The following is a 576,716-nucleotide window of genomic DNA, read 5'->3' as shown; positions in this document are numbered from 1 at the left end:
TGAAGAAAAACGGTAGAACAACCTGAAATTTAATTTCATGTCAGCATGACACCTTCCTGCAGAACTAGCTAGTGGATATGTAGCTGACTTTTTTTAAGGGGGTGTGGGAGAGAAGGAAAACTGTCTCTCTCAGCTCCTTCTGTTGTTTATAGAAAACCCAGAGGAAAGCCTGGAATTTTTGCTGACTCCAGGTTACTTGGGACTGAATCTCAGCCCTGTCCTGCTTGGCTGCTCCAACAGCTCTTCCTTATCTGCTCCTGGTGCAGTCACAGGAGGAGCAGAACAGCTGCTCTCTGAAATTCGAGGGCTGATCTCACACTTGTGCTCAGGCTGGTGGGTTCCTTTCAATCTGCTGCTTGTGGAGGAATGCACCACTCAGATACAAGCAGGAAAGGCCAAAGCTAAGTCCTGTCTAATCTTCACTGCTATTAAAGTACATGAGGAAAAGACAGTGGCAATATTATTTCATTTCTCACACACAGTGATACTGTGCATAAAACCTGGAAAGAAAGGGTGCTACACCAGTGTTGATTCATTGTGAATAATAAAAAAATTGAGATGTTGTGTGTAACTGAGCACACAGAGTGTCTGCTCTATGGGAGACGAGAAATGAAGCATTTGTTTTGTCAGTTCCCCCGCCTGTAGGCTGCACAATTAAAAATTTGTTACTTATCAGGTTGTTGATTTAGATTCAGTATCTTCTTGGCTGTCTCAAAACACCAAAATCATTTCAAAATCCTACAAATGGACACTATTTTAGATGTCTTGATTTGCATATCTCCCAGTATGGGCTATGGAAGATTCTGGGACTCCATCTGCCTCCTGCTTACAGCAGTTTATATCCACTTTTTCGTTTCCTGCGTTTTAGGCTCTGAGTGGTAATTCCTCAGAAACAGCCCCTTTGGCCGTTGGGTCCTGGGTATTTTTGTTGTGGTGGTTTTTTAAACACCAACAAAACAGAACAGTTTGAAGACTCTCTTAGGACCCCCAAAATTCTAGAAAGCATTGAAAATGGCCTTTTGTAGTATCTTATATCCTGTTAACAGGATATGAAAAATTATCATCATTTATGTCTGGCCTGGGTTTGGACATAGATCTGTGCCAAGGACTTATATCCAGAGTTGATATCAAGAAACTGATTTCAAAATAAAACCCTGAGAGTCTTTACATGTTTGTTTCATTTCACTTGGCTATTACTGCCATCTAGTGATGCAATTTACAATAGTCAAAACTTCCCATTTAGAAATTATATTTCATCAAAAGTATTTGGAAATGTGCAAGATTTATCCCAAAAATTAATACTTCATTTACTTGCTAATGTAATGCCCCATGCTGGCATGCCATTTTATACATACTCAGTTTCGAAGGTTGGTGTATTTTCTGTCTTCCCTATAAGAATGCGCTTGAAGACCCAGATATTTGCCCAAGAAGAAAGATTTTTGGAGCCATAGGAGTTTAGAATTCATTCAACTTCTCTTCTGGCAAATTTCCCTTGAAATGGCCATATGATTTATTACTGCATTGGTTGTTAATAAATTATTCATAACTATTTATATGAATATAGGTTATAAAAGTATTTTGGGTCAAGTAAAGACAGCTAACCTCTTCCTCTTCTTAAACACCAGAAAGTGTCCCATCCTGTTTGAAAAGTAATCACATCCCGAATTACCTGCCTACCTAACTTGACTCCTTGGATTTTACCAGAGGCTGAAGAACAAATGAAAATAGGGCACAGTCTTAATCATGAAGGTCAATTGCTTGTTTTTAACTCTTATTATTTGTCTGTGATTTAAGGTCTTTAAATCAGGGTGGATCTTTCTAAAGAATTCATTGGAGCTCAAATTGGCAATGGGGTTTATGACCATCTGATTTTACTTCCTAAATAGCAAATTACCTGGTGATTTTCTGTAGCTATGTGCACTTAAATTTTTTTTTTTGTCATATTATCTCACCTACATGGTCAGACAATTAACAGTTCTTCTGAGCTTAAATCAAGTTACACATAGAACAAAAAGATACTAACAACAAAATCTGACACTTGGCATTATCACATCAACCATATTTAAATTTGGTTTTGATTGTAATTGCACTGCACGTGAAAAGTCATCCCACACGATTCTACCCTGGGGCAGCTCAGACTTTCTCCAAGCTTGTTAGAGGTCTCGTTTAGTTGTCTTTCCTTGGTATGTTCCCTAGCTTTGACAGTCTAAAGAATGTTGACCTTCTTTAAATTAAGTAATCCTGAAGTCCTTTATTCTAGCAGAAAATTGCATTAAAACCACTTTGACTACCATTATTAGAGTGAGACGATTAATATTCTCTTTTAGTATTTCCAAATACTAAATATCTTCCTGTATTTTTCAATTCTCACTGTTCAAACAAATATGTATGTTTAATTCTGATTTTAGACTTAAGTCTCTGCACAAAATAAAACCGATAATTTAGCACAAAAGTAATCCTATTGTCACATGTAGCAGCAACCTCAGTTCTAGATTACTCAATAAAATTATCTCCAAAATCCCAGAAAGCTTAATTCTTAGATTTTCAGCTTTTTGATACCTGGATAAATCTCATCGTAACAATACAAACGGGCAAATACACCTTCCATAATTAACTGTGGAAACTGGAAAAAAGAAAATGTAAGACAGTGTATTTTGTACAGTGGATTTTCATTCTTCCTAGAATCTCTTCAGCTTTAGATACTATTAATAAATATACATTCTGTTACAGTGAGATATTCAAAATACATATTTCTAACCGCTTGAGTAAATGGAAAGAAAATGCTTCTTCTGAAATCAGAGGTGTCTTAGCATTCTTAATTTAATACACAGATTTTGGTCTTTAGAAAATTTATGACTTCTTGCATTTATGGGTCATTGTTAAGTTTACTAAACTGATGGACTAACAACAATTCTAATTTACACTATTTTACAAGTCACAACAGATCTAGTGCAAATCATGACTTCAGGTGATGGAAAAGTGTGTTACAGATTAACCTTTAAAGAAGCAACCTGCCAGTGTCAGAAATGCAAGTTGAGATAGAAAGCAGAAACCCTGCTCACACATAGAATTCTGTAACTTGTCAGAGCCAGTGAAATGGATCCAACCTGTGCTTTTAAATCAGAGTGCTATCCAGAACTCGTCCAGGGAATACGGACACTCAGCATTTAACTTTGAAATGAAATAAAGATAATAAATAATTTTTTTTTCTGGAAACAACTACTGGGCTGTTGCAAAAAATAACAGCATGAGATGGTTTGACGTTAGGTCTTGAATTGAATCTACAAATTCATCATGACGAAAAGAGAGAGCTTTTCCACCTCCCTCCTCCTCTTTCAGACCATAAACACTCCTCTTTCTATAAACATTCACATTCTGACTCTCCCACACATCATGCCCTGGACTGAGTCAGTTCAAGCTGTTGAAAGAGAAGAAAATGAGCCTAACAAAGAAAGTTTGTCTGTAATTTAAATACTTGTAACAATTTATAGAGTCGAGCCTAGAGCTGGTGTGGAAGGGAAGGTGGGACCAGGCAGCTGAGCCCCTGGAGGAGTCATTGACCCGTTCTCAGAAGAACGAGCCATTACATTTCATCAGTGCAACTTTATCCTCAAACTGTGCATCCAAATCCTCCATCTCCATGTCACCTACAGTGTTGCACCCTGCTATGTTTCAGTTCTGGTGCTTGTTCAACCACAGTGCTGTCATGAATAAAAGACATTTATTTTTTCACTGTTACTGACATACTTTACTGGGTTACATTGCTTAAAAAAGAAAAAAAGTTAAATAAGCCATGCTGAACCTGACCTACTAAAGTGGCAGGGATGCTTGATCAAGGCACTTCAAGAAGCCAGGCTAGTCAATCATACTGGTTTAGTTTGCCACTAAATTGCAGTCTCCTCAGAATAAGAAAAACCTGTTCCCCTTTCAGTATTTCTCACTTTTCATTCCATTTTTTTCTTCATTTATGGACAGAATAACAGAACAGAGCAGCTGGAAGATAGAACCAGGCCATCGTTTAGTAGAAGGACAACTAGAAGGTAAGTCGAGAATATCAGCCCACCTTACTCCTAACCCTTCCTGCAACTGGGAAATTATCTGAGGCTCACAGCTTGAATTTTTCTATAGTAGATGTCAGCAGCATGTAAAATTATTTCATTCTAATGATAATTGAAGAAACCTAGCTGGAAAAGATTACCTTATTGTGATTAATTGAAAAACCGAGTTAAATGTCAAGTTTAAAATTAGTATAATCTCATTAAACTGATTCATTATTTGCTCTAATAGAGGCAAATCTATTATAACTCTTCTCCTATAAAGACAACAGGCCAGAAATTATAAAATAACAGCATATGGAATTACAAAATTCAGCAATAACATATCCATTATAATCACAGTCTTTATAATATCTCATTAAAATGAATTTTAAATGCAATAAATATTTTGCCTTATCACAGTTGGTTATGTATCTTCATATATTGAAAAAGAAGAAACACAAGGTATATGGAATTTTTTTGTTGATACAAATAAGATTTTTTAAAGCAAATATCTACATAGCAATTGCAGAAGGAAAAGAGATTAAATATTTTGAGCTTGCACCAACAGAGCTGCAGTTTGACTGTTCAGCTACAAAGCTGAGGACGTGCAGCAATTGGATACTGAACCAGGCCAAACACATCAGCTCTGCAGTGACCATCTCTGGGTCAACTCATAACTCACACTCCTCCAAACCTCTTCCAGTTCTCACTGTGCAGTTGAAAATTATTTGGCAAGCTCAGCTGGGGTCGTTGTGGTGTAGCAATCTCGAGATGGGCCCTTTTGTTCCTCCAGATGCAGCTCAGTGTTACTGCTGTACCCATGAGATGCACCAAGCCCACTCCAACAAAGATCAGCTTCCAGGTGGAACAGATGGAACCAGGTCGTTCTGCCCAAAGCAAGGTCAGCTTTGAGCTTTGAGGTCAGGTGAAATAACCTGGAGTTTTATCCCTTTAGTTGTTGAAGAACGTGGAAGGAAAGGAAGGAAAGGAAGGAAAGGAAGGAAAGGAAGGAAAGGAAGGAAAGGAAGGAAAGGAAGGAAAGGAAGGAAAGGAAGCCTGTCCAAGTTCTCTGTGCAGCCTGCTCCAATGTTAATGCAAACCTGTCCTGGAACAGGATGACTGAACTATTTCCTTTGCACAGTCAGACACTACTGGGCACCACAAACCACTAAAGGACTATGAAGAATTTTGGTGTAAAAAAAATTTTAAAGTCTGATTTCCAGCACAAGCAAAAGGGAAATAAATTAAACAGTTAATGTATGTTCAGCAGAGCAGCCTGCTTCTCTCTTACAGTGGCCATAAGGGATGCAATAAGCGAAGCACTCCCCTATAGATATTCTTTGAAATACTGATTGCTTCTCTACCTATATTCCTAAGAGCAAAATCACCCAAAAGGCAGGATTTTTTTTTCCTTGCTTACTTTTTTTTTTTTTTTCTTTTTTTTTTCTTTCTTTCTTTCTTTCTCTGATGTACTGTTTCTTTGTGGGAGGTGAAGTACTACACTGAGAAATTCTGGACAGATGCTAATTCAGCTAACATCCATAAAGGCAGTTTCAGGTTTCTCTTAAAATTCAGGTGGCTGTACATTGAAATGAAACAAGGCTGAAAACAGCAGGTGATAATTATTTCACTGAGCAAGGTCACCTGGCAAACCGCATCTGAAAAAAATGTAAAATGAACTGGCTGGACCAAAATCTTAGAGCCACTATCCACCTGAATGATAAAATCACCACCTTTGTAGTTAACTACACACAAACACTCCTTCTCAACACTGGAAACCAGGCTAAGGCCCAAACCAAAATCAAGACCAAAGCACTCAGAGAATATTCTATCTATATTTAAATAAGTTCCTATCTAAATAACTGTTTAAAAAGAGCTATACATTATCACCTTCCGTAAGTGTCCATTTTTCACTCCTTGGCAGCAGTTACAAGAAATGAATGTTCAGAATTAATACTGTAATAATTTCTGAATTCATCATTTCATTTCCATTAGAAAATATGTTACATAAGACAATGTCAGAAATAGACAATTGAACTTCTGATTATTGAAGTAGGATAAAATACTGAAACCTTTGTTTTCAACGAAAAACAGTCCACTGTGAAAAGAAAAAAAAAACTAGTTTTATACTGAAAATTTCAGAAGTAAATATTGATAGTGGTTTGCATTTCAACTTTGCAGCTGCCAGAGACCAACAGGAATTCACGTGTTTTTGCTGTAGCAGCAGCAGAGGAGTTGTTTGGGTTTGGTCTCACGGAGTGATAGAAAATATCTTTATGGAGAGAAAATACTAGATAATAGAGAATTATTTCATTGCTAAGGAATAGTCTAAGGAGAACCAACAGTGAGAAGTGGAAAAAGTAAAGCAAGGTGATTAATCATGATGGCGGAGAGAGGAGAGGGATTACCAAGAAAAATAAGGGTCCCATTTTTTGACATTTCTATCAAAAGGAGGTAATCTTTTGAAAGACAAACTACAGTAAAGCAAACTTAGTAGATCAGCAGCAGAGGTATTGAGGCAAAACATAAGAGCCTGTTAAGTGATCGCCTCCTGTTAAACCTTCTAAATCTTCTTGCCCCTGGAGTTCCATGAATTCCTTCTCATTTACAATGTTTTGCTTCAAAACAAAACCCATACTTTATAAGTTTCAGAACACTTTGTAATGTAGTCATACTAGGGGAGAGGAAACTCTATTAAGCCACATCTTAACTGAGGGAGAAGAGCAGATTAATCCCAAGGTTTTTTTTTTCCCTAAGGCTTTACATCTGCACAGAAAATTCACTGTAACAAGAAGATACAAATCTACACCCTATATTTTCTGGTATGATGAATTTTCTGGCTATAGATTTGAAAATAAAAATGTTGATAGTCCAACTTAAATGAACAATTTTTCACAATAATTCTGGTATTTTTTGTGTACTCCTGGATTTCAGCTGATATCAGAGCCTAATTTGATAAGGATTTGGCAATTGCTAGGAGGGAAGGGCATAAAATAGATAGCTTTTTATATTCTTTATGTGAATACATTCCTTGTAATAAGTCTTTCCTGAAAAAAGGTAAACTTTTCACTGCAGAGAAAAAGTCAGAGTTATCAAAGTTCTGGTTTATATACAAGCTTCAAATTCTTGTTTATATTAGTGTATCTTTTACAAGACACACACATACTAAAAAATGAATGTAATTTTCTGTGAATAAACCATTTTCAAAGTATATTTTTAAAAATTTTTTTAAAGGGAAGATATACTGAAAGGCCTTTAAACCCTGCATAGACTGAAAAAAACCTTATATTCAGGAAACTATTTTAATAATTATTGTCTTTCACTAGCCAAAACAGTGTTCAGAGGTTTTCTGACATGTTTATGACACAATTGCATCACCTGACATACTTCAGTATTTGGCATAAAGTGTTAAGATTTGAAACCACTTTTAAAGAGTGAATGCTTACTGCACAAAAGGAAAATATTTTCCTTTTGCTGTTTATCAGTCTCTCTCAAAACAAAGTTGTTGCAGATGGTACAAGGCTGCTTGGGCATAATCTCAGCTAGAGATACTGCTAGACATGGGTTACGTTTGTTCACCATCTGAAATAGTTTTCTTGTTCTCTCTCTTTGTTTTAGGAGCTCATGATTCCGCTACAAAGGCATAGAAGTCTGTTACAATTCCTCTATTGATAGAAGAACAGACCATTGTGCAATTCTGCACTGGATGAATCTTTTGGGACACAAGCCATTACCCAGTATTACTTAGAGGAGTCACTCAAAGAAAAATCAAAAATTGTCTGTGTGTATAGCTTCAGAAGTATCAGGAAAACCTTAGGTTCAGGTGCAGGAAAGACAGTAAAATCAGAACAAATCTATTTGGATGACTGTAGCAAAGTCTTGGCCTCATTAGACGGACTACAAATATATATGTTTTCATTCAAGACAGCCACACCTTTTCCTGATGTCCATCCATTTCCGAAAGTACGTAACTTTCTTTCACATACCCTGTATAAAGTGATCAAATTTACACATGTATAAAGCCAGCTTCCTGCCTTGTCAAAAGAGAAAATAGTCATATTACCCTCTCATTAAGTGAGGAAAAATTTTAAATGGGAATATAATTTTCAATTATATAATTGAAAGCCTAAATAAACTAAATTTTTGACCTCATGCCACTGCAGGGATCATGCTGATACAAAGGGACAGAATATATGTCTCAAAGTTAAAATTCTTATAAAATGACAACATAAAGTACCTTCTAGTTTATCTAATACTCCCCTGGTTAAACATAAAACCCAGACATTTTTACTTTGCTTTATGTTTCCTTTTTTTCTCTTTCTACTTGCACACTCTTTATTATGATTTTTTTCCTAGTAAAGACTATTTAAATAATAGAATCATAAAACAGTTTGAGCTGGAAAGGACCTTGCAAAGGCCATCTAGTCCACATCCCCTGCAATGAGCAGTGACATCTTCAACCTGGTCAGGTTGCTCAGAGCCCCATCCTACCCTGACTTTGAATATTACCAGGGATGGGCCATCTGCCACCTCTGAGCAACCTGGGCCACTGCCTCAACACCTTCACTGTTAAATGCTTCTGATGTCTGGTCTAAAAGTGACACCCCTTCAGTTTAAAACCACCCCCCCTTCTCCTATCACAACAGGTCCTGCTAAGATGTACTTGAAGTGACACCTACAAGAAACAAGTACTGAGAGCCTGCAAGGTTTCCTCAGAACCTTCTCTTCTCCAGGCTGAACAATTCCAACTTTCTCAGTCATTCCTCATAGAAGAGATGTTCCAGAGAGGTGTTCCTCTCATCATCTTTGTGGCCTCCTCTGGACTTCATCCAGGAGATCATGTCCTTCCTGTGCCGGGGACCCCAGAGCTGGATGCAGCACTGCAGGTGGGGTCTCAGCAGAGCAGAGGGGCAGAATCCCCTCCCTCACCCTGCTGCCACAATGCTTTGGATGCATTTGGACACATTTGTTTCTCTGTGCTGCCAGTGCTCATTGCTGGGTCATGCCCAGCCTCTCTCCAGCCAGCACCCTCAAGTCCTTCTGGGCAGGGCTGCTCTCACTCTGCTCGTCCCCAGCCTGGACTGATGCAGGGAGTTGTTCCAACACAGGTGCAGCACCTTGCAGTGGGTCCTATTAAACCCCATGAGATTCCCTGGCCCACTTCTCAAGCTTGTCCCAGTCCCTCTGAGTGTCATCCCATCCTTCAGGACTGTCAACCACACCACCCAGCTTGGTGTCTGCTGCGGATTTGGTGAGGGTGCACTCAATCCCTCCATCTACGTCGTTAATGAAGATAGCACCACTTGTCACTGGTATCCACTGGGAGGCCAAGACATTAACCACCACCCTCTGGTGCAACTGTCCAGCCAATTCCTCAGCCACCAAACAGAGCAACAATCAAATCCATCTCTCTCCAGTTTAGAGAGAAGGGTGTTGTTGGGGACGGTGTCAAAGGCTTTACAGGAGCCCAGACAAAACCCTTCCCTTGCCCACTGATGTGTGTCTCCACCATGGAAGGCCCCTGGGTTGTGCAGGCCGGACTGGCCTGGGTTGTGCGGGTGCTGGCTGTCCCAAATCTCTTCCCTCTCCTCCATGTGCCTTAGCAGAGCTTCCAGGAGGATCTGTTCCATGATCTTCCCAGGCACAGAGGGAAGGCTGACAGGGCAGTTGTTCCCAGGATCTTGCTTTCTACCCCTTTTAAAGGTGAGTACAATGTTTCCCCTTTCCCAGTCATTTGGGACTTCACTTGACTGCAAGGACCTTTCAAATATTATGGAGAAGGGATTGGCAATTACAGCAACAGATCCTCTCAGGACTTTGGGATGCATCTCATTCCTCAGGTGGTCAAGAACTTGATCCTTACTTGCAGCAGGGAACACTTTTCTGCTGCCACAGTCCCCGTCCTGCTGTCCATTCACTCTAGAGGTGTGGGAAGAGAGGTTATCACTGATGACTGAGGAAATTCTGGGATGCCATTTAGCTAGTACTTGTTAAAATTCTTTATTTTGAAAGCAGAAATGCAATGCTTCCTGGCTCGTTTTAATTTTAGTAGTAGTGTAACCATTATTCCATGATACTGCATATATAAATTATTACATAACCATATTTAAACTAAGAATTGAAAACACATAATAATGACACCAAAATTATGCCCTAGAGCACACTCTTTCTGAAAGAACAGACATTAAAAAAATGTTCTTAAAAAGCAGGCTAGAAGACTGTCCATCACAACCAAACATTAACTAAGAGTCTACAGCAAATATGTCCAAGTTAGTATTCCCTAATGACCTAAACATAATATTAACAAAATCTCATGTCCTGAAATATATATTCTAATCACCATAAACAGAATGTGTTTGATAGGTCTGCAGCAGGTTTCAGCTACAAGTAGAAAAAAGGGCCTTCAAATATATGGAACAAGTATGAATTTTATTCTTACTCCACTTAATTATTTTATTTTGCTGATTTTCCAAAACTGAGCCTGAAGCAAGAAATGCCTAAGACCAGGATGCTGTATTTTTGTCATGTTCAAATTGAATACCTGAATGGATCTTTGCTTTTAGAACAAGGGCCAACAATATAATAGTTGAACAAATCTGTCTATTAGACTGCAGAAAATATGAGTATACTGTATTTGACTCAGAAATTTTAGAACAAACAAGTCTGCAGTAACATTGCTTCAAAACCACACTAAATAAAATGTATCTGCCCACAATCAGTTAAGAACTGTTGACCTCTTCATATCTGTAACTTCAACATTGTGTCATACTGTTTTCACAAGAATGCTCTCCAAACAGTTTCAAGGTTAATTTTGCTGTTACTCCCTCTGGTAGGGGAAGCAGATAATTCTGTCTCACTAATTTCTTTCCCAGCTTCTTTGATATCAGTAACTTGTACCCATGTTAAATGAAGTTTTCGTATTTTGCCAAGGCTGCTGTTTGAATTTGTCTGTCTTTTATATTTCTGAAGGTAATATTGATGCTTCAAAGGATGTAGAAAAAACATTGTCTGCTTCTTGTTAGTGAGACTGCTGAGAATGTTGTATACCTTCAGTGACAACATTGTAGGGCAAGCTGCTGTGTTGTCTCCATTTCTGTTCCAGAGTAATTAAAAATCAAGAGAATTTGCTTGAACCTGATCAAAGTATTTCCTCCTGTGACTGTATAACAGATTGGAGGAAAATATAAATCTCTTGGTCACAATGTCAAGCATTAAGATATAAATTAACTGTATAAATGTTGAAGTTTAATTTTTCAGATCATATCCTTCAAAAAACATTCCATTCCTTGTATTACTCACATTAGTAATTCTACTGAAATAAGACTATTCTTCTAAATTGAAACCTGAAAAATTGGCTAATTTAGGGCCTGTCGAGCTTTTGGCTACAGTCAGCTTATTTGTTTACAAAATCAATAGATTCAGATTTCAACTAAAGGACCAGTTCCTAAGTACTAAAATATGAACAGCACAAAATCTTTAAGGCCTGATGCCATGAGTCAACACAATTTCACCCCACAAATCTACTCATTCACATCAGCTGGGGATCAGTCTACAGGAGATGCAGGAGACACTTTGCACTTGAGGCTAACAGATTGTTCAGAAGTGCTACTGCCATTTACTAATCAGTCAGGAAAATACTTAAAGTACTTGAAGTCTTATGACCCAATACATGCATTTACAGGTGAAAGAAATCCTCACATTTTATTAAATGTAGGTCTTTTTCCACATCTGAAATGCATTCTTTTTACAAAATATTATCAATTTTAAATTAGAGACAAAGGCTGGTGTGTGGAAATGGCACACAGCAGTAACACTGTTCTGAGACAAGGCACAGAAAAATTCCTGAAATTCTGGCTTTTTACACTTTGAAGGTGTGGTCAGACCAGCAAAATCTTGCTTTCTTGCTGTTATGAAAACAGGAAATCTAGTTCCTTTTTTTTTTTTTTTTTTTTAATTAATCCCCTACCGCAAAGTAACTAATGACTTGAACTGGCTTATGAAGAGGAGCACCAAAAGCCAGAATCAGCATAGAGTAAGCAACAGAGGCATGTGGCTGGGGCTCAGTGGAAAAGCAAAGAGGTAACAGTGCTCTATTAAGATTTTCTCTGCTGATGTCAAGAAAAAGAATATTTAGAAAGATTCAGAACTGACTCAATTAAGGATTTACCTTTTTTACCCTACTTCTATCTGTATCTTCCCCTATATTTCCATGAAGATGAACAAGAGGTTTATCTTTGAACATGTTGAGTTCCCAGTATCATACTGAATGCATTAGTACTTCAATTAGTGTGTACAAATTAAACAAAATTAATGAAGACAGCAAAGTCACCTGCAAGCACTGACAAATTGGGAAGAATTTTAGAAACTGCTCTCTACATGCTCCTTCCTAGTGAAAAACAAGGTGACAATGGTTCAAATATTTCTATCAACGCTCAATTTTAAACACAGCTTTTTTTTTTCCTTAAAGTCACTCTGTCTGCAGGGATTTAAAATGCACATTATTTTGGAGTATACTACACTGCTGAATTAATTGTAGTGATCCACTCAGGTCGTACAGGAATACACAATTCAGATATCAGAAGCCAGAAATGCAAAGCCATTTTGTGGAGCCCTTCATTATCCTCTACATATCTGGCAGGGATTAAGAGGTTTGGGGAAGTTTATCCCCCCCAGTCAGAACATTATTATAAGCTCAACAGTCCTTTCCAGGGAGCTGTGAAACAAGTTGTCTGTCCTGCTGGGGAGAGGAGGGCATTGCCAGTTCCTGGCTGTTCAGCTTGTCTCCTCACTGGCACTCTGGGGAAGGCACCTTTGTGCAAAAGCCTCTGGGCAGCCTCTATCACACACTCGAGGTGGATCATTAACAGATGCATAATGGATATCTCATTTTAGCTCAGAAACACCACTTGCAAGGGAGAGAGTGGACAGCCTCAGCACACTAGAGATGTTCAGATTTATCCACCCCTAATGGGCAAAATTGAAACCAATTATTTTTGGTAGCCCAGAGTGATCTGCAGTTTTTGACAACTCTGTACCACACAAGTGAAAAGTAAAAATGTGTGTGTTCAAGTTCTACCAGTAGCTCACCCTACAAGCACATAGCTAAACAGTACTTTGTAGGAAGAAAAAAAGGGTAAAAGTCACACTTGCAGGGAAGAAAAAATTGATCCCAAATGAAATATTGGAAAGAATAGGAGTCTTTCCTCCTTTAAAAGAACAGCAAGAGGCAATTGAAGGATAGAAAAATCTTTTTAGGGTAGTTTCAAGACATGTTTGTGTTGATTAACATATATCAAGTGGAACTTAAATATAATCAGATAAAATATCTTCATTTAGAAAACAAATAATTCTACTAGTTGTGTTGGAATTCCGGTGTATCTGTACAGTTAGGCAGGATTCAGCTTTGATATGTAAAATATTGGCACTTCATATATCACTCAGAACAAAAGGAAAAAAAAACACCCTAAAGATTTTGAGGTTCCCGTGTTTTTGCTGAGAATCTTTTGCTGACTTCAGTGGACACTGAATCAGATCTCTGATTATGAGTTTTTTCCAGTTGATTTTCATAAGTCGCTTCCTGAAGTCTGCAAAAAACAACTTTGTTCACATGACAGCCCAGAAAAACACTTTTGAAGGCCAACTACCTAATCTTGTGTTCCTTTAGCAGTTAAGATATTTGCCAGCTTCACCCTTTCAGACAAAATATGCACACTTTGTTTCCAACAGCTTTGAGCATTACCATTCCTGACAGTGGCATAGTTTTTATAATTTATGCCTCAACTATCTGCTCATATTTTATGCATCTTCAGTTTAAGGCAATTTAATTTAAAAAAATAGAAAAAATAGAAAAATGCATCTTGTTATGAAACTATATATTGGCATTTGCAAACAAGAATGTTCATTCTCTTCTGCTTATATAATGTTCTATAAATGGATTTTGTGCAAATGGGACTTTTTTTACAAAGATCACTTGCTGATGGTTTTATGCATTCACTAAATTTTCCTGAAATTAATTTGCAGTGGTCATACTTTTAAGCTAAACATTGAAGACTTTAGGCACCAAACTGTGAAGTACTTTACATCCACAACATAAACTTAACTTGGGCAGAGCATTATTATATGAAAATTCCAAAGCATTATATGTAAATATTATGTATTCAATGTCTTTGAGCAATGCTTTCCTTTATAACATTTACCACAAATGGTACAAGTAACAGTAATTTAACTATATGTTTGTCCAGGTAAGTATGTTGTATTACACAATAAATTAAAAACTTACAACCTGCCTAATTTAATTTCAGCAGTTTTTTTCTGCAAAGCCCTTCAGCTTCCTCAGCTACCTATCAAGCAGCCGTGTGTTTTTCGTTTGGTGATTCACAGGGCAATGTAGGGCTGTAGTTTCATTAAGAGCAGCTCATCATTAGAGAGAAAGGCCCTGAATCATCACAGAACAAAAAATACACAATTTTTACTCCATACACTGAAGCACATAACAGAGGACGAGGGCAGGTTAAAACAATGAGACAATTAGCCTTACAAATTAGTGCTGACAAATTAGTCAGTATGATGAGCAATATGATCAGACCCACAGCAACCTGGCTATCAAGATAGTTTTTGTAGGAACTGTGGCAAAATATGATTTTTAACAAAAGATTTCTAGAAAGCAAATTAAAAAGCTTTGTATATGTATGTGCAAAGCCTTTTTGTAAAGTGGAAAGGATTCTCATTTGGAAAAGTAACAATGAATGTTGTCATCCTTGGTTAAGCAGTGGTACAAATCAATTCCTCAGCAGTGAATAAAAGGAGACTGATACAGGTATTGATTATGTATGGAAGGCCTGGAAAGTAAAAAACATCCCTACACCACAAGGTGCTTATGCCTTGGTCCTGAGAGAAATCCCAGTGCAAATACAGCAACATCCATTCTTCAGAATGTTTTTAAAGCTATTTTCAGAATGTGTATTTAACACATATTATGCTTATGATAAGCACTATGACTGAGTATAATTAACAGACAGAAACCAGCTAAACTGACAGATACTGCCATTAAAATGTACATGCAGCAACCATACACTCATCAAGAATTCCAGACTCATTGTGGACACCAAGCAGCCTTAAATGACAACAGTCTCAAATTGCATGATTGTCATCCTGTTGTTGCTAACAAAAGGCCTATTGGAAGAAAATAAACTCTAAAGAAAGTGTGAAACTTAAAGGTAAGAAGAAAACATTTCTAGGAGAGTGGGCATGTGCATATTCCTTTTTGAAAGCCGGCACTCTAGGCTGGTAGATCCCATTGCAGTTAACAGTTCTCCTCAGTCTGTATTGATAATACACAAACAGTAACTCCATTTCTGATGTTCCTTCTTTTGGTCATCACACAGAATGTGCAATGATGAATGAGTCTCCCAGTTTTAATTCAGATGCTGTGGTAGAAGGCTCAACACACACCATTTCTACATTTAAAATGTATGAGAAATGCAATAGCAAAGGCCTGACTTTGTTATACCCCAAGTTTTTTGAGAAATGCTATTCTACAAATTTGAGCTTAATTTGATTGTAAATAGTATCTTGTAATAGTGACCCCTCAAACTGCTACTACAACTTCCTGAAAACTATGTCTCCAACCTAATCATACTTTTCCAAGCTGCCACACAGGTCCAGTGAACTGCATTCCGATCTATTCTCCTTCAAAGCTACAATACAAATATTATAAATCATGCAGCTGATGGAAGATAAATCCAAGGCTTTCACTCACATCTCTGTGTTACAGCCCATTTTTCCCATCTGGCTGCATCTGCTCTGCAACAATCCTTCATGAAGGACAGGTTCCAAGTGTTTTAGAGGAGAAGTCTAGAACAGCTTTTAACATTAAAAAAGGGGCTGTTCAAACAGAGTGCTCAGAAGTTGGCAGCTACATGCAATTAAGAATGTTCTTTATTTACACCACTAGATTTTAAATATCAGTTTAAAAATGCCAAACTCTCTCTCTCTCTCCCCCAAGGCAGGAATCAGTAAATTAATAACAAATGCACTAGGATGGTGTGCGATAGGGGGGTGCCCCGAATTGTTGGTTTTGTTTTTCTTTTTAAGAAATTTTGTTTTATTCTCTCTGGTCATGGTTCAAAACCAGTTTCATGAAGTCTTTTTTATAGAAAGTCATTGTTAAATACTGATTATATCAAATCACACTTACAAGACATAAAATGTTGGAAACATCAATTCTTGAATGCATTAAAATTTCAGGCTATTTATTTTACACTAGCTACCAACTTTATGTGGCTTTCAGAGGAGTGCCTGAATGGAGTAAATTTCAGAAAACATGCCTCAAGGTTAAAAAGGATTAGGTCACCACTTTGCATTCAACATCAAAAGCAAAAGATTGACTGGTGTGTTCTTTTAAATTTTTTTCTAAAATTTCCAAGTTGCCTGCTCTATTTTTATTTTTTGAATAAAAGACAGTTTAATAAAGGTTTAATTCTGCGATCCAAATCAAAACCAGCTTTAACTGTGTTCTAGAGAATGACTGACACATTACAAATCAGCTGTAGCAGGTGCTTTCCAAATCCACAAATAAATAATAGCGAATATAAAGGACAAAAATCAAGAGACTGCTCCTTGACACACAACCTCATTACCCTCAGTGACAAGCCTTATCAGAGCCCTCAGACCCACACCAGATTTCATTATGTTTTTCTGTAGATAGAGCCCTTAACCTGAGCATCACTCACCATCTAATGGTATCTGACGGCCTACTTAGAACTCAGGACTAGAGCTTAAATAGCATCTATATTCCAGGTGGCAATCCAGCAATTTAGTGTTTAACCCCCCAGGAAAACAAACAAAAGCCAAACAACCTCTCTCTTTCTCTCTCTCCCTCAGAACACACAGAGCAAAACCAAAACTGACAATTCTCCAAGCACAGCTATTATATGAAAGGCTGTTGAAGTGTGTTCACAGTAAGTGTTCACAGCTCTGAACACTTTCTGGTTTTGTGCAGTATAGTTTTTCTCTTTCCAGGTGATATAGCTGTCTGATTGAAGGCAGAAAGCCCTGCAGAACTGAAGTATTGCATATTAAAAATCAAAAATCTAAGTACTTGCTTCAGATCACAACGGAGATGGCTTCACAAGCACAGAACCTGAAGAAAAGCTGAAAGAATCAATTGTAAAAATCCAGGGAAACATTCATCCTAACCTGAAAGACAGATTTCTTTAAAATTCAGGGTACTGTATACAAATCAGAATGCAATGACTGTTTCTAATGACACAAAGGAACAAACTGAGCCTGAGATTAAAAAAGAAAAATTAGGAAATTAGGAAACTTTGAAGTCTTCTGACACTGAAAGAACACAGTGACTTTCAGGACTGTCCAAACTTATGAACAAACAAGAGCATGTAACAATTAGTATTGTGACTGCTTGTGATACTGCTGTTCTCTGAATTAATTTGAACCACTTCAAACAATTTTAGCTGATCACTTCAGACTTCTAATATATAAACCAGATTACATAGGAGATGAGATTCAGTTTTATAGTGTAATAAATGTCCAAAAAGAAAGACAGCAACTTGAAAGCAAATGGTTAATGAACTTGTTAGCAAATAGGACTAAATATGGTGAAAGATGTTTCCCAGCCTTGGCACCGAGCACAGAGCCTCACTGGTGCCTGGATAAGCAGAGGAAAGCCTTGTACACAGACCTTGCTATCTCCCCAGTAAAGTCGCATTTGCAAGTGAAGGCCATTGATAGAGATTCTCAAAATAGTGTTTTGGGGAAAAGGGGGGTGAGTTAGACTGAAAACACAGCACAGGCTTTGAGAACAAAAGGTCCTCTCACAGATTTACACTTTCCAAACACCAGTGATGTATGTGAAAGAAAACACAGACGATAAATTCTCATTCTCAGCACACATTTCAAGACATCACTTTATTTGTTCCTATCATTTCTGTTGTCTATTGCACTCCCCCAACATATGAGCAATAATTCCCATGTTTTCAGCAGCACTTTTTGTGTACCCAATGTGCAGGTGCAGCAAATACCTTGGCAAGGGGCAAAGCGATTATCACTTAAAAAAACAGTAACACTGTATAGTTCATACTTCTTCAAGGTCTTGAGCAAAGCATAAATTCTCATGAAAACGAAGTCATTGCACTTCAAGCGTCAGACAGTGAACCAGGTAAGCCGTAATGCTGCTTGTAGTGCTGTTCTTACCATATTTTGTAATTTATAGACTTTTTCTTTCTTTCTCTCCTGCATTTGTTCAGTTATTCAAATAAGTATTTTCTCAGGTTTTAAGTATAAAAGTGTCAAATACTGTGCAATATACTGAAAAAGGAATATCGTTACTAATTCATAATTCATTTTCAGGCCAAGTCCACAAAGCTGCATTTCATTTCTTCTGAAGAACTCTGCACTTTCTTGCACGTATTTCAAAAATATGCACTGATGAATTTTTAACATGCTAAGTACTGTTGAATCCGATGCATTAATGTTGGGTACCTCATATTTCTACCTCTGTTTTAGTCTGCAGTCGTTTTTAACAGCCTTATAATTCAAAAGAAATGGTACTGTGTAAAGGATCTAAACCGTTTGTGTTCTCTCTGATATATACATTCATATTCCAGGTTTTCTCTTGCCACAAGCAGAGTGGATCGTGATCTGGCTCGTTGTTCCTTTTTCCTATGCATATACTTCTTTGAGAATTGCTTCTAAAGAGGTATAGGGCATGGGAAAATGGGGCAGCTGAGGTACTTCACCACTCATCTCAAGCACGAAGGCAACGGCAGAAATGCTTAGAGAAAAAAGAGGGCAAAGAAATGAAAGGTAAATTTATGAAACTCCCAACTAACCCTCAACGCTTGCATAAAAACATACTGGCAGTCTTTACTTTGATCTAGCACCTAAATGTTGGTTTCCTCTTAAAACCTGATTTATTGCATAAGTAATACTTTAAGCTTTTCTCCAGCTACATTATTAAATATATAATTTGGTGTAACGTAAAAAAGAATTTACTTCTGTAGTCTCCAATTGAAACTAAAGGAAATGCAGTCACACAAACTGCCAAAACCAGCTCTCTTTCTCCTGTCTCACAGGTGCTGGGAGCAGCCGCCACTGAACCCGGGTGATGCTGACTCCTGTGTGAAAAGCCCAGTCATGGAAATGCTGCCGAAGTGGGTTGTCTGTAATATACCAATTATTCTTGGGATTTTACCCTTTAAGATCCTAAGTACTTTTTACATGATGCATGCATGTGTGGAATTGCAAAGTTCTCTCTTGTAAACTCAATCAATAGTAAAAAAAATTTTTTAAAAAATTAATTTTTTTTCTTTTCTTTCACCTGCAGGTGTCTCGGAGGTGGAAGTAGAAGCTCACTTTGCTCATTTCATTTTGTAGAAAAACATTCATTAAACACAATTTTAATGTTTCTGTCCAATTACTTTCATTTACTCTAAATAGCAATGTGTCACATCAATTGGGGGGTGGGGAATTCTGCTGCTATAAACAATGTAACTACATAATGCATGTGAAATAAATATCTAATGTTTCAGTCACAGATCAAAAGTTCGTGTTACATTGCATCACAGTTTCTAACAAGTGTTGTAAAGCTGTGAGCTCAGAAAGAGCAAAACAAGGTGCATTAGAAATCATTTTACCTGGTGGTTATTGTTATGCTACACTACTCAAAATTAAACACTTATTTTAGAAGTCACTTTTCATCTGTCTCTGATATAATAGTGTCAAAGGACTATTCTATTTATATATCACTTTGTTCTTATATTAAAAGGTGATTAAAAAAGTTACATCCACAACCATATTTTTATTCACTGGTTTCATATCAAAACTTGTGGTAAAGAGAGCTCATAAGGGATTTTTTTAAATAAAAAAGAAAAAAGATTATTAAATCTATTAGTAGTCATTAAAGTCAAAAGGACTCCCCAGGATTACTGCACAAAAGGTGGAAAAAGACATACAAAACAAAAGTATAACTAAACAAGAGACAACCCTCCATATAACTTAGTTTCCCATATTTCACAGAAATTTCACATTAATATAAAATTAAAAAAGCAATTACACCAGAAAAAGTGTATATTTTACCTTTAATACATCTCTTTTAAAACTTATAACAAATCCAAGAGCCCTATGAAACAGGACTGCAACTGATTTTTTTTCCTCTTGGCACAGAATGCGCTGTTTAAATTCAAAGCTAAAAGGAAAAATAATGTCATCTCAGCCATTACCAAAAATAGAAGGAAATAAAGTGTTTGATTTAGGAGTGAAACCTATAAAAATAGCAGGTCAAATATCAACCTTAACAATCACAGAGAACCAAACAAAAGATTGAACTTAACAACACGAACTCGTAAAAGACAACTAGATTTGGATTTTTATATGATTTGGGGTTGTTGGAGTTTTTGGAGTTTTCTTAATACTTCTAAAATCATTTAAGGAGAGTAAATCTAGTTCTCCCTCCTAACACCACTACTGGAACACCTGATCCCACCTTCCATGGCTAAAGTGAAAACTTCAGAAGCCATAACATAACAAACATAACATAACATAACATAACCCTCTCATAGTTCTTAAACTCCAAACGTCAGTCTCTGTAAATGTCTTTAAAAGAATGAAACGACATATAAGTGATAAAACTCTGAATAGGTGCTAGGACCAGAGCTACCAAATCTGGATGAGGGGTGGGACAGCAATGGGACAGTGAAGCACAGATAATTTACAGGATTTTTCATCTCTATCTAGCTCCTGCCTAAAATTTCAAACGAAACCACAACCCTATGCCTAAACATCTTCCTGAGCAAGGCTGAGAGTAAAAGCTGTGGTTAAAGTGTGGATGGAGAGACCTTCCCCCTCCTTTTTATTTGGTGTAGTGCAAGATACGCTCTAATTATCATTAAAAAAAACAAACAAACAAACAAAAAAAAAACACTTTTTAAGTGGGAACAATATACCTAGGAGGTAAGGACAGGATGATCTCATTCTGTAAGGTTTAAAAAAAGACAGAATTTTAGCTGTGAATATCTTTTTCACCTCCTGAAAACATCAGGCTAAGATGAACCTATGGAACAATGTGATGAAAATAACACACTGAGGTATGTGCCACGTTATTGAACAGTAAATACTCAGTGGTGTAAAATGAAGGGCTGGAAAAATGCAAAAAACATTGCAATACAAATGAAACCAATATTAAGGTTTGTCCTGTCCAGCAGGTGCATTACAGCTTGTATCACTGCGTTAAACAGGCAGTGAAAGCTTTAATGAAGTTCCTTTGCACAAATATACTCCTGCTGCTCATTCTGTTTGTCATTGCTCATGTAACTGCTGGGAAATGGGAAAAATTGAATACAAGATGTCTTTTTTCAGAAGTAATGCCCTCATATTTGAAAACATTGTGCATGCATGACTAGTATCCTGCAGTTTCCATGACTCCCTACTCCTACTTCTGCCTCACTGTATCTGGGCTTTAAACTAGACCAGAGAATCAACCTACCTTGGGGGAAAAAGAAAAAAAGAAGTACCAGACAAAAAATTCTGCTTCCCCCTCCCAGTGGAATTATGCCCCTATCTAATTCCTTTTGTACTTGCACAAACAGCTGCATCAATATAATGAATGAATTGAAAAAAGAGAAGCAGGAGTTGCTTATGCTGGCAGGACAGTTAGGAACCTCTTTGGAACTGCAGTGTGAGAAAAACATTTTTACCCTTTCCCTGTACCCAGTCTGCCTAACACAAAATACCCGTGACAGATTTGTCCTAGAGAAAAATCTTCATCTCTGCCTATTTCAAAGACTCACAGACTTGTAAATGTAATTCATCTCTAAACACCACCTGTCAGCACTGCCATAAACAACAGTGGAAAAGCAATAAGGAATCATGGTCTGTACACCCAAATACAGGGGGTTTGCTACAAAACCAACACAAAGAGGAACAGCATACTATACTACGAACACTTATGTTCATTGGTTACTGAAACTGAAGCTAAATCTTCAAACATTATTCCAGCATACACATGAATTTTCTTTTTTTTTTTAAGATGCCAACATGTCTCCGTGTGAACTAGAGAGGTACAGCTCTATATAAAAAATTGAGCAGATTAAACAGCTCACTGATGCTGAAAAGGAGCAGCTCATCATAACTTTCTCCTCCTCCTAACTACATTGGACTAATTCAGCCTAATTTTCTAAGCCTAAGCTAATTCTTACTAAAGACAGAAAGAGGAAAGAGAAAAATTCTTGGCTTTGGGGCTAAAAAAGAGAGCAAACCAGAACAAATGAAGAGGGAAAAAAATCCACCAAAACCCCTTTGTATATTAGTCTTTGCTAACTTCGTGGGGCTTTTTCACTGAAGAACGGCAATTTAATGATAATTTATGCACCATGCATGTAAGCATAGAGAGAGAAAGGAAAACATGAAGATTCTGACTCTATATCTGACCTCAAATAGCTCGATTTGGGACTAACCCGAGGATTTCTTGCCCTAGTAAACAAATGATACATCAATTTAATTAACGAGCTCTAATTCTTCCGTCTCTCAACACTTGGACCAGACAAGCAGATCTCACACAGGCGGCAGAGAGGGCCCGCTGAGGTTCAGCCTCTCCGCAGACCTGTCCCTCTGCCGGGGCCGCTGGGGCCGGGCGCTCCCGGCGCTGCGGGGACACAGCGGCCGCGGCACGGCAGACCCGGGGAGACAGCCTTTCCACGGGCAGAGATGAAGGAATGGAAGGACTGGATTATTGTGGAGTATATTGGAAGATATCTATCGCTAGGATGGAAGAATTTGAGGCGTTTAGGGGTTTTTTTTCGGAGCCCTTTCCCTTTCTGCAAGCCATTAATTTCAACAGTACAGACCTTGGAGTGACAATGCTTATTCCTGTCAGTAAAATGTACCTTTTACTATTATCGATAGTCAGCCTTGGTACGCATCCACACTGTGGTTTTCTTTCTTTCTTTTTTAAAATAATATCTGTTACTATTACCCATTGTACCACTGGCTTAAAAGTAAAAACATACTGGCATTATTCAATCTTAAATCTAGTTCACAGAACATGCCTTATTATGTGGACTGAACTTTCAATCCAATAAACTATTACTTCCACCCACCCCCACCCCATGCTCCTTCTCCATTCTGCAGGACCAAAGTCTCACAGCTATAGGTAAGAGAAGCTGTAGGTCAAGTGAAGAAAGGCAAGATAAAAGAAAAAATTACAGTGAAGAAAGGCTAATGACACAGCAAACAGGGATAGGTTTTCCATGAGGTGAGTCAGGTTTTTAACAAAATCTCCCTGCTTTATTTTTTTTTTTTCATGCTGAATAATACGTCTTAAATGAAGATGAAGCAGTATTTGAATTTTAATTTTTAAAAAAATAAGTATTATTTTCCATTAAAAGAAAGGGAGGAAGGGGGATGACGTCCATCATCGCATGGATAATTCAAGAAAGACAAGCACTTCTCGGCCCCGGGACACGCGGCAGTTCCCGGCGCTGCCCCAGCGCGGTGCCCGAGCCCGGCCCGGCGCTGCCCCGGAGACCGCACCCGGCTGGAACAGCGCTGGGACACGGGGCAAACAGCTGCAAAAGAGGGCAACAAGGAAGCCCTGAAAGTAGAAGCCGTATTCAAAAATCAGTATTTGTTTACTAGTGAGTTACATCTCCATCTGCATACCAATCCAGTTTTCACCTTGTTCTACCTTAGCCTCTCCATCTGGAGAAAGTGAGGAGTTTCACTGACTCACTGACAGTAGAGACACCTGCATTTACTTATATAAATCAAGAAATCTACTCACTACTGAACAAATCATCCTGGTTATTCCTCCTTCCTTCCGTGCTTCAAGCATTACTCTGTGCAAGTTAAAGAGCTCATCCAACTTTCCAGTGAGTGGGTATATCTCCATACTGTTAAAAAAGGAATTCCCTTTTCTTTTCTTCTTCTTCTCCCCCTCTTTTCCCTGCTGGCTTAGAAACCTAAATGGACTCCCTGATAGAACAGAGGGCCACCTAACCTCAGAGAATATGGGGAAAAGCATGGCCAGAAAGACCAGAAGGAGTGAATCTATTCCCTTCAACAGCAGAGCTTTTACTGCTACTCAACATGTTTCATTTAGATTGGCATGTCCGTCATATGAGATAGAAATTAATTTCGTACTTTGTAACACTTTTATCTGATGAATGTCCTTAATATTTGTTAAAATAACTGAAGAACCTCTTCCCAGATATTTTCATTGCTGTCATACTGACAAATACTTCTACATCTTCTATGCAATATTATTTTCTGTGCCCAAACCAATATCGGAAAAATAATTGTTGCTTTGTAGGAAATCATCTTGCACACCAATGCAATGTTTAAAAACATTAACAACTATGAGACACATCATAAAATTGCTTCCAGAAGACACTTAAAGCACACTTAAGACAAAAGAAAGCACAGCTTTAGGTATCACCAGACATTCTCATGGAGAGCTCTGTCAAGAAAAACTGTCATTAAATCACAGCAGTAAAATGTGGGTCAGTTACATCTCCACTACATTTACTTACAGCTTACCATTTACATACAAGTTTGAGTCATCATGGATTTTGTAGTCCACGTGTTCATAAAAAGTGCTGATAATCAATGGAAAATGGGATAAATGTTTCATCACAGGTTCTGACGAATGTTAATTGCTAACCAGAAACACACAACAATTACCTTTTGACTTGTAATTGCCCTCATGTGATGGTCCCTTATGAGATCCAATCACTCCATCAAAGTCCTTTTAATTAAAGCTTTGCCTCAAGCCGTGATCTGTATCTTATGTAAATCATCACAATAATTCAACGGCATGAATATTAGCATATTTTAAAAATAATGTATTTCAAGCATATTCTTTGCTGGTGTTTATCACCTTCATAGCCACTGATACTTCTAGTTTTGTTGAGCTTCCTGTTTAGTTCTAACATTGCAGGTCAAATGACAACTGGCAAAAATAAAATTTGTTGTTAATTAGGACTCAGCCTCCCCAAAATCAACCAATCAGTCCCACACAATATCCCAAGTTTCTAAATTTTAAATATCAACAAAGGAAAAATAACAGAAAGATCTTAGAGAAGAAAATAATCACATGAACAAGACCAAAACACATTAAAAAAGACCAAAACCACATATTAATTTTCTAATATAATAGGACATTATACATATTTTTCAGTGCAGTCACATGCCAGCACAAGAAACTTCAGTCATTATATCATCTACTTCTGTTTACAATAAACAGCCAGTGTCTGAAACAGCCACCAGAGTCACTTTCATTGTATGTCTGTACATGCTTGTCTGTATGAAAAAAGTAGGAAGGAAGCCTCAAAAGCTAAACCATAGTCTGAAAGGCAGCTTTCCTTAGAGGTAAATAAAATATTGTATTAGCCTCCTGTGCTTTGAAATTAGGGCTTTTCTCCCAAAATTGTGAAATGCATTAATCCAATATAGCTAGATAATAACATGATTGCTGATCGCAGGATAAAAAACCCCAAAATACCGACAAACCGACAAGTTTCATTAACACTAAAATACAAATTTAAAAACGGCCATCATTGTGGCAGAAACTAAGTTGCTTCAAGACATTTGTTCATCTAATAAAATAAGCACAATAATGATCAACAACTAGAAATATTAATATAATAAAGCAATCATATCTTGCTAATCCTTCTGGTTAAATGTTACCTGTAATACTAAAATGACAATGATTCACTTCAGAAACTGTCTAGTACTTACTCATTTTCCCAGACCAAACTCTACTTTCTCCAGGATTAATAGGACAGGCTAAGTAAAAAAATAATGCTCCATGATTTGGAAAGGTCCATTTCAGACAAATCGTCCTGAACACTGAATCATTTCCGAGAAATTTTTACCATAACCTTATGAAAACTAAGAGGGGGGTGGGGCGGCGGTGGCGGTGGGTTCGGATTGGTTTTTACTAGAAAGAAAAGCCGTAACTTTCAACTTGCATCTTAATTGCTTTTAAGAGCTGCAAATTGCTGTGGGTAGAATCAGAAGCACACGAAGACAATGCAACCGCTGTCTCTGTTAGCTTAGCCAGAAGAGCTTTTCTTTAAAACCTAAGTGTCAGGTCAGCCAAGTCATTGCTTTACCTCGAAACTTATGTTGTCACCTACTACAAGTGTCATGTTTATTAAAAACACAAAACAAACCAAACCACAAAAAAAACCCTACTCCAGACTGCTCAGGTAGGTATTCAAGAGATTGTTTTCCCCTTTTATACTGCAAGAAAGGGAATAGGTTTTTTAAAGCAGATGAATGTATGTATGAAGAATATTCAAAAGCAGAGTGTAAAAATTTCGTACGTGTGTCATGCTTCAGCATAGTTAAGAAAATTACACTGCATTTTATTGGAGAAAATAATAATCCGACCTGAGAAATACAGAAAACCTAAAGAGAGAGAAAGAGCTGTGAGTGTAGCATTATCTTACTTATGCCATCTCACTATAAATGCATCACCCTTCGTAAGAGGTGACACGAATTTCTTTGAAGTCTAAGAATTAGCACGTTGTCTCGAACATGTTCCGCTCCGTGTGGAAGCTGCTTCATTATCTCTGACTGTATAAACTCAAGCAGCGGTGACTGTTTACTGAAACAACCTGTAAATGTGTTAGTCCGTGCTTGCAGAGGATAAGGACTGTGCCATCCCAGGCCCACTTCAGACCGTAAAAGTGGTTCTTTTCTCACCCTTATCTGAATCATCCTTGAACAGACTGCCTCTGAACAGAGTTTACACTCCTTTTCTTTGATCTACTTCATAAGAACATCAGAACTGTTTACTTTGAAATGCACACATTTCTTTCTTGGGATGCAGGGAAAAGAGATGGCGTTTTAAGACATGAACAGATGAATTCAAGCGAACTAGTATTTTTTCCAGTGTTTCCTATCCTGCGCAATATCCTGACACATAAACGCTCATTGCTTAATCTTATTCTTAAATAAATTCGTAAGAGTGAACTCAAATTATTCAAAATTTCCCTTCCTATTTTCTGAAAATGACCTTAAAAATTGCTATGCAAATGCCACTGTCCTCCAGTTTCAACCATTCTCTCCCTGAAGACTTCTTAAAATCTCTGATACTACATAAACTGAAGTTAACAAGTGTACCTAAGACTTCAGAGGAAGATGAGAGTCCTGTCAGCAGCACTCTGCTTCATGGACAGCACCAAAAAAAATTAACCCTTCACTTTCCAAGTAACTCCAAACTCGAACCACCTCTACCACCCAGATTTAGTAAAGAGCACTGAGTTTCTCACAGGCGTATTGATAAGATACTGTATCAGTGTTTCTTCAAGATATCTGACGATATCTGACGATATCTTCAAGATATCCGACCAGGACTACTTACTTGTTCCTACCTCACGTCTCTGCTTCCTTTGCTGATAGAAAGGCAAGAGGGGCTCAAAATTCGGCTATAAGACTCATAAAAGAGGCTTCTCCCTGTCCTTCCTTGTTATCAGTCCCTTCTGAACCCTCGTCCTTCATAGCAGGAGATAAAGACTGGGGGGCCGAGGGCAGCTCGGGCGGCGTGAAGCAGCCCAGGCCAATTCCCAGCACCTACGTGGTGAGACGACTCCGGGCTGAACTTGGCGCCAGGTCAGGCAGCCTTGAGTTCTGCAAACTGCCGCGCTCGGAGATTAGGCGGATGTAACAATCACCTGAAAGGGGAGATTAAAGCGCCTCTCAATGAGGTCCTTTGTCCCCGGCCTCATTTGATGCTTCGGGCCTTTTCAAACCACGCCGGGGAAGGCGCTTTAAATGTTTGCCCCGGCGGCCGGGGCGGCTCCTGTGAGGGCCGGCAGGGCTGGGGACATGGAGAAGAGGCCCTTCTCGGCGGAGTGGCTGGCCCAGAGCAGCCGCGGCGGAGCCCGGGAGATGCCCGGTGAGTCCGGGCCGCGGAGCGGCGGGCGCGGCGCCTTCGGTCACCGCGGGCGGGGCGCGGCCACCGCTGTGTCACCGCCCGCGGGACCCCGGGCCCGCCGAGGGAAGGGGCCCCCGATGTGTCGCCCCTTCAGCCGCCCCCATCTGTCTCCGCAGAGTCGCCCCGGGAGCGGGAGGCGGCGGAGCGCCGCAGCCCCGGGCACGAAGCGGGGCGGGCCCGCACCAAGTTCTCGGCGGCGCAGCTGCAGGAGCTGGAGCGCAGCTTCAGCCAGCAGCGCTACATCGGCGCCGGAGAGAAGCGGCGCTTGGCCGCAGTGCTGAACCTCTCCCAGAGCCAGGTGAGCGCCGCCTCGCCCTCCGCCCCAGCGGGACGCGGGCCCCGTGGGGCTGGGAGGCACCTCACGGTCACCAGGGGACGGGACTGGGACAGGGACAAGGACAGTGACAGCTCCTGCAGGTGCGGCCGCCCGTCAGCCTCACCCCGCCGGCAGCAAACGGGGCTTGAGCAAACGGAGAGCCCTGCCCGCTGTGCCCGCAGCTCCGAGCGCTCAGGGACACGCTGCAAAGAGAAAATGTTGAATCTATGTTCAAAAGCTGAAACTTCACTAAGGGTAAAAGTACTTTTCTATGTCCAGAACCTGCCGTTTTCAGACCAGTTCTTTCTTATGGTTATTTGACGGGTACATTGCAGGATTTTTGAACAGAAGCACCCCTACCCAGCCCTTTCAGCCCCACTGCACAAGTCCCGTGTTACAGCCCAGGTGCATATCTGAGTATTGCCTTGCCATGCGTCATGAGTGTTCGCTGTTTAATTCCTCATCGTGCCAAGACAATTACTCTGCATTAAATATAGACCAACGTTTTTAGCCCTACACCTTTGCTGTTCATGCATTCTGTTACTTTGACAATGTCTGCCTTCAGGGTGTATTACTATATGGAAAAGGGATAAGGGGTTTGGTTCTTGACTACTTTTTCTTATTGTCAGATAAAAACATGGTTTCAGAATCGTCGTATGAAGTTCAAACGCCAAACTCAAGACGCCAGGATCGAAGCTCTTTTCTCGGGCTTGATTTTGCCCTGTCATTGTCACCCAGACACGGCTACATCCAGCTATCCTAATGGGGTGGATGTCAATGTCTCTGCTACCTCTGCTGTCTCCCTCCACCCAGCTATGCCAAACCCTGCCTTATTGTTACATTCTGTTCCAGCTCAGTCTCTTCAGCCAGTTTTGCCAACTCCAGCTTTCCTGCTGCCTCCCGGGCCGGGATTATCTTGTTACCCTTCTGTGCTTCCAGCAGTGACTCTAACCACCGAACATAACAGACTGATGTTCCAACCAGATCTTCCTTCCTGTTAGAAATGTCAACAATTATCTGTAATCTCAAAAAAGTGCCAAATGTCTCTAAGAGTAACTATTTAACTTATTTTGTTATATTAAATAAATGAAAGAGTCTTTGAATTATTTTCTTTAAGATAAAAAACTTTGATTAGAGGAGAATATAATTAACTCATATTAGAGAATTTATACTGAGAGTTGAAGCAGAGGACATGAAATCTCTCTTTATTCCTACAGTCTTCACCATGCTGTATGGAAATTTCTATATACATTTTCCTATCTAAAAGTTTTCAGAAGATAACCTATAATCATGTAGGGATCATCACTAAAAAAGTGGAGTACTCTTTACACTGAAACTTATGTAGTAACTACGTCATTTAATAGGCAATGGTATTAAAAACTTTGTCCATTTCACCTGAGTGGGGATTTTAAAGGTAACATTTGTGAGTTACAGGCAAGTAAATTTAAATTAAAATGTTACCAAGGGTAAAACGCTATGAACAAAACTGAACAAGTTGCCCAGTATTCTCTTTTATGTGTATATTCTGCACCGTTCTTCAAGTGGTTTCACCTGTTTTTTGATGGACAGGTTGCATTTATGCACTAGAAGAGAGATAAAGCTCTAAAGAATTAACTGGCAAGCACGTATAGTTGATGCCAATGGCAAGAATACTTGCAATTTAAATCTGCTTATGAAAATGAATTGTTCACCAATCCAAGTCTCTTGAGACACTCAGAAAGAAAATATTTCACTTTTTACTTCCAAAAGCTGCACTGTAACTTGATAGCCTCCCTAATTTTTAAACTGCAGAATTAGTTTAGGCTTGATCTTAGGAACAATTTGGGCTGTTCCTAAAAGTCACAAAGCAGGTTTTATGAAAAGTGGCAAAGCCAGGCCTTTACAAAATGGGAAACAAGAGACTTTACATCAGTATAAAGCAACTGCAGCAGGTGTGACTACATCTCCTTCCCCAATCCAGACCAATCTAACTTGCTTGCTAGGTGATGGTTAGACTACTCTGCAGCTGTAGAGAGAAAAAAAAAATAACACACACACACACACACAAAACAAAACAAAAAAAACCACAAAAAAAAACAAAAAAAACCACCACCATCAAGAAAGAAACCCAACCCCCCCCCTTCCTCTGCTCTCAAGGCAAAAAAAAAGGGAGCCTGCTACAGCTTTGTGCATTCCCTTTCCGCTCTTCTCTCTCCACCGTCCCTGTCCGTGTAGCCCCCTCCCCAGCTGCTCCCTCCATCCCATTTGGTAGAAAATAGGGTGGAAGGGAAGTTGGGAGACACTGGAAGGAATTTCCCCCACCACACCCCTTCTCTGTGCCCCACCAGGGCAGCACTGAGCCGTGACACAGCCAGGCAGCTGCAGGGACAACCCATGCATTTCTCGGTCACTTTGAACACACTCTACAGAAAATTCCCTTTACCCCTTCCAAGTTGTTTTTTTTTTCCACAAGTGAGAAGCCCCTAGGCTATTACATCGAAACTCTTGATGACTCACTGAATTAGAAGGTGGAAGGTGGAAATTTAGATTACAAAGCGACAATCAAGTAATGTATTTAAAAGGCCTTACAGGTGAATTAATGAAACTTCATTAAAATCTAGACTAAGAAATAAGTGTTAACTAAGCACTTTTAGGAGTGAACACCAATCCCAGGAAGAACTAAAAAACTCCAACACATTTCATGATCACTAAAACAAAACATTACATGTTTAAAGGGAATACATCAAATTGCTAAAAAAGTGCAAATTGCAAAGTACGCAATTTTAATTGTTTTCTAGTGGTGAGGAAGAACAAATTTTTCAGGTTACAATCCCATTCAGATGACATGACTTTGAAACACACAATTACACAGAAATTTTTTTTGCCTAGCATTTGTTTTGGCAATTGTAAAACTTTAAAAATCCATAATGAAAGCCATTAATTCTTGTTATAAAGACGTGCTGACTGAAATATTATTTCCTCTGCTGCCTCCACATGGAAGTTCGGTCTCGACTTATAATATTTGATTCCTATGCAGAAAAGAAACTCAGTGACAGCTCATCCTTCCTCTGGAGAATGTACTTAGCTCTAAGAACAGTGCAAGGCAGCTGGCTGCAGTTTCCTCTGTCCAGGCTACCAAACACTCAAAAAGAGAGACAATCTCGGTGGGATGGTAGGAAAGTTAGACAAAATTTATTTAACCATTAAATCCATTACCTTTCCAGGAGGATAAGTGACCATCGCAGTTTGCATTGCACAAGTGTAACCTTTTATAGAGTTGAAACATATAGCTGTCTTCGTATTTTATTTGTATATAGATACACATTTATTAAAAAAAAATGGGGGGAGCAATTTAAAACCATCTACATAACACACTTTAGACTAGATTTATTAATATTCTATATTAATTATCAAATATAAAAATTCCATGTTAACATTTAACTTAAAATAATAAAGACATTCTTCCAAATCAGGCAAGAGATTCTAAGCATGAAATACATTACATCATAAAACACTGCTTTTTCACTATAATGCATATACAGGGTGGCATTGCCTGTCCATTTTGTGCTGAATAACTGGATGGAAAGAAGGATGAGGAAGAAGATGTTGATGGTAGTAGGGCAGTTCATTTGCCATAAAGTGGTAGGTGCTTTGTGATGCATCATATCTGGGAAAGGAGAAGCTGAACTGCACAGCAGGCATCGGGGTAAAAGGCAGGAGTCTCTGGGGCTGGGCAGCAAAGGGGTAGTGGAGACCGTCCTGAAACAGAGCTGGTGAGGTCCCCGGGGTGTAGCTGTGGACTGGAACAGGGGACACCAGGCTGTGCCGTTGGTCTTGTATCTGTCTCTTCAGTTTCATCCTCCGGTTCTGAAACCAGGTCTTAATCTAAGCAACAAAAAGAAGAAGGGGGAATGTAGAAGACAAATCAGGGACTTTGCCTAAAGATAATGCAAAAACTATGAACAACCGTATCTGAACTGCTTTTGCCATTTTGCTTCAGATGGAATTGACACAGCTGGACTGATGCCTTTGACCAATTTAGCAGAAGGCAGAGGACATGCGGGATATAGAGGGAAGAGTGGCTGCGTTTCGGAATTTCACAATAATCAGTTACAGTCTTTAAGACCAGACATTTTACCTCACTAAGAAATAAAAAGCCTTGATAGCTTCCCGATAGAAAGTGCAGCAAATTTGCCCAAGTGGAACTCGTCAATCCCCAGTGGATCCCACTCCCAGAGAGTAAAGCTCCTACTTTAGTAAGAGTAGCCACTCTTACTAAACTCAAGAGTGCTACTACGTCAGTTCATCGCAAGAAAGACAAACGCCGATCCGCCGATCCTAGCTGCTCCTGCCAAAAGGGGCCGGGAAAGCATCCGCTTCCTGCGGGACTAACCTGGATCTCCGAGAGCTGCAAGGCGGCCGCCAGCTTCCTCCGTTCCGTGGCGCCCAGGTACTTCTGGCGCTGGAAGGTCTTCTCCAGGCGGGACACCTGCTCCGAGGTGAAGGCGGTGCGCGCCCGCCGCTGCCGCCCGCGGCTGCCGCCCGCCCCGGCGCGCTCCGCGCTCTCGCTCTCGTAGCCCGAGGACTCGTCGGCGCTGAGCCAGCCGCCGTCGGGGGCTGCACGGGGGAAGAGGAGGAGAGGCGGTGAGGCCCTTGCCCGGCTGGGGCAGAGCCTCCGCGGCCCCTCAGCCCCGCCAGGTTGTTGCACCGGCGGGAGCCTGGATCCCAGCCAGTCCCCAGCCCGCTCCCCCCTCCTCTCTGTGCCTGCTCCCTCTTCACCCACCTGGCTCCGACGGGCAGGGGTCGGTGATGTCCCGGGGATGGTCTGGGCTCCGCTCCGCCGCGCAGGGCTCGCTGTCCGCGGGCTGGCCCGGCCGGGGGCTGCCCCGGCGGGGCTTGGCTCTGACCAGGAGGGTGGGACTGCCCCGCGAGGTGGGGGCGCGGGGAGGGGGCGCACAGCAGATGTGGGGCCTGACCCCGTGGGGCTTGGTCTCCGCAGAAGGGATCTGGGCCTGGTCCATGGCGGAGAGGTCCTGGGCGAGCCACGGCCGCGGCCCGCTCTTATATGGGCGCTCCGTCCCGGGAGGGGTCGTTTGTAAGTGCGAACACACATCAAAGTGGGAATCGAGCAGAGATAACAGCTACCAGCGAGGAGGAAAGTTCACACGTCTGGCAAATGTCTACAGCCCTTGGCTCCAGCGTGTCTGCGGGGCCAGGGAGACCCCCTTGAAGTGCAAAGCTGCCCCTCTCCCCTGGAGGGCAGGGCACGAGCAGCCCCAGGCCCGCAAATGGGCGTCTAAAGACGCCGTGGCTGCCGGTGGCAGCGCGGGTTTACCTCTCCCAATGAGGGGTCCCACTTTGCACAGATGCCCGAAACCAGCCCCGAGACCCGCACCCACGGGGCCAGGGTGAGGGATAAGGTACCTTGGGTAGAGCCTGCCGGCACTGCCATCCTTCTCCCTCCCTGGGAAAAGCCATGGGGGGCCAATGTCAAGCATTCCCTATCCACGAGGCTCAGCCCTCACTGCCCGGGCCAGAGCCAGGCTGGGGGTGAGCAGAGCCTCGGGCCCTCTCAGCTTGAACTTGGCGCCGTCTGTCTAGCCAGAAAACCCATCTCCCCAATCGTTTAGTGATCAAAGCGCTGAGTGAGCAGCGGAGCTCGCACCTCATCAGCTTCTTACTGCCCCAATCCATAGGCCGCTTCCCGAGAAGGACGGTGCCCTTGTAATGCAGGGAGCATACCAAGACATCTCCCGGCACAGCTTGGCTGAGGGAAAGGGGCATCTCGGCACCTCAGCCCGTCTCCAGGTTCCTCTTTTGTTCAACTTCACCGGGCTTTTGGTCGCGACAGTAAAAAATACCACACCGACCACGAGCACACCGGCAGTAGCCTTACTTGAATAACTCCAATTCTAACGCTCGCTTAAAGGAGAATAGAAGCGAGCGCCAATCCCTCTAACTGGGTAAATGCACTGATAGGACCTCAATTTCAATGATCATCCCAAATTCCTCAGAACTCCTACTCGGATGCATCACCGGAAGGAGTGGACACCATAAACCTGGGTCTAAGAGGGAAGTAGTTTGTTTCTTTCTAAAACACAGCAATAATCCCGGTTCCCACTCACTGGCAATGTGAGGGTTTCTTGGGGGATTTTTGGTTGGTTTGTTGGGGGTTTTTTTCCTTAAAAGAAGAAGGGAAAAAAATTAAAGAAAGTCGACAAACCCCCAGTTTAATCACCTCCCCAATTTATTATGCAAATCATTGGGGAAAACTCCACTCATATTCGTGCTATTCATTTTCATTGTCTCAGGCGTTCCCGTAACTCCGTGTCAGCGGGAATGGATGGAAGGTTATCGACCCCTCCCGATCCTACAAAGTCGGCTTATCCGCACACTGGCCCCGGGGTGGGGATAAAGCCCAGGCACCTGAGCAATGCAAACACCTTACCAAGCTCACGGAGGGCAAGAGGTACACGCCTCCTGAAGCTTGACTTGCGACACCATCCCCTCAGGGCAGGGATGGGAAAGGCTGTTCTTGCCTCGGCACAGCCCCGACAGAGAGATCGCCGTGCTCTTGGAGGAGTGCTGGGCACAGCCACTAAAGGAGTTTCACTTACTGCTGGCACAAGAATGTCATTTGGGCTGATATGCACAAGCCGATGCAAATGCCCAGCTGAATACGGCTGGATCCCACCCTAGAACAGAACCGCATACCTGTGAGTGCCACTGACTCAACCAAAACCACTGTAACACGAACATTTAAATCCCAGACACATTTCAGGCAAGCAGGGATAGGTCACTCACTGCTCCACAAGTGAACTAAGAGCCTGCACATTAATTTTAATAACTTCAGGATTTAATAACTATTCCACTTGTGTTCGGTCCTTCCTTTTCTGAAGCAAATGCATCACATCACTATGTTATCTCTGATCTTATTTCAGAACAGCAATTTCTGAATAACCCAATGTATGGACAAATCCAAGCAGAAAAACTCACGTTCTGCCACATGGAAACACATTCATAGCAAGTTGTCCTTGGTAAAGCAGTGAGTGCTATCTGTAGAGCCTCATTACCTCACCAGAAAGAAGTTTAGAGTCAGTACGAGAAAACCACTGGTGTTCAGGAGCTCCTAAACTGAGAACACTCCTACTCAGCAAGCAGCATGCATCCCGCGTTCAGCAGGGCAGCTTCCCCCATCCTTTCTCCAGCAGAAGAAACCTGTGCCAAGCCAGGCAGCCTTGGGTCTCCCGTGCCCTGCAGGGCCCTCACCCGGGCACACAGAAACACCAGGGACTTCCCTCTAGGAGAGACACTTCATCCCCAACTGCCAAAAGTGACCCAGACACGAGATGACCACTCAGTGCTGTGCCCAAAGAGACCAGCATTAGCATTGATACATTATGAGTCTTACAGAAGCGAACTAATTAACCCTGAAGAGCTGCTGCCATTTCCTCCCTCTGCTTTGGCTGGGAATGCAGGTAAGCAACTGACCTGCCCCACTGTTTGCTGAAAGTCAATGAAAACTGATTGGGTTTTTTTATTAGACTCCAATCTCAGTTGCCTACTTAACGAGATATTTCAATCCAACATTAGGATCCCCCCCACTCCAGAGGAAACAAGCTGCATCTGTGGACCACAAAACCCTGGAACAGATGGGGAAACGGTGGAAGGTGTTATGTGGCTGTTTCAGTTCCCATTAGAAAGAGGTGGCAGCTTGAGAATCTTGAAAACTTTAACGACCCTGGGTGGGCAGAGACGCTGCATCTGCCGTTAAATCTTCCCCTCACCTTGCAGTAATATGGGGCTCATATGAGACACAAATTTACTTCTCTTCAACTATTTCCTATCATGTGAACCTTTTAAAGCATTCAATTGGCATGATATATAAACATGATGAAAAATAAATCTAAATTTTCAGGGAAAACGATACATTTTCCTATAGAACTCTGTATACACCTAACTTCAGAATGTTGTACTATATTGAAAAATAGATGGATTTTTCTTACACATGTTATATTAAAAACATAGTGGACCCATTTCTCCAAATTATATTTCAATATATGTATCATTCTGCCTTTGTATCTAAGCCTTACAACCATAAGAAACATACTTGCTGCTTCCAGAAATGTACTGAAAACTTATTCTCTCCTGTAACTCGGTGTGATACCCTGAATGTCAATGCAGTGATTCACAGCAGGATGTGATAATTACAGATATGGCTGTCAGGACAGGGTGCTCTTCTTGTGTGAGCTCTACAAGACTTCTAAGGACAAATGGTAGATTTCTCTCTCTGGTATGCCTGGGAATATTTCATCTGGGGCTTTGTGCACACATGAATATAAACCCATGGGACAGGCAGAACTGCAACAGCCCTACAGCATGAAGGAAGGTCCAGCCCATCGTTCAGGCTGCAGCATCTCCTGCATAAGACACCAGATACTCATCCTTTGCCAGATGCTGGAGTACTTTTGGTGCCCAGGAATACTGTCGGTGTGCCAAGGCAAACCATCACATCGATTTTGCATGGAAACATAAGAAAAAGTGGCGATGTTTTACCAACAGAAAAACAGTCCTTCTCAAGGGGAATAATTGCATAGTTGGGCAAATCTTCATGTTACAAACTTCCTATCTGCTAGCCATGTCTGTAAGTAGACCATGGGAAAACAAAACCCAAATAAAAACCCCAAAACAATATACAGACCAAACTATCATAGCATTTGTCATTGATTGAGCGCTGATGTACTAGGCCACCAGATCTGGGATAGTGGCTCCATCATAGGCAGATCCCAATTATATTTATGAAAAGCACAGATTTTCCAATGTCTTTTTGACAAAACGGGAGAAGTGGAGATGATAGGGGGTGTAATAAAAACAACTGCAACTCCACCCACTCCACTATGTGAAAGCGAGGAACCCAACAAACCCAGACCAAAAAGACCCCAACATTCAAACACCCTCCCCATGTAAAAAAACCCACCCGTGTTTAGCTGCACGAATGGGCAGGAGGAGAGCCTGGGGAAGTGTAGCAGCCCTTGAGAGGTAAGTAAACTCACTATAAGGACTGGAGGTTTAACACGGCTGAAAGTTCAGGCAAGACAAGCCAGTTTGCTCTGCTGCAGAGCAGGCGCCAGGTCCCCCAGGTCCACAGGCAGCTGCAGGGCCTGGGCTGGGCTCCTGGCCGGTGGGACAGCTGATGGCTGTTTGTACCCTCCGCAGCACCCCTTTGGAAATGCTAACTTGGTTATTCAGCGTCTCCTTTGATGTCCTGATAGGTGCTATTAGATAGTCAATTAGGCATCAGCGAGATCGATTGTTTGGGAATAGATGCTTTTCTGTTTGAAGTACCCGTGAACACTAACAGTGCCATCACCCCGCCGCTCCTTTGCCCACGGGAACAATGCGGGCTAACACACAATAAATGACAAATGCTACTGACTCAGCCGGCAGCGCTGCACCCTCTTCCCTCCTAGCGACCGTGGGAGCAAACACACATTTTGGATTAAAAACTATTTATCTGGGAAATATTTTTGTGTGCTTTGCAGAACTAATGGACAAAGCAGCTAGATAAGTTAAGTACAAGTTAGCTCGAAACAAACCAGTACTTTTATTTCTATGCACGCCGTCGCCACATTGCCTGAGGACTTGCGACACCTCCACAGTTGTTCAGAATTGCCCAGGCAGAATAGTTAAGAGGTGAAATAAGAAATAAAGCACTTAGCGTACCTGAATACCGAAGAGACGCCGGGATTAGCTCCCTACGAGGTACTATTAGAGGATAACACTAGGTCGAAGCCTAGGAGTTTAAGACATAAATATAAAGGAAGGGTAGTAAAATCTACACAAGGAACATGTCGAGACCAAGAAGTCTCTCCCCTTTCTTCCCCCCTCCACTTCGGTGGGATTTATCAAGTTAATTGTCATCTAATTGAGTATCAAAGAAAGAGATAATGGGCAGCAATTAGATGTAATGGCCTAACAGTGCGAGATCTCTCTCGATTAGCACACAACGCCGAAAAACTTCACTTAGTTTGCAAAGAGGTCCCTCGAGTGGCTCCACCATGTCTGGGAGCTGCGGGGGGGGTGACATACCCCGATCCTATTGCCAGTGCCCCGATGGCTGCTTTGGCCAAATTGGGACGGGCGGTTCCGAGCGCGGTTGCTGGCGGCTGCCCCGCCCCGCGGTGTTAATTCAATCAGGTTTCTCCCCCTCCGCGCACGCACCGCAGGGGAGAAGGGCTTTGAAGTGAGCGCTCTGGCAATTTTCCCCTGCCATCCCCTTTTCCTCCCCGGGGAGTCCTGTTTCCAGATTATACAGCCTCTCCCTCGAGAGCCGTCGGGCCAGGAGGGTTCTGACAATTTCACCCCACGAGCACTAAACTACTCCTCCCCAGCTAATCGACTCGGCTTTTTTTTTTTTTTTTTTTTTTTTTTTTTTTTTTTTTTTTTTTTTTTTTTTTTCTTCTTCTTCCCATTTGTAGCTGACTTGCCCACCCCGCTTTGAGCTGCCGGAGAGCGTTCCGGTGCTGGGTTATTGTGGTGCGGTAGGGAAACAAAGGCAGGGTGCTCCCCGCCGCGCTGCCGGGGCTGCCCGGGGTTGGTGCAGTCCAGGGGCCTGCACTGACACTAGTGCCCCTTTACTGCTGCCAGGGCTAAAACACAGTGAAGGAGAAATTCAAACAATCAGGAATAAAGCATGAAGTCCGAGTTTCTTTCAGATCAAAGGAAAAGCAAGGATTCACATTTTAATGCCAGAGTAGCACAGCTTTAGCAAAAATAAAAATACTTCTCACAAAGCTTTCTAGACAACTGGAACGTACTAGTTACCTACAAGAGAAAACAGATTTTTACACGTAGGGCAGAAATTATCATGTAGACATTCGGAGGAACCTGATACCATTAGGGACTCAGCCAAGTGAGCATCACTTCTCTGTTCATTTGAGCAATTGCTGGGAAAATTGCGATATTTGGAAGCTAGCACTGCCAAAACACTGGCAAGGTATTTCATGTGCTTGCTGAGTATACCTGCGGCCAAGGAGTCATTATGTTAAGTGACCATTAGCACCCTTTCGAACAGAGATCGGCTTCTGCCTCGCCAGCGGCTCTGCAGCTCCTACGCCCAGAGCTGGCATGCTGTGTTACTCTCGCTCAGCCCCGCCAGCCTCAGCCACGGGGAGCCGCACACAGCCGCCCGCACGCTGAGCCTCCATCCCCGAGACCGCCCCGCCGCTGGTCCCAGCGCCGTCCCCGCAAACCCCGCGGGCTTAAATAAGCACGGCAAGGCCGGCAGCACTGCGTGCTGTCCCCGGAGCAGCGCTTGTCTCTGCCTGGCTCTAAATCTCTGCACGGAGGGGAAGCCGCTGCCCCGCTGCGGGCACCGCTGGGCGTGGTGGAGCCGAGCTCGAGTGTGGGCAGGGCAGCCCGGGACCGGGACGGGACGGGACGGGACAGCCCAGCCCAGCCCGGCCCAGCCCGGCCTCGTTACGAGCCAGAGGGCCGGGAGGGCAGACTCAGGGGATGAGGGTCATTCGGAGCCGCCCCAGATCACTTCTCACCGGGGACATGGGGACCCGATAAAATGCGCTCCTGTCTCCTTTTTCACCGTTGGGGTGGGGGGACGACGACACCCTCCTCCCCTGCATAAACTCCGTTCCCGCATTTCCCCGCCCAGGGAACAGCTCCCCTCCGCAGGCAGGAGCACTTCTCCCTCTCTCCTCCCAAGCTTTTCCATCTGTCTCTCACTTTCCCCGGGCCCAGGTGCGGTGCTGCCCGTGCCCACATCCCTTTCATCCTCTCCCATTTGATCCGGGGTCCCGGAGCGCTGCAAGTAGTCCTGGTGCCCTCAGAGTGCTCCGTCCCTTCAGCCCGGCTCCCTAAACCACCGCTCTGGCTTCTGAGCGCAGGGAGGGTTATTACCATTATTTCATTCTGTAAGGGCTGAGCACAGCACTTGGAGGAATGGTGGGGCTCTCCTCTGTGGCCATACAAGATCATAGAGGGACGGAACATTTAACCCCTCAAACATCGCTCCCTTGAAAACAGAATAGCCACAATGGTTTTAATGCTCTATACTTTTTCTTTTTTAGGGAAATTTTACATTTACCGGCCTTGACTGTTTTGTTATTTTAAACATGTCTGCTTTAGAGCAGAAGAAAATATTTACGATTGCAGCTCTTTGTGGAGACACCCCAGTTCCCTAATGACGTTTGAGTCAGAGAGTTCTTCAAATCAGTATTACAATTGAATGATACCTGACTTCGAGAAACAAGCCTCGATCGAATGGGAATTTTACTTACGTGTCAACAAATTTCCTTAATCCATAACTGCATAATGTTCCTGAGATCTCAGCAAGATTGATAGCAGCCTTAAATTTAGCTGAAACTCTTGCATTAGAGACACAGAATTTGTGCAATTGCAAACAAATACTAATATCTCAAAGGACTAGAAAAATACAGCATAGGTTACAAAATAATCAAGGAGACTCCCAGAGATGACTGCAAAGCTCACTGCCTACAGCAGCACATAATGTTGCTTTTTACCAGGCAGGGTACTCGAGTGGCAAATTGGCCCCTGTATACAAAGGATATTCAAGGAGGCTGACAGAGAATCCTCAGACCATTCATTACAGGAGTTTAAATTACCAGTGTGCCGGAAATCTTCAAATAACCCCCCAGATCACCTCTAAAGTGATGGAAATTTTTATTGCTCTTTTCATGTTAGTTGACAATTGACTTTGAAATACTTACGCCAACTTACAGTCAAAGATCATTTCTCAGAGCCCTTTTTCTGGCCTAAGATCAGGCCATTTTGATCATCAATTTACTAGCTTATTATCCAAATTTTAAAAGTGCATAGCACAGTGGTAAGGAATTTTACTGCCACTTACAGAAAACAGCTTTGGAATGTTAAAATTCTTTTGATCATCACCTTTGTACTCTGATAACTGCATGTGAGATGACTAGATACTGTTTTGTAGGTAAGAAATTTCAAGATCCTTTCCATGCTCTGTTTAGTTAAGAGGTTCTTACTGATCCACTGAGGCAACTGATAAAAATTTGAAGATATAATATCATACTTATTTAGAAAGTAATTTTTTAAATCTTAAAAGCATCTGTTCTGCTACTATAGCTAGCCCAGTTTTAAGTAACAGGTGTATCCACATATTTGGCTAAAAGCACAGCTCCATGACAGAAAATCTCATTTAGTAAGTAGCTGAAGGGGTTGGATACCTGCTTTAGAAGACAGAGGGAAATTCACACTTCTTTGCACTCAGCCACAGAGTAAATTGAAGGGGGGCAGAACAAACCTAGATAAGGAGTCTATGCTTCTTTAAATGAAGAGGAGCTTTCATTTGGGGCAGGATGAATATCTCTACAACCCTTGAGAAAGGAATTCACATGAAAGCTGGAAAAAAATAGGTTTATTAAAAGATTCAATTTATATTATTGTTTGTCCCACCCCGTTTATATTTTACAGTTGCATATAAATGCAAGAGCCTGAAGTCCACGGTTCAGGTTGTCCAGCATGTCTTTGTAAATGTTTGGATCGGTGCTGCATCGTAACTCCACCAGGCAGTTACAGACGAGGGCAGCCCAGATATCTATCAGTAGTGCAAATCCTCTTTTGTCATAGTTCATATCAGAGGGTCAGACACCCAGAAGGAAAGCTCTGGGGTCCCGGTATCCTACAAAGCAGGGTGCTGCCCAAAAGCCAACCGGCTGTGCTCTGCAGGCGCTGCTGAGGTCCAGGGCCGGTGCCGGCAGGGCCGCCAAAGCGAAGCCCTCAGAGGCAGCCCCTTGCCGGGGCAGAGGCGGCGGCCGGGCCACGTATGTGAGCGGCAAGGGCACCACGGGGCCCTGAGGTCCGTAAGGGAGAGCGGGGCTGCAGAAAGGCTCCGTCCTCAGCTCCTGCAGCTGCCTCTTGAGTTTCATCCGGCGGTTCTGAAACCAGGTCTTGATCTGGGGAAGGGCACGGGGGAAGGAGAGAAGACGAGGTTACAACGCCACTCAGGCTCGTTTGTCCCGTTATTCGGAGCCGTGCTGTGGCCACCCAGCGAGCCCGCGCGGTGCCCCCGCTCACCTGCACCTCGGAGAGGCGCATCCTGCCCGCCAGCTGCCGGCGCTCGGCCGCGCCCAGGTACTGCTGCCGCTGGAACGAGCTCTCCAGGGTGCTGATCTGCTCCGCGCTGAACGCCGTGCGCAGCCGCCGCCTGCACGGCTCCTCGGGGCCCGGGCACTCGGGACCCTCCTCCGCCACGGGCTGCCCCGCTCCCGATGGCCTCCCGCCCGCTCCTGGGGACAGGGACAAGGAGGAAAGAGTCAGCCAGGCCCGGGCACCGCGTGGGGAACCAACCGCCCGCCTCCTGCGCCCCCGAGCAGCCCCCGCGCAGCGGTGCCTTCCCGGCCCGGGGCTGTCCCAGAGCCGCCGCCCCCCGCCCGGGAGCCCCAGGCTGTCCCGGTACCTGCGGCGGGAGTGGCCGCCACTCGCTCCCTGCTCCTGCCGCCTCTCCCGTCCCGCGGACCCACTTCAGGCTGCTCCTGGCTCCGCTCGCTCTGGCCGAGGCTGCAGCCGGAGCCAGAGCCGTGGCCTGCGGGCGATGCTCGGTGTGGAGAGCCCTCGGTGGGGCTCTTGAGAGCTTGGCTGCTCTGGGACAACCATTCCACGGAGAAAGGGGCCTTAGTCATCCTGCCTTGTTTCGGAGATGCCGGGAAGAAGGTATAGGGCCGCACGGGCCTCTCCTTTATACGGCAACGCCCGGAGGAAAACGTTGTTTGTGTAAATACACATCAAAGGGCCAGATAAGTATCATGTAATTGCTAGCAGTCCTGCCCCCCAACAAAAGATATCGTTCACACATTGCCCCAGCTCGTGGAGGCTCGGCTCCGCCGTGTCTGCCCCTGAGGAGTTCACTCCGCCGTCAGTGATTTACAGCTCTTGTTACATCCTATCCCCATGCAAATGGCATTTATGGAGCTGAGCAGCCTCAAACGGCGCTGGGGAATGTACCCCCGGGGGAGCGCAGCGTCCCCGGCCGCTGCAGGGAGAGGGGACGCTGCTGCTTCCTATCTCCCCCTGGAGCTGCTTTTCAATTCCTTTTCAAGCACCAGGCCCACTGCTCTTCTCAAGCCTGCTCCTCTCCGGGCTGAGCACTGTGTTCTCGAGACAGCCTCAGGCAGGCAAGCGGAGAAACTCACTCACTGACTGCAGCATTAGGTTATAAGCACTAGGCACAGGCTGAGGGATTTGGAGAAGGTTGTCAAACAGAAAAAAGTAAATGTCAAGGTCATTGGATTCTATGAATCAGCAGGCTTCTGGTCATTTATATAAAAGTATGGCTTCTGGACTAACGAATCAGAAAATGACAGTTATTGCCTTAGAACTGACATTCTGCTGGGAGTTCTGCTGAAGTTACAGAACTCATGCCATATCTTCCAGATCTCATGCAGCTATGCAGGTCATCCAGATTTCTCTGCTATCTTACTATCCCTCTTTTTCTTCTTACTACCTTAAGTGTGCCTTTCAGAAATGTTCCCGTTCATCTTCGGGTTTTGTGTGCGACAGGAACACAAAGGCTGCGGCAGTGAAGCCTCTGTAGTATATCGACAAAAGGCTCTTGGTGCTTTATGGGCAGTTCTTCTCTGCAGGCTAACCATGAATTCCCTCCCCTTTTCACCCTCCCCTCCTGTGCAAGAACAGAGTGGGACTTCCACTGCATTGATAATTCCTATCACAGCCCTGCTTGGTATCAGTCTGCCTCCAGAGATCACGATTACACATCTTATTTATCTGTCCTGCTGCTTTACACTCAGCCACACCTGCACACAAGCCCAGTGCTTCGCTGTCTGTCTACCCCGCCACTTGGCCAACCTGTTACCTGCAACCTCTTTCTCAGCACTTTCTCTGTGATAACAGTCACTGTAACCATATTTCTATTTCTTAGACTGTCTGTGAGGCAGAGGTTTGAAAACCCTCTTAATTACTTTATGTCTAAATCTTCCAATGTATTCAATTTTAATATTATACAGATATATTCTTTCATTACATTAATCCAGTAAAAGTTTTATTGAAATCCCCTTTGCCAATCTTTTCCTAAACCAAGCATTTCAACCTCTTGTCCACTCCAAATATAGTTGCTATATCCATTTTCATCAAGAAATACTACAGTTTTTTATTCACCAGATAATTGTTTCACTGGACTACATTCAAGTTTGACTTGTGAACCCCTTTTAGGCTCTGTCTCTCATTGATTGCTCATTTTCATGGCATAGCACGAGTCCTACTTTGCTCTACCAGTGACGACACTGTTCAAGTTTGTCTCTAACCAAACAAACACACAAACACGATTGTCACCTTTATTTAAAGGTGTCTAATAACTATTTTAGAACCACAACCATACATGAGCAGAGCCCTCTTGGAGTCCTTTGTAGCCCTCTTTGGCCTGTGTAGGTAGGGATTGACATTGTAGCCTGAGCTCACTAAACAAGCTTCCTGGAGGAAAAATTGTGTAAAAATGTATAAATAAACATTCAAGCATTAATGCCTCCCACATATGTTATCTACCTAAAGAAGTCCACAAGCACTTCTAGCATGGACAAAGCCTGTTGGATACACACATATATATCTCTCTATATATATGTATATACATTTGTGATGTTTTTTCACCAAACAAATGGAATTGTTTGATATCTAATTATTTGAATCCTCATCTCTTTATCCTTCCCAAGCATTTTCTGATTAACAATGGAAAATTTAGAATGATTACTTGACCAGGCTGGACAAGACTGCTTTTAAATTTCCTGTTTTATAACATACACCCCCCCCACCAACCCCCTCACCCCACCTTGAATATTTCAGGTCCTAAACTACTCTTTTCCTTAGGTAAATGTGAAGACTTCCCCTACTACAAGCCTTCAGATAAATTTTAAAATACCAGAGCTTCTGAGCATTAGACAGTTTGTTGGCAACGTATCTCACAGAGCAGACCAAACAGGCAGGAGATGGAGGGGAGACACACAGTAACGTGCTCTGTTCACTGAATTACTGAAGGACAAGTCCCTCCACTCAGCTGCATTTAACACGTGGCCTGGCAGCAACCTTTCCAGTCAGAACTGGGAATATCAGTGCCACTGCCTGCTTGCAAAATCCTCCCAAACCTCCCTTGCAGTCAGACAAAATGCCATTCTCAAGGACTAATTCTCATGAACATCAGAAAAAGAAAGTGTAACTTTTCTGCAAGCTTCCTTCTCAATTTAAATATTTCTGGATCACTGTAACAGCATTCTGCATCACAGATGGGACACATCCCAATCTGACAAATATGTCCCATATGCCCAGAATTATTTCCAGTCTTAGTCCTTACAGAATTTTATGTATAAGTAAAAACAATATACTCATAACCTACTAACATTCTTATATATAACATATATATTTATATATCTCCATAGAAATACTTTTTGAAAAAATGTAAGAGTCTATTTCTATGACATTACTTTTCCCAGCTTTATGTCAGCAAATAAAGACATTTGGCAAGCTGTTGTAGAGGACAAAAAGAATACATAACCCAAGAGGGGCTCTAAAATTATTGAGTTTTATCATCCACTGATACATCTGCCTTTACTGACTTGAAGACTTTTTACCATTTGAGCAAATTACATCTTTATACACGGCTGGTTTATTAATTGCATTGTATTGAAGTAAATGGCACTGCAAAAAGATGGTGTCAAATGCTGAGCTCCCAGAGACACAAATTGATCATGATGTGACAAGATTAAACCAAATTTCATTTCCATTACACACAAAACGTGTAAGTCTCCTGGACAGGTAGCAGACAACTTCTGAATGTAATGACTGCTACAATATTTAACAGCTGCTAGTTTAATTTTATCTAAAATTCCTAAGCTACTTTCTCTGTGTTTATAACTATTATTCATCAAATGCTTGTTTGAAATTCTCCCGCTAAACTGTGATTCCAAAATACCTTGTTTGGAATCAAGTGATATTACCAACGGGATGAAAACCTGCTCATGCTAATGAAATTTGCCAGAGTAGGGCAGGGACAGATAGTAGCTTTTTACTCTGCTGCTACAGGGGGCCAAGACAAAGAGCTCAGACATACCAACATGATTGCCACTAGCAGGAGTCTGGAGATCCATTACCATAGATAATGGCAATACTCTATGCAGATGTTTGCAGAATACACAGCTGCCCTCTTTGGGGAGGCAGCACCTTCCCATTCAGCTCCGCAGAAATCTTTACACACAACACTGGTGTCATGTTGAGGAGGTTCTGCAGAACTATCTCCTTGGCTGCCTGCTAGACAGTTGATAATATTGAGAAATATTGGATAGTAATAATAAATAGAAATATTTTGGGATTACATCTCAGCCCTTGAGAATTGCGGCATCCCATCTTCCAGCCCAAAGCTCAGGTCTGCCGTAGTAAGCCGGCTCAGAGCCCTGCCGAGGGGTAGGATTGTGCTGAGACATCCCCCGGGCATTGGAGCCATGGAGGAACTGAAGAGAGAACAGCTGAGGGTGCCGACTGCCCTGGGCTCCCCGCAGGTACCGGGGAGAACTGCCACCACCCGGCCTTACTGCAGTGGACACACAAGACTGAAGGAAGGGACTGTCCCTTTGTACCAGCTGGGGACCCTTTCCCATAGCATTGGAGTGTCCTGTGAGACCAGAGTAGAGGGAATTGGTGGCTCTTAGGAGTAGTGACGTGCTGATGCAACTCAAAATATAAAAAAAACAGGCAGTTAATGCCACACAGGGGCCCTGTGTTCACCTGTGGACACGCAGATTTCCCATGAAGGTCTGTCCAGGGAAGCAAGGGCTGCTGGCATCTGCTATGCAATTTACATGGTCTTTGCCCTGGTGTGTTTATCCAAACATTCTGTTTCTGAGTTATAAGCACAATTTAAGACTTATAAGCATTACAAATGGCCTCCAACTAATCTCCTAATTATCAATTATTATCATTATCTTTCCTCTTTGACAGACTAAGAGCTACTTTTCCACGAGGCATTTAAAGACTATATGTGGAGAAATACCAGGATTGCCTGGTATAAACATAGTAACAATGCACAGATGAAAACTAAGTGTCTTACCGGGTTTGGAATTGATCTAAATCAACACAGCACTCGAAATGCCAAGAGCTCCCATGGCTCCTTAACACAAGTCTGCCACCAGCAGCTAAACAGAATCAGTGAAATGTTTTAAAAATATATATATTCTGCAGAGACATGCTGCAAATATTAAGAAAGAAAACACTTATTTTAATGTCTCTTTACCCAAATTCAAGCTTATTAAAAAGAAAAAGTCAAATTCAGTACGAATCAAGACCACATTTAGAACACGCTGTTGTTATAGAAGCAAGGTACAGCAGCAGAGTCCTTTGTTTATTTATTACTAGACAAACTATTACAGTTGGAAACCCATCCAAGTTTTGGGAATGTAAATCCTACTTCAGCACTCATTACTATCATATTGCCAGAGGGAGATCTCTATGGACACTGCTCAAATGAAACTGCTCAGAAGTCTGTAGTTGGTTTAATTCTGCTTAGACTAGAAATTAGACTTTAAAAACAATTAGACACACTTAGACAGCTTATAATCTTTTCAAAACCTAACAGAGAGGCTAACTTCGCATTTTACATCAAAGCCTTTTTCTTTGTCAGTCTTTGCTGAGAGGTTTTTTTCCATGGTGATTACTTCTAAAGTTACATTTTTCAACATATAAAAGTAAGAAGGAATTAATCAGAAAATTTCCATTATATTCATATTTCCCAAAATACTTTCTAAAGAAATTTAGAAAGAAATGGAAGAAATTATATTGACCAAAACATTTACTATTCATGAAAGTAACTTTTCAATTTCGGCTATTCAGGAATGATTAATTTCCCTCCTTGATTTTAGAGTTAGCATTTGAGCATGATGAGTCAGTCAGCAGGAGAAAGGGCTATCACAGCTGGCAGTCCTGGGACATCTATCACACTCTGTGCCCTGTCCTGGTCTATGCCATACAATGCTGCTTTGAAATGCATTGGTCTCAGCAGTGAAAATATTTTACTGACTCTTCCTTTCCCCCTAACTTACACCTAAAATAAATAAGGTCTTTGTATTGCCTCCAAAACCAGTCTGTTCAAGTTAAATGGAAATAGTATTTTTTAAACTGACTTCAAGGCCCTTATCCATGTCACATTTTTAGTTTTCTCCCCCTCATCTGTATTTCCTCACTATACACCATTTCTTCCTATTTTTCTTTTTCCAGTCACTTCCATCAAGTATCCTGCAAATGTTACTATTGCCTGAAGAAGAGAATAACTTTGGCAGGATATATAAGTGTAGCAACAGAGCATAAATGACACTGTATGTCTGCCTTCACTTATCCCAAACAGGGAACACAGACATGTCCTGACATTCCCTTAGTTTACTGATAAGGGAAAAGCTGGGCTTAGTGGGTGAGGACAGGAATGTAGTTAAGATGCTTAACACTGCCCCTGTAACCTGCCATTCGATGTCTGTTTTTCCTCCCGACAGTGCAGTGTAATTATTTTGCCAGGTTTTACAGAAGTGAGTATATTACACATGGATAGAAGGTCAATAGGATTTAAAACTATGACAATACGTGTGCATGTTCTCTAAAAGATTAAAGGGAGCAGCTGAACCCTGAATATAAATACACGTTCATTTTACAAATGGAATATTAAAAAAACCCTGCCATTTTGTGTTTGCATGTTTCTAATGGGCAAGGTTTGGGCAAACATCTGAACGGCCGATAGTTTTTCACCCTCCCTTTGCTGCCGGTGCAGCACCAACACGTAAAACGTTGCAGAGAGCCTCTTGTGCCATCTCCTGGTTGTACCGAGACTCCACAGCCAGAAAGCTGATACAGAAAAGAAGGGAACTAGTAGTTTAGCTGAGGCAGTGATAGAATTAGGGAAATCATTTAGGTTGGAGAAAACCTCTAAGATCATCGAGTTCAGCCCTTGATGCAAGTTGCATCACTGAACTAAACTAAACTATGTCCCTGAGTGTACATACACACAGGGAACACTCCCGGTGGTCACTCGGTTCCTGGCAGCTCAGATGATTCACCCAGCACCACGGCAGGCTCCGCCTCTAATCCCTCTGCTGCTGCTTTTAGCATCAAGTCACTTCTCCACTGCATTAGCCTATGTATAGAAAGGAAATTCAGCATCCCTCTATAACATCTTTGACATCAGTTCTAGCAGCTCATCCCACAGCATCACCTACATTTGGTATGTATCAGTGAAGAATGCAAATAAAGCCCTGAACATTGAAGTGACCAGAATACGATTAAATTAATAATCAAATTAATATAATTCCCTGAATGAAGGTAAGTATTTAAATTATGTCCAATTTACTTTACTGAAGATCCCGAGTCCCTCTCCCTTCACAGGAACAAGCAGGCCTGTGCACTTATGACAGAGTTTTATCTCACTTGTTCTTAAGAATTCATAGGAAAGCAGATCTTAGAGGTGTGTTACAGACAAGTAACCTATTCCAGTGCTTCACAGGAAGCTTTCCAAGGTAACAACAAAAACAAAATCAGCCTTGTTTCAAAAACAAATTCTTAAACTTCACAGAACACAAAAAAACCCCTCACCCCGCAGCTACTACAATTTTTTACAGCAACATTTCACATTCACAGGTCTACGCAATCCACTCTTGTCTGTGTAAGTCCAATTGTTTCAGTCCTTCTCAGTTTATATTTCTAAATATATACTTATTGTATATATACTTCTTTTGGTCCTCTACTCTCTCTCATTTTGGCTGTATGTGCCTAAATGGTAAAGTATTCCTGCTGATGCTTCTCTATTGCCAAACAGAGCGAAATAATTACCTTCTGTCATGTGCAGCTCTTGTGTATTACACTTCAGGCATTCTGCCCCCACCTTCTTATTTTCTTTTTGCAAACTGTACACACAGATTCCTTTTCAGCTTGTGATCTGTTATGGTCCCCAGAGATTTTTACTGAAGCTCTGTAGTTATTTTTCATTTAACATTTATCCTTCAAAACCATGAGACTTGAAGCTGAAATTTTAACTGTTATGATAATTGTGAGTTCTAAGCTTATATGATGTATAAGTGTGCTTTCCACCCCACCTTGTATTTCAGCAGTAAAATTCACAGACGTTCCCACACGTTCCACAGAGTGTAGGCTGTGAGAAGACTGCCTTATGGTAACCCTGGGTAGCTTGCCTTCCTCACTGGAGTATGCAGAGTCCCAAGCAGGTCTTATCTTGTTACTGTGACTGTGATAGTTTCCTTCTTCCCACGTGGGTGTGTTGAGAACAGAGCATGTTTTACCTCATTACTGTAAGCCAGAAGTTTGCTTCTCCCCATCTGCAGGGGTGACAATGTGAAGGCCATCTGCAGATCCTGGAACTCAAACAGCAGCACCTGCATTACATGGGGCAGCTAACGAGCAAAACAGGGCATGGCATGTGTATGAAATGTTAATTAGCACAGATTTCCTTACTCACCCCCACAGTACTTTCCCTGGAGCTTCAACTCCTGAGCAAGGCCTCAGTGCATTGGGTCCTCATTTGAGTAGTGCTCCAGGATTCCCACTGTGGGAACGCTACACTACTGATAAAGCCAAAGCTCTCACTTATTTTGTGCCTTGTCCCTGAGGGATCTGCACCTGTTTTTCACTCATAACATCTGGATAGTCCTAATCCCACTCAATTCACTTTCATAGTTTAACAAGCATGTTAATTATCCTTTGAAATTATGTATGAACCAGTTGTGGATTCACCATTATCTGAATCTCAGTGGCCAAATATATAACTGGGCCAGGAGGATCTGTTGTCAAAGCATTTACTGACTTCAATGTGTAACATGCTGTTTTTATCTCTTGGGACAGCTACTTTGACCATTAAGTCATTTTAAAATTACTTTATGGACAAAAAGCATGTCAGCATTTTAAATTAGTCTCTAAGCTTGCAGATTTTCAGACAGCTTTTCCAGTAACTCCTCTAGTGTCAAAATCTTCCTGGCTGATTCTTTGTCATTCTCTTTACCTTGCCTTTTCACTCATTCCTTTGGTCTTGCCCAGTTTTAAAAAGTAGTATTATTTTCTGGTTCTCTGGGAACTCCATTCTTCCTCCATCAAAAATACAGTAATCCCAAGATTATTTCAATTTTCCTCATTATTATAGAATGGATTTAATCAGAAGTTAATCTTATGACACATCTAATTATCCTGATAGCCTCTGACATGCATTTCTGGTTAACTTCGATCATGACATACATTGTTTAGAGGGGAGGCAGTGGAACAGCAAGCACACCAGGCTTTTGCACCATCTGATACTTACCTCTTCTGGTAAGCAGAGAGCTCTTACTGTATAATAGAAAAATATTTAAAAATCTATTTTTATTGTTTTGCTTTTCCCTTACTGAATTTTTTTTGTCTGTCCAGTTTTGTTCCTAACCTGCTGTGCTGTTCTTTTATATTTGTTCTTGATAATGTAGCTACCTTGTTTCTACTTTTTTTCCAGTATTCTTTTTTGATTTTTTTTTTTTTTTTAGATAATTGATGAGCCCCTAATGCAGCCACAGTGTTCTCTGAGTTTTCTTTCCTTTACATTTGGATGGACTATTGTTATACTTAAAATATGGCCTTAGAAAGTCTTAGAAACTTTCAGCTCTCTTGAATTTTTCTTTGTGTTTTAATTCCTTCCCCAGGACCTCATGTACCAATTCCTTGAGTTTGTTGAAAGTTTGCTTTTTTGAAGCCCAGCATTACTATTCTGCTTCTTTCATCTCTTTCTTTCCTTTGAATCATGAACTTTGCTGTCTCACAGTAACTTTCATCTTGATTGCTTTCCACATGCATATTTTCAACAGTTTATCTATTAAACACTGTAAAATCTTAAAACGTAAGATTATTCCCTATGGTTCCAGCACTAGCTTATATACACAAAGCTGTATCTGAATTGTGCTCACACCGGGCTCAGAGCAAACCATATCCTGGCTGTCTTCAGAGGGAAAAGAAAGGTGGTGTGGGTAGGGATGTGAGCACAATGTACTTCAATACATCCCTTGATCTGGAGAAACAATAAATGAGGGACTATTTGCAACATTTCAAAACACATCATCCTTGCAGTTTTTAGATGCAGCCTAGGATATTCAGTATTTCATCAGCTAAGTTGATTAGACATCGAAACTGAGTTGTTCGGCACACTACTGAGTTCTCCACATCCTCCTCTAGGTTTCAGTCCATTATCTTTTATTTAAATAAACTAATTTGGGGGATTTTGTATTCCCAACAATGGTCTTTAACAGACTTATCCAACCTTTAACCTGTAGCTTACCTTCCTGTAGAAAAGTTACTTTGCTCGTGTCTGTGAATCTGTACTCATAGCTCAGGAGTCATCTGTTCTTTTCCTTTCACTTCCTTGCATCAAGGAAATGAGAACTACGAGATATTGAAGGGATATCAAAACATTCCTTCCCCAGAAGAAGTGACTTTATTTTCCCTTTTACCCAGAAAACCCAATAATCCTAGTCTATGACTGTGCAGCTCATTATTCTGGAATTTTGCTACTTAGGTAAATAATTTACTACTGTTATTGTTTATTAATATTATCATATAGGACAGCAAATAAGCATCTATTTGCAGAGTTCTTGTCATTCACTGATAGATTAAAAACAGCCACATTAAAAGTTTCTTCAAACTTGTTTGCTGCAGGAATTTTTAAACAGGAATTCAAAAAGTGAAGTTGTTCATTCTCATATGTATTTTAGAGGGTTATCAGACTATGAAACCACATAAAAATCTCCAATGGAATATTCAACCAGAAATTAGTAATTTATTGGTATGCAATAATTACAAGATCTCTTGAGGGGGGGAAACCTCCAAACCCCTTCATAGTCCAAACTGTAGTGAGAGCAGTGTCTTACATTTATAGTAACTTAATGAAGATAAAAACATTTATAGGTGAAGATCTCCTAATCAGTCAAATCCTAAAGATGACCCCTCAATTAAGTTTGATTTATAGGATTTTAGTTTTCAAATATTGTTCAAACCTGCATTTCCAATGCTTTGAGGGTCTGTCAGCATACATTTAAAATTAATTATTTATAAAGCATATTTTGAAAAAAAAAAAAGATTTCTGGGGAAAAAAAAAAAAGGAAAAGCTAGCTCTAAACAGAACACTTGGAATTTTAGTAAGGTTATGCTTTGGATTGCATTTAAGCAATTATGAGAGACAAAAATAATTTATCTGCACTCTTCCCACCATCATAATATCAAGGATTGGGATTGAAACAATCAACTGTATGTTTAACACTGAAAAAACTGATGGCTTCCACCCCTTTCTAACTGTAGTTCATTAATTTTTTAAATTACAAACTTTCCTCAGGTTTTAATCCTTTGCAAATCACATCAAGTACTCACAGAAATGATGAGTCTCAGCAATGCTTGAAGTCTAGAAGTGGTTGAAAATTTTCTAAGGAAAGGAATTTGTCAGAATCATGAATCAGTGTTGATTCATTAATTATGTCCCAGCAGCTTGGTTTGGGATTCTACAGAATGGTCCATAAGATCCAGTTAATTTCCATCCCTCTTTCCTGGCAGGCGTCTGGAAACCTGTTTTCTAACAGAGCTGGTGTAAGAAGGACACATTTCCCAGCTCTCTCACAAGAGCAGCAAACTCCAGCGATCCCTGGGACAAACATCTGCTATGGGCACCAATACACAAAGCAACTGTAAAGTCTCCCAAGGAACAGACTTCATTTCAGAGCTCCATGGGTCACAGTTTGAAAAATAAACATAAAAGCAAGATGAGTGGAATCTGGAAAAAATGAGGAAGAGCTAGGACAGCTGCTGGCAATTGTGGCTTAAAGAACAAACTCAATTTTTTCCCCCCTCAAACTTCTAGTTCTGTATTGGAACAGAAGCACAGGGCCAGACTGCAAAGTCCCTCACTCATGCAGTACGATTACTGATGCAAACAATATTTTGCCATCTAAATAAAAATGAATATGTTTCTTTGATATGTTTTGCCTCATTTTTTTTTCCTTAAAGGACATTCCCCACAAAGACAGAAAACTTAAGCTCAACACTTACTTCTTGTTAGTCATAAATAAGCAGCACAGTTATATGATGGATGTAACTTTCTTCTGAAATCTGTGTCATATAAGATGCAGTGTTCATGGACAAAACCAAACCAGTTTCCTTGTAAAAGAGTGGAATTTTTTTCATTGGCTATTAACATTTGTTGCTGCTGTTGTGGGGTGGTGCCTAAACACAAAATCTGAAATATCTGATTGATGGAAACACCCCAAAGTAGTATCATAACTCAACACTATGCTTTAATAGCAATATAAGGTTTGATACACTGAAGCACTTGCAGAAGACATGAACTGATTTTTAAAATCTTGTATAGCACCAGTTATTGTCATAGAATAAGCAATATTTTCTAGAACACAGAGTGAAGAAATACATGAGCTAATTCTCATGAGTGCAAACTATAAATGATAAGAAGATTCACAAAAGCAATTTCAAAAGTCTGATTGATAACTGTATAAAATAAATTTATTAAGGTCATATGATTAGCAAGTCTTGTAGAGTACTTTACATTAGTAAAACTTATGCTACTTAAAATTTTACTGTCATTCAAAGGCAAGGTGTGAGTTTAAGTGAATGGTGATTTTTAATTGACAAAACCCCAAATAACTAACAAAACCAATTATTTAAAATAAATGCATAAAGATAAAATATATGAAATGTCTGTCTGAAGAGAATGTTATCATTAACATTCTTAAATCATGAAGGTAGGAGGTAAATATTAAATGTTCTGACATCTGGCAATTTTTAGAGAAATAGCAACATTATTTACTTCCCTCAGGATAAGTCAGAATACTATAATTATTGACATGTTAAACCTACATATGGTAAATAAAATAAATTATATTAAAAGTAGGACAAAAGCAAGAAAACCCTGTTGAGGGCTGAGTTCTTCAGTGTTTAAACCAATAAGAGCCGAAAGTTAGTAGTACTGTATTAGTAGGAAAAAGTAACTGAGTATTTAAAGGAAAGAATGGACACACCTTGTTTTTACTGAGGAAGATGAGAGGGTTGAGATGTAATATTGCTGTTACTGACAAGAGAAAAGGAGAAGCCTTCCTCTTACACATTGAGAAAGCTACAGTTTAGCATGTGCACATGCACTTCTGTCAAACACAACAGTACAACTGCAAAATAATAGACATGTACACGTTCCCATCTCTTACATCATTATCCTTTTCCATTACTAACACTTGACAAGATAGTTCACATCTGCCCTTCACTTTTTTCAACATTTCTTTTTAATTTTTTTTTTTAACACAGTTCTAAGCAAATCACTTTCAGAACAGTGCTTAAGTGTTTCCTGCCCTTCTCTACTTCTCATTCAACACTACCACTGCTCCTTCTGGTAGAAATACTTGCATTTTTAATTAATTTGTAGCCTTAACATTCTGGCCTTGCACAAACCCGGATAGCTCAACAAATTTTCTAGCAATAGCAACACATTTCATGGCCACTTAGAGGGTCCTGTAAGTATAAGCTCTATGAACAGTATATGCTCTAGCATCATAGTTTTACAAGTTGTAGATCCAAATTTCACATGGTTCTCTTCTATTGGATGCTGCTGGAACACTGTGATCTACTAAAACAACCTCAAGAGCAAAAGCCATACTCAAATGTGCACACATACAGACAGACATAAATTGGCAAAGTGACTCTTGTGCCAAATACAGATTAAAAAACCAATTTCACATTTACTGTCTTCACAATGCCAGGAGTGCAGAAGCAGAGCAATGAATTGGTAATACTTACATTCAGATCTTTCATTTGGAAACAGGTTAGTCTGATGACTTTAAAGTCAAACAAACAAACAAAATGTTGAAGGATAGCATTCCTCTCCTTCCTTGGTAGGAGAAACAGACAGCCAATTATGTATGTCAGTTACAGTTTTCATAATATACAACACAAAAGCAAGACACACCAACAGTCAATGAATAGCAGAGGATCTGTGTTTCTGAATTATATGCATAATATGACAGGATATAAGGGTACTGTGTTTATATAAAAATAGATTCAACATTTAATGAACTATGTTTTGAACTCTCCTAGGTCAACTTGGAAACAGAAGACGGAATTTTAACGTTTTTTAGTACTTTTAGATATTGGTTTTCAGGCTAATTAATTATTTATGTTAAAGGAGAGTAACAAAATTAATAAGCCTTTTCATTCTCTTTTCAAATTTAGCTCTCTTTTTTTTGTTCTTTTGATCTGCCATCCAGTTGCCAGTGATTCAAATCTCATTAGTCAGCATTTTATAATTCCATGTTAAGAAATAGAATAATTTCAACTTGAGACAGTATCTTATGTCATTTCACGTAAGTATTTGCTTGGAAATAGGTCCAGTAGATGAAGTCAACTTAATCCAGTTTTACAGTCTAGACCCAGAATAGAACAGATGAAACATAAATAATTACTGAAATGTTGCTTTCATCTTGCGCAGTGTGTCCTGAATTTTTCGAGAATGTTTTTCTGCTGGTATCTGATGGAAGTTGGCACAGTTGTCAGCTGCCAAGGCAGAAATGTCTGCATCTTTAAAACGAGTTATTCTTTGTCTGAGGTAAGACTGTAGCTTGAAATCTGGTGCATATGTATAAGGATTCTCTTGAAAGGCATGAACTTGGCTCACAACTTTTGCAATATTTCTTGTAAGAGAATATGGCAAAAAAGATTAGTTTGTTTTACTGATGATAAAAATAAAAGCATAAACCAAAAAACAAACCTTAAAGGAAATTCAAAGGCATCGAGCATTTTATTCTATTGTATATGTACCTCTAATAACATGTCTAAACAAATGAAACTATTTGAACTGTTAATTGTGAAATGCTGCATTAGCTCTCATTATCTCATCAGATAATAGTATAATAAAAAAATATAGGTGATATACACATATAATTAAAATAATTACCTAAGTTTAGTCCACTTGTGAGCTCCATTCGTCATTGTGAATCCTCCAGTTTCAAGTTGTTGGACATGCATAGCCAAAACATGGGCTGATGGAATTGTTGGAAGAGTTTTGAATCTGTCTCCTTCCATCAGACATAAGCTGTCACTTTTTAAAAACACCTAGTTAAAAAATGCACACAGATTAATCTCACATTAAGTCTTGGGTAAGGTTTTACAAGCTCTCCATGTACTTAACACTATCTATTTATTTGTCATGAATATTAGCTTTTGGAACTGAGGTGAAAGAAAACACTATGAATTCATCTCGTTGCAAACTTTTTAAAGTACACAAAACCTCTAACTTTAATCAAAACATACTTCATGCATAATTTCAGTTGTTCTAAATCACAGGCAGAACTGCATTTTAAAACCCCACTCTATGTTTCAAAATTGTACAGATCAGTGAAAGAATTCCTATAATAAAATAGGCATTTAAGATTTTTCAGAACACATTACAGCTGCAAAGCTTCTGCAGAAATCTTTTAACACAATGTAGCATATCTAATGTTTTAGCTTGCTTTTGAAATTTTGATTTGCCACACAGGACACATGTTAGAGAAATACTGAGATTAAAATTTATGTAAACTATTGGATCAGGAGTAAAAAGTCTTCAATCAAATTAAGATCCTAATTAAAAGCAATAATTATGGTTTGCATCCTACAGAGACTCCCATTTAAACAGATCTTGCACCTTCTTCAACCCCAAAGATGTAATTTTGCATTAAGGACTTTATACTATACCTCAACAGCCTTGAGTTCCTCCATTATCTCAGCTACTTTTGCAGGTAGAATTTTCCAGGCCTTAAAATAAAACAGAATATATTTTTGTTTTTCAAATTAATGTCTATATTGGAACAAGATTATATTAAGCAAAATGGTTAGAGAACAGAGTCCCAAACTTACTGGTAACTGTCGTACAATAAGATTTTCCAAGCCTGTGAGGATTTGCATTGCAGTGGCAAAATTTCTTTGTTCATAGCAGCATTTTGCTATAAGAAGAAATTTTGATAACAAGCTCACCTGCCGCTGGAAAAAAAAATTAAATATATAATATGCACATATACATAGTAAATCCACATAATAGAATTAAATGAGAAGGAAGAAGAGGTATTTCCTTTTTCAACTGGTTATCAAAATTGCTAACTGTAGTAACACTTCCCTTCAAACACTTATTCCCTTCCAGTCACTCAGGTGTCCTTGATAAAAGTTTGACCCATATTCCCCTCAGACAACCCTTACATTCTTACATTTCTTACATTCTGTTAGGTTTTGACACCTGCTTCTAAAAAGTGACAACAAACTAAATTGTTTACTGCCCATTCCCAGGTGTATTTCAGAATATTTCTCTCAGGTTTGCTACATAGCAAGTCAGAGAGAACAAAATAAATAGCACAAATAAATAACTGTGTTGTAGTTAATAGTACAACAAGCAATGACAAACCTTAGTTGTGTGACATGTTACAATTTCAGCAGCAACCCAGGTGCTGATACTGTCTGCATTTTTTAATAATTGCAGAAGGTACTGGTCTTGTATGCACTTGGACAGAAACAGATTACACACTTTAAGTGAAACTGTCTCAGCAGAAACTGCCCTAAGGAAAATACAGAAAAAAAGAAAGGCAAAAATAATTTTGGCTGATATTGGATTTTTATAGAAAACCTTGATTGTGAAGAAGCCAACTTCTAACCACCTAAAATAATTTTGCATTTCTTGCCATCTTGATTTTAAACTTCATGATTTACATAGTGAGGCAGGTTACTTTTTTTCTTCCTTATAATTACAAGGTAAGTATATCTGATCAACAATAAACATATATAGGATACGTTTCTGTACATAAAAACACTTTAACCCCTCATTAGTGCATAATAAAACCCCAGCCAATCTGACACAAAGTAACAGCCAGAAACCCAAACTCAGCAACTGCAGCCACATAAGAAATCAAGCCTGATATAAAGTGGCACCACACACATTGTTTCCCATGACTGAACCCCAAAATCTATATAAACCAGGTGACCCAGGTGTTCTTGGCCACTGAACAACCTGTAAAAAACGAGTTGCTTTAGATGTTCTTTCCCTATATTTAGAAGCAAAAAATTATCATAGTTAGTGCAATTAACAAGTACTAATTAGAAGCTAACTGAATCCACTGAGTATGTAAAAAGTAGACCATCATAAAAATAATTAGGTCTATGTGGTTGGATGAAAACATTATTTACTGATGAGCAAATAATTTAAATAGGTTGGTAACCGCTCTAGTAAATATAGAAAAATTCCTGTGTATCTCTGAATACCAATAATTCATCTCCCTAACACACAGAAGGAACATTGTACAGAGAAGCTGTGGAGTCCTCCATCCACCTTCAAAACCCAACTGCACACAACCCTGGGCAAACTGGTCCAGCTTTCAGCAGGATGCTTGGACTACATACCTTGAGAAGTCCCTTTCAACCTCACCTATTCTGTAAGACTGTAAATGTCTGAGATTTTATATACATACACACATTCATGACCAAGGATCTACTTTAGAAGCCATGACATTTTTTCCCTGCCAAAAATGAAACCTTTCAAGCAACCCCCAAGACATATTCTTAGAAATATTTTGGCCTCAACTCATTTCAGATCTCAAAGAAATCACCTGGCAAATGTGGCCTTCCACATACATGCATGTCCACAGGTATGTACCTGTATCCATGTATGAAATCTCCAGAAATTAAATAACCCACATGAATAGGGTACCTGGGCTGTAAAAAATTAATAAGTATTTAAATTGTTTCTCTGTTTCTGGCTGTATTAAAACTGAAACACTTTAGGTTATTGTGCATCAACATAATTGAAGGGCACTTTAAACAAACAACTTACTTTGGCACAGCAACACATTTGTCTTTAACACCAAGAGCTCTGGAATTTAGGAAGTGTACTGGATGACATTTATTAAACACTTCCTAAAAAAAAAAAAAAAATATCTGCTGTTAGTTCTAACAGTTCTTTTAAAATGCTTGGGGATAAAAATGACTGTGTGTGTCCTCTTTCCCACCCCACATGCATGAATTATGAGAGGGATCACAGCCTAAGGATAGCATTAGATGTTCTAAATTTCAGAGATTTCAAGAGAAAAGTTTCAATTCAAAGTCTTATAAAATAGTATGAAATAGTACGAAATAAGCTTGAAAAAAGGTTGGGCAATGGTAAAGAAAGAAGAGAGTAAGAAGATAGATATTATTTGTACTTCCAAATAAACCTTTGTACCTGTTGCAGTAGTGTCAGCTGCCAACAAAGCTGTTGGGCACTGCACTCCATCAAGAGAACTGGTCCCACTTCATCTGCTCTAGCTACAGAGACTGAAGATTCTTCTGTGAAACTGCTACAGCAGGGCTTTGGCAAAACTGCTGAACCTGTGTGCAGCCACTCTCTCTGATATTGTGTGATTGGTCCCACACCTTTGGATAGTCTCCAGTAGAAATTCTGTAGAAAAATAAATGCAAGGTTACAACTTCTCTTAAACAAACACTAAGCCTCTCCTTGATGTAACTTTCAAGAAAGTGCTGTTAAGAGAAACACCTTTGTGCATGCAAAAGTCTTCAGCTCAACTTGAAGGTTAGCCCAGAACAAATTGGTTTACTCAACACTGCTATTTTAAGCTAATATAATATGCAGAGTGGATGAGTCTAAGCAGGAGGCTGCCAGATCTCAATCAACAATCAGTATTTAAAACAAACCTCTGTGTATTCAAGCTTCCTCCCATAAAATATTTTACTTCTCTTTTTTGCTTAGGATCAAACATCTCTTTCCAAGAAATACCTGGTTTTTCATTTTTTTCCCTTCTTCCATTATCATTACTGTGCAGCAACAATAAAAAAGTCCATGTTTCTCTATTTTGTTTGCTCTTTCTTAGCTGAATCCTCAATATACACATGGAATTGGGCACCTTTATCATGAGGCTGATGTTTAATTCAGCTTGCACATTAATGATACATTTGACTTCCACATGTTATTTTGGTCACTCTGTAAAGAGATCTGTTTTGGGGAAAAGCCAAACCACCATGTTCTGGTTTCTGGGGCTGTAGAACACAATAAAATAGTAAATACAGACAAAAGTTCAGACAAGTTCTCGCTACAAGCTTTGAAGTTCTAGCAGGGAACCTTGTAGTTCTTGCCGTTTTCTTGTATTTATAGTCTTACAAAGATGCCTAATGAAAAGCATTAATGGTTGACAAGGGGACAAAGGGTTTCCAAATAACTATGAGTCACATGCTAGTGCCAAGAATGAAAAGTTCAACAATCAAAATTTTGATTATCTGATCTGTGATTACTGAAACAGCTGACAGGAATTAAGATTATTGTCATGGTTGCAGAACTGTCTGGATTTTAGATAGTTTCAAAAGAAAATTCAAAATGTAGGTACATATTTCTTACTAAGTAGATCTGGACTCTAAGTTAGACATGTCTGTTTTTGTCAAAACATAATATATGGAAATGTGCTCCATACACTGCAGTCTGAAGAAAAGACACACCTTTCTGGAAACATCTTCTGAGAGCTTTTTACATAGGGAATGTAATGTTTTTCTGCTCTCCTCACTTTCCTCTTCACATTTGCCCACACCAGAGCACAGATCAGCACTGCCACTTTTCCTGGCAGAGGCGTCCTCTAGCAGAGACAACAAGCGTTCCCCATAGCCATTTAATGAAGCAACCTGGGAATGCAAAATAGGCTAACAGAACACGGAACTCAATTTCCCAGAAATTATAAGCAAGTTACAATATAGTTGTAAGATTCTTACCTGCCCAAAACCAGATATACTGAACACAGCTGTCAAATACAGCATTATTTTTCTTTTATTTACTTTAATTGTACTAAGAGCAACTTTTTGTAATAACTGTGTTACATACCTCATAACTGACTTCATTTTTTTTTTTTTTCTTAAAGGATCTACTGAAATTCTGACTTACCTTGGAAGAAATAAATTCTTTTAGGGTACCCAGAAGATTAGTATTTGTTGCAAAGTCTACACTGTAACAGTCTTCAATCCATGCCTGCAGGATGTAGAAACTGCGGTTACATATTTTGGTAAGGGATGTGGAAGGATCCAGACTTGCACTGGTGAGAAGAAAAAGAAACTTATTATGCCAAAATTGATATCCAATTCCAATTTAAAATAAGCATTGACAAAATCCACAAGTTTTATTTCGTATTTAATGTAATATCTTAAATTCCTAAATTTCATGTCTCTAGAATCCATGGCTCTATGGAAACAAAGCTAAGGTTGTAATTACTACCCATTAGTGGATAACTGGTAAAAGTGAGAAGCAGAACTGAAAAGTAAGCCCAGTGTCAGATGCAGCTCTTGCTCTCATTTGGCTCTCACTTGATAAAAGAGTCTTACAAAAATCAACATAAAAATTAATTTTAGCTAAGTAGGACTTCTGAGAAACCACTATTTGTTTTTGGGAGGAAATTCAATTGTGCTTTGATAATGTTTTTCATGGGAATTTACTGTACCTGGATAAAGTGCTGCTGATTCTATCAAGAAGAAACTGCAAAAATTCTTCTTGTGTGCAGAAATAGCGAAATGTGTAAAGAAACTGCTGTACATAACCTTCTAAAAAGGCATTTCTGTAAAGCACAAGAAAAACTTCAGACAAGCCAGAACACATCTTCAACTTGCATTTGAGTACAACAGCAAAAAATCCTCAAAATATCAAGAACAGGCATTTTAGATTCTCAAGCTCTTCATAAAACCTTGGTTCTTTTAAAAATTATTTTTACACATCAAGTACTGTGATTGCTAACCCTGAAAGTATAATTTGTTTTATAAAGAATTTCTCTACTTTCAATTTTGTGAATAACCACATTGACATTTCTACTATTAAGGCAAGTTCCAATCTAAATAGCATGGAAGAACATATTACATTTTCTTTTTTTTTTCCCTATCATCTAACTTGATGCTGCTTTAAAACATTTTTATTATAGTAACAGCATAAGAAGTAGACACATTAAGCAAGAAATTATTCCCTGTAGCTCTAATTGAAGGAGTAGTGACTTTAACAAAAGAATGCAATTATTATACACGCATTAAAAATGAGGACATTTAATTTTTTTTATATACACACACTCTCAAGGTCTTAACACAGGTTAATTGTCTTTTCTCCCTATTGGCTTACAGCTAATAATGAAAGTTTGGGTTTGATGAATGTGGGAAGTCCAATTCAGAAGCATTTTCTTCACTTTGTGCAAAATATTAATTACCAGGAAAAGCTGCACTCAGTGTAAGTAACAGGGTCTCAGTCAGGGTGAACTGGGAGAAGCAGCAGGGAGGAAGTTCCTCCCTCTACAGTGGCACAAGTCTGATGGAGCCTCTGGCAATTTCTATCCCTCACAGTATTATAGCATAGGTACCTTAAAACAACACTGCCTTCACCAGAGTTGAAGGATGCCTCTGTCCCCATTTAAACCCTGAGATATGCCTGCATCTAAATCAGTGCCAAGGACTGATTATTGGGGCTATAATCTGTAGAACAGAACTTAAACATTTCATATCCAGACCTTATTAATAAGGATTAAAAATTTATATGATTATATGAAGAATTGTTGTATTGCTGGCAGTAACATAAAGTCTTGACTCCATAGCAACTATCAGAGTAAACTTCAAATACGTAAAAGATAAAAAAGTTTAAAGTTGCTAGTTTCTTTATTATCAAATACTTTTAAGGAAAGCCAGCTGATCTTTTGACGTTTTCATCTCCATTTCTGTAAATGAATGTTCTAAGAAATAACACAAACTTGATAGAAGAGAGGAGAACTTATTAAATGTTGAGTAATTAGGATTTATCACAGAGATAAGTTTTTCCTGGTTTAGCAACTATGCTTCAACTCACTCCCAATTTATTGTAAAATATACTATACCTAGAATATAAATAAGCCATTAAACCAAGTGGTGTACCAGCCTGCAGAACTCTCACTCCATTTTGATTGTTACACTGGTGTTTCTCCGTGTTATAGTAAAGGAGCAATGATGATCCATTCATAGGTGCCATGGTGTCAGCTTTCCCACTGTGAATGACTGTAGGCAGCACATGGGATTCCACACCCCACTGCTCTGCATACATCATCTGCTCAGAGAAGGAAGGCCATGATAAAACAAGAAATTAAAGAGGAAAATTCACACAAAAAGCAATCAATTTAAAGACAAATTGCATTTCATAGAATCAATATTTTTTCCTTTTTAAATAATACTAGTAGCAATTACCTTTAATAATCCTTTTGCATCTTACTTAATTTGGCAGTTTGACACAAACCATTTCACATTTCACATAGTGATCTGAGCAGCCAGCTAACTGATGCAGTAATGAAATGACAAATGAAGCACAAGTGAAAAAGTCTGACTTGCCTGCACGTATTTCTTTACCAGTTCAAGAAACTGCACTTTTGATTTCATCTCCTGTAGCTGTCCTCTCAGTTTGGGCAACATAGATTTGGTTTCAAGACCTTTAGATTTAAAATACATGGCATAAAAACATCAATTATTCAGATTTACAGAAAAGGTCCTTAGAAGTACCATGCAGCCATTTTACTACTGGCAAGTTGCTGTAATCTTACCTTTGCCTCTTCTTTCTTTCTGCAATAGTTTCTGGTAAAACTTTATGGTCTTTTTGTAATTTTTTGTCTCCATCATTAGCAATTGTTCTAGTTCCTATTTAAAAAGAAATAGGACTCTGATCAGAATTGTAAGTGGAAGGTGGTTCTAGTAAGAAAGTGAAGTTTTATAAGAGAGTTGTTTTCATGAAGAAAAAAGAACATCCAAACAGACACGACTATGATATTAACAATGAAAAACTACCTTTCGCATCTGTCTTACAGGCAAGATACAGTAGTAGCTACCTGTTCCTAGAAAAGCATTAGTGATTAGAACAGCCACAATTCTACAACTTAAGAACTGGAGCTGGTTTCTGTATGATGAGACTCTGTGGAAGTTTGTCTGAATCTGTTCAGATAAATATGCTTTCAGTTAAAATTGCACTTATCTGGGTGTTTTCAAGAGTATTTTTAAAACTTACAATCAGAAGTCATCCCGAGTTAAAATTTGTATGTTCTGAATTTAGTGCAGGCCCCAGAGACACTTTAAACAGCTGACCTATATTTGCAGCAAGAACTGAAAGTCTGACTGAAATCAATGGCTTCCAAACAAGTATAATTACATGCTATTAAACAACCAGGTCAGAAGGCAGACAAGAGAGCTGCTGTAGAAATAAAGGACATATCAATTTCCAAGTTCAGCTTTCATATTTTCTATTTACGTATTTCAAAAAATTGAAAAAATTAAACTAAATTTTTATAGAATTATATAACTTAAGCAATGAATAGAAATCAAAGTATATCAGGCCCCTCAAAATATATCAATTTAAAACAAAAAATTCACATTTGTAATTGTTTGCATATCAAAAGTTTCATTATTTTACCAGCCAGTAAAAATGGGCCATCCGCTTTGGGTTCAGCTCCTGATTTATCAAGAAGATTTAACAAACATGACGTATGTTGTGCTTTGTAAAAGTGGTGACTCTTGCACTTGGGTCCTAAGTTAACTACCAGTGACCCAGTTACACAAAACAGCATTTTAAACGCAGTGAGTTCACGGAATGCAGCAGACAACTCCCACAAGCAGAGTGATCAGAAAACACACAGCTCAGAGCTAACATATCAAACAACAGATTGGTAAATAGGTTAGCTTTAATGGGATGGACTTGCTAGAAATTAATTTGAGCTTAAGAAAAAAACCTGTCACTGTTTTTCAGAAAAGCTCAAGAGGTTTAACAAAATAGTTCATTAGCACAGAGCCATAAAAGCCCCCTGGATTTTTAATAGATGTACTCCTACAGAGGCATTACACAGAGAACAGGGAAAACACAAGAAAGCTATTATCCAGATTCTAATTGGAAGCTGCTTGCTTTTACTTCAAGGTCTGCTTTTGCTTCATCAATTAAAACAAAATCAAGGTGATTAAGAGACCATGTAAACAGAAAGGGAATCAGAAGGGAATCAGAAGGAGTGACCATTTGGAATCTGGTGGACAAAGTGGTTTGTCCTCTAAAGAACCTGGGATGAGTAGCAATGAAGTCAGAGGCAAATTCCCTGTCTATTCCACAACTATTGCCAGTTCAGGTAGGTCTAGAGTATAAAAACTTTTGCTGAAGCTCTGTGCCTGTGATGTGCTCCAGTCACAGTCATTCTTTGGTCTTTTCTATAGTGCCACCACCATGGGGCTAGTGCAAAGTGCAGCCAGTGCTTTCCCAGTCAACTTCAAGCACAGAAGACGGGCTGTAGATCGGTGATTGCACTTTTGTGTCAGCGCACTTTATTTTGCCATACTACACCTCTACTGTGGTTTATTGGTAAGACATGACAAATCTTGAGGATTTTAAACTGCTTAAGAGTCAATATTTAAAAGAAGAAATGGGGCTTTTGATAACAGAACAAATTTTATCACACTTTTAACCAGCAAGATGTATCTTAATGATTTAAAATCATTACTCACCACTTTTTTAGCATCTATATTTTGTGACTCACTTGGTTTCTGCTTTCCAAGGTTTTTCAAGTAACTATGAACTTCTGAATCAAAACATTCAGCTCCATAAAATGCACTGCTCCAACCAGGACTGCAGCTACAAAAGTCAGGTAGATTGGGAGATGCCAGGTAGCTCTTTCCAGTTACTTTTATCATGGCCTGTTCCTCTGAACTTGTATTTTCTTCTTCAAAGCCTGGACCACATATGTTGCTTTGAAAATATTGTTGCTCTTTTGCTGTGGGGATTGTGTTCTGCAGAGTCAATTCTTTTTTGATATTATCCAAAGGTGGCTCATCAAAATCCATTTCAACTAATGATGTTTTTGTCATAGGCTCAGCCTTCACATCGAAGTTTGCTTCTCCTTTTCCTAAAGAAGGTGTTTGGGGAAAAAGAAATAACGGTCATGTGCTGTAATGCATGCTTTGTTGAACTTAAACACAGCACATACAGAACACTATTAAGAGACTACCTGTGTGCTCTAACAGTGTGTTTAGATGCTTATTGTGACTTTACATTTCTTTTCTCAAATACACATAGTAAAATGACAAAGGTTAAAAACATTTCGAAACTATCAAGCAATAGTTAACAATACATTTCTGAGAAGTACACAGTATTTTCCATGCATATGCAACAAGCATTTAAACAACACAGAGGAACTGTAGAACAGAAGTTCAATATGTAAGACCTAAGCACACATTAGTAAAATGCTTAGCTTTTGAGGTTTTTTCCATCCATAAGTCCTGAAGCTTTTATTCCATACATAGGGGGCAAGAATACTTGATAAAGCCAATAGATGTTAAACTTTCTACTCCGACAGGATGCAATCCCTTGAGTTATGATGGGATTTTTTTGCAGTCATAACAACTACTACCAACCTTCAGGGACTGAGGCGACAGTCAAAGGTTGGCATAATGCTGACAGGAACATTCATACCTGCCAGAAGTCTCCCTTTTCACTTGAGCAACCCTCCAGGGCTTAGATATGTCACCTTGGAGTCAAATAAACCTAAACTCCTGGTGCAAAGAAACCACACACTCCACAGTGAAGTCTAACTCTACATTTGCAATCATTCTCAGCCAAAAATGGAAAACTGTAATACTGAACAACAGCAGCCAAGTGAAAAATTAAAAAAAAAAAAGTTTTGCTATAATAAATGAACAATATAAGTGTATAAGCCCTTCTGTAAAACACACACATTTTCACTTTGCTCAAAACAGAGAAGCAGCCAATTTTAAATGCTGAAATTTGGAGGAACTATTTTGAAAAAAAAGGGTAAGGCAGCAACCAAATAGAAGCTGTCTATCAATGCACCAAGCCTAGAAAGGGAAAATGGTCTTGTTATATTAAGATTCACCAGTCCCAGCTCAGTTTTGAGTTCAGTTACTGAAAGATCGATATTTTGTAAAGTGTATCAGGAGAAATGTAAAACTCAAACTGAAGAAGTATAAATAAACAATCCACTAATAGAGTAGACACTAGAATATCTATTCAAACAGGACAAAATCACATACAGCAGTTACCACATACTATTACCATCTTTAGGGTTTTCAACGGAGGCATCTGTTTAAACAAAAGTAAGTAAAAGTAAATGACATCCCACAAAATAACACCAGGTCATATGCAAACCTCATATAAAAGACATTTATGTCCTTAAGGCATTGATAATGCTCAGATTCAGTGAAAACATCTGTAACAGTTAGGAAGAGTGCTTTCCTGAAGACACAGGCAAAGTGTCTCATAGCTTCTGTTATTGATAGATTCCCACATACACAAAGGTCTAGAAACATGAAATCCTTTCTCACCCTCTGTCTGACCACTGCTTGCCAAAAAGTTTTCAGATTTCTTCACATCTTGGAATATATTGTTGCATTTTGCTTCATCTGCCTCAGTTATGCTGAAAATACAAGGAGACTAGGAAAAATTAGTATTTCCTATATTTTTATATTTACATAAGTAAAAGGAGATCTTACAAGTGACTCTATCATGCACATAAAGGGCTTCATAGCATTTATCTGATTCTTAAAGGTGTCATGGTCAGCTTCAGTCGTTACTTTATGAGAAAAAAAGTATCAAATGGCTATTCAAGCACAGTAAGATAGATTTTCCTGTACAGCATTTGGCAAAACTCCAACAGAAGTATCAGAGCACACACAAACAGAAGGCCTAACTCCAGGCCTAACTACAGACTGCAAGTTAATGTAGTGGGATTTTCACTCAGAATTCAATCTCTGGACAAAACTGACTCTAAGTCATCTCTAGTTAGAATCATAATCTTAACTCAAAGAAGCTAACATTAACAAATCTGCTATAGTCTTTGTCAAACTAGTGCTAAGTAAGCAGCATCTGAGAGAGATTTTAAGACAGGCCTTGCCTGTGATGTAAAAGCTAGACCTGTATTTTGCTCTGGATAATAAATCTTTCTGTCAAAAACTACTCTGTAACAAAAGTTCATATACAGGATAACCGTTCATACATCTCAGTAACTCAGCTGCAACAGCTCAGGTTTCTCCTACCATATCACTGAACTTTGGGGAACTAATGGCCTAACTTCCAACCAATTTTCAATATTTCCTTAAAAATCCCAACTCAAATGGGAAATAGGCTACCATACCAAGGCTGGGTATTTGGAGGTCGTAATCTATTATCTTCAAAATTTGCTGTAAGGATTATACACCTTTCAACACCGAAGTTTTTCTAAACTGTATCTACTAAGGTTCTTTGTCAAAATTTCAAATTTGTAGTTCCAAAAACTCCCAAATTAACTTTGACATAAATTGATTACTTTTATTCTTTTATTATTACTTTTATTATTACTAAGATTGAGTTACAGAGAAGTGTGGTAGAAAATATTTTTGGCTGAAACATTTTGACTTGATAATTTACCATGGATAAAGCTTTGAAAAACCTCAGACTGAAACTCACAGTTTACAGGAAACAAGTACAAATACCTGAAGAGAAAATATATATTCTTTCCTGTTTCAAGGAAGTAGGGATAAAAACATTAAATTCAACTCTAAGAAGGTAAAAGTTGAAAAACACTTACCATAAATGTGAAGATCTTCCTCCATTTATTACCTGATAGAGATTTTCCAGTAACTTTTCATCCCAGTATAGGTCACAAAACTTCTGACAAATTCTATCAGAGAACATACCAAACTTAATTTCCTTTAAGTTTAAAATGAAGTTACCTTGTTTAAAATAGAAAGAACAGAAACAAATAAAAGAGGGAGAAAAAAAATTAATAGCAATATTCTCACAAATCAATGATAATAACATTCAGAAGAAAATGAACATACCCATATCAAAAACTTCAGCTCCATTCTCTAAATAACCATCAAATGCAAATTCCTCTTGAATAAGATGAATCACTTCCTGTAATAAAGCGTCACTTGTTGTGCTCTGATGGGGCAGGACTTTATCATGACAGAAATGATAACTGTCTTTATCCACTGCAGTACATGGTGTGTGTTCTTGTTCAGTGAAAAAACCATCTGTGCTGGTTGCACACTCAGTTTCTTGGCAGTTGGTTTGAATATCTGGGCTACATTTACCAAACCGGTTCTCTACATTAGTAGTCTCATGACTTTGCACAGTGCAAAGAGAGGCATCATTTTCTGCTTGCATGCTCATTTTATAACTTGCAATAGTACTTGAAAGTAGCACCGGCAAACTGTGATAGCAATCATAAGCAATTCTTGAGCGAAGAGGCTTATTTGGTATCTGCTCTGATACAGCCAAATGTACTGGTACAAATGTCAGAACTCTTTTCTCTGAGTCCTGTTTGAGAATGATGTTATTTATATGGAGAAAATTAGGGGATGTAGGACAAGCTAAAGAGCTGGAGGGATCCTCAGATAAAACACTCTTCTCTTGTAGAATATGGGAGGAATCAGATGGTGATGGTAATATAACTGGAGAAGGAAACATATTGCCTGAGTTTTGCTCTTCTGAAGACATCTGGAATGAGTGGCCTGAAACTTGTAAATCACACTCAGGTGTTTCAGGTGCAGTTTCAACACCACCTGTATCCTCAATACCACAGCTTTTGCAGTCTTCTCTATATCCTGATTTGTTGTGGTTCATATATTTTTCTTTCCTTGGTTCTTTCTTGAATTGGTCAGAAACTGGTGTGTGAACTTCTCTGAAAAAAACCAAAGTTTTTTTTAAGTAAAATTCAAATAGATTTAACCATGAAATTTAAGTTTTAACTTACTCTGCTTTAGGATATACTAACTTCGTTATATTTGCATCTTGTTGCAAAATAATAGGCTTAAAGTGAGTTGCAGGAGAGGTGAATGCAAGAGGTAATGTTGCTTTTTCACAGTTTGGTGAAATCTGGCATGGTACTGGTCCTTTAACTGCTATAAGTTTACTTTCACTGGTAAAAGGCACAAAGCCTAAAAGCAAAAACAAAGAAAGAGGATCAATATGTAAAATATAAATGCAAAGTAAGTAACAACCCATTCAGATAGAAAAACAATTGCATATTGGACTGAGAAAATCTTATGTGGAGAACTGAACTAGTGAATGCTAAACCAGAGTAAACATTTCAGAGCCCAACTGCTTACCTAGACTTGACGCTGAAGGATCCATTACACATTTCTCATTTTTAAATGCAAAAGTGACATGATCTTGAGACACAACTTCTTCCTCAATAGCCTAACAATAAACATGAAAGCCCAAATTTCTGTTATTAGCATTTTCTTTTTTCAAATTCTCTCAGCACATTGCTTAAAAAAACTTCCAATCCCCATATACGCCTTGAATGTTGCAAAGCAACAACCTAGCCATGCCAAGGTGAGGAATAAAAAAAACTACATACAGAAGTCTAAGGACTGGTAGAACTGTTTAGAAATCTTGATAACTTGTTGTTTTAAATCAGAACCTTAAGGTAATCAAAGTTTTGAACAAATTCAGTTCTATGGATTGACTGAATCTTGTGTGCATTACACATTCGAAACATAAACAGAACCCAACAATTACATATTAATTTCTTCTGTGGGGTGATAAATAAAAAGAGAGAATATTAATTATGTGTTTTTCACCCATACAGATTGTGGAGTCAGAGCACCACAATCTGTTGAGTGATCACTCCAACAGCAAGAATTAGGAAAAGGCAGTACGCAGAGACTACTTGAAAATACTTTAAAAAATCCTCAAAACAACCCAAAAATGACACCAAGAAAAGCAAACCCAAAATCTAGCTACAGTTGCAGGCAACAAAATCTTACTGGAATACATTTATAGAAATAACTGAAAAAACATACAAAATTAAAGAAAGGTGGCACTCTTACCTTAAAGATGGGTTTACCCAATAATATCAAAATATTTTTGCTGTTTATACCTTGTTCAAGTAAATTGTGATTGCATGTCTAAAAAAAAATTGCAATTTTCAGTCAGTAAATAGGTTTTCAGTCAAGTGAGATATTCTTGGACAAGGACAAAGTCAAGATAAATAGTCAATTACAAGTAATCTAAGTTTAGGAAGTCTTATGAGCCTTGTCCAAGTCCAAGTACCTTGATAATTTCAATATAAATTAAAAACACACCCCTCTGTCTCTCTAAGGAGGTAATTTTAAAAACAAAACCCAAAGTGCCTGGTTATGATTTAATTAGATATCAGTCTACCTAGAAGTATTAAGTAATTATTTTGATTTAAAAAATACAAAAATGAGACTGTAGACACAACTAAATCTAGTGACCTTAATCGCAGCAGTTAGAGAAGGTCTTTCTTTGGGGTTTTTTCTTGCCATATCCAGAAGTAGTTTTTTTAATCTTCTTGGCAATACTAGTTTGTGACTTGGTGGAACACTGTATTTTGCAGCCATCCACAGAACTGCAGCAACACCATAAACACAGACCTATTGGTATAACATAAGAGACAAGAAAGATTTAAACAGACTAAAAAAAGCCTCCACTGCAAAAACAATTCCAGCAAATTATCCAAAAATTGCCCTCATTTCCTGAAACAAACAAACAAACAAACAAAAACCAACAGAAAACTAGAGCTTTTAAAGTACAGATTACATTTGGCTTTTGAGGGTGCTAGTGAAAACCTCAGCCCATTTCAAACTCTAGTTGTTATGCATGCAGGGCCAATAACAGTACTATTCTTCTACTGGTGGAGCAACAGATATTAATTCTCTTATTCTTTACCTAGGGATATTATTTAAAAAAAAGGTATTTAAGAACCATTTTGAGGAATTAATTTCTCATGTAAAAAGACTGCTGTAAGCTTCAGAGTTCTACCATAAAACCTGGCCAGATGCAATTTACTTAAAAAAGGTCATGACAATTCAGCAAGTAAGTGGCACACAGTAATTGCAAGCTAGCCAGCACAAGTCATATTTTACAGAGAAGATTACATCTGTCAGAAGAATGAGGCACTGCATATTTATTTTAGCAATTATTGTGCTACCTGCAGCTCGACCAATTGAAGTTGCCCCAATGAGGGACCTTGAAAAGGACTTGGTATTTACCAGCTTTCTTGTTTTGTTTGAAGAATTACAATTTTCTGAGTCAGATTTAGTCCATGTAATGCTTAGCTTTCATTTGTTATCATGTACTATAAATGCAATTTTAAGAAATTCAAAGCACCACACTTTACATTGCCCCTGAAAAATATTACAAAAGCTCAATGGACAGAACCGTAAGCACAGTAGTAAATAATATGTTCCCATAAAACAATGTCCTCTGGCAGTCTTTTGAGCAAAGTGAACAGCGATGAACAAAACATACAAGTAAGTTATAAACTTAAAATTATAAACAAAAAAACTCATGAAGAGTTCCATTTGAACTATTGAACAAAAGCTGCTAATAGCTACAAAAACACCTGAAATGGAGAAAGCAGCTCAATCAAAACAAAAATAGTTTTCTTCCCCTTAGGTTTAGAACTCCAAGATTACCCTAAATTTATTTATTTAGGAAAAAACTGCCATCCAAGCCATCTGATCCTTCAAAGAAAGTTCTTTTTACTGTTACTGTGGCTCACACTACACAGTCTTCATTCTCATACCATAAATTGAACTGAATGTTTGTAACTAGAATGTTCATAACTAGAAAGTTATACTGCCATCGGGAAAAAGGCAAAAAACCCCATCAGTTTGTTCTATATGTAACATTGTAGGAAAGCAAGAAAGCAGATTACTTCAGATATTCTAAAGAAAACAAAAAAAAAAGCACAAACACCTAAGGATTATTAATTTCTACTGTCTGGTGAAACTGTCTACTGTCTGATGCTCTATTATATTTCAGGGTTAGTTTAAGCTTCTGAAGCCTTTGAGAAACCTGTATGTTGGATCAAAGCAGTTTAAGAAATAGCAATTTTAGGAAAGATATAAAAATATTTTCTAGTAACAGATAGCTTCACAGAAAATTGAATATTTTAGTAGATAGTTATGAACTTTTATCTTCTGATTCATGATTATTGTATCTAATTCCAAAGAAATCATGTTACACAAGGCATGTATTAGCTAACCTCTTTTCTTGTTACATAACAGAAAGGTACTAGAAATTCTGTTCCCCTCACTTTTAAGATCACTGTGGTACAGTTTGCAATTCAAAAGTAGTTGCAGTGGAGACACATTCACTTGCTATTTGACATTTTAATTATCTTTGTTCTAAAAGCTTCTTATGATTTTTATCTATAGCTCTAAGAAAACTATATTGGAAAAAGGCATCATTCATAATGTTCTCAAAGTAAAAACATACTGATAATGATATTTTTATACAGTCTTCTGAATGTGAATAATGTTTGGGCTTTTGCCCAGACAGTCTGAATTACTGATGTTACTGTGACCTTCAGAATGTAGAAACATGACTTCAAAGTCTGTCTTACTGCTAAAAAACTGAAAATAATTAAGTCTTATGGAAAACCATTGAATAACAGATTTTTGGCAGTTACTCCAAGAATTCTGGAAGGCTAAATTATAGAAGCAACTAATTTTATGAGAGATCGATATATAAAAAAGCCCCACAGATAACCAAGAAACGGTGGAAAAATGAGAAATATTAACACAATCTTAGAAGAGTTTAGCTTTCTTCTTCAATTAGCAGAGGGATAAAACAGTCCTTGGATAAAATACAAAGCAACCTACATAACCTACCACATTACCTTCTCAGTATCCACATCCTCTTCTTCAATTTCAGGAGCTAAATAAAATACATCACAGGATTCTAAATGAGAAAAGAAATCAGAAACAAAAGGTAATATGTTTGCTTTCTTATCCGTTTCCCCTGAAAAGAAATAAAAGCTGAACATGCAATGTTCAGCTTATTTTACCTTCAGCTTTTGGAGCAGCAAAGAGGATCGTTCCATGGCAGTCAATCAGCACAGAGTCCAAACATAAGACCACTGCAAAAAAAAAACCAAACCAACCACCAAACAAACCAAAACACAACAAAAACAAACAAACAAACAAAACCCACAAAAGGGCAAGGCATAATAAGTATCTGTTCTTGTAGTTATTTAGCACTAATAAAAAGAAATAATTTTAACAAAGAATTTCCAGTGCCAGAAATTATCCTATGATAACCGATGCTTTAAATAACATTTATTCTAGGATAGACACAAGCCAATAAAGAGACAGTAGTTGTGTAATGACCCAAATCAATTTCTGCAGAACAAAGAAAAGAAACTGGAAGCTTATTTTCTTTATACCCAGCACTGAAAAGGAAGGTCAAGAAAGAAGCAAAGCAAAAAGAAGTAAATATAATGGCTAGATACACTCTAGTCTTCTCACAAGGTACTGATAAAAGATGGTCAATTTATCTTAAGAATTTAAGTCTCTCTTCTCTTTTCCTCCTTCAATCCCACAAAAATAGAAGGTCATCATCTGGAGAAAGCTGACACACACGTGGCCGGATCCAAAACTCATCTAAGTGCAACAGGATATGAAGTCTGGGTTTTCACAAATAGTTACAATCACAGTTTCTCAGTGAAGAAATGTTACATAGGTTGATATTTGCAAGGCTATGAAATTTTCCATTGTTATAAAAAGACATAATGGACCTCTAAAACTATTTTAAATGATTGGAGGTCTTCAGGAACTTAATGTTAAGGTAACGAGATCATGTCATAAAAATCTGGTGTTGAAAATCTTGTGGCAAAACTGTGTCTATCTGTTTGCTAACTTCAAAGCAGATTTTAATTTAATGTGTTTTAATACATTAAGCCAACTGGCCAGTAGTGTAGTCCTCTATTTCTAGACTACCATTAGATCCACAGTTTTCTTACTAAAAACAAAGTATTGGAAGAATAGATTCTTAAATCGAATAAGAGATGAAAACATTACCTGTATTAATTATGAAATAAAATATTAAAGATGCCTAAGAGACACACAGATATTAATTTACTAATAAATAATTGAAGAAGTCTAAGGGGTAAAAAAAATAAAGTAAGAAAAAAAGGCAGTAATGCTTTTGCTTTTTTTAGTTACCTGTACAAACCACATCTAAAATGAAATTATTCACTATGCTTAACATAAATAAAGGCTTGTCTACTGCTTCAATAATATTTAAGCTAGACCTGAAGTATATGTCTTGAAAAGCAAAGCTTTCCTAAATGAGAACTTTTCCTGGTTATTTCTGCAGAGGAAGCTTCATGCTCTCTTGTCTTTGTCAGCAGTAAATGTCCCTGGTCCTGCTCACACAAACCAGGTCTCAGCTTGTTCAGTACAATGTAAGAATGTTCACCTGGCTCCCTTAATCACCCATGAGCAACATGTAAGCAACATCCTCTGATAAGAGGAGAGGAATTAAGTCAAGTCCCAACGGAGATTACAAACAACTCCTGTAGCAGAGTTGAATTAACAAATACGTGAAGAAGAGGCTAGCTTTGGGATATGTTTTCTTAGCCAGGTAATTCCAGCTTAGGATAAGGAGAAGAGTGTAATCAAGGAAGGATTTGGAGGAATAGGCTGTCTATGTGAACAAACAAAACAAAACAAAAAATCCAGCTTCATATATTTAACCATGACTCATCAGCTGCCAGTCTTACTCTACCATTGTCACGACAAAGGATATTTTTACGAGATATATTCAAAATACGTATCAGCTTCACCTTTAGTAAATATTATTCAAAAGGAACATTGAGAGAACTTCATGTGTGTGTGTGAGCACTGAAGTAGTAACACTTCTATAAATTCTTCCACAATGCAGCCCTCCCCTCAGAACAGGCATACAATGCTCTTGCAGAAATATTCTAAATCTGAAACCAATACTCAACTTCAAGGTAGCTTTATTTGTCAAATACAGAATTTTTAAGTAAGGTGTCTTCCATTTGGTGATTTGTATCATTATGTTCCCTTCTGTAGGCTACATAAGGTTCAGATGACAACTCTGAACATTTTTAAGACACGCATTCGGATGCATGTGAATGCAGTTAACAGAGCTAAGCATACTACATTAAAATCTGAGCCATTATGTGCAGTTATCTGAAACCTTCAGAAACATTAGCAACATGCTGTGAGGCTGAAATAATCGTTCTGTTACAAAGTATATTAAATACTTAGTTTTATGGGTAACAATTCTCAAAGTGCTCAGAATCTTCACTTACGGCTTATTTCCTTTTAAGCCATTTAATATCATAGAAATAAAATAACAGAAGCTGAAATCCAAAGAGATGCAGTAAGTTTTCTGTACATTACTATCTAGTTGTTTATATTCACTTACAGGCTTCAAATTCATATTCTCAAAAGCAAGTTTGTTTTAAATCAAGGAAAAGAAAGGCAGGGTGGTGGTGGTGGTGAAAGCCTCTGTTCTGTTTATCAGAACTGTTAGAGGTTTATCATTAGTATAAACTAAACCATCATTCAGAAAGTCCCTGGAAATTTAGAATGGTCTTCTGAGTTTCATGCAACATATTCCAATTTTGTCAAAGGACAGTTCCCTCTTCCTCTCTCAGAAGTTTACTTCTGATAATTTGTCTGTAAAACTGAAGCATAGGGGATGTGGAAGGAGTAACTCCATGACAAGACCCTGGGCACTTGAAAATGGCAAAGGCCTGTACTGTAGAAAATACACCAGGAATCATTTGTCACAAAGAAATCTAGGCTAAAGAGGAAGCTTTTTGTTTATGTATATATATGTAAAACTTATTTCTTCCTGCTTCATGATACAAGTCACAAGTGTGTTTGTTGAAAGTTGAAGTAAAGATTCTCAATTCCCAAAAGGCCTAAAATTTGTTTCACTGCTTGAAGCCATCCATTTCTGCTACAAAAGCCATCAAAACTCAGAAAAAAAGGGAAAAAAGACATTTATCTATCTATGGAAGTAAACTTCAAATTGAATTTTGTCACAATGTAAGAGAGTCAAAATAGAAACATTGCCTATTATTTTCTGCACACAAAATGAAAGTCAAGATCCTTTCAATCAAGAGAATAAAGGAAACATTAACACAGTGAACATAGATAACTAGGTAAAATACTTTATGATATTTAGGACTATACCTGGATAATCTATGCAAGTCTGCAGAGTACACAAACACTCATGACATAATGCCCAGAGTTCAAAGTCTTTCAGAGGCCTACCATACCAGGACAACAGGAGTTTAAGAGAGATCCACTGAAAAAAACAGTGAGGATGCAGAAAGTTATAAAAATATTCACAAATTAAAAACATCTACTAATGCAATAAAAAAGTAAACCCTAATATAAAACATACTCAACTTAAAAACTAACAAGAAAATATCTTTATTGCACTTACCAGTAATGAATTAATACTGCTTATTAAAAAAGCATGTCACAGTCAGCTAACTGTATAAATGAATTGTTGCTTAATTGCTTCAGGAAAAGTGAGCTGTCTGGAAGGTCTTTCTTACCATACTAAGGAAAGACTCTTAGAATGTCCATTGTGCAATAGACATATTTTATGATGAAACATAATTACATAATTATAGGGATAATACCTAGACTGAAAAACATAAAAAATTCAAATGATTGCCATCAACATAGCAGTCCCATATTCAAAACCTGATTTACCCTGACAGTTGCATTACATGTCTTACCTTAAAGATTTCATCAACATCTCTTGTTCTTCAGTGAAAGTTGTTAACAATATTGACAGAATTAATGACAGGCTTATTTGAAATCCCAGTATGTTGTTTTGGTTTTAATCACTGGCTGCTCAATTTGTAGTAACAGCATTTGTTTTTCTGACTATCAATTTAGCTTTTGATATCTGGCATAATACCTTAATGTGACAAAGATACTGCTCCATGGAAACTTACTATTCTTTAGAGACATACTTTACATTTTGTGATTTTTTATTTTTGGGGGGTGGTGTGTGTTTGTGTGAATCTAAGAATTTGAGATTTATAGTAGTGCACACACCTTCCTGATCAAACTGTGCTATATGGAAAGGCTCATCTCTAGTGGCTCTTGACATCAGCTGCACTTTATGATCTCTGTTCACCTACCAAAGGAGCACTAAAAATTCATTGTAGGCAGAAACCTCTGAGTGAGAGCAGACCCAAAGAACTCTTTTTAAAATGAGCACAGCGTATTTTTTCTTGCATATGCAGTCCTGAGAGAGTAAATTTCAGGCCATGTTAGGCAAAAGAATTACCAGAAGCAATTCAGGATTAACTATGGAAAGAAACAAACATTACACCCTCAAAAAATCCCTGAACAAACAAAAACCAACCAGACAAAAACCCAAGCAAATCAACCCCAAAAAACCCAAACACAAAACTGAAGCACAGGCAACAAACAAAACCCCCCTCTGAATTGTTTTGTTGCTTTTACAGGCACCTTTATATGCCAATCAGTATTTGTAAAATCTACATAGACTAAGGGTCTCTCCCACACACAATGGCAGTACATCATTAACTTTGACAAATCAGCCTCTGCACTGTCATTTACTAAAGTCAAATTTTCATTCTTTTACTGAGATGCTCTTTGGATTTTATCATGAAATACGTAATGAACTGACTACTGCATTGAATTTCATAAAGCTCAACAAATAGAAATAGCTTCAGTGCAATCTATGGAGAAAAGAAGGATATTTCTGTAGCTGAAACTTTGTTAATAATTTTAACCAGAAGACCTTCTCAAAGAACAAAATACTTTAGCCTCATAGTGCTTAAATATTCTTTGAAGGAGAACCAGATAAATTACATTTTTTTAACAAAATATATCAGGAAACGCACCTTTTGATTTACTGGAAAGGTTTCATATTCTGCCTACCTCCGACAGATAAAAATGAACTTGGTGCTATTATTCTTCTATCCTACATTGTGGCACATCGCAAAAATTAGTTACTTTAGCATAGACAGATTTGAAGCCAGGTGATAAGATTCAGTTTCATTCTCCAATTTTACTATCACAAGCACCTTGGAGTGCAAACTTTTTTCATCCATGTGCTCTTACTGTATCTAGAAAAGTAAGCTCTTGAATTGTCTGATAAAAAGCCATCAAACACACAGCAGGAAGGAAAAGGACAGATAATCAAAAGAATGAATTAGTCTAGACAGTATATAGGATGGAGCTTCCTACTATACTGTCGATAGATTCCTATCCCTGAGCAGCACTGTTTCCCCTTCCAGAGAACCAGTGGGTCTCATGTGCCTCAAATGTCTTTGCTCACAGACAGTTTACAATGAAAAGAGCAGTCAAATCTTCAAATTAACCCTGCACAGCTGACATGAGTGAAGAGAAACCATGAGAGAAATTTCAGACTGACTAAAACATTAAGAAGGTCTTGGAATTTAGGAATTTCCTTCTAGCAAGTACACACTGGTGCAACATGTTTCTCTGTAAGAGCATCCCTCCTCTTGAAGTTTATGTCTCTAGAGGCTCTAAGAGCTGCAGTGAAGAAAGATGGACTTCCTTTACCACATATACAAATCATCTTTCACTTCAGGAAAAGGTGATGAATGGCTAGCTAGAGAAAGAAGAATCTCAGTAAACTGGAGACTGAATTTTGCTGTACAGCAGAAAGCTGCAAAGTATTTCCCATCACCTCTGAGATATCCAAGCTCTTTAGAGGAAGAAAGAAATCACAGAAAGACATTTAAGCGTGGCAGGAGAGTAGGAATAAATCCTAAGAGCAGCAGCAAAAGTTTATAAGACAGAACTGTCAATGATAGATTAGAAAGCAGAGGATGAAGAGGCACCAGAAAAACTCTATTTTGAAAGAAAAAACTATGTAGGGAAAGCAAATCTTAACATCAATAAGATGAGAGAATCACTGCCATCTACAGGATGGCCAAATCAAACTGAGTTGGGGAAAAAAAGGATGCGGTCTGGTTACAGGTTGGTGAACTTCATCTAAATGCATGTGCTCGTTGTTTCTCTGGCAATCATTCTAAAGAAATAATAAACCTCAAATATAATATTGTTAGCCAGTATTTGTGTGCTAGTTGGTCTTCTGTCATGCTAATAAATATCTGCAATGCTATTGTCTCTTACTATAATTCACATCTCTTCTCACCTCAATCATATCAATTTTATTCCTGAAAAAGATACCCGAGAAGGTAATTCTTCTAGAATCCTAACTATTCAAAATTCCCACCTTCCTTCACCAGAAAGAGAACTGTGGAAGACTTCAAACGCAAACTGAGGGTTCAGACTTGCTGGGGACTTGTGCTACCTACACCTTGCAGAAGTTACCCCATGGAGTCAAGGTACATGACAAGACATGTTTCATCATCACACATTTGCATTTGTGGTGAAAAATGCACACAGTTTGGTTCAAACAGTTTTCAAAGGAAAAAGAATACACTTCTCAACCTCAATCCTTAAACAAAGGTAATTAATGCAATGCTCCTGGTACCACACCTCTGAGGTATTTCAACACAATGCACATTCTAACTCTACTGAACCTTGGTTTAACAAACGTGTAAGTGTAAAACTCCTTATTTAGCCATGTCTCAGGTTTGGCTGTTTTGGTTTTTAACATGCAGTTCTCTGATTCATGGTTATTACTATTTCCTAAAACTTAAAATCCCCACTCAACCACCAAGAAAGAAAAATCTGAAGTACTGGAAAATGTATGATTAAATGCTTTTAGTCAAACCATCTTTAGCATGCATATTTTAGCAAAGCAAGCTCAAGACAACTCTTCAGCATTTATAAGCCCACTTCATTTAAACCATTAACATTATCTTAATATTGTTATTAAACATTCATTAATATATTATCATCAGTGAAACTGCACCAAAGAGAAAATTGTAATCTAATTTCTCTTTCCAAATTTATGTTCTCAATCAGACCTTTTCATAACAGAAATATTATCCATTTTTTAAAAGTAAGAAAATGTTTTTCACAGCATAGAAATTTTGTCAGAAAATATTAAAAAGCCAGATGAGCCATTATTGCCTACATCTACATCCTGGTGCCATTTTGGTTTACGCCCAAAGATTGCATTTCAAACCTTACTTGTTGGAAAAGCTATGGGTTTTTTGCAGTGCTGCAAAGATTGTTTAACAGATCTTCTACTTAATTGCTGGTACCAGAATTGTAAGCCCCAAATTTAGTAAAGCATTCTAAATATGCAAACATAATCTATTTTATGAACATAATGCTGGCATGTTTTAAATAGCTAAAGCAAGATTTTCATCATTCTTCTCTTAGCAAGTATTATTCTGGGAACTGACAACTTTTCTTTCCGTCATGTTATTTCCCCAGTGTTAAAGTGTCAGCCTCTAGCTACATGGCTTTTCACTTCTCTCATGCTTGACAGGGTATGAATGACCAACAGAAAACAAACTTGCATATGTCAGTTTTCCATTAACCCTTCCCAAGTAAATGCCATAGCATTTAAATCACAGAGAAACATTTAAAAGGATTAGAGATGAGACACACCTGATTGGAATGAAACTGGTTAGAGAAATAAAAGATCCCCACTCAAACTTGAAGTGAAAAATATTTATTTATGGCATGCAAAACTATAAAAATTACTAGGAAAACCCTCACAAGATACATTGCAGTAGCCAGACAAAAGCAAGCAAGTATTTTTAGTAATGCTTACTAGCAGTAAAGCACACAACAATAAGAAGCAGTGTTTGAGTATTAGAAAAATATTGTCCACTGGAGAAATACTGACAGGCAAGAAAAACTGTCTGTTCTCCAGAGTAGACAAGGTTGATCTTCAACCGGATGGGGCTGGTATTGCAACTTCTCTAACAACATGAAACACTGAAAGGAATGCTAGAGAGACCTCTACTTGCAATCAAAAATATTATAGAGAACTCAGGAAAGAGCAGCACTGCAAATCCTCTGAGGTGTTTTCTATTTGCCCCACAAGGCAGAAATCACATTAGTTGGGGCTTCAAACTTGTGCTTTTGCTGCAAATGAACAAATTCAGACTCATGCTTTCTTAAAAAAAAAATCTGGTAAAATTCTGGCCAATGGGAACTTGAGAGAAAGACAGTAGTTGTACTTTCGTCATGTAAAGGATAGCGCAGTATGGGTTTTTTTTGTTTGGTTGGTTTTTTGTTTGTTTGTTTGTTTGTTTGTTTCCCCCAGTCATCAGGAGGTAACACAGAGGCAAAACCAGCTGTATTTTGGAAACCTGAGGAAAAAAATCTCTTTTCCAAAAGAAAAAAAGAAGCTGCAAACATTAACCTACTGCATTTCTCTAAGACTTGCAGTAAAGTCTGCTATACAGTTAATTAACTACTGACTATGAATGACCTTCCTTCAGAAAACAAAGGATTACAAGGTCAGAAATTTCAGGAAGCCATTTCAGAAGCCTAGGTGTTAATATATTTAAGGGTTTTTTTCCCTCCCTACAGCAGTTAAATAATCAAAGAAGATTTTATTCTGTTTGGGTTTTTTATTTAAGGCCAAACAAGATTTTTCTAAATAGCACATTTTTATGTGGCAGAGCCTGAACACTTGCTGGAATCATGTACTAAAAAAGAGAATATAGAGCATGAGTCTATCAAATGTTTCTTCTATTGAAAAGACAGCTATAAACCTCTGATACAACAAAGAACCACTACCCTGCTGTCTTCATTTCAGATGCTATGTATTACAGCACTGCTTATTAGGGTACCTGGAATAAGAGTTACCTTTTCTAATTCACAGTGATTGTCCTGTGAGTTCAGTGGGAGCAGGATAACCTCACTGTTAGTAATATCCTATTTGTTCGCAAGAATGAAATTCTGTTCAGGCTGAAAGGACACTTTATTTAAGTTGAGGATGAAATATTTGAAGAAAAAGACTTCAGAAGAATAGCAGAATAACCTGAAAATGTGTTTTGGTTTACTTTTCTGTGCATCAGTCTTAAGTCCTGCTGAAAAAAAGGCAAAAAAGGCAAATAAGATTTGTTACAGCTTTTAATTTCATGGAAGAACTTTGGAAAACCATAATTCTGAGGAAGATTATTTTCCTAAAACTACCTTCATGCCCTGGTAATCTGGGAAGGACAGAATGCATTATTTCAACGCTTTTTTTTCTCCTTAAAAAAAGAACTATCATAACACTCAACTTATGTTCACGAGTGATGGCAGAAACAGGAAAAAAAAAAGGATGTGTGTACAATAAATGGATTATTTCTCAGAGTCTGAAGAATGCACTTGCAGGGTTTAAAAACTAAATGAAGAATTCAATATGCATACAAAGAATAACCCCCTTGAAAGGCAAAACCATGCCATGTGGTACTTAGCCACGCTTACTATCCTCCTGAACTATGAATTTAATAAGCAGATGTGTTGAGAGAGAAGAGACAAGAAAAGGAAAAAGGGACAGATTCTTCAATTTGCCCTGGTTTTTGAGCTATGATGAACAAAAGGCCCTTTACACACCTGATAAGTCCAGGTTAGTGCTCCAGCGAAGATGTTGGGACAAGGTGAAAAAAGGGACGGATAGAGACTGAATGTAACCCTAAGTGCCACTGTATGGGATGGCTGGAAGATGGGCTGGTCGGCAAGGAGAACAAGGCTGACTTACCAGTAGACAAGCAAAGAAAAAACCCAACATCTTCACCTAAGAATAATGTCTGGAAACAAAACGTGTGAAGTTTGTGCTGCTCATTTTTATCCCGCCATAACAAAGCTGGAGAAGGATAAACAACCCTGAAGTTTTAGACAGCAGCTCTCCTACCACAGGGATTGTTTACACCTCTGAGTGTGGCACAAGAGAAAACCATCTAGTCAGAGACCAAACTTGTCCACCCTGAGATACTTAATTTGCGCAGAGAAGAGACCATATTACAATTATCTATAACAAATTCTGGTAGATTCTCCCTCTCTTATTTGGCTATTTATAAAGACTCAATGCATGAGACAACATATCCACCACATTGTGCACATATTTAAATTCTATAGTGAAACATACATAACAAACAGAGACAGCAATTTAAGAACACAGAACAAATATAGCATATGTACAATTTCCAAAAACTTAAATGTACATGTAAGATTAAAAATAATGTGGACTCTATCTTCCTGAAGCTGATGGGATATTGCCATTGATTTCAATGAGGTCAGGTTTACAGTCAGGAATTCTGCAATTTTCATAAGCACCTGGGAGGCTCACTGCAAGGTAGTGAAATTTATGCATTGACAGTAACATAAAGAGTTAAAAATGCATGTATGCATGGAAGTTGATTTTGCAACAGCATAAATTTCACCGCAGCACTTTACTTTTTTAATTTAAGAGGAAAAAAGGATCACCATGTTTCCAATATTAACTCTAAAGTGTGCAGACTAGCAAAATTCCATTTTCTGGGATGCTAAAGGGCACAAGGCGGGGAGAAATCACACAGTATTTAAGTCATCTCATCTCCACATAAGTGACTACAGCAACTATATAATGAAGACTTTATTTTTACTACCTGCTCATTACTTTTGATTTCTGAACCTCTGCCTCCACAAAGATTATCTTCATTATTGTTTGCACTCATCACACCGTTGCTTAATTCTGGTGGCCTAATTAGGTTTGATCCATGTCTGTTCCCACTGGGTTTTGTTGTTAACACTGAATCCATCTTGTTAAAATGTGGTACATAATTTTCATTTGACCCTTGAAGAGTTTCAGAACAGTCTTCCAACAGCAAGTAGTTGTCTAGCATTTTTGCTCCAGCAATTGACTGATTTGGGCTTTTTAGCATATCAGCTGGTTTTAGCACTTCAAAGGTAGCACCAGAAGAGTCTTCTCTGTGATCAGATGAAGAAAAACCTATCTTTTTACCACTGATAAGTGACATATGTTCTCCTAGATTCAAGCCAGACACTTGGGTGCATACACATGGTGCTTGTAAACGACGATCATCAACTTGGTGATTCTGAGATTCTATTTCTGGTGGACTACTGACAGCAAACGAATTGAGATTTCCCTTTGAAAAAGCAACCTCATTATTATTGTCTAGAGGTAGTGATTCTTGTGTTACGAAGTGATTTTTCCTATCTGCTGTTGGTCCACTGTTGGTTACAGAAGTAAAAAAGTTATTTGTATCTGCAAGTTCAAGTGGTAGCTTTGGAAAGGTCTTCATTTTTCTCAAAGAACCTTTCTTAAAAAGGCCATCTCTCTCCAGGTCAATAACACATGATTTTATATCCAAAGCAATGCTAGCGAAGCTGTCACTATACACTGTGTGTTTATCCTCTTCTTTGCTCTTTTCAGTTTGAGTTGCAAGTTGAGAATGTTGAGTTTTCTCATTATCCAGATCAATTTGCATTTCCTTCAAACCACTTTCTCTGCCAGTCACCATGGCAACTACAGAAGAGTTGTTATGACAGGCAGTCGTCACTTCTTCCACTGCAGACGAATCACCAGCAATGCTGCTTTTCTCATTTGAGTATAATTTAGATCCCAAACTTCTCTGACACATTCTTCCCTTCCACATGTTATCACAGACATCTAGACACAAATACAGATGTTTATATTAAATGTGTGTTTAAACCTTCTAATTTATCCTAGTAAATCTTAATATTGCTTTTTCTGCCATTGCTGTTACATATCTTTAGTATGTTACAAAAATTCTCAATTCCTGAACAAATCACTTTGAATCATAAGGGACATTTTAAATATATTATGTTAATTAAGAGTTGCATGTCCCTAATCACCAATCTACAAATATTTAATAATGATTTGTTGTAATCTAGGAAAGAAACCTGTAACAGAGGATCATACAAACATAGTCTTTGAAAAATCATTAGATATGTCAGGCAATCTGAAGTTTTAGACTAAATACATCTTAAGGTTACCTTGAGAAGCACCAAATGATTCAATTGAAAGAACTCTTCTTCCAACAGCAGACAAGCTTCTACAAATATTACTTGATGAAGCAATCTTCATTTTTTCTTCACATAACGACAAAATGCTCTAGAGAAAATTAATGTTAAATACTTATTTTAATAATGAATAGATTTGTGAATTTTGACTAACATGAATGATGTTAACTCCCACAGTACATCTGAAATTATAAGATACTACACTGGAGGTCTTTCTTCTCCAATTCTTTATACTGCGTGTTTCTATTATGTGGCTGAATTAATTTCTTGTTTTTACCATGGGCTATTATGAAGTCATTTAATACAATTCAAGTTTTAGCCTACAGTTAGAAAGTCAAGAAAAACTGATAAAAAGTATCTTAAATGTTATCCTTTATGAGCAACATAGTGAAAATGCAAAAAGCTAGAGTGCTGATTCCTTTTTTAAACAGCCAAGGCTTCGCTTGAATTCAGTGACACAGGCAGGATGATGAATGTTTTTATTACAGAAATTACATTAAAATTAAACCCTGAATCCTAAAATTGCAAAATACAAATATCTAAAAAGCAAAATTCCCAGTTAGAGAAAGCAATCGTTATGAGATCACAAGAAGTAACAGTCCTTCATATCTCTATTCTGCAGCCTGAGCACCATTTGATGGCATTAGCATTGGTCTCACACATAATTAACTACAGATATTCACACATTTAAAAACCTGTCCCTTTGGGCAGGATGTAGAAGAGAGCTGCCTTTCCAAATACATCCCACCACTTCCTCAGTAACTATTCCTAGATAAACACTGCTAAGATCTCATGCAGCTCTTAGGAGATGCTCTCAACTTCTCCATTAACCCACTCAACTACTCCTCTGCTGCTGTGCATGGAAAGAAGATATTGGCCCTGCTGGTTCACATATGGGATTGAGGAAGGACAGGAGAAAGGGAGACAGATATCCAGCTGTGCTGAAGTCTAGCAAAATGCCTAGAAAGTCTAGGGGTTTTCCCTACAAATACCTCCTTGAACTCTGTTCATCCAAGAAAGTGTCCAGTGGAAAAGAACAGAAAGAACATACCTCAAAGTGACTCTTACACATTACAAAAGACCAATTATTTTTGGGATGATTTAAATAGCCAGCAACAGCTTTCAGGGTCTACAGACCACTTGGAGATGAGAGAGTGCTATACACTCCCTCCTCTGACAACAGTAAATGAATAGAAACAGAGCAGCTGCCCAAGCAGGCACCATATCAGGTATTAGACTGCTTGGGAAGTCCTCAGTCAGCGAGACAGTATTTTTTACTTTATAAAAATGAAACTGTTAATTCTTCTGTTGCAGCAGTCTTCCTGCAAATTATTGATCATAGGTGCTATACCATTTAGAATGCACACTATCAGCTTGGGAAAATGAAACATCACCCACTCCCTGCCAAAAAAATAAATAAAGGTAGATAGCACTATCCTGAAGTACAAGAACTGAATCCAAGAAAAAACACATTGCACAACTGTTATCCACTAGTTACATTCTGATAGTCTGCAAAACCATTGAAGTTAAACTTTTGCATGTTAACATCAAATAACTCTACCAGGTAACAAACATTTAGAATGTAAATTCTTTGAAAACATCAGCCTGAAAAATCCTATATGGTTTCAAATTCTTTCTAACAGCTAAAGGTAAAATAAGAGGCTAAATGGAAAAAAAAATACAAAATCCAATAATATCTAAGCCTTTATGTATTTACAGAAAAACTAGTTAGTAGTAATGCTTTGAACATGCCAAGGAACAGACATTTCCTGGGTCCCTACATCGCCTTCTTAAACACAATCCAATTTTCACACAAATTTCACAGCATAATGCTTGTGCTTTTATTTCTAATGGCACTCTATCTCTCTGCAAACCAAATATTAAATGGGAGGAAAACAATTAATGAGAAAATTTGGATCCATCAGTGTATTCATCCAACCTTCCTAAAAATCCAAGAACTGTGTAATATCTGCATCTACTTTCCAGGTTGTATATCCATCAGAGTGGGAAAAAAGATGAATTTCTGCTGAGTTGGGGAAGACCTCAGCTTTCTTGCAAAACCTGAGCATACTGCTTATCACGACCATCTTGATAATTACAAAGATTAATGAGACACATAGAGATTAATGAGGATACATACAGATATATAAGCATCACTTTTTTAAAAACTGTTAAAGCTGTTTTACCTCAATATCTGGCCTATTTTCAGGATTCTCTTCTTGCATTTGTTCCAGTAGTGTGTGGAGATCTTGTCCAAATTCTGATTCTGTCTCAGGTTCTACAATATATTCTATTGCTGCTTTCAGCGTTGCACCCAAAGAATAGATGTGTGCCTGCATGAAGTTTAAAAAAAGATATTAAATATGTTACCAATTCTCTTCCTTCTGCCACCAAAGCCACAAGACCACACAAACTTACACTATTTTCAATTTTAAGCTAACAGTTTACTGGAAAGGTGGTATAATTTAAACACGATGAACAAAACCAGCTTCAAACCAACTTTGGGGATATACTTGCTGCAAACAAAAAGAAATCTTGTGGGGTCCAATTAGAAGGTCTTTTTTCCCTTGTCAATAACCAGTATTACAAGTATTACAGCAGGTTACAATTAAATATGAAACTGAGAACCCTGTGTTTGTGTAAATACTGCTTATATTAGAAGCATGCTGGGAGATTGAAGTGACAGTCCTCTTAGCAGGGAAACAAAATATGAATTTGAAAGAAACTCTTTTATATATAGCAATATTTTCTGAGTGCTATCAAGCATAAAGAAGAGAAGCAGAAAAAATACAGCATAATACCATTTGTCACTGAAGACACTTAAGAAAGAATTTTAAAAAATACTCCATGTTTTCCACCTCTGTCTCTCAAAGCACACATCCTCATGATAGGTTAAGGTTAGGTGAACCAACAATTTTTTAAATTCTATTGCTAATGCAGTAGATTTCTCACACACCACATTTACCTCCTCATTATAGAAGTATCTTGCTCCTTGAAAAAAGAAAAAAAATTAAAAATACCTTTTCAGATCTGCTCAAGTAATGGTATTTTACCCATGATGGTCGGTATTTTATGTTCCATTCATACAGAACAGTTCAGTAAAATTTTATAAACAAATATAAGTGGAAGTTTGGATAAACACTTCAATAGTGATGCACCATATCCAGGAATTCAAATGTACTGAACACTGTTGTCTGGGGTTTACAGATACATACATAAATTTAATAACGGTGGCACTTGTACATTAAATTGGTTTTAATGCATTTGCTACACATTTACCATCTCTTACCTTAGAAAGAAGACTGAATCAAAGGTCAAAAGTAATTTCCTTTCCCTGCCCACCCCTAACTTTCTCATTAAGGTCTATTTTTGTCTCTAAATAGTAAGAATTGTACTTTTTCCATAGGTATGCTTGTACATTTACTTTCTAGTGAGGCAGGACACCTCCACGAAGGGATGTGTAACACCATCTATCAGGAAGAGCTGTGTGTGTGAGATTGGACAATGCCTCTCTTCCCCTCTCCCCTCCATACCATCTCCAAACCAAGAACACATAAACCAGTGCTGACTGCTGGCTCTGAAGCCTTGATTTATTTTTGGGACATATCAAGATTAGCACAAGTGTCAGAAAAGCAGACTATATGCCATCTGATCTAGATAGAAAAGATTTTTTTTTTTCCGAAGCAGTAATTTCATTCTCAAGTTCTTCACTATTACACAACTTCATCATTAAGCAGAAGAGGTAACTGAAGAGTTTTGAGAATCTCAGAGGAACTAAGACAGGAACTGTTATGATTTTTATTTTGATTTAGCAGAAGAATGAAGGCTGTTCATCTGTTCCAAAAGTAAGGGTTTCTTTCCCCATGGCCCCTCTCTCTGTACCACATAAACTACTAAAACCCACTCAGTGGCGGCAGCAGCTCCACTGAATCACACCCTTGACAGACCAAAACGTTTTCTTCTATTTTGTAAGATGAAACAGACCACGTCGGCAAAGGGATACAAAACTATGAATCCTGAGCAAATAGTCCACTAATAAGGTGATGGAAAAATGTTTTTTTCATACACACCACAACCTTTACCCATAGTTATTTCAGCTGCAGAAACTGCACTCCATCTGGACTAACAGAACTACTCAAAAAGAACTACAATTCTACACGGGTAGAACGACATGGGTAATATTTAAGGTAATCCAAGGTAACCTTAAGTCTGGCTGAACTGGAGCAATGAGACAATTAATTTATGATCGTCCACTAGGTGGGGCGTTCCCCAAGTTAATGCATTAAAATGCTTCTACTTGGCTGCACAGCTGGGCTTAGGAAGACAATTTCACTTCCTGGGAAAGAAGAGCAAGATGGGTACATGTAGTAAGTACAGCAAATTCTTAAGTATAAAACACCAAATGCTTACTTGAAGTGACTGCTCTCAATGAAAACAATCTCACAAGCAAGCTAAAGACTTTTCAGTCTCCTCTATGGAAAGCAACAAATAAAAAAGGATGTAAAAAACCTTGTCTTCTGGTCAGCTAGAATTGGGACTGAATTGGCTGTTAGGAATTCTACTAAATAGTTAAGAGGGCTCTTTTTCTTAATTTCTGAAAAAAAAAAACCTCGAACCAAACAAAACCACCACCACAAAAAGAAACAAAACCAAAACCCCAACAAAACACATCCCCCTCAAAAACTCCCCTCACACCCACTTGTTTTAGATGTAGATAAGGAGAAAAGGTTTTTGAATTATAAGCATTTTGCATTACAGGGTAATAATTTAATAGCTGATAAACAGCACGCATTTCCAGACATCCAAAAGAAAAACCAAAAAACCCCAAAGCAATCTCTTCAAAATTCCTAAGGAGGCCCAGGAGTTAAAGACAAAATGTCACTTGTTACAAAAATATACAGACCATGCCAACAAGACTGCACCACAGTGCCAGTTTCAAAAAGGATGGGAGGAAAGGGAGGAAGTCATATTAGGAAACCAACTCTCCAGATTTGGTCCTGGAGAGTACATACCCTCTTAGCCCAAAGCCAGCAAATATAACAAGAACTGTAGGTAAACCATTATGGTATGCATTACTGGGAAGGCCATAATAGAAATAATGTGCCCGTTAAGAATCACAATGGCAACACAAAAAACAACAACAACAACAACAACAACAACAACAACAACAAAAAACCAAACCAAACCAACAAACAAACAAACAAAAAAAAACCCCAAAAAAACCCCCAGATGTTTGAAGAGTGTAATAAGTATGATTTGAGGTAATAAAAGTCCTTCTTTCAGCAACATGCTGAAACAAGGGAACTCATGTATTTCAGAGAAAGGTTTGAAGGTCATAATCACAGAAGTAGCTTCAAATCAAAATAACTTTTAATACTAGAGTAGTTTCCAAGACAAAAGCATAACAAGACAAAAAAAGACCAAAAAAACCAACATCAAAAAAACCCAAAACACAACAACAACAACAAAACCCCAAAAAGGTAATTCAAAAGGTGAAGATACAGGGTTTTTTTTAAATGAGTAGGCTAAGTACTGGAAGCACTTACCAAGGGAGAGGAAAGCTTCTGCCATCATGTTATAATTTTATATCATGCTTTAAATACACTCCAAAAGGCTTCTGCAAGTTCTAATCAAAAATTACTTGCCTTGCTGTATGCCATTTTATAATCATTTAACACTACAGGAAATGAAATCAGAAAACAGTTATGATCTGGTCTAGTTTTAAAATCTGTCAATCAAAAGATTGGGAGAGGATGATAAAGTTCCAAGTCTACACAGAGAGTGTAACAGAGGCGTTGTTGTATTGACAGGGCTAAAGAACTGAACTTCTCCAGGAACTCACATTTGCAGACAAACACTACAGGAAAAAGCCGACAAAAGAGCCTTTGAATAGCGACTGCAAAAGCATGTAGCAATTACGAATAATGGCCATTTATGTTCTCTATTGAGATTTCACTGAGTCCAGAATTGTAGGTCTTCTGAAGAACTGAAAAAGACCATAATACAACTAATACTTCCTGAAATATATTTCTGACTAAGTGACAAGTTACAGAAATTGTGTGAAACAATTCTTGGTTTTGACATTTTTATTTGACCCTTGTTTTTCTTTGTGTATTTTTCTTTTTCTTTCTTGAGATTGCGCAGATATAGATACTTCCACCCTTTCACAATTCAAAGCATTTAAGGGTTCCATAAATGAAAGCTTCATTGTGATTTTAAACCTCAAAGTTTTATAAAGAAATTCAAGGTAATGCTCGAGAAAATTACTACCTGGAGAAAACATTTAATATTTATCTATGTCATTTTTCTATATAGTCACTCTAAAAAGCACTGTTTTTATGCAAAAGAAAGTCAGTAATATTTCTCAGTGAGAAAAGAAAAGGGAAATAGGTCTATTATTTTCAATACTTTCCTTCATTACAAATTAACTACATGTCTTTCTGTGTAATTGTAATTACTGGAAGGTGCTGTATTAAATGTTAGCTTCATGTTCATTTGGCACTCTGGAAGCTTTGATAATTAGTCTGCAGAATGGGCTAGAAGTGCTCAGCCACTGTAGACTATTCACAAAACATACAGTCTAGCTTGAAGTGGTTAAAAAATGCTGGAATGTGGAATTTATCCCTTCTAACTGCAGTTAAGCTAGCCTGAAAAAACTTGGTTCCCAAAAGACTTCTAAAAAAATGGGGCCCAAAATGCATCCACAGGTCAGATTTTCTTATGGCCAAAGCTTGCAGGTATTTTAACTCTCAAATTCTCTTTTAATTATCCTAACAAAAGTAAGTGAAAGCTTTCAAGTTTTTATGTGTTGTTAGGCAAACATCAGGTCATCAGTGCATATCACAAGACACAAGCAAGGCTTTGTTACCTAGTCTCTGCACTTTACTGGTTCTGGTTTCTGGTGACCTCTGTTTGTATCATCCAGTTTGAACTGAGAAACACTACCCAGGACAACAGCCTAATCTCAGTTTTATAGTTGCAGGCTTCTAGTCTGTAACAATTCATGCCAACTGTTTTATTCCCCTGACTTTGTCTAAGCTTTATCCACGTGCAACCTTCTTGCATCTATGTTTTGCAGTAAGAATTTCCACATTTTACAGCATCAAAAGGCAATATTTTGCTTGAATCCACCCACGCACATCTCATTGTTGCCACCCACTTCTTCATTTCCAAGAGCTGACACTCACTCACTCCATGGCTGCTGCCACAGCACACCTCACAGATCTTCAAGGCTAAAGAGTATACTACTTGAAGTAATTGTTTTTTTAATGAATGCCATTTCACCATCTGGTCCTGGAAATTTATGTTACTGCTGATTTTGTCAGGTTGGTCACTAGTCTGTTCTGACACTCTTAATTGAGCCAAATTTTTGATAATTTTCCATGAAGAAGAGTTGCAATGTATGAACTTATTGAAGGTCCTACAAGATTAAAACATGTTTGAAAAAATTACATAGCTTTTTGGCTATGGCTTTCTTTGAAAAACTCTTTTGTATCTTCTTCATTTGCAAACATTACAGACTTTGGGTAGCATTTCTGTGTTTTGAGAAATATGAAAAATATCAGCTTTTCATTGTTTTGTAAGGTTTTTTTTCATACTTTTTGACTAACCTCAGGGGCTTATTTTCAGGACTTCTTCGACAGGAGATACATATTATTTTTTCAAAAAATAAATCATAAAGGTACATTTGCAACAGTCTCTGTGTTACCTGCAAACATTATTTTAACAACAATAGATTTTGGCTTTCATATGAATGTTGACTTCTGTCTGTAGAGTAATTTGCCAGCATCTACAGTAGTCATCACTTTGAAAAGAAATATTGTCAATTCAGAGCTACACCCAGAAATGAAAAAAAAAAAAAATTCAAATGGATCTCAATACAGTTTCAAAAAGTGTTGTTACCTTAACTACTGTACTAAAGACAGATGAATCTTAAGCTACTGACTGTTACCGTGGTAAAAATCCATTTCCCTCTTGGAAGTCACATTGAAGATGAACATGCCCAGAATCCTGAGCAAATTTAAACCATGCTATTTTCATGGAATTACTCATCTATTTGCAGAGTGAAGACACGAATTAAGAACAGGTTTCTTACACTTCCATCCTACTTTTAGGCTCCCTTAATCACAAAGATCAGGCACCTCAACACGGATGAGTAGCACACCAATTGACTCCTCTCCTGCATGACTGAATAACTATGACAGGTAAGGATGAATACTGCAAAAAAAACCCCAAACCTGATGAATACTTCAGAGGTTAAGATAGCAGAAGTTACTCACATTTATCTTTAAAGCTTCTTGAACAATGATATTTTTTAAATACTCCCTTTGAAACGGAGTTTCATGTGTCACAGCTCTCCTTATGATTTATCAGCCATTAACCTCCTTACTTTGAAGTTACTGGCCATAGGTAACTCATTTATCACTTAATTAAGGTAACACAACTTATTCCCTGTAGGCATAAAAATAAGGAAGCCTGAGAAAAACTTACATGCACACTGAGCAGACTGGCTCAGTCTTCTTTCAACTGTGTAGGATTTTTTTTTTCTTTCATTTTATGGTAAATACAATGTTAGTTACAGTACTGAAAAATCATTATTTAAAAAACCAACATTCTTTTAATCTTAAACCTAAGAGATGGTGCCTTACTGGTAAAGTCTGTCACTCTAAGTAATGCATTCAACACCATTCTGTATTGAGGGATACTTTTACACATTTTGGAGGTAAAAAACTGAATTACAGCACTTCCAAATAAGAACACTGTGGGCCAATACACTAGAATAGCATCCCAGATCTTTTGTGAAGACATGAATCAATGATACCCTGACACATAAAATATTCATTTTATGTGTACAATAAACCAGTACTCTTCCTTACAATAACCAGTTAACTCTTCCTTAACAAAATAATCTATGTAGATTTACATTTTTTTTTCTATCAGGATCATATATAAGATGAAGTGCAAAATGTAGATAGCTGGCCAGATACTTCTGTATTTACCTCTCTGCATAATGTCTTGTTATGACAACATTCAAAACACCAATTTTCATAGAACAGCTGGAGATGACAGAAGCAGCCAAGGTAGGTAGCTCTCACTTTATATTACAGGAACATAAACATTTGGTGGGGAAGGGTTGGGGGCTGATTTCAGATTGGTTATGTTTTTAGTTTGACTGTTTCACAGGGGAATGTTTTCTACAGAAGTAAACCTTGCTCCTTCTCTACTCAAGAATAAAAGTACTATTACAGTTGACAGAAAGGAGAAATTTGCTTGGGATTTTTGGTTGTTATGTGGGGCTTTTTTCGCTTTGGTTTTTATGTTTGTTTGGGGGATTTTGTTTGTTTGTTGGCTTGTGGTTTTGATGTGTTGTTTTTTTCCTGGTTTTGTTTGTTTTATTTTTAAACTTGGTGAAAGGGTTGAAAAGTTCAAGAATCTTGGAGTATGTATATACAAAGACATTAATTCAAAACATGTTGCAAGCTTATCTAAAAAAACTTAAGTCAATACGTTTCCCAGGAGACACTATCCCCAGCTTCAAAAGCATGTTCACAGTTAGTCTTCTAAGGTTTCCTAAAACGCTGTAATTAAGGACACTGATGTGCAAGTGACAACCATTTTGTCACAATCCCAAAGGCTCTGCTGACTAAATCTCAACAACTAATTCTCTAATTCATGGTGGAAACTGAAGTAGTCTTGAAATTTTATCTGGAGATTAGGAAGGCATCTACCATATACTTCTAGGTCAATCATTTCCTGAACCTTTCAGAACCAGGGGTATTTATGAATGTTCTCATACATTGGCAAAATAGCTCTCTTTTTAGTTCGTGCAAATGGTAAAAATTATTTGCCATTGTTTCAGGGAGTATAAATTATCCAGAGTAGCAAAGATCATGGATCTTTTAGTGTCCTGAATATCTGTGTAAAATAGACATAAAATTAATGAAAGAGGAATCTTTTGATAAAAAGTAATGATAAGCAGTAATTCCACATTGCCTTTAAGGGTTAAAGCTTACATTTCAACAGCATTGTTAACCATTCTAAAGAATAAATGATGAAAATAAGTGGAAAGGACCAGACAAAATTAAGTTCTGCAAGTAAGACCAGTATAATGATGGATCCATCAAAGAAATCAGTTTGAACGGGCAGCACCAGAAACTGACAGATAATAATATGAGGCATAAAGAAGACAACTTCAAGCATTGCTGAGAAAGTATCAGCACTAATGAGAATAGTTTACATGGAAGAGGCTGGAGACAAACAACTGACCCAAAACACTTGTGCATCTTTAGCATTAAGAACCCCAGAGATTTATGACACTGTGCATGTATAACAAGAAAAAAAAAATCTCTTTTCCATAGTTTTTTGTCCATGATGGAGACTACCCACAAATATATCTAACACAACCCTTCAGGCTTCAAAAAAAAAGTAAGTTTCAACTACAAAAACCACCTGTTTTAAGACCAAACATGACGTCCTCTCTTCACTTTTCCAAACAAAAATTCTTAAATAAGATAATTTAATTTTTTTGTACATCAAGTAATAATACTCATAAATCTTAGAGAAAAAAATCATATCTCTTAACTTTAATAATGCTTTCTTATAGGAATATTTTAGCCAAACAAGGAAGAAACCTAAAATTCTATGTTTTCATTGACCAAGTTACCTGCACAGTTATTTTTCTTCTAACAACATTTTTCTGCCTAGAAGACAGACTATTTCCAACAAAAATAAGCCACCCTGAAAAGTCGTTTCAGATTTAGGGGCAAAACTGTAGAAATACTGGCAATATGCTCAAAATGTCTGCTAGCAAACACCAATATGACAACTTTGCAAGCCCAACTTCAGGACTAAGCAACAAGATGTAGGTTTTTGAGGTAACCCAATTATAAATTTTAAGATAGTCTAGGCATTAAAAGAAAAAAAAAGCACCACAAAACTGATGTAAAAAAATTCCATTGGACTCATTCTCCCTTTTGTTAACTTTGTGTAAAGCAACTAAAGGGTGTTTGCTCAGTCCTAAGTTCCTGAAAGGAACCTCAACTGGGACAGTGACGTAAAAGCAAGAACAGGAAGATTCCATTTTCTCTTCTATAGCACAGCAGAGGCAGAGGTAACCAAATGAAAGTAATTTATTTTTGCCACTGCAGGAAAAGACAGCTTTAAATAATGCTCAGAAGATGGAATGGTTTAGATTACAGGAGGAGATAAGTTACCATGTGCTGATGACAAGCCTTGCTGCTGTTAGATAGAATTAGTCTCAAGAGGAGGCTACATGAAACTAAAGGAAATAGAACTAAAGAAAAAAAGGCACTAGGTGTTTCAAAAGACTTGCTTCCCCCGTGAGATAAACACAAAACCAAAAACCCCTCTAGGAGAACATATGAAAGTTCTCTTTTTTCATCCTGCACTGAGAGCTAAAGAAAGAATGGAACAATAGAGATAATCTCACAGTATTCAAAGCTACTGCTTTAAAAGACTAGCAAAGTTACAAAGAAAAGACTTTCTTTATACTGTCTGCTGTTTGGATTTGGGAGAAAGATGAAGGCATTCACATTTAGAGAAGGACCAACAGCTGAGACATAAGCACTAGGTTAGTAATGATCAGCTATTGAGAAATACTGCAGGATGAAACTGTCTGCTCAGTTTTCTTCAGCAGGCCTGACATAGACATATATATACACACACACCCCCCACCCAGAACCTTTCTTTATCAATTCTGCAGAACACAATGTTTCATTTGACACTTCAACCCATGCATTTATACACATAAAATATTTGTACGTATATTGCATTTATCACTCCAACTGCCTTGTCACATTTCATAGGAATAAGCTATATGAATCTTAATAATTTAGTATTCAAAAACAATACAATAACATTTTATTTTGTATCTTTTCTATTTCCAGCAGTCCTACCACTTCATGTACATTTGTTTATTTTTAAGCTGCTGAAATACTTCGACTTTTTTTATATAATATAAATCCACTACACTCCACTGAGAACTGCAAGTTGACAGTCATGACATTCTAACAAAGACAGTGATGGCATTCAGCCTTTTCCAGCTGTGATTCTCTCACAGGTGAGAGATCAGCATACCCCACTTCTGTCCTGATAGACTAAAGCAAGAACAAGTTCTGGATGAGAAAAAGAGATAGTGCGAACTTCACTTTCCTCCCCTTCACTGACCCATACTTCCTCCTTCTTTTCAAGGTAGTCTTTAACTCTGTATCACTCTTCCAGTTCTTTTAATTTCTGAAGGTTTCAATCCTGCTGTATACTTAGGCTTCTGAACTACTGCATCTTATCTTCTCTAAATAATGAAGTAAGTCATTAACAGAAGTATTATCCAATCTCCTTTAGATTAAAAAAAATAGACAAGAGTGAAAATTCACTGATTTCTATTACAAAGGTTCACTAGAACAAGCAAAACTGAATAGCCACATTATTAAAAGATTATAAATGCAAGTTCACACATGGTGGACATGGGTCCTTCATCTCACTGAGAGCTCATATCTTAGAAATGTGGTGTTCCACATCAATGAACCTCTGTGTGAGACTCAATGGCAGTTTTGTGATGCAGACAAATAGCTATTTGAAACTGGTTTGAGACAGCTAATGTTTTTAACCTGAGGCAATCTTGTATTGTAGTGATAGAAGTAAGGCTATTAATGAACTCAACAATATTTAACTATTCGTGTTGAGCCTCACATTGGTCAAATTTCACAAGTCTAACACTGTACTGCTCAGGGCAAGAAAATGAACTATGAACAATTTTCATCAGGAAAAAGGCTAAAGTTCTTCCTATTCAGAAGGCAAAATCAGAGCAAATTTTAAAAGAATCCTCAAATAAATATTTTTGCATCTCAGTCTCTTGCTGTCTTTCAAGAATAGAAAAATTCACATTCTTTACTGTTCTCTACAATCTGATGAGTAGAAAATTATAAAATTAAGATGCTAGTCTTCATAGTCCAGATGTCTCTAACTGACTTCTAGCTCAAGATTCAGTGAGAACAAAGACATGGTCAGTACTTGCAATAGCAAATTCAGGCACAACTTCCAGCTTAGACCATCATTGCAATTCTGGCCTACCCAATGCCACTCCAAGCACTGTGACTTCAAGGTCTCTTCAGGTGCTCAGAAACTGCAATCCTTCCTCCAAGCCCACAGGATGGAACTGTGGCAGCACTAAACTCACCATGGAACGTTCAGCTACACTTCACTGTCAGTACCACAAGGCCTTTTCACAGCTAATTCCTTCTTAACCATGTTTCTCTCTAAAGTCTACTTTACACCTGGATAGTGAAACTGAAGGGTTGGTTCCACCTTCCAGCTCTCAACAGTAACTGAAGCTGCTGCTGTTATTCCTACTTAACAAATGGAGAGCAGATCAAGAAAGAAGGCACAAGTCTAAAACCAACCACATGAAATCAATTACTATTCAGTCTTGTGCACTGTCATTTGGACAAAGCTCTAGATCTCTTGCTCTTTGAAATTCTAACTAGAAACTGACATCTTTAATAGTGTTGTTTCAGACACCAGGACAGCAACGCGTTTCAATTTGTTTCCTGTGTCTATTACCCTTGTGTGTTCATGAGTGCCAGCTAAGTTTAGCAACTAATTAGGCTGGAGTCACAATACCATTAGAGGTCTGGATCAGTAATTCACCAAGCAGGAAACAAAACATCTCTTGTTGAAATAACTGTAGCTTTAATTGAAGGATTTTTTAAAAAGAGTTAAAAGAGGAAAAAGTCATCCAGTAGCCATACAAACCTCACTGTGTGCATCCATTTTAGAAGTGACACGCTCAAATCAAGAAAAACCTCTGGCTGACATAACTATTTTAAATCAGCCGAGCTTTGACACTGGATTAACAGCTATCAAAGATCATCCTGAACACAATTAGTAGTCTCAAAACTAATTTTTTCTCTTTATAATAAAATCAGACAGTTTCAATACAAATATTACTTGCCATTGTTCTAAACAAAGCAGACCAAGCAGCTTCAAAAACACTCCAACAAAGAAGAACCAAGTCAGGTCATCACCAAGGAAGGAGTAAGCAGTAATACAAGAGACTTGACACCCCTATAAAAAGGGCAGCCTATTGTAATCAAAGAACTGTATAATACTGAGAAAGCACAAGAGGCCAGGAGTTGTATATAAAGCACTATGACTGCCTATTGCAAAGTATTTACAAAAAGTTACGATAGGTTACTATAGAGGTAAGAGGATAGGCAAAAGTCTCAATACTTTTGGAAAAAGAAGAACTTGAAGTATTAACACCAAGAAGGAAATGGACAACTTGGAAATATTACAAACCCTTGAAACAAGTACATAAGCATTAACCCACTCCAGGTCTTGGAAACTGCAAAAGTAAAAATGAGCAGAGATCAGCGCAGAATCCTTGGCAGAAGTTAGTCTAGTACAAAAGCACTTTAAAAACTCAACCAAAGTCTACACATAGTAAGAGGTAAAGCTTTGAAAGTGCCACAAATAGTCTGAATCCCATAGATGTCTGACCAAATGCACACAAATTCCAGAGTAAAACCATACATTTCTGCCTTAATGCAGGGGAAAGCCCTTGCTTTTCAGTCTTGTGTATTGCTCTAGGGTGATCAGTGAAAAACAGCTAAGGCAACAGGACACTGTCATGGTGCTCTCCCTGATTTGGAGGGCTTCCCAACTTTCTAGATGAAGAAATAGCAACATACAGAAATCAGTGCACCCAGCCCACATCACGAGAGACAAGGGAGAGCACGTCGACTTCCTTCCACACAAATGTGTACCCTCATGTATCTTCAGTGACCGTTACAGAAAGAGGTAAAAGGGTCAATGTTCAGAGCTACTCCTGACTCCAACAGCTTTCACTAACTGTTTAATTGATTGTACTGTGCTTGTTACTGGGATTCACTAGTGCTTAACAGGCCAGTACATGCTGCTGAGAGAGAAGAGTTAAACAACAAATCTGTACACACGTGTTTTATCCAGAAGGAATACAATGGCTTTGTCTATCAGACGGAACTAAAATTTCAGGTCACTTAGTATTACCACAGTCTTTACAAATTCCTATTTCACCTTGTTCCAACTCCTTGGTCTTTGAACCTCTTTCAGCGTATCTATTTACTTTGTGCAGATCTTGACTTATAGACAAGGAAAAAGGGTTGGAGGACATCAGTTGGCCAAAAGAGAAAATAATTCTGCAAATCTTGTAAGCATTTCTGTGCCAAGTCTTGGAAGCTTGTTAAGGGATGAAGAACACATTTATGTAAAATCTTAAGTCCAGCTTCAGATGCACAACTAAAAGAAAGAGCTAAAACCCAGTCGCCTTCGGGTCAGTCACATCTGAGCATAAAGGCTTCTACAGCTGTCAAGTTTACAGGCAATGCAGGACACCTCCTAACAATCCTTGTCCACAAAGACTCCCCACAAACCACCATGGAGAGTGAGCACAAAATCACTAGAGCTCTGCTGACTTGTGTAGATACATTAATAAAGGATAGCGACAACAGAAATTTTGCCTCTTTAACCTTCAAAGACTGCACTATTGCATATTCTATTCTACCATCCTTCCTGCCACATCATTCTCATTCAAAATGTGGTATTTCACACTTCCAAGGTTCACTTCTCCTCCTCCCCACCTCCCCTCCATCAAGAAACACAGGGAACTATAAACATAACTATGGAGGATATAATTCTGAAAAGCAAAAGATATTTGTATCAAACTATAAAGAGCCAGATTTTTTAATATACCTTGAATTAAATGTGTTGCCAATTAAAGCATTTGAATTATCTAAGAATACATGCCAGAAAAAAAAAACTGTTTTAAGAAAAAGGATATTAAGCAAGCAAGTGCTCCTGTAGCATGCAATGAGATGGTTGACTTGGGAGGCTAATGAATTAGTATAAACAATTTAAATTTAATTTAATTTAACAATGTAGAGCATTTGTGTATTGAAAAGCAACAGATAGTAATCTGTTTCTTCATTAAATCAAAGATAAAATTGCTGATTACCCTTCCCTGAATTATTTTATTGAAGAGGATAGCAAACAAATTTTATATTTAGTCATAAAAGTTCATGGCTAGTCCCCAAACAAGCCAATGTAACCAGTGAAGGGTACCAGTGAACATAATACAGGCCAGCTGTGGTTTAGCACAACACATTATTCAGTCAAAATAGATTCTCATATTTTAACAGCAAACAAATGTTTATGCTGAAAATTATTATGGCACTTTAAGTTTACTTTTTATTTTCACAAAACATATCTGAACAGCACTATTTGCTACTCACAATCTTTAGAACTTCTAAAATGATATACTGAGAATGCTGAGCATTTGGTATTGCCAGAGGTACTAAAACTATTAACCTCCCCCTCTATTTTACAGATAAATTTATGAACTTGCCTCAAAAGTGTTACCGGTGATATCAAATTCTGGTGGAACAAAGGCACCTTCTGGATCATCTTCGAAAACAAAAGGAAACATGCCAGATTAGAAATTAGTAGCCTTGTTTAAAAAAACCACAAACCAACTTGATTATACAAATTTACTCATAAGCTACTATCTGATACAAAAGAAACTTTGTATAGCAGTATTTTGGTTCACTCCAATCCGGTGTACAAAGAACTTATTATCCATGTTTATAGTGCTGGAAGTAAAATAAAGTGCTGATTTCAAACTTTCTCCAAGAAGGTATCACGACTTCCCTACCAAGAAACAAAACAGATTAAAGACCCACAAAGAAATACATTTAACATGTCTAACCACTTCTTTCCTTCAGGCATTTACATTTGGACCCAGTTATCACCCAAGCTGGTGTGGCTCAGCTGTGGCTTAGAGGTTTGATTTGATTAATTGGACACTTCCACTCACTATTTTCCACTACAGAACTGGGTGATAACAGTTCAAGCACCAAAGCCAGTCTGAATAGCTAATTGCTTCTTCATCTACAGGCCAGCTTAGAACTCCAACCTTTCTGCTTAGTTTGTTTTACTTTTGATAAAAGAGTAGAGGAAGTAAATTCCCCACACATGTGCTGCTGAACAGAGAACTGAGCTACTGCAGCAGCCAATTCTGAGTGAGGAGGTGAAAAGCAGAAAAGAACATCTTAGGAGAGACTGATGTTGTTTCTGAATCCAAGCAGGTACATAGTATCACACTGCACTAATGTCACACGAACCCAGCAAAGAACATCAAGGAATCAAACGAGCACAACTGAAAAATCTACTCTGCATCTATCCAACTTACCTAATCTATCCTTCTGGGAAGTCAGGATGATTGAGATGATTTACATGCAAAAAATGTACTTCCCTTCTCAACAAGAAAAAAATAGTATGTTCAGAAGCACAGGATAGTCATCATCACTTTAGCTTTAATAGAACTTTTGTTCTTTACAAGTGAGATGCAAGCTTTTATTAAGCCCAGTTATATAGCAGAGACCGCTACAAAGGACTTTTTTTTACATATTCATACATGGCAGCTACATGGCATGGCTGACTTGCCAGATGCCAGTAACAGATCTACAGCTCCTTAGGACATTCCCAAACGTACCTTCTCACTGAAAAAGAGGGCTATGCAACTAATTTTGCATTCCTTACCCACCGCTGCATTTTTTTCTGATTTTGAGGGTGGGCAGAGGAGGCAGAAGGGGAGGGGAGCTAACAGACATGTTTTGTTCTCCCTTCTCCCCCACCTGCAGGCTACTACTCCTTTTTATCTCTCCACTACCTTTCCTCTTTCTTTCCACAGAACACTTTAAAGGCTGTACAAGTATTTAACTTCTCACTGGTACAGCTCACTGTATTCTTTTAATATATGTTAATATATGTTTAATATATGACAAGAAGGTATCAGATCCATTGACAGAACATCCTATTGAATGTTTGTCACATTAGCACCACAGAACCTGCAGGAAGCAGAACTTTCTGCTAAAGCAGATATGACAGGCTGTTCACTTTCTCTCACTGGAAAGCAAATCCAGAGGTTATGATTTTCTTCTGGAAGAATAAATCCATAGGCAACACCTGCAAGGAACCAAAAAGGACAACCTCCTCAAATGCCTACCTAACAAATTATATTTTAACCAAACAGTAACAAAATCTGAGAGAAAGAGCCAAAGTCACAGTGGAGCATGAGAAGTAGAACATAGGCATAACTTTTTTGCATTCCTATGGAAAACGTACCTTTCTTTAAAGGGAACTAATGAAAAGTCTTTTCCTTAGAGACTAACATGACTTCAGGGAACTAAATCTTTATATATTTGCTTTGCACAGGAATTTGTTATCCCATGTTTCAATACTTGAATACAGCGTTCCTGGATCGATTGTTTGCCAGCTATTCAATTAGATTAAAACATTTAAGAAGAAATTGATTTTTCTCTTTCTTAGCTACAAGCAAAGATCTTAGTTGAGGGGCATTTTTCATCCACTAGATTTATGCTCTTCAACAAGTCTTTCATATACCCTTGGCTTATACAGAGCCAGCTTCTTTTTCTTTTTTTAATTTCAAGGTATGACAGCTCCTTAAAATAAAGGAAATTGATTCCACATTACCCTATTAATATGGAACTAAAAGTTGTCTCATGTCTATTTAAGGACTTTTATAAAAAACAAATATCACAACAATTATGAAGATATATTTTCATCTTTATTAATTGTATTTTATGATGTTCTGCTTATATGAAAGACTGTCTTTAATTCTAAAGAGGCAACAAATCTTCATTTGTTGCAATGTTACCTTACCTGATTTTTATTCTAGTATTTTTTCTAAATACTGTGATCTAGATTTTTCCTAAAAGAATAAACGTTCATCCTGATAGAGATTTAAAAATAAATCCGGTTAAAGACATCACAGCAAAAACTTGACTAGTGCATACCTAGACTAGGATGATTCTCCTAGTTATGACCCACCATAATTTTAAAAGTATCATAGAGTAAGAGCTGTTTGGTTTTCTTTACTCTTCTTCTGTAAAATAATTAAGAGGCTTAAGACCTATCAACTTGAGATGCATCACATGAGAAAGGAACAGTGACCATTTTTTTTGTCTGAGAAACAGGAAGTTTTTCTAAGGTCAAGCATCTCCCTGTTCATCTGCTATGATACATGAACATCTTCAATGTACATACTGGTTTTAACATACTAAAATTCATTTTTCAATCAGTCCCAACACTTGGCAAGTCTGAAAATCATTACTTAAAAATAAGGATTTTTTATTCAATAGAGACCTTTAAAAAACCCAAGGCCTTTATTTGAGAGAACTTTCCTTTTTAATAGCAAATAATTGCTTCATTTTTTTTAATAGCCAAAATCACCAAGAACACTGAGTATCAGACTTCTCTAGAAATAGAACATAGCTATGAAATCAGAAGATCTGTAAGAGATGAAGGACATGCTTTACAAAGGTAGAGACTTGTACACAGGTACACAATCTGTGTGTTTAAAATGGACATAAAGAAGACTTATCACCTGGATAAGTCTTAAAATAACTAGGAGGAATTTTCTAAGCAAATTCAGAACAGTCTTTGTTCATCAACTGCAAAACTGAACACATAGTTTCACATGCACTTATACACACCCCATTACAAATAAGTTTTATTTTATCTTTATTTTAACTGTAAGCCTTAAGAATAGAATGTAATGTTTTACTGCAGTTTCTCACTATGAGTTTCCACAGTTCTAAAACAAACGGCCTGGAAACACAAATACTCACCACTGAGCTGTTCCATGAAGCATACATTGCCATTGGTGTTAAAAGCCAAAGTGTCAGGAGTGATGCAGAGTGTCTGGAAGATTGCAGAATGGGCAATGCTCTTCAAAGAATGGCAACACTCCAGGCAAATTGCCCAAATATCTTGCTCAGTAAGACAGCTCTCCCGCAGTGACAAAATATCAGCAAGGGACACATTCTCCTGCCAAGATACGAATTAATAAATCACCCTGGATTTCATGACACTACTTTCTGTATCATAGATTACATTTGACACAACTGGCTACAAGTAATGTTTCCAGCAAGTTCTCAGACTTTCCAGGACACTGATTAACACTCCATGCAACACCAAGTGCATGACTTTGCTCTTAACACAGAGGTGTTTTAAGAAGCACAGTTACCCTGAACAAAGATACCATAGTACGCCAATGTAAAAAAAAAAAAAAAAAAAAAAAAAAAAAAAAAAAAAAAAAAAAAAAAAAAAAAGAAAAAAAAGGTACTATGGGAGATATGTAAGTTACATAAACACTGCATCAAAGGAAACAGACCACTTGGAGGTAAAAGCAGAGAGACTAAATGAAAACATTTTGTTTCACCCATGCCTTTCAAGCCCTCCCAGGTGTCTTTATATAAACTACTTAAAAATTCTCTTCACAGCACTTCTCCCTACCATTTGTGATCTGGGAAAAAGTACTCTTTAGATTAGCCTGTCTTAAGAATAATGCTGTTGTGAAGTTTAGTGATGTACACCATTTAACAAACATTGAAAAGCCAAATATGCCATGGGAAAAGTGTTTTTATACTTAAAACCAAACACTTTGGTTGTCCTAGGCCTCCCCATTACATCCAGAGATTTTTGTGATCAAAACAGCTCAGGGACTTCAGTTTCTAAGTTGTTGTCCTAATCTGTAGTCAACTTGCATTGACCTTATTATCACAGTAAGGCTATGAGTCCAGTCCCAAACAAATGTGTTTCTAATGTGGCTTTCCTGGTCAGGAATGTTCAGAAACATTGCTTGTCTCAAAACCTCTCTATGGATATTTCCGGAATACAAACCCAGTACATTACTCACAGCTACAGAAGTTAAAGTTTTCATGAACTTTAAGGAATGAGGAAAAAACCCCAAACCCAGAAAACATCAATCCATCTCTGAGGAAAAATAAGGTAACAATAATTGAAGGTAACCTACAGAAGTTACTTTGTAACAGAGCTATGATTACTATTAATTACACAGTGATATTAAATATGCCCTGAATGGAGATGTAGATACACATTGCTTAGCTCAGAGAAAAAAGAAAGTACGCCATTCATCAGCAAAAGAGGATGCAATATATCTTACAGCTCAGAAATCAGCTGTGGTTTAAACCTTTAATCTCTTGGAGAATAATTATAAATTTCTTTACCTACTCCAGCATTGGAGAATATCAATGATATCTGGATTACCATATAAAGAAGGGGTTAACAGTTTATTAACATGTCTTTCAGAGAATTAAGCACTCCTTTCATAATATCCTTCATATAAGAACCAAACCTCAGTCCAAAAGTGTATTGTGCTTTTTAGTCTAAAGTATAATGGTTAATAAATAAATATGAGGCAGGAAATAAAGCACACTCGCTGCTATTTGGAAAACTTAACTTCTCTTTTCAATGGTCTTATTTTTCATAGACACAGCCTAGACACAGATTGATTTACTAATGGCAGCACTACCACAGTGCCTTCTAGCACTGATCATGGTCTCATCAAATGCAGTCCTACATAATAATGAACAGCAAAAGATCTCGGCACAAAATCTTGTTTTCTCTGTACTGCACTCAGTACAACTGTGTAATGCTGCCATCAGAGTTTGAGGGTGGATAAGGAGGCTTTGCACATCTCCACAGGGAAGCTGTCCCAAGCATGAAGAGTAGCACAGAGGTTCCTGTATATGCAAACAAAAGCATGGCAAGAAACTCACCTACAAACATTAGGCTTTGAAAGCGACCAAACTGAGTGGTGGGATGAGGATAGGCTTGGAAAGAAGAGACTCAGTGCTTATTCTATCGTGAGCAAAAAGAGTTTAAAAAAATAGAAGCTCTATGATCAAAACAATTGACTAGTAATTTTTAACTCTCCTAGAATCCTCCAGCTAGGTGACATGATGACATTTGCCAAAACAGAGAAATAAAAGAATGCTTCACTAATCAAGATGCAAAACTATGAGTTTCATAGTATACTTCATCTCTGTATGGACAAAAGAGGCTCAATTTACAGTTTACATGAAAAAATTAAACCTGCAATCTTTAAGACAACCTCAATATCACATTCCAGTCACAATAAGGACTTGATAGAACTTTTGACTTAAGCTTTGAGGCTGAACTCCACTGCAGATAATAATTATCAGCAATGATATCTACAGCACAAAGCTACAAAACATCTTTGTCTTGTGGTTATTTGGGAAGTAAACAAAAGGTAATAATCTAGTATCAGATAAGCTTAATTTATCTTCCTTCCCAGGGATGAGAAAGTTATGTCATAGAGAAAAAGAAAGACAAAGGAAAAAGAAAAAATGTCCCATAAATGTTCCATGGCTTCTATCAGCAGCGGATGGCCAGGTGAAGATAAAACTAACATTAAAAAAACAGAAAGCAAAATACCATCACCACCATATTGCAGGCCTTTAAATTCTCAGTGCTCCAAGGCAGCAAGTTACTTACTTCACAGAAACCACGTGTTTCCCAAACGATCACACTTCCTTGACATTAGTTATTAAAGCTGCTGTTACAGCTAAGCAAGGCCTTCGTAGAGAATGAAGCATTGAAAACACTGAGACTTGCATTTGACTACTTGTATCCCCAAAGCAACACAGTCCAAAAGTTATCACTGTGGAAAAAAACATCCTTTTAACACTGTAACACAGGAGGTTCTGGCAAGCTGAAGCTTCTGGTGAACAACTGCTTCAGTACTTTGGACCACTGGAAGTTGCTTCATTCAAATGTGGTAAATATCAGACATGCTGATATCTCTTTTCTGTCTCTTTCACCCAAAGACACTTGTGTCTGGTTTTAATATGAAAGTGCCTGGTTTTAACATTACAAAAAGTAAATCATGCTAAACTGCTCACTTTAGTTTTCAGTTTTCCCTTATACCTTCTTCAGCAAGTACAGAACAGTTCAGCAGCATATAATTAAGAGAGAGTAGGATAAAAAAAATTAATTTGCCACAGACTATTAAAATTTTTAAAATCAAATATTAAGGAGTATGAAATTAATAAAGTTCTAGTAAATATAGGAAAACGAAACACACCCTCATCCTTAGCATTTTCTATTCTTCAGCTTTGGCAGATCCTGCTTCACATATTGGCAAAAAACACCTGCATCAGATTCCAACATCATTCTTCATACTTTGTACAACGATGAGAAGAGCAGACTCCACTAAATGACTAAGCAGCTCAGAGTTCAGTACAACAGCACTTACAGCCTTCTGACACCTTTTTGCCATAACAATTCACACAAACTCCAAAACAATCTACTCCGGAATCACAGAAAATGTGGCAAATGCCATCCATCACATTCATCACATCTGAAGAAAACCCTGGGTTGCTTTAGTAAGCTTTCTGAGTACTCTTCAATGCAGCTCTTTTTATTAACTTATCTAATCACCAGGTGATAGATCACACTCATTCTCCCAAGAAAAATACTGAAACTCTCTATGTTTCTGTAATAACTAAATAGATGGGACTTGTAAGGACCCACAATCGAAGCATACATTGAGCAGGTATGAAAAATGGGCCCGTTCCTTCTTGTACAGAAAGGTTGACCCTTAGCCTTCTCCATTCTGAGAAAATACTCTAAGTATTTAAGCCAATGTTTAAAAAATAAGGCCATTACCACCTTCCTCCGAGATTTTGCAAGAGCCAGTCTGAGAGGGCCTACAGCACTGAACACTACAGACGGTGGAAGAGCCAAACTGCCACGCCATTGGGTGACTTAGTAAAGCTAAAAGGGATTCTGCATTTTCAAACTTGCATTTAACTCCTGATTCAGCACGGATTCTTGACACAGCAAGTTAGAAAGTTTGCAAGATTTCGTTCAGGGAACAAGCACCAAAGCTTTACTCAAAAAAGGAAAAAATTTCCAGACGTTTTGTCCCAACATTCACGAGGGGGTAAGAAACACTATACATGAAAAGATATAAAGATGAGCAAGAGCAACAAAAAGCAAGGGCAAAACCTATAAGAGAGCCAGACAAATGTGATGACAAGAACTGGGTTTAGCTACAAGTTACTTGGCATAACAACTGAACAAACAGATTTAACAGTTTGATATTTTTGGTTTTCATTTCCCAGTGTCAAAGGCCTTTTAGCACAGGTCAGCAATATACGCCTGTACAAAAAAAGTGGTTGGCAGCTTCGGGAAACCGTTCAGCCCATGTAAATTTCCCTTGATCGGGTGCGACAAGGACACGGACTGGCCGACTGCAGCATTAACCCACGGCTACGACAGCAGTGACGAGACACCCCGCACTCGAGGACCATGACTTTGCTGTTGTGTGAAGGCGCACGGGGACGGGCTGAGGCCAAGCTGGCGGCCGGGACCGCGGGGCAGGAGCAGCGAGGAGCCGGCAGAGCACACACGCCGGGCACACACGCCGGGCTCACACGCCGGGCACACACGCCGGGCACACACGCCGGGCACACACGCCGGGCTCACATGCCGGGCACACACGCCGGGCACACACGCCGGGCTCACACGCAGAGCGGGCGGCGCTGCGGCCGCGGCCCGGCCGCTCCCGGGGCCCGGTGCGCCCCCGGCCCGGCCTCAGCACAGGTGAGCGCATGGGCGGCGGCTCCATCCCCGCACCTGCCTCACTCACCTCATCCTCCAACAGCGTCGGCAGAGGCTCAAAGTCGTAGCAGTTCACCTCCTCCTCCTCCTCCTCATAAAACACGTCCTCTGCAGCGCCAAGAGTCTCCATCCCGCCCGGCCAGGGAGCAAAGGCTTCACCTCCGCAGCCTCCCTGCGCGCTCGGAGCACGGCCCTCGGCCCCCGCCGCGGCTCATCCCCACACCCGCCTGCGGGCTGCCCCCGGCGGCGACCCCCGCGGCGCCGCCCGCCCGCTTTAACCCGCTCCCGTCCCCTGCCGGGCCCGGCCCGGGGCGCCCCCGCCCCTCGGCTCAGGCCCCGGCCCGGGGCAGCGCTGCCATGGCAACGGCCGCCGCCGCCTCGCCCGCGCGGCCTCACTGCGGCGGCTCCCGCCCTCCTGCGGCGCCGCCCGCCCCCGCCCGCCCCGGGAGTCACCGGGAGCCACCGGGAGCCGCCGGGAGCCACCGGGAGTCACCGGGAGTCACCGGGGGCCGGCTGCGCTCCGGGCCGTGTGCCCCGCGGCCCCCGCTCGCCGCCGTGGCGCGGCGGTGCCGCGGCCCTGCGCGCTGAGGAGCGCGCCCGCCGCAGTGCGAGCTGCGGCCGCCGGGGCCCCGCGGGAGCCGGGGACGGTCCCCTCTCGGCTGCGCGCTGCGGGCGAACGGGAGCGGCGGGAGGGAGGGCTGGTGTCGGGCGAGAGGGTCCCTGGTGCCCGAGGTGGGACCGGCGCTGTGCCGGGCGCTGCTGCCGCCGCCGATGATCCCCCCGCCTGCTCCAGCCCTCGGGCTCGCGTTACCGCTGGATTCACTGGATAAACCGGTGTTTGGAATTAGGACAGGTGGCCAAGTATTTGCAAGCTCGTGGCATAACTCTTGACGCAGTTCGAACCATAACAACCACAAACAAAACCAAGGCGCTGTCACCCGCTTTGAGTTCATTGGCCCCGGCCCATTTTTTGCCATCCAGAGGCCTTAGGGTGCCTCTAGAAACTTCATTAGGACTTCCCTTGAAATAGAAGGTTAACGATCAAGGGTTCCTTCAAAACTACCAGCCGCATAAGCCAGTTTTTGATTCAAGTAAACCCCATTGGAAAGCTGAGATTGTTTTGAGTGCACAGGCTGTAGCCTGGGAACGGGAATCGGCCTTGGATACTGGACAAGTAACCCCTGAGCAGGCGTCTCTTGGTTTTACTTTAAGCCACATCACCATCTTTTATCTCCGTTGTAAAAACATGGTGGATAGAGAGAATAGACTCTTTCCTCCTGTAATTAAATTTTAGAGCTACTGGAAAATAATGGTGCCAATGTCATTATTCCGTTTTCCTTTATAATTCTGTGTCAAAATGAAGTATGTTAATTAATTAATCTGTGCATAGTACATCAAGCAAAGCAAGAGTTGGTTTTTTGTATGTAGTATTCTATGGAAAAGATTAATACTCTATTAAAATATACATTAACAAACACTGTGAAGCAAACAAAGGTATGTTGATTAACTGCCCCATAAAAGTCATCCTGCAGTTGTAAGATTTCTCCCACTTAAATGTTATTTGGATACATTTCACAGTCATTCCTCAGTCACATGAAAAAAGCCAAACTCGGACAGATTGCAGTCTTTTATACACATGCTGTCTTCTTACTAACATTTTTGAACTAAATTGATATAAACAATATATATACTTAAAATTTGATAACCCAGGCTTTTGTGAACAAGTGTTGAAGCATGGAAAACAATGAGTGCCTGATACTTCTGAAAAAAAAAAAAAAAAAAAAAAAATTCCGGCATGAATCCAGTAACAGTCATTATAAAATGCTCCTTAAACAGTATTTTACCAGCATATTTGGCAAAATATTTTCCTCAGGCAGCACAATCTACTCAAGAAGAACCCCAGAATTCTGGACTTTTGTGGGCTGTACTCAAGTGCATTATTAAAAAAACCCAAACAAACCCCAAAAAAACCCAACAAAACCAAATCAAACCAAAGCAAAAAACCAACCAATCATCCGGCACAAAAACAAACAAACAAAACCCCAAAACCAACCAAACAAAACCCAAAAAAACCCCCAAACAAACCCGGAAAAGTTTCTCTGGTGCCTAAATCAGGCCTAACATCTACACTCACCGTCAATATATCTTAGATGGTACTCTATTGCAATCACCGCTTGAGGATTCGAAATATTTCTGAAAAAAGATAAATCTGTGGAAGCTGCACAGAAATTCACCTGCTACTTTTGAAAGGATCAATATTTTTTGTTAACTAAGAAATTCCATTTCTAGAAATTGAGTGGTAGGGCTATTCCCTGCAAGGTTAGCAGGCTCAGGTTCAGACATCTACTCTGTTATTTGGACCTGCATTATCTGTTTATTCACTGAATCTAGGCTCAGGTGGATTTTGTCAGAGTACGTACCTGACTGACTGTCTCCAAGTGATTCAGGATGCCTCAGACCTATCTCGTGGTTGCTCTGGTTAACTTATTTGCTCTACTGAATAAATATTTGTATGAAGTAGAATATGTAGAAAATGGAAAAAAAAATTAAACAAACACAGCATTGCTTTGTAAACAAAAACTTGTAGTCGACGTAGCCCTATTACAAATGTCATGATGGGGAGGACAGAATTGTCTCTGGAACTGACATAGTTTGGTATATTTTTTCCAGAAAAATTGCTATGCTAAACTTTTGCTCTCATCAATAATAGTGTTGTTTTGGTTTCCTCACAGCTGAGGCAACTGCCAGAAAAAGCATTGCAACTTGTTTGATACATTCATGTGGCGATCCTCAGGTTAGGATATTCATTCTTATTAACTTCTGCAATTAGTCATGGCCCACGGGAATTGTTGGAGGATATGCAACACTACGCAGTTCAGCATTATAAAAAACCCCTCATGTAGGTGAAGCTGTCAGTTTTCCTGCAGTCATATTTTCCATTCTTTTTTCAATGATATTGCTTAAAGAAGTGTAAGTTCCTAGGAGGTCTTTAGTAGGCATTTTTTGAAAGGCATTTCAATGGATATGTCTGTGGAAATTTACTTCTGAATCTGAGGTTGACTGAATATGCAGGTGAGTATCATATTAAACACAAATATATAGAAGATAATCAGGTTCTCATAAATTAGAAGTCTCAAAAGGCAGAAATAAAAACATTACTTTGCCCTAGTAATAGTCTATAGCTGGGAAAGAAATAAGAAATTTTAGCATAGGTTAAATGAATATACTGTGATTCAAATTGTTTTGTTAAAGGATATTTGGGACAGGTTTTACTGTGAAAGTACCAGAGAGGGGTTTCACTTACCTGTGATCAGTTTTTGAGTATGAACTGAGATCTCTTTAGCAACAATTACACCAGGAATCACAATTATTAGAGATTTTGACTCTTAATACTAGATTAGAGATGGAAAGCTAAACAAAGGAAACTCCAGATATAGCGTAGATATTATACATGAGAAAATTCTTGACCAAAAAGTCATTAAATCAACATGAATCTTTGTGGTTTAGACTGTATGATCACAGACAATGCAGAGGGAATAGATCAAATACACCTGATTTTAGTCCTCCCCTGTTTTAGCATGCTCCCCTTAAGCTGTATCAAATGTTTTGGAAATGCATTAGAGTTAGGGAAGTTTGTAGTTTTCACGTAAGGAGCATTTGCAGTGAAGCAGCTGACTTGATTTCTGTCTCTGACAGCAGTTGATAGCAGATGTCTAGAGAAGAGTGAAGGAGCGAGGTAGTAACATACGATGTCCCCAGAGCCTCCAGAGCACAGCAGTTCAGATAGTCCCTGAGGCAGTGGTGGTGTCTTCTGGTTCAAGAGACACTGGATTATTTTTCGTTAATGAATTTGTTCATTCACGTTTTGAGTCTGAATGGGTTTACTATCTACCATATCCTATTACAAAATTCCTCCGCCGACCCACACAGAAAGTAAATTCTTTGTTTCATTTGAGCCCCCTAACTTCTTGTACTTTAAAAGGTGGTGGATGGATTCTTTATTTGTTGTCTTTCTAACATTTATGATACCGTAGAGTTTTCATATCTCCCCTAAATTCATCTTTTCATGTTGAAAGGCCCTGGTGTAGTTGTTAATTTACTATTCCATAACCTCGATCATGCTTTAACATTTTGCAGTATTTTTTCTAATTGTGTCACTATGTAATTAAAAAATTGGGAGGGAGGGAGGGAGGAAAGAAGGAAGGAAGGAAGGAAGGATTTTTTGCAAATATATGAATGACCTGCAAAATAAAAGGAAGTACTTCTTTTAACCGTGATTTATTGATTTAGTTATGACCTGCATGCCTTTTACTTCGAGGCAGCTCCATTCATGGGATATAAAAATTAATTCAGTGGGCACTGGTCATAGAGAATGCATTCCTGAGAATTCAGGAACTGACTGCCAGCACCCCTGTCTCTGCAACAGAGTCTAAATACAGGCTACATGAGAAAGGAAATTGCATGGGGTACTACTGTTATGCCACTTTGAGACACTGGAGATGTCTTTCATGTTCTTTTGTAGGTTTTTCCTTTTCATTAAAGCACTTTGGTTATTCTTTTTAATAGATTATATAATCATAATTGACTATTATAATTTGGAGTACCAGACTTGTAGATGAAAGGTACACATTTGTTACACTATAATTAGATTGTACATTCTCCTTTTAAGAGTTTTCGTTTAATGGCAATTTGCCTGAAGGTTCTCATTTTAATTTAGTTTGGGTGAAACTGAGGGAACTGAAGGATTGCTGTATCAAGAATTGGGGGTTTTGTGTGTGTGATTTGTATCCTTTTCAATTGTTTAGGTTTTGTTAATCAGAGATCTCTTTATTGCCATGGGTTTTAATACTTTCACAGTCTATGAAACTACCATTCTTCCTGTGGCAGTTATTCGGATTTCAGGACTGAGACAAGCTTTCTGCCAGTTGCCAACTGCTGCTGCCTTTGTGGCAGCAGTGAGAAAGCATTGCAATAAAAAGCAAATTGTGTCACTGCTACTGAAAAAATGAAAGAATTCAAAGGTAAGGAGCTACAATTTTTAAACCAGCCCCATTACTGCTATGACTCATAGAGGAACGTAACTCTACTTCCCTGAAGTGGTAGGTTAGTTTGTATTCCAGGTACTTCAGAATCTTACAAAGGCAATAGGGCTGAGTAAGCCATGCATTCATGAAGATGATCAGAAAATTACATGCATAGACTGCTTACTCATATGGAAGGGAAACTCATATGGAGGCCACTCTTTTCATGGAATTGAGTGGTAGAAGACTTAACTTCAGAGTCATGAAGCACAGTCTTCAGTCATTATAGACACTTGTAATATCATCCTTTTCAAAGAAATAATCAAACTCCCCCTGCTCCTACATGTTAGGAACTTTTAGATTTCCAGCCTTTACTTACATTCATTCACTTTTGCCCCAAAATTGTCTTTTATTTTCTAATCTCAGTTCTATTTCCTTACCAATTACCACTTTATACATCTGTTCTGTTGCCTTTGACTTTGTTTTCATCTTTTCCTAACGGTGCACTTTCATAAATCCCCATTCTAGACATGATTGCTTTTCTACTACACTACACTTCTGTTGTATTTATAATACTGATAAAACTTAATTTCATAATTTCCTCAGGTGCTTAGGAGATGTGATCTTTCCCTCTTCTATCTCTTCCCTTGATGTATTTTTTTTAGGTATGTGCCTTTTTTAATCTTCAGAATTTCTCACATGTCCACTCTCTAAAGACTTTGATTTCACTGCATCTTTGAATAGTACTTTCATTTGTTTTCATATGAAAGATGATAAAAGGATTCTTGACCCTTCTCCTCCTCAGGACATCTTTCAGCCATCTAATACATTTCCAAATGAACTGCAGCAGCCTCTACAATTCCTGTGTTCTTTTCACATGAACTCTACTAGGTGGCACTCCAGGCATAGATAGCTCCCATCAGAAGCTACTTTAGAAAAATGTGCTTTGCATTAAGGCATCTCCACTTTGTCATTCTTTAAATAACCTATGCTGTTGCAGCTGGATATTACCCTCCTCTACCAGCTGAAGTGCAGAGGTAGACAGCAGAAGTAAAGAACATAATTTGGCCCAAATTGAAGTCAAAGCAAAACTGTCATGACATAATTTCCTTTGAAGAGAACTCATTGATATGGAAGATCAAAGACTGGAATTGTTTTTATTTGTATGCAAATGGGCAAATAATCTAGTAATCATCCCATATGAAAGCATACATTTTATTTTCCACCACTGGCAAACTAGGAGGTATATGTCCAAAGTGAATCTGATGCTAAGTCTGATATTTGGGAATTTTCAAGTGGTTGTCTCATTAATTCAATTAGATTATTAGGTTTGTCATAGGCAGTACCTATCCAGAAATATACATGTGTGTGTTTACACACATGGAAAGACTGATAATGGGATTCTTCCTAATGTTATCACTCTGAAGTGTTATATGACATCCTTTATCTCAGGATCTTACAATAAGCTTGTATTGCAGTGTAGAGTCCATTTCACTTGTTTCACATGGTAAAATGAGGCATCAGGAAAATAACTTGCAGCATTACTCAGGAGTCTCATACCAAATAGAAATTTAAGCCATGAACCTGAAAAGCCAAATTTATACAGCAATTGCAGAACATTCTGCAATTGATTCTGAACTGCTTTAGTTTTGACATCATAATAATAGTCTTCATAACACAATATTGTCTTTATAACACCTCTTGGTTCCCTTGCCCTTTTAATTAATTTTAGTGGTGGTCATTTGAAAATACAAGAAAAAGTTGCACAGAAGATAATTTTAAAAGAAAGCGTGCATAATAAAGTCTAATATGGTGCCTGTGGCAATTTCACACTGGAAAATAAGATATAGTGTAGTACCAACCATCTTTCACAGAAACATCTCATAATGATTAACAAAGACTTAGATTCATATGAAAGAAACACAAGAATTAACTAAGTGCATGCCACATTCTAACCCTGAGATTGCTTGTATTTTTGACATTGGCTATTTCTTTAAGCTTTCCTCCGGAGATTTATGAGATCATTATCAGCTGCTCATAAGGGAAAGGAGAGCATTAACAGGACAAAGTAGTCCCCCATCTATGGGGCAGTGAATCAAACTGAATTGTTTAAATTCTTCTTGAAGTTAATAAGCCAGCAGAAAAAGCCCATCCTGAAAATCTGATGTCTCCAAAACAATCACTTGGTGTCCCCAACAGCTGATACGCAATCCACGAGTGTCTCCTTTCCACAAAGACATGACCTTGGTTGTCCTGGGAGTCTTTCTCAATAAATCATAAAGACAAACTAGAACATAGGTAACACTTTCTACTAGGGACAGAGGTAATATACAGTATTTACAATTTAATCTTTTTGATTTGCTGTGACTACTTGTTTCCAGTGAGGATTTAGCTACTGTGTTTCACACTTGGGTCAATGCAGTTCTTTCTTTCTGACCCTGAATTGGAACGACATTAAGAAATTCCACCTGTGCAAGATAAACCAACGCAAATCTCCTGAGAGCATACCAAGTACTGTTCTCCATATTCCTTACAGGCCCTCCAAAATGAAAGAATTGCTAATCCAGCAACCTGTTCTCCATTCTTACCCTAGGAAAAAAAAACCTGCTCTCCATGGAAGCCCAGGGCTGCAGCACTTCACTGTGGAGCACTCAGGAGCTGAGATCAGACTGTTCTTGGCAGAGAGCCCAATGTTATGCTACTTTGTGCCAGAGCTGATTAGAATGAGTCTGATCCCAATCAATTTCAGATCACAATGCTGAACGCAATCTTTCTGCCGAGCTCTTCAATAGGTAACAAAGATAGTCAGAGAAACTTTCAAAGGTACAGATCATCCAATAAGGTCACTTGACCTCAGAAGAGGAGAGGTTTTTTACATACAAACTGAGGCAAATCTCATACAAGGTATCAGAAAATGTTTGTTGAAGAACACAGCAGGAGCCATACAGATGCTATTAAAAATGCAAATTTAATTTCCAAAATAGTTCCAGAGAGACTTTTGTTTTTCACATAGCCACAACTGAAGAGGAAAAGGGCATTTGCTAAGGGTGACCTCTGCTAAGATAGCTTTCAAATGCTGTGAGTAGGGTATGCTCCTGGCAGATGGAAGAAGTAGTCCTTTATGCAGGCCTGCTTTGGGTTTGAACCCTGATGCCACATACAGCTGAATGCCCTTTTTGCTTTCTGAAATAAAACTCCAACGCTTCTATTTCCAGTCACCCTAAATTAAGACTTTTTTCTAACTTCTCAAGTCAGCTACTGTAGTAAAAAAAAAAAATTTTTACTACCAAATCTCAATTTTGTGGCTGTTGCCTAGATAATTTGCTGATGGATACATTATCAATATCTATGTGTTGTCCCACTGGGGATCCCTTTATACTGGGAGATGCTCCTCTGAGGAGAAGCAGCTGATATGCAGAATGTAGCCGTGAAATTTATAAATACAACCAGAAAACATAGTTGAGACTGAATTTTGTAAAGTGCCTATGCAGATTAGCAGCAGGAAAGAAGATTTTACCAGAAGAGCTTCTCTTACCAAGAGATCTCATCAGGATAAAGGAGAAAATATCCCCCCAAACTTCAGATGATACAGGCTCTAAAGGATTGATATGCACTCTGTTTTACATGACTGTAGATTTTTAGACTTTTTAAGAACTAATTCCAGGGCAGAGGTGATTGATTTGCAAATACTCTTAAACACATGATCATTAGCTGTATATTAGTGGAGCTCAAAATAGAGTTTAATGAGCCAGGAAGAAAGATAAATTGCTGAGTTCAGCTAAAAGACTATAGTAGCTACAGCAAGTATGTGTTTGAAACATTTGTCATTAATTAGGTATCGTCAGTTACCTCTTGGATGAAGGCAAAACCATCTTGGGCATCATAAAATCCATGAACTGCAGTCTATGTCTCCAGAATTTGATAATCCAAATTAATCAAGTGGGCAAAACTCTCTTCCAAACCATTAGAGCTATTGATTTACTTGAATCTATAACATGTTATTAAATTTTCATTTTTAGTAAAGATGGTTGATTTATATTAAGGAGAAAAAAAGAGAAAGATTGTGTATAGCAAGCAGTTAGGTAGAAGAATATCCAATAAAGTCAGTCTCTTAGCATACAGGGAGGAGCAGAAATCGTACAAGGTAGTGCTTCCACCCAGTATTGCATAGGATTTCACTGATTTCATGAAATTTCTGATCTCTGCATTGGTGTCTGCTTGAACACACCTTTCAAGAGGCAGGAAAGAGCCAGTTACTTGTCTCTTAGAGGCAATACACCCCAATTTTTATCTGCCTCACAAGGTCAGGTAAATTATTTAAATTCAACTTCTTGGAATAAACCCCTACTATTTGTAGGAGCATAGCCAGAAAAAATAGTTAAAACGAATAAAAGAAAGTTCACTTGCATGCAGCAGCCTTCCCTAGTTAGACTTCCCTAATTCTGGTCACTCCTTACTACTGCATGGAAGAAGGGGAAAACTTCTTACCATGATTTCTCTCTGAATGCCCTCTTAAGACCTCTTCCACTTGTTACCTGAAAATACAAAACCAGAATCACTTGCCTATTCAATATAACAAATTCCAGTTGTCCTAATGCACCTAATGTCTTTTAGGTCCCCCAGACATCAGTAGTTGTCAGAGTGGCACATGACCAGCAGAACGGGTTTTTTTCTTACCTTGTGCAAAAGGCTGTCTGCTCATGACCAGAAGATGTGGCCTCCAGGAATGTTCTCTTGAAGTCAGAATTTCTGTAGGACTGCTCTGACCAGTGTGAAGCCAAAGGACTGGACATTTTGTTTGGTGTGAAGGAGAGCCTTTAGGTGGTACAGAACCAACACAGGAACATCCAGTCCATCAGGTGTTCCTATGGCTTATTCTGTCCTAGGCTTGGGGTGGAACAAGGCAAAACCTAGCAGCAGGCTGGAGTGCCAGCTCTCCTTGGCTGTGCCAGACATACCTCAGCTGCAGCCGACAACCTGGCACGGGGGCTCAATTAATCAAGAGAGGTTATATAACAAGCACAGAATTCCAGCAGAAAAATTCAAACGTATCTGCACACAAAACCCTCATTGTCCAGTGTGGTCACTTCTGCTCTGTGCCAGCTGCTTCTGTGAACAGTTTTTTAGCTTATCCTCAAATGTATCTGTCCTTGATCATTTAATCAGTATTTAAAGCTCTGTGATGTTATTGATCCACTCGTGCCTCCAGCATGTGTTTCCAACAGAAAATCCAGCAGAGAGGAAAAGTGCAGGATACCTTTTCATCATCTGGAAGAAGAAAAAGATGCATTTTTCTCCTTTCTGATTTTATAGTTTGTTGTATAATAGCACTAATCTCTTTTGCTTTCATGTACTTGCAATAAATGGCTTTTGAGATCAATGAAATGTCTGAGCTTCACTTTGGCTATTAATCATTCTTAGTAGCATTTTATTGCTTCATATATTACAAATAACAGAAATTATTCCTTAAACCTACCCAGATAGCTGAGGACTGCAAATTTCAAACCTAACTCTGAGAGACAGATTCACTGATGGCATTCCCTGTGTTGTCTTTTATAAGAGTAAGTAATAATAACAGCACTATGCCTTCCACCTGCAGGTTTCAACCCCCACTATACAATGCATTAAGGTAAAATGAACCTTGCTTCTCTGAAGGAGGGGAGAAGGTGAGTTTATGGGTAAGAAATAGCTGTGAAGATCTCTCACAATTTTTTTTCTCATTATCTGAGAAAGCAGTATTTGTAACCTGGCAGAGTTTGTAATACCTGCTCTTGAAATTACAAAGCTCATTGGGAGCCAACCCTCTGGCTGCAGCTACAGAACATGCACTGACTGCCCTGGGAGAGAAGCAGTGTCTCTGCTCCCCGCCAACATCAGCAAGACTGGAGTGAAACACATATTCACTCAACGAACTTGCTCCACACATTACCTAATCTGACCAGTTTTCAGTCCCTCTCTTTGCCCCCTATCCTCCTTCTGCCTAGGGTCTAATAATGGCTTTTTGGGTAATCACAAAATAAAAATGGAGAGTGACACCAAAGCAATGAAATTCCCTAAAAGTTCAGTTTGGAAAAATATGTTCTAACCCTGAGAATAATAATATTTGCTTTTCACAAAAAAGAATTACCATGAACTTGAGTACAGTGCGCTACTCTTCTATTAGAGTCTTCTGCATTTACATATATCTGCTTCTTGGATGCCTCTACTTTGATCATCTATCATCCTTTATTCCAATAAAAATACAGAACCTATTTCTCAGTTCAGTGAAATTCCATGTTTGTTCACTCAAGTGATGACATCAGTATAATTTCTTTGCATCCATGTGAGATTTACCAAATCTAGTAAGAAACCATCATTGTGATTCCCTTGGCAATATCCTCTCTTGGGGAATCATTTGCAGTTGGTTACTAAAGACAACCAGAGCACTCTCACAACCTGGCACGAAACACTTTACCCTTGTCATAGGCTGGGTGAGGCTGAGCTGTGCATGAATCCTGGCTGTCTGTGAATGGATGTTTGGAGCTCGGAAGAAGAACCCAAGGCATCTTGTTTCTCCCATGCACTGCATCAGGGTGAGGGCAGATTGCCAATAGATCTGAGTGCCGGCTCCACCAGCAGCACTGACAGCAAGAACACACTGGGTGTGCACACTGGTGTCAGTTTGACAGCACTGCAAACGTAGACCTCCCAGTTACAGAAAGTCAAAAAAGAAATTGGGCTGGGATATCACAAGTCTTTTGTTTGGGCTTCAACCAGCATGAAGAAAAAAAGGGAAAAGCAGTTTTAATTGATTTGACAGCATTTTCATAACAGTCTCAGTGACTGGCTGGGTTTGTTTTGTGGGGGGTTTTTGGGTTGTTGTTGTTTGTGTTTGTTTTGGGTTTTTTGTTGTTGTTGGTTTTGTTTTTTTGGGTTTTTTTGGTGTGGTGTTTTGTTTGGGGTTTTTTTTTGGTTGTTGTTGTTTTGTTGTGGGTTTTTGTTTTGTTTTGTTTTTTGCTAACTGAAGTACAGACTTCAATTTTTTCTTCCATGTCTAGTCTGGGAGTCTGGGTACTTTACTTTCCAATGTTACATTATCTTCAACATTGTGTCATGTTTCTAAAACTCTATCCAGATTAGCTACCTCAATACCCAGAGTTGATTTTAATGTTTTCTGCAATTTAATAATGATCCATCCTGCTGAGCCTAATTCTGCAGGCAAAATAGGTCCATACTATTAATGACAGCAATTTTATGTTATTGTAACACACAGTTGCAGTGTGTGAAAAGAACACCTGAAACAAGTCTACTTAAAACTTCTCTGTTTTTCAACAAATGCCTTGTTTTATTGCATTTCCACTAGCCTTACATGAGACATTCTGCCACCCTCTAAATTACCTATGTCTTAACAGTGCCTTTGTGTTCTATGGATTACTTCCCTTTGAGTTTTAGGAACCATATCTTAATAAGGGAAGTAGAGATGGTTTGCTCTTTATTCTCTGTCTTGACAGAAGAGAATCAGAAAGGGAGAACTGGTTTCTGTTCCTTATGCATCACTGGCCAAATTGTTTCCACATTTCCAGTCTAATCTAAGTTACACTTGTGTGACTTCAGACCATGACAGAAGAGATGCAAGACTGAAACTGAGAGAGCTCTTGTAGCTTGTTCTTGAAAGTTTCAAAAAGTGATACTGAACTCCTCCAGCCTCCCTTACTCTCCTACCCTCTTTTTCCCAAAGACATTTGTCAGGGTTGTAGGAAGTGGTTGTTCATACAGCTCAACAAGGTCTTGCCAGGCCTCCTCAGAACTGGGTTAAGTGCACATCCTCCCTATATCCAATGAATGCATATTAATTATATTAATGAAATAATATTTTACCTCCACTGGCCTGGGGAGGAATGCGAGGTCTCTTGCCTAAATATAAAAACCGATGGCCATCTCAAATCAGAGATCCAGTAAGTTCAGTTATTCTGTCTCTGCCACTGGTCAATAGCATCCACTTAAACAAGACTATACGAACACAGCATGTACAGAGTGATCCTTCCTCACTTTTAGAAATCAGCATTTTACTGTGATTACAAAAAGATCTTTGTTAACTAGTGAAGAGAGAACAGGAGTCTGGAAAGATGAGTTCTCTAAATGACTTTTCCCTTGAATTGCCTTGTGCCCTCAGGCAATTCACAAAGGTTGTGACTCATTTACCAAGGCAGTATGAAAATATTCGTCAGACTTTGCAAGTTGGTAGGGTCTCAGTGCCCTTCTAAAGCTGTGTGTCACTACAGCAAAGCTTGTGAGACAACTGCTGTAAAATCTGCTATGGCAAATAATGGAAAAATGCGCCTTAGAAATGTTCTCACGTCTTGAAAACAAAATAGACAAATCAGGTTATAAACTTAGATCCAGGGAAATTTGCACAGGATAGAAATGACAATGACAAAATTAGAGCTATGTAGTCATATTAAAGTAACTTCTTTTGTTTGTATTTTAATAAAAGTAACAGAAGTGCTAGTGAGCAGAGAATAATAGAAGAAGTACCTTTCAAACAAATGTTCAACAAAAATTAGCAGTTCCATAACATAGACAAATAAACTAGTTTCACTTCATGTGAAAGACAAAGGTTTTTCTCAGGACTTGTTATGTCCAAAAGTCTTTACAAAAGCTAAAGGGAGTATGCAATCAATTCTTTCTTACAAAAATTACAAGATTTATGAGTTTTTCTTTATTTGAAAATTGATTTCAGAAACCTCTAAGGTATAACACAGTTAGGTTTTGGGATCAATATTTATCATTTTTCTATGTTGAAGATGCTATTGTGAATCCATCAGTATGGCCTCACGTTTAACAGTAGTTTCCCAACATATTTTTGAAAGAATTTTACAGAATTAGAAGAGAGAACTATAGTCCTACGGAAAAGAACTGTACCTCATGCTATCTCTCTTAATTTCTATTTATTCTCTCATCTAGAGAAAAAATAACAAAAATGAAGAAAATCAATTTATGCAGCAAATTGCACATATAAGCGGAAAAAATATGCATGAGTTTCCTTACTATATTCCAACAAATTGCACATTATCCATCAATAATATTATCCAGTCATGTGGCATATTAAATAATAGGTTGGCTGCTTTCAATGAATTTCATCGAATTTTTCTTTTATACCCAGAAAAGTCTTACAACTTCAGTGAGAGAAAGGTCAATCAGAAAAGTCAAATCATTTTCTTCACTAAGTCAGATGGAGAGGAGATTTTAGGTACCTTACATAATGGAGTTCTGTCTTGCTTCATTTGATAGGCTCTCCTATTCTGCTTTGGCTGCTACTTAATATGGTGATAAATTTTCCTCTAAAAACTTTCAAGCATCCTTCATATTATGAAAAATGTATTTTGTTCATTATAAAACTGTAATTTATCTAGTGACAAATTGTCAGAAAACCCTTAATTCATGTGTAGACTGGTTTGTTTCCCTTGTTTTTCAGGGTGTCATGATCAAAGCTTATAACTACTGCATTCTCTTTTGCTCAGAAAATGAAACAAATAATAGTAAAAATTTATTTTTATAAAGGTTCCCCTTCAATATCACCTGCCATACACAGGTATGGGCAAGGGTGGGGGGGGCGGTTTTAAAGCATTGCTTGATCAGCAGCAAGGAAATTGCTTCCCATCAAAACCAGAGTGTAACTATATGGCAATAACCTCATCAGATGGGTTTGCCTGTTCAGAAAAGCTGACCAGAAAAATTCTTTTCCAAAATATATTTTTTCTAAAAGAGCTATTTGCCAAAGTAATAATTTGCTTTTTGAGTGCAGTGTCAGAGGGAATGTGTTCCAATCAATTTTGTTGCATAAATTTCTCTGTGATGAACGGGACATGAAATTTGCTCTCTGCCTCAATCTTTTCAGAGCAGTATGAAAGTCCCTATATAAAATGGCTGGGATCAAAAGCAGCTGTGGCACATGATCTGCCTCTATCCACAGTAAATCATTAAGTTACCATATTGTATAGTTATAACAGATACTTCCCAGAATATTCTCTTAGCTCGATGGACTCATATGCCTTTGGTTATCTATTAGAAACTAGGGAATTCCCCCTGCAAATCCATTTTTAGTGTAATTTCATTATAGTTTGCTTTGTGCAAGGGAAATAGTAACAGTCAAGTTAAAAAGAATGTTCTTACGGTTGTCAGGAAAGTGGTGCAGACCATGAGTATCCAAACTCAGAAAATAAATTCTGCTATTTTATTACTGGGTTTCTAAAAACAAAACTCCAATACAATAGAAGAATGCTCTAACACAACATCAGCATAACTGGTAAAAATCTAGAAGGGTATAACAAGAATGTCTGAAATACTATAGCTGCATAAACCAGTGCAATTGCCAGCTGTTTCATGGCAACATTTGTACTAATAGTGAACTATCAATACCATTCTTTTCTTTTTAATTTAAAAAACCAAACCCAAAAAACCCAAACAAATAAAAAACTAAGAACCCCAATTCTAGATTAATTTCTTAAATTTACTTTACAGACTTTAACCTGTCTTCCCAAAGCTATGAATTTACTTAGAGTAGGAACAGACCTAGGCACCCTGGAGAGAGTTTGACAGAGACAGTTTTCTAACTTATGCTCATGCCAAAAACTATCTTTCTTCCAGTATGTGGTAAGGGATTAAGAATGCCAACTCATTGTTCGTACAGCACTCTGAGAAGCACAAAAGCCAGATAAATATTACATTTAATTTTGAATAATGTTCCAAAAACAATTCTTGTTTTGTTGTGCACATGACTGCTCACCTGCACAGGTCTGTGCATCTGGGAATGAAACTGAACATTCAGTTGGACTCTATAATCTAAAAGGTCTTTTCCAGCCTAATTGATTCTGTGATTCAGTGATTACAGGAGAGAAGCGCTCTTTGGTTGAATAATGTCATAACGTTACATCTTACATTTCTTCATATTATGGCAAATGGCCAACAGCATTGAAACATAGCTTTCATTAACGTCTAACTAAATTAATTGCAATGGGTGCTATGCTCTGCTGTCATGAGTTATGTAATCATAATGTGGTCAGTGAAACTAAGTTGAGTTATTCATCAGAAAATCAGGACTACCAGCCTCCTTAGATACCCAATGGGTTACTTAAAGTCAGAGCTGAGTTTCCAGGTACTATTCAGGTGCTTAGGAGTGACTTGAATACAGAAGTGTTTCCATCAAAGAACAATGTGTGCTGCATTTATAGTTACTTTTTCATCTTCATGGAACAACGTCAATAATTGTCACAGAACTCTATAACAGACCCTGCTGCCCCTCAAGAGTTTTTTATCTTTTTACATTTTAAGATAAATCATATTCCTACATAAAATACTACCTTTAGACCAGGTTTTGAGAAGATCACGTGAGGAATTGCAGGACAATAGAACAGAATTTGCAAGGAAAACCTTTCAAAACAAATCCCCTCCAGAAGGGAAGAATTTAACATTTCAGCCCTGGTGAAACAGAAGTCCTGGATAACATCCAGCAACCAACCTGAGCATAAAAGCTGCAGCTTAATTCCTTCACTTAAAGAGAAGCTTTCTAACTCCAGGCTCCCTCACTCCCAAGGCAGTCCAGTGCCAGAGCATTATCTCCTGCAGTAAAGGACACCATTTCACACATCATCACCTCCCTGGCCAAAGGTGGTAAGACAGCCCCACTTCCATCAGGCCCTGGCTGTCCCTCAAATACAGAAGAGGGGTTGCATTACAGAGTGGATGCAGTGCCTTGCATTCCAAGGACGAAAAATTACCAAGACATGATGAAGTCATACCAACCACCACAATAATAAAAAGATCAAAGAGAATTTGTGTGTTAAAGGGGTGTGGGTGTATTGTTTGACCTGAGTTTTGTTGTGCACAAGCACCCTGAAACTTCCATCCTGCTCTTCCTGCTGGCATTTACCTGCCCACCACAGCTGCAACCTGAGATAATAAGCGAATTGCTGCTCAATCCTCATCAGACCTCTAAGTTCAGCCATCTGTATGTTCTGAACCCAGAATGCATGGCTGGGTTCTGAATTTCCTGGAACTTAATCAGATGATTCTGAGTAAAAGCGAGACAGAGAAATGTAGAAATGTAAGGGGAAAATGCATTTATAAAGGTTGTTAAATGATTTATGTCACGCTAGTTGTTTTAATGCTTAACTTAGTGCATCTAGGGAACTATTTAATTAGATCCCAACTATTAGTGTGTTATAACAGGATTGGGAAATGTAACTATATATTCTCGGTTGAGGCTTTAATATAAATATGTAATATTGACCTGCCTGCCTCCAAGTAGGACACTAAGGAATGAATTTATAATTGTCTTTGTGAAAAAAAAAATCAGCATAAAAGTTCTGGAGAACTAGAAATTTAGATTTGTTGAACAAATATTCCTCATGATCCACTTTTGAGCCAGTCAGTCATTATTTGCCACCTTCATATAAATTTGATTAGGAAACATCAATCGAATTATTCCTTTCTGCTACCATGTTTGTTTATTAAGAACAGTGAAAAAGTCATGTTTCCTGGAACAGGACAGTAATTAGGTTACAGCAAAATTTGGGATTCTCCTGTTCCAGTTCTGAGATGCTTTCTGGCAGCACCAAAGGTTTTCTGTCCTCAGTTTTCCTTAAAGTCTTTTCATATGAATATATTCTATTTTATCTTGGATTATTTTTTGCTTTATCTTTGCTTCCCTTCTTGTTTATTTCTACCTGTTCACAAGATGTTGCTCAAAAAAACCAGGCAGAGCTCATGTTCTTAGGCCATTACCATGGCATTACTTTTACTGTTTTATGTAAAAACCACAACACACATTCAGGTGCAAGGAATGGTGCGAATGAACCAAGACAAAATTACGTATGGTTGCATACATTTCACTCAAATTACATCACCATTAGATGATTTCCTTTTTATTAAGCTCAAATCAGATTTGTGAATACGAATTGGCAGATATTTTTGTGCTATTTTTGCAATGATAAATTTTAAAGAGACCACAGACCTTATGAAATCATTTTAGTTCTGAGCTGGGCAGCATTTAGGGTTTGGTCAGCAGGACAGAAAACTCTCTTCATTGCCTTAACCTCCAGGCTTGTCTTGCAGAAATTGTTAATATTCATGGTAAATATGACAATCTCCTCAGTCTGTCTGGAGAAGCTAAAGGAAGAGGCTTTTTCTATCCTGAAAGCTGAAAAAAGATATCCAAGAGGTTGAAAATAACAAAATGATTTCATTAGTATATATCCCTTATCACCCTTGACCTTGACTTCTGCCAATTTATATTACTCATGTAGCATGTCCATCTCTATTTATATAAAAAACCCAATTTCTGGGAGTTAAAAGTTAGAAATAATCTATTAATACATACATATAATGTTATAAATACATCTATTGGTAATTTAAATGGACTAGGTTATACATGCTATCCCCCAGGTCAGTTTTGAAGTCTGAATTTGATTTGTCCATCGACAGAGAATGTTTGTGTCATGCCTGTGGCTATTTCAGCCCTTGGGAATGATTCCAGTCAGGTAATCACTTGGGAAAGGTATGATTTACCAGAGGACTCTTTTTGCATTAGTTCACAGGTCTATTAACAAATACACAGGAAAATTGCAGCTTTGGAGCAACAATAATACAGAGGATTATAAAATGCTGTAATTCAAGGCACACAACTCCTTGAAGAAATGAAGTGTTCCTTTTCTAAGTACCCTTAGCAGAATTAGAGTCATAAAATAGCCTTATTTTAGAATCTGATCCATCTGGCCCGCCTTTGTTAATTAGTAAGAATGTTACTAAATAAATAAAACTTCCAAGTTCCTTCAAGAAAGAGCTTGCTAGATCTGAAAAATTATGATTTAACAGGTTTCATTATGGTTTGACATCAGAGAGAAACAAGTTATAAAGCACACCTGAAACATCAATTGCATCAGATCTCTGTAGGCCAGACATGGGATACAAATTTCCAGAGGTGTGAGTGGGATGTTGAAGGATCTCTCATTAATGGCATTTGTGTGAAAAAATCTAAAGTGGTCTTTCTGTGGAAAATAAAATGATAAAAAGTCCAGCTTTGCATGAAGAGCAATCTAATTGAAACATTTCATTCAGTCAATCTCACAGAAGTTGCAGGTAGAATGTCTTGAATTACTAGAATTCCTGCTTCTGAAGGGCTCATGTCTCAGAAATATGGAAGGTTGCCTCTCTGCTTTTACAAAAGACACAGCTGTGTGTTTCACTGAAAGGTGCATTAAGGCACAAGAGAAATATCTTTCCTTTAGTCTTGCAGTGTGTTAAGCATACCCCAGGTATGTAACAAATAATAAATAAAATAACAGTGTAAGTGTGGCTGGGATTAGAATACTATTACCCTACTCTGGAGTCTCTGTCATGCTCTTTCATCTCACTCTTGACAGCCCACTTGCCAGTTCACATCATACTTTGAGAAAGATCTGCCAGAACATCAGCTACACATGAGAACAAGAAATCCAGGATCTATTTTTTATTAACTTGCTCTTTGCATTGGTGAATCTCAGCAAGATCTTTGAATACAGCTTGTGAGTACTGACCAGTGCAGAAAAGCAGTGCAATGTCTAACATTTCTTTCCCATGAATTCTTAATCTGTCTTCTGAAGGGACTGGCAAAATACATATTCTCAAATTTTCCCTGCCCTTTATCTGCCTTAATCCTTTGCTTGTGTGTGACTATACTGCCTGTGTCAGAAAAGCCTGGAGAGGAGGTCTGCCTCTAACCACAATTATCTGGGATGCAGCAATTTGGCACATACAGGAAGATGAATGCAAACTGTATAATAAATCCTGGAACTCGCCACAGCATGGCACTGATGGAGTTAATTCCAGTCCCCAGCACTGTGATTGCTCCACCTTTATATTTTTTCTGACAGTTCTCTTTCTCTCCCTGAATTGTCATGTAGCCCTTTTGCTCTGTCTGTTCACATTACACAGTAACTCCTCTGGCGTCTCTTTCAATTTCTTCCATGAATTGCATTCCCTGTCATACATTAAAATTTGTGCACAGAACATTCCTTAGGCTCACTGTTGCATTGGCACACCTACCTTTGTTAATAAATACTTAATAATAAAAAATACTGATTAATAAATGTCTGGCCAAAATATCAGGAGCATCTACAAAAGTTGATTTTCACCATATAGGTCTTAATAGACTGCTAACATAACATTTCCCTATGGAAGACCACTGAATTCTTCCATGGCTTAATTGGTGTCAGTGTTTGTATCAGCAAGTAGAGGAACCTCCAGCAATGTAAAGTGATGGTGACAAAGGGTTTGCTAAGGAAATAGATTTAGATTTGTGAGAAAAGACCATACCTGTCCTCAGGCAGGGGAAGACAAAGAAAATATTACCCCCAGTACTACAGGTTATATTGCTACATCCATAAAGAGTTGGTGGATCTCTTAATATCCAAGGAGAATTGGCAGGTAAGATTTGATATGAGAACATTCAAATTTTGTGACTGAGAAGTTAACATATCCCTGAATAACTCTTTAGTGCTCCTCCTCTTTCCCCAGATGACTTTTGGATGTGATTTGAGCTGACACCCACAGTTGTGTGTTTGAACAGCTCTGTTCAGTGCTAGGTTACAGTTTACACATCAACTTCCCAGACCTAAAAATCACGAAACTCATGATTATGTTTGTCAGCCCATCATGAGTTTTTACTTCATTATGAAGTTTATTGAAAAAGAAATATTGAGCATTTGTTTCCCCCTTTCAGATCTTTTAAATGTACAGAAAAACTTACTGAATAATAATATCCATTCCTCCCAAAGGATTTGTATCTCTGTATCAGCAATAGCTCATAAACCAGAAAAGCTTATTTTAAGAACTTTGTACAAGTAAGTTCTTGCTTGTTAATGTAGTTTTGTCCTTTTTGATTTTAAAACACATAAAGGCAACATAAATGAAAACACATATAAAAAGAACTCCATGATCTATATACTTTCCACAGAAAATTTAAACATTTAAAATGAATGAATTCTGAAAGGAACAGCTTTGAGTGTTATTGACTGAAAAAGCAGATGGCACAAGGATACATTAGTGTCACAGAGCATTACCTTCATCCTTAGGAGCAGAGATGGCATCTCAATGATGCACTGGGCTTTTTTCAGTGCTTTCTAGGTGGTTCAAGTCATAAAACATAAAACGCCTTGTTTCTTCCTGAAGTTGTGTACCAAAGAAATGAATGTATCTATGATTTACTCTTTGCATATAGATTGCTTCTCTAACAGGAAAATTCAGCTTAAAGCTAAGTCATTTAAATTTCACCTAAAACCTTAAAATAGGGTGTAAGTGTGACTTAAATAATGCATGAACCTTAAGCTAGCCTTTGCAGAAGGGTAAATTCAGTTTCTTTAACCCTAACTAGAAAGATTATCAATTATAGGGATGATGAAGGTTTGGCACATGAAGATACCTACTTGTTTCTTTCAATTTACTGTCTTTCCAGAAGCCTGAATATTTTTGCCTTTTGTAGACATGTAAAAGATGCTTATAAAAATAATTCTCGAGTATTTTAAAACAGCGTTGACAATTATCCAAACATAACGTGCAGATCTATGCCAGCTCCAGATTGTATTCTGTGAAAATTTGTTGGAATTAGAGAATCTAGTGCTTTTGAGATTTTATCACCCTCTACAGCTCTCTGAAGAGGAGGTTGTAGCAAGAGCCCTTCTCCCAGGTTACAAGTGACAGGACAAGAGGAAATGGCCCCCAGCTGCACCAGAGGAGGTTTAGATTAGAAATTAGGAAATATTTCCTCACTGAAAGGGTGGCCAGGCGTTGGAGGAGGCTGCCCAGGGAAGGGGTGGAATCACCATTGCTGGAAGTGTTCATAAAATGTGTGCACTTGAGGACATGGTTTGATGGTGATATGGTGGTGCTGGGTTAAGAGCTGGACTTGATGATCTTGAAGGTCTTTTCCAGTTTAAGAGTCTATCATACCAAGGGTCACAGTGTCTTACCCTAGGCTCTACCATTCCCCAACCAAGAAAGCAGCAGCAGCCAGGATAAGGCAGGGAGGCATCTCCTTCTTCTCTCCTATCCAGCCAAAATTTTTACAAGAAAAACAAACTAGAAAAAAACCGAACAAAAAAAACCCCGAAAAACCCCCAAACAAACAAACAAAAAAACCCCCAAAAACCTCATCCCCGCACCCCTGCCCCCAACAAAACCCCCAACAACAACAACAAAAAACCCCAAAAAATCCAATCCAAACCAAAAAAACCTAAATCCATGAACAAACCACTAAAAGGGATAAAGGGATTCTATTCATCACAGAAATATATTTCATGAAAATAAAATTATTTTTATTAAGCACATTATTCTCAGTTTACAGCAGTCTTAGGACAAGATATTTCTCTAGACAGACTGCAGGAATATTAAATACCTTTTTCTGGCTTCACTCTGAGGTCACCCTTGCCTCTTAAACCATTTCCCATCTTTTCAAACACACAGGAATGGACAAGTCGGTATCACTGTGTGACTGAGATGGAACCAGGAAGTGTTCCCACTCCAATATGACATTTTAATCTTCATTAATTTTCACCTACTTTAAAAGAAACTCCTCGGGACAAAATTCAGCACTCCAAGTCTGTGTAAGTGTTCCCCAGGGTTTGCTGTGCAGCCAGACACTGGACGTGTGTCTGGATGGCGCCGCACGGAGAGCAGCTGTGTGCCAGCAGGACGAGGAGCGGGGTGACCATGGGAGTCTGTCTGCTGCTTCCTGATCAAGGTTAAAATAATTTATACCAAACTGCCATCTGAGACTGGGCCTTGAGCCAAGCAGGAACACCAGTCTCTGTGTCCTTTTGCTAAAGAAGCTGCTGAGAGTGCAGGGCCTTGGCCTCAGCATGTGTGCCTATGTCTAAATTTCTCGTGCATTTCAGATGAGAAGGTGGCATGAAGACATGCCTGTGGCAGCACTATTGCCTTCGGAACTGGGATGTACCTGCTCCCTTCAGGAACCTACTAATCACACCTCAGAAAGACAAACAGTACAGTCCTTGAAAATATACAGGGAATATTCTGGAGATCTCTCCAGACTGTCCAGCCTTTCTCTGTCTTGCACCATTTACCTTGCAATAATTTTGAACCATTCAATAAAAACTCCCGTGAAGCCATGGAGAAAAATCACTTGCTCCTGTATATCTGTCACCCTGTTCTTTATATCACCCCTGGGGGACCATACAGGAGCAATAAGGAACTTTAATGTGGGATTTTATTGGAAAAAAAAAATATTTGCTATAGTCCCAGAAGCGTTTCCTATAACTAATCTATTAAAAAATAAAAGAAAAAATAATAATATTTTTAAATGACAGTCTAACTTCAGTAAAACTGGTGAGAAATAGTAAACTGAAATTAGCCACAAGAGCTTATTTTTTTCAAAATGGCTGGTGGAGTCATTTACTTCAACAAAAATACTAAATAAGTATGAAAGTTTACAGTCTTCAAATATGCTGGTTTTATATACTACTATGCATTTGCAAGAAGATGGCAAAAGATGATTTGCCTTTAAATGTTTAAGTTGATAACAGAGGAGAAAGTTATCAATTGAGGGACATGAAGGGTCCATGTGACAAAATGTGACTATAGCAATGCATATGGATAAAGGCATTACAGGCACCCACAGTGAGCACATTTGGACTCTCATCTCACTATTGTTCTGATGAATAGAACCAGAACAATCCCCTTCCAAGTAGCAAACATCCCTCTTTCAAATAATCCATTCAGCCCTAGTCAAATTTGCAGCTTTTGGAGTCTGTGAAGACAGGCTGAAAAAAAGTGTTTCTTGCTTATTTATTTAATATTGAAATGAGAAGAGACAAGCTAAAATGAGGTCACAGAATCCCATTTTTGATGGGTCCAGTTATGACTCAAACTACGATTTGCCAGTAAAAGAGGGAAGAGCCAGTGAAATGCCTTTTGAATAAGCTCTTGGAGTATCTGATGAGCAGGGGTGGGACCAGGTAGACACTAGCTCGTTAAAGGTGGGATTTGTCTCATCTAGTTCAGCCATCTGGAAGTCAGGCATAAGGTATGAGGCATTTGCTAGGTTGTGTTTGGAGGCAGTGGAGAGAACAAGGCTTTCAGAGAAGGTGATAAGTCTTGCCTATCTCAGGAATGGACACATTTTTGATTTAAAGTCTTTTGCCTGATAGGTCAGTTGTTGTCTCTCTGTGATTAGCTTGATTTAAATACCTAGCATTTAAATAGCTGTAACTAGTAAAGATTTATACTTTAATTGCTCCAACTTCTTAATGAAATACAGACTCCTCTTCTGAAAGCCAGGTTAGTCAGTGAAAGTAAGTGGTACAGGTTTCAGCTGATGGTGAAAAAGGTCAACCTCGAACACTTCCTGTTCAATGTGACATCCAGTTTAGGCAGAAGGGGATGTTGAGCTCCAAAATATTGGTAAATGGTGGTATCCTGACTCCTCCTCTATTGGTCAGTTCTGGAGATAAGATGGGACTTCCTTGTGACACAGCCTTATGTATCAAAAGAAAAGAAGAAGAAGCATGTCACATTGAATATTTATAAACCTCATGTTTCAGGCTCAATTTTTTTTCTTGTGACAGCTTAGACAAGTGGAAATAGGCTGGTTACTTGAGCAGAAATTAAATGAAACACAGTGAGAAGTGGCAGGTTTCCTCTTCTGTGTAGGTTAATGAGACCCTGTAGGACAGCAAGAAGGTGGTTTTAGCTGTTCTGATTAGCTTGACCTAAAAGCCACTTCATGATTCACACACAGAAAATGTAATTTAAAATGATCAGATTGATGTTCGTATAAAGACTAGGTAACAATAGAAAATTTGAAATACCCTCTTCACAGCATCTTCTTCGCCTTCCAACCCCATGCCAGGTTTTATTGAATATAATGTTCTGGGCTGTGAACAACTCCCACCAGAAATCGTGTTTGTTTTAACACACAGGAAAGTTTTTCAGCACACTCTTGCAAGTCACATCTTCAAATGCACTGGCTCTAAATTCAGGACGACCATGCCTCATCCTTTCTTATGCCTCCTTGGTGACCCCCACAGCAGTTTGTTTGAGGGATCCCTGTGCTTGGCTTGCTGGTGCAATATGTCTGGGAAGGAGTTTGCTGGAAACCTTCACTGCTGAATGCCAGCTTTGGGAGAGCTGGCCTGGAAACCCACTGGGAATTCTCTTGTTATAGCTGAACACTGTCCCTGCCAGCTTTTCTCCTACTGCTAGCTATTTTCATTGGTGGTGCAACTTCATTGCCGATAGGGAACTACTGGCATTTTAATCAGGGTCATTTCATTCTAATCTGACTGCTGGTGGAAAAGGGAAAAAAAGGATGTATTTGATCCCTCCTTCTAGCAAGGCAGAATTTTTCTTGTTGAATACTGCAGAGCCAGAGAGATAAGACTCTTCAGATGATTTGAAACTCAATTCTACAAACAGTGGTTTGAAATGAAATGTAAGCTGCAGGTTCTGCTATAATGAGAGCAACAGTTTGGACAAGGGAAAGAAAGTTGAGACATATATATGTAATGTAAATCTGCACATTAAGTGCTCTCTGTAGTTGTAAAGAATTCTCTTTGTGTGTGTTAGAAACATATTTGGACAAGGGATATCAAAAAAGCATAGGAGCCAGTTCCCTTTTTTTTCTCCCCCATTAGTATATAGCCTGAAGCCTTTTCTAGGCCAGAAAAAACGCATCTCCTTAATGTGGTCATTGTCCTATAGCAAATTAGTAGAGATCATCAAATCATTCATTCTACTGAAGGCCATTTCCAATCTATCTCATTAGCACAATGGTCAATCCAGTTAAAGCTGAGTCAAACTAAAATGAGCAACTAATGGACTGAAACGCTGCCTTTATTTTGTATAAGAGTTCCTGAACTCAAAATACAGTATCTCGGATGCAAGATCAAATTATAGATTGCAGAATTGTCTTGAGAAGAACTTTAAAAATAGATTATAATGCATCTATGCCTGATTGCTTCTGGGAGAAAAAAATACTATAAAGGGCAAAATGCAACGAAGACCAAGTTAAATTCCGATTTCACCTTGGAAAAGATGAACTTCTTCCTGTATGTCTGAGTATTATAAAAGTAGAGACTGAAGAGAGCCCCACCAAATACCATCCAGGCCATTTTTAAATTTGAAAGCAACAGTGAACAGCATGTAATCTATGCAGATTTTAAAACAATACAGGCTCTGGCACACATTCCAATTTGCACCTACCAAGCTTTCCAGCATATGACTGGTGGGATTTTTATCTGTTCATTTGTAAAGGTTCATTTGTTTAAGGTATGTCTAATACTCTCACGTGTAAAACAGACAGAGAGTCTCACATTTCACTCTGGGTATCATGCCTACAGTGCTCTTCTGAAATTCTGGCTCCTAGTACCTCTTCTGGTGTCACAGACAAGTGACTGGAGCCTGCAGGGGTCCCAGGCCGTGTTCAGCACACATCTACACGCTCACTTACAGGCAGACATTAGGTGGCTTTGCCAAGCCAGTGGGAAGGAAATGAAATCTCCCCAGATGAGCTGTCAATTTGCTTTGCCTGGGGTAATAGACTGTGCAGTTCACTCTGTGGGCTTATGCAGGGTGGACATATGCATGACCATGTAATTTCTCATTTCAGAGCTGCTGTTTAACTTAAATAGCCTTCACAAGGGAGGGCGGGGGGGGGGGGGGGGGGGAAGACATGTCTCTGCTGTTCTCTTGTTCTCTTTAAAATTGTCTTGAAGATTGACTGGAACTGACCCTATAAGTACAAGTTAATTAGTGTATAGAAACGTGGGGTTTTTGAACCAGTAACTGCAATTTGAAAGAGATAGAAAATACTTTACAGCACTAAGTGCCCAGTGTAAAAACAAAAAAAAGGCCAAGAAAGTGCAAAACCATCATCACAACAATGATGGTAGAACCCTGAGAAATACCAACCAATAACTTAGCAAAACAAATTTGCTTAGCTGATCCAAAATTTGGATTGTAATATGTTTATCTCTAAAGAGGCGAACACGTGCTCACCAAGAACAGTCTTGGCAGGGATCAAAAATACTCACTGGAAGTGGAAGACAAGGTTTACATTGTACAGACATCACAGGTTTTAACATAAACTGCTGAAATTAATAATACTGAATGGTGTCAATTTGCTTTCTGGAGAATATTTGTTAATCAAAAATGATTACTGGGCTCTGACATATCAGTCAGAGACGCTGGTCACTTCTGGCCTCCAAACCTCATGAAAATGAGTTATAAGTGGTGGTCTCAGGAGCACATAACATAGCAAGACCAGTATTTCACTCCTCGCTAAAAATGGTCCGAGTTTTGAAATGCCACGAGTAGGGAAGAAGAAAAATGTCTACACTATCTCTTTGGTAAGTTTGTGCAGATAAATTTTAACCTTAGTTTATATTGATTTTATTATATAAAATAGATTTATATTGGCCTTTATTATATCAAGTTTTTTCTGGTTTATCAAAACAATTTTACTCGTGGCTAAAATAAGAAAAAGTCACTCACTTTGTCCATGAATCAAAATGAGAGCTTGACATAACAATAGGCAACCAGAGACCTGGAATTCCAGAGACATTTGGTACAATGTTTCTCAGAATTATTTTTAATATGCAACAGTAATTTTTTTATATAGCCATGATATGTCAAGTATGGGGCCTTCCTAAGATCTTTGAAAGTATGAAACCATCAGTGCACCGGGACGTTAGTACAAGAGAACCTTCATCCTCCCAGAGCTAATTTTACTGTCATAGTTTACAACCTATAGCTGTAAGAAAATGCTTTTGTCCTTGAAAGACTGACAGTGAACATTTGCTTCTCAATATAAGGTGATTTTTCTCACACATTTATAAAAACAGAAATGGAATGTTTTCCAGATTTCCTTTGCCCATAGTATTTGCTAGGAAAATGTCTATTTTGTTCAAATTTTTTAATTGTGAAAAAGAAATCCTGTGAGAAAAGGGATCCTTTGGGAAGCTCTAGCTATAATAGCAATGTCTGTAACTTGGGTTCTTTTGTGTGTGTGTTTGTGGTGGCTTAGCTTTCTTTTATTTTGAAGGAGAGATATCCTCTCTTTATGACCAAGTTGTTTGTCTCCTTGTTCAGCTTACATTATTTGACATTTCAGGGGGAATGACTTACAGTTCAGAGGCATTAGAGTTATGATCATCACAAGCTTTTATTTTGGTGAAATAAACACATTTCTCTGTCCATCCCCTTGCCTTCCAGCACTGACAACAAAGGGGATGCTGACAACTGTCAGTGCTATTAATGTGTGCTGGGGAAAGAGAAGGGAAAGGCTACAGCAGGGAGCTTTTACTATTATTGCTGGAAAAATTCTTAATCCAATAACAAAATACAACAGGTGAAAGACTGAAATTTCACGGTTACAGTAATTCTGTTATTCAAATCAAATTTTTTTCAGTCTGCCCTCATGCTGGCATTTATCAAGATCAAGTGTAAAAAAGCCCACATAGGTTGATAGCATTTAGGAATGAAATCTTCCCTATGTACAATGGAGTCTCTTGCTGTCCAGTGCTGTTCATGAAATTCAAGTAACTTTTGAATGACTCAGCCTCCTGGTTACTACATCTATCCCTTTTCAGGAATCTCCAAAAAGCCAGTGTGCTGGAACCTCATGTTCAAATTTCAGTCTTTCTCTGTATTGTCATCAATGTGACCTCACAGCAGACTGACTTTAAAATTACTGGGCAGTTACATCACTCTATATAGACAAGAAAAAGGCAAACTCTGCACCAATAAATAAAGAGGGTAGAAAGGAGGACCCCAGAAACTACCTGTCAGCCTTCCCTCTGTGCTTGGGAAGATCATGGAATGGATCCTCTCAGCAGCTCTGCTAAGGCACATGGAGGACAGGGAGGAGATTTGGGACAGCCTGAAGGATGGGATGCCATCCAGAAGGACCTCGGCCTCATGAGGTTCAACAGAGCCACGTGCAAGATGCTGCACTTGGGTTGGGACAATCCCAGACATGAGTACAGGTTGGGAGAAGAAATCATTAAGAGCAGCCCCACAGAGAAGGACTTGGGGGTGCTGGTGGATGTCTTGGAGAGGCTGGACATGAACTGGCAATGTGTACTTGCAGCCCAGAAAGCCAAACATGAAAGCAGGGTGAGGGAGTGGATTCTGTCCCTCTGCTCCACTCTTACAAAACCCCATCTGGAGTGCTGCGTCCAGCTCTGGGGTTTTTGGCACAAGAAAGACAGGGACCCCCTGGAGCAAGTCCAGTGGAGGGGCAGATAAAGGATCAGAGGGTTGGGACACCTCTACTATGAGAAAAGACTGAGAAATGGGTTTGATCAGAAGGTACAGCTCCAGGGAGATCTTATTGCAGCATTTCAGTGCTTTAAATGGGTGTACAAGGAGGGCCCGTTGCAATAAGATGAGGGCCCGTGGTTTTAAATTCAAAGAAGGTAGATTCAGGCTACATATAAGGAAGAAATCATTTTACAATGAGAGTGGGGAACAGGTTTCCCAGAAAGATGGTGCCCCATCCTGAAGACATTCAAGGGCAAGTTGGGTGGGGCTCTGAGCAACCTGATCTTGAGGTTGTCCCTGCTCCCTGCAGGGTTTTGGACTAGAAGGCCTTTAAAAGTCCCTTGCAGCCTAAATCACTCTATGACTCTCAGATGCTTGCTTCTGTTCTTGTTGAGTTTTGCAGCAATGTTCTCTTTAACATTAACAACTTTTTTTTGCCCCCCACTGTATTGCCAGGAAAAAAGGGATGAAAGCAAAAATGACATTTCTGCGCCTGCAAGACAGACAGCACAGCTGACAAGATGCTGTGTTGGTGACAGACTGAAGAAATCTTGTCTGGATAATGCAAAGCACAAAACAAGGCAATATTCACCCTTCAGTATCACAGAACAGATATATATGATATTTTCCCATGCTCTACTCATCACATTTCTTACCTTAGTGCTTTGTTCTCTACAGCAGTTAATGCTCGTCTTGGTAAATTCTGACCTCTGTCATGTAAGAGGACCATGAGCTTTTGTAATCCTGGAACAGGTCAGGTATCTGAGGGCAGAAAATAAAGGTCAATTGTCTCTTTGCATCATTCCTGTAAACCGCAGCAGTATTACCACCTGGTCTGGGTAGTTTGAACCAAAGATGAGGAGAGATTCTGCCAGAAGTGCTTCTGCAATTCTGAATTTAGCTTCAAGAGACAAATAAATAAAAACAAATCTGCATGTCAGGGGCAACACACAAAAAATAATCTCTCTCATTATAGCAACCTATTAAAAGACACATAAAATAAGAAAGGAAGGGGAATCAAAAAAGAAAAGGAGTTCATTTTTTGTGTAACTTCCTTTGTATAACTTCGATTTTGCATTATCAAAATACAATTGAACTCATCATTACTAAAGAACCTATAAAATACTCACATAATTTTCCTCTCCCCTGTAGTTTCCATGAAACAGATGCATGTGACTATTAAGTTATATTTTATGATTCATCTGGGGCAACTTAGCTCAGACATATCTTTTTGTTTGCTACAAGAACAGCCTAGATTGATTTTTTTGGCAAATTAACTCTTAGTGAATGACAGAGTAAGGACTTCAGTTCCCAAAGTCATAAAATTACTTCTTCTACCGCATAGTAAGCCAAAGCAATGCATAGCCAGGTTTTTGTAAACTATCAGGGCACAAAATCAAGGACACATGTCCTGACTTCACTTAATGCCTTAACAGAAAGCAGTCCCGTAGTATGGAGCAAAAATAGGTTCAGCTGTGGGATGGCAGCTTTAATTGACAGTCTGCAGGTGGCTCTCTATGGGTTATTGCTTCTCTCTAGTCACCAACTCATTTATTTTTGTAGCCCTCCTCATGTGCTTGAGTGCTTCACTTTTGCAAGGTGAGGCTGAGAGGCCCTGGCAGCTATAGCTGATGCATTTAGCCCTGAGTTTCAGCAGTAAGGTGGTGGCTTCAATAAAAGTATCACAGAGCTTCTGGGCTGATGAGCCAGAGCACACTGTAAGGTCATCAATCCTGATCACTGCCTGGGAACACCTGGCACTAATAGTGTGAGATGGTTTTTAGTGAAGACAGAGTGTATGACATTGCATTATATAACAAGAGACTTATTCTTGTTATAGATGAAACAAAACCAGCTGAGAAGGACCAGGCTGGTTATCTTGATGCTTAAGTTGTTTCCCACATCTCTAACATTAGCTCAAGAGTCTTGAATAACAGAGACTCCACTCCATTTCATTATATATCTGCAATATAAAAGTTCTATAAGCAAGTCTCCATCACACAGATCGTTAGGGTTTACTTTGAGCTGAAAAGGCAATGGCTTTAGACACTTTTTCATATACTAGAGTGGAAGGTATTTTTTGTATTGTATTATTTATGTAACAAGTCCCAGGGTGCTTTATGACACTTTGAGGCTCTTCCACTTGATGTTTGAAATACTAACCATACCATATATTTGGTAACTTTATTTCTGGCTTTTGCAGTTTGCCAGATAATTGTGCCATACATAGTAGCTTAGTTCTCATGGAAAAATACTGACTTTTACTTCTAGAGGAAAAACTACCTGTAGTTACTTACCATTGCTAACAAAGTAAATAATTCAGAGATGTCCACTTGAATCTGCAGCCAGCAAGATTTACATTCCTTGAACTTGAGAGGGAAATCATAAAATTGCAGAATCACAGTTGGAGTTGAAAGGGACCCACAAGGATCATTGAGCCCAACTACTGTCCCTGCACAGGAATATCCCAAGAGTCAAACCATGTGCCTGAGGGCAGACTCCATCTGCTTTGTCCAAAGGCTTCTTGAACTCTGTCAGGCTGCTGCTGTGATCACTTCCCCGGGGAGCCTCTTCAGTGCCCAAACACCCTCTGGATAAACACCTTGTCCTGATATCCAGCCTAAACCTCCCTTGACACAACTTCAGGCCGTTTCCTCAAGTCCTGTCACACGGAGAGGAGATAGTGCCTGCCCCTCCGTTTCCCCTCGTGAGGAAGTTTTAAATGTGATGAGGTTTCCCCTGAGTCTCCTCCAGGCTGAACAGACCAAGTGACCTCAGCCCTTGCCCATATGACTTCCCCTCAAGAGGGGTGTGTATTCATTTTACTGCCTTTTATTATATGACTATAAGAGTATACATCTATCTAACCAAATACCGTTTTTTCCTCTCAATATAACATACTGTATCTCCATAGTAACACAATATCAATAAAACCATTTAATTTGTGAAGTTATATTTTTAGAATAGAATTATAGTATAGAATAGAATTTTTCATATATATCATAACATTTTTTCCCATTTTGCATTTTTCTTCTAAATGCATTCAAATATATATATATATATATATAAAGCAAGCCTTGGGACTTAGTAATTGTAAGAGCATATATTGTGGCACCATCCAAATAAGTGACAAGGTATATAAGATCAGGGAATAATGAAAAGCAGTTATCTCACAACCAAATTGGATATCAGTCTTTTCTGTAAAGTGTGCTAAATCTCAGGATAAAATATCTCAGTTGTTCATTGATGCCAAGAATCGAAATCACCTCATCAGTCCTGGTTGCAAGGATCACCCGAAGTGACCACCTCAATTATTAAATCACAGCTTTATAACTTCACTGTGTTCTTTGTGTGTCTGACAAATTAAATCTTTCAGTGATTAATGATCTTTTACTCTATATTTGAATTAGCGTAAGTCCAGTTGGTTTTAAGCCAATGGTATAATTTATGCTTCAATAATTCTTTTCCTTTCCTTGTGTTACTACCCCCTGCAGCACTGATTTATTTTCTCTAAACAAGCCAAGATCATCTTTTATCAAACTTTATTCTGCCTTCAAATGTTGTTATATATTGTCCTTTTGTATTCTTCAGGTCAAATAATAGAAGAGTTCTAACATCAAATTGCTGTCAGAATGTGTTTTTTTTTCTTAATACAGCTAACCAGAACTATTTATTGTGTTGCAGATAAACTTTGAATAGTGTCTAGTATTTTGGTACTGTTTTTTAGTTTGCCTGAAGTATCTGAGAACCGATTTTACTTTTTTTTTTCCTTATTACATTGATGACTCACAAATATGTTGTGACTGTTCAAATGTTGAACTCCAAATGTATTGTAATTACTTTCCTTCCTAAATGCGTGGCTTTCTTACACCTCTTCTGTTCAGTGAAAAAATCTTTTACTTACTATGGCTAGATAGTCCTCCACTGTGCTATTATTAGTAATATTTGTTCTAAAGCCTGTTTTTGGAAGGTCAAAGTCTTCCATAAAAACAGTAAATCTTCCCTAATGCTAATATTTCTCTTTCTAATAACATTATGGAGATCTTTATCCAATGCAAATTAAACTCTAGGGGGCTAAAGCAGACAACATTATCCAAACCTTTTTCTGATCCTTCCCTAGACTGTTTTTTACTCAAATTTATCCATTTTATCACTTTTTTTTTCTAAGCCTAGCACATTATACATTATAATACTCTTTCACTACCCTGCATTTTATTTCTAGCTTGCCTGAACAATGTGTACTCTTCCTATTTATGTTGCACCCTATTATCATTAGTCTACCTCAGCTGGGCTGCCCTAATTATACCTGGTTTGACACCTTGCATCATAATTCAGTTCCATCCCTTTTGTTGTTCAGATGATTTTGATTCCTATACTAACATTTCTACTGCTTCTCAGTAGTCCCAGGTGATCACCTAGCTAAATTAGGAATATTTCATTTAAGGTACTGCTCACCTGCTTCTTCTGTCACTGTCACCAGCTTTTTCTCCTCCAAATTATCAAATTACTCTTTCCCTGCAGCATCTTCACTGATTTGTGCCACATCCTGTGGCATTCTGAGCAGCCAGGGGTGGAGCAAAGCAGATTAGAAAGCAAATGCCCAGAGCCTTCTAATAGGGGAAATCCACACCTGTGAAAGGGCCCCAAGAAAGGAGGACAAGAAGAAGTTATGTTGAAATTCAATCAGTTATTTTGAAAGGAGATTCATTCGCTCATAAGAGAACTTATGTGAGGAGAGGGCTGGTGGCTCCCTTCACCCCCTGGAATTCACCTGCTAAGGGTTTCCATGGTCTGTGTAAATTGGTTTCCCTTCATCCTCTTTGTAGAGGAGCTGTGTTTTTAGGATGATGTGGGTTTGAAAGAGCACTGGCTTTGATGTTAGGAAGAATAGAGACTCAGATGTTTGCAAAAATTTCTTTAACACAATGATCAAATATTGATCAGTTAATTAAGATATCTCTGAGAATATCAGGCTCTCAGAAATGAATCTGCTGCCTATGCTGCATAATTCCATAATAATGTGCTATTTTAACTTGTTGTCAGCAGGCAAAACCTTGTTCTGGCAGGAAAGTGGCAACATGTGCAACAGCTTTTTGCCTACTTAGCATCCATATTTCTACATTTGAAAATGTGAGAAAATTGTTATATTACTTACAGATCATGCATCAGCTATAGAGGTAGGTGTTTGGGCTTTTTTATTATTGTTGTTGACTATTATATTTCTTTATAATTCTGTAGAACTCTGTGACAAAAATACCTTGTCATTCAAATGAAGAAATAAATTCTAAAAATTACGAAGATCTGACACTGGAATAGAATATAATTATTTGGAGAAGAGAGATTTCTTAAAGGGCTTGCATCCCAGGCAGAAAAAACCCTGTGGAGTCAGATGAAGGCAAATAGTGAAGTCAGAGCTGCCAGTGATGATAAAAATGGTAGGATGTATCATTTGTGCAAACAGTCAAGCAAGAAACATTGTTTTGGTAGGAAATGAATGGGACAAATCTGACCTTCATTATGCCAGCTCCTCTGAAATATTAAATAGGGCAAGTAGTGAAATAAGGATTAAGGCTATTTCTGCTGTCACTGGAGCAGCACAAAACAGTCTTAGTGGGGACTGAGACTCAGCCGTAGGACTGTGTTAATTAAAATAGCCACTATTAAGATATTTACTGTCCCTAATAATTATAGCTATGTAATTTGTACTAGAGTAAACAAATAATGCTTTAGAAGTTCCCAGTTGATTACTACAGCCTAGTCTGTCAGCTGTCATTTAGTTACAAAACCAATTTTCCATGTAGTTTATTTGCATAAACAACAGTTTTTTCAAAGAGCTTCACAGAAAAAGAAATCACATTAAACAAAATTAAAATTAGGTTAAAGTAATGTTAATAAACTGACAAGCTCCCCAAAGCCCAACTAGTCAAAGATTTTTTAAAAATTTCATGCTGAGTTTTTTTGAAGTGTTCACCTCTCTCAGCAGACTTTCGCTGTGTTAAAAGAATGATCATTACTGCTTCTTGAATCCTGTTAATTATGCAAGTGCGTGCAGGGTTATTTGTAATTGGTCCCTCTCCAGATATTCTCTCATCTCTCTCTGTTTTCATGAAAATTTAAAAAATATCTACACTGACTATCATTTACTCACTAATCTCTCCCTCTGTTTATATATTTCAGGCATCCTGTGCTGATGTGGGGCCAGATTGGACAGATATTATCACATTAATTTTATTTGGATGGACAAGTTCCATCTGCCAGCTTGGTGATATTGGGCCATGGACTGTTTTACCTCATTATAACCGTTGACAACGTGCAATGAATTTTTAGTTCAAATACAGAAGAGTTTTCATACCTGGCACACCCATATCAACATATTAAATCTGCTTGAATAAAAAAGAGACCTCATACATGACACCTGAGGACTTCTCACAGGGCAAGAAGTCAGTGGGGTCATTCTGCAATGTAGGTGTTTGCTGAGAAAATCCAATGGTTCACCTTGGTCTGTACAGTCCACTCAAACAGTTACAGTCTTTCCCTGGTCATTACCAACACTGCCTGTGCCTTCACATCTTGTGACATGTACCAGAGAGCTGTATTTTCAAGGCAGAAGCAATAGTTTAGTCTCTTGCACAAATTTATTTTATTTTCAAATAGTATAAGCTTTTTCTCCACATGTTATCCCAGTATCTTACATTCACCCACACCAGAAAATTTTGCCCCTGAGATACTAATCTCACCAAAGATTGTAGGTTAGGCAACATTGCAGGGAACCCCTGCAACAGAAGTGCAGTGGCTAAACCATGGTTTTCCACTGGAAAATACTGAAGGATGGGCTTGCAAATTGCCAGATTTCTGTGGAAACCTCTTTTAATGTGCCCCAGCTGCCCTGCAGGACTTGAAAAAATTGTTAACAAGTAAGTTTTAGATAATATCTGATCTCCTCTATTAAATTTACATTGCTCTACAATCCCTAGTGAGCCTTTAGCTCTTGCATTTATGTCAGATGAGTTTTACTGAGAAAGGAAAATACTGAAGCCGCTCACTAAATAAATATAGCAAGATGCCCATGCACCTTTCTCTTGATGACACTGATGCAATGAAAATTTGTCAGTGCAGATGGCATTTGCAGGTATGGCAGAGTCACAAGAACAAGAAGGGCCTTAAACTGCCATGAACAGCTTTACCTTTGGGGAAAGAGAGAGACTTCTCTGTTCTATAGGATATGATTTTTTTCCTGTGTCATTCAGCATATGCTTATGCAACCCAAACCGGTCTTGTTATTTATATTTCACAATATTTTGGGCCAGGATTTTCTTTTCTTCCCCAGAGCTTTAGCTGAACTGCTGTTGCTTGACTGCTCCCAAGGCTGCATCTGATTGCAGAGTGACTGTGCTTTCACAGTGCTCAGATAAAGGGCCTCGCTGCAGTCGTGACCTGCATGGGTTGGGTTTATACCTTTCTTACGTCCAGACCTACGGAGATGACGACATGCTGATTCATCCGTGAATAATCAAAGTGAACTCCTAGACAGCCTCAAAAATAGACTTCTTTGCTCACTGCTGTTAACCCCAAGCTTCCTGAACAATACTGAGATGTGGGAAAAAAGTAATGTCATAATATGTGCTGAGACCATGGAATAAAACATTACAATAGGGGAGGGAATAAAGTTTAACTAAACACTGCAGTCAAAAACAGGAGCTCACCTGTCTACTTTTTTAAGCCAGCTGTGGCTTTCAGCTTGCAGTTGAACAGATCATCCTTTGATTCTCCCTGCTGCTATTTTGATGCCCGGCTCACTGCTCAGAGAATCATATGAATTCAATTTTGTAGTATTTATTTCTCATTTAGACTACTTCACATGCATTAAAAAATGCAGAATGTTTCCTTTTATCTTAAACCTCTTTAAGAAAATTTACCTTTTTCCCTGAAGTGGTTTTTTTTTGGTGGTTTTTGTTTGGTTTTTTGTTTGTTTGGTTGGTTTTGTTTTTCTTTTAACTGAAAAGAAGTGCTTGAGTATTGGCCAGTGAGAAGAGAGGGACAGTGGACACTTGCTGCCTTTTACAGGGCAGTAACAAGGACACAGCAGCTGGGCAACTCTGAAACATCTATTTCCCCCTCACACTGCCCTCCCAATGGAATACAGGGAGTTTGGATTGAACAGCATTTATTTATCAAATGATTTCATTTCAGCACCAACAACTGTGCATAAACTTTCACAATTTGTCTAGGAGATCAACCCATGCCTTTCCTTTAAAAATCGGGATGAAGATATTTTTTTTCCCTGTAACTCTTAAGCAATGGGTCTACAGATTGATGTGCATCCTTAGTTTTATGGAAAAAAGTCATACCAGGCAGCATCTGGAATTTATTGTTTATGAATTGGAAGATTTTATCAGCTTTTGAGACCAAAAAAGAGTTAAGTGTTTGGGCTGTCATATTAATTTTGTTATTACTTCTCAGATGACTTATCTCATATTCCTCTAATATTCAAAATGACTGTTGTGTTTTTATTTACAGACTTTACAGTTATTTTTAGAGTTTAGAAAAACATATTGTGTCCAGTATTTTTTTATATTAAATTAAAAATTACAATAGAAGTATAATAAAGAACTTTGACATAAAGAACAGGCTTCTATCTAAAATAGAGGTTTCTGTGAGGCCTTTTGCACTGCTGATATTTTTGGGTTTTTTACAATTTACAGACACTAAAGTGAGGTGACCTTCCATCAAATAAACTGCAATGAAGCTTAGGGGTGGCCTTGGGCTCTGATATCAGCTGCACCTCAGCTCAGTAATCTCATTGTCTCTCACAAAAATTAGGTCATCTGAGATCCAAGCCCTCGTTCTTGCCCGTGGGGGTATTACATACCCTATCTGTCCATACAAAGAGATTTAAATGGAACTGGTCACCCAATATCTGAAGAAAATACTCAGGTTAACAGAAATCAATTTTTCTACAAATGCCAGGAAAGTGCATTATTACTTTTGATGAAATAATATAGTATCTGGCTTATGATGAAAATCCATGCAGCACCTGTGTATTGTCTTGTATACAAGAGAAAAACACAAAATTATTTTCTGCCCTTAGCTTTGTATTGAAGAGCCATGTGACATATTCTATGACAACTAGCATGTGTAAAGGATCATGTCATTATATACAGCTGTTAAAGACCTAGAAAGCTAACAATGTGCTACTGACATATAAATAATACCTTCTGTGCACAGTTAAACATTGGTGCTATTTTTGCCAGATTTTAAGCTCTTTTGAGGCCAACTGGAACAGCTGAAATAGAACGTTAAAAAAATGTTTTGATGCTGGGGCACAGATGGCTGTAGCCCAATGTGTCAAAATAAATGTTTCATTTTTGGTCTAATGTGAGAAAAATAGACCTTCTCAATTACTCCAATAATCACAGGTGCAATAAGTGACTCTGTAGCTAAGAAGAGCTATTTCAGATGGGCATTCAGAGAAATTCTATGTCCAACAGTATGAAAAGGTAATTTACCTTAGACCAGTGACTTACTGCCTTTGAAAGGGTGCTAACAGCCACAATTAAGCCTGAAGCTTTAATCTTTTATCTGGCAACTGAATTTGCCAAACACATGATTGCTCCTTATGATAGAGACAGTTTGAGAAGATGCTGCAGACAACAGATCTGTTAACTTTAAATCCATCACATATGTATGCTTAGGAAATTCAGAATGTCTTGAACAGACTTCAGCACTTAAATGCTTGTCCAGACTTTTCTAGAAGGCTTTGATAAAGAAAGAGAGGAGTCAATAAATACAGGTAAATTATTTTCACAGCCAACATCTGCCCAGACCTTGCATGTCACAACAAACCAGGTGCATCCACCAGTCTCTGCAGCAGCTGGGAAACAACCCTCAGTCAGACTCCTGACTGTTGTGTTTTTAGCTCTGAGGACATCTCCCTGCTGAAAAGGGGCAACCCATTAAGGCCAGAGCCACCTCATTGAAATGGTAGAGAGCTCTGAGGAGAAGCTTCAAATAACCCACAGAAAGCAGTGTGGGAGAAGATAGCAGCCAGGCAGGAGACAAATGGCTTCAGCTGCCAAAACTCAGGCTTCTTGGTTCCAGCTACAATGCAGGGCTTTGTTTGTGAGATGGAGTCACGTGAGAGAGGGAATAGTAATGGTTATGCTACAGCACAATGGTAAAATTATTCACATCATCAAAACCAACGTTTTACTTGCCATATGAAATTTAACTCTGCTCCAGCTGGTGCAGTGACAGTTCTCACAGCCTGCACAGACAGTCAGGGAGTGGGAGAGAGGGAGCAAACAAAGCCAAGCCAAGCCAAGGATGCTTACAGCTGAATCTGGAAGGCACTTATCCTTTTCCCAAGATGGTGCCCTTCCAGGCAGCTCTACATGCTGCTAGTGCAGAACTGTGGCTTTGCATTATTTCATCTGAAGGGAGATTGCTGCATTTCTGCTGAAGATGCAGGATTGCCAGTTTTCCCTGGGTACTGCAGGACAGAAGGCAAAGGGAAGTTCTTTTCGCTCTAAGGGACCTGTAAGGAATGGAAAAGCCTGAAAAAGCCTTTGAGTACATTGCAGCATTCATTGTCTTAATCTAAACAACCTGATTTCATTTGTGTCTTTTATATGCTTACATTGTCCCATGTACCTCAAAATATTATTTTTTAGGAAAATTAATTGGACCATAATCATGTAGGTTTAAACAACCACAAGGGCTGATCCTCTGCTTGAGGATGAAGTGCTTAGTGTGGGCTTTATATGGGTGACCCAAGAGAGGGTGAGCAGGGAAATGTGGTACACACAAGAGGTAAAGAACAAAATCATGAACCTGCAGATTGAGTTTTAGGTTGTTAAAATGTTTTTCATGATGATAACTAAAACTCTGACCAATAAAGATATTCCAAGGAGAGGTATGGATGTGTAAGAAGGTCTGTGTAGAGTTTCCTTACTACCTTCAGAGAGCCAGTACGAGGAAAAGAGCAATGAGAGCAATCAACACTCCCATCCCTCATGTCTGTGAGAGGGGGATTCTCCAGAGTGGCCACAAATGTCAAAGTGCTTCAGCTTCAGATGGTTATGATAGCTGGCATGCAACAGCAGCCACAGAATCAATTCTGTCTACATTCTGCTTTAATTCCAGATGGATAAATTAGGCCAGTAAGAAATGAAGCAGCAGACAATGACTGGTAAATGACCCAAAAAAACTAGGCCAACAAGATTTCTAAAGAGAGAGATGTTAGAGCCACAGAACTTGCTAGAGGCATAGAGAAGTTGTTGAGTGAGTTAATTGTCAGCATCCCTCAAGTTATTATAGAAAATTCTAAAGTTAAGGTTGAGCAATTCAACCTCAACCTCTCATGTATGAGAAACACAGCACTTAGTTACTCGAGAAAATTACAGCACTTAATTCTGAGTACAGAATTCAATTTCCAAGGATTAATAAGTAAACACCTTAATTAATGTATGACTTTAAAATAATTAAAATAAGTCCTTTAAGAGATTTAACATCTTTTTCAGACTTTTATTTGTCCTGAATGATCTTCAGAATAATAATTATATGTTTCCTATTTGCAATCTTCTACACCAGCCACAGTCAAAAGAGTGATTATAATTTAATTAAATTATTAATGATTTCTGCCTCTAATTGTTATGACTAGATAGACTGTGGTCTGACTCATTTAACTCTTAACTGGAGAAACTCATCAATATCTAATGGTTTATGGGGGAATCTCCATTTGCATACCACATGCATTTGAAATAATTTGAATTAGAGCCGCATGGCTTCAATTCTCTAAAAAAACCACATGGTAGTATTTTTTGCTTGTAAATCAAGACATTTCCAAGGAACAGAAATTTTTAAAAGGAATTTAAAGTTGCTAATGTATATCTGAAATATATAAAAGGTCTAATTTTGTCTAGCCTGTGCAAAATTGTGTTTAAAATATCACGAATTTTACAGCTCCCTGTACTCTGGGGAGACACTTGCAAGTGAAAGAGCAATTATGGCTACTGAAAGACCTTCTGAAGTTTTAAATTTTTCAGTCCTTTTATGCAGAGTTGGATTACCTTTAACACATAGGAAAAACGTAGGATCCACTAAAAACCAGCAGGAAATACTAAAAATACTCAGAAAATTTCAGATTAGAGGACATAATCTGAAAATATGACCTGCTTGCTCAAACCAGAGGGAGGCAGTAACAAACATTCAGCTGATACCTCTGTAATGTTAATTTATATGAGTGTGTGTGTGTGAATCTCCACATGTACAAACTGTACACATACATGCATGCACATATGTGCAGTGTAGAGCTGTGTAACTCCAAAGCACCAGTGGAAGAAAAATAACCTTTTGTGCTGTGCACAGTGTTTTCAGATCAGCTTCATCCTCTGGTGAGTGGCAGTGGTGGGGTTTTTTCCAGAAAAGGCTCACTTCAGGAGGACACCATCTGGATCCAGTCTGAGCCACACAGAGCAAAGAGTGAGAGAGAGGATGAAATCCAAGATGCAGCAAGGAGCTTTAGGGGCAACACAGGAGTGAAAATGAAGAATTCAGATGGTTTAGCACAAAAATGAGAAATGACACTTCCTGGTAGATGGGGTGCTTTAGGGGAATGTCAGCAGAGGAATTTCCAAACTAGCTGTGGTGCTTATGTTGCAGTACTCATAAACAAGTGGTGACTGGGCAAATAAAATAATTACTAAAAGAAGGAGCAGAAATCATTTCAATCCACTTTGCCACAGGTCTTTAATCTGAGCAGCCTTTCCAATATGTGAATGTTTCAAACCAAATAACATAAAAAAAATCAAGCAGAGCTACATGCTGCAGAGCAAAAGCAGTTTTAAAAAGGAAGAATGAAGAGGACACAGTGGATGCCTGGCACTGAAGTTACACAACATGCCTGAGAAAGGACACAAGTGATCCATAGGACCCAGCATGCTGCAGCAGGCAGGAGAAACAGAGAGACTGTGGGGACTGCAGCTTAATTATCTCCCTGGATAAATTCGTATCTGAGAGGAAAGAGAAAAAGACAGCAAAGAGCATTTCAGATCACAGTTATGACCTACCCTGGCAGCAGACCTGGGGCTGTCAGGTAAGCTGAGGTCAGCACTGAACCTGCGCTGCCTTTCTAGAAAGACAAAAAAAGTGAGTGGAATAAGAGCAATGTGAGCAGTCAGTGCTCAAACCAAAGTCAGGTAATCAAAACCAGGAAGACATGAGAAAAAAAAAATTGTGCATGAGGCTGGAAAGAGGGACAAAAAAGGACCATCTCCTAGTGCAGTCCAGGAACAGAAATCCTGCTCATCACAGTTTGAGGAGTACAGGTATCCACAGGTACAAATTCTGGGCCTTTGTACAAACAGTAAGTGCAGGACCAGGGCTGTGTCTAGCCTGAAGGTGCCGATCTCTGTGCACTTTGGGATCCTGGCATAGGGTTGCTTTACCTTGTTCCCAACAGACTAAAGACTCAATAATTTTACATCAAGATCAAGTAAGGAAGATGAAACTTTGGGCTTAGAAATTGGAATAATATTTTGGGGAAACTGTTGAGATCTCCAATTTCTCTACTACTGCAAATGTGAAATATGGAATTATTTTACCAATTACTGGAAAGATAGAAAAATAGACTATAAAGAATGTATTCTATTATCACCAATACTGAGAAGTTTGTAAGAAAGGAATTAAATTTGAAACATCAAATTCTTAATATAGCTCAAAGTTTGGTTATCATGTGCTAGACAGGAGATAAGGAAGAGTTTGATTTAATGCAGACTGTTACAGGACATAGTGATATCATCTAGTTAAGCAACCATCATCGTGGTTTTTGTCAGAAGTTAAGGGAGTTTTTAATTATAAACAGTAGCTAGGAACCTTATTGTGTTGCAGAATACAAAGAGTTTCCATTCAATGTAAAGCTTACAAAGAACCTGGAAAAATAAACATTAAAATAGCACTTGAACTGAACAGTGCCATGAAGGTCAAAGTCACGGTTGTTGGAATACAACCTAATTTCATAGGTTTTCCATAGGCATGTTGAGACATTGTCCTTCCTACTCTACCTCACCTCGACAATACCTATCTGAAAGGAGGATTTTTTTCCTGAGGCTAAATCTAGTGAACATCAAATATAATGTAAACTGCCTGGAAAATTTTACCTTGTAGTTCTTACAGCACCAAGGTCAAAATTTGTGTTTGAAGGGAAAAATATATTGCTAAAAGATATGCTCTCTTGAGGGAAAAGTTTCAACATACCATGTCACTAAGAAATTTTTATGCAGTTAATTACTTTTGCAGATTAAAGGGGAAGTGCTACTTTCAGCTCCTAATCACTGGATCTTTTCATATCTCAGCTGCTAAAGACCCTCCTGTAAAGTACTTTCTACCTACTTTGTTACCTGTGGACATCGATTAAACTACTTTTGGGGTTGTTTTTTTTTTTTCCTCTCTTCCCTCTTTCTATAACATGAACACGTTACCTGCCTTGAAGCATATTTCCAGTTTTCAGCCCATCTTTGAGGCTACTGTCCAAATATCATCTAGTCTTGTCATCCTTCCTGGATGACCATCAGCACAGAAGCAGGCTCACTGCTCAATACCCTCCTTTACTCACCCAGGACTTGTGGTTACTCTTAAGACCCCACCATTTCAGCATGCACTTGGGTTCTTTCAATATCCCATCACAACACCCTCCTCTCCTTTATACTCCATTTCTCCTTCATTTCCACCCACTTGTCCTCTGCATCCTTCTGTTTGTGAATGCATGCCAGGACATGTGACCCCATACTATGACAGAAAGCCCCCATTTAATGAGGTCTGCTGTTTGTCAGTCTCCAGATAAGGTTCTAAACCATCTGCTGAGCCTTTGCTGTTCACTGTGCATTTAAGGCTAAGACTCATGGCAACCAAAGGAAATGCTCCTGCTTGTAATTTCAACTCTACATCTAAAAGGAAAAAAGTTTGACTAAGGACTGCATAAATTAAACATTTCCTCACATCCAGCAGTGGTTACACAAGGAAGGAAAACCTGTGCTGAGCTGTTCAAAGTGCCTCTTTGCCAGTCTTTTTCATTGTTTCACTGATTTAAATTCAAAACTCCTATTTCCTACATAAGATATTTTCTTCTTACTTTCTCTAAGTAAAAGGAATTTTGCTAAAGTTTTTTTCATCCTACAGCTCCAGGGCCTTTGAAATTATAACCTGTATGTTTTTTCTGTATCAGCAGTTTCACCACTTCAACCGACAATGAAATATTTAAGCCACTTATACCACAGCCTGTTTAAGTCATTCCAGATTTGATTGGCATATTCTGATCTTCCTGGTTTTGTTAAGCAAGTTGAACCTTAATAGCACACTGAGAAGACGAACAGGCTAATGAAGCAGATTGCATGATCTGAAATCATTCCCTTACAGATAAAGTTGAGAACTATTGATAGTAAGAGGATTTTTTTCCCACTTCCCGTGGTTGTTTTTCACTCTTGGTGTAGTGCTCTGTTATGCAGCTCTCTGGCTCTGAGTGATCTACATACTGAAGAAAAATAACATCTCATTGTAACACTGACAATTGACTTTCAATGTAATTAAAATAAAAAATAAGTTATTTTTCCTCTTTTCACTCCAATATTACTAAAACATCTTATGTGCATATCCACACTAAGTGGGTCCTTAATCTAAGACAGCCCACCACTGTATAAAAAGATGCAGAAAATTTTTCCACAGTACAACTGCGTACAATTTATTTTTATCTAGGGGAAAAGCATTGTAGGTGAAGTGTAGTTACTTTGAATGTACCATGGCCCTTGACTGGGTGTCACATTGCTTGTGCTGTGCTGTCAAGTGGAATACAACATCATTGTAATGCTGGAATTAAGGCTTCCATACTGACTCAGAATGGCTGGGGGTTTGTTGTGTTTGTTGCAGCACTTAAACTATTTTTCCCTTATTATCCTAGAAGAGATTAGCTGGTCATTTAACTCACTCCTCCCTGCTTTTTTGTACCTCATATATAGGAACACAGGGAAGGTTTCAATATGTTTTAGTCCAGATAGAGAGGAACCACCCCTCCACACTGGTGTTGTATTCTTATGCCATCTTGTCAAGGGGACTGGGACTTCCCAGCTTCTGGCTTGGGCAATGGACTCAGGGTTAGCAAGGAAGGGTGAGTTTGAAGGAAAGGGACCTCCCTGGAGCTCACAGCAGAATGACCTTTGTATAATGACCTAAACCTGCAGTGAACCCCTTCCAGTGTGCAAGGTTAGCTGTTGGCTGGAGGAGGTCACTGCACAGTGCCAGAGAAAAAAGTTGTCCATCCCTCAGTGGGCAGAGCTGGCACATCCTGCAGGTTGGAGGGGCAGGGCACGTGATGCCCTTCTCAGCAGCCCCAGGGATCTGCTCCATAGGCGGTTTTCCAGTAGAGGCTCCATTGCAGGGAAGATGGGATTTACAGGCAGCCCATTTGTCAACACAAATTATCATCATTAAGGTACAGGCTTCTACAGACTGCACAGTCAGGCAGACACTTCTGACTGCAGCCTGCTCCTTCCTCTGATGGCAATGACAACACTTGGGACAATTATACAATCACTTTTGAAAAAAACCCAAACAAACAATCAGAAGTTTGATAGAGTCTTTCAATCCACTTCTTCCATTGTAGCACTCAGCACAGGGAAGGTTAGAAAAGCAGAATATCCAGAAATTCTTTCTGTTACCAGAAAGTTTCAGCATCAAATTTTTTCTAAGAACCCCTTCTCTAAAAATTCATGGGAAAAAAAATAATGGGAAAAAAAGATAGAAAAGAAAGCTTACAGTGAAATGACTGGCTTAGCTCTAGATGTACACAAAACACACATTCAAAGAACACTAAATGTGCAGCATCAAAGCCAAAGTGTTAGAAAGCAGCATGAACTCAAATACTGAAAAACAACATCAAAAGACAGACTGAAGCTGTGAATGAAGGTTCCAAAGACAGCCTTAATTCTAACAGTTCCTCAATTTGGTGTGTTTGACTTTCAGCTTCACTTGCACTGTTTGAAAACGGTTGTCTTTTTTGTGATAGCTCCTGCATTTCAAAAGACATTAAAAATACAGATATTCTGTCATGTGGGACATGAAATATCTGGTTAATCAACAGCTTTGAGCATCTGTGATTCAATACCCCGATTTCTGACACATTACTGGAATAGCTGACAGCACTAATACAGTCATTTAGTATGAGGACAATATTATAAGTGAATAGGCATTTTACTAGGAGGTTTTCAGATATTTACTGATGGTACAGGAGTCACAAAGCTTGGCTTTCACACCCTACTTAGAAAGATTCATGGACATAATTGTTTCACCTTCCTCCTCCTCCTCCTACTCTAACCCAGTGACCACTTTGGTCCCAGTTTGTTTCCTGCCTCCAAGTCCCTATTTTAAATTTTGTTCCTTTCCTTCAAATTAGTCCCCAAGTCATGTTGCAGCTCCCTACTCACATCAACCTCTCTCCTTCTGATCAGCTTGCTCCATTCCACTTGATCCAGTGCTAGAAGCCCAGCATTTTTCTCCCAGATACAAACCACTCAGTTCTCTCCTCCATTCCATCATGGTTCCTCTGAAGGGGAGACAAACCGGAGCATTTAGCAAAGAAGATTAGAACCAAGGCCTCCTGTTTTCAATCCTAATCCTAGCTGAAGGCAGCTGAAGTGAATCATTTATAGGGCTGGTCCTTTAGAGCCCACAGGGCTTGCAGCAGCAGGACAAGAGCAGTGAGTGTGGTCCCACTTGAGCATACACAGCCTAAGAAGGGAGACATTTCACAGTAATGTATTGTGATATTTTTAGTGGCTAAATTATCAGTATTGAACCACTTTATAGAAGTAGCAAGAGATGCCCTTTTCTTATAATATCCATACTTCTCAAAGTCTTCAAATAGCAGGCCTTGAAGACAGAACTGTTACAAAACCACTGAAAGGTGGACAGACATTCTTTCATCAAGCCTCTTTGCTGAAAACATTCAGCTGCTTTGGCTGAACTCTGTAAAATCATCCATCTGAGGGCAGTAATTGCTGAGGGCATAAACCAAGCTAAATGCTTAACTTTCAGCTATGTTCTAATTAGTGCAGAACAAGGTTTTGCAATGGAAAGAATCAGGGAATAAGTGACTGTAACTGCTTACAGCTCCCTAACAAATGGGCTAACAAAAGAAAGTAGTGTGAGAAGAATATGAATAATGTGTTTTATTGCTTTCTCTTCTCCCAGAATTCCCCCTAGTCCCAAAATAAACTCCTCCTGCTGCTTTCCTCAGGTGTTATTGAGTACCTGGGAAACAAATCTGAATGAAAACACTGACTATGCTGGAGAAACTTGCCTGGCAGTGTGCTGCAGGTTAAGGCAAACAGCTGGAGCAGAGTGATGGGCTGATGGGAACAGTCAGTCATTTTGTTGTTCAGACTGCAAGGCACTACACAATTCAAACAGATCAAAATGTAAAGAGACAGCAGTACCTGTGGGGTACGCAGACACCATGTTTACAAAGAACCCTTTACCACAGAGCTGGCCAGCTGCACTTCAAGGCAAGATATTCGTTTGAGGTTGAATTGCTCTAGAATTTACAAATTTCAACCCTCCCTACAGAGAATTGATGCTTCTAATACTGTCCTGAATCCACCGATACTTACTTGTTTGGCTTCTGAAAAATTCAGGTAATAGGCTGGTCACGTAAGGGAATGGGAATTCACTTGCACCTTCACAGACCCCCTAACAGGGAACAAAAAGCCATCGCTTATAGTCAAGGTAATTTGTAGAGTAAGTTTTCTTCTTAGCTATGCAATTGCTAATTAGAAAATAGTCAACTGTGCACAGAAAAAAATCCCAAACAACCAAAACAAAAGCTTCTTTCCTTCTGGAGTTAACTAAGCAAGTAAAAGCTGCCTAGAGCACTAAGTTACTGCTGAAAGTGCTTAAGTGAAGTCAGCCAGCCAGCCCTTAAACTCAGCCAATGAATTCTGATTGATCCAGCTGTGTTCTACAGCTTCTTTCTGAATTGGAGGATGCTGCTACAGGAACTTGAATTTATTTTCTGGCAAGGAAGCTGCCGAGCTGCCAATGTCTTCATCAGCCTGACATTTCTTTTCATAAGCAACAAAAACTCAGTGGGAGTACAGGTGGTCTCCTTTTACTTGTTTCCATGCAAAGAAGATCCTATGATAAAAAGGTTACTAGCCTGATCATGGTGACAACTTTCTTTTTCCCAAATAATGAAATGTCAGATAATCTTTTCATTGTAGAAAGGCATATAATCTACAGCAGAAGCTAGTTCCAAATTTGTGGATTTGTGGATTTGAAATCAGCTTTGTAAGCCTCAACAGGGTCTGCACAGATCTTCAGGCATCCAGGACACTTAGTTCCATGTCTCCACACATAACCGACCTGAAGTATCTTTGTGACAGAGCTTCCAGCTTGGGCTTCTTTGATTGTAAACTGTTATTGTTGTGCTGTTTCACTCATTTCAGCCAACCAGGAATTTTAGGTCAACTGTCTAATTTTGCCTGGGTTTGTTTGGATTTGGCAGCTACCTGTAGGCAGTAGACTTACTAGGCAGGTAAGTCTACGCTTAAGCACTACGCTTAGTGCTCAATGTGGGGGCTGCCCAATTGCCTGTGTTGTCCATCAAAGGTGGCCTTGACTTTGCTTTAAGGACAGACTTTGCTTTCGTTCAGACAGGATGAATGCTTTATAGCCCCAGTGAAGGCCCCGTGGTGGGCTAACATCTGGATGCGGTGCTCACGGAGTAGCTGGCAGGCAGCTGTGTGGTGAAGGAGAACAGCTGTTTATGGCCACTGACAGTGACTGCTCAGTCACATCAGTGCAGACACAATCAACAGACTTCTTGGGAACAACACATATGACCAGACATAATGTGCAAAAATGTAGGCTTTATTTTTACACCCGAATTCGTTATATGAGGCTGGGTAGGAATTCTTCTCATAAACAGCCTATGTGACTTCAAATTTGGTCATGAAAACTGGAACTTCTATATGCAGAGAACAACGTTACAGCAAGAGCATATTTTTATCCTGCTGGCAGCTATTCCGATTTCTGTTGATTGCATCATTCTCTGAAAATTATCTTTTTTGGATGAAATTCCTCTTGCTTAATCTCGGACAGAAAGTGAACAGTGAAATCTGTTCAATTGTTTTTTTATCATCAATGAATCACCAAAACTAAAACTGATTTTAAAATATGTTACATGTGCCTGTGAGGAATTTACTAGGACAATATATCTTTTAGACTCTGGTTATTTCATTGACTTTATTTTTTATAGGGAAGAAAATCAGGTAAAGTAGTAATGGTTCCCTGACTATAATTGACCAAAACCCCACAATAAATCAAAACCAGACTTCCAAAGCATTGAAATTATCTCATTTATCTTAAGGGAAAAAAAAGTCAAAAGCATAAAAAGCATTTTGGTCAAATTTGATGGTACAAAACATTTTTATATTTATTTAATATCATGTCTCCTACTCTGTAGATATACTGTATATTTTCTGAAAAAATAATATGCAAACAGATAATTGCATAACACATCTCTTCCAAATTAGCCAGAAATATTCACTAGATTAATTTTTAATGCAATAAGAAAAGTGGTTTAATATTTTAAGTTTTAATTCCAGAGAGTTTGATTCTGTGGAAAGCAGCACCTATTTACTTTTTTGTAAGCCATTATGAATATGGAATTGGCCTCTCAGACAAAATAACAGAGGTGATTAAAACACAAGCTGAATAAAGGAGCTTACTGAGTGGATTCTTGCAGAGTGAGTATTTCATCTTGGCTCTGTGTGTGTGTGTACGATATTTTGCATAATGGTCTACAGACTTCCTACAATTTTACTGTTACAGAATATACATATACATAGTGCTGAGACACAGAGAATTGGATTTCACATTATGCTTATTTAGGGCTCACTGTCTATGTGGAATGAGTAAAAGTAATATTAAAAGAAAACAATTATGAAACAGAAAATATTTCGGTATGCAAACAAAGAAAAATACTGTATTTTAGTTTAGAGACAGTTCAAGCATATACAGCATATACATAATAAAGCTCAGTGTTTTGTCTTTTTTTTGTATTAGCTAAAGAAGCAGTCATGAAACTGTTGAATATTGGCTTAAAACTTGACAACCACCTAGTGCATTCTTCTTGCTCACCTTTTAAAAATACACAATCTGAGATGGATACATTGCACTGCTGGAGTTTACAATATATATTTCAAATTTACAAAAATACAGAAAAACAAGATTTCTTGCACTCAGATACTGAGCATTAACCCTTTGAGTACTAATTCCCACCTGCAACACTGCAGAACACATTCATCTGACTTACATGTTTTTATAACATTCTAACAATTATAATTGTCATCTTTATGTACACTATTAGGAAATTTATTCCTACATATTAAAAAAAAAAAAAAAAGAAGGTAGAGTCTAATAAACTGCTAATAACAGAAAAATATGGGGCTGAGGTATGATGATGATTTCTGCCACATATACACAGAGAATTGCAGACTGATGGTCTCTCAATGGAATTTTCTATTTCCTTTCTGCAACAATTACGTAAGTCTGTGTGAAGAATCACAGCAAACTTTCTTGTGTGGCTGTCCTGGTTTAGGGCAAATTTGGGAGGAAACCTCCAAAGGGGAATACAGAACATACAGAATTGTGCTTTTCCTCTCATTTCTGGATGCACTGTTCACTTTCCACTGTAGACATTTTCCTCACAGCTCTATGCTTCCATTCACTTTCTGAAATCTATTATTATTCTGCACCCTTCCTATTTGTAAAAAGCAGTTTCATTTCATATAGGGATCATTCTGATGCAGTTCTGTACTGTGAGTTGACGCTTTGTGTCCAGATGTTCATGGAAACATGAAAAAAATCTTGCCAAGAGCCTTTTTAATAGACAATGATACTGACCCTGGAATGCCCTACAATTCAGCAGAAATCATGAACATAAAGAACTTCTCTGAAGGTCAAATTTGCATTAAAGGATTAAGACAATCTGAAACTTGCTAGAGGAGGAAATGGATTCTCAGAAAGCAAATGGTGAAATTAAGACATGGATTCTAAGAAGGTGTGTTTTTAGAAAATTACTGAACTTCCTCTTTCCTGACAACTCTGGACTACATTGGTCATGTAACTAAATAGACAGTATCATATATACAGTATCTCTGAACTAGAATAAGCTACTTTTAAGAAAATAACTGTAGTCCTCAAAGAGTTAATGATAAAACTGCTCTACCCTAACAAATGTGGAAAGGTTACCGTGGAACAGCTTACAGATTTGTTTAAAAGGCATACTTTACAAAGAAGTGTAAAACTTGTTGAGACAATTGCTATTACACTGCACAGTGCCACATACAATGAGTAGTGCATGCTCCGTAAAGACATTAGAGTGGACCCTTATCAAAGCTATCATATAACCTTATACAAAGGATTGTGCCACTTAAAACTAGTGCAGAGTGATTTTTTTCCTGTAGATTTATAATGCTCTAGATTAATATCAATAGGGTTTTTCACAGCCTTGTACCACACTTTTTTTTTGTTCTTTTTTAAAACACATGTAACACTAGAAAACAGCAAATGGTATATCCTGACATATGTCATGCAAAATACAACCAATACAGCACCAAAGATGTAACAGAGACATTACCTAGCACTTCTCTCCAACAAGAAAAAGGACAGAACAGAGACTGTACATTACATGACTTTACAGGCCATATGCTACAGAAGGTTTTAGAGGCAGTATCACTTTTGTATATCTAAAAAGCTGCAATTTTATAAAATCCTGTTTAACATTTCTACCATAGCCACTTCTGATTAAAATCCATGGCACAGTAATAATATTTTTCTACAAAAATAAATAAGTAAAAGTTTAAGATGCTGATATGTTTATAAAAAGTGTCTGAAGTTACTACAGAAAAAAAAGTGAAAACAATGAATGAAAATGATGTTTCTAAAGAAATGTCATTCTGCATAACAAAAGGATATTGCCTCTCTTATTCAATTGTCTAGACTTCATTTTCTCATTATCTTTAGAATAACTTTATAACTTTCTTTTAAAAATAATTTCACTTTAAAACTGTCACTATCCCTCTTTTTTGACACTTACAAAGAAAATGAAAAGCTGTACAATTTACTGATGAGCTACGCAAACGTATCACCATACTTATTTTGGAATAAAAACAAAGATAATGATGGTTTAGGGCAAAAAACACATTATGATGGCCCACAAACTACACAGTAGTTTCATTTTTCCAAGGGCCAGTTTTGATATTTCCTGTACTATCTGAGCTGTATATCATGGCTTCATGCATGTTTCCCTTGAGAATTCCGTTGTGATTTGTTGTGTTAAATGGCAATGACTGTGTCCGTGGGTGCATTTCAAAGTGAGCTGGGTGGTGCACAGTGTCACTGTCTGGCATTTTACCACAACTGTATATCACAGTACTGGCGTCGCTGCTCTCGGGCTGGTTGACGGTCGGGTACGGGTCGCTCTTGGAGCAGCAGGCCCGCCTGTGACCCGACTGGCTCTCGTGTGTGCTGTGGGGACTGTCTGTGTGGGAGCTGTGGATGCTGCCCTCAATGCTCGAGGGGATGTGGTAGGCGTACTCTCTTTCCCCCGCAGACCTGTGCCGACTGAAGTAACGTGGCTTAGTTCTGCTTTTCAGACATCTGTGAATGTGCATGTTGGGTCTGAAGGTTCCCTCGTTGTGGACATGAATGTGAGCTTCGTCGTCAAGCAGCTGATCACAGTGCATTTTTGCACAGCACGGTGTCACGGGCGACAGGCAGTTAACGTGGTTCTGAACTGCTTGCAGGTTGGTGAGTTTGCAGTGGCTGGCTGCTGGGTGATTAAACACACCTGACTTGTTGGGACACGGTGACTCCTGCAGACAAGGTGCATGAACTTGAGTGTCGCCATTGATGTTGACCTTTGGGCGCACATTGACTTGCACAGAATAGGTGTTTCTTTTGGACGGGCAACAGGACCACCAGCAATGCCACACATCATCTCGCTTTGCACAGTGATGGATCAGGATGAAAAGCCCCAAGGTCACACAGAAGGCTCCATAAAGACAGCTGAATATCATATCCAAGAAATGACCTTGAGATACTGCAAGTGCTCCAAAGGTCCAAGTGGCAGTAAACAGGAACAAAGTGAATGCTGCGGCTCGAAGCTGAGCCTTAAATGAATGCTCATTTTCCAGTAAGGAAGAAGAAATCATGGGGCAGGTTGCCTGGGGAATGGACACAGAGTCTGTAATATGACCGTGGCCCATGTCAGTACTTGGCATTCTCTGTGGATCCTCTGTCTTTTCCTTCAGCTCATACTTGCGCTCAGGATGGCGCTTCAGCTGCACGTATGTGCAGAGAAAGTAAACACAGGTCACTAGCACTATGAACGCCACCGGCCCGTAAAAAGCACCAAGACTGGGCTCCCAGGCCATCCAGCAACTGAAAACAACAAAAAGAGAGAGTCAAGAACATTTCAGAGCCCACATTAGATGTGATGGACAACTGACGGCTGTCTGACTGGTATGACACAACAGGATCTCAGAAGTTGAACTTGTGGAGAGAGGGAGCCTGTCCTTAATATTAATTAAGCTGAGGCATCACTTTCTAATTTTTTATATAATAGAATATATGGTATAATTTACCAATTATTAAAACTGAAAATTTCCAAGAAATGTAGGTCAGTTTAGACTCTGGAATTGCAGTGAAGTATAAGGCCATTTATGTCAACCCTTTTTTCTACTATTAAAATGTCAGCACTAATACTTTGATTTAAAAGCAAATGAGGCAGAGTTTATATACTCTACGTGAGCAATAGAAATGTACAGATTTCAGCGGTCTGTATCAATGAACATTGCTACAAATTCTTAAGCCTGAAGATTGTTCTTATAGAATTTTTTTGCAAGAGAACAGCCTGAGTATGAAGAGAGGCTGAAAAAATACTTCCAGTTGAACTGTCACCACTTTCTGCAGTAAGCAGACCTCAAATATATATGCCATTTCTGAATTCTGCAATTTCTAGCATTCCTGGGAGTTCGGCTATGTCACTTTGAATGTCCCCAGAAAAATCAGGGAAACTGATGGTCTCTTTGTGATATGTTAGTAACATAATATCATTGTAGCATGATCATGGTTTGCCAGGCTTTAAATAATATAACCATAAGCGTTTTACAACAGCTTAAAATAGCTCACAGGCCAGTATGAGTCTGAGAGGACTGTCTTAAGTACGAATGACCTGATCAAACAAATATAGAAAAAGAAAACACTAATGAAATCCTAGATGGAACTGGCAGAACATGGGTTAGAGGAAGAAGGAATATTTGCCTCGTTTTGACTCTTTTCTATGATCTATTTTAGCCATAGTTACAGACAGAGAACTGAGCTGGCAGTATAGCCTAGTACAGCTGCTACTAGGTTCTTATATCCTAAATATTGCATGGATTTCTGGAAAGAGGAATAAGTTACTTTATCTCTTGTACTTGGACAAGAAGTAATGGGCTTAAACTGCAGCAAGAAAGATCTAAATTAGATTTTTTTAGAAGTTTCTTAGCTGTTAGGACAATTAGGATAATAAGCTGTTGGAATGAAATGCGGTCTATCCATTAGGGGAGCATTTAAAGTACCTCAGATAAATAACTGTCAGGAATGGTTTGGATATAGCTAATTTCCCACTGGGTCAGAAAGACATACCAGGTGATCTGTCATGATGATTCCGGCTCTAAAAGTGACACTGTGTGACACTTCATATTCATTTAGGCGTGTGTGATTAGTTGCTGTTCCTCTAGTTCCAGTGAGGAAACTTCTGATATCAGATTCTTGTCTAGCCAGGAATTATCTACGAGTTACTATAAAAAGGGCAGAATGACTTTTCCTCCCAGGCTGAGAACCTCTCAGCTAAATAGAGATCATCCCACTGGGTTTTACAGCAAGAAACTGCAGAATAATGACTTTGAATTTTTGAAATCTGAACCTTAAACAGAAACATACATACTAGTATTAATGAACTTAGAAACACTCCAAAGAGTATATAATTTACTGTTAGACAGGCACAAGAAAAAATTCCCTGAAAGATGTTTGTGAAAACATAGGTAAATTACCACCTATATTTAACTGGGTAAACAGAGAACACAAAGCTATATGAATACTTAAAATCCATTTGAATGCTGCATATTTGATGCAAAGTGGAGAGTGGAATGCTCTCGAGTGGAACAGTCTCATGGGATGCTGTTATTTCAAGTAGAATCTCATTGTGGATCACTTACAAAATCTATTCTGTAAAAAAAGTTCAAGCTTGCGGATCTACATTTACTTTACTAATACCATAAAATACAAAAAAGGCACATATGCTTCCATTGAATTAGAAGCTTTTTACTCAATCTTATAACCATTCCTCATCTGTCCCTTGTTTCCTGTGCACACTGTGGCACCAGGTATTGATCTGCTACATTAACATGATTAAAGAAAAGTATAACCCCAGTAACTGCACCAAAATGAAAAATGTCTCATATTTATGAACATAAATAATAGAGCTTTATAATACACTGTTGATTATAAACTGGCTGTTTAATTGGATAAATTTGAATAAATAAATATGAGTTGGGCCTTAGGCAGAACATAGAGTTAGCCATGGTATACACAGATTTTTTATTGGAATTTAAATTTCAATTACCTATAAAAATGTCCTTAAGGAGCCAGATGCTCACTTATGAACCATTCTCCTTGGCTGCCACTTCTCATGCCCAGAACAAAACCAGTTTCAAATGTGTTACAATAGATGCTCAAAGCAGTAACTAAGAGTGATGTCCTCTGGAGTATTAGTGCTGCCAGAGTACTAAAATATCCATTAGCGTGCCAGTCACTGCCATGCTGATCTCTTACACACACTGTGCTTAACTTTGCAGTCTAATTCACATTCTGCTATGCTTTTAGGGAAAGACTTATTGTACTTATGGATGCCTCATGCTTCAAGTCAAGAATCTGGAATTAATAACAATGTGATGCCTGGTGAGCTTGTGGAGGTCTACTGAAACACCTACCTACACACAAGGAAATGAAAGGATTATGACATGATTGCCAGACATTGTGACTGGAACATTTTCATTTGGTCAAAATCCAAAATATTTGGATTTTAATAGAGGGACGGGAGTGGACGAAGTGGGGAACGGATTTTTATTTGTCCTTTTCTTTCATCATTGTTTTTAAATTGCTCTAAGTTGCCAGAAGGATATCAAATCAAGGTAGATAATTAAATGAAAATATTTAAATAATTCTTACATGCATTAGATATGATATTCATTAGGGTTTTTTAATATCTTTCACTTATTCACATGTAAATGAAGAGTAATTCTGTAAATGAAAGGTGATTGTATTGCCAGTAATGGATGTGGAGCACCAAGCTGCAGATTAAGATACTGCTCCTTCCCAGCTAACATTTAACACAATTTCATAACAGATACCATCCCAAACTGCATGCCTGTACCCTTTATGAAGACAGCTACCTTTATTTGGATAAGAAAGAGAATCTGTGTTCCTTAAAAGTTTTATGATAGTAGTTTATACTTACTATGGTGCATTGCCTTCAATCCCATAATTATTGATATTGGTTGCTGCTGTAATCCCACATATAATGAACGGAACTCCACCACTAATCAGGTAAAATCTGTTGAGAGATAATAACTGATATTTTAATTTGCCTGACTTGTAGTCAAAAATATTTTTACATGATTGTACTTTCTTGAAGTATTTCAAGACTGGGAAAAAAATATTGCTGAAATATTAAATGAGTCCCTAAAACCAGAAAAACAAAGAATGAAGTATTATCACAAGAAGGACTGTACTCCATGGAGCAAAGAGAAGAAAGCTTAATATTTAATATTTATATGGACTCGCTATTAACAAACATTTGATTTATAATTTCAGTAACTGTAGCTACTATTGGAGTAATATGAAAAACTAAGCATTGTCTAATGATAGAATCTAAATTCTAAATAAAGTTTTTCCCCTCACCTAGATATTTATATTTAATAGTTATTAAATATGCAAGCATTATAAATTAAAAATATTTGGGCAAAGCAGCTTATTCAAATTATCATACAAATACCAGGGAAATCCAGTGAAATCACAGAAACTTATTCGTATCTCCCACATGACAAAAGAAAGTAAGCTCAGTTAGCCAAAGAGAAAAGGAGCACTCTACTTGGTAAAATATTTTGGTTTATTTCTTCACAGGGAAAAACCTGAAATCAGAAGGATTTTGCTTACACCTCACTTTTCTTCAGCCTTTCAATAACCAGCTTTGCAAATGCATTAAAATGTGAGCACTTCCAAGGCTTCAGCAAGATCTGACAAGTGTTAGTCTTTCTGTAAAGACTTGTATCGTAAGACAGAAAGCGCAACGTTTTGCACACCTTTTACTGGTTAAACTCCATTGAACTACTTGGACGCAGCAGTCATTTCAACGTGGGCTCACAGGGCTACCTTGAACTCCCAGGGATCTCACAGAATGTGGCATCCTTCATGCCTATGTCCAAATTCAGCAAAATGAACCCTCATCACATTTTCCACTTATATAAGCAAAACACAACGTTCTTCCTGGAGCTCAGCACTTGCCCCGCTGCGGGCTCAGAGGTGGGGAGCACCAGCCCCCATCCCTGCAGCTGGAAGTGACAATGCTCAGTGGCAAGAGGAAAATGTTCCACTGCACCCAGGAGCTCAGCTGGCTCTCTGAAATCCTGACTCACTTCCTGGCTTAACCAATGCTCCTCTGTCAGCAGACAAAATTAGTTTCTTTTCAAGCCACTCCTTTGATGTGGAAACAGTATGCAGGGATACAGACACTTTCCAGTCTCTGCTGCCATGTCCCCCAGGTCCAAGAGGAACCTGGTAACATGTGGGACATATTCTGATCACAATCTAGTCACTAGTTTTCTGTAACATATTATAAATATTAGGAAATTTCGCAGTCATTGCAAGATAGGATTTTTACAGAAACAGAGCAATAATAAGATTAAATAAATCAGCATTTAATTCCAGACCAGAATTAGTGTCAGAATTCCTTAACCTCTTTTCCCACCTCCTTCCAAAGCAGAATTATGGGTCAGGCCTCAGAAAATTTCATGTTAACATTTACAGTCAATCTTTGTCCTAATGGTCTAAACTGTAAACAGACCAGAGAAAATCATATTTTGCACTCATCAGGAAGCCCTTCAGCTTTTATAATTTCAAAGTCACTGAGTGTATATTTCTTCTTCAACTTGGCTTATTCTGAAGAGCTCAACAAATTCCAATGAACAAGCTGTCTTCCTACAAAATCCATTCATTCACTGCAGTTTAATGATTGTAAATATCTTTTGACTTGAGCATGTTGAATAAGCTAGCTTAATAGCTTATTATTATTTTTTTACAAAGACATTTTCAATGGCATTTTTGAAATTCAGGAAATTACTAGGGTACAGCAATGAGGCATAGAAAAGTTAATCCTAATTAATCTAAGAAATAGTAAGGAGCAGAAAAAATAGGAATACAGAAGCAAGTACAGGAAAATGCACTTCGAACTCATCTGAAGTGATTACACCATAGAATTTACCTAAAATGCAACCTATAATTTCATTTTTTGCAGTGCCACCACTTTTTACAGATTGGATACATACATATAAATCAATTCTTATCTAAAGTTTCAGACAAGCCAGTATCTGGGTGTTAGATAACCTACTTCACAGCTCACACTTTCAGCAGGCTGCTGAACACAAGAGTAGCAACAGATCTGGAAGCACTTTAGCTACACATTGCTGCAGAAATGTGGCAAAATTCAACCAAATTCCTGTTGTGGCTCAGGGCTAAGGACAAGAAAATACGTCCTAAAAATGACATAAGGTGAAGTCAAATGTTTCAGTGTACCTGAGGTGCACTGCACTGATATCCACCACATCACACTGCCTGCCCTGTCTCACTATAGGGGTGGGGGGAGAAAGGAAAACAGCAAATAAAAATGACAGGGTATAAAAATGATTCTTCATTAGTGGGTTCAGAATTCTTGAAAGGTGAAGAGAAATAAAAGCTGTTGAATAGAAGAAAAGTCAGCAAGAGAGGAATAACATTAAAATAGACTGAATAGAAAATACAATTAAAGATACAGAAGTTAAATTAATTGCAAGAGTGCATACTCTTGTCCATTTGCGTGAGCTCGTGGACACCTTAAACAGTACATAAAGAAGAAAAGACCATATTGTGAAGTTGCCAAAGAAAAGACATTGACCAAGAAGTTTCATATACATGTTAGTTGTGAGGAAGTACATTTTAATTTAATAAATTTAGACCAGACTTTTCAAACGTTACTTTTTATGCAATCATTAGTTGTTTATTCATGCAATTATTAGTTGTTATCAATTTCTTCTTCACCCACATGAGATAAGGCAAATAATTCTAAAGAAAAAGCATTAGTAGAATTGATAGGGCATAAATAAAATGTGACAAAAATGTAGATAATAAATAGCCATTTTTCATACTTCTAGAAAACCTTTTATCTGAGAGAATGAAAGGGTTTTAACATTAATTAATTTAGCCTTACAGCCCCCTGTGTGGTCAATAAACAATACCGTTCCTGTTATACAGATGAGAAAACAAGGAGAGATTAGGTGTTCAAGGCCATGCAGGAAATGAGACTCCTTAACTCCCATTCTATATTTACACACAGGATACCTCTCTGTTACTGTACATGAAGGGACTGGGCAAACCATGGCATCTAGGATTTTGTGTCCAAGCCCAAGAAACCAAATTGCCCCTCTCTCAGTTCAAGCAGGAGCAAGATGAATATAATGTTATCTGAACGATCCCCTGATCAGGGTGGTGTCTTCCCAGGACTCACGAAGCCTTGCCAACTCCTGACTTGTGGAGGAGCCTGTGTGTGCTGTTCCCTGTGCAGCCCCCATACCAATATTCACTGATATTTGGAATAGCACCACCTGGCCTTGCTCACAGAACAGGTTTTCCAGCCTGTTAAAGCAGTCCAAATGTAAAGGTTGTAACTGGAGAGGTGCTAGGTTCTGCTTGCAGCAGCCAACTTTTGGTGTCCTTCAGCCATACAAGAAGAAAAGTAAGAGGTGCTGCTCCTGTCCAGTAATGCTTGTTCACAGAAAAAAAGGAGCAATAACGCTGCACCAGAAGTGTGAACCTTGTAGACTGAGCAAATACATGCTTTTCAACCATCTTTGCCCCCATCCCAAGAATTTTTTCTTACTAAAAAAAAGAATCAATATTCTTCTATACTGTTTGCCTACCTTTTCATTTACTATTTCCTCTTATGACTACCTTAGAGTTTTAAAGCTTTAAAGATCTATATCCTTTGGTTCAGTAACCAGCTTTTGTCTTCCAACTACCTTTTTTACTTCTGAGTTAATTTTCTATTTTTCTCGTTACAGCAGTGGGCTGTCTCCTCTTCAAAAAAGAACATGCAGTAACCCAGACCAACTTTCATCTGCTTGTGTTACTATCCTACAATTTAAGAACACAAACAAGTGATACTCAGGCTACCAGAACTGGAGCCCTGTATGCAGCAGTAAGAAGAGCAATGTGAGTGCTGTGATGAAGACAGACAACACAAAGAGATTGGCTGTAGTCATGATAGCCATGCATGCAAATCTTTAAAGACTAGGAAACCCCAGGGAGAAAACTAAAATTTTTTTTTCCAGCTAAAATTTTGTCTTGACAAGCAGTTAACTTACATAATATTTTCAAATTGTTTTACAGGGAAAACTATAAACTATCAGTGGGATAATTTGGGTCTTTGAAGCAACTGCCAAACCATTGCTTCAATAGCCCTTGGGAAGAGGGTTTCAAATTTGTACATTGTTGTTGCTAGCCACCCAGGGATGTCCTGATAATTCCTAGCAGGCTTTTACATCAGCATACATTTATTTACTGAAGCTCATTCCATCACATCTTCACTAACATTGTTATCCAAGCTAATTAGATTAAAACTAGCCTGGTCGGCCTCAGCAGGATGCACTTGCACCTCTCAGCTGCAGTGCAGCAACACCTCCAGCCTGAAAACTGGGCAGTGCAGAGCTAATGATGGGCAGCAATCTGAAGGGCAGGAATCACATTGCTTTTACATTGCAGGGAACCCCGAAGTTTCTGCTGCAGAGACTGCCTGAGAGCAGCAAGTACAATGATTTTTATTACACGCACTGACACGAACACAACCCCCCCCAACAGAGCAGAGCAGAGCAGCAGACACTGCTGGAGGTGATGCCCCTCTGTTGACATCCTGCCTTACTGTTTTCCAGCTTCCTTTCGGCAAGAACTCCTCTTGTAAGGCAAACTCTACCACAAAATACTGGGAGCTACACAGCCAATCTGATAGAAACAGGATAATGTCAGCAAGAATGACTGCAATAGCCTGCAGGCAGCATCCATCCTGATAACTTAACATGCAGTATATTCTGCTAAGTTTATTTTCATAAATGTTACTCAGTAAGGCAGCAAGTAAAAAAAGAGTTCTACCCAGTGACAAATTCTTTGCTTGAGTGTCTGGCTATTCTCTCACCCAAATTGTTTCCAAACTAAGAACCTTGACTCTGATTTTTTCCAGAAAGGGACCAAACCTTGGCTTTATTCTTTGGCTTTATGGGTGTAATGCAAAACTGACTATAAGGGTTTTTTTCTGCAGAGGCTGGCAAAATGGCAATGTATCAGGAAGTGATTTAAAAGGCTTCAAACAGTCTTTACTGCAGATATTACTTGATTAAAATGTACATATATTTAACTGTATTCCTCTCTGCATGCACAAGTCTAGAAGGGTGCATGTTAGATAGATATATATATATTTATATATATATATATAAAATATATATATAAAGACACCACTGAAGCATTCATTTCTTTTCTGCTGGTAGTACAAAAAAAATATTATCAGTTCAGCTCTACTTCTGTTTAGGCACAGTTCATACAGGAAGACTAGCCACTTGCAAAATAAGCATCAAAACAAAAGAAGAGTTACAGCAAGATGACTTTGCCTTTTCCTTTCCTTGAGCTGGGATTTGGTTTTAACATCTTTGTGAAAATAATTCATATAGAAAATGGTCATTAACTTCAGAGTTAACCAGATGCCACAGTTCAAGTACCCAGGAGGCAGAGAAACCGATAAGTAGCTGCTCCGTAGAAAGCTGAAATTATGAGCCTGATTTTCAAATTATTCTTTCTGAATTTTTCATGCATCACATCATTTTGTGGTCATTTTTGCTGGGAATTTTGATAAAATAAAAATAAGGCTTCTAGAAATTACACAGTTCTGAGAATATACTTTTCCTTTAACAGAAAAACCCAAAAATTTTAAACCCTATTCCCAAATAGCCTTGACTTAGAAACATATTTACAAATACCATGTTTGGGTTTTTAATGACCTTTTTGAAGAGAAATAACCTGTTTCCTTCAGTGCTTTCCTCCTGTCTACAGAGGAGATGTAAATATGGAGAACACAGCTTAAAAAAAAATCTACTAATAACACTAAATAAACCCTACTTTTGCGAGCCAAACATTAAATGGTAAATAACAGCAAAAGTAAGGGTTGTGTGAAAACCCTATTTATCACCTTCTATGTACCAATATTGTTATTCTCTTTAACTGCCTGTCCACAGTCCACTTTTTTTTTTCCATAAGACATTTCACTCAGCAAAGAAGAAAAAAAGGTCACTGGACAAATAGTTATTAATTCATTTTGTATATACCCCTTCTTTCTAGATATTATTGCAATTTAAGAGCTTTGCAAATATTAATTAATTAATCATCATAATTTCCTTGTGAGAATATGCATAATATTTTCCATTTAGAGGCAGACACTAAACCACAGAAAGATGAATTTTAAAAATTGATTAAGAAAAGTCTCTGCAGATTTGTTTGCTCAGCTTAAGACATCCAGGCCTCTATTTGACAAAACTAGCTTCTGTTTTTTTTAATGAAAATTCACCATGAGAATGGAGTTTAAATACTTCATCTGTTCTTAAAGAGTCGTGGGAACCTGGGCAATAAAGTGGGACAGTGTTAGTCAATGTCAGAAGATCTGAAACCTCACCTATCAAACGGCTTCAAACCCATTTTCTCCTCCCCTGTGAGCTCAGTGCTTAGGTCCTGCTGGTGGAAGTAGTCAAGAATTGATTTATATTCACCTTCCTTGGTTAACACCCTTCGTGGACAGTGTGGCCGTTATGTCTTATCTGGAACTTTGCAGATGAAAAGGAATTTGCAGTCTGATAGTACAGCTGCAGTTTGCTTTACCACGTGAGACACTCTAAACCAGCAGAGAGGACAGAAAAATAAAAATGCACGTAACAAAAAGATAAAAAATGAGTTCAGGAACTCAAAAAAAGTCCAGAGAAAATTTAGAAGAAAGAGAAAGGAGATTAATTTACATAGAGATAACTGTATTGTCTCTTGGTGAGCTAGACTAATGGAAGACCTATTGTATCTAAGAAGCAAGAGACACCTTGACTTTTTCTCCCTATTTTTTGGCAAATGCCTTGGGGGCTGTTGGAAAACAGACAGAAATTATTCTTACAGTGTATTCCATGCTGCAGTTCAGCTCTATTGACTTCTATTTCTGCTTAATTTAATGAATAAATAACTTAGGTTAAGTAGGACTCCATCCTGATTGCACTTCTGAAGGAAAGAAGCAAGTAAAATATCAAGCATCATGTTGATGAGAAAGGAATTATATTTATTAGGATTTCTTAAAGATTTGGTTTTTTAAAAAGTTCAAAGATGCAGTGCTTACAGAGAGAACACTGTTTATGGTAATGCTTGGAGAGAAATCATGGGAGGAGAAATAATATTCATGTTTTGAGTATTTTTTATTTACACAATCATTTTATCCCTAGAGAACACAACAGCCCTTTCAATTCTGCTTCCACAGTTAATTTCTAGCAGTAAAATGGCTGATACTCTTGTTTGGAGGTGTTCATCGCTACCTCATTTTTCCAGGCATTTGACTACTGTGGCGTAGAGCTGTTAGCTGAAATCATTTTGCAGTTCCAGTCTACTGAATCAAATACAACTGCTTCAGCGAGCATTGCAGAACACCTCTAGAAAGTCAATTACCACCAGAATGTCCTTCTGCCTTTCAAAGGGGAGAAAAGAACCATTAACTATCAACCCTCATCAAGACAAGAAATTTTGATAGCAGCCTATATGTGACAATGGCATTTTATATAATATGGAAGTGAAATGAAAAGTAAAGCCTGGAAAGATAATAAGTGCTGTACTCCTATATTGTCATGTATTTAATACTCAGATCACTTTATATTAGTATCAATGTCCTGTGACTGTCAGTACCTTGCATGTTAAACAGAAAATATAGATTTCTTTGGTTTTACTTGAGCTAGTATTTCATTAAGGTTGCCAAAGGAACCAAATAAAATGACTATCAGGAGGATATTTATTTTAATTTGGTTTGACTGTGAAAGTCACTGACAAGGGGTTCTGGTTTATGTTCCCCTATGACTAAATTCTAAAATTATATTTTTAAAAAGAAATTTATGTCAATCCCGTGTTTTACTATGGCAGTCACCAACATAACTTCCTGAATTCCCCTGTGTTTCATGCATTGTTGAGTTTTTGACACTCACTTGCTTTTTAGGCAACATTTTTACTCAAGAAGGGTGTTATTTCTTCTGCAAAATTTTTAAAAAAGTTTAAGCAGACCATTCAAGTCCTTGTTTTGAAGTTCTATAATACTCAGATCACCTGAGAATACAGTATTTTTAACTTTCACAAAGCAAGAACTTTTGAGAGTTGATTCAGGGGTTATTTATTCACTACTTGATATATTTCTGAATTTAGGTATGAAGCATATTTGTTGTATTAAAAAAAAAGATATTCTGAAGCATTAATTTTTATTATGAGCTATACTGCCAAGTTAGAGCTAAACCATTTTGACTGCATGAGATTCACAGGTAGCATAGGAATAATACTCTCAGTTTTATTTTCTGTTAAACTCTTTCACTGCACACACAGAGAATCATTCAGAAAATATTAATGACCAAGCACTCAGTGTAATGAAGATGGGGACTTTAATGGTAGACTCAGCTGCCTTGTTCTTAGATTTGCTCAGCTGAACATTTAAGACAGATGTGTGCAAACAGACAATGAAAAGAGAATACAGGCACTCATGAGAAATAGCTGTAGAGATCACACTAATTCTATTCTTCTAAATTCATGTATTCTTTTCCTTTTTCTCTTATATAAGTCAATGATCATATATGAAGGGAAAGATCTTTGCCTAAAGGGCCAAAGGGAGCTAAAATTGTTTAGAAGAAAGTGAAAAATATGAGAAACACTTCAAAGATGTGCATTTCCAAAGAAACTACATTGTTAGTTTGCATATTTTTGCCAAGTCTTGTATCTTTTGATGCAAAATTCTGCCCCTGTTCCTGAGGGCAGGTGATGAAGAATCTTAGCTTTCCAAGCTGAACTTTTATGTGGGCACAAGAAAAACTGAAATCTGATTTCCTACAAATTTTACGTTTGTCTTTGGTGTCTAAAACATAACAATGTCCCTTTGAGATCTTTCCCACAGCGGTGCCATCTCTCTGTCACTTCAGCCCTCCCTTATGTCGAGGTACTTATTTATCTTCGTTATTCACCTGCCCAGCCAGTCATGTGGAACCTGGAGAAGTTTAATGATCTCTATCGATCTCAGACCAACTACAGCCGAGGTATTAGACATGAAAAGTCTCAACTACAGGCACATCTTTGAACAAACTGTTTCTTTAAGGAGATCAAAATATAAATAAGAATAAATTTCTGTTTTTCCATTACAGATAATTATAGGCAAAATGTGAATATGTGAACTTCAATGGTTCAAAACTTGGAAAACAGGAGTCTTAAATTCAGTCTGCAAAAATACCTTGCTTTTCTACATTAATACCACAATTTTTACTTCAGTTTATTGATTCCTGAATGATGAATTTTAGTATTCCTACTTACAGAGAGAATATAGTAGTGAGAAAGCTAAAAAGCATATTCCTCTCTTCAGCTGGTTCTGGAACATTTCAAGCATCTTTTACAGCCTGTTTGATTGATATAAGCCATTAAAGTGATCAGTTTAGGAAATTTAATGGTGCCCCATGAAATCTGCCACTTCTGCAAAAAAACCCCAAACTGTCTTTCTTCAATGGAAATGACATGGCTTCAGACATAATTGTATGTAAATCTCACACAGCAGTGACTGGGTTGTTACTGTTTAAGTCCTCTCTGAAAGACTTTAAAATTATATGTCACAGCTGTGCAACATACATATTTTTAATATTTGATAGAGTCATATTTGATAGGTTCATATGTCCTCATAAAGTGTTTTCTTATAAAGTGTATGGAACAGTGGTAAATTTCATCACTCTAGATTTGTTCAGCATATCCTATGCACATTCTTCATTGACACCCATACACCATACTCCAGACGTATTTAGACTGTGTACAGAAAATACATGGAATTATTTCTACTGGCTTTTAAATATTGATACTTCAAAGTATTAAAACATTCTTACTGCTTTTGAGAGTTTTACTAAAAAGGTAATAAATACATCTTCAAAGTATTGTTAGTGACTAGGTGGTACATACCCTAATTTAAATATTTAGTGTTTCAAACTTCTGTATCTCTTTACTATTTACAACTGTAAAGTTTAAAATGATGTGCTAATCACAATTTACTGCTACCTTCCATTTATTTAGGTAATTGGATTTGTTTTCCACTGCATGTATCTAAAATCTAATCACACAGCTATAGCAAGATGTATCCTCAGGCAAAGTGAGAGGACAAACAGTCTTGTTTAAGACATGGAAAAACCACACACTAAATAAAAATAATATCATTTTGATTATTAAATCTTCCTGGTCTACGAGAAGTATTCAGTTGCAAACCCAGAGGGCCATTTAAAATTGAAAAGCATTTACGCAGAAGATCCATGGAAACCACAAAACCTTTTCTGCTGAATCTTTTCAGCTACCAAGCTTTCAGCTATCAAACCCACATTTTTAGAGAAGAGATCAAACAGTTTCCCAAAAGGAATTTTTTCAGACATGAAAAGCATACATACAGGTTTTGAATTCCTCTAAAGACCTCTGTGGTAAAGGAATGGACTCTTTGTTTTAATAAAATACTCATTTTAAAATATTTTGATTTTTTAAATAGTTCTAGTATTTTTAGGGTTTGCCACTGGTCATGAGTTGAGGAAGGAGCATCTCCTAAAGTTAAGAAAAAGTAGTAGACATGATGTTCATTCACACTGATGCTGCTTTCAATCATACAGAAAGACATCTGGAAACAGTCAGTTAAAGCCAGGGCAAGGCACAGATATTAAAATCCTAAAATTTAACCTCAGTGCTTTGACACATACATCCTAAAGAGATTTTTGCTTTATTTACCAAGACTGCACAATGAAAAATTGCAAATAAACTATCACGTACAAGGTGCCTGCATAAGTTAAACATGTGCCTTTTTGATTTTGGGTTGTTTTTATTTCTACCCTCATATTGTCTTTCTTCACAATTGCTTGCTGAGAAAAAAATATCTTAGTCCTTATACAGAGCAGCAGGAGAGAATAGAATGCTTCCCTCAACAATTAAATTGCAGTCCACAAAGACTGGAGTCTGAAAATTATGCGCCAGAAATCCAAAATGTGAAGCTTCAAAATATAGGTCAGGTAAAAAATTCAAAATACAAAGACAAAACATTTCCATTTTTTTCAACCAGATTTTTTTCTTTATATCTCTCTTACATAATCACTCCTAAATATTGAGTTAATTTTCCTTTTCAGAATAAGAAGACATAGCAAAAAAGTTGTCATCCTCCATGAATGATAATGCAGTTTTACAGCTGGCAACATTTGGAACATGCAACTATACTATATACAACCACTCATTACACCTTATATGCAATTACTACTTACACCTTAATGAGCTAATACAAAAAGAAAATAGTAGAAATCCAAAATCTATTAATTTGATTAATTGTGAATAACTTCTCTCCTTTACTTTTTTAGGTGGTATTCCAGCATTTTTAAGCACATTTCATTACTTCCTTCTTTTTTCCCTCAGGAATCCTTAGTAATGACTAAGTAATATATTTCAATTTATAACATATTCCTGAATTTTGATGGGATTGGGTGATTTTTGGTGATTTATCTCAGGCCTTACATTTCATGTTTGTGGTCCATCCAAAATGAAAGCTAAAAGGATACAGAGCCAGAACATGCAGATTTTCATAATTGGACTAGGTGAGAACCTGAGCTCACTTTTAAGTTGGATCTGCTTCGAATGGAGAGTTAAACTAGATGACTTACAGATGTTTCTGCCAATCTTACTATTTTTATGAGGCTATGATTAACTTATTATTCATTGTTATCTTTTCATTCTTATGAGGGTCCATCCATACCAGCTGCCGATGTTGAGAGAAGGTTTCTTTAAACCACAGCTCTTCCAGTACACATTAATATTTATATTGAAACATGCACTACTCAGAGGGGACTAATTCACAAGTGAGTGAGCAGAGCTTGAAACTTCCTAAAGTTTCAAATTTATTCTGAATATTTTTCGATATGAACGTATTTCAAATATTTTTAAATCTCAAATATAGTTCCAATATAAATTTTCAAATAAATGTCTCTAAAGTCTGAGTTCTTTAGAACAGTACAATGCATTATCAAAATGTAACCAAGATAGTATACCATCAAACTCAGAAAGAGACCCCGCTTTGCATCCCATCAACAATGCCTAAACCTGTGGCTGTAGCCAGCCAAGAACAGTTGAAACCAAGGAGAAATTTAGGCTAAGTATAAACCCCATTATTTTGTTTAAAAGGCTGTGCACCTGTTACGTATCTAAGTGCCTTATCCCCACTTGCTTTGCTCAAACTCCGTGTGAGATGCAGATTTGCTAGATTTTGTACTACACAACTGCATTATTCTTTTTCAGAAACTAATCTACCCTGTAAATAATCTTGGTGAAGTTTAATCCCTAAAGTTTGCGAAAAGGAAAAAGCCGGCTTTTTTTTGTTTTTGTGGAGAAAATATTACATTAGGATTTATGCAATGTTATCCATTTCTACAACTTTAAATTTTTCATCTTGACAGATATGCAGGTAGCCAAGAACTTAAAACTTAGCAAGAAGGTTTTATTAAAGTACCAAGCAGCAGGGAAGCATTAAAACATGCTGAAAATAATTTAAGATAGTTTTAAGACTTTTGGCTTCTTTATGGAACACTTTCCCTTTCACAGTCCATAGGATGCAATTCAATCTGCTAATCTAGAGGCAGCGGAGTATTCTTTTTTAATGTTACATTAGAAATAAATATTATGGATTAGCCTGCTATTAACCCATAGAAAGTACTGTTCAATTAAATACTTCACAAAGCCATGGAGATTTAGATTTATTGACATATATTCATGTTGACTTTTTGTCCTTAATTCACCCTATTGAAAAGTAAGAAACAAAGGTACAATTGAATGAGTTCGTGAATGTCAACCCTGATTTTTAACTTTAATGTTGAGCGGTTTTGCTGTTGTCGGTCTTCGTATTACTAAGCTGAGCTATGGAAAGTCTTTTATGTATGATGATGGCATGAACATTTGCTTTTTCCAATTGTTTAAAAGCTGACATACACAGAAATCTATTTCTGGTGATCCCTATCCCAGATTTTAACCAGAAGCAAAAAAAAAAAAAATTTCCATCACTTATAAAAAGGTCAAAAGGTAAGTTTTTAAAAAATCATAGGGTTTTTTTGAGCACTCATCCAGAAGTGACCACAAAACTTTGAAAGAAAAGGAAAAGCAGAGATAGTTATTTTTATAAACATTAATTCAAAAATATTAATTAAAAGCTAGAAATGGTATGTAATTTCCAGAAAGTTATGAACATGGGAAAAAGAGATTTGAAAAGGAATAAACAGCCATCTTCACGAAACTATAAACTGAGCATCTCATTGATCAGCTTTCCGGGTCAAAAGGCTGCTTAGCTTTTCTAGGGACAGTAATTGTTACTGGATTTAGCAATGCCAGAACCTCAAAAGGAAATGTTCTCTCTAGTTGGAAAACACTCTCTTAGAAGCATGAAGAGGATATATGGATAATTGGTTGCTTCTTCAACACCTCTAATGGAAGACTGAGATATGCAAATGGACTAGTTTAACGCCATTCTTGTGTAAGACACTAACATGAGTAAAATAATCCACACTGAGCAGTCCAAAATGCCTTACCTATAAATGACAGCAGGGGGTAACCATTCTGCAAATAACAGAGGTTGTGATTTGCCCACAAATCCTGCTTCTTATATTTTGGATTCACGAGAAAGAGTTTTAGAGACATCAGTAATTCCAGATTTAGAATTCCAAAACGGTATGCATCCATATTTCTTGGAAATTAACTCTCCCTGTAGAGGTACTTATTTTTTCTGGAGATGTCTACAATTTCATCTAATACGAAGAAGCAGCATGATTGTGTAACTGACCACTCATGACTTTTTCTTGACATTGCTCACAAAGATTGAAAAGTAAACACAAATGGTCTTCTGTAATCATAGTTCTCTTACCCCAAAATTAATAGCTAAAACAATACTAGGTATGTCTCATTATCAATAGATAAATAAGTCAAGTATCTTGTGTGCTCAAGGTTTCTTTAACAGAAAACCTCACCAATGTTCACTTTCTGATAAACTTAAAATCCTGAGTGATTCTCTGAGTATGAAGTGTAATCCAATAATAATATCATTACCCCTTTGTCTGAATGAGTACTCAATCAATACTGGCATAAAATTTGATCTGGACATTCTATTTTACTGAGGTATATTAGATATTATATATTGAAATTATTTTAATCTGCATTATAAAAATTAAATATGGTTTACCAAAATTTATTTTTAAGTAGCAATTAGCAGTATTTTCAACCTATGGACCAAAATCTTCTTGTGACTAAATATGTGTAACTCCCACTGAAAACCCAATGTGAATGCATGTGTTTCAGAGCAGAAGGTGGCCTAATTTTTTGTTGTTTTATATAGTAAGGTGGTACCTGAATACCTGCAGGATCAGCAGCCAGTTTCTACAAGACTCAACATTTCCAAACACTGAAGGCATATTTGGAACACGTTAGTTTCAAAGTCTCTTCTGTCAGAATTTGCTTGCATAATGAAACACAAAAGTTTCTTATGAGACCAATGAGGCTGTAGAAATTCAGCAGCAAATAGGGGTTGAAAAATGAAAATACTGTTAGGAAAAATCCTTGGTTTTGTATAATACAGAATTGTAGGGCAGGAATGAACATCAGGAGATCATCTAGTTCACTCAAAAGCTCTGAGTCAGGGTCACATTAAACACCTGTCATGACTGGCTTGGCCTTATGTAACCTATGGTAACAAATTGCTTGGGACAGAGTTCTCACAACCTTCCAGGTTAACCTGTTTTAACTGCCAACTATTTTCATAGGTTAAAATATTTTCCTAAGATTAACCTATTTACCCCTTGCTGCAATTTAAGCTTATTGTTTGCTGTATGATTTCTCTTTAATGCCTTCTCATTTGGAATTTTTATAGAACACTAAATTGAAAAGAATCACCCCCATTTCCAGTGATGGGTTTCAACTACTTAAGATGTACAATGTCAGGGAGATCAGTGGAAGTTTATGTATAATTTTCCATGGCGTCTCAACTCAAGACCAAGTGAATTATTCTAATGCAGCTTTTCCTCCCAAGACTTTTAAACCCTCCTTCCAAACAGGCATAAACTAGAGATTATCACACATATTTGACAGGAAGTATGCATACAATAAGCCAGATCTGAAACTGAATTTGCAACAGTTATACATTAATATGCTCCAGCATGTTTAATGTAATATGCATATCTGTGGATTTCACCAATTTTGTTTGTCCAAGGAATCTAATTTAATGTCCTTGAATTTCACCATTCATTAATAAAGAAAAATATTCTGAAACATTAAAATTATGAAGGATCACTGCTAATATATGTACATATCTGCATAAAATATATATATATATTTGCATTTTATTGCTAGTTTATTTTAAGATAAGCCATGTACTTTTTCTTGTTCAGCATTTACTCTTGGAATCTAATAATATCTTTTAGCCAAAATTACTTTATGGAATAAAGCAATGGCAATGTATTGGTAAATGCAACACCTATTATATGTCTATATGTAGGACATTTAGATGTATATATGTCTAAATGTCTTATGCCACCCCAGAATTTAAATGCACAGTGATTGTACTGTACTGCAGTTATTATCAGACTATTGCCCCATCCTGTATTACACCAGTTGGCTGCCTGCAGTGTTCTCAGTTCTGTGACATTTTTTTGTGACATTGCAGTTTATCAGTCTGCACAACGTACTTCATAAATCTTCATGACTTATGTTTTCTTACAACATCAGGGTTTTCTTTACAGTTAAGCTGGATGTATACAGATGCCTGCTTAAAACAGGTGTCTGCAACAAACTTTAAGTTCTATCTTTCTCACAGAATAATTTTCATAAGAAAGAAGTTTTATCTAATGTGACTAATTTTTCTCACTAATTAATGAGTACAATCAACTACCATTAAAAGTCAGATCCTCTTTTTTGTAATTGTGGTGAATATAATTTCATGCAGATGGGAATGCTTAGTTCTTTGTCCATACAATTAAAATAAGCATACTTGAAAAGATCTTATGCATTTATCTTTACGGCATTTTTGCATAATCAAGTTTAATCTATGTGACACTAGAGAATCATCTGAGAAAATATTTAGTTCTTTCAAATCTGATAAAGTTTTCTACAAAGCCCCCACTGGAGTCTGAATATATTATCTTCTAAAAATCCTTGAACTTGTAAAATTTCCAATCAGCATTTTACATTTTGCCTGGAGCAGCATATCAAAGCACGGAGCATTTTATCAAGCTTACCCACCCTCTAACTTACCCTCTACAATTATGTATATGAGTAGCTCAAATGATAGAAGCTACTGAGGCAAGGGATAGTGTGACAAGAATTCTGAATTTCCAGGAAATACCTAGATGTGAACTCAGGATAAAAGCAGCTGAAAATTCAATCTAATACACAGTTCTGCAGATCAGCATGTTGCAGTTCAAACCTTTCAAAGTTGAAAATATCATAGAATTCATTTCAAGTCTTCAGGAAGCTCACAGTTTTGAAAGCTTGGAAATGTTGTAATTCATGTCGTTAAAATTTCTATCCCAAGCCCATAATTTCCTCATTAAATGCCCAGGTATCACTCAGGTGTGGTCATTTTCTTTTTTTAGCAGTTTGTCAATAGCTGTAGCATTGGAGAGAGTTTCAGTTGAATGGATCTAAGTGACTTGCTATGCTGTTTAATATCTTGTTTACAAGTAGTAAGCTGACATAGGTTTCTTTTGCAATAATCATAATCCATTTCTTTTCATCTTTACTAAGTAGCTCAGACACTGTTCTTCAAAAAAAAAAGAGGATAGAACTTCACCTTCTACCTCAACATCTCTTAAATATTTGGTATTGTATTTCTACTCTGGAAAGTGTTACTATTGTGTGTACCTTGCCTGTACCTTAGTTAATGAAACTATGACATCAACAAAATCCTTTCTCTACTTTGATTATGACATGCTCTTGAAATAAGTTCACATCAAGGAGGATTCTATCCTCTGGGGATCATTCACTTAAAGTATTTGGTAGCACATTCAGGTCAGTTTTGAAGAATAGTATTGTCAGCTAGTCCATGAGAATGAACTTCTGGAATTTTGATTCATAAACCAGACGAAGTGGAACTACAAGCAAAGCAGATGGCCCTGTTACAATCTTGCTGTTAGTGACTCTCACTGAAGGTGAAGAAAAGTTCTAATCACCTGTATGATTAACCTGTTTGATTGAGAGTTGGCAGGAAAATACCTCCATGCTATGACACCATACCCTGGCAATCCAATGCTGTCAGCAATGAATATTTATTTACATGGCCTAAGCAAAGTGCAACAACTTTTTCAGGATACCAATGACAGTATTTTGCTACTCCTCCATAATACTTTAGAATTTTCATTTTTTGGAAAATTTCTTGTGTAGAACAATTAATCCAAACCTGAATTAAACGCTGTCTTTGACCAAAGATTATTTTAACCCCATCTGATGGAAATAAAATTACCTTCAAGTTGAAATTCAGTACAAAGAACTAATGAAAATGTTTCCTTTATCAAAATTTTATGCTCTTTCCCACTGCAGACCTTTAAGTTACATCCTTGACTCCATCTGAACATGTATCAGCATTTAAGAGTGATATGGTAAATAGCATGTAATATCAGTAGGTCCTTGAAGTATCAAACCAAATTCCAAGTACCTTTGGCTTTGGCAATCCTGTCTCTCCCTTTAATTCGTGATATACAGACTGAAACTTCCTGTTTTGTTTTTAAGGTTTTCTTTTTCATTATCTGTAGCTCGTATACATCAAGGGGCAGAACTGTTCTGTTTGTTCTGGCTAAGGTTCCTTCCAGGATTTTAATTCTTTTTGTTTGAGTGAGGTTTTTGGTTGATTTTGTTTGGTTAGTTTGGTGGGGGTTTTTTTTTGTTTTTTTTTTGAGAACTGGCCTAAGTTGGTGGGCTGATAAGACAGAGCAGAATCTGTCTACAATGATCAGCATTTCTGTTGGTACTGTTGTATTACTTGTGTTGTGTCATCTTTGAATGACAGTTATTAAAATTGTCTTCAGAAGCAACTCAGCATTGTTCAAAATATTAGCTCTATAATTAAATCAAACTAAAACTTTGAAAAGGCAGTTATCCTTAGATTATTTTAGTATCCAATATAACAATATAATAATTTATTTTCCTGTTGTGAATATAAGCCTTACTTTGGTGAATAAAATGAACACAATAGCTGGAAGGGAAATTAGCTTTTCTTACAATCAATTTTTATCAAATGCAAAAAATTTAGAAAAGCTATTTCAGCAACATGGCCTTTCTCCTTCCTGGGAAATATGAGAAACACTGAAACAAGAAACATGGAAATAGTGCTTTGTAGATAATATTTAAAAAATATCACTAGATTATCTTTAAGGTCCCTCCCAACCCAAGCCATTTGATAAAAACACACTTTGTTCTTTTTAGGAACTTACAGTATGTAGGTGATAAGCAGCCTTGAGAACACATGAGGATTGCAAAACTTTACAGCACAATTATAAAATTATCTAATAATATACATTTCTAGTCTTAACCTCCCATATCTAAAATAAGAAATGTTGATTATAATGTCAGAATTGTGAGATAAACTTCCTGATGACTGACCCTGCCCACATCAAAATATTCTGTCCTCTAAGCAAAGGATACAATCAAGTACTTAAATTATAGCCAACTTCCTGGAGCAGATTTTCAGAGAGACTGTTGGCTCACCATGCCATGATTCATCCAGCTGGTGAAAACCTTACTTGCAGGGAGACATCATTTTCACTTACTCTGCAATGACACAATTTGGTCTATGCTAATAGTAAAGAGTGAACTACAGAGATCTGCTCCAGGCCCCAGAGAATTCTGCCCTGTGGCACTTCCCATTTAATTCAGCATACTCAAACCGTAGAGATTTATTAAGAAAAAGACAGATGATCCCTTGGGATAATCAGGTTTAAATTTATACCTTACAAAGGAAGTTTGATACGTTCTCTGTGGGAAGGAAGGATGGGCTTTCATGGATCAAAATTCTATGAGTTAATATTTAAGAGCACATCACGAAGAAGAAAACAAGGGATCGCAAACGATACTTTTCACCTGACCTCTTTCTCTCTCCCTCTCTCTCAATCACTGTTTCATACTAGAAGACATGAATTCATGAGAGCCAGCATTAATGAAAAATGCACTAGAACTTAACTGCATTTCAGAGTTGCTGGTGTCAAGGGGACGAGTAATGTCTCTGTCTGTCAGAATACAAATTTAGTTGCTTCATATGATTCAGTCTGAAGATTCAGAAAAGGGCATGGACAAAAAAATGGCATATTTGCCAAACTTGATGCTTAATAAAGTATTTCTTATCACAGTCAAATGCTGATCCCCCATTACACTGCTATCATGCTGTAAAAAATTGTAGCCAACTTGTTATAAATTATAAGGCGACATTAACAAAGATCATTTTCTGAAGACCCTTTCAGTCTCAGGAATATTAGAAAGCATTAGATTTTTTTATTCTAGGATTGTTTTTTTCTGGGCATAATCATTCTTTAAAAACTGAATATAGGAAGTCTTTGGTCTTTATAACTGGAATGTTTTCAGTATCTCCATTATGGTGCAAAAATATCACGTGGCAATTTCTAATGACATAATGAACATCAGTGTGTGGGGGTGGGCGGAGCCCCAGCTGCTTTGCCCTGGAGAGAGCCAAGCCGAGGAGTTAAGAAAGAATTTCGCAACTTCACCCAGAGACCCTAAGGCAAAAGACAAACTTTCTAGTCACAGCGACCTGTCCAGAGGTGACCTCGTCCCTGGACCCCTTTCGCTGGTACCTTTGCAATAAATTACCACCTGCGGAAATTCCACACGAGACCTCTCTCTCTCTCCTCACGGCCGGCTAAAAGAGGGGCTAACTCACAAGGGCAGGAGCTGAGAGCACTGAGCTGAAATCACTGAAAGCTGAAATCACTGAGCTGAAATCACTGCTCTGCCGATGCTGAGAAGCCCCTCTGCCAGCTGAGGAGCGCCCTGACCCCCCGAGGAGCTGTTTCTAGCGAGACATCCTTTGGGGTGGCTGTGGCTCTCTGGGTCCCAAGCGGCGGACCCCTCTACCAGCTGGAATAAGTGTGTGCAACTCTTATTCAGTACACAGTCTGCTTTTTTGCTAACTTATTCAGTAAAAGTCTCCATATAATCCATCTGTGATGGAAGTCACAACATTTCCTACCAGGCTCTCTCAGGACCAGCAGCTAGGCAAACATAGCAATGGATCCATCTGAGCTCATGTGTTGGTTTCCAGCTTGTCAGAATTCAGATCAAGCAGCTAAATTTTCATCCTGAGACAAGCAGGGTTAACACTGTGAACAAAGCACTAAGTGGATGCCATGACCCCTGTGGTATCATGCAAGTCTGTGAAATCCCCTCACTGTAAGGCAAGAGCCTCATCAGAGGACTAGTCGGCAATAACAGAAGAAGAGGATTTTCTTGTATTTGAAAATTTAGTGTGGTTTCTCCTTCTTACAGTGAAAGGATTTAGCATAATTCAGTGTCTCAAAGATACTTAGCTACTGTTTAGCTGGGTGCTACTGATTAATGTTTAGGTAGCTGAGAGAAATAATGAGCTTGGGAGTGAGCTGCTGCCACATTCCTCAGGAGAGGGGGAGGATGCGAATGCAGCACTACCACATCCTGCAGGAGCTCAGGGTGTAAGGTTGTTAGTCACCTCTACACCACAAACACCCCTTTGGTTACTGCTTTCAACACATTGCTCTGTACTCTGGAAGTGCATGTATGACGTACAGAAACTTGCCCATATACAATCTCATATAGAAGAGCAGACACCCATGTAAACATCCATTAGCAGATTAGAACAGTTTGACCAAACTACTCTCATTCTCAGCTACTGTAATTCTAGGTTCACTCTGTGCGCAGGTTTAAAGGCCAGTTAAGACATTTCAAAATATGTGAAATAGGCAATCAGCTTTCTCATTCTAAAAATTATTCTTAAATCTTAAAATTATCTAAGGTTGAATAATAAAGTAAGAGAAGGTAATTGAATCCAATGGTATTGACTGCAGGAACTCTGCATGTGCTGCTGAAAATTGTTTCAATTTGCCTCAGTTATGATTTTTAAGCCCTAGTACAAAGGCTACTACTTTGAATACAAAGCAAAGGGCACAATCCATTTTGCAATTGCCACTACGGCTAGATACACAATTATTCTAAAGCACTGCGTGAGGTACATTTCCTAACAGCTGCACAATTTTAGAAAGAACATTTAAAAAATCTTATCAAAATATGTTACATAAAAATAAGATGGAGTTCAACAGAGACAGTGACATCAACTGTTACCCATTTTGCTGTTGCTCCTGCAACCTTATTTATGCACATTGATATTTTTTCATGACAGATATGGGATATTGGACTCTGTAATCTGAAGACTGCCTTGTTAGTTATCTTGCAAGACATTCATTGACTAAAAGAGATGGGAGAACATTAGGAGATATATTTGTACCTAACCTTGAGATAAAAGTTAATTATCTGTCTCCTTATCACCAATCTCTGGCCCAGCTGGCAGCTTATTTATTTTTTATTTTAAATGTTTAGAATGCAATTGTGTTCACTAGTTATCTTATTAAAAAATGAAAGTAATCTGATTTATTTTCTGTCACTCTAGAAAGAAATGGTTTTAACAGAGTATCTTTCAGAAGTATTTTCTGCTGGTCTGTACTTCTGTCTAATCTGTATGCACATGGAGCATCGCATGAAAAATGCATGCACAGAGCAGGCACAAAAACTAACACTACCTGCGCCCCAGCTTGGGCTGATAAGAAGTTTTGTACATTACAGTAATAGCTGAATCTTGCATGCCCCTTTGCCTTTGCTGGCAGAATCTGCCTTCAGATGAGTCAGAAGCTAAACTCTGCCAGGTTTAACAAATGTCCACAGAGGATGAACAGACAGAATTATTTATTTCTATTAAGAATACCAGAGAGTATATTTTACAGAAAGTAATTTCATTATCTGTTGAAGTGCTAAGGTGCAGAATTTCAATACACAAAACTCAATGATGCATTAATTTGATCCACCTCATTAGCATCCAGGCACATTTAGAGAAAAATGCCAAAATTGTTACACTTGGTTCCAGTCATCAAAGTGATGGGCCCTCAGGGGTTGAACTCTGTGATTAACAGATAATATATATTTCATGAATAATATATATAACCAAATATATATACTCTATAATGTACAGTGTACATAATGTGTCTCATAACACATGATTAACATACAAAAAGAGGCAATATTTAAAATCATATTGCCATGAAGTAAATTAGACTGCAAAAATGTTTCAAATTTGATCACTCTATCTAGAAGAGAGAAAACTTACAAAAAACCACAGCTTTACATAATAGGGTACTTATTGCTACAGCTACACCTAAAGAAAAGTAGAAGAAAAAGATCAAGGGCACCTCATTTGTCATGCTTCTGCAAATGAATATACAAACAGCAAGCAGAGAAACCAAAGCAACTCTTACAAGCCTCCATCCTTTCCTGATAACAGGTAAGGTCTCCTTTTAGGTATTCTGGTATTTATTTTCACTATTTCAGCTGTTTTTTAGAATGCATCAAGCTTTGTGAAACAAATGTGGTGAGACAGTTTTTATGAGTTCTTGGTAAATTCCACGTGATAGATTTATGTACTGGTTTTTGGCATTAATTGCCACTTAATGACTCACAAAAGATACTCTTATGTCTCATACAGCAAGTGCATATATGAGGAACACAAAAACACTCACATGTGAACTGGAAACACCGTCTATCAAGTACAACCATTACCAAAAAAGACTGAAGGACAACAGCCAAGTGTAGAGTTCTTGCCAAACACATTCATACATTTGTAGTCAACAAAACTTAGTCTATAGAGAAGGATCACTGAAAAACTACATCTTGTTTAAACGTGTCTCGTAGACTGTATCATTTGCTTCCTATCACTCACAGTCCTGACACAGAAAAAACCCTAAATCCATCTCCATTTGAATAAACTTTATACTACTCAGCTATCTACTGATGTCAAATGGAGACAAATTAATACCCCCTCACCCAAACTCAGACGTTTTCCCTTAAATACTTGAGGAACAATATGTATAAAGGCTGGCATTGGCTTACAGACACAAGTACACTGACCAGTTAAAACATTTCTTATAAATGACTGCATTGAAATGTAAGTATCCTGAAGGGATTTTATGGAGATATTATGACAATGAAAAATTCAGATTTAATTTTAATAAAATCAGGAAAGGTAAAACGCCCCCCGAAATTATTATTATCATTCTAAAAGAACAAACGACTACTAATTACGAGTTTAGCATTTTCTTGCTTAAAGTGATTCTTAATTTTACATATAATATTTCTGTTTTCTACATGAAGTGAAACTGATCCTTACTACTTTGAATCTAGTGCTAACCATTTTGAAATTGTATTAGACATTTCAGTGCCTGTGTCTCTAAGATACATGTTGCCCTGTGTGAGAAAAATAGCTTGTAATAATTTTACTTAGCTATTAAACAATTATACCCATGTTCTCTTACAGCTAGAAGGTGGTTTATCATTTCTATTGCTAAACTTAAAATAGCTACTATTTATTTTCACTGTCTGGGAACCTCAACATGACTGGTACAACAAAGATTCTAATTAGAGTAATCTTTCCTGTAACCTGACTGTCTATTGTTTTCCAACTCAAACAAGATTTGAATTTGAAGAACATACACTATGCTGGGTCTATGTAACTTGTAACAATTTTCTACCTTAATAGTCACACTGCAGCATTTGAAAATTGGCAATTATTCATTTTGCCATGAGCTGGTAACTGAAGGAGTGAAATTCTCATCTCTGAAGAATGGTATAGTAAATCATGGATTAGCAAAGTCAGGCACTCTCAGTGAAAGGCTATCCTCTAGCTTACATCTAACAAAGCTAAGGATCAATATGACACTCCTTCTCATCACAATACACATTTTATGTTAACTTTAATCAATTTCATCTCTAGAAATAAAGTGTTTAAAAAAGAAGAAAACTAGCTAGCTTTCTAACTAAAAATCATGTTAGTAAAGATTTTCAGAATCAGATGGAAAACCTCAACTCATCTGCCTACAGACTTTTAACAAGTTGTGACATCACACAGTCATCTATAAATGCTACTTGCTAAAAATTTTGTGTTTAAAATAAAATCATCTCCATCTGTTTAAAAGAATACACTGTGAATTTTTCACAGAAAAGACATAAAAAATTAAAACTCGTATTTCCTGACCTCCACTACAAAACTGAGGTCTTTAGGCTAAACTGACCATTCAGATTTGTCCATGAACTGTGGGAAAAGAGAGGTAACTCCATAAGGCAATTAATCCTGTTCTCACACAAACATCCAAGATCTATAGGAGGAATTGCTCTTTGGAAGTTTTTTTCTGTCTCCCTCCAAGATCTGTATAGGGACAATATCTATAACTTTCGTAGTTTTTAGATAGCTAAGGTCAAAAAAGATGAATTAATCTTCTCATGCCTTTGGCTGGAAATCCTGGTTTTGTGGTAAGGTTTTGAGAGGGTTTAAATTTTTTTTTTCCCTTGTGCAGACTGACTATTTTGGATTGGAGTTTCAGCTTCTCAGAGGCATCTGGCAAGAACTCCTACTGTCTTACACCTGCAACACCATCAGAGGCACATTTGAGAGTCTGCTCCAGCGAGAGCTGATGGGGAGTGCAGACTTCCAGTGCCTCCTGTAATAGCATTACATCTCTGGTGGGGAATGAGGAAGGTTGCTATCAGCTTATTAGGCTTTCAATACAAGTGTGGGCAAGAAGTACAGCAAAAGAGATAAAGGCAAAGGGTCATCATAGCACAGTTTCTGATGATTAAATAAGGCTTGAAATCAAGCCAGTTTCTGGTTTTGAGGATCTTTTTCCCCTTCATAAGAAACCACCAGAAACATTTCAATTATTCCTGTTCAGATAAAGGTATCTGAACCTAGCCAATACCAGCTCTGCATATTTCCATCTCCTGAGTAAACCATCAGCATACAATAAATACTCAGATTTTTGTACACACCTAAGTGGCTCAAATCTTTATGGATGCTATTTATGGTCTATAAAAAGTAAAGAATACAGAAATAAGAGTGAGAGTTTCTTTATAACTGATATGTTCTAGGAAGACATTAAAAAATAGTACAACTAATATTCCATACCTGAGTAGTGGCTGCTTTGGATAAGAAGGTTGGTCACTGTTTTGGCATGGCTGAGGTTTTTTTGTGACTTGCTTATAAATATTCCTGGCAGTTACTCCAATCCATAGCATAGTAGAGAGTGTAGAATAATGCAGTACTATGCCAACCTAAAAAAAGAGTGGACAATTAAATAACAAATAAATGGATCAGTAAAACAAAATTTTACAAGAATCTTACTCCATAAGGGCACAAGCAAACAGATTTTTTAAAATTGAATTTATAACTGCATCTAACTGTTGCACTTAAAACTAGTTATTTAATCTACCATAGATAGTATTTATTATCTCTAATACCAAAAGCTATGTTAGGAAACGGAGATGTAAATCATTTGTTTTCTAAGAACCTTTTTAATGGAAACATTTTACACCTGGATTTAAAGTCATGTAACTCTTAGTTTGTGTTGCACTCTTCGTTAGCCTATCATGAGAACGCAATTTAAAATTTAATGAGAGGCCAGCATTTTTGCTTGTTATTATGCTATTTCCTTTAACTTTTCAGGAACATCCTGCTGTAGTTCCCTCTCTGCTATACACAGGCAAGGCTGACTTCTGGCAATGGCATCAGTGCTCTTTGCACTGATAAATCCAGATTCTTTTCAGACATATTTTAAGAAAATTATAAATTTGGCTATAGAATTTTAAAAATAAATGACAGCTCTTGGCATTCCACTTAAAAAGAATTATAAGCTCTAATAATGTTATTATCACTTTGTTTATCATTGAAGGGAAAACAAAGTACAAACACCTCTAAAATGCTAACATCTTTGTTATGTTAGTAATTGTTATTCATTACTATGGAAGCAGTAATTGGAATTTTATCCAATCTTCAGTGCTTTATTACATCAGCTAAGTCTGCATCTGATTATATAAAATGAGGTTACCTTTGAAGCAATAACCTGACATTTTGCAGTGACAAGTAAAATGTTGCTATAATTGGAAAGAACATAAATGTTTAAGGAATACAGAGAATTGCTGAATAAAGCTAACACAAATCTATTATAATGATTTATTTTAACCAGTGTTCATTTTTGCTCCACTTAAAACAAAATAATTGATGAGTAAAGAAAAAAAAATCCCTGCATTTTGTTTGTATTTAGTATTATAGCTCAAAACTTGAAGATAGCAGCAAATATCATCAGCAGAAAACCCTCTTTTCTCTGGTACTTGTCTGTCACATTGGACAAGGGAGGATAAAGCCTTCATCAGTGCTGTTGCTTGAGATAAAAGAAGCAGAAATAAGGGAATGAGACAAATGTGTATTATGAGCTGGCAGATGCTGCCACTTCAGGGACTGGTGCTGTCTGGACCTGGTTCACAGGCAGCTTGCAGAGTTTCTGTAGGGATGCCCTGAGCAGGACCATGAGCAGGGACAAAGGAAGGAGGGTGAGAAAGGGGGAAGAAAAAGGAGGCAGAAATAATGAGAAAGAACTGTAAAAAATCTAGATATTTAGCTCCTAACCTCTCTCTCATTTCAGCACAGCCCTGCTGCTATATATTCTGTTTTCAACACAAGTACATTCAATAATAGGAAGAGTTGAAATGAATTCCATATCAAAAGGCACCTACATGGGAAATTTTGAAAACATATATGACCATATAGGCAGGAATCATCAGACACTTAAATGAATGTAAGACTAAAAATAAGTACAAAAAAACCAATGTTATTGAACTTTCAAGGAGACAACTGAACTGACTGAAAACATCACAGCTATGCCACACCTGCATCACCTTGCTGTTTCCACAGTGTACTCATGTTTCAGCAACTGAGTTACTTCTGATATGTGGAGAAATCAAAAACATGGAGGCAAAAAAATTATCACTCTCTGTACTAACTCTTTAATGATCCGCATCTCTCTCTCAGGAAAAAAACCCAACAAAACAAAACAAATAAAAAAATCCAAACCCTCAACCATCTGCATTTCTTGCTTGAAGGAAACAAGGATTTATCATGAAGATACAGGATATGACTCCTTATGACTAACAGATTTGACATGACACAGCAGAAGTGTGGAATTTGGAAGGGTGCACTGAGCTGTTACACTAAATTCTAATATTTTTGCTATTATTCATCCACTAATAATCAGTAAAGAAATGCTTGTTGCACTTGACATTGAAAATTCAGTGTTTCAAAGTGCTGGGTTTTGCTCTTATCTCCTCACTGACATCAGTTATGTCACAGAGATGCATCTTCCTCACTATTGTGCTTAGGGACTGTGACTGCAAGTTCTTTTGTCCCCTCCAGTGGGCTCACCTCTTTCTAGCTCTCTCAAGCTAGGAAGACACCTGGTCCCTCTGGTAGAAATACATGAGATAGCAGATCCTGACATGGGAGGGAAGGATGAGGCTCCACAGAAAGACCAAGGTAGCTTTACTCAGTAAACTCTCTCCTGACTCTCTTAGCAAATACAAACTTGAGCTTATGCATGAAAGGTTCAGGGTACAAATTTATCTGTGTGTGTCTTTCTACCTCTGTAAAACTTCAGAGGCCAAAAACTATACACAAATTAAATACCAAAGTGATAAATTAAAACTATTTTCACTTTTAACAGAAATTTTGTATTTCACATAAGATTGTATGGAAAGGGTTGAGTTTTCCACATAGAATAAAGGATTATGATTGGAAATACTGAAGTGATGACCTCTATTATTAAGAAAGTATTCTCCTCTCACAGGCCAAATGGTACAGAAAAAACTGCCAGGATATAAGCATTGTACCTAAATTTTCACATGTCCTGTGTTTTTAGAACCCTTATCTTTGGGAATAAGCACTAGCCTTTTGAATAGAAGATTATACTTTTCTTCAGTAAGAAGATGCTGTCTGTTTGTGCTCCTTCAATAAATTTCAGTACCCTAGAGATAAGTTAAGTTCCACATGATGCAGTTACCATGGTAATGACCAGAATACACATTTATGCAAAGCATTTTGGCACAAAAAGGTTTCTTGATCAGCTTTAAGTTGCACATAATTTTCTTTGTTGTCCCCAAATTTTTAATTTAATTTCTTTTTTTTTCTAATTGTAGTCATATTTCAGATAAGATTGTACTTCTTAATTCAGTTCTGTTTAAAGAAGGACACAGATATGCATGGACATTCTGATTAAACTATTAATCCTGCAATGAAAATGATTCTTTTCTGTGAGATGAAAGGATTCAGGAATTTCTCTGCAGTCTGTAACACCACTGGATGTGAATATTTCATGATCTTTAAACATTTAGCATTAGCAAAATCCCATGCTCCCTTCACAGGTAGAAAATTTAGAGCGAGAAGTTGAACTTTCTGAGTTGAACTTGTAGGCTGCTGGCTACTGTGGAATGGGCTTTGCCTCTCTTGCTGAAGATTTACTGCCTTACAGAAACAAATTCACCAAGCTGCTTCACATATGACATTCATCGGGGAGAAGGAAGATCTGAGCCTTGCCAAAGTGTGCATGGGAGCTTTTATTTTATAAACCATGTAGATGTTCTTGGAGATGTGATTGGAGTGATCAGGCAATTAAAAAAATTCTGTCTGCCTTCTGAATCTCATGCCCAGAAGTCCACTCTTTGTGCTTCAACATGCTTAACTGATGATTTCCTCCCCTAGCATCCATAACCTCATGGCTATCATGCTTTCCTCTAGAGTAGGAGCCAGAAAACAGAAATCTTTGAGAGTACAGATTTGATGCCTCCCACACATGGGGAGTGATCCAGCTGCAGTTGTGTCTCCTTCTCTCTCATTCTTTACATGAAAGGAGTGAGCTTCCTTCTGCCTTTTGAAGTAAACTAATCTGAGACCCCAGCTGGGAGGTGGAAGGGCTCAGTGGCTGGCTCAAGCACCTTCCTGGTAGTGTATTGCTCTGATTAATCCCTGCTGCTCCTAAAACAATCTCTGACTAACACAAAAAATTATGCCAGTAAACTCAAGAGTCTGGATTCTACAGCAGCCAACACTCAGTGACACGCAGAATAAGATTCAAGGGTAATCTAAAGAATCTGTAGATTCATTCACTCAGGCAATGCACAAAGATGCAATCAACTCTTCTAGACCAGCACTCTAACGTCAGGGTTTTTTGTAAATCATAAAGACTGCAGAGCACATAGGCAAGTGAAAGGTCTACACAAAATCCTCTCTGAAATAGATATGCAGGTTTAAAAGGAAATTTTAGATTTTTAGATTACACATAAAAATAAATGTTGGACCATTTCTGAAAAGACTTTTTTTGTGTGACTGTTTCACCTTGAAGGGGCTTTGAAGGTTCCTCCAGCTATCACAGAAAATGGGCCCATTTCCATAACATTAATTCCTGATGTTTAAAACTAACCTGCAACTACTCATTTAGAGACAGAAGGTGATCCAAATGAAGCTAATTTAGAGCCACCCTTTTTGGTTAAATTTGAATGATAAAAGTTAACTCAGTCTATTATTTCACATTGATAAGTATGCTGCAGTGAATTTTTTGTGGAAGTTTTAGGGACAATTACAATAGGAAAGGTGGTGGTTGACTGGATTTATACAATATTTCAGTGATTAGGACAAAAAAATACTTGCACTTGGAATCTTTCCCTATAGACTTGGGAAATAAAAAGGGAAAATTGCATTGCTGCAAGTTTAGCACCAGCATTGTGCTTTGAATTTTAGCAGAATGAAGGGTATCTGTGGAATGGCAACTGATGGTGTTACACCTGTGGTATAACTAATATTTTAGTGCTGCTTGAAACAGTAACATTTTCACAAATATATCAGGGCTTTGGCACATTGAATATTAAATCCCAGAGTAATCGTCTCAGGGTTATTACAGAACACAGGCACTGGGACTCTGAATTTTGAAAACCTTGCTGTCAGAAAGCAAGAAAGGATCTGTGGCTGGCTATGATGTTCTCGAAGTTTTTCAGCCTCTGTTACCAGCTATTGGAGCCTTGTCTTAGATTGTTTGGACTATTTCATCCATTAGCCCTGTCAAATTACATCAGGAAAGAAAGGACCGTCTTTGTCTAGTGTCACTTGTATCTTTCTTATATTGTAATCCTAATGATTATATTGTTTGTTGATGTAGCATATTATCAGGTAAATAAATAACTTTATGAAACTGCTTAGCAGACATATAGGGATGGTTCATATAGGGATGGTTCAATTCAGTTTCTCTAAGTGTGCACATTTCTCAGCAGCTCAGGATATGGCCCTATCCCATAGCAAGAGACAGATGCCACTGATAATCCACTTTATTAAGATACCCCTGCAGTTAATGTACTACTTATAAAAGGCTATTAATAACACATTTATCTCAATCAATTTTTCATTATAGCTGTTAATACCACGTTGCTACCATGCAAGCTGCAAAGTAAATAATCAGACAACGACTGAAACAACAGATGGTCATTTGTGACCATGTAATTACATGGCCCTGGCTGCCCTACAAACTAATCTGCTACTATCACTTGCAAACTGCACACAGAGACAATGGTAAGTGATATTTCAATTTGCTATAACTTACAAATTAATTATGACACAATACACTAGATATTGTGAGATATTTCTCTCAAAATAATCTAGTGACCAACTATGTTATTTAAATTAGTATCACTTAGGTAGACTTCACAGGTAGAATGCCACAGTGCTTACAGACCCACATATGCTGTTTACTGATGGTCCTGCACAAGGATTCACAAAAGGTTTCCAAAGCACTTCATTGAATACTAGAGTGATAATTCTTACACTAATTATGCAAGCTTTGCAGTGACTCTGCTGTTAGCTCCTGACTCCTGCTATTTACACCCACTCAGGCCAATCAGAAGGACTTGATTAGTGACAGGCAAAAAATCCAGGAGAACATTGGCTAAACAAAGTGCTTTACTACATGAAAATATCAAAAACATTCATGAGACGTGGTGCACCTCTACAAAATCTGAGAGGAAGAAACATTCAAGGCAAACAAATTGCAACAAGCCCTCATCAGACATTACAGAAGATGGCTGAAATGACTCTCTTTACACATTGGACTGACTCAACCTTAATATCCAGAGCAGCTGAATCCAGCCCTGTCTGTGCATCTCACCACACTATTGCCCCAAAAATGCTGTGGCAAGAGATGTGAAACAGTCCAGCAGTGCAACCAAGGGTCCAGAAATCACAAGTATGCTGGTCTGCTACGTGTCCTTAGGGATCAACCAGTAAAGCCAGGGTCACCCTCAGGAAAACAGTGCATGTGTTCAAAAGTGAAGCAGTAACCTTAGTCCCACTCATTCAATCCAAAGTACATGAAGGACAGAAGTATTCTGGATTCATAGTTTTCAACTGTCCTGTACAGCAGAGAAATATCAAGATTTTCAAGGCTTTTCTTAATAAAACCCAAGAAGAACCAGGCGATCTGAGCCTCAGAGAAGTCAATGTGTTGATCACCCTCTTAGAGAAACTCATGTGACAACCAAACACTGAACATTCCCAGTGCTGGCCTTTAAAAGATATGCTTATAGTAGTTTATTTTGCAAAACTTAGGATCCAGGAACAATATAAGAGAAGAAGGTGAACTGCCAATATTATGTTAAAAACTCATTTGCAAGTTTCAATTCTATTAGTAAGAATTACTAAGACAGATACTTACAGCTTGACATATAATTGGATATTTAATTCGATTGATTCCACCAGCAAAAACAGCAAATGTGAGAGCAGTATGGAAACAAAAGTTGAGAAGCATGTGCCATCCTTTTCTGCTTATTCGGATTGTGCTGTCCAAAAAAATCACATTTTATGATTAAAACCCCAACATATTTATTACGAAAACTACTATTTGGGAAAAACACTGAATTTGATAGAATAAAATTATCCGATTCTTGAATATCTAGGTAACAATCTACCCATAGGTCTGAGAGTCTGACCTGTATAGTATTGAAATAAATGATAAAAGGTAAAATAAATGGTAAAAATCATAAAAGTCTACCAATTTAAAGTTTTCTCCACCCAATCAAGCATTAAAGTAGAGTACTAAAAGCAAAAGGCTTATTGCATAGCTTCACATATGCAGAACTTTAACAAGACCTCTCTAAAGGATTAAATGGAAGCTGAAAATCAGAAGACATTGCATTAACATCACGTAATTAATATTTAGCAGTTTCTACAGTACAATACATTCCTACTCTTTTAAATTCCTAATGGTCTTTAACCAGAAAATGTAGTTAAAATGGCATTTATATAAATTTTTCATACCAAAGAAAACACAAGTTTTCTAAACCCAGAATTTAGACTACTAAGAAAGTTTCTTTTATCCAATGATAGTTACCAGTCTTACAACTCGACTTGGTCTTAAAAGCCAACATGGCAAGTGTAGCTGACCAAAGTGCTGCTCAACAGGAATTTACCAGAAAGTAATTTGATAGAATTTTATATTCAATTTTTGATTAGAAATCTTAGGAAAAGTGTGCAGAAAATTTAAATATATGTGTCAGGAAAGCCCAGGAACAGCTTAAGAAAGGCTGACAAACTTAAATTTTGATTTCTCTTGTGTAAATCACATTGCTGCCATTATTACACAACAGTAATTAAAATAATTTTAGTTTATCTTTACAGTAAGGGTTATAAAAATTCAAGTGCCTCAGTGTCGTGCTGACCATTTAATACATTCTTTAAATGGATTCTTACCTGTGATGGACAATGTAGGTGATAATGGAAGCAAACAGGCACAACAACATAACTGCAGTACATGCATAAACCACAGGGTGCAGAAACTCCCCTGGGTACTGGGGGAAAGACAGCACTGTCTTAAAATCCTGTGGAAAGAACAAAATGATTTAACATTGTTAGGCATGTGTGAAACTGAGACTTCATTCCAATATGTCCTGTCATTTCTAGCTGTTCCCTTTCAAGGGCAGGAAAAAAAGAAGATAAACTTTTAATGTAGATACAGTTAATGAATTTGCCATAACAGACTGCTCCTTCCTCATCAGCATACAGTTTGCAAGACAGAAATTGACCTTTTTGTGCAAGCAGACATATCCTAGTTAAAAAAGAAAGTCTGAAAAAATACACAGAATATTACATTTTCCCAGCATTAGCAATATCTGGTCCTTCTGATAACATGAACTTTATGAGTGTATTCTACTGTGATGTTATGCAGAAAATTCAAATCACCATAAAGGTCTCTAAACGGCATATATATGGCTGCAGAAGAACCACTCAAAGAAAAAAAAAACAAAACATAAGAATACACCCAAATTATTGACTGACTCAAGTATGATTACCAGTTGATAAAAACTCCTGTAACCCAATGACCTTCACACTGGAAATATTCTGCTCCCCATAGTAGTAGGGAGTACTTGGACAAAAGTACCAAAAGCTGTCCAAAAGTACCTTGGACAGCTATATTAACAGCAGAGTAAAGATCCATGTGCTCCTTTTGGACACATCAGTGCATAGTGACATAGTTCCTAATGAAAAACATAATGAAGAACTACCGATATCTTTGTAAAATTAACCTTATCAAACTCCCATTTTAAATGACACATTAAGGAGAGCAAAATCTGGAGGTGTGATGGATAGAATGCAAAAGGAGCCCATTAAATAAAACAGAATGTCTTTAGACTATCTGAATTAAAGCAAACATTACATTCCCTGTAATTCATTAAGCCACATTTGCTTGTGGCACTACATTTCTGCACACAGGTACCAAAAATTATACACAAAACCTATCACCTGAGTGCAAACACAATGTCATCTGCGTGCCAGTTCCCATGTGCAGTGAGACTAACTTTGCACATAAAAATGAATATATATTCCAGCAGAAACAGCTAAAATCTGAAATAGTACCAAATCTGACAATCCAGCAAACTCTAACATTTAAAATATTGGCAAACATTTAGAAGACTTTTGTCTTATTTGTCAGTTTTAGGTTCCCTTAGAAGAAGATTCAATGCATTATTTTCCAGAGGTGAAATCTCCCCTTAGGAAACTGAGACTGTAATGCTAATACCTCTGTTTAATTGCATTTGCATGCAGAGAGCTGATTTCTAGCACCATTATTTATGAATATGAACTTGTCCACGTACAAGCAAATAATGTTCATGAGTATATGCAATTACTAAATTGGGAGAATTTAGTTTACCTTCTAAAATGACCCTCACAAGCAACTGATGCCCTAGTAGTTATTATTTTCCTTCATTATTAGCTTTAAAGTTTGTAAGACTGATTGTACCGTTTCTCCAGGTGCATGTGAATGTCAGTTCTAAACAGAGCAGTTCACAACATCAAAAAGCACCATCAAAATGGAAAAATAACTTATGAACAAAATGCCAACTATATGTTATCACATTCCATTTCTCAAGTACTGCCTCAGCTTGCATGTTAAACCTCAGTTAAACCTGCTCTGTCACTCCTGTCCCTCACACAAGTTTTCTCTCTGCCCTGCCCAGTTCACCAAGACCCAGAGTGAGAGGTGGAGTCACATCTCATGGAGGAACTCAGCTTATTCTGTCTCATCTAGAGGTGCCAGTTCTTCCTACTCTTCCCTCAACCACAAACAGAAAAGAGGAGGAAAATGACTCTGTCTTTTGATGTGCTAGTTTTTAACATGACAGACCTGGGCTCTTAAGGCCTTCTCATTTTTGTTTTCTTTCCGTGTGCATGGATAAACCCTTAGGATATCATGACTTCATAATTATCAAATAATTCTTTGAAAGTCTGTTGGTTCAGATCTGTCTTTGAATGTCCACTCAAACACCCTTTGTCATCCTGAGCATCTTTTTCTCCCATGTTTTTATTTGCATAATCTCCCCATTAATTTTTTTATGGAGTAAGTCTCTCGAGGTAGATGAATGAGTTTACCAGGAATGTTCAGTACAATTTTAGCTCGTATTATGAGTAGTAGTGCAAACAACTGGACAGTTTAAACAGAAATACTCTGCTGAAAATGATAAAGCATTTTCTTCTAGCTCTTACTGATGTAATAATATTTTCATATACTACTAGTACACTTGGGCATAATTTTAGGTACATTTAACTTCTCTGCATTCAGAAATGTGTTACAATAGTAACACAGTAGTATCTAGTACTATACAGTAGTAACAGCACAGTTATTTAAAGAGATAAGTAAGTTGGATATCACTGTGAAAAGTTAAAGTTGTGAAAAAGGAAGCGCAGTGAAGCTACACATTTATGTAGCAAAAAATGAAAGCAATTTTACTTGAGTACCATCACTGTGTACTAAAGAACTAGTTTTAATAGTGTAAATTCAAGGTTCAACCTCTCCCTATGTTTGATCATCTGTATAAAAGCAAATGCCATGTGCCCTACAGGAATACAACCATTTTGCCTGCAGAAGAACGAAGAACAATCAGCATCTTAAAGCTATTTCCATTTTTAAATACAAGTTTTATCTCTTATCTAATCTTTTACAGTAAATAAATGGCAAATTTTTGACTATGAAAATGCATTAATGCCAAAGCAGAATATCTTTTTAAAAGTGTTTTATATTGAAAACTGATTTCATTATAGGTATATAACAGATGTATCTTGTCTGCTCTCTGATGATAATTAAACCTTATTGATCTATCAACTTCCCTTGAGTAATCTTCTGGGGAAGACAACATGCAGAAAAGAAGCATTTTTTAAATGCTGTATGGAAAGGAGCATTGTATGTTACATTTAAAAAAGTTAAGTTTGATTTTAATTCCTAGAGGGGACTCAAATCATGATGATACTGAAAAAATCACAGAAATTATCCCAGGAAAATGAATACTTACAAGACTATGACCATTACAAACTGGTGACTACAACCACAGGGCCTGTTAGTTGTTGTCTGATGAGAAATTGTCATTCATTCAACTTTTTAAGATGGTATGAAACAAACCAAGACAGTGGTGAGCACTTGTGGCTGTGAATGTGAATCCCATATTGGGCCACATTACCAAGACTGCACACAGCAGAAGGAAAGAAATTCTATTCCCTTCTATTCACCACTTATGAGCCCAAATCTCAACTATTGCATCCAGTTTGGGGCATTTCAGCACAAGAATGACATGGCTGAATTGAAAGGAGGCCAGTAGAAGCCACCAAGACGATAAAATGTCCCAAGACCTGGATTCCAGGCCTTTAATTTCCATCTATCTTCCAAGAGTTGGCATAGTTCACTGAGCTTTACAATCTGTATCCATTTACCTGCTGGCTGAAGTTGTACCACGATGAATGCAAGATCCATTAAGCCAACAGAAAGGAAAACAAACAGAAAGAAAGTGCTTGAGCCAGAGACCTGATTTGTGATAAAATCACTGCCTTGTGGAGGAGACAAGCCTGGATTTTTGAGCCCATTACCAAGGCAGTTTATGCTTTTTACAGAGCAAATAATACATATTATTAAATGTAATTTAATAAAATGTACATGGAAGGAAAAAGAAATAAAAAGCACATCTTGCTCTTAAGACTACTCTAATTCTAAGGCTTTGTGCAAAAGAATGACAGTCAGGAATATTCTTACAAAAGCAGCCTTTTCTGGGGGCTGGACTGTCCATATGGGCTAAGCATTCTTTGATGAAAATGAGCATCACATGAGCAATGAGCAGCTCATGCCAGCTGAGGACCAAAGTGAAGAGCATGTGCCTCCTTGCAAGCCCTTCACGCTGAGAAACATCTACACAAGTGCAGAGGCATCTAATTCCAGGGAATATTGCAGTTCCCACTACAACAAATGTTAATTTTACATATAGCAGGTAAATTTCTGGATCACTTTCACAATCTTTGGTGCATAAATTCTGCTAAGGTCTATCCTGTAGGTGTTTAAACTTGATGTTTAAACATGAAAAAAGGCTTGAAATGTTCATTCTTGAACCTCTTGTTACAGGCAGTCTGATTTTTCAAAGTACAGAACAATGTTTCCACAGCCTGTTATGAGAAAACCCTGTGTTCTCTATGGGGGAAATGTCAAATACTGTAATTATGCCAACCTTCTAAATGACATCTCTGTAATACTTCCCCAACTCATGAATTAATTTCTCAAAAGGCTTAGACAGGCTGCCTAATTTGGAGAAGACCTGAAAGATGGAAAGTTAGAATTCTGTTTTCAGAACTGAATTTCATGAACAGGCTTAAGAAATTCTGCAACTGTCTCCAGTAACAATGAAAATGTTGAAAGAGCAGCTTTTTTCATACCATATTGGAAAGACTTCAAAGACTGGGGGAATGATTGCCAAACAACAAGAGAAGAATGCCCTAACTCTTACTATGACCCATTCCTAGTATCCTACCTCTTCTCAGTTTCTCATTCACATGGTTTTTCAAGGTTCACTTCCAGAAAGTCCAGGTTTGCCCTGGCTCAGTTTCCTCAGCCCTAATTATCTCATATAAACATCCACTGAATGTATCCTACTTTCACAAATAATTATGCCTTATGCACATAAACCAAACCCAAAAATCCAACAAACCCCACACCTATGTTGGTTGGAATAATATGACAAATTTTGATAAAACAGGAAAGGAGCTGCTTATGATTTTATGCTGATTTAACCTACTTTTAGGATTACAATTAGAAGTGCTAAGAATATTTATTAATCCGTTTTATGTTAATTCGGAAGTATCATACTTAGATTTGAGGATTTTATTTGTGTTTATCTGGCAGATTTGAGGAAATTACTATCGACAAAGCAGTCTAAGGGGGGAAAGGAAATGCTGTATACAATTACAGTAATATCTGTCACCACTGAATTCCTATTGTGTTCTAAGAAAAATGAAAGGAAGAACAGAGGACAATGTATGCCAAAACACATTTAGCAAATTTTGAAATTCATTGTTGCTATTGGATATCTTTGTCATTTCCTGAAGAGTTATTACTCAGATATAGAGGTCTCTGGATTGGTCATAACATATATAGATGCAGACCTGAAAAATTAAAATACCGATACACAACTCTCTTCACACAAAAGAGCATAAATACTCAGTGTTTCAGAAACAAATAATTATCATTAGATATAAAAAAGCTTCAAAGTATATAAATTCATGATTTTACTCTAAAATAGAAAATCATATTGCAGAGTTCAGGACCCTAGATGGCTTTGACATCCCCAAAAGAAACTAAGTGTAACCAACTCTCTTCCTCCTATAGATAAGAGAAGAAAAGACAAAATAGAGAACTGGTCTAAACACACAGTAAATGAAGTTAAAGGCAGGAATATAATGTGGGAAGTAGTTCACGGTATTCTACTCTCACCTCTAGGACATACTACTCAAAACATGATCAGAAAAACAATGCTGTATTATGTCAGACTCTACTGATTTACTTTTATTTGCCAGCCCATCCCAGAGCAAAGCGAGTGTGAGGCCAGTGAGAGAAGGAGCTTGTATCTCCTTTCCAACCCAATCTCCAAACTATACTTTCTCTCTCACTGTCATCACTTGAACAACTGTCACAGAGAGAAATCAAATGGCTCTACATGACTCCTCTCACTTGAAGTATGCTCATGCTTATTAATTATCAATCGTAGTTGATAAATTCTTGATTGCTGCCTTTCTAAAAAAAGGACTCTAGAAAACCTTTAACCCGTTTACATTATATAGGCATAAACAACTTCTGTGAAAGCACCTTAGGAAACTTTGTCTTACTATTTAAAAAGGTGACAAATCAGAATATGTGCTGTACTAACTATAAAATGGACAGTTGGATTGACTGAGGCTTCTGTTTCAACTTAACCTACAGCAGGATGTACACCATTCTGATGATAATGTAAAGCTTTTGTGCTGCCTTTTAGTTTACAGATACTACTTCAGTTTTCTGCAATTACCCCAAACCATTATAATCAATTATGAATTTTTGTTGTTTAACAGATTAGAGAATTACAGATTAATGACATGTATCATGATATTGTAGATAATTTCATTAGCTACACACCATATGTCAGGTATTTTGAATTTGCTGATGATTTTTTTGGTATTTGGAAATATATTAGGCATTTAGATATGAATTATTAAGATGCACATAGGCACTTTATACTGTTCATTTTATAAAATGATAATGACGCAGAACAATGAAGTATTTGTCATTTCTGGCATGAGAATTGAACTGCCCAGAAAAGCATAGTTTCTATCAAATAAAATAAAACTTGGCTTTATGTCACAAAACAGTGATTAAGAAATAGTACTTGAATAAAAATATTTGGGCGTAATGAAGCTCCAAAAATTTTCCATTATCTGCTTGGAAAGATACTGGCTGGAAAATGAATTTGTGTGTGTGCATATTTATATATGTATATTTTAAAATTACTTGTCATCCTTTTCCATAAAAGTTACTGTGAAACATGAGCTAAGAAACATATCCTATTGTTTGCTGCCACAGAAATTGCAAAGCAAGGGTGAGTCTTCGATTCTAGTTTCTTGTCTTGCACAGATAAAACTGGAAGATGCACACATAAAATAAAGCAAAGTCAAATTCTCATAACCAAACACAAGGCCTAAAGCAGAATTACACACCAGATACAAAAGCTCCAGTAAAAAGTGCCTCAGTTGCCTTTACAGCTGTAGAAATCTCATCTCCTACATCTTATCAGAGAAAAATGGGCTTTACAAACCAAAATTTAACTGCAGCCCCTGTACCAGTATTCAACTTTCCAAACAAAAAGAAATGATGGAATTGGCTGCTTGCAAACAATTAATTAACATTTAGTAACTACTCAAAGTTCAAGAACAACAGGCTGAACTCAAGCAGTTGAAGAAGGAGGAAGCCATTTTGGGTGTGGCACCTGCAAAGTCAACAGGTGCTTTCTTCAATTAATTTAGAAAAACATCATCAAAACAAAATTATGATTCACATTCTGGGAAACAAGAGGCTGGGGGAAAAGGGAACTCATAGGAGCTGTAGAAAATGAGGTATATTTGATGCCATCAAATCTGAGGAACAGCTCTTAAATTCTGAACAATTCTATAATGGGTGAAAATATGTTCAACTAAGTCTCAGGGAAATCAGTTCTTACAAAGTGGACGATAATATCTGCATTTAACTCGTGGGCACCACAGCTTTGTGCTATGATTGGCTGCCATCTGGGCTCCATCTGACAGCAGCAGATTGGTATTCTCTGCACACGTCCTCGCAATTCCTGTCGCCTGTGTTTGCTGTCCCTTACACACACACACAATACATTATTTACTCAACTATAAACATTTCTGTAATGTACACAAATGGCATCTACAGTGCAATCATGCATCAGCATTCAAGAGCAATCTAGTATTAATAGAACACATGTCTAATCTTTTTACAACTGGTTTATAAAAATATTTTAAGGGTGCAAGTATTTTCTAAAGCTTAGAAACCTTTCAATTTCTTGTTCACTTTCCTTTAGTCCCTGACAATAACAGTTCACTACAGTATGCATAATATTTTTGCTTTCATGAAGGTAACTTTCTGTTAAGCAGGTTAGTTAAATAACTGCAATGGGAACTGTAAGTGTGACTGAGAACAGAGCAAAGCAGCTGATGTGTTAGCACTGCACAGGAATATTTTTCTTCACAAACAGCAATTTCGTAAGTAGGCTATCAGCATTGGCACACAAACCAAAACTCCTACAGAATCAACAAGGACAGCTCTGTCCATACTTAAAAGAGCAGAAGATGTTATTACTCTCCATTTATTAAATGATTCAACATTGCGGTATGCCTGCAACTAATTAGTATGATCAACACAGTGCAGGGCAGGAACAAAAGCAGACCAGCCTCTGAGATGTGCTGATGTAAAAGCACACAGCAGTATACATTTTTAAACCCTGTCCTATAATTTATAACCATTATGTACTAATCATGCCTTGATGGAACTTTCATTTATAAGACTGAAGTTAATGTCATTTCTGATTAGGCCTGTCTCAGGATATTAAAACTGACCACCAGGTTCATTCACTTACTAGCAGTTAAGTAACTTACTTTTAGACTGTTTTATGCTAAACATTATAAAAACCCAGAAGGTCAGCTACTGACAAGTCAGAATGAAACAGATGCATGTAAAAAGAACATAAATGTATGGCAAAACAGAGAGAGAGAAAAATATAGGTATATTTGCTAAGTCATATACTTACCATTAGCACTGCAAAGTTACTGAAGTGTGTACTCTGAATGGTGGTAATATTGCCTGCAGAACTAATTATGTGGCACCCTTCTCCCCACCAGCCTCCATGTCCATCTAGAAGGTCAAAATCCCAGAAGGCTGCAATGGGGTCTATACCCCGTGCAAAGTGCCTCAATCCTATAGTAAGAGGGCTGGTGAGGTTTCCAAAACTGCACCCATCTGCAAAAGGAACAAACTGAATCAGAGAGACGGAGTGGAAAACCCTTTAGTGACGAACGCTCTGAGAAGAGATCAGATACACTAAACTACGGGGAATAAAGCCACTAAACTTAAAATCTTAATGCTCAAAATCAAAGGTAGTGCTCACATCAGAGAAGTTTGCAATGATATAAATAAATCAGAGCATTACAACCACATATTGTGCCAAAATACTGTAATCATTCCTCTCAAAAGAGACCTTTTTATTGTTTCAGTTTCTTCAGTTACGACCAGTATTACACTATTGCCCGTGTAACTGCAGAAACGGCTCAGTTTTGTGGCATGATTAATAGCTGAGACAATACTGCACTTTGGAAGTCACATTCAGACATTTAAAAATGTTAATAGAAATGAGAGCACTACTGAGTATCGGACTAAATTAGTAAAATTGCATGGGTGAATAATTAATCAAAATAATGACTCACTAGCACATACAATGTGTATTATTTAGACAAAAGTCCTTAACAACACCTGCTTTACATCCATTGTATCAGAAAGTATCCTGCTGAGTATTGATACATGCAACAGGGCACTACTCCCCCTCCAAAAGCCTTATTTTTACTAGTGTCTAGGACATTAACACTGCAATTGTAAAGAGTAAAACAAGGCTCTGACCGATAGCTTTAAGAAGCAAGCATCTGTAACAACACAGTCAATAAACAGTAACCCAGAATTTGCATTCTAATAGTAGTGCAAGGGCATTTCTTTATTTGCAGGACAATCTGAATAAAATCGTGCAGATAGGAACAATTGCAAACATTGTACTAAGGACAGAGACTGTTTCCAGCCTCTCAGCACACTGCATACTCTGCCCCTCTATTCTCTACACGAGCAAGTATACCGTAGCTTTTAGATTAAAGAAAATAATGCATAGCAGCTTCTCACCTATTTTAGCAAAAACAGCTGGTGTGGCAACCGTCCTACGTTTCCCATCATCTGCGAGATTTGATGAGTTTCCTGTGCTAGGAAAGAGTTTTCCATTCCGAAAGACAATAAACTGTAGCTTGCAAGTGGAGTTATCAACAGATTGCCAGGCTGAAGACTGAGAGAAGACAGACTGTGGCAAATGAACTGAAGCTACTGCTACAGCATTCTGTACAATGAGAAAAAAAAAGAAACATTTAAAATGCAAATCACAACAGGGTTGCTTTCATGATGTTTTAAACTCCTGTACAAGAAATGTATGCTGCCTTCCTTTTCCAACAGACTGGAAGCAACCAAAGAAGCACGGGCTGTAACCATGGGAATAGGATTGGTACAGTGCATATTAAAAGGGAAAACGTTTTGATTGAATGTGAGAGTCTATATGGTCAAGCTCCCTGCTGCAGAGGTGAGAATGGTTCTTACCGTGCCTGCTAGAGGGTCCATCAACACTGCAGATCTGATTTAAAGAGACAACCTCTACCAGGTTTTCTCCTTCACTTAAAATAGAATCAGACAACTTACATTAAAACATTTCTCCAAAAGGGTACTTAAAGAGTATAAAAATAATTTTATTATTAAAACAAATTACATCTGCAGAGAACTGCAAGTGCAGTGAACAACAGAGTTTAGGAATATGTTTTTCCTTGCTTGATATAAGGAAAATCAGTTAACTATGTTTTAGTCATGCAGGATTGAAAAATATTACAAACACTAATGTAAAAGAAGAAAACAAGACAACACTGGGAGAAAATGAATGAAGACTGTCAGATCACTATAATGGCTTTGAGTCGTGTGCTCTATACCCTTTCACAAGCAGATAAATCCCTTACAGCAGAGCTATAAAATACACCAAACATTGTATTCTGAGGACTTCACTCCTCAAGCATTTTTTTTTCCTGCCAAAGTAGCAAACTAATCATTAAACACGGAGATATTTACAAGGAATAACAAATGATGAGCAATGGGAAATAAACAGGGAGTCTGTCCTGAGCCTTGATGTGAAAAGTGTATGTATTTAAAAACAAACAAACTACAAAATGTTCTAATTTGCATTTCCCCCAAGGGCAGAGTGGCTCTGTGCACATAATTTACATAGATTACCACAGTTTGCTCATAGCACATGTGCATTACCTATTTCAGAAGTAAAACAATGATCTTCACAACCATATAAACAAACATGACATTAATATACATCCATGTGCTAGGAGAAATACACATGTGAAAGATAAAAGGTGTAACAGAGATCAGCAAACTAAAATTGAGTATGAGAAGCATCTAGTGACCACGCAATAAATATGGAAGAAAAGCACAAGTAGTCTGTGATGTCATTTGGATGTTTAAATAAAGAGATGAAGACTTTTGTACACCATTTTCCTTACACACTGTATATATATTTTAGGAAGGTTTTCAGATTTTTAACAGTAAAAGGGCAAAACCATCCTTTTTAAAGTAAGTATTCAATCTAGGCAATGCTGCTCATTAAAACCACTCAGGAAAAAAAAGAGCAAATAGCAACAGAACATTTCTACATTAGAATTTTGAATTATTATGAAGGCTTTAATTGGTATTAACTGAGCTAAACATCAAGCACTCATCCTGAGATTGTTCCCACTGTCTAATTTACTAAAGCTGTTATAATTGGCTTTATCTCATCATTTGAAAAAGACATATTTTACTCTATGATATCCCAAGTATCTGCATATGCTGAACCTCTGATGGTACCATTCTGGCCCTAAAGGTAGTATCAAAAAGTGTGCACATAGTTTTTTAAAAGTGGTATTTAAGCTCCAGATCACTCTAGAGGACTTATGTGAAGATATACAGAAGTGTAAGAGAGGTTACAGTGTGATTAACTTTACATTTATACTGGATTTTTATTCTGTGCTGGAAAAAGCAACAATGATGACATATTAAATTCCACTAATTACTCATTATACACAAAAAGAGAAAGCTAGAAGCATATGAATAAGCTTATGATAATGAAACCAACAGCTAAAGGCACTGGGTTAAGCAACAATGTGCTATGACTTGACAAAAGCAGCCCTACACAAACCAGAGAAAACAACAGTTTTATAGCACTTTTGCTAAGAGGGGAAATCATCTAATTTATTGTAGTTCTCTAATTGCTTCTCCATTGGGACTTACTGACACTAATAAGAAAAAGTAATGGTGTAGCCAGAGCTGGCCTGTGGGACTGGGGAGGTGGGAGCAACAGCTGAAGCTCAGGCAGCTGGGGCAGGACCGGGCTGAATCCACCCCATCCACCTCTCCTCAGCTCCCTGCCCACAGAGACCCTCAGCACACAGCAGGGAGGAGGAACCTGGCCACTGTGCCCCAACCCTTCCCACAGATCACAGCTTCACATCACAGGGGCAAGGTCAGATGCAGGGAAGAGAAGCTGCACACAGCCCACAAATGGAATTAGTGTGGAGTGGTTGCACTGCTCAGGCTGACTGAGCAAATCTCAAACGCGCAGCAACATCAAATTATTTACTTGACGAAAAGACATATTTACAGAAAACGTTTCCCTGATCAGACTTCAGGAGAGCATTTCTCCCTTGTTGGCTGCTCAAAATGAATATGAATACCCATAACACAAACTATTTAATAAATTTCACTAAATAATTGCCTACAGTCACTTCCTAGAGTACAATTTATTGTGAATGCTGCCCACTTACACTACCTGTTACTTCAATTTTTTTTGAGGGCAGGTGGTTTGGTGGAGTGAAGGGCAAAGGGACAAATGTACACATAAACTCAAACTACTTGCTGCACATCAAATATTTACTTAGAAATTCCTCAAAATTAAACATCCAACTGTCTGCTACAGCGACATGCCTGCCAACAAGATCCCGTGGTAGGATATTAGTGAAAAATGCACATAGTGAGAAGGCCCACACATTCACAGTGCTGTTTAAAAATATGAATAAACGCATTATTTTCATCTAAGATGTGTGAGAATTTTCAGTAGTATTACTCATTACTCACATGAGAGGGATGATCTGAGCACTGAGGTAATTCTTATTATTGTGGTAAGGGATGGAGGAACCTGACTGAAGGTTCAGTCTTGTATTCTGCTAAGCTTGTGGGAGGTGAGGTATAAGTCAGTTCCCATCTCTTGCCCCAGTTTCCCTCTCACTTAAGTTAGATAAAAATTATGGCATTTATTTTGTCCTGTAAGATGCTCCAAAACTCAGAGATTAAATGCAATACTAAAACCTATTACTAAAACAAATGACAGCAACATGAAGTACTGAGGGAATTACTGTGCCTCAGATGGTCCAGAATTCACATAAATAATCTTGTTTAATTTTTTTATTTGGGTGATTTATATATCACCACATCACATATGAACTAAAATTTCTGAGCATGCTAGTGGCAAAAAAACTGCCTGCCCCTCTGAGAAGGGAAAAAGAGTAATACAGATCCACCACAGGAACCACAGCTTTACAATGACAGGTCAGCACTGGCATCCTATATTTTCCTGGAAAAGCTTACAGTTTGTGTCAGCAATTCACCAGTCAGGATTTAGACATTCTGTAAGTGTTTTCAAAACAGAATGTCAATAATCCCATCATGACTCCATTTCACTTTTAGCTCTATTAACTGGATTGTACTGGCATTGATTAGAAAAAGGGAATCCTGAACACAGGGCAGATTCTTCTAAAGAGCATTTTTCTTCTGGAAAATGCCTGTATTTTAAAATGAAAGCTATTCACAGACATGCACCCATTTGCACATAAATATGATGGAAATGATGCAAATTTCAAACTCTCTGAGTGTCTTCCATGTCATCTGCCCAGATATCTGAAAATCTCCTGTGTGACTTGCAGCCAGGGAAAAAGGGCTTATCAGCTCTAACCCAGCCCTTAGGATTTTCTGAGAGGCCTCCTAGGACTCCTGGCCCCTAGAACTTCTTGGAACCTGGTCAAATTTCCAAAAAGAAGAATTTGGAAAGGTTTTTTTAAACACTCTGAACCATAGTTTGGATAGCACTTAGCAGTTTTCTAAGTACTTTTGAAGTTCTGGGTTTTGTTTCCATTTTAGACCTATTTGTGTGTGTGTAATTTTTCAAAATATCTGAGGCAACAAAACAGAACCAATAAATCCAACTGTATTCTAAAAGTTTTATACTTCAATGAAAAATCTCATTCTAAAGAGCAAATGGTCCTCGGGATATTGAGAGCTACAGACACTTGGAATTCTTGCAACTCATGCATGTGTGACCCTTATTAAAAATGTTTTAAGGGAAAAATGAAAGATTTAAAGTGAAGTTGTTCCCTAGGCAGTTTTATTCTGATAGCAGTCCATTTCTTATAATCAGTGCTAGCATTTAGAGGGAATTTTTAAGTGTTTAGGAAAGACAGCCTCTTGCCTTTGGTGACTCTGATATGTTGGCCCTTCTACTTTCATAATTCCTGTAAGAGACCTGCTCCCATTTACTCTTGAAGGTTTGCTTTCCCATTACAGTGTTCGACATGTCTAAAATTTAGCATAATACTGATTATCAAACAATCACTGTCAAGAACTGTACTTGGTAACCACTGTGAAATGACAAAAATCAAACTATTAACTCTTCCTTGTTTATGCCTTGGTACTAGATTGATTTTTGAGTTCAGGCACAGCATTTCTGTTTAAGATAAAATATATTTCATAGGAAACCATCCAAGTCTTACTCCTCAGAACAGTCATAAGGTATATTTTTTTCCAGTCAGCAATTTCCTTGACTTAAAAACCAGCACCTTAACAACAGGTCAGAGGAAGTCTGGAGGGGAATAGAAAAAAAGTAAATTAATTCACCTAAAACCTGTAGAAGAACTGGAAAAGCATCTTCACTGTTTCCAGATTTCAAAGAATCTGATAAGGTGGTGTAGAGATAATGCAAGACACCATATATTAAATTATTAAAGACACAAGGGTGCTGCCAAAATTGGCACAAGCTATATAAAGTTACAGTAAAAAAAAGCAGAAACTAAGCTCTATAGGTAATAGCTGTATTAGTGAATATGTACTGAGTTAACAGTGCGGTCATCCTAATAAAAACAAGCAAATAAAGTATCTATGTGTATAATAGATTTTATTTAGTCCCTCAAATGAGACAGCAGATCATAAGAAGCAATGAAAGATTTCAGTTTGTGGTTTATGTTAAAGGTTTAGTTGTTAACAAATGAAAAGAGGCACAATTGTTTTTTTCAGCTGTCTCTCCTGGTAGGCATTTAAGCAACACTCTCTTGGAATTATCTCAGCACAAAATATATGAGATAAGAACAGGCATTTGTCTCAGTGCTGTGAGGCTTTAGGTAGACTTTGCATGAGTTCTGATCTCTTTTCTCTGGTATGAAAAGCATCAACAAAAAGCGCCATAAAATTTAGACCAGATGGGAAAACACCAAATAAAGGTTTTTTAAATATAAGAAAAACAATGCCAGTTTGGAAATGCTTATAGAAGACAAGCAACTTGCCAGGTGCTAAAGAAACAGGATTGTATTTTTATTTTTTAATGGGATGGTACCAAGCAAGGAAAGCAGGAGTTCCCCAGCCATGCTAACTTACCTACATAATCTTGCTACTAATTTGTTGTAGTTTAACTGTTATTTCCAGAGTGCTGTTTAAACACAAGTCTGGAAAGACTCAGGGATGACTAGCAGGTGAAAAGCAAAGTTTATATAGATTCCCAGGATGAAATGAAGCAGTACTTCCAAAAATGCAACATAAAATCACTTGACTACTGAGACAAAATTGCTATGCGTGTTGGGATTATTATGTGATAAAGTCATAATGTAGTAATTCTCAGTGCACATCCATCTCAATATCTGGAAAACTAAGTATGGAGTCCAAGACATCTCTGTTCTAGCCAAGCATAAAAGGTGATTTGATGCACAGTGAAAATGTGGCATCAATAAGAAATATATGCAAATTACATCAAAAGATACAAAAAAATCTTAATTTTTGAAGTTGCTCCTAATTGATAATAAAAAGCTTTCTAGTCATGCTATAGAAATAGATTTAGCAAACAGCACTGAAATTTTAGAAAAGCTGATAATGTAGAAAAATCTGGAAATCTGACTGTCAGTAGCCCTTTTCCAATAAAAGTAAAAAACAGAAGTCTCCATATAAGGATTTTATACTTCATATTTGAACATCTTGCAAACTTTCTAAGAAAGCGAGAATATGTGCAAATTTATAGGCAACAACTGACCTCTTAATGAGCTATTGTGAAGGAAAAAGTGACCAAAAAAACAGCAAAAAAAAACCCCAAGCATTTAAAGAAAAATAATATGAAGGGACACAAAGTACATTTACCAAAGGTAAATAATGCCAGACCCAAATGATAATTCTCGATAACTATTTTTCCAGACAGGACAATAAAATTCACCTGATTTCTTTTGAGACATTAAGAACCAGTAGCAATTAGTCTCAAGTGAATAAAGAACAAGCTACAATTGATAATACAATTATTTACTTTGAAAGGAGAAAGGCTGGAGTGAATATATCCAAAGTTTGAATGAAAAACAGCTTAAAGACTTCCAATTTTTATTTGATGACCTTGAAACAAAGAGGAATGCCATCTAAGACAATGCTCTAAATCACGCTTTACATATTTATAATGAGATTGTCTATTACAAACTGATGAAACAGGCCACTTTGGAAAGCAAAAGGACAAGGATGTGAAAGCACTGGTTGATCACGGGATGACTCAGAGCCATTATCATTTAACAATTAAAAAAAGACAACAAATACAATCCAGAACATACAAGATGACTCATTTCCATGTAAATATTCTGGTTTTAAAGGCCTAATCAGAAATATAATACACAATTTTGATCAGCTAGGCTGAGGAGAAGTCAGTCCAGAATGGATGTAGAGGATGGTTATTAGGGTCACTCTTAGAATGAATAATTTCTTTCACAAGTGAAGAATAAAGGAGCTTAGCTTTGTTAGCCTGGCAAAATGAAAGTCCTGTAAGCAAATGGCCAGCATGAGCACAAGGACAAATAGGACATTAGCCAAGAGCAAAAATGCAGACTTAAAATACGCAAATATTTCCTAGCCTTTATAACTGAGAGGGTGGGATACTTTTCAGGCATTATGGACACAGAAAATCATCTACTCTTGAGAGAGTATTTGAAAGCTCTATGACAGAATTACAAAATGAAGTTAGAAGGGTTTGATTTATTTCTCTGTTTTACAAGAAGTGTTTAAAATTCCTTCTATGAACTCATGAATTTCCTGATTAAAAAAATTTTTGAACTTTCTACTTACATCCCCAATATATAGCTAATAGAGCTCATAAAAATCTCACCTAAGAAGAAAAAGAGTTAAAAAAAACTATAAAGACATGGTAGGAAAAAAGTGTGATTTAGAAGTGTAAAGACTATATTATTATTTTTTTGAGAAACGAGTTTTTTGAAAACATGCTTGACACATGTAAGAGCTGCAGGCAAAATCTTTTTCAGACAGAACTACATGACTGCCTTCAATTCAGGGTCCACAACTGACTTGCCATATTGCAAAAAGTTATGCCACAGAATGCATAGAATTCACCTTCCTGGGAATTTAAGAGTTCTTAAGGGTGGCTTCTGAGTTATCAGCTAGAAATTATCAGGGTTTTGGGGAAGATCAGTGAAGTCTTAAAGGATTTTACATGCACTCCAACATTCACACTATGAGCTGTGGACCTACAGAGACTCACTGCAGCTTCATTTTTAAAAAGTATGGCTTCTGGCAGTGCACTCTACAGGAAAACTCATCCTGTCAGGAGTTTGGTTCACTGGGCCTGTCAGGGGTGCATTAGCTTCTAGAATGCTGCATTTTTCTCTAAACAGCCTGTGATGAAGGAGTATTTTTCCTTTTTATTTAGAAGCTCAATTAATCTTCAGGCGTTAAACGTATTAATTTTTTCAGGAAAGATCATAAGAATATTCAAGTTTACTACATTGATACTGTGGTTTTAGTTGTTGCAGATGCAGTCAGAGGATGGGATGCATTTCTAAACTGCTAGAATTTTAAAATATAAGGACAGTAAAAAAATTTCATGAGCTGTCTATGTGGAACTTTCAGCTACATAATTGCAAAGCTATCTCCATGGCTCTTAGGAGGGACATCATAATTATACAGAATACCTAACTAATCAAAATATCTTCTACAGCTCATTGACCACCAAATTCAATTACACATAAATATTACCAGTTTAGAAATAGGAACCATTTGAATTCTGACTTAACTGGCATACATAAGTTTTTTTTTTGCCATGATAACTTTTAATTTATTTTTCTACTAGGTGAATTGTGTTAATGTAGGCATCATAAGACTATTTCTGCATAGCTTAGTGATTATAATTTGTAACAAAATATTATGAAGGAGAACAAAGAGAATATTTCCCAACAGTCATACATAAAGTGTTACCAAAGTTATTTCTAAAGTTGGAGAGGCACAATTTGATTAAAAGGAGATAGGCTATTTGGTGGCTTCTCTGCACTGAACAAAATTCATATACATTTCGGTAGAGTGCAGTACCTATCATTACAGACATTATAATTTTTCTAAAGACTTAGATAATTTGTACAGATACATTTATGAGTAGTGAGTGATGCAACCATTAGGTAATACAGTAATTCAAAACTGAATTCAATGAATGTACATTGCAATTATTTAATCATACAAGATGATAAGACTTCTGATTTCACTGATGTGATAGTCACACAACTAAGATAAATATAAAGTTCATCTAGTAACGTAAGTGGGAATGTAGTGAAAAAGGTTTTTGAAAACTATCTTTTTTAAAAAAAGAAATTTTTAATAAACTATATTGATACAATTTTCCTGAGGCAAAGTGAGCTTCCACATTGCCTATGATGTACAGAAGTCCAAGTGTTTTTCTGATGCTGCCTTTTCATAAAGATGACTGCAATGAAATGCTGACATGGCTGCTTGATGACTACTGAAACATTGTCCCTCTCTGATACTGGAGGAAAGCTGAAACTGCTGAAAATAATTTTAGGATTTTTGATTCTTTAGGAAGTGAATTTAAAATTTTTAGAACATGAAATGACTCAATATTCTGATTTTGAGTCATTTGGATATTATCAAGAATGATCTCTGTTGCCTATAGTCATTAAACAATCCAACCAGCACGACTCTTGCAAGCTGTAGCTTGGGCAAGGCACACATTTCTAGAAGCAGATGCAAGATCACTACATTCCTTTGCTTTTTTATACAGAGACAGTTAAGTATGTGAAAAAGAAAGCAGAAGATACCTTTTCCTTTAGTTCCCTTTTATTCACAGCCATGTCTCCCTTCCCACTGTTGCAGGATCCGAGTTCACTATCCTCACAATAGTCAAGAAATTATACCTCCTCAACAGGAGCAAATATGATTTCTTCCCTCCTGTCCCAAAACTAACTTTTCAATTTTGAAAAACAGATATATCTTTATTTACAACTTGCCAAAACAAGAATTTGCTTTCTGAGTTTCAGCCATGTCAATTTATCAGTACAGTCAGAAAGGACGTGTGGTAAGAAGAAATGTAAAAAAAGGAAATTAAGTAAGTGCAGTTACATCAGCAAGACAGAGGATCTGTGTCACAGACATATTTGCATTTGGATGAAAGTACTCAAGGGCCTTGAGCTGCATAGAGCTAAAGTGGATGTGTGTCAGTGATGGCAAGTGACATTTTCAGAGAATTCCTGTAACGGAGATGTTGAGTATAAAGGAGGAGAAACATTCCACTACTGCCAGTGTCTGAAGCTACCAGTAGCTGCTACTCCCCAAAGCTCCTGTGCAGAATCCCAGACCCTGCTCTGTAAGTCTCACACACATCTTCAGGATTCAGCACAAAATACAAGATATTGAGCTCAGAATGACAATGAAATATTAGTCAAAATTTCACTTCTGAAATTTAGCTCTTGGCCAAACACCATGCCTGCTGATACATCCACGGGCACATTGTGTCTGTAGTTCATGTGAAAATCTGTGGTGTTGGTCCTTCAGTTCAGTCAGGAAACATTCAGAGCCAAGGAGAACACTTTTACTTCCAGCTGAATCACTCATTGTTCTCACCACAGACCACTAGTTTATCTGGACACACTTCTGTTCTAATAAGACCTTAGGGACTATCTACCTTGACTGATTCTACTACGATTTTCTAGGAGTTTTGCCACAGAATTATGGGAAAATAAAAAATATTTGCTAGCATTATCCACAGTAAAATCCAAATCCAATCACAATGGAAGTGAAGTCTGAATGAACCCTCTTCAGACCAGATCTCCACCAACCTACTGATCACTTTATACACTTCATTCACTTTAAGAAGGTTGGAAGAAACTTACCTCTTATTTATTAATCTTTTACAGATGCTAAGAAAACACCTAAAATCTGTACAATTCTTTTTTTGTTACCACATAAATAATCACTTGACACAGACTTTTTAATTTTAGTTCTAAAAGCTGACTGAATTAAAATCTTAATCCTCTAGTCAAATCAAGTCTTGTAGCTCAGCTGCTTGTGAAATAGTGATGTTCCCCTGATTAAGACTTTAAAATATTGCACACATTATCAGTTCTTGTTACCTCTCATCACTTGAAAATGCCTAGTTTAAATTGGCTGAGGATGGTGTAGTATTTCTGGGGCAGTGTGCACTCTATCCCTCTCAGTCAAGCGAGTCCCTTGGATTTCAGACACCAGAGGTCACTTGATACTTCTTATACAGTGACTGAATCCAGCTGAGGTCTGAACTAAGCCCAGGAGGAGAATCTCCTCATTCCAATTCAGTAACTGTTGAGAATGAAGATTGCTAATATAATGCAAGAGATTTGGGATATTAGAGATTCCTTCAAATACTCAGATAGGTGCTAACCTAGCTAAAGTTACATGGGATGAGACTCGTATAGTAATAACTAAGAACTCAGCTCAGTCTTCTCTCCCCATTTCTTAGATCAAACAAAAGAGAAACATAACTATCTTAATTCTTCCAAATATAAAGCTGCTTTCAGTTTTCAGTGTACTACAGGACTGAATGGGAAAACACAGCCTTTTTGTCTTGCTCACGGCTTTTGAATTAATAGAAGTTCTCAAGTATTACCGCTGCAGGGCCTGCATATTGAAAAAGCAACAGCAACATATTCATTAAAAATAATGGTGTGTATTCCATGAAGTGTTCACTTTTAAAGTCTTGTAAATTAATTATATAAGCAGCAAACTTGCAATTTAATCAGCAGAAAAATGAATTGGTTTACATTGTTATATCGCAAGTATTCACAATGGTTTGAATATTCTTGGTCTTTCCCTCTTGCTCCACTGATTTTCTAATCTTTTTCCATAAAGGTCAATTCCTCTGGCATCAGTATATTTAATGTGTTCAAAAATTTGTACCAGAGGCCTTTATTTTAAAGGACTTTATTTTATCAGTCAAGCACATCCACAGCGTGTTTAATTCAGAGATTCTCAAGGACTTCCGCTGCCACATTTGATGGATTTTTTTTTTTTTTAAGTGGGTTATCATTCTTGCTGAATCACTTCTAGTCTCCTATTAAACTGATATGCTTTTATTTTGGACAGTAGCAATGTTCATTTTCTAACATAAAAACTTAATATGTTCACCATTTCACTACCTTTTCCTTCTGGACTTCCCAGTTTTACTTTCTGCATTAAATTGGATGGGAGTACTTTGGTGAATCCTACACATGCACTTCTGGACTTTTACTACTGCTATACCAGATGCTGACATGAGTACCTGAGAGTATGAATTAATTATTTAGAGCAAGAATCTGAAAGAAATGTGCTCAAGTAGGAAAAGGGGGAAATAAAATCAATATAGAAAAAAGCAGAGTCTCTCATGCCAAGGACTAACATCATGTACAAAATTAATAACTAATATTATTAGCTGAAAGACAGTGTATTTTTTAAAAACTGGCCGAGTCCCAAATTGTCTATCTCAGCAATGAGAAATACTTTTATCATCAGGAGTTCTGAGTCCTGGAAGCTCTGTATACCCACAATGATATGAAAACACTGCTGCCAAGGGCACAGACTCCATTAGAATTTGTATTCTCATTCTCCTCTATTATCAAACTTAAAGAAAAAAAATTATAGTAATTACAAGGGCCTAGAAAAGAATAATTAGCAAACTAAAAAATGAATTTTGATCCTATTTCCCCAACTACACCTAGAGCTATTGTCTTTTGTTTCTTTCACATAGGAGACATTACCTGAAAAGCAAAGGTCTTTTCTTAAGCAGAGCATTAAGTGAATGTCTCAGCTTAAACAAACTGAAATAACTTCAGTTAATGTTCTATTTTCTTCCACAAATAAACACAAAAATAAAAATTGATTGGCGATTTTGTGCTCTTTTGCCATCCTAAATTTTTATATTCCAGCATTTCTTCAATAGATGCAGATTAAAAATGCAGTGACAGCCACAAGAAAACAAAACCATATTTGCTGGTCATAGATGTCTTACTCTCTGTCTCCTAATCTTATCATCTTGTTGGGGCTCCTTGAGAGCCATACCAAAAGCATATTCTCCATATGGTTTTGATGTCCTCTAGCTTTTTAGATACACTTTTTTAACGTCTTTGTTGAAAAGCAGTAAGCCAAAAACGATGCAGCATATTTATCTGAACAAAGCATTTTCTTAGTGTGTAACACAGACATGGTGAATTCAAGATACTTGCACTTGCTAAGCCATGGTCTATTCAGCAACATTGTGTTAGCATTACTCACCAAGTGGAATTAAAAACTGCACTACAGTTACCATGACAACCAGCTGTCTCCCACATACAGCATCAGTTTGAATTTGTGCAGACCATTTCTAACAAAGATTTAAGTCAACAAATTCAGCATTACCCTAAGGTAAAAATCTGGTTTAAGAACAAATAAACATTTTCAGTTTCATAATATTACTTAGCTCACTACATTAAATCCAAGTAGGACTTAGGAGATTTTCAGAGAGCTGCAGTGACTTTTCTCTAGAAATTAAAGGTGAATAGTAATCTTCTGCTCAATACAAAGTTGAGGACCACTAAAATTCCTAATCCCATGAACATGCAGGAAACATACGGAGAAGAGACACTGCAACATTCATAGAAGAGCTTGTGAAGAAAATGCATTTGAATATTTATTTAATCATTTTCTAAAATTTACATCTGAATGATGCTGTTGATTACCTTGGGTAGTACCACTAACATCATCAGTGTGCACTCGCTATACAGATTCTTACTAGAAAAGAAAGCTTAACCCATCAAAAGTATCAACCAGCAATTCTCCACTGCGAAAATAACCTGAAACTTGGACTATCATTTCTGTGCTGGGCAATTCTAAAACAAATTCCTTTTCCAGAAAACTACTGGATTTGCTGGGTCATACAAATGCTTGGTCGATTGGTTTTGCTTTTATTTTCAATAATCAATTTACATGGAAAGAGAAGGCTCGGTGGTTTTGAAACTGCCAAGCAACATGAAGTAACAGGAATACATCATATTTACAACATCTCGTACAACTTCATGCAGTTGCATGTCTGGTCATCAGCATGAAGGAGCCACCTGGCTACTTCAGATAATTTTGACTGCCAAGCATTCTTGTGGTAAAGGGTCAGATGTGACTGTGGTTGTTTAGCCTGGAGAAAAGGAGACTCTGGGGAGACCTTATGCTTTCTACAGCTACCTGAAAGGCACCTGGTTGAAGAAGGTTGCTGTCTTCTCCCAAGCAATAAGTTACAGAATAAGGCAAAATGGCATCAACCAGGGGAGGTTTAAATTGGACATCAGAAAAAATGTCTTCACAGAGAGGGCTGTCAAGCACTGGAACAGGCTGCCCAGGGATGTGGTTGAGTCACCATTCCTGGAGGTATTTAAGAGATATGTTAGGTGTGGCAATTAAAGATATGGTTTAGTAATGGAATTGGCAGTGCTTGCTTAATGGCTTGACTCAATGATTTTTGAGCTCATATCCAATCTAAATTATTCTATATTTCCATGATTGTCATTGGATAAACACACATAATGGCAGTGATGAACAGATCTGCTTCAGAACAATAGGATGTATGGCTCTGAGGGAAAACAAGAACCTCCACAACAACATAAAACACGTGAATCAATTGTCCATTTGTACACCGACAGTGGGGACAGAGAGGAATCTAAATGCTTAAAAAAAGATGGCTAAGCTATTAAAAATAGCCAAACTAAAGGTAACAAATTAAGTACAGAACTCTTTATGTAAGCAACTTAAATAATCAAAGGCAGAAAAAATAGAATCTGTATTTACTAAAGATACTGTAAATATTGCATACTGAACTAGGCACATATTAATGATACATTCTACACTGACACATTTTTCTGGGATGAAGTGCCACAACTAAACATTACTGCAGATTTCCCATTTGACACATGGCATAGCACTTGTTGCATTACAGACCTTAAAAAACATCAGGAAAGAAAACCGATCAAACAAGTGCAATGCATTTAAAATCAAAACATTCAGAGCCTATAAGGAATCTGATGTTATGAAATACATCTTTAATCTGTGATTGACGATTTTTGAAACCTAAACATCAGAAAAATACGTCAAATAAAAAGTTTAAGTTTTAATATAATGCTTTCAGGTTTAATGTCATTTATGGGAAAATGCTGGTCAGAGGACAAAGTCAGAAAAATAACTATAATCATAGATTAATATCTAAAAGATTGAGGAAGGAAATAGCACAGAAATTCATTCAGCTCTGGATCACTGTGGACACATTTGTTATCAGTGACAGGCAATGTGAAATCAAGCACACACTGAAATCAGACCCTTCTTTAGTTGCACTAAACTGAACTGACAGGAACACTACATGCAAGAAAGAAAAAGAAATGGATTTTCTATATAGCACTTCGATCTTCAACAATGGGAGTGCGTAACGTTTAAATGTTAAAACATAAGATTTCAAGGGAGAAAAGAGGCAGAAAGCAAGAGAAGGAATAAAATATAACCTGGGGCTCCAAATCCACAAACTCAGACAGGAACAATTATTTTTTGCCAGCAAAAAGGCTGCACACTCAAAGGTAAATGACAATGGGAAAACAATTTACTGCATTGTTACTGAATTTCAACAGATTTGTAATAACCCATTAACTCCTAGATTAAGCTGTGGTGTAATATCATAAAATAAAATACAAATTAAAAGTAAATCAAGATGATAATATAGGCAAACGTGAATCATTTTGCCCTGAAGCTGCCTCTATACCCTTGTGTCAAAGATGCCTTAATAGGGTTCAAGTAGCACTGTTAACATTAATGAATATTCTCTTGTTACATTTCAAAAAACTATTTACAGCACAGTGAAAAAAAAATGTTTCTATGATTATAAACTCAGGCAAAAGGTCTTTCAGACAGCAATTTAAAAAATAGGAAAAAATTATTCAGTTTCACAACTGCATTCCTCTAAAATAGGTCTCACCAAAATTTTTGAACAAATGTCAGATATATGCTTCTTGAATACAGTTGATTTATGGGTGTGTCTGTATAAAAACTTTAGTTTAGATTGGGAAAACTGGTCTGATATTCTGAGATTATTTTCATTCTATCACATTCATATCTGAATGCAAATTTTCCAATTTTCTGATGAGATCTCCACTGCCATGATTCCACAAAGCCCTCTCACAGCGCACAACATGGATTCCATTCCGATGAAACAGTCACAAAATGTAACTGATGAGTTACATGGGAGCAGACAAGATCCCTAATCTCAAACAACTTCAAATATGTGATATTGCTGTTGGATTCTCAAGTATGCCTCACAGATTTGGACCTGTTGCATTGCATTACCTATTAAAGTGGGACTAAACAGTTCTTACTGTCTACAAATTCTTTCCTTCCTTCTGTGATTCAGGCCTCTCCTGGTTCTCTTCCTCTTAAGAGTGGGTTTTATTTGTCTATTCCTAAAGCCTCAAAAACAAAGCTAAAGCTCAAAAAAATGGAGCTTTTCCTCTTCCCTACACTCAAACCCTCTTTTTCTCCTTTATAACACTGTGGATAGCTCTGCAATAGCTGCAATCATTTCAGCCTGAACATACAGCAACTGGACTGTGGTCTACTCGTTGCAGCTTACAACAGGTAAACCTCACTTATTGTCTCACTAAGGGACAGCCAGAACTAAATGCCTTTTTCAAATTAAAGGCAGTCCACAAACTCAAATTGAGATGAGAATCTTCATCTCTAGACATTAATTGCTATTAGTGAATCTCCTCGAAACAGATGTCAATCAGGCAATTAAAACCTAAAGAAAAAGATAGGAGAAAGAAAGAGGGAGAAGCAGGAAACAAGGAACCTGTGGCCCCCAGAACGTTATAGGGACAGCTGATCTGACCTTGCAAATGTTTTTATCAGAATAATGGAATATGGGCACAAAATCCTGCACCTTACATATTCAGGTGCCTAATACAGCAACACCAGCTCATTTTAGAAAACTGCCCCCATTTTTGGGGTCTTGAAATATGCTGTAACTGGTACGTTTACCCATATGTGGAAGAACTCACATGGGGGAAGGGAAACCAAGCTCCAGAAGTAACATCATGGTCAGGCCCTAAGGTATCTGCAGGACAGCATTTGAAAAGGCCAGGTTAAAAGCCAGGGCAAAAAGCAGCTTCCCTCTGTATCAGGTCTGCCAGAATACACAGCTCAACAAGAAGGAAATATCATTCATTTATTTGGTTGATAAGGACAGAAAAGCTAAGGCCTGGCATGCCAGTATTTTTTCACCTTGTAGGAAAGTCCTAGGATTTGTTTCTGAGACCTAAGTCCACTTCAGCAACCCTTTTTAAACCCAAAAGCTGAAGAGACTTGCAACAACTTGAGTTTTTGTCGTCACTCTATTTCCATCACTATTTTTATAGCAGTTTTGGCACGAAGAGATTTGGATTACACTCTTTTTATCTAGAGAGGTTGGCATTTCCTCTTTGAATATAAATATTCTAACAATAATACGTTACTATTCCCATTGCTGATTAACTGCTGAAGGTAGACAGAACAACTCAATTTTACAATCAGTCCCACATTCCTTAGAAACACCAACCTTTTTAATGTTTTAAAGTATGTATTTATTTGATCACATTTTAATCTAATCCTGAAATATATTTTCCTCTGAAGCAAGGGAAAGGTAGTAATTTAAAAATGAACATTTTGAAAGACATTTTGATGTCTGACTAGTTAGTGGATTGAATCAATGAACTGAAAAAATAAAAATGATTATTTTCTTCTGAGCAGTTAACCTCTTTTCAGATATACATAAAAGAAGTTATGCTACTTCAATTGGCATTTCCAGTCTTACAGTGAAAATAAGATTTTCTGTTATGGAGATAATCAAATAGGATATTTTTAAGACATGGCTGACTGAAGCAATTAAGCCAATTCAAAGGTTGTGTTTTAGATAGGTGAGTACATAATGAACTGAGAGTTCCTGAGAGAAGTCCATAATTATGTAAGGTGGGGAGAAGTGGACAGTAAAATTGAGTCTGTAGGCAAGAGTTGTTGTATGTACCAATATGAATATCTAAAGTAAAACTTTTGAATTTATTATATTTGAGAATTTCACAGATGGTTTAGAATAGAATGTTATAAGGTTACCAGGGGTTTTAAAAGGTTTGTGATTTTTTTTTTCCCTGCTTAGGCTTCTCTCTCCATTTTCATTCACGATTTTAAGAAAAGATACCAGAACTTGAAAGATGCTGTATATAAAAGGCATGTGCAACATGCATTTTGCAGTTACCTGATATCCTGCTGAAAATGTATCATAAGCCTTAGTCCAATAATATAGTTAGATTTGCTTTGTCAGAGTCCACTTCAAAAAAACCTTTAATTTTGTGGTTTGATGTATAGCACACATCCTTTTTGTTGTATGTGTAGGAGAGTTTGCAATTTCACACCGTGAACATTAATTATCACTTGCTGTATGTACCTTGTAGAAACAAACCCATCTAACAAAGCAAACGGAAGTAATGCAAGTCAATATCGGCCTGTTCTTCCAACCAGAGAGAGCACATGTACTCTTCATGCAGGAAATATTGATAAATGGCACCTAAATAATATCAGCAGTTCAAGAAAGAATGCAGCAGATCATCAGCCATTCAACTCTACACTGCTATGCTAATTCACAGCAGTTCAGGGTGTGCTGCAATCTTTTCTCTGCATCTCAGTGAACATATGGGAGTCAGTAAAAATATTGCATGATTTCAAATCCAGACTCGGTGTTTTCACTTGTAATTTTCAGCAACAAGCAGGGTTGCTTATCCTAAACATTGAAGGTCTTTCCTAGCTAATCAATAAAAAACTTAACACTGGTATTGAAAGAGGCAGAAGCACTGAGTATAGGCCAAAGTTTGTCTAAAATAGAATCCTTTATTGTTGAAAACCAGATTTCTTCACTTTGACAAAACAGTGATGGAGAGGATGTCTACATAAAGCATGACAGGCTAGAGAATAGATTTATTATATTTGTTTCAAACCAGAAGAACCTCCAGTATGTGTCCTTTTGCTCACATGGTAAATGACCAATTGATTTTCTTGTCTCTGTTCAGCAGTAAATAACCTCATAAACATGGCAAGGTAAGGGCAGACATCCAAAATGTCCCAGTTTTGTCCAGCTATTTGTGTCTGCCAGGAATCAGAGGCACACCATGAGAAGCTGAAACAAATCAGGAGCGCAGGCTTCCTTTCATTACTGCACGGGGGCACAAAATGTCTCTAATATGATATAACTTGCCTTTGAAATTGCTTTTCCACAGATCTGAAAGGGTCATTTTCATGTAATTACACTCTGTCGTATTTGATACACACATTAACTCTGCAACCTCTGTACTGGCATTACATCAATTCACTGCAGATCACACCAATCTATGTCCCCTGTTGCAGAGGTTCAGTCCCCTTCCTAAATTCCTAATCCCGCCATCTTTTAGCTCCACAAGTCCAACAAATGGATTTCATCAAGAAACCCTGTCTCGGTTTGAAAGATGAGTGTCTGCTAGGGAAGGCAGGACCCTCCCTTGGAATGGAGAACGTAAACCCCTTTCCTCCAAATAATTATAATTTTGAAATCAAAGGGGCTCTCAGGCAAAGATATGAGGACAGGAATAACACTTCTTTACTAGTATGTGAAACAAGGCAAACAACCAACAACCACTGCGGCATCAACAACAAAGAGAAGCAGGAGCCCAGTGACAGCCTCTGGGCCGAGCTGGGAGAAGAGGAGGAGAGGCTTTGCCCCACACACCTCGGGCCGGTCTGATCCCGGTGTCCCCGCAGGACTCTGAGCAGCACCCGGCAGGAATGAGCAGGAATGAGCAGGAATCCTGGGCTGGTGGATGAGGAGCACCAGAAGCTCTCAGTGGTAGCTGAGCCATGGGGATGTCCGGGCAAAGCCGCGGGGCAGAGCCGGAGGGGCGCGGGGAAGGGACTGCGGTGTCCCCACTCCCAGCAGGGCAGGAAAGAAAAACGAGCTCAGGATCCCGGGCACACGAGCAGATGGTGATCAGTCCCCCTTTAAGTGAGGTAGGTGTTAATAAGGCCCCAGCTCAATGGCTGCTCTCCCAGAGCAGAGGCTCACCCCACGGAAGAAGCAGGAGCTGCGGGCTGGGGGGACTGCCGTGGCAGCGAATTCCTTTGCCCAAGCAGCAGTACCTCTGACCCTCGGAGAGAAACGCCCCAGACTGACAGAAACGCAACCAGATGCCCTTCTTCCCCATGAGCTTGGCCACTTCTTTGTTTTCTCAAGTACCCGTAAGTGCCCAGTAGTCAGTGTTTCTTAGCAACTTACGGGAAAAATTCTATATGTAAGAAGAAAAAAAAGAAAAGAAACCTAACCCCTAACAAACCTCCACACAGTCTGAATTTAAGTTGAAAGTTCAAACGCACAATTTTAAAGTCCTGTCTTAAAACCTATGGTCCTAACCACAAACTGCAGTTCACTAGCTCTTTAACAATGGACCAGTTAAAAGGGGCAACTGCTTCTACGTTGTCTCACAATTCTCTGATTTTCTGAAAACATGAATCAAAAGGATCACCATTTTCATAGGAATAAACAAAACTGAAGTTCAAAGCAACGGGGTAGATGTCAGAGAAAAATTTTCCCCTCTGCTCTGTTAGAGTATTTAATGTGTTGCATCGAGAATTATATGACAAGAGATAAAAGAGAGAGATCATCTCTATGGAAACAGTGTGGTCTACATCATCAGTAATGGATAGCACAGAAATGAGCTATCCAAATGTTACAAGGCAGTCCAGTAATATAATTATTTGAACTAGTGCCTACATAACCAAAAACTATAAAACGGTTATCACATATTGCCTGAGAGATTTTACCAACCTTAACCACCAGAGATGTGATTAAACCTTTAATTGTTTTGGCCTTGCAGTGCAGAAAGTCCTTGAAGATCCTTCACTATACTATCTGTTTCAAAAACTAGAATTAAACTGTTATAGCATAACTTTTCACAGATGAATTTTACAAATTTAGTACAGTCTTGGTGACTGACCAGCTAAGTTCAGCCTTGAATCACGAGTCTTTGAAATTTAAATTATACCCAAAAAGCCCCAGACCAAAATGGACTATGCTAAAATGCCATTATTTTAGCTGATAACTCAAACCTTAATCATGTTTATTCATGATGCAATTTCTTTGATTGATACCATTATTTCTGATGTTTTTTTTCTTCAGCCCAGAGTAACACAGCAAGAAACAGAGCAAACTGGCTTCTGCTTTTACTTGTGCATCACCAGACTTGTACAGTAGTGTCCAGTCAGTCCAAACTACAACAAACCCATTGAAGACAACAGTGTCAGAAGTGGCCTAATCTGTGCTGTTAAAAAAAAAAATAGGTCTTGATTTAAGCATACAAACTCATACTTTAAAGTATATCATAACTGGTAAGGGCTTAATTCATTTAAAAAACCCCTTTTTCATTGGTACAGATTCAAAATGCGGCATAAGACCTGTTAACTAGTCCTTATTTTTATAAGGACTAGGTAATATACATGAAAATTAGGATGAGGTAAAACAACAGAACTGGAAAAAGTTCACCCAGCAGACAGAAGTTGGACTAGGCAAATTCACAGAGAAAATAAGAGCTGATAATAGACAAAGCACATTCAATTACATTCTTTGGCTGCATTAATTTTTGTCTTGTCCCTGTATCTCTTCTATCTGTCTGGTGCATTCAGTGCTGGGTTCTATAACTGATATAATGCATAATGCTTTTATAGCCCCCAGCAAAGATGTTGATTATAGTGTGAACAATTATCTTAAATTTCAAGTCCAAGATTTAGCATGACTAAATTTTACTTTAAATGTTAACTACATTATTCTCTTTCTTTTTAGCTACATTGGACATATTTACAGGTCTGCAGCCAAGAGATAATGCTTCTTTGGCATGCCAAACATTACAACTTTTACCCTTTCTTGTATTTGTGTGGTGCAACTAAGGTCTAATAAATTTACATATTGACAGATTTTATTAAAAGAAATATAGAAGAAGAAATCCTGACTACACTATTCAAGTGCACATGAATTTTACTTTGATTTCACTAAGACTAGTATTTCATCTGTTCTTCTCCCATTCTCAAGGTATAAAAATGCTATTTCATAGTTATCTTTCTTCTAATGTGAGTTCAAAACACTTTATTCATGTCTCAAAACACCTCTGTTGAGTACAATTATGAATTGACATGAAGTTACTGGGAAATTATTTTTTTGTACATAAAATATTTTTTTTTCTGAAAAAGTCTGAATGCCTCTGTTTGCATTTTAAGTCTGATAGTAAACTTGAGTCATATGTACCTCCATAATGTTTCAGTTTCTAGCACTATTTATTCCGGACTACATAGGGATTTTAGGTCTGATATACACGACAAAGCAGATGTTTTCGGAATTTCCAAATGTGCATTGGGAAAATTATCCTCTGAATTTTTTTGGTCAAATTAACAGCTTAAGTGTTTCCTTTCTAGAATTTATGAGGAATTAAAAAGCATTTTATGAAACACACAGCATTCAAGACAAGGAAAACAATAACAGTGTGAAAAATCATGTTCAAACCTTCCATCAAATTTAGTAATTACTCCCATAAAATAAATATGGCATTTTGAAAGAAAAATTGTAAAGGTGACTCAAACCATCACTAAGAGAAATATTTTCTACTACACTTCTGATGAGTACTTGGCATCCAAGAGTTCTTAATTGTACTAAAACATAGAATAGGTATTTGTAAATGTTCAATTGCTTGAATTTCAACTGGAAAATTTTGGACAAAACCAGAACTCTGAGCTGCAGCTGTACACCTTTTTTCAAGAACATCTAAATTGACACCCACACAGATATCTGGTGCTTAAATACAAAGCTCTATTAAAGCAAATTCTATTTAAGGCCCACATGAGATGCAGTTTAACTTTGCGTAAGTTTGCCCATCACATTTGCATCATGCCAAATTAATGGGCACAGACTGGATTCAAAGCTTTGCAGATGCAGATTTAGAACCTATATTTATGCTATGATTTGAATTTGTCCAATAGGCAAATGAAATAATCAGTAAATTGTGTTGGGAACTGGTGCTTTCTAAGGCTACTAAATTTACAACATCTGGGTCAGAAAGAATCATCTATGTGCCTTAGGTCTTTCTGTATGTGGTATTTTTTTTTCAAAAAACTGCTCTTATTGCAATTTTAATATGAAAACGAGATGCCATCAAGCATTTTTGCTTTGATTACTTTTGCTGTTAGTTACATGATTTTTAAAGTTTTCATTATAGTTTCCATGTATGCACTTATTTGAACTGATACTTGCAAGTATAACCAGTCTATGCATACTTGTGTTTTTCATGAAGCAGCATATCTAAAGCAGTCCCCAACTGTCTAAGAGACATCAGCATATAGCACCTACACCATATTTTAATCAGGCAGGATAGCAGATAGTCTGCTATGTGCTTGACCAGTTATCCTCTGCCTATGCCTACCTTAAAAGAGGGGATCTGGTTTCTGATTGAATCTCCATACCAGGTACACTGCACAGCTCTGGCATTCAACACTGTTAGCACTTGCACAGGCAAAAGCAAGCTAGAGGCCTTAAAAGTTATGCAGGAGAAATAGCAATCTCAAACTTTCCCAGCTTAAGCAAAGATGAAGGCTTTCATACTTTGAAAAAAATCATATTCCACATACATATTTCCTTAAGAGACCAATAAATGATTTAATAAAAATTATTCTAGCTTATATCTGCCAAAAATGTGTCACTGACTTCAGTCAGCATTTGTTAAGCAAAGACCTACTCCAACATCCACTGTGTGCAAGCTATGGATCAGGAGGAATTTAAGATGAACCGGATTTTGTAGGTAGTTAAATCATCAGTACCAAAACCTGCCTTGAAGCATATAAAATCTAATTATTTTCATTCCTGAGCAGTCAAAATGTATGTATTTAAAATGGATTTTGGTGCATAGACCTGATAATAATAGTGGTGTTTGTTGAATAAATATGTGCTGCATTACAAGTACCTTGAAACATCGCTACCACACTTCCATCAAGTAAGAGAGTGCCTTATTTGCTTATGGTATATTTAAATTATTAATATAAGTGTTACTTTTCTGTTTGTACTTCAGATGTCATTTTGAGGAAGAAATACTTTAAGTTTATATAATAAATTTATAACCAAATTAAAGGATCTTTCATTACAAACTTAATTATCAATATTCAGCCATCATTCAGCAAACATTAGCTGTAATAAACAAATTCAGCAAACATAGATGTTTTAAAAAGTAATTTTCCACTTTGCACAGTACCAATAATTGAAATTTCTGATCTTGGTTTCTTAGCTACCAGTAACAGCCAGCTGCATCCAGAGGCATTAGTGTTAAAACAGCCTTTTTCCTTGATATGTGACTGGCAGATAAAACCTTAATTGAACACAATAACATGTCTTTCTCTTCATGCAGTATGATTTTGTGAAAAAGCATAGTTTATAAACTACTGTGGCTTTCAACATACTCCAGTAGCATTCTCACACTGTTTTATTCAAGTGATGAGCTGTAATTTATGCAAACTGACTGCAGATATTTTTCATCTGCTATTTCGATCATTATGATATTCACTAATGAATACAAATACTGAATAAAAGGAAAATAAGCCTTACTTGGGGCTTTTTCAGATTTTATGAATAAGATGAGAAGTAGTCTATTAATTTGCTTGGTCAAATCATTACTTTGTTAGGCATGATGGCAAAAACAGCTTTTATGACTGGGATCATATGGTATCAGATATATAAAAGTACTCAAATACCTTAAGAATTGTACTTACTAATGAATTATGTATGTATTATGAATGACGATGTAAGTTATTAATGAATGTATTGTATGATTGAAGAAAAGAACCATGTTACCAATAACAAAATACAAATCAGTCACATAACCAATTTGAACTACCGTGCAGTAACAAGGAATGAAAGAAAGACTTAACATGAGAAATTTTTCCCAGATATATATCTATATATATACATATATATAGATATAGATATACATATACATACACTTAAACAATGCTTTGAACTGGATTTTAGCTCAGAATTGCAAACTAGCTTAGACTCATATATCATATAGTTTTGGAAAATACATTATCTGTATAGAAGAATAATCACTTAAATGCTGATTTACCTGACCTTTTTCAACAATGCAAACTCAGTAACCCCCTGAAACTCAATAAAAGGTGAAAAGACATAGCTGAAGGTCCACATATATGGATACAGGAATTCCCTCCTGCTTTATAAAACCACTAATTGTTTTTCTGTAGATGAGTCCTCAAGATGGGAGGACAACAGCACACTCTGGGAATATGCCAAGTCTGATATTTTGTAAGCTCATGTGTTGTATGGCAAAGAATATGGTTTTGCCAATTTGTTTGATATTATGCTGAGTTTTTGCATGGTTAGGTTGATGTACCTAATTACTCCCACAGAAACAACAAAAACATCTCTAGTAATTAATCTTATTAGAAGCAGCTGCATTCATATACTACAGATAATGTCACAATTGCAGAATTATGCTCTTTTAAAATGTTAATGGAGAAGAGAAATGACAGGTGAAATTAAGTGATGTGCTTGGCCAACAATGCTGGCCTTTGCCTATTGACAAACGGAAAGTCAGAGATCAAAGCAACAATTTCAAGCTGTGAATTTTGCCATACTCTCTTTACTACCAGAAAACAAAGCCAGTTAAATTTAAGTTCTGCTTACTGGATATGTTGGCATTTCAAAAATTCACTGTCAAAGGAGTCATGTTTTCTTTCTCTTTTAAAGATCACCCAAACTAAACAGTGGTGAACACTGTCTAAACAGTGTAGCTAAGCAGCTGAAATTGTATGAAGATGACAAAGATTCAGAACAAGATGCAGAAAAAGCAATGATGAAATGGCCCCTCGAGTGGGAACAAATGCACAGTTCAAATGTGGAATCAACAGAAATTATATATTTGTGAAGAGCCAGAAAGCCAAAGTTCATGCTACAGCACTACACCTAGAAACCCACTCTTCCCTGGGACACCTTAACAGGAATTTTCACCTGTGCCACAGAGGCCTACAGGCCTCAGGGCTCAGTCTGTGGTTGCTCAACCCTCAATCCAAATATAAATCATGTTCTTGCTCTCTAAGAAACTCTGTAACAAGTGACCAAGCTAATTAGTTAATTAGAACCCCCCCAATTTATATACATAAATAAGGAAAATTAAGAACAGCAGTTTTTTTCCAAGGACATGATATATAGTGCTTTTATGGGGACTAGCCGTGTATACATTTTAATATGAGAGGAAGAGTTTATGCATTTGATTTCCAGGGGACCTTAATGCAATTTAAGACCCATTCACAAGGTATGACTTAGACAAGGTAAGTGTAGCTTAAATGTGATTTCAAGATGCAAGATCTACAGTACTGTGCAAAAGTAGTCATGAGGTTAGATTTCAGAATGAATTCACAGTTTGTCTACACCATTTACTCATTAGAGCATTTTTGAGGCAAGCATTATAGGGAGACTCAGACAAGCTCCTGGGCATTTGGCCAGGCAATGTGCCTACCTGCCTCACAATATTCCAACTGTCTTTTTGCTTACATTCCAAGAGTAATGTCACAGACAGCAGTTCTGGAGTTGGCAGTCAGAGCAGACACAAGAGTAACACTGCCTTTACAAAACACAGGATAAGGAAGTCTGACCTTAATACCAGCATTCTATTGATACTTCAAGCAGAAATATCCCCAAAATATGTCCTGATATTCAAGATAAAACCATAGGTTTAGAAAAAAAATAATCCTAAAGGTAAAGGAAGACCACAAGCTCTTTGTGGGATTCAGACTGAGAAGGATGTATGCACTCTAATGCATGAATGTGCAAAGAAAATTCCAGCGTGACTATGGAATAATAATAATAATTGTACTTTGCTGAGTGAGGCTTATACTCTTTCAATTCACACTTTTGACTGGAGAGAATTTGCAACTTGCAATCTCATATTTAACTACAGTCAGACAAAGTAATGCACGCTCCTATACAATGTTATCTAAAGAAAACCCCTAGCAAAAGCATTTGAGCAAAAGAAAAAAACCACAAATTTGGCTCAGGACAAAGTAAATTTAATATAGTTTGTATACTCTGGAAACAAGAGTAGCACAAATAGAGACAGAAAATATTTCCTCACCTGACCAAAAAAGTGATCAAATAGGAATGCAAAATTACTGTTACAGAACTTCTACATGCCTAATACAATGGTTTCCCTTGAAATCTTGCACTTGTCAGAGAGCATAACTTTATGTAATTATTTTAATTACTGTAGTTGTTCTTACAGCAAAAATCAGAAAGTTTGTATTATATATTCTGAAGTTAAATTATTTACATAGTTTTACAAAGTTTTGCTAGATTAGCAAGCATGACCATGTAAATTGCTTTATAGAAATATTTATCTCTCATGAATTCATGGATTAGTTCAGTTTCCCAATGAATTAATTTACAATCAAATGCAACAAGAACTAAATATTGTAATAAACTTCAGCAAAAGAAAAATTTATTGTTAATAAGAGAACACTTTTAACCCCTATAGCATTTTCTATTCAAATATTTGAAAGCAGTTCATTAACATTTTACATAAACATACAAGATACTGATTATCTCTTAATTGCTCAGGTTGTAGAACTGAGTGTCAAAGAAATCAGATTATATAAGTAAGAACCATCATGCCAGTGGTGTGCAGGCAAAAATACAACCCAGCTCACCTGTGTCCTAGTCCGAAGCCCTATGCAAAAGATCACATTTGTATTTATCTTGTGCCTTATCTCAACTAAACATCTAAACGAAAACTTAAAAGGCAAATGCAACTAATGTTATGAAGTAGCACTAATATTCAAGAACTAAACATCATACCTTCTTCACAGAAGAGCAGGGAATGGGCCTCAAGACTGTTTCTGCTTGAAAGGCTGAAAACTCCTACTCTCTTAATTAAGTTGTGATCATAGGATTCAGTGGTATTTCTGTCCTTGATCTAAATGAACATACAACTAAGACCACCTTCAGTCACTACACTCTGGTATCTTGGAATGAATCTGCAAGAACTACCAAATATGCATGCAGATCTGAAGAAAAATGATGATTATGTACATACTTTTTACAAGCTTCCACTCAGTTCTGGAAGTTTGGGAACATGTACCCTCATCCCTTTGGTGTCCACCAATGTCTACCCACAGTTCAGTGCTATTTGTTAGTGTTGCTTAAAGAAGAATGTTAAAATGTTATGAAATGACAGTTGCACAACTAAAAGAAGTCATAAAATATGAGATAGAAGAACACCTAAATATTTACTAGTTATTTTTAATATACAGACATTTTGTTAATTCTGACATACACTTTCATAATTGTATCATATGACATTTTCCCAAAAAGGCTCTAAAATGTCCAAAGGAAGGCAAAATTTATCTGAAACTCTGGTGTGGAGTCTGTGTTTTGATTCAACAACTACCTTTTTGAAGACAGAAGTATGAAGACTCCTACTGAAGGTGGTACAGATTTGCAATGGCAGGATGGCCCCTAATGCAAACTAAACAACATAAAATTCCCCACGACTGAAAATTATTTTTAGTAAGTCCCTGTAGATGAAAAACCAAGAAAGTGGAGAATGGTAGTGCTCAGGACATTCAAGTGCTCTATAAAATTGAAGTGAGTGCTTTATATTTGCTATCCAAAGAACAGTAACCAAAGAATCTAGATAATTTCTTATCTTGTGAGATGCACTAGCTATTTATTATGTGATGCAGCGTATATGGTTTTATTCTTGAATAGTATGTTTTGTGTTGAGAGACTTTCAGGGACCAAGTAACAATATAAAGTAGCACACCTGTTATTATGTAACAAGCCCCCAAACCCTCGTTGCTACAGAGACCTGTAATTCTTAGGAAGCACTTCAGAAAAAAAGTTATGAAGGCAGTAAAAAGTCAGTCACTACACCACAGTAAAACCTTACATATTGGTTTCAGAGAGATTAAATAAAACCATGTATAAACTATAAAAAAGCCCCTTTATGACCTTATAAAACAGATGTTTACACTCCACAGACTATTTTTGGAAAGAAACTACCACTGATATAACCAAATAAATAATTCTGAATGGCTATAACAAATGTATGATATGTACATGACCACATAGAAGTTTTGAGTTAATTTTCTGTTGAGAAATTTTATTTTCAAGTAGGTATTTAGAAGCAAACTCTACACAGCCTTGCAATGCAAAGTAAATCAGCTCTACATGCTGCAGAGAGAGCAAATTCCTCCCCTAGGCCTCCCAGCACCAGAGCACGCATTCTGCAATCATTACGGTGGTTCATCGGCAGGAGCAGCCACAGCTGTTACACATTACCCCAAACAGGAACCATGGACAGGAGAGTCCTGTGATCTAAGATTAAATGTGCATCTTCCCTCCCCCTTGAACTTAATAACTCCTTCTCCTGGCTGTTATGGGGCATGGAGCACTTAGAACAAGAAATTTCTTGTGGACAAGAAATGCAGAATTCCTTTTACAATAAGCAATGGCATTCTCCTCAGTAAAAAAATTCTGTATATACTGAAAAGTGCATACAGAGGAAATTTGCCATTTAAGCAGTATCTTTTGACCATATTATCTTCATTTTCCCTTCATTTTCCTGTATAAACAAAAATGGGGTTTGATATCTACATACTTCTTTTTCCTATATTCCAGCCATGTATTTGAAATGTGCTCTTGATAAATGGAACATTTAGCTAATTTTATTGCTAATCTGCACAAGCATTTCATACTCAATTCTATTCAAAATTTCTGTTGACAAAGCAGCTCTCTTTCAGATTTCAGTCTTATTTTTCAATTATTCATTCTAAGAGTGTTCAATAATTTCATACCCTATACTCATACTTGTTAGATTTTTTCTAGCTAAACTTGTAATTTCGAAGTAGTATCTTGGTACATTTTCACTTGCCACCCTTTTATCAGTATTGGGCATGCCCTTAAAAGAATAATGTTCTTTTTTCTCATTCAGGCTTCTATACTTTTTCTTCCTCCTGTCATAAATGCTGTACTCAATACATCGATCATGACACACTTCCCAGTCATTTAGCACAGTTCACTCAAGTCACTAGGTTTAGTTTGTGAGCTCAGATTTTATTCTTTTAAATAAAAGGTAGTATCAATCTACCATTATGTATAGTGCTGTGATAGAGTGTCCTCTCCTCAAGCTATAAAACAGTACTTAAAAAAGGACATACAAGTAAAAAATGGAGGCAGAGATGCAGCTGTGATGAATATATCTTCCTGCTGCTCTAGAACATGTGAGAGTTAAGACTTAACAGAGACCATTACCCTTGGGTAAGGATAAAACCACAGAAAAAACGAAGCAATGCCACAGTAGGGATCAGAAGGGATCATATATCCAATGCAGTCAGCAGGTGAATGACTCTTCCAGAGCAATTAACAAAAGCAGTCAAAGGCTAGGAAGTGAGGATGATGGCAAACCAACTACCCTACTGCTGTTTAGCAATGGAGGATGTGGAGTGACTAACCAGTTCTTCTGGAAACAGCCTCAGACAGCTAAACAAGTGAGTAAGTACTGGTCAGGACTGCTGCTTCAGTTCCTACTTGTACAGAGAACTTGGTCAAGAGTCAAGAATTTGAGTGAAAGTTGCCGTAAAACAGTTCTCAAATACTGCAAAAGGAAGGAATTGCCACAGTGCATTAAGAACAACGACATTCCAAAACCAGACTTTAACAAATTGAGGAAACAAAAGATAGGATCTCCCAGGCAAACATCCAAGGTTTGGTTTTGTTCTTCAAAAAACCCCCAGAACTGAAACCTAGTTCTTGAGGCAGAAAAGTAACTCATTCCAAACAGGAAGATAAAAATGAAGTACATGAAGAGACTTAAGAGTCTAAATTGAGATCTCTTGACTGATTGACATTTAAAAAAGAAATAGTACCAAGAGTGTAAACAATGTCACCTATAAAGGAATTTTATCAATTCCTTAGGGAGATGATAAATAATGGCATTAAGCAAATCAAGAAAATATTAAAAGTTGCAAGCAAAAGAAGCACAAAACTCTCATTAGCACAAAAAAAAGTGAAATCACTAATAACAAAGAAGTCTGAAATAATTTGGAAATTTTTCTTTTCTCTTCAGAAAGCAACCACCTATGACCAAGCACTGGGGATAATTTTAATAAAATGAACATCAGAGTAGACAAAAAAAAAAAAGTGTGGAAGGGAAAGAACAGAATATATTTCAATTTGCATTTCAGCAGGACTTAGCAATCTAATAGAGCTGTTATTGACTGAAACAAGATTTTGACTGTTATGTTGGGAAAGATGGGACAGGAAGGGCTTATGGATATGATTGTCTGGTAAGAAATACTGGAGATATAAAATCTGTGAGTGAAATAAAAATGAAGGCCAGCTTTGAGATGTAGGCATGGCAGGCAGGAAGATGGTGTTTAACTGGAGATAGGCTGAAGGACTGAAAACAAAAGGACCCAAGAATGCAGTCCATCTCCACCCTGCCAAGGCATCAAGGAAAAAGTAGGTCAGAAGAGTAGTCTTTAGAGTTTAGAATACAGGCTGATATGGTAATTTAGTAGTTCTCATATGTTGCATGCAAAGTTTGTAGGTTTTGTATCTTGTGCCAGTTGGTCACTGCAAATTCGAATATTCAACACAAAAGGAGATATAATGTGTTGTAACAAGGTCCTCACTCTTCTTCCACCTCCCTCTCTCCTCCTGCCCTGATCCCAGCACTTTTCTTACCTCTCTTACCCATCTTAACTTTTTTACCTCCCTTACCTCATACCCCCTCTCTCTCTCCCTCTCTCTTTGGGGCTTCCCTTCAGCCGAGGCTGGTGGCTGAAAGCAGACTCTCTTTACCCACGACCCTTGCAATAAAACCACGTGTTTCTAGAATATCTCAAGTCTGCAGAGTTCCTTCTCCCTGCCATCCACAGATGTCTCTACATTGTTAGGCCTGACAACATATGGAAAAGAGGGAGGGTTAGAATTAAGGCAGCAAAACCAGCACTGACACTTTTTTACCTCTTTTTTATATGTATTTGGGATTCGCAGAATAGTTGACTAAACTAGGATATCTGAAAATTTACTAAAACAAATTACTCGAAAATCAATTTCCAAGCACCTGGGGATAACATGATAATAAACAGACAACACAGATTTACCAAGAAGAAATCATATTAAACCATCCTAATTTAATTTTTTTTGGTCAGAGTAATTAGACTAGTGGATAAGAATGAAGAAATATTTGCAATGTATCTTAACCTAAGCACAAAAGAGAAATACAATTTTGCTGAAAGTGCTAAAAGATGAGCTCACATGGGCTCAAAATAAGGAATGCAAAAAGCAGATTTGGACAGATTACAGCAGAGATTTCTCCTTGGATTCCAGAAGGCTTGGTTGGGTCAGTCATCACTAGATATTGTCATGAATGATTAAGATATAAAAGACATTGATTAGCTTAGATAATACTTGCTAGAGTAGCTTCTAAAAACATATAAAAATATTTTGATAATTTCTGGAGCAACAAGTGAAAAATTTCAGGAAAGGAAACACTATTAGAGTTTAAAAGAAAACATTCAAACATGACAGTGAGACGTGTGAAAGTCGTTAATTCAATAGAAACAGAAAATTGTAAAATTTTGAATAAAGCATACATCTGAAATTTGAAGAAGTGGAGCTGTTGTCAAAGTATCTGAAGGCCTTTGTTTAAGAAATTGCAGAGGGTCTGTATCAGACAAATATTAAAAAGTCTTTAATTGTGTTTAGGCTTATTAGATAATCTGATGACTTCAAGAGATCTCAGCATCTTCACCCAAAGCTCTCACAGGTCTTCATTAAAAGCGTTTAACATTATTCTGTTAACTTTAGAAAACTACCTCCAATATTGACCGAAAACAGACCTACCATTTTATAGCCATCCTCTATTTCATGAATAAACTATCTGCCTCACCATAAAGTATTTCATCCACTCAAAAAATAAATTCAATTTATCCCAGTTGCAGTGTGGGTGTTAACAAATTTATGGCAGCTTATGCACAGCTTATGCACAGCTTAGTCTGCTCTAGAACAAAAGAAATCTAACAAAATTAGAGGCAAAGATTACAGATATATTACAGATTTTGTTTCAATATTTTGATAAATTAGTTACAGCTGCAAAGAATATCTTAATGTTTTAAGAGGCATGTTCCACATAATGTTGCATAGCCTGCATATGGGAAAATGGTTTATACATCATCATTCCTTTGCCAAAAAATATGGACTACTTTCAATACAGAAAAGTCAGAAGCTTTATAATTCCTTTATTGCAAACCTCACATTTATCAAAAGCTAAAATACTAGCCTTTAAGGGGATAATATATATATTTATATTGTTTTAATTCAAGGAAGCAGCATTATTTAACACGTGGCATTTAAAAAAAAGATCTTTTTCCATTCTTGAGAATGTCTTCATAGGATCAGCTGTGCACTAGCTACATTTTGAGTTCTTTACCACTAGAAAGTGCTGCTTGGCTCTTTGATTACATTTCTGATAGGAATCATCCTATAGGCATTCTGAGTTGTTCAAAGGCATGCCCTTGCCTCACTGGATTGACATTGGAAAATAAATTTTTCAGCTGAAAAAAACTTCCATATTTTTTCCCTGGCTCCTTGTGACATGATATTTAGTTTTGGTGCTAACTTAATTCCATTTTTATTTATATATTTAAATGAAAACTATGTTTCTATATCTATGTTTAATCATTATAACAGAGAAGCAGCAAAAAAATTCTTCTGAAGGTACAGATCCCTGTGAAAAATTCAGCACAAGACCTAGACATTCCTAAAACATAGTGTCTCTGTTCCAGCTAGCAAGCATGTCTGTGGGATTAAGGAGAGATCCATTGGACAGACTGAAATTCACATATTACCATAAAAGGCAATGGATTACAGAAATAAAAGCTACTTAACTTGAGATAACAAGTAAGCAAAAGATAATTAAGAAGAAACTCTGCAACATCCACACAATTTGGCAGTTGGGGAACATTTTAACAAATCTTGAACTCAATCGATGTTCCCACCATACCATATGGGTCTCATAGCTGGAAATTCACCAGCAGTGCCAACAGATGTCAAAAAAGCTTTCAAAGTAACAGAGTTAGAAAAGATTGTATGTATTAACTTAAATCAGTGTATAAACATGCCAAAATTTCTGACTTCATCAGCTTTCTCTCTTCTCCCTGCACTTGCCCTAAAGACCATGAAAATATTCCGAAGCCCACATGAAAAATGAAGCCTGGTTTTTTTCCACTGCGGGGCAGGAAAATGAAGATGCAACATGCTAAATGAAATCCTCTCCAAATGAGAGTTCTTGGAACAGAAAAAAAAGAAGGGGCTTTAGCAACACCATTAAAAAAACAACACAAAATCAACAGTACAGTGGTGGCATAACCTTAGTTCCTTAAGCCATATTTGATTCTGTGGGAAAGATTAAATGGAACAAAAATGTTACATAAACACTAACATTACATTAGGGGAATCTGAACTTTTCAACCATTCCAACAAATCTTAGTGAAGAGGAGTACATTCAGGCTGACAAAAAAAAGCACTGATTCCTCTCCTTTTTGGCAAACATCCAGGAATGTTCCTTTTTGTTCTTTATAAATTTTCCCTCCCACCCATGCCATGCAGACATTTTGACCAGTTTAGTGGCCTCAAATGGAAGGGAATGGATTTGACATCAAGTGAGAGAAGATAGAAACAGTCCATCTCTCCAATCTGTTCATTAAAATATGGTTTATTGGCTCACACTATGAGAAAGTACGGGAAGTTTGCCTGAAATAATATTATTTCTAAACACAGTATTTTTATTTACCGCATAAATTATGTGAAAGTAAAATGTAACAGTGAGATACAGTGAATAATCTAAAGTCATTATTTCTTTGGCATTTCTCTTTAGAATTAACTAGATGGAAATAAAAATTTACTTGTCATAATAAAATACAATGAAGGAAATACCTGCCTACATGGCAAATCAACACAGAGGTCATTGCAGGGTTTTTATTTTTCCCTTTTTCTGTGAAATGACTATTGATCATTGAAGTGATCATTTCTGTGAAACTATACCTTCTCAAGTAAATGAGATAAACACCAATATTGTCAGGGGAATTTTTATTTACAACAGATGGATGCCTTTTGTTAGCAGTCTTCTCTATAAGGGACACTTCGGGTTAAGAATTTGCCAGTATTACAGGCTGGAAGACAACATGGTCAATAGGTACAGTCTTCCAGCATCAAAATCTACATTTTACTCGAATAACTAAAACACCTTTTATTAAATAATTATTGATATGGAATGAAGAAATTGTGATTTTCTTTTTTCCATTTATATACAACTTAGAAGATTCATCTGATGACCACTGGAGAACATTAAGGCTCTACTGCTACATGAAGCACAATTTCTAGTAACAATTTCTAGGGAATAGTTTTAGATGTTGTTAACTGGGACACTTTTCCTGGATACAAAAGACCACTGTCAGGGTACTGTAACCACATATATACAACTTATGGCCTATCAGAGTGAAATGCAGTATTTTGTAGTCACTTGTAAAATGAATTTGTCACAGGGTATAAAGAAAAACTTAGTCCATTTTTATAGAATAGCAATTGTGTTTTACAAACTGTTGAAGCAACCATATATTTGATTCAAAACACATCAGTCACATAAAAGGCAAGCTAGAGAACTAAAAGCACTCCACCTTTATAAAAGCAATATTAGTGCTGTCAGTCAAGAGAAAGAAAATATGAAGAGAGCCCATTCTGTCTCTTCCGTCTGGGATGGCTACACAGGTAAAAAAGCCAATAATCTAAGTTTCATCACCCGGCTAACTGAATTATGTCAATGTTACTTAGTCAACAGATTTCAACACAGGGACTATAGAACCCTGAGAGTCTGTGGACTAACTTCAAGAGATCTTTAAAAAAGTGTTATGAAAAACCCAATCATAGATGCTGCATGTGATCAATGGAAGTTTCTAATTTGGTTTATATCACCAGGGAAACTATACCAATGTCCCAGGAACAAGAACAGTCACTGGTACTTGAACCTGAAGGATCGCACAGGATTGTACACTGATGCTTCCATATTAAATAATATTAAAATTAATTTCTGAATTAACAACTAGTAATGTAAATAAGTTAGCCTATTTTTTCAATTTCTGATCTACTGAAGGAGAGCTGTAGTACACACTAAAAGTATCTCTAACATGCTATCCAAATAAAATCACATAGTCAGATTATACAAAAGAGTAGGACCTCAGCTGCAAACAAATCATAATGAAATATCAGTGGAGTAAGCAACAACTCTCATCTACAATAGACCATGACTGCAATGTTCCTTAAACCACAAAGCTATTCAGGAAGATATTCAGCAATAGCAAAGACTAAGCATAAATTTTTATACATCTCCTGCCATCATGCTTACATATATAGAGATTAAAGTGTGTCTATATTTGGGGTTTATGCATATATATATACAAACATATATATACACACATTCTAAAAGATCTTCAGTAAAACTTCTCAAGGAGTGCTACATAAAAGCAAGATAATTTCTACAGAATTCAGGAAACACTGTATCACGGAATCTTTACCATATACTGTATTAGAGAGTAAGGGTAGCAACTTCAAATCCAGTGCAGCTATTTTACAGTATTTGAAAGATTGTTTTTAGCTACTCGCGTTAAGTACTCATTTCCAGGAACCTACTAGAATTACACAATTATTCATGATTTAATATTTTACTGATATTATTAAATTAATTTCTCACACAGGATCATTATAAGCTTTCTTTAATTCCTAAAATAAGGGGGACAAAAGTATTTATAAAAGGCAGCTCCTTTGGCATGCTTGTAAATAGTCATAATAGAACTAAGGCAGTGCATATCATGCCTTTCAGTCAAGTATCACAAAAGATGCTGAATATCAGATCTTAAGTATGCTATTTTGGCAGAATATGCACTATGCAATACTGAAAGTGCTGTAATTTTCATTAGCAACAGTAAGACTTTGAGAAATCTCCTAATTGTCTATTCAGGGAAGGTTTCTCAGCTGTCATGTACTAAAACTCATTTGACATCTGAATTTCACAGAAGTCCAGTGTTCTACTAAATTTTCTAGTTGAGCTGTTAATAGTACAAAAAAGTACAGTGGTATGCCTGGCAGTCACAGATCAAACTCATGGTTTAAAGTTTTGTTTAAGTTACAATTCTGCCTTTTTCCCCAAGAAGAAAGCCTCTAATAACAATTCATTGTAAGATGTTCCCCTAGTTAAGGCTGCACAAGAAAACTGAGAGCTGCAAACTGGTGGAGGTTGGAGGAATATTCTGGGACACTTTCTCTTCAGGCCTGCCCTGTCCAAACATCCTTTCCAAAGCCCTTGCTTTTAGCCACTGCCAAAGACTACATAACAAATTGATTAGTCTTTAGTCTCTATGTTCTCCATCCTTCACTGATGTGTCCTAGGTTCAGCATCATTTAGTTAAGGATGAGATTTATACAGTTGAAACACTTCAACAAGTATCTTTAGAGAGGCTTTGGAAATTCATGGGCTAAAACCTACATGGAGAAATGAGAACAAGACACTTAAGAGATCCATCTCCTCCCACAGCACATGTACAGCTTATGGTTCTCAAGACTTTCAGGAGGATACCCTGTTGCGAAGGAGTTGAGGCTGTTTTCACGTCAGGCTGTTCTGGTTTCACTGTCAGCCCTGTCTAGTGAAGAGAAACATGCCCAGACCACAGCTGTGACACTCAGGCATGTTTCCAGTTGACAGACATCATTATAGTGCTCTGGACTGCATTTGAGGAAAGATGTAGATTTAAATACAGTATCTGTTAAATAATTTCTGAGAAAAACATGGATATGGAAACCATATGCAAAAATTGCAAAGAAGATAGCAGGTAGATCAAATTTTTTGGAAGAAAACTAATGTTGGTATATTTAGACTATGAAATTAAACACAAAATCTTTACTTTTCTTCTTTTGTTCTTACTGACAACCTGTTACTGCTTTGATTGCAATTTTCTTCCCTAGACATAGAACCACATGCTCCAGTCAGCAGTATTTTTACATAAGTGCTTAAAGTCCAGGAAAAAGTTCAGCTTCTAGCTACATTTGAAGTGTGTGTATTCCTGCACTTGACTTTCTCAGCATTGACTTCTGCTCTTTCTTTTGAAGACTTGATCAGTCTGAACCTCCAGGTAAATATAGTATGCATTTAAGTTCCTAACCATTCAAATATGTGACTGAAGGTCAAGCCTATTAGACTTGGTTCAACTCACATCAATTATCCTCCCTATTGAAGGTGATGTAACTATGATTCTAGCTAATTAAGTCTGTAATATTGAGATAGAGTGCTTAATAAGGCTCAACACAGGCAAATCAAGTTAACTCTGTCAATCTTCTCTGCTATAATACATTTTTTATACAAACATTCCAGCAGCCTAAGATCTGTGGATTTGCATTTGGGTGCCTTTTTCTGATAGACATAGGCAAACTTGCTCCTCTTGTGGTAAAATATCCCTCAGTGGCATTTAACTAAGTATATCCTAATACTGAAAAAGGCAAAGCTTATAATATATTCCAGAGAAAATTTATCACCTGTAAATGAGAAAACCAGAGAAAATATCCTCCAAGCAGCATCTGTTAATAACTGCAAACAGAGAAATACCTATCCAGTCATTCTTAGCAATCAGTATTAATTTTTACTATCTCTGCATTGCTGTAGATAATCACATTCCTGTTAATTTACAGCTATGTTCTAATCCTAAATTTAAAACTCTACTGAGATTTTTATTTTAGTACCTGAACAATCATTTGACAATGTGTGAAGTGGGAGAAGAACAGTAGTAAACCTGAGACTTAGGTTTTGTCCAAGGGTGAATATTCAAGGTAGAAAAGAGAGGAAAATTCCTCACTGAAGGGGCATTGGAATGCCCCACGGGAGGGTGGCTGGTCACAATTTAGCCTGTTGTCACGAAATCCTCCTCCACCTTCCTGGTCTCTGGTCACATCATCCGAAAGCATACAGATTCTGGAATTTGGAAAAGCTGGGAATGCCTTTTGTTCCTTTCTGGAGACAATTAGGAAAATTCCTTTACTTTTTCTTTGTTTCAAAGCACAGGAATGAGCAAAGCCAACTTACTGAAGTAACTGCAAACAGCCTTGGCTCTGCTTGAAATTCACAACAGAGGTGAACTGGAGCACAGCACTAAGCTGTGTCTTATACACCTGATGAGTTTTAAAGCTGGACTACACTACATTGTAAGCTACAGTTCAAGCTTTTTGAGATTGAAATAGAAACTTTTTGAATTAGGAAACAAATTCAGAATAAATCTCAATTTAATATTCAGTGTAAACACAGAGATGGTAGTTTTAATCTTTGCCAAAGGAACCTCCACTGGTATAAACTGATTAACACCAGTATATGCAAAATAGAGTTGTGATTCTAAAAATCTACAATGAACCAACACTGGAAATTATCTTCACATAAAAAGTATTAATTTAAACATCCTAAGACAAGCAGTTTCATATATTTTCATGGTATCTGCACAACAGTGTTAATGTTAAATATTACTATTCTGGTAATTTCTAACTGACAAGGCAGGACTCCATGCTGTCTTACCCATTAGGGATGTTATTTAGCTGATGTTAAAGATGAAATATTAATAATTATATCTTCTAAACATAAATGTACTGGTACAGTGGCCCTCAGTTAAAGTACACGGAGTGCAAAGCCCTTCTATCAAGCTTTCTATGACAAATTAGTATTCAACACTTGCCACTAGGACAGTGCCATTAATTATTCTTGGACAGCACAACAAAGACAACAGGTGCCTGTGGGAAGGTCATACAAAAGGCTTCACATGGGACTAAGAAGCAGTTGCTACAATAGTGCAAAGCAATATACAGTATTTCTTGAAAATTACTGATGCTTCTAAGAAGGGAAAGATAGCCAGTATTCCAAAGAATAACTGAGCCTTTTGGATTAAGTGTACTAGTAAGAAAAATCTAAGCAAAGATGTGCCAAGCTGATCCAGCTCCAGGATATGAAACATTTTATAACAGATATCTCAACTTTGACTTCTTTAACTGGCTTTATGTACAATTTTATGTACAGAAGATAAAGTAAAGAAGGAGAACACCTCCCTGATTTCCTAAGCAGTGAGATTAGCTAGTGACAACACCAACTACTACATAGTATGGGCTGCTAAAATTATAACAACATCTGAGAGAAAAAAAAAAAAAAAAAGCAAAGAGGGATTGTCTTAAAACAAGTAAAAAAAGTCTCTCCTATTTTACATAGAAAATAACATCTTTACAATTGTGTCTGCTGCCCTCCTCCAGGCAAACCACTTCTAAAATCATTAATATTAAAGTGCGAAGTTCAGTTGAACTGATTTTCAAAATTAAAATACTCTTGTCCTAGTTTAGAGGAGTTTCTAAGTTTGAACCAAAGCATTACACCTTTCCTCAAGGCTCCTGGGACTCCTGAGATGGGAGAGCCACAAAAAAACTGCAAGTATATCATGTGGAAAAGTACAGATATCCTTACAGAAAGAGCCCTTATTAAGATCTAGTAAACCCTTCTTCATTTGGAATCTTGATAATTCTGTGAATTAATGTGATTCAGGTCACAGCAAAAGAAGTCAAAGGAGCTGTGATGGTAGCAATGGAAAAATACAGACTTGAAGAGTAAATTATGTGACCCAAGATTCACATTCTGTGGCAGCATTTTTCTTAATTACTTTCTCTTGTGGTGCAATCCCACTTTTTAAGAGGATAATATTGAAGGTTCCTGTACTTTAAGACAAGAACGCAAGCACAGCAGTGATCCCCAGACATTTCTGTGATTTATCTGCTCTACTATTTAAATTCTTGCTCTGGGCATTTAAAATAACCATGATAAAGTCATGATCAATATAATATATTTTTTTATCTTTCATGTCTATATCAATATTAAACTCCTGGTTTTATGCAGTGATAATGATCCCCAAAGTATTATTTTTTTAGTAAACTATTAAGATACTTTTTAAAAATCAATAAGAAGACTGACATAATATATATATCACAAAAGATCCATAAAAACGTTTTTAAGATTTAACTCTCTTTCACTGGGATAGTAAATGGTAACTAGTTCTCTTAGTGAAGTAAAAGATGTGTAGGTTTAACTGAATGTATACTAAATATTCAATTCCTGTAGAAGAGATGTGAAGGGTAACATCAGTATTTATAAATCAGTGTCTCTACATCTTGTCAATTAAAAAAACCCCCAAGGATAAAAATTATACTTATTAGCCTCCCAGAGGTATTTTGAGAATAGGTGGTTAACCCTTATTGAATGTGCATAATTTATGTACTCTTATGTGTTCACTTTACACATATTATATTACATATATTACCACACACATTAGAGGAGGGTTTTTCACTGGAAAAATAGATTTATTTCTATATTTAATGAAAGGTTACGTGAAACCAAGCAAATGCATAAGCACCTAATTGATGAAAATTTGAAGTAACTCCAATAAAGACACGGATTGCAAGTCAGTGATTCCCCATACTTATTTCATTTTAATCCCCTTTTAAAGCACATTGTACAAGAAAGGAAGCTCTTACTCCTGTGGGAGATAAGTGTAAGAGCAAAAATGGAACAGATCCTGGTAACATTAAAATTAATGATGTCTGAAAAATCATCATGGTTATAAACCTTGAGCCTGACAGTTTTAATTCAAAGCTCACAAAAACTGAGAAACAGTTAAATAAACTGAAGGACCAGATGGTCTCAGCCTTTAGGGAATTCACTACAGACAGATAAATTGGGAAACAAGAGTCAACAGTCAGAAACTAAAGATATTCTGAAGTGTTTTGAAGGGTCTGATTTCTGAAGAAAAACTTGAGAAGATAATTTTTCTAAAGAAAAGCTAAAAATAAACAATGTTCCTGAAGACTGTTTCTCTAAGAGATTTTTCAACACTTATACTCCAGAAGGTTCAGATTGGGTATCTCAATGCCCAAATTCAGATCACTGAAATTAATTATTTCCTAAGAAGAGACATCAATACTTACATTTAGAATAATAGAATGGTTAGGGTCAGGAGGAGTCTTATATTTCTGTTGTATATCTCTTGTATTTCTATGACCTGTGATCATTCTTAAAACTCCTTCAAATTTATGAAGCAGGAATTAAAAAAAACCTAAATCCCTTGATCTTTGCCTTAGTACCACAGACTGAGGAGGGAAGGGAGAAGAGGAGGAATAATGTTCTCTTTGCTTGAGTCTCTCTCATTTAGTCTTGGCTGGAAGCAAGAGGGGAACTTGCATCCTAAAGATCACCAAGCTCCAACCCCTTTACCATGGGCAAGGATGCAATTTGCCAAAGGAAAAAGAAAATTTCCTCTCTCTTTGGTTGGACTTGTAACTTCAAATTGTTTGATAACCAACTTTAAGTGATAAGTGATCAGAGAGCCAAGTAAAAAGTTTGAAAGACTTTTTTAAGATCTAAATTAATTGCAGTGCATTTTTCATTAAGTTCTGTAGATACAGTGAAGGACAAGCACAGGAATTAATTATCTTAAACTCTTTAGCTTCTGTAGCTTTCACATAAGAAAAAAAAAAATCTTTCCATATTGGTCTGCTAGAAATGTAATTATTCAGAAATTCTCATGTTTATAGTACTAGACTGAATCTAGATTTAAAAGCAGTAGTCAAACATCTTAATTACCCAGGCTTTCAATCAATGTTTCACATAGAATTATTTACATGCTTTTGTTTAGTTTTTACTCTTCATTTGTACACACAAACATAATCACAACTGGATCTGCAAACCATACCATCCCTTTGAGAGAAAACAAAAAAGAATGAAGATGAAAAGGATATGAAAAATCAATTGCCACATCAGTTTTTAGGGGTTCTCTTGAGGTCAAAACTTTATATATTCAGACAGGTAATAATTGCTGGTTCCTTCTTCTCTTACCCCAGTATCTTTCACAAAAGTTCTTTATACATCATCGTAAATGCTGAAGCATTAAAATTTCAACCTTTTGAAAAAGCCATGGAATTAATCTACACATGTGGAAGGAAGAATAGCAGTAAAATTTCCTGCTCTGACTTTCTAGCTGCTCACCATGTGAAAGAAGATAGGGCATATTTTTGTTAGTATTATATAAACATTTCACCTCAAACCTATGCCAACTATGAGAGAAATGAAATTATTTACATAAAATTTAAGATAAATAGTAATGCTTTTTTTTCTGGGAACAGACTTCAATTTTATTTGCATCTCAATAACTCACATCTTCCAAAACTAACAATTTTGATGCATCATTTACAGGCTAACAATTGCAAGCATATTTTAAAGCTTCAACTCCTATTTTTTGTTATTGTAGACTAATTTTCTGTAAGTAGGCTTGAAAGCAGCCATTTGATATCTCACTGGTCTAGGCCATGTGCAGAAATAAATGATTTCATAGTAACAGACCTGCTCATGCCCAGGTCCATCAATTCTTAACATGGAAAGGTAGCTATTTCTAGAGAGAGACAGCAGTAATAAATATCTCACTCCTTATATAACAAAAGTACCGATTTATTTCTCTCATAAGAATTGGTAATATTGAGGCTTTAAGAGAGGTTTTATTTTACTTTATGATTTTGTCCGTCACTTGGCCTTACTCATAGTAAATCTCTTTGATCCTCATAAGGTCAACACGGAATACATCAGCCACACCAAGTAAATAATTATTTATTTCAGCCTCCCCAACTAAATTTAGTCCAGTGAACATTTCAGAAAAAAACCCTCAGATTACATCTAACAAGAATAATGACACAGCAGACCTCTATTTTCTACAATCTGCAGAAGAAAAGCAAAAAGCACTTGCACTGAGTTACTGCTTGCCCTTCATGCCAAAATCAACAGTGCAAGGGTGGGCACACCTTCCTTAATCACAGTCTTTTCCAGAAGAGGACCTGTGGTCTATAATCCTGGTAACAGGAGCCATTTACCCCCATGTATTACCACACCGTCAGTAATCAGTGAAAAAAAAAAAAAGTTTCTCTTTGGCTGACTCACATGACTGTCTTAACAACTGGAAGTTATTAGACTGATATGAACTAAATTTTTTTAAAAAGTGAAAAATTATGCAAGTGCTGATTAATACAGTTTACCACAATTAGACAGAATCATTCCAAATAATCAGAGATCAAAGATCCAACGGAAGGAGTATAAATTAAAAATTCATGATAATAAAGAACTATTCTATTGTTTAAATATACAGCCCTGGAAGACATGACTGTCAGAATAACTGAACAGGTACTTTTCAATAGGTGTGCAGTATGTGAATCTTTGTCCTCAGATGATTAGATCTTGTTGGTGACTGCAGCGCTTTTATGATTATTTTCTAGTAAGCTATGCACAATAACTGCACTGTAAATGTATTTCATTGCAATCACACATTTGGCTTGATCAATTAGTATATTTAGGATTGAAACGTTATTAAAAACTGAAATATAATGAGTAAGGTTTTATCCAGCTTCTCTAAACTTATGTCAGTAGTAGTCATTATTTTAATTTAGGTATTTATAAAAGTTCACGGAGCAGTTGCTGAGCTATTTTTACATGGTTTCTACTGCACATATTTAAAGAAGAGAAAAACTTTGTTGAGGAAAAAGATTCTATGGCAAATCATCAATATAAAGAACATCTAGCTCAATGTGCACTATGTATCACTTTTTTCCAGTTATCTAATTTAGTTGTTTTCTAATTATTTGTCTAGCTATTACAGGGATGGTCCCCAAGGAGTTTGTCTAATGATCATTCATTGAATTTCTTTAATTTGAAGTAAAATAATTAGTTATTTCACAACAAAAACATCAGTGATGTAAAGGCAAACAGGTGAATACTAAATACATGAATTGAAGGCTTGTTGGTTAATGTTGTACATAACGCAGGTGTAATATTTTGACTTGTTTTCTAAGTTTGCTGCAAAAATTTCAATAGAAACTGAAGAATTTTTCTGGACCTGTGAAGTCTGAAGGTTTTACCTCCATGTTGTTATCTTGGCTGAACTGTTAAAAGATCATGGAGAAAAGTAAATTAATAAAGCTTTCCCAAAAGCAAGCTAATGTTATTTATTTTTTAAAATTATTATTACCGAAATATACTTTGCATATGGCTCTTACCTCTCAAATTCTCTGAGCATGTGGAAATAATACTTTCTATCTCTTGAAATCCTTCCCATGAATTCCTGATAAGGTGTATTACTGGTAAACGTCCACAATCATTCTTTCCCATTATGCTGCACATGTATAATACTCATAATACTGAGGCCACAAGTCAATTATTCTATAAAATTTCTAGAGCAGTGTTAGTAGGTTACACTCTTAACTCTTTTGATAGGAAGTTGTACTATTCCTCTCCCAAACTTCTCAAATCAGAATGATACCCTATTCCCCAAAAAAGTGAGAACTCTTGCCTTCATTAGAAGCCAGCTTTTAACCTAAGACTGTATTTTTCACAGACCCTTTTAAACAATGAATAATTTTTTGACAGAGTATTTTCTGATAACTTAACAGATAAAATACTCTTCCCTTTTTTCACAATGTTGTGAGTTACTTTTAAAGAAACCACTAAGTTGCATCTCCATTACTCCAAGCTTACATGAGATTTATCAGGGTAAAAATGGACCCATCCCCTTGAGGCAGAATACTTCCCTTGTGTCCTTCAAGCAATTTTTATCTCAGCTTTAATCTGTTTTCATTTCACTTGACAAAACCACTTTTCTCCATTTTACATGCATTATGCAGTGCATGTACAATTTTAAAAGCATACATACATTTGTGAGCAGAATGCTAATAAAGATATTGCTGTGTTCAGAGCTAATTTCATTATTTTTCAAAGCTTCTGGTCATTTATTGTAATACCTGACCCTGTACACTCTCAACATTTTAGTAACATTTTCAATGTTATACTGACCTTTGTCAATGTCTTCTATTGGGCTACCTTTGTAATGGAACTCATGACAAGAATTTGTCCCTAGCAATGTAAATTAGTTTTTCACTGTATTTAGGAAAAAAAAAAAAAAAGAAAAATAGTATCAACATTAAGTAAATGCTTCCCTAATTCCTGATCTTTGAAAACTGAGAACAGAGACAGTGCAACATATTCTGCCACCTGAAAAACCTTGGTTGTCACCTTTAAAGTAAAAGAAAAACATGGAAATGTTTAGCTAATAAATCTCTCTAAAATCAGTCTTGTTTGCCTATAGTTTCATCAAGCTGGTACACAGACTGCCATTACTATTGCTGTGACAAGTGTAATTTGGAATATGCGTAAGAAATCTTATCTAAAGTGAGGAACGTATGCATCACCATCAATAAACATAAAAGTTTAAAATTATAAGTGTGTCTGGATGAAGAGTCCCAGAGAGAAGTCACATCTGTCAGTTATCACCATTAACTAAGTTTTTCTGAGTTACACTGAATTGGAGAGCAGCTGCAAGAGCAGAAACCATATAAAACCACTGGGTCTAAGTACCCAAATTTCGAAGAAATGTATTTTTGATTTTGATTGTGTGCTAAGTAAATATCCAAAAAAACCACCCACCCTAAACTCCAGTCCCCCAAAAAACCCTCAAATTGTCTTATTTTTCTCCAGCAAACAGACATATTTTTAAATTTATCAAATACAATCATGATATAAAGTCTGCCTACAGTATTATGTTTGCATTATATTTTGCTCAAAGAATCATGGGAAGATTATTCAAACAATTAAAGCTTACTGGAACAATTCAGTAAAAGCTTTATTATCATGTTCAAAATTCCCACTAGATTTTTCTTTCTTTTTAGATTTTAATTAAAGAATCTAACATTTGAAATCATTTTAATTTAGGCAATCATAACACTTATTTTTATAGTTACTGAAAATACAATTCGTCTACCAAACATTTAGTTAGGATTACCAAAAATAACCCAGTAACAGAGCTTTCAAACCCTTCCCCACCTAAGGGAGCAGCACATCATTTAATAGGTGACTTTCTGCCTTTATATGATGATAAACCACCAATTTCTTAAAAATTTCTGCACTGCAAAAGTGGACCTGTGTATTCAGTCATCCTCTCTAGTCAGTTTTTCTGCCTGTTAAAGAATGGCAGTCACCTCATCTGCAGAGCCTAAGCAGAAGCATCACAAGCAGCCAAAGGGCAAGATGTGTCTGACAGCTTCTTTTTCCAAGAGAAGAGAAAGGAAAAAAAATCAAAATTAGCCCAAAAGTACTAAATATCAGCTGAAGTGATAAGGAGTTCATTAGTACATTGTTGGGAAAAGAAACAAATTACCTGATTAGTTTCTCATGTACTGCCTTCCTTTAGAGGAATCAGAATCAATGCAAAAACTAAATAATAAAAAAAAAGGACATAAAGAACGCCACAGTAAAAAGAAAGGAAAATAAAAATATCACAGAAGAAACCGAAAAATTAGTGGAAGAGAAATAGGTCAGATAGCCTTAATTTGTAATAATTATTCAAGACTTGCTCAATGAATAAGCAAATTCCTCATGGCCAAGGATTCAGAAGGTCTGACTTAAGTTCTAAGGAATTCTCAGGCAAGGATTAGAAAAAAAAAAAAAAAAAAAAAAAAAAAAGCCATTGATTGTTTTCTTAAAAACTTAATTTTTCAAAGATGATGTAGCATTTAGAAAAGAAAGAGGATGGCATTGTGACAATGTCAGAGCACATGGAATTCATAGAGTAGCTATCTTAGAACAAATTGTAACTCCTTCATGGAGGACTCATTTAGTAGGGATTTGTGTGTATCTAATGCTCTGGGGAGTCAATCAGAAAGAAAATGGCCTGTCATGTCAATAATCACCAAAGCAGGATTTACTGCTGTAATTTTCCTATACTTTGCCATGGATTGTTAACAGGTACAGCTGTGATGGATTCACTTCTCTAACTCATCCTACTCTACAAGCCTCACAACCTGTTGGAATACAAGAAATTCCAAGTTTGTCTGAGCACAGGTAGGTATAATCAACCTGAAAATGCAGACACTTCTTTCAAAGAGCATGAGATTTGTGAGTCCTTCCAGAACAGTCACAGAGCCTGCAAAGCTTCCTGTGATGAGGCAGTAAGGAGCAGGATTTATTCCAACAAACAGTCTAACTGAATCAGCTCTAAGCATTTATCTTGCTGCTTAAGGGTTATAATGTGCTTGTACTACAAAATAAGTACTCAGGAGCATCTATAGGAAATTCTATAGGAAAATATAAACAGCTATAAGATGACAAAAGCATCTGGATGTCTTGACACGCTCTGTCAGCAGATTTGTGAAAATGTTATATACCTGAGGCTCCTCACAGAGTTTTCCTTCACTCAGCTTCATTCAAGATTTACATGCTTGTTTATTTGATGGAGATCAAGTCTGAAGAATTAATATGTATATTTACTAAGTTTTAGATTGTGCTTTGCCTGGGTTGCCTGCATGACCCTGTTATGTAACCTAACTGCAGTAAATTGATATTTACTGCATTTTCATTTTGTTGCCGTTCATAGCTCATAAAAAAAAATCAACCCTGGAATATTATTTTTTATCCCGTCATGGTATTTCTTTAAATTAATGTTAACATAAGGGATCAAGTAAACTGGCTGCTTAAGACAGCTACTATTACATAACAGTGTGAAACTGTTGATAATGACATCTCAAAGATGTTACTGTCAGGCAAAGCACCCTGAGCACATGTTTAGGCTCTGAAGTCTCACTAGTTATTTCTGAACACTGCATGTTGCAAATGTCCACTTCAGGTTGTTACAGAGCTTTTTGAGCTATAGTGATGCCATGGGAGAAAAAGCATACAGCACTTCTCAAACAGTATGTAGTTCCACAGTGAAAACTGACTACATACTAATTTCTTACTGGCACAATGACAGGTCAGTCAGTCCTTCCTGCATGGGTTAACAGATGAAAACACAACTGGAATGAAATAACAAGGTGAGACAGAGAAAGAGGGAAAGGAAAAATGTGTTTTCAAGACTGATTAAGCAAAGAAAGATGAAGTTGTTCGACATGGCAGAATTATTATAGAATGAGTGCCTGACACTCCACAGGAAAATCTGTGGGAAAATCTGGAGAGTGTACCTGTGTTAAGAATATATGTAAGTGATGATCAAGGAAAGTTAGAACAAGTTATTAAAAGTCTTAAAGCTCATAAGCTGTACTTGGGCATTCCTGTTGACACCTTCATAACTAAGTGGCCCTAATTCAATTTAGCTGAATTCATTTCTAAATTAATTCAATTCAGCTGAACTGAGTCAAAACTACTTTGATTCTGGATAAGGGTGCCTACTTAGAGTTTTACTTAAACACTTTCAAAATTCATTCAGATTAATTTTCCTCTGTGTCTGCATATAGGCAAAACCCTTAAACTGATTACAAAGTGAACTGAAGAAATCATGCATGGAGTGCCACTAGAAACGTATTTCCAAGATAATATCTTCAGCAGCTCAGAACTTACTACTTTTAAGCACAATTTTTTGGTATTATTTCAATTTTGATGCATTATTTCAATATGTATATGTTGAAACCTACAGAGGAAAGAGGCTTGTGCTCTTTCAAACCATTTCCACTGCTAATGAAACGGAGTTTGTATTATTAGCTCTTCTTAGTAAATCAGCATGGTATGGTTTTACAGCAGCACAAAAGAATCCAGCAGCAAAGCTAATGACAACAGGAGAAAAAGAGTTTTAGTCCTGGAAGAATTTTCCTGCACTTTTTTCTTCTTCATAGTTGCATGAAGACATCACCATAGCTGTATGTGGGGGCTGTAGTCTGCTCCTTTCTGGCACTGATGATGTTTAATTTAGTGTCCTAAAGTTTTGAACCTCACTCCAGTACTTGTTCATTGAGCTGAATAAACATCTCCTCCCTGACTCTTCAGGTTATATAACAAGTTCACATGACACATCTGCACATTTTGCCTGCAGAAGGTATATTTCATTTTTGATTCTCCTACCCACTTCCCAGTTGAAGAAGACCCATTTCATTATAAAGGAAGCTTATTCTCAGGTCATAATAATTATTAAAAACTTCTAGTATCCATTGGACTTAAAAACTAGGCGAACCAGATTTACTGTTGTACCACTCTCAAGGCTACTGAGAAATCAGCAAATACATGGTAGCTCTTATTGATTGTTCAAATGTCCTGAAAACAGAAAGCATATTGGAAAGAAAATCAGAATCATATATGTATCATATTCTTCCTAGTGGCAATAGTGTTTTAGAAGAAACACAATTCCCAGGGGATATATACTAGGTAGAGCAACTGGCACTAGCATAAACCTGAACAAATATGTTACCACATATCAAGGATTAGCAGACAATTACAAAAAGCAACTGGCTACCAGTTCATGTTTATAGTGTCTGAATTATCTTACTTTTGCTGATGGTTTAAGTTTGATTTATATTAGAGTATCCTTGAGTTTAATGCTAAATGAAAAAGATAACCTATCAGAGTTTTTTAAAATGAGATTAGAAAATAGTGTCCTAGTCAATTTATATTTGCTTTTTTGTTTAAGTGCTAACAAACTGGATAAGGTATTTTTCAGGAATACACATATTTTTAGACAAAACGAATATGGACTTCATTGCAGTGATTTCATTGAGATTATACAATGGTAAATCAGGCTCAAATAGTACAGAAGTACGCTTTCTGAGTATTTATTGCAGACAGTCAGTTATCAATAGATTTGAACATTCACTGGTAGTTTCAGCTATGTCTAGAGTGATTTTCCACACATTAATAAATTCCCAAGAACCAAGACACTGAGAAGCACTGTAGCAAAAGGTACCCAGTGAGTCTGATTCTCTTTGAAATTTCCAAACTTACAGAAATTCTTGCAGTTGCAATGTGGAGGAAAACTTATTGCTGAAGCTTGATGCTGCCATCAGATTTGATTTGTTATTTGACAGAATTAAACTAAACTCTAAGAGTAAGATGCACTTTATTTAAATATACTATATACATTCTGACATATACTCACATTAGACATTTATTTACTAGAGACTCCACTAAAATCGGACATGAAATTTCTGAAAAATAAGGACTAAAATATAGATGCCAAATCAGTCAAGTACTCTGAAAGTGCACAAGACTGAAAACCATAGTTCTGGTGAACAGGAGTTATTACAATAGTTTGGAATATATATTTAATTCTTTTCTATGTAGAAATTAGGAATTTAAACATTTAAATGATCAGTACCACTTAAACAGCATGTTTGATATTCTGTGGCATTTCTGTAGATGACTGCTATCATCAGATAGTGCAGTGAAGTAACTGAAGATGGAAGTGCACTGATAAAGGCTGAAGAAACAGAACATAGCTGTAAATAACTCTCCAGTTCAGTGACTCTGATAATTACATGCAACTTTGCTAGACTATATTTAGTAAGAGTTTTGAATCTGTTAAGACACTTTACACAGTACTGATCAAACAGAGCTTATGAAATACAGGAGGCTTTCCACAATAAAATACCACAGAAATGCAGGGTTTTTTCTTCAAGTGTCAACTCCTAAGATTACTCTTTTCCTTTAAAACAGCAGCATATGCTGGTCAGTGAAGCATACACTACACAGCTGTTACATCTACTGTATGACCTGTACATATCGAATTAGCCATTGTGGTTGCAATTCTGGTTCATCAGAGTTCTAGTCTGAAGGGCTTTAACCTACATTTAGGAGAAGAATACAATTCACTGGTATCTTGTCCATCCAAATTCATAGCCTACAGCCTGTATTGAGCTAAAACAATTGGACAATTCCTTTTTCCTCTTTTTTTCTTCTTAGCAGTAATGCAGAGTGTATTTAAAAAATTCGGTACAAGGATTAATGGCAGAAAAACTCCAGGCCTGTAGTTTGATATTGTATAAATATATATTCCCATGCACAGAGCAAGGATGTGGACCTTTTAGCAATCATCATCACTCCTGTTCTCAGGTTTGGACATTTGCATTCTTGGCATATTAAGAAAAAGAGCTATTTCTACGTAGAATAACAAACATAATATAGCTTAGTGAAAATAGAAATCCAAGTGTGGTGCTATAAGACTTAAACCATTAAGATGTATCTAAAGCTGAGATAATTTTTTCCCAAAAAAAGTAACCAATTTCCTGTATTGACCATCTTCTACATACAGTCTACTTTTGAGGAAATCCCTGAGGCATAACAGGTGCATATGAGAGAGATGTACCACTGCATTTCCATTTCCATATATACTTCTCTCCCAAAGCTTCCAATCTTAGATTCCTACCACAGGTAAGAAACAAGTCAAAATGGGATTTTAGACTGACCTTTTGCGGCTCTTCTTACATCCCTGAATTCGACACTTTTCACTAGCACTTGAAACAACGTTAGATTCAAGATTCTTGCTGAAGTACTGAATATTTCTAGATATTTTAAGTAAATTGTAACTTTTGGTTAGTTTTGTTTTAAATTATGCTTTACTCATTGATGTCAAGAGAAGAAAACAGTAAAAGGCCTGTATGAAGAGTCATTTGACCCCTTTTTCTTTAAATCAACTTCATTAAGGAAATCCCTCTTTATTTCATCACAAAGTCTTAGAAACTAAAGAAAGCTGTGTATGAGTTTTAGTCACTAAAACAAGATTATGAAGCCAATTAAGTTCACAAAGAATGGCTGTCCATGTCTGAAGTCAAACAATGAATATCTGTGTAGAATTCCTTTCTCTGTAAAGCAGAGCTTACATGCTTCACTACAAACTAACCTGGCATTAAAATAGTAAGTTCCTTCACTGATGATTTGGAAACTCAATTAACACCTTTAAGTTCCTTCATTTTCTAGGACATTTCTAGGACAAATAACATTAATTTAGTACAATGAACTATCTTTTATGTAGAACTATAGAAGTATAAAAATGGGATTCTTATAACTCACAGTCAGGAAATAATGATATAATCACATCTGTACTATATTCAATTACAGTTCAACAAATTTACAAGCTTTCCTTGATATATTTGATACATATAATGCCAATCATACATAAACCAATAATGCAGAAAGAGCTCATAGCATAAACATGAATCAGCATATCAATATTAATTTAGCTAAAAAATAAATTTTTCATTGAGATGGGCTCAAGAAATACTATGCACAACTTTGTGAGATGCCCACTGGGACAGTAGTCATGTGCTTTTACAGCCTATTTTCAAAGTATAGCACATGACATTCAGTCTAAAATGACAGACAAGAATGAATCATTTTATTCACAGACAACTCCCCTAGTATCACAAGTCTTGTCAAAGTTTTTCTGTTAAAAAGAACCCCAAGTAAACAACTTCCTCCTCCTCCCTCACCACAAAAATTTCTCCCTCTTCCCACACACTCCAACACTAGATGTTACACCAGAGAATGATCTCATGAGAACTGTAAACTCAGGAAATTGATTCTAGTAAGTTCATTATTTCTGCCCCTTCCCCTCCCCCTCTCCTTGCCTCACTGTCTTCTACTTAATTTTCCCTCTGTATTTTTTTTATCAGACATTTTCAAAGTTGAGAAAATAGTTTAAACTAGGCACCATAAACATGTATTATTACCTGTCCACGTGCACTATCCTTCCAGAAAAATTGTTGCTAACCCCATACACACAGCAGGATTCCAGTTCACAAAACCATGAAACACAGAAACATGGAATTGTTAAGTTTGGAAAAGGCCTCTAAAATCACCAAGCCCAACAGTTAACCCAGCACTGCCGTGTTCACTGCTAAACTATTTCCTCAATATGACATCCACATGTTTTTTTGAGGTCTTTTTGAATGTCTTGAATACATTTTTTGAGTCACTTGAGTGACTTCAACACTTCCTTGGCAGCCTGTTCCAACGCCTAATAACCCTCTCCATGAGGCAATTTTTCCCAATATCTAATATAAACATCCCCTGGTGCAACTTGAGGTCATGTACTGCTGTTCTGTCACTAGTTACCTGAGAGAAAAGTCTGAGCCCCACCTGACTACAATCTTTTTTCAGGTGTTATAAAGCAATAAAGTCCTCTAAAGCCTCCTTTTCTCCAGGATATTCAGGCTTTTCCTTCAGGTCATTCTTTATAAACATGGGTTTATGTGCACATATGCTCATAGATGACTACAAGTTTATCATTCTTTTCACACAGTAGAAGATGCCAGAATTTTACATTGTTTTTAAAATAATACAAAAATTAATTCTTATAGATTAAATAATCTATACATTTCTAGTGAAAACCCCTTTAATGCATCAACAACTACTGCAAGAAGATTTGTTACTTCACAGAATTTTATATCTATTTTTAGAGACAAGTCAGACTATGCAAAGTACTTCTGAATTCACCCTGGCACAGAACACATCTCACAAGTTCTACAAAGTGGTAACACTCAATTAAGTAAGAAAATATTAAATCCTTCAACCCACAAAAGAAATGTTAGTGATTTCTACTAGTATGTATTTTTTTCTGGAACTAAAGAAGAAATCAGGAGTGAACCAGCTAAGCCCACCAAAACCACAGAAACAACACTACCCAATTAAATAATTTCTTCAGCAAACAACAAGGCAATATTGGCAGAAGTATTTTAACTGAAATTTCAGTTCCTTTGGCACAAAGACAGTTCTGAACCATTCAAATCCTTCCATGAATCAACTCGCTGCTATAGCTGTCTCTTCATAAGTCACTTGACAAGAGGTATTCTACCTAATTGCAACCCTAGGTCTAAACTGTGCATAAAACATACCCACCTCCTGGAAAACTTGCATTCCATTGCTGACTTCCACTCAGTAATGACTAGCTGTCTGGAGATATGAACATCTGTACATATCCTTTGGAAAGTTCCTGTGACATAGCAAATATAGTGCTCTAACTACTACACAGAAAATCACACAGATTAATTCCTCTCAGTACATAAAACCAAAACCCACTCAAAAATCTTTAATACATGACCTCACACACCGCTGCATTTTCCTGAAGAGAAGTTCCAGCCAACATGGTCACTTTCATAATGAGAAAGGTTCTACCCTTGTGTGAGCACCTTCACACCATGTACAGGGTTTGACTCTTCCGAAGCAGCCTCCTCACCTGTGTTCTGTTGACCATTTCCTCAAATTATCACATACAGCTGGACAAAAAAAGTCGAATTTCTAGGAAAATCATCCAGATTCAGAAAAAAAAATCCAGCCATATCACCTCCTAATAATCAACCTATTTTAGACTGAACTGAATAGACTGAACTCAGTTTATCTGTGGTCCAACATAAGCCAACAAACCAACACTGAAAAGAGAAAAAGAAAAAAAAAAAAGGAAGAAGGAAAGAAGAAAGAAAAAGCTTCTAAATGCACTTCCACAGTTACTAAAATTATCAGTTTAGAAATTGGAAATGCCTTCTCTAAAATAGGTAACAATCAATTACCTAAGTAACCATGTAGTCAAAAAGATTTTAAGAAACAAAATGTAATTATTTATTGGATACTGATGCATGCTCTATTATGTGGCATCAAACACTCCCTGAGAAAATAAAATAAACATTAAAAAGAAGATTTTAGAAAAGAGTAGTTGAAAATAGTTAACTTACACAGGGAGTTCTATAAAAATTTTTGACTATAAACTTTTAACATAAGAAAAAATATGGGCATTTTATTTTACATAACAATAAAATTGGGAGTTAAGTCCTCAAAAGTCAATACAGAACTGGGATTTGCACTTGGACTGAGTATTGTATGTGGTCATTATTACCTTTGTACCATCAAGTTAATGTAAAATATGTTCCAACAATTGATGCTCTGTGTTATTAATTGTTATGGTGTCAATGGGGTTTTGTTATGTGGTTTATCTTAATTAGTGTACAAACTATTATTTAACAGCAGAATGCACATGAAGGAGTCTGATGGTTTATAACAAGGAAACTAATCTTATAATGCCCTTTGGGAAATCCCAAAGAGAACTTTTCTGTAATAAGAGCAATGGTGCTGAAAATCAGAAGACTTTTACTCAGCCATTGTGGATTAGAGAGTGTCAGCACATCTCTCAGACATACATTGACAGCATATATAAAATCAGTAGTATTCATGGGTTCAGGAACAAAAGTTTGTTTCACAAGAAAGCAAATGTGAGTTCAAATAACACAATTTTACACTGAATACGAGTTGCTAATTCTCCCAGTGTCTTTGTCCTTATATTTATTCACTTCAAGCTGTTCATATTTCTTTTCACTTCTTCAGGCATACAAATTTGGACTCCAAACTACATAGCATTAAGGGAGAAGGACTAAATGGCTAGATGAACTTAAGTTTTAAACAAAATACATGGTTCTGAAACATCAGTGAAATTTAGAAAACACACAGATGGCTGGTGTTATTTGCAGAATAAGCTTTTTATCTGCTAAAAGAGAAGTGTCAAAGGACAAAAAAACCCTAGCGAAAGGGCATGAGTTTGTAGTTATACATATTAAAGTTCCATCTACGCACCCATGAAACAGAAAATATTGATAAAGTTTTCTCACGTTCAAAAACATAATGTCTCTTAATTTTTATATGTTAAAACAAATGATAAGCCAATACAAGAATTGTAGAAACACTTCTGTATACCTAAGATAATTGACATTTTCCACATATGCATTAAAAATATTTGGGCACTGTTCCATTTTTCTCAATCTTTAGAAAGGTCTGTAAGTGCAGGATGACCATCTACTTTATAAAAGGCCACAGAAACGTGTACAGAGAAAAGAAAAACAAAGGTATATTGAACTCAGAACACCAAACTACAAACATTACAGGTTTCATAGTAAGCATAAATATATGCCTACTATATAATATAGAATATGTCATTACTTGGAAAGGAATAGTAGTTGAATAGAAATATAAAAAATGTGATTTGAGCATACTGGAAAGAGGAAGAAAGGTGCAGTTTGTCTTGTCTGGTTTTGATTTTGAAATTAAACCCTCTAATTACCTGAATGACAGACATTTCAACTTTTTCCATAGCGGGTGCTCAGTGTATAATCTGAACCCAACTGCAAGCAAATTAATGTTTCCACAGAAAATACCAGTTTATATATCATACTTTTAAATGTTTTTACTTAGTTTTAATTTTATTTTAAAACAAGGATTCCATGGCTGTAATGAGACACCAACAGCTATTTTTTTTCATATCTCTTAGACATTATGTCTAAGAATAAGGAAGAATATAAAAAAATCCTTTTTTGAATGCGAAAACCAGAATGAAGATGATTATTTAGAATATTGAATAAATAGATATGCCTGGAGATATTCTAAATCACTATTAAAACCACTAAATTTAAATTAAAACTATTAAATTAAAACCACAGTAAAAGATTTTTTTTAAAAAAACAGAATAAATGTAAAAGAATGAAGCAGGTAAAATATAACAAACTTTAAAATGCCTACATCCTACATCACATTAAACTATACCTTTGTGATAGTACCCACCTATTCACAGAGAAAGGAGAAACAGTCCTAGATTACTTACTGTAAAATCCATTTATAAATTTACACCCAAGCAAACTCTCTTGTAAGTTACCATGAAAAAGTTTCAAATAATATCATTATCCATGAGGAGTAGAGCAAAATGCTTTGGGCACTAAGACAGGGAAAGAAAATTGAGAAAGGAGAAAAATGAGCAAAACTTCTTCCCAAAGGGAAGGGAAGAGGACAAATTCTGATGTATAACATGGTATCCCTTAGCCTGGATGTTTAATCCTCACATGTTTGTAAAATATTCTGAAATAAAATAGGCTTTGATATTATGTATTCCAGCATTCAGCTCAGTGTTTCTCTGTAAAATGCCACACATATAAAACTGAGAAACTAAGTTTTGTCTGCTGGTGTCCTGTTTGCTTGCCAATTTTTTTCTTTATTGTATGTTGTCTGCAGTTGTAAAAATTACAGAATGAGAAAAAAAGAAAAATTATAACCTTATACTAATGTGTATGATACAGACATACTCAAAGTTCATAATATTTGATGAGGAAAGTGCTGCAATAATCTCTAAAAAGCAAACCATGCCCAGAAATTAGAGGCCATCACAATGAAAATTATGATGTCAAGGTAATTCATGCTACATTTATGTTGTCTATTAGCCTACTAGTTATTACATAACTAGTAAAAATTATTACTATTACATACTAGAAAAAAAATACAAAATTATCCTACCAATATACTGTGACATTCTGTAGGACAGCAGTATTTTGTTGACTATGTTGGATGGCATTTTCTTAATATGATGTATGTGGATATTGAATATTTCAGTGTGAATGTTCTCAACAGAAGACTGAAAAGTATTTGTTTTTAATGTAGCATGGAATGAAAGAAGATCTGGAATGGGGAATATTTGTTCTGATAGACTGCACCAGAAAAATCAATAATAGATATCTTCTGTGCAAGTTATAGGAAGTATATTCATTTTATATTCTGTTTTTCACCAATTCTATATGTTATTTGAACTCTAACTTTCCTGAGCTGATTTTTATGCATCAAAAATATTCTATACACATGCACTCTGAAACTGGGAAAAGGTATCCTAAATGGGGGAGCAACCTCATGAGACCAGCAACAATAATTTTCCCCTTCACATTTCCTCTTTGCATTTTTTAATTCTGTGCCTTACCCTACTCTATTGTTATTTGGCGGAAATCTAAGTTCTTTTCTCCATTCCTGGTAACTTTTACTTATGAATTTACCGTTACGTATACATTACATCTATGGTCTGACAGCCAAAATTTATTTTATGCAAAACAAAACCTTTTCTTACATAGATTCTATATTTTCCAGTATGTATCAGAGACAAGAAAATTTCTAAAATTATAATATCTCAACATGGTACATGCAAGTAATCATAGGATATTTTTCAAAGCACTTCAGGATTTGTTTTTGTGGTCAGCATGTATGGTACCAATTTAACTTTTACCATTTCATCACACGGACACTACCTGTAATACAACCTGACAAATCCAAAGGTCAGCCTGGCTCAGGCCATAGAAGAAATAAACAGAATTGAAAAGTTGAATGGAATGCATGCAGACTATAGTGAAGAATTCAGAAGTCAAGGACATCATGTGAAATACCCATCACTGAAATTTCAAAACCTCACTTCCAATTAATTTGTGTGTCGGGAGAATAATTAAAGATAGGAATGGACTAATTTGACAAACATTTTCAATGAAGCTGAAACTATAAATTTTGTTAAGAAAATACTTTCTTTAAAGTTGAAGCACAAAAACCAAGGTTTACAGTCCACCATAAACTGCACATTTCGTTACCATAGTACAGGGAAGTTTAAAGGTTCATTCCATACTGAAGGAATTTTACTGAGTCAGAGGGTGGGTTAATTGTGATTTAAAGTGATTATCCTTGCACACTGGAGATATTTTCCAGAATCATATTGTAACAGAGATTAGCTTCCAAGTATGCTTCAGGTGTGGTATCAAATAAGAACCAGACACTGGATTCATAATTCGTGGCACTAAAATTTCATTAACTGTTCTCACATTGTCCGAGTTCAAATGTTAAAACAGCCTGGCTGGTGTCTGATCCTCACATCATTATCATGATGTCCTCAGACCACAGGCAGTTCATGGGACAGAAATGTACCTCAGGAGCATTCCTGGGGCAGGATCTCAGTCTGCAGACTCAGGGTGGGAGGATCCCATTAAAGCTGCTTAAACAGAGAGGAAAATACCCAGTGTGTCAAAATATTGTAACAAAACATCAGAATATATGTTTGAGCCTTTTTTTCCCCCACTCAGTCCAATCAGGCAGCAAAAGCCCCCTACTAATGGCAAAAATGGAATCTAAGAGAAGGCATTTGGGTCTAAGTCCTACCAGATAAAACTTCTCTGACGGCAATAAATGATTCTTTTCAAACTTGCAGCTGGCTACTAAGTCAGAATTAGATTTAAAAATGAAAATTTGTGCACCAAACTGCAATAATATTTTAATTTAGGGGATCTGAAAACACTGCAAGTCAGTCTATAAATATATTTGAACCATAAGTGGATACAGATGTATTTTAACAGCTATCTCCCCAATTTCTCTGAATGGTGGACTTCTTTCAGTGTCTTTTAAATTATTTAATTTTCAAAGTCTATTCTTTTTAAACTATATTTTACTTATTTATTTAAGTTTTAATATTTCTTAACCCTTTTGGGCCAATGTATCCCATAATAACCAGATCAGGTAAATTATGGACAGAACACCACTGTCTAAATATTAACAATTTCCTACCACTACCAGGAAATATCACTATGGATAGCTAAAAAAGCTTTGATGGTATTCACAAGAAAGCTTGAGCTCACCTATATCAGCCTTTTTTCCCTCTACTGCCCACACTTTGCTTCATGAGGATTCACTTTTTCAAAAGATTAGTGCAATTTCTTAACAGAAAACATAAATAATTGCTTTGCTTAGTGAGCAGATAATTTACAGTACTATGAATTCGAAGAGGGCTACACTTTCTAGCACAAAAACTTATGAATATTCTCTTTTAATAAGCTTCCTAAGCAAATTTTCACATTTTTATCAGGAGTTAATTAAATTTGTGATTACCACATCTACTTGGTGCTTTTAATTAGATGTTTTTTCTTTTTCATTATTAATCTTATGCTAAATACGGGAAGACTGTAAGAGTAATCTCAGCATCTAAGATGAACTTCTAAAGGTCAAATATAATAAAAGAAGCCATTCTGACCTCTATCACAAATTCTCTATTTTCTTAAACTTTGCATAGCACATTCAAGTAAGTTTACCTCCAAGGAACAAATATAGAAATAATTTTTCTAGTAGATGATGATAAAGAATCCCATTTTCTGTTATCAGTTACAATTCTATATATCATTCTCTTCAACAGTGAAGAAATGTGACCAATTTCTGAATGAATTAGGGGAGTACTTAGCCTAAAATTTTCAGAGAGTAGTGAATGAAAACTTCTTGTATTCAGGATTAAGTTAAAGGAAGAGATCCCCTTATTCCCCTACCACATTTAAAGCCTGAGTACACCTTCATGTTAAAAACTAAAGCCATGTAACTAACATTTAGCTAAGCCTATAATCTCCTGTATTGTGGTCTTACAATCTTTGCAAATTGATATACAGGTGATAGATAACTAGATATCCATCTAATAAAGTCACTTCCATCAGAATATATATTAAATACATAAAAATGGCTTTGCATAGGAATAAGCTCACTTTCTCCTGGCTTCTTTGTATCATCAATAGAATTTCCCTTCTTTATATTGTGTAAGGTCAGGTAAGCTCACAGTGTAAAAGGAAAGATTTTACTCAGATCATTATAGTGACATTCTGACAACATTTCAAGAAGGGGCTTCAAATAACAGGTCCAACTTCACATATTTGATAAATGCTTGCTGATAGAAGAGATGAGAAATTTGCAATAATGATAGGATTTTTATAAAAGAGAGATACACCAGTGCTTGACCATTCAACTATAAAGAGACTAATTTACTAAAAATGTTGGTACAGTTTGTAAGAAAACGTGTGTCTTTTAGATCTCTGACATTTGGTTTTACCTTATGGATAGCAAACTCATTTCTTTTCAGAGACACCTTTCTTTTTCATATCGACAGACATGTTAAAAGTATTCAGAGAAAAAAAATGAAATCCATTAAAACAAACAAATTTAACCTATTCTTCCATTAGTAAGATGACTCCTTTTCGCAGAAGATCCCGGGAGCACGAAAAAACATGTAACTGCCTGCACAGTCCATACAAATGAAAACTCACCAAACTTCAATCAAAATACTTTCAAGTTCAATAAACCAGTAATATTGCTCAGAAAGGCATCATTTTGTCACAGTAAATATTTCAAGAAATAAGCCTATTAAACTGAAATTCAGTTGAAGGATAACAAAAATTCAACACTAATACTTAAATTTAATAACATGCTCAGCCAAATACAAAATTCCATTTCCTGCTAGATCAAAATTTAATTGTTACACTTCATTATTTGATAACAAGAGCATTCTAATAAAAGGCTTATTTACTATTTTCTTCAGCTACTACTCAAAAATGCAGCAAAACATTCTCCCTTAGAATAAAGTCCAGAAGATAGCACAGTATTATTTATGAAAGTAAAGGTAATTCCCCTAAAAAAATACATCTTTGCAATGTAAAACCCCTTGAGAGTGCCTCACTAAAACAAGAATTTCCAAATTAATTTAGAGATTGCTTACACATAGAAAAGTTTGCAGAACTGGACTCAGAGACAGAAAGAACAAGACATTCACTCATCTCTATTCACATCCTGCATTCTGCATTCTGACTAATTATGTTAATGGAATATTCATTAGCACAACCAAAGATGCTACACCCAATACACCAGTTTAAGCCCACTTACATGCTGGAATTATTAATAAGTTTACAGTGTTAACAACACATAAAACAAGTATTTTAAAAATCAGTATTCTGCCGAAAGATGCTTCTCAAAGCACTAAATAAATAAAACAGGGAACTTACATTCAGAACTGTACTGACTTACCCTGGTAGAAGAATTCACCAAAGAACCATCCAGATTGCCAGTGTTGCACTTGAAATTCAAATATAGATCAGGATTGTGATTTGCTTCCCATCTTCCCAAATCAGGAGTCATTGACTTGTCTGAGTTTGCAGATATTTTCTGGTAGGCAGTGCAAGTCATTCCTGTGAAACTGGATGGCTTGACCATAAAAGCTTCCAGGGCAATATTACGAGATACCTGTGAAAACATTGAGAACAGTTATGTCACAAACTCATTAACCATACTTGCCATAATAATTGTATGTGCATTGTGGACTTACTGCATATACTCAATAAAGGATTGTGCATGTACACACACGCACACACATATACATATATATATATATGCATACTCTTGGGGGAGAAGAAAGCAGAACTTAATAAAAATATGATACAGGACTTTACAACAGCATAGTGGCTTGCTTCCATCTTTCTTTCTGAGATATATATAAATATAGATAGATAGACATATAGATAGATACAGATCTGTTTCTATCAGTTACATTAGTTATTATTATATAGTTTTGCAATTCCATCAGCTTCAATGCAATTATCAGCTTCAATGGAATGTGGAATTAAAGCAATAGAGTTATAAAGTGAACTAGCAACACCAGGCTTAAGAACTGTTTTAAAAATTAATAAGGATGTGCTTTGTATCTAAGATATGAAACAGGAACCTTCTTAGCTATTTAGTGGCTGAGTCTTTTCACCAGTCTTGTTCCACGAGAACATTGAACAAGACAAAATGATTCAATGCAAGACCCTGTTACAGGTACATGTGTGACCTACCCTTCAGCAAAGTGAAGTGCATGGAGATGGAGCCAGCAGCTGAGTGCAGAGATGCATCTCTACCCTTAAACTAGCATTTTCATTGAATCACAGGCCTGTGCATGAGACAAACTTATGGACTACCCTGGACTGGTACCACACTGATAGGGGTATATGGCTTCTGCCTCCAGGCACAGATTGTTTAGTGATCTGTGGACGTGGCAGTGGTGGATTACTGGTTGGACTCCATCTTATGGGTCTTTGACCATCTAAATGATTCTATGATTCAATGTTATATAGCTGACACAGTTTATAGAGTTTCTCTTCTTTTTCCCATTGGAACTGAACTAGAAACTATTGGCTACCTAAACTGTGGGTGTTTTATTTGCTGTTTTCTAAAATAAAGAAAGCAGATGCAACTTCTGTGAGACACTTTCCTGGCTGGCCTCCAGGAACAGACATGTTTGGTACAGCAGAAATACTCCACAGCTTTTGTTTATTTACAAATTGGTGTTTACAAATTTACTCAGCAGTAAACTATTTCTCCTACTGAAAACCATAAGAAGCTAAAAGATAAAGCATGGCAATACAGTTAGTGACACATATCTAAGTCTGAGCACATAGAATTACTGTTTTCAGTAATGTCAACATCTTCCTGAAGCAGTGACAGGGGAAAAAACTCAACCTTTGTCATTTGACATTTAAAAGAAAGGCAAATATAAACAACAGAGCCCTCCTAGCTGTCACATTGCAAAATATTTCTAGAAGTTGTATTATTGTCGCTATGCACTTAATATAAATACTTCTGGCAAATTTGATTCTTTCATGTAAATGAGAATTAAATAAAAAATTCCCTTTAAGAAACAGCCCAGTATATTTTTGTCTCTGTTTGAAAGTCAGCTTTTCTAAAAACATTCAGTGAACAAACTGAGGCTATTATGCTATTTGGTTTTCTCTATAATTCACCTCAGTCTACAATTCTTTTTTTTTTCTTTTTTTTTTTTTCTTTCTTTTTTTTTGTTTGCTTTTATTTTATACTTTATTTCTGTGATTGACTCTGTAACTGAACTCACATTTCAAAGGTGTTTTTTTGTAAATGCAGTGGACAATTGAGAAAAGAATAAAGGTTGTTTAAAAGCAAGCAAGCAAGCAAACTAACCCAAGGAACAATAAGGTTTAAAAGTATTTATCTGAACTTCTAAAAGGATAACTAAAGCTTCTGATTTAGATGTATTTCTGCTGCTTAAATGTTGAAGCTGACAAGAAGACAATTTCTTAGTCTCCAAATTACAACCTCGCAGTATCCAAGTGACACACTTGTGTAGGTGGAGGACAAGGAGTGAAAAAATTATTTCTAAGAGGTAGTTTGCTTCTAAAAAAAACTAATCCCAAATTAGTAATGTTAGGAAATGATAGACCTCTGTTGATAATCTTCTAAATACTTTAATCAATAGTTGTCCAGAAGCCTTTTGGTAAGGTGTATTAAAATCTTTCAGCTACAAGGGATCTTGTTGTCTTTTATTGTCTGATATGTTGCTGTCAGTCACTCACTCAACTTGGACCTTTCAAAATAAAACCATATACTATAGTGGCTTTAAAATCAGGAACTGAATAAACAGTAAGAACAATAGGAAGATATTGTTGTGAACACCATATTGGCAGAATAAATACAACTGATCAAAGAAAAACACGTTGTCATACCATTGGTGATATTTAAAAAACATTTTGGTCTTGCAAATAGAATTCAAGAGAAAAAAATCTTACAAAACATATTGTAATTTTTTGAAATACCTTTGATATAACTTGAGTCTTGCTGGTCAGTATTTGACTTGCAATCTGTTCCACACATCGTACAATCCTGGTGCAGGCTTTGTCTTCCTTCTGAGCCATCCACAACACGTGGTCATCCACCAACATCATATTGCTGGCTATCTCAATAAGAGCATCCCCAATCTGGAAGAGAAGAAAAACAAAACAAAAAAGGTACTGTCTGTAAACTCAAAAGGTAAAAAAAGAACAGATAAGAGTACAAATGAAGACAGGCACCTTATTTCTCTTGGTAACCATCACTGAAAGACAGTTTTGATTTTATAAAAAATTAAATGGACTGAAAAACCAAGAAAGGATGAGTGCAACTCACATCAAGGAAGAGCTTTTTAATTCACAACTTTAGAGCTTATCTTCTAGATAAACCTAACAAATTGAGTCATCTCATTTCAATAAACAGAATTCCAGAATTATCACTCCCTTTCTTAAACTAATTAAATGGGACCTGTCTTTCTAAAGAACTGCTTCATGTTCAATCAAACGACCTTGAGGGGAAGGTTGGGGGAAGGAAAAAAAAGACAAGAGGGAAAATATATCTGAAAGACATCTTTACTTCAGACAAAGTGGAGTAAATCTGAGATATAGCTCAGGTGTTGATACAAACTTAGAATATCTCATTAGCCATAGCTCTGGTAGTTTTAATTCATGCTTGTGCCTAATCTAAAATAACAGATCTTTGTTGCACCAGGTGACATTTTACAGGTTTTGGTAACTGTGTCTTTGAAATTTATGAGTAGTTACATTTAGAAAGAATAAATATCACTATGAATAATTTTTGTAATTATTTCAAGCTAAAATAAAAATGTTTGCTTTAAAAAATTAAAAATCTTAATTTGAGTAAAATTTCAAAATTAACATAACGCGTTACCAATATTTTTGAAGACAAAGATATGGAAAAGATATATGCCATTGTCACAAATAAACCTGAGTAAAAAGGTATATAGCAGAGAAAAACAACTGAGAAATATTGCTAAAGTTCAAGAAGCCAAAAAGTCACACTAATTGAAACAGAAAAATAAGACAAATACACATATGATTCAGTGGAAAGGAAAATAGAAATTCAGTAATGGTGAAAAATATTGAAAAGATGGCTGAGGTTTTGAAATTAGTTCTGCATTTTCAATAAAAAATACATAAATTTCACATGCATTGCAAAGGAAACAAATAATGAGACTATATGTTGAATTTTATGTGACTGTTCCTGAAATATTTAATCTATTTTTGAGAACATAATTGCTAGATAATTCTAGATAGCTTTTGACAATGTGACAGAGTTATTGATAAAATGAATAATAATGAATCACATTATGAGTGATTTATGAGAAACTATAAAAGCAAACACCAATCAGCAAGGGAGTAACTCACTGAGAACAGAACAATAGTCTATAAATATACAAAAGGAGACAAATAAGAAAAGTAAGTAATTTATGCTATAATTAAATGCTTTAATGAAGAGTAAAGGCATGTCATTGAATATACAAAAATTTGGGCTATTATGAGTGTTCCTGACAAAAATTGTAGTGTGTTGCAAATATGTCCCTTGTGCTGGTGAACCTCTCTTGTTTGAGAGGCAAGCCACCAGATGGGACAAAGCACCTTTATCTTGTATAAAAATGAACAATCCCATGTGGAATGGGATGAGCATCCCAGAAAAGAGGTACCTAAACTACTGGTTTTGCAAGAATGGATAATTACATTTTAATTGATTTCTAATGGATTTATGTAATTGTAGCTTCAGGTGCTAGTCATTTCCAAATGAACTGCCTTTTATTAAATAAAGTTCAGTCTTATTTATAATTAGGAGCACAGCCTCATGTGTGAAGCTACTGACACTAAAATTTCATAGGTGCTTTTGTACCTTATGAGTGAGAGTTAAGAAATGGGTGGTAGTTGAGAGCTCAGTGAGTGAGGACTCTATTTAGCAAACTTCAGAGAGAGGTAAAGGAAAAGAGAGAAAAATTACGAGAAATGTTATAAATTAAGAAAATAAGAGATTACTTAATCAGAGATGTGATTACTTAATAAGTGATGGAGATACAGATGTTTTGATACAAAAAAAAGCAAGAAACTAAAACCTATTTGAAAGGTGGAAGGGAAGAAGTCAATTAAAAGATTAGAAATGGTGCTCAGATTTATGGAAAATGCATCAGCTGCTAGAAAAATAAAGAGGCTTTATGACAAATCCAGCTGTTTCTTTTGAATGTCAATTTTTTTTTTTTGTCAGAAAGCAATAAGATCTTATCAGGATTTTGAGCTGAAAAAAAGTTGCAGCTTTGAACATGATTCTTGGAGAGCACTTAATAATATACTTTAGATCTAATATATAATGGTGAAATTGAAGTTGGAGACTTTCTGAAATTGGCACGAAAATGTTATCTATTACAACTTCCAGAGCCAGAATGGAATGAACATTGCCAAACCAAAAGAAAACACCACGTGGTCAAAAATTACAGTTTATGAAATCTTTATGCAAGTAGTTACTCTGAAAATTAACAGAAAAAAAAATAAAATTGTTCCCTGTAAAAACCTATTTTTACCATAGGGTTTGCATAATTCTGATTAGGTTTTCCTGCAAAAATGGCATACATGATGGTAAAAGTTTCTGTACAAATTTGCATATAAAGACATATTATCTTTTCTTTACAAGAAGTGATAACTCCTTCCAAAATTCAGTGAAAACCTTTTGATGAAATGGAGAAAAAAAAAGAAGCATGTGTAGCTCCAGTGTCCATTCTAACACATCAGACATGGTAGAAATCAAACTTAAAAAGAAAATTAAATAAGTGGCTCATTAAAAAACAGGTTTAATATCTAAGCAGAAATGCCCTTGTCATCAGAGAAGAAGACTTAGTTTCCTTTTTGGCACAAAGAGACACACCACAGTTTATGCAGAACATTTGCAATCAGCAATCAGTTTTAGAAGCTACTCTTCAGTGTCTGCCCGCATACATTAAGAACAGGGCCATATGTGAGGACTTCACTTCTAAGTGATACTTTTTTTCAGCATAGAGAAGATATCTTACATCTTCAACTTCATCCACGAAGACAATTAACTTTTCCATTATATAAGCCAAATATATTACATCCATTTTATCCGCGAAGAGGGAAGCACCTCTTGTGTAGGCTGTCAGCTGGCGGGAAAACTCAAGCACGGTTGTCAAATTGATGTGCATCTGAAAATACATTAGCATTGTTAGGCTTCATGAATCAGCTAGCTTCATTCTCTTCAAGAAACTAGAGATCACATCCAGTGGTATAATGCCTGCCATAATTTCACATGGATTTATGTATGCCATGGATATACATTTCAGGGGAATATGAATTATCTTCAGCCTTATGTGTTAGACTTCATTGCTGTTACCTGAAGATACCACCACAAAAGACCAACACATTTTGAAGACTTTTGTCTACTTTTTCTAGACTGTAACTATCTGGTCCCATAAAATATACCAAGCTACTAACCTTGCCTTGCCTCTATCTCTAGACCCTCATGAAAACAACAGTGTCAGCAAGGGTTCCTACACACAGTAGTACATGGTGGGAGAACAAGAGAAGTTCAGACTGGTTGTGAAGAAAATCTTTCTTGTAGTCAGGCATTTCAACAGGTTAATCCCAAGAAACTGTGAAGCCTCCATCCTCAGAGGCTGCAAAGTCCTGAGTGTCTAAGGCCCTGAAGAACCCAACCTCACCCCATTGCTTACAGAAGAATACACTGGATTGTAGACATCTTCCTAAATATTTGATTACCCTGTAATTGCAATGGCCCTCTTAACATATTAATTACTGTTATTTATGAACCCATTTGAAAACAAACTTTCTGTGGTGTTATCTAGCACTACTGATACTACCAGGGAAGAAATGGTCAAGGAAATGGAAAGTTGTAGAATTAGTATGGCAGTTATACCTCTGGGCCATCATCCACAGTGTTTCCTGTAATACTCTTTTTTCCCATTAATTTCTATTCATCTACTTTTTCATCTCACACTTTTACTAGTCCATAAGAAACAATTTAAGTACTGCTTTTTTTGAAGACAATAAAATGGCATTCTAAAGAGGAAAGGCACTTCAGCTGACAAAATTCTGATATGGGACTCTATGAGAAATTAACATCTTTCTGGAAAAACACATGAGGAGAAGAAAAGTCAAGCACTGATCACCCTGTCAGCATTAATAATAATGATCTAGACTCTAAGTACCTAATGGAAAAAAAATTAAAATAAAGGTAATAAATGCTGTGCACTTGTTCCTACTACAACTTCCAATTACCAGAGAAACAAATGGTTGTCTTTCAGGTAAAGCATTTTGTTCAAAGTCCATCTATCCCAAACTTGTGGCTGAACTAACATTTCTTGCAAGTTATTCAACAAGATTTAGAGAAGGGGAGCCTTGGATTCCAAAAGGTTACCTGACTAAAAGCATGAAGAACTTGAGTTATTTCTTGTGAATAAGGACATTCAGAGTAGTTTTCTTCATCCCAGCGTCCAGTCCGGTTACATTTCCGCCACGCCTTGGCCTCTTCTGCTCCACTGTGAAATCCAATGGAGTTAAAAGAATACCGGAGACAGGGCTGGTAAGCAGTTATCCCAGCCAAAGTCTTGGGCCACCTATAAACAGCATGACAGTAAAAATTAAAATGCAAAAGGCAACTCACAAGTTACATATACAATGTTATATGTACAATATGCAATACAATGCTATATGTAACAATATATAACCATATACAACAAGATAAAGTGATATATGAGGGGAAAAAAAGCTATTTTAACTTTTACTTTATAGTATTTTATAATGAATTACTTTATTTCCTTGGAAAATGTCAGAATTATACAGGTCCAAGTCTGGCTGGTCACACATTCAGTCTGCATCAATTCCAGGAAGGTGTTTAGTGTTAAGGAAAAAGATATGGTTGGTGGTTTTACTACATTGATGTTTGCAGACTGCAAAAAGCAGAGCAGTAAGTCCATAAAGAAAAAAAAAACAACCAACCAACCCAAACACCTTATTACTAAATACTCTTAAAAGTAAGTGCTCAAAATGTACCTGACAATCTTTGCTTCGTGTTTTGACCCACTAAAAAGCCTTGAAAAACAAAAAGCCCCAAATGTCTCAGAAAACAACGAACAAGATTTCAGCAGAGATCACGTGTCATGAAGGAGGAAGGAATTAGCCCTCAAAAATTAGCCATATAGATATATATGATTTATGTAGTATGATTCCAAAACAGTCTTTGACAACAAGCTAAAAGAAGAGCAGCCAGAATTGTTCTACATAGCTCTGGGTCTCTTATAAAACACACTTTTTCTGTATATTTGCTGCATTCTCTAGAATGGCACAACTGGATCTATTTCTATAGGTAACAAATCTATTGTCATTTACAGCCCAGTGTGGACGTAGCAGGATCAGGTAATTGGGAGAAATCTGAGAAAACCATGAGCATATCATCAGCGAGTCAGCAGGTGTGGGAAGGATATGGGTCTTTAATTGCACTGAGGTAACGAGCGAACCCAATCAATCACAAAAATATTCTACCTTTCAATGAAATTACAGCTTGGCAATCAACATTTCCTCAAACAAATGTATTAGCTCCTCTTAGTTACACAATCCACATTCAATTGTACATTGTTACATAATATACTGAAAGGTTTTGGACTATTAAAGTTTTCTTCATTTCAAAGAAAAGCTAAGAGGAAAAACACTTTTATTTTTCACAGCTGTGAAAACTGTGATGTAAAAACAGTTGATACAAAACAAATAATGGAAGGAGCTTCCCCAAAAAATCAAAATATGTACAGTAGTATATAGAGCATATAGTGGCATAGAGGCCTTCTGCCTCTATGAAATATTATTTTTAGTAAAACATTGTCATTAATGCAATTGGATCAAACTTACTGGCAGTTTATTTCAAAAGTAAAACTAAAGAGATAATTCTGAACCTAGCATTGTCACAGTGAGCAGAATCTGGCCTTTATGACTAGGAGTGATAGCACGCAACAACATTATAATCTGCTTTTCGGAATAAGCTTACAGCATTCTATAAAACAACGGGAAAAAAGTAAAATATGGCCATCATAGAGAAAACCTCTTGGTACAAAAGGCCAGATCATTCTGACTCTCAGTGCCTAATTCTTGCTGCAGTTATGCAATTATAAATACCACCTAGGCTGGACAACTGAAATAGCCACATTCCTCTAACAGTTGACGCTTTTTTCCCTTTCTTTTGCCCAATAAAAGAACTGCTCTTTCTAGCTTTGCCTTTGTGGCTCAATTCTTTCTACTTCCATACTTGTTATGTTACCAAAACTTCAAACACCTTTGTAAGAAAACTCGCTGGTGTGATACCTCCATTTCTGAGGATAAATCTTTGGAACAATTTCAAGCACTAATGCTGAGTTTGAGCCTGATAAATTCTCTACAATTTTAAATCCATTCTCTCAAATGCCAAAAGAACCTATGGACTCAGCATTCTTCTGATGTACATTTAAAAAATAAATTTATATGGATTTCTAGGAAGATGATCAATAGGTTGAGAAATGTCCACTCCTGTTCTTTAGATTTATATAAAAATGACAAAAATGCCCCTGGTTTAGTTTGCACAGCCTGAAGATCTTTATATATTTATTTATGGAGAAAGGATGTTATTTTAAGGCAAGAAAACAAACTTCATAGAGTTGTCATCTAAAAGATTCAGTATGATAGGAAGTACATATTTTTTTAAATATCAATTAAAACATATTTAAGTATATCCACAATGAAAAAAACACAATTACAGTTTTGTGATGACAAAAAAAATCTATAGCTAAGATTGTCAAAGGTCTCTGATGAATTTTAATCCATATATATGTATATGGATATGTATATATGTATATGTATATAAAATTACCTCAGCAATTTTGCCTCAGTGAAAGAGGCAAACTCACTGGTACTGAGGTCAACACATAATAAAATAGCTTTGTGGTAAAGAGAAAACAGATTATTTTAATAGATTTTTATTTCCATTTCTTTCTAATTCAATCCTTTACTTTTATTCAAACACAAGAAACAGTACAAAAAGCCTTTGGGAAAGCTTTAAAGGCAACCTAAAAATACATAGAGGCTTTCAGGTCAGAAATATTTTCAGAAAGTTCTGCCATTTAGGAGAAGCTTCCTTCCTCATCTATTTTCCTTTCATTAACTATTCAAGCTGAATTCTCATTATAATTCATTTGGTAACAAATTACTGTCTTGATTTCTCAATGGGATTGCCATCATACATCAGTCTTATTGTCAAGCAGGTTTTGTTTAAGAGCTTTGTGCATATCATTGGTGTATTTTAGAGTTGACTGAAAACAACACCAAATTCCACAGAAACCTTTTATTCTGATTAAAATGATTAAATTTTTAAAAAGTCACACCAGCTTATGTAGATAAAATTAATGATGGAGCAACAGTACATTTAGTCTACAAAATTTTGCAGACTCCTAAGATTCAGATAGCAAGACAGGTGCATTTTGTAAGCAAGTGATATATTGGCATAACTGTGTGCCCTTAAGCTCCTTAATACAGTATGTTTGTTTTACTAAATAGTTTTACTTTCTATTTTGAACATCTTCAGTGAAATATTCTACTAACAGTCTCATGTCATTTGTTACCTCTAATCTCAGCTGAACAAAGCCACCCAACAGAACCAGAACAGAGTTAAAAAGTAAAGCACTGAAGATTTAATCTTCTAATGAGTTAATGCAGTGTTATCATCTTCTAAGAAGACCAAAAAAAATTTTGAACCTTCTCTCATTTACCTAATTTCTTAAAAATGTTTCACAATGCCTACTGAGGAATTAGAAGATTTTCTAAATTTCACAAACCACTGCTTCTCTTGAAGCACTAGGTCCCATTTCCCATCAAAATCATACAGTGCTCCTCCTTCCTACCATATTACATAAAAATGACAACTGAAATAGGTGATCTGTAACTGACACTGAAGTGTCAGGTAAGCATAAATATGGCCTGTACCTACATGAATACATGAAACACACTCCAAACCCAGAAATTCATACCTGAAATCTCCCTTGTTGTTAATAATTCTTTCTGCAGGGCAGTAGGGTGCAGCTGTTTCAAGTACCACAATTTCTACTTGCTTGGTGCTATTTCCATAGGAATTCTTGACTAGACACTCCCAATCTCCAGTTGCACCAATGTCAATACTGGACAGGATAAGTTCACTAAAAAATAAAAGATTCATCATTGTATACACTTAACCATACTGGTACCAAATCATTGGTTTTATGATATTAACTTATTTTCAGAGATTTTTTATGAAAATATCAAAATGGGTTTGGTCCATGATATCAGAGGGACAGACAGCATGTAAGTGGTAGCAAGCCCTTAGCAGCACCAATTTGTATTGACTACTCAAGTTGTAACAGGCTATAACAAAATCAAAAATTATCATTAAAAAGTACCAACTATTTATCAGAGTCCACCCTCCTTTCCCCAGGTATTAGGGAATATTTGGATTGTTGCCTGACCAAACACTTGTAAGTCAGAAATGCATTTCAAGTTGCCCACACGACCAAACCACAGAGAATGGGTTGGCCTTCAGCTGTGATTACAGCTCTTGAGGCATTTCAACAGCAGAATCTGTAGATTTGGGATAGAGCACTATTCAATTACTCCAACTCTACAGAGGTCATAAACCAAAAACATAAATACTACAGTTTAAGAAGGTAACACATTATATCTTAAATCTGCCATTGGGCTAGAGATAAATTTTACTACAGTTTTAAACAATTTACAGTTTTTTTAAAATAGTTGGGAAAGGACGAGAAGTAGCATTTATCTGAAATATTTACTTTGCTTTACAGAAATGGCTATTCTTTGAATATGCCTTGTGTTTTAGATAATTAGAAATTACATGTGAAGAAACATAGTAGGGTTAGAAAGAGAGAGAATGTACATTACAAAACCTGAAGTTTTATAAAGTTAATAAATTTATTTTGAATCTGTAAGATAAAATCTTGAAATTTTTACTTGTAACTTTAGCAGATTTTGGTAGAGTCTGACATTTTGAAAGATGATTTTCTCAAGTACCTACTACAGAACTGTTACCTGGGTCCTTAGAAAACAAGTAAATCATGGCAAATAGTCTTTAAGTTAGTTTCTGAGTTTTTGCATAGTTCTCCAGATATTCAGTGAAATTTATTATTAAATAGTAACATTAAAAAATTCACATTATTTCTATTTATGATGCTTTGAACTCCAAGTGCCCTATTTCATTTTTACAATGAATTCTAACATATTTTTATAGCAAAAAAATATAGAAAAAGCATTAATAGCCATTCTCAGAGAGTAGCTCAGTATTTTAATGTCAAAAGAAGTAACTGTTCTCTTAAGAAGTGTCAGGTGAATACCCCAGTAACAGCAGCCTCTTAGCTAATTCTTAGTACACCTTTTTGAATTCAGGTAGAAGTACTTCACTGAAATTAGCCAGTTTAACAATGTTTTAATTAAATGTTACATTTCATATCTCACAACAATCTCACATCATCTTTATAGACAGTTAATAAAGATCATATTCCTAGAGCTTATAAAACAATTATGCACGAAACTCCACTGAAAAAGGCAGCACGTATATTCACTTGTGGCATCAAGAGGTGGAGACTTCACAAATAAACAGATATCTTTTGACAAATTTGATACAATTGAAAAACATGGTGATGTTAGGTAAATACCATATTTCAGCTTGTTATAAATTTTTAAAGTAATCAGTATGCAGATAAATATAAAGGGTACATTTTGCATTTATTTAAACTGCCAAAATGTGTTCTGATGTAAATTTATCTGCTGCTTAACAGACCTGCTTAACAGGTCTCCCATCAGTAGATGAAGTTTCCCAGCCTCAGAGACAAATATTTACTGATATATCAGCCTTGTTTCTGATAGAAACGCAATACTTGAACATTGGTTCAAATTTTCTCAAAAGACGAGTAACTCCTCATATTCACACTTTAAATCTTCCATTGCCCTTTCTTCAGATGGTGATAAAAAACAAGCCAGAATAGGTTTATGCAATATAATGACTAGATCATGAAATTGTCTTCTGAATTGCCATCTGGCCACTGTAAATGATGCATTCATTTATATTCCTCTTGGAATATTTTGATAGCAAGCCCAATGGTGAAACTGTTCATTTACTTACCATCTGGATATGACAAATGATAAATTGATCTTATACCTCTAGAGAATTTGGGAAACTGAATTAAAAAAAAAAAAAAAAGTCTTTTAATACTCAAAAAAAACAGTCAACTTGATCCTTCAGCATTTTCTCAGCTTATAATCCTTGGGGACTTTCACTTCACAGTCCTGACAGACCAGAAGGAAAGGGTGGGCATTTCCTGTCTATAGAATTTTAAAACTATATTTCACTAAGTTTTCTAGCAGGACAGTTACATATTTTAAGTCATGGCATGGTTACACAAGTACGCCCAGAGATTCTCACTCCTAGTCGAAAGGCGTTCTTGATCTCCCTCAGCAATGGTAACAAGTCTTGGTTAAGGGTTAAGAACTTGGTTAAGAACTCTCCCATAACCTGAGCACATGGCAGGATTCTGATTTAGGAGCTTGGCAAAAGCATGAAATAATTAATAGAGGATGGCTCCTTTGGCAGTATTCTTTTCTTGACTATCCTATCTCACAGGAGCTAATAAACATCAGGCCACAAGAGCAAAAATCTTTCCCCTATTATGCAGCTTTCCCAAGGATGGAGTGTGAGTCAGCACGCATTCCCACACCCCCTGCATTAGCAATCACATCCTACTGCTCAGCAGTGTGACAGTTGACACTTTTCATGGAAATTTTGACTTCCAGGATGAGAAGAAATGGCTTCAAGTTGCAGCAGAGGGAAGGTTTCGATTCGATATCACGAAAAGGGTGGTCCAGTATTGAAACAGGCTGTCCAGGAGAACTGTGGAATTAGCTCCGAAGAAGTGTTCAAAATCCATGTTGATGTGGCACTTGGGGATATGGTTTAGTGGTGAACACTTGGACTTGATGATCTTAGGGGCTTTTTCAAACCTTAACAATTCTGTGATATTCTATCATGATAAAATGAAGTCAGACATTCATGAGATGGTATCAAGGCTAACTGAACAGGAAGATTGCTGCCTGATGAGAAAAGGATCACTGGCAGGCTCTTCTCAAGTTTCCCTTGGAAATTAAAGTGACCTTCTCAGTAAAAACATTAAAAAGGAAGAAAGAGAATATACATGATTCTTTTTTGTACTGGGAAGTTTCATGCATGGTAGAATTCCTTTTTACAAATGTGATGACTGACATATTGAAAAATTAATTAAAGTGTACAGTGATGCAATTGCATGAAAAAGTTCTTATAATATTCAACAGAAGCCCGTGGCATTTGTCATTATAAAGAGAGGAACCATAATACAAGCGGAAGCCATAGTCATGTAATCAAGAAACCTATGACAATAGAGTTCTATTTGAGGCATAGTTTTGCATTGCTACAGCTATGCATAACTAATTAGACAATCAGAAGTAGGTCTCATTATGCAAAGTTACTCAACCATGTCCTGAAGAAGTACTATAGCGACATTTACTGTACGCCCCAGCAGTCATTTGCATGCCAGGAAACAAAGTAACAAATAAAGAAGAGACTTCAACACCATATTTTGATTGGCTTTCCATAAGAAATACTTCAAAAATCTGACTCGAATATCTGTAAGATTTAGGAAGAAACAACTGGTCTTCCTGCAGGAAAATAAAAATAAATTACTTAAACACAGGAGACATTTAGGTTTTCTCATAGTCTTCTTCAGACAGATAAATAGCTATTGTGTTCCCACAGTTCAGGCAGAAGGTCTGCATAACATGCCTCCACCCCATACCACCTTAAATTATTAATACTAACATGCAATTTAAAAAATGAGTGCTGGTCTCCAGAGCACACTGCTGCTTGGAACACAGCCTTTCACAGGGGACATAAGGTTAAAACATGGAAAATGAAGAGAGAATCTGTAAATCAAGGCACTTGTCTGAACTCAAATTGCTAGTCTGATCTCTCTGACAAAATTAGTTATTTACCCTTGAAAGAAACAGCTTTAGAAGGCTGATGGCCTTTGAAGTAAACTTGTGTCCAAGCAACAGCAAGAAAAAAGGAAGATGAAAGTTGGTATTCATTTAATGTGAGATGTCTAGCAAGTATTTTCAGGTGTAATCAATTTCTCATACACAGAGGTAATGCAATACACATGATTTTTTTTCTTTAGATTGCATATAAAAACAAAGCTTAACTTACCATTTAATACCATCTGTAGGTACCCAAGAGATGTAATGTGCTATAATATATTTTTTTCTATAATTTATTTATCAGCTAATTTGTTCAAGTGCTAGAGCCATGACAAGAGTTGGAAAGGACCTAGATTTAATAACAATATATTGACAGAAAAAAACCAGAGGGAAAAATCCACAACAAACCAAAGACCTACTTCCAAAATAGGAGAAAAGAGCCGTATGTCAGTTAGTAAAACCATCTCACTTCATTTCCTTTGTATTGCTCAAATTACTTCAATTAAAATGAAAATGTTCAAAAATACTGTCAGAGGTTAATATCCATTTGCTGCCCAACAATCAGCAGTGAGATGTGTTTCCTATAGGTGGATATCAAAGTACCCATGACCTACATATATGCCATTAATTTCTTTCATAAAATGGGGAAAACAAACAATATTAATATTAGAGTGACTCTACCAAACCATCTTCAGAGTCTACATCAGAAACCTAAACATCTCTACATCACATCACAACATGTTTGGTTTGTTGTATGAGCTCATTCTCACTCACTGAGCTTGTCAGGGAGAGACAATCAGCTGCTGTTCTGCACTGAAGGGCATACAAAAAGATTTTTTGTATTTATCTTCAAACTCCCACAGTCCTGGAGTCAATACATGCCAGTCTAGATAGTTGAGAATGTAAGTGGGGAGAGAAAAAGAAAAGTATCAACAGCTCTAGAGACCCAAAACTTTCTCCTACTGGATAAACCTTCAGACAGCTGGCAGGTCTGTGGTAGCACAGTGCCATAAAGCTATATATTAAGAGAGTACACCTGGGCCAGGGCTTATTTAAAGCACTTCATGAATCAGTTGTCTGTCACTGAGCTGCTCTGTCAGTTGGTGAAAGGTTTAGGGATGCTCAGATGTGTTTATTGTTATTAGTTTTGTTCTACCAGCAAGCTGAAGGACTGCAGGATGGATACAGCTGCAGCCTTCTGGGGAAATGGTGCTACACCTGCTGTATGCCTTTCATGTGCCCTTAGGTAGTCTGTATGCTGCAGTGTTATATTCAGAGGAAGCTTTATTTCATTAGCATAACTCCTGTGATCTGCACACTATCAGAGATCCTTGGACAAAAATAACACCAATATCCAAAATTGTGTAAAAAGCTTTTAAAGTAAAAAATTCCCCACATGACACAGAAGTGTTAATCTGCTTATGACAGTTCTTGATTATTTGACTACATGCCACTGGGACCAGCAAAAAATCCCAAAAAAATCATCACAAAACCCCCAAACAACACACAAAAGGAAACAAACCAAAACCCCTACTAAATTAACTTTACAGTTTCAAACTATTTGTCAAATGCGTATTTCTTTGACATGATACAAATGCAGAAATTAATTATGTAATAAACACTTTATGGGCTGGTTGATATATTAGAGTTAGAATACTGACCTGGTTTACTTGCCCACTTGCAAGAAATTTGCAAAGATCTAAAAAGAAGGTAAGACATAGCAGTTTCCTACGTAAGAACTTCAGGAACAATCTTTTTTCTTTCTCAGTATTTGGTCTATCTCCTGCAGTGTAAAATTTATTTGGTAATGGCCAGGAGCCACCCAATCACAATACCATAAACAATTAAATATAAGGGGTGGTTTATCCTGCAGGGAGAGAAAAAAGAGGAGAGAGGACCTATTTTCATGGAATTCCAGCAAGTTAATGGGAATATGCCCTACAATGCATTCTCAATGTCAACAGATCGAAATACATGAAAATTCAAAAGTAATTCAGTTGCTGTTTAAATATTTCTATCAAGTGTTTCTTTGAAGCAATGGTTTGCTTCACCAGTATTGAGGGTGGTTTACCTGGCATTAGATTCTGGATGTATGTCATAAATGCTCTGATATGCTCACATTTGGTTCATAGATTTACAAACTACTGCCTGGACTCAGAGAAAATGTATAATTATCCCTAACATTGATGTTGACAGGAAAAGTACTTTAGAAAAAGCCAGCCCTGAGATGTTGAGTCCAAACTGCTGCTACAGTGCAGCATGTCCTCAGCTGTAGCTGCAGCTGTTTGAAGGGCCACATTAAAATCATTCTGGCCTTAAAAAGTCAAAGCAAAACCCTCTGATTCTCCCTTGTGGGGGATAAAGCGTCAATTTTTGTTCTTGCTACTGAACATTTCTGTGTTGTGGCTGGATGGACCCATATATAGCTGCTGGATATAAGCAGAAATGGAAGTGAGAGGTCAAAATTTAGTGCAAGGCATCTTCTTAATCTGGTATCAACACCAAGAAAGTATATTTTTTGTAACATTCTTCAAGGACTCCATCAAAACGTTTTTATAGTTCTGACTTACTGTTTTTCTAGGATATTTTAATTCTATCAGCCAAAATACTTTTTTTTTTTTCTTTTTGTGAAAATTCCTATTTTTCAATCACGTTTCAATAAGCACTTACTCAAATTAAGCCTACAGGTTTTATGACAAAGCACAACTCTTAGGTAATGGTCTACTACTTAAATGACATTGTGGTTGCTGCTTTTTGCTTTTCATTGTATTAGTATCTCCACAGGTTATATTTTAAAATATTCCCCAGACTGATTAGTAGTAAAACTGTCATTAGCTTTTCTTCAGGTAATTGAAATCTTTTTAGATAAAAGACCTAAGTTTAATTAATCTTCCAATTTAATTCACATGAAGGTACTCTTAATCTCTCATAATGAAACCCTTACCCTGGGCATTTCATAATATTCTGCAATAATTTAAAATATTATCATCCAATCTGATATATGAGACCACTGCTGGTGAAGTGGCATCTGTCAGCAGCCCTTTTCTGCCTCCAATGCCTGAAATAAGCTGTAGACCATTGCCTGCAGAGCTTAAAGTGACCTCAAAATAATACAGCAATATTGATTTACAACTTAAACTGTTATTTTGCTTCATCTGTTTCCTAACTCCTTGACAGCTATAGGTCAAACAAGGTCGATTAGGTAAAGCAAAAATATCAGCACTCAGAACACAAAGAACAATTTCTGCTTGTCTCTCTGGATTTCTCACTGTGACCCACAGCTGCTCATCTCCAAATACTCATGACAGCAGACCACAAAGTGATTATAAAATATATGCATTTCTGAATCAAGTTACTTGGATCTGTTCTAATCTTGTTAATCTCGTACAATCTCCAATATTCTGCCATGATTTGGAACACATCTGAACTTTCAGTCAAGTATCTAACCTACCAACATCTTTATCAGGGATTTTCAGACTGGTTTGTCACCTAGGACCAGTTCAAGCCACTACTGCTTGCTTCATGTCTTTTCCAGATGTATTCCTGCCCAAACTCTTATCAAAGTTTAGGGATCATCTGGATCATTTAATGCCTTGAATTTCTGTCTTTCAAGCAGAAGTTATGGAAGCATTTTGTTCTTTCTTAAAGGAAGTGTATGCCTGGATCTCAAAATTGCCATGATACCACCTGTCTACTCTGGAATCAATTTCTTTTCTCTAATCACATCTTAAACAATCTTTATTCTTCTAGTGAAACTGTCTCAATCAAACTCCTAATTCTTTACTAATAGCTGCAGTGATAATTTCAAACAGTAAAAAAGTACTAGTTGGACTCAACCTCCTGTTTGGATAACATAAATTATGATCAAATGTTTTAACCCACAACATTTGATTTGTTTGAAATACTTTTTGTACCTTCACTGGGCCATGATTTGTAGTTCTTCCTTTCTTCTGCACATTTTTGAGATTTTCACATAATCATATACTTCTCATCTCAAACATTTATTTCATTATTTACTTGGGAGTGGCTACTGTCACGATGTAAAGAATCACTAAGAGGATTAAAAAAACCAAATTCTTAAGCTTAATTTTTTTTAATTAAAGACCCCCACAAAATAAAGTGGCTTTGCCAACCATTTCTAGAAGACTGAGATACTTAGGACAGACCACAGTACATAACCACAACTTTCAGGGGATCAAAATTCAGTCCTAAGTGTCTATATTTCCAGTGGCAAATCTCTCTACACAACAAAAATTACATCTGAAAACAACTTTTGATCCTAGTACCTGTCAGCCTAGGTTCAGATGGGAGCATGTTGGTTTCTCTCCTTTTTATGGGTTCTTAACTTTCTTCACAGTTTAATGTTTTCAGAAGGAGCACTTGTGAACTGTAATGGTCCCAGAGCAGCTATTACAGCTGTCAGGGCATAAGCACTGTAAAACACTCTACACAAGTATTTACAGAATAGAAATAAAAAAGACTTCAAAATTGTCATTATATTCTTTGTGGTAAATAAGAAACTTCTTAAAAATTAAAGTATCTCTGCCACTGCAGAGTTTCTTGGTTCATAGAACTAAAATAATTTCTTGTTATCGTTTAATATTCTAATAACTGTCCTGCTAGCTTCTCCAAACACTGAAAGGGAACAGTGGGGAATCTGGGAAAGATGCTGTACTGCAGAAATTCCTACATGACCTTCCTTCTATGTGGCTTTAGGGATAGTAGAGAATGAGAATGTGTTGAGTTAGAATTGTTGCTTATTATAAAACTGACATAATATTTCAGGCTAAAGAAATTAGGCAGTCTTCATTGGAAGCACCATTAACAAATTCAGCCAGATCCATTCACAAATGATAGGAAATTAGTCCCACATCATATGTATATTTTCATATATGACTATGATATTTATACACAGGCATAATGAGAGAAAATTAAACACCAGCAAAATCAAATATTATTATCATTGGCAAGAAATGATAACTGTGAGCTAGCAGCAGAATTGAAAACACCTTTTCAAGATCTCCTATAAGGGAATACTCCTTGCCAAGAAAAATGTCACAGACCGGAATACAGTTCAAGACTTTAGTTTAATTATTGTAACAAAAATATTTATTTTAGTTTATTCTGCTTTATCATAGGAGACAAAAAATACACATTTGGATATTTTATCCTTCTACTGTGACAGTTAATAAAACAGAAGGGTTTAGCATGATATTTGTGTTGTAAATCCATGTCCAGAAATATCTGGAACTACCCAATAAAATAACCACCTAAAAATGTTTGAATAAGCAGCTTTTGGAACATGACTACACCTCTTTGTTCAAAACCAGCTATAGAAATCTTTAAATTGCTAAGGAGCACAGGCCAAAGTGTGTCCTTTAGTGCAATTACAGAAAGCCACAGAGAGTGGACATTTGCTGTAAAGACTAGGTATGCAAAGGCAAAATATGATACTGCAAGAATTGATTTCAAGTTACCTTTATTTTTAGTCCAAATCACATACTTAACATTTGATAGCCTCAGGGAGGCACAGTCTTTCTGATGCTTCAATGCCTTGTTACAACCATGATTTAGCCTTAAGAACTACCACAGTGTGTAATGGCATGTAAGAAGCATACAAATACATGCTATTGTAACATGTAACAAGCATGTTATTACATATAATTTTGATTTGTTATGGTAATAATTATATAAATTAGCATATAGTATATATGGTCATAAAGATGGGATTAAAATAAAGAAATGCTAAAGATAATTTTAACAGTCACAACATGGCCAGTATTTTCTTATTTTCAACAGTACATGTCTTTATGTTTAAAAAACATTGACTTCAAAATAGAGTTTTCAAAAGTAGGTTCAAAAGTATGTCTTTAATAAGTTAACTCTGATAAGCACTCAGATCAAGGGAGAGGCACGGCTACTTGAGTATTAGCATTTTTGGCTGGATAAGGACTATGCTCTATGGTAAATGCAGCATAGATGCCCTTCTATCTTATGAAGTGCTACGTATAGCGCAAATAAATGAGGAATTAAAATGTTGCATGCTTTTAAACAGCTGTTTAAGGACTTAGAGTTTTATTCAAAAATATTTTATCTTATTTTAACAGTCTGTATCACATAACTTGGGCAAGTCACAGTATTTTTCCAGTCTATAACAGCAAATGTGATGACGTATTTAAAGAACATTTTCTCTGAATAGATGTGCATACTGCACATTCCAGTGCATACTGCACCATCAGCATCAAGGTCACCTATTAAATGGCACAGTAACGAGGTAGGCAGGAGATCAACCATCCTTATTAAAAAATGCTATGGTAGACAATGGCTTTTATTTTACAGTCTGGCAAAAAAGAAGTAATGTAAGGTAAAATTCAGTCAAGCTACTTACAGCTTTTTAAAAGAGATAGCTATTTCAAAAACAATTTTAGACTATTTATTTTAGTTTATTACTATGCTTTACAAATTGCTTATACAGTACAAAATATAATTCAGTTGAAAAACATAATGAGGTGATTAACAGCATGTCTTCTAATTTTGATATAATGGAAATAGGAAGAACACGCTTTAATTTAAGTGACTCGGCAGTTATATAATAGCTCATGCACTTGGCATTACTGTACTAATTGGTCTTATAGTCCTTTTCATTGATATTAGAAGAAAGCCAGTAGCTGTAAGAATAGGTCAGATCTATGCCTCTAGATCTACAGGACTCCAAAAGGGGTCAAATGGTGGGTAGATGAAATTAATAAAGCCAAAAGTCCCCAGTGGACGGGATTTAATCTGACTCTCTTCATAACTTCTATTTGGTAGCTCAAGAAGCATTTCAGGTCAATTATATTAATAGAAACTGTTTGAGTGAAAAGATGTTAATGATTATCCAGAGCTAATTAGCATAGCTATTTTCACTCCATCTTCTACAAAGAGAAAGGCAGAACATGCACACAGAATCAGACTTTCTTTTTGATCAGTGATGGAAACTGGCAGAGGACAAAAGGATGTGTGCAACAACTTAGCAGCTTTTAGCGACAAGCCAATACTCTGTGATGAAACCCAAAAATAAACATTGAAATTTATAATTTATTAAATAATGTTTAACAGTAAAACTGAAGCAAAACTGGAACATTACATCACTGCCAAATATTAGGTTTTGCTTCTTTTATATAAGCATACTCCATTCCTCTTCCACTTATCACACCAGCAAACGCATCTGTAGATCTTTGTATCTCTCAAGCACACAGGAACAGAGATGGCAAAAGTCACGGAAAATTGAGAAATATTTAATACGAAACAAAAATTAGATTACTTAACTAAAGAATATAGGATCTAGTATGTTGGAACCTACAAAAACTAAAAGCCTTTTCAATTAGTAGTTCTTCATAGGTTCATCACTCAGACTTCTAGTTGGTGTCATGAAGAAGCAGTTTGGCTGGAAGTCACTCCCATATGCTACTGAAGCTTTTCTTGTTTTTTCATGTTTCTGCTCATGGTTATAAGTGATATAAGAGGAATAAGAAACTGGTTTTATCTGTTTCAAACACATATCTGATCAAGTCTGGATACTTAGACACAAAAAGTACAATTTGGGACCATGGCAAATCATAGCCGTGAAAAATCTCCACCTCTGCGCCCAGATTCAAGCGTGCAATCGAATTGCTTAAATTAACTAACTCCTGATGCACGTTTTAATGAGGCTTGTGGCAAGTGTGGAATCTGCTGCCCTTGCCTGCCAGCCTGGCTATCACAAGAGGTGTGTGTTACCGTGTGATCAGGCAGCAGTCGTGGATGATGCTGTCCTCCACAAAGATGCCGCTCTCCTCGTCGGTTTCGACCCGGCGCCCCGCGTGGTACCAGTGCACCTGTGTGGTGTTGTCCACGTAAGTGGCTGTGCACTGGAAAGGCAAGCGGTCTCCATGGAAAACCACTTGTCTTTGTGAGGGGATCAGCTCGAAGAGAGGGAGTTCCAGAGGCCCAGCTGCAGGGGAAAAAAAAACAAAACAAAAATAGGAAAACAGAGTCACAATTAATTCCTCTCATATGGATATTGTAAAGTGAGCTAATTGTATGCAATTCTAGCTTCTTAGATCTTCATGTGAAAATGCTAACGTAAGAGATATGACCACTAACTACCCACCGCGGTCTGATCATGTTGTGAGTTCTAGAGATCACATTTTTTCACTAGTGGGAGCCCAGATAAATACAGGATTACCAGAATATCTACAGAAAATGAGTTTTGTGAAATAGGTCACGGTAGAACGGTAGAGGTTGGAAGGGATCTTTTGAGATGCTCCATACCAGCCTCCTTCACAAGGCAGGATGTAGACTGTACTTTTTATTCTGTATACTTTACTGTACAAGTGTACAGAATAAACAAGTGAGTCTTCCAATTAGAGAAAAAAAAATAGAGCTATTAATATAGGTTCAGTTAACGTTTATAAGACCACTTCACTGTCAGTAAAGGAAATGCCCACTGTGCTCCAGAACAAAACTTACTATCTAGAGAGCCTAAACTACTTCATACGCCAGGGCTTTGGATAATAACAAGACTAATAATAATTAAACTTTCCCCTTAAGTTCAACTCTCCTTATGACTTTTCATTTTACACTCCTTCTGCCTATTCCACAAGTCATCTCTAGTCTCTAGATAATTACTTAACATTAAATATTTATCTAAGTAGCTCTATTTATCTATTTAAAGATGAATACTTCTAAACCATATTTTTTAAATGAATTGTATGTCTCAAAGTTCTCTCCCAGAAACACCCCAATAATAAGAATGCTGCACATTCTAAGCAGGCTATTACAAAAAACAGCTCTCAGAACCACAAACCCAAATGCCTAAACACATTTTTTTAAAAAAATTGTATATTTGGAAGGTTTGTGCATTTTTTGCTCTGATGAAAGTCTTCTATTTCATAGACTTGAGAGTGATTGAAGGTTATTTTCCTAAATCCTAAAGTCTCCCTAGAGACTGCATCTCTAGACAATATATATTTTCTTCTCTTTTTATCTCAAAACTACCTTAAGACAATTTTTGCAAAATACTTTCTTCATATTATGAGATTAATGCTATTTCTTTAAACTCATAACAGAAAATTGAAAAAGAAAATTTTAGGAAAAAACAGAGGCTCTGCATCTAAACATGATAATCTTTGGAATAATACGGAATAAAGGAGAACCTTAATTTCCTTTTTCTGATAAAATTCTTCTTAAGCAGAAGAAAATTGCTACCACTGATACTTTGTTATCATTGCATAAAATTCTAATGGTAATGAAAATACTAAAGACTCACAAACATGACTGACAGATTACCATGAACATCCTGCATAACAGTTCCTACAACACAGCCTTTTCACTTCAGGCTTCAACAACAAAACTATTCTCTGAACCTGGGTCACTCTTAAACTTCACACTGCAATATCACCTTAGACAAAAGGTCTACAATCTTGCACCTTGGTTATCATTCTACCTCGATGAGGAATGAGAATATTAAAGCTAGATCTTATCCCTTTCTTTCTTCTGTTTTCAGTTAAAGGCGTGCCATCATTAATATCAATCTATCCTACAGAGTTGTCAGCTGAAAGGTCACCCTTCCACCATTTGCACCACTAGTAACTACCTCAAACATCTATTTTTCTGACAAGTACTTTTTTTTTCTCCATTTCACTGCTTGCCATTTTATCTTCCTTAAACTTGCTCCTCAAAATCTTCCATTGCCCATAACAAATATAGATGAGCTTAGCCATGCCTATTCAGGCTGCAAGCCATAATCACTAGCTCTACAACTGCTAAAATTTGTGGACAACCAACAAATTTTCCTCTTACTCAGCTTTTCCTCTTACTCAGCATTCCACCCTAACACCCTTCTTTATGTCATTCAGGTGCTGTCTTCAGAACTCTAAAAGCATGAGAAGTTGCACTTACAAACCCAGCTCTGGGCCCCTGTTACTATTTGAGTATTTAAGTGTTAAACAGTACATTCATCACCCACTTTGAGTAAACAGTGAGTAAACAGTTTATACAAAGAAGAATGCTGGCCAGCACAGCACAGCAAGGTTGGTAAAAATGAATACATGCTACTGCTGTTGAGGAAAAGCACACAGAGGATTAAGGGACTAGCTGCTCTCTACTGGAATGTTGTAAGTCTGCTTTGACTATAAAGAGCAGCCTTCAGAAAGCCGTCCTGTGTATCCATTCTGTAATTTACCTTTTGATTGCACCTTTAGATGGAGACAATGATGCACTACTAAAAATTCTTTGAAATGTACACAGTATTTTTATATGACCTTTGGCTTCTAATTAAGAGAAGAGAAGGTAAACCAGATTAATGCCTCATTCCTAATAGCTGCAGCCTTGGTCTCAGTCATTTATATTAAATGTTTTTAACTAGCAGATGGAGAGAATCTCCAAAAAGTTGAGACTATTGTGTTGCATTATGAAGTCAATTATGGAATATAAGGAAATATATGGAATGCAAATTTAGCCAAAAATGAATGAAATTACCACCAAAATGTAGAAAAATTAAGCATTCTATGGCAATTACAACAGCAATAGATACTACTCACAGAAACAAAATATTTCTCATGAATACAGTAGTTTTCATCTGAGGATGTTGTATCTGGTCAAATGGTTTGGTTTGCAGTGAGTGACACGTTGTTTCATGAGGCTCTGAAGCAGGAGGAGTGTGAACTAGAGTATCAATACCTTTAAATCAAGTTAAATAACTTGCTGAGCATAGGGATGAAGTATCGCTCTGAATTTATCTCTGTCTTGAGTACTGGTGCCTAAGGCCCTTCCAAAACCCCTTCTGCTGTTCAGCCTCGGGGATCACCAAATCCAGAAATGCAGTGGGAATGAGGTGCTCTCTACAGGTTTTGTCAATTAATGATCAGAAGTGAATGAAAACTTTCCTTTACTTCAGCATGTCAAAAAATGATCAGTCCTATCAAGAGTGTACTAATTTTCTTTTTCTTTGCAAATCGTTTTAAGTGACAATGAAGATGCAAAATAAATTAAAAATACACTTGGAATTAAACATTCTGTTTTGCTAGAATATCCTCCTGACCAACCTTGAGAATGTACCTATTTGGGTTGGCCAAAATGACAAATAATGCTGAAAACTCTTTTCCAGAAAAAAAAAACACAATTCCATGGATTATGCTATTTGCAGACCATGGAAGGTAAACATAAGTACTCCTTTAATCTCTGTTACATCCACATAAAAATATTAATACAAGAGCTAATCTTCAGTTGTTTTCCAGGGATAGTAATGACTTAAATGTCTGAGGCTGGTTCTGCAACCATTACTCATGCAGAAGTTCCAGCTGGCTTCTGTGACACAGCTCACAATTATGAGGATTAATGGCACCAGTAAGAGGTTCAGAATTAGGACCAATACCCTTTATCCCAATGTTCTGGGTTGACCTGCCTCCTATCCCATATATCCATCCCATATCTTGGATACATTGTTATGTCTCGGAGCTGCCCCCTCCCTCTTGGGCAGTGCCTGCAGGTTTTTTTCCTTCTTTCTTTCCTGTTTCAGCTCTTTATTTTGCTAGCTCAGCTGCCTTTGCCTTCTTTGCTTCGCTTTGCTTTGCTTTGGTCTCCGGCTGCCCCTGCCGCCATTTTTTTCCCCCCCCCGCTGCTTCTGTTTGGTTTTTTCCCCTCCTTCCTTCTTCCCTCCCCGCCCCCGACAGGTTTGAACCGGCTCCGGACCTGACCTGACCTGAGAAGTTGGAGAAGTCCCGGGCCTGCCAGAGACGCGTCAGCACCCTCCTCATCACAGTAACCCGTTTTCCCACTATTAGGTGTTGGGGAGTGTTTTTTTGTTAATAAACCGGTTTTTCCACTTTTCCTCCAAGATATTTTCCTTCCTGAACCCAGGGCTGGGGGGGGGAAGGGGTGGTGGAGGTTTGGTTTAGGGGACTCCTTTTGGAGGTTCTTCCCTAATTTATTCCAAACCAGGACACCCAAGCAGCTATAAAATTATTGTAGAGTCACATCAGCTGGAAATACTTGTTTTAAATCCGTAATCCAACAATCTTTCAAATTCAGAATAAAAATAAAATTATTTATGTGTGCTGCAGGCACATTTTCAAAGCTTGATTTTGAGAATAACGTAAGAAATAAGAAATTCTGAAAGTACTTGGACTGATTTTTGCATTTATTTGACAGAAGCTTAAGATAACAGTTCTGGCAAGCATAGCCCTATACAACTGAATTTAAAAATTTGATTATGTGGGTAATAAAGACTAAATTGGGATTACTAAAGATATATAATCTCTGATGTTCCTATTTACATGTGTGGTGCATGTATGGCAAACACGACAGCCCCATAAAATTAAAATGTTTACTCTTGTTTGTTCAGAAGGGAGGGAGTAATTTACAGGGATTTTATTTACTTTTTACACACCTGAAAAATTTCAAGATGCTCCTTCCAAGACAATCCACTGTGCTGCCCTCCAGCTTGGAGCCAGCACCCCTATCTGCAAATGAGCGTTGTGACTCCACTCCAGGCATGCAGATCAAGAGCTGATGGAGTGTTTTACAGTCTTTACCTGTCTTGTCTCTCCAGTCAGCACTAAACCATGATTGCAGCAGAGCACCACAGGAATCACTGATTGCAGCATGAATCTAAAGGTCTAACCCATCATTACAGTAATTACATCTTTTTCGTTATCTTTCACTTCTCAGCAGAAAAGGGTTTTGTTGACTGAAGGCCAGACTCTCTATGCCATCTAGTCTTGTATTTCAGATTAGATCTAGACTAGAATACAGAGGACATACAGAGAACGAATCAGGTTACACAAAAACCACTGAATTAAGATTATCACTTGTGTCCTCTTCAAACAGAGTGTACCCCTGCATATTTTAATGCATGCAGTGTTTTCAAAAATGAAACAGAAATTATTTAAAAAACAATGAGCAAAACCACAAGAATAGCAAGGTGCACTGAAGCTCTACGGAAATGTTCCAATGCATATGCTCTTAATATATTTATAAAAGAATTTGTCTCACGCACATGTGCACACATCATATATTTCCTGTTTTTTTCCTTAAAATTCATCCTTGAGATTTCAGAAGAATTTCAATTTCCCATCTAATTTTTGCTTTCTATTTTGTTTTAAAAGTTGGAAAGGAGAAGAGTATGAAGGAAATACTGCTGTTTCTTGACATATATGGAATAAAAATGCTTGTAAAAAAGATAACATAAAGTGCATTTTTACCCAAATTTTAGTTACATTTTTAAGTACCATATTACTATCTTTAGATAATATTCACTTCCAATGAGTGCACACTACTGTCTTCTGAGGGAATGACCAAAAGCAAACCTGTAAGCACAAAGCTGGCCCATGCAACATATTTGTCTGAGCACCACAGAAAGTTGGGTGGTCATTAACCAACACAACCAGCACAAGGTACTGGAGAAACTGTCCTACCTCTGGTCCCCTTTGTTGCATTTCCTGCTGCATAGCCTTTAACCTGGGCAGCACAGCTCTACAGCTCAACAGCTAACAGCATAAACCTGCACTACAGCAGCACCTTCTGCTGTTCAGACTACCAGAAACAGTTTTCTGCTATACTTTTTCTGGTCCTCATTAACTGGCTTTGTTTGCTATCAACAGTTTTCACACAACCAGAAATAGGAAAATCCACAGGTTTCTCCAGGCTGCCCACACATCACTTCAGCACTACAGTGCCCACATCTCAGGATGCACCTTTGACGTCAGTTTACTGGTAGAAAATTCAGTTTGTTACAGTGTACCACAAGCTTCTGGGACAGAAAAAAAGCCAGAGTTTGGCATTTTGCTTCTTGTTAATCACTTGATTTATTGTATTGCCAATGGGCTTTTTATTTGAACTGAGTGTGCCTACAGAGTGCGGCACATCCTGCTGACAAAAGTGTGAGTTAGAGCTCTAATATTTGTATACAGTCTCAGTGGGAAAGAAATGTGCATGGAAAGCACAGTGGGGGAAAGCTGGAAGTGAGGACAAAGCAAAGGAACCAATCCAAGAAAAAGGACAGATGAAAATGAGGAAAAGCAAATTGAAAAACATTAGTTAAAAATCTGAATTGCTGACAGTGCAAATTATATCTGATGATATTTACCAAATGGAACTGGAGAAAAGAGCGTGATCTTAATTGCTCCAACAGCCAGCTCTGCCAAAAAGGGAGGTGCCAGCACACCAGCGCCAGTTTCTGTGTTGCAAAATTTGTTGGCAGTAACAAAACGTTTGGTGTAGAAGGTCACAGACTGCATCATGTGCCAATGAAGTCAAGAATGAATACAGAACTGAGGCCAAGCTTCAGTTTTAATAAAAGCTGATCCTGGCTCCAATTTCAACATAATATCAAGAAAATGCAGATGCCAACATGTATTAAATACAGCAGAATAAGGTAAGTCTCTTGGGCTTGGGACAAGAAAGCTTTGTATCACATCCATTTACCACTGACTGCAGAAAAAGCAGAGCTTTTGTTTATGAAATAGCTTCTTATTTCCACCAGCTTCATAATGCTGGCATGACAAGAGATATTCCACACCATTTTATCAGTCCCTTTTACTCTAACACACGCTTTTCAAATAGGAATATCAAGCAGTGTTTTTGCTTCGGTTAGTTGGTTGTTGTTTTTCTTTTTTTTCTTCCCAGCATCTTACAGTTAAATTATGGGGTTATTTTTCTTTTGTAATGCTAAGTGTTACACTGAAATAGTAGTCACTAACCAAAGAGCAAGATTTCTGACATGCATGCTGTTTTACCTAAAGCTACAAGTTCTTTATTACATTTTTACTCCTGGAAACTTCTGTAAAGCCATCAAAGGAGATCAGCAGAAGTAGTAAAAAGGATTTATCATAAGTTAGAAGGATAGTGAGCCCAGGCTGTCACAGTCCATTGCTACAGGTGCTTCAGTCACCTGTGTTAGCTAACCTCATAGAGGTATTCCACAGACACAAAAGAGAGGCTAAAATTCAGTGCAAATTTGCCAAGATGAGCTACAATCATAGCTTTGGATGAGTCTTGAAGACTCAATTGGATTCTATAACTAATCTATAACTAATTTATTTACTTAAAATAATTTACAGCTACACAGAAGCTATGAAAGGCTGATCTGAGGAATGTACAATTCAAATCCAGTCACTTTTGGCAAATCCAAGTAACACAGGTTTCATCTAGCACTCCGCAGATGGATGAATGTCCAGCCTTGACAAAGTTATTTTACCTTTGTCTAAAGGAGTTTCCTCCACATTCCTAAGACCCAATAAAACTAAATTATCCTTTTTGCACCAGTTCTAGGGACTGATGTGTCTTGTGAGGGAGCAGTGGAAAAGCCTTTTCTTATTTACTGATGATAACAGTGATTTAACTGATAGGAAAGTAGAGGCAGTGAAAAACAGAGGTAACAGGTTTCACTTATTTAATAATAGATTTCATTTATTTAATATGTCAAATATTATAACATTTAATTTTTAAAATTGTAACAGTTACTTGAAAGATTTCCATGATATGAAATTCAAGGTTTTGTTCCAGTTAAACAGCAAAAAAACTGCATTGCCTTGCATTGACATGGAAACCTAAAAGAATAGGCAAATAGTTTTCTCATCACTAATTTCTTTCCTATCACTATCAAATAAAACTGCTGCAACTTATCAATTTTTTATTTTCAAATTGTCCCAGAACCCTACTTTAGAAGCTGGGGAGCATTTGATTACTTGCCATACACTGAGACCTGACGACCACAACATATTGACAGCTATGGTACTGCAAGATTCATCAACACAAATTTCTTCCTGGCACCAATCAGAAACCTACTGTTAGAAAGCTAATTCTGGTTACTCAAATTACTCTTTTGGTGAGTGAACTGGCTGGCTCATGTCTTTGCACACTCATTCCAGCTTGCAGGTAATAAAAATGGCAGAGCAATGGAAAGGTAAAGCACTCAGCTCTACAGAAATCACAGAATCATAGAATGGTTTGGGTTGGAAGGGACTTTTAAATGTCTCTTTGTCCAACTTCCCCCAGAATAAGCAGGGAGGTTTGCTCATAGTCCCATCCAACTCGACCAGAATGTTTCCAGGAGTGGTGCATCCACCACGTCTCTGGGTAGCCCATTGCCACTGTCTCACCACCCTTGTAAAAAGCTTCTTCCTTATATTTAATGTAAATAGATTCTCTTTTAGTTTAAAACCATGACTCCTAATTCTATTGCTACAGGCTCTACTAGAAAGTCTGTCCCCATTTTTCTTATAAACCCTCTCTAGGTACTGAAAGGATGCACAGAGGTCTTGGAGCTTTCACCTTTGCAGCCAAGCAACCACAACTCCCTCTGCCCTTCCTCACAGGAAAGATGTTCCATGTCAACAATAATTTTTTGGCTCTCCTCTGGACCCATTCCTATAGGTACAAAACATATAATCAAATATTCCAATTTGCCCTGTGATGTGCACACTGGGATGTGCAGTGGTAGCACTCATCTTTCCAAACTTTAAACCTTTTATATTTTCGAATCATAACTGCACACACTCAGATCACAGAAAGATAGTGGCAGAAATGTCCCAAGAATGTCAGTGATTGTCCCTAATTGCCCAGAGTCCAGTAGGCTGCATGAATTCTCACTTATGCCAGAATGTAAAAAAAAAAAAAAAACAAAAACAAAAAAACCCAAAAAAAACAAAAGAAATGCTGAACAAGCGACAGTACTGTTGAAGTATTAAATTTTTCCATTCCAAACTCCTTTCAGCCCAGCTGACAGTGTCAGAATTCTCAACAGCCATTTTTATGCAAACGTTAAAGAAGTGCTGTATGTTGAAATGTGCCATAAAAATGAAATGCCACTATGGTATACTCCACTTAATTAAAAGAAAGATTGTCAGAATTGAAGCTTTATAGAGAATTTTCCAATTATAATAATTAAGATTAATTACAGCAAACTCTAATAAGCGTTGTAATTGGCCGATATTAACATAGGTTTGTTAAAAAGCCAATATAATTTTATCTAGAAATCACCAGTATAAAATTTAACCCTAGTGTTTTCAAGTTCATGTTACCATAATAAATAAAGAATATATCTTCAGAAATACTCAATGGCTCATAGTCAAGGCTGTCTGTTTTAACATCGTTTTGCTCATGAGAACTGGCTTTTGAATATGGCCAGCTAAGTGTTCAAGAGCAGAAGTCTGAAGATTAAAAAGGCCTCATTTCACTGCTATTCTCATTCCACCTTGATTAAATTTTCCTTCAGCTATTTTGCATGATTTTTGGAACAGTAGTCAAAGACAATGTAGAAAATAAGATACAAGTGTACATTAAAACCCTCTAATGCAGTATATAAGAGTAAGCTCTGGAGAAAAAAAAAAAATTTGGTACATTTCCAGCATCTAAATCAGCAAAATTTCAGGGATGAAAATTTCTGTTGAACTGGATTCATGTGTGAGCACAAGTACATGAAAACACATTGCAGTAAAATTTTATCCTCGAACATTTTAATACTTCTGCTATTTCAAATTTATAAGATCTAACTGTTAATAATTTTATGCCCCAAGTCTTTCAGTAGTGTTCTAAACTGCCACTAAAGAAATTAGATAATAATGCTTAATATTAAATTTAGGGCATCATAGTCCTTTCTCCCCCATTTTGAGACTGATCATATTAGATGAGAAATCTAGAATTTGGAGACTAAAGGTTAAAAGCATTGTTCATTACACACTACCAAATGACAGTATGGAAACCAACTTTGATTTGCTTAGCTCTGACATAAAATGAATTTATCCCATCTATCTTTGAAAGAGCCAAAATATGCAGTTACATTATCTGATCTATATACATTCTGTTATTTTGCATATTTTCTTATTAATGAAAAACCTGAATTGCTAACATTGTAAAATAAAAGTAATTGGAAGAGGATTTTGATACTGCTAATTTTATCACTATCCATATCTTGCAAAACCTAATCCTGTGAAAGGTTATTAGTATGAATATTCCTATTTTAACACAATTAGACCTACTCATGTGGTTAGGCACTCCCTGCAGAATTAGAGCTGAAGTCTTGATCCTGTATATTCTGGAAGGCAATGATGCTCCACATGAATGCAGCAAGCTACATGTGGACTGCCAAGAACCTGCAGGACTGAAATCTAAATCTGGATAATCAATCCATCATTCTTCCTGTTTGAGGTTTTGAGTTTGGTCCCTTACTACATACTGAAACCCTCCCCACAGTTCAATATTTACACTGCGTTAATGTAGTAAGAATGACTTGTAAATCAAGAAAGAAATGGTTGAAAAAATAATCTCAAACTCGTCGCTAAGTTTAACTAACAAATGAGACCAAAAATATGTTTTCTGTACACTGAGAAAAATAAATGAAGAAAAAAATATTCCTTGTTAATTTTAAGCCAGTGTTTTTTCTTGCAATATATTTTACATAGAAAAAGAAACTTCTAGGAACAATCTATGTTAAAACATACATATTTGTAATTTTAAGACTTGAATGGCAATATAGATATTTAATTTTTGGCACCACACACAAAAAAAGGAATTCCAAATCTCGCTTCTTAACCAACATCCCTAACACAAGACAGTTGACAGTATTCTTAAAAACTGACTCAGATCAAGGCTGAATGCATTCAGTTGACTTCAGCTTAAATTTAAATTTTGAAAAAGTTCTTTCAAAGATAAAATTCCCCAGTATCTAGGTTTTTTCCTTTTTCAGCATTTTAAAAGTACATAATTCTTTCAAAATTCTTAATATTGGAGAGTGGATTTACACTGCTAGGAATGACAGAGAAACAATGTGCAAATACATCAGGTAAAATTATAAAGAAATTTCTAAAAATACAGCATCTAAAACAACACTCATCATTGCTGAAAAAGAATTTAAAGCCATTGTTTCAAGAATCTATATCAAGGAAAAAGAAAGCTGCTTCAAAAAAATTAAAGTACTTTATAGATGAAGTATAGAAAAGAAAATGTTCTATTTTTTCCCAATGGTACTACTCTAAGTGATTTAAAATGTTTTTGAGTGTTTTGAATTTTTGGGGGTATTTTAGGTAGAATTGCAAAAAAGAAGAACATTACTTATAAAAATAAACTAGGGAGTGGCATGTGGCCTGAGAGAAATACACCCTAATGTTCTCCTGATATTTAAGCATGAGAAATGCAGATTAGAAAATGTGACAGTAGATAGGTAATGATGAAAGTACTTTCTTCCTTTGTAAGAAATTGAATCTTGAAATGGACAAGAAATCTCTAAGAACACAATTAGAATGACTGCATAAAAATATAAATGTGGGGTTTTTTTGGGTTTTTTTTTTTTTTTTTGCATTGCATTGCATTGCATTGCATTGCATTGCATTGCATTGCACAAGTTGAACAGGTACAAAGCATCAGAGCAAAAAGCACCTACATTTTAGTCTGACTCTGCTCCTTTGGGGGAACAGATACTCTGATTCTCAGTGAAGTGAGGTAAACTACAAAAGACAAGGTGCTAGTTAAGTACAAACAATTCCCTAACAACTTTATCTCCTCCCTTCCAATAAATTATTTACATTTTCCATGAAACATTTAAAGAATTTTATTGCAGAATACAGAAGTCAAAAAAGGATTTCTCTCTTTGATTTTTATTGCTCCCTTTGAAGTGTCACTCCTAAGTAGGGAGTGGATCATACCCTAAACCCTACATTTCAATAGTATTTTATGAGTCAGAACTTGCTAATTTCACCCATGAGTTAACACTTTAAACTAAGGTAGTTTACAGAATTCAGAGACTGTGTAATAATTCAAACACTGTTGGACACTCACAACTTGTAGCTATTATCTTCTTTTCTCATCTCTGTTTTCAGTAGGATGGATTTTTATTCTCCTGCAGTGTTAACTCTTTTCTCAGTAGACAGCCCCCTAAGGCATAGCAGAAGCCTCACCATACAAATCCTACACAGACAAAACTCCAGTTCTATTTTGAGTGCTCACTCCTTGCCATCCCTGGTGAAAGTTCAAATTGACTATGAAAGCTTTTAGCAAATTATGAACCAGCCCAAAGAATTTCTCAGTATAAGTCTGATGTAAATACTTACACAGTTCCATGGATCACAACCAACAGGTGCACCACCCATGGACAGAATACACATTCTGGCATAATACATACTTTCAAAACAATTGACTGTAATAAGTCCTCTGTGAAACACCCTGCAGCTGATTTTCATGAATGTGAAGCACACAGAGCGACAAGAGAATTCAAACCAAGAATCTGGCTACTGAAGCTCTGGGTACTCCACCCCTGAAAAGCAGGCTACTGTGACTTGGGAAGCATTCATGGTAGATGAGATGGTACCTAAAACCAGATGCTATCTCACTCACATTAATACAAGAAAGGAAAATGACTCAGCTGATATATTTGTCTTGTAATTTGCTGTTACTCTGTGCTTTGCAAGTTCTATTTCTACCATATTTTCCCCTGAGACTGTGTCTTCAATGAATGTATCTATCATTTGTGCTTATAAGTATTTTACCTTTACCTTTCAAGTTTCTTTGCTGAGGATGGTATATGGAAAACACGTGTCTATACTAGCATTGCTAATTGTCTCCATTTGCTGGCTGTAATTATTGCAACAGCACGGGTTTTTCAGAGATGTGCAGAGTATAGGTGAAGAAATAATGCTGTATCTTAGAACTTCTTGTAACTCTTGTCCTACAGTCCTCTGTTGAAGCAGGTCAACATGCAGAGATTTCCTCCCATTCAATTCAACACAGATAATAAGGAAGTGGGAAACAGAAACATTCAATGCAGAAGCATAATAAAAAGAGAAGCAGTCAATTTTTTTTCTTCTTCAAGGAAAAGACCTGTGCATAGCTTTGCATCAACACAGAGAAAAAGAGCAAACAGAGTTTTTGGGGATTACCTTTAGCCAGCATCTCATATGGGCTCAGATGCAAAAGCCAGAGCAAGCTGCTAACATGGCCTGAAGAGCCTCCCAGGACTGTTCAAGAATGTTTTATGGGACAAGATTGCTTAGTGGGGATTTCTGGCAGACTGCCCCACAGCAAGGCCCAGAAAGTTAAAGACAGCTACAGGAAAGGTGTCATGCAGCAGAATGAGCCTGCCTCAAAGTGCTGGGATGCAAGGATGTGATGTATGCATAGCAAACAATCTGGCTGAGTAGAGAAACATCACTTGAAAACAATGTAGACTCTTCTCTGCACTAAGATTTCCTGAGAACCGACAAGACACTACCTCTAGTTGTTTGAACCTGTCTGCTTTAGAGGTCCCTGCACCCATATCATGACCAAAATTAGAACAGTACACCACAGAAACCGGAAAAGCTACTGGCACCAAAAAAGAACAAAACTTGTTTACTAACTGCATGAAAAAATACTTAATGATAAAGAATAAAAGTGTAATTTATTATGTATTAATGCAATAAACTCGAAGCAAAAATCCCCAGATTTCTCAATATCCTTTTCTACTTTCTTTCAAGCAATTTAGTTTTTAATTAACAGAAGGGAATAATATGTTCTCAATTACTTATTTATAAACATCAGTAGAGCATATACATTTTCAAAACCCAAGATTTTAATTCGTAGGACATCTGTATGAGGGATAGCATTCTGTCCCTGGAGAAATAGATAATTTTCTTTGTGGTATAAATAAGTAAATAAATGTATTAAATCACCATAAAATTATTTTTATACTTTGGCCTTTGTAATTTTTTTGTAATATTTAGTAAATATTTTTAGCATTTTAGTCAAAACATTTATCTAAATATTATTGATTTTATGTCAACTATTTTCTAACTTTTAAATAAAATCTAATTGGGGGAAAAATAAATTCAGCACTTTTCCAAACATCTGTTTTGATGAGTCAGCGTTTTCTAACAGAAAAGCACTCCATCATATGTCAATACAATTATATGCCAATTGTAATTTGCAGAACAACTGAAATTTTACTTCTTCATGCTGTTCAGTAACATCAATAGGGTTTCAGACTGGAAAACTAAATTCTAATGTCTCATTCATCAGTATAAATAATCAAAACTCAGCTTTAAGAGCAATCTTTCCTAATCTCCATAAGACAAAGACTCATACAGGTCTGTCTTGAGTGAAGGATTTGGCCTAGAGAATCTATGTCTGCTGATGATGTGAGCCAGGGAAAATCGCAGGCTCCTATCAGACCTCAGGTAGAATTTATAGCACTTATATTCAGGAAAACGCAATTTTCCTGCTGGAAATTGAGTAACTTGTATTTGGAGTCATGGAGAAAGAGTAACAAGGCACTGCATGAAGCCAATTTCACAACCATTTTTCAGAAAGATACTCAGTCCATACCATTATGAATTCATCACAGTCCCTCATCATTAAGGCACAAGACAAGGGCAAAACCATACTTTGTCATCAAACTAGCTTTTCAGCCTTATTTCCAAGATTGTGAAGAGTTGTTTTATAACCAAACATTTTTGACAGTTGGAGAATTTTGTTAAAAAAAGATTTAAGTAGCTCTTATAAGCTGTTAGTGAAATATGCAAGCAGAACCCTGGGAATTCTAAAAATTGTGTAGTTACTTAGCTCATAAAAACCCCATAAGCAGGTTTTTAACTGTTTCCAGCAGGCAACTTACTACTTTGGCTGTTATGAGTAGATGCATGAGAAAGATTTGCCAGGAAGAAATTCAAAAGATGATTTCTCACCTCAACATATAAATAAATCTAAAAAGCTGATAGCAAACTGCTCCCTGTAGCTACTCAGAATCCACATACTTTGACTTTCTGGTTCATCCCCAAACTCTCATGCAAAACCCTTGCCCATTTCTCTCCTATTTTAATTTTTTTCCCTTTCATTCTTCTATTTTTTACTCATCTTGGGACTGTGATATCTCATAACATCTTTTAGCATGTAGAAGGAAGATCAGTGACTATAAATGAAAATGTCTCACAGTATGGATGATGTTCGCATGAAGGAGTTTTTAATTTTTAAGTCACTTAATATTTTCTTTAAGATACATTTAATTCGATCAGCTCTGTGCATATTTCAAGATGTATTATTTATAAATCATCCTTAATAGCTATTATTATTTTGGTGCCAGACAGCCTTCTATTATGCCTAAGCTCAAATTTACTTACTGAAAATGAAATTGCTAAATGTTCTGGGCACTGTGAGCTACCCAGCAGATACTCTGAGCACCCTGAAATACCTGGCAGATATTACAGAGCTGGTGGAAGGCTCAGCAATTACAACCCCTGTAAAACTCTCTGTGGATATTGGAAGCAATGTCAAGCTACTGGCAGTCATTACAACCCTTGTCAAGCGTTCTATGAAGATTGTAAATAGGAGAGAGAACTAGATGGGCATCATAAATTCTGTATCAAAGGTCTGATAGGCAGTCCTATTAGGAATTAAATTTAAAAAATCTGAGAAATTGCTTTCATTTTCTCTATAGAATTCAGAGATTTATATTCACTTGTTACCTGGAAATGCCAATTAACATTCTTTAATCATTTTTTTGATCATTCCAGCACTTTTAGAAGAAGTACTTTTCCTGCTGGGAAATGGATCTCTATGAAGATGCCAATGATCAATCTCTATAAAATGGGAGCTTGATATTTGAAGAGAATTTCAAAATTTCAAATGTAGTTAACAAAGGCTGCTGAAAAGGTCTCTGCCTTTTGCTCACAAGAGCTCCTCACATATTTGCCTCCAGATACGTATCTGTGTTTCCTTAACAATTCACCTGATGGGTCATCTGTAGGTAGTATTCACACCCTTTCACATCTCTTCTTTTTAAACTTCTCAACTTATAAACATATGTATTTGTTGTCAAAAGCATTTCTCTATATATTATTCCAGTCAACCTCTGATCTCCATTCCGTAATGAATACATTTGTTAGCAACACACACTATTCTTCTTGTGGTTATTAGGAGAAACGTGTGACTCTCCTTTTGTTTGCAAAAGACATTAGCAAAGCCACAGTCTCAGCAATTTTCTGTCATTCAAGCATGTTATGGATTCAAAGATTCTGAAATTAATCAACTATGTGTGAAATTAGACTTGATTCTGGAACCCACCAGCATCATCTCAGGCAGCAATCTTTTCTCTGCAGTGTGATACTTGTAAAAATCTCTGGTTTAACCTGCTCATTGCTAGACAATGCCCAGTGTGAAGTGAGTTTTCTTCACTTATTCATATTTTTTTACTTTCTCTCTCACACTGTATCTACGAGGTTTGTTATCATGGAAAACATCCAAAAAACATTTTACTTCTAGATCTTCAAATACAGAAGTCATCTAACTGAAGCTCACTGTAAGAATTCTGTTAATCCCCAGGAAGCGGTGCTAAAGCGTGTAGTTACAGGTCGATAAAAATAAAAAATACAAGAATTAAATTTGACGTTAATACCACACTGTCAGATACATAACTTGAAAGAAACGTTATATAAACTCCTGTAGGAACCCTCAGTTTCACAAAGAATACAATGTAGAACTAGCAACATAGCTAAATGTTTTATGTCATAATCACATATTACTGAATACATTGCAGAACAGTGGTGCTCTTGAGATACAAAACAAGAAATTTCTGGGTTTTTTCTGTTTTCTTTCATTCTTAGGTGTATCTTCTGTGCCACATACCTGTCAGTTTTACTAATTATTATTTTGGGGTTTTGCACCATTTCTGCTTTTTTGGTATTTTCTCTGGATTCCACTTCAATTTCTAATGCTAAATCAGAGTACAACTCACCACATATCAGCTGGTTCTCCTTCAGGTTATAAAGGGACAGTCCATGTAAAGCACTGGGGTAAGCACAAACTGTTTCCTCTGCTATTCGGACTGAAGCATTTCTGGCCCATTGCAAGACCCATTTTAGGTTACAGTCACAAATCAGTGAATCAGTGTTGAAATGTCTACAAAGGCAAAGAATGACCACAGTTGGTACACATGAAGTTTCCATGAACACACTTTCTTCTGCTAGATTCAAATTATCTAATTCCAAAGAGAACTCTAGATAAATGCATAACTATGGATACATGAATACAAAGATAGTCTAAAACAACCAATACACGTTGTCCCACTGTTAATTACTTTCATAACGTTATGCAAAAATTCTGGGTTTGGTTTCAGAGCAGCATCATTGACTACTGAAATAATTTTGACTCTGTGTTACTGCAGAAAATCATACAATAACATACTTACATCTACTAAAACCCCCTCTAAGCAGAGGTAGAGACATTCAGTATACACTTTTAAATCTTAGGCAGGTAGAATCAATATCAATAACTGGGAACTGTTAGTATAATTCTAGGAAAAAATACTTAACATTACTGGTTTTGCCAATACGATGAAGCCTAGTACAATATAATGCATGAAACCATGGAAAAGTATAAGATTATAAAGTATAAAGAAAAAAAAAAAAAAAAAAAAAGGATGCTACTCAGGAGGACTAGACTGGGCTAGTCAGGAATGGGGTTGAATTGTCAGTCCTACCGATTTCCCTGCAACAGGTAAAGCTGGAAGCTGATCAACAGTGAGCCAGACATGGATAACATGGATGCATGGAATGCATCTCTAGAAACAATCCTACTTGAATTCATATTCAACTCTGCTATGTTTATTATAATGCCTTTCTGAATTCAGTTTTACAAACAAAAGGAATGATACTCACAGGGCTTTCAGAGCTAGCAGCTCAGAAAAAAGTCCATTCATGAGACTTGAAAAAATATTCCCTGACAAATTCCTAAGGAAACAAAAAGCAATTTACTGTTGGTTACAACAAATACAAGGAGAAAAGAAAATTGTTACAGAAAATAATTTTCCCAGTGCTAAATAAGAAGTTTTGCTTTCTTGACAACAGTAAAAACATATTTAATTTGGTACGTTGCTTTTTTGGTTTTGGTAGGTGACAGTAATATTTAAATCAATTCTTGTTTTATTTTCCCAGCAGAAATACATACAATTCACTTGGCCTCATAAAGAGGAACACTTGTACATATTTAAAAAACCAGAATTTGAGAAAAGAATATTCCAGAATTTCAGTGAAAATATTAATAAAATAATTAGTCAGTGAGACCTATATTGTATTTTTTATTGTATACACAGAATGTCACTTCAAGTTAAAGAAACAAAAAGCGTCTTAATTTAGTAATTCTCCAAAGAATTCAAGCAATTCCTTAAAAGAGTAATGAGTTTTCAAAGTGACTACACAAATAGTTTTTTTAACAAAGGACTTTAAATACACTAATTTTTCCCATCCTTAAATTAGGACATTTCCATTTTAATTAGTGCTCTACTCTTTCTTGTCTTGATGGCTGAATGGCTCAGACTGAATACTTGCAAACAGAGGCAATTCACTTTTACACAGTTTAACAGTATTGCTCTGCCAGTGCCTACTAATACAAAAATTAAATGCTTAATTGTCAAGTAATAATGCCTTTTTCTATACCCATAAACTTAAAAATTAGTGCTTATCCAAGATTAACACTTCAGAGCATATGAATTACCTACTTATGAAATACTGATATACATTCCTTTCTGTCCAGTGTCTGGACACTACGTGTTTGAATTCAAGGTTGGTTACAAAACTTCAGTTATCAGAAGAATTTTAGAGCTCTTTACTGGAGACATGTTGCAGATATAGGGAGGGGGGGAAAGTAGACCAGCAAAGAAAATGGTATTATTTCTTTCTCTTTAAAAAGGATGCTGTTATGATTATTGATTTTACTTCTCTTTTTTTCTACAGAGGATGTAAGCTAAGCTGAAGAGTGACATTCAGATCAGGAGCCATGTGCTCGCAGTGAGGAATCCATCAACTGTAAGAGATCTGAAACCATGTAAGGAACTCAAGTAAGAAAGACTGAAACTTGAAAACTCTGGTTTCTACTGAAACCTGTCCAGAAATTTATGGATCAATGAATTCAAGAAGGGAAAACAGTGCTAATTTGTAAATTAGTTTAAGACACTTTTGAAGCAATAACTAATTTCATTTTTGTATACAACTGAACACTTCAAAATTTCTTAGTAGTTTAAAACAAAATTCTGGTAATAGAGTATATAAATAAACTGGCTCAACAACATAAAGTGAAATTATTGAGTGATAATGAGATGTGTTAATATAAATGAACTAATTTTTAAGATTTTATTTAACAGTACACCTTTATACAGTTGTGGTGCAAAGCCCTTGGAAGAATGTTCAAGTACCTCTTCAAGTGTGGATATGTCTGAAGGTGGAAATGAATCTCTGCTTGTAGATACATTTTTCTCTATCTCTAATATTTTGGACTTGTCAACAGGAAACTAAAAATATTCAGCATTTCACAGACTCATTTAACCTCTTTATTTAAATTAGATGGACCTACCTAAGTCTTTTTTTGGATGTAAGGCCTGACAAGGCATTTGCTGCAGCAGCTCAGTGAACTGACACATTAAAACAACTAAACCAGAAACTGATAACCCTGACATTTACACTGAAATAAATCAGAAGTGGTTCCAGTGGTATGAAAACAGTTACACGAGTATAAACTTATTGACAAGGGGACAGTCAGTAAGTCCTGAACTGACGGATGGGGAAAGCAATCTGCCCCATTCTGTCCTTTGCCTTATCCCCTGCAGTACAGTTTTCCCATCTGACATAAATCCCAGGCTCTCCTTTAAGCCTTGCCAGGCTTCAAATGGCAAAACAAACAGAGCACCAAGACTGAAGTTTTGTAATTCCACTTGGACTGAAGGAACGTTGTATGTCTGGTTGATATTTTAGGAATTGGGGACAAACTGTAAGTCATTTGCACAGTGTACATAGCAGGGTTCAGCAGATGTACCTAAGCACCAGCCAGAGGTGCTCATTTGGTGTGGACTGAATCCATGAGCTTTTAGGTCCTACCAAATTCACCAAGACATTGAGCCAGACCTACACGGCATTAACCTAAAAATTCTTGACTTGTGTTCCATTCACAGAAGATTGTAGAATTGCCATAGAATTTCTTTTTACCAAGTGTTGGAATAATGGAGTTCCTGATAGTGACATCAGCAAAAAGCCAGCTTTCAACTTCTCAAATTCTTCTGGCAATGACCTGAAGTTTCCATATTACTACTAATAATTAGCAGGCTAGCATCATGTTCAAAGGGCTGTGTAAGTCAAAAAGCAACATATTTCTATATCCAAGAAACATTATTACAGTATTTGGATATCCAACAATGGAAATTGATTGTTCTTTAACAAAATTTCAGAAATCTTCTCATATCACCCAAAAAACTCATGCATTTCTGAGCTGATGCAGCATTCTGTAAATACTTGGTTCTTTAGTGCACATAATTTGCATTATATACAAAAATATTGTCAAATGTATAGTGTTTTACAATATATATATTGTAAAATTCCTCCATTTCAGATATCCTAAAGCCCCACTATAGATTGATTTAAAAGGGCATTTGTTCTAAAAACACCAGTAGCATTTAGTTTGCAAACATTTCAAACAAAACAAATTAATGCACTCCGAAGCTGATAGCACTTACTATGCCATTAACTCACTCCATTAATAGAAAGATGTGTTTCCAATTTTATCAGAGGTAAAACATTTCATTCTTATTTAGCAAATCGTGCATTTTCTTCATATACCAATACTTGTACTTTTACATAAATTAATAAAGCACTTTTCCTGAACTTTTTAATATAAATGACAAATGCCACAAAACAGGCAAAAAGTGTTACATGTATCAAAGTACCATTTGAGAGATAATATAAATAGAAGCAGAAGTATATGAACACAAAGAATGCTTCCCTCTTAAGAGCAACATTAAAAAGAAAAAGTTGAATGCAATGGTAGCAGATTGATCTGCACAAAAAAAAAATAGAAAAAAGACAAGTGGGACAGGAAGTACAAAAAAATGACAACAGAAATACAGAGAGGGCAGGTTACATTGTGTATTTCTTTATTTGCCAAAATTTTGCTGAAACGGGGTCTGATTAACAGTGTTACTGGTTTTTATCTGATTTCTGGCACCATACAAAGTGATTAGTTGGTGCAATGACATCAAGAAAGTCACACAAGAATTTGCAGTCTAATATTATCATGAAGCTAACTGCTGATGATGATCCAGAGGTAGGATGAAAAGTAAATCAGATATCGTTTAATCAAACAATTGGAGGCAATGATAAAGTTTGGGTTTGAGCCTCCAAAGGGAAGATCCAGCAGTAGCTACTTGTTGAAACAGATTTCAGGCTGCAACATTTTGATGAAACCTGAAAAGATAAATTATGAGGGACTAAATAAATGAAGTCTGGTATATCAGCACAGTGGTATCATCCCAGTATTCCACAGCTCTTAATACTTAGATTAAATATAAACAGAATTAATGTAGATAGCAGCTCCATTACCAAGCAGAAATATATTTGCATATGCAATTCTGGAACAAAACACTGAAACATTGGCTCCAAAGGAGATTTGGAAGATTTGTTGCATTCAATTATATCGCTCCTATTTAGAATACATGCACCTCATGACAGCATAAAGACAGCCAAGAGGTAATATATTAGCCAAAAGAGGTAAACTAGTATCTTGGAAGATGTAATGAATCTACTCATACTGAGGCACTGCCAGCTGCGTCTGTCCTATGACGTGAAAGCATTTTGAAATCATTTTACAGAATAAAAATCAAATCCAAGAGGGTGTAAAAATTAGATCAATCCCAAGGAACATAATCAGAAGTCACTGACTGCAGTAATTTCAGGGCTTGCATGAAATTTAGGTTCCATTAGTAACTTTGAATTCAATTTCTGTTCCCTGACATACACGTCCTGATTGCAATGGAGTAAAAATCTTCTCTACATTATCAAAAGGCTGACCATTTATTGTGGCTTCTGTGTGTCTGCATGTTTAAAAAAGATGATATTACTAATTCATTTTCTCTTCAATCAAGAATTCTGTAGGTTGTCCTGTTCTAAACTAGACTGCACAAAACCACCAAGCCCTTGGAAGAGTTGTCTGCATTTTCCCTAAAAGCCCAGGCGATCCTCATCCTTTTAGCGAAGTATTTGAACATACCTTTACTGTACTCAGTTTAGATTTATGCATCACACCATTGGGCTTAACCACATTGTGTTAGTTTGGGCCTAGAGCTGATTTTTCAGCTGTATCGCCATCTTTTTTTCAAATTGAATTAGATTTACAACATTGAGTGAAACACACTGTGTTATTTTGTTTCACCTGTCATTTGTGCTTGTAAACAGTACAAGAAAATCCCATATTTGTACTTCACAGAAGCCACATGAAAAGATTTATGTCCTTTGCTCCTTCCAGTGGACTCATGGCTCTCCCTACTGGTTTTGATAACAGCCTGCAAAGATGCTTCTGTACTTTATCTCTGCCAACATAACACAGGAGAGCTCTAATTACCAAATCAACAGCTACATAAATCAACACATGTGTACACATCTTTATATTTCTCTCTCAGTAAATGCCTATGAAACCAGTTCCATGTTTACAAACTCATCTTTTCCTTCTTACAAACACTGATGCTGCACTGAGTAAAAGCTTCTCCATTACCTTTCCAGAGAAGAGCTTTCTCCTACCCCTCAAATGGCAAGTAAACACAATTCAGAGGTATCAGTAACAACAGAAAGGTGACCTCTTGTCACTTTTTAAACATGCTTCAAAAGTATGGCTCTTCATAAACTTCCAAGGGAAACAAAGCTACAGAGTGTTAGAAAAGTACCAGGCAGCATCAGCTTGCAGTCCACCAACAATGACCACTGGCAAAATGAGATCCCAGTTCAAATAATTACCATCAGCATTAGAACATTATGCAAGATTTCTGAGATTGAGGAACGTGATACTCTGCATGGCAGGGAACAGACCCTCTTGAGTGGGACTGCAGCTGCATTTCTTCGCAAAATAATCAGGGACCCAACGAGAGTGGTGGTACTCCTTGGTTTGGTAAGGACAATCCCTGCAAGGCAGCTGTAGCTTTTGACACAGCAATCATGAACTGATTCACTTCAGATGAAAGCATAAAGTAGACTGAACCATTACTAAGCCTCCGATTTCCAAAGGACAGAATTTTGAAATACTAATAACACAAATAAAATAATTAATAAAGCATTAGGCCACATAGACTACAATGCAGGATGGACCCATTTAGGTCAGTGGTAGAAAGGCAATTTAAAACCCAAGAAAAATAGAAGATAGACTTAATGGATTAACAACCAAATCTTAAATCTTGAAAAAAATAATTCAAATTTTTAAAAGATCAAAGAACTAGAGAGAAGATAACAGGAAAAGCTTAGCAAAGTGACAGGAGGAATTTAGGTTAAAATTTGGAAAGTACACTAACACATTGTGCAAAAGATACTTCAACAATACTACTCTATTATAACTAAGAGATTAATAAAGAGTAGGTATTATATACAGCTTAAATATATCGCATTACTATGATTTTCTCTTCTGTTCAGTCAGATTGGTCATTTGGCTTATATGTCTTTATGGGAGACACTCACACTAAATCCTGGGAAGCTTATTTCCCAAGACCACCCCAGTATGACTTCTGATCTGCAGAATGAGTTCAAATTGAAAGAATACCGAGGCAAATAGGGGCCTGCAAGGTTAATTCCACTCACATGAAAACACCAGTATAAATTTAATGATCATCTCCTCATCATGTTAGATGTATATGAAAACCAAGAAATAATTTATCTTGCCTAGAAAATTAAAGATCTCTTTATATGATTACATGATATACCATCTATACCACATATTGATTTTTTCATCAATTTCTGATTTGTCAACATTTTGTTTCTATTTTTTTTCTTTCAAAATTCGCTTATAAAATGCAAAGAGGGCAGAACAAGAGGTCTCCAGTTACCAGAATCACAATTTTTTTCAATGATGCATATCCACAAAACAGTGAAGAACCTGGTGTTAAATGCATTTTACTGTAAAACAAGGCAGGATAATGGACAAGATGGAAGGGAGGGCAGTAAGACATTACTGATGTTCTGCAGAAATGGTCTTCTGAGTGATTGCACTTACAGCTTTCAACAATGACTCTGCCTCACAGTATTAAGAGAATATGGACATGAAATCTGGTGGTAACAAAACCAAGATTTGGTCAACGTCAAGAGGACAAGAAGAGATGAACCTTCTTTAAGATGAAAGGACTTGTAACTCATTAAATAACATTATTCAAAGGAAGAAATGTTACTGGACTGTCACTTGGGAGCTATACTTAAGAAATGTCTTACCAAATTTCTGCTGTAAACTGAGGCCTCAAAAGGAAAACAGTACAGCAAGCTTTGGATACACAGCCACTTCAAAATGAAAGTTAGACCCACAAAAAGACTGGATGCAAGAAAATACAACATTAATGACTGTGTAAAGGGAATTGGTGAGTCTTTCTCTGGTCCTTACAGCTCAGAAAAAAATTTGCCAATGCTGGGACAGATACTTGGGCTACCAGAAATAGTAGGGATATGTAGCAGATCTGTACTCAAAGAAACGGTAATGGTGTGGTTTGATCAGCCCAGTAACCACATGCACTCAGCCTGCACGTTGTGCCTTTCCCCAGCATCTCTGGCATCAGTGAAGAGTGTGGAGATACACTGCCACATTCTTTCCTGGGCTTCAGAGAAAAGAGCCAGTACAGCCAAACACTGTCACAGACCAACTACTGTGCACTCTCTGGGAATGAATTCCTGTTCTTTGCCACCAAGAGACTGATGTTCTGTACTGGACATCTAATTCATTTTTAAGATGGGGCCTTACAGATTTGTGAATGGAAATTTCAGATCTTTCTGAGAGAGCACGGATTTGAACAGTTTCTACTAAGTCTGTTCCTAGCATCTAGAAACACACTCCATTTAATAACATGACTTCACCATTTTGAATTAAACTTACCTCCCAAGATAATCTGGCTTTATAGTCACAGTCATGTTCCCTGTGCACAACAAAAGCAGACAGAAACCCTCAAAAGGTGAGTTTGGCTTGCCTAATTTGGCACATCATCTGAGATGAGTAAAAAGAGGGGCGGTTTGCACCTGTTCATCACATGCTATCAAGCCTCTTCCCATCATCTGTTCTCATTTGTTTTCATCAGAGAAGACTTGGCAGAGTTTATCTCATTAATGGGATCTGTAAGTGTGCCAGATTTCAGCCTTTTACCTGGTGTTATATTGACCTCACAGCATATCTTCCTAGAAAGATTTCCCTGTTTGTCCAAGGAAATGCCATAACTGGCTGGAGAGGACAAAAATAAAGTATGAGATTTGTCACACACTATGATGCAGTATGATTCTCAGTCAGGAATGAAGACAGATCTGAATGAAGATCCAGAGCCTCCTGGGCCCAGCCAAATGTCCATTTAAACCAGGATTCTTCCTGTGAATTGTCTCTTTCCAAGCCCGGAAATTTACAGCCAACTTACTTTAATTGTTTCTTGGACATACAGACAGAAATTTCATGTTTCGCCTCTTTTTAACGTGAAAATGAAATTTAATTCTTTGCAGTTCTGATAGATTTTACAATTGAAATAGAGAAAGCATTTAAAATATCAACTCATCACAATCAAAGGCTTAGGAGAGGGGCCTTTTAGTACAAAATATACAACTTTCTTAAAATGTCATTTTCTTGCCAACCATACTCAGTCATGTGAGAGTTTAGATTTCTTCTGTTAAAACAAAACTGGTGTTATACTCACAGTTTGTGAAGATTGTTAAGTCCAACAAACATTTCTGGTGTTAGGCAACCAATTCTGTTATTTGAAAGATCCCTGAAACAAAAATCCCATGAAAAAGTGAGTCTGTCATTTATATACACCCCTACGTAATCACACAAAGCATCTATATTTTTAGTACTTAAGGAGTTAAGTAACCTAACTGAATTAAATAGATTAAATGACTTTTATATTAACATTATTGAACAATATTCCACAAATCATGCTGTGAGTTTTAATTGCATTAAAATGGGATTTTAAATATAAGTAGCAAATAAAAGCAAAACAATATTACAAATATACAGAATTTTCTTGATCTGAATTATTAGCACATGAGGTTCTTTTACTTAGGAAAAATACTGCATTTTATTCCATGCAATATTCAGCCAAAGTTGACTTTTTTTTACTGTTTACTCATGTTTCATCTCATTAATAGCAGCCTTTCTTGCTGAAATCACAGAAACCAGAAGGCAATTAATTTTTGAGCTAGTGAGGTCAGTTTTGATAAGCACTTGGCAAGCTCCTTTAAGAGCACTACTGAGAGCACAAACAGTAAAAGGCATTACATTCCATAACTTTTGCCTGCAGAAAGCAAAGTGTAAGCCATACTTGCAACATGGTGTACAGGATGCATGCAAGAAGGAGATGAAGGCAGGTATAAGCAATTATATTGTGGAAAAACATGAATAATTCCCCTTGGTAGATTCTGAATTAGAGTTTGATTTTTATGTATCTGGTTTTTCAACCTTGACCAAAACATTCCTTCCCATCGAGTACATTTTTTTTTAAATAATTGCAATTATGTAAGGATTTTAACTGATCATGCAACCAAGAAAAATGTTAAAATTGATCTGGATGTATTTTTTTGGTTTAGAATTAGTTTTCTGATTCCTTTACTATATTGTGCAGATGCCATATTTTTCTACTGACACATGGGAACACTAAAGTAATCAAAAGGAAGACTAAAGGTTGCAGTTTGACAAATCCAGTTACTGCTTTCATGGGAACACATCCAATTAGCTGGAAAATGAGGGCAATATCTTTAGAGTTCTTTATGAAGTCATCTTCTATCAGACAAAGAATATATTGTTGTGCAAGTATATGATGAAAAATCATATTAGAATGAAAATATTGTTTAAATGCTTGTCAAGATACTAAGTTGGGAACAGCTGAGATAATACTGAGGATACAATACAGTGCAGTAATTTCCTATTAGCATTATTCTTTATGTTCTCCTAATAAAAGCTACTTGGGAAATCTAAAAATGCAAGTTTAAGCAGATACATATGCATCTATCTATCTATCTTTCTATCAGAAAGAGATGAACCTACCCAGAATTCTTGGTTGAGTAATGCTTTACTTTTGTCTAGGCAAAGTCTAAACATATATGGAAGAATTGTATCACAATGTGGGGCATAATCTGGGTAGCAAAAGCAGATTTTGTCTACACTAGTCAATAAAAATGCATATTTCTCTAAGATTGGCCCACACTAAAATCTTATTTTTACAAAATTAAAGAATAAACACAGTTTTCTTTTTTGAAGTTTACTGTTTTGAAGTTTACTTCAATAAGTGTTATTTTCATAAAAGACATATATGAGTGGCTGAAATTTCTGTATTGTAAAACACGTTTAAAAAAAAATTAGCAAAAAGAAAAGAGAACTAGCTAAACTTTCCCCCAGACTAACACCTGTTACATTAAACACAATTCAGTTCATAATGTCCAAAGCTGGTGCTCCTTTTCAGTAGTAAAACATTTAAGTTACTGATGCTGACTCACAAAGTTGATGCTAACAAAAAGAAAGAACTCTTCTGTGTTAAATAACCAAATGCCATAATTTCAGCAATTCATAAATTATCAATTTCCATTTATTCTGTGTGTACCTTTTTGAGTAAACCCTGGAATTCAGTTTGTCATTCAAATACAAATTGTAACAGTTCTCCAAATCATTCACAGAAAACATTCTGACAGCCTGTGGCTTGTCTGTCTGAGTTGCCACAGCCATTTCTCCTGCAGTTGTCCACACTACATCAGGTTCTGCTTTTCTCAGCATCATTTATATTTTACACTTTAACTAATTACTGTATTCAGTATTCAACAGTAGTTTACACTATCTGCTCCCTTTGCTCTAGTCTCTCTTTCCCAACAGCTGCACACTAAAGGTGGGAAGATATTTTCTTGTTTACCATGGAACTACACAGATTTGTACCAAATATGGCAGTGCAGCAATTAAATGATTCTCTGTCTCTAGATTGCTCCCAGTGTTGCTTCCTCACATCAGAAACAACGTTTTTTGAGATTTTGCATGACAAAAATCCTGCCACTGCGTGACAAATAACACTGCCAATCCTACTGTACTGAAGAGTCTTTTCTTCTTTTCCAATGAGTGATGAATTCCTCTCCCTTGATTCCTTTTTCCTGGCTGACCTGAAGGCTCCACCTGTGCAGTCTGTGGATGTGCAGCCCATGACTTGCACAGGTTTCCTGGTTTTCCCACAAGAGGTCAGGGTTGTGTTATTAGAGTGCACGGCCAAAGCAACAATTAATGCTCATTTTTATCATACTATTCCACTGTTATCCCTGTACACAGAGGCAGCAAGAAAGCTTCAAACTTAATGCTCTTATTTGTACCAAAAATGTAAATGCAACTGTGACTTCATCATTATCATGCAACTCTACCCCACCACTCCAGAACTGAGAGGCTGGTGTTAGAAAACACAGCTGCAGTGTGGTCAGAGAGAGAAACCTTGTGCAGTGCTCCCAGCAGTTCAGGGCTACCACACAGCAAAAAAGCAGAGGACTTGTAAAATTCTTCTTCTGTGGATTTGCATTCCTTCTCCTTCTCATCTAAATCTTCCCATACCATTAAAATAATCCCTGTTTTCTCATAGGTTTTCTCATAAGACAGCACACATGATGGTTAGGAAAATGCCTGGCATGTGCTGATGGCCTAGTTAGACAGTGCATAGACATTTGGAAGCTGTCATTTGGAAAATTGTAATTTGAAAAGGGTTCACCTCACTTTTCCTTAGGCTGAGTACAACTAAGGAGGGTCTGTAGGCGTTGTTAATGAAAAGAAAAATGCCCAGCTCTAGAATCCTGGTAGCTTAGATATTTTTACCCTCTAAAATGTAGTTTAAAAACCAACCAGTGCTTCTGAAAGTACTACAAGAACCTTTTCCAAGGCAGAATTGCAAGAATGATGGACAGGGAATACACTGTGTAAGAGCCTGTTTCCTTAGAAAACCACGATGAGAAGAAAGAAAAATCAAGCGAAGTCAAGGTTGATGGTACGGAAAATGACAAATTCCACAGTATGACAAAGCTTCCTTTCTAAAAATGTATCTTATAGGGCTAATTTATGATAAAAGTAAACAAAATCAATAAACACCTAGTGTAGCACAAACCACTGTTCACATACATTTGAACTGTTTAGTGTTATTTCTGATTAATGTCTATAGTGATATATCATCTGCATAGTCATTAATTAAGCATTTGCAGGTGTACTTGTTAGGACAAACTGATGATTTCCCATTTAAAATCATCAGGGCAAACTGATGATTTTAAATGGGAAAAGGCAAAAAAGAAAAAGAAATGGAAGAAAGAGAAAGAAGAAAAAGGCATGGTAAATGTAAAAAGCAGAGTGTGTGATTTTCTATTTTACACACAGTGCCCTTATTTGATTATTGCTTGGTGGCATATTTGAGTTGCCCAAGGATAGAAATGTCGATACAAACACAATTTTCAGAATAATTCAAATGGAATTAATACTTACAGGCGCTTCAGTTCTGAAAGCCCATAGAAGGCCCCTGGCTCAATTGTGCTGATCAAATTATTCTTCAGATCTCTAGAGAGATATAATAGGAGGAGCAGTTAATTATCATCTTACCTACTTTACCACTGTTATAAATGTGGAGTATGAAATGCAATGCAATTCCAACCTTTACCTATCTTAGCTAAAACTAAGAATTTCTTTTAAATAATAGCGTCAAAACAGTACATCACCTGCAGTTTATAAAAACATATTTCTCCAAGTAAGATAGTTAAGATTAGATGTTTAGAAAATCTTCTTTTCCTATTTATACTTTTCAAAACAAGCTTACCAGTCATTCTTGCCTGAGGAAAAAGTGTTTTAATCAAAGAGTGAATGAAATAATTAGTCAGCAAAGCAAGATCCTTTTAGGTTGCTTATTCTTTGTGCTGAGCACTTTACACTTAATAAATTTCTTGTTTCCACCTAATGTAGGCAAAGCAGTTGGCATGTGAGACAAACAGGCAGGTCAGGTTTCTGTCCTGAAATTCAGGCAGTTTCTCATATTTGGCAGATTGGCGCTTCATTTTGCACTTGCTGACAATCCAGAGGACTGGCTGTTTCACAGATAAAGAATATTTCACTGGCATTAGTAATCTTGTCTGCTCTTGACACAAAGCTTGGGGCCATGACACTGCTCTCAGCTCAGTCCCCACAGAGATTTACTACTGAACTGTCTCAAAGACTTTTGTGATGTGAACCCTGAGGAAATGCCTTCAGTGCAACCAGATAAGCAGGCCTAGGAGACTGATGCTGTAAATTCTTGTAGGCAGTGTTCATCTTCTGACAATTTGCAATTCATAGGGAGCAACTAGTGCTCACTAATTTCAGTGCTGTTTCTTAGGCTGGCCACTTCCAGGAATTACACACATACACTGCTAAACTCTGCCAAAGCATGGATGGATCAACAGCCACAGGAATAATCTTATCTTTGACTTTTTATTTTACTGCAAATGAAATGTACACTAGCTGAAACCTTGAGTCCACTACCTGCAATTGGCCTGAACAGGGCAAGATATCATCCCAAATGTTTATTTCATAGAAGGATATATTTTATTTTCAAAGCCAAAATCATAAATAACTATTTCTGCACTTTTCCAGTCATTTTTGTAGATCTCTTGAATACAGTTCCAAAATTTGTGTCTCACACCCATTTCATTATAGCCATGATGTCATGATGTCAATGAGTGATTTGTCCCTAACTAAGATCTGAGTCAAACTCTTACAGTCAAGTTCAGCTTTCAGCCTGCAACACTAACAGTCTTTAAGAAGTCTTTAAGAACTGGAAGAAGCTTTAGGTTGGTTTTTTTTTTTTTAATATTTTGTGGTCAAACATTTTCATCTTAGTTTCCTGGAATCAGCAGCAGCTACTAGATTTACCTTTCTTTGTCTTCATTTGCTCGAGTTCTAATCATTTCTTTAACTGTGAGTTTTCCACACCTTATCATAAATAAAACTGTTTAAATGAAAGTTCTGCACCTTATTCTCAAAAGTCAACTTACAAGGACAAATCTTTTGCTGGCAAAAGCTAATCTACATGAGTGTTTATTTCTTTAATGATTTACTTTTTTTTCTCTGTGAGTCAAAGACTCTTTTTCTTTAACATTCAAATGTTCAATACTAAACATTTGTGTCTACTCCTTTTGCTTGTATGTTAAATATGTAACTACTCAGGTCAAAATAGTTCTTTAGCTATAGTTCTTTAGAATTCAATCCATATAAAAAAACCTGGAAGAATACTCTTTTCCTCATGGAACAGCTGCATTTTTGTAACTCATAAGACAAAGCAAAAACTTATCTCAGGCTTTACACTGGGGCACATTTGTAAACAACTTAAGAGGCCTAGTTCATATGCAAATATGAGCATTTTAAACAGGGGAAACTGCTAGTTTTAATAATTTTTATATCAATTACAAACATTCTGTGTTAACTGACAACTCATCCAAATGTTCTGCAAGTTATGATCAGGCAAAGTGATCAGCTCTTGCAGCCAACAGTGGTAACAGCTCAGAACAAATATAAAATAGTCAGGGTAAGGGGAAAACTGTTGACAGGTGAGTTTTAATGACAGTCCAGATAACCAAATAGACAAAAGGTCTTCCATTTACTGAAATCTTCTACGTTCTAGTAATGGAAACTCTGCCCTGTTTCCCCATAACTTGTAACCCCATAGGAAAAACCAGCATAATTCTCAACTATAACCTACAGGAAGAAAAAAAGGTAATTTAATGGTAGTAGAAGGTAGACCATTACACGGAAAAGTGTTCATCACGTACACTGTCACAAACAAAATACCTGGTCTCCTTATTTTGGAAACTACACTTAAATTAGGTAAGTCATTTTAGTACGGATATTCTCAGAAAATTGTAGATGATTACACTGACCACAATTCTGGCACTTTCTTAGTAATTGGTATTATTGCATAATGTTTCCATATAATTCTGGCCTAACAAAATAGGTGTTTTCTTCCTTTTTATCCTTGAGCACATCTTTTAATGTGATTAAAATTAATAAATAAAATTATCAAAACTGTTAAACACTTAAAATTCTTACTTCTGCATTAGAAGACCCATTTGCTCTCCACCCGCTTGTATTTTTTACTAAATTACTATAATTAAAATATTAAATTAGCCTCCCCCATTTTCTGATTTAGGAAAAAGCCTGTCATATTGAAGCCTTATAGCAATTAGAATTAACTTACACTGAGCTAAATAAAGAAACCAGAGTAAATTTGGTTGTATGTTTACATTTTTTCCCCAAGAGCTACTGCTGAGGTTTGGCAAAAGGTCGTGATCCAAGACAAGCCAAACAGCAACCGAGGCTGGGCCACACACATGCACATATACCAGACAAGTGATTTTATCATCAACCAGAAGCAAGAGAGAAGGGAAAGAACCCCAGTATCATAATACTGAGTGACCACAGCGTGACCCAGTTGAAGTCCAAAAAGAAAGCATTTTCTAACTAACACTTACGGTTTTCCATCATTTCTGATGCAGCATTCTAACTTTAAAGTATCTATTCTGAATCTGAATGACGTGTCATTAGTGGTGTGGGAGTATAGACCTGAAAATAAATCAAAACCAAGTGCCATGTACAAGTACAGATAGAGGGAAGCTACATGAAGTTAGCTATAGTCATAAAAACTGCAGCACTTATATCTAGGCTGTGGAGCTGCACAAAACCAAAATGGGACAGTATTTCTTGAACTAGATTTTCCCTAGTATCATTAGAGTTGCTTGATAAACTTCCTGCATGGTACTCTGATCTTAACTTGAACTAAAGAGGTAGAAGAACAACATAGAATGGCCTGTGTTTTCATTAAAAAAATAATCTCAAATTGTTACAGAGGAGACTTTCCTTTTCACCTGCAAATCTGAACTTACATAAATTACATACAATAACCATTAAGCACTGTCTTCCTATTTGTAAGTATTTGCAAATAATAGGCCCACAGGTAAATACAATCAAGGATTCCTTTACTAAGAACCTCAAGGTGCTGGAAATTTATCATCTTACACATTAAGCTTTCAACTGGCTTTTACTTATTGAAAACATCTAAGGGAGACCTTAAGAAAAATAGCTGACTTGAGGAGGGGGAATTTGTGTTTGAAGTATTCACTTCCTGATGGCTTAGCTGAGAGGAACAGGCTACTAATGGGACAAGAATATTTAATAATTACTCCAGGCCTCTCAGCTACTAGACATCTTCTATGGCCAAATCCCTGATTATCTAAATGCATTCCTGAGGTTCTTGATGCTTCAAGGTCACAGTATCCACTTACATGGTATAGAACATAGTGGAAAAAGTTCACTCAAGTATAGACAGTCCACTAACAAAAGAATCAATTGATCTTAAACTAGATACTGATGTTTTGTACCAACATCTCTGCCTTCAGACATTGCATATTCTTCCTCCAACTTACAATATAAGTACTGTAGATATTTTGAATACATATTCATAACAAGAATATTCAACTAATTCCAGGACTTTGTTCAAATTCCTGACATCGATACATCTTTCATAAAAAATTATAGGTTGTACCAAGAGGACATCTGTGTTTAGAAAGCTGTCATTATGGTGCTGCAAACTTTCCAAAAAAGCTCTGAGAAGAGCAATCAGTTGTTGAGCAGATGCCAAATACCAATGAAATATGACTGACTTTCCACATTTTGCATACTACTATGAAACAACAACAACATCCAGAAAAAAAAATTAAGGTCACATCTTCAACTTCTTTCTCATGTGAAATATTACAGCTAAACTAAATGTCACCTTTGCCCAAGAAATTAATGCAGACTCGAGATCTTTGAAGAAAAGATTATAGTCACTGCAGTGGGAAAGAGGCTTAGCCAGTGATGAAAGACAAGAGATAGCACCCATTTTGCCATCATGACAGTGGCATCAGGGCTGGCACTCCTGAATACAAGAAACAAGAATTAAGCTGATATTGGCAAAATGTGTTTTGAAGATATTTCAAGGGTACCCATCTGTACAGGAGCCAGTAAGTTGCTGTACTTTGGTGGCATAGTTACAATCAAAACTTATTTCCATCTCCATTGTTGGTAAATACATTGTTGGCCAAGCATATCTTATAAACAGGCAGATTAAGTAATATCAATTACCTGGTACAATCATCAGGTAACTAAATTAACTAAGGTGCTCCCACGGAACTCCAGACCTCATTTGTTGTCTTTAATTTTTTTTAACAGTGAGAATGGATATTTAACCTACTTTCCAGAATCAGAAAAGTCATGGTTACATCTCAGTTAAGTTCCAAGAGATAAAGATGAAACTCTTTTCAGTTAGAAATATCAGATAATAAACAAGCAAACAAATATGGACGATAATTGTCTGCCTTTCCAGACACAGAGGCTATAGGTCTTTTGTTTGTTTAGCATGTTGAGGATGTATTTTCCTTTAATTTCCCCTTTTTAATCCAAGCCACTAGTGGTTGGATTCCCTAAAACAATAGATCCTAAAGACTAGACAAAAAAAGACTGCTGTCCACTCAAGGTGCTAATGAATGATTAGAGGATTCAGACCCATCACTTGATGGCAATTATGACATACAGAACAACAGAAAGGTCATCACACTTCGGTTTTTAATTTAAGGCTGATGACTCATTCACATCAAATGTGCCGTGATAATTTGGCAGTTATTAATTATTTAGGAACACGCCTAAAATTGTAAAACAAAGTCCTAATAATGGCTGCTGAAACAAAACAAAGAGAGGCTTTATCATAGTTTGCTTGCTCAAAGAATCCCACAGATTGTTATAAGTTATTTCATTTTCACAGTAATAGTCACAGAGCAAAATGTAAGACTCAGGGTATTTGAACTGAAGGAGCAGCATGTCAAGTAAAAAAAAAATTACTAAAAAGCTTAGTAAAACAAGAGAGACTTGCAGTATAAATTTGTTGATATATTTTTAAAATGTGTATGATAGAAAATAATATTTTAAAACATTAATTAATGCACTTTCATTCTAAATACAGCATTGACCAACCAGAATGTAGGTGCAACAACGTTTGGCACCAGCCTCTACTTTTCAGCATTTTGTCATCCATAGCTCAAAATTAAATGTATTTTCAAATAAAGAAAAATCACCTATGCTTTCCAGATTCTTCCACTTTGGCATATTTTTAAGAAACAAAAATGCAGCATTCCAAACACATGCAACTGTTCTTATATGTTTCCTTATTTATGCCACAAACCCAGACGTATGTGGTAAGATCACATGAGGCACAGAAGAAGATGCTTGGCACTTGTAACCTGCGGATGAAGACAGAGTGGTTGTGCCACCCAGCCCCCAAAGAGAAGTCCCTTGGATCAGCTGTAAGGGGCTAAAACAAGACTGAAAGGGCTACAGAAAGAAACGCTGAGAGCAGATAAAGTGGTGTCCCCAGCTCTGCAGTGCCAGCAGAAAACACCTCCCTGCCAGCAACAAGTCCTTGGACAGAATGTGGCATTATGTTGATTACAATGGCAGAGGTTGTGTCTCTCCATAACTGTGGAGAGACACAAGGAACACAGAAACCTTTGGTAGCTGCAAAGAGCCAGAGGCTTCCTTAAATTCTACACCTATTGGGACTTCTCTCTGTATTCATGCCTTGAAGGCAGTTCAGCATAGGTTATGTTTCTTGACACGTGCCCTCCTCCTCTTGAAAAAAGGCTAATCGTTGAGGGAAGAAAGAAAAAAAAAAGAAAAAGAAAAAGAAATGAGTTCAGAGACTAATTCCAGCCCACGAGAAAATGGTAAAGAAAATGAAAAAGTAGGGGGGAAAGTATCCTCAAGTTTTTTTTTTTTCTTTTAAATTCTTAAAAAAAACACACAAACCAACTAAAATGTAAAACAGACATGTAGAGAGTGGGTAAAACATACTCGCTACTGAGAAAGATTTCAGCTCCAGTTGTAGGAGCTGTTATTCCATGCTCTAAGACTACGCTGCTTTGGCTGTCACAGATTTCTAGCTAAGTAGATTCAATATTCCCTAGGTGAAATTTCAAACTGTGGAGTCATAGCACAAAAATAACATGAAATACTGGAAATTTATCCAGAATTTTCAAAAGTGTATCTGAATTAATATTTCATAATAAAAGAGAGATTTTAATTTTTATGCCAAATTATCAGAGGTATCAGCATAATTAAAATGTGTTTTGTTAGACATGAGAGCCTTAAAATATACATCCATCATATCATGGAGTTTTGGGTGCGGCTTTTTTAAAGGAAATACTTGATTCTTTTCTGTTACAGTATCAAGATCGAGTTGGAAAACCACAAGTGATTCTTTATTGAATTTCAATTTGAGCTTTCATGACTTTAAACATCCAAAGAAAAGAGGAATGAATTCTAGCCTGAGGTGTAAAGTTCCTGCAGATGGCACACAGATTAACCTAAGAGTACCTTTGAGTCAAAACTAAGACAGTCTATTACTCAGAGTAGATCAAGAAGATAGGAATCATCTTTCCAGAACATTTATTTCATTGTACTGTTTTCATAATAGAGAAGTAGATCACTTCACCCAAGGTGAATCAATTAAAAAAAAAAGTCAAGGAGCAACTCCATCTTTCTTTCTGCTTACTATTTCTACAGAGTTTCATTAAAAGAGTAAGAATCTTAATCAACAATATCACAAAGAACATAGACACTGACATAGATATTGAGCCCAAGGACCTGCAGTAATTATTCAGCTCATGATGGGAGATGGACAAGGTGACACTGAAGTAATCTGCACCCATCTCCAGGAGCCATCATACTCAAACCTGCTCTTCCTATTTACCTGGGAATATGGCAATGCCCAGATACATTCCAGCATCATAAAGAGAGGGAAGACCTTTTCAGAAAAGGAGGGGGGAAACTGAGACCATTTTAACACATAATTTAGTCTGTGTTAGAGGCAACATTAATTGCACAGAAATCTTGTCAAACGGCCAGTAAGCAGTTTAAGGATAGCTGGGAAGAATTGCCTATAAGCAGTTTAACTCAGAGGAATTAAATTTTGCTGGAAGACTGGTCTGAAAATCTTTCCCCAGAAGGTCCTTTTTTATATAAACTGGGTCTTTGTAATAACTTAGACAAATTTTAGTTTTTCAAATACTAACCATGTGTGCTAATGAGAAGGCATGCAGAACTGTCTTCTGCAGAAATGAGGGTTAATGTGAGCCCCCTGCAGCACCTCTGCAGAACCTCCTTGAGTATTTTCAGTGCACAGTTTATGAATTTGCACTTTCCTGCAGGTAAATGTCAGAAATTTTAAAATACTTTTTGCTAAGACTTCATGTAAAATACAGATAAGCAAACTACAAGGCTGAAAAATAAGACCAGAGGTTCTATGTGAATGTATAATTTCTACCCATTCTTTAAACTCATTGCCATATACTTTATACTGTATGCGATGTGTATGTTGAGATTTTCAAGTAAAAATTATTTTTAAAAACCCTAAAAAAATCTCATTTCTGCTATCTCAGAACTGCCAACATTCATTTCAAGCCAAAATATATTCTATTATAAATAATAATAAGCTGGCACGTACTTAACAGCCTGTCTCTGTTGGTGCCACTTCAAATGCTCTTTTTCAATGATTTTCCTGCCTGGCTTCATTTCTAGTGTTTCAGGTAAAACTGTAGGGTTTTAAAATAAATTTTCTTTTGGTTATATAAAAGTTTCAGTTATTCAGCCTTAGGATATGCAAAGATTATTGAAAAACTTAACAAAAATCAGCACAGACATAACACACAATAGTAGCTGGGGCCACAGAATACTTACCAGTCTTCACAGCCTGAAAGAATACCAAAAAATGGAGGAAATAGGAAAGGAAACACAAAAAAAGGATGACGAGAAAGAAGCAGTATGTTATTGTTGGAGACCATTATTGCTGAAAGCTATTGGTATGTTTTGTTCAGTTAGGCATCCCTTCCTTATCAATCTTTCTCGGCACACAGAGTAACAGAACTTCTCCCAGCTTATTTACTCATACCTTATTTCATGGCATGTCCTCTACTTTCATCACATTGCCTCTCCCTCAGGCCCTCAGAAATAGTGCTTTATTTCCACAGTTTTCCGAGGTCAGGCCTGGGATCCAGCTATTCTCTCCCACAAATGATTCACTTTACTCATCAAACCCTCCTTCAGGCATGAGGGCACACAAAAGCTGCTGGTTAGGTATGAACAGCCCTAACACCTCCCAGAGCTGCTGGAGCTCAGGGAGACCTACATGACTGAGCAAGAACCTGATGGCAGTCCTCAAGAGGACTTTCTGGTGGCTACTTTAACATGTGGGTTTATAAATCTGCACTTGCTACATCCTCTTAAAGGATGACAGCATCTGACACAAATGATGTGTTATCTTAATGACATCACTACATAAAACGTCAGTTGAATATATCATTGTGGTAGGCTGACCTTGGCTGACTGCACATCAGATTAAGAGAACTATTTGTGGTCCTAACAGGAAACAGAAGTCTAGATATTCATAAATTCAATAAGTGATGTGCTGAAATATAGCTAAACTATATTACAAAAAACTATGTTTAAAAAAATCCCAAGAAAGAGAAATCATTCATGATTTAAGCAGTTCCATAAGATAGCTTTACAAGTGAGTTTATTTTATATTCCTGTCATCTATCACTATTTAATTTTTATATAGAACATCTTTTATATTTTTTCTAATATACAATACCCTGGTAAAACTTAAAATGTTTGTGCTAAGGCAAGAACAATTTTGGTGTCTAATCAACTGTTTTGTAAAGTAAATATTTATACTGCAGGGAAACCATGACTCAAAAACAAGAGTTCAAGCAAAACTCCTAAGAAACATTGCCATGTAGTCTTACATACCTGCATTTTAAGAGGTATATAAAAATAATTCCTTGGAATAATAATCCTTATATCAAATAAATGTATCTAAACCAGTAGACTATTCGACTGCTCAGGGTCAGAAATGCAGCTACAGTTGACCCTGAGGAACTGGCATTTTATTTAATTGTACAAGTGCTTTGCACTAACAAGAGGAAAGATGCTTTTAATTCTAAATTGACAGCAAAAGTGATCTGCAAATTATAACCTTTCATTCCGGCCTGCAGTTGTCTAACACAACTTTCTTTCATTCTGTTTCTAATCAATTCTCTCACTTTTAACTACTAGCAATTTTCCCTGCATTTCATTCCCTTTGCTTACATTCCTATCCTCTCAATTTCAAGACAAAAATCCTGGCTTTTGTCATGTTCTGACTGTTTTCTGTTCATGCAATCACTGTAATAATTTTGAAGATGTATTTCCACTAAACAATTTCCCTGGGATTATATTTAACAAAAATAAGTGTCTTATATTCATTCCTCCCATTTTGAAACATTTTAATCTTTTACACATGAAAAGAAACACACAATGTTTTGCCCTTTTAAAAGGTGATGGACCCAGTACCCACAGCACTAGACTGTGATCTAAATGTTTTTAGACAAAAATTAGAAAGAGCTGCTTAACATCTTTGTCCAGTAAAATGAATTATTGAATTATGATTTATGAAAATCACTTGCAAACTTCATTCTTACTAAAAAATGCAATTATTTTAATTCTTGTATGGTCATCTTATGAAACTTTTAGACACTAGGATAATTAATGTGATATATAAAGATATATATTATTATTTAAGTCATAATATATTAAATCATATATATAAAGGCAAAAATATCTTGATTATATGAGACATGGAGTACAAAGATAATGACCATTGAACCAGCAAGATACAATAACATAGAGAACTCTTCAAAGTATTTAAATTACATAATACATACAATTTTAATAATTTGACACAATAATAATAACAGTAGTAGTAAATATGTAAACAATAATTATTGATCAAGTCAAATTAGATCTTGTATTTCAAATACCTCCTGCATCTCTTCACGAAGAAAACTTGCACAGATGAGGTTTCACTAGTCCTTCATAAACTAAGCTTTATGTTACTGAACATCAGTAGGGCTACACTCTTCTTATTCTTCCAAAGTTTCCAATAGCATGGCCAATAGAACAACACCCATCAATGGAAAAATTACAAAGTACAGCAGCTTCTATTACTCTCTGTTGATCTAATAACAAAACTATGTCCTTTTATCTGAAACAATATTTACCACTCAGTATGCAGTTCATGTTGTGGTACATAAGCCTCTCAACTGCTCTTCTGCAAAAGCACCTCTCCTTGCAGCTATTTAACTTCAAGAAAATTAAACTTGACCCTGGACACTGCCATGTCTTCTTCTTATTCAAAACCACTGAAATATTTCTCCCTTTAGGAAACATTTATTAATTGAGTAACAATGCTGCTTCAAAGTGACATTTCCTTTCTAAATTGTCATTTCTTTCAACTAATCTCAAACCTTTTCAGCTGAACATTAGCTCTGTGATGCTGATTTCAATTCTAGGTAATTGTGAATTAAAGTTCTCTGCAACTATTTCTACTCTAGCAGAATCCAGCTGTTTTATTAAAAGATGATAGCAAATCTCCCTAAGAGATGGCCTGATATAAAACTGCCTTGCTAGGGAGGAGGTCACTGACTTTTTTATTTTGAATTTAATTTCTATTCTGAAATTTTGAATTAATCCTTTTCCTGAAAATTGTTACTATAACTCACCTCAACAGATTAGCAACAGTTGGCATAGAGATCCATGCAGTGTTATTTAGAGGTTCTTCCTTTTCTAGGTTATTTTCATTTAGCCAACACTGAGACATGAAATACTTGTTACATTTATACAAGCAGTATCCATAAAGAATTCTGGGGCACAGCCAGTCAAGTCGTGTAAAGCACTCACAAACTGGCGCACAAACATTTCTGAAACAAAAAGCAGGACTGGATAATCTCTTCTTCAAATCAATTGCCCTGAATGGCAGAAATAATTTTCAACACTTTCGAGTACTCAAAGCATATCAAACTCAGAAAGGACTTAATGCCTGGCAGAGCCATGACAATACACACCGGTCACCCAGAGCATGCTGGGGAAAGTGTTGGCCTGAGTCCAAAAAAGCACTTAGACCAACTAAAGGAAAACTTGAGTGGAGCATTGGTACTAAGTCCAGAGTGCAATTCCCAGCCCCTTCACCTCCTCCGTGTCCAAATGGCTGCAGCTACTTCAGCCTCCACTTTTCAATTCCCCAAACTTCAGAAAGGGTGCTGAGAATGCCCAACACCTCAGAGCCCTTTTGGGATTCTCAAGCAAGACCTGCACACATCATGGCTCTCTGTGGGGCCAGGCAAGCTAAGAAGGTGCCATCAGCAAAGCCACAAAAGCAAAGCACTGTCCAGCATCCAAGGGAATGGCAAAATAGTGTTTTCCATCATTCCTTACAGAACTAATTACAGCTAGAGAAATAGAAGACACTGTTTTGGTCCCATCCTCTCCCAGAAAGGGACAGATAACTACATTTGAAATACACAGGAACTAAAGAAATTGGCTGGGATCTCTTTTCCCTCAAACAGCATTTTTATATTTGATCGAACAATTGTTTACAACAAAACCCATTATCTCCTTGCTGAAGAAATACCCTTGGCACTTGTCTGCTTCTGTTCTTTTTTTTTCTGGCCCCATAAATCTTCAACACTTGAATACATATTGGCACAGCTCCACTTCAACAGGATCTACATCCTGGTTAAGGCCTTTCCCACAGAGGCAAGTGCATGTGTCCTGTGTTCACGCTGAAGGGGCTGAACCTGAGTCCTTCTCTTCCAAAGCGGATACTCCAGCCAGCAGGCCAGTACAGAAAGCACAGTTACTTTATTTTATGACTATATTTCAAATAAAATATGTTATTATCAGTTATGCCTATAAAGAGAAAGGGTTTCAGTAGAAGTATTAGGTTGCAAATCCCAATCCCAGGGGAAAAAAAAAAAAAAAAACCAAAAAAAAAACCCACGTCAGGCTCCAGCATTTCTGAAATGCTCAATGACTGTTCAGTCCCTCAGTCATTATGGCTGGTTTGGATTCTCTTTTTGCAGACCTAAGTCTCCCTGTTCACTGTATACAGAGGTCAGGCCTGCAAAGAATAGCTGAGAATTAAATTTTGAAAGCCAAGTATCTGTTCTACACATGACAGTGGTGAGAAGCACTAAATCTACTATATCTGGTTGCTGATGGGAATCTTAGCAACTTCCTCAGCTAGCAAGCTGCTAAATTTTCTGTTTAAGGTCTGTATGTATTATTTACTACCCATTCAGCTGAGTTTTAGTTTGTTTTTAGCTGTTTTCAGATGGTTTGAAATAGGCCAAGACAAGAATCAACTTTCTCTTCAATCCATCAAGAAAACCCAAGCAAGACAGGAGTGGGAAAGCAGAGCAGAGAGCATAATTAATGTGACACTTTCTCCCTTCCAACACAGAGAGCTAAGGTAAATGTTTGGGATTGCAACTCTGATTTCTAAGTAATGGCACAGTGCAATACCCATAAGAAACACTGCAGACAATACTTCAAAAACCAATTTTTTCACTAAGACATGGAACATGAGGCTAAATATGATTTTGCGTTTCTTTCGCCATATGGAGCATTTTTAAAAGGGTTAATTCTGAAGAACGGCGTTTTCCCCTGGAACAATATACACTATGCACATATTCCACTCTTATCCCTTCCCCTCTGCTGATAAGTGGTGGGAAAGGGCAACTCAGAAAAAATGTCATCTCATATCTGTTTCCCACTCAGCACACACTAACCCAATTCTCAAAAATCTCATCAGTGTTCAGCTCATTAAATTCAACTGAAGGATGAGAACGAAGCTGCACCACTAACTGTGCACAGTTTGTGTTTACCAGCAAGAACACTGTATGCAGTGTTGCTTACAACGTACCCTGTAGTAGGAAGCATTCTTGTTGGCAGCTTTGACAATTTATCTATTCATATCAAAGTGAAAGAGAGGCTCCTTTAAAACTGGTGCTCCTTGCCCTAATGGGAAAAGAAGAATATTAAAAACTATTACAGTGAAATCTCTGTTGCCATCAAAAGGTCGTTGATTCAACAGACAAACAACCTAGTGTTAATGATTTAACAAAACATTTTTCACACAGATTACATGCTCATCCATCAACATACAGTATTTTTCACATCAAGAAACTATAGATAATTTGTTTTTAAAATGTCAATTACGAAAAATTGTGTGAAAATCAAATGCAATGCTGAAGCAATTATGCTCTTACCTAAGCAATGCAATTAAGAGCACAAAGAAAAGAAATGCTGCCATTGTTTGGACACAGACTCATTAACAAGAGGACTGTCCTAAAAGGCAAAGAGTCTTGCTGTGAATTTTTTTAGCAGTTTTTTGATTTGAAAATACATATATTAAGGCAAGCACATAGGCCCGAATTTCATCACTCACTTGTCTCTGTTTTGAGCATGTTTAAGCACAAGGGAGAGAAGGTAAAAGGCTGATTTTTGACTTTGTGAAAGTAACTACACTGACACGCTCCTGCCAAATAGTGTTTGAAATAAGATAAACATTGCACAGTATTTCAATCATCCTAAACTCAAGAAAAATAGAACTCATACAATAATCAAAAGAGTGTGGAGTGGTTAAGACTCATTTTCCTTGAAAATAAGTTTTTCAGTTCAAGAAAAGTATGTTAAAAATATCTTGATTTTTTTTGTCAGGATACTAAAAAAAAAAGCATATCCAGCATCTATTGCACAGAGGACCAAAAAATGAGAAGTTTAGTTCCCTCTCTGACTGCAAGCCTCAAAAAAACACATTCCCCACATATCTGAAAATTTAAATAAAAGTACATTTATAAACATGTGTTAACAAAAATAGCCACAAATACAAACTCAATATTTTTTAACATTATGTTGACACTCTCCTGATAACTTAAAATATACTATATGATTTTCAATAAACTGAAATGTAAATTATTTATCAAAACATGAATAGTCAACAAATAAAGTGATAACGGAATTTTTTTATGCAGGCTTGAAAAATATTTTGCAGATTAAGTCAAAATCTACAAGTTAAAAATCCAGCAAAACCCATCACTGTTAGACAAATTTAGGAGTTTTAGTTGCAGTCACGTATGTATTTCTCCATAATTGATGATGACAACATGCTTGCTTTTTATGTATGAAATAGAAAATTTATTGTGTATTTAACTATTCATTTTATTGCTTTTAAGTTTTGGCTTGGTGAATGCTGCTATTAAATAAAGTGAATGTTGGAAATGCTGACAGTTGACAGGTAGGGTTTTTTGGCTTCGTTTTAAATGAAGGTTCCTCTCGTCTAAAATTGAGCTAAATATTGTCCCTCTAACTTTGTCTCTATGCAAATGTGACTGATCCAAAGCCATATATTATATAGGTGGCATCAACTAAAATTCTTCCCTAACATGGTACCTACAAGTGCAGAGAAAAAAAGAGAATTAGGTAATTCAAAAAAGCAATTTTCATATAACAGTAGATTCTGAGAGACTATGCGCTGAACTGTGCACCCATTTCAGTAGGGGATTTGAACTGCTTGAAGATATTAGAATTTAAATATTTGTATCTGTGATTAATTTGGTACTTTTGTAATTTGATTGTATCTTCATTGTTGGGATTTGTCACAAGTTACAGTACTGCAATTCATCTAGAAATTTGGTCAACATTTGGAGTAAGTTGTTACTATTGATTGACTAACAGGCCAGGGTAGGACAGTCTTGTACGTGTTAAGTATCTAGAACCACAGGGTTCTAGAACCATTAGCCATGACCAATTACTGCTACATTCCACTAAGCTGATAAATCTGACCATTTAGATGTTAAATAAAATACAGAAGTTGATATCTAGGGTTCCATCAACTATTCTTGTACTTCTGTATATTTTTAGCTGAATTACTTGTTTCCAGTAACAAAGACAGAAAATACAGAAAACTCCAGAAGGCCCCAGTCAAGGCTGGAGCTCTTTTGTGCTATGCAAACACATTTTTTCCTATTCTGGATATATACAGAATGACAGGTCATAAGCTCCCCCATATACAGTCATTTGCAGGATCAGTCACAGATGTCATGTTCCCTGCCCTAAAGAGATCAGAATAAAATCCATCCAAGTTTTGTCTTGACCTCTGAGAGACCAGAACGAAGTCAAAGAAATTCTTGTCTTACAACTATTTCAAACACAACAAAAATACAAAGGAGAAGCTGAAACAAAACTTAAATAAAATATGATTTACATAAATGAAAGTGTCCCAGATTGCCCTGCTGTTGGAGTTCATTGTAAGCTAATTTTATAAACTGTGAGCATTTCTCTGGGCGCAATCTTCTTCATGATACTGATTACACCAAAAACCTTCTTCCCAACTAATCTGCTCCTTCTGACTTAACTAATGTATATGTGACACCAGTACTAAGGATCTGCACAAGATTTATAGGCTACCACAGTGTGAACTCATGACAGCAGAGTCTTAATTACTTTCAGAAAAAAGGGGAATGTGACGACCATGTTTATTGTTATAACCTTTTTTTTCCTTTGGAACTAATCAAACACAGCTTAAATAATTCACTAAAAAGACAAAATATTCATAAAAGCTCTACAGGACAGTAATTACTGATGAAAATATCAGAAATCTGCAGCTTTCTGAGTAGCAGAAAAAGGCTGTTCCATTGCTGAAAAAACCCCCACCAAAATAAAAACTCAACAACCCAAAACCTGGCACAGGCCAATATTTCTGGCATTTATAAATGTCCGCTGTGTCACCCAGAAAACAGATAACTACTGTGCAGTGTATTAAGATCCTCAGTCCAGCTGGTCCATTTTTTTCCTAAGGTTTAAAAAACATTTCAAAAATACAAAGTATTTTTAATGTATTTCAATGGTCTCTTTCTTCTTTTGCATAAAATCACTCAGAAGAAGGATGTTTTCTTAAAAACAATCTGCTATCCAGGTCCACCCTCCCAGGCATGTCCCTTGGAGCTGTTCCCAAACTTTCCCCAAAGCACTAGCGTTTCAGCAACTAGAATGACAACTTCTTTTTAATTGTTTGAGATCCTGCAGGCTTCTATCTGAGAACAAAGCATGCACATAAAGCACATTCTATGGCCACGATTCAAGTTCTTTTGAAAATAAATGATATATTGAAACAATGCTATGTTACATAAAGCAGTCTGACACTGGATGCTCAGCATTATACCAAATCACGGCCAAGTTCAATTTCCACCCTTGCAACTGGACATAACATGAAGCACAATAAAACTTACATAAAGCAGCTTTGCATTATGTGGAAGCACAATAAAACTTACATAAAGCAGCTTTGCATTATGTGGAACCTAAAGCATTTGGTTGAAGTCTGAAGGGACTATACCATGAAGAAAAGATAAAGTTCATTTAGCGACAAACAAATAATGAAACCAACACAAAAGTCTACTTAATGATTTGGCAGGGATTCATTTTCATCTTACAAGAACACGGGAATATCTAATGAAGTACAAAATGAATACATTTAAAGCTGACAGAAGGAAGTCCTCTAAAACAATATGCAATTAACCTACAGTCTCATTACTAGAACGTATCACTAAGGTCAAGAGCTTAGTAAGATTCACTAAAAGAATTAGGAATTATATGCCTCATGAGGACATTCACATATACATCAAGCAGGGTTTCTGAAGACACATTTTAAAAAAGAAAGGGGGTTTGATGACTGATTACTCTTTTCTAAAGATTTGATAATTTTAATATATATCTGAGCTAAAATATGACTCAACAACATGGGTAACAGAGCACTGACTTAGTAGAGCAGGATGCTCACCTCAGGTACTAGCAAGCGGCAAAATATTGGAAAAATTGCACAAATACCTTGATTTACAGCACAATGACATAAATTTTTCAAATTAAACCAATAAAAGCCACAACACAAATACTTTCAGAGCACTTTAAAGCAGCCTAACTACATGTAACTTCGTTACTAACTTAGAGAATTAAGCTAAGCAAATTTAAACAATCTGGAAATTAAGTTTGTGTATTTAGAAATAGACAGTATTTTTCCATTCAGCCCTTCAACAACCGCACTGAAGCATAACTTTTCCCTCTTTTGCTCGTACTTAGTTCTTGTATCTATCAACCTATCAATTATTAATACTTTTTACACATCAAATGGCTTAGCTATAATGGAAACTTGATGACAATTGATTTTGTAATTCAAAGCAAGGGTTTGGACTGTTCTTTTTTCCCTCCCTTTTTTTTTTTTTTTTTTTTTTTTTTTTGAGTTGAGTTGAGTTGAGTTGACACTTATTTCCCAGCCAATATAGAGAATATCACATTTATTAAATTAAGCCTTGGGACTTTCAGAAGACTTCACAAAAGGATGTGTTTGTAATCTTCAGTGTTTATTTTACTATGAAACCAACACATTCAGCAATAAGTCAGATTTATTGTGAAAATAAACACATTAGGACCTTATAAATAGCTGTTAGAAAAGTTCCGTATGGTCTGCCAAAAGCCCCAAATGATTGGTTCATGAACTTTTCCTCTGTATGCTCTAATGGCTTGAAAAAATTGTTTATTTTTGACTGGTTATGAATAGATGAGGATTATATTTCATCTACAGTCTCCATTAAAGTATCAGGATTTAGAAAACTTCCAAACTTTTCAGAAACTCCCATTAAAAAAAATAAACTGTTGACAGCAGATATACATAATGGAATGGCAAAGTGGAGTGTTATTTTAAAGCTGCATTTGCACAATGAGTTTCTCAATTTAGCTAATTATATCCCCCAAAAAGAAAAGAATAAATCATGGCTCAAAGATTCTGCAAGACTTCACATGGTTTATCTAAATGCCTATAGGAATTGCTGCAGCATGAGTTAATTCAAAGAACTGTCTACTCCAGCAAGAAAGCTCCTTTACTGCTCTATACCTGCAGCAAATCTTTAAAAAGCATAGGAGGGTTTTGGTGAGAGGTTGGACATACATACACTTATTTGTACATAATCCCTGCATCCTTTGGTATCCAGGGTCCTCCCAAATTAACTCCCTGGGAATTATAACACTTTCCCCAATATCAAGGAGCCAGCATCCATTTCCAAATCACTCAGATCTTTCCAGATCTCTCCAGTACACAGAGATCAAGTCGCCACCTCATAAAACCAGGAGGGAGAAGTATTCCTCTAAAATGCAGCCATCTTTCTAAGTATATAGAAAGATCAAGGTCCTCAAAAGAGTATCTGCAAAATTATACTCTGGTGTTTCTGTGAGCATGAAACCAGATGTCCCTACTCTAATAAAAAGCATATCTGGGTGGACACTGTATTAGGGAAACTCTTCTCCGTAGTGATAACCAATATTGTAATAACAGGAAGGGAAAACATTTCAATTTCATGAAAACTGGAGGCTTGCTATTATTTTTTTCATTCAACACTAATGAAAGAAATCAGTTTCTTAGTGGTTTTGAAGGAAATAGGAGAGGTGGAGAGCAGCTGAGAGCCCAGCAAGCAGATGTCTTGTGACAGGGAATGGCCGTTGTTGCACAATATGGAGCAAACATTTGAATTTAGGCAAATGCCTTGGTCAGTTTTAATTCTCAAAACTGTACATTTTTGCAAGTATAAAATAAACACTACTAAAATAAACACCTGGTTCAACAGAAAGCACTGCCAAATGCTTTAGTAAGGGTACAGCACTGAGCCCCAGAAAGCCCCTGAGTTCCAGCCACCCCTCCCACTGAAAGCATCACCAATGCATTCAGCTTTGAATAAGAGAACATACCCCTCCCCCGTTTTTAAAACAAATGTAGGACTGTAATGTCACCTGATATCCATCAGAAATTAGATGACATTCCAGCTGTGGAAGAAAACATGCAGCAGAATTCCTCTTAAGTGAGCAGAATTACCTCCTCCCAAGTAAAAGTCTTTTCTTTTTCTTTTCTACAGTTACTTTTACGTGCTACAGCAGATGTGCCACATTTTGTATTAGTTTCTGCTTGAATGAATAATGGAGACATGAGCACTTGTATAAACAGGGAAAGGTATTTAATGAACATATTGTACATACTAAAGAGGTTGCTTTCTGTTGGAAGCGCACAGAATGAATTCTTCCAAGTGCATGAAAATCCCACATTATTGATGCATGAGTTTTCTATGAACTGGGCCAAGCACAAACTGTCAACTGCATTTAAAACACTGAATGAAATGCGAGAATTGGGCATTTCCACATTAAAGAAAATCAAAAAATATATAAAAAAAAGAAAACAGAAAATTCTAAAGTGACAATATTATTTTTACATAATTTTTTTCATTAGAGATCGTTTGTCTGTATCCCTATTTTGAAAATTCTGCCTGCTGGTCCCAGATGAGTGTGTTCCTCTAGAACTGCAATTTGTTCCATTGTGTTCTCATTCATTTTCATTCTCTTTATGAGCAGCAGTGACATTTGAAAAACCAAAAGAAAAGGACAGAGGAGTTGGAACCTCGTATTTACAGCATATTTTTAGCATTTGGCATGTTGGACATAGTTTTCTGAAAGATATTATTAGATTTGCCAGCAAGCGTCCTGCTGCTTTTTCAGGACCTTGTGGGTTTGATCTACGAAGGCAAATGCTGAGGCTTTAAAAGCCTGGCTGCAGCCAGAGCCTCGAGTGAGCTCTTTGGCTTCCTAACATATTAGAAGCACTAGAACTACCAGACCAGACTAAACGTCCATGCAGCCAAGAGTCCTGCAGCCAACAGTGGCCAGTAGTGGGAACTCATAATAAATGCTTATGAGGAACAGTGTGACACCTCTCTCATGTTCTCTCCCACCAGTTGGACACACCACGGGTATTTCATCATCATGTAATCCCTGGGAGGAGACAGCAGCGTGGCCTGACACGGGCATCACCCAGACAGAATGCTGACACGGTGGAACAGAGCAGGCTGAGGCAGTGCAGGGCTGCTTTGGTTTTGTCAGGCGCCCTGGGAGGTCAGAAGTGTGGCAGCAGCCAAGGCAGATAAAACCTACATTAGCCCACCACAATGGTCATCAGCATTTCAGACCTCCCATAAACATGAAACTGCAAAAGGAGCTTCTCCAACTCTCAGGTACCAGGTTCATAGATAAGAGAGGCTTTATCAGTTTTGAAGAAGGGATTTTTTTCAACCTACTGGCAAGGGCTGCCAAAAACAGTGACCTAAATTTGACCCAGTAGTTTGACAGTAGCAAACCAAACACCAGGTGTTGACATATTTGGGTGACAATTTTGTCTGGATTTCGACCATAGTGAAAAGTGAGGAAATACTCAAATTGGTTGGTATCCACAATCTGTACAAGATTCTTCAAAAGTCTCCCTGCATAGAGTACAAATACTTTGATTATTTAGAAATAATGCCATTTACTGTTATGACAACCTCTCTTCATACAGGAAAGGCACTTCCTCCATTTGTGGCCTTTAATGCACAGCTTTTTCCAGAGGAAAGATGGAGACAGTGATGCACTCTCATTCTCATTTAGGAAACTGACACCTATTTCCGATATGTAAGATCTCAACTGTCCCCAACCTCACAAATATTCTCCTCAGCCAGGTATTTGTTATCCTCTTTTATGGACTTCCTAAATCTCTGACATTGAACTTATCCACTCCAGAATTTAGCAACTCTACATCAAACAAAAAATAAATTAGTCACACCTATATTTGTGATGTATCCAAAAGCATTTCCTGAGTTGCACAAATTGAAGTTTTAAGGTTATAAATTGCAAATTTTGTGCAAAAGAGTATCTCTAAGACCAGAAAAAAAAGCTTAGAAATTACTGTTAATATTTAACTGCTTTATTATATTGAAAAGTACATGACATGCACATTTATTATCTTATAGCAGATTCTCTACCAACTTTCTGAAGAGCTCTGTATGTCATTAATATAATGGAAAATCTATATTTCATAGAATGGTTTGGGTTGGAAGGGACCCTAAAGATTGTCTCATTTCAACCACCCTGTCATGAGTAGGGACATCCATCACTAGATCAGGTTGCTCAAAGCCCCATCCAACCTGGCCTTGAACACGTCCAGGGATGGGGCATCCACAACTTCTCCGGGCAACCTGTGCCATTGCCTCACCAGCCACATAATGAAGAATTTCCTCCTTTTATATAACCTACCCTCTTTAAGTTTAAAGTCATTTTCTTATGTTTTATCACTACATGCCCTTATAAGAATTCCATCTCCAGCTTTCTCGCATGCTCCTTTAGGTACTGGAAGATCCTTTAAGAACTCTCCAGAGCCTTCTCTTTTCTAGGCTTTCATTTTAAGTCTTTAAAGGAAGTTATTAGAATTTTTAATTTGGTGGGGTTTGTTTTTTGGGGTTAGCTTTTTTTTTTTTAAGCTGAAAATATTTCATTGCAGAAAGTTGAAACTAGCATTAAAACTAGCTCTACTTTGCTGGTTAATACAAAATTGAAAATATAAGCAAAAAGTTGATAGAAATATCCAAACCACATCCCCATATCCAACATGAATAAGGAAGCATCATCAGTGTGTGTGTATGTATATATATATATACACACATATATATATGTAATTATAAATTAAATATAAAAATATATAAATCTAAATATATAAAAATGGATACTTTCTCAATATGAGAAACAGTTAACTAGCCTAACTCAGCAAGGAGGTAATAGGTGTTACCCATCAGTTAAGACACTATTGCAAATATTTAATGGATATTCTCAATTAAGTTGCATATTTATGCTATACAGTAAAACCACAATATTTTGGGCACATAGGCACAGGAGCTATAAACACGTGATGTATAACAAGAGTTTCAATTTCTTTTTTTTTTTTCCTTCCTCCACCAAGAACATCCTTAAATTCATCTGTTCAAACAAATCTCACAAAATCAAAAATGTTTGTATCTCAGACAGACACATTGGTAGGATAGGAAATTCTTTGAATTAATATCTTGCTGTTGATGCTTGTACCTACCAAACTTGTACATGGCTTGGGAAAATGCAACCCTTACCTAATACAACACAGGAGGAAACAAAAGCAACCAGAAACCCCAGCACAGTAACTCTGATTTCATTAGTTCCCTTGAACTCATTTTTCTGTTTATTCCTAAAACCACTGTTTATTATTTTTGCACAGAGACTTGTTCCTCTATTTCAAAAATCTATACTATGAAGTATTTATACAACAGGCCTGTAAAAATTATCACTGTGACATAGAAAAGGAAGCAAATAGGCTCATCACAGTAATTGAAGGGCAGCAAATGAACTTTGTTTAATTCAGATGTTTTATTGGAAGGAGTAGGCTTCAGTGCCTCAGTCATGCAGCAGCAGTGTCTAGGGAATAAACTGCTAGAGGCAATTAATTAAACAGCTATGAAGGGACAACATGACCTTTTATTTTCCAAGTATGTATAATTACTTTTTAAAAGACTGAATATAATCTATTTATATACAAATATATAGAAAATATGATCAATTGTACACCCTTTATCATAACAGAAGAGCAGCAGAAATCCTCTAAATTTTATATTGCTCTCTTTCATAGCCATTTATGGGCTTTCAGCTGAGAGTGAGAGACTGTCATCATCATCAACTGAATTCAATTTCACATTGATAAAATTGATCCTATTAAAATAAACCTACTGGCACAAAAGGCAACGTTCATTGTTTCTTTCCACCCAGCCATGAGAGAAAGGGAGCTCATCCTATTTAATTTTAATCAATAATCTCTTTAGATGGCATCCTCTGTGCTCCTTACTGATGCTGCCCTCTGAAGAGCCTTCTACACTTTTACTCAGCCAGAGACCAAAAGAAAGCTAGCAATTTTATCACACAGAAATGTGATTGCCTTTTCTCTGCCCCTCCCACTCAGACCTCACCCATGAGCACAAACCAGATATACACTTACACACCTCTCAGTTTTCTGTAAATAGTGAAAGTAGTAGAATTGTTCTGTTCAAAAATACCAGTAACGTCAAAACAGATTCCGAATTTAGGCTAGTTAGGAGAGACTAAAAGTTAAATACTGATTGACAAGAAGCTATTAAATTGAAATGTTTTCATTGACAACATCTCATCTCTATGAGCTGAGCAATATGAAGTCACGCACCTATAAACAGTAAATCTGCTGTGTCCAAAACCTTAGCAAGCTGCAGATTGGAACCATATCAGGACCAGAAAGTGATTTACACAGCTGGTCCCTGTTGTGGCTTCTGCCTAGGGACGAACAATTTAAGGGCTGGATGTCTTTTCTAGAATGATACACAATAATGCAGTACATCTAAGTGTTGCAAATCACTTTCAATAACCAACTGTCTAAAACAAAAGTCTACACTATCAAATAGAACAACACATTATGCACATCGTCTTAATTTTACTTAATTTGAGAGAGTCAATCAGGCTATTTTACAACTGAAAACAGAAAATTTACCTAGCAAGCTTGACATATATCTATTGACTAGTTAGTGTGTGTTTTCACAGTAACGCTACTAAAAAGTACCAGAAATATTCAAAGTATTGTCGTTCCAGGCATTTTTGCAGGCTCCCATAAAGAGAGGGTTACACCCTGCAGACCTCTGAAATTTTTACAGATGTTCTCACTTCTTTTTATGTAATCAGACCATGCCTATTACTTAGCAGAACAGATAATTTGAAAGAAAGTATTTTCATGCCTTAATCACATTAGCTGGGTTCCAAATTAATTGCTACCTTTAGGCATTACTTTTAATCACAGGCAACACAGTTTGGCTTATCTTTCTTTCTTTCTTTTTCAATATGATCTATCACTTGTATTAAAATAATAGTTTATTAATAAAAATAATTATTAATAATTAATAAAGCACTTATGTTAAATAATTTTAATAAATACATTCAAATCAGTGCAAAGTTAAATGCAAAACCTAATAGGCAATAAGTGGATATATGGCACATCTGATGCAATGTCTGCTGTTGACACAGATATTCTGACACAGATCTATCATCTTATTCACAGATATTTACAGATGTTTTTGCTTTTTCCTAACTCCATGGTGTTTCTCAGCTTGTTCGTGGACTTAAAAATTTTCTACATTAGCGTACATTTACATAGTAGAATGATTTTTGTATGCCATTTTCTCATTGAAAACTTTCATTTTACATGTTAGAATATTAGTATTTCACTGCTGTTCTTAATAGCCACCATGCACAGTGTTGAGACATCCAAGATTGTACTATAATTATTATTAATCAAAATAAAACACTGGTAAAGGTTTCTCCAATAACTCCCATTCAGATGTGACTGAACATGACTTAGACATGCCACGACACCTGTGGCATTCAGTGCAAAACACAACACTGCCCTTGGTCTTTTATATCTCTGCTGTCTTTACAGGAGGAAAAAATTTCAAATATAATTAATTCTTTACTTTAGAAAAACCAAAGGCAAATTCTAAACCTAAAATATATAGTACAGATGAAAATCATGGTGGTAGGGAAAACTGCTGTTTAGTCAAGTTTTTATAAAGTGTGTTGCCTGAACCACTGGACTGTGTAGTTCCTCGCATTATCTGAAAACCAATGTGTTGAAGACTATTAAAGACAAGACACAGAAAACAAACCATCTCAACTGAAAGGCTGCATCCATACAGGGAAACTAGCAGCTGCCCTTCAGTTTGTCTGAATATGTGCAGGCATAAAATTATTATCTAAAATGAAAGGAGTTGAATCCAAATTTCCCAAAAAAGGAGTGGAACTGGAAATGAAGGAAGAGTTTTCTAAGTAGAAAATGGTTTAAGAGGAGAAGGTAAATAAGCATTACCCAGCTAGCTAGCATCAGGTTGTCAACTTTAAATGAGTTAAATCAGTGAGATACAATTAGTCTGAACCACAGTGAAAAGATGAAAATTCAAAAGCCTGAAATATTCTATATCACCACAGAGCATAATGAATTCCTATCTGTCACTACCAGGAAATGGGATACAAAGTTGTATAAAGGTCAGGAAACAAAAATCAGTCCAATAGCACTTTTGTAATACTTTCCATATTACATACTATCAAGAATTATTTCCCACACAGTTTTTCTTTTTTACTTTAACAACCCCTGTATACACAATTTCCTGACACAATGGAAAACCTGGCATCTACAACACCTCAATAAGATTAGAGCTGGTGAATGGCAAAATTAAATAAAATATTCCAATCTCTTACAGTTTAGCTTCAGAATAAATTTATAGCTCTATTTTAGAGCCCTCAATGCACGTAGATGAGGTGTATTGCCACACTGAGTACTGTATTGAAGGTCTATTTCTATAATTTTTTTCCTGGGTAATCAGGAAATACAAATAGTTGTTGAAAATTTCATAAAGATGAGAAAAGAAAACAACCAGAAGACAGAGAATAAACACATCAATTATTTTAGCCTGACCATGTCCTTGTCTAGAATATTATTTTGTCACAAATGTCCCAAATGCATCTGGGGGAGCTGACACTGCACAGACCTGGCCCACTGGAACTACTCCACAAACACACACCAAAAACAAAGCATATGCCCATCTAGTCCATAGATCCAGATTTTTCCCTACTAGAAAAAAATTACAGAGCCATGCAATGTTGCCCAAGCAGTGCATCTTTTAGAAAGTGCTCACTGGGGATTTTTTTCTGTCTTCTAAAGTTTTCCAAAGCTGCCCAACCCCCAGTTATGGCATCTGTGGCAATGGTATTTGACACAAAAATGGATAAAGCTACATTAAATACAATACAACTATACTATATAGCAATTTGCATGAAACAAAATACCAGCTGAATCTTACATATTGGGGGAAAAAGCCAAAAATCACATCTTTATTTTTTATGTTGACATGGCTTTGACTTGTAAAAGCAGTAATGACCATAAAACAGACCATATAATCTGACCATTGTATTGTCTTCCTCTACTTTTAGAGTTTTAAAATACTAATTTTATATGAATGCAATTAATTCTTTTTTAAGCAATCTTGTTAACTCTTCTCAAGAGCATGTTTTAACACAAGCTTTTTAAGGGACTACTTAAAGATGCATCTCCACTGCTTTACTACTGTGCCTGCACACCACAGAGAAAACAACCCCCCACCTTAACTAGTAACTTGGTTGCTTTTCTTCCACTTGGGTCAACTGAGAAAAAGTTATATTGAAACCATCATGAGTATTCAAGACTAACTATTGCATCACCTTCATCAGCTGAAATACTCCAGGAAGTACAGGATAGTCCTGTATTTTTTATACTTACAATCCTAAACTGTGCATCAGCTCATTGGCTGTAAAATACGCAAAACTTTACCGAGTTTTTGGAAAACACAAGAAATTCCCTTCCATATGAAAAACAGAATATGTGAAATATTTTCAAATTAAACTGCAGCTTGGTCTCACTGGAAGATTTCCTGGGCAAACATTCACTAGAACAGAAAGACTTGCTATCAAGCAAAATCATCTCTAACAAAGGATGAGTTTGAATAGGCTGCCACATCCCATCTCCTCTCCTGTAAATATCCATCTGACCTCCATGGCTCATCAAACCCAGTGCAGTCTCTAATCCAGGGCAAAGGGGACAGCAAAGCCTACGTGATAGGAAATTTTGGTTGATAAGTGAGATAATGGTACTTCATACAAAGAAATCCAATTCCATCAAGTTGGATTGGATTGTCCTTGTAACATCCTTCCCAGGACACTGGTTTTCACAGGAGTCTATGTGCAGTATTGTACTCAACGCTGTGTGCATTTACTTGGTTGTCACTCACCTAAAAATTTATTGTCTCACATTTCTGAGTGCTCCCAGGTCAAACACAGGTAGGTCCAACACACATTTTGAACTCCAGCCTTGTGCCACACAAAACTGATGCTGCTTCTGAATTCACAGCTGTCCAAGCCATACGTATGTACACTGCTCTGCTCAAACTACTGGGTGCTGCAGAAAGAATCTGCAACTCAGATTCTGTATTCACAGGTAAACAAAAGTTGTCCATATTTAAAGGGAGGAGCATTTTCAGGAATCAACAAATTCTACAGGAGTCCCAAAGAAGGAAAAAGGAGTTCAATTGACAAAAGTCTCATGAAAATACTGAAAACAGAAAAGGCTGAAAGACAGGAAAAACTATTTTCTCATTTACTTAAACATTCATAGTATGCATTTGAAGTAGTATTTTCTGGAAATGCAGGAAGCAGAATACATCTTTTATGTTAAAAGTAAGAATTTCCATTATAGATAAGACCCCATCCCAGTGAACAGGGTGATTGTTACACTGTTTCCTTACAGAAGTGGGGAATCTACCTTAAAGCAATACTTGGTGCCTTTTTTTTTTCTATGTAGGCTTTTGAAAAACATAAATCCTTTTCCCTAAAACTACTGTGTTTTTTCAAGATACAGTTTTCTCAAGGGTACACTGTGCAAGTACACTGCCACAGAAGAGTTATTTCTTTAGGGAATAAGAGGTAGGAGGCTCCCCCTCCAGTCACAAGGTAACATGTCAGATTTCATAAACTGAGGAAATGAGCAAAAAATCCAATCTGCTTTCCCATAAAAAATACTATTAATGATATATTAACTTACATAACCAGGACTATCTCAATAAACTTTCCAATTATATGTGGGAAGTATTCTTTGAGATTGACATCATTAATACCAATGGAAATTAATCTGAATACCAAAATGTTCTTTAGTGCATCAACAGAAGAACCTTCCCCAAGGGAATTAATAAGGAATACCTATATTTAGCAGCAATGCAAAATAAAATAGTTAGAATAAAACTGGCATTACAGTAGCCCTTATTAATGCCAGAAGTTTAGTTTTCTTTAAAGATGAAGGAGAAGAAAAGTAAATTACAAATTTTTGATTGCTAACATGGCAACTATACATCTGATTTGGAATACAGGATGCTAGGAGAGTTGGCTGCAACAAAAAAGAATCAGCAAAAGAACAGATTATATACATTGGTTCAGTAAATAATGCTTTCCTGAGGTTTGAGTATGGCTGGAGTAGAAGAATCTTTCAGCAACTTTAACTAAAACTGAATCTGCATTACATTCATCACCCCATTGACAACTACAGGAAAACAGGCACACACTTGCTCAGCTCTGAAGTTCTGCCAAGAGACTTTCCCTTCTTTTCCTCTCCTAATTTAGGACAGAATCTTTTCCATTACTTCCAAATTAAATTTGACCAGTAAAACAAGATGACAAAACATTGTGCAGTGCAAAACCTATCCAAAGTGGTAATTTTTCTATTATGTGAATACCAGCAGATTTTCCTCATTTTCAAGCTGTAAAACCTTTGACTTTTTCTCCCCTGGGCCTTCAATTAGAAGGTGGACGCAGTGAGGGATAAAAGAGGGTGGCTGGGAGCACAAAGGTGGTAGACACTTTGCCACACCCTCCCTTCCCATACACCTCTCCAATTACATTCTTTTGTGGGTCTGTACATATAGCTGGCTAGGACTAATTTAAAATTCCCCACTTGAACAATGCATTCCTGCCAGAGTTGAACACAGCTGCTTCCGTCATTCAGAATATTTTGCAGGAGGTTGGTTTTGCTTGTAATTGAACATCCCTCCTAATGTCTGCTACAAATTTACCCAGGAGTGCAAATAAAGGGAGTTTTATTGCATTGTGATTGGTGAATTTCCTTGTGAGAACATGCCCAACAGAATAAAAAAAGTTAGCCCAACGATAACATTTTAAGTGTATGTATTTCTGGGAATTGTATTTGCAAGTTTAATAACGAACAGCAGACTTTGTCAATGGAAATCTTGCTTCTGTCGGGAAACCAGAGAAAGGGAAATGGCAGGCGAAAGGGAAATGGTGGGCTGGTGTATTTTATCTATAAAGCCATATCCTCGTAGGTATTTACAGACATTGTTAGACAACATTAGCATATTGTGTTTTAGATATTACATTCTCTATCATTTATACAAGGCATGCTATTAATAATTTTATTTTATTTTACTAGATGTGTACCTGGAAGCTGTAGCCAGGCAGTTTTAGTGCTCATATAATCAAAACTTACACAATTAACTTTTAAAGACATGTTTGACTGCAATGTTTTGAACAGTTAAACAGCTGCTTGAATGGGAAAACATGTTACTTCCTGTTACAGTGGTTCACAAATTCCTGATTTTGTTGCTTTGAATTCAGAGCAGCACCAAAACACTTGAAAAGAAAAAAATCCAAAGCTAATTAGTTCTTACGGGGTCTTTTTTAAAATTTTCACCTTATAAAAACGCATTGCTATAGAGCATATATAGAGATGAGAAACTCTCTTGGTAAGTTAACTGTTTAAATCCTCTTTGCAAAGGCAATGCAAAAGTGACCAATATCATGCCAGTTTATACCAACATAGCTGTGTGGCTCCTAAGTAACAAAAAACCCAAATTGGATATAAATCCACCCACTAAGCTGAAAATATTTGGATTTACAACCTTAGCATGCTATAATGAAGGATTTCACAAGCTTTATATTCTTTTTGCAGACAGGTCCATACATTAAACATTTGATGATGTGAGAAAAACAGGACACTGTCTGAGCAAAAACCTTGTCTAGCACAGCAACAAAAATAAATATTTTCCTCAAAGCCCCTTAAAACTGTAAGTGAAGCTACCATTATTACTTATACAGGATGGACTTTGTCTTCTGGGTGGCCAAGTATGCACTAGCAAAAGAAAATGAAGTTTTGAAAAAAAAAAGAAACTTTCTCAGACCTTTGTGGAGGACTAGGTGGAATATTGAGTCTTTCCTGAATTCTGAGTTATATTTCAACACACTGTAAAACACTGCACACAAACTGGTACAACACACAGTTGAGAGAGTTTGTGACATGCCAAACTCCGGCATTTCAAAATAGTTAAAAAGCAACCTACTGACATATGACAAATTTCCACAGACAGCAGCAGCTGCATGGTCTGGTGGTTTTTCCACGATTAGCCTCAGTTACAATTTGATGACTGAATTAAGTTATCTGCCAGCACTTCCAGCTGGCACGATACATTACTTTGTGGTGTCATGCTGCTTATCCACGGCCGGTGTTGTGACATGCTGAGCTCCATGTTTATCCTCTTTTAAATCCTGGAACTTCATGCAAAGTACTGATTTCTTTAAGTCATAGTCAATCCAGGCCTTATCAATTGTAGTTTTACATAAATTTCATCAAAATCATCTTACAAGAAAATTAAATTCTCTCACCTCTCCATACTGTGGTACTGTACATGACAAGACTTGGGGAAAAGGTGGTCCAAAGATGCAGCTAAATGGTACCCTGGGGGGGAAATGAAGTTTCATGTCTATTTCCTGGCTTTCAGATTGCAGCAAGAACTGAAATAATCCCTGGAAGATCAGTAGAAACGCAGGACAGCCTCCTGAGAGCAATTTTTGGATGCCACCTAACCATAAATCCACAAAGACATACAATCCTGTCCCACATCCAGCCTCCCTGTGTCCTGGATTCTAAGTGTTACCCAATGATGCATTTGCAGGATACCAAAGAGAATATAAGGTGATCAGAGGCAAGAATATTCAAAAAGTAACAAAGGTTGTTACTTTGTCAATGCCCACCCTTTTAAAGGCAAGGTGCCAAACTTACCTCCCACAGGCACAAGCAAACCCCCCTGGCTGCTGAGGCGGGTCTGTGCCAACAGAGACCGGCTGCAGAGCTCCTCATCCCATGGTTTCAGGAACAAAACTGGCCCTATTATCATTCAATGGATATCTGCTGTACCAGAAATGGGAGACCTGTAAAGCCAGTGTGCTCATAAGCTGTATTTCTTGCTCCTTGTATTGTATTTCCTTCTAAAACACCTACGTTTGAAACTGTATACAGCTGGCCTAAAATTTCAGAATCTGATTTTAAAAATAGTGATAGAGGAGCAATTCCATTGTCAAGGCTCATTTTGAGACACTAGGAATAATTCACAGTGGTACTCTGACAAACGACTTACTTGTGAAACAACCCTTTCTTGTCCTCTCTGGAGTTAAAAGAAAGCTTAAGTGTTTTTTTTCTTACATTCCATTGTATTATATCTCCATCTTCACAAACGCTGCTGGGTTTGTTACTGTGAAGCTTTATTTAGGACAAAAACCCCACAAACTAAAACATGTCTCTTGTTCCATTTCAAAACATTAATTCCTCTATTCAGTTTCCTTTTCTTAAAAGCAGAAATACATTTTAAGGTGAATAACTTCTCAAAATGTAGACAAGGAAGCAAGGACAACCTTCCTGAGAAAGCAAATTAATAGAAAGGATGGGACTTTATACAGTCCTGTTGTTGTTGGCTGCTGTCACCCCAGACTTCTGAAAGCAAGGAAAAACCCTTCATCAATGATTTACTAAACTCATAACTAAACCACGTTTAGCAGGTTTTGAGATTCTCCTGCAAGATAAGCATTTTACTCATATACCATTATTAATGGCATTGACCTTTATTATTTCCAACAGTGCATTAAAACCAGGTGGCTGCTACATGGAGTCAACAGGGAGGATCCTGGGCTCCCATGCCACAGAGGGTGAGACCCAGCCAGCTCCTCCTGCCTGCTCTGACACTGCTCTCACTTTCCCCCTTGCCCTAATTACAGCAGCAGCTCTAATGGAACATAACAACGTTACTGACCAGATCCACCACAGCACAGCACATGAGCACTTCCAAAAGGTCTCCCTCTTTGCAGTGATAATAATTCTGTTCCCCAGCCCATATTAAAAACTTCTGAAAACAATGAAGGGAAAAAAAAAATCATCCTCCTTTCTGAGATCAAAATGATTTTGCAACAGAGTTTTGGTTTTGTTATGTGGGGTTTGGGAGGAGGAAGGAGGTGATGGTCTCTCAATTAATGTGAATGTGAGTCTTTCCGGAGCAAGCGAAATGTGTAAGGAATGCAGAACGGAGCCCTTGAGGTATTTGGGGGATGGTGAGGGAACAAAATCAAAAGTGACTGAGGTGCCTCTGTTAAAACCATCTACTTTGTACACACATGAACATTTCCTCATTAAAGATTCATAAGAACTTTATAGTTTTAATGCACATGTGGCCAGTGTTACAGTTTAATAGCCAGAACTCTTAAAAAGGAAACAACAACAACAACAAAAAAAAAAAAAAAAAAAAAAAAAAAAAAAAAAAAGGAGAGAAAATACTTTTTTCAACTGACCTTCTTTTCAAGGGAGATACAAACCGCCTTTTTAAACACAAAAGCACAGTTTCTGCAAAAGCCTGTCATTCTAACAAAGGTCTGAACAAATGAAAACCAAATCAATATTTCTGTTGTAATTCATATTCACAACTACTGCCCTTTTCCTAATTCTGATTTCTGCATTTTCTTGCCCCAAAAAGGGATGAAATCATGTCCCTTTTTTACAATCAGCAAAATGTCAATGAGGAGCACCTTGAATGGCTCTTTAGCTGCAAATGATAATAAGGAAAAAAATTGAAAAAAGGTTTAGGGAAGGGAAAGAGGAGCCCTCTCTGTATTAACTTGAAGGCTTGAACATGGAAGACTCAGCTTTGGACTTCTGTAGGTCTGCTCAGGATCTCACAACTTCAGCAGGATCTACTCACTGTTTAAGAATTAATTGATTTTTTCCTTTATGATCAGCTTTTCTGGTGCAGGTTATACTCAGATCTGCTAGAGGCTGTTGTACTTCAAAGTTGGAGACATCTCTTTAAGAGCAGGCATAATGGGGGATGTCTCAGAAACTGGGTGGTGTTGGCATCTCCCATTCTATTACTTTATTTTCACTAGAAAGGCGAACAGCTTTTTGCTGCTATTTTCCTCCTGTGGTCAGAAAGACCCATTTGACTTTCTGGAGGTTCCTATATTTCTTCCTTTTCCTGGCAAAAATCACAGATTTTATACAGAAGACAAGCAGCCATCAGCAAACCCGCAGCAAACTACCCACCCAAGCTGGTATCAGACTGAGGGAGGACTGTGTTATATGTATTAGTATGCAATACATACCTCTGGCATAGTTGTGCAAAAGAAATGTTTTGCAGTGAAGCAGCAAATTGTGTAAGCACTGTCCTGCAGAGGAATTACAGTTTTTAGCTTGAGTTTTTGCCCCCAAGACACTCCTAAATAATTTTTTCAATACAACACAGACCACTCACTCTTTGCCAGTTTCCCCCTACAGTGCCCTGCAATGTGTATCTGAAGCAGGTTATTTTTAAGCGATGTGAATTATTCCTTCCTCCTCCTCACTGTGAGGAGTACATGACTCCCTCTGCAGTATCCAAACAAATATTTGTAACACAAAACATACACCTAAACACAGGTGTTCACCAGTGTCCTCAGGCAGGCCTGGCCAGCCCTGCTGAAGCAACACTGCATGCCAGATGGTTTGAGCAGGCACAGAACAATGAATTTTCCTCCTTTTTGAGCCCCTCTTTGGTACTCTACATCCTCCCTGTACGAGCATCACCATCCCAGTCCTTGATCACAGGTATTCTGTATTTGTATCTTCACAACTCATGTTCCCTGCAGTACCAACAGAAATTTTCCAACTCTGCTTTCTCCACCTGGACTTTTATTTAGCTCATACTCCATTTCTCCTTCTCTTATATTTATACCTTTTTTTGCCATTTCCAATAATCTTTTTTAGGAGCAGGGACCTTAGTCAGAGAGCTGTAAGTGTCAATATTACAATCTGCAAAGATCACCTTTATCTCCAGTTCAGCTGAGCACACACGGTTCCCTCACACTGGTTATTGCGCTGCTCGGCTCAGTGCTGTGACACTTCAGTGCAGCTGAGAAGCTCAAAAGGTATTGCACTGTAAACCATGATAAAATAGGCAGTCTTCCTATACATTCATTTCTAACTCTGTCAAGCTTATTCTAATAAATCCAAAGCTAGTATCCCCTTATTAGTAAAATATCTAGTGTTCTCTGTTTGACTTTCATTCCTCAGAACTGTTTGTCAAGAAAGTTCTCTGTATCCTCAGATAATTATCTCACTATTGGCCTCAGGAAGACAGAAAATTCTTTAGCAAATGACGACATCTGTGCCATGTCAGGCTTAGTTAGAGATTAATAATGGGTACTATTAATCTGCCTATAAATTTTCATGCTCACAGTATCGTAGAGCTTCATTGAGAGTGACCATACACAATAAATACCAGTCTCAAAAGCATGCAACTTAGCAGCAACAGGGAAGACAGGAAAAATGCAAATTACACCAATTTAAGTTTGTTCAATAATACACCTCAAACTCTGACTCAGTATAAACTTACTTTGCTTCATATTCTATTATTAAGTATTCCACAGGATTTTACAAAATTTATTGACATGCTCATGCCCACATCTAACATGTGCAAAGACCAACAAGTTGGCAACTATACGGAAGGATTCTGGGAACAGTAAGAGCAATGCCCATTATGACTTCAGGATTTCTGAGAAAAAGAAGGGAGGATACTTGATATTTGTCAGTATCAGGTATTTGATGTAACACCATAAGGAAAATGTCTGGATTCCTAATGGTGGCATTATATATTCTACAGCCATGGTAACCCTTATTTCTTAACAGTCTTTTAACAAGTAAAATCAATATGAAAAGGCAGATAATTCTATAGTCCAATTATCAATTTTTTTTCTCTAAGTTTACACATAGTATTTTTCAATTAATTCTGCTAAGATCACCTGATCTGACTTCCTTGTAGTAAAATAATTATTTTAGCAATTAATGCTTGTACTGCTAAGCTCTAATAGGTCATTCAGAACTGAAACCGACACTTTTGTCATACCACAAAACCAAAATCTGACATAAAATACCATTTTATTTTTCTAGTTTTTACATTTTTTTCCTAATTTTTATAAATTTTAAGAATAATTATTTTTGGCCTGATTGCTAGATTCAAAGGATTTTTTGCTTTTTCAAAATTACCCTTTCTTTAAGTGACACTAAGATATTAGCATTTCAGGTGAAACCTTTTTATTGCTTTATATTTAGTTTGTACAACTTTTAGATACTCACTTTCAGGGATACTCAGCCACTGATACTACAACTCCATCATCATAAACACAGACCTGGTAATCAGAATTCTCATACTCAGTCCCCAGTGAATGCAGTTAAATTCTTCCATCCATAATTTCATTCACTTGGAGCATGTTAATTATGGTCCTGAGCCCCATAAATATCTTTGAACTCCTTTCTCTCACTTTCTTTATCCATAAGAATGCAGCAAGATACTGCAATAAAGACTTTCACTGGGAATTTTCACAGTTTACATATGATATACACACACAAATAATGTACCAAGTGCAGTTTGTTAGATCACTGGTCACACTGTTTAATATAACCTTTGCACAGATGTGATGTATATTGTTTAAAATTTTGCATCTCAGCCAAATAGAAACAGATTACTGAACTGTGCAAGACCCTATGTGAAACCTGGGGACAAATTTCTGCCAGATTTCAAGCCTGAATATTTCAAATCTTAACGTAAGTATTGAGGGAGGAGAGGGGATGGATGCAAATCCCAATTTTGCATGATTTCTTAAATCTTGGCCAAAGTAAATTTGTCCTCAGAAAGAACCCATCTGCTTTTTAATGAACCTCTGTAAGAAGTTAACCCCTGGCTTAACCTAAAATGAACCACGCAATAACCAAAAGATCTGATGAAACTGTTCACACCAGAGATTAAAACCACAGAATTAGAACAAATCTGCACTAAGCTCTAAGAAGAGACTTCTGCTTATGGCAAGAGAAAAAAAATTAAACTTTCAAAATTGAACTTTCAACCTTTTAAGTGTTTTATTGGAGAAATAAGTCCACATTTTAGAAGATTTTAAAGAAAAAATTCATACAAATAATCTATATAATGCTACATTTGGCTTAAGTGGCAACTCTATTTTAATGACAATATCTATTCCATTCTAAGAAAATACAATATACAATTCTATCTAACAGCCATAAAATAGGACATAAAACATATTTAGAAAGAGTTCTATGGTTCACTAAATTAGATCTTTTTTCCTCCAAAAAATTTACAACCTGTACTCATCTTTCAACCAAGAAAACCAAAGAAAACCAAGAATGGGTACTCAAAGTTATAATCATTCAAATTCTTTAAGGGAAAAAAAAATGGGAGATGCATATAAACTGAACTGCTGAGCATCACTCCAAGTAAAAATATAATATGCAGGTCAAATGATTTGTTGCTGATGAAAATTGTGTTATATCAAGAATAGACTGGACTTCAGAGACGTTTCTTTAGGATAAAATAAATGATAATTCCTTGGGTCTGGTAATATTTAATCATGATGACAATCAGTGACTCAAGGTTACCTGCAAATAACCTGGAAACAGGCAGCCCAAATCATCAGGGGGTGGTATATGTATGTACAGGAATATTTTCCTCAGCAGAACCGTAACCTTCCTGTGCAAGGCACGGAAAGCTCAAATCGCCTCCATCTCTGAGACTAGAGAAGAAAGCAAAGAGGGTAGAGGATAAAGACCTGCAGCAGTGCCTCATATTCTGTTTCTATTTTGCCTTTCCTACACTGTTCCCTGAAGTTCTTTCGGTGATGTGGTTAGGATGAAAAAGTAAGATGGAAGGCAGTCACATTCAATTTATTGCATAAAGTCTTCTATAAAGTTAGGTAGGATAAAACTAAATGGGTACACTTCAGTATAATAATACTAACACCTAGAAATTATTTGTTTTCAGCAATATAATCAGATAAAATAAATATATTATTAGGAAGAAACAAGCAAATAAGCTGGAAAAGAAAGCTTATGCAATCCCAAATTTAACATACAAAAATGTACAAAATAGTTGACATACAAAAGAGAAATGTCAGTAAAGAACAAAACCAAATTGCTTTGCCTGTTAGCACTGGAGGATGTAGATAGCTTGCTTGGTAATTGGCTGATTGACTGTTCTGCTAACTTTCTGGGTGAGTGGTGGAGCAGAGCCTTCCTTCAGGCTCACTGCTGGCGTATTGGCACTGGTACTATACATACATGCACACACGCTCTCTTTTTTAATTTCTTTGAAGCCATACTTACTGTCTAAAACAGGAGCTTCAAAATTCAATGGGAAATGAAAGGCAATTCACAAAGAACCAATACTGCCAAACTGCCAGTATTGTTCTGATCTATCAGTTCACACTTGCCTTATGTGAATTTATCACAGCAACTGATATAAACAGTGCACTCCTGTAGCTCTAAGTTAGAAATCTACTACTACCTCCATATTGAAACAAGAGAAGTACCATTTCTAGTTTCACTTCAACCTGATTGAAGTAGGAAAGTGAGCAGCAGCTGCTCTCACAGTTTACTTTTTTAACATTAGCCCATTACTAAAGTTTGACAGTAAAATCTGTATTTAGTATAAAAGGTTCTTTCAGTCATTCTGCAAGACCGGTAATACCGTGCATGATCCCATCTGCTTTTTGCTGGCTCACCACACTTCATTAGGGTTTGCTTTTCATATATCATCTTTTAAATACTGAACTACACAATGACTTAATAGGTCATTAGAAAAGCTTTGGTTTCAGAAAATGTGCATTTCATGGAAATCTGACTGAGGATCACAAAATAGTGTGAATGTTGTTTACACTTCCCAGCAATTTTGTAAATAGTAAGTTTTCCTTACACCCAGCTAATGAAAACAGTATCCACATCTGCTTTTAGATGCAACATACCAAGAAAATGGGGCAATCAATGGGACTTCATAGTGTACCACCAGTGGCTTAAATAGCAACATATGCAAAAGCTCTAAAACATCTAAATGCAAGCATTTAAATAAACAAATAGAAATCACACAGCTAATGCTCTACAGTTCATTAAAAATGCTAGAGTTTTAGCCAACCAAGCCTCAACCTCACCACGAAACATATAGTATTTAAAGAAATTAATTCCCCAGGTTCATTTAGCAAAAGAAAGCCTGGCACACCCCAAGTTCCATGAGCTGTAGCAACAGCAGCAACAATGACGTACCTGTACCAGCTTTTGTGTGAGTTGGCAAAAGCCCAGAGCCCCCAAGAGTTCACACTCGTTGCTGGCATCTGCTCAGCTCCATGTGTCCAGCAAACAGCCTTCATAAATTATGGCTCTACGTTCTTTGTAGGTATCAGGCAGAGTTTCATTTCCCAGCCTGCACCTACCTTTTTTTCCTAAAATGCCTGCAAATGAAATAGCTGCCCAGAGGCATGCAATATTTTCTCAAGAAACATCAGCTACTCCTGTGAAGAAGAGTTGAGCATTGGGGAACAGCACCTCTATAACAACATACAGACACAGAAGAGCCACAAGTGCTCCTGAGAGACATGAGGTGGGCTGAAGAAATGCAACCTGGTTTAGCTCACCTTTGTGAGTATTAAACCCTAGGTTTTTTTTGAGAAATTGTCATATGAAAAAGCTTTTATAGATTTGTGGGGGAAATGGACCAAAAGTAAGAATATAGGACTTCATGCACACTTATGGAACTACTTAAATATTTATTCAGGTATAGAATGCTAGACATAAAAACAAAGTGCCTGAGTTGTGGTATGGTACCTCAACACAGTAAGAATAAGCAGACAGAATGATGAAAGAACACACAAAGACAACAAAGGAGAGAAATACATAATTTTTGATGATGCAAGTCGCATAAAAGAGAACTTGTGGGACTTTTCAAAGGGAGGAGATACGAGACTTTAGGACATGCACCCATTAGCACAGCAACTCAACACAGAGGTGGGAAGACCAGAAATTTGCTTATGTAAGGAAGAACAATAAAACAAGTTCTGCATAAAGACCGTTTCCACCCAACATGCTACTGGTGACCCCTTACAAATATTTGATCCTCCAACTATGTGCTAATACTGACTATTTTATGATACCGTTTTTCTACTTTTGTTCTATGTTTTTCCTTTCATTGTCACTGCTTATCACGGATTTGAGCAAGGCAAGTAGAAAGGTAGGAAATAAATGAATGAAGGAGAAGTTATGTCAGAGCTATTAGCAAAGATGAATTTTCTCATCTTACAGTAATACAGAGTCTGAATACATGAGTAGATAACTCTACAAAACCAGTAAGCAGCTGCTGTGCAATAACATAGTCAATAGGGGAAAATGAGTGAAATGTCTCATTTCTGTTCCAAGTGAAAGAAATTTGACTCACACAAATAAAATACAAAGTAATCATCACAGACTGCTACTCAAACACCTGAATGCAATGAAGTCAGGACAGAAGACCTGTAAGAAAAGGTCTGCATTTTACCCTCTCTGCAGATGACTGAGCTTAGAAAAAAGAAAAAAAAAAGGTTCAATTTACTGAATTCTCAGTTCTCAAGAGGGCAAAAAGAAAAGGAACACCCTCACCCATACAGCACTCAACCTGAAAATAGAGGCAACGAAAATAAAAATAGGATGGAAAGTAAGAATCGATTCAATGTCCTCATCAGGAAGTTTTAAATTTTCACTGGGCTTCTTTAAGCAACCATTTGGTCAGCACTGGCTCCTAACACAAGATCAGGGAAAGCAGCTTTGTACAGACCTCCTAAGCCCTAAAGTCACGGTGAATTTCCCAGGATATTTATTTACTGCAGGTCCAGAGGGGCCTTTTCTATACTCAGCTGCATCAGTTTTACAACACGAACATCACTTCTGAATGCTAAACAAAGCTGAAATTGTCCTTATCTGAGTATTCAATTAACTGGATTAAAATTAATTTTTAGACTATAAAGAGAGTGCATTGCCATTATGTATAAAATAAATCTTTGCAGATAATAATATTGCTTTTAGACACACTTCAGGCATTGTGCCCATAATTATTTTTAAGGATATGTACAATTCATGGTTATTTTCATGATGTCATTAAGAGATTATCATACTTTTGGCTTGCTTAGATGAGGAAAGTGAGTATTACATCACTGTTTATGAATGGTGAACCCTACCAAAAGAAAAAGATTAGTTTAAGGATAACAGTACTATAAAATCATATGGATAAAAATAGGCCATGAGTACAATCAGATCATAGATAAGAAAAAGCAGAAATAAAGATTTGGGGCAGCCTTCAAATTATGTGTTCAGTTTGATAATGTTTAGGCATGAATATGGGTTCCTAGAGTTAGAAATTGCAGCCTGTGAAATGAATTTTGGCATATCCAGAGCTGACTCCTCCCCAGGCATTTTCCAGGACCAGCAACATTCATTTATTTCTTGTTTGATGCAGAATTATGGCTTCAGGAGTTTCCCCTTCTCCTCCTGTTTCACTAAAAAAGGCTGAGAGAGTGTGTATTGGATACTTTACACTGGTAACCTGCTATAGTCCAGTACTGAAAAATCAGTGCCTGTGTTGGTGTACCTTGCTGGCACAGTCATGGCTAAAGAAACTGTCAGAATGGCTGATAAGGATTTATTGGTTACAGTGGCAAAGACACATAAAAGAAAAATTTAAAAACTCAACCTGTGGCACATTACAATTTCTTACTTTGTGACATATTATAAGTTTTAGAGCCTTTACACTGAGCTGAAGTTCGGTGTTCTTAATGGAGTGCTGGAAAGCTGTTAATGGACTGGCTCATTTATGGTGTATATGATGAGAGAGAGCTGAACAAATTTTCTTTCTGGAAGTTCAGGCTGCCTGCAACCCATTCTGGTCTTACATTCCTAAATATTTTTGTAAGTTCACATAACTCTGTACAGTAGGAAAGCTTAATACAGTATTTAAACTTCACTCAAATGAGAGAATTGTCCCTGGTGAGGCACTTGCACTTCTCAGAAATACCTAAAAGCAATTAATAGTACAAAGGGGAAAAAAAGCATCAAATTCTCAATTTAGCTGCTGACATAGTACATAAAACACTGTTTTGTTCTGAACACAATGTACTTTAAACTGCCCTTTCAGCTGAAAAGCACATCTTTAAGGTCTTTAAAAAAGTATTAACTTACTTTGCATGAACAAACAAATGGGAATACTGAATGTAAAAAATGGTATAACACACTTATAGTGAAAGTAATAAATCTACCATGTGTCTGAGTACATACATTAGCTGTAAAACTTTCTTTCATTGGCCATTAATTATAGCATCATGGCAAAAGTGTACAGTTACAGCTGAGAGTATGCTTTTTTAAAAAAATTTGGCTTTTACAGGCACCTACAGCTAACATATTTTTCCTGATTTAGCATCTTCCATATTTTTTCATGGACAGAGATTAATTGACTTTAAGAGGTTCAAGTTGGCCTTTTGGCAGTTTCCTGGGTTATAAAGGCATGATAAAAACATTTTACTTATGCTTCAACAAGTTTCTTGCATTATGCTAACTCAAGTGGCTTATTTTTAACTTAAACTGCTTATTTTCATCAGATGAATCTCACTACCATTGCACATACAAATTTTCATTTTTTCAAGTTAACAAGCAAATAGAAATACACATTTTATTTCAGCACGTTTCTCTCGGTATTATCCTCAGCAAAATGCTTTCTAAAGCAGCACATAGGGGAATTTTGTAATTCTTTTTGTTTTTCACAGAATATGTGCATAGCTCAGACTACACAAACATCCTCTATAGCACTTCCAGTCACTTTCCATTTCAAGAACGAGGCAATTTGTGTTAACACAAGACAGCTTATCATGTGCTAAGTCTGCATGCAATTTTCTCGTGAGAACAACCATTTTGTACCTACTTGACACACGCAGCACTATACTACACCCAACTAATCAATTCTGTCTATATGAAGAAGTGGGGAGAAAAACTGCCCACAGCTGTTATATTACATCAGCTTTCCTAACTACTTCAGACAACTCATTTTGGGGATTTTTTTTCTTTAAACCAAACTGGCATAAACCATAGCCCTTCTTTCCATTCCTTTTCAATTCTATTCTCTTCTTTTTTTTTTTTTTTTTGTTTTCTTTTTTTTTTTTTTTTTCTTTTCCTTCTCAGAGATTATTGGCGAAGCACAAGCATCAAGAGAACAAGCTGCGCTTTCTGCAGGCATCCCCAGAAGTTTTGAGGGCAGCAAGCTCCCAGGGGCATTGGTACCCTTGGAGCATTTACAGACTAGCATGATATGAATGAGTAATAGCACATTTTCATCTGGGATCTCCCAGCCTCGTCTACAGACATGCACTTTTGGCAGACAATAACCTATACATATAGGGGGGGTTGTCCATTAGAAGTAAGCAACTGAGAAATGTCTGTCAATTGATATCAAGTCAGAGGTGGAGACACAAAAAGAAAAATTATCAGTAGGGCCCAGAAAACTCTCTGGGAGGGAAGGATTGAGTTTGGAGCTTCTCTTTGAATACTCACTTTTACCCAACATCACTATGATGCTGAGATGTCCCTAGTCAGAATTTGAGGTCTCTCACATTTTATGTATCAAAATACTACCAGGTATTGAGGCAACTTCTTCATCTTCTTGACAGTAAACATGTTAAAGACCACACTGCATCTGAATATAACTAATATATAGTATTGTCTGGAGTTTGAGAGGGTTATTCCACCAATAGCCTGCAGATGAGGAATCAAAACCACATACTGAATAAAAGGATTCAGCTACCAATTCACCTCACAGTCCCCTTCATATGATTAGCTCAGTTGCTGATGATCTAACACTAATTTTTATCAACTTGGCTTCCCAGAATGCTTCTCTCTGACTTCATACAAACTGCCCTAAAACCACATTTCTGTTTTTCCTACTGTTTCAACTAGTCTGCATTTCTTTATAGAAACACAGCTTGCATCAGTCCTAAGTGGTTTAGTTCACCTTTTCAATCAAAAAAGATTCTATATTTTGTGACTATAAAGCAGTTTAAATAAAACATGGTATCTATGATAAAGATGGTCCTGTGAAACTCCTATGTCCCCTGCTGAACGTTTTTATTTTGCCACGCTCACATTTCCAACAGAAACCTGTTTTGCAAATAGCTACACTCAAAAGTCCATCGATGCAGCCTGGCAAACCACTGACATCTTAAACACTGGTGCTACATCTCATCCCTGCCAGCAGCTGGCAATTTTGTGACCCAGCTGAAGCCAAAGTTTCATGTGAGAACCAGAGGAGTGTAATCTCAGCAGAACATCCAGAATGACAAGCACCTGTCAGGCCCAGGAGCAGCACCCAGGAGGGCAGGCAGCACTGAGCAGCTCTCAGATCTCACCACAAACCATGGAATTAAGAGCAAAGACATGGGAGCCCATGCTGTTTGCAGGCAGAAACAAGTATACCACAGAACCAGACGAATGTGGAGGCAAATAAAAAATAGGCTTAAGGTATAAAGAAAAGATGGGAACCACACTTGGTTCTGAACCCTTGCTCTAGAACAATGGGATTGGTTTACTGACCTGTTTTTCAGAGTTAATTACTGCTATTTTTAAACAGCACTGTAATGTCCCAAAGGAACATTTTCTAGATGTTTTTCTAGAAAAAACCCTCTTTTTCTAGAATTACTGCTCTTTTTTGCACATTACAGCATAGCAGCTCTACAACAATAGACATTCAGGGTATTTTCCTGTTGTCTCATCCTCAAAAAATAATGTATGTGATGTCTAATAGTCTGGATTGTGACTTTGTACTGATAAATAACAAATGAATAGAGGAAAAAATGCATTACCTTTCTGTCACACTGCATTACAAGTGCTTTGATAGATACTTCATGGTTGTAAGACTTAAAGTATGTACAGCCTCTTAGAAAAAGGGTAAATGCAATTTTACTTTTAATTTCCAACTCTTGTGTTTCTGACAGTCATATTAAGAACAGCAGAAGTTTTACAACACCTGATAGAATGCTGAATCTCTCTTTGATACTGCACACTAGGACATAATGGATTCTGTCATTTAGAGAGTTTGGGGATGCTGTTTTTTTGGTTGGTGGGGGTTTTTAACTTGCTTTTAGGGAGGGAAGTGTCAAAAAATACTCAGCTTTTGCACTACTAAATGTGTAATGTACTGTTAGTCATAAACAGAATAAATACATCTATTAAGGACCACAGAATTAAAATGAAAAGGCAATTTTTAATTAAGTTTGCTGAGTTTGACCTGAGACATTGATCCTGCCTCTGTTTCTCCTTTCCTGGTTTCTCAAAATTTCTATGCAATGATAGCAAACTGGATACCCTCCTCCCATGCAATTCATTAAAACACTGCCTGCAGCAAAATGATACTTACTCTGAAGAGCAATTCACCCTGTACTCCTTTACCCACAGTGAGGAACAACAGTGGCTTTTCCAAGTCCAGATCCATGATGTTTTCCAAAGTTCCTTAGGTCTGCTGTTGCTTCTTGCTGCTTATGTAACCAAGCAGGTATTTTCAACAAGCATCAGTATCCTCTATCTGCACTTGTGTATTTGTGCCCATTAAGGTTTCCTTCTAGCCAGGGCAGGAATGTACATAAATGACTCCACATAAAGTAGAAATGTAAAATAATTGGCATGACACAAATATCAATGTACTTTTTCTTGTTTCCTCTCTCTTGATAAGCTGAGATCTCCCAGTATTACTGCATTTGGAGATAGTAAATAAACAACACAGATAAAAAACATAGAGAGGTAGAGAGAGATCAAGTGATGAGACAAAAATTGAATGAAAATTTTAAAAGAACTCTAAAGAAAGTCAGTACTTGACTTCCAATCACTTCTCTCAAATAAAAGCCTCTTCTTTCACAGATTTTCTTCTTTCAAAAGACTCTCTTGGTTATAATCAACATATAAATATTATATTACCTAACCATTATGCATTTGCTACAGCATGCATAAAATTCCCTATTTAGACAAAGTCCTTTATGATTAAGAAGGATTGTTTTCAAGTAAAGCACACCGAAGCTAAAAAAGCTGCATTTTTAATTGAATGCAATGCCTAAAATATAACATCTTCCAGAATCAGATAATGATTCTGGATAATATGACAGATAAATCTGTCAATAAATAAATATGGTCAGGTAAAAAACTTAGTTCTACCTAAACAGTCAGCTAGAAAGAATTAGATAATTCTAGCTAATTAAGTGATAGGGGAAACTTCTCATTGTCACATTAAATTTTATTTGTAATTACTAAATTTGTGGTTTTGCATGATTTACAGATATAATTCAAATATTGTAAATGTTAATGAGGAACTCTTATTTGATGCAAAAAAACCACAAAACCCTGACAGTGAGGAACTGACGGCACACTAGTGCTACCAGGATCATTTTCATATCTCCTTTCAATCTCATATCAGCCTCATACCAATCTCACCAATCCATGCCATTAAAATTTTAAAATATTAAAATGATTTTAATGAAAATGCATTTTGTAGAACTAAATTAATTTTATGGAAAAAATACTCTTTTTTGACATGCATTTAATATTTTTCAATAATTCAATAATACATTACAATCTTCATTGACAGGTACATGAAGTCAGATATTTAAAGAGCACATTCATCTAAGTGAACATCTCTATCTTCTGTCTGTACTAAAATATATCTGACATTGGCATTATTTGAGTAACATGACCAAAAGTACTACAATGACAGAGAACCAAGCACCAAAGAGAGGCAAAATCCCTGGGCTGCAGCCACCACAAAGACAGACCGGTGTGAGAAAATGCAGTAGGAATCCCAGGATGGGTAAGGAACCTGGTTCTAACCCAGGGATATGATAAAAACCCCAGAAAAAAAAAATCTTACAGAACCCGACCATGGCATTTACTACCAATGAAACAATGAGTTGGCTAAGGAGGTGTGTGTATTAATCTCTGAAAAATACTGTCCCATTTACTAGCTTAACACTCATTTTCTTGGTAGAAATTGCTATTCTCCATGCTCCAGGATGAGCCTTAAAACTCATTCATTTCACAAAAAGCTATTCTAATTTTAGGTGAAAAATGATTACTACATGCATAACTATTTTCTTTCCTCTTTCTGATCTGTCCACTGCCTGCATTCACTGGGTTTGTTTTCCTTTCCAGTATTTGTAAAGCTTTTTATCTCCTGAGTATCTCCAACACTCCAAACCAATTATCTGCAATAGACATATCTCTGAATCAACAGGTACCTTAACTTCACTAATTCATGAATTTTCAGAACTTTGTTTTTTAAGCTCAGTGTTTACAAGTGTCCCTGTACAGCCCATACTGCAGGCAAACACATCTATCCTCAATTAATATCAACCTGCCAGCTACATTAGCTGCACTTAGGACTGACAAAAGGAACCCTCCTGCCTCATGCAAACCCTGGCATCATCATAATTAAAAAGATAAACTCTTCATCTGACACTGAAACCAAAAGGGCAACTCAAAGTTCAATGACTGCCAAGGGGAACATGAATTGTCTTCAGTCTAGTTTTGAGTACAGGCACAAAACAGAGTCTTGCTCCTGGAGAAAAATCCTTCCCCATGACTATTCCCATCCTTCTGCATTTACCAGAATATCATCAATCACTTCAAACAGTAATGCAGCATAATGAGCTTTTGTAAACCATTACAAGACAACACAGTAAGAAATTTTACATGGAAAACTGCTTAGATTTCCACAGGTGTCCTAGACATATTTCTAAAGAAGAAAAAAATAACGGTTGCAGAACCTGCAGTTTTGTTCTTTGAGAATAAAGAAATAACTTGTTTGCTATCATTATCAACTGGACCTAGAGAATTTACTAAATCCATGCAGGATTTCAAATGCAAGAAAAAGTTGCAAGAAAACTTGAGATGCTTGAGAGTTTTCTTTCTTCATACTTCTCCAAATACAAAAACTAGACAAAACAGAATAGTTTTATTCATACTATGACTACACAAAAAACAGCCCTAAGAAACAGATTTTTAGATTGCCCTTTCCTTGAGTACCATCACAGGATTTCTCTGAACACACAGCTCAGTGGCATTTGAGGTCTCCAAGCTTATCAATTTATTTTCTGTTAAAAGTGCTTGAACAAAGTTAGGGGCACACTCCTCAGCTGCAAGATCTTCAAGGGGAAAAAAAAAAAAAAAAAAAAAAAGCCAAAAACGTTGCACAGCTGGATCCTGGCTGTCAGTCTGAAATATTATGAGTTCATAATAACCAGTATTTTTCTATTTTTACAAAAATCCAAAAAAGAACACACATGCTAAATTTAACCCATGAAGTTTCTAACTTTAAAGATGTCACACGCAACGTGCTGAAAGTAAAATCGTTAACAGTTTCTTTGAGCATATTTCCAATCCTTCACAGTATCTAGGAAGAAAATCTGCTTCTTTTTGTGTGTGTGCACATGCACACTTCAAATATATGGGCAGGGAAAAAAAATGAAGATGACAGTAATTTAGAATATGTAAACTGCATGTTAAAAATGTCAAACCTTTATATTTTACACTTCTGTTACTTGAATTTTGCTAAAGAAATTCTAAATATCATATTTCTGTAACAACTGCATAACAACATGTTTTTTCTATGGTCTAATTTTTTATACTTGTCTTTCTAGCCCTTTTCATCCCTCAACTGAGTGTGTTATTTACTTCATTGCACACCACAACATATGTCCTACTCAATGTCCCACTGAAACCTATTGGAATTAGCTTTTCTTCAGTCTTGTCTGATAATAAGTGAACACAACATGTGGCTGATACGTGATTGGACCTTGATGCTACAGCAGCACTTAATAAAACCACAATCTAAATGAGGCCTGGTTGAGTAAGACTCGCCTATAGTGCTAAAAAATTAAAACAAAAAATTAAACTCAGCACTAAATTCTTCGAGATACTTCAGCACTATTTTTCTTTATATTGAAAATATAACAAAGCAAGTTTCTGTAAAACAGTCACTGCTGCTTATTAGTGCCTGGCATGGTTTTTCTTCTGGCTCAGCTGGGAAAAATATGTGTAATCTCGCTAAGTGATCTTTCATCCTGATTTCCCAAGGAAACTGCTTATGCAACCATGGTCTGTTTGTGTATGTTTCTTTATTTTTATTTGCTGGTTCCCTCCCAATAGCCCCTGAACCCATTAGAGGTTCAGTCACTGGGACAAAGGAGCAACAGTCTCAGAGGTATAATGCTCCTATAAACCTAACGAAAAAGTGCATTTGGTTATGAAAGAGAGAGAGAGCGACTTCACACACCCACTTCTGAAAATCCCAAGCACACAAAACTCAATCCCACAGCAGCAGGAGCCCACTGCAGGGAGGCCACGACAGGTTTCCCCAGGGAGGGGTTAACATGGGGAGATAGTTCAGGGCTGTGGGGGCAGCTGCTGTGCAAAGTTGGAATATCAGCAGTGTGGATAATAGCTGAAGTGCACATTGGTTTGTGCCAGCTGGCACCAGGATGAGGAAAAAAGATTTATTTTCCTAGTCTGGATCTTGGCTTTAGGTCCAGCACAGCTGGAGCACCTGGCCCAGTCACCTCGGTCTTGGTTCTCAGAAGCATCCCATGGACTATGGCTGGCCAAAGATCCTCAGGCATAAAAAGCCTTGCCACAGCTGGCACTAATACTGTCCCTTTGCTGCACACTGAGGTGGGTGGCAGCGCTTCCTTGCAGCATCCATAGCACATACTGCCTCGACAAGGCATTTGCAAGTAACTTGGTAACCTGCACTAGCCCTGCGGTTCTTTGGCTAATATCATGCTTAACCCCATACCCAGAAAATAAAAATAAATAAATAAAAATAATTCTTAAGGAAGGAAACTGTCACAGATTTATGCATGTGATACATCGTTCTGAGTTTTGCAATAATTACACCTCCAAATTACAGAGACATTCAGTTGTTCAGATCCCTCCAAATGTTTTACTAAATGGAGTTTTCTGATTGTTGACTTACTTGAAAGGGCTACCTCACTCTTTCATGGCTTGGAAGGCCCAGCTTGCCTTTCTTTTACGGTACCCAGAGCACAGGAAAAACTTATTGAAATGTCTGTGGTAACTCCTGCTGTTCTGGGAAGGCAGAACACTGACTGCAGACAGGGAAGGCACTGAAACTGAAATCATTACAAGCTGTCAAGCCTGCCCTGAGCTTCAGATCCAAACTGAATTCTCAGCCTCCTGAACGTGAAGCCAGCCATCTCCACGGGGTGTATCACAGAAATGGATTCAAGGTGTGCATTCTCATTTAAAGAATTTATGGCCTGTAGATCTCTTCTGGTTAAATTCAACACAGCTCTTCATATTTTAACCAACAGTTCATTTACCATGCTTGCTTCAAAAAAAGGTTATTTATATTCTTACCTACACTTCTGATTTTGTTCCAACTCAAGGACCATATAACTGGACAGCATATAATATCTAAGTTTACAGAAAACTTTTATTCTCTCATAGTATTTAAGTTATGCTCCTCACTTCGTAATGCCTCTTGTTAGTCCTACAGCGTAAGCTCAGTGGCACAGAGGCACATCATGACCCAGATGCCTTATGACATTTGTGAGCCAACCTTTCCAAACCAGCACATGGCAGCAATTCTTAACTTCAGAAAACTGTAACTGTGGAGAGGGATTGCCACCTCTACAGATCCCTCACAAGTCACTGTTCATACACATACATAAAACTGAAAGTGCACCTTTGTGAGGCAGCATTTTTCAAAGCACTTTTACAAAATGCCCAGTAAAAATATCAGTATTTCATACATGTCTTTTGATCACTATTTTTACTAGACTTTATTACATTTCATTTTTTATTATTAATGGATTATTATTAAATATAGTACTATCTTTAAATTATTAAACAAGAAGTAACTTTATCCCCAAACATGTTTTTCCCTGGTTTGTTGGCTCTATCCCCAGGTTTCCTATAGCAGCAACATAGTTCGAAAAAATTTGAAATGGTAACTTTGTTATTCTTATATTATGGTTGAAAAAACCTGCAATTTTCTAAAAAGTACTTTGAAAAAAAAATTTCATGTAAAATATTAGAATTCTACACTAGCCTTTGTTTTAGAGAAATCAATTTTGTCTTACTCCTAGAATGGACAGTCAAAGGGCAAATAACTTTTCTTGATTTGCTTGATAGAATGAGAGTCCCACTTTGAGACAACTCCTCATTGAAGGATCTCACTTGTGTAACTTTTGAGAAATCACCAGAACCTGAGAAGACTGACACTTCTGTAATCCAGTTCCTATTGTGACACACATTGAAAAACAAAATAATAGGGGGAAAGTTGTCACTCACTTATTGGAGTAGGGATTCAAACCATTCTTTACCCAGAAAGAGGGTTTAGGTTTAAGCGCTTCAAAATATACAAGTCATCTGATTCCACCTGAAATTTTACTTCTCTAATTTTATCCAGTTAGACATTGAATGATTAATTTTCCATGTGAACTTACAATCTTTTGACTCATGATCTCATGGTAACCATAAAAAAAAAGACCCCAAACATTACTGACTTACAGGATTCTTTCCTATGTGGTATTCACATCACTATTTTGCCTGAACAGGAGTTTTGTCTGCACAAGGAGTGCAAAGCCAAATTAAATAATTAAATGAGTAATTCCTAATTCCAGCACACCCATGTTCCTAAGCACCTAATCTGGTAAAGTTAACATCATTTTAAAGGCAGTTGGATTTTCCTGCTGCAGTACATCCTTTTAGGTAAAGAATGAAAGTTCTTGTTCCATTTTGATAAGTCACAATATTTGAATATTGACAGCTGCTGCAATAGTTCTCCATTTTGAGCACCTGAAGTACTCTCTGAATTAGGTTCTGTTAAAAAAGCAAAGCTGGGGAAACCTTTGTCCAAGAGGTAGGAGCACTCATCCAGCTGTAATTCATTCACACTCACCTCCTAGTAGACAGTTCCAGCTGTTCTCACCCCTCCAGCTGAAACTGGGATTTCACAGATATTGATAAGAAGCATATGGAGCCAGAGTGGCCCCAAATGAAACAGAAACACGGCAATGAACAATGAATCATGAGAATGTCATCGCTTGAATTCCAGTCTTCAACTGACAGACCACTCATGGATTTTGTTTTAACACCATAGCCAAACAGATTTATAAACAGAGGAGATGATACTCATTGTATCTGTAGTGTTGTGAAAAATCAGCATAAGAAAATGAAATTATTTAGACCATGGTGGTACTTGAGGCAACACACATAAGACACTTTTTCTATTTTCTCACTGTTCTGAGTTTTGTTCATAACGTCTTTCCAGTTTGAAGTCAGATTAAGAAAATTCTTAAAAGTACATGCACAGTATAACTCCCCAATGTTAATTAAACCTTAAAAAAAAACTCAGAGGAAATGTTTTGCTTTAGTTCTAAACACTACATTACTTACACTTACTTACATTACGTGAGAATTTAATTTACTAATTTCCCTTCTTGCAATAAATTTGTAATTCTATTCTCTGTTCTAAATTTTTTTGTCTAAAATGTTTGTAGACTTCTTTACAAACCTTATATCACTGTTAATCCTAACACTAAACTAGTTAATAAATAATGCATCACTCTCCATTCCATACTACTTAATATTACATATCATTTAATACATTAATATTTATTTAAGGAAAGTATTCTATACAACTATAGCTATATGCAGAGAAAATCTAATGTTACTTATTAACATAAATGTTCTGACAGTCACTTTACCCAAATCCTTCAAGGTGCTTAAGGGATTGCTTCAGACCTTGAAATAAATTGTTTATTTTTAAACCACATTTCGGATACTCAAACATCTCAGTGTGGTATACTTACCCACTTTATTCCACAACCATAAACAGCATGCATATCACACACATCTACAGTATAAATATTAGCAAAGGTTGGTTTGAATACATACTTTCTTTGCATATAGAAGTATTCACACCACACAGAATACATTCATGCATTCATGAATGTGGCAACAACTTCATATGAAGAGTTTCACATAATAAAGCTACTCCCAAATCAGCATGAAAGTAATTTAGCTTGGAGCCATGGAGCTTTATCAGTCATTGTTTGCTCCTGTGATAAATGCTGTCCAATTTGTTGATATTACAATTAACATATAGAAAAAATAAAATTAGTATAGCGCTAAAATAGAAGTATTAGAGTGAAATGAGTTAAATAAACCAAACTTCATGTCAGGTATATTACTGTTACCATTACATACAGCAGTCTTCACTGTGATAGTGTACATAGTGTAGTACAAGGCTTTGACTGGATGTTTATTTTAGTTCCAAATTGATGGCAGTGCTTTCCTGTATGTTCCATGTCCACCCCCATGCACTCATTTTTATGCTGTTTCTTAACCTGATGACTGCCTCGAAACTCTACTGTGCAGTACAGTTCAGAACATCTCAACTTCGTTATCTGATGTTTGTCTATATTTGAAGTACAAAGACTTCTAATTGAAGGTGGAGCAAGGCTGACCAGTTACTCACAGTCTCTCCAGGGATCTCAGCCCGAAGAAAGAGCCATTCTTCAATCCCAAGATCTTGTTGTTACTCAGAATCCTACAAGAAGTCAGGAAATAATCTGGTTAATAGAACATGGTAATTCCACTGGACTAAAACATATAATTATAGTAAGTGACTGCTCAGTAAAATACTAATCACAAAATTCACTGCTTCATTTGCATTTTCCCACCATAGCCATAAATAAAGATTACCATTTCCTTAAGTGCACAGTTTCTTCTTTATTAAATAAAAGCACAGTCAAGAAATATGTCAAGAAATTAATTTTGACTCCAGCTTGAAAATTCTAACACTGCTCAATGCCCACACTTTACTAGTAAATTCTAAATTACCGCTAAGGTACTTGTTGGCCTCCCCAGTCTGCAAAAAGGCTGGTAAAGCAAAAGTCATGTTAAAAACTGTTTCAGTAGATCAGAGGACAACAAAATCACTTTGCAGCGTCTGCTATAGCAGAGAAGTACAAGCCATCATGGATAGCTCACATATACAGAAAAAGTATTTAATTTTCTACAGGAGAGACAAACAAAATCAGACAAAAATGTTTGCCAGTCGCAACCTCTGCATAGCAGAAATTCAGTAATTAAGCTATGTGACCCATCAAGCACCACCACCATCATAGACCTGCAAACTGGCCCTGCATGCAGGCCATGGAAAAAGTTGTTTATTTTTCCTCTTTATGTTCATGTACTGTGCATTTCACAAGTGATCCTTTCTAGTTTAGTGATTTTTCCATCACTGTATGTTCCCAGCTATTTCAGAAGCAATACAGTATGAACATGCACTTGTTTCGAAGATGCTACCCCTTAAAAACTTTTCAATAGGCAAAAGAAATGGTTTGTTTTAGAAGCTGGGGAAATTGGGGTTTCAATCCAATGATTATGCAACGTGCATAAGAAACATTTGTCTCTGAAAAAATCTAATTCCAACTGCCTGAGAAATGAGTCTTTTGATGCAACATTTACAATAAATTGTACTTCTCTAGTGCACAAAAGTACATTTCAAAATAAGACATGCAGCTTACAACAAAATAGAAAGTAGACCAAAAAAATTCAAAAGAAATTTTATACTCTTAACTAGAAAACTTGAGATTTTTTTGATCAATTCCAATTTTTGTAATGTTTTTAAACAATCTGTTACACAAGACAAGATAATCTTGCTCTTAGCATTTGCCATTGCATATGAACGGTAAATTCTTTGTCTCAACACACACCTACCACATAAAATCAAAAGTCTAGGTGCAAATGTAACAACATTGACCCACAGGAAAACAAAAAATAATTATTAATGTAGCAAAGTAAAAATACTACCATGTTAGTAAGATCTGGAAATTTCTGCAGATCTAAAACTAATAAAGAAATGTATATTTTGATGTGAGTTGATGGCCCCCTGTGGGCCATCTACATGGAGAACAGAGGTGCTCACACCTGACCTATATTTACTACACTTTGCTGCTTGCCAATGCACTTGTGCAGCAGCATTACTCCTCACCCAGAACCAGACAGTGTCACCCACAAGTGGCAACTTGGCATTGATCATGATCTATACACCCATGCATATGAAAGTAGACAGAAGCCTAATTTTGCAACAAAAATTAAATATGTTCCAATATACACACAGTCTATTTCTATCTATTAAGAAACCCCATATCTCATAAGTTCCTCCTCATACTTCTCAGATTAAAAATATGTATGACAATAAATATTTATCTAATTTAGCAACTGTTCTTTACCATTTTAGGAATACACTTCAGCGGTGACATGATGAAAGACATGTTTAAAATTCAAAACCTCTTAACTAGAAAATGTAAATACATAAAATGCTCTAGTGTTTTATTTTCAATGTTCTGTTACTTTATTCTTTTATTCACCTTGTCTTCCGAGGTTGCACAGAACTTGAGTCACTCAAGAAAAAAATACTCAAAATAAAAATTGGCTAGGCTTGGAAAGACTAACATAAATTCCACTTTGTATTGGGTCATTTTTTTAATATGTTCTGTTATAGAGAGACCATCTTTGAGGCCCGTTACAATTACATTAGCTACAAAGATTATATTTGGGCCACTCTGCATAGTCTGATTTGCAAAGATATGTGCACTTCAAAACTCACAGCTGGCTTGGATACACGTACATCTGTCTTTAAAAAATTTTCATTGTGCCAATTTGTTTTTTCAGCCTCTTATTCATCCTGCCCAGAGGGCAGTCTGAACTTTGCTGGCACTCCATGAAAATGCAGCACAAGTCAGAGGTCTCCTGCTCTGCCTCCATGTCCCATTCTGTACAGCCCTACATGCCTAGATCGAAACCAGCACCATTAACCCACATAAAGCAAACTCCTATTAATTAAAGAGAACTATCAAACTGGTAATAAATCACAAGATTAAGCAGATCATTTAGGTCATAAATTGAATACTCAGTAAACACAGCTCTTGATTCTTCAACACTGCTATCTCATTAATTTTTGTGAAAGATAAACTGAGTCTTGAAAAATGTGACATAACAAAATTTAAAACAAACAAACAAACAAACAAAAAAAAAAAACCAAAAAAACCAACAAAACTTAGCTATGTAGATTTCAGTTTCTAAATGAAACCCTTCAACCCAGAGTTTCACAGAGACTTTCACACAGAGATCAAGTTTCAAAAATTAAGTTTCCGTCAAGGTTTCCTCTTCTCTACAGTGCCAACTTTAATTCAGGTTTTATAAACAAAGTAATATGGGTATCATAGTTAAAATATGATTCTTTTTCTGTTCAGAATGTTAGAGAATCCTAACATTCCAGTATGATCCCTAAGGAAAACAACATCCGCTCTAGCAATTCATACAAGTATTTTCATTCAGCTGAGTGCTACTGCTACGTGGGAAGAATCCACCTGTTTTTAATTAATTTTGTCATTTTAGTGATGTACAAGAACGTGTAACAGGCTGTTATCAAGAAGGATTTGGTTTGCACTGAAGATCAATTCTGTGAATAAAATGAACAACTTGACTGACAAACGTAAATCACATTATTTCTCATACAGTAATGAATCACTCACTAAACTTTTGATGCAACTCATAACATTCTTCGCTTCTGAGAATATTTGCTATGGGGATGTGAATGGAAGGGAGGAAAGTTTTTTGCTACAATGTTCAAATTTCTAACAGAGAAATAAGGCCTAACTACAGACAATGAAAAGTCTTTTAAAATAATCAATGCCAGGAAAAATTGGGGCTCTTACTCCTGATGCTGAAATTACACTGAATAATTTTTGTACATTATTTCTTTAGACAAGTAACAGAACGGACATGAAATGTGTCAAGTATGGCCAAAATAGGTAAGTTTCTCTTTTACCTCAAATACAGTCATCTGCTTACAAGGAAATGCTTCTAATTAAAGACCTGCAGAAATGTTTGCAGTAATAAGCATCCTTTTCTTGTACTTACAGATGCAACTGTTTGGTAAGTACATGAAAAAAAAGTGGTTTTCATGTATTTTATTTTGGAAATCTAATAACAAACCTATAACTGTCAGATCCAACAGAAACTGACTCACTTATTCTAATCAAACTCCAAATAGAAGTTGCATTTTTTAAAAATAAACCAGCACCATGCACCCTCTGTGAATAAGTACTTGTCACATTTTATCTATCCATAAAATGCATTTTCACTTGGTTGCTTTTTGGGACTTTTTTCTGATGTGCTAGTGAATCACAGTGATGAATCTCACTATACACTGCAACTAGGCAGCTGGTGCAAGTAATTATCAGTTTCTAGTCATGTGCTAAGAATCTCACGTTTTAAATATTTTATTCCAGCAGAAGAAACACTCTGAAAATGAGCACATTTTATTTCAATGAATATATTCCCAAAATCCATCAAAGTATTTTTCCACCAAAATTCACTTAAAGTAGTTTTTTTGGTATTTTGTTTTGGGTTGGGTTTGGGGGGAGGTTTTGAGTCGGTTGATTGATTGGTTTGGGGTTTGGTTTTTTTGGTGCTGCTGTGGTTCTCCTCACTTATTTTTTTGGTTTCATTAAGGAAGAAGTTTCCCAGAGAAGCCTTCTAATAAGTATGTATTTTAAAGTTCAGTTTGTTAACTGTCTTTGTACAATACATTAATGATTGAAGCCCAAGTAACTGAAAATTCTAATCAATGTACTTTCAGTCCCAGCTCTAATGGGATACAACTAAAATAGTGCTGGGGAGCAATTTACTTGTCAGTACCATTCTGCTGATTAGATGAGCTATGAACCATTTGGTTACTGCAGTTGACCCTCTGAAATCTTATGTCTCTTCTATTCCTTCTCCCAAGGCACTCTGGGGGACAGTTTACCCCAGGGAGGCTGTTCAGAGGATATTAACACCAGGTCTGTCCTTTCCTGGCCCTGTGGAGCCCTGCAGCACCGTTCCAGCCCTGAAGGGATATCATTCAAACACCCTCTCTTGACTTGCACTGACATCCTAAAGCACTTAACCCAAGCACATAGTTCCACGGCACAATGTACTTCCCTGCTGGGCTGCAGCACAGGCTGAACACGATTTCATTCACCCTGCCCTGGAAACAAACCAACCATCACTTTTATACCAGCACCAGAATCATGCCAAGGAGATGCTAACAATGGAGAAGTGTGGACAGTTGATGAGACATTGCTTCCATTTTTTAGTGGATACCCCTCCTTTACATACCTAAAAACATAAATTGTTCTAATGGGTAAAAGTAATTCCTCTGATTTTCTTTCCAATCCCTCCATTTGAATTAAACAAGTCACAAACCACAGTTTGCTTAAAATGATGCTGTGATTTTTGGTTTTGTGAAACCATTGTAAGTACAGGATGATGTGACCCTGTGCAACAAGCATAAAACAGGCCCAGCATAAGTGAACCCACTATATAGTATTTAAAAGGTATCAAATGAAGAGCTCTCAATCATATTGCAAACAAACTTCAACTTCCTATAACCCCTCAGAGAGAAAGAATCTTTTTAGTAAGCCTCCTAAGTCAATGACATTACAGAGTAAACAAATTCCACAGCTGAGGCTTCTTCAGTGGGATGCTGCTGCATCCCACCCAGTAAAGCCTGTGAGCTCACACAGCAGTGCATCCACAGAAAAAGCAGAGCTCAGATAACCAAATCTGTGGAGGACAAGGCATTTAGATGAAGACTGCTATTCCCAAATGCATAGTGAACACAGAAGGAAGTGTGACCCATTAATGAAAATATGTATTTCCTCTGATAACACTCACAGGGGAAAATACACGAAAACCACAAGCAAAAAACTCTCACCCAAACATCATGAAAAATAGTAAAATGTCAACTTTCACCTGATTTCTTGCTGAGCAGCCAAAGAGCTGGTACAGATCAGACTTGACCCAGGCCTGTGTCTTGGCTGATAAACCATGCCTAGAAAATTGAAATCTCCAGAATCCTTCCTTTAGGTCCCACTCACTGAGCCAAACCAAAGGGACACTCAAGTCTTACAGGAAACACCAACCAGATCCCCAACCACACCTGCCCCTGCTTTCTCTAAATCCCTGCTCAGTTTTCCACTTCTCAAGAAGAAAGGTGTGCTAGGCAGACAACCATGAGAATTTGAAAAAAGACAGAAAACCTGGTCCACTGAGATGGCACACTCGGAAAAGCAGCGTTGGGGTTGTGTTCAGAAATTACGTTTAGAGTTCTGCAGTTTCTCTTACATACTAACTTAACATCAAGCAACCCAAAATATCTTTTATTTCAAAATAACAAGTACAAATAGTAGTTAATCATTTTTTGTGGAAGCCTGATAACAGCTGACACATTGCATCTTAAGATATTTCTTCTCTTTATGTGTGGTATGTGTTTAGATACAAAGGGAGTGTGAGCAGACATCCTGTGAAATTCCCTGAAATGCTGGTATGGAAAAATTAATTTGATTTTTTTTATAGTATCAGAATAAGACTGGAATCATTTTTACTGAAATCCTACAGTGTAAAATGAAAAACTAAGTCTTTCTAAACTTTTTAAACATTTTAAAATCCTTCTTGGTAAACCAGACTACTGTTTATTCCCCACAACATCCATAATTCATTGAGAGTGGCACCACAGAAACAAATTAAGGAGTTTGCCCACAAACATGGCAGAAATAGAAAAATAAATTTTAAAAAGGATACCTGCTTTTTGTGCCACGCATGGAAAGATACACTGAGCTATCATAAAATACAGGTACTAACTGCACTTTTTTCTTCCCCTCTCCAAACTGAAAACCACAGCTGAGCTACTACCTAGGACTTCAACAGATAATGTTAGAACTATAAAGACAAAGAGGGAAGTCACAGAACAATAACAAAACTGATTGAACAAGTGAAAAGAGAAAAAGGACTGAAAACATCACTGACAGCTCACAAGACAAATGGGGTGTGGTGGACATCTACATAGTCTGATACCCAAACACAAGGAAGGAGAAGTTGTAAAGATACAGGGAGCATTTATTAAATTATTATATATCACTATCTGTGTCCAGTAATTCATAGTGTCTGACTCTCCTTCTGACTTTGAGAACACTGAAACTTAAAAGAGCATAAAGCTAAATTATCAGAAGAGTAAAGATGCATATAATGGCCTAAAGTGGCACCTCTCTTCCTGAAGGGGATTGTGGCCCATTTTATTGTCTTTTCAAACCAAACAAAGCATGTGGTCAGCATTCTTAAAAAGAATCATACCAAAATCCTGTAGAAAGCAATAAAACCCTGTCTCTCAGCATCTCCAATTCCAGCTGGTTTTATTATTACCTTTCACACATACCAGCTTTTGTTAAACCCATTCACTTGCAGCAACACCAACCATTAGCGAAAACAGAAAAATACTCAAAAACTGCCTTCTATTATACATAGCATGTTCATATGGCAGAAACAACCCCCAAACAGCTATAGAGGCAGTAACAATGTGCTCATCAGCATTCTAGTTTGTACAGGACCAGCAGTGCACAGCAGTTTCCAGATCTTAACACTATTTGATGACAGCAAAAGGAAGCCTAAGCACCAAGAAATTTCCTTTGAGGTCATTAGTTATTTAAATGAAAGTCCTTACAAAAGTGCAAATTAATGATAATAGTCTGTCATAAATTCAACAGAATGTGGGAGAAACTGTAGTATGGAAACAGAATATTGCTTTTGTGGAAAACCACTGTTTAACAGCCCCACTTTCAGTAATTTAAAGTATAAGGCAAAACTCTTATTTTTTTGTCTTTGGTGTTCATACTGGTGACTTTTCATCAACAGTCCTCTTGGATGATATAATGGACTGCTAGGTCACATCCAAAATACCAAACCCAGAGAGTTCTCATATTAATTACCACATCAACTGATTTAATTAGGTAAAATTATATTCAAGAGACTTTTTTTGTAAGCAACATCACAATTCAAACAGCAGAACAAAATATTATCATCACTAGCAGGACACACAACTCATTCTCTCCCTAATACTGGTTTAGTGGTATTAATGTATCAACAAAAGGAAGCAGCAAGGTCACTCTCAAACAGAAATTTTAATATGATTTCCTAACAGTGGGGGAGTTAAGGAGTTTTTAGCTTTTGAACAAGTCCACTCCACTACAGAATATTAATTAACTGAAGAGGACAAGAAGCAGTAGGAATCAAAGCATTACTAATAGGACTGCAAGTGCTTCTGAAAAGAAATGGGCTCGTCTATTTTATGACTTTTGTCAAGCACTACAGAAATTCTGAATTAGATGATCCTATTAAATAAAACTCTTTTTTCCCACATGAACTTGAGGTCTAAAGGTTATTTCTAAAGATCACTGAACACCCAAAGTGTCATGCAGGATTCTGTGCTCTAAGTTTAATCAATTGTATTCAACAAAATCAGCACCTGGAAAACTTACATCATGAGCGGATGATTGTAGAAAAAGGTTTGACAATAACAATATAGTACTGGAACTGTAAACTGTAACTAGGCAGTAATTACGTGAATTTCCTAAATTCATGTAATATTGAACCGAACATAATACATGAGGATATTAAAAAATGTGATAAATCACTACTATTTTATTACATGGACACTTACAACACCATTAAGCTGTCTAGATAAATCTTGCTTTTACAGGATTTGAACTTGAGTGCATGTAGTGTTTTTCAAAAGTTAGTTAAAAAAAACCCACATGATCTTTTGATAAGACAGCATTTTCCTTACATCTTTTGAAGAGTGAACTTTATCTAAGTGAACTTTTGGACTATATCACTATACCTACCACGTGCATGGTCTTTACTTGAGAGATAGTTATGCATGTTTAACTTCCTGTGATGAGTCTTACTGAATACAGCAGAATTATTTACATGAATTAAATTTGTCATGTGCATTAGTTTTTGAAGATCAAAGATTCTATGGTCAACATTTTCTTTGGAGAAAAAGTGGAATCGTTCAAAGCTCTCTCTACAATGAAAAGAAAATCTTTATGTCTCAACTTGCAATAAATAAAACACTATTTCTAAAAGCCTATGTAGCCAACTGGTGACAGCATGGGTCTGCATGCCCTGGTGTTCTTGGTTTTGCCTTTGACTCATTGCACATCCTTCTATCAATATGTATTTAAAATCCATTTTTAATGGGAAAAAATGAGACTCCTACAGAGCATTAAAAAAATTAAAAGTTCTCCATTAAGTAAGCCAATTAAAAGTTCTCCATTAAGTGCAATATGCAAATGGATTTAATGAAGTGATTGTTTACAGGAGGATTAGCTTCTGACACACTTTTCATTCAACTCAGTTGGCATTGTGGGAAGATTACATCCTTATGTTTGTTTCTCATTCACACTTTTGTACAGTTCACCAACAGCAATGGTGCAAACAGCACCAGGAGCTGCAGAGCAGCTGAGAGAACAATGCACTGGAAAAAGGTGCAGATTGAGCATTTCAGTGTGCTCAGCATCAGCGAGACAGACAAGAGCTGAGAAACACCTTTGTCCTACAGGACATGAATTTTTACACTCATCGCAGTGGGAATAAGAAGTTCATTTGTGTTCCCCACTTCAAAATGGTTTCTGCAAGCGATTTACCATGGTGATTCACATCAAGGTCACTATAACCATTCCTCTCTCCGGGGCTTACGCTCCACTGCTCAGCCAAATGATCACAAGCACCCCAAAATATCTTACATCTCTACAGGTGGGCCAAACCTGTTTTTTACAATACATACAATACAGTCAGGAGGCTTTGTTCTACAAATAAATTTTGAATTTTTAAGTTTAAGAACTTTAACAAGACTACCAAATAAATGATTAACATTTAATTTAAAATTTTATAAGAAAGAATTCACCTTTCCTAATTCAGATTTTACTGTAACTTACTTGTAAGTCTCTTTGTAAAAAGAGTAATTTTTCTGAGTCCTTTTTTTATTACACTTCTTATACTACCTTTTGTTTCCTTCATAAGATCTTTTCAGTTCTCATTCAGCTCACTGCTCTTCTTTTAAACCCTGAAACATTTAGCTTTCCCCAGTTCTACTAATCTTTTATGTATTTCTGAAAGAGCATTATAAAGTTTCAACATTATTTCTGAAAACTATGCTCAGAATTGTCTTCAAAATGCTCATGTCTCTCAGCTGCTAAAACAGTTAAGCAGTAACAATTGCTGACTATAAATCCAGAGAAATACTGAAAAGTTTCCATTGTAGTAATTTATTTTGTTTTTCCCACAAATTGGTTTGTTGTTTATATGTTTACAACTTAACTTGCAAATTCTGCTGGGACTGTAATTGTATTCTGCAAAAGAGCTATCTGCAGTAATATATTTCTTAAATTACAATATATACCTTCTGATAATTCAATGAAATAAAAAACTCAAAAACTCATTGTGCATCCTTTGGGTAATACATATGAAAACTGAAAGACTGAAAAAAATCTGGTCTGGCATCATTACATAATTCCTAGCTGAATTTGAAAATAAATTCTTTTCCCATAAGGATATATTTAAAGAGCTAGGTTAGGAAATCTGAATTTTATTTTTTTTCTTCAACTAGTAAGACTGAATGTCAGAATGCTCCTCAGCCTTCCACTTGGTGTCAAAGACGGAGAGGAACAGAGTTTTAGCTGCTAATAAGGAGTGACAAAGAAGTTTTTCTAAGGCACTTCAGACGGCTACTGATACACTCTCTAGCAGAGTGACAGACCAGAGTTTTAAACAGCTAGTGATTATTCTTACTAAATTCAAAGGGCAAGTGAACCCAAAACAATGCACACGGTCCATCATACAAGTTTATAGCTCTTTTTGGAGGTGCTTCAAGTCTGCAAAATGGTTTAAAAACCAAATTTGGGTTAGTGTCCATTTGAGGGAGAAAATGCAGGATGACAGATAATTTGATTCTCCCAATCATCTGGACTGGAAGGGACCTTTAGGGGTCATACAGGCCCATCTCCCACCTAAAGCAGACCCAGGTAGATCAGAGCACTGCTCAGAGTAGTAAAATAGTGGCACTTTTGTGTGACCCACAATACAATTTTGTGTATTGTGAAATCCACAACAGCTGTTGTGGATTATTTTGGCCTCAAGCACTACTTATAAAGTAGACTACAACAGACTGAACAATCTCTAAAAATTTGAATTTTAGACAGCACAGAAGTCATCTGTTCTTAAATTACTGCACAGACCAGACATTTATGCAAGAGAATTGTCACAGTAAGTGTCAGACTGAGGAACTCCAAACATGGGGATGCAGACTTTCATTTTTTTCAGCATTACCTTCTGCTTTTCCCAACATGGGTCGCTAACTAGACATTTAGTAATTAATTATTGTAAGCAGAAGACTCCACTTGCTTGGTTAAAATTACTAATTATAAGCCTAAGCACTTATCACTTCTCTTATCACTCAGAGATTTTGCACTGGTGAAAGGAAACATGGTTACCTTAAGAAAATGGGCTTTAAGAAAATTCTCCTAGGACATTTGGGAAGGCAGTTTTCACCCCATGTGATAAATGCAACACAACAATTATCTGAGTCCATCTACTTCCCAGCTTCCAAGCTACAGTGGTCAATGATGGTCTCAGTTGTGATTTGTCTTTTTTTAATCTCAGTCTCAAATGCTTTATCTATCAGCTCAGGTACTTAAAATTATCTTCCTAAGGCTGTGTTGTTCAATATTTGATGTTCTTTCCATTTTAGCTATAGTTGCAATCTCTCAAATAAAGCTTTCAGCATAACTGTTCAAAACACTGGTATAAATAATACAAAAACACCTATCATTTGGTTCAACTTGCATTACACAACTAACTTCTTCCTACCTTGCTTTGTACCTGTTTCTTTCACATTAGTCAATGTTCAGCTCACTCAACCACTTTTTGTTTGATACTTGATTGCAAATATTCAGCTCTTCTTCATAGTGTGCATTTCTGCCAAATGGCTCCTAAAACATTAAGTTATACAATAACTGTAGCTGAATGCATTGCTTTTAAAATAATAAACTCTGGCAGCAATATCCATAAGGAATTCCAAAAGCCTTTGCAGGGAATCAAGTCCCGAAACGATCACAGCTATGTTAAATGAAGCTTGGTTATTCCTAATGGTTTCCCAATTCATTTATTTCAGGGGCTTTAAAAGTTTTCCTAAACTAATGATAACAGAATAATTTATTCTTTTTTTCAGAAGTGTCTTCAGATCCTTGAATAAATAATGAGAGTGATAAGCACCTCTCAGGGTTGCCTGAAATGGCATGAAAGAATAAGTAAAACCAGTTGCACTTATTTTTTAAAAACAGAGACTGTCTTCAGAAAGAATTGAAGAAATAAAAGGCGCAAAAGAAATAAAAGCAGGGTTAGGAAAGAGAGTATAGCTATGAGTACTAATGAAGTAAAACAGGTAAAGAAAAGTAAGATAAACAATGTCTGTTCTGGTACACATATAATTAACAAGCTATTTACTAAAGTGGTCTACAAGCAATACTGAACTTCTGTTCTTTAGGAAATCAGTACAACCTGCTTGAAGAAGAGCAACAAAAGAAGATCTTGTCCTTAAATAATTCCTAAAATAAATACCTTAGACATTCATTCTTTGGGCCAGCCGCTGTTAGAGTAATAGGCAGTTGTGTGTACCAATGTAGAAAGATCCATCATCCATCAAAGACAAGAAAGCACAAGTACAGGGCACAACAGACAATTCTTGTAACAGCCAAAACCAGCATGGGCACCCATCCATCTCTTTTCCATTGAAATGCCATTTTCTCATTTATAATTGCACTGCATGCAACACACGTAGTTGTTATTTCTTTGCTGCTCATACACCTATTATTTTGTGCTCACTGAGTTGACATAGGAGATGATTAATGTATAGAATTTAAGACAGCAAGTTGCTAGTACAAATATTTCATGCTATTGCTGAATTTTGACTGAAACCCTGTAACAAGTCTTAAAGAATACCAAGTGCCAGCCAGATGATAACAAAAACCCCAACTTAACCTGTATTGGAAAAAAAAATACTGTAACATACACCCTCTGAATTATCAAACAATATTTCTACCATTAAAATTGTTACCATTTTAAAATTGCTACCATGTTACCTGAATATTTCAATGATATTTTCATCAGTTTCATCCTCACACTATGTTATTACAAAGACTAAACAAAGAGTAAATATAATTTTCCTTCAAACTTTTTGATTATCTATTCCTGCTGTGTTTCTGGTATTGAATGAAGTTAATTTTGGTATTCCTTGCTTGTTAGGTATCTTCCTTAAAATTTGTTTACTTACCCTCCACCAGACTCCAAGTTCTTAAAGAATATCAGGAATGTACTCATGGAAATACAGAAATTGATGCCACAAATTAGCCCCAGTAAGTGCCACAGAATAGTTAGAAGGTATCAGAAGTCCTTCTTTACCAAGTTTTCTGAAAGCTTTGTGCATTAAACATTAAGTAAAAGCAGGAATTTTATTTCCAAAAAATAAACTATTTCAAGATAGTAACACAAACCCCAATACATACTTGAAATACATCTCTTCATTGTAAGCTTTGTATTAGGCACTTTTTAGACTAAACAGAGACATTTTCATTCCAAGTCCCTCACATAAGCCAAGCAATCTGAACTGATTGCTCCTGTGCAAAATCAATTATATTAAGCATACATTAGGGAAAATATTAAAAAGAATGCCTCAATGTCTTAATTATGTATGATTCTGGTCTAACCAATTTGAATATTTATGTAGAATAATAGATTACCTTAAAGCATTTCACAGCAAGATAAGCATACACTCCCAGAAGAACAATATACCTGAAGTGAAGCTTAACACATCCACATCAGTTGTCTACCTACAGCAATATTGTCTAATGTGTTCTGCTCTGATTTGCTTTTCCATTCATTTCAAAAATGTTTCTATACCTACAAAATGCATCTTATTGCAAGATGACAACTCTGGAACTAGTTTTTTAGGGATTTGGCACTTTTTAAAGTCTCCATCTCAAAGTCTAGTTGTCAACTTTCTTTAAAACGAGAAGTTTCCAGACACTGTGGAAACTGTGGACACAAAACCAACAACAGCAAATGAAGAAAAAAATCTGACCCAAGGGTACCATCTGGGCACACTAGAGGAATCCTTAAAGAACCTGGCCTCTTTTCCCCCTAAAAACCCCAGCCTTGAGTCATGACTTCTGCAATGCTTCCTTTACCCTTCAAAGTCTGACACTCTAAGTCGTCTGCTCCAGATCCTGGAGTCAAGATCCTAAACACAGTGATCTGCCTGGCAGAGCAGGGAGCCTCACACTCCCCTGCCACAGCATTTACCCCTGCAGGACACCACATTTGCCCCTCAGGAGCCCACAGCAAACATTTGGGATTTCCATCTCTTTTGAGACGGGAAAGAAGAGGTCTGGGTTCCCCAGGTGGCACAGCAGGACTCAACACAGCCCCATAGACACAAGACTGGGAAAAGGCTGCTCATGACTGAGTCCACATGCACAGGACATTCAAGCTCACCCAGAGCTCCTTCCAGGTACCACTAAGTCAGAAGGAGAATAAGAATTTGGGAATCTCACCAAGCAGCTTCATTTTGAGTGTCCATGGCTCCCTGAGGGCTCTTTTCTCAGCAAAATATTCAAAATGTCAGCCCTGAAGCACTTCCTAACTAAAAGCTATATAGTTGCTGCTGAATAATTTGATACCTAACTCAAGCATGCCTTAAGAATTTTATAATAAATAAGGAGGGAAATCTGTTATCTAGATGTTATTTTCACATTTCTACCTAGAAATACTCTATCCATAATCTTACATCATTTCAGAGTTACAGATGCTGGAGACATACCCCTCAGACATGTTTCCTTCATCAGACTTACCAGTCCTAGAGAGGGGACATGTTACCTTTCAGACACTACTGTGTAGATATTCTGACATTATTTTAGGTGGAATTTTAAATTGTTTTTGATGTGTCTTACATCTAGAGCACTGAATGACACAACAGCTATCTTCTGTGATATATGTGCATCTGAAGATCATTATCATGCTGTATATACTGAAAAACAACTAATGTTAAAGTACTACCTAAACCACTTTCATATAGCCAAGAACAAAAGGGAACTGCAGAAAAGCAAAAGGCAGCATCTTCTGTGTCCCTTTTTATTACTACAGTACACATACTAGAGGACATATAAATGTATTGCTTCTTACTCTAGAAGGTATTTTCCTTGGCCAACAGTATTTTCTCAACCTTTTTTAAGGGAACAGATTTTCAGATATTTGAAATAACAAACTGTTGAATTATGCTAAGTTTCAAAGGTTATTTTCCATTGTAAAGCCTTCTCTCACTGGTTGCAGCAGAACAGAACCAAGACTGTATTTATTTTGCAATAATCTTTCTTGCTAATAGCACAGGACATGAATAAATACAAAATTTCAAGCTTCCTTTGCTTCCAGTGCAAAATAAAATAGATATTGAGAACAGCTACATCAGAAGCAAAGTAATAATGGAAAAAAATATTTAAACTTTCACACAGGCTTTATGATCAAAGACAAAATCCAGGGTGATCTAGTAGAAGCAAAAATGAGATGAACTTCATTAGGTCCCTGCCTCTGAAAGCTCTAATGTTCTTTGTTTTAAAAAGCACATCTGAGTATTCTCTACCCTTAAAATTACACCCATTTCTCTAAGTATTATTATTCCACAGAAAGTGAACCGAAGTACCAGAAAGAGAATTATTCATGTGGCTTTGGACTTCTGGGTGAGTTGGCAACAAAATCAAATTTCCGGCGTTTCAGGCTGCAACTCTGAGCAAGCAACTCTCCCTCCCACTTCACTGATTTCAACCTGAGCATTGGGATGAATAAGAATCGCTGAGAAATACCAGGAGAACAAAAACTGTGAGCGAGACTTAGCTGAGATACATGAGTCAACTTCAGACAGCTTAAGAAAATTCCAGCTGCATTGTTTACGCAAAGCTAATTTCACCCCTAAGACTGAGCTTCTTATTAAATTACTGAGTATAAAAACCAACACACAAACTTATATTAGTTTTACAGATTCCATTAAATCAGTTGGGTTTCAGTGAAGCACAAGCACCTCACCTCTCTGGGATAGCTCTCTTGGTGCTTTTCCTGTTATTGTGAAAACATGCAAAACATTAAGTTGAGCTGTGAAACCCACCTGAGCAGAAAGGCAGTGCAAGAAGTGGTTCCTCCCAGGGACACCCAGCGCCCAAGGGATGGACAGGAAGGGAAACTTCTGAGCAGAGACAGAAAACCTCCAAGCAAAGTCTGAGCTCATTTTCACTGCATGCCGCCACTGAACATGAAAAACAACCACTCATCTTCGTGAGATATACTTAGGAATTTTCTCAGAGGATACACCTCAGAGGATAACACTGTCAATGCCAGAGAACAAGGGGTTTGTAGGTCTCTTTGGAAAATAAGTATCTTCTTTATGTTGTCAAATCCTAAGGAATATTAGATTAAGCCTTTAAGGGGCATTCCTAGTTGTAACCAGTATGGTTTGACAGAAATTCAGGGACAACATGGCAAGATTTGATCAGACAAGATTAAAAGAATGAGAATATGGCACAGAGAGTATTGACTTTGCAAAGTCAAGCTGTAAAGCCTGAAATCACTTCCACTTAGCAGATGCAGTGTACCAAGACTTAGAATCCAGTACAAGAAAGTCTGGCTACTGATCCACAGCATTCACCATAAACTTAAAGGCATCAGCAAACAAGTCCTGCCTCAGAACACATCTCCAGAACTCGATCATGATGTCAGATGTCTGCTGTACGCTCAGCTCCCTCTACAGCATCGAGAATAAATCAAAAAGATTGCTGGACTCCTTGGCACCTTTACGGAGTGTTCTAAGTACCTGGGTTTGAAAGAAAGATTTCGACTGTCAAAATTTCTTTACGTATAATCTCCATACATATTTGAAAGGTGGAAGTTCTGAAAATTTACAGCCATTCTAGTAGATTAAGATGACAACCGAACCCAGCCATTCCATTTAACAAATGTCACAGCTCACGGCAGTGACAGAGCTGCATTCAAAACTGGGGAAGGAAGGGTTAATCAGTTGCCACTTGCTGAAATTTTGACATTGACTTTCATGTAGATATTTGGCTACCAAGGTCAATGAAAAACTGTGGTGGCATTCATTGACCTTTACTCCACACCTAATGCTGCCTGACAGAAAGACTTAACTTAGTCTGTCAATTATAAATTGCCACTCTGCTCTCACTCTGATCAACTAAATCATCTGAGATATTAAAAACAAAACCTCCCCTATACCTGCCTTGGCAATAAGTCTCATGAAAACATTCATTGTTGGGTAAGTTTCTGAGCTTGAACCAATCTTTTACAGCTGTGATAAATCACTGTTACTACAGTTTGTGTGACTGCAAATTTGTCTTAAAGTAGATGAAATCACATTTCCAGTTATGGCTTGTACTACAAAATAAGATGGTTACTCTTGTAAACCTTTTAAAGGCTATTTCTAGAGCCCATTTCAGAATTTTAAGGACATAATATGCTGGCCCTAGAGCCTGAAATCAGATATTTCTACAGCTATAGCATCTGTTTAAGTTCAGCTGAGAAGAAAGAGGGAAGGAGGAGAAAAATATTAATAAAATAGCAAAGTTAATGCATAACAACTTCCTGAAATGACTTGGAGCTGAACTGAATAAGAGAGTCAACTACCAACCTCATTTGGAGAATGTCAATAGAATATAAAAACCATTGAGGATGCCGTTAACACCACCTGACCCAGCAACACAAGTGTCTTCAACATTTGATAGATTTCACCACAAACACTGATTCTCTCTGCAAAAAATTAGTGCTTTTCAGAATGCCAAACCTGGAGTTATTTTTTCTTCAATTTAACTCTATTTTACAGTTTTACAAAGCTTGTGACATAATTAAAGCAAATCACAACATTCTCTTGCATGTGACTCTAGAACAACTATCACAGGGCTGCTCTGTACATTGTAATTTTTTTGAGACACTTCCTTTATCTTAGATATTATTTATTTTTTATACATTTACAGAATGAAAAGAGTATTTTTTCAAGTGGTTTAAAAATGATAAGACTGTCTTCTTACCTGAGCCTGACACTTTCAATCATGTTAAATTATACTGACCTAATAGTAGAGTCTCATTGAAATCTAGATCAGTTCAGAAATCTCTTTACACATGTCTAGGCAATTGCTCAGCACAAGAAACCCTTTGCTCAGAGATGTAATATTCTCAGAGTACCCATTTTACCAATGCAGTATATCTACATATAAGCTTTGGAAACCATCATCAGGATAAGCTCAGTTCAGCACCTGAGGGAAGTCTCTCACCATCTACATGAAATGTGGAAGCAAAGTCCTGGACTACAGGTAACAGCCAGAAGAGGGCAAGGAAGAAGATCCAGGACAGAGGCACTGAGGCAAATAACAGGATTAGACTGGAACTATAAAAGTGAATTCACTTTTTATCACATTCTCACACTTTTTAGATTTAGGTAGTCTCTGCAGAGATGCCCAAGAGACAGATGTTTTAATGAATGCCCCAGCAAGTTTCACCATATTCATCACAGTCAAATAAAGAACAGATGCAGTAACCTAACAAGAGGTACCTCACTTTAACTACTTGATCACCCTTCTTCTAAAGCATCCATGGTTGCAATTTTATCCAAATGATACATCAGAACTATAAAAAGCTCCTTGGCCTGCAATCTGGATGAACTCGCTCCCATCTGTAAATCATCAGCTAACCACTGAATAATCAGCAGTTACAAGCTTTAGGTAGCAATTTATTTCATAATTTTGAAAAAAATATATACAAAGTTATTGTGGGCTTTAAGAAGCATGCAGGAATAAGATTAACAAATTTCTTATTTAGCTTGAATATAACTTAAATGACATTGCCTGCATCAACAAGCTTATACAGTACATGTGACACTAGTTTATTTATATTTCTTTAAGTCTGCCACCAGATTTTATAAGCTGTATTAACCCAAGGCCCATAACCTTCATGAGACAAGTAAAATTTCTGGCCACATAGTTTATATTCCATAATTTTGCAGCTGCACATTTCAGAACGAAAGAGTAGCAAAAATAACTACAAACCACAACTAGCCTCATTCATTCCCAAATGCATTATCACTTAAAGAAGTGAAAATTCCAATATTTTACTTTCTAACACGCAACATAACTTTAAAAAAAAAAAAAAAAAAAAAGTCCCCACTAAGTTTGCATTCCAAGTGGACTTGGTTCTTTTCAACATTCATCTGTTCCCAGAGAAGGCTATCAAGCTCCTAATAGTTCCATAAGCTCAAAATAAAGGTGGAACTCTTGGCCATACTGCTTTGGAATGTTAAGTCTGTAAACTAGGCAAAGTATTTCATATACTTACAGGTGGTTTTGATTCTATAAAAGGAATTTAAATTCCTAAATCCTGCAGTGTTATTATGAACCTTTAAGACAGTTTGCTAAACTTCAACAATGTGCCTTTATCTTTAAATTCTTTCAGATTTCCTACTATGTTTAAAGAGAAAGAACTTTCATAAGGCTGATTAAAATTTTCCTAAGCTATAAAGTTTCATAAATACGTTTTCATGAAGAAAGAAGAGCTCTTGAACTTGAGATGGGCAACTTTTGAATCCAGAAATTCAATTTCCTTAGAGAATATCTGAAAGCCACATTACAGGAAGCTATGGTTCCTGACTTAAAGGAAGTGGAGGGAAGGAAAAAGTAAAATAACAAAATGTGCAGCTGACCTGAACCTGCCAAAAAAATCAAAATAAATATTACCCTGCATATATTGTCCCGAGCACATGTTGCATTATAAACAGCAGCTGGCAGGCACCAATAAATAAAAAGGGTATTAACTTTGTTTAATATGTCTACACTTAGCAAATTATCAAAACAAAACCAGCTGCATAAGCTTTCTATCAGCATTCATAAGGGTGCTCTGGTACCTTCCTTACATTTCAAATTAATTTCTGGTTGGTTTTGCTAGTAAACAATACAGAAATATAGGAATTATCTTAATGACAATATTATACACTGATAAATCTGTTTCTGCCATGTGAAGAATTGCAGACTTTAAAGACATTTAAAAAGCCCCACATTGCTTAAAGTCTGTCCTCGGTAAACTTGTTATTCCAAAGCATCAATTAATATACCTGCAGCCCTTTTCATCTACTCCAGTGTAAACACATTTTCTCCTTGTACATTTCTTTTTCCACACCTCCTTTTAAAGCATTATGTTATCTGCTCTGATGCTGTCACTCCCTGGATTCAGATATAGTTTATATAAGTATACCTGTTTGTCTTTCATATCAACTGAACTTACTGTTTCATCTAGGCATTCCTATTTCAATCAAAAAACTTGGTCTCAGCATATTAAACTTGGTTTTATTTATTATACTGCAGTGGTAAACATTTTTGAAAACAGTCTTTTTTGTAAGTCATACTTGTGCCATACTTAAATTTCACTTCCTTTACTTCAACTGCATTCCAATTTCACTAAAAGCTTCCTCTTAAGTTTATTGCTCATTATATCCTGTCAATGCATTTGTTTGCTCTTTATGTCGATGTATCCAATAACTCCCTCTTTGCTTACAGGGGATGATATCTATATTCAGTCAGCAAAGTTCAGAGTATTGAGTTTTCCCAGGTTCATTTGGGTCAAATAAAGTAAGAAGGGCTGTAAGTAGTCATTATGAAGTCCAAGTGTAAAAACTAACAGATTACCTTTTTTTGTTCAACTCAAATGTTACTGCAGCAAAGAAAAGGAAAAACAGAAGCTTAGTCTTTCATAATTAACTGATTTAATAAAATTATTTAAATGGTCTTTGTTGTTTTTTACAATGAGAAACATCGCTACATTACAAAATGCACTAATGTGTATTAAAAGAAATTAAAGTAAAAATGGTGGGGTTTATTCCAGGAGTGCCCAACAGGCAAATAGTGATTTTTCATCAGAACTCATTAGATAAAAGTGCAAAATGAAAATAGTTTGCAAATACCAAGTGTGGACTAAATCCTGAAAATCTTTATATACCTGCCAAGGGTAACATTTGGCCATACCATTTCTCTCCTGAGTTACAAAATAAAAAAATTTAAAAAAAAAAACCTTTTTCTGGGTTCAATGCATAAGTATCTAATAAAATATCAAAAAATAATGATTTATGATAATTACTCATGTAAAAAAACCCACCCTGCTACTAAAGTATTTTAAAGTATGTTCTTCATTTCATTCTCTTCTCTCCTAACATACACAGTTAAAATCCATGTTCTTACAACTACATGAAAATAAAATTCAAGATAATTTTGATATATCAGCATCAAAGAGGTTTCTTATTTCTTTATACTTGGAATCTCTCTTTGAAGGTTAGTTCATTGGAACTATTGGTTTCCTTCTGGGAATCATTTTTTCTGGTCTCCAGACTTGCAAAATATTATTACTGTAATTAACATGTATTTGAAGACTTGGTATTACTGCATTGCTTTCAAAGTCTACGGAATACCTTGTACCAATCAACTTATTCACAGAATAAAATGACAGAGGCAAACTCAGAACCATGTTGATGCAATACAGCAATCCAACAGCTATCACATAATAAACCCATCCTAAAAAGTTACGATTTTAATTCTTCTGTAAGAACTGCAGAACTGAAGCAGTACTTAAAAATCCTTCATAATTTTAGCATCTTTGGCCTCCCCATCTACTTCTCAGATCATTTATGAAACTCAGTACATCTTCATGGTACTTCATAAATAAACAATAATGACAACTTTTCATGCAGAAACAGCTGAATCACCAGAGCATATTTGTTCACATCCATCACACTCTTATCCTTAACTGACATCGAGGACTGCACCTGTAATTTTTAATTCATAACTCACCATCTGAAGACATCACTGTCACTTCCCTTATGCTTATTTTCCTAATCAGAATCTCTGTCTCGAGATCAACATTTTGGTGCAGAGAGGGAAGTTACTTTTTCCACTTTGGATTCAGACAGGCATGAATGGACATCAAAGCTGACCAAGAAGGTCCCAAAACCTTACTGAAACAGGATTTGATCCCAGCTTGTTCAGAAGACTACAACAACTAGCCAGCAAGCACAAGAACTGGATAAGAACTTCAGAACAGCAAAGCAGTGCACAAGAATTTTCTTAAGTGTGTTACATATATTCTAAGGTACAATTACTAAGCACTCCTGTGGCTGCCTGGTTTACTTTTAGGCTTACCTTGCTTTTCTACTAAACATCTTTCTCTGTGGAAGACAAACCAGGAGTAAGAAGTGCTTAATCCAGACCTCCCCATGTCATTGCTTTGATACAGTTTGAGAGAGAATTTTATGGAGGTATTTCTTGCTGTTTGACAACTGGTTTTTGAAAATTCATTGTGTTTCATTTGTATCAAAATCTCCACCACCACTTCTAGTCTTTTGGCAACCACCACGCTGTCCCTCTGCTGGTGTCTGGTTGAGTTCAGGACATGAGTGTGCTCTGAATGGAACCCTGTTCATTCCCCCTTCTGTGCTTTGGTTTATGGCACAAGGCTGCCTCCAAGCATGCTGATGGCATTTCTTGTGGGTGAAATCAAGTTCAAGCTCTGCTCCAGGAATGCATCTAATGCCTTTCAGAAGGAGAGGAGCACTCAGTCTGCAGGACCAGAGTAGAGCTAGTCTGAAATTAAATACACACATTTCCCTTCATCCCCAAAGTATGTAAAAAGGAATCCTACAGCAGCTTTTAATACTCCAGAAACCTCTCTGGGGTGGACCCCCACTCTTCATCACCAGCTCCTTCACCTCACAGACCCACAGCATTGGCTGTGCTGGAGTCCTGAACAAACACCCTGCTCAGCCAGGCACCTGCTCACCACCTGCCCTCCTGCCGGCCAACAGGTACCTGGAAATGCCAGGTGAACAGCCAGCTTTACCCCAGGAAAAATCTCCAGGCAGAATAAGGCACCATACTCTCCTGCCCTCAAACATCCTCACAGCAACTTCTATATTTTACTTTGTGATGAGGAAAAGGAAATACCTCCTTCTGACCACCATCACCCTCATCACAGGGGATGTCAGATGAAAATACAGGCAATAAACACAGGAGAAGCTCAATTAATTTACTTGCAGATTACTGAGCTTCCCTACTTGGCTGGAATGCCTTGGAAATATTGAAAACCCATGACAAGTGACCTCCCCCAAACCCCACCGTCTCACACCTCTGTCACAAGCCCCCCAGACCCGTCATGCCTGGAAAAGCAATGCAGGGATACTTCTGTTTATCATCAGGAGCTATTGACATTTTATTACATTATCTGTGATGTCTTACACATAAAAAGAATAAATTCTTTGGTATTTCCATTACAGCATGTGCAAGAAACCCAACACAGTCATTCTTCTTTGAATCACAGTAATGGGAGAAAATGGCAATGACACGATAGGTAGATGTAAAAATGCAGTAAGACAGAAAGGAAGTACACATTATCATTAAGCCCTACCTCTGACAACTAAAGAGGTATCCAATATTTACCTGAAGGATGGTGTGCCACTGCATTGACAATGGTCATCTGAATCTGCATGGTATTTAGCAGTTTACTGCTTTCCTACAAGCAATGCACCACAACTGCTCCCTCTAATTTTTCTCTTTTTCCCATCATCTCAAAAATAATAATACTGCAACCTAAGTTCATACTTTTCAAATGACAGAATTCAGAGACATATTTGTCTAGAGGACCAACAGTCTGACACCTTTGTTTTGTGAGGATTTTTAACTGTTCCTAAATATTGAATGTCATTTATGAACACCATCAACATGTATCTTAACAGAAGCAAAAATGACAGAGTTGGCTATCAAAGTACAACATGTATCATTTGTATTAGAAATAAAATTTTCACTTGCTCTCAACTACACTTTCTGAACAACAAATACTACAGATAAAATTATAAATTTAGTTTTAGATAAGACTACAGATTTTGGTTAAAGCTAAAATTAAGCCAATGTGCACATTGTGTAGAATACTCAAACCAGAAAGCAAATACTGTAATATTGCATTTCTATCACAGACCATGCATTCCTGATGGTAAACTTAAAAATTGTATTTTGAGGATCTTTAAAAATAGCAAAGCAAGGAACATTCTTTTATAAAATGGATCTTGACTTAGAATGCTAAACCAATTACAAAGAGCTAATTTCTCAGTATAGAAAATGGGAATTTCTCTCTCACAAACATGATTAAAATGAATCAAGTACCGTGCTATCATCTTGCACAAAAGGAACTATTGATGCATTTCTGTCAGACTGGCATGAGCAAGTTTCCCCATTCTATATTCATTAAAGATCTTAGTCACCTTGAAAGAATACAGAACTTGTTCTGCATTCTCTGTTCTTGACAAAAATCCCAGAAACTGCAACTATCACTCTCACCAGGCTCATAATGTAAGTGCTTAAATATACAATTGATGTGTCCTGGGAAGAATTAAATTCAGAAAAAGCTTGTTTTAAGTCATTCAATATCCTCTTATTTTATTAGAAATCCCCAAAGTACAACTTTTGCTACTCATGTGCCAGCTCTTATTGTCAGTTTGTATTTTCTCAGCTTGGCTATTGTCAAGATTTATTGACAATAACATTTGGACACATACTCCATCAAAATGCTGTATAAATACATACTGTATTAAGTAAGTCTTGCAATCTTTGATCATACATGCTGTACCATAAGAGCTTTCCATGCAGACCTCATTAATGGTGCCATTAAACTCATGTGACTTTAAAAAGTTTTTCCTGTGAAAATGGTACCTGTTTGCAGAAATGGCTGGCAGCAATAATTTTTTACCAACACCAGAGATCAAGATAGCATCTGTAGAGACTACGCGTGAAGTGAAGGGCTCTGAATAGTGGAACAGCAGCATCCTTTAATGCCTGCAGCATGGATGCCATAAAAACATTTCAAGATTCTGCTACCGAATTCTGGCAAAGGACTTTGTTCTTGAATACTTTTATAATGGTTTGCACATTGTCTTAGAAAGCCAGTTTTAAGTTACAGAGGAGAAAAAAAGCTTGCTGGCTTCAGGTGTTATAAATGTTTGGGGGGGCGGTATTTTTTTCATTTTTAAACATATCCTTTCCCCCCAGCATATCCATCGTATCTCAATTTAATTCCAAATTATTAATGGCTGTATTACACAGCAGGAAACTGAAATATAGCTGCATCATGAAATCCCCTCCCTATATTTTTACTTTACAAATTGAAACAGCAGTAATTTAATTGTCTAGAAAGTATTTGCAATTTAAAAACTGCCAGCATTAAGATTTCTCCTTTCCTCTAATACCTTGGATTACTTCTGTGGCATTAGAATTTTGGTATAATATAATGTATATACTCACATCTGTTACACAGGAGAACATCCATCAATAATAAAAAAATAATCCTAGATTACTTAAGAATTTACTAGAATTTACCAGTGAATCTTCAGGGTGATTTATCTGTTCTTTTAAACAGCGGTCATTTTGTGGTCAATTAGTAAAATACACTAATTTTGCACACACATGATGTAACTGTAGATTCTCCAACTAGCAGTAAGCTTGATTCAAAGTGATATAAAAAAACAGACATCTAATTTGTTCAGCCTGTGTTTATAAATTATAACATACTAGTTTCATTGTTGCATAAATTATTTTTAAAAGTACTAAGAAAGTCTAAGAGGAAATCTTTTTAATATGGCTAAAAGGTCACATTTCCTAGTACAGGAAAGAAACAGTGCCAAATTACAGAAATAACTTTTTTTTTTTTTAATTTAAAATACAAGGTACAGAAGAAGCCCTTCAAAACAGTAGCTACTGAAACATTAAACTTAACGAGTAACTTAAAGATCAAAGGATGGTAACATTCAAATCACAAAGTTCTTCATGACTTTCATCACTGCAATAAAGCTGCTATACACTAAGTTAGAGCTATGCTGGGTTTTAGTAGCATCCCCTTTACCAACACCCACCACTCAATAAAAAAAACTAATGGCAGCAACAGACAGGGAAAGCAGGAATACAGTTCATTACAGAAGAATGTAGACACAGTGATTATCTTTAAACTGCAACTCCATATGCTAATATCTTTCTTGTGGTATGTCTTAGGTAAAGTGGCAAGGATTAAATTTGACGGAGAAACTGAATTAGTTGTGCACCATCAAACAATAAACAAACACCATTAAAATCAATTTGGTTTGACATCTCAAGGGTTAAATTAGAGCCAGAGTATTTGGCAGAATTCAAAGCAGAGCTATTCACAGATGAAGTACACCTGGTGAACACGTTCACCAGTGTCAAGCCAAAAGACACTTGGAAACCATCCAGTGTTGAGTACGTCCAAACACACAGTGTACTACTGTGCAGTCAACAACACTATTTTGATACTAGCAGGATTCTACTTCTGTATTAAAAACAATGAGTCACATGTTTACAAGTACTATACTATCCTGGCAGCTTCTACCATACAGAAAGAAACATTACATAGATTGTCTAGGTATTTCTATGTTCATACCCCAAACCACTGAAATCACGGGTTTGGTAGTATTCATGTCAGTACATGTGAATGCATACTAAAAGTAGCTTTTCACCAGGTCATTTATTTCAACGCCCAGAAGAGACAATGTGATCACAAAGCTAAGAACCTCTCCCAGTAATAAACATGGCAATCCACTAACTTGTTGAAGTTTTACAATATTCAGTCTTAATTTAAGAAGGTAAAAGGTTTCCATTACAGTTCCTATGTCTTCTGAAGGTTAATTACTCTCACTTAGATTTTCATTGGCATTCTTATTCTGAATTCATTTGGTTCGAGTTCTCAACAGCTGTATCTTATTACTTCCCAAATTAAAATATCTTCAACATCAGACATCTTTTTTTTCTGGGACATGATCAAATAACCTCCTAATCTCAAACAAGTATAACAGATTTATGAGAAGACATTCAAGGATACATCACAGATTTTGTAGTTCTCAAATCATGCCTGAAACTAAACTGTAACACCTTTTTCTGGTCATCTTTATCTCAGTAGCAGCAAACATAAGTAACACTCCTTAATTCTGCTTTGTATTCTTCATTTTTGGATCCAAGATGATATTATCACTGCACTTTTAGTAATATCACTCCAGGAACAGATGTTTAACTGATTATGCACCATTATAATCAACTGCTTTTCAGTGACACAATTTTGGAACTCTTTTCTGGAACATGCAAGTGCAAACTATTTTCTTTATTCTGGATGTATGACAACAGTCTTGGCCATGTAAAAATGAATGCTGATCTATTGAGTCCAGCTCGCCAAGCGATCCGTGTTACTCTGCCCCTGGCTGTAATCATTTCACCTGACTGTCTTCTGAGAACTTTGTGTGTTCCATCTGGATCATGCCTAAATACAGCAACAAGCCATCAGGAGGAGGTCAGACAGGAATCCTTGTAACTCTGTCCTGTCTCCAACAGGAGAAGATACGGTCAAGAGAAGATATGTGAATACAAAACTGCAGTAAGAAGTTCTGCAGCTAACCTACTTTTAATTTCTTATGAAATGTCAATAATTTATTGCCTCCTCAGTCCTATAATATGGAAAACAGTGAACAATGTTCTCTGTTTACTTTTAACACACTTTAGAGGTTTTCAGGATAAAAGCCCCTCAGCTATTCATCATTCCTCACACACAAGATTTCTCACAACTCTGCATATTTCTGTACCTTTCCGTGTCCTGTTATGCCCTTTTGACATGGAAGAATCAGAGCTGTGTCAGAATCAGTGTCCAAGGAGCAGGTGCACCACTGTGGGCTTACACAGCAGGAACAAGATGTTTTATACTGTCATGCATGTTGACTACTCTGAGTTTTCCTTTTCATACAGTGTATCCTGACTCCAGAACATCACTCCAGCAGATGAACAAGTGCCTTGTTCACAGCCAATCAATGTGTAAGCAAAGTTAAAATGTTCCAAACACCCATTTTCACTTAGCATTTATCAATGCTGAATTTAATTTGGATTTTATAGGACTTTTTCCTGATCGCTTAAATTTACAGAAAATCATAGAAAAGCAGAGGAGGAAAAGACTTGGACAGTTAATGGATTATCCATAAGTTCAAGACATCAACTAACATTCTCATCCTCATTCTTTTAAACCCTAGCAAACTAACCTTAACTATTACTTGTTCAGTGATCTTCATGTCTTTTTCGGTAAAGTAACCGCTATTAAATACAACACAAAAACAGACAAAAAATAATACTACTTTAACAGAAGACTTGCAAGCTCAAAGTGAGCACACAATCCCCTATAGTCACACAGGGCTGGGGAACCCATCAAGACCCCACAACATCCTCCAGTGCTGCAGGATAACCTTCAACTCTGATTCACTGTCCACAACAGGCACATTTCTCCAGACCTGTACAAAGACCTTGGCAGAAGAGATCTGTCTCTGATGACTGGGCAGGATGTCCTCTGTGCAGTCTGTAAATCTCCAAACCATGCAGGCAGATGGATACACAGAGGAAAAAAAATCTAAATTTAAAGCATTTTGCCCTGCTGTAAAAAGCACCCAATTGATGGAGTGTATGCATGTGGTAAGTCTGTCCCCAAACATCTCATCTTTCAGGGTTAATTTGGCAGACAATGGGCACCCTGAATGGCAAAACTGGCAAAGGCTTTCCTGCTGAAGGCTCGAGGAGTCTCCACTCCTAAGTTACTGGAAGGTGGCTCCCATAATTTACAAGTTCAAAAACAAAACCAAAACACTCTCTTCCCAAAAAAGCACACCTCAGACAGTCAGCAGTACAGCACAAAATCAGTAAAATGGTGCGGAAAATAAAAAAGTAAAAAATAAAAAATAAAAGCCCAGAGACAGGGATGAATCACAGGTTTTGTGGCCACATGTTCAGAGGATCAGCCTCATGCATGTCCCACAGAAATAATGGGGAGACACTATTCCAAGGAGGGAGCACTACAGAGACTTCTAGACTGGCTAAGAAGTACAGCCCTGTATAAAATCAAATCATCAATGTTTCTACCTTTGTTTTCTCCCAGTCACAAAATTCAGGCTCAAACCCAGAATTTTTCTACTTCCAGTTTCATTCATGTTCTTCCAGTCTCAGATAAAGTGTTGTGGCCCACATGCAGGAAGTAACAAAATCTACTCAACTTCTTTCAGCATATAATAACTATAGAGTACAGTGGAAGACAAAAGTGAGGCGAAACTCAGTGTTATCAATCAGCAGAGTCATGCTGCAGTCTCTCTGAACAAGTACAGTGCCACCCTCAATAACCAATGAAACTTATTTTTAACAGCTGAAAAATGAAATTTAAAAGGACCAATGACCAGCACTCTGTAACTTCTGAAGCTATTTACCTCCTCCAAAACCTTTTTTCACTGGCGTGCTGTTACTGCAATTTTGCAGGTTCTTTTCCTGGTCAGATCATCTCCCTCTCTGCTTTCTGCAGTGCCAACAACTAAACAAAGCACAAAAATACTGGCCTCAACACACAAGGAAAATTGAAGATGCTCTTATTGTTCAGGAATACAGAGGGAAACAGGAAAATCTATCAATCTGACACAACAAAACTAGGCCAACCAATGAGAAAGCTGACTTTGAACTTTTATTCATTTTTCAATAATCCAAAATGTTAAAAACAGGAATAGAGCTTCTTTTATTTTTCCTAGAAAACAAAAGCATTTTCCCATGGATTGAGTTTAATATAGTGATTTTGTTATAAGAAGTTTTATCGCGGTTCTCTCTTCAGTGTTGAAAACAGAAGAAAGCATACTATTAGTAGAAATAATTAATTCCTGACATTTCATTAGCCCCTTACCTTTCAGCTTACTGAGAGTGACTAACAGATAATAACAGAAAAGCAAAGAGATACAGAATCCCTTACTGAAGACCAAACCTGGTCCATTCTCCCAAGTGTGAGAACCACATCAGCTCTGACTGAAACAAACTGGAATGCAGAAATAAACAAAATCAGGATGGTTCCTTGCCAGCAGGAAGTTGAGCTGTGGTACTTCTTGCCATGGGATGCTCCAAGTGCAGGGAATTGTCATGGGATCTGCAGTGGGGCTGGATCAGGCTGTGGAAAACCAATTCATTTTGGTAAATCAAATGCACAGGAACTACAACTCTCAGCTGCAATGCTGACTAGAAGATCCTTGTGGAAAATGTTACTCTACTGTAGGCACCTGCTTTAAAAACCTTTTTGTCTGGAGACAAGATACTGGGATATTCCATGGCTCTTTGGCTTGGTCCAGGACAGCCCCATGTACATTAATGGTCCAGACTGCAGAAAATGAAAAGCTGTGTAACCATAAACATTTTGAAAGTCCATTTATCATATCCTCATTCATTCCAGAACAGTATTATTAACTGACAATTCACACAGAAGAGCAAAGCATCAAGTAAAAACAGCCAGGAAACCCAGCTGCCACAGCTCTTCCCACTAAAGCTTCTTCCAAAGCTTTATTACCTAGTCCAATTTCAAAAAGGAAACACCAGCCAACCAAAAAGACTAATAGACTAACTAATCATATGGAAGGACTGGCTCAACATGTAATTCAGTACTACCATCTTGACAGATACTTTCAGAGAAAAAAACCAAACCAACTTGACTTAAGTGCTATTAAATAAATGATTACTTGAGGGATTTTATTTGTTTAAAACAATCACTCTGCTTCAGCTAAAGAAGTACTTTGGAAAGCTAGCATTAAAAAATTATTTGCTCTAATCTTTTCCAAACTAAAGCTTGGCATCTAATCCCTCTTCATTACCAAATAGCTTGGTAACCAAGTATTCCATTTGTAAAGTAGTCGCAATAACAACACCACAATAGTTGACCTGAGTTCTTCAAAGGTAAGTACAGAAAACAAAAATTCAAACAGCATTTAATTACACAAAGAGTCAGGCAAAAAACTCCCTTAGTCTTATTAAAAATATATGAAAATATATGGAGGGTACTTTCATATGAAGTAATTTCACCCAATTAGCAATACTGCTATATTATTTATTTAAAAAAGAGATGTTGTCCTAGTCAGCAAGTTACTGTTCAACTGTGTAAAGTTGTTATGAAGGTCATTTCATACATCAATTCACTAATGGACTTGTTATTAAATATAGGCACAAATTAATTAATTAGAATTGTTTCTAAAATAATAGTTTATTAGAAAAAAATTACAATGATAATCAATAATCATGAAGTACTTTACAGCAGTAATTTCATTTACTCTAAATGCAGAATATTATAATTTATTACATTTATTTAGCTCAGGGTTATTTTTTTGCTTCATCAATCTGTATTGCTGAGTCTTTATATTGTTATTTATAGCTTTTAATTGTGCAGAAAGGGGAGAGAATTATGAATACTACAACAATAAATGATCATTAATATTTATTTTCCCCCATATTTTAAGTCTTAGGAATTTCCTTTTTCATCCTTTTATTACAGAAGGGAAAGACAAAGAAAAGTGTTAGAAAATTTACATTCTCTTTTTCTGCAAATCTCATTCTTTTAAATAGAAAAAGAAACAATGACATCAGAATCAGAAAATCTGCTAGAGCTCCATAAAGACTAGCAAGTATGCCAGTATATGCCAGAAATGTCTAGTATATGCCAGGTAACTCTGAATTTACCAAGAACAACAGTTGGCATTCATTTTGTACACACAAAGTCATAAAAATAAATACCAAACATCTACAATTGACATCAAGCCACTTTCTGATGTTCGTATCTCAAAAGTTGTCCTCTTCTGCTCCTTCCTCTCAATACTTGGAGTCCACAGAAAACAGGTCCTCAAACTGTAAAACCTTTATGTGACCCTACCAGCACTGGTGCTTAAGAAAGGAAAAGAAAGCAAAGGAACGCATGATTCACAGAAAAAGAACTCATAAAACTGATGTCTTACTGCTCTCACCGGACAGACTTAATATTCTTACCAGTCTCCCAACATTAAAGGAAAGAATTATTGAACCTCCCTCCACAAGACCCTTACATGCAGCCCAGGCAAAGAGCAGATTAACTTTCCAGGAGCCTATGGTTTACCAAACACAGAGGGATAAAGAAACAAACCACAGATATTATTCTCACACACACCAGGATTTTAACAGCTACCTGAATATCTGGTGTTGTAACTCCCACAGCTTGACTCTGTTTTCAAAGCACCATGTAATCCAAATTCCTTTAAAAGTTGTAATATCATACTTTGGAGAGTTACTTGAAGCATAATGTGACAAATTTTGCTGTTCTCCCTTTACCACCTTGCTATAGGTGAGATTCTTGCTATAGGTGAGATGAGATGTCACTGCATCCAGGACTCCAGTAAAACAAAACTCTAATGATGAAAATGTTGGTACAACGGAATAGATAAATTTCTAATTAAAAAGCTTTATAATGATGACATCAATTACTGAGAGATTAACACATTGTTTTCTTCCAGTTGGGAGCAGGTTTCCATTTATGCATTTTGACTGCTTCCTTTCCTGCATCCCCTGTTAGTATGGATAGAAAAATGTGTCTTTTCCAAAATTAGCACATATTTGTCAATTGTTACCGCAGTTGACAAATAGCCATATGTCCCAGCCATAGCAGAAAACATTTAATTAACCTGATCTAATTTAAGATAAAGATTTATGATAATTTTGTGAATAACACTAGCTGTGTCACAGAAGAAATGGATACAGCCCCTTAAGCTTAGATTTGCTATTGTAAACTTTATTTTTACAGCTCAAGAACTGCATGGAGAGTAACAGCAAACATTAAGATTTCATCTTTATCACTATAATTATTTGCATTACATACATTTCACAGTTTTTCGTGGGCAATTGCAATACCGTTTTAATCTTGCCACAAAGGTATAGAGAAAACTGGAAATTAGACTTTTCCCCTCTAAACAATATGTAATGCTGAGGATGGAAAACAACTTTGATCATTATGGCTGTTCCCTCTGATCCTCAGTGGCATGTCTATGCTTGACACAACCCCATTCAGACCTCTCTACTCCACTAGCCTCAGTTTTAATGATAAGCTCTAAGGAGAGAGAGTCAGAGATTCAAAAGATTTTTCTTGTTTCTAAGTTGTGTAATAGGATCAACTCCATCTGCCTGGCCCCAATTCCAGGCACGGCTGAACTCCAGGACTTAATTCAGATCTCTCTAAGGACCCATGTCCTCACTTATTTCAGTTCCACTCAGCAAGTTCAGAAGAGAAGGGTAAAATGAGTCAAGGATCAAAGGTGATGAGGGAAGATGTAATAGAGGGTTTCAGAAAAGCAAAAGAAACTGGGAAGTCATGCAAGACTAAAGAAGTGTTGGAGACTGTGAGCTGAAAGCAGAACCTGCAGCACACAGCAGTGAAAGTGCAGAGGCTGGCACAGAAGTGGAGCACAGCAGAGGACCAGGAACAGAGCTGGTGAGGACAGAGATGGGCTCTTTACTTCTTTAGAAATGCACTGGCAGTCTGCAATTCATATCATCAGCAAACAAAAACAAGATGCAGATGAGAAGAAAAAACAGAAGTATCAACAATAATAGGAGTTAAAAAGGAAATCGTAGAATTGAAAGATTCTGGGAATGCGACAGATGGGACAAAGTAAAGAGGATGGTCCATGGAAGACAAAGAACTAAGCATTTTTCTTAGTAGTGCAAAATTGCCCCTATAGAACACATGTTAATGTATAAAAATTCATGAGTTAGGAGTTCACAGGAGTTGGGAGTGCTGGCAAATTTTATCCCTCAAAATTGATAATACTTCTGTTTTGCCTCTTCCCCTCTCTTAAATGCTTGGAGGTTTCCTGATGCACCAGATTGTGCCAGCACATTCCATTAGAGAAAACTTTCCTAACATTTCAGTATACTTCCTGTGAAAATTTTATCAAACCTAATCTGGTAATAAAGTTGCTCACAAACAGATTATGATCTCCCTCCATCCCTCCTCTCTCAAAGAAACTGGTACAACGCACATTAATTTCTAATGCAAATATAAAAATAAATGTTGCCAAGGAACTACAAATATACAATAATTCACTTTTCCCATTATGTTTTTCCAGGATTGATTTTGTTATTACTAGTTTTAACCTTCTTTTCCATTCTATGATGCTGTTTGTTCTTTTCTCAAGTCACAGTACACATAAAACCTTTACCCTTGCAATTAATACTTTTGATTATAAAACATGAGTTCTCTGGGACAGGCAATCTCCTAATACAAAGAGAAAGGTTTTATGAAGGGACATCATCTTGATTGCTATTAATTCTTCAATAAACAAGGAGAATCATAAATGTTCATAATTTAGAGACTTTGACTTACCAGGTTACTTGAAAGCCATAACGATACCTTAATAACACAGAAAATCCATTAACCCTCATTGTGTGTTGTACCAAGCCTACAGTAAAAATGCTGAAAACACAGCCCAGTGTCCTTCCATTCTCATGAGTTTTGATTAATAGCCACTCAGCAAAGGCAAGTTTAAAATACAAGTTGAAAAGAATTTGCATACTTATGCGCACGTATCAGCAAATTCAGATTCCATATGATCTAGGAATCAATCTCAGGTTTATTGCAAAGACTTACAGGTCTGTGAGCAGCAAACACACATAAACCCCTGTGTGCTTGTGTTAGTGGCAGAACTGTTTATGCATTTGACAAACTGCTGTTCAGAAAAGATGATATCCAACTAAGTACTGAAAAGAAACTGTCAACAACTCTGCAAGACTGTAGAGAAACTGCAAAAGAAGAGCTTTCATGACAAAACATACCTTCAGAATAGTCTCAAATCAGTCCCAGGCACGAAAGCACAGTTGAAACTGATTTTAAGAGAAGGGTGAAGAACAGCATGTTGCCACAAGAATAAAAACAAAGCCTTAACTGTGTTCCCTGTATTACATAATTGCTAAAGTAGATGAAAAAATGTTAATATTATATATAATACTATACTACTTTGGTTTTAGCCAAATTATATTTGACAAGTCTAAGACTAGGCAGCAAACTCGTAACTGATAGAAAATAATCACAGCTAAGTACACACCCAACCTTTTCATGGTTTGTATGCTTTTATTGCTTTGAGGGTTTGGATATTCCATTAGAAACATGGAAAAGGAGGAAGTTTAGAATCAATAGGCTATTTTCCCACAAAAATCTAAGTCAAATGGCATAAATAGCAATTCTTGAAAATATGCATCAATATTACTGAGTAGTGAAAACCAAGCTGGCAAAAGCCCTGGCTCTCAGATGTGCATGAACAAAGGGTGTAAGGTGCAGATATGCAAATGTGTGTTTCCTATTGGCTGCTAGAGCAGTGGTTCTGCCTTGGTAAAGGTACACTTTAGTTAAAGCCCTTTAACTTTCAGATTCGTACTGGCTCCATTTTGTAAAACTAAGGTAAAAGACATCAGTGAGGAAAGCAGGGACGGATAATCTGGAACATGGCTGAATCCAATAGTGACAAAATTTGTGAAGACAGAGGGTCTCAAATAGGGAGAAAATTTGCCCATAAACATAGTTTTTCCTTGGCTATATGGGCCCAGAAAGTTTCTGTGTCTGTTTTAACAGCAGAGTAATAAATGGGCTTTTAGCATCACAGGGACTAATGCGATTCTGTTGTTATAAAGCATCTAACATTTAAATAGTTGTGATTTTAAGACACTGAGGATGCAGAAAAAGGGCAACATATTTCAAACTATAAAACTTAAAACCTTTGGAGTTTCCTTTTAATAACACTGTTTGGACCCCTTTTTTTCTGGATCCTCCCCCTTCACTGCTCCCTAACCACTCCACCACTCCCTACTCTTCACCTCACCTCATATTTTATTATACTGTCAAGATATTTAGAAGGGGACAAGGAAAGAAAAAATACACATTGAGAAATGTTCCAGAATGCGTTAAAAAAAAACCCCTATAAAACAAAAAATCATCACATTTTTGAATCTTTTAAGAACAATCCAGTTTAAGGGATGACTGTACTTTGGTCCCATGGGCCAGTAACTCATGCAGCTTCATACAAAGGCAGATTCCATATACATAAATCACCTGGCACCGACTCACTGCAAGAGATGCAAATACATGCACTTCAGAAACTAATTTCTGGTGCACACATCTTTAGATCGATAAAATTAAATAGATTTTTTATTAATATTATGCCAAAATACAAAAAAAAAAAAAAATCATATACTAAATCTCTTCCTGTTTAAGGCAAAAAGGTCAGTAGCCAGACAACCGACAAATTACACCATATCGTAAAACCCCAGCTTCATTTAGGACTTCTCAATAGGTATCAGATCATACAGACATATATGATAAAACTCACTTCTCATATGCATTGCTCTCCTCTGACTATTCTCACAAGCTCATTTTTACCTCTGGAATGAAATTAAGTGAAAAATCACAATCCTGCAAATTTCCTAGTATGCGACAAAAATAGACTTGACTTCTACATTAAATTACCAAATTAATGGACTGTTCAATACTGCGAAATAATTTTATCTGTTTCCAGATATTCTTATCCCATTCTCTTACACAAACTGCTCTCCTCAAAAAAGGTTACACTCAAGGATGTAAAAGCACCAGGCTAATATGTGGCACTGTTTTAACTCATGGCATTTACAGTTTAATAATAACAGAGAAAGAAACTTCAGGATGAGTCATATACCTTTAAAAAATTATCGTCTATGGTAACTATTAAAGTAGCATTTTTTTGTATTTTGAACATTATTTGCTATGAGAGTTCTATTTTCCATAGCAGATTTTTGTCCACACTCCTCCTGGGTTACAGTTTCCAATTATGTCAAAGCATCAGTTTCATCCAAAGAAGTTATCTTGTGGAAGTGGTCAAACTTCTAGTACTTTTCAGGTGCAGGTATATCATTGTCAGAAAAAAAACCCAAAACAAAAGAAATGTTGTGGCCACTCTACATAAATATATATAACATGTATTATCATGGAAGATTAGACTAATATTTGAGGAATATTTGAAGACTTTTCATCACTAGAACCTTTATCTTCTCCACTCTTTGCTCTCCCCAACCATCCGTCCCAGACTTTCCAAGTCTTTGGTGTATTTTATGTAGGCTTCCCAATAAGGAGTTCCTTCCACAAACTGTTTTTTCCTTTTTCTTTATTTAAGAGTTTCAGAGAAAGCATGTATAAATATGTATACACATATAAATAATGGAGCAGGAAACCTGTTTCTTATTCTTTTTTTCCTGCCACTTTGAGTGAACACAGTAAGCTAACCAAGGTGAAAAAGTTTGCTAAAACCTTTATAACAAGAATCACCCTACCTTCTTTAATAATGCCCTTATTTACAAATTAGCAATGCTATGTTATGTCTCAAATCAATAAATAAAAATATATGAGTTTTAAGACACGGAAATAAAACTACTAAATAATTTTTTTTGTTCACTCTTCAACTCTGTTTGCTTTGGCTAGCTTAAATGCTGAACTCTTTGGGACATAAATTTTTTGTGACTTATTTTTAAAACAAGATGCTTATATCAAATTAACTATATTGATATGTCCTCAACTGAATATAGGTATGTAGAAGATGAGACCGGACATGAAAAAACCACAGTAATATAATAAGTCTGAAGAAATCCCAGTGGACATGATTCAAATGAATGTGACACAAAAGTAATTTTGGGACAAAGAAAAGTGGAGCAATGCTGCTTTCAGAAGACTATTTAATGTTTGTGAAGTGCTTTGAAGATGAACACCCTTCATATGTACTATGGCTATGGATCACCATTGGAGTCATGTAGCCTTACTCTGAAATTGAAAATCTGAGGAATTTGAGACATCCTCCAATTCAAAGTCAGAAGAAAAGCTTAGACGTAAAAAGTATGAAGAATCGTATATGATAAAGAATTGATACAAGCCATACACTACCATAAATTTGCTTCATTTCTATTATGACAGTTTAAAATTACACCTTTCAATAGGTGTATCTGTGGGTAAAATTTGTAAAAAATATCAATTGGTATACATCTTAGACGTTCTTTTGAATTGATGGAGGAAAAAAAAAAAGTGATGCTACTATCAGAAACTGATGGCATTTATAACTTCAAAGTATATTCTGCCCAGTGATACCAAGACACATTGAAGTGAGAACATCCAAGATTAAAAGCATAAAGTTTTTAACACCACTTGACATGAAAGAAAAAAATACTTAAGTAACTATCAATATACTGTCCAGTAGAGAACTGAAGCTCCTAATTCCTGAAATTTCAAACTGTAGAAGTAAAAAGCAGCAAAACGACTCCACATAGCCCAAATTTCAGCAACTCAATAAAAAAGCTCACAACTAATTTTTCCATCAACATAAAAGAGACTGAAGATTGCAAATAGTCCTATTCCCCAGAGTTACATTTTAACAACCCAATCACACTGATGGGAAAAAAAAAAAAAAAAAAAAAAAAAAAAAAAAAAAAAAAAAAAAGTAAAATATTGGTTTCATACAAGAATTTCTAAGTATTCACCCACAGACTCTAAAATGAGAAAACTACGTTATTCTGAAGTGATATGACTCTTCCTTGTTGGGCCTACACTTCACTGCCTACTGAGAGTAGACCCCATGAATTAGTGATTCAACAGCTGTATTCTTCATGAAAAAAAAAGTAATTCCCTTTCTCCACCCCTTCTCAAATACAAAGCAAGAGATGCATGCTGCAAATCCATAAGGACTAGAATCCCTTTTAACAAAATACATGCAAATACTTTGTGAAGCTACAGCTAAGCTTTTTCTTTTGAACCACATCAAGCACATGAATCCTGTTTCCAAAGCAGTAAAATGCTAAATAAAGACAGTGAAACAGAGTCCAGAGCAAGGGGGTTTTTGTTTAGTTTGGGTTTTAATATAAAATAAAAAGGAGAGAATAGGTGCTTTATCAGCTTATATTTTAATTTTATTTCTAGTGTGATTGTTTATCATCGGGAGCATTCAGACAGTACTGAATAGCTCTAGTGTTCCTATGATTTCAAAGAAACTCTACAGACTTCCCCACCTCATAAGCTGGAAATAATTGGTCCAAACATGTCAAGAATAAGCATTTCTTCAGTGACTTCACACTAGTTTGTAGTCTCTGTGTGTGATTGTGTCAGAAGTATTTCTAGTAGCAATAGTTCAGTACATATATACCATGGAGCCCAAACCATCAAACTCAGACCAGGCCCACGGTCACTTAGGTGAAAGAACCTAAGCCACCAAACCCAAGCTTCAGTTAAGCTACAAAATTATAACTTTTAAATTTGCTGATAAGTTACATTATTGAGCATGTAAATGAGAAGTTACACATCTACAGCTTTGTCTCCTAATGGCTTAAGAGATAAAGCAGACGCAATTCTCTTCTATCTCCACAGGGCAGTTACCAGAGTTTGGTCCCAATCCCGCCTTCCAAAAGATCACAGCACTAGGGAACCAGGATCTCTATATAATGAATAACCTGCCCCAAAACCCCCAAAATGTTTATTACATTGTTTCATTACAATGCTACTGCATCTGAACGTATATTCTTTTATTCACCTCTGTATTTCTTAATTGTTTAAGCAATCCAAAAGGTTATGGTCCATATGTTAAAGCTCGCTCTCTCTCTCTGAGGGCTCATAAAACTGAATGGAAGCAGACAGTATCTACCAGAATATTCTCATTTGCCTGCATCTCCTATGCAGCTACAAAAACAAATGTAAGAGCGCTAATATTTGAGCTCATTATGATTATTTTCTACAGCTGGCAAACTCCCCAAGTGTAACTTAGTTCATAAAATCCAGTTTCACCTAGAAAATCTTTGACATATTCAATCAAATTGTTACCTGTACATTCCAGCTACTGAAAACTACTAACACAAACTTTAGGTTTTTTTTCCTACAAGATTTAGCCTTAAATTTACTTCTGAGAAAAAAAAACAAACGAAAACAAAACACCAAACACTTCTCAAAAGTGAGAAGAGAGACTGTAAGAGGAAAAGGGATAAATTTATGTGGTGTATGGTATTATACTTGTCCATTTGAAAGACAAAAAAAAAAAAAAAGAAAGAAAAAAAAAGTATCTTTTATATCAGCTAGGGCAAATTAATCAGCTCTCAGGTCAAGAGGTATCTGTGATTAAGTTTTTAAAAAAACAGCACAGTACCTTTCTAATGAGTTTTGAGCAAGTGTCACCTGAAGTGAATGTGCTTAGGGTGATAAGATCAAGTTTGCTACTGGTGCCTTAAATCATATGTATAAGCAAGCAAATCCTCCCACCTACCACTTCAAACACACCACCTCCACTGCTCATCTTTCCTCACTTCTGTTTCCAATTCAATTTCTTTTCACTGCAGTCAATACATACTTCTGTTGATCCCATGGTCAGCTGGATTCATTGACTGGTACTTACCTCAGCAAAAGTTTCTTAAAAACCTAAGTAAGACTCTGCAAATCAACGTTTAAGAGAAAAAAATATTGCAGACATGCTGAGTGTGAAGAGTTTCTACAGCTCTTTAACCAAGAGGAAAAAACAGTTCCTGCCTCCCCAAGACATCAACATTTTATGATTCTGGTGAGTACCATCTCTAACTACATAGCCAGTTACACAAACTATAGAACTAGCAGTGAATTTATCACTGAGGTTAGAACTTAGTTGGTAAGGAATGTAATATTCTAAACCAGCCTATTAAAATTTAGGAGGAAGTGCAATTATTCTATCTTGTATAGAAGCAGAAGTTTCCTAAATAAATAATCAGCATACAGATAATCAGCATCAAGTCACTCAACAGTTATAGCTAAAAATGAACTGGAGCATTCACAGCACATCTGTACATTTACAAGCACAAGCTCTCCAGATGTTATAAATTACTATCTTTACCAGTTGCCTCCTGAAAGTGTTGACTTAAAGAAAATGCACTGAACAGTGGAGATGTTCATAGCAGGAACTGTCAACAGAACTAAATTCAACAGTAAAAGATCTGTTGATATGTGTATGATCTAAAGGGTAAATGTCACAGAGCTGTTACTGCTTGGGCACATTACAGGGACATTAGTTTCGGTTGTACTTGAGGATACAACCACAGAAAGTTCTACTGCCTTACTCACAACACACTATTCAAGTTTAGCTGTATGCAACAGGCAACAAAGTATCATAACCTAATTCCTAGTTTAAAGAAAAAAGAACAAAAACAAACTACAACAACAATGAAACTGAACACCACACCCTTAGTCATTTTAAATTACCAGACAACTCTGAACGATATTGGAGATCTGGGAGTTTCATACGGTTGTACAAAACTCATCCTAAAAAAGGAGACATCAAATTCCAAACTTTATTTAGAGGAGACAAGAGAGAAAGGGAAATCCAGTTAATGACACGGCACACTAGAAGGCAGTTCAGCATCACCGATACCATTCATTTATTGCCCGGACAGTGCGAGCCCGTCCCGCTGCTGGCGGAGAGGTACCCGAGAGCTCCATCAGTTCTGCCACCACTGACATTTCCCAAACCGCCGCCCGCAGCAGCGCGCAATTTACACCAGGGAAAGCCCAGCTCCCCCACTTCAACCCCAACGCCAGCAGGAGTTCCCCAACTGAGCACGAAAAAAAAAAAAAAAAAAAAGATAAGAAGAAGAAGAAAAGAAAAAATAAAACAAACTAGATATTTAAAAAAAAAAAAAAAAAAAAAAATGCCTGGCAGGGAGGCGCACGGAGCGGTCCTGCGGGCTCCGGAGCGGCGGGCGCGGGGTCCCGTCGAGCCGCGCGTCTCCCCCGGGGCACCCCCTGCCCGCGCCAGGTGCGCGCTGCCCCGCGGGCCGTACTCACAGGGACACGGTGCGGTTGGGCAGCACGGCGGGCTGCAAAGTTTCCACCAAGTCTCCGCCGGTGCAGACCACTTTGATGCGCAGGGCCGGGCGGCCGGGCCCCTTGGCGCGCTCGGCGGCGCAGAGGCAGCGGTCCACGATGAGGTCGGGGCAGTTCCTGCTGCCCCCGCAGAGCCCCAGCGCGGCGGCCAGCAGGCAGAGGCGGGGGCACAGCCCGCGCATGCTGAGCCAGCGAGCGGGAGCCGCCGGCTGCCGCGCCGCGCATGGCACGCGTCCGTCCGCGCCGCTCCGCGGGGCCCTCCACGCCTCCCTCCTGCGCCCACCCCGCCCCGCCTCTCTCGCTGCGGCCGGCTCCGCTCCGAGGGACCCCCCCTTCCTCCTCCTCCTTTCTCCGAGGAGCCGCCGCTCCTTTCCTGCCGCAGCCCGAGCGGCCGCGGCGCTGGGCGGACCCCGCGGCGCTCGGCGGGGCCAGCCCCCCTCACCGGGCGCGCCCCCGGGTCCCGCAGCCCGAGCGCCGCTCCCCGCCCCGGTGCCCGGCGGCGCTGCCGGCGCCCTGCGGGGTCCGCGCTCCGGGAGCCCGGACCGATGCGCCAAGGACGCGCCGCCGACCGAAGAGGCGCGGCCGGCCACGGGCACAGGGCAGGAAATCGGGAGCTGGAAACATTGTGTGGGTCGGGAATCGAGTTTTGAAAATAGCCACCTTTGCTAGCGCTCTTGAGAAGCATGTGTGCTCGGTGCAGTTTGCACCTATGGCTGTGGGAAAGGAGCTTCAGGAGACGGGCAAGGGTCAGTGTAGGCAGGTCCAGCCACCGCCACCGGGAAGGGTCCATGCACTTAGCTGACTTCGGACACCTCAGATAATGCTGTGAACGTGACTTAAAGCAAGGTTTGGTCAGTAGTCAAAGACACTTCATCAGGACAACGAGCACGTTTCTTTTCTGCTTGTATTTCTCTGTCACTAATGGCACTCGGTGGCTTTGGAGCACTCTCAGTAGTATTTTGTCATCACTCTCAGTAGTATCTTGTGATCTGACTAGTAACTTCTAGGGTAGATTTTCAGCATCAACTGCAAGCTGTCCTATTGAGTTTTTTGGGGGCTTTTTTGGGTTTTTTTTGGTTTTGTTTTTTTTTTTTTGCTGAAAGTGAACAAAAAAATTCCACATTGTAACAGCAACTTCCATTCTTAATGGCCTTTTATTAAAAGAGTAGGTTCTTTGCCTTTGCTTCCTGGCTGGAGACTCACAACGCACATTTTCATTGCAGGATCTAGGCCAGAGTTAGTAATAGTCTGCCTTAACTATAAAGCTATTTTAAGAAATTACTTGGGCTTTATAAAATAATATTGTATTATAGCCCCTTAGGGAAGATTTGTCTTGCACATTTACAGTGCCTGTTATCGATGTGTTCTAATATCTAATTGGAGCCTTTGGGCAATATAGGATTAATAAGTGATAGAAGGGGTAGTGCCCTTGTGAAATTCAAGGCTAATAGGGAATTTTTCAGGAACAATCTTTTCTTGCACAGTTGTTGATTTAAAGAATCATAAATATTTCAACCTCTGCTCTTTTATTTTTAAAAGCAAAGTTGTGTAAGGCTTACCAGCAAGCAGTAAAATGGATTGTATTTCATGCGACCACTCAACATTTCTATGGTTGCATGATGTTATTTATCATAAAGAAACCCAATGTATTTAATTTCGAAAATGCTCTTTTTGCTTTGAAAAATCCTGTCTCATCCACACACTGTTTTTGAAAGTGCAAGTGAAGAAGACACATTTATTAAGATGGTAGGATAGATTTTGCTCAGTGTTAACCTTGCTGAGAAGAAATGGATTTTTTCAGTCAGACTCAGCCTTTAAACATATGCTAGCTGAATTTTAATGGTTTTTTCCTACCTCACCAATGCTGAAAGTTTGGGGTTTTTTAAATACTGTTTCATTAGGGAATAAGAAAGTTTATTGTCACATTGAAGCCATCTGTCAAATCCTAGGGCAAAGGTAGAAAAGGAATTATTCAAAACATTAGACCCAAAAAATAAGAGGAAACTCCCTTCCACTTCCTAATACATCTTTTTTCTTGTTTATTAAAAGGTTCAGCCATCTTCACTTTTCCTCACTGACATCTACAATTATCTAGAAGGTCAAAATTTCATGATGATTTAAAAGCACAGATGATGGTTCCTGCCCTGAGATCTCACAGTCTAAACAAATGCCCAGTCAATTAAAAAAGGACCTGAGCACCTAGAGAGCTCAGTGCTGCTTCAGTTGTCACCAGTCAGCACAGCAGAACATTTAATGCTGGCTGTAGGTAGTCGTTTTCACAGACTGTGAAAGATACAACTTCCACCCACTCCTGATACCCAAACAACTAAATTTCCCATATCTTAGGACAGATAGTACTACAATCCCAGACTCCCTTGTAAGAAGGGTAGAAAGAAACTTGTGACACTTTGATTTGAAAAGTAGCCAACATTTGCACTGCATTTGGGTTCCAAAGTGCCAGTTTTAGACAATCTGTGTGCCTACAGCTCGGGTACCTTTGGACACTTACACAGCAAATAGCATGGCATAGGCCATGAGCTCCTTAGCTGGGGGTTGGTGTGAGCAAGGAGAGAATGATGAGTTTATTGTGAAGTCAAAGATAGTTGGAGAATTTAGGTGTCTGTGCTGTTAAATAGAATGGAGAAAATTTTTTAATTCCTATTTGAACTTATACCCTTCAGTTCTCCTTAAATCTTTCTAAATCTAGCTCACAGTTATTGCCCACATACATTGAAAGGACATGCTTTAGGATATCTCTCCTTAAAGTTTTTTCTCTTGGTTTGGTCAGAAATCAAAATGTGATATATGCTGGTGTACTTTTTCACACAAAGCTAAACATAGGATCTTAAGAAACACTTGAGAAGCCTAAAATGCCAAGTTCTGATTACATCAAGTTCCTTGCTGACAGAAAGAAGATCAGAGGTTCACTTGAAGCACGAAAAGTTTTCTAATTTTAACATAAATTTACAGTTAAATTCTTGTTTTTGTTATTTGATTAAATCATAGAACTGAGAAATATATTTCCTTAGATCAAGGATGTAATAAAATTACTAAATGTTCCTATTTTCTTTAATTTTATTTCCAAGCATCAACAGCTTGAAGTTTTTTTACTAGGTCTGTCCGTGTATCCACACATCATGACCTTATTACAGTACTTGAGACAAATTTTATCCTGTGGCTAAATGTGTAAGTGTTAATAGGGAATGTAAATTAATTTAGGAATATATTGCTAAAATAACATTAGCCTGAATGAATATGAAAAACATAAAAAAGGAATCAACAGTTAGATATACAGGTGATTCATTGAAATACATGCTTACATTTCATTTAGATCATGTTCCCAAGCACAAAACTGCAGCAGCACCTGCTCAGCATCACAGGACATTGCACAGCAATTGAGTAACAAGAATGTGTTATACAATAATCGGAAATATGGGGAGGCAGAATGTAAATAAGTGAATTTGAATTTTGTCAGGATTTCAAAATTGCATGTTAGTATTGGAACAAAGCCATGGAAACTTGAATAACCACAAACAGGTTTCGGTCGCGGCTTTTGTTTCATTTCTTATCCAGAAGTTGGCATTCTATCACCCCTCGAATTCCTTGAACATTGACTCCTTATTGATAGTAGTAAAACAATCCATCATTTACTCCATTTCCTCCATCACCTCGGTATCCCACCACTTTCATTCCATGACTTTATCTCATGCTACTCATGACATCAGCATAGCACAAATGTCTGTAAACCTTTGCAATAGAATGATTAAAAAAACAAACCAAGAAATTATATGATGTAGAAAAAAGATAGGTGAAGTAACTGAGAGAAAAACAATCCAGAGCATGTTTCCACTGGGATGCTTGGAATCATATAAGAAGATATTATTGGAAAGGTGATAGAGAGAAGAAAGAAGGATGGATAAAAAGATGCATTACAACATTCATGCAGAAAGAACACAAAATTCGTGTAGAAAGGACCCAAGAATTTTTACCTTCACACATAATGAACTAATAATACATCAGTATTAGAGGTGAGATAATCCTGGTCCATAAATTGGCTCATGTAAGGCACAAGTGATATCAAAACACAGAGAATAAAGCAGCAGAAGCAAAGTTGTTCAGGTTTGCTACCAATCATGGACTGGTAACAAACCAATGGATAAAAGTGAATGAAGGAAGAGACTCTCAGCAGAACTATCCTGATGTTATTTAACAGACTGAGTAATCTTTTAAGGAAATGTGGAAACTGAGTCATTCAAGACTTGAGTAATAAGAACAGGGAGTCATATACTGGGGGAACAATGCTGTGCTAGAAAGAACTGACAAAACAGGATTTCTATATCTGCTATTCTGCATCAGCACAATCAGAAACACCTCTGTACTGGTTTTATATTAAGAAATTATAATATAAGAAGTGTTCACATATTATTGAATTGAATATCTACTACTTACATTTCTTCAGCATATTCACATTTATATGTAATATCTGAAATCAAAAAGTGTTTGACCATTGGGTCCTCACAGGGCACCAGGTTTCCAAAATGTTGCATTGAACTACTCATTGGAATAAGAAAGTCCTTGAAATTAGAGACTTCCTATTAAAAAAAATGTGGCTTTATTTGTTCTTAGCAGAGGCATATGTAAAATTCTGGTCAAAACTAAGACTATTGCTCTGAAATCATAAACAAATACTAATAAGCTATCAGTGAGGAGTGGAATAATTATCACAAAAATATCAATATGTAAATAAATTTTATTTGAAGGGAAAAAACTCAAGTGTTTGATATTTCTCTGTGTAAATGTATATGTAAGTGTAAATTTCTGATGACCACCAAATACTACTCCAGCTGTTGCCAAGTGTCTCAGCTGCTTCAGAGAACATATTGAAATTGTTCAAAAATATTGTTGATGGCACATATATTTTAATGTTCTAGCCTTCATCTCTTCATGCTGTTTTATTTATTTGTGCAGTAGCAGGATAACAACACTTTTGAATGGTCAGCCAAAGGAGAAGCAGCTTTTTTTTAAACTTTGTACCTTCTGAGGTCTCTCAAGGGGCAAGGTTCAGACTGCAAAAGTGCACTGAAAAATGAAACGCTGGCCTGCAGAAGTCAGAGCAGAAAGTGCAGAAGAGATGGCAGCTGCCTTCTGTCCCACAGATCCAGGCATCTACTCCTGCAGGAATGCAGGGCTTTCAGGAGAGCCACCCTTGTTCTCACACACGTGGTCCCAAGATACACTGCGAGGACATATTTTGGGATGTTGATGTACACATGCCAATGTTTCCCAGTGTTTTTCATTCCTAAGACACATGAGAATTCTGACTAATTTACCAGCATGCCTTGCATCAGAGAAAAAGGGAGAGAAAAAGAAAAATATAGCACCCTGAAAGCAGACTATTTTTTCAGATAGAGAGATACTTCAAGTTTTATTTTCCTATCATAGAAAAATATTTTTTCTCTGTGTCATCTCCCTGCATTAAGGAGGTCAATGGGTATTTCCCACACCTTCCTGAATTATGAAGATCTCTTAATACCCTCTTTTATGCTTCTATAGGTGTCAGATTAGCCACTCTCTTCATTGCAGATGAGACAATATGGGAAGCGGACATTCTAAAGTCAGAAGACAGCAAGGGTCAGATATAAACAGCAAAAGCAACATGTGCTTGTGCCCATGACAGAGGGGTTAGAACTAAATCATCTTTAAAGTCCTGTCCAACCCTAACCCTTCTATGACTGTATGATTCTGTAACTTCATTAATGGACTTTAAATACACTTTATAGTAGTCATTAATGGAGTTTAAGGTTGTAACATGGTCAGGTAATGCCAGGATGATTTCTGTCTGACAGAAGCTCTGGACATCACTTGGTACAAGTTCCAAATAAAACAGCCTCAAAAGTACTGGTTTTGGTTGCCCAGGGCTTGTGCAGGGGTATTTTGAATCACTGCACTGAAGAGGATTTTCCTTTAGTTTGGCCATCCTTGCTGCAAAGGACAGACTTTTCCTTTGCTCTTAGAATATATTTCCCTTGCTGCAGATTGTATCTATTCCCTCTTCTTTTCTGTGTACCTCTGGAAAAAAGTTTATCTTTGCCATCCGTTCTTCAACTACCCATGAGAAAATTGAAGATAGCATTAAGATCCTCCCTTTGCCTCCTCCTCTCCAGGCAGAGCAAACCCTGCTCTCTCCTTTATAAGTCAGGTGCTGTAGCCCCCCAGCAACCACTGATGCTCCAACAAGGTAAAACCAGTTTATCAATGTATTTTTCTGCATGAATCTACCATCTTGTGACAATATATGAATTGTGCAAAATAAAAGTACTTATTGCTTTATTATTTTCCTTATTAATCAACTTAATGGCAAGGATTTCCAGCGAGCTGACAGGTTATGTGTTATCATTCATGCGGTGAAATAAAAGGACATATTAACCTAACCCATATTTCATTGCTTGTGAGTTTATTCCCTTGTAGCAAAGAAAGGAAAATAGCAATTTATAATCTGAAAGACAATGATTAAAATAAGAACCTCATTGTACAATAAATACTTAAAATAGACAAATGTTTCATTGCCTGCTCCATTTCATCCCTATCACTCACTTATGTGGAATCCAATCAGAATGCCAACAGTAGCCTGATAGAGAAGGTTCCATGAATAGCTAGTGATTCTAATTACTTACTAACTTGTATTTAAATGGCCAATTGAAAAGACAGGGAAAAAAATCCAAATACTAAATGAGAGGTTTTTTCATACATGAACAGTGATTTAAAAAATAAACTATACTATGGCTTGAACTAATTTTGTAGAAGATTTAAGTGAAGTTGTATATTGTGGCCAAGATAGAAAGTTCATTGGTAGAAATACTAACATGAAGAGCCAACAAATTCAAGTATCACTAACAGCTGTGCAACATTCTGCTAATATCCATAATCCTGCAGTAGAAGGATTATTATCTGCAAAAACAAATTTCTGTCCCGGTTGCCTTACAAGCAGAAAGTTGCATCTATTATTTTCTGTCCCCCTATTCCCACTTTAATTTCATTTCCCACTTCAAACCACTTGAAATTGTGTCATTCACTGTTACATATTGTTTCCTTAAAATTCTTTGGAGAGCTCATATCTTCCTCTAATTTAAGTGCTTTAGAAACTGCCTTTTCCCCTCTGTTTCTAATGTCTTTAGATTTGCCAGTAATTCTGGACTTTGCTTTTATACTTCCCATGCATTCTTAGTGGCCATCGTGTTTTCTAAGACATCATGCCCCTTTATGTTATCTGCCTTGGTATTTCTGGAAAGAAAAGCCCTCAGTGTTAAATTGAAAGTGATGTATAACTAAATTACCATATAAGCAACAGCAGCAAATGTCAATAAAAAAAAACATTTAAAAATAGTAGAATTTCAGAAACACACACACAAAAAAGTATATGTATTTGCAAATCTTAATTGCTGCTAAGCATAGCAGAAATGATTCCAGGAAGTATCAGTGATTTTATGGGGCCCCACATATTTCTGAATCTTATGGAATCAGGCCTGAAAGCAGAGAATGTTGCTGCTTCCTTGAAACTCAGAAATGCCAACGTCCAAAAAGCCTATTGCGAAAACAATTATTTCAAAAATCCTTTTAAAACTATTATTCTTTATGCTTTTCTTGTAATATGCGCTCTTTTCCCAGTCTTTCCTAACCTCCTCTCTTAATATGGAAGCACAATTGGAATACTGAATCACACTCCAGAATGGCAGTGATTGGTGTGTATGTGGTGCTAATTGAGTTGGGAGACATTCCTTACCAGATGGATATGGATTTTTGTGAATGCATAATGGCCCTTTAAGAAGCTTAAGAGAAAAGTATGAAACCTTTTACAAGCAACATTCCAAAGCAGGACTGCCAAAAGCAAGTGCACATAAATAGCTCTGATAATTGGAGCCGTATTCCTGCACTCCATCCTGCAGCAGAGCAGGACTGCTGACCACACACCATGGCTGCATCAGCCACCTGGTCTGGGCTGGTACCCAAGTTGCCCTCATCTTCCACCAAATACCAGAAACTTAGGGTTGTCCTCTCAGCCAGAGATTCAGCATTTGTTAGTGCCCCAAAGTAATTTCTCACTTGCTGCATGTCAGTGGGTTTTTTTAGATCCTGCACTTGTTTTAAAAGCAGCTGCAGGTTGGTGTAAAGACCTTGCCCCATCAGGTACACATCTTCTCCAGGCACAGCAAGTCCTGCCCCCAAATCAATAAAAGGGGGAAGGTTACATTCAATCTATCAGAGCAGAGGTAACTCAAGGGACAGACACCTGAATTTTACATTCTTCTATGTTGCAATGGCAGTTTTGATGAGACTGTGGTGAAGAGTCATCTGCATAATACTATTCATTATCTATTTTCTTTATCTACATTTTAAAAAACATGTGTATGGCATATGTTTCTCATTGTTAACTATGACCTTTGTTTATTTATAGTTTTAAAACCTCTGACTACTGCCAGACACTATTAAAAATAAACATTTTAATTGTTTTCATGTTTTATCCTCCCCTCCCCTTTCCACCCCAATCTGACAGGATGAAACATTGTTTTTACTTGGGATATAGCTGCTCCTGCTGCAGCAAGAAAGAGGACTAGAAAGAAGTTGTATACATATTATCAGAATAGTTATATATTCAACAGTCTGGAAACAAAGCGAGTGCGATCTCCCAGCCCTCTTTAAGATAAATCTGCCCATTCCCAGGCTCTGCCTTCAGCTGAGGGTGCAGAGATGAGAACTGACCTGCTCTTCTGCCTTTAGCTCAGCCAAACTTAGCTCTTTCTTCCCAGCAACAGAGCCACAATGCGAGAGGCCATCTTCATTTCCCATGTAAACAAAGAGCTGGGCTGCTCACTGAAAGGTGGGGTTTTGTTTCCACAGGCACATGAAAAGCCTTCTGCATCAAAAATTAATTGCCTTAACAACTTTAAGCTTTTTGAGTTTGTTTGCTTTTTGCCATTTGTGGTTTTGTTTGTTTTGTTTTGGGGTTTTGTTTTTTTTGCACGGGTTTAAGCGTTTCATCACAGACCTATTGCGAAGGGGTACAAAATGCCAGAGAAAAGTTAGACCACAACTTTTTCCAGTCTTTCTGGTCAGCTAGCTGGCTTTTGTGCTCCATTACACAGATCAACCTTTTCTGTTTTGGGGATACAAAGCTGTGTTCAGGGAATCTTCTTGGAACCATGGATTCTACTGCACAAAGTCCATCACTTTAACAGCACTGCAGAGCCTGAATCTCTTGGGCAAGATGTTGGGAAAAAGGATAGAAACACACTAGTTAAAGGTTCTTCTCACCCTCCTGCAGTATTTCTAGGTGTACATATCAGAACTTAAATCCTTTTTATGATACCTGATGCATCTCTTTTTCTGGAGTGTTCTACTTTCTCAGTCAACAGCAACGACCAAAATTTGAGAGAAACTGATTCAAGAACTGATCTGGCTGAATCACTTTCCTAGTTTGAAAAGGGACTGTCTGTCACATTATTCCAGTTACCTTCATTTGAAATTAAATCTCCTTAGGCAAAGCCATCCTTAGTAGGTGTGCCTGGCACAAGGGACCCCAAACAGAATTGGCTGCAGTTTTTGCCAAGCAGGATTAGAGCAACATCACATAACATGCTCAGAAACTAAAAACAAATGACACCAAAGAACTCTCTCATCTTTTGGGGAGGAAAGGAAAAAAAAAAAAAAAAAAAAAAAAAAACCACTTCAAAAAAGACAAGAGATGTAGGTAACCCTCATCCTCCATTCCTGTGAGGATTCCCAGCACTTCCTTCTGCCTTTCAATGTCATGATGAGGTAAAATATCTCCATCGTTTAAAGTACCAGGTGAAGGAAAAACAGTCAGAAAACTGGGATATTTAGGGACAGCCTGTCAGATGGTGAATCAGTACAGTTCTGATAAAAAAAGGCTACTAAAATGTATCTTCTCTGTAAAGATTAATCTTATTCTTCCCAGACAATGAGACCATAAAAATATTCTCAGCCCTTGGAAAAAAATAATGATTAGTGAGTGTATGTATCTGTCTTGGGCAGTGGAGATGTCCAAAGAAGGAGTGAATGGAAGTTTTTGCATTGTTCTGGTGTGTCTGGGAAACAAGTAGAAAAACAGAGAGGGAACAGTTAAAAACACAGTGATTACATGTTCTTTCTTTGCCCAGTTCTTGTTTGGTTAGGATGATTACTGTTCTGTGAACACAAATTCCTTGTGAATATATTAATTCATTTCTTTTTCTGCTCTCTGTGTTAGGTCCCAACAGGCTGCAAGTGGAATTCCTGATCCCTGCTCTGCCTCTAGCTGTATCCTGAGGACAGAAGTAGGAAGGAAGGTAGGAAGCTCAAAGTCCATGGCCTAAATGAGGTCAGTGATTCAGAGGGGTGTTCCTCCATCCTATCTTAACGTGTGCCTCTGTTCCTCCTGCTGTTTGGCTGAATTACCAGCACAAGCCTCCTTCCCTTCAGGCACAGCAGTTTCACTGTGCTGATGCACCCAGAGACCTGTCCCATGCTGACTGAAAAGTTACAGTCACACCTTGATGGGAAGAGTGATGGAAAATCTGACTGCAGGAATTTCCAGCCTGTGGTAACCTCAGTTCCACTGTGCTTGGGAACTGCTGCTACGTAGTAACAGAAAAGCTTTTGATTTCCAGAGAAACTGCAAAAATCAGGCATCTTCATCTGCTGATGCCACTGTTCACATTCCCTGTCTCAATGCAGTGAGTGGATGTTCTGGATCATGTACAGCTGGTAAACAACAAGGCTCAATGCAGCCTCCTGATTCCCTGTTCATCTGTTCACAGGTGAGTAAAGCCCTGCTTTTATCTCCTGCCATACCATCATAATTTACAATCCCAATTCATAACCCAGAATTGCTACTGAGTATTTAAATCACCCAGGCAAATAAAGTATTTCTAAGTTATAGTATAATTTAAATTAGTGACAGTATTTCCACTGAACTTCCATAGCCAGGCTTTCACCCACTAAATCTTGCCAAAATTAATAATCAGCCTTAACAAGTAATCTTACTTACTAGTAATCAGTGACTTCAGTGATGTCCTGACAACCTGGTATTCTGCATAGAGAAACTCTAGGAGTTTCCTTAATTGTGTCCAAAATAGAAATAAAATATGGATATCCATTCAGAAAAATAGATATCCAAATATTATATGGATTTTTGGTGGTGGAAATCTACTGCAGTCTTTAGTAAAACCATCTAATTACTGCCATTTCTATATAATCTGCATCTTGTCTCCATGAGAATTTGCTTAGCTCATACCTGCAGACATATTTGTGATCAATTGGAAAAAAGATCTTTAGCCTGAAGATGATAAAGTATATGGATTAAACTTCTAGAGGTTTTGCAGTAAGTTTTCCACCCTCTTTTCCTTCTTATGATTCCTGTTCTAACCATTCCAGTATTTTCCTGCAGGAATCAGGAACCTGATATTCAAGCAGTTACACACAAGCTGCTACTGCTCCTCCTTGAAACCTCACACTTCAGTAACTTTGGTGCAAGTTTGTAGCAAACTGAGTTGAGAGATTAAGCAGACCTTATAGAAGTAAACCTTGGGGAAAACCAAACCAAATCAAAACAAAACAAACAAACAAACAAAAAACCAAGGAAAACTAACAAACAAGCAAACAACAAAACCCTCACAAAAAAAAAATCCCTGCAAGCTTAAACCAAAATTAGACTATTGTAAAGATACTTCATTGTGCTTTATTGAACAAGGTAAGCAAATGCTATTTCAGGTCATTCTATCCAAAAAAAATATTGAGTTACATTAAACATGATATATTCTGGAAAATTTATAAAGTGGAGGAAGAAAAAAAAAAAAGAGGCTCAAAAACTGTTCAACTATAAAATAAGATTTCTCTTTTAAATCAAAATCTGATATTCTTGTGATGCTTCCATTGCAGTTAGAATTATATAAATGAAGTAAACTATTAGATGCCCAGACTCTATTTTTGTGTGTTTGGGGAGGGGCCTAGTATTTTTCAGCAGCCTCGGAAAATAACATTGGATGTTTAGTACTTCAATTCTCATTAGTTGCAAGTAAATCAATTAGTTATGAACAGCTGACTCTCCTTGTGAACAGCCTAAAAGCTACACATATTGCTTTTTAGAGGCAGGGTAAAAGTTCTCCCACTTTATTTATAGAGGTGGAGAGAGACAAGGATATCCTTTGGACTGCTGCAGCTCAAAACTCAGAAAGAGTTTCCTGCTTCCAACTGTGTCACTAGGAAACAGGAAAATCAAAAAAGAATATTTACAAAAAAATATGCGTCTAGTTTGTATATATTATATTAAACTGCTATTACTACTGGCCATGAGGAAAAAAAGCTTAACATCTATTCTTTCTTGACTTTAGGCTATTTATTATGATAGATTTACACTTCTGAAATCATAGTTAACAGCAGAATTCCTCTGTGTTCGAAGCATATTTATAGTCTAGGAATAGCTATTGCCAGAGGAAATAAGCAGGAGGGTCAGGGGACAAGCAAATTAAAAACAACCCCAAAATAACACAAGGATGTACTGCTTTGGTAAATACAAACTTATTTTCAATGTTGTTCTTGTAAAAGGATATTTATAGTGGATCAATAATAATGTATTTATTGAAACTTACAGGAATCCATGAGGTATTTATTTGCATGTGAAACAAAGCCCTGAAATCTGTGAAGGTGACAAGGAGACCTAATAATGCATTCCCCACCCCCCAATGTGTGTTAATCCTGATTAATCCAAATTTTAATGATATTTTGCAGCCTGAATTTTTTTAAGTTTTTACCACAACACACAGAAACTCCTTAGCATGGCTGCCAAATTGATCTAATCCCTCACTGTAGGTAAAACAAAATAATAGTGGTAGTCAATGTTTCCTTCTCCTACAGGAAAAAAATCCTAGCTACCTTTTTCTGAAGATGCACAGCTGTATTAAGGCTCCTTAGAAGGGTCACCCACTTGCCTGTTTCTTCAGCATAGGCTGTGCACGTGCTATCAGATGGTTTTCAGAAACTCTTTCATGATGTCATCCCAAAGGGTACCACAGTATAAATGTCCATGGATGTTGGTGAACTCAATCCAGACACATGCAAAGACAAGTCTTGTGAAGAGTTGTAGAAATGTGCAGTATTCTTAAACAGAACAAAACAAACAAATAAATACAACTCCCCCACACAAAACTAACAGCAAACCACAAACAAACCTTCCCCACGAAATACCAAAATACACAACACAAACTATAAAGAAATCAGTATTATCATTTGCAGGAAATCAGGTACCAGTAAAAAATAAATTAAGAAAATATTACTTCACAAGGCTGATCTGCAAGCTTCACAGAACGTTTGAAAAAGTCATTATACAGGAACATGTCGGCCAGGAGAGCAGCTTTCTCATAGTCTCAGTTTCAGAAACAACTGAAATTGCCTCTGCAGGGGTGTCAGATAAGCTCACCTCAGCTGGAAATGCTCGAAGGAGCCACAATATTACAGCTTTTCTACGTTCTCCAGCTTGTCCTCTGTAAAGATCTAACCTTTCCCTTTTCAAACAGATATTCAAAGGTATGTTACTGCCATCAATATTAGGACCAAATTTCACTCAGCGAGCTGATTCTCCTGTCCAGGTCTTCAAACTGCTACAGTAAAATGTGATTGAAAATAAGTCAAGTGATCCAAACTTCTTTGAATGGAGTAAGTAAACAGTACTTCCTTATCAGGGCATGCTAGATAGAGAACAGTTTTGTTTGACATTCATAATTATTGGGTACCTAAGTAAACTAATGGTTGGCTGTGAATACTGATCACGAATAAGTTCAAATATTGTCATAGCTAAAACTTTTAGATGGTTGTATGGCTAAGTTCTGCTACAATAACAGCTGACCTTAAATAATCATGCATTCTTTAATAATCTCTTCATCTCATGTCCATTTTCCCCTCAGCCTAAGTACTCATATATTTCAGAGAATGGTTTAAGCATTAGGAATGTGTTTTGAAGCCCATTTTCTTGGGTTTATTTTCACTCTAAAAAACCCAAAAATAAACTATCACTTTTAAAGGGAACAACTTCAATTTATGTTTTCTCCTCTTATACAATGGGCATTCTTACTGAAGCACTGAAAATCAAGACAGTGGTGATTTTGCTGATATACCAATAGCCTGAGAAATGCCTTCAAAGAAAAGCAGGGATTGGGCTGGCAAAGGTCTGTGTTGGGCACCCTTGTGCTTCAGCAGAGTTGCACTGAAATGCAGAACTTAAAACACCACAAGGCTGTCCTCCTAGGTTGTTTCAGCCTATTCCCCAACATGAAACACAGCATCCAGCATATGCAAGGATTTTCCTTAAGTCTACCAAGAGACTTTCAGAATTTAATAAACTTCTACACAAGTTCATAGGTGTATTTCCCCACACCACTTAAGAATGGATTAAAGAGTAAAATTTAAAATTAATCTGGGACTCAGTTTAGAATTAAGTGAAGTAAAATGGGAAGGATAAGTTTTAAAACTTGCATGTTTTTCTTCAGTGTTCTTGAAGTAGTTACAAAAGTGAGACTAAATCCATCAAGGACACTAATTAAGCCTTTCTTCTCCCCTTTATGTTTTTGGTGATCATTTGATAAACAGGGTCCATAGAAAAATAAAACCTTTTTTCCCATTAAATTACATAAACTGAACAATCAGTTTTTACCTTAAGTCATGCGATTTTAACAAATTTGGGTTTATGTTATTTTAAAATAGCGGCCTTGTGTACAACATGTATATACCAAGCACATGCTTACAACTGCACACTTGAGGCTTTGCTGTCAATTATCAAAATTCTGCAGCCTGATTATGCAAGCTGGAGACATCTGATGTTCTTGTTTGTAAGAATTTCTTCACAGGATTACCCAGGAGCAGCTCAGAGAGGCCCAAACAGCCCCAGCACATTTGAGTCTGAGGCAGCAACTGTGTGAAGTCCCTGTCTGTGTAATGTCCCAAGGCAGCCTGGTGTTCTGCTGGTTACCAGAAATTTCTTTTAGAGAGGGGAAGAAAAAAAAACCCTACATTATGGAAGCCAGAGAAGCAAATGGAAGTCAGTGCTCACAGGACCCTCAATGGGAATTAAAATAAATGCTCCTTGTCATTTCACTTACAACAAGGACTTAAAGTCTGAAAGTAAATCAGTGAGAAAAGCTTGTCCTTTGCCTATCTTTTTGCTCCTTCTCACCAAAATGAATGATTTCTGAGTATCTAAATTGGTCTGAAGACAGAAAATATTTATAATTCATGGGGTGTTTATAATAAAATAGGATTAGTGAATATTTAAACTTATAAATCACAAATGCACTGTAACTATGACACACATGATCTCCCTTACTAGTACCCAGAGACTTCATCAGTGCTGTGACAGGTAGGATAAGATAGATTCCTGCTGTCCCCAACCCATTTATTTACTAATGCAAACAACATTTGACAACTTGCCCTTGTTTTGCTCTGTTGGTAAATAGCTTCATAAGCCCACTAGCTACACAGAGATCATCTTTTTAGATTAGGTTACATTAAAAAGAGTTATTTTGGAAGATCCAAATTTCCACCTTTTCTTTTTCTTTTAATAGAGTAACCTTTTAAAGAAACTCCCAGCAAGATTATTTGAAAACCAGCAAGACCAAAATCTGGCCATTGTAATTTCAGTTCACATTACCCTTCACTATTACATCTACTAGCACTAGCCTTCCTTGAATTTGTGCAGGATATGAAAAGAGAAAACTTTGTGCTACCAGCTGGAAGTAGTTAACTGTTAGTGTAAGAAAATAAATCTTATACCAAAAGAAATTTAGGACTGGATTTTATGCAGTTGTAGAACCACTGGAAAATCCAAAATGGTCAAACTAAGCTGTTTTCTCCAACTTGTCCCCTACCTTTCCATATCTCTCAGAGGAGGTATGTTATTGTATCACACCTCTGCCCATTCTCCAGGCCAGACTGATTACACATAAAACATCACAAACCTAGGAATTATAACACTCTGTAAATTCACTAGCTTCTCAGAGGCAATAATATATTATTATTATATCATATATTATTAGATATGATATTACTGATGGTATCATATATTTAGGATGTTATGATGAAAATACTTCACCAAGAAACAACTGGTCAATTTAGATGTGTGAAGTTCTACACTAAACCCTCCTCAAAATAGGTTAAGGGTGTTAAAAAAATGAAGGATGAAAAATAAAATTGCTTTGCTTTCTTAATTCTTTGCAGAAATTACTTTGGGGGATACACATTCAGATGTTTTATTAATAAATGTATTAAAGGACTTCAACAGGACTTGAAAGAGCTGCAATACATCCCAGGCTTGCTAGGAAACATTGCCACAGAGCCTTCTGTATCTATTACTCAGTTCTCTTAGAGATCAGATTCCTATTAGTCACTTTGAAATTACTAGGAAAAATATATAAAATAGTTAATTCTATTACATACTTCATGATTTTAATGCTAATCCTTCTTTCAGTTTGCATATAAAGTTCTCATTGATCTCAGCAGCAGCAGGATCAAGGCTTTTGGTAACAGTTTTTGAAAGCTAAGGATTTTCTCTGACACCCAGGTAAAAAAGTTTCCAGAACAGTTGACACAGGCCAGATGGATATTTGTCAATGGTTCTTTCTACAGCAGTTGTGAGATTGAGGCTAGTAGGTGGAGCAGGGGGGTGGATTTATTTTAATGGTGGTTTGTTTTCTTTTTAAGCACATTGCTCTATTGGTGTAGAAGATTCACAGTTTTGCTTCTACCTATCCAGTCTCAACCACCTGTAGAGATAGCAACTACTTAACCTACTCTCCTCCAGCATTCTGAAAAACAGTATTTTATATGTTGTCTGCCAGCTCAGCCAAACTTATTTTGAAGTGTATCAAGTAATTTCAGAAGCAGGCAGTGATACTTTATTCTATCTTTGGTAATCGGTTGCAAGACTTGTTGTACAAACTACAGCAGGTCTTGTACTGCAAAAACTGCACCACATTACTTAATTTTGATCCAGCATTTTCATAACACTCCAATGAAAATCCCACCTCCCTTACTGACAATGCCTGCCTGGAGCACAACTGTCTATCCTGCTTATCCCTGGCAAACCCCACAACCTTCCAAGAAATAAAGAATAAATTCGTTTGGTATTGCTTCGGTTAAGCAGTGGAAGGATAAAACTCGAAGATACAGATGTAAAGTATCTGGAAAATTGATATAGACTAGAATTAAATTATTGGAGCTGTTGACTCCTAGGACGTGCAGGTATCTCCTGACAGTCATTGGAGGCACTACAGAAGTTGTTGAAGCCCTCAGAAGTGTCAGTAACAGTACAAGGACACAGGTGAGAAAAGCAGGATGGGAAAGAGAAATCATTCAAATATTCAAACCACTTTCTGCTCATTCCAGCAGCTCTCCCTGCTCATGACCCATAGATCTTTAAAATGTCTTGTTTAAATATCCTCTAATTTATTTTTAAAAAAAAGAGTTGTCAGCTGGCCACAGACCACACATTCCAGAACTGAAGTAGAAAGGAATGTGAATGGGTGGGTGGGGGAGAGGAAGGAAATCAGATTTAGTATTGAAAACAAGACTAAACTGAGAAGCAATGATGTGCACTCAAGCAGTTGCAGTGTGCAAGGCTATTTTTGTCTAGAGCACCTCACGTTCAGAAAAAGAAGTGGAGAACAACCAGTTATTCATTTACACACACACTCTGACACAGTCTAGCACACACACACTCGCAGCATTGTAGGTTCAGCTGTTATCTTAGCTACCATCATCTCTTTTGCTCAAGAAATGTAAGCAGATGTCAGCATTTTCTCTCCAAAGTGAATGTAACTGCTGTGGAGATTACTGTTCAGAACACTGCATATCTCTTCTGCCATCGGTACATTAAAGCAAAATCTAGCAAGTGTTACATAAAAATTTTCCAGTAGTGGCTGAATGCATATTAGGTGCTGTTAAATGTCAGTTGGTAATATAGTGTGCATTCTACTGCATGAGCTATCACTGGAGGCAATGCCTTTCATCATCAATCTAAAAATGGTTGTGGTGATAAGATAAAGCTAATACTTACATGTGTAGGTCTGGATACAGGGCTCCCTTTTATTTACATGGGGAAACAAATGGTCTCAGCATGTGTGTATATTTCAGAAAAGCAAAGAGAAATCTCTTTTCCAGCCTTTGCAGTGAGGCTGGGTTTGTTTTCATCAAGAAATGACCCTACAACACATGCCAGTGAAATCACATTGATTTTTAATCCAGTAAAAAAGGAAGTGCTTGTCTTTCAGAATGCTGATATTTTTGCAGACATAGACTGGACCACATTAGTTATCTAGGGACGTATGGAAAATGAAATGTCCTTTAAAGTGTGTGTTAAGTACCACAGAGAGCATGTAGCTGTAATGACTCACAGCTATTACTGGTGATAACTCCACAGTGCCATTAGATGAAGAAAAAAAGTTGATAATGTTTTAGCATATCTTGAGAGAATGTACAAGCATATGTCCAGATTGCTGTTACTATCATCGTAACTATCACTCTAGGGCTGAGTAGCCATAACCATTTTGTGCTCATCATTGTACAAAACACACACAAAAATCTTTAACAAAATAGCAACAATCTTAGGTAGGGAAAAAAGCATCAAGAAAAAATTTAAAGGCAGTGAGGCAGAAAGACATAAAGTACAGGGATGACAAGACAACTCAGCACTGCAAGGTGTTTGTTTCAGGACATGACCAGCATAATTATTTTCAAGTACCTATTTTTTTTAAGAGAAGAGACAAGCAGCAAATGACTTGTCACCTATCATACTTTAGGGAACAAATGGAGATGCATTTGCCTCTTTTGAGAGCTCCTCTGGAAATTGCAAAAGTTTCTTGTCACCAGTGTTGAAGATTATCCTGAGGATAATCAAGGGAAAAAGATCCAATTTCATGAGAACAGATTAAAAGATTTAGATTTTTGTTTTGCCTAAGAAAATGTTGGGGGGTTATAATTGCTGTTATAAATATATTGTGGGTAAATCCTTGAGGAGAAGGGAGAGTTTTACAATACTACACAGTGCTGGTGTAGAAATAAATGGTTGCAACACTAATATGCAATCTCTAGCCATGAGTGAAGAAAAATTGTGGAATACTTCCCAAAAACTTCCCAAAAGAAGTTTTGTTGGAACCTGAGCTAACTCTTTTTAAGATTGTATTCAATCCATTTTATATAACATGACTTCTATAGCAGTTTAGTTGCCTACATATAATAATCCAAAGTACCTTCCCTTCACTTTTTGTGGTTTGTTTATTGGTCCAGTTTTAGTTGGCTGAGGTTGGGTGAAATGAAGTCCCTAATCTCTTTTTCTTATGTATACAGAATTTTATCATCATAGGAACAGTAGGAAAACTATATTGTAATTAGACACAAGCAGGAATCAGCCACTAAAATCAGTGTGGCTCTATGGGAAATAAATATCTGCTTATATGGATTAAAATGTCATTCAGGATTACAGATTACTGTCTCCAACATGTTTATAGGGGGAAAAAATGCTTACAATATATCCTGCACTTCCACGGAATTACTGAGGCTAATGTTAGGATTCCACAGACAGTAATTCATCATTTTTCCTCGTGAATGAACGGGTTGTATATGATTAATGAAGCTTACAGATGACCCTCAATCCATGTTACATAAGATAAGGTCCCAGTGATTGACAAAATCAATCATTTAGCTTGTGCTTCATTACTGCTAATAGGTTTATAGCCACCTTCAACAGATATGAAGCCATAAGGGATAAATTTTCATCTTGATATAATGATTTAATAATTTAAGAACAAATATTTACCCTTGCCCTCCAAGTAGGAAAGTTTCTCATTTAGTCCATTTGTTAGTGGTTTTTCCTCTGCTATGAAGTTTTTATATCTCAGCTTTTACACTTTCTCCTAACTTTTTAGGAGCCTATGAGAAATGGAATTTCAGGAATTATGATGTATACATCTACCATAAAAATTTTATTTTAAACAAATTCTAAAAAATAATTGTAAATTAAAAAATTTGGTTACCAAAGTTGCTTTTTCTTTTTCTTCTGATTTTATGAGTAACTGTAGGTACCTAATAAACAAAGCTGCAGATAACAATAAAGTAAATCTTTCTTCATGTTTCCGGCAGTGCAAAAGTAATCCTGGATCTCTTAATCACTTGAAATAAGGCTTTCATGATTATTCCATCAGAACATGAATGACTGAGATAAAAAACTCTTACAGTTTTTTTAGATATAAGAGATTATTCAGATCAAAATTAATTACTTTGGTTCAGAAGGTGGTTATATTTTGTTCTGTGGCTTTGCTTGAGTCTGTGTTCTATTAATGATCAGATAGAGAAGTAAATTTTTTGCTCTTACCAAGATTTACTTACCAAGAACCTGACTCATTTGTGCTAATGCAGCTAAGAGTCTTTATTACAACTCTAGGAGAAAAAAAAGTGGCTACAGAGAAAAAAAAGTAAGAAAAAAAGGTTGCATGGAGTGGAAGAGGATATTTTAAGAAAACACCAGATGATTCATTGATGGTGTTTACTGGTTAATGTTCATTTCTGCAAAGGAGGCTGGCTCCCTGCATCACTCGCTGACTTAAATGGTTTCATTAGTTTGACATTTATGACACTGTGGTGTTCAGAAGGCATGTTCTGATGCTGAACTCTCAGCTTCACATAATGACAGTGACCCAAATGGCATCAGAGTTGACAGCTTATCCCATTGTCCCATGTGTTACAAGGCTTCTGTGAGTGGATTTTTGAGTAGATAAACCAAGCTGTCTTTTACGATTACTAATTCTTCCTTATTTTACTGTTGATTCATGTCTGAAATTTATCTGCGTGTTCCTCAACACGTGAATCAACATCTAAAGAAAAGTGATTTCAGTTTCTGAGATGTGCACAAAAACATTAGAACTTTTAGTTTAATACTCTCCTAGATACTTTTGACATGTTTTTGGTTAATTCTGTTACAGATTATGACCAAGATAATTCATTAAATCCAGAGGATGACCTTTAAATTAAACGTTGGGTAGTACATCTTAGGGAAGCCACTCTGAGGGTGCCCTCTCTTAACAGAGATGTTTTATTCCTGGGTAGATTGTTAGTCACTTTTTCATTTGGATGTTTACTTTTCAGATTGCAATTCAGAAGAGGAACTTTGAGAGCATGGCTCAGCCTGAGTAATAAACTGAACACAAAATGAATGTTTCCTTCCTCTGAGTTTTGGATTTAAAAGGCACAGCATATGATTGATGGAATTATTGACCAAGTTCAGTGGCTAAAAAAATTTTTAAAAACCCAAAAACTTGGATTTTAAGTTTCTGTTATTTTACTGTTTTTATAAAGAATGTTAATTTTTTCATATGTAGATTTATTATGAATCTCTTTGTCCAAAACCTATTACTTGATTGATGTGCCAGTGATATTTCTTACTGTTCTACATCAGAGAGAGATCTCTGTACCAGCTCTCCAGCTGCTTGTAATGCTATTAAAATATCTGAATGCAATGAAGAGAAAGAAAAAGAAGAAAAAAAGTATGAGCTAAGTCATATATGAAGAAACATTCTTGGAAGATTTCTGAAATTTTGCAATATCCTCAAGGACATGTCTTAATGTCCAGGAAGTGGGTTTTTTTACCCCTCTCTGACATACACAGTTTATTACTTTAATGCTGTGCTTTGCTGACATTTTTTTTAAACCCTGTGAGGCTTTAAGATTCTCACCATGAGCAAGGGAGAGGTTGGAGGCGTGTTGATAGCAAAGAGGTTTGCAGAGGCCACTTGTGTCTCCTGATCTCTGATGAACAGCCTCCAACCAGCTCCAGGAGCCTTTTCCAGCAGTAATGTCCATGTGCAACTTGTAACAACAGAGATAAGGAATTTTGACCACTAACACGAGTGTGTTGAGCAAAAATTTTAAAAAGGTGGGTTCTCAAGAAAGAAATAGCAAAAGCACTCCACAGAGTAAAGAATTTACTGATTAATCTTATAATTTATCCACTATCTTTTTCATGTTACCGGGGAAGTGACAGATGGAAAATGAACTTAGATGTTGCTTTCTGTCAGAGTGTGAAAGAAATGCTTCCCTTGAACACAGCACAGCCCTGGAACCTGCAGGATCCCATTAGACACAGCAAAGCTTTCCCTATATACACATACCCTGGATACCCTTTATGTCTGGAGACTGCCCGTTTTTAAGAGAAAAATCAATCTCCATAAATCAACAAAGCAATTAGATACATCAAGGGGTAAAGTTAATTTCAATGAGTTTGAATCATCACTGATTTGCAAAATATCAGGGCTCTTAAAATCCTGCCTAAAATGCTGTCAGAAAAGGCTACACATCACAAAGGGCAAAAGCCATTTTACATTTACTGGGGAAACTCTTCCAAATAGCAGAGACTGTGGATGCCCTTCTGTGCAAGAAAATAAGTCTGAAGACTGGATGTCGTGTAGGAGAATGCCAAAATAGCCATACAGTAAAAAAATGTTTTGCAAGAATTCCAAGTTGTGGTTAAACTGTTGTGTAATTGTATGGAATTTTGTTTGAGAACTTGGTCTCTTGTATCCTCTGAATACATGAGAGTCTCTGCTCAGACCAGTGCCTAGTCCTGATCTGAACAGTGATGTTTGAAACTGTGGACTCTGACAGTGCTGGGATAAGACGGAATTAGATATTGGGATCATAAAACTAAATAGTGAAATACATGTTAAAATATCATAATCTTAGACTACACTTATTGTTGACTCATAATCACTAATTTGATTAGTTCTGATTACTCTAGGAATTAAAAGATGGAGTGAATCAAGAAAATAATAACTGATATGGAGCAAGAAATGGTCTTTTGCCTATTATAGTCTTCAATACTCTTGAAAAAAATAAAATATATGGGTTTTGCCTCTAATCAACACAGATTCGATTTCTGTAATTGAGATAAAATGTAATAAATCTCAGCACATACCTATTCTGTATGTTCTGGAAGTCTTGCATGGTGATATAAGAAACTTGCATCTATATGTTAAACACCTTTTCATTTTTAAGGGAAGTATGGCACAGCTGCAGTAATGCAAAAATGCCACCTCCTCAGAGACAGGAAAAACTGAGAAAAAGGAAGTTGTCAAGATGCTGTCTCTAATACCTATCCCAGACTGGGGAACTTTGCAGTTCCTTTTTTCACTTAACAATAAGTTACAAGGCTCATTTGGTTGTTAGGACACAAATGCAGCTTTCTGCCTGGATGTCCAAGATGCCTTCATTTCCCTAATGAGACTTTAGTTGATGTCTCCTTTTCTCAGATCTTTCTCTTTTGAAATCAATTTTTTAGCAGCAAAAGGTAGCATAATGCACTCATAGGAAATTACAGTATTTTATGAATCATTAAATGAGAATGGCAGAGATGGAGATTTATTAACTGAGACACAATTGCCTCTGATAGTAAATATTTATGACTACACCAAGTGGCAACAAGCTGAAAGAAAAAGAATTCCAATAACTCTCTGTCCATTCTTGCAAGCAGAGATACCAGCCTAGCCTCAGTCCCTGTGTCATTTCTGAGTAGAGGCATGGAGATAAGTAATCCTTTAGCACAAGCAGATCCAATGCCTTCAAAAATGGGCCACAAAAAAGAGGTCACATTAACTTCTAAAAAGGGGTCATGCATAAGTCATTGTAGTCTTGTTACCAGATTTCAGAGGGAAGGAAGGTGGCAAAGCATGTTGTTTATGTGGGATTCAGCAATAAAGACAGATCTTTCCAAAACACCTGCAAAGTCTGATACTTCCAAACAGCTCCTTAAGTGATATTTTCTCTATTGACTTTTAAAGTTGATTGATGACATACAAATCTTAGCTTACCTTCTGATTAAGCATCAGAGCAGACTATACACCAAGCAACTTTTGTAACTTACTCAATAATATAAACCCACTCAGACTGCAAATGGAGAAGAGGGTATGACTATAGGATTCAAAAACTTATGGCTAATGCAAGATTTTGAAAGCCAAACTTTAGGTATGCAGAGTTTTAATAAACTGTTTTTCTGCCAGCCAGTAACAAAAAGATGTTTGCTCTTTTTTAATGCCCTGTTATTTGAACTGTCTAAACTACCCTTAGTTATGTGAATTATACTGCCTAAGTGATTTAAGCACTTTTGGGTCTTAGCCAAAGGTGTTTAGTCTCTCTAACCTGCAAATACCAGAACGCAGCCCAGAAGATCAGACGATGAATGAGGATGAGGTTAAGGACCATATATAGTCACAAAACTGTCTTGATTTTACCAGGATTTTTTGTAAGCAGTAGGCTTTGTGCACCCCATTTTCCTTAGGACTTTCTGTCCTTTAGTCTTACACTTCCTGACCTTTCCAATAATTCCAGCTTGTCTTTTCATTTCTGCTTCTGCATCACCCCTCCAATGTCCACCATCTCTCTGGGAGTACCCAGAGGGTACCTCTCTGCACCTTCTTGAGTCCTATCTCTTCATGAAACAATTTTTGCTGTAGCTGTTTCTGAGTCATCAGCCAGATTTTTGCCTGACTGGTGTGTTCCAGAAAGAACAGAATGGTGCTGAACCTTGTACTACATGCTTTTCCAATGTGAGATACTAATTCAAGTGTCCTTTTAATGCAGGGACTATCCAGTTTTCACAAAACTCACAGAAACTTCTTTATGTCTGAACATTTTCTTTTTACCATAAACATGTTTGAAATCAGGCAATGCATTGCAGTTTTTTAGAAAAACAGACAAAAAGGAATACATAAGGCATCATCCTATCCAAAAACAAAACTAAAAAAAAAATGAAAGGAAGGATATCTAGATTTCAACTCCCCCTCTCTGTATCAGCTCTCCTGGGATGACTTGCAAGTAGTCAGAACCAGGCACATTCTTTGGAAACTCATTTGTTCCATCCATCATTAGTGAATGAAGTTTCTGAACTTCATTCTGGACCTGGAGGAGAGAAGGAACACTAAGCTAGGAGTGTTTTCAACCACCCACGAATATCTTCAAATTGAGAGAGCTCAGCTCATTGGCACCAGGATGATAAATAAGCATATATGGTTTGAAAGTGGTGTCACTGAGATGGATAAGCATTTCAGTGAGACTAATAAACATTTCATATTGTCATTTAGAGTTAAGTGTGACAGATGTAGATGGGACTAATTCTAGTTTTCACTCTAAGTTATGATTAATTAGACAAGCTATTGGTGTAGCAGTACTAATACAAACATAATAAATGGTTGTTTTTCAGGGCTCTTGCTTAAATTTTGGCTTAGAAAAACTACCAATAACTTCAGTAACAATGTAAAGGAAGAACTGAATAAAGTACAAAGAAAATGTAGGTTTCTCTGCTCCTACTCACTGAATGTCTAAATCTGTCGGAAAGGGGTGCTCAAGAAATGAAGTAGGTTCTTGTTTCTCCGGATCTATGAAAACCCTTCTCCATAAAGACTGCATATTTTAGAGGAAGAGCAAGAGCCGGAAAGAAGCAGATAGGTTTGCTGTAAATCCTGGGGAGGAAAAAAGGTATTTAATAATGTATAAATATCTGTTAGTTCCCCAGTGGTTTGATCTCTGAATACAGGTTTCTCTGGAGGCTCCTTGTGTAGTAGGTACCTCAGTTAGACTTAGCAATACAGCCCCATCCACCTCCATGCCAAACAAGGAGGGTGTGAGGAGTTGAGAAAAGGGAATTGGGAACCTTCATGTATCCCTGCTCTGTTTCTCATGTCTAGAGATAAAAGACTTTTTTGTCTCTCCATATGTAGGTTTTTCCAATGTAGGAGAGATCAAATTTATTTTTCTGTCAGTCACTTTATTAACTATGTTCAGGATTTTTTGTTAAGTTATAACTCAATTTAAGAAAAGTTTTGAAAGTGCTTATTTCAGCAAAAGTATTGGATCTCCCCTCTGATAGAATGGCAGCATTTAATGCCTCTACATGCTGAGCAGTAGTCAATGTTTAATCATGTACTAAGCCAGTAAATACTGTTAAATTCCCTTACATTTACTATTTTATATATGCTTGATTGAAATGTCCCATGTTCTAAAATAGAAATAATTAGTGAATCTGTTAGCTCTTCTGACCTTAATAATGTGTAACCAGAATTAATTATCACATTGAAGTATTTGCTTTAACTTGTCATTAAGTGATTATTGCAGAGCAAGAATGCAGAATCTCAGTGAATTAATCAGTGACCTATATTTTGTGGTGCTTCTGCTTAAATTTAGTCTTGGTCAGAATGACGGAAGATCTGTCCAATTGCATTCTTTTTAAATGTTCTCAACTGAACAAGTCTGGTTACTGTCACCCAGTGAATAAAGGAGTGCATTCTTCACAATGCTGTCACACATGGATTGTTATATTGATGGGAACTTTTAATTCATTCAGCTGTATCCACACCAGAGTCTCCCCAAAGTCTGGGTAGGAAGCAGGACACTGCTGTCTGCAAGAAATGAGAGCAACGCCGCTGACTGTGCTGGAAGCAAGTTTGAAACATAAATTATTAATCTACTTTTACTTTAGAGCCCTCAGCAATGGGAAAGATGTTTTTCTTCAAACCCGTTTGAATACAGTGATAGACACCAGTAATTCAGCAGTTTAAAATCAATGCACTGCAGCAATTTACTTGTACCATGATGTATGCCCAGGAGGATGGAAAAAGTGATAACCTCATGGTAAATGGCAGATTCTGACAATAAACAAAAGTGTTATGGTTATTTTGAGAGAGAACTTTTTCCTCACCCTATCTAAGTAATTTTTAAATTAAAAACACTGTGCTAGTATGGCATTAATACTATGTAAATATATTTCCCTCCAGCAGAAAATGAAAAGACCATCTTCAATAGTGAGATACATTTTGAATAGTGAAGTATAACATTTAAGATTAAATAACCATTTATTTGGATCCATGTTGTGTTTGAAAAAGAAAAAGGATGTGGGAAGAATTAAACAGGTTGTGACAGGGTATGGAAAACGTAGACTAGATATCAAGATGAGCAATTCTAAAACAAATATGTACTGCTGGCAGTTTGACCAATATACTGCAGAGCTACTTAAAAAGAGAGGGCAAAAACATAAGGTTTTTTAAATATAGATGATAGATGCAAGGATCAAGAATAAAATGGATAGGCTGAGGTTGAAACGGAAAAATTGAAGGTCAGGTTTAGAGGAGCAAGAAAAGTTTTTATTTTTTTCTTATTGCTTTTTCTTCTTTTACTTATTGATCTTGAAACAAGAAAATATATTATTTGAGACCCATCTCAAAGTGGGGCAAGATCATTTTTTCTTAGAGGATTACTAACCTAATGAGCAAGGCTTTGAACTTTAGGGTTTGATTTCATTTTGAAACACCAGTACACACATGCCCACAGTGTGGGAGACAAACAGAAGCTAGAAATCTGTGTATGGCCACATTGCTCAGCATTTCTGGAAGCAGAGGGATACAGTACTGTGATGGAAAGACACAGGCCTTATACCTAAAACCTAAAGCAAAATGAAATTAGGATTCAGTCAGGGAACTGGCAGACAAGGTCTCTCAGGAGGGTACCTCGAAGGGCAAAGTGCCCAGCAGATCTGGCTGATCTTAAGGACAACCTCTTTAGAGCAGAACAGAGTATCCTGAGAGGCAAGAAGCCAAGGGTGTCTGGTATGGGAGAGGAGGAACTCCTGAAAGGGCTCCATACAGGGAGCAAATGTGGAGACAGGCTACCCAGAAGAAGCACAGAAATATGTCCTGGGCATGAAGGGCCAGAAACAGGCATGCCAAATATCCACTGGGATCCAAACCAGTGAGGAATGTGGAGGGCAGCAAGGAAGATCATTCACAGTTATTGGAACAAGAGGGAGGCTAAGGAAGACAAAGGTGCTTTGTCCTAGGGACAATGGATACAGCAAAACCTGAACTGCTCAGTATCTTCTGTGTCTCAGCCTTCACCACCAAAGTTTTCTCTTGGACCTTCCAGCCCTAACTGGCTTGCAGCAGAGTTCCCACAGAAAATAAAACGAGTTACGGATCACCTGAGTCAACTGAACAGAACACAAGTCTGTGAAGCTGGTAGGACACATCCAAGGTGCTGAGGAAGCTGGTTGTCACAGAGTGACTTTCTGTCATCTTTGGCAGCTTCTGGCAGTCAGGGAAATCCCTGGTGATGGGAGAAGGGGAATGTCACTCACATTTCAGAAGAGGGAGAAGGGGAATCCAGGAAACTACAGGTTTGCTGTTCTATGCTTATTCATTGCTGCTGAGAAAAAAGTCAATTTGAAGTTTAATCAAGCTATCTTTGCTTTTTAGGAGTTAAAATTAAATCAGTGTTTTCTTTCATAAACTACATGTGAGAAAACCCTGTCACCAACTGAATTCTGCCTTCAAAGTCTCAGCAGAAACATTTCAATATTCTGCACATAAACACAGAATTAATTCTCATCTCCTGTATTCATATACAACAGCCAAATATTTGTGCATCTTGCATATTGGAACATAGACTAATTACACAAAACAGTCATCTTTTCCTGCAGATACTAGAAAAAGCCATCGAGTGAAACAGAGTGCACAATGAAGAAAGAGGTTTGTCTTCTCAGACCATACAGTTTACACACTATACATTTTTTACCTTTTTCCCCAGTAAGTCTATTTTCTATTTTGCTACATGCTTGTCTGGTTTGTTGAAGCAGCTGTATCTTCCCAACACAGTATGAGTGAAGATCACAAATAATATTTGTAATAATTTTTAACTACTGTACAAAAAGAAATAATCTCTCTCTTAATTGTCTTTTTCTTCCCATACATAGAGTACATTTATTATTTTTAAAGTGGTGATGACACTCTGAAAGCCCACCAGAGTGAAAATGTACATCTTCTATTATTAATTGCGTGATGAGTCTTACTTGCAATGATTTTTCTTGCACTTAGAAATACAAAAAGCTTTTTTTTGCTTTATAACAAAGTACTTCGTACCATCATTTTTGCTAATCTGGGCATATCTTCCTCTAACTGGAGTGTCTGGAACACAAGAGCAGCTGAGATGGGTCAGAACTCTAAAGAATCACCTAGCACTCAGTCTTGTCTTTAGTCATGGTCAACACAGATACTTTGGAAATGGTCCCACTTGAGAGTTATTATTCTCACAATACATACTCCCAACTTTCATGTCTATACTTTAGAGACTCCCTGAGTTTGATGTTGCATCACTATAATTGTGCTTTATACCTTTGGTGCATTTGCTTTTGTCACTCTATTAATTACCTTATGAACCCATTAAAAAATTTGCAATTACTAAGTGCAGCAACAATGAGTTCCAAAGTTAAATTACCTGTTATGAGAAACAGAGTCCCTTTTGTCCACTTTGGGTCTTCTGCCAGACAATTTTATCAGGCCACCCTGAAGGTCAGTATTTATTACTACTCCTCTTGTAATTTTCTTCTCAAAGCATTCCTATGGACACTGCAATCTGTTAGCTCCTCACAGACAATACTCCTGTATTCAGAACTTCCTCAAGCTCCTTTTTGATAAGCACTAATGCAAAAATATTAATTTAGCTCCTTTTCTCTCATACTTATTTTTTTGTCCACATGACATGCCTGCATTCATTAATCCTTGCCATCCTTCCCACATCTCCAGCAGATGTGCTGCCTTGTCACCATTCCCAGCTGGGTCATATAAGTGTTATTATACCTTTTGTCTGTTGGTACGGAATTTCAGTCCACAGGGATGGTGCATAACTGATGGACAAATTTTAAAGACATGCCACTTTTGTTACTTCATATAATATGTACACATCACTGACATGATCCATTGCTATTATGGTAATACTTCCATGCCTACAGTATTTCAAGCATATGACAGAAGCCTACTAATCAAAATAACATCTATTCTAAGGATGAAAACCTGCTGTAAATCTATTTGCACATTTCCTGTTAACATCAGTAAATTATGCAAAGATGTAATTATTTTATGGCCTTCGATATAGAAACAGGCATAATTGCTTTCCTAGAGTAATTTAAAGCTTCTCTCTACTATCAAGTAATACAGGGTCCCACTTGGTAGTGGGGGACATTAGTTTGCTTTTTGCAGCCTCTGATATAGAAGGAAATGTTTTACATGGGTTAAAAGGGACTGCACAAGTTAATGAAAGCAAAAACAGGGGGGAAAAAAAACTATGAAGTCCATCAAGGATTTCTAATCAGATAGACCCAATGTCTGCTTCAGAAAGGCCCTGCAAGCAGCTAGAGATTCTTAGAGGGAAATATCCTTGTCTGACATTGTTTTCTAGGCATCTCCTTTCCCTGGGCACTGTGAGACAGCTATGGAACTTTGATCTGACCTAATGCAACTGCTCTCGTGTCCATGGATATAGTGACAACCTGAAAATAAGGCAAACCAGTTTCTAAAAGACATACAGTTGTATAAAATACGACTGCAAATTCTGCTAGCAAGTATAATCTGAAATGTGTTTTTGTGGACTCTAAGTGGTGGTTATAGTTACTTTGAGTTTGCAAATACATGTGATTTACTTGCAGATTTTTGCATATTTCCATCCCAGGCTTGCTTCCACAGACTTCCATTGTCCTCTAACTTCTTCTAGGAACATGATGCTTTCACAGTTGTAGAAAAAGAATTTACTGTTGGGCTAAATGCCAGATGGAGCTTGGAAAGTCCCAAGTCTTAAACATCTGCTCTTTTAAAGTAAAATTGGATATATTTTCAGCTTAATGAGCTGAAAGACGGATTTGTGATAGATTTGTAATATCTATCACAATATGAATATTGAGAGCATATCTGATGAGCAGGTGCTGGAACTCAATCTTTTTAATTCCGAATCCTCATCAGAATAGAGGGAAAATATCTTAATAAGATGGAAAGATACCTGTGAGAGTGGATGAAGCAATTCAAACCTGTTACTTTACTCTAAATTTATAACTGAGAATATCAAAGGGTTACATAAATATAAATTTAATCTCACAAAAGCTAATGGACATGATTATAGCTGTTCTGCAGAAGGGTGGAAGGCTTGTGCTGTGAGTGGGAAGTATGTTAAAAATCCCAGCTGTTGCTTCTGTATTTCACATGAGACCATAAAAGCTTATAAAAAACTAAGTCTGTTTTAGCTTCAGTGGGTATGTGTATTTACTTTTCCTAACCAAAGGGTTATGTTACAGTTCAGTGCTCATTTTGTGGAAACCTGTGGCTGTAGCAGAAGGAAGAATTCGAAAATAATTTTCACAGAGAAAAGTAACTTATTACAGTTTCATTAATTTGGGTTCTCAGCTTATGAGTAAAGAAAAGGATTGGATTCAAGAAGACATGTGTAATGTCTCTTAATGATATCTGATATGTCACTTGTGTATGCATCTATTTATTTACGTAAACATTCATTCATTTGATTCAGATTTTCTTTAGACAGACATATGGCTCATCATACGTTCTTACAGTTCTGTGCCTGGCTTAATGAATTCACACAGATTCAATTCTCTCTTTGAGCAAATAACTTGTGATATTTCTAAGGAATGGCACATCTGCACTGGAGAATTGAAAATCACATAAAAGGATACAGTTTTGCACCATGAGTGCAGCTGAGGGACATGGTCCAAAACCTGATGAAAGTGTTAGCCATAGAAACATACCCTAATAAGCTTTCTTTCATGACTTTCTTTTTACAAATTCACTTGACATTTCTGTCACCTGATGGAGAAAGGTACTGTCTTTCCCAAATATTTTAAGCTATTGCTGTGCAAACATAATATTCTTTGTAGCTGCTTGTCTGCAGCAAACAAGTGCCAGCTACAAAATATTTTTAATTTAGCTGACAAGAATCCACTCCAGACCACTGTAACATATTTAAACAAAGCAGTTTTAAAACACACAGAGAACAAAACATACCTCTGTTTAGTGCCCCATACACACATTTTGAATTATTTTTATATGTAGGAAGAAATTTCTCAGTTGTGCTGGAAAATGTTACTTTAAATAAACACCAAAAAAACCCCAACAGTGCTGCCCCAGAAATACTTCACTTGATATTTTTGACATGTGTAAGAAAATTCAGGGGTTCATGTATTGCTGTACAAAATATTACTGTTCTGTTTGTGTCGTGCTGCCTGGTTTGTGACTGATCCATGGAGGATACACAGCTCTCAGAGACACCAGTACCATGGGTGTCAGGGCATTAGGTGTTACTCAACAACAAAATGAGAAAGTGACATCAACTTTCTGCTAAACTGATGTTACACAATGTGTTAAAAAGGAGATGATTATAGATACTTTAATAAATTATCTCCTTATAGGACTCTGAAGAGTTTTATCCTTTGTTATAAAATGTGCAATCTGAGTGACAGAAACTGAAGTGATGCTCAAAAAAAGCCCTCAATGTAAGAAGCAGCAGAAAAAACTTATGGTGGTTCTCATACGATTTATACTCTGAATCTTATTCACAGTAAGTATATAAACTAAATTTTAAATAAAACATACCTTAGCAATTAAGAGACCTAACTTGAGCTATAGGTGACATTCGATCTGGTCTAAGCAAATGAGAAGAAATTTTCCCTGAACATCTATACCATAAACCCATTCCAATTATGCCCAGGAGCCTGGACATCTATTGGAGTTTAGTTTGAAGAAGCTGATGGAAAATTCATCTGTCATTTTGCTTATGAAGGAAAAATAAACAAGGATCCCTGTAGGTGTGTGTGACCTATATGATCCCAGGGCACCTTCTTCCTCTGCATGTTGCTCTGTCTCTGCTTTAGGGCTGTGATGCTCCCACGGTGTGCTTTGCTCTCTGCATGCCCTGCTTGCACTCCCTTGCATCCCAGGCTAGGAAGGGAGGCCAGTTAAGAGCCCCATCCAGTCCAGCCTTGAATGTTTCCAAGAATGGGGCATTCATCACCTTTCTGGGCAACCCAGAAGGGTTTCACCACCCTTAAAAAAAAAAATTTAAAAAATTCTTCTTTTTATCTAGTCTGGATCTCTTTTAGTTTAAAGCTGTTATCCTTTGTCCTATTCCAACAGGCCCTACTAAAAATTCTGTCCCCATCTTTCTTATAAACCTCCTTTAGTTACTGGAAGGAAATATCTAGGTATTAACTAGGTAGAAAAATTTAATATAAAGCTTCACTCCTCTACCTTCAAGCAACTCAGTACATTGAAGCTCAGATTTTAGTCTTTTCCAAAGAAGAAAAGCCAGAAAAGGAGCTACTCTGGGCCTTAGGATAAAAATTGCTCCCAGGAAGGAAGGACAGAGCAGAGACAGGTTGGAACATTTCTTTTGCGTCTGCTTCTGTAGTACAAATAAACATAAACAGAAAAAATAACAACAAGAGGAAGTAAAACCAAAATGAAAAACTCTTACAAACTTTTCTTCCCCTGGGGAGGCACTAAGTGTACAAACAAAATGAGACAGAAAAGGGCATGCTGGATTTTTCACACTCCCCTCATTGTGTCTCAAAAAGGTTCTTCTTAAGTTATGATCCCAAGCATGATATAGGAAACCGTACAGAAAATAACGAGGATAAACAGTTTCCTGCCTGTATAACTACATTTCACTGCCAATTTTGTACCGGATGGTTATACACAGATGCTGCAAGAATTTGGCCCCAAAACCAGCTTTTTTGCCAGTTGTAACAACTAAAGAATTAGATCAACTTCTGTATTGTGCCATAAAATGAACAATGACAGTTGTAATACTGTATCTTACAGATTCTTCCATGTGTTCATTATTTTTTGAGCAATGAATGTAAATATTAAAATGCTGTGATATTTTTAAACTTGGCTTTAGAATACTGGAATGGCTCTGTGGGAAAATAATTTGTCCCTGGCTGTGTAACAATCACTTTCCACCAGTCAAAGCTCTGGCTACAATCTGTTTCTAATTAATCAGGAAGACAAGACAAGGGTGAGTCTTGTACTGAGACAATATCATACATAGTGGACTGACTGTAAAGCATGCCAGATGAAGATGTGCTTAGTGCACTAAAAGGAACAATCTAATGATCAGTTTAGTGGTTGAATTTTAAATTCTTCAGAAAAAACAATGCACATTAAAATATAGGAAATAATCTGGATACAGTGAAATCACGTAGTATAAAACAGTGATGCCTAGGCCAAACCAGAATACTTAGAATTTTAACATAAAATTTCTAATTCTTCCAGAAGCCCTGCAGAGTACAGGAAATTCAAAAATGTTGACGCTTTAACACATTGTTCAAAGCTAGATGTTTGACAGTTCACCTTCAATAACTCTGGGAGTTGACAAGAGTGAAAATAATTTTTACAGTGTGTGGAGTAAAATATATAAGGCTCCAAAATATAACGAAAATAAAGGATTTTTTTAAGCAATACTTTGTGAGAAGCCGCTTCTATTTTTTAGCCAGCAGTAGTTTTTAGTTGCTGAAGAGAGCTCCCTCTTGCAAGCCTTACTGATGCAGATGGTTCATCTAAAGTAAGGGGAAGCATTCATCTACCAGCTATGTGCAGGGGCAGATCATAAGAGAGAAAAATGGTTTACTTTAGAAAATGGGAGTAATGGAAAGTCTGTCCATGTTCACTTTCATTTTGCTCTTTTTCCTTTTATTTCTGATGTAAGGAGCATTGTAGTGAGTGCTGTGTGTCATTGCTCTTTAGGATGCTGGAAATAGAATAGGAATTGTTCCAGCAACAGAGCTTAGAAATTATAGTGAGTGTGTTTGTGAAAGAGGAGTTATGTCTGTTTATTATTCTGTCTTCTTTTGAAGAAGAACAGAGCTGTCCTATAATCTCTTAAACTCTTTTCAAGCTCTTTCCAGAAAAGTATTTCTGATTTCTTGTAAATATGAAGTCCAGGGTACTGTTTCTGTACTTAAAACAAAATAATGGTCTGTTATTTCTAGATGGAGAAAGTAGTGGAATGACCTGGAGGCTGGTTTAATTTCTGTCCGTGCTATAACTCAGTGGTGTCAGACAAAGCGATGTTCTGAGTGCACGGGTTTAGCTGGATGGTTGATATTGCATTGCTGATTAAAATCACAGATGACAGGAAGACCTACAGGTTGCTCTGTGGACCAGCAACAGGCAGAGACATCAGCTGACTTCTACATATTAAGTAGTTGATGTGAGTGGGTGGGCTTTGTGGGCAGAAACTCTCCCAGGGCTGAGATCTCACTCGATAATCTGGCTCCGGATATAAAAATGTTAGCCATTGGAAACCTGATCCAGCAAGGGACTTTTAATTTTCTTTCTAGCCTTCCATCTGTGAAGCACATACCATTTTCCTCCCATCCCTTATGGTCTTATTCCTTATCAGCATAATACACAAAACAGATTTGTTTTGCAAGATTTCCCATAATTGACGTGAGCACATGAACAATAAATATCTTACTTACACTGCTCAGATCTGTTTTAAGTTTTGGTATGCATTAACTTCCCATTTTGCTGCACTCTGACCAGAATTAGTTTCTATTTTCTTTGGGAATGGGATTTTTTGTGGAAATCCTCATTGCATTGACTATAAGAATAGTTTTATGCTGTGGGATTTTACTACTTGCCCCTCAACCTGTAGTGCAAGGTACCCAGACTGCATTAGACCTATAAAAGTGTGAATAATAGTAATAGTAATTCAGAGGGAAAAAGTACTTTTATCTGAACAAGGCAAGTAAGACCATAATAAAGTCTGCTATGGCTGAACTAAATATTATGAGTCATTTCTCAGCAGGGACTCTCTGAGGTACACTGAGCATGGGGATGATCAAGCCAAGAAAGCTCCTTGAAAATACTTGGGCTCAGAGCTCTTGCAAGACAAACCTTTACCCAACATATCATGAGTTAAAAAAAATAACAAAACAAACCAGCAGCATCAAAGGCAAACCAAGGAAATAGAGAGGTCTTCTTTCCACTCATATTGACTATACTCCTGTGTAAGCTAATTTGTGGAAAATTATGGTTACCAAATGCTGGGTAAATTTGTCCCAGATTTATGGATTTAAAGTCACATCTCAGCATTAAAACGAATTTATGCAAGTCCTTGAAATTAACCTTATCTTAAAAATTTATCAGTGGTATACTTAAAAATAAAAGGCTCTGTAAATTCATTAGGCTGTACTGGTATGAGTGCTCCTATGTATGATAATCTGTTATTTATGTAAATAGAAAAGAGATTTCATAGCTCATATTTACTCTGTCCTTTAAAGCAGAGATAAAACTAATCATTTTAGGGATTCAAATTTACTCACTGAAGCCCAAGGACATCCATGTGATGTGCTATCATAGCCTTTCTTGAAAATGAGAAAACCTATAGAATATTCTGGTGTCTTCTCAATACGGTTTCTGATGAAACATGCTAGGGATTCAGTAATGCAAAAAGAAAAGAACATGTCTGCAATTATTCTGTGATGAATTCATCATGAGCATTATAAGCTGAAATCTCACTTTTCAGTGTGAACCACTTGTGCCTGCTATTAAAGACCACACACACCCTGAAAACTTGTCTTTAAGCCCACTGTGAATAGTATTTTTGGTCTGCATCTTGTTTCCATCTGAACCAGCCCTGCTAAAGGAGAAGTGACATAATTTCTTGAGTCCTTCTTACATTCACACAACAGTGAATTACTTGAAGACTGAACTTTGAGCTAGATTTCTTCAAGCCTTTGTAAGCAGTGATCTTGTATCACTCGCAGAGCGCCCATTGCGGACTCCTTTGCAGGAAAGTTGATGCTATGTGAAAACCCACAGACCAATGGGGTAATAATGTCCCATTAAACTAAATGACATAACAAACATGATTAAAACCCATACCACCCAAAGCCATCAAGATTCTGATCATTTAGGAAAACCAGAGGTTAGCCAATTCTGCAGAGCTTTCATGTTCTTATTTTTGTTTGTGGCAAGATACAAAAAAAATATTTTGTGAGTCTGAATTATTTTATGAGGCTCATATATTTATGAAACATGTTATAATTAGATGCTCATGCCTAATTGCAGAAGAGAAAATGTGTTAAACCTGTGGATGTGCAGACTCTATAAGGGATGCCTTAACTCATATCTCTTCATCTTTTGGTGCAAGGTTACCTGGATTTTCCAATCCATCAGCAATCACTGCATTATTGCTCATCCTTTGCAAGTTCCAAAGACTAAATCCAATGAATTAATTTGAAATTTTGCCTAAATGATATTTCTGTCAGCCTAAGGAGATCCAAGAAATGGAAAGATTTTATTTGTTTCAAGCTCAAGCAGGCAGGAATACACATTTCCTCTAGATGCTGTTATAAAGCTTTTGCTTTATGTTCAGTTATACATGCAGAGTTTCCCAAATGCTGCTTCTCAGTGTCTATCAAAATTGAAGAAATACCTCACAGGTTTGATTTCCTCAAGGAGTTAATTTGCATTTGGAGACTAACAGACATTTAGCAGTGGAACACAGTATTGAAATAAAACCCAGCTGTTTCTTTTGGCACAGAGGAAAAGAATGAGAGAACCTGAGTACATAAGAATGGTAAGTAGTATTTCAACCACTACTAATAAAATTGGGCAAGAGATAGACAACAGAAGACTTTCAGAACCAGTGGGATGTGTAACACTCACTCTCAATGTCAACAGATTTGTGTGCTGTAATTAAAAAGTGATAAACCAAGGTCTATGAAGCTTTCTGTTGAGAACATTTCACATTCAGTGGTGCATTTGGGGAATAAATTCAGAGCAAGCCATGCATGGAAGTCTTCAGGGCATGCAGAATGATTCACAGTATGGCTGTCCTCATGGCAGTCTCTGCACATGGGCAAAAAGGGGGCTAAGCCCATCTTCCTCTGTTGTGTTTAGATGTAATTAGTAAGTTATCTTCACATGCCTAGTCTTATTTTACAAACCTAGTTACGATGTAAATAGGTTTTAGCTCAGGAAAATGTTTTGCTATTCTCACTCCTGATTGCCATCATTTGTAACTCAATAAGCAAGTCATAAGTAGTGGAAAAAAAATATCTCCCTCTATACTGAAGGATGTTCAAATTTATCTTCTCAAATCACTGTTATCCATCTGGAAAACAAGTAAATTGTGATCAGTCCATCAGACATATTTAGTAACATCTGTTTGTTGCAGACATTTCAGATCCTAAGTTTAGGCAAGAGTTTGCTCATTCACATCAACACACTCCTTCCACATTGGTTAATATGCCTGGACACTTGAGAGTCTGACAAAACTTCAACTGAAGTCAAACAAAAATTTTTCATTACCTCCATTGGAAAATTAGTCAGGTGCTTGGTCTGCAAATAACATGGATCTAGACATAATCAGTCATATTTTTCTTCAAATTGCTATTTACCTTGCCCTGTGACTAACTTTTAAATTACTTGAGAAACAATATTTGAAAAGGTTGTGATATAATAAGCTAGACTATTGACATTTTTCTGGAATGTTATTGAGTTCAGTGGTTTTCAATTAAGAGTATGATCTATACTAGCTCAGAAAATACACTGAGTCACATACTTTAGGAGATTATTTAGGTAGAATGCAGTGAACATAGAAAGGATCCTCCTAACACCAAAATGGGGTGCAAAGATTTAACAGCCTGTCTTAGGACACAGCAAATACACACAAGCAAATAAGAACAGTGACATAGATCAGTGATCCAAACTCTTCTTTAAACAGATATTACTGCAAATCTACCCTTTCTCCTCCTCAGTTCCTTGTGTAACTTGCCAGGCACTTCACCATTTGTCCCCACCCAAAAGAAACCAGACAACTCCTGCATGCAGTAACACAACAAAAAGAATTAAATTCTAATGTTTAATATTTCATTGGTATTTGGAAACTTCATTAATGAAGTGTTGGTGGAAACTTGTCCTGAGCCACGAATAGCGCAGGAGGGCTGGAGAGAAAAGGAACGGATATCTGAGGTTTACTACAACAAATCCCTGTTCCACACCTCCTTCACTACCAGAAGGACACCAAACAGCCCTGCCCATACAATCCTTACCCACCCTGCAGTGCCAGCCTGAGCTCAGGTTCAAGGGACAACTGATAAACCACCTTGAGAAACAAGAAATACCCAGAAAAAGAAAATAAATTAATTCATGAGTATAATGCAAAACAACTACTTTCTTTCCCAAGAAGAGCAAAATTTAATTTATGCTTGTCAGTGTAAGAAAACCTTGCATAGCAAAGAAGAATACTACTACTCATCCCTGTTAGAGCTGTTTGCAGTCTGCATACCACACAGAGAGAGGCAGAGGTAGCATTCTTGGAAAACATCTGTCCCAGATAACTGGGCTTGTGGTCTAGTGCAGCTCTCTCCCTGACCAATTAGTTAGCTGCAGTGTAACATGCATCTATCTCCAAACTGGAACCCATGAAAAGGGATCAATTGCATAGAATCCATAGTTTTTTTACACTGATAGGGGTTTATTTATGCTTTAATACTGTCAAATCATTAACAACAAATAATATTTAACGATCATGCATTCCGAGTCAATATTGAAATTCAGAGAAAAATATCACCTGCCTCTGCAGCTTGTCATTTGGAAAAAATAACACACGATCCACTAACCAAGCAGCATAACCAAAATTATAAATCAGTAAGACTGAATTCCCCACAGCATCATCTTTCTGTCAGCCTTTTCCCAAGACTTACAGTTGTGAGATATGTTCCAGAGAAGTAAAACAAAATGCTCCAACACAAATAAACAAAATACAGTTATTCCACCTAAAAGCTCGACTATGTCTTTCCTCTTTATAAAGTACTGCTCATATGTGTGTGTATATGTACATACACAGACAAACACACACACACAAAGAAGTATATATATATGCAGGCTCAATACATCTTAAGCATCTTAATTTTGTGTTATCCTCTTGCTTCTTTGCTTTATCCAGCTAGGCAATGCTTCAAGGAAAGAAAGGGAGTATTCAATTCAGTCACAAACCACAGGTATCCCTGCAATATCTTTCCACAGGTCTTTTCTCAAATGTTAGCTAGAAGGTTTCAGATCCTGCATCACACTTGATTACAGAAATTCTTTCCCTTGATAAAAATAAAATGGTAAAAAAATCATCCTTTATACTAATGGTTCATTTGCCAAAGCATCCAACTCACATGCAACTTATATATTAGGGTTGAAGAAAGGGAGAAGAAGGAACTGTAGATTGGTAGCCAATACACAAATGAAAGGAGAAACCTTTTTGCCATTTGTGCAAAGATTAAGTATAGCTCAATAATCTTAATTCTGTAGTGAAATAGAGATAACAGTTGAATGGCTTCTTTTCAAACTCTTTAAATTTTAACTCTGTACTTGCAGAGGCACTATCAGTATTAGATACTGGTTTTACTAGTAACCTAAAACAGCAAGGTAGCACTTCTATCACCTGGCAATAGACTCAGGCTCAGTTTTCTCACTGGATGGATTTTAGGAGAAACATTTGCATGTGGGGAGAAAGTACATTTTAAACTCGCATTACTGTTCATCTTCAAATAAACCATCTAAGCACAGGAATCAGCCTTCAGTCCTCTACTTAGGCAAATTTCCCCAAAGTGTATCACATAATGGATTTTAAGTCTTTGGAAAGTCAGTGTTAAAGACACAGACCTTAACAGATCTCAAATGTGAAAAAAGAAGGATACATGAATTGTTAAATACTGGACTGTTGGAAAGTTTTATAGACAAAATAACTTACTGATTAAGAGATCCCCAAAACACTCCCATGAATACTTGAAATTTCTGTGTCAGTGTAGGGCAGGATTTTGCAAACCTTCATTCAGTCATTTATTCCCTATCCTCCAGCTGTGATAATTCTGAAAAGGATTGAATTCACATGGTACTGAATAGTTCTCTATCCTATAGAAATGTCTGTGGGTTATCTGAAGCAATACAATTACAGTCATTGCAATGAGGAAATAGCTTTGTGGTTCTTTATACATAAATGAATTCTAACTGCAAAACATTCATTCCATTTTTTTGTTGTCATTGGAGAAAAGAAAATCAACTTTTACAAATGCTTGTTTTAAATCCAGACCCAACTGCTGCTAGTTTTAGTTTCATTTTCCCTAATTTAAAAAATATGAGATAAATCCCTACAGACTTTAATAACAAGGGGTAAAGGGTGCATAATCAGTCATATATCCTTTGCTTTAGTTTTATTGCAGAAGTCTACCCTGATTTTTTCTTTAACATATATCATATTCTGAAGTTTATTTGAAGATTTCTGTATTTTTCTTGCTTACATTTTCCTCAGATGTCCAAAATTGCCCTGCTAAGCCCTCCTGCTGGCTATCCAAAGAAGCAGAAGACATTTTAGCTGTTGTGTTGAGACCTCACCTGCAGTAAAGTGGTAGTCACTCAGAAGCAGGTAATTAAGAATTGGTCAAAAACCAGAATCTAGGAGATAAATACACTAGTGGTCTTTTTTTAATGTCGAATCATTGCAAATCAGTGGAGGCAAGTTGGCTTAGCCACAGCTTTCAGAGCCTTTATGAATTGTAAAGACATTTAGCGGTAAACAATAAAAGCTATTAAAAAATTTCAGGAGGCTAAATCATTAGCTGAATAGCAATTGCCAACACATAAAGATCTACACTGTACCTGTAATCAGGCCAGGTTTTCAGAGACAGCCAAAATAAGAATACAAACAAACAAAAAAAAAGGTACTATTCAAAAATACGCACAGCCATAGCACTTTACAGCTTGTTGCTCCCTCAGATAGTGGAGCTAGAGGAGCAACTATTCACAGTTCATTTCCTAGCTCTGAATGTGCTTGTGAAGTTGAAGACAAACCAAGGCAGAAATACTGAATATAAATTCTTTGTTGTGGCCTAAAAAAACAACCCATTGCTCGTTGATATTTTCAGTAGTGGAATAATTCAGATCACTCTTTGTAGGCTGAGGCATAAAACAGAGAAAATGCTAAGATAACTCCTTGTGAAAAGCAATCATCTCTTTCCACTGAAGTAGAAAAACTAGACTTTTTTGGAACTTTTTATTTAAATTTGCTTTAAAAACAAGGTAGTTTCTTGTGGCAAAATAGTTTACATATAATTGTTTTATGTATTATATACTCATGTTTGTTAGCCCTACACATCCAAAAAGCTGTGATTCAGAGCTCATAAGGATAAACTGTCTGCTTTTGAGTAACACTGGTTTTATTTAAGAAATATTTCAAATTCAAGCAATTATCTTCACCATATGACTTATCATATGTCTTTGTGCATGCCCTTGCCCTGACAGTAAAGGTCATAGTAGAGACAAAGAAATGAGAACTAAAAGCTATCCCAAAATCCAGGGCTCCTCCATTTTCTGTAGTCCAGAAGAGCAGGATGCCCAAAGTCCTACTCAAAATCTGCTCTCTTAATTTAAGAGTAATAGGTAAGTGTTGACAATAGTTTGGTTTATTAGACAGAGCACTTTTATGTGAAATGTTAGTAAAAGGAGTTTCCAGCTGTAAAGGACACCAACAGAGCTGGGACTATCACTAAAGACTCAGAAAATCTCAAGCCAGTGCTCTGTGACACTACAGTGCTCCTTATGCTGATTTGTCAGTGGGAAGTAAAATCTATTGAAAATCAAACCTTCAGACTCCCCTTTTGTTCAGCTTACACCTCAACAAATGCAAAGGCAATCAGACAAGGAAATTGTGGTGTTCTGGGATGGCATTGTCTATCTCCTTTCTTACTACAGTGGCCCCATTTTGGGTAGAAAGTTCTCTTGGAAATAGGTGAAATAGATTGATACTTTCCAAAGTGTCATTTTTTGGAGCTCTCATTCCACTTCTGCCAGTTTTCATCCAGGCATTTAGAAACAGAGTAATTGTTGCTAACATCATTTTTTCCCCTCAGCCAAATCTGACTGAATTTGCCAGGCAGTAAAGGAAGCAGCATGTTACCGGCTCTCAGGTCATGCTACACACACATTTGTATCTGCAATACTTGCTAGATCTTAAGGGCAAAACTCTGTTCTCCTGTCTGCAATGCAGTGTTTTAGCTGCAGTGCAGATCATCTATATCTGTGCTCCCTGTCCAAGTCTCAGGGAGGTCAGCTGTTATTTTGTGAACATCCCTCTGCAATTTCTTTCCACATTTTAGTGTGTGTTTCACAATCAGTGTGATTAGAGGGTGTGTGTGGCCTTTCTGTCTGTGCTGGCTTGTTGCTGACCTGATGGCTCCATTCCTGCTTTTTCCTATGACTCCTTACACTCACTGCTGACCCTCCAGACATTCTCCCAGCCTCAGCAGCTACAAGGGTGACCTGTGGTCTCTGACTTCACTTCTTCAGCATGTTCTGGATACCGAATAATTCATGTTTGATTCTCTGATAGGCTTTCGGTTCCCAGTTTGTAAATAAACCATCTGAGGCCAGAAATGAGCTTCTCTCCTGACAGCTGGGACAGTGCTGCCCAGCTACAGAGAACCTTCATTTTTTACCTGCCATACTGAGGAGGGCCGAGACAGCAGGGACCTGGATGGAAATCCTTAGAATAGCAGTGACAGCTTATGTCTTTGAAATATGGTGCTTTCAGATAAACTTTACATGAGAAAACTGTTTTTTGTGTGTTTTCTAACTTTGATTTCTTCCCTTTCTTCTGTAAGAAAATGGAAGTGTAAACCTATGTCTACAATGCTGGAAGACAGGTTTTCTTTAATCAGAGTCCTAGCAAACATCAACCATTTTTCCCCAATGTAAACAGACAGGGATGCTGTTGTTCTTAACTTTTTTCCAAATGGCCACTCTGATGAGGAGCCCCACTCAGCACGTGAACTTGCAGGAGCCCTGTTTATGACATGGTTTGATGTTTGACCTGACCATTGATTAACAGAATTGAAAAGCAGTGTCTAAAGTGTAGAAGGAATCCATTAATAAAATCATGCCTTTTCAAGACACATTTGTACAGATTTATATATACATGTCCACAGGCACATTAGACATAGATAAATAAATGTACATAGACATGAAGAGTGAGGATCCTTTTGCAATCCATTCCAATCACTGCTGTTCAATACAAGAAGCACAACTCTGACCCTCCAGGCAGTTTTGGTATGTGCCTATAAAAGATGGCTACACAGTACTTAAGTACTAGTACTGCTAGAAAAAGTGAAAAAGTGGGGAATGAGAATCAGAGAGATTTCTTCCATGAGCAGGCTGGACCAGAGCTAAATGCTGCATTGCGCCAGCTAAAAGACAGTGCCTTCCTTCTGCCTGAATTTACCCTGTGCTTCACCAATTCAGACAAAGAAAGAGAGTCTGCAAACATCTAGGATTATAGCCATCACTTATTCTTGTGTTCTAGTGCTGTGTACACAGCACAGTTTCATCATCTTAAAAGACTGGTGATCCAAAAAATGGAAAAACTGCACCCGTATATCAACTAATTTTTAAAAGGCTTATTTTTATCCATGACATCAGCACTGCTTTAATAAAACTTAACAAATGTCAGGTATTTTCTGATATATCGTGCTCCCTGAAGTGAACTTCGTGATCAAATGCTTTGCTAAAAATCTCATTGGCAGCACTAAGTTTTCATCAAATTCTTCTCTAAAGATCAACTAATCAATTTTTTTTGTGAACACTTAGATATGTGGGATGTTTCAATCATTGGAAATTGATCACTGAAGACATATATTATTGTTTCTTTTTCATGCCAGGTTAAAAATGGTACTGATATTGGAATGAATTGTTATTTTTAAAGTTTTCCACAGCATTCAGTAATGGGTGCTGGGAAATCAGTTCTAATCTCAACAGAGTATGACTGCATGAGAACATAAGCATAACATTTAAAATAGTGGGAGCCCAGACACAAAGCTCATTGTGAAATGACTTCAGCTAATATTACAGAAGGCTTTCTAAAGCATATGGAAAAATCTGGAGAAAAAAACTTGAGCCTTTATTTTGCACATGGTGCAGTATGAAGAGCGATCTATCTAGTGAAAAATCCCAGAAAATATGTTACAAAGAGACCTTTTATTAATCTCAACAAAGAGAGAAGAAAATTCTGCAGAATTCCACCGAAATGTTAAAAAAAAACCCATTAGAACATGAGCTGAGAGCACCCTCTTCTGATCACTATTTTGTTCTTCAAGTTCTAGGTAAAATGTCTTCTGCATATGTTGTAAAATTCCAGTGACCTGCACAAATACATAATCTGCTTGAAAGATGAATACAATAAATTTGTTTCAGATTCAAATTAATATTTTCACTTTACGTGTTCTTTTCTTCTTTTAATTGTGCAAATGTGAAGCCAGTTCTTCCAGTAGCTCTTCCCCCTTGTATGTTCCAGTTTGATTTCCATGAGGCCACCCCGGGCCAGAGGTGCAAAGCACAGGCTGATTTTTTGTTTAATTCATGCCACCTAGAGAGATTTAAATTCAGCTGACAAAAAAAAAAAACCAAACCAAAAAAACCACCACCCACCTGATTCTAAAAGAATGTCTTTCCAAAGATTTATAGATATAAAAGAAGGAGCAGAGGATAGGGGGAGAGTAAGAGCAAGAGGAATATTAGGAGTAGAAATATTTATATTTATATTTATTTATATAATATAAATATTTTTCTATAACTATACCAGCATTGTTTTTGCTGTGTTGTCACAGAGACCAAGCTGGAGATGTAAATTTTAAATGTCACTGTAATTCAGAGGAAAAAAACTAAATAGAGCAATGCCTCTGACCTTGTACCTCACTTTCAGTCTCTAAGAAGAGAAGTAACTCATGAATATTAGAGCTAATGAAGCTTGATTTTCTCCAGATTTTTGGTTCAGTGTTGATTGACTCTCATGTCTGGAAGATGTAAATTGTGACTGAAGCTTGTTCTGCATTTGAGACATTTTGATGTGCCCTCTTCAGTGTGTATTCTCTGGGATTTAAAAAGACTCCAGCTCATGCTGCAATGTTTTTCTCAGTGGATGCCTCTCTGACCTGGACATCAATTTACATAAATCTTGTAGGAACATTCTGTCTCTGAGATTTCTATCCCTTTATCATATTTCATAGAAATACAATAATGCGTTCAAAAAAATAGATAGCATGGACTAGTGGGCAGATATGTATTGAAACATCTAACATCTAATTAATTCTATGAAGATTTTCAGTAGAGAGCCCTTGATAGCCAGAGGTGTGGAGAGTGGTTCCCCTTGGTGTAGGGAGTGATTCAAATCAGAGTGAAAGAGGCGAAGGGAGTGATCAGCCATGCCAAGGCTCCCGCAGTGCAGTGAGGCATTTTGGGGAGAGTGATCCCATCTCTCAGCAGGAGAGGCTGATGGACCAGCATCACACAGATTGGAAACCAATAGAAAGGAAATTGGAAGATACAGGCACAATCCTATTATGTGATGAGGAAACCGAGGTGGATAGAGACAGCACAGAGATAGGAGGGTCATGAAAACTAACAGAGCAATTTGGATCTGAGCGAGTGGATGCACTATTATCCAGAGGCACTCAGCCTCACTGGATTGCCAGATGAGGCTTGTCCTTGTCAAAATACAATAAATTTGCCTCTTCAGCTTTCTCCACATTTAAGGTTCTGGCATGAACCACTTTAGACAAGCACAGATTGATGGCTGAAGTACACACAGGAATGACACAGGACCAGGATGATGCTGAAATATCATTAAAATTGATGATTTTGGCTTGTTCTTCTGTCATCTTTAGTACAGCATGGCAGTGCATCTGGAGACCTGACATTACCACAGAACAATGTAGAGCTTTCTGGGAAGGGAGATGCTGGAGCTGGAAGAAAGGCATATAGAGAGATGCAAAACATCCAGGAATAGCTTTTGATCCTGCTGGTAAAGAGCTGTGTTGTAATTCCAGGTGTCTGACAGGAATGAAATCCAGCTCAGGCCATTGTGTGCACTTGCTTACAGAAACAGTAACCTGCAGCTGGGCTGTGGAAACAAAGGGTCAGGCACTGTCCAAGTCTCCTTAAAAGGTAATGTGTGGTAACCCAAGGCAAATGCAAGTTTGAGTGATCAGCCCAGAAGTGGTAATTTAGAAACTAAGAATTCAGGTTATTAGCGTAGAATTAGAGGAAGTGGCTCTTCTTCCTTTTGGCTTTTTACGGAATCACAGAACAGCTTTTTATTAAGGAGACCTTAAAGATGGTAAAATATTCAGTTGGAGCTGCACAGTAGGAATGATCAACCAAAGAAAATCTCCACCATTACCCCGCAGCAAGAATGTGCTGGTAAGGACAGTGACAGAATGAGGAATTTGCATTTTTGAGTCTGGCCATTTCTAACATCTGAAATAAGAACAGTAGCATGTGTAAGAATATGTGGGTCTGAAATGGTGTAGGGTCAGTCATATAGCTGGCATCCCTAAGGGGTCCTGTATGGAAATTATGGAAGCCTCCAGAGTTATCAGCTCTTATTATCAGGCTTCACAAAATGTGGACCAGCACTACATAAAAAGGTTGTTCAGTAGAATTAAAATTATCCTGGGGCATAGGAAGCCTCAGACTTCAAAGTTTTTAGTTATTTGCACATCATAGTTTCTTCTAATGAAAAGAATTACAAGGCTCTTTAAAAAAATTACAAGAATCTTTCATTATGAAAGATCTTTAAAAAGTAGTAATACTTGAGCACAATACTTATACAAAGATGATAAAGGCGGAAAGATAAAACAATGCTCAATATCTTATCTTCCTGGTAAATAAGCAGAGAGCAAGGTTGGATTTACATTAACCTAGTTAAAAAATTTCTTCAGACTTAATCTGCTATATTATTATTTTGAGGTCAACACTGTCAGTTCTCTTCTCCAAAACGCACTTAAGGGTTATCAAGGTAAGCAAGGATTGGAATGGATCCCTGCAGCCAACTCGTATATTAAGCATAATGTAGAAGCTTCTCCTATAGATCTTTTCTTCACAAGCATGAAAAATACCACCAAAAAAAACTCTCAAAAAAGTGAAAGTTGTATTTGTTAGATATCATCCAAAATATATTGCTGTGGAAATGGAATGGAAATGGAACGGAAAGCACTTTGATTAGGACTGACTTAGCAACATGCACAGTGTAGTCCAGCATATGAGTCTGATGGATCAGCATTCAAATGCATAAAATGAACAGATGGCTCCTGTAGAAGGGACTAATGCAGTGTTCTTGGTCACCTTGTACTGGCACTCATTCAAAACAGGTGCTCAGTGAACCAAGACTGGAAGTGGACCAAAATGATCTGGCTTCTAACAAAACTGGGACATAAAAAAGGAGGAGACAATCCCTTCTTCCCTCTTTTCCAAGGATATATGAGTCCATGCAATGCCAGCTTTGCCATGGTGACCAATCTCACATATTTGTTACTGTTTCTGAGATGCAACATTAATAACTTTAACATGAGGACCAGGGGCACTGACAAGCTGAGCATGTCAACATACAATTCAGGTTTGAACTCCATTTTATACTCTCATGTAAATTTTTTTTTTAATTTTCTCAGCTTGTTCTGTGTCCAAAGTGTCCAAGCCCCAACTAGAACCAGAGCTGATATTCTGAATCCATTGCTGATCAGATTTTAAAGCAGGAAGATTAAATTCCTTGCCTTTAGGAGAAATTAAATAAACCTGGCATTAAACCCTTTCACTGTTTAGGTTCCAAAATTACCTGTTACAGCAAGGAAAGCAACAGTACTGGATCTATTTGTATGTTTTTACAGATGAAGTTATCTAGTGGTTAAATCTGGATTAAACTTCAGAGCAGAATTTCAAAATTAATCTGGGTCATGATTTATGCACACATGTGATGGTGCTAAAATCTTCTGGGGTTTCTTGTCTTCTGAAGTTTTGTCTGTGTTTGATCTGGAATAGGAAAATAGGGTCCATTCCAATTTGGAAAAGAACCCAGAACCCGAATTATATGAGTAAACTCACATCATAAGACTGAAATGCCCCCAAATACCCTTTTACCCTTCTCATTCTGAGGCTGGAAAGTTCGACAGTCCAATGGGACTGGGTAAGAAAGATGTCTCCAGATGGAAAATGATGAAAAGTTGGATTTGGCAATATTATTAAAGCGGACCTCTGGTTTTGATTATAAAGCTATAGAACAAGTGATGGCAAATCCATTGCAGAGTTTGAAATTATGTCCAGCTTAGCTGCTTTAAGCACTGTCAAGCACTCACAACTCTAGAAGGAGAATCCACTGAAGTTTTCAGCTCTCAGGTTGAGACAGCTTGCTCTTGCAGTGTTAACTCTGTTAATCTGCCCAGAAGACTCTCACAGCTCATCTTCCCACCTTTTCAGCCAGCTCTCCTTCAAGGGAAATTTTCTTAATTGAAACTGGCTTTTAAAGTTATCTTGATCTTTGTGAGAGCTGTTAGCAGTATGCCAGTGAATTACCTGGGAACATTTATTTAGAATTCATAAATCTTTATAGGGAAACAGTTAACGGAGCCACTATTCTGCTTGCCTTGAAATACTCAGGTGCTGTAATGCTTTGATTTGAAACATTATAACCTGCAGGAGAAAACCGTGACAAAAGGATAGAAAATTTATGCTTGAAACACAAGGCGTTGCAGTCATGAAGTTACTTTGTGGACTGGCACAGTACGTTCTATTTCAGTGGCTAAAATGGTGGAAACAGCAATCAGGCTTTGAGAAGCCTGAACTTCAGTGTGAAAAATAGTCCACCTGACAATGCTGTCCTGCCTGACCTTAATTAATCTGTCACTACAAACATGACCTAGTTACCACAGTACAAATGTCAGCTTGTAATAGCTTTTCCCTGGAGTCGTCCTTAACCAGCATTTGCCATTTACAGCTGCTCGTTCAATGATGAAGAGCAGTTAATGAGCTCCATCTACTGCTGCACGGAGTGAATTGTACCAGCAGCACCATTCCCAGCCCCTCCTCTCTGCCCTGCGAGAGGTGCTCCAGGCACTCTGCTGCCCCTGGCAAGGGCTCTTACCACAGCATTCACCTCTTTCTATTTCTTGTTCTGTTTCTCTGCCATCAGCTTTACTGAATGTGCCTTTTCTTTAATCTATAATCTTTTAGGTAATTTCATTTTGAATTAGAGGGTGACAACGTGGGACTTTTTTTTTTTTTTTAATATATTTTCCCATGCAAAAAAAAAATAACAATTCTCTCCAAACAATTAGCACAAAAAAAGAGAAGAGGCTTAGAAATCAGGAAAGTTTATTTAAGTTACTCTTTCACTCTTAATAAACAAGGCCACTGTGCTGAAAATGGGTACTCAGATCAACAGATGGATGCCCTTCTCTTATGCTTTCCACATGTGTTGACTAGAGCATTCAGACAAGATACTATAAGATATATTTAGTTGTTCATGTCTTAAAAGAAATTATCTGATAGTGAGTCAAAATGCCTTCTTAGCTTATGAGAGGTTTAATGAATACCTGTTCTAAAATATCACCTTCCTTAGTATTTCCCTCTTGATTTAGGTGAAATATTTCAAATACTCTCAAAGCATCACAACTGGCATCACGAAAAGCAGCCTGCAGGAGGTACTTACCTCAAGAACAGCTGCATCAGAAAAACACCAGATAATTGATGAAGAGGAAAGGTAGCAAGGATTAATACCTTCATATGTCTAAAATCTAAAAAAATAATAAAATATTATATCTGATTAAATATCTCAACCTAGGATTTTATTTTCATAATACTTTTCTATTAAGAAAGAAAACAGTATCAAAGATCTTGCTAAGGTCAGAGGTGTTTTTCTAGTCTGCATAATGCTTAAACACCTGAGTGATGGCTGCTGAACCAACTAAAAGACCAGGCTTGAGACATTCCACAAAGAGGAAAGTTATTCCTCAGGCTGGCTGCTGCCTTTGGATCCGTGGAAAGCAGGGCACATCCTGCTAACAGCAAAGCAAACTCCATAAGGATGCATCATCTGCTCCTGTTGTAACTCCCTTCACTCGCCTCAGGTCCCTCACTGTACATCTGCCTCAGGTGGTCTCGAAATACAACACTTCTGAATTATCAGTCTGAGAAGGTCTCTGATTGGAAAACATTAAAATCAAAGTAAGAAACTCAACTATCAACCAGAAAATGGTTGTCCAAAGTCCAAGGTCTTTTCATCAGATATAAAACCAAAGTAATTTTCATTCCCTCAGCCTCAACTTTGGCTCCTGGTCTTACCAGTGAAAGACACTTCCCCCTCTCTAATTTTCCTCTGAGTTGTAGCATTCAATTAACTCTTTGTGAATGCTCCTTAATTAGGGGAGCCTTTCTGACTAACCCCAAGGGATTTGGGAGTTTCTAGGGACAGAGACTATGTTTGAACAGGATAATTCAAATGATCTTCTTCATACACTACACTGGAAATCCGTTGGGAACAACAAATTCACATTGAGCCAAGTTTTATTTTTGAAATTAGGAATTAATGCTGAAATATGCAAAGCAAAATAATGAATAATCTTGCTGTGCAGTCAATTCTTTCATGAAAACATGAGAGACTTCAGTGTATAACACTACTTACAATAAGCACATCAGTGGGAAAACAGACCATGTTTTCAGCTAGTCCATTGTAAATAAAGATGCTCAGACTTTCAACAGGTTTTAAAAATTATATTTAAGAATTGACTCCAAATTAATTGGAAGCTACAAAACTCTAAATGCTTAGTTTATGTTTGCAGTAAATGTTAATTCCAAATTTAGTGTTTACATGTCAGGTAACTGTTTGAAAAGATTCAGGAACAATATAAACTTCAAATTAAAAAACTAAGTACGAAGATTTAATATTTGTTTTCTGTGAATTTTATGGGAGTAAGAATTGGAAAGAGATCTGAGGGTCCAGTTTTACACTTCCAAAAAAAAAAAAAAATGTCATACAGCCTGTTCCTGAATAAAGGGTTTAAGGTTAAATATTCAGTAGTAGTAGAATGCCAAATAAAAGAATAGATTTTCTTTTTTGTTTGTTTTGGTTTTGTTTTTGGTTTTGTTTTGTTGTTGTTGTTTTGGTTTTGTTTTACTCATTAACCCTTAGCAGCAGAGAAACAAATTTTCAGTAGTCAACCTTTAGAAAATAAAAAAAACTGAGGGGATTTTAGTGACCTAATAATTGTCTACCAGTGTGCAATGGTTTTTATGGATTCTGATGGTGTTCTTCACAGGCAGCACCCTGATGATAAGGTATGTCCAAAAATCTCCATGTTAGGGGAGCTTTTTAATGCATTTGCATGTGTGCAGTGAGTCTGATCATCAGAAATGCCAAGATACACTGTGTATAAAAGCACATGCACACACACCTACATATGCAACAGATACATCTATTATGGTCAGGAAAAAGGTGTAATAATAGGTGCCTTTAAACTTCCATGCTTGCAGTGTAGAAGACAGGCTTGTAATATCTGTCAGTGAAGTAACTTGGAAAGACTGTTATGGTTTTTCATTACCTGCAACCATTCTCTTACGTGGGTCACCATTTTCTCTGTGTAAAACTTCTCCTATTTTATCAAGAGCTATCACACATACAGGGTTTTATCTTCTATTAAAGAAGTTTTCCAACTTTATGTGAATTTTTTTAACTGCATGTAGTTCAAGAAGATTTACTAGGCTGAAAATTGAGCATATCAAATTTTTCCCCTGCATAGTAGTTACCTAGGCAGTTATGACTGAGCAGAGTACAGAGTATAAACGTCAGGATAAATTGCCATTTTCCATTAAGGATTGGTGAACAACTAAATCCTCACTCAGGGAAATACATCTCTCTGGATGTAAGCCTTTTAGCTCCAGTCCATTTCTGTAGTCTGCCCTGCACTTACTGAGAAAAGCCATTGATGACTGTGGGAGTTCTGTCTAAAGATGTAGAAAGATCTTAACACATATTTGTGACCCAACAAAGATGAACAAAGATTGTTTGGTTTGTGTTGGTAGCTCCTGTCTCAAAACTGTTTCTTGCTACATAGCAAAACCACTTTGATCTGCAGTGAAATATTTCCTTATACAATGTAGAAAATGTATGCATTATTGACAAAACTAGAAGGAACTGAGTACAGAAAGCAGAAAAGGAAAACGACATCTCATTTTTTTTACATTTATTCAGTGGAGCTCAGAAACAAGAATAACTTATTTTACAAAGTTGAACATTAAATATTAAAAAAAGAACTTACTGGCCTTTGATAAGTAGTGTCATATGGGACATGCATGCTAATACGAAGCCAGTTTTGGATGACAGACATTTAAAAGCAGATAAGTGAGTTAACAAAATTTTCAGACACACTTCAAAAGGTGGCAAGTCCTTTTATACCCCTTTATCGAAATATGGCTTCTCTATTTTCCAGCAACTTCTCCTCCCATGTCCACTTTCTAAACTTGAAATTAATATTACAAAACAAAATATTTAGAAGTACAAATAATACACCCAATAAAGTACATTAATTATGATGAATGATAATGGGAAAGAGAATCTGGCATAGTTGTCTATGTGGTAAGGATTTTTAACATGGAAGCAATCAAAGATACAGAAAAGTCTTTTCATTACGGACATTGCTGAACTACAAACACTGTGTTGACTCCTTTCCCTTTCTCTGTCAGTGCTGGTTTGTTTGCTTTTGTTTGAATCGGTCTTGTTCGTATTGTCAGGGGCACTGCAGCTGTTTGTCACTGCTGCCAGAACTCCATTCCTCTCTTCCTCATCATCATCATCGTCAATAATCTGATAGGGAACAAAACAGCAGGTACTTCAGTGAATGTTTCATCACCTGTTTACTTTACAGCTGCAGCAAATGGGATTTTTTCTCATGACTCCTCCTCTCTCTCACTCCTCGGTTTCAAGGACAAGCACTTAAATGCACCAGGCAGCTCCTTTCAGCTCTCAAAGCCTCCATTTACGGGGAAAACATTGACTTAAGCAACGCCATAGAGCAAAAACTTTTGAAGAACTCAAAAGCAAATCTGGATTTGTTCAAATATGGACAAGGAACTTTACTTAAGACAGCAGCAAATCCCTGAAAGGCACAACAGTAAACTGCCTCCTGGTTAGGGCAAATACTGGCAAAGGTTAGTGCCCAGAAAGTGTGAAGGCAAAGCCCCAGCCTGGAGATGGAGAAAGGTGGGGGAACTGCCAGACCAGCCAGTTGAGACTCTGGTTGACCCCAAATCAAGCACCCTAGGATACAAGACACTCTCCTTGTGTGCAACTGGCTACTTCATTCTGGTGCTTTGTGATAAAAATCAAGTTACTTTAAAAATAAATAGGGACAAGCCACACCCACAGCTGATTTAATACTAGATAGCTTGAGATACTCTCTGTCAAGTCCTGAAACCCATGCCTTAAGTTCAAAGTTATGCTTGTGTTAAGAATATTTTTATGTGCTTCACTGCATCAAGACAGGTCTTTGGAGAACGTTGTATAAGCCTTCTGGTGGGTTTTGTTTCTTTGATTAGAAATGGCTCAGAGCCATAAAGTTCATGTATGAAATTTTCACCCTTTGAAGTCAGTGGGTTTTCTGTTACTGACTCAGAGGACACAGGATTAGACATCAGCTGCAGCTTCAGCTCTAAAACTGCCTTGGAATTTCTGAGTATTTAGTTTGGCTTGGGATATTGCAGAGACACCAGCAGAAACAAGCTACAAAGTCTGCCTCCAATTTTGTATCTAAACTAAACCTTAATATGTATACTTTGAGGAGGGGTCATTCTAATTCAGGTAGGCACACATATAATTTTAATTTTCTCCCGATGCTTTTATTACCTCCCAAATCAGTAGGTGGCATAAATGTAAGACAAGTCTAAAAAATTATTTGTGAAGGGCAGAATCTTTTTCTTCTGACCAACTTGCTTTTTACTTTTTGCATCATGAGAAGAAACAGCTTACACAAGGACAAACTTTCGAGAGGTTAAAATGTACATCACCGTGTGCAGCCAGACAAAAAGCTCATTTAGGTATATCCCAGCTATTAAAGTCAAAGAAAGCTCATTAAGCCACCTAAGTGGTCTCCATGCCAGTAAAGAACTGCTCTTCTGCCCAGGGTGCACGTGTACAGCATGAGCCTTGAGTCTTCTTCATCTAAAATTACTGACAGCCTTGAAAATTAAAGTGGAGTCTGGACAATGTCCTCAAACTTCTGTGAATGAGTGAAGCAGAACAAAAGGTGGTAGAAAAGAGATTATTGCAGCTTTCCACTTCCAATTTTTAAAAAAATACAAACCTGGGATATTTTATTTGAGACATAAATGTAGCTCAACACAATGTATGATCCTAAAAATACACAATATCATCCCAAAAAACCTTGGTCATCCTCCACCTGGCCTCCCACATCTCTGTGTGAAAGGCTGGGATAAAAATCTGTCCATAAAGCATTAAGAGGATCAATCCAAAAAACTCCAGTCTGAACCTTAAATAATCCCCAGGTTAGTAGTAAAATTCAAACCTTGAGTTTTTACTTGAGGCCTGACTCTGTTATAAATATCTTTCTCTTCTGCTTCAAAAAGTTCAGGCAGCTGAGGGGAGTGCTGGGGATGGCAGAGGAGCCCTTGTCAGCAGCGCCTGGCACCTGAAATGAGGCACTGGAGCAACAGCCTAATGAACGCACTCAGCACCTCGAAAGTTAATAACATAAAGGAACCTGACAGAAGAGTCCTGACTTTTTTGCCCTGCTTTCATCTTTCATTATAACATTTGTACTTCAAAACCATTAGGATTTGGGGCATTGCTCAGTTTAAAGGTCTATTTTTCTCTCAGGTAGGGCTGGCTACAAGTTATTTAGAATTAGTTTTATTTCAAAGCATGAAAGGACATTGTGTACGTGCCACTTTTCCTTTCTCACAACTGCATGTGAGCGATTCCCAGGAGGCTGATGTGCTATTAGGCTGTTCTTGACTCCTTTCAGCTCCCCAAGGGGCAGCTCTTACTAAAGCAGAAAATACCATAAGCAGTGCACATGTACAGGATTCTATTTGCAGAGCAACAAGGCAGGGCTCTTGCAAAACAGAGGGGAGTTTACAGCAAAAGTGCTGTATCACACAGTTTGGAAAGGAGATAGCTAGGCTAGAAGAGAGCCAGACCTGCTAATTTATAAAAAAAACTTGTGGAGTGGGATTATCAAGGGACTTTTCCGGATTGTTATGGAGAACTGAGCATGATGAAAGACTGAGCTGGTTTACATTATGTCACGTAAAGAAATTGTGTTGTGAGTGTTCAGTAGTGGCTCCAGTTTTAAATGTCACACTAGGTTTTTTCTGGCAGCTGTCAATGAGAAAATGGCTAGCACTTAGAAGGGCTCTGCTTAGATACCGAATTGGTACCATCCAGGAAAGACGCTGTGCATCACCCAAAAAGCACTGTCTATGACACCTGCTACTGTGGCTGCTGTTTACACTAAGTGAAGTGTTTGCTGACATCCAAGAGCCAACAGAACTGAGGATATTTGTCACTTTCACTGGATAATAAAGCTTCTCAAGTTTAAAAATACTTCAACCAAGAGTGTTATGTACCTGGGGCTTATGTGGTGCTCACAAAGACTGCATGAGGCTTGCACAGAAATACCACAGAGGCTGAACATCACACTTATAAAATCATTTTCAGTTTTCAAACTGTTTTCCATTCTGCCTTAAAGTTTGAGGTTTAGGTAATAGACAGAGGAAACCCAAGAAATATTTCTGTGCTTTGTAAGAGGGCACAATTAATGCCTTTGTACAAAAGAGAATAAACTCAGGAGAGGCATCAGAGGATGCCTCTTAAGCAGCCTGTTGCTCTGGAGCTGATGTGAATGGCACATTCTGCCTGACCTTCCTTGCAGCAGGTGGTTCCTCTGATTTTGCCATTAGCTTTGAAGGTGTCTCTGTGGGTCTTGGTTCACACAAAGTGAAACACTGCAAGAGCATGGATACGACAAGCTCTTTCACCAGTTTGTGTTCTAAACAGGAGATCTCAGGGGCTTCAGAAGGGGTTGATATGCCAGTGTCCAACTTCTTCAAAGAGTGAAGTGGGAAACAAGTCAGTAGAACTAATTCCTATACAAGAGAGAGGGTGACATTTCCATTTCACCTCCTACATTTATTTAAATAATTCTGAGTGCAAATTTTCTATCAGCTCACATATGGGAATAACAAACTGGGATGTGAGATTTCCAATTAACCTGTGTCCACAAGAGAATACGATAATGAGGACAACACATTTACGGTGACGATACTCGCACATAAATTGCTAAGTACCTGCTAGACAGTGACATGAGATTTTAGCTGGTATTTTTGCCCTTGTGATGCGTTTGTTTTTACAACAAGAAATGAGAAATACAAGTCAGATGTGCTCTCCATGACACACTGCTCAGTAAACTGTGCTTGCCCTTGGCTACTGTAGGAAAAGGACATGACAAGCATTTTACTTATTCTACAGAGTCACAAGCTGATCTAACACCAAACAACCGTTCCTTCTCTTATATCCCTATCTTTGTGTGGGCAAGAAGTGCATTTGGCTTGCTTGCCCACTCCTTTTGGTCATTAAGTTCATCACAAACTTTCCTTTCTCATTTTATGGCTGTACCTCCACGTCCTTCCATGAACATTTTTGAATGTCTACAAAGTTCCCATGTCCACCTCATCTGCAAGCATGAGTACCTGCTCCAGATGAAAAGGAATCTGACAGAGGCAGGTGAAGGCAAGGGCAGTATAAGTGCCCTTCATAGATCCAAAGATGCTTAATCATCCAAGCACTGAAACACTTTACTTTCTCACCAAAACCTCAAAGCAGCTTTTTCCCCCCTACACTATAAGCAAAATGACAACCACTTACTTCACAAGATGGATATGCTCACAGGGAATTGTCACTGATGTTACCTAGCCAACAAAAATTACTTACAGGCTTTCCACTCAAATCCTCCCTCGAAATTGAGTGTTTGCCCATTTGCAGATAATCCCCTGATATACCCAACAATAGCTTTAGCATATTCTTGTGCATTTACAGGACCTATCTTTCATCCAAACAGCCAAAATCTCATATTAATTGATGAACTATCTAGACATACCCCCTCCACACACATATTGCCCAATTTTCAAAAGGTTTTGAAGCTCCTCCACTTGAGCTCAATATCCTGTTTCTTGAGTTTATTAAGCTTTGCTTAGGCATTTGTGATGCTCTGATCTAATTTGGCTTAAACAGTTAACAATCTTTCTTCTTCTGGACATTTATCCCTACAGCACTCAACCAAACTTCTTTCTGCCTTTTTTTTTTCCTTCCTGTTATTCTCATTTTCCATGTTTTACTTTTTTCTATTAATCCAGAAATTTCATAAGCTGCTTAAAAATTTCTTTTTTATCATGCATATTAGGTTCAGTTCCATAATTAAAAGCTGCAAGACAATCATGATTTAGCTTCCTTGTGATTTTTTTTTCCTTGCTTATGAAAGCACTGCTACACACTGGAGATGGAAGATGTGACAAAACTTCTTCATGAACCTGTCCTCATTATTTCACCAACCACCAGACTCAAAAATACCTATGTTGATTTAGTCCATTTTTATTTTAAGTATATTTCACAGTATTTCTGAGTTGTGAGAAACTCTTCAGAGCCACAAAAAGCACTGTTATAATGCAAAAGGGAAAATGAATCTCAGTCTGAGTTCAGGTGCAGCTGTTGAAAGAAAAGGTGAGAGCAGAAGGCTGCAGGAACCTGATATACCCAGCACATGAAGACATCTGCCAAGAGACTGACTCATGATCCATCTGCAGGTTTCATAAATTGAATGTGATAAACTCTTTTTTTTCCATATTGCAGCACGATCAAGTCACCAAGCTCAGGCTAATTTTTGAACTGTGAGTAGATGGTATTGCCTGGGAGACAAGAAGTACCTGTGATTTTTTTGAGACATCTAGAACATTGATAAATGCCATAAAGCCTGTACAAAAGGGAGAAGGAAGAGTGCTTCAGTTTGTTTGGTCTCTTCCAAAAACACTCCAGGTATATAAATATTTTTTCTTTTCCTCAAGATTATTATGTTTACCTGTCCTAATTCTAAAAAAGAAACTACCTTAAATACAATTATCATTCGTGCTAAGAGAATTCATTCTTTTTAGCAAGGGTAATTTAAATTGAGTTTGTAGGACAATAACCAAATAAATAAAATACCTTTGGAAGTTCCTTTGAGCTGAGTTGGTGCAGAGTGCAGAAATGAGTCACAGCATACTCTAACAGTGCTCCAAAGATGAAGCTGAAGCAGATACCAAGGTACACATCAATTGCCTTAATAAAGCAATTAGCATTTGGGAGTGAAGTCCTGGCCCCCATCATCAGTGTTGTCATCGTAAGGACTGTGGTGACACCTGTGGAATGGAAAAATATATGTTCTAGTATAAATCAGATGGCACTGAGGGCCTCTACTGCAAGCGCCCTACTGCAGGAGAGTTGTCCTGGACCTGAAATTCAGGATGCCATAGCATTTAATGGGTCACGTTTAAGGAAGGAGACTTTAAAATTAACTTGTGACTCCTAAGTTAAATGCTTAAAAACAGTAACAGAAAATGCTAGCAAAGCTGAGAAAACTAGAAATTAAAATGAGAGAGATTTTGGTGTCATGGAATGTGTATTTATGATTAACACATTAATATTGCAAATATATGCAAAAGGTCCCTTTAAAATATTCGGATATCATTTTGCTCAGTGTAGTTGCCCACTGGCCTCATTCAATGTGAAATCCTTTATTCCCTGTTCTGTAGGAGTGTTTTTTCCATCCCACCTGCAGCCTGATCAAACCTGATTTGCATTCTTTCCCTTTCAGAATATCCTTTATTTGAAATTAATTATATTTAATCTCTTATAACTCTCTTGTTATTCATGTGTTAATTAGTATGTATCATTAGACCTCACAAAAGCCTCACAATTGTCTGTGCATGCCATGTATTTGAATATGTTTAAATTATTTCCAAAATGACAGTTTTTTACTTTGCTTTCAGCGGCCTCACTGCCTGTAAGCCTCCTTCTTGGAGTTGCCAAAGGCATTTTTCTTAGTTAAAGGATAACAAGGTTTTAAGGGAACTCCACTGAGTACAGCAAACCAAAAAAGTAATTTCGTAAAACTCAGAAGGGTTTGCAGCTTCAGGAAATGGACGCCAAGTACGTGCAATAAAAAAGGATCTTAATGATCCACCCCTTGGTTTGGGTTGGTTTATCAGCTTCTCACCTATGCAGATTCTGGCTGGAACCGATGTCTGGCTTATCCAAAATGATACCCAGGAGAGCACGACCAGGAGGATTGATGGTACATATGTCTCTAATATGAAATACAAGATGTTTCTTTTGAGTTCAAAGTGAAACACAAGTTTTGGGTAACGTCCTGTAGAAGGAGCAGGGAAAAAAGCATTGTGAAGGTGCAATTCATGAAAAGATCTTTGAAATAACAACCTGTATTACTTTGGTGCACTAAAGCTTTACAAACAAGTTTTTAAAAATTAAACACGGCACTGAAAAATTCAGATTGAAGACTCCAAACTGAAGGAAACAATCAAATATGTGACATTCAGTCACCATATCCAGCGCTTTATTAAAGACACCTTGAATTGGAAATTAAATGAGATTAGTGAAGGAAGAAATAAATTCATCAATGTATGAAAAGGATGTACCATTATATAACACAAGGCAAGGAAATTTGAAATCACATATGGATTTAACTGTCACAATTCATAACAATGAACAAGCTAATAAATGAACTAGGGTTGTAAGGATTGTCATTTCATGAAGGTGGCACTGGTTCTTACTTTTAACTATCTCACATATCCAGTTTCTTTTTCTTTTCTTTTCATTTACTATTGCTCAAGATGTGGATTGAGGGTACCTGCTCTGAAATTGCTGGCCTACCTCTTATATTCCACTTAAACCCAAGCAGTATCTTTGCATCCTCGTGATCTATTTTTCCTCTGTATTAGTGCATTAGAGTGTTTGTGCTGCCCTGAGTAGTGCCACTCTTGTGGCACAAATTATTTGCTTCTAAGTGAGTGATTTCCAGAACATGAACTTTTGGGATCACAGAGTCAAATACTGTGTTTCATGAGGAGACAGCACACTCATAAGCAAAACCTGAATTTCTTATCCAGCTCACTAACTGAGCAAAATTTGGCCGTGTTGAAGCACACAATCTGAAGTTGTTACCAGTCCAATGCATCATGGCAAAACAAAATCTTACTTTTTAAATGGGCAGAAAAAACTTCTTTTTCTGAAGTTCCAGGTTACAAATTAAGTGCTATTAAGTTTTTACAAAATCATTTTTACACCATTTGCATGTCAGTGAAATATCAGTGAGAGACTAATGCTTTGTAGTCAGACAGCTTTGGCTTCTGCTATTTTAATACAAAACCTATTCTCTGGCACCAATGCTGCCTGCTGCGAGTCAGGACAGAACTACGGAACAATGAATTTACTTTAGCAACAACAATATAGGCAAAGACAGGCTATTTGTGCATCCCTCAGGTGTGCTGTGAGACACAAAGAAGTGCACCTTTAAAAGCTTGAAGTGCAAGCAGTGGATGCCAAGAAATGTCTTATTGTTCCCAGATGAGAAAAAGGATGGCTAAATTTCCATTTTTAAAAGCATTGTATATATTGCATCAAGAGAACAATAACAGGATTTTTAAAACAGAAAGAATTGCAAGATTATGTAGTCTAACCCTAATCACAAGGCACTAAATTTCCTTAATTATCCCTTGCTTTGAATTAAATCATTTTGGTTGGAATAGAGCCCACCTTTCACAAAGACCTGAAAACTTAATCTGAGGATGTCTAGACACACAGCCTCCACCATTTCTCTTGGTAAATAATTCTGTATGCTAAGCATGAATGCATATTTTCTAATATTAACTTGTTTTCAGTTTTCTGCCACAATAACCATCTCTTCCCTCCTGAGCTAAATAATCCTGTGGTAGTTAGTTCCTTCTCTTTCCAAAGGTAGAAGTACACTGTATTTAGTGTTCTTCTTTGTAAATTCAGTATATTGAGATCCTCAAGTGTCCAACTGAAAGAAAGGATACAAACATTACACTTAAATTATCTCCATGAGGCAAGAGGTACAAATATGTTTTACACCATTGTCATTTTTACGTAAAAAGAGGGACATTACACCAGTGTACCACTACCAAGGCTGTGACATTTACCAATACAGTTGTTTCAATAAATGTCATTTTGCTTACCAAACCTGATTTTAAGTGTATGAAGACCAAAGTAAAGCCCTCAAAAGTCAGGGAGTGAAAAGCTTAGAGATGACTGTGTGGCTTTACTTTCTCTGCACTCATCCGTGCTCTGAAATGACTCAGTGCTATGGAAAAGCACTGAGTGTGTACAACAAAAGGCTGCAGCACAAAGCACATTTAAGGAAAGAGAACAGGATACCCCACAAAAGCTGTTTGTGTTGTGCTTCTGTCTGACCACAGGGGAGGATGTGCTGCCACGTGCCCAGCAAAGGGGAGTGAAGAGACCAGACCATCCTTCCTGCAGAGTGCCACGGGCACCTGGGATTTCCTGTGGTTCGGCCTTAGAAGAACTCGTTGTTAAGAAGGAAAACTCTGAAACAGCCAATGCAGCCATACGATAACACCCTCTCCTCGTTAGTGCCCTACAGCTGTATCTCTATTTACCTCACTGTAAAAGTCAAGTGCGTACATGGGAAGTTAGTTCAAAATATCAAATTTAAAAGCCACAGTTTGCAATTTCCAAGTTTAGACAAGTCCTTTGAATATTCTGGTGTTATTATTTTTTCTGATGCCAGAAATTTCTGAAGTAATGTGAACAAAGAGAAATAGAGATGTAACAGCTTATAGCTGAGTGGCTTTTGGGGAAACAAAAAAAAGAGGCATTTCTCTAACCTTAAGGCTTTCTTCTTGCCAGAATCCAAAGACATGGACATGATAATAATAGTGTCAGCATTTCTCTAAAGAGTTCAGAAGAGCTTTTATAATGGAAATTTTGAAGCAACCTATATATAGAATTCATGAGAGCTCCTCCTCTAATAAACTGAAGGAAGCAGTAGTTGAGAAAAAGTATTCAGTGCATACTTATGCTAAGGAAATGAGCAATGGGATAAAATGAAGATAGGGAAATATTGCAGTGCCTTTTTCATCTACACCACACATGTACCAAAAGTTATCATTAAAAAGAACAGACTTGCTGCTCCTGCTGCGTGAGCTGCATATGAGAGAGTGATGCTGTATCTCATTGCCTTTGACTGGCATATCTGAGACCATGGTGCATCAGCCAGATCCAAATTGAAACAGGTTTATGAAATCCTAGTCCTGACTTTACTAGAGTTAACTCAAGTACAGCTGGAATTAACTCCTCACAACTGTCAATTTTGCCACTTGCTTGGCAACAAAATACTTGCATTAAAATGAAAATATGTTTTTTCTTCCAAGTTTCTGACCCATGACAAATGTCACCTCAGTGTGAGACTGCTCTGATTTAAATTTGTTAACATGATACAAATAATTTCTGTGCAGATATCTAACTGCAGCAAAGGCACAGCATTTGCATTTACCAAAGCACTGAATTACTCTGTGTAACACTTTCTCAGATGAACCTGAACTTAAATGACTGTCAATATATACACACTATACACACCACAGTGAGGTATCCTACTTAGGTGACCCCTAAGCAAAAGGACATTAAGCTGAGCAATTTGGGCTCCATAGAATCTACAAGAGAGCAGAAGTATAGAAGTAGACAGAAGCTCTAAGTTGTAGATGAAGAACAGACCCAAAGAGCAGATGACAGTCTCCATACCTACTCTAACCCTCTCTACTGCTAAGTACTCTAAATAATAATAATAATAATAATAATAATAATAATAATAATAATAAGATCCAGTTGACCATTGTTGTTAAAATGTCAGAAAAATTATACCTGCACAGGCTCTTTCTGAGTAGCTGAGCAGGCCTAGGTCTAGGTCTGAGTCAGATCTTTCTGAAGGCAACAAAAACTATTTTATGTCATTTTGTAACTCTCCATTGAAATTTGGCTTTTGGCTCTTAAAATTATATTCTAATTTATGGTTCTCATTATCAGACACTTTGTATAGACTTGCCACTGATGACTCTATCAACAATAACGATTGCTGCACTGCTTGAGAAATACATAGGCCTAAACAAGCTTCCTTTTCACCCTAGGTCATTCATTCTCTGATGATCCCATTAATCTGTGATGTGTGCCACCAGCTGATGGCAGAATGCTGCAGCTTTGACCTTTTCTGCAGCATCTCTGACCAGTGAATGGTCCCAGCAGAGGTAACTAAGGAAGAACTGATTCTCTATAAATACTGTCAGCAGTTCCTAATTTCCACCCTAAGTGTTTTGGGATGGGACTGTCTTCCCCACCACCATTTCCTGTGGACTTTCTGCTGAACTCTGCTCCATTAAAATACTTCTCAACATCTCTCTTTACGTAAGAAGCACTTTGGTGTCCTGCACAGGGGTGTGCAGCCAGGCACAAAGAGCATCCTTTTCTCTCTCATGAATTATTTATGCTAACCCCTTGGGTGTCTGCTAAAATGTGTGATGTACAACTCACACAAGCACGTCAGTGTAGTTATACCAACGCATCATTTCCTTCTCATCTTTTATCTTTTAAGGGCAGAGGACAGGAGAGCTTAAAATAGATTTTACTGGTTTAACTATACACTGAAAATGTAGTTTTCAGTATGCAATTTTGTTACTGGTTGTTTACAATTAACATAGGCAGTGAGTAACCAGAATGTCCCCACTTTTCCATAATAAATAAACTGTGCAACTGAAATGCAATTCTCTGATTGCTGCAGGATGCTAAGGGTGTTAATATAAATTGCTAATACGTTATTACAGCTCATTTACCCCTCTCTCAGAGAAAAAAAGAGTTTTCTCTCCATCGTAGTCTAGATCTTACAAACTATCTCTCTTCTTACTTGCTTTTTAGAGGTGAACTAAAGGAAACGAAAGTTCAGGCCAGCCATCTCAGCATGTGTTTCATCTTCAGGAAAATACTTTCCAAAAAGTAAGTTTGAAATTCAGATTTCCTAAGAATGAAACAAACCATTTTGTGTAGTGCATGTGTGGACATATATTTATCCACTTAGCTTACCTGAAAAAAAAATTATGCCACCAAAAGTTTAGTAAGTGTTCAGGTGTGTTTATGTCTATGCTATAAAGATTTCAGAGGAGTTAATAAAAGAATGCCTCCTAATACCCTTGGTATTCTTTCCATTCCATTTCCATATGGGTTTATATTACTGTAACTTTTTCAAAATTTTCAGAACTGTTTTCTTTCTAAACTGTTCTACTTTGCAGAAGTATCTCAGAAACAACTCATGATGGAAAACATCAGCTCAAGTGGAGAAGCTTGTTTACAAAGAGGGATGCTATGAGCTCAGAAAACACAGTAACAGATAGATATGCCAAGGTAATTCTTTGAATCTTAGGTGAGGCTGACTGAACACTCACCAAGTAAGATTATTGCTGAATACAGCTCCGGGTTTCTTTGAGAGCCCTGTATGGCAAAGAATATGTTCTCAGAAGTAACAATTGGAGAACAATCGCACGCAATAAAAGAACTGATAAAGGGAATGGGGGAAGTTGTTCAGTGCACCATACCTCATAAGGAAAACTGCTGAAAAACCTAGAAAAACTCGATTATTAATTAAATAATCCCCTGAACCTTGGGAGACTGAAGATGAGGCTGTAGGATAAAGCAAGGCAGTGCTTATATTTAGAAAGAGACCGTGATTGATGAACATACACACTTATACAAACTTTATGTAACCTACATATAGTTTGTATACATTTTGATTTCAGATCACTGATTATAAACGAGAGCAACTCCTCACTGGTTTAGCTGTGACATCCCCCCTGAGAGGCTGATAACAGGCAGTGGCCAGGGGACCAGAGAGCTTCAGCACTGCACAGCCACACAAGGGCTGACGGGCCTCTAGCCCAAGGAGGCTAAAGCAGGATTTGAGATAGACATCAAAACCCTGGCAGCAACTGCAGACAGGAACAGCAGCCAGCTCCCTTTGCAGTCTTTTTACAGAGCAAATATCTTGTCTTTGTGCATCAAGGAGCAGAGATTTAATTTATGCTTCTGTCTCTTCTTTCCTTCTGTTCTGCCAAAATAATACTGTTTGGATATGACAATTTGTTGACTTGACATTTTCAGAGTGGGGACGTGCATCCAGAGCCCTGCCTGCCTGACGTGTCTCTCCCTGCCTCCTGGGCTGAAGACTCAGCATCAGACTAGACCTGAGCAAGATGAGCCTCTTCATTCCTGCTGCTGCCAAGGACTTGACAGGAGGGCTGAGCAGTGAGTGCAAGACTTAAGGAAAGATGCTGGGAAAAAAGCTATCAACAGGCAATTAGACTGAAGTTTTAAATTATGTTTTTGCTTCTTTCTCCAACTAAAAAGGGAAATTGAGATTAATTAACTATCACTTGCTGTGAAAATAGAAGCATTTGTCAACACATAGGGTCTGTCCTGTGCCCAAAACTGTTCCCTAACATGATGACACATCTTGAGTGTGTTATGAGTGGAGTTAGCACAATGAAGAAGAGGATTAGAGTTCAAAAATATCTCACCAACTATTATAACCCAAGTAAAACAATGGAATTCAACAAGTATGAAGTCCTGCACTCAGATGGGAGTAATCAGCTTCCAGAGCTCAGAGAATATGTGGTTATAGGGCAAAAAAGGAGACAGAGAACTAGGAGGAATCACCAGCTTAACAAGTTCAAAAATGCATGATAATTTTCTGCAAGAAAGGCAAATGTCAGCCTAGAATGGATTTCATGGAACACATCAAGCAAACCCCTTCATCCTCAGAGGATATCTAATGGGAACCCATTCCTGGGTGCTGCATATCAGCAAAGAAGTGAGAATTCAACGGGAGTAAAGTAGCAAAGACAGTATATCTAGAAAATTGTTTATATGAATTAAAAAAGGAAAATTTTTGGTCTAAGAATAGATATATCTGTCTTGAAACAGTGAAAAGGCTGCTGAAAAATAGCAGGACATTTATCTTTAAAATCCACATAATGGGTTTGAAATGCAGCAAGGAGATCAAGATTAGACATGAGGAAAATATGCCTGTAATAAACACCAGGAAAAAATCATCTAGGGAGGCTGTGAGGCAGATGCTTTGGAGGTTTGTCTGACTTACTCCAAAAACATCTGTCAGGAAGTAGGCTGCAGATATAGATGACCTTGCCTTGTGACATGAGAATAGATTAAATTATTTTTTAATGTATTTCAGCGTTATTTCTAGAATTATTTTTACAAAAAGCTGCACTGTAACAGTCCTTCATAGCTTTTATGTTTTTCCAGTAAGAAAAGCAAGATTTTTTTTGATTAGTATTTATTACTCTGAGAATGCAGGTGGTGTTGGCTGGACAGCTAAAATAAAAACCCAGCAGCCACTTATGTAGACAATATGGTTTGGGAGTCCAAGAGTTTATCAGTGTATGAAGAATGAGGATTATAGTTAAAGACATGTAGGAAATGGTTCTAACAATTAAATTACCCATGTCCAAAATGAGATTGTTCTGTACCAAAACAAAATCAACACCAAACTCCAGCCAGAAATCTAGCTAACATTATTCAAAGTGACTTACTATTATGTGATTACAGTAATGTGATTACTGTTATGTGATACATGCTGTTCTACAAACAAGATTAATCCACAGTGTCCTTTTCTTAAATTTACTGAAGTTACTTATGCAGGAATTTTTGCTGACTGCATTTTGAATTTGGCTCTGTCAGTGGCTGTATGTGAACTTGGGTTTTGCACTGCTGTACAATATTTCACTTGCGCAGCAGCTCTGCTCTCTGTTCAAGTTCACAGAGTATCAAACCCTGACTGCTTTTTTTGCTGTGTTAGGAAATACTACACACAACTCTTCTCTCATAACTCTAGCTTTAGTCCTTTGAATTGTAGTGATTATAAATAGCTGTTATTTATAACATAATTGTTATTTATAAGCTATCTATTAATGGCACTGAGGAAATGCAAAGCATCATTTTTCATTTCAAAATTGATTACACAGCTCCATAATCTGGTTGCTTTTTCCTTTTAATATGGCCTACAGTAGGCATTGCTTTCCAAAAAAACTGTAGAAAATAGCACCTAGTTCAAAATGACTCAATAGAAAATTAAGAGGATTAGGAGATTAATTTTTAAAAGTACTGCACAGAACTTGATAACACAGCTTTCTTGAACAGAACTGGAACAAGCAGGTGTGAGAAATTTCAATCAGATTAATTTGTGTGTCTTAAAATGTATAATTAAAACAGAAAGTGGCTTTTGACTTCATACATATGCTTCCTGCCAACACAAAGGGAGGAAGACAGCATCATTTACTGGAAGAGTACAGTTCATCTGATCATGCCTCTTCAACTCTCATTGGAAGCTGATTTTAGTTTTTTAGTTTTAGTCTATTTGGTTAAACAACAAACAAAACCAAAAACAAACCAACCAAAACAAACAAACAAAAAATTAAAAAAAAACCCCAAACTTTTTTGTCTTTAAACTCCTGATTCTATGATACAATGTGATAGGAATTAAGCAGGTTTCCTCTCCCACTGCCCTGTATGGTGAACAGGTCCTAATACCCTTCTGGGCAGAACAGCAGTAAAGGATTATTCTTCTTTGATTGAACCTGATGCTGCTTACCCAGAAGCTGTAAAGAGGAGGAAGGCAAGCAGATGCCACTTACATAAATAGCAAGAAACTCTGTTATCCTAGAGTCTGCTGGTATGCATTTAATTTCTACTTTTACATCCATTTAGAGAACTTTGACTTTTTAGCCTGAATTAATACCTGAAATTAGATCACAACTTTCTCTGTGTTTTGTGTTATTCAAGCAGAAATATCCAATAGTGGAATAGAGAAACTCTGTTTCTGCCATTCAGAATTAGAAATACATCCTCTGGTGAAACTGCAGTTTTGAAGGACGTGTCGGCCTTGATTTAAAGATCACACCCTTGTGTGGGTGTGCTCGCTTGAGCAGAAGAGAAACTGGGTACACAGTGAAGAGCAGCAATGAGAGAGTAACTCAAAGAACAAAAAGGTTTGGCAGGTCTTGAACTCCCTGAAACTCTTTCAAAATCTCTGGAAAACAATCAAGAGCACACTGTTCCCTGAGGTTACGTTCTGCAGTTAGAGGAAATTTTCTACAGCAGTTTCCTAAGCTCAGCAGATGAGCAGATCTGTGGAAACACTCCTGACCCTTCCCTGGGCAGAGGAACCCCAGGCTGAGCCATCTGCTCCCTGCTGCCCACCTGGGCAGAGGCTGCCACAGAAACAGAGCAACTCCTACAAGTAGTAGCCATGAAACTCAAATTCCTGTAGCTGTGAAAGCACCCAGCATATTCCTGGAATTTCCACAGATGAATAGAGGCTTTTGAGTTGCCTTATAAAGCCAGAATGGCTGATCTGAGCTGGGTACCCCGAGGTCCCTGCTCTGTCTCCAGTTTAAGTGCCCAATTACATGCTCCTCTTCCTTCACAAGAGCTCTCCCTGACATTTTATGGAAGGAGCAGTAGATTCTTGGTTTTAATTCTCTAGATAATGTGTAGCCTCCAAGAAAATGCTTGCTCTTTACATTAGCTCCGTCTCTGCTTGTAACTTGAAAAGTATTTATGGCTTCAAGAATGTAATTATTAGAACATGAAAACTGTCATTCTAACAGAAAGCAATGTGCTCAGTTCCTTAATGTGCTCTGTTTCCAAAGCCATAGTTCAAACTGCACCTAGAAGGTGTTATAAGGGTGATTTTACCTGTCTCATACACAGCCTCAGTTACAGAGGTGAAGTGGTCTTCTACTGTGTACTGTGCCAGCTGGAGTGTGTCCAAACCTCGAACTGAATCATTTCCTCTGGTCCAGTAAAACATGACATCATTGATGTTATAACCCCCTGCAGTAAGACACAAACCAACAATAGTGTTTATTTTACACAGTAATTAATTTGTGTTGAGCACACTTATGGTTCAGCTGTTCCTTATTTCTGTGCCTTAAAGTACAATTAGACATAAACAATGATGGACTTTGGCAGATTTTAATGCCTGTTCATGACAAAATTTCCAATAACATGCAAAGTCTTGAAAGTTAAAAGCTGATGTTTTTGGAGGTGGTCTTTTCTTATCATCTATTTCAGTACAAATGACAAACTAATAAAATAGATTAGTACCACCTGGAACTCTAAAGGCCAAAAGCTACTAGGCTCTAAGAAAATAGAGCTTTTATGAATTACTGCATATGAATTGCCAGCATTTTGACCACACATGAAATGTGTCGTGTGGTGCATCCCAAGATGCTGTTTCTTAGTGCAGTGCATTGCTCCTCATTCCCACAGAGATGAAGGGATGAGGAGAGCAGCAGAGCTGCTGCTCACTGCTGCTGTGCTCCAACCTGAGCTTAAATCATCACTTGGGACAAGGCTTTGGCTGAAGAGCTTGGATTCTTGCCAAGGACACCAGCTTACAAGCTGATGTTTCTGCAGGCTCAACAGCATGGCATCTTCAGGGGCCCCAGGAGGTTCCCTCTTAACCTTCAAGCAGTAATTAGGAGCTGGATGAATCATCTATCAGAAGGCAACTGTGTTTTGCACACACTTGTCAGGGTGCAGCACAATCATAGCTAAAATACCTCTGTAGCTTTTCCCCATTACATAAAAGGCAGCCACTTTACAGACTAGTGTATATGATTAATTCAAGATTATGTTAATGTAATTTACATGTTAACAGGGAGCATTTGAACATCTTTTTTCTTTAGCTTACTTAGATCAATCATTCTTGTATTTGACAGATTTATATTGTGTGAGTTAATAGCTCAGCTTAGGGAACAGAAACATGAGCTGATGATTATTTTTAGACTTCAGTCAACTGTAAGTAAATTACAGTGAGACAATAATGCAATACATTGCACAAGGGTATATGCTCCAAAAAGAAAAAAGCTCAAGAATCACAGAAAAAAAGAGACGTATTAAAACAAAAAAAAAAGTGCCTTTTAATATTTTTTAAGTTAATAGGGCTTTTTACTGCAATGGCAAAACAGAACTGATTTCTTCAGCCATCTCATGTAGGAAAGATAGGAGTTCATAAATGCTACTGTAAGGAAACATGGGGCTGGTTACCTATTAAATGACAATTTCACCTGAAAATTCTTTCACTGGTTGTTCTTTAAATATAAATTTTGTTTCCACTGTCACTGGCAGCTATATGAAAAGATATCATGGTCTGGAATCTCCGCTCACATTATCACATTTGTAGCAATCAAAGCCAAAGCACTTTCGTGTCAAAAGAGTAAGCCAAAAACATATGCATCCAGGCTAAGTTTTCAATTCCCTAAAACCACATGCTGGGAAATTTCCCAGATTTGTGAGATATAAAATAGAAGTAACATTTTCTATAAACAAATGGTTGCATTGTCCTTAGTCAAAACAAGGAGGCTCATAGAAGCGGTTTTTATGCATGATTCCAGCCATAGATTCATTTTACTTCCTTTCAGTATAAATAAACTGCAGACATTTAAATACAGTTTAAAGAACTAGAGAGTACCACAGTAAATTCCTTTTTATTTTTATAAGATATTCAGCCTTCCATGTCGTGCAAGACAGGAGAAGTTCTTGGTGCCCACATGAATGATAATGAGCATATTTTGAAAGAGAGGTTATTTTGCTTTTTTCCCAAAATATTCTCCTTAGTGGAACAATTAGTAGTTTGGGTGATCCTTCCTATGAAAATTCTTTGAGTATAATATTTCCAAAACTCTTAAGAATTTTTATTGACAGAGCCTTCCCAGTAGTCAGTAAAGTTAAATGGCACAGTGCTCCCTCTGTGCAAAGTTGTTCCTTATTCAAGGGATTAATATTTTACTAATTATAAAACATTTCAAAAGTTTATAGAGACAAAATCCCTAAGACCATGTTATTTGGCTTTTACAAGTAATCTCTATTCTCTTTATGTGACACTGAGGTTTTATCCTAGCTAATTCCTCAAGCCCAGAATGTCTCATTCCTGCACATTGTTGATAGAGTATGAGCTGCTAATGTCAACAGGGTTAACTACAGAAATAGTAAATTTGGGATTATACATTCATAATGCCTAATACAAATTAGTTTCTTTACCTTTCTGTTGCTAATTTTAATTTTCACTGATTGTCAAGCACAAGTTAAGTGCCTTCACATGGCTCTTCACTGAATAAATGATAAAGGACAAGTTTAAAAAGAAATAAAATTCCAGAGATGGGCCCAAGGTATGAATATGTATTTGGACTGGGGGTCTGTGTGAGTGAAATGTGAGGACAAACCCTTCAGCCCAGCAAGGATCAATGGTGGTGTTCCCTGCCACATGGCAGAGAGCAGGAACCCCTCCCTGGCAGCACCAACCAAAACAGGAACCCTCCACTTCCCCAAATGTCGCAGCACCCGTAACAACAGAGACTCAGAGGGGCAAGTCTCTGTTTCTTATGCCAGCATTACTTTCTGAACTGTTGCAATAAGGGGAAAAAACCCAATAGGCATGTTGGCCAAAAGGTGTTTTGCTACGTAGAAAGTACAAGTCAATGAAAGTTACTAATTAGCAATAGCAGAAAAATATCTTGGAAAATTGGAAAGGTCACTGGGGATGCTTTATTGTATAAAGTCATTACTTCATCATATCATGACATATTTGTCTTTATATTAATAATCACTTAATAAAAGCCTAACTCTGTTTCAGCTCAAATATTTGCTATAGATTTTACATTTTATTTATAAGCATCAATATTTGTGCAGATGTGTGTGTATGTCTGCATTCACAATTCTTAAACCCAGGCAATGATCTTGGCAAGCAGTACGATAGGAGCATGATGACATTATTCATCTATACATTAACACAGCTTATCCCATGGGGAAACAGACCTCACTTCCAGTCTACCCAAAAGAAAGGATTGCAGTGCATTGATGAAAAAGAGGCCACAGCCCAAGGTGCACTCTTTCCTTTTTGTATTTGTTGCTTCTATCTGTTTTCCTCAAAACTAAACACCAATGTAATGGGAGCATTTGTTGTGACATGACTGGGTGTTCCCCTTGGACAGGAGACACTTGTATGCTGTTGAAAAAGCAGATGGAATTAATCTAAAAAATGCTTGGTTTTAATTATATGGGGAATTCTCCTTTTTATTTTTTTAAATCTTGTCAAATAAACTGTAAATTCCTGTGGGATATGTATTTCCTTCTGGAACTAGAGAAAATACTAAATGACTAATTAGGTAGTGCTGTTGACTTAAATCCATAAACATTGATTTACCAATGTGCTCTTCCAAAGAAAAATAAAGATGAATCCCAATTCCACCTCAAGTCACTGTTTGTTAAACAGATCTCAAAAACTTCATATTCTAGAGGGATGCCTGTATGAAGAAGGTTTTGGATTCATTTCCTTTGTGTCTCTGTCTAAAAGGAAAGTTTGTGCCAATCTAATTGGTCATTAACAACAAGAGATGAACAACACACACATTTTTGAAAAGATACAGGATAAAATTTGACAAGTACTGAAAAGCCTTCCAAAAAGATTTTAAGTATGTATTGACACATATTTTAATTTGTATGCTATATTTTTTATTTTCATCTTACAGAACTGGTTATTCTTCAATATTATCATATGCAAAAAATATTTTCTAGAGTCTTGTCATATGACTAATACCAAACACTTAACTACAAAAGTGCATGTTTGTGTGTTTGCAAAGTAACCATGTCTACAAAGTATTAGAGAACCTATGTCAAATAAAATATGAGGATATTGATTGATAAAATTAAAAAACAAAGAGTTACTCTTGTCCATCGATTGATGACATTTTTTACCAGGGCACTAACACAGAGACAATTAAATAAGCCAGAGGAAGATCTGAAAACAGTAAATTAAATATGAACTATATGCCTTACAAACAAGCCTTATTCTGATTTCTTTCTTTCCTAAGGGAATTGCATCTCAGGGGAAAAAATTGCAGACTCTCTGAAAGGGAAAAAAATTCTCTCATATGTGCTAGAAAATGTCTGTTCACAGAACTCCCTCTGAAGACCAAGACAGTAACTGCAGGATGCACTGCAAAGCCAAGCCTGTGAGAACCTCTCAGGATTTTGCTCAATCATTAATTAGAACTGCAGCATTCCAATATTGCCATGATATTTTCAGTGATTCCATGTGCACATATGTGCACACATCTTTGCACACAGGTACTCCTGTAATCCAACAGGGACTGGCCACATAATGTCCCTGGCCTTCTACGAAAATTCCAGAAAATTCCACAAAAAGATCACAGACATTTTTCTAATTGTATAAAAATAATAAGGATTAAGTGTCTTACAGCTCTCCAGTTGCAAAGTACACGTCTGCTTATCCATTGGATATTTAGTCAGATCCATGCTGCATGAAACAGTTGTGGTGATCCTTTGGGGGAAAAAACAGTTTTCTAAGTATTAATGGGACAAAATTATTCATCAGTAAAAATAAAAATGCCATGTATCCTTCTTGAAAAATATTTTCAGCCCAATATATATTGTGAGGGGAAAAAAAGTCTTTTACAATGCAGTGTCTAATGTTCAAGAGTAATACAATCCCACATGGAAACCACTGCAGAACAGCTGAGTCCAGCGACAGCCTAAAAAGGCCACCCTGCACTCCCTTCTTACTTACAGTGCATATTATCCTTTGTTATTTGCAGTCTATTTTAAGATTTTTTTTATATTTATATTATTTTATATTCATCAAAACCTTTTACAAAGGGTAATTCACACTAAATCCTGCAAGTCAATCATCACAGTTTGTTTTCCCATGGCTCCACTGCAAACTGGAATGGCAACATGCAGTTCCTGTGCTCAGTCTGCACAAAACCAAAAGGGTCTACTTAGGAAAAAAAATCTATCACTAAACTTAAGAATTTATTCATATTGATCAAGAATATTACATATTCATAAACCCACAAAACCCAGCTTTTACAAACAGACCCGTTTTCTTAAGCAGAGTCTGGAAGTTTAAACAGTGAGTAGATGCAGTCATAAATACTGATATGTGGTATTTACATACCTTATAGCATACAAGACTGTTCCATTAGGGTATATCCTTATGAGACGATTCTCAACAGTGACATCATGAAGAAAAGACCTTTTTGAATCAACTATAAAGGTATCTGGTACCCAAAGCATTTCTACGAGTCGGCCATCTAAGCTCAAACTCTTATTACCGTCGAAACAAAGTCTCTCATCAGTCCATCTCTGCCTTAGAAATATGGTAGCTGTGTAGTCCTGAAAGAGAAAAACCAAAATTACCATACAAAGGCAGCCTGTGTTGTATTCTCTGTTACAGAACTATATGGCAACAGCTGCTGGGCACAAACTGTCATTCTCCATGTCCCTGGCACGCCAAGAGCAGCTGTACTGAATCTTGTTCTGCCAAATTTTCTAGCATGCAATGTGTAGTTGGTCGATTTTGTTCTTATGGTCATTTACAGAAAAAGCTGATGGCCTAAGTCTGGGGCCATAAATCAGCTGAAGTCATTGGAGCTTTGTAAGCAGATAATCTGGCTCTGTAAACCTTTAAGTTTTAGAATGATTTATGTAAGTGGTTCCAAATCTCATTTTGTTCACATAAGCTAATAAATGAAGAATTTTTTAATAACACATTGGAAAAAGTTGAATAAATTCAGACAGACAAAAGAAGTTGGTGAAACAGGAAAGGAATCTTTTCGCACAGTTTCTCCTTTTAACATCACAAAGGAAACAGTGATACCAAATTTATCAAGACCTTGAACACAGCACTCACTCCAATTCCCCTTCAATTTAGATATGCCTTGCAGTCCTACATTAAGATCACACTATTTCTTAAGACTTTAAAAACAACTTTTGATTTCATGGTGTGTTTTTATCAATATGATAAATTAATCTGAAGTTCTGACCTTATTTCCCCTTTCTAAATAGTAGCTAATAATTACTAATTACTAATGCAGTCATATTTAATATCTGAATAATTATTTTTTCTTTCTATTTCTGTGTACCAATGGAGGATCTTTAAGTAGAAAAGTACATTCCATTTCATAGTTTGTTCAAAACAAATTATACAAATTAAATGAAACACAGCTGGAATAAATTAATGTGTGACAGCAACAATGGAAGAGAAAAACAGTCTGAGTTCAGCTGTGTCTAATCATAGGGAAAGAGTGTGGCTTCAAAGGCACATGAATATATCTTTATTTTTCTGAAATGCATAAAGATTTAGACATTTCAGCTGGAAAATAAGTACAGATCCACATGCTTCTCATTAAGATTAATACTCAGTAGCAGATTTCTGTTTGTATCTGAGAGAGGTGGGATTTGCAGCTGCATTTCTTTGCTTATTAGAGTGTTATAAATGCTATGTGCAGAGAAAAAGAAAATTCCATCTCCTAACCCACACTGACTTCACAAGGAGACAAGCCCAAAGCCATATTGCCCGCAGCTGTAAGCACGAGACATCAGCTTATCAACAGCAAAAACAAGACTGCAAAAACTACAATACCATATTAATTTCTGATATTGTATCAATGCTTGCAATATCCATACTCATTCCAATTGACACAGGACCATCTGCAAAGAGAAAGAGAAAGTCAGAATGTAGCTCAAAATTCTTTAATATTCAGGGTTCATGAGAATTGTCTAGAAAATCTTTCCCTTTTTTTCTAAATGTTAAGAAGCTACCTTAAATATTCCTCAAACACAGATTATGCAAGAATTCTCACATTCTTAACCAAAATGTCATACTTCTCAGATAAAAACTATTTCAGTTTTCAGAAACAGGCTTTATTTCCTAAATACTTCCTGGTTTATATGATTTTTCCCCAGGGGTACCTCACACTCTTCCGCCCTGAGGTGCAGAGCAATGGAAGGAATTCTTCTAGTTGCAACATCTGTTCCATCAGATGTGGGTGAAGAAGTTTTAGCTGGCAATGTCACATGGTTAATATCCAGATGGCATAGCTGAGTAACTTTCTTTACTGCCCATTTAAGAATTTATGGTATATATTGTATCATTGAGATTTAATACCTTGCCTTTGACTGCTAGAAGGAAACTTGTGGTTTAAATACTTGCATTTATAAAGGAAAACTTGTCATAAGCTGAAGGCTTATTCAGTGTCATTAAACACCTTACCTAAGCAGTTGTTATTGTAGTGTCAGTATGCTCAGATTCCCATTTCCTTCTGAATGTGCCTTTCACACTGTTGGAAGGAAGATCACCAGCTGTGCATTTTAAAATGCAGAATTTGTGCAGAGCTTTGATGGAAACATGACATTATTCCTGGTTGAATATGTGCAGAATAATTAACAGAGTGCTTGTACAAAAACATTAATATTAAATCACTGTATCTTTCCAAGCAATTGAGAAGAAGAGAACACAGGACTGAGAAATGCAGAAATACTTTTGGTAAGATCTCTGTAGCTAGTAGTGCCCCTATCTCACAGGCACACAGCTGAAAGCCCTTTTTGGCTCCTTGCAATACATTTTGTAGAAATTTCCTCTATGGCCCCAGATTGCATCCAGAGGAACTTGGAGTCCAACTACATCCCCCTGAGTAACACTAAGAAAAAAAGTGTCATTCTAAGACATGTAAGTTTATTAGTATTTTATTTTTTCCAAAATATTTTCTATTTCTAATGCACATGTTAAAATCATTACACATCTGTCACTCCTGAAAAAAAAATCTGTAAGTCCTTTGTTCTGGACTCAGTTGAAAGTTTAGATATAAAGCTCCAGCTTAAAACAGGACTGCAGGTTTGAAGCATGCCCTGCTGGTAATATGCGTGTTTATTATAGACTATTAAATTATACATTGGGTTTAGAAACTATTGTTCATATATTGAAAAAAGAATTTGAAGGTTAACTTTGGAACAAAATTGACTAAAAAACTCTCAGATCATTGACAGGTTGTTCTTCTGTTTCTTTCCATTCTTTTCATGTTTTGATACTCCATGAATAAACTTTCTTCTCTCCCTCCAGGCTTAAAAGCTCACCCCCTAGGAAACTTATCCCAGCTACCTGTGGTGTAACATTTAATACTTATATTTACCACCATACTGTATCATTATTGCAGGTACAATATTGCCAGCCTCAAAAGATATGTCAGACCCTCAAAAACCATTGAATTTTAAAATAATGTGATTTTAAAATAATGTGATCCATAATCTGATTTTTTAATGTCTTCCTAGATATTCCCACATATGACTGTAACAGACCATATTATTGCCAATTATCACGTGATCATTTTGGGAGAACCCCATCCAGCAAGACACATGCTTAATGATGGACCACCCCAAGGATGTTCAGATGATTATGCAGGAATCATGGCTGAGAATAATCAGACTCCTCCTAATATATCATGATTTATCAGTAGGAACAACACCTGATCCTTGCCTAGTAAGGTGATACATGTCTGCCAAAATGTTCATTATCAGCATTTCAGTATCATCAGTGCTAGGTTGTTACACTTATGAGGAGAAAAGCTCAGAAAGATTACTGAAATTAGGCAGGGGTCAATTTCTCTGGAATCAGACAAACAGGACTTTGTAGATCCTTTTATTGTTTCCTGCTGAAGTATTTTTCAAAATATTACTGAGTAACACAAGACCATTGCAGTGTTGGGTGACAGTGTTGGGCACCACAAGGCATCCAGCCCAGGTTAGGATGTACTTCTAGCTCAAGCTGACTGAACACTGACCTGCCCTGGGCTCCAAGAGCCAAGGAGTGGCAGCACAGTCGGGAAAAACCACCCTACTCCACTCACCCCAGACAACAGTTCTCACTGCCCAAGGGCACCCAGCCTGTCCAGCCCAGCACCCACAAAAACTCATCAGAAAATTCCATCACCCCAGATACAGCAGCGTGCTGTATGGGAGAAGTTGTACAGGAAAACAATAGTTATGGAAAGGATCTTTATTAACACAATACAAGATGCTGAGAACAGCTTTGTTCCAGCACTCAGTTAAATCATGACTACATTAATAGTTAAATTCTGATTTCTTTTTTGCATGTGAGGATAAATGTTTATTTAGCAGGGCACCGTATCTTGTAAAGTATTAATAACAGAATGAATCTGCCCATAATTATTCACCAGGGTTTCCTCTGAACTTCCTCTGAAAGGTCTCCTGTTGACAGTGTCAAAAACTGGGCAGCAAACCAGCTGAGGCAGTCAGTTCCTACATTTCCATATGTTTGGCAGAAGTTGTATGTATAATGACAACATCAGAAGAAATCTACAGATCTTCAGAAGAAAACTGAAGTCAGTATGTCCTGCATTATTGAAGGGAATCTTCAAAGCACGGCAGAGGAGCACCAAAGGGAGTGCCTTGTTACAGCAGTGGCCATGCAGCCTAAGCAACACATTTCAATTTTACTGCAAGTTATGTACACTGTTCCTCTATATCCCCTTTATAGATATTCATAGTAATCCCAAATGGGAAAGCAGCCAGAAGAGTGGCAGATAGCATACCTAAAAATTAAGTCTGGATCACTGCAATGATCCCAGTCTGTAGCAGCAAAAGAAACCACCACTGTGTCACGTGTGTGCCTAGTACTGCAATAGATTAGCACTAGCAATAACTTCTAGTGCTGAGCTGTTAGCATAAGCCTTTTTGCATTTAGTCTAAGAAAACTCAAAACTATTCTTACATTCAGGAAGGACTCAAAAGGAATGGCTTTTTTTGGAAGAGTGTCTTATCTTTTTAGCAATAATGGATAAAATATTGCGAGTAAACAGAGAATTAGAAGAGAAATTATCACTAGAATAATTCATTATAGCTTCCTAAAAACCTCGTTTCGTCTCTTTGATTGCCAGCTTTGCTTTGGAGTATTACAGAAGTTTTACATAATGAGATATATTATGCTTGGATTTTTTCAGGGCATTTAACTTCCCACCACAAGACATCTTTCTTGACAAATAGCTACATGAAGAAAGTGTACAGGTTAAGACAGGCCTGCTGACAGATCTCAACTCTAATTCTTGATTTGAAGGCATCAGAAGACAGATCCATTTCTAGTATGAATCAGTTTCAATCCTATCTGTTTGCATCAGTGACTTTTAGAGGTTGATGTTGCTCTGCTGGTAGAGTTCGTGGAAAAGACAAAAATTGGTGGGAACCATATTAACAACAGCTTGTTAAATCATTTGTCAAAACCCTCAGGTTTCCATACAGCCAAATGCAGGCAATTAAAGTGGGAACAAACAAGACAGCCAGCACACATAGAATGGGAAACCATCTTGGCAAGCAGTGCCTTTGAGAAGGATTTAGAGGCTGTCACAGATAATCACTTTAACATGCTCTTTCCATCTTATGCTTTGGCAGCAGCAATATTGCAATGGGGAGTAACACACAGAATTGAGTTATCTTGCAATCTATTCTGTATTGGCAAGACTGTTATGACTGTGATAAGATTTGTTTTCCACATTTAAATAAAATGTGCAAACAGCATACACAGTTTAGTCGAGAGAAAGAGAAATACTCCAAAAGACAAAAAAATCTGGAAGCTTAGCATCAAATCTTGTAACATAAAAATCGAGGAGCATTATTTACTCAGTCCTCAAAGACTTCTCCAATGTCAAAAAGTGACTTCTCCAATGTCAGAAAATGCATGTAAGTAGTTAGTTATGCACACTGGCAAAGCAAAGTAAGATCCCAGTTTATGGAAACTGGAGACAACAGGAAACTTCAAATAAATTGATCTTTTTCACTATCTAAACATAACCACCATTTGTAATTTAGAATCTCTGGAGCTAAGCCTTTGGAGGGTTGGAGAGGCAGGGGAGAACCCAAAAACCAAACCCCAAACTGCACTGCATGCAGGAAGCTGGATTTGGTGGCAATCATATGCTCACAGTGTCTCTCAGTTCCCTGGGAAAGGAAGGAAAAACTCCATCACCATGGGTATGCTGGTTTACATATTCTTGGCTTTTTACTTGCCTGTAAAGGATTAGATACTGGCTAGTTGGGACTTAAAATAGTCTTTAGATGATGGTTATTTGGTATTTATTTCTCATGTACCCTGCGAGTTTGCCTTACTAAACCAAAGGTGTTAGACACAGCTAACATTCTGATATCTTTTTCTCTTTTGGACATTTCTGAAGACTAAAATGCCTTCATCTAATTAAATTTATAGAACTTAATATAAGCACCATTTGAGGGGGGGAAAAATCATGATGACAGGTCTTAGACAGAAGGTTGGACTAAAAAAATTATTTGCTTTAATTTAAAACTTAAGTCTATGAAATGTATTACTCATTATGAAGCCAAGGAAAATAATCTTTTAAATGTGATTTAGAATAACTGATTTAAGCATGACACTTTTCTGTACCACTTGAAGCAGCTTCCATATTCAAATATACTTAGCTGTGACCTTTTCCTAGTCTCTCTCTTTTTAATTAGAACACTTAAATTATCACATTCAATCACAGAACAAAATCTATTTGTATAAAATTATTTACAAGATTTTATGCATCCCTTAACAACCCTATGAACCTGATCCAAGGCTCACTGGAGTCTGCAGGAATTGCTCATTAATTCAGAGATTTTAGCACAGTACATAAAGTTATAAAATTGATCTGCATGGTTCCAGCAGAAAATCTGAGGTGGAAATCAACTTGTACTGCTGACATAGTGTCAGGGTAATGTAGGACATTTAAGGGGAATAACTGTTGATTTTTAAATCCCTTATGCCAGCTTTTCTGTAGAAGTATTCCATATATAACTGTAACGGTAGGATAGATACTATCACATTGAGGAGTAATATCTACTAACATTAGTATAGGAGTGTTTCATATTTCAGTCCAAAGAATGGCTGAAATCATTCCAGATTACAGTTCTGGGGGTTTTTAATTTTTTATTGCACCTATCTGCTGAATTTATGAAGACTTGCTTGATGAACCAGCTCAAAGAGGGACGTGAAAGTGCCATAGATCAGGAAAGAGAACATTCTTAACAGCAACATTCAGATGAGGGGAGAGCTAAATAACCAGACCAGCTGAGAGTCCTCTGTGCTAACAGTGCCTAAAGTACTCTCACAATTTGGCAGCTTGTATGTGCCACCCACCATGGACAAACATAAAACACTCAGCCAGTTTTACTTGTCTGCAGACCTCTGACATATTGAGGCTGGGTTCAACTAATCCAACTTTGGGCACCAGATTGAGGTGCTTACAGATGGGAAGGACAGCCTGTGTTACAAATAAATGGCAATGTTTGTGCAGCCAGGGTCTGCAGGGGTGACCTGTGCTGGAGCAGATGACCAAAGTAAGGTGAGATAAATCCAGAATTAAAATCTAGAAAAGCAGTAGATTCAATCCATGCAAGCAGAGGAGAAGACAGTTTTTATGTTGTTATGCAGTCATTGGACACAAATGAAAAAGATCTTCATAGCCCCCTTGTAAATGACACTACATGAGTTGGGATGTGTGGTTGGGACATTTCCCATCATCTGCCAGTCCTAGCACAAAGACCAAACACAAATTAATAAGCAAATGGAGGGCTTATTAAACTAAAAATTTATGAGCTGCCATAAATTTTACTTGACTAGTAAATATTTCTGGGTTTTCTGACTTTAGGAGAAATGAACTGTCATTTTATGAACACTTGTTTATTCCTAACTTTCTTTTCTGGATTAAAACCCCATTTTGTTAAATATTAAGGAGTTCAGTGTCACTGATTTTGCAAGAGTATGATTGTATCTTGGCAGTAATCATCACTTCAAAAATTGCCATTTCATGCCTGAAGAAAATTTTCAAGGACAGGTAACCTTGAAATTATTTTAAATTAGGTTACTCTAAAATTTAAGCTTACTGCTGGTATCTCACACTTGATAAAAATCACATTTCAGAATTCCATTATGACTCACTAACATTAAGCTTAAACCACTGTAGATGCCAACAAATAATATCATCTAGTTTTATGACAAATTTTTTCATGCATATTTATGAGTGTGCATCTAACTGAACTAATAAACAGAAATACATGTATTTTTGAAAGCAAAGGAGTCTTGGCCTAAACTAAAGAAAAGGAAGCCAAGTATCTTTAAAAAGGCTGGCTTTAGCATATTTTGGGGGAGATATTTCTCCATATCAACATACACATACTAGGCTCCCCTTTACAGAAATCCTTTGTATATGTAGGTTGTCAGGTGAATATCCATCCTTTTCTGTTCATATTTCTAGAAACACAAGTTTCTTTCTCAGAGTATATCATCAGTAATAGGTTGCACAATCAAGACAGCGCAGGCTTTTACAGCAGCTGATGATCTCTACCAGAATACCCCAGTTACGTTTTTAATGTGCATTTTTCACTAGCCTTCTCAAGTTTAATCAGCTGTTTAACCTTCAAATCCATCTCTAACTGGTCAGCTTCTTTTTATTAACATGAACATATCCTCTCAAAGAAACTAAGGATTTGGGGGGAGTGGGGCAGGGGGAGGCCACAGAAGTGGTATCAATGACTAATTGCTACTCTGGCTTCATCAGCCCTCTGACAGCTGTTCACTGATGTTATTGTGAACAAAGCCAGATACCAGAACAGACACAAGGTACACCAGCTGCAGGCAAAAAAATTTTCTTCAGGATAATCTTACATGGAACAAAGCTAGCATAGCTGTGGTCACACAGATAAATACATTCCACAGGTTTGTTGAGCTTTAGGATTTAGGTTGTTTGCTAGCTCTGCTTCTGAGAAGAACAATAGCTTCTCCTGGACCTGACCCTCATGGCAAAGCGTAGCCCACCCTGCCAGTAACAGAGAGGGGTCAGGACTAGGCTGATACCACCCCCCAGCCCAAGCACAGGTTCCCCTGTAACACAGAAAGTGATCCCAAATGATCTCACAAAAAGCTGCAGGCTCAAGAATCAGGACAAGCATTGCCTGAATCACCCTAACTCAAATTATTCCTACAAAGGAAGTGATTTCTCACAAAACCACCAACCCTGCATTTAGTGCAGGGTGTGATCTCATTCCTTCAGCACTGGAGCTACTGGAGATCCATCAAAGATTCCTGAGGCAGTGTTTGCATGCCTGAGCTGCAGTGAGCACATGCAGCTGTCTGGAGGTGTGAGACTGGCTTTGTGTGACACGGATTCGATCTGTGCATGAGCTCCTCTGGGATTTCAAGGCACACCCAGAGAGGCCTTAGCATCCCCCTCAACAAAACATCCAGACAAAAAAAAAAACCCAACTGTAGCCTTGCTGCGATGCAACAGCTGAGGAAAAAAGATGCAGAAGGGAAAAGGGAGATTTGTAACTCAAATATGCTTTATGGTAGGTCTTAATTGCTGATATAGGATTCTGAAATGAGACTCTGTTGTCTACCCAAGCACACTCATCATGGCAGTGTCAACATATCTCTAGCAGTAACAGGAGGTAATGAATAAAATATATTAATGGCCACTGAACAACTATTTTACATTATGAATCATCTCCAATGAGGAAGGGTTAGTTTATTTATTAAAGTTACACTTATTTTGCTGAAAATCTCCGTAGAGCATTAAATATTTTATAGCAGTTTTATCATCAGCTAAGATAATTACAATAAAAACAAACAGATGAAATAATTTTCCCTTTTTTCTTCAGCCTAAAGTGCAGGTACAGCAAATTATTTTAAATGGATCAGAAACAGCACAATGATGTGGAGCATCCATACTGAACCGGGTGTTTGGATGACAAGAGGAAACAGTATGGTCTTAGAAACTCATTAGTCAATCATTTTTTTCAGCAGGATATAAAGAGATATAAAATATTTCATTTGACATTCATACCTCTAACATATCCAAACATCTAGCTTAAGAACTATTGCCTAGCATTCACACTACAAGTTTATTTTCTGACAGACACATGGTGCTGAACTTCTTTTCCTCATTCCAAATATTTTCCTCTTCAGTGTTCTGCACTTTCTCCAGGACGACTCTCCATCCCACTTCATAAGTCCTCAGTATTTCTGATACATGCAATAACATGACTCAAACAAGGAAGATGTTTTTCATTGAGATTTCAGGTGCCTGACTGGGCTGCAGGGCAGTAAAATCAGCCTTGATGCAGTAGACTATGTGGATCTTCCAATCTGGGGACCACTGGATTCTGATGCAGGGAGCTGACATTTTTAATTGATTTTCCCCCACACTTTTCAGTAAATCTGTTCAGTGACCTTTAAGACCTAAGGCAAGAACCATTTATAAAATAATTCTCTTGCAATCTTATAGTTGAGGAGCATAGTAATTTGCATAGTAACAAGATTTGCCTGGGCTGTTGTGAACAGCTCGATATATAAAGCTTTCAAATCTTTAATCAAAGCTTTTTATAGTTATTATTTAGGAAATTAGAGGAAATTATGCTTTTAAATAGGTAAAGTGTTACAGCTTATTTCACGAAGACACACATACAATGATAGTCAAATTTTCTAACAGTCTGGAAGTTTAGCTTGCAAATATTTGGAATATACACGTTTCACCTTGAGCCACAAAAGCTATTAAACTCTATGATATCACAGAACATGTATAATCAGATCAGTAGCTGTCCGATATCAGAGGAAAAAAGTACAGGAAAAAAACCCATTTGCTCTCACTGCTGAATTTTAGACACCACACTGTGTTATGACTCAGTCTGATTGAAAGAGCTTTTCTACTTACTATCAAAAAATGGACGTAGATACTTGTTGTACCCTTTTATTATTTTCTGTATTGTTGGAGGTAGAATTTCACTTTTTCCCTCAGCTTGAGGCATTTGCATTGACCTAAAAGGAATTGAAAATGAGAGTCTTTTAAAAGGACATAGGAAAAAAAATCCAAAAAATATCAGATTTCATAATCTGTATTAGTCTTTTAGAGGAAAAAAATATATCTCTTTTATACCTTAAAGTCTAACTCTATTTCTTTTTATACCTTAAAGTCTGTTATTTCTAACACTCCATCTGAGAAACAATCTTCTTTAATACTTTATCTGTAAACAGGGCATTATGGTTATAATCTAGGAATGTGGAAGGGATGCTGATTGTTTATTTCAGCATTTAAAATTAAGCTTCTTTTTACATAATGACATACATTATATTTAGGTCTCAGAGACAGAAACCAGCCTCAGTGACTACTGCATAAAAACACTCTTAAAATCCTGCTTTCACAACACAATTTTTAAACAGGTTACAGAAATTATCCTGCTGAGCAAAATCAGAATTCAAGTATTTCCTTTGTCCAGAAACAGCTACAAATACAATCCACAGAAGTTAAATATAAATAATTGCAAACCCTTTCTGCCTAACCCCAAAGGTGAGCATCCCAAGACTGACCAGGGTGTGCTCTTTAGAAATTAAAGCACAGATGGCAGCAACGACTTGTTCCCACTGATTTGAGAAAGGTGGGGTATGAATTATGAAGGTGAGAAGCAGATAATTAATTGACGTAGTGAGCCCAGCTGGTAGAGGCATTGTCTGTGCTGATGGAGAGTAGACACCTATATAAACACCAGGAGAAGGGCCCATAGATTTTAATCCTTGCTCTGGGAATTACTGGCCCCTAAAAGTGACAAACTCTCCTACAGTAGGTGCAAGGGCTGTGGTGATTTGTTCCTAGGGAAAAGAATCTAAGTATAAACCGTCAGAGAAGGGGCTACCAGTGTTTCGTGGTCTTTCTTTATAGCGCTAAATCCTCACTGCATTTCTTAGTCTCAATTCTTTTTGGAGCTGCTCATGAAAACTCTGCTTTCTCTTCTGCATTATATTTCTGGGTCTCTTTACAAAGCTTGATATTTTAATGTTAAATTTGCTGCTTCTGAGAAAGCTTGAGTTCTTTTGTCAGGACACTGACTTTCATCCACTAGAAATAGTCCAAACCTTAAACTGGCAGAGCTTAAATGCTAAGATGATGTCACTGAATGCACGTGGCCAAATCACACTGTGGTTTTAAATGTAGTATCTACTGACTTGAAAAGCTGCTATTGCTGTATAACTTTAATTCACCAGACCCTATTGCCACAGAAGTAGCCATTTTTCATTAGCTGCATTGTAACACAAGTATCTTAGCTATTTGAATTACCTTAATTTTTTCCTTTATTTTTCCCCAATTTTTATTTCTATTCTATATTGCCAAAAAATGATGTTGTTACTTGTTACTTAAGTATACCCTTGAGTAATGTCAGCATTGAAATAAGGAAGGTTTCTTCTGTAAGTTTTTTTCCTAAAGAAAAAAAACACAGTCATGTTGAGTTGAGATGTGAATATAAATAAGAAGGCCAGTTTTATATTGCATAGAAGTGTTTAAATTGGAACTGCATTTGAATGTAATTAAATTCTTAAATACTGTACTTGAAATAGATATCTCTCCTTTTGTAATTTACATTTAAATTTTAGCTAAGTGTTCAATGAGCTGCATGAGTTTAATTTCACAGTTTTACTGGGTTGGTCTTGAATAAGTTTTACACGTTGCCAAATGTTAAAGGAAAACTTGTTTCTTTTATACTGCAAGGGTATATCATCGTTCTGCCAATCAGTGTGCAATTGCAGAGTGGTCTGGTTCATTATCATTAACACCTGTTTTCTAAAATATATCTTTAAAACATTTATGGAAGTCCTTCCCTTAAATTACCTGTGGTAATTCATAGTTTTCCTTATTAACACAGGATATGCAGCCTCATATCGCTGGTCTTTTGAGCTTTATGGTTAAGTAAGCCTGGGAAAGCTGTTGAGATGTAATTGAGGCTGTGAATTAATGAGGCACAGTCCCCTGTGTGCTTTTTGACCACAAAACCTCGGATCAGTCCTATCATAGCAAGCCAACAAGTGAGAGGAACCTGAGGCCTCCTAAATGTGAGTGTGTGGTGTCACCAGCCTACCGACTTTGAGGGATGCTCAGAAGCAGATTGTCAGTGGAGAAAGGTAAGGAACCTACAGAGGTTCTGTGCCTTCAGTAGTTTGGGGTTTCTTTGTACTAAGAGATGATGCTCTGCTTCCTTTAAAGTGCTCTTTGATGCACGTGCTCCTTTCCCAGCCCAGCCACAGGGAGCTCACAGCTGCTCACAGAAGCAAAGGATAAAGTAAAAGTTGAGCCTCATTCCACTTATGCACCTGCATCTTCTCATCAGTGCATCTAAGCTTCTCTTAACCAATATTTGTGTAGTTATATTTAAGTATATGTTTTGTAGTTAAGGGAAGCTGTTAAAGTTCCTCCATTTTCTTAATGTATGTGAAGTACCTTGGCATGCACCTAAGTAGAGAATTGCCTTGCAACAAGTGATCCAGCAACTGAAGAGTGAACAGGCTTTTACAGAAAAATAACCAAGAATACAATTATTTTTTGGCTGAGAATATCTATCTGTTCTGGGCTGTCAATGCATAACAAATATTTTAACTCATCAGGTTCAATGCCCTCTTTTGTAAAAGCTGGATTATAATTCTTTATTTTCCTAAGTCATTCTTATGGCTCAAAAGCTGAGAATTTTTATGGTTTTGGCTAAACTTGAAAGATAAAACAACTTCTTGTTATTTAAGATACTTTCAAGTTAGTGTCTTAATGGAAGGGGGTGACTGAAAAGGAAAAAAGGAACATTTGCCCTAAACAGTAGTATATATCATTTATTTAGGCAAAAGTACAGTCTAGACATTTGTACGAGAATATTTTTTCTGGCTATTTTTTGTCAGAAGTTATGTAACATGAAAGAGACAGAAACACCTTAGAACTGCAAGAAGATAAACAAAATGCCAGATACAGTCTGAACGAGCTTTTGAAACACTCCCCCCAGGAAAACAAGAATAAAAAAAGCTTTTTTTCAGGCAATTCACTGACAGGCATAGGGCTTACAGATGTAAATAAAGTTGTTATTTCTGGTTTCATGCTTGTGCTCAATGATATGGGGATTTATATGGTCTTTGCAGATAGACTGTAGCAAAATCTACTACATCACTGATTAATTCTCCACTTTGAACAGACAGTACAGTCACCATTTTTTTGTTAAATGGTGAGGTTGAAACTGTAGCATCATTTTACCAGATACAAGAGCAAACAGTGAAGTACCATAAATGCTCTTAAACTCAGGCAAAAAAAAAGAAAATAAAAGCACATTTCATAGAATTTTCTGTCCCTGAATCCATAAACCCAGGCTAGCATTTCTAGGTGTTGGAAACACCCTATCTAAAACAAATTGGAACCCTACTTCAGACCAAATAGCATACATTTACTTAAGCTGATCCCTGATAATGATAAATTTGCCTCAATGTTTTCATTACTACTTTAAAAAAATCATGGAAAGCAATTATCCAGCTAACTCCCCAGATACAGATTTTAATACTAAAAAGGGGCCCATTATGTGATTGTAATGTAATTTAATGTTAACTGAAGTGAAGAAATGTCTCTCAGGCAGGGAGGGAGAGAAAGGAAAAAACAACCCCATACCATTACTGATTGTAAATTATTCAGCAGAAGAAACTCTCTTCACATGTTAGGCAGAACTTTTCCAAGTAGAATATCTAGGGGACTACTTGGCAAAAAAATCATGGCCCTCGCTTTGGGTGCACCTCAGCCCTCGATTTAGAAATATTTCTCTGTATCAGTGCCAAGCATGATAGTTTTTGTTTCAAACAGCACTTGCACAAACACCTCCTGATTTGTGCACTGGAAAAGTCCATTTTTGTACTCAAGCATTATCCTGTCTGTGGGATAACCAAAGGCCAGTGCTCCTTCTCCAGCCTGTGTCTGGATTTGGGTACAACAGACACCTCAGCTCAATGCTGTGCACTTGTACCCAGACACTCCTACAGGTGCTGTGTGCCCTTATCCCCACGGATGATACTCAGGAATGAACTGCCTGTGCTTCTGGTCACTCACAGCCAGATGAAGCTGTAAGAGGATTCACAAAGTCTGTCTCATAGTAATGAACTATGTACCACAGGCTGAGCTCCTGGGGGAATTTCGCCTCCTTGTTACTCAGATGCTTCTGAAATTGTTGTTCTCTTAGCAGTGTTATATTATGGCTAAGCCATGAGTCATCCACTTATTACAGTGTGGCAAGTCACAGCTGATGAGGAAAGAAGGTGGAATTAGGGCAAGTGTGTGTTTTGGACAAAGATCTCTCTATAGGACTGGAGAAGGTGGAGGAGGTGGATGCTTTGAACTCACTTTCAGGGGACTGTTCCACCTGTTCCCACTACAAAGAGAAAGCTTTATCTAAATGAGTGTTTGCACACCCACTTGAGTTAAAGCTCAGACAGAATCTTATCCTGAGGAATTTACTGTAAGATGAAGTAGGTTAGGCAATTCTAGATAAAGAATTGGCTTTAAATACATCAATTGAAAGTAGTGATGAGAATGTTTAACCTGTCCATGCCTGTATTTTATTAGAATTACTTAAAGAATATTTTTGCCCATTTTTACAGACGAAATATATTTTAAGTGCTCCATTTCTGTATTTTTTTTTGGTCATGGCAGCTGTACTGTTAGCTGTACTGTGTAGCCAGAGGGGATCATTTTCATTTTCCAGCTTAACGCAACTCAGATTTCCTAAAGATTTCACAGTTTCATAACAGAGAATAAGAAAACAGTGTTTCAAATAGGTAATTCTTTTTAAGATACTCTCCTTTTAGATAATTTTACTATCTCAAGCTTGTTGTAAATCTAGGTAGGCTGTGTGCTTCTGTCCTTGAGCAAGGCCCTATGCTCCAGGCAAGGACCATGTGCCCATCTGAATTTGTCACTCTGTACCCAATAATCCTTTATTTGAGGGTTAATATACTTCATAAATTTCATTCTTTTTCTCCCTCATGAATCTTTCCAATTTAAAAATTCTGATAAGGCAGCTGAGGATCATGAAGCTCAGTCCTGTATTTCTGTTATTAATACCCAGGTTCTTAAATTTTTGTAAGAGGCAAGATTCAAATGCCAAGAAGATTTTACTTTGTTACTTGGTCAGATATGTCTCTAATTATATGAAAGTTTATTATAAATTTACTGATATAATAATATATATTGAAGAAATAACATTTTTAGCAAATACTTCTTACCTATAGAGCAGCAATAGAAAAAGGGTTCTAAGACTGCAGCACTTAAGACTGCACATTGTCACAAGTTCTTTCAGGAGTTCTTGTAGTTCCTAAAAAACAAAATGTGCAGAGGTCATGTTTTACAGCACATATGCATTCCTAATACATGAATTTCCAAAGGTTTTAAACACTAAAGATATTGTGTCTTGAATGGCTTCTTCTAATGTATTAGTAAACATCTGCATCAATTTAAAAAAATCTCAAAACTTGAAAAGAAGAGGTGGCATCAGTATTAATTTAACTAACCAACAGAAGCTGTATTCTGAGATACTACAACTCTTTTATTTTTGCCTCTGTCTTTTTAATATTAGGAAAAGTAATTGCTGTGAAAAATGACGTAATCCTGCGCAGGAGAATTGCAAACACTGAGTTTTGTCTCGCTATCCATGCTTGTGAGAGAGTGCGTCTCTGGCATATCAGTTCCTAAGGGACAACACATGAAACCATCTTAGAACACAGAGCTATTTGAGATCAGCCTTCTGGTACATGCATAGCATCAATACACTGATATGTAACTTTGGCAGTCTTTTTGTTGATGAGAAAAAAAAAAATTTAGGCTTATATCCCTAGGTATTAAAAAAAAAAACCCTTGTATATAATCATATATTACCACCCACATTCATGAGAATGTTTGGCAAGATGACTTTTCTGAATGGGATTTCTTTGATTTTGTCAGTATGATTCACATCCATAATGGTTATTTTAAGAAATCTGTCAGCTCTGTAATCCATTTTTGGATGAGAAGAGTTATCAATCCATAGTGTAATGCAGTCATGCCACAGATCTGAGATGCACAGACTGTGCACACTTCTGCTGTATTTCATCAGAGTACACAAACCTTATTTGCAAAACTTGCTTCAAAACTAAAAAGCTCTACACCTCAGGAATGCTACCTACCCAGAATCTGCAGGACAGTTGTTATATGTATGTAACAAATGCAAATTAAATATCTGGTTTAGGTGCCAGGAAGGGACAAATCAAACATAATATTTTCAGTGTCCAGAATGAGTTTTGCAGGAGTATCTTGCATTTTAATTTCACATTAAATTGCAAATAGTAAAGAATTTGAAGTTTCACAGCCTGAAACTTTGTTTCCCTATTCTTTAGTGACCAATGTAATATGCCAGCAAGCTTTTTAAAAGCCAAAGTAATTTTTCTTTCAGTCTTCAGTTCTAGTAAGAGCAAAACTAGTGGTATTTACCTAAATTAATGCAATGTGAATGGGATATGACTTTTATGTAACAGTGAAGTGACAAAATAACTTGTTGATGTCTCCAAAGAAGAAGAAAAGCCATTTCAATGGCTTTTTAAACAAGCAAACATTCTCAGCATCTTGGCTACTTTAAGCATACACCAGCCTGGTAAATATTAATGTCAAAATAAATCATACACTCCTCCTGACTTCCACAGAAAATCATGCATGAGACATTAAGAGAGCTGGTAATAGGAAAAAGCAGCACAAATGAGCAGATGGTGTTGTCAGAACATTGCTCTCTACACGCTGATTCTGTAACACTCCTGGTGCAGATCGTGGGATCTCTTTCTGTATCTCATTTTGGGTTTGGATTCTTTCTACATTCATTATCTCACAGGAAAATATGCTAAAAATAAAAAGCCTCTTACTGACTTTATAAGTACTTCATAAAGCTGCTTTTATATTTAGCTTTTGAATTGCTACTATGAGCTCCTAATATGACTGAAGATCCTTTATAAACAGATTAAAGAAACCTATGGATATTTCTGTACTTGTTTGGGTTTAGTTTTTACAGAACTGAAGATGAAAAGGAGTGGGCTTATTACTGATTTCTTTCTAAAGCAACTGGTTTACCTTCAGTTCTTCACCAGCATTCAAAGTAGCAATTTTTTGGGAAGATGAGTGGAAAATTTTGGTCTTTAACACATTAAAGGTCAAATCCATCCCATGGTACCCGGATTACTTTCGTATGCTCAGGAAAAGAGAGCACAGAAGTAATAGAAGGGAGAAGATCTCTTACTTCTGTATAAGAAACACTAATGAAGAGATCTAATTGCCATGTCAACTGGCTTGTCCTCGCCACAAAGGCACACTGCGTGCCAGCCAAGGACTAGAACTGGGTAACTACAGGAGTCTTAAGCTGTTACACAGATAATACTTAAGCTGGATGTATAAATCTCTGCTGCACGTGTGTACATGCTTGCCTGCATGCACACGTTTTCTCTGCTGCCCCTTTTTTATGGGGTGTACTGAGCTGGTTTGTTCTGCTGAAAAGCCTGCCTCTTGGCATGTTTGCACACCTGGACCTTTCCTGTCACACATTTCTTCATCAAATACTACACATTCACAGCAAGATTCCTTCCTGCATGTGTGCACCTATGGAACTACTGGTATTTGAAACTAGTTCAGCAGAACCCACAGTATCTTCCTCCCACCCTAGAAAAATAAGTGTAACCTGTTTTCTGCATAGAGCCCATTTGGTTTAACTAGACAGACTGCATGCTGTCCAGATTATTGCACATATACTGACACATCTTGTTCTAAACATTCAATTGAGGTGAAGGTAACAAATCTGCCCCATATTCTCATATGATGAGACAACAACACTTTCCTACTTTTATCCAGATCAGATTAGGACTGTAAAATGTCATCCAATGTTTAGACATTTCTCATGGGAATTCAGTTATTTATTACCTTTAGCATGACAGGAAAGATGAATTATGCAAGTTTCACAAACCTTTGAGGCTGAAATGGGGTGAGGCAGAGCTCTGGCAGAGGTAGTAGCAATATCTGAAAATTTCACTGGAAGTGAATTTTGTGTGAATGAATTAAAGGACAAGATGCCTATTATGTTGAAGTACCTTATGCACAAGTGGATGCATGAGAAAGACTAGAAATTATTAGATAATACACTTTGTCATATGGTAGTGGCCATATGCCTGAATTCCCATGGCTGCTGCTGCAGGCATCTAAAACTGTGTGTAGAATTATCTTAAAATAAAAAGCAGATGGTGGGTTTTAGAATATTAACTGAATTAGCATTACAGTTGCATTTTACTTCCACATCCAAACTGTTGAATGACAGTGCCTTTAAGTGCTTGACTAAAAGGCAGAGAGAAACTCAGGGGAGAATCACCCAGAGTGCCAGAGAAGTCAGAGATTCACCAAGAGTGCCAGACAGCCGCCTCCCCTGCTCTGGATTCTCTGCTTGCATTATCTGCTAGAACTGCAAACCAGAGAGTTTGTCTGTTCTTGACTTCATCCTCTGTTTATTGAATCAAAGTGAACCAGCTGGAGGGGAAAAGATGGAAAGCTGGAAAGAAGTGGGTATATGAAAGGCAGTCCCAAGATAAGATTTGGAAGTAGAGGGGAAATACCCCTTGGGTCAGTTGGGGTCAGCTGTCCCATCTGGGTCCCCCCCAGTTTCTTTTGCAACACCAGCCTCCTCACTGGTGAGGTGGTACGAGAAGCACAAAACGCCTTGACTCTGTGCAAGTTCTGCTCAATATCCCTGAAATATGAACACTTGTATTCACAGCACAAACGCAAAACACAGCCCTGTTCTAGCCACTGTGAAGAAAATTTACTTCAGCCAAAGCCACCACAGCTTGGAAAAGTCAACTGCATACAACAGATTGGCAGTAGTCACTGACAAAGCACTTTGTGGAATAAAGTTCCATGCTATCTGTCTTTGGGTAAATCTGGATGCTTGTCTATAATGGCTGTAGTTTCATAGTACTTCCTAACACTCCCTGAAAAGGAAAGAAATGCAAAACTTTCACACATTCAAAAATTTTTATATGTTAGGATTAATACTGCAGACACTGAAGCTTGAGTGAAAAGTATTGAGAAGATTGTGGTTTTTTTTTTTTTTAAATGCAGTAAATTAAAAAGAAGGAATAAAACCCAGTGGCAGCAAAACTCCAGGTCTAACTGGGGAATTGACTGATGAAAGTGGACAAATGCATGTGTCTGCATCCTATTATAAGGGGCACCCTCTTATTTGGCTGACAAGTGGCTTTTGGCACACCAGCTAGCTTGTTTCTAAACCCTAGGCACTTCTGATCTTGCCTAGCATGGGCAAAACCATGCAAGTCTCCTTGGGCAAGAAATCAAAGTTAGATGTACTTGGCCCATAGAAAGTCGCTGTCTTGTCATGTTTGACACACAGACGGGCAGTGCAGGGGCCATCTGCTATGACAGTGTTATGTCAGCAATTGAAGGGCTCTTCGGTCTCTACTGCTGCTGTATCTGGCAACAGCTCAAAGTGAGACTCTGGGTTCCAGTTCTCTGATGATCTTCTGATCAATGCAGTTGTCACATGTGCCAGGTGAGAGAAGGGTCATTTTCTCAATGGAAAACTCGGGACGTTGCTCTGAGAGCATCTTCTCAAGTTCTGTGTTCTGAGATGTTTTTGTCAAAGATATTTTTCAGCAACAAAAGCTCATACTGTTAAATAAGTAAGATGAATTTAAGATTCACCAGAAACGAGAACTGCTTCTCTGGCATAGCAAAATGAGCTGTAACTGAAACTTCATAATCAGAAATTGTTTAGATAGGTATAGGCATTATATGAGAGTCTTTAAAATTATCCCAAATAAATCAGTATGACAAATCTTTTTGTTTAAAAAAAAATTACCATAGCATGATTTCAGACCATATAAGAAAAACTCAGTGATTTACTTCAATGTCCCAAATAAAGTACAAGTTTATATGTAAAATCACTGTCCTCAAAATACACTGGAAGGTCATAATCAAAGTGAAACGAACCTGCTCTTGCAACCTTAAAATAATTTTTTAGTATCAGCACTTCTAGCCACCAAAAGAGTAGAGACTAGCAGCATGCTGCTAATACTTACATAATTAAGTGTATGAGAGACATTTGGTGCCCTGGATTGAGGTCTTTATTTCTCACCAAGTTCCCTGTATTATCAATTTCATGAACATCAAAGCCTTAGAGTAAGTTACATAACCTATGATAGGATTATTTTATATGTTTATCTGTTGTTGTTTTCACTCTGTGCATTTTAAATACAGTGCATATTGTGGATTAGCTGGGAAATATCTGGTAAGGATGCTGTTAGCATTATACTGTTTTTCAGGAAAATTGATTTCAGATTTATAAAAACTGGGTGCTTAGGATGACAATACAATTCTAAGAGCTACCTTGATGGAGCAAGCACCAGCTGTCCTGCTCCCAACCAGCATAACACTGAACTGAAAGGTTTCAGCAATGTACAGAAATGGATGCAGTAATAAACATTCATGGAATAAATTTTAAGAAATGAATGTGTTCATGTGACTGCTTAAAGTAGTGCTCATTACAAGCTCTTCTTATACCTACTGAAAAATCTACAGAAAATGTGCCCCACGGGCTATTTTCTAGTTTAAAAAGGCAGAGAACTAAGTAACTTATTTCCACCTTGTTCCTAAATTTCCTATGATTTTACATAGCTGACACTCAAAGTCTGGCATATGAGTGGTGTTTGAGCCATGGCTGATGATTACTGCCATTTGTAATTACCCAAAGAAATCAGAGGTTAATGGGGTTATTAATGGTTGGGTTTATGTGCACGCAGACTTGTGAAAATTTTTTGCTCTATGCATCTCAGTTCTGCTACCTGGGCAGCTGGACTTCTACATAAGTCTGCAAATTTTTGAGTCCTCTTGCACCAAAATCCAAATCTCAAATCTGAGACCCTTACTGCCTTTTTAAGGTGTCTGTCAACACTCCAAGGTCCTCCCACACGCAATCCCACAGACAAGTGGGGATTACCTTCCGCCCCACCAGTTTTACAGTCAGAATTCACAACCCACTCATGTGGCTTCAGCAGGCCCAAGAGGCTCAGTTTCTGTGCAATTTAAAGAATTAATGTGTTTGAGTTGGGTCAGAGAGGTAGGTAACCTTCAGAGGCTGGGACTGATGGATAAAACCTCAAAGGCATTTTTGGAAAGGTTTTGGCTGTGCAGGAAGGTGCAAACCGCTGCAGTGTGGCAAACACTGATGGCTTGGGTGGTCTCCCATCGACCATCTGAGACCTGACAGTATTCCAGATCACCAGGTTTTGAAAAGGCACAAGTGTGAGCTGAAGGCAGATAGAGAGCTCCTGCAGCACTGAAACCTTCACTATTTGCACAGACCAGGATAATGTGGTTTTATTGCCTAGAGCAAAATAGAGACAGTTTTGGTTGGGCACTATCAGCCTAGATATGATTGAGATAAGTAGTTGAAAGCCTGGAAAGTTGGACAGGATCTGCTGGTTCAGATTAAGAAAATAACAACTTGATTTGGAAAGACAAATGAAATCCTGCCTTTGTTGTGCCACTTTAAATTACTGTTCCTTATGAAAGTTTGCAGATCTAGAATCTTCCAGCCTTTAACCTGAGGCCAAGTCTCCCCAAATAGTCCATGATGACTGTGAGCTTTGCTCAGCATTCTAACCTTGTAGGAACTATCCAGGAACTAATGTTCCTGCAGCCTCCCTCCATGCAGCCTCCAGCCTGGGAGAATGAGGGTTGTCTGTCACTGAACACACGTTTGAGGCCACGAGGGAAAAACAAAGGCCCTGCAGGAGCAGATTAGAGTCAGTCATATCCATCTTCTCTCCTCATTGAATGTTGTGCAATGTGCCTTTGAAATTTATGACAGAGAACAGCCCCTTGGTCTGAAATTAATTTTGTTTTCAGTTGCAAATTCTTGTTAGTTTGGGGGCAAAGGGGGAAAAGGAAGGAGATATACCCCAGCTATGCCCCTTATTTTCCATTCAAGTTACAAATTTGAATCATAGGCTTTTCTGGGTTTGATTATTGTTATCTATATCTGAAACTCTCCAGAGAAAACTTTATTTTTCTTAGTCAGCAAATATCTACTTCTCAGTTTCTGTCCAAGGTCTTGGACTCAAATTCCTTAGTGTATTGTTAAGTGTCCTGTAATCAGGTGATTTACAAACTAACCATTCTGAGCAGTGCAACAGCATGAAAGACTGGGAAGGAGAAAATCAGTTTCCAGAGCAGTTTCAGGTTTTTTAAAATCTATAAAGATTTTATATTCAAAATTATTTGGCACAAATTAATAAAATTAAAATTACTCAGTAGAATTACATATTTTTGCAAATAATAATCACAGAATATAAAGTTTTTAAATGTATAGGCATACAAAAATGTGAATGTTGTCCGAGCTGAATAACCTGGGCTCAGCTGTAAGCCTTTGTACCTGCTAAGGTCGAAGTCAGAGGAGTTACTCCAACTGAGATGTGGAGCTGAGCTCAAAGTAATCTGGAATTTGGTCTAAGAGGAAATTTCATGAGGAGCTTTGAAAGCAAGAGGCATTTTTCCAGTAAAATATATATTCCAGATTTTTTTTCCGCAGTTACCACATGGGAAGATTAGTTCAATCTGTAAGCGTGTGCCTGTTGCAGCATCTTCCTTTTCCTTCAGCACAAATTGTTTTAGCTTTACTCTATGACAGGTCATTGAAATTACCTGGAATGTTCAGGATGGAGAGCAACCTTTAAGAATCATGTTTATAAAGTTTGAATAGCCATTGAAATTATGTATATAGGATTTTTTCAATAATTAGAAAAAAGACCTCCTAGAGAAATAAAATGCTTTCATTAAATTCAAATATTCCCTTTCTTCATTACTCAGTGCTCAATAACAGGCTTAATCAATGTGATCTTATTTAGATTTTGTACACCTTTTTAAGTACTGGTGCATTGTTTATCTATGCATTCATTTGAGGTGAGATGAAGATTTGGTGAGGAATTGGGGCGGGAAGGGGGGGGATAGGAACTAGCTCTTACATTATCTCTCTTGGAGAAGTTTCTCCACGTGCCACTCACTGGTTCTAAAAGCAAGGTTCTGCAGCCTTTTGGGAGGAGACACACCTTCGATTGGACTCATTAATTGAAATTTGAGTAATTGCCGAGTTATTTTAATCCAGCAGCAGAATGATACCTCGGGGAGTAAAAAAAAGGTAATTTAGAAGGCAAGAGAGCGGAGGGGAGGGGTGAGGAGGATGAGGAGGGGAGCGGTGCCGCGGTGGCCGAGGCCGGCGCGCCTTACCTGGAGCCGCGCTGGGCCGAGCTCCGCGCAGGCCGGCAGCCGCCCAGCTCTGCGCCCACAGCCCGCGCTCCGAGCCCGCCCACGGCCCGGCGGGGGCGGCACACGCCGGGGATGTTCCCCTGCTCTTGCTCGCTCAAGCCCCCGCAGGAGCCTCTAAGCGTTGTCCTTTCCCCCGCCACTCCTCCTTTGCTTGATCTCCCTTTTCAGTTCCCAGCGCGCTCGGGGGAAAGGATGCCGGGCAGAAGGGGCGAGCGATGGCTGACAGACAAAAGTCGGGGCGACGCTTCCCGTGCCTTATTTTTCTGTCATACTCCGTAACGGAGCTTGCGTGAAACTTCCTGCTGATTGCCTCGGTTTGTCTTCCAGTTGTCACATCCCACCTACCCCAGGTAGAAACTTCCACCCTTGCTCTCGATTTGATGTGGAAATGTTGTGGCTGCCTTTGAGTAGCATTGTTCGAGTCTTTGCAGAAGTGAAAAGTGTTGGTTTTGCAGATGTGGCTTTCCTGTCTGACCTCTCACTTCAGGAGCTCTTGACAGTTTTGGGGGAGACAGAAGTAGCACTTTCTCTGGGGAAACAGCCTTCCACAAAATTAAAGGTAAAGGAAACTACTTAGGGAATGTGTTACCAACAAAGGTTGCATTAGGAAAAACTACTTTGGACTAAATTTAACATCTGCTGTCAGAAATCATTTCCTGTGACTACAATATTGTGGATGAGGGGATACACAGGAACACACCTGATGCAGTCACCAGTAGTAAAATATGGTGGTACTGGTGCAAGGTGTAAAGCAGGGGGGAAAAATGATTTTGACTATTTCAGTTTCAAATCCTGGTGCTGTTTTTTTGGGATTAAAGTGCTGATAACTTTCGAGGAAGGCAAAGGCTGAGAGGTCTCAATCCTGTATCCTCTAGCAGTAAAATTGCTCCGGTTTTTCTTCCTAGAACATGGTAGTCTCAGTTCATGTGAGAAGTAAGCATATGTTGTTTGTTTTTTTCACAGTTAGAGAACAGTTTTGGTTGGGAAAGACCTTTAAAGGTCATCAAGTCCAACCTACTGCCCTGGGCAGCGACATCATCAGCTGTATCTGGTCCCTCAGAGCCCCTCCATCCTGGCCTTGAACATTTCCATGGGGCAGCCTCAGCTTCTCTAGGCAACCTGTGCCAGTGTTTCACCAATGCCATAAAAATGTGCTCTTTATCTAGTCTGAATCTACCTCCTTTTAGTTTAAAACCTTTACCACTTGTCCTTTTACTTAACATTATCTTAAAGCTAGTTACAGATGTGTTGCCCTCAGAGGCTATTTGATATCACATATCTGCTGTGACTACACTCGAAGCTCCCCCCAGGTTATAGAACATGGGAAGATTTGAGGCTCAGACTAGGAGAGGGAAAATTCATCTCTACATGGCAAAAAAATGGAGCAGATTTCTCTACTGTTGTTTGCCTTTCCATTGTTACTGCTGAAGCTCTTATTTGTAACTGCATCTGTAGGAGGAAGAAATTAAAGACATGTAAAAAACATTCTTTCCTGCATATGTTGAATATTGATTATTGATTATAAGTCAAAGATATGTGCTGAGTATGCCTGCTCTGGGTTAGTTCCCCGCATATCTCATTTGAACAGTTTGCCTAACTGCATAAAATACAAAAGTGTTTATCTTCCATTCATCGGTCAAGCAGAAGGAAGCTGGAAACCCAGTGGGAAAAAAAATCCCTGGCTGTTTCTATTGCAGAACAGCTGTAAGAGGGAGAATCAGCAAGTTTAGTCTCATGGGGCCTTTTGTAGCATCAGAACTTAGAAAACAGCTTTAAAGTCAACTCTGTAAGCAACTGGCACAGAAACAATGCTGATTGTTGTTCCAAATAGAACTCCAAGCACAGGTCCAGCTAATGCACGATATCAGAAATCCTCACATTTCTATGGATCTCTTCCTATTTACTTGTTAAAAACCTTTTTCAAGTTCCCACTAACTGCAAGTCATAATTTAATCAGAATAAAAATATTCTGTTTGAAAACACATCAATATGTTGTTGCCTGATTCAGTTCACAATGCCCAGCTGAAGAACACTAAAGTCCCACTTTAAGACAGTATTTTTCATCACCTGTCTGCATTCCAAGGCTCTAAGACAGCTGTGATGCTTTTGAAAGTCTGGAGCAGGGCATATTCTTCTCTTCATACCAGAACCCTTGAGCAGCAGTGGGATTTCAGATCATCTGAAACAACACCTGGGTTGTGACTGCTGGAGACAAGCCAGTAAATGACAACACTCTAATTGCTGTGGCCTGTAATGTTAAGGTTGTCAGCAAAACCTGATAACATAAAACTTATGCTGGTTTATTGTAAAGCTTATACTGGTCCTTCAGAGTGCCTATGGTTCTCCTTTTTTTTAATGTTCTCCTGTGGCTGTTGCAGCCTCAGCAAGGGGTGTGCTGGTTCAGGAGCAGCTGGCTGGTACAAGTCTATCCCCGTGTACAAACCTGCCCTGTCACCTCCAGCTCCTGGAAGCCCTTGTCCTCTTTGTGCTCCCTGCAGCAGCAGGACCTCTAAGACACCAAACCCACGTCCTGCCCTCAAGCTACTCCCAGAAGGGGACGGCTCAATTATTAACCCAAAGCTTGAGTCTTTCAATAGAGCCATTCATCAGCTGGGAAAATCAGCTGACTCCATCCTCGGGATGGTGGAGAGTAATGAAATTGTTTTAGAGAACAGCTTGCAGAAAATACTCCTTGAACACAAAAATCTAGATGCCCACAGTAAGAAATAATTTAACTCCTCTGTGCACTTAGTCCTCTGCATCTGTACTGGAGCCCATGTTTGGTAAGTTGGGTTTTTTAGTAGATTTTTCTAACATTTTGTAAGTTCAGAAGGTGGCTGTAACATTTGCAGCACTGATTAAACAACATTATAAATTGTAATGGCTTTCAGCAGCTGCAATGCTGAGTACAAGAAAACACATTGAGCTTTTGGTGTTCCAGAGATTCCTGGAGGTATGTTAAATTCTGATCAGCAGTCTGGGTGCAAGATTTTTTGATGCTTGAATTGCCTGTCCAATAACACAAAACCCTTACAAATAAGCCAACATTAGAGTTACTACTTAAGTATTATATTGATACATAAAATGGGGTGCATCATGAGTCAAAATGCCCCCATTTTTAACTTGATTGCATTCACACTTACTGGATATTATTTTGGACGTATTAAAGTAATTGGAAATGCTTGGAATGCTAATCAGATGAGTATGGAATAAATGCAGTCTGAGTGAGGACCTGAAAATTAGACCAAATAATATAATAGGCATCTAAGCAAAAGGCAAAGAAAGAGTGAGAAAATACCCACTAATCTATTGTATTGATTTAATTCTTCCCATTTTAATGAGGTAACAGGTAATGCTAATGCTCAGGACTTTTAAAAATCCACTAGTAGTACAGTATTGATTTGAAATTACTATAACAATTCTATTTCATGAATCTGTGTCCCAGAGGATACAATCGAAAGAATGAAACTAACACCATGAAATGTGTTCCACCTTTAGAATTCCTTAGGAAATAAAGTTTTCGGATTACTATAAATTGTGTGAAGCAGAGGATGAATCAATTAGCATTCTAATACAAGGTCTACTTTCTAATAGAAATGTTTGTCCATGAAAGTCTACATTATTATACTGAATGAATATTTGCACTTTAAATTATTATAATAATTCTCAATGACCTGGGGGCTACATGCTCTGCAGCTCTTAGAGATTATTTGACTGGAAAATAATGAGCATACAAAATGCCTCAATTTTAAGGTTCATGCCTTTTCTTTCTGCATTTTGTTGCCTAGTCACACAAAAGAAACCCTTTAAACATTATCTGTATCAAGAGTCACACATAAAATTTTTTATCAATCTTTATTAAGTATTTGATGTTTTTATTTTGTTTTAGACCCATCTTGGACTGAAATTTTTTTTCACCTCTTGATGAGCCTTTACTTGCCAAGTAAATTTACTTTGTCATTTTACTACTTGCTGGTTTTTTTCCTTGAAGTAACTGAAGCTTAATGAATTTTTTAATATTAATCTGACATCTTGTAGGATTATTCACACCAAAATGAAAGCATATTCTTGTTGAAATTGGGATCTCCTGCTCTATGTCAGCCTGAGCACTCTGGCTCTGTTACCTGGAGAATGGTTGTTGGAGCAGCCAGGCTGCACCTTTAACCTGCACATCTCCAGCTCAGACTATGCCCAAGGCACTGCTCAGCTTTGCTCTTGCCATGGGGTGACAAAGCACTTCAGGATGAAACCTCCCTGAGAGCAAGGCACCTTCACCTGAAATTGTTTCTTTAGTGGTTGTTTTGAGAAGCACATATTTCTGGTTGTACTACCTGTCAGTTTATTTTGAACAGCACGGCTGCATTTGTCAGAGCTTTGTTAGCTCTTGCTACGCTATTGAGTATGTCCAGGTGCTGCCTTTAATGAAGCACTTTTGTTCCCATTAAGCCTGCAATAATGTCAATACTCAAGAATTAGATTAAATGAATGAGAGAGCTGAGATGAAGAGAGTGGATTTGATTATCTCGGGTAATTGATTTTCTTTGCATGACGCTGTCAATGTCTGAAAGGCCAGCTGGATTAACTGTCAAGGCAGGCTTGTCTAGTCCTGCACCATATACAATTTTCCAGTTTATTTTCAGTAGGAGTGTGCAAAGCCTATGGTTGGGATGTCTCCTGGTGTTTTAAAACAACTCGGTTTGATAGGATTTGGATTTGGGTTTTTTACTCACCTGGAATGTTTATTTTTCACCACATTCAGCTATCAATAAAAAAAAGCCTTCCAGAAGTGAGCTACTGAGACAGCAAGAAGCAGTTTGGACAATGCTCTTTGCCACAGGGAGCTTTACAGACATTACTGATGAGTTGTGAGAGTATCACACGTGGCTATTACATGGAGTAAGAAAAATACACTGGGTATAGTTAGCAAAGCGAGTTTTAAGCAGGACCTGAAAAAGCTGTGAGGCACCAAACTCCCTCTAACTGCCCAGCCAAACAAATCTGAGTTACTGTTGTGTAGTCCTAGAGATAAGGAAATGCTGGGAGAAGACTGACCTGTTTTCCTCAAAGAGAAGCTGGCGTGGTGACTCTACCCTTCCCACATTTCCTCATGAAAGAAGTTCTTGAAAAAGTGCCACTTTCTCCTGTCCATGTTCAGGTTGCCTGAAGACGCCACCACAGTTCATGAATGTAATGATTATCTTTTCATCATCAACTCTGCAATATATTAATTCTTCAGGATATCACAGGTTTTTTCCTAAGCCTCACCTGCTGTGTGATCTGAGCAAGACTAAAATAATTGATGATAAAATGCTAAAACTCTGCTTTGATAGAAAAGATTATTTTTCCAGGCCAAATGGAATTGTGTTGTGCTGGGAATGTGTACCACATGGCTACATCTGTTTATGGGTCAGTTTGTTCTATATCAGTATATTATATTACATTAGAGAGCCAAAGCTTAGAGATATGTTGTAAAACAAACACATCTATTTTGTTTGTAAAAGGAAATAATTTATTTTACTTCTTCCTTGAATTTTAAACACTACATTCTTTACACAAGAGTTTCTGCTATTGGAGTACTCTTAACCGTTTCCAAAGCTTACTGAAGGAACGACGAAAAAATGTGTTTCTGTGGCTGGCTGTGCACTACCACAATCTGACTTGTACCAAATGTGGGCTTCAGTAGTAGCAGTGATATTTGTTAAAGCTTACCTGCTACTTCTAAACTAAAACAAAAACAACAACAACAAGAACTATTGGCAAATATTTCTTTTAAATTTTTAATTTAGGTGCAAGCATAGAGAAAGTATTTCTAACAGGCACTTGTCAGGCTTTCACTTACTGTAAAATTATGCAAGGAGAATAATAGCAAGAGATAACAGTCTCTTACATGCCACTTAATTTAAGATGTCTTAAATTTAACCAATTAAAATGTAATATCCCCTTCTGCCTTCTAAATATAATGTGTATGAACGTCATTATGTAGAAATATTAACCTGTAAGTATTTACACCATAAACTGGTGAAGTTAGAATTTCTACAAGCTCATTCTAAATACGTGATGGCAACATTAATTTTAGGTTGGAAATACCTCTTTATTAGGCTGTCATACTTGAAGGAAAAATTTACACAAAGAAAAGGATTTTTGCTCTAAATAACTACGCACTCACAACAGGCTAGGCAGCCTTTTCTGGGGGTATTACAAGGGGGAATTTGGAAGTATCTGGGTGAAATTAGTGGTGTGCATTTTCTAGTGGCTGCCTCAGCAGTTCTTTGAAGGACACAAGCAATCTAGTCAGCATTTAATGCCTCCTGTAGTTTGCAGTAAGCAGGAGGATGTGGTCCAGGCAGGGTTGGAGAAATACATCAGTGGCAAAAATCTCAGATTCCTATAAAGAAATGGGTGTCCTGATGTTCTGGCCCTCCTCAGCTGACTCTTGTGTAATGGGTAGAGGTCCTGGGTCTCAATGTCTGTGATTTTGACTTTGGAATTGCAGATTAGAGGGCTAATTGGCAAGAGAATGAAGTAAATACAGAATATTGAACTAAGTTTCCAGGCCTAAGATTAAATACCCATGTCCTAAAAACCTCAAAAGAGACCAAGAAAGCTATCATACCTTAACATATCTGCAGTGTGGGTCATGCAAAAGATTTTCTCATGTTTCTATTGAAGTCAGAAGTAAAATTCTAATCTGTGCATGACCAGACCTTTATTTACAGAAAAATCGTTATCTACATTATTCTGGGGGCTAAAAAGTTTTAAATTGCAAAAAAGACCACGTGAGAAGTGCATGGTAATGCTCAAATCATTTTTCATCTTCCTCAGGAGTGCACGGCGAGTTATTTTAATCCAAAAGATAAAATCGTTCTCATCTATTAAACTAGAAGAAAAGAAAATAAATCTGGGAACAGAGGATGCCAAAGGCAGTTCAAAAAGTTACAGATATATATGACATGAAAATCTCCTAGCAGAAGTTAATGCAAGTCAACATCAACAGTGGTCTTAAACGCCACATTGATTCCAAATCACACAGTAATTGATGAAATGGGAATGGATTGTCTTCAATGTCTCTTTTAATGAACGCAGTAAAGAGTTTTGTTCAAATGGTCCTTGGGATGTGAAGTTCTGAGGCTTAGAGCCTCATAAACCTACTGGTTTTTAAAATTTGTGTGTGTATGCTTAGAGTAGTCCAAATGCCAGCTGTCCTTATTTTGTTTTTATTGTTCTTACAGTACTGATGCTGCCCTACATTCTTCTCTTCTGTTCTTTAAATTTATTATACTGAAGTCTTGATATTTAGGTTAGAAATCATCCTTTAATACTTGAAGATATGCAATTATTGATCTCTTGGTCTGATCTGTGTTACTTTTTGATCAAACAGAGTAGTAAAGTTGTATATAGTCAATTTAAAAATTAATTATCAGGAAGAGGAATGCTATGGCCTTGCATTGAAGGAAAAGCCTGGAAATCCAATGTCGTTGGGCAAAATGTTCTACCCTTGGCTCTGGGCTAACAGTCTGGAAATAAGAAACGTGTCTAATATTTTACTTATGAGGAACAGGACTGAGAGAACATTGTTCCTTTATTTGGCCCATGTCTGTAATCTCTGGTGTCTAAAACGATGCCTTAGCTGATGCTTTTTCCTGTGACTGAAGTATCATCAACTATCAACTATTTAACGGCCAGAGAACGTTCAGGATTCTGCCTTTCTTCTGGAACAAAGGTAGCTCATCTCATTTATGTTAAAAGCCATGCTCTCTTTCTATGTTCGTTTGCATGAAAATTTGGTTAATTCAATATATTTGAGAATAATTATCAAACCTGAGGCAAATTAAGGAACGCCCCAATGCCTCACGAAAAATTAGCCAGAGGTGAGAGCTAACAGATATCAGCAAATAGATAACTTTATTTCCTTAAGCAAGTAGATTGGAAACAAATTCAAGGCTGCAGAAATAGCAATTGCAATTTCAACAGCAGAATAGCAGTTAAGATTTTGTCAGCTCTGTAATGGCAGTATGATTGCACAATGCCTAGAATTAACTGTGATAATTTTAATAGAGAAGTGCTGACATTTTGGAAGAAGCTTTAGGTTTATCTCTGAAGAAATGGAATTTTTCAGGAATTTTATTAAAAACGCAAACAAAGAGGAAGTTATCACTCTTTGTACAGCCAGAATTTAAGAGAAGAGTAACTTTTTGAATTTTAGGAAAACAGTTCTGTAATAGATGTTCTATCGTTTAGTTATTAAAATATATATTAACTAAAAAATGGGTACCTTTGAGCCTAGAAATTTGAATTTTTGCGAAGTTGAATATGGAACACTGTCTACTTTCTATAAATAAAAAATATTTAAACTAGTTCTTCTACTACGATCACATAAAATAGCAAGCTTTAAGGAAAACACCACTAAGAGTATATTAATATATTTTAGGTTTAGAGTACAACACCAGCATGAAATAAGAGGGGGGTTGGCCCAAGCTGCAGCTCTATTTTACTTTATTCTGCCCGTTTTCTTAGTGGCTGGTTATTACTCCCTGAAAGCAAATTAAAATTCCTTTGATCCTTCTCTTTCGGAAGGAGGTTTGTGTCGAGGCCTGTACTTTGTTCCTGCAGAGGGTGGCAGTGTGGTACCATCCTCAGTCCCCGGGATCCCGCTGCTGCTCCAGCCGCCTCCTGGCTTTGGAGGGCGACCCTGCATCGTCCTGCCCTGGCCCAGCCCGGGGCTCTCTCTGCTTACACACAGACCCATGATGGAAGAGGGCCTGATCCAGGTCAGGTGCATGCAGCAGTACCTGTAAATTACCATGTGTTAGTGTATATATATATATATATGTGTGTGTGTGTGTAAAACTTTTTAATGAAAGATTGGCCAAGGCAGGTTGTGTGGGTGTTTTCATTATCAGGGATGGTCATTCCAGCCCCAGAATAAGGTCAGCTATGTAAGTTGGTGATGAAGGTGCCTTTGCTGTGGAGCTGGTGGAGAGAGTTTTGCTGGGCGGGTATCCGTGAGCAGCTGGAGGTCAGAGCGCTGTGCTGGCACACGTCCCCTGCTCCAGGGGTGGGTACAGCTCCTACAAACCACCACAGCTCCCCTCCAAATGGTGATTCACCTGCAGCAGTGGGACAGATGACAAGGTACTGAAGCAAAGGTGTTTAATACCTACAGGCTGATGTTGAAAATATGCAGAGCAGTGTAAAGCTTGAGTCTTTCCCCACGGTATTGGATGCTGATGTGACAGTGTTACAGGTGTAATGGCTTGCTTCAGGCAGCAGCTTTATGTAACTACAACTATTTCCTTGTCTTTAGATATCTCTTATCTAATCAGATCACGGTATTGCATAAACAATCCTGCTTGTTTGAATGTTGGTGAGTGTTTAGGTAGTTCAGAGTGATTTCTATCTTTGTAAACAGTAGAAGAAACCCTGGCTTAGTTATGCTGTACGAGCAGTCAACATGTTAAAATTTTAACTTGGGTTAATTAACTCTTTTTCATTCTTTCTGGCTGCCATAAGGAAAAGATCATCTAAACTATGAGGAAAACTATCCTGTTATTTAGACTTTAGTGTCATGTAAAATTAAACTACTCATTACAGAAACTCCACCACAAAATTAGCTTTAATTCAGAGTAATTTATTTCCATGACAACTTCTCCATGATGTAATAAAATTTTGTTCTTTTCTAATACATCCTTGTGAGACTTCATATGGAATGAAATAGTGCATTTGCACTGGTTTATTTTGAAAATAATTTGAGGCAATTATTAACATTTGGAATAGGGAAATTAGTATAATTAACATGAGTAGGGAAAATACGACACTGAGTATTCAGTAGTTTGTACAGGTCACTATCTTCAGTGTTTTAATGTAAGTGAAAATTCATGTGTTTTTATAAACCTTACATTGTTTAAACTAATGTACTGGTGAAATAATTTTTTTAAAGACAAATATCACCTCTGGCTGGCTAGGTTTAACCTACATCGAGTGATGCACTTCAGAACAGGTTATTGGAGTGAACTAGACTGAAGCAGCAGCAGATGCAGAGTGTTTCCAGAGCTCCTACAGGACCAGCTTTAACTCAGAAAATGCATATTCAGGGGCAAGAGACTCATGTCCTTCCCTGTGCTGCTGTGGTGTCCAGCATGGAGGAAAGTCTGCTGCTTTGCCACGGGACTTACAGCAAGAGCTCGTCAGATACTGTTCACACATCAAAACACCCGGGGAATATTTACATGGGACAGTTGCTTTGGAAGCAGGCGATGGCACAAACTGAGCCAGACAACGTCTGAACAGGTCTCTCCATGAATTCCTGACCATTTGCACTGCTTGCTTTGGGGGAGTGCTCAGCCTGCAGGGCAGCCCCCAGCCCAGAAGGGTTTTGCAGCATGAAGATGCCCAAGGACACAGGCCAAACTGCTCCTCCTGGGTTGCTTAAGCTCTGCCAAGTCTGGGGTATGGCCACACTGCAGTAAAACACTGAGCTGGCACTGCCTGTGACACACAGATCTCCGTGCCCAAAGCTGAGGCTTGACTGGAGGGCTGTGCTAGAGAGGGACACAGTGCTGGCAGTGCACAGAGCCTGGCTGTCCCCACACAGCTCACTGAGTCACAGCTCTTGGTCCTCACTCAGGCCCTCAGTGTCTCCATAAATCATTTAAGTTCTAACGCGACATTTGTTTTTTCCCAAGCAACTGCAAAAATGCTCCTCATACATCACAGTGTTTCACTGCACCCAGTGGACAAGGCCTTTTCTTGTATTTATTTATCTGTTCTACAGAGAAAATTAAAAAGGCCTGTATACACCCCAAATTAGAAGACTAAAGAAAGAGGCAATAAAAAAAAAAAAAACCCCACCAAAAACCAGGGTTAATCCTGGTTTGTTTGGGTTTTTGGGTTTTTTTTGCTACAGCTAAGAATCTTGATTACAGCAGGGATTTTTCATTTTGATTTTATTTTGTTTTATTTTACATGAATGATCTGTTAATGAATCTCACAGCTTCTAAATGCTTGTTTCAGCAGTAATCTGGGCACAGCTGCCTGGTCTCCCCAGTGGCCAAGTGGCAGCACAGTTGATGCAGTCAGTGACCTAACACGGTGGCACGCACAGAGGTGGCTGGGCTGCCATTTGTTTTGAGTTTCCAGCCTGAATGACCAGTACTATTCTATTCTTGCACTGAATTTTGGCTGAAGTCATAAATTGCTCTTTTTTGAATTGCAGTTGAGGGCATTAAGGTCAGGATGTGGGGAGCAGTGCCTGAGGGATGGCTTTCACTAGGTGGCATCAGGATTTGGCAGGACTTTTGTTCCTTACCTTACCCTTGCCCTTTCTTTTTGTAGTCATGTATGTTTCTTAGAGTAGAAAGTAGACTTATAGATTTCCTTATTAAAAGGATAATTGAGGGAAAGACTCAAGGAAGATGGTTTATTCAAGAGTAGCTTGGCTGTTGGATTCATAAAGATGCTGGAGGTACAGAAGATGACCTGGAAAGGGGGAATGAAATGAGATTAAGAAAGTAAAGGAATAGTGAGCAGAACTGGGTGAGTCTGGAGAGGTGATACTAACTACTGGTGAGGGCACTAGTTCTTCCTCCCTATAAAATATTGATACGGTTAAATTGCCTTTATTAAATCAAACTTAAGGGATGGACCATAAATATCCAACTTTAGAAAGATGAAAACTACCTGCAAAAATCCTTGTGAAGTTATCATTGATCGGTAGATTTGTACAGATGTAGGTTTAAATAAATAATTTTAATGTAAGTACTGCATTCCTGCATTTTGCTATTCCTGTACCCCAGAGTATAAGCTGGATATGGAATCAATCTGTAGAATTTTTGGATTCACACCTCAGGTGTAAAAAAAGAAAGAGGACAAAAATAGGGGGGAAAAATCAACAGCTGCAATTGTCTTCAAATAAAGAATTAATTACTAGTGAGGGTATGAACAATATTCTGCAGCTTAAATTAGTGCAGTTATGTTCTCAAAATACTCTAAAAACTAAAGATTTTAAGTATCATCTTTCTCCAAGTGACAAGCCAAAGCAATTTTTATTGTAAATCTTGTCGTATTAGAAATGCAGGCAAACAACATTTTCATAAATGGGTGCATTATGCAGTAGGTCTTCAGCTGGTCATAGATGTCCATTACTGTTACCATTATTATGTTCCTAAAATAAGTACATCAAATATCTGCAGGACGTTTGCTAGGCCTCTGTTATTGGCAGTCATTCAGAGCAGTGATGACAGACTACTACATGAATTATCCAACCCTAGTACACAGTATCTGCTGTCAAATTTAACTTACTCTTATAGACTACATCTGGAAATAATTTAAAGGTATGTTACTACAGTTTTTTCTAAAGTAAAACAAGTCTTTGTGCTTTAAACTTAGTCTAGCAGCACTTTATTCAGAATTTCTTAGGCATAAAAGCACACCAATGGTAAGAAATGGAAGACACATAATCCCTTCCAGAGAAAAGAAACAGATTAAAAACTGGTGGAAAAGCCTGATGTAAAAATACAAAGGGAGAAAATATTTTTAGGAGAAAAGGAGAAATGAGAGAAGAGGACACATAAAGAGAGAAACCAATAGATGGGGGAAGGGTGGAAAGGAAAGCAAAACATTAAAAAAATCTAAGCAAAAAATCTTGCTGAGGCAGGAGCTGAAAGATGGGAATGGGAACTATGCAAGAAATACTAACAGCCTGAGGTTTGGAGTGTTTGTGTTTGTACATGCTCATGCAGCCCATACAGCCCCCCCCCCACTTCTGAAATTCCAGGAGCTTGAATTTTAAGCAAAAGGTTTCTCTGGGAAAATGCATTTTCCTATTTCATACTGCTAGTCAGGCCTGTGTCACAGCAGTGGCTTTTTCCTGAATTCCACACTGTTCTTTGAAACACAATATTAAAAAAAAAATAGTAATAATGAAAAGCACTCTGAGCAAAAGAGAGAAAGAATAGACATGGGCTAATCTGCCAGACTCAGAGGAAAAAACCACTTTTCCCTACCACAAAGAACCCTATTGTTCCCATGTGAAGTATTTAATTTTGCCTGCATTTAAACCAAGCTGTCTTAAATTCTGTTTTCTTACGATGGGGAAGCATGTGCCAGTTACTGCAGCAGTGCTCAGTGGCTCCAGGGAGGAGCCAACCTCTGGCTGAATGTGATTTCCAGGGCTGTTCAATTTTTCTCAGCCTGCTTAAACTGATTTTTGGTAGAGGAGAGTGTGACCTGCCCTTTATGGCTGAGAAATCTCACCACCTGTTCAGCTTGTAAAAATTAGAGTTACATCAGGGAAAGAAGCTTATGAGAAATCTGAGCACTTTGGGAAATGTTGGTAATAATGATAGTTACCCACATATGTGCTTCTGGTAAATTTTATTAATGAACCTTCAGCACATGCACTTTCATATAGGCTTTGTCACTATGTTGAAACGCAGATTTTCATTTGTTCTGAGCTAGGAATTTTTTGTGTGCATTCTTCATGTAACTAACAAAAGCCAGGCAAGTATCACTACATAGTGCATTTCCCTGGTAGGGTGTCAAGTCAGGGAGCCTCTCTTTCAATATTAGAAGAATTTCTCCTTTATTTAGCAGAAATGAGGATGCTATTAATACAAGCAAGCTGTTAATAACAGATAGTTACTCACACAGTACTTTCAATCATTTCCTCCTACAGTCACATTCACTCACACTCGTTCCCCAGCGAGGAGATGGAGAGGGTTGGCATGCTGCTGTGTTTGCTTGGGCAGTTTGGCACGTTCCTAAGAGAAGAAATGAAAAGAGGAGCATGGGTGGCACTGTCACTACACAAACATTTTTTACAGGACCAAATAATGTGATTGCTGTTGGCACAGCACTCCTGCACAGCACTTCTGCCTGTGGCTACAGCCTGAGGACTTTTAAGTTATGAGAGCATACAAAAAACCCATAGTACTCAAATTACTTCAGTTGGTCTTCAAGTTTAAGTCACCACTTGAAAACTTCTGCTCTCTATATTTGAAATTATTTAAAGCAGTGAATGTTGTCTTGAAAGCAGGTGAAAAACTCTGCTTTTATTGAGCCAATCTCAGTCTTTAAGGAAGGTGTGCTTAAAATTCTTGTACGTCTTCACATGTCTGTGTAATTTCTTTGGTCATATGGAGTAAAAATTTGTGGGGAGAAAATTGTTCCAGAGTAATATAGTTTAAATGTACTGTAGTTTAGACCATAAGAGGATAAAACATCTGAAATCTCCAAAGTGTACTGACCTAGTATATTTTTACACTGTGTGGTATTGTTGCTTGGAGAAGTTCCTTGATGCTAAAAATAATCGTTTCTAACACTGTTTTCTATCTCCAAGGTTACTAAATCTTTTTAACTTGAAGATAATTAATATTATACCTACAAAATATATTTTTAGCCTGTTAGATTTTCTGTGATGTAATGTTCTAGTAGATGCAGCTGAGTTAGAGGAAGTCTGCTCAATAGGAGAGAGAACAGTAGAAGTGAAATCAGTAGTTTCTACAGGCAGTTGTACTTTCTGTGGCTTTTTGCACACGTACAAAGATTTTTCTTAGTGACTCACAGGTCTTCAAAGACCAGCAACCAGTTTAGAGAAAGAAACTCCACGTAAATCCTTAAGAAATTTGAAATCTGTATTAGGATGTTTGAAATATGACATTTTCTAATGAGGTTGAAACTATTCACTGGGTTCACTTTTTTCTACTATTTTCTTGCTCCAGTGTCTTTTAAGAAGTAGACTGAAAAAAGAAAAAAGTTAATTGAACAGATGTGCCTGTTAGCTCAGATCTTTTCAGAGGGCTAAAAACTTTTTTTTTTTTCTTCTTTTTCTGCGTTCTGGACTTTAATGTCTAAGTAAGTAATGGATTGGTGACATGAACACCTGCTGAAAGCCTGTGATCCACGCAACAGAACCGCTCTCCTAAAAGCCTGACAGCCATCCTGCAGAGCATTCCAGTGAATACCTGCTCACAACTGACAGCCTTTGATTATCCATTCCTCACAGGGCCCTGCTGGGCACAGCGGGGCTGGAGCTCCAAGGGCTGAGCCGGGCAGCTCTGGCACAGAATCCTGCCCCAAGCCAAGCCAGGCTGGTCCTGCTGCAGGTCCCCCATCCCTTCCCGAGTGTCACCCAAGGCTGTACACAACTTTTTGCTTTCTTTAATGCAATTGCTGCCATACAATGAAATCTCTGCTGGAAATATCACCAGGAGAATCTCAGTAGGTGGATAAATCATTATTCCAAGTGTGGCAAGCACACTTGGGAAAGGGTAGCACCTTACAAATAGGGTTTTGTCTGCAAATAATAATGATTTCAGAGCCTGCTCACTTGTAACTGAGATAGTTAAGGCATCTCATTTGTGATGAAAAAAACCCAAAAAAACCCACCACCAAAACCAAAAAACCCCCACTGTGCCAGAAAGTGCTGTGCAAAATCTTTGGAACTGTGACAGTTTCCTTGGAAAAGAAACTTCTGTGCAGGAATTCCTTAAAAAGACAGCCAAGCATATTTGTCTAGTCCTTCATGAATCTTTTCAGTTGGGAATATATTTTCAGACCAAAATCTTTCCTTTATAGGAAAAGGTGTCATAGGTATTCCTGTGAATACCTATTCATATAGTTTGGTTCCCTTTGTAACTTTCTTTTTTCCCAAAGGATTCTTGAGACAAATATTGGCATAACACTTTCACACATACTAAAATAATGCTGAAAATTACTAAAATCTCCTACTGTAGGAAATAGCTTACTAAATGGAGAGTTGAGTTAATAGAATTTATTTTACTGGTGCTGTCAGACAGGTCCGAGATTTGAAGAGTTAATGATTTGGAATGAGAGAACCATGGATATTTAACTTTAAAAAAAAAAACGTTTTCAACTTGAAAAGGCTCAGCCATCTGATGATGCTGAGAGATGTAGAAAGGCTATTTCTAGAACCAAGACTGTTGGACAAGAATATACTTACACATTTAAGTAGGTGAAGACACTGCTGAGTTTATATGGGGAAAATACTGACAATACAAATGACAGTTTAAACTGGATGCCAAGTTGGAGATGTGTTCATGGCAAAAGTGGATGAAGGATGCTTCCTGCATGCTGAATGATTAAAGCACACATTTTGGTACACAGAACAGCTCAAGGAGAAAATGTGCTTTGGAACGATCTGTGTATATTTAGTAAGGAGGCAGATCTGTGAGTACGACACAGTGTTGTAGTTAATAACTTGTAGTGAGTGGTGGAAAAAGGGAGAACCACTAAGGGAAATAGAAGGATTGAAAAGCCATTTATATCATGTAGTCAATATATATGAATTTATGGGTCTCAAACCAATCCTCCTTTACGAAGACATGCACAAAGACTGCATTTCATAAAGTAAGTCTCTCAATTTAGAATTAAGTATGAAGCTTGCCACAATTGGAACTGACTGATCTTAAACTTTTTCCCAAATTTTTTAAATCAGTGCAAAGACTAAAAAATAAATAATTGCTTGATTTAAACATATAGTTACTTGTTTTTTTCAGCTAATTCAAAGAGAATTGAAATGGAATCAAGAAGACTTTATATAAAGCAAAAGTACTAAAACCTGTGGAAGTAATAAATATCAATCACCAGTGAACTTGAGATACATTATTTCCTAAAATTTGGGACTTCTTTGAAGTCTCCTATCTCAGTCTCTTGAAGTACAAAATTAAAGAGCAGGAAACCTCTCGGAGACTAAATAAAGATGACCACACTGACATGCATGTAAAATGAAGTCATGTAAAACGTATATAAACCCACAGGAAGAAAAATCTGGCAGTGAGGATCCAAATGCAAGTGTTAAAATATCCAAGAGCTGCCATCTCTATAGATAGTTCTCCATGGTGCTCATGGACTTGCGTAAGCTCGGCACGGGCACATGGTGAAGTGAGGTGGGATGTAAAGAGGGCAGCAGGTTTTTACAGTTGTGAAGATTTTGATGAAGGATAGTAAAAAACCAATTTTATTATCTTCCAAAGAGAAGTTTACATCTGATGCTTTCTTAGAAGTGAGAACATTTTACGCTTCTAAAACACAGGAAACCAGGCAGGAGATTTATCATGGGTTTATTTATGGCTGTGGTTAACAAACAAATGCGAATCTGAGACAATTGGGGCGGGTTAAGATCTTACCCTTTTTGCCACAGTCCTTCTGGATGGACACGCTCAAATTCTCTTCTGCTATTAATTGAGTGACACCGGATGGACAATGCATCAGCGTGCTGCTACTGGTTTCCTCTGTGGATGCTCACTTAATAAAGACCAAATCACTTAACAGAGGGTGAGTGGGTAGTCAAGCTGAATTCAGGCATTTAAAAAGCATTTATTTTAAAGTTATTCTTTTTCATTTTACGTATGTATTCCACATTATGTCTACTTTTATTCTTTTGAAGAAATACTGAGATTGAGTGACAATCTGGTATGTGTACAGTTCTTTTTTTGGGAATATCTGCTTTGAGATGGTTTGTATACTTATTTTTTCCTTAGCTACCAAGGTGCTGCATGACAAATTCAGATTTAACAAAACAAAACAAAAATTAACTTTGGTAATAAGAACACTGAAATGAGCTGGAAATAAAATGGTCTGCCTTCTTCAGTCTTAAGGCAGCAGTTATTCAAGGCCCCTACACATGCTGCTAATTCACATTTTCTTATTTTCTATCTCTAATTTCCCAAGTTTTGGAGGTACCCTGTATGTTAGATGGGGCATCTGACACTCACCGTCTTCCCTTATTAATCCATGAAATATTTATCACTTATTGTTCTGATACTCCCTATTGGGTTTTTTTCTTGTTATATCCTCTTAGAGCTTTGAGGATATTTTTTCTGTTTGCCTTCACTTTTTCTTCCTTCTACTGGAGTACCTCTTCATAAACCTCACCTATTTCTTTTTATAGAGCTCCTTTCTCTTCTAGGTATTGGTGGCCCCATAATATTAAATGTCAGACTAAAGGTGATATTACTTGCTCCCAAAGGCTACCTACCCTGGGAGCATTGGAATGTTGGAAATTTTTGCTTCAGTGAGCCATTATTAGGGATTGTCTGCTGTTCCTGCCAGATAAAACAGTAGAAAGATACACAGAGATGCAAACTGTAAGAATAAAAGATAAAAAGACTTGAAAATACCACTAGCACTTGTGTGTTTGCTAAAACCCAGTAATAACAGCTATGCCTTGCTCTGTTTGCTGTTGCTTGGAAGGAAAAACAAGAGCTTTGTTGCCAGCAGGGGAGTACCCATGTCCTGGATAAATACAGTGACTAATGATCTGAGCAGCAGATTTTTGGGGCAGGGTGTTATTTATGATTGGGACTGTGACAGCTTTGTTAAAATTACCAAGCAAAATGAAGACTCTGTAAATTTGGTTTATCATATTTACAACTGACATGGGTAAAGTACCAAGTGCTTGAAATAACCTGAGCAGAAAGAGCAACTGGTGTTTTGTTAAGCAGCTAAAGAGCAATAACAGGTCCCTTTTCAGGACATACTTTTTTTTTACACCAAGTTGTAGAACATATAGGGACTAATTTTTCTTTTTACTTTTAGTATGTTAATGTGTGGTTGTAAGGTTAAATGAAATTAATAATATAATCTTTAATGATATTATGAGACTTATGTTGAAAGTATGTTGAACTTATACAATAGGGCACTGCAAGCATGTCAATTCACCTAATAGCTAATTTGCTAAAGAATATGTAAGCTAGGTGGGCAGTTTAAGGTGTTAGAGAATGGGACTTTGCTACTGCTCCTTTCAAATCATGTGTCAGTGCCCATCATTCATCCTAAAGCTGAGCACAGGAAGTTGTCTGCATGTTCCGATGAAGCTTTTTGAATTTTTTATCAATAAGAGTGTTAACTTATTTCATTGTAAAAATACAATTTTTCTTCAATAGTTGAGACTGTATAGAAAAATAAACCTAGCAGAATAACTAGAAAATTGATTTACCTCTACAAAAACACAGGAATGTTTTTTGCCAGTTTCAATTACTATCATTAATTCTGTATTATCAGCTTTGTAAAGATCATACAAACACAGTTGAACAGTTGCTCTGCAGAAGTCATCTGAGCACTACTATCCCTATATCACAAAAATAATAAACAGAGAGGCAAATCTCCATGCAGGGATCAAACCCACAACTTCAGTGGTTTTAGTACTATGCTCTAACCAGCTGAGCTAATCTCAAGGTGTTGGAGGTGATATACAGGTTTTGGGTGACAATGCCTGTGAACAGTGATATAAAGACAGCATATGCATCTTCTCTGAAAGGACAATTACAAATATTTAAACCAAAACAAGGAAGTAAGATGATGGAGAGGTCATCTCATCATTTTACCTAAATATCAAAAGCAGATTATTTTTCTTTTGCAAGAATTGTGTTCTTAAAAAGTAATGTTCAGTGCACTCATATACTGTATAGCTCATTGCTTGTTTGTGTGTTTCCTCAGGAGTCATCCAAGAGGTTTGCTTTACACAAAGGAAGAGTTTGAGGAACTTTACACAAAGGAAGAGTTTGAGGAATCTAAATTAAGCATTTGAACTTCAACTATTTAGAGGAACCTGGAGATGTGGGGAGGACTTGGCCTACTGTGTTGTGAAAACTGTCGAGGCTGAGGTGATTGCAATGTGAGATGAGTGGGCCAAAGAGCTGGAAGCTGTAAAAAGAAAAAAGAAAAAGAAAAAAAAAAAAAAAAAAAAAAAACACCACCACCTGGCACCAGGAATGGTTTTGGTTATTTGTCTTTTTTTTTTTTTTTTTTTTTTTTTTTTTTTAATGCCTGGCCCCTCTTCTCTGCCTTTCTTTCCAGAAGGAAGTTGTCCTATCTCTTGGATTATTGTCCATTTGCAGAGCATTCTGCTCCCTCTGGTCCCAGCAACTTCACGTGTTCACAGTTTTTCTGGAGACCTTGGGCATTTATGGTGTTTCAGAGATGCTGGGGGCGGAGGCCTATGTACCTTCGCTGTCCCCTTTCCCAGGGCTGATGGCTGCTCGGTGGTGACACGAGCCAGCACACTGGGACTAAATGCCTGGGAAAGCCCAAGGACTGTTCAGCCTGTCCCTCACTCAATGTTTGCACTTCTTTGAAGCTGCCATTCCCCCCTGTTGCTTAAACACACAGAGTGATAAGTTGCAATCTAAACACATACCCTCAGGCCCCTAAGCAAACATAAACTTCAATATTGTTGAGCTTGGTGATGGGATGGCCTGTTTTCATTTAAAATATTTCAGATTCTTTCTGTGGAAACAAGCTACTTGTGCATCTAATGCCTATGGGTTTGTTTTCAGTCTCCCGGACTTTCTTTTTCTATGGATGTTTCTATTACCCATCCCAAAGACAAGAGGTTCTGGCCCTGGATTCCAGTATTATCATCTCAATCCCATCTCCTGTTTTCTGGAAATGAAACTAACATGGTAGTGCTCAGTCTTCCTCCCTTCCGGAGTCCCAAAGTCAGCATACCTCATCTGCAAAGTGGCAAATTCTAGAGGTCTAGGAAGTTGCATAATTTTAGCCACAAACCAGCACACACACGACTTGTGTAATCTTAGAGCAAAATTACTGTAAATAAATTCTTACTATGGCTAGGAAGAATATGGATGTTTAAGATGTATTTTGTTTCTCCAGATTTGCTCAGGATGCTCTCAGTCCTGGGAGTAGAAAAGTAGCACTCTGGGTTTTTTGCTATTCTTACCCCCAGCTCAAGACATGTGGAAACTGTATCCTGAGTTCTCTGGTTTCCTCTTTTTATTTGTGCTTCAAGCTTCTTCCTCAGCTGTCTGGAGCCTTATCTGAGCACAAATGCCGGCTCTTCTTTCCTCATTTTGTTTTCTTATGGAAATGACTGCGACACAGAATCTGCTGTTGCCTTCTGCTGCCTTGTGTATTGCAGGCAGAGGTTTGCCCGAAGGCAGGAGGATCAGCAAAGAGAACCAAATTGCTTTAGCAAATGTGTATCTGACCTTCTGTGCAAGGGGAACTCTGCATCTCATGTCACATGAGGCTCAAAAGTCCACTCGTCCCTTTAGGCTGGGACAGAGGATGGGGAAAGCATTTCCTCACTGTCTCTTACACCGAAACTGAACAGCTGCAGAGCAGTGTGTAATGTCACCACCCCCTGATCTTGCAGCTGTGGAATACTGCTCACAAGTATCAGTCCATCAGTTAAAGTAGATCATCCTCAACACAGAAATCTGTTCCCTGTGGCTCTGTGAATGACCCGGCTATATTTTTAGGTGTAGTAGACCACCGCTGTACACAATTCTTCCCCATGGGGCCTTCATGTGCAAGGTAACAACTTCCTCTTGTGTGAAAACACTGCTGTGCATTTCATGGTCACTGACTGATAATGTGGCATCCTTCCCCATAGATGTTTCATGTGTCTCAGTTTGAAAGTGAACTTTCCTAAGGAAAAAGAAAAAAAAAAAAACCTGTCACTGGCAGACTGGTATAAACAAGTTTATTGTGGTTTGTCAGATACATTTAAAAGACTTGAAATGCACAGCTCTGAGCATCCCAAGAGGTGTTCAACATGGTGTGAAATCCTATCTAGTTTTCTCTGAGGGGAGCTCGTACATATCTTCTACTTGGTAAATTTGGACTCGTCAGCTCGTAGGTGAGCTCAGCTGACTAAGTTCATTGAATTTCTGCCTGTAGAGACAGTGAGACTAACACAGTCCTAAATTCCAACTATCTTTAAAATATTTTAATATTACTGTTCAGTTGAGTTAATTTATTCAATGTGTGGCAATTCTGTATATATTTGGTTTATTTCCTGTGATGATACTCTACCAGCGAGTATTCTTTAGGGAAGTCAGTGTGTAAACAGGGAGATAGGGACTCATACTTTTTCCAAGTTTGTTTTTGTTTTTTTTTTAAAGTATTTCTTACTGATATCTATGTAGGTAATATTTATTACAGTGAATAGTTTTAAATTTTCATTTCTTAACTAAGCATTGCATCAACCACACCCCCATTTTTTTAAAAAAATCATGTTCAAGATGACCAATAAAATTACTTCTGCCATGCAAAACCATCTAAATATGTTGCTGTCTTATCATTGGAAGTAAGATCAGTCCTCTCTTGCACTTCCCAGGCTAATTTTTCTCATTAAGATGACAAACACTCAGTGTCTACCTTGATCTCGTGAAACACTCACTCCTCCTTGAGCTTTTGAACCAACACTGACAGTAATTCACAAACAATCTAACCATTAAAACCTAAATTATCACAGAATCACTAAGGTGGAAGAGACCTTTAAGATCATCGAGTCCAACCCAGCCCTAACCTCAACCAAACTATGGCACCAAGTGCCACATCCAGTCTTTCTTTAAACACATCCAGGGATGGTGACTCCACCACCTCCCTGGGCAGACAATTCCTCTGCTTTACCACTGTTTCCATAAAAAACTTTTTCCTGACATCCAACTTATATTTCCCTTGGCACAGCTTAAGACTGCTGAATGTGCTTTCTTTTTTCCCCTTAGAATAAGCAAAATGGTAAATGAGACCTTTCTCGTTCTGTCAGTTGCTGCCTGGAGAAAGAGACCAAACCCCATCTGACTATAACCACCTCTCAGGAAGTTGTAGAGAGTGATGAGGTCATGTATATTGTTTTATTTCATTAATCCCTATTTTCCAGGAAGATTATAAGTGGGAGTGTTGTCTCACCAGTTGGAGTAATACGGGCCAGGTCAATGTTTGTTTGTGAAGGGGAAGGAACACCATTGTTTGTGATGAGCTGTAGTAATGAAAGGGATTTGAAACCCCATGACCAGAAGTCATTGTCCAGGTCTTAGCATCAGGATGCTGCTTTTCCTGTCTCTCCTAGGGGCAAGAACTCTGGAAGCTGGTAGTAGGTGCAGAGCTGGATGGTGTGCAGCCACAGAGAGAAAGTGAAAATGGCAGCTCTGAGATGGGAGCAGATTCTGGCACAGGCAGGGCAGAGCAGCTGGCTGCAGGTTCTGATGGGCTGTGCTCCAGTGACTTCTCCCTCTGGTGCTCCCTCTGCAGCAGGGAAGGTGCTGAGAAGCTGGTGTTCACTTCTCTGAAAAGGAAGTCAAAGAGCCAGAGTGGTTCACAACTTCCTTTGCTGGGGGAGGCTGACAGCTCTGTAAGAAGTGGCACAGAGGCACTTTAGGTTCCTGGAATGGGACTGAATGTCATAACCTATGGAGAAAAGTTGCTGAGACTCCTCCAGCACTACCCTGTATATTCTTATTTGTGGTGAGTTAGGGATAAAAAGTGGTGGAGGGTAGGAGGATCCCTTCAGGCCTTCCAGGCAAGAAGTCTAAAATTGGCTCTTTCACGAAGTTCCCCGGGAGATGCAGCCAGAGGTGTGAGTTCATTCTATGGGACAGGTAGGTGCAGGAAATGACTTTTCATCAGTTATTGCAATTTTGTCTCCTTTCATGATTTGGATGAGTTTTTCTCCCGTGGGCTGGACCTCAGATCTAGAAACAAGGAAGGTCATCTCTTCTGTGGACACTTCCTTTGTGTACCTCGCTGGTGTGGAGGGTATCTTCTCAATTTTGTGCGACTTAAGAAAAAAACAAAGAAAAACCAGGGAAAAAACCCTGCCCTAACGAAATACTTTCTCTCTGTAGCGACGATGCCCTTCTGCCCCCCGAGCCAGAGATGCAGTCCTGCTCCAGCGCCCTGCTTCCCTCGGGTAGCCCCGGGCGCGCACCGCTGCCCCCGGCCGTGCGGGACCCTCCGGCCGGTGGAGAAGTCCCAGGCGCTGGTAACGTGGCAGCTCTGAGGCGATCCGTGCTTTGAGAAAAAGCGGAGGTCAGCCTGCACATGGATTGAGTCGAGTTAAACTAACCCCTCCCACAGCCTAAAGACCACTAAAGCGCCCGTTTTCATGAGCACCTCTCACTAAGGCAGCTCGGAGCCGGCAGAGGCTGAGAGAGGAAGGAGGGGGGAGCGCGGGAGGAGGGAGCGAGCACCGGCACTGATGGACGAGCCAAAGGGTAAGGACAGGAGCGAACCGCCGCTCTCCCGAAGCAGCCCTCATCCCCGGCGAGGGGCGCGGGGCTCGGCGGGGAGCCCCCGGGGTGGCGGCATCCCGCGGCCGGCGTTCGGGGGTGGCAGCGCATATTCATGAGGAGCTCCTTCGGGATGTGCCAGTCAGGCGGGAGCTGCGGCTGCGGCATCCCCGGGCGGCGCGTCCCTCCCTCGGCGCCCGCGGAGCGCTGCCGGCGGTGGGCGAGGGCTCCGCGGCGGGGGCTCGCCGGGGTGGGCGCAGCCTTGCCGCAGTCCGCCCCCGGCTGACATCATCTCCCGGCCCCTGGACTCCCGGTCGCTCCTGAAGGGACAATGCCGAGCTGTGACCGGGGAGCCCGGGCGGGGGGCCGCGGCCGCCCGGGGGGAGCCGGCGGTGGCCGCGGGCCGGCGGTCCCCGGGCGCTGCAGCGGGGCGGGCGGCAGCGGGGGCTCGGCGCCGGCGGCTGCCAGAAGTTTGTCCGCGTCGGAGGCGGGATCCCGGCCCCGGGCCGGCAGGGGCCAGCGGCCAGCCCCGGTGCCGCCCGCTCTGCCCCCGGGCCGCCGCCGCGCTCCAAGGGCCACGGGGGCGGGGAGGGCAGGGCGAAAACTCAGTGAAGTGTCGGCCGTCGGGAGAGCTCGCCGGGAAACAATGGCTCTGCGGCTGGAGGCAGCGCGCTGCTGGGTGCCGGGGACTCTCGGTGCACGGGCTCGGAAGAGGAGGATTCCCCACCCGGCAGCCTGGCAGCCCTCTGGCCTTAACTGCGGTCCTGAGGAGCGGGGCAGGGACCTGGCAATAGCTGCAGATGCTTATTGCACCGTGATTTTTCTACGAGATTCATGTCTTGTACTTGGCTTTGCCTTTTATAATCAGCTGACACGGTGCACGTAGCAGCACTAGTCACAACGTTTTGCAGAAACATTTCCTAGTTTAGTATAAGGTTGTTGGTTTTTTTTCTATCTGGGTGCCTTCCCCTCTGTTTACAGCGCCTTCTGCAACACGGTCCGTCCTTCCGTGCTGCTGAGAGCACTGCGCTCTGTGCGGGGCTTTCAAACACAGAGCAGGAGCACGGACAAATACACAAGAGGCAGTAAACAGGGAAAATATTTGGGCAGATAGTTTCTTGTTCAGTACCAGGTGGAAGTCTCTCATTTATCATTGTTATGACAACGGGGAAACAAAATGTGATTTCTTTTTTCCCACTAGAATAAACAAAACTGTAAACTAGACCTTTCCAACGTTTTATCTTCATAGAATGTAATAAATGGCATTTGAGGGGAAGAAGCATTTTCTCAGTCTGACGTACATCAGAATTTAAAGCATAGACTGGCAGAAGGAGAAGGTTAGCTCATTAGTTTATGCAGTCATGAGTGAAGCTGGAAATATTTGGAGATAATTTGCCTCCGTTGAGGAGGGAGATAAGAATAGCTTCGAAACCAGTCTTTTAAAAGTTTCATTCCAAAAATGAAATATAATGATTGAACAGAGATGTCTTTTTTAGTGGGTGAGGAATCACAGGGAAGAAATTTAGATAATGAGAACTGATTTAAGAAAAACAACCAAGTAAGCCTTCTTTTAGAAAGTGGTATTTTAAAGAGACAGAAGGAAACTAAAGGAAACGGACAGTGCTCAAGCCAGTTGTAGATGAGGCAATGATGATTTTATAATGGGCAGACCCCCAGAGCATGCAAGTCTTGCAAGACGCTGTAGAAAATCAGTGCAATAAATAACAAGGAATTGTGTTTCATCTGTATGGGAAAAGAAAACACCACACTGTTTCTGAGAATGCCTCTTGCAGTATCTCTTCCAGAGGCAGCAGTCAGTGGGCTCAGCATGGGGCAGTCTGGGATAGATGGTATCTGTCAGGTAGTAGGAAGGTTCCACCTTGAAATGAGGCACAAATGCACACCAAGGGCATGTCCTTTCATCAGAAAGGAATAATTAGGAATTGTTTCAGTATGACACCTGTTTCCTGTGAGCCATGTCCACAGGGACTGTAACAAATGCCTTTGGAACGCTACTCTTCAGTTTTAGGAAGCTTGTTTTTAATTACTAATACTGTCAGCTCTGCTTTGAAATTTGGATGAATATGCTAACATGGCCAAGAAAGAAATTCTGGTTGGGATGTTACATAGCAACAGGTTATATCATTGATCACTGAATACTTTCTTGGGCAGAAAACACGACACAACCTAAAAAGTACGTGTTACTAGAAGATACACAGATGTACTGCAGCCTGGCAAGAGCATGACACTGATCTCATGCAGATAGCAGTGAAAAGAAATAAATCTTATAAAATGTATCTATTTTAACATAAAAATGCTCATGTAGTAACTCTGATTTGGAGGTCTCTATATGCACAGAGATTAATTAATCAGTCTGATGACTGCTCTCTATAGATCTTTCCAGCATGGAACAGTAATAAAGCAAAATCTGACAGGAGAAAAAAACGGTAAAGGAATGTGAATAGAAAAATCACAAATTTTAGAAAGACATATTGAGCAGCATATCAGAACCAAGAATGAAGATGACTTTGATTTGTTCATTCAGGCTGTGAAGGCAGCAAATAGAAATTAAAACAAGTAAATTAAAAGGAAGTGGAGAAAGAGGAAGTAGAGAATATCTGATGGAAAACATAGACTCTGAATTGGAGAAGATTATTCAGAGAAAGTAAAGATGTCAGGGGAAAATCTAAATTTATTAGGGCCAGGCACAATTCAAAAGAGGCTTTTAGTATGACTTAGGAACAAAATAATGTGTATAGATCAATTGCAAGGTCATTATGGAGGTGGACAGGGCCAGATTTCAATGGTGATGCAAGACAAACACAGGAAAGTGTTGGTTAAATACTTTTCCAAATTTAGGGAGGAGGGGAGGAGGTGGATTCTGATATGAAGGGATATTTCATGGATGTTCATGGAAGTAGTTTGTTTTGTAGATTAATGTTTTGGAGTCAATAACGTTTAACAACATTTTGAAATGAAATATGCCTAATACTTACTGAGAAGATCTATACACAATGATGTTCATTTTCAGCAAGCTGGAGCACTGTGGATATCCCTGGCAATGGGAAGAATGTTATTGTTCACCCAATATCCCAGCAGCATGATAGCGGGTATTCTGGACACCTATTGCAAACTTAGTTTGACATGATTTTTTTATAAATTTCTGAATAGAACTCCTCAGTCGCCAAGTTTTAATAGCTAGTTTAATTATATTCTTTTGGTTTTGTAGAGACTAAAACTTATCAAAGTAAGTTTCAGAATAATATTGTAGAAGTGGGTAACATTGTCAAAATGGAATGAATGCATTGAAAAGGAAATTATTCATCCCAGATAGAAGCAAACATGAGTTTATGTGGCCCCCTCAAGTGAGCAGATTGGTCTGCATCCTAGAACGGAGATTGTTCCACTTACAAGTCTGCAGCAAGAACTTCATGTTTCTTTTGGGTTTGGAACTTGGCTGGAGAATGCATTTATAAGGAGTGGTGGGAAGTATTTCAAGTATTGGTAGATCTTTTAATCTGTCTTTGCTCTCTTGAAGGCTCTTTTGTTTACTCAATAAGTCAGCTGACTTAAAAAAATACATGTCACACAAGCCTGGTGTGATTCCCATTAGGAAAAAAAGCCAGGCTGCATTTTGTCTTATGCATGTGAACACTCATTGAAGTTCTAGGGAAAAAAAAAAAAAAAAAAAAAAAAAAAAAAAAAAAAAAAAAAGTATTCTTAAAAGCTGAGTGGCTGTTGAAAAAATCTGGGCTGTAAGTTAAGAGACTCCTAAAGCCTGACTCTCCTGGTACTTAAGAACCACTACACAAAAGGGGAACTGGAAGAACTGAATTCCCTGGCTGGTATTTGACAGCCATGGTCTGGATTATAAATGTAGGACTGGGAAGGCACTGGTCCTTTATTTTCCAACTAATTTTTGCACTTGTTTTATATTCCAGAGAAAAAAATCGTGGTTGAAAAGAGTAAATATGAATACCTTCCATGTTTAAACTTCTTCACAATAGATGCACTTCTAATGTTGTTCTGATTGCAAAGTCTCCCTATGACTCTCTAGCAAAGAATGAACTAATGGATTGACCTGGATAAGAATAGACCTCAAAAATAGTTATCAAAGGAAATAATCATGAAACAGCTGTGTTTTCAGAGGTATTCTGCAAGAGGCCTGATGGTATTAGACATTTCCAATAATGATCTAAAAAGCATAAAATCATTGCTGATTTGCAGATGGAGTTTGTCAATGCTAGGAGGACCAGTACAAATACCAATTAAGTCAGAGGAAAAAGTCTAAAGAAGCCAAGAGTGGTTGGAAAGATAAAGAGCAAATAAAAGGCTTTATGCCAAGATTGTAAAAGCACAGCTAATGTGACTTTGTGATGAAAATTGGACATTCAAACGTTGAATAGACCAGAAAGATTTCCAGACCATGTTGTTCAGAAAAAGATCTGTAGAGGTGTGAGTATGTATGTGCATGTCTATAAATATATATATGTCTGGGACAGCCATAACTCAGAGGTTTTGGGTTCTTCTTTACCATGGAGGGAGAAGGGTGTCCTCTAGTCAACCTTATTGTGACCAGAGCAACCTATTTACCCCTTGACTTGTAATTACCAGAAGCATATAGAAAACCCGTCAGGAATTTCTAGAGGAGAAAGAATAAATTTAAGAGGCTGAACACCTAAAAAGCGAAGTGTTGCAGAAGCTATAACAATTTATAATCTTTTTGGTTTTACCTAACTTGCATAACTGGCATAGCATGGTGCGAAAGTATCGTGCTTACATTCCTTCTTTTCCTAAGACAACTTTCCACCTGTGGGTTTGAGAGCAGCTAGGAAATGAAACTTTTGGGTTAATACCCTCTGGGTAAGTATTTTATACCTTCTTACTAGCCCAATGCCCAATAGCAGTGCTCCACAGAGCTGGATGTGGTTGGAAGTGTGTTGAGACAGGAGCTGAGTTCTCAGCTTAGAAATCATCTGTTCAAGGTGGTAAAGATGTGGTTAAAGACAGAAGTGTTTTGGCTGAACTTCGGGATAAGTAGGTGATACTAAAATTACTTTGGAGAGCCACCTCATAAGGGATTTGTATTGCTTGAGGCTAATCAAATTTAAATTGTAAAATTTTAGATTATGTTCACAAGAGAATCACCCCAGTTGGTTTTCTGAAAGATGAGTTAGATAAGGACTACTTAGAAAATTCTATTATTATTTTGTCATCTAGGTGTGAAAACTGCCTTTAAGTTTCAACTCAATGGAAACCTCCTTTCCTGAGCACAGCAGAAAGTTTATGGCAGGCATTTCCATGAGTGTCTCCTAGTCACAGAGCTGTTGCTAGAATGCTCACACAGAGAACAGCAGAGCCTAATAAATCTTGCTGCTGGAAGAGAAAAGGCATCTGTCCTTGTCTCTAGCCTTGTTCCTTTTACTCTGTGATAACTTTCAGCTTGTCTAACTTGAAAGTCAACACTGGCCCAAGCAAGAGAACAGAAGGAGGGTAAAGGGTAAAAGTCACTTTCATGAAAGTTATTGGGAAGTGCAGGAGGAAAATCTTCACTGCAACGCAAGGAGAGACACGAAACAAGCCCTGTGCTCTGAAACACTGCATTAGCAGTACAAATTAAGAAATGAGTTAAGGGGGAAAGTGTGAGAGACCAGATGGAAGAGAACAGAGTCGGCTAAGTGCACACTGAACAAATTCATCTGCTCACATCATCTCACGCATTCGCTGCCCCCAAATGTGGAAAATGCTGCAAAGATCTGTTTCCCAGCCTGCTCTTTGGGCTCCTTGTCCCTCTGTCCCTAGTGCTGCAGTGGCTGTTCACACTCAGGGGTGCTGCCGACAGTGTAATGGTCAGTGCTGTCTCTGTTCTGTTGGTGCTCAGCCATCACCAGCAATGCCACAACTCTGCCTATTATGGTTCTTGTCTGAAACCTTTGGGGCGCATATTTGTCCATTCCAGCTTGGGAAGAGCTTTCAGTGAGGATCTGCAGAGCCACTTCTCTCTCTTTCTTCACACTGCCTTTCAAATTCCCTTTGTGCTGTCAACACAGGGATTAAGTTTCTAGCATGAGGAGACATGCACCCCTCAGTCTGACCCATGCTGTTCTATGCTCCCTTGTGACCTTCCCCCAGCTCAATGCTACATCTCTTCTGACCAAAAAGTAACCCCTTGACTGATTTACAGGCTGGGACTTGCACCTTTGAGCAAATATTTTTATATTGCTTAAGTAGAAGTTAAAGGCTCTTAGTTTGATTTGTATTCTTCCCTTTGTTTCTGATCCTCCTGAGAATCCTGGCCCTGATCACAAATCATGGTGAATGCCAGAGTGTTCTTGATGGAAAGGATGCAAAGAAAATGGACCTCTTTTACAAAGGAATGAGATTTAGTTTGTGTTTTCATTTACTGTCTTCTCCACCTCTCAACCAAAGCTCAAACCATGCCTGGCCTTTGGGCTCGGCTGACTAGAAAAGATGAGTCAACAGCTCAGGACTCAGAAACCACTTCAGTCTCTCAGCTGGTTCACAGCACTGTCATAATCTGCTTTGAGGGGCTCCCAAGACAGAGCAGAGACAGGAGAGGCTGGTTCAGCTGCTGTGGTTTGTAACCTTCACCAGAAGTCACACTGCAGCTGGGGGCAGGGGAGGCAGCAGCATCTCCACCTTCCTCCCTGGGCTTAGCAAGAGGGGGTAGACTCCTCCAAAAGTGAGGAATGGAGGAAATTTGGAGTCCCTTCAGTACAGCTGAAGGATGGAAATATCCAGAGTGCATGGCAGAGCCCAAGGAGCAGGCATGCAGAGGGAGGAAAGGTGCTTTGTTGAGGGTGGGTTTGGAGGTGGGAACAGGTAATGGAGTGGGATTTGTTCCTCTGCTGAACTGTCCCTCCCTGCTCTTTGGCAGAATGGGAGTGGGCAGCTCCTGCCAGAGAGAACATCTGCTCTTTGCCACAATCAGCTCTTAGCTGCTGGCTCCAGATTCTTTAGGGAAATGCACTGGAAATCTGCAATTTTGCCTTGAATTGAATGTGCCAAATAAGTTGATCTAAAGCTTTTAGATATTTAGTCTCACTTCACTGACATAATATAAAAAGCTTACTGTTTGTCAGCTTTGTTTGAGACTGCAGTAAACATGAACATAGCTGAAACCAAAAAGAACTTTATTCTGGTAAATATAGTGGTCAGGCTGTTGTTTACAATACTTAGAAATACTGCTGTGACCAAAACCATGAAAGCTATACAGAAAAGAAGAATTTTCCAGCAGGGTTCTTTAGAATTTATTCTGTCATTAACTAAAGAGAATTTGGACTATATTTGAAAGGTGGAACTATGGCATAAGACAGAGGTAGGATAGTCCCTTTTTGTGGCAGAGCAAACAGACCAGTTAAGCAAACTGTGAAACTAAACCCCTGCACTTCATCTTAAAAACAGTGGTTACAATAGAACCTGGCCCCATGCTGTGAACTCCTTGTCAAACACAGTAATTTCATAGCTGCTTTTTAAGTTACAAAGCATGTCTCAGCAACAGAGACTAGTAATTTCTCTACCAATTTAAGAATCTTCAGTCCTGTGGCCACTTGGCCCCTAAGAATATTAATTTGATCCCATAGGCCTTGCTGGGAATAGATGTCCTTCTGTAAACAGGGATTTGGAGAACTTCTTTTGTCTCTCTATTTCTCAGGAGACTGTAACCATAAATTTACACATGCTGGGATTTTTTTTGTGTGGTGTAGCAGTTAGTCTTTAGTTTATTGGCATCTTTATAATATAGTAATGAATTCTTTTAACTCTGCTGGTTTCTCCTTTCTCCATCCCTGAAGTTAGTCTGTAGGAAGGAGACACAGGGCCTTCCTCCACAGGACTCTGATTCCTGTGTTGCTCTTTTCCAGCATGTTTCTTCTAACCTAAATGACATTTTTCAATTTGCATTCCCTGTTTTTAAAGTTGTAGCAGAACTGAATAGAAATTGTAGCATGAGTCATGAGTGTACTTTACTGGACCATTAATCTCCAAATTGTTGTTAGTCTGGCAGAACATCAGAGAATATATCAAAATGATGGAAGATGAATTTAAGAGTAGCCAAATTGTGCTGCTCTTTCCCTGGACCTTGGGAATCCTGCCTCTCTGCAGGAGGGAGTGTGCTGCAACCCCTGGTCCATGAGAGCTACCCAGACAAGTGAATGTGGTGGCCCACAGGGCAGAGCATTGGGATGTCTGCTGCTCTCTTATGCTTTGTCATCAACGGGAGAAATAATGGTGCTGACCTCTGTAAACTCCTTGGCAATGTATGTGTGAAAAGCACTGTGTCAAATTTAAGTGTTATGAGTTGTTTTTAGGGGAAGGCTGACAAAAGTAAGATAAGGCCTCCAGCACTACCTGTTTTGTATTAGTTTCCCATATGATGTGGGCAGTGCTGCTGAAAGCTGGAGTCAGCTGTGGAAGTCCCAGAGCCAAGGGGAGCTTGGCAATATTGGAAAAGTAGTGAGAGAGTCTTGGCCTTGCTTGGTGTCTGTGTGCTGGGAGGAGGTTGGACTCGTAAGAATGTGACATGAGAAAATGTGTGTGCAAAAAGCCTCCCTGTGGGTGCTCTGATGCTGCTCTGGGATAACTGCAACTGTCCCATCCCACAGGAGCTTTATGGGAGAAGCTGCAGTTAATGCCAGCCTTGCCCTGCAAGCCTGGATACAGGAACAGCGCCAGGTCTCAGCTACACTGGTGACAATGTCTCACCCTGTACTGCCACAGGGAGCTGCTCCGCAGGTGACAGGCTTTTGAAGACAGCTCCAGCTCTAACATTGTCAGTGAGATCTTGGTTGTAAACTATTTAAAATCATCTGTGGTGAGTCTGGTAGTGACACCCAGGGACAGGCTTCATTGTTCCTCTCCAGGATTTCAGCATCCTCTGACTTCCCAAAGATGGCCACTGCTGCTGTGCTTGGGGAGTGCTGTGCCACAAGCTCCAAGCAGGAGACCTGCCTACATCTGAGCAGCAGAGCTGCATGGTTACCACAGCAGCCCTAAAACCTACTTCCTTTGCTGTTGTCATAACCTAACCAGACCAAAGACACCTTTTAGCAGCTGCAGTGATGGCCTGTGAAAACCTGTGCACAAGGTAGGCATGCAGCTGGAGGAGCAGAAATATTACAGCTGGCTGGAGGAAATGTGAATGGAAATATGCGTGTGAGAGAGAAAAGAAGCAACAGATCAAGTGGTAAAAGAATGGTCTGTATTGCTAACCAAGGATGTAACTGACTGCACTAAAAATGTTCTGAAAATTGTGTTTGTGACGAGTCTGGCTGACTGTGCCCTGATAAGCTTCACATGGATGTCTTGTCAGGAAAAGGCCTGGGTGCTGATAAAGCTGCTGTGCAGAAGTCCCTGGGGACTAAAACTGCTCAAATAACAGATGGATCACAGTAAACTCACAGCACATCCTCTGTGCAAGTTGTCCTTCTCTCCTGGCAAGCAGACAGACAGTGGGAGCTAAGGTACTCAAAATGAGAGGGGAAAAATGGCACTGAGCAGCCACCTGTTCTAGATAAAAGGGATTTCCAGGCAAAAGGATCACCCTGTGGTAACCATTAACTCCTGAAGATGGCAAAAGACCTGCTCAAGAATTCGTAGCTTGTCACTAAAGAAGAACTCAAGAAGTGCAGTGAGAATTTGGCATTTGGCACTTGGTCTCACCTCACACAGGATCCTACTGGAGCACCTTGATGAGCATGGGGGGAGTGAGCATGGATGAGAAAATGGGACCAAAGCAATTTTTCGAAATGAACATTGTCTTCCTGTTTTGTAAGGTCATGCACTGTTGCTGCATTAATTTGCTGCATCATAGCTACATTAAAAAATTCTCCATTCTTAAACAAAGCTTTCACATATATTTTTCATTTATAACTGCTAAGACCGTCAGAGTTTAAGAAGCTTTTGTCATCGTGTGATCAGTGTAGCAAAAAATATGATGGGACTAAAATTGAGCTGAAAAATATTGGATAAATATATCAGACAAAACAGGAGGGCAACAAAAGTTCTCAGATGCTTTCAGTGACAGCAAGTGAAAAACTGAAACTGCTCCCAAGCACTTTGACTTCAGTGTTCCCACCCAAATTAAGTTGACTTCCTTCATGCCTGCGTAAAGGATGAACAGGTCATGGCCAAGGAAGAGACCTACTGCTAAGAGTCATCTCAGTAAGACTGCTGTGGGAGCCCAGCCAGTTTATAAATGGATTTAAGGCTAGGGCTCCTACATCTTCTGTGAGGAGACAGCCCCAAGAGTTACTGTACAGCTCCTATTTCTCCTTCAGCTGTTAGCCTTCATTTCCATATTTCACATCTCTTTAAATGAGCCCCATCTCTCTAGGATCAAATCCTGCTAGGATCTAGGATCAAAATCTAGGATCAAATCTAGGATCAACAACAATTAGTGTTGTTGGCCTCATGCACATCTGAAGTTTGAGTTATTTTTCTCTTGTTTGTCTTCTTCTGAATTTAATTGTTTCCTGTATAAGATGGTGGTTTCCACAGATACCTTGGACATCATTTATCTCTCCTTCCTGGACATACAGTTCCTCCCAATGAATTACACAACAATTTGCCATATCTGCTTGAGAGCTTGGTTTCTTCATCCATATCACTGCTGTACTGAGCATTTTAACACTGTTGTTCTAACATGTCATCCTGATAAGCTGCCTTATTCTCTTTACACAGCTTCCAATTCCACATGATGGAACTCTTGTCCAGCCAGTTTTAAATTCAAAAATGGTACATTGCATGTCTGTTTTAGGATTTTGTACTGATAATTGTTGGAAACTTTAGCTCAGCTTTTCTCTGCTATGGGTAACTGTTAAACAGAACAGTGTTTTGTTATTTTTGTTCCCTCCCCACCCCCCCACCCCCCGCCCTTGAGAAATGTTATCAAAGAACAAAGTCTGGCAAAGTATTCAGGATTGGTATGCTCCTAAATGAGAGCTGAGATAGCACTGACGTTGTTCTTTCAGACAGCTCTAGCGTGAGTTTTCTCTCTTTATCCTGTCTCCACCTTGTCCCAGAGGAAAGTGTTTGTCCTGGATTGCAGAGGTAGATGCTGATGTGAGTCACTGCTTGTATTTAGTGGTGCAAAATTTAAGCACTATCAGTCTCCCCAAACCCTAACAGAGACAAAGAAAAATCTGGACATAGTGTAAGTTAGTGCTCTCTTGGGTGTATTTGGCTCTTATCAGGCTATTCAATGCACAAGTGGGGCTGTTCTGCTGATTCAGCATCACAAGAAATGATGCTGGGGCAGCTACAGGCACTTAAGGAATTACAAAGGAGACCATTAGAGTCACAAGCTTTCTCTTTAGCTGATTTATAAATGGATTTGTTTTCTTTCTTGCTCATTTGTCCCAGAGCTGTTAATAAACAACCTTTTCAATGTCCCTGCTCTTGCAGGAGATGTGAGGAAAATGTGTGCTCATGTGAACTTGCTGCAAGCTCTGCAGCTGGACTGGAGACCCTGTAGCTGGAAGATTGGCTCTGGCTTGAGCTTGAGCCATCGAGCCATCAAGCCTCCCATCCCAAGCCGGAGGGAGAATGGTGCTGAAAGGAGCTGGTAAACACAGTGGCTCCTTTGCACATGGGCCCAGGATTGCTGGAAAGAAGGGTGGGCTGCTCATGCCCCCAGTACCCGTGTTGCCTTATCCAAAATATTTCACGTTTGTATTTTGAATTATTTGAGGCAAGAATAGTGGGGAGGGGGAAGATTAATAGAGACAGGCAAATTGAAGGCCAAACTGTGGCTTGATTATAAATTAGTTTCTTTTCCTGTGCCTAATTCTTCTCTCAGGATTCACTGCACATCCCATTAATAAGTAATCTGAACTTTAGAGATTAATAACATCCTGTGCCAGCCCATTCATCCAGCAAAACTCCTTAAACTCCTTTGCTGTTTTGTTACATGCCAGCATGAGGCTCCAGCCTTTTCAAAGTGCTCTTCTGACCGTGGAAATTTGGATTCATATTTACCTTATTACCTTTGTAACTTCCAAGAAGTATTTCTTCTCTTACGCTTAGGAACTTTGTCAAGGCCTGTGTCCTGCAATAGCCTTTGTTCCCATGTTCCTTACCATTGGTTGTCACTAAAAATACCACAGGGTGATTTGTTTCCTGCTATTTGAAATGGAAATTGTAGCAGCATGAGGAACAGAGAATTATATTCATGCCAAATATCATGAGCTGAATTCTCCTCATGCTTTGTGGGAATCCTAGTTATTAAAGCTGACCTCTGAGAAATCAGTATATTTTTCCACAAGGCCTAGATAGTGGATGTGCTCCTCAGCAAGAGAAAGAAACTATTCCAGCTGTTCCTTGTCCTGTGCTCTGCAATGAGGAATGGAGATCGCAGTGCTGACAGCTGGAGGTAATGGGGTGAGTTGAGAAGTGTTTTAGCAGAATGCTATCTTTTTTATGCATGCAGCTCTAGCCCTGGCCTGCTGAAAGGAGGCAGCAGGGCTGCTGCCCTGCCTGGATAGCAAAGGGTCTTTGCTTTGTCTGCTAGGATTAGTTGCAAAGGGAAGGTGCCTGCAGTGTTCTCTGCTGCAAATGGATGCTATGCATGATAAGGGTGGAAAAACTCCCTGGGTACCTTGTAGGACTGAGAAATGCTCATCTAAGACACCAAATAGTTGTGCTGGAAATCACAGTATTAAGGGGTGGCACAACCTGGCTATAGGCATAATCCCAGGCACAGCCAGGCACTGCAGTTTATGCACATGCATGTGGGACTGCTGTTGAAGGAGCATCACCCCCAGGGGCCTTGCCAGTGGCTCTGCTGATGCTGCACCAGCTTGGAACAGTGTTTGTGTGTCTGTGACCAGTCTCCAATGGTTTTTGGTCCTGAATGGGAAGTGAAACTTCAGGAGAAATGCTGATTGCTCCTCTGTGCAGAAATCGTCGGGCAGCACAGGCATCAGCTGCACTTGCTGACATGCAGCACTTTGGGCAGCTGTGCTGTTTATTTTGGAAAGCAGGGAAGTGAGCCCCTGAAACCTGTGATGTTATTCAACATACGAGGTGATCTCAAGAATCTACAGTTCAGAGAAAAACATCCTTGAGGTGTGGTGAGAGGTTTGGTGACCTCAGCCCCTTCAAGGCAGGAAAGGTTGTCACTGGAGAGGGCATCCAGGAAAATTGCTGACTGCTGGGGTTGTAATTCGAAACCACTGGGAGTCAAAGTGTGCTGGGTGCAGAACAAGCTGTGGGTTATGGGGCATTTGGATATCTTTCCTCTGCAGTCATTCCCCATCAGAACCTCCTATGGGGCGTTGCAGCGTTTACAAAGCTCAGGACTTTCTGTTCTCCAGGAAGTTTCTGAGCTTGCTGGCCCAACGTGGGTGTTGAAGGGAGGAGTGGTTGTTCTGGAGGCTGTTTCCTCTCTTTTTTTCATGATAACTTGTATGTCCCCCTCATGTGTGGGTGGTTGATGGGACGCAGGAAAGGGTGGGCCGTACTGGGTTGGTGATGTGACTCACACATCACCCATCTTCCAGTGTAAGCAGTGGTCCTGCTGGCCTCAGTAACAATAAATAAATAGTTGTACACAATAGCTGCCTGGGGCTGAACTAGGAGCAGGAGACCAAGGCAACTGAAGGTCAGTGCCTGTTGCCAGCCAGGATGCTGGAGACAGAGAAGGGCATGGCTGTCTGCATAGCAACAATAAAAGCTGATATGATGGTGGCTTTTAGAGAAAGACAAGGCAATTTCTCAGAACTGAGGGTGACCATCTCACAATTTGCAGTACATTATTTCCAGCTCAAGAGAAATGTATGTTGACCCCAGTCTCAAGAGAAAAAGGAGAATTTCTGCTTGAGTTTCAAATTACTATAAAAGTAATGCATACTTATTTTGTGTTAACAATGTCTAGTAGCTCTTAAAAGAAGTAACATCACAAAATAAAAATGCTTGAGCTGAATCAGCAGAGTATTTCAAGTGTGGAAATAGGAGTGCTAAGAAGAAGCAGCCCATTCTCTTCTTATTTCATTCCACAAAAGCCATAATCCAAAGTTATGTTGAAAGTTATGTTAATTTCAAAATAATAAAATCACCTAGAGATGCATATTCAGAGGCAAAAAAAAGGAAGATAAAACTAGTGCAAATTTAAAGCTTGACAGTGTAAAAGATGGTCAAAAGAATCATAAGGAAAAAATCATGGCCAGAGTGTTGAGAAAGAAGAATGAAAGGATCCTGAGCACAAGTGGAAGCCTGGCAGCACTGTTGGGCCATTGGAAGTCTGTGTATTCAAACTGTCCGTAACGACAGATAAAGCCAGAGGGTGTCAGTGCTTGATGCATATTTTCTTTTTTTCTCCAAAAAAAAGACAAACAAATGCCTCCACATCATGTGATAGCCAAGCATATTCAAGTAATAATTTAGCTGGTAAGCCAGGGAGGAGGGGAAGCCCTCCCTTGAGCTCATTGGATATTTTCTGATGAAACTTCAAGCTTTGCGGGTAATGGCAATGAATCTTCTACAGTTAAAATATAGCTTTGATGGCTAGTAGCAAATTAATACCAGAGGTTTCCTGTCAGGAAACTGATGTAACAGATAACACTTTGTCTTCTGATTTGAAAAACCTCTTTGATGTGAGAATCGTAAAGAAATGAGTATGAGTACAAGATACAGGCTTAGAACTCCAGTAAACAGCATAGAAATGTGACAAGTAACCACCTAAAGGTCATTGTGTCAGCAGCATCCTGCCATTTGCTGGTTGTATTTAAGAATTTTGAGTATCTGGGTCTGACTGCTGTGATGCATGTCAGAAAAATATCTTCCTGCGGAGAGATTATTTAATGAGCAGGCATTGGGAAGAGTTGGTGGGGCCAGTGTGTAACAGCAGGGAGATGGGCTGTGAGGCCAAGGTAGGAGGGGGTGTGAGTGCCCTGCAGAGAGCCTGGGAGGCTGAGCACCACCCCAGCTCTGTGCCCTGGGAAGGTCTCTGACAGGGCAGCCTGCTTGGTGCTCGGGTGAATGGGACACTGGTTGGTGTGGCAGTCTGGGCCACTGGGGCTCATGGCCAGAACCCCTGGACATCACCTCTCAGCAGTAACTCTGCACCACAGGGCCACAAAGCCCCTCTGTGCTGTGGGCAGCTGTGCAGAGGAGAGAAGGGCCTATGTGCTGCCTGCTCCTTTGTATCCATCCCTTGCTACTATTGCTCAGCCTTTGCTGCCTCCAGCACCCAGCAGCTCTCCGGGATTTCCACACGCTTTTCTTTTTTCCCAGAAAAGAGGGCTCATTCAATGCGTCTTGTGCAATATCCCAGGGTTGTATCCCAGCCACAACACTAAAAGCAGCAAAAGGATGAGGTCCTCCCACACTAGACAATGCTGCACACATGGATAGCACACAGCAGGGTGGTTGCCGTGGCTGAATTATGTCTGAACAAAACCTGGAGCTTTGCTGGGCAAAGGAGGGAGCACCTTTGAACATCTGTATCCCACAGGGAGAGCATATGCACTGCATTGGCTTTGCTGACAGCAAGGCTTATGAGTGCATTGTCCCTTTTTTGCTGAATCCCCTCCTTCTGAACCAAGGAAACGGAACTGGGAGAAAATCCAGGAGCCACGCTCATCCTGAGGCAGGAGTGGCTACACCAGCGCTGGCAGATAGAAATGTCATTTGTCTGAAGACAACTAATGAGCCTTCTTTACTCTTCTTTTTTTGCAAACTTAACAGTTCCAGTTCCTTCAGTCTTTCCTCAGAGGTCAAGCTTTTGGGCTTGTGATCTTTCTTGTTCTCTTCTGGAGTTTCTCCAAGTGGTCTACATCTTTCCTGAAAGGCAGTGTCCAAAATTGGTCATAGAACCTCACAGGAGAATTTACCAGCTTTAGATGGAGGGAAAGCTTACTATAAATTGCTATAGCTGCAATAACATTTTCTCTGGAAAAGCTACTTAACAGATTGCTCACCACACTGTCTTTCAGCGATAGCTCTTACCTAAATGTCATGTTTGCTTTTGTCCTTAAGTGAGTTAGACGTTTTCACCAGTCTGTCACCTATTTGTCAAATTTATTTTCAATTCCAGTCCTGTGTGTCAGTGTGCTTTTCTCTCAGCTTGGCGTTTTCTCACATACAGGCACACCCTTTATCTTCCAGCTCACTTAATGCACAGGTATGTGTACACATGGGACAGTTCAAGCTGCCAAGCTGTATAGCCTAAATTCATAGGAGTCTGTGGGGTTTGAAACATGTAGGGATGCATGATTTCAGTATCAAATCTCTCTGAGAGACAGCATCCAAAAACCCATTATAATGTTTGGATTATCAGTTTCACTGACACTTCAATGTTTGTACTTCAGCACTTACAAGTATTTCATCTGGAAAAATATAACCCAGTAAATGTGTATTTATTATTCTACATAGCACTACAAGGAGGGGCAGAGATCACACCAATATTTAGGCCACAGTCTTTGCCATATGAATAATTAAAACTTGGAACAGAGTCTCCCACAGTGTTCTGTGTAACAGTTGTAAAAAGTGATGTGAAATCCTGATCTGGAGCTGGAATTCCAGTTTCAACATGCTGAATGTCTTGTCCTGATATTTTGAAATAAAGCCCCTTAAACCTTGACTTACAGTATATGTGCTTGTATGTAAGTTCTAAGACGAACCTGAGCCTCCTGACAGCCTAAGAAATAACTTTTCCAATGTGCTGGCCTGAAACAGGTGGTTTACATTACTTTGCTACAAAGTCTTCCTAGGTAACTTGGATACAAGCATGTTTAAATGAAAAAGGCAGATGAAGAATGAGTAAGAAGTCAGTTGGGGACAGGGAAAAAATCATAAAAGGGCTGATAAATGAAGCAGTGTGGCTCTTATGAGTGTTTATGCACTCAGAGTTTTGGTTGTGGTGAGTCTGACGACAGGAGTGCCTTTTGGGTTATGTGCATCAAACCCTGAACCCTGCAAGTTCAGCAGCCTCACAGAGTAATCAGAACTTCATGACTACTGAAATCACATTTTCACTCACCGGAGGATGATGTGTGTATCTCCTCTGCAGGAGCATTGGCTTCTCCCATGCCCCTTCCCTACAATGACTGCCAGCAGAACGCCACAGACACAAACTCCTGCAGTTAGAAATGTGCACAGACTGCATTGCCAGAGCTCCTCTCCCCTGGGTGGGTTTGCTGAGATTGCATGAGAGGTTCTGGGTTGACTTAGCACAGCCTGTGATGGTGGATGACCAAGTTTCTGAGATAGTGCAAGTGCCCACCTCACTTCATTTAGGGTGGGACTGTATCATCTCCTGCGGGATGGGTTCACTGCTGTGCAAGGCCAGTCTCCTTGCAGCTCTGGTCAGAAAGCTCAATAAAAATATAAGCAAATACTTGTACATGCAGAGAAGTGATGCAGGACTCTTCATTTAGACAGAAAAGGCTGGAAAAGACAAAAATCCAGAAAGGATAATTTCTTACAAATTGACTGAGAGAATAAATTCTCTTAGGACTGGGCATTGCAGAAGTTGTGAGATAGAAGTGGAAGACAGGCAGAGAGAATAGACTGACAATAAATAAATAAATTAAGGTTGAAAATGGGAACATTTCTGAGCTTACAGAGGAGTGCTGAGAGGACAAAAGTGATGGTGGGAGCTGCCTCTGTCAGTGTGGCACTTGTGCAGTGGAAGAGGGATGGTCTTGCAGTACAACCTCTTGTGACCCCTTCTGTAACAGACTGAGCATGAACATCCCAATGAACGATCAAACATCAGCTTTATCTGTCCAAAGTCAGAGCTTACAAAAGCATTTGTATTTATTAGATAGAGATGATGGGTCACAGTGAGATTGTCTGAACCCAGCATGGGTTTGGTCTATGCACAGTATCTTCTCTTTTCTGCTTGACATTCCTCACGTCACTCCTTAAACAAGCCTTACTCTCTGTTTACTGAATGTCTAAAAGCAGCTGGTTGCCTGATTCCTTTTAACTTGTGTTACTAAGATTTTTTGTGAGAAGGAAGTTGAGGGTGGGCAGCCTTGGCTGTGAGTGACATCTCCTGGCATGCAGTGGTGCCAGTGCATTCGTACAATGTTGGCTGGAAGGGCCATTTCTTACTCGTCTTGAGCTCTGGAAGACACAAGAGTCAAATCTGCCTTCACACAGAGCTGCCTCCCACGCTGGTGTGGTCCTTCCTGGTTATTCACTAAGAGCAACAGGGTTACCACAGCAAAATTTCTGCTACCTGGAGTAGCTGACAACATCCTCCCAGTTCTCTGTTTTGGAGACAGAAAGGATGCCAGATCTGGGGGTTTTTTTGGGCCATCACTGGATGGAACCAGTGGTAGCCCCTAAAAAAAAAGGAGAGACCAAAACTGGAAACAGACAGAGATGCCTGAGCAGCTGGGCTGTGCTCCAGCATCTGGAGAGTGCTCAGTGCCTGCACAGCTGGGCAGAACTCCAGCAAAAAGCAGCTCTGAGCTCTGAGAGGAGAAAAGCAGCATCATTTCTATGCCTACTTATGGCCCTACAGGATGTTTTAGTCACTGCACACAGTGGGCAGTATAAGAGAAAGAGTAGAGATCTGTCTCTACTTGGAATCTGACTGGGCACAGGGACAGAAGATCGTGTCTGCTTAATCTTTAGCTGAGGAAAACTGCTAGTGGCAGGAAAACCCTGGGCCCTGGCAATCAGTCAAGTACTGCTCCACTTGGTGGACACTGGGGAGTGTTTGCATGGCATTCAGCAGTGTGAATGTGAAATTCAAAGGAACTGGAGGAAGCTGGAATAACTTAATTCTTTAAGTTCCCTGCAGAACTTGCAATTACACCTAGAGTTGATGGAGGTAACCAACTGCACAGAAAAGGGAACTTATTGAAATACCTCACCTTTCTGAAACAAACAGCAAGTCAATTATAACTACATTGAATTCTTGAGGTAGATTTGCAGTGTTGTTTTTTTGTTTGGTTTTTGTTTGGGTATTTTAAAATAAGTTTGTCTTTCCTAAACAAGTCTGTCAAGTACTTGAGCACTCTTTGGAAGGTTATTACTTTGTTACACTACCTTCTGGATTATGCTTATCACCTTGTACCTTTTTTTCTGTATGGAACATTTCAATAAAATGGTCCTTGGTAGCAATAGAGTTCACAGAGATGGATGATCTGGTATGGGATACAGCAATGAAGTGACCTATCTACAAACCCCAGAGTCCTGAAAAGTGCTCATGATACTGAACTAAAATTCAGACAAAAGTTATATTCAGGGTTAAGAAAATAATGTGTCTTGGCAAAAAAATTACTAATCTTAGGCTACAGGAGGGATGCAGACAATTATGACTATGCCTCTGCCTTTAGACAAGAGTTTTCTAGTTTATAATTGGGATTGTCTGCTACAGCAAGAACAATGTTCTTCTGTGCTGCCAATTTCAGAGCGTGGTTGCTGAAAAGATACAGCAGTCTGACAATACCCATCAGGACAGGAAATCTGAAAACCTTAGAACTTAGAAAATCATACACCCTTCTATTCCTATGACAGCATACACACAATAACTTTGTGCAGGGCTGCCTCTAGGCAAGATCTCAGAGTAAGGGTCCCAATAATTATGTGAATGTGCTCTGCAACTCTCAGCAGCAGTTTCAGTTTTCAGGCACACTAATTTGTCTCTCTACTGTGCAGCTTATTTTACATTATAGCATCTGCTTTAATTCATTTTTCTAGGGTTAAAATAATTTTAGTTCAACAGACATGCTCAGTGCTGTTATAACCTGAGCCAACTACTCTCTCCAATAAGAAGAAAGGTCTCCCAGCCATCATACTCTGCTGTTTCTAATCACTTCAAGCCCTGAGTTCTGGGTAGATTTGAGTAGAGTTGGATAAAATACATTCTTACTTCCTACTGTCTGGTATGTGCACTAGACTATTTTTTTAAGCTGCATTCTTGGAGGTATTGGCAAGCATGCTGAACCTCTAACAGGCACTCATGAAGTGCAAGCATTACAAGCTTCCAAATTTCACAGTTAAGCTCAGCAGATTTACACATGAGAGGGAACCCGGAGCTCCAGGTCAGTCTGGAGCCTGTCTGCAGTAATGGGCCTGTCTGCAGCATCTTCAAAGTGAGCTCTCCTGACACTTTTAGGTTCCATTTTCTCTAAGAAGGTAAAAAGCTGTTACTAGCCTGTAGTTAGAGATATCCAGAGGTGTGTTGCTTCTTTTCACTTGGGCTAACTTCTGAGAATAACTTCAGGATTTAGGATGATTTGTAAGGTCAAGTAACACTATATAGTTCTGTAAACTGGGACTGCCTCTCACATAAAACCAGAGCACTTAGAAGCTGGCCTTGATCAGAACTTGAATGTTTTTCATATCTGCATGCATGATATGAAGTGCCAGGATAGATTTGGAGCATTGATCTGTGTCTGGAGGTCTGGAGACCTCTGGAACATAAGTTCTGGCATGCAGATGGCAGAGCAGGTTCAGTCACCTTCTCAGAGTGTGACAACAGTTGATGTGGTTGCCTTCACCGAGGTGTTGCCATCCTGAGTGACCTGTAAAGTACTTCCAAACATCTCCTGGAGTGTTTGTGTGTAAGGAGAAGAGAAACTATTTCTCATGTGAGTCAGATGATCAGTGCTTTTGAGTATGAAGCATCACTGTTGGTGCAAATGGATTTCATGCCATAGTGTGAGCACATATGTCCCCTGGAGCTATTTGTTTGTTCTAAGTGTTGAATTTACACCAAAGTTATAAATCTGGAAAATACACTGATACATTTTTTATACCTCCATGTAGTAAGATGGTATTTTACTAAACAGTTGTAAAATTGGCCAAGTCTAAGTTGTGAAATGAGGGTTTGACTGTGGGATACATGAAGGGTTATCTAAAGCAGAACAATGTGAAAGACAGCATCATGTTAGCCACTAGCAAGTGCAAGTATATGTGTATTGGTTCTGAAAGCTCAAATGACATACTGGTTGTGAATGATTTTCATCAGCCATAAGTGGCCTTTTTTAACAGAATTCTATTGCTAACCATGTATATTAAACCACAAAAATCTTAATTTGTTAGATAGGTTATCCCAAATATTTAAGGAATTAGAGTGGTAGAAGTTCTGCAAAGTGTATGATTTATAACCATCCTGTGCCAATTTTGCAAACACAGGCCATTCATAACCTGGTGGGCAAAGGCAGATACTTCATAGGGAAAAGGGACTACAGGAACATCCCAGAAGACATGTCTTTAGGGTGTGAGGAAAGATGGGCTATTAGGATACTAACATCCTTTTTCTGCTCTAGTCACAGGTACCAAACCAAAGATGTCCTCAACAAGAACAATTCTACTCATCCTGGGATTCCTCTCTACTTTGGCTGTAATTGCTTTAATTGCTGTAGCAGTGACCCAAAACCAGCCACTTCCGAAGAATATTAAGGTATTACAAGCTCATACCCTTAGAGGAAAATAAGCTTGGGGAGGTTAGGTGTCCCTAGTGCTCACAGACATGTCACTGCCTTGCTGGCTCTGGCTAACCTCTTTTTCTGCCTCCATACACCTCAACATCTCATTTTACATCTTTGTGGTAAAACCATTACAGCTTCACAGGGAATCATCTCTTAAGTAACCAGTCCCAGCTTTGGGGTTTCTCTGTTCCTGTTTCCTTTGACAGGAGTTTTGCACTGAAGCTCTGCTGAGAAGAGCAATGACACACATTCCCACAGCTGCCAGACAGACGGGCTGTGTGTGTGTGGTCGCCCATGTGCGGAGGCCAGCACACACCAAGTGTGGTTTGGTGCCTCAGGTGTGATTTGAACTCTGTTTTTCCCACAGTATGGGATCGTGCTGGATGCGGGATCGTCCCACACCAACCTCTACGTGTACGAGTGGCCAGCGGAGAAGGAGAACGACACTGGGGTGGTGCAGCAGGTGGAGGTGTGTAAAGTTGAAGGTAAGAGGAGAACAAGGAGATGGGGAAGGGGCATAGGATGAAGAAGAGATAATAAAAGGGTGAGGGAGGAGAAATCTAGAGCAAGAGGCCAATAGTAGAAACAGTACGTGTATAATGTATGATAATGTGAGATAATGTATATCTCACTGCTTCCCATGGGGAGCTGTATGTGCCTTACCTTCCTGGGGAGAAAAATGGATCCACTTTTTCCTTTGTTTTCAGGATGCTTGGAATTAATTGCTTTTTGGAAAGAACTACACCAAAGAATGTACTTAAATAAATAAAAGGTCTGCATGCACTCTTGCTGAAGTGCTGAGGAACGCAACAAGAGGGGAGAACATGGTTTGCTCTTTTTCAAGGCTTCTGTGCAAGCAATGCACAGGGCTTATGGCTCAAGGTTGCTCAGTTTATGCGTGTCATGGTACTTTTTTTATTCTATTTAATTGCTGTGTAGATACTGTATGGTTTAGGATGCATAAATGAAGCCCAGGGGTACACACAACAAGGAACAGCACAGACTGCCATGGATCACTGCATTCTGAGGTGCTGTCAGACCTGCCTGGGGTCTTTTCAGGCCTCTGCAGTGCAGGGGAGAGCCTTACTGTTATCACAGCCCTGCTGTGATAGCTGCTCAGTGCTGCAGCATCCCACGTCACAAGCTGCACACTGAGCATACAGCAAGCTGGAGCAAATGGGGCTTCCCTGCTGCCATGCAGCCACTGGTCCTGGGGCAGTCCAGGGAACCAGAGGACACATGGCAGAGATGGACGGTCATTTTTTTCCTCGGGTTAGCATAAGACACAATAGCTGCAAAACACCCAGTGTTGTAGTGTGAGTATAAAGAGCACAAACAAATGACAGCATCTGCCCCCAGAGAAGCCAGCATAAAAGGGTCAGGGATTTTCAGGCACAAATCCAGGGTACACCCAGGCAGACTCAGAGAAGAGACTGCAGATGTTCAGGGCATGCTAAAGATATGGTTTGTCTCAGCCCTCATTTCTAGTTCATAGCCTGCTTTGCGGAGAAAGGGTGGCAGATGCCAGGCACTGTGACCCACTACGTGCATCGGGCTTAGTTGGTGCTGTAGGATTTCTAAAGCTCCTCAGGAATGGGGTGGTTGGATCTGATTCTGCTGCTTGTGACACGGTTTAACACACCCGCTCATGACAGCATTCTGGGGTTATGTTTGGAGTCTGAACAATGAAGTGTCTTTACTTCTCGCAGGCCCTGGGATCTCAGGTTACTCCCACGCCACAGAGAAGGCAGGTCCCTCTCTGGCACAGTGCCTACAACAAGCAAAAGAGGTGATTCCCTCAGCACAGCACAAAGAGACACCCGTCTACCTCGGAGCAACTGCTGGCATGCGGCTCCTCAGGTACTGCAGGGCCTGTGCCCTTCTCCTGCAGCACTGCCCCTGGGATGCCATGGAAGTGCAGTGGGGGGCACTTGGGAACAGTCCTTGGACATACTGCCAGCTCACACTTTCCCAGACACCCTCCTGTGCTGCTCACCTCCCTGAGCCCCAAGACCCCTGGACTTTTCTGTTGCTTCCCCACTCATTCCAACCCTCCATCATCTCCTGCATCCACATGCAGCACAGAGACGCCAGGAGATCAGCAGTGCCCAAGCTGATTCCTGGACATCCCTACAGTTAAGGGATGCTCAAACATCCCCACAGTCTGGTATTAGGCTTAATCCTGGGTTTTTGAGCCCAAACATGTTGCAACTCCCCACAGAGGGCCATCAGAGGCTAAGGTAGTTTTATAATCATATCCTCCTTTAACTACAATTTGTGATTTTCATGAGGGTGACCCAGACCTCTCCTGGCTAGGACAGGGAACTGATCTTAGGTATATATTGCCTGGGAAATCTTCCTGGGGATACTTTCTGGATTTGTTCTCTAATGATGACAGTAAAGAGCAAGAGGAGTCTCCACAGTGCAATTCCTATCAGAACACATGGTACAGAACATGAGCTCTGGTCTCTGCTTCAAGTATCTACCACTCTCAGCTGTAGGGTGTGTAACTGTCAGAGCTGGTGGCAGCTGTGCTGTCAAGGTGTGACAAAGAGGACCATGGCCAGTTAGAGCTGGATGACTCATATGAATGACCGATCTCCTATCACTGACACTCGGTAGGAAGTTGCAGCCTGCCTACTCAGAATAAAGCACCTAGAGAGCTGTCAGCCAGACTTACTCTATCCTTTCTTCCGTTCATCCAGGATGCAGAATAAAAGTGCAGCTGAAAACGTCTTGTCCTCAGTAGGAAACACACTACGCTCAGCTCCCTTCAACTTCCAGGGTGCCCGAATCATCAGTGGTGAGGAAGAAGGAGCCTATGGATGGATCACCATTAACTACCTTCTTGGCAATTTCAAGCAGGTAATATATCTATAGCAAGTACATTTGAACTGTTGACTTGCAGCACTTTGTAAGTCCTGCCTTGCAAGAAGGTGTCACAGGCACTCTCTTCCATTGTAAGCCATTTACCAAGGATCAGGAAGCTGCACATCTTGCCTCAGCAGTTGCTATGAATACACCCTGATACTTAGTGGTATCAGGATGCACCACTATAGTCAGGCTTCAAGCACTGAAATAAAACACCAGCATCTTCAATAATTTTGCTTGGGTACAGCACCCTTCTCACTTCCTAATCTAAAATATTTCTGTTTCTGAAAATTTTGACTATGGTTCTTTCCTGTTGAGCTTATAAATCTTCTGAGAGCTGAAACAATAAGTGGAGTGTTTTTTCTCATAACAATGGTATTAGATTTCATAATTTATGCCCTCCTGCAACACTTGGTCCATCTTCTGTATTTACAAGCTTGCATTTTTCTTATGTCTTCTTCCATCTCTCATCTCATGCCCCCTCCAGGACTTCCTATGTTTCCTGTGTTCTGTGCTTCTGCTTCTCTCCTCATAATTCTTTCTCTTTTTTATTTCTCCAAAATAAATCTTCTCCATGCCAATAGATCTGGTTTACTTTGATTTTTTTTTTCCCAAGTCTGGCTGGAAAAAGCTTCTATACACCCTGACGTCCTTAAGTGAGACATCAGGAGCACTAGACCTTGGAGGAGCCTCCACACAGATTACCTTTGTATCAAAGGACCTCTCCTCTGAGTCCCCAAAGAACCAGCTCTACTTCCGTCTCTATGGCAAGGATTACCAAGTGTACACTCACAGCTTTCTCTGCTATGGGAAGGACCAGGCTCTGCAACAGAAACTGGCCAGGGATCTACAGGCAAGTACATACACACCTGTGATTGAACAATCCTGGACCCTCCCAGCTTTGGGATACTGGTGCTGTAAAAGTGGCTGTGTCCCAGCTCACCTCTTAGTCTGGATTAGGGAAATGTCATTGTTCTCCATACAGACTGGGCACCAGGTGCCCAAAGAAGTCAATACTTCCAAAAGGGCTATCAGTCTGAGATGCCTTGATTCTTGGGCATGGGATAGCAAGAGAACTGCATTTAACTGAAGTACTATGGGGAAGTGACATTTTTCCATTTCTGAGAAACTCAAATCAACAGCACAGCTTCACAAACTATGACTTAAAATAATTTGCCCAGGGTCCTACAGGGAGGCTGGGCAGTACCCACATCTTTCCCTGCACAGCCAGTGCCTTAGGCCATCCTTACCCCTTTGACCTGATGTGTGCACCTGGATAAGATGTACTGTGACAAGTGCTGCCTTTCTTTGTGATTCTTTACCAGGGTTATTCTAGAGCAAAGTGTAACAGCTTGAATTGATTTTTATTTTCAGACCTTGAAGAGCAGCAGTCTCTCAGACCCATGCTTTCACAAGGGTTATGAGAGGACTATAAATATTAGTGACTTCTTCGAAAACCCTTGCATATCAGACAAGAAGAAGCAATTACCTTTCAGCCAGCTGTACATAAAGGGAGAAGGGAACTATCAAAAGTGCCGAGAAAATCTCCAGACACTCTTCAACAAAACCAATTGTACTTACTCCAGTTGCTCCTTCAATGGGATATACCTACCTCCATTATACGGGGACTTTGGGGTGAGTCTTCACTCATTCTTCAACTCTCTGTAATCCAGAATGTCAGAAGAGCAGAAATTCAGAGTAATGCTAAAGTGCATTCTTCATGACTGAGGCAGGAAATCATTTACAAGATGGCTTTTTGGATATATAACTACAAAAGTAGTTCTGCACTTGCTGTGAGAACAGACATGTTAAGAGCTACCCCAGTAAATACTGGCTTACCAGTCCTGCACTGTTCCCATTCTAACACATCTCCTTGGGGTGCTCTGTTTACTCACTTTTTAAGCTGTCCTTTCTGATGTCCAGCACCAGAGGCAGGAGAGCCTGCTGCAGGCAGGGAGGAACACTGTTCCCACAAACATTTTCTCCTGAGGTCAGTGGTGGTACCAGATCTGAAATTCACCCAGCAGTGTTTGAGTGCTACTGAAACCAGTCAGCTCACCTATCTGCTTCCCAGACACGATGAGGAGACAGTGCAGAGCTCTGAACACACGTGTGACACCATGCTGACCATCAGCCGCAGAGCTGCAAGAGCTGCTCAGTGATTGTGGGCTTTTCCAGAGAACTGCTAATACAGTTTTGCCCTGTTCCTGAGCTGCCTCCTACCTATCGGCTACTGGCCATGGTCAGAGATGGTGTTTCTGGACCTTGGATTATATGATGGGACTCTGTACAATCCTTTCAGACCAAAACCTCTGCTCTTTGTGGTGATATTGGTTGCACACTCATCTCACTCCGTTGCCAAAATGGGATCATGGTTGTGATGGCAATCAGTGTTCATTATGCGCCACTGGCACACGTAAAGGAGAGAGCTCACAGAAGGTCTTTAGGATATCACAATTCCTACATCCATCTCTCAGCAGCTCTGAGTCTTATGTCTCAAAATGACATCACTCTTGAAAACATCCCTGCTCTTGTGTGTATGATGTTGCTTCTTGTATTTCTCTATAAATCAACTCATTTTCTTCTGTGCCTAGTCAGATTAAAATAATCTTTCTCCTTCAGGCTTTTTCTGCTTTCTATTTTGTGATGAACTTTTTGAACTTGACCAGTGAACCAAACCCCTTTGCCCTGAACAAAGTGACCAGCACCATTGAGAGCTTCTGTGCCCGGCCTTGGCAAGAGGTGAGCTGCGCTTGTTGCAGTAGACTGGGGATGCTGATACTTTTCTGTAGGATAAATGGCTGGGGTTAATTTCCATAGCAAAATGGGGAAGATCTCCCCAGCACTTGCAGTGGCTGCTCAGGCACAAGCTGGAGCAGTGGGAAGGTGTGTTTAACAGTCTGGTGATTGCCTCCTTCCCTAGGTGAAGACAGCATACCACTACATCAAAGAAAAGTACCTGAGTGAATATTGCTTCTCTGGAGCCTACATCCTCTCTCTCCTGGAAAACGGCTATGAGTTCACTGAAAATAACTGGCAAAGGATCCACTTCCTTGGAAAGGTGTGTTTTGTGGTGAGGAGGGCTCTACCCCAGCAGCTCTCTGCAGCCTCTGCCACACAGCATGGCCCTTTATCCCCAGGGGTGCCACTTCTCAGGCAATGCCACAGGCAGGCTCCCAGCACTGACTCTGCTCTTCTGTTTCAGATCGGCAACAGCGATGCAGGCTGGACCCTGGGCTACATGCTGAACCTGACCAACATGATCCCTGCAGAGGAGCCAGCCAGGCCCCCCCTCTCCCACAGCAGCTACGTGGGGCTGATGGTGCTGTGCTCCCTTGTGCTGGTGTCTGTGCTCCTGTTTGCCTGGCTTCTCTTCCACAAGCCCAAGTGCCTGCAGAAGGGGATTGTCTAGGAAGAACCTGGAGGGGAGAGGAGCCATGTCATCCAGGCTGCTGAGGGCTAGGAGACCCCAGCAGAGCAGGCTATACTGCAGAGTCCCTCTCACTGAAGCTACTGACTGTACAAGGGCATTTGTTTCTTCTGAATCACACTTGCACTGACAGATGTTGGAACATCAGGCTTGCCACGTGCTCTGCCAAGGACAGACAAGCTCACGTCCCCTCCTTGAATGGGTTGTACTTTCATTCAACAAACATTTGCTGCTTGTTGGTTTCTGCCTTGTGCACAGCATTATAAAGCAGAAAGTGGCAGCAATCTTTGGGAGCCAGTGCTCCTGCAAGGGTTATCTCAGGGTCACACATCCCACTGAGCTCTTGGGAGCATTACATACAGGGTGATCCTGCTCCGTCTCTGCTGAAGCTGTTCCCAAGAGCCCTTTCTGCACCAGCACACCTCTGCTCACCTCCCTGTGCCCTGAGCTCTCACAGCCCTACAGCTGGGTACAGCTCTTGCACCTGGTTGCCCCTGAAGGTGGATCAGGCTCCCAAATGCCACTCGGGGAAAAGAAGGGATGAGGATGAAGAAACTGAGCATGCTTGTGGTTATCAGCCCTTAGCTGGGCTCTGTCAGCTGTCAGCTCCTTTTGCAGGTGGCAAAATGCCTTTTTCCCATGTCTTCCTGATGTTGTTGCTGGACCAAAGCTGGCTCACTGTTGCACTGAGCCATTCCCATGTCCCTAAGGTACATCAAGCCACAAGTTCCCAGCCAGGCACTGCTGCTTTTTGTAGAAAGAGCTTGCATTGGCCCCCGGTTCCTTGGCCAGTAGTGATTGTTTATGCCTGCAGGGACTCTGGTGTGATCAGTGTGCCCTCGGGTATAGAACCACTAAAGCAATCCAGGGTCACTGTTCTGACAACATAGCAGCCTCCAATCTATGGAAAGTGTTTAGTAGTTCATGTTCCTGTAGGCAGCTGGCAGCAGTTAACCAGCAGAAGTATGCATAGATTGAACCATTCTTTCCACCAGAAAAATTAGTGAAGATTTGCCTTGCCTTTCCTCATAGCACAGGCTTATCCTATGGCCATAAGACCCAGGGCCTATGGGTGCACATACTGCAGCCCATCTTTAGCACACAATCCAGACAATGCCACTGACTGAGTTTATGAATTGCTTCCTTCCATTTTTCCATTTCTTGGTCCTAAAAAAAAAGAGGTAAGTCAGAAATCCATTTTTGTAAAAACACTCAGAAACCACTGGTGCCTGTCTACCTCCCACAAAATCTCAGAAATCTCTTCTCCTAATGACCTGTGGAAGCAAAAAGAAAGCAGATATTGTAGAGAGGAAGGCTTAACAAACACACACCTGTTTCCCCGAGCAGAGGTGTAGGCAGTGTGGAGGGGGTCAAGATGTGCAACTCCGATAATGCCTTCTCCTTTAGGCAAGCACAGACACAGAGTTCTCCCAGTCTGTCCCTCTGCATAGTCCAGGCTGGAAATCACCCAGTTATTTCTACTTCATGTCTGGAAGTAGAAGCCCTAAAATATTGAAGGACCTACAGGTAAGGGAAAAAGCTACCCTGTCCTAAGATATCTGGGCAGATCATTGTTCTTCCAAAAATCTGTGTCCTATTTTTGCTCTGAATTAGCTGGCTTCAGCTTCTGCTGGATCTTGTTCTGCCCATTTCCAAAAGACTGAGTAACTCTGCTATTAAAATCCCTTTTTCCTTGATGGTGCTTGCAAGTTGTCATTATATCATATTAAATAGATTGATTTTCAATCTCTAAAGTGGTCTCTGCTGACCTTACTTGCAGCTCTCGACTCCACTTCTTTTAAAAGTTTTACATCTTTCTGAAATTTGGACACCAAAGCTTTCAGCAGGTAGTAGCGTCACTAGTGGTGTATATATATGGTTTTGATCTATGCTCTAAGTTCCCCATTCATATATCTCTGGTTCAGGTCTGTTCACTTAACAGAAAATTTTTAGGCTTTTGAGTCCAGCTGGACTATTGCAACGTGGTCTTTTTTCCCTGGTCACTGCATTTCAGAACAGCCTCTGTCTCATATCCTACATCACTGTCTCTCAATATGAGCCATTTTTCCTTCTGTGTGGCTCCACTGAAACGCATTGCCCCAAGGAGATTATCCAGTTCAATCTGCAAATGATTCAATCTTCACCATCTGTGAGTCCCTTGACCAGTTTTTGTTTATCTGCAAATACACTGAGACGTTGGAATTCAGCCAGGGACGCAGTCTTCTTTCTGTTGTTAGCAGCAAAGATAGGTAGATGAGAGATGAACAGCAGGTTTTGGCCATGGCTGGAAGGCATGCAGGAGAAACGTGTGACCAGAGCTGCAAATGCTGCTCCGACAGCCTCATTTGCAACACACCCCATCACGTGCCACCTTCCTTGCATCGAGAGCCTCGGTAGCAGAGCAGATGCCCTGGAGAAACTCCCCAGGTGAGCTGGTGCATCTGTCCTTCCCATTTGCAGCATGGAAACCTGCAGAGTGGCAATTCCTCTCCTGAGACCTCCTGGGGGATCTGGCAGCTGCTCAGTTCATGATGAGAACTGGGAGATCTATTAGGATATGTCAGAAATGGATGCAAAAACTCCATGTGGAAGTTGGTGTGGAAAGAAGGTTTGTGCCAGTCTGCTCTTCTTGTCCCTGCTAAGGATTTATGCCAAATGGAAATGTCAAATATCTGGGAGAAGAGCTTTTACAATATTACAATGTATCTTCATTGCAAGTCCTCTAGTACTATTAGTGTTAGCTCCAGATTCTGGAGCCAGGTGAGCAGCTGGCATCTTCACTTGCTTCTCCTGTCTTAATTATCTCACTTTTTGGTTTGAGTTTTGGAGTTTTTTAAAGCTTTATATGTGACTTGAGTGCAACCTACCGGGCCCAAACTAAAATAAATGCAAAATATGTTACAATGTTTTTAAACCTTATGACTTTTAGACCCCACTCATAAATCAGTCTCTCCAGGATAAGAACTTCTAAGGTGACAACATGCCAGTTGAGCAGACTGAAGCTCCAGGAATTGATTGACTGAAGGCATACTGTCAGGGTAAGACCACTGCATGTCACTGCCTAGTAGTGAACATTCACAGAACAGCTTATGATTGTTTTCTCTTCATTTCTCCTGTTATTGCAGGACTTTATTTACGGAGGCTACGCAAAACTCTTGGTCAAAGATTTCAAGTTTAAGAGCATTCATTTCTTTGATTCTATGTTGCATCTGATCCAGCTGTATTCAACTCAAATGTGTGTTCCAGAGCCACCCAACATGTACATGAAGACCATTAATAACAGTGGAGAGAGTTTCCAAATATGCCAGTAATAATGTGCCGTTTCTCTTGTTAATACAGTTTATGTGCCTCACTGATAATTAACTGTGCCTTATTTCTAATTTGGTAGCTTCTGGCTTTAATTTCTAGACACTTCCTGCTATACCATTTTGCTTTTTTTTTTTCTGGGTAAAGCATCTTTTAATATCACATGTTCTTGTCTATCACATATTTACTCACTATTCAGCTCTACTGCACTGCCAAGACTCCAGACCTTGGTCTCCTCTGAAGAGAAAGCTCTCCTGGGCTCCTATGAAGGTCTGAGATGTGCTGCAGCAAGGTGGGCTGAGTCTCTCTGGTTTGGGATCCAGTGCTGAGTGGCCCATTTTTGGGGAGGTTCCCTGCAGAAGGATTTGATAGCTTTGCAAGGTGCAAGAGCAGCCTGGTCTCACTGGGACTGATGACCTCTATGAGCTCTGCCATATTCAGCCAAGTGTCAAGGGTGGGGCAAAGCTATCAGAACTGGTCAGAAGGGAGAGCATGGGTACCTGCAGCACCCTCACCTCTTGCAGGAAAACTGTTCCCCACCACAGGCTCTAAGCACCTTTCACTCTCCTCCCTGATAAAGCTGCCCCTCCTCTGTGCACAGGCTACAGCTGATTTCTCCAGCCCTACAGCACAGCACAGTGGGGCCTCCACTTGGAAAAGAGCTCTCAGAACTGTGGCCACCACCTCTGCACTGGAAGGCCGATTTGAAGTGTTGGCACCAGCCAGGGCTTTCCAGTTGCTCCCAGAGCAGCTCTGGGCCGGATGTGTGCCCCTTCATTCTCCACCCCAATTCTTCCCATGCTTTGTGCCAGGCAGGATGTGCAGGCTGTGCAGGGCTGCCAGCTTTGTCACAGGCTCAACAGCCTGTTCAGGAGGGACTGGGGAAAGCACACTGAGGATAACAGTCCCTGCCACCCAGGCCATGTGTTTTCTTTCCATGGCCCAATCCTGAAGAAATGGATCATTGTTTTGATGCACAGACAAGCCTCTGTATGCTTATCATAATAAAGACTTCTGAACTGATGCCAGAAAAGTTTTCATGCTGTTTTCCAGAAGATGGGAGTTTGCCAGCAGTGGAATGGAGCTTCTGGCACTAAACATGGAAAAGCCCTGAGATGTGATTTCCTCTCTTGCCAGTTCCTTGATGGTCTGCTGTGTCAGCTCTGAAGTTCCTGACGGATGGGTAGCATCCCCTCCTGGTAGAGAAAGGCACTGTGGTCTTTCCCAGGCTATGGGCACCTCACACAGGTTACTTCACTCCTGGGAAGGCTGCTAGTGCCCAAACCACATCTTTCTTTGCCATAGCTTCATCCTGACCTTCTCAAAGCAGTTTGTTCTCCCAAGCTGTGAACTGGACAGAAGCAGTCCTCTGTTCCCATTTTCCCTCTCCCTCCTCCAGGCAGCTGCACTGGCATCATGCTGGCATTTCAGCCCAACTTACCAGCCCCCCAAACAGGTGAAGGACAGTGGGCCTGTGCCCCTTGCTCACAGGGCTGTGTGTCTCTGTTTGCAGCCACAGCCAGAGCTCTGCCAAGGCAAACAAAGCTTGTCATAGTTATTTTTCTTTCAGCATGCACTCCCCACAGTTCGCTCATTCTTACAGCTATTAGCTTGAACTTTCCTCAAATTTTCCAATCTTCCTCTGTTAACAATATGGCCAGAACTAAAGTGAATCCATCAGATGGAGTCTTTCCATGGCCAGTTCCAGTGGAATCAGCTCCTGGCTGCCTGTGCCCATGAGCAATGCAACAGTGGGGGGACAAGGCTTGCATTCACATTCCTCTCACTCCCACCACTGTGGCAGAGAGCATTCCTGCTCCCCTTCTTTCTCCCACTGCCTCAAGGTCTCTCCATTCTAGAACATCTGGGTGGGGGGTGGGGGAGTGTATGATCCATCCCAGATGTATTAGCCGTATTTTCCAAATGAAGTCTTTGTTTACTTCCTTCACTGTTTCTAAGTTCTAACCTCTTCTATTGTTTGTTTCTGCTTTCATCGGTGTTTTCAAACATGTCCAAATTTATTATCAGATCCATTAGGTTGTGGTTTTTCCTAGAATGTGTAAATGCCATGCTAGGTCGGATCAAACACTGGTACTGTGTCCAGCTGTGTGGTGGGCGAGGATTTAGAGGGATAGATAGGGAAACAGCATAATCATTTTCTTCTACCCATCAGGGGCTTAGGAAATTTGTGATCAAATGATTGCTTCAAGATCAGATAACTGTGGGTGCCCCTGTTCTCTATGAATTCATCTTATCCTCTTTTGCACTCATTTAACTTTCAGCTTTGATGATGTAATTTCATGGTGTCTTTTATGCAAAAACTATTTCCTTTTGTATGCTTTAAACCTGCTGCCTGATAACAGGCTGCCTCCATCCCTGTGCTATGGATAACGCTGACTAACTCTCCAGACCTAGTGGTGTGTGAGATGTGTTCTCCACCCACAGGAGATTTTGCCCATGGCTCCTTTTTAGGATCTAATGCTCTGGCATTTCTTTTTTTACTGTTGTTTCTCACACCAGTGTTACATGCCTCCATAGAAAAGTGAGAGCTTTCCTCTTGTGTCCCTTGGCAGCACTGCAGTTCCAACTCTGCCACTGCTGTCCCAGGCTACTGAAAGCAGCCTAGGAAGGGAAAGGGGAGGGTGAACCTGGCCAAACATGGGGCTTGTGCTATTTTACTATAACCCTGCCTAGCAGTTCTGGCTGCCAAGTAACACTGGGTAGTGCTGGAAACCTGCCGACGACTCTTTCACATGGCCTTCGTTGCTGAAGCCTGGGGAAAGAGCAGCTCCACGGGAACCCAGCAGCCCTGGGAGCAGGGATGTGAAGGAGGTGAAGGCATTTCCCATTGCTGTTCTGGGCTGTCAGCTTAGCAAAACACCACCAGACATGTCTTGCTATAGAGACAAGAACTGTCCTACCATACCCATGCTCATCTGCCATAGCTTCAGCTACTTTGCCTTGGTTTCTGGCATGTGCTGGGAGAAGTCATCACCTCCAGCACTGGCTCTTGTTACCTGGCTACAGATGGGTGCAATGCCATTCCCACTCCTGAACGTGTGCTGTTTTCAGACTGGCTGACAAGCAGGGATGTGGAGGGATGGAGCTTAACTAGGAGAAGGTATTAACATGGTTACTGCTATCTCTTTACATGTATAATATTTTTCTTTTTCTGTTCATGTCTTCAAAAGGATATTTTTTTCAAAACCAGGGGTTAAGAGGGAACTGTGCAGATGGGGCAGAAGACCAAGAAGAAAAAGGGTCAAGGATAGAAAGGACCATTACGATGGTGCTGGGGCAGAAGCCTGTTGGACAGGGGAAAGTCTGAGTAAGCCAAGTCATGAGCAGGCAATCCATGTGCCTTGACCACCAGCCTGTATTGTTTGCATCAGAGGCTATCAACAGCAGCTAGAGGCCATAAACAGGGACTCCCTGGTTTTACAACTG

General features: G+C 37.7%; 7 protein-coding genes across 7 annotated transcripts; 2 read left to right on the top strand and 5 right to left on the bottom strand.

Moving 5' to 3' along the window:
• The first annotated feature begins 27,674 nt into the window (after positions 1 to 27,674).
• Positions 27,675 to 29,390, top strand: LOC136364515 (homeobox protein vex1-like). The gene is made up of 3 exons (XM_066324485.1): positions 27,675 to 27,954; positions 28,110 to 28,291; positions 28,939 to 29,390. The coding sequence occupies exons 1-3, from the start codon at positions 27,831 to 27,833 to the stop codon at positions 29,308 to 29,310; spliced, it is 678 nt and encodes a 225-aa protein (XP_066180582.1). The 5' UTR covers positions 27,675 to 27,830; the 3' UTR covers positions 29,311 to 29,390.
• A 2,258-nt stretch (positions 29,391 to 31,648) lies between these two features.
• On the bottom strand, positions 31,649 to 33,401 carry LOC136364514 (homeobox protein vent1-like). Its single transcript, XM_066324484.1, is given in 4 exon segments — positions 31,649 to 32,173; positions 32,682 to 32,905; positions 33,072 to 33,374; positions 33,377 to 33,401. Coding segments are annotated over 4 exon segments (912 nt in total). The 3' UTR covers positions 31,649 to 31,813.
• An 8,337-nt stretch (positions 33,402 to 41,738) lies between these two features.
• Positions 41,739 to 43,273, bottom strand: LOC136364513 (homeobox protein vent1-like). Its single transcript, XM_066324483.1, has 3 exons — positions 42,747 to 43,273; positions 42,365 to 42,576; positions 41,739 to 42,243 (listed from the first exon to the last, which is right to left on the bottom strand). Exons 1-3 carry the CDS (start codon positions 42,967 to 42,969, stop codon positions 41,932 to 41,934), a joined length of 747 nt encoding a protein of 248 aa, XP_066180580.1. The 5' UTR covers positions 42,970 to 43,273; the 3' UTR covers positions 41,739 to 41,931.
• Positions 43,274 to 56,580: 13,307 nt separating this feature from the next.
• On the bottom strand, positions 56,581 to 111,833 carry KNDC1 (kinase non-catalytic C-lobe domain containing 1). Its single transcript, XM_066323791.1, has 30 exons — positions 111,621 to 111,833; positions 106,771 to 106,969; positions 103,467 to 103,525; positions 89,254 to 89,400; positions 87,041 to 87,158; positions 85,669 to 86,693; positions 78,335 to 78,449; positions 75,169 to 75,240; positions 75,001 to 75,062; positions 72,590 to 72,748; positions 72,182 to 72,259; positions 71,456 to 71,546; positions 71,122 to 71,284; positions 70,184 to 71,028; positions 69,931 to 70,075; positions 68,690 to 68,781; positions 66,857 to 67,254; positions 64,924 to 65,017; positions 64,715 to 64,812; positions 64,231 to 64,436; positions 62,827 to 62,940; positions 62,277 to 62,424; positions 61,841 to 62,020; positions 60,576 to 60,791; positions 60,189 to 60,271; positions 58,770 to 58,920; positions 58,232 to 58,354; positions 58,070 to 58,129; positions 57,291 to 57,448; positions 56,581 to 57,027 (listed from the first exon to the last, which is right to left on the bottom strand). The coding sequence occupies exons 1-30, from the start codon at positions 111,720 to 111,722 to the stop codon at positions 56,796 to 56,798; spliced, it is 5,733 nt and encodes a 1,910-aa protein (XP_066179888.1). The 5' UTR covers positions 111,723 to 111,833; the 3' UTR covers positions 56,581 to 56,795.
• Positions 111,834 to 161,907: 50,074 nt separating this feature from the next.
• On the bottom strand, positions 161,908 to 419,519 carry LOC136364139 (adhesion G protein-coupled receptor A3-like). The gene is made up of 19 exons (XM_066323790.1): positions 419,222 to 419,519; positions 377,970 to 378,041; positions 325,309 to 325,380; positions 321,518 to 321,589; positions 313,500 to 313,571; positions 312,578 to 312,741; positions 295,618 to 295,831; positions 283,836 to 284,000; positions 280,208 to 280,406; positions 278,826 to 278,975; positions 275,767 to 275,928; positions 273,191 to 273,406; positions 211,035 to 211,242; positions 209,902 to 210,110; positions 201,503 to 201,630; positions 200,469 to 200,592; positions 193,853 to 193,998; positions 168,518 to 168,613; positions 161,908 to 165,396 (listed from the first exon to the last, which is right to left on the bottom strand). The coding sequence occupies exons 1-19, from the start codon at positions 419,440 to 419,442 to the stop codon at positions 164,175 to 164,177; spliced, it is 3,912 nt and encodes a 1,303-aa protein (XP_066179887.1). The 5' UTR covers positions 419,443 to 419,519; the 3' UTR covers positions 161,908 to 164,174.
• Positions 419,520 to 472,468: 52,949 nt separating this feature from the next.
• On the bottom strand, positions 472,469 to 510,228 carry LOC136364138 (gamma-aminobutyric acid receptor subunit pi-like). Its single transcript, XM_066323789.1, has 9 exons — positions 510,141 to 510,228; positions 504,787 to 504,890; positions 495,657 to 495,724; positions 494,190 to 494,407; positions 493,471 to 493,553; positions 488,906 to 489,043; positions 479,310 to 479,462; positions 478,259 to 478,452; positions 472,469 to 472,849 (listed from the first exon to the last, which is right to left on the bottom strand). Exons 1-9 carry the CDS (start codon positions 510,194 to 510,196, stop codon positions 472,535 to 472,537), a joined length of 1,329 nt encoding a protein of 442 aa, XP_066179886.1. The 5' UTR covers positions 510,197 to 510,228; the 3' UTR covers positions 472,469 to 472,534.
• Positions 510,229 to 541,984: 31,756 nt separating this feature from the next.
• ENTPD1 (ectonucleoside triphosphate diphosphohydrolase 1) lies at positions 541,985 to 573,322 on the top strand. The gene is made up of 10 exons (XM_066323788.1): positions 541,985 to 542,234; positions 563,501 to 563,634; positions 564,030 to 564,147; positions 565,372 to 565,522; positions 566,368 to 566,527; positions 567,150 to 567,386; positions 567,908 to 568,168; positions 569,156 to 569,275; positions 569,457 to 569,594; positions 569,739 to 573,322. The coding sequence occupies exons 1-10, from the start codon at positions 542,219 to 542,221 to the stop codon at positions 569,943 to 569,945; spliced, it is 1,542 nt and encodes a 513-aa protein (XP_066179885.1). The 5' UTR covers positions 541,985 to 542,218; the 3' UTR covers positions 569,946 to 573,322.
• The last annotated feature ends 3,394 nt before the right edge of the window (positions 573,323 to 576,716 follow it).

This window comes from Sylvia atricapilla, chromosome 8 (genome assembly GCF_009819655.1).
Source record: "Sylvia atricapilla isolate bSylAtr1 chromosome 8, bSylAtr1.pri, whole genome shotgun sequence".
In the NCBI taxonomy this organism is placed as follows: domain Eukaryota; kingdom Metazoa; phylum Chordata; class Aves; order Passeriformes; family Sylviidae; genus Sylvia; species Sylvia atricapilla.
The sequence above is the reverse complement of the archived record's forward strand: the minus strand, read 5'-3'. Positions and strand labels throughout refer to the sequence as shown.

Excerpts from the sequence above, each read along its gene's own strand:
- LOC136364515 (XM_066324485.1), top strand. The coding sequence starts at position 27,831 with ATGTTTGCCCCGGCGGCCGGGGCGGCTCCTGTGAGGGCCGGCAGGGCT. Across the intron at positions 27,955-28,109 it reads CGGAGCCCGGGAGATGCCCG|AGTCGCCCCGGGAGCGGGAG; the intron begins GTGAGTCCGGGC and ends CTGTCTCCGCAG. Across the intron at positions 28,292-28,938 it reads TGAACCTCTCCCAGAGCCAG|ATAAAAACATGGTTTCAGAA; the intron begins GTGAGCGCCGCC and ends TCTTATTGTCAG.
- LOC136364513 (XM_066324483.1), bottom strand. The coding sequence starts at position 42,969 with ATGACTAAGGCCCCTTTCTCCGTGGAATGGTTGTCCCAGAGCAGCCAA. Across the intron at positions 42,577-42,746 it reads GGCGGCCACTCCCGCCGCAG|GAGCGGGCGGGAGGCCATCG; the intron begins GTACCGGGACAG and ends CCCTGTCCCCAG. Across the intron at positions 42,244-42,364 it reads TGCGCCTCTCCGAGGTGCAG|ATCAAGACCTGGTTTCAGAA; the intron begins GTGAGCGGGGGC and ends GCCCTTCCCCAG.
- KNDC1 (XM_066323791.1), bottom strand. The coding sequence starts at position 111,722 with ATGGAGACTCTTGGCGCTGCAGAGGACGTGTTTTATGAGGAGGAGGAG. Across the intron at positions 72,260-72,589 it reads CTCTAACTGCTGCGATTAAG|ACATGCAATCACAATTTACT; the intron begins GTCACTAGATTT and ends ATTTTTTTTTAG. Across the intron at positions 71,547-72,181 it reads TGGGTAAACCCATCTTTAAG|GCTATTGAGGAAGAAGTTGT; the intron begins GTAAGAGTGCCA and ends GTTTATTGTTAG.
- LOC136364139 (XM_066323790.1), bottom strand. The coding sequence starts at position 419,442 with ATGCGCGGGCTGTGCCCCCGCCTCTGCCTGCTGGCCGCCGCGCTGGGG. Across the intron at positions 378,042-419,221 it reads CCCAACCGCACCGTGTCCCT|GATTCTGAGTAACAACAAGA; the intron begins GTGAGTACGGCC and ends GACTTCTTGTAG. Across the intron at positions 295,832-312,577 it reads GGAGAACCAGCTGATATGTG|CTGGGCCTCTGGAACTCCCT; the intron begins GTGAGTTGTACT and ends TTTCCCCTGCAG.
- LOC136364138 (XM_066323789.1), bottom strand. The coding sequence starts at position 510,196 with ATGTGCAGTCTTAAGTGCTGCAGTCTTAGAACCCTTTTTCTATTGCTG. Across the intron at positions 493,554-494,189 it reads ACAGTCTTGTATGCTATAAG|GATCACCACAACTGTTTCAT; the intron begins GTATGTAAATAC and ends TTTCCCCCAAAG. Across the intron at positions 479,463-488,905 it reads TGAGGCTGTGTATGAGACAG|GACGTTACCCAAAACTTGTG; the intron begins GTAAAATCACCC and ends CTCCTTCTACAG.
- ENTPD1 (XM_066323788.1), top strand. Across the intron at positions 566,528-567,149 it reads TTCTTGGCAATTTCAAGCAG|TCTGGCTGGAAAAAGCTTCT; the intron begins GTAATATATCTA and ends TTTTTTCCCAAG. Across the intron at positions 568,169-569,155 it reads CATTATACGGGGACTTTGGG|GCTTTTTCTGCTTTCTATTT; the intron begins GTGAGTCTTCAC and ends TTTCTCCTTCAG.